The sequence below is a fragment of the Hyperolius riggenbachi genome, chromosome 3 (genome assembly GCF_040937935.1).
Source record: "Hyperolius riggenbachi isolate aHypRig1 chromosome 3, aHypRig1.pri, whole genome shotgun sequence".
Taxonomy (NCBI): domain Eukaryota; kingdom Metazoa; phylum Chordata; class Amphibia; order Anura; family Hyperoliidae; genus Hyperolius; species Hyperolius riggenbachi.
Genome location: NC_090648.1, coordinates 307,245,470 through 307,822,185, shown reverse-complemented (window position 1 = coordinate 307,822,185; position 576,716 = coordinate 307,245,470). Strand labels below are relative to the sequence as shown.

Below are 576,716 nucleotides of genomic sequence, written 5' to 3'. Positions count from 1 at the left end.
GCACTATTTATGTTTCTGCTGTTGGTGTATTTAACGGGAACCTGAACTGAGTAAAATTATTTAAAATAAACGCATGATGTAGCTGCAAATGAATATTACATCCTTACCTCACCGTCAGTTCCTCTCAGAAACTCACCATTTTCTTCTTACAGTGATCCCTTCCAGTTCTGACAAGATTGTCAAGACTGAAATATACCAGTTGCTGTCAGTTATATATCAGCTGCTGTCAGTAACAACTGAATGTGTAAGGTAATGTCCATGTTTCCCTATGGCTCAAGTGGGCAATATTACAGTTTAACAGTGTGCTGACCAGGAAGCTGTTATGGTGTAATGGCCATTTTTTTTGATGACGTGTTTATGTTTATTTTCACTTTTCATTTTCAGTTCAGGTTGTATTTAAATTGCCCACAAATTCCCCTTCCTTGTACAATACACTTTGAAAACAGCTTGTATTCGCTAAAAGATCGCTAGTGTCAATATTTATTGCACGTTTACCAAACACTAGCGATCTTTTAACGCACAACTGCAGACAACTAAAAAAAATTGCTGAATATTACTAAGCATTCGGTAAATTGTGCATGCGGTAAATTAAGGTACAGCAAATTTTTACCGCAAACTGTTTTGATGAATCGAGGCCATAGAGTACAATTCAATAACTTCTGCCTAGTGATAATAAGGAATCTGAAAACGATCTCAATCTGTCAATTGGTGTTGTAGATGTTAACTCACTAAAGAACCTGACATTTTTAACTCTGTGTCCGTTAAAGAGAAACTGTAAGCACGGATTGAACTTCATCCCAATCAGTAGCTGATACCCCATTTCCCACTAGAAATTTTGACCTTTTCTCAAACGGATCATCAGGGACATGGGGCTCTGTATGCAGGGGCGTAGCAATAGGGGGTGCAGAGGTAGCGGCCGCATCGGGGCCCTTGGGCCAGAGGGGCCCCGAAGGGCCCTCCCTCAATTACAGTATTAGCTCTCTATTAGTCCTGTGCTCATAATAATCACTTCTAATAGATACTTTGATTAGTGGTAATCATTAACAAACTGTTCCCCATCCCCTTCTTGCACCTCTGACACTGTAGTTGCCATTGGCAGGTTTTGGTGCGCTGTATCAATTGTTATGTATAGAGTGCTAGGGGGGCCCCATTGTAAAACTTGCATCGGGGCCCACAGCTCCTTAGCTACGCCACTGTCTGTATGGCTGATATTGTGGTGAAACCCCTCCCACAGTGTGATGTCAGCACCTAGGTACTGACATTATACTTTAGGAGACTTGTAGCATTGTGGGAAATAACAGCTGTTTCCAACTGTCATAAAAGCAGCATTTCCTTCCACAGACATCACCTGCCAGCAGTTAAGATGTCGCCATGTGATACATTTCAGAATGTGAATCAGGGAGAGGAAAGATTTTACAATGGGAAAAACACTGACTAAATCATTTATAAATAATTATTGTACAAATTAAGCACATTTTTCATTACATTATTTTCACTGCAGTTCCTTTTTAACTCATAGACAGAACATGAAAACAAGCCTTTCGTAGTAAAATATTTGCATATATATAGCAAAATGTCATTTTTACTAGATTAAAAACTATTTTTCCCATGGGAATTTATAACCAATCTTCTCAAGAACTACATGGTCTTTTTTTGACATCCTGTTACTAATCTCCCTAACATAACTAGCACATTTGGTGAAGATAGCAGTTACTGGGGCTTTGTATATGACAACCAAAGTCATTTGGCAGAGGATCAGCAGGGCTGCCAGGCAACTGGCATTGCTTAAAATGAAAAACATATGTCAGCCTCCACATGTCTCTCACTACCGTTGTCCTTTAAGTTTACATGATGTGTTTTTGATGGAAGAAATATAAAGCTTGCTTATAAGCATTATCTGCCTAGGTTTGGGGGGTTAATCTTGAAAACTCCTTATTGGTATATATACCAATGAGACTGAAAAAGTGACTTAGGTAATTATCTTACGCCTCAGGAAGCATAATAGCTCTGACCAGCACCAGATCTTTGCCAAAGGCTATTCGTGTTCTGAAACTAATGATTCATTACCTGACAGCTTATTAATCAATCGAGCTGACAGGCATCAATCATTAGCCTTCTAAATCTGGTAAGGTATAAGCAACAAACACAGTTCCCAACATATAAAATGCACTTAGACAAAAGGCAAATTAAGATTTAGCAATGTTGCCTAATAATGACAGCTTGATTTAAACAGAATGTGCCTCAGTTTTCAGCTTGATTTTGTTCTTGCCCTAAAGGGATTTTGACTATCCTTACCCTCTTTGAATTCTGACCCCTATGCTCAATCCCAGAACCTCTTCAGATAAGTTATACAAGCAGACTCACAACAAGATAAGATCAATAGTATTAGTAGTGCTTTAGCTTTCTGAAAATCAGGTTCAGACCCCTTGACATAACAGGTGTAGTGAAGGGCCAAATATCAAATTTTGGGTTTGCGAATTTCGAATCCAAATTTCCGCAAAAATGGGCGAATCTGAGAATCTCCATAGATTTCAATTGCAGGCGAATGGCCGCCGACCTTAGCGGCTAATAGCAAAGCCCACTTACGTACTAGAAACACCACATTTTCAGGGTATGTGGAAAGGGACAGTGGCTACAAGAGGAAATATTTTTTCAAAAAGCCGTTATAGTTTTTGAAAAAAAACGATTTTAAAGTTTCATAGGAAAACAGTATACATGTAAATATGGTAAATGATAGATAATGTAGCAAACCTAACAGTAGTGTAAATTTACCTATAACAAAAGAAACAGCAATGAAGTTCATGACAGTGTTTCCAGGGGGTCCGTACAAAGCCCTCCGGACTCGCAATGCTTTGACCAGGAATCACTATACAGCCGCAATATGGCTGTATAAAGATCCCTGGCAACTTTACCTATTTTTGAAACTTTTTTTTAATGTTTAGAGAGTGATTTTTTTTAAATGACCTGGGGTCCCCATGCAGGCTTGGATAGCCAAAATGCAGAGCCCCGGGTGAGTGGGGCTTCGCCCCCTGAGCTATACCAGCCCGCATGGTCCATGGACTGGGGGAGGGGCAGACAAGCCTCCTCTTCCCCCGGAGCGCTTGTCCAATCCATGGACAAGGGGCACTTCGATGTAGAACAAAGCGTAAGGATGTAAAATCTTGTGCTTCTGCAGGAAATGGTCAGCAGGGATCACACAGTGGCAGCTCCTTTGATGCTCGGCTTTGAGCAAGCTACTACGAGATAAAAACAACAAAACGGAGAGAGCGCTCCGTAGTGTGACACCTTTTTAATGATTTAAAATTGCGCAAATACAAAAATGCACTTACTAGATATGTGCAAATGACAAGCATTCAATGAGGCACATAGCCTGAAATGAAACCGTCCCCTCAAAGGAGTGAAACCTGGGGCTGCAGTGGCCAGCAGCAGCATGGGTCCAGATGGTGTGTGGACATCAGGTCGCTCTCCGAGGTGACTGTGTGCAGGTATCATCAAGACGCATTTCGGAGTGTCCACGCCTTCGTCAGTTAGCGACAAGGGGCACTTCCCCACCTCTGGTGCCCCAGGAGGAGGTGGGGCGACGATTCCCTGGGGGTGTTCATGGTGGCATCTAGGAGTCCCCTTTAAGAAAGGGACCCCAGATGCCCACTCCCCTTCCAGGAGAAATGAATATAGGGGTGCAAAGTACCCCTTACCTATTTCCCCAAAGGGTTAAATGAAATAAAAACACAACCACAAAAAAAGTCCTTTATTTTCTTAATTAACCACAAATACTTACCCGTACCTTTAAGAAAATGTTCCCACACCATTAACTTTGGAAATGTCCCACGCCAATACCCTCTCATCTTGTGAGCTTGATTGTAGCAAAATCAAAGACGCGCACATGACGCTACACACCACCGCTTCCCGCCGCACAGCACAGCTCTAGCTATACTCTTTATAGCTAGAGCATGAAAGCGTCTTTGAATTTTGGCTCCAAGTCTCCCTATTGGTCTATTAACAGACCAATGGCGATCCTCCTAACCCCCATTGAATATCTGCTGCAAAGTATTCGCCTGGCGAATACTTTAGCCCATCTCTAAACATGTGGCTCAATAATGTACACTTCAGCTAAAGCCATCAACATCATTGTATTCTGCTGTATGCTGCACAATCTGTCAGGAATGGAGCTTCTACCCAATGGAGCTGTACATAAATAGAAGGATTGCTTTATGTGAATGTTTAAAAAGGAAGAGGGGGATTTGCATGTGTGCAGCAATTACACATAGAAGGGGAGCCACAAGAAAGTTGGCCTAGGGGTGGAAAAAATAGAAAGCCAACCTTGCATGCGTGTGTGGGCCCTCCTGTAGATATAGCAATGGGCTGTTCATCCACTGTAAAGCATTCAATTGAGGCTGGTCTTAAATCTGAGGAAAGCATTGCAGTGCGATGCCCCGCTCACATTGCATTGCACTACAACACCAAAAACTAGATTCATATGACCCTGCAACAGAGTGCGCTGACAGGGTCACATGCATAGCCTTCCCTGCCTATCGCTGCCCCTTGCCCAGTGATGTACTTCCTGCTGGACAGGAAGTACGTCATTGGGATTACTAGCTTCACCATCATATTTGCTTAGTTCCGCACATGCATGCCGCACCACCACCGGCAACAAATTTACATTTTTTGCATCACCCATTGACTCCCATTTATTCTGTCAACATTGCATTGCCACCAAAGTTACACAGTAATGCGCTGTTGACTTTGCAAAGGGTCAGCAGCGAAACAGATGTTTCCGACGCGGATAGCATACTGGGCCCCATACACTTGCCTTTGCTGTTGCATTACCCTGCGTGCAGAAAGGGTAACACAATGTAAAGAAAGTGCCCTAATGTAAAAGGGGCCTCAAAGATATATAGCATGTACCCATGTTCCTGCTGCAAATCATTTATCCTGAGAATAGGGCATGCAACCATTTTTCTGCTTTGTAATACTTATTCAGAGGATATAGCATGCAACCATTTTCCCCATAGGACACTTATTCTGGGGGTAAGATGTGACTGTCATGGGACATTCATTTCGAGAATATGGTGTGGGAATGTTTTTTTCTGCTGTGATACTTCAGTTAAATGGATATTGACTTAAGGTGGCCATTAACAATACAATCCCAAGGATTTCTGATATTATTATGATCAGTTGAAAATGATCAGTTGTGCCCGCTAGTGGTTAAATACCTGCTTACCGTACAATCAGATTGATGAACAAATTGAGGGAATCGATCCAAAAAACAGATCGATTCCATTAATCTGACTGAATAGATTGGGAGGTTTTCAGGGCACATTACTATAACTTGAAACAATCAATTGTCTGTGGTATTGTATTGTTAATGGCCACTAATAGAAGCATTATTCCAGGGAAATGGCTTTGGATAATAGATTAAAGGGAAGGTTCAGGGAGGGTGGGTAAAAAATAAAAATCAATTTCCACTTACCTGGGGCTTCCTCCAGCCCGTGGCAGGCAGGAGGTGCCCTCGCCGCCGCTCCGCAGGCTCCCGGTGGTCTCCGGTGGCCGACCCGACCTGGCCAGGCCGGCTGCCAGGTCGGGCTCTTCTGCGCTCCAAGGCCCGGAACTTCTGCGTCCCACGCCGGCGCTCTGACGTCATCGGACGTCCTCCGGGCTCTACTGCGCAGGCGCAGAACTACTGCGCATGCGCAGTAGAGCCCGGAGGACGTCCGATGACGTCAGCGCGCCGGCGTGGGACACAGAAGTTCCGGGCCTTGGAGCCCATTGATTTTTCATTACTGTAAGTTGGGCTGCGTTACAGCCTGGTTTAACGTGCACCTGTTAAGTCCCACTGTGAAAGCAGCCAAAAAATTACTTAAAACTCATCCTATGCTAAAGCTCCCTATGTTCCCAATGTCTGACAAAATGTTTTATATATTTCAATTTCCTGTATACCCTTTTCTCTATCATGTGTTCCTATGGACATCTTGTGCTGATATGGTTTTTGCGCATGCTCAATATGGGGCATAACATGCACTTAAATTCAGCAGTTTACCTTTACACTTTTTTTACTAATGATGACACATCATCACAGTACAGATTTGTGACACTACATTTTTGTTTTGCTTGCCCGTAGTTATTCTGTTACACCACTTTGTTGTTTTTGTTTTTTTTTTAGATATAGGAAGATAAGTAATACTATAGGAGTTACATCCAATCGTTGAAAATATCTAGTTAAAAAAATCTAAGTTTACATCTGTATGCGTAAAAAAAGTGAAAGTGTGGATTGGAGTAATTATCAGAAGAACAAGTTTTAGCACATCATTTTGCAACGAAAAATGTGGGCATATTTTGTCATAACCTCTATCACTGTATGGAGGACTTTAAGCCTTGTGCATACAAAATGCAAAACAGTATCACTTCATCTGCTCTACCCTTAGCTTTTTAATGTACTTTAGACATAATGTAATAAAGGATCTTTTAGGATGTGGACAATGAAAATGCAAATTCTCATCTATCAGGACAAAGTATGGGAGTGTTGATAATTATACTCAGCATAATGAGATGAATAATGATTCCCTAAGACTGAACATTTGATTGCCACAGCACTGTTCATTGTAGAAATATACTGCTGAAATATACATTAGCAGTATTTTTCTTGTTTAAATGAAACCTTTTATTCCATGTACAATTGATGGGAACATAGGCAATGTAAAAGATATAAAAGTAAAAAATCTTGCTGCTGTGGATAATAGTCAATTAGTGAATAAAAAGGTGACAAATTCTGCCCTTGCAACGAAGGAAAGAAATTAAATATAAGCTGAAAAAAGACATTAAGAAATTTTAACTACTATCTACTGTGTCTTATATAGCTTCTGACAATAAAGCTTATTAATTAAAACTGTTCCCATTTAATGTAATTAACAACAGCATGTGCCATCTTCTAAGACTAGGTGTCGGCATTGGGCTCCTGCTGGTTGTAGTCATGTAGACTGACAGCAGGTAATTTTTGAGCACATGCTTCAGAAGAAATACATACATAAAAGTGACTACTGTGAAAATAAAACTTTTGTTTAATCAACCGAATATTTTCTTTTCAGTAAAATGATATACACTTCAAACAAATACTTAACTTTAAATAGAAAATTGAAGAGGAGTGGTTTGTGGGCAACACAGAACTCTGGATAAAGTTAATGGTGGGCATTCTTTGATCATATGGCGCTCGATACACAAACATTACTGTTGTCATTAACATTATGTGAATTATTAATGCATAAACCATGTTACTCACCTTCTTCAGCATTAGTGGCTGGCCTAAGGAGAAGCATGTGATTTGTTTGATCAGCTGATAGATTTGCAAAGCTCTGATTTTCTGTGATGGCATCCTGCTTTAGCACATGATCATGACTAGCACATCTGAGACTCACGCATCCATCACCTGACCAAACTGATCACATGCTACTCATGTGTTCTCCTAGACATGACCATCTCTAGTCTTATATAACCTTTGCTGGCAGTTTGGCAAGCAGGAGCAGGAGACATTATGTTCTTCCAGCAGTGCAGCTCATCACCGTGCTGGGCAGCCAATCACCATAAGGCTCTCAATGCATGTCACACGTGTGCAGAGACTAGAGTCGAAAGGTGATGAGCTGCACTACAGAGGAGTGAAGGTGACCTGTCCTGCCAATGGAAGCAGGTAATGTATTGTATAGGACTCCTTTGCTGCCTTGTACAGGAGCATTGAACCCCCAATGTCAGGGGTTGTGGGGAGTATTTTTACGCCCGTGTTGATAAATATTGTTCATATAGCAATAATGTTAATTATTTTTTTAACTGAAGCTATGTTTAAGAATATTATTGTAAACATATGTATGATTTTTTTTCAAAAATTCTTTCACTAGAGCAAGCTGAACCAAAGCTAAATTATTTAATAATAAGTGTTTGATCAGGTCTACAAGTTTCAGATTCTAACACAGAGCCATATCTTATTAAAGGTGATAAGACAAGACAAGACACAGAACATTTATATTGTGCTTTTCTCCTTGTCAACTCAAAGTGCCAGAGCTGCAGCAACTAGGATGCACTTTATAGGCATTAGCAGTGTTAGGGAGTCTTGCCCAATGTCTCCTACTTCATAGGTGCTGGCTTACTGAACAGGAAGAGCCGAGATTCGAACACAGGTCGCCTGTGTCAGAGGCAAAGCCCTTAACCATTTCTAGCTGATCATTAGGGAGCATTACTCAGATGAAAGCCTAAGCAAGGCTCCCATGTCCCGGGTGATGGGGAGCGAGGTTTTGCACGGTGGTACTGTCCTTCAGCACAATGGCACAGCTCCCTCGCACCCCAGAGATGTGTGTGCACCCGCTGAACATCCGCCGCCATCTTCCACCACTGCATTTGGGGGTATCCTTTAATAAGAAAATCCCCAGCCAACATGGCCTATACAGCGCAGGAGATTTGGGTGCAGCCGGCGCCACCATAGACTATAACAGGAATTACAGCTATAGCGGCGCACGGTGTTCATTTTAAAACACTGTAATTTGGCTGCCAAATTACATCATTCCCTACAATCCACGTGGACCTGGAAGGAGGATAGTAATTAACGCCACCAGGACTTGTGCAGGAGCAGGGTAAGCCATATATCATCTGTATCCTGCGCCCAAGTCTCTCAGCTGTGATTTCACATGTACGCATCCCCCAGAGCTCCCTGACGGGCCACAGCACATAGCCAAAGCCTCCCCCCTGCATCTGCGCCAACACCCCTGATTAATTAACCTACCACCGCTAGACATCTGCCACCTTTTGCCTCAACAATGCTGTAATTACTGTGTACTCACACTAATTACTGTGTATCAGAGCCCCGGTAAAGGAGACCCCCAGATGCAGCGGCGAAACACATGTGTTAGCTGGTTTACACCTGCTCTTTGCAGGTCTTAGCTAATGCTCATGTCTGAAGCATTGCTTCCTGGCAGCATGTAAACATTTTTAGTATAGGGTGTAAAGAACTTGCTGGGCGAATAAATCGTTCAAGTGAGTTTATTTACCACCTAGGGGTGTTACTGCCAATTGAAAAAGGCGATTAGGTCATCATCTAATTTAAGCTAAGCACTGGCGAGTTCTGTAATAGGATATGACCGACAGTGTCTTTGCCCACACAGACACGGTACAGTTAAGTGCACAGTGGTGTGTTGCAGTGAAGTTAAAGAGAATCTGTACTGTGAAAATCTTACATAAATAAACGTACCAGTCTGTTTGTTGTCTGCTCCTAGCCCAACTTTGTGACATTTTCGAGGCTCCTTTGTAAACAATGAAGATGGCCGCCAAACAGGAAATACATCATCAGAGCAGGTGCCTGTTTGCAGATGCTTCTCTCAAACGTGATTTGATTGCTGGAATGGTACACCACTTGTTGCCTTGTCTGAGCTCTGAACTGATCTTTCTGCGCTCACAGCTGTTCACAAGGTCACAGCTCCTGAGCCTGCAGATGCTGGCTGTGAGCAGAGACCTTGTTTGACTCATACACACAGCTCACACAGAGCCTCCAGGGGCGTGGAGGAGGTGTATATAACTTCTCCATATAACAGCAAATCAGTGCATTCCTCTCTGCAAGGCTTGACAAAGGAAAGAAGATTAGATTTATTACAGAGACAGTGCAACTAGAAAAGGCTGCAGCAAGCCAGACCACATTAAAACAAGTGTAGGAACTTATAGGATAGAAGAAATAAGTATTCTGCGAACTTCTGCTATTCACATTTGTGGTGAACAGAAAATATTTGGCGTGTTTGACTCGCTCCTCTACATTATCATTGAGCTAAACTTTTACCCCTTACCTCACAGTCAGCAGACACATGGCAGCCAATCAGTTAGCACCCCCTCCTGGACCCCCACCTCCTATCAAAAAGCAGTTGTGGTGGCCATATTGGATTCATTCTCTGCTGGCTACTGACTGTTAGTGAATAAAAGTCAGACTTGCTGCATGTAGGTAGGGAAAGCATTAGCTAGGCCTGTGTTCTTGTTCCTCACTTGCAGTGAAAGCACCCCAAACAGCCCTATTATTTCCTGTGTATTTTTGTGTGTGACACTCCACAGCCCACTGACACCCAGAGCTGTGTGCACACTACTGCTGTTGCTACATTAAGTTGCACGCACAGTACCACTCCTGTGCATTATTATTTCACTGTATTATGGTAGTACTATTGCATTACTCTGTGTGTGACACTCCAAAGTCCATTGACACCCAGAGCTGTGCATAATGTGATTTCTGCCCTTTAGGGATTAAAATCCAATTTTGCATCAACGCTGCCATTTTTGGTGGGACTTTTGGCATGGATCCCCCTTTGGCATGCCACAGTCCAGGTGTTAGACCCCTTGAAACAGCTTTTTCATCACTTTTGTGGCCAGAAACAGTCTTTGTAGGTTTTAAAACTTGCCTGCCCATTGAAGTCTATGGCGATTTGACAGATTACCACATTTACGTAAGTTCACGGTCGCCGTTTGCGAATGGAAAATTTGATGTTCGTGACATCTCTGCAGAGGCACTGTAATGCAGAGAATCACGCTGCAATTGTAAATCTATAAGATGTTCAGAGTGCATTCGATGCACTGTGATCCAACAGACTCTGTTGTGCACTGACCTACTGCTTGCAATGTGTTGGGATAAGGCATGTGTTAACATTAGCAGTGAACCATAATTTTCATTTATTGCGTGCTTCGCTGCATGCAACTCGTATAATGTGCGTGGTGCAACTTTACCCCTCTGTTGAGTCGCATTCAGGTTTCTACAGAAATGCTAGACAGCTCCCAATGTGAACCTAGCCTTAAAGTGACACTTTTGTGCAAGGAATATGGAGGCTGCCATATTTATTTACCAATCACCTGGCAGTCTAGACACAGAATCAGCAGGACAGCCTGGAAATTGGCATAGTTTCAAATGGAAAAAAGGCAGCCTTCACATCAGAGCGAAGGTTACTGCAAACTGGTGTTTTCACCCATGGTCTGTCCCAAGTATTTCTTTCCATTGATTCAGTCCCCAGGTCAACATTGTCTCCAGATAAATCAGCCAGGAGAATTAAAAAGTCTGCAAAATGATGGCCAGAGTTGTGAAACAATCCAAAAATATAATTACAAAAAATGAAGTTGCCTTCAGCAAGCTTCTATGACTACATATGCAAGAAATACTAAATATGGATGAAACAAGGCCAATTTTGTGTTCTCTGAAACCGCTCATTTGATTCTTCTCTCACAAAATACAGTATAGCCAGTGGGGTGAAACAAGCCAATCAAATGAAGTTTGTTTGTTTGTTTTTGGTTTTTTTAAGAAATTGCCTTCATTACGCTCCTCCAACAATTTATACCACAGCTGTGAAACAAACTAAAAAGTGTTGTTTTTTTTGTTACAAGTTGCTTGTATAGTGCCAAAACTATGAAAGAGAAGCTGCAAGACTGTACTGTTAGGCAAGCATGAGAAAAATGACAAGTAACTGTGTGAAGTTTATGTTCTCCCGCTGTTTGTGTTGGTTTTCTCTGGGTACTCTTGTTTCCTCTCACATCCTAAAATATACTAAAAAGTTAAATGTTTCACTCCCAAATTTGCCGTTGACTATGGCAACAACATTAGACTGTGACTGTGCTTAAGATTAGGCAATGTGAAAGATGTCAATGCTGTTTTTAATACTGTAGATATTTAACCACTTCACAACTGAGGGGTTTTCCCCTTAAAAACCAGAGCATTTTTCACATTTTGCACTCCTCCCATTCATTTGCCAATAACTATAACACTACTTCACACAAGTAAATTATCTATATCTTGTTTTTTTCGCCACAAAGTAGGCTTTTCAGGGGTAATACTTTATTTGAGTAATTATGTTGTTCTCTATGAATTTTAAAGTGAAAAAAGAAAAAAAAATGAAAAATACACAAATTCTCTATTTTAAAGCACTATAGTTTTAGAATAAACAATGCTACCATAGATAAAACCCACACATTTTATTTGCTATTTTGTCCTGGTTATTCCAACATTTAAATGATGTTCCTAGTACAATGTATGGCGACAATATATTATTTTGAAATAAAGGTGTATTTTTTCAATTCTGTGTTATTTGTTTTCTCATTGTACTCTATTGGTAGTTACAAGCCCTTATATGCAAACGTAACAGTAATACACCCTCATGGCATACCTATTTATAAAGCAGAGTCTCTAAGGTAACTATTTTTGCATTATTTTTTCAATTCTGTCCCTTTTTTTTTTTTTTTTACAAATGTTTTATTTTGGTACACAGTATAGTAAAATAAAAATGTTATTGCTTTTCATTCAGTTTGGGGCTAAAAAAAATTCACATGACATAGGCCTTAGCTCTCAAACATCCCAAATTCTATTCTCCCACTTGTCGCGGTTAAAATGATACCCTATATACATAATCACATAGCTTTTTGGCCTCACAATACACCGTTAACCATGATCAGCGCCAATGGATTTTTCATGGCCATTTTTTGCAGCAAAAGTAATACAGTCATTCATTCTTAGCAATGCCTCTGGAGTATCAAAACATTCGATACAGGTCATAAATGTCACCATTCTGAAAACTAGAGACCCGGGCCTACTCAGATATACCTATTGTGTAACATTTGGATTTATGCAGTTTTGCTGAAATTGCACCACAACTTTGAAAATGGTATTTTTTTACGGTTTTTTTCACTTTGGCACAAAAAAAAATATTCCATGACATAGGCCTCAGCCCTCAAACACTCCAAATTATATTCTCTCGCTTGTCACGGTTAAAATGACACCCTCTACACATAATCCCATAGCTTTTTGGCCTTGCAATACACCGTTAACCATGAGCAGCGCCAATGGATTTTTCAAGGCCAATTTTTGCAGCAAAAGTCATGCAGTCATTGATTCTTAGCAAAGCCCCTGGAGTCTCAGAACATTCGATACAGGTCATAAATGTCACCATTCTGAAAACTAGAGACCCGGGCCTACTCAGATATACCTATTGTGTAACATTTGGATTTATGAGGTTTTGCTGAAATTGCACCACAACTTTGAAAATGGTATTTTTTTACCGTTTTTTTTTCATTTTTGCACAAAAAAAACATATCCCATGACATAGGCCTCAGCCCTCAAACACCCCAAATTATATTCTCTCGCTTGTCACGGTTAAAATGACACCCTCTACACATAATCCCATAGCTTTTTGGCCTCGCAATACACCGTTAACCATGAGCAGCGCCAATGGATTTTTCAAGGCCAATTTTTGCAGCAAAAGTCATGCAGTCATTGATTCTTAGCAAAGCCCCTGGAGTCTCAGAACATTCGATACAGGTCATAAATGTCACCATTCTGAAAACTAGAGACCCGGGCCTACTCAGATATACCTATTGTGTAACATTTGGATTTATGAGGTTTTGCTGAAATTGCACCACAACTTTGAAAATGGTATTTTTTTACCGTTTTTTTCACTTTGGCACAAAAAAACATATCCCATGACATAGGCCTCAGCCCTCAAACACCCCAAATTATATTCTCTCGCTTGTCACGGTTAAAATGACACCCTCTACACATAATCCCATAGCTTTTTGGCCTCGCAATACACCGTTAACCATGAGCAGCGCCAATGGATTTTTCAAGGCCAATTTTTGCAGCAAAAGTCATGCAGTCATTGATTCTTAGCAAAGCCCCTGGAGTCTCAGAACATTCGATACAGGTCATAAATGTCACCATTCTGAAAACTAGAGACCCGGGCCTACTCAGATATACCTATTGTGTAACATTTGGATTTATGAGGTTTTGCTGAAATTGCACCACAACTTTGAAAATGGTATTTTTTTACCGTTTTTTTCACTTTGGCACAAAAAAACATATCCCATGACATAGGCCTCAGCCCTCAAACACCCCAAATTATATTCTCTCGCTTGTCACGGTTAAAATGACACCCTCTACACATAATCCCATAGCTTTTTGGCCTCGCAATACACCGTTAACCATGAGCAGCGCCAATGGATTTTTCAAGGCCAATTTTTGCAGCAAAAGTCATGCAGTCATTGATTCTTAGCAAAGCCCCTGGAGTCTCAGAACATTCGATACAGGTCATAAATGTCACCATTCTGAAAACTAGAGACCCGGGCCTACTCAGATATACCTATTGTGTAACATTTGGATTTATGAGGTTTTGCTGAAATTGCACCACAACTTTGAAAATGGTATTTTTTACCGTTTTTTTCACTTTGGCACAAAAAAACATATCCCATGACATAGGCCTCAGCCCTCAAACACCCCAAATTATATTCTCTCGCTTGTCACGGTTAAAATGACACCCTCTACACATAATCCCATAGCTTTTTGGCCTCGCAATACACCGTTAACCATGAGCAGCGCCAATGGATTTTTCAAGGCCAATTTTTGCAGCAAAAGTCATGCAGTCATTGATTCTTAGCAAAGCCCCTGGAGTCTCAGAACATTCGATACAGGTCATAAATGTCACCATTCTGAAAACTAGAGACCCGGGCCTACTCAGATATACCTATTGTGTAACATTTGGATTTATGAGGTTTTGCTGAAATTGCACCACAACTTTGAAAATGGTATTTTTTTACCGTTTTTTTCACTTTGGCACAAAAAAACATATCCCATGACATAGGCCTCAGCCCTCAAACACTCTAAATTATATTCTCTCGCTTGTCATGGTTAACATTATACGCTACATACCAAATCAGATAACGTTTTAGGCACACAGCAGACTGTTAACCACAAGTAGTACCAACAGCTTTTGCAAGGGCTATTTTTCTCACCAAAGTGTAATTCTATTTTTTAATCCTGGTACACACTTTCAATTATTATTGACCAATCACTGACACATTTTTCTACCTCCATGTAGTATGAGAGTCAACACATATTCAATATTATGAACAGATAGTGTACATGGGAGCACAGCAAAGACTATAAAAATAAAAACTCACCATTGTAGAAGCTGTAGAAATGTGGAAGCCAGAGTGTGTTTAGAATCCATACCAGAGGTCGGAGGGTGTACAGCATCCATGGTAGAAGTCAGAGGGTGTTCGACAGATATGTCGGAGGTCAGAGTTTGTTTGGCAGCCATGTCAGAGGTCAGAGGGTCTTTAGCAGCCACGTCAGAGGGTGGTTGATAGCCATGCCAGTGGTCAGATTCCAGATTGTGGTTGTCTGCTATCCGGGAAGTCCAAGTATAGGCCAAAGTTTAAGTAAAAAATTGTGAACTGAAAAAGTGAAAAAGAAAATCCCTAAAGGCTGGTTCACACTGCAAGAGTTTAACGCTAGTGGTTTGAAAAGCTCTTGCTAATGCGTTGCTATGGGGGATTTTTATAAAATCACATCGCTCAAGTGAGAACAAACTCATAGCATTGCATAAGTGAGTTTTTAAATTCGCAAGTGCTTAGAAAAAGCTCTTACAGTGTAAACCAGCCCTAAGGCTAGTTCACACTGCAAGAGCTTTTTCAAACTGCTTGTGATTTTAAGAGCTCTAGCTAATGTAATCCTGTGTGTGTGTTCTCACGTGAGCAATGTGATTTAAAAAAAATCACCCATAGCAATGCATTAGCAAGTGCTTTTCAAGTCACTAGTGTTAAAAAAAGCTCTTGCAGTGTGAACCAGCTTAATTAAGAAAAAAAAAAAAAAAAAAAACCTCTAATACTGCAGGTCTGTGTGGTAGCTCTCGAAACACCCGATAACGCATAGTGCTGGTTTTGAAGGGCATTTTGCACAGTAATACCGGGTTTCCGATCGAATTGCATTTTTGCGGCAAACCTTACATCTCTTTTGGGGATATAGCCTCGATGAAGTAGGGGGGAGTACTGCAGGAAAATGCCTTTCATGGAGTCTGGTGACATCCTCCGAAACAAGTTGCACTGGGTTCTTTTCAGGTTGTACAGATCGGTGAATGAGTGTTCTGATGACTTGCTCTTGAAATTTTAAAAACCTGGCCTTGTTGCGTGATGATGATCTCTTATAGATGACAAAAGAGTTGTGAAGGGCCACCTGCATTAGATAAATTGATACTTTTTTGTACCAAGCCCTGCGTTTTCTATCGATGCGGTAAGGAGCAAGCATCTGATCTGCCAAGTCCACACCCCCCATGTGCTTATTGTACTCAGCAATGGCCACAGGTTTTGTCACTTCTTGTCTTCGGGACGTCACTGATGTAGTCGCCTCAGAATGTATGTTGGTCAGAAGCAAAACATCCCTTTTATCCCTGTATTTTAGGGCAAGCAGTTCATCGTTTCGGTTGCTGTAACACTCCCCTCTTTTCAGTTTTTTATTCAAGACCTGTGGTGGCAGACCCTTTCTGTTAGCTCTAACAGTTCCGCAGGCCCCAGTCTGAGCTGTATGCAAAAATTTGAACAGTGGGACACTAGAATAAAAGTTGTCCACATACAGCTGATACCCTTGGTGGAGTAATGGGTTAATGAGATCCAGGACAATTCGCTCACTAGCACCCATGTAAGGAGGGCATCCAGGAGGTTCAATCACACTGTCCTTTCCTTCGTATACCCTGAAAGTATAGGTAAAGCCCGTCCCGCTTTCGCATAATTTATATAATTTGACCCCGTATCTGGATCGTTTGGAGGGGATATACTGCTTTATTCCCAGTCTTCCGTGAAAAGGTACAAGGGACTCGTCAATTGCAATTTTTTGATTTGGGATGTAAAGCTCTCCAAATTTTTGATTCAGGTGGTCAATGAGGGGCCGTATTTTGAAAAGGCGGTCACGGTCAGGGTCATCATGGGAAAGATTATTGGCATTGTCATTAAAATGCAAGCAACTCATAATCAATTCGTAACGGTGTCTGGGCATTGCTGCAGAATAAATGGGCATGTAGTGAATTGAATCCTTGCTCCAGTACCTGTTTTGCTCTGGTTTTTTTGTAATGCCCATATTGAGGGTTAAACCTAAAAAAATTTTCAGTTCAGGAACATTTGTGGGGTTCCACTTTCCCACAAATGGTGAGGTGGGATTAGCCGCTATTTTTTGCTGGGCATAAAGATTTGTCTGTTCACAGACAAACTGCAGAAATGTGTCTGTTATGAACAGACTCAAAAAATCTAGTGGCTGCATGTTCTCAGTGGCCACTTGTATACCACTACTGGCTGTGAAGGGATGGATGCTAGGGGCCTCCAAATTAGAGGGTGCCCACTGTGGGTGGCGAAGCTCATAAGGTAGCTCTTGCCTCTGACTTGGCCTGGCAGCCCTCTGACCTCTCTGACTGGCATTGCTGGTAGTAGCTGCGCTGGGTGCTGTCATCTCATCTGGGTGAGGTGATCCCCCTTCAGCAGCAGAATCGGTGTCATTGGATCAGGATCAGTGCCCCTCGCCTGCACTTCTGTCCTAGCTGGCTGAGCTGGTGGTGGCCCAGCGGAGTCAGAATCTGTGTCGCTTTCTGACAGCGAATCCGAATCTTCTTGGGGACACCACTCTTCATCTGAATCAGATAGGTCTTCTTCACTGCTGTCGCTATACTGCAGAATGGCGCAGGCCTCTTCTGCCGTATATAGCCTCTTTGCCATCTTAATGACTAAGTTAGGCAGGCAGGTAGGTAGGTATATTTTTTTTATATAAAAAGGGAAGTTAGCTAGTAAGGAGTAGGTTAAAAAAGGTATAGGATATAGTATAGTATACACTATATAGTGTATGAAAAAAGGAATGTATGGGCCTGAAATGCCTAACAAAAAAGGGAGGAAAGGAGAGGTTAAGTGATGTGGCAAGGGAAGGGTTAATCAGCTTAATCAGCTACTGAAAAGCTGGTACTGAAAAGCTGTCAAAATAGATTTCCCCTCAGCAATGTGATAAAAGTAACAAATACCTCAGATCACAGGAGCAGAGTGATCTGATTTTTTTTTTACTTTTATCTACACTGTGTCTCTATTTGTAAACTTTAGAATGAATGAAGACTGCCACTGGCTGTAGCAGCCGTCAATCATTTATTATAAACTCTGATTGGATTTGGGAAACTCTTTTCCCAGTATCCAATCAGTGATCTGTAACTTAGGGGGAGTTAGTGTGTGTGTATATATGTTTATATACATCACAATGAATGAAGGCTGCCACTGGCTGTGGCAACCGTCAATCATTCATCAGAAACTCTGATTGGATTTGGGAAAAATCTTTTCCCAGTCTCCAATCAGTGATCTGTAACTTAGGGGGATGTGTGCATGTAATACAGTAATGAAAGGGCAGCTGTCAATCATTGACAAAGCACTGTGATTGGATAATGGGGACTGGGGTCCCCAAAACCAATCCAGGTGCTCTAGAGGGTCATAGGGTCACATGCCTGTGCACGATCGCCGCATACCCATGGGGGACATGTTTATGAATGAAGGCTGCCTCAAGCAGAGGCAGTCTTCATTCATTTATTTATCAGGCAACATGATTGGTTATTGGGGACTGGGGTCCCCAAAACCAATCATTGCACTGAGGAGCTGGTGTGCACGTGCGCGCGCACGGCGCGGGGGTGCGCGATCGCGCGCTGCACCTTTGTTTACAACTTATGAATGAAGGCTGCCTCAAGCAGAGGCAGTCTCCATTCATTTATTTGTCAGGCAGCATGATTGGTTATTGGGGACTGGGGTCCCCAAAACCAATCATAGCTCTGCGGAGCTGGTGTGCACGTGCGCGCGCACGGTGCGGGGGCGCGCGATCGCGCGCTGCACCTTTGTTTACAACTTATGAATGAAGGCTGCCTCAAGCAGAGGCAGTCTCCATTCATTTATTTGGCATGTGGTTTGATTGGTTTTGGGGACCTCAGTCCCCAATAACCAATCAATGGACTGCAAGGGCTGTGCGGGTGGGTGCGTGCACGCGCGATCGCGCGATCGCGCGCACACGGCAACAAAAACAATGTGCCTGCTGTTTTGTTATGAATGAAGACTGCTCCTGTTTGAAGCAGCCTTTATTCATCAATCGGGGACACTAATTGGATTTAGGAACACTCGTTCCTAATGTCCAATTAGTCAACAGCTGTGCGGGCTGGCTGCAGTGTGCGAGCGTGTTGCCCCGCCCTCTCCCAGCATGTAAACAGGAACATACGCCTTTCTCCGTCCCTGGGGGAGAAGCAGTGCGCAGAGGGACGGAGAAATTTAGCACTGCAGAGGTAAAGTGGTTAAATACATATTAATAATAACACAAGACACAGCCACAATTTCCCCATGTGGGAACTCTTTACTAAGGCACCTTTTAGATTATCTCTTTTAACTATTTTAAAGTACAACTGAAGCTAGAGGGCTATGGAGGCTGCCATATTTATTACCTTTTACACAATACTAGTTGCTTGGCATCCTGCTGATTCTTTGGCTCTAATACTTTTAGCCATAGCGCCTAAACAAACATATGCAGATCAGATGCTTCTGACATTATTGCCACATCTGACATTATTAGCTGCATGCTTGTTTCTGGTGTTATTTAGACACTACTGCAGCCAAATTGATCACCAGGCCTGCCAGGCAACTGGTATTGTTTAAGAGGAAATAAATATGGCAGCTTCCATATTTTTTCCACTTCAGTTGTCCTTTAAGTAGCATGTTATATACTGCTGCAACAAATTGTAAGTGAAGTGAAACAACCCAATTTTTTTCAAAGCTGCCTTCAACCATGATTTACTGACAAACTTACCAAAGCTATGAAAAAAAAATCATAAGAAAAGTGTTTTCCTAAAAAAAAATTTGTATCAGGTGCATAGCTGACGAAATATGACAGAACTGGAACTGTGTGACAAGCAAAAAATGAAAATTGACGAGTAGCTCACTGTGCGCTTCTCAGACCAACCCTGCCAGAGCTGTGAAGCCTAGCCTTACAGCCTTACAGACAACTGTAGTCCCTTAAGTCTGAATATCACCATTACTGATGCCGTCATAGTGATAATGGATGCCAAGGTATATTCCTGTCACTATTTAGGGATGAGTGAGCAAAATTGTCAAGTTTGGAATCAGCCCCAATTGTCCTTAAGTTGGTCACACACAATACAATTTTTATATTTCATTGAATCTATAAATCAAGAAATTGACAATCTATCCTGCACCGTACAATTTTCATAAAAATTGATCATAAAAATCAGCCACTCCTGATTAACTTATATTAATAAAAACAGGAAATTCAATATGGCATACATTTGCAAATGGAATACCCCATCATTAAACTGCCTGTATACTTCCTTGCTTTCTGATTTGATTTTTTTCCTGCTATATGATGCTTGGCCAGGTGTGCTTTGGCCAGAAAAATGTATCACAAAATAACTTCCCTACAATTGTTTTTATAACTTTTATCCACTGGTTTGTATACTTAAGCTCCCACAGGGTGAACTGACCTGTATAATGCATCTGGATAAATAGTCAGCCGTATTAGATGTAAAAAAAGGTAGCCAAGAGCTTCTTCCATAAGTGAAAATCATATATCATCAATGTTATACTCAGAGAAAAATGAACGACATGTGTACTGCAAAGCATATAGTAGAACTTTTTTTTATAAAAAAAAAAGAACAACAAAAAGAGAATAAGAGTAAAGACATCACAATGTCTTCCTTTGTGTCACTACATCATGGTTGAACCACAGTAGCAGCTTGTCGTAAAAGTTATGCCTAGGCCATGGGACTTAACCACTTAAGGACCGGGGCTGTTCTGTCAGATCTGCGCTGCGTGGGCTCTCCAGCCTGCAGCGCAGATCGTGTGCAAGGCAGGGCGATCAGACTTCCCCCCTTTTTTCCCCACTAGGGGGATGACATGCTGGGGGGGTCAGCGCCGTATTGATGTAAACAGCGGGGATTTCTTCCCCGCGTGTTTACATTACGCATGCAAGCCGCTCGCACACTGTTCACGGAGACACCCTCCGTGAACTGGCATGGAAAGGCTTCCCTGCAAAACCACAAACGACCAGCCGCCACCTGTCAGCGTTAGCTGGTCGTTAAGTGGAAACACTTTATTAGAAACATGTTCATTTTGATGAACAAGCACTTTGTAACTTGTGTGAGGGGGAGGAGAATATATGTGTAAATCATTTTGGAGAATGGTCAAATCAAATCAAAATCAAAGAAAGCTTTATTGGCATGACCAAGATTCATTACAGGTATTGCCAAAGCAAGGGGGAATAGGGGGCATGGGAGGGGGTGGGGTAGGGGGACAATGGCAGGGCCGGATTACCGACCAGGCAACAAAAGCAGTCGCTTGGGGCCCCATTTAGAGTCAAAGGGGCCCCATCAGCACATAAACCAGCCCTCGCCATCCTGTCAGCGGTGGCTGGATGGTATAATGGTTAAAGGGACTCTGAGCAGTGCAGTAACTATGGAAAGATGCATATCATTTTAAAGCTCTCTTTCTCCTCTTTCCAATGATATATAAACTGCCACCTTATGCCTTTTAGTTTTCGCTATTTTCGCGATCGAAATTTCGGCCATGACAATTTTGATCGCGAAAATAGAGAAAACTAAAAGGCATAGGGTGGCAGTTTATCTATCATTGAAAGAGGAGAAAGAGAGCTTCAAAATGATATGCATCTTTCCATAGTTACATTGTATTACACGGGATGACTTTTCTCCAAAGTCGGCAGCTCGATTTAGCACAATGCAATGAAATATAAGGAACCCAGGGGGATATAATTACAAACATCATGCTGGTAGGTGTGAGGATGTAATTAATTAGTTGTGGGTATGCTTAAAGGCATACCCACAGGCACTGCTCGGAGTCACTTTAAGGGCTCTGCCTCTGACACAGGAGCCCAGGGTTCGAATCTCTGCTCTGCCTGTTCAGTAAGCCAGCACCTATTCAGTAGGAGACCTTAGGCAAGTCTCTCTAACACTGCTACTGCCTATAGGGCGCGTCCTAGTGGCTGCAGCTCTGGCGCTTTGAGTCCGCCAGGAGAAAAGCACAATATAAATGTTATTTGTCTTGTCAAATGATGCCGTGTGCTGCTGATTGTCTTCAGAGCCAGGCTCTCCTCCTAGGTCCCCCTCCTGCTACTGTGTGTTCTGCTGCTGCCCACTCCTCCCTCCCTTCCCACAGAGAACCACAGCTGCAGCAAGAATGATAGCAGCAGATGGCAAACGCTCACTCACCTATCCATGATCCAAGCGATAGAGATCCCGTCATCTGAAACCCATCTGTCTCTTCTACAGTGCAGCCGCTCGCTCTGAACTTCCTGATTCTCAGATCAGACAGGAAGTAGGAAGTAGTAATAGTAGTAGTAACAGAGCGGCAGCACTCTAGAGGAGACAGATGGGCTCCGGATGACGGGACCTCTATTGCTTGGATCGCAATAGATGAATGTGAGTCATCTGGTGCTGTCATTCTCCCCCGCTGCAGCTGCCTTCTCTCCTGGACTATCGTATTCACTGGGATGGAGGCTGCATGGTGGCTGTCTAGTTTGGGATGAAATCAGTTGTTCGGTGGTGGAGGTGGTTATGTAATTCTGTCTTGGGAATGGCTTCTGGTTTGGCGGTGTCCAGAGCTTTCTGCTATTGCCAGGCTGGAGATGCAGGGGAAAGTGCTGCTGCTGTGATATCTGGCGCCCTCTTCACAGGGGTGCCCCAGCCCCTGAGTGCAAATGTCCCAGTCATTCATCTCTCACTCTGCATTTTGCCACTGCTATTCCCTGCATTGTGCACCCACAGAGGAAAGCGGGCTGTTGCCCATAGCAACCAGTAGCTCGGCTGCCCCGGTGTGTGCGGCATGTTGCTGTGCAGCTGCATCTTCTGATTCCATTACAACATGATGGGGGGCCCAAATCAGTTACTTTGCTTAGGGCCCCATTTAGCCTTAATCCGGCTCTGGACAATGGCTAAGCAGTCTGTGGACATTTTTTTAGGTTTACAGTTCCGTTATGCTCCACTCAGTCTGTGGCATGCTGTGACATAGTGTGCAGCGATTGTCACTGTGGATTCCTCTTCTCCTAGTAGGATATATGTTTTTCTCTCATCTCCTAGTGTGAGAAAGTCTGGGAATAGTTCCAACAATTTCTTAAAGTAAGTGTCCCTGGTTGCATTATATTTGGGACAGTGCAGCAGGAAGTGGCTTTCATCCTCAAGGGTCTTCTGCTCACAGTGTTGGCAAAGTCTCTCCTCCCTGGGTTTGTACGTCTGTCTGTGTCTCCCAGACTCTATTTCGAGGTTGTGAGCACTCAATCTGTAGACACTCAGGATTTTCCTCTCTTGAGAGTTTTGCAGCTTTTCCAGGTATGGGGCCATTTTATATTCTCTTTGTAGAGACTGGTATATGGCTAGCTTTTGTGACTGTTTTATTTCACTCCTCCATTTTTCCACATAGTCTTCTTTGCTCTTAGCTGTGGTGTGTTTTATCTGGGCTTTTGTTATGACCTGTGGGTCGGGGGTTGGAGGGAGTATAGAGCTGACCACGACTTTCAGTGCACACGGCTTTTCTTGGTCTTCATTGTGCAGCATGGCTTTGTAGTGGGGTGAGTCGGGGCTGCTGCTCTGTAGGTGGGCCTAGAAGGACAACACTCTCTTCTGTCTCTCAAGCAGTAATGGGAATCTCCCCAGCTCAGCTCGGCAGGCATTGTTTGAGGTACTCCGATGGACATGGAGAAGGTGTTTGCAGAACTCAAGGTGGAATATTTCTGTTGGGCTGGATTCCCATTTTGATTGGTCTGGGTAGGTGGTGGGGCCCCATACTTCACTTCCATACAGTAGGACTGGGGTGATGACACTCAGGGGCGCCTCTAGCCATGTTGTCACTCCAGGCGAGAAAATCTGTGGCGTCCCCCACCCCTATGGCGCCCTTCCATGAAAATAATCGTAGTGCTGCAATGTTTCACCAAGAAATAATCATAATGCGGCAGCGTTTCATCAGAAAATTCGCAATGCGGGCAGTGTTTCACCAGAAAATACACGTAATGTAAGGCTGCAGAAGGTAGCCTATGGGCTGTGGGCCAGTGAACTGAAGCCTGTTCACCACCTGGGGACACAACATCTGGCGGGGGGTGACTGATGTCCCCCCTGCACAGCACTCATGCCCGCCTGGTCGGCCTGGCACCCTCTGCAATGGGTTAGAAGGAGGCACAAAGGGGGACAGAAGGAGTCACAGGGGGACTAAAGGAGGCACACAGGGACAGAAGGAGGCACACAGGGACAGAAGGAGGCACACAGGGACAGAAGGAGGCACACAGGGACAGAAAGAGGCACACAGGGACAGAAGGAGGCACAAAGGGATACAGAAGGAGGCACAAAGGGATACAGAAGGAGGCAGAGTGGGACTAAAGGAGGCAGAGTGGGACTAAAGGAGGAACAGGGGGGCAGAGGTAGCACAAGGGGACAAATAAAGGCAAAGGGGACAGAAGGAGGCACAGGGGGACAGAAGGAGGCACAAAGGGCACAAAAGGCAGAGATGGCACAAAGTGGGGGAAGAAGGATGCACAAGGCACAGAGGTGTCAGCTGCCTGCAACTTACGCTAAGTTGATTCAGCAGAAGCAAGTAATAGAACAGCCACAGGGGTGTGGCTTCATCTTGGGTGGGGCTTAATTTGGTGGCGGGGCTTAATTCTGCAACATGGCGCCCCCCCAGGACCAATGGCACTCCAGGCAATGGCCTGGACTGCCTATGCCTAAAGGCGCCCCTGATGACACTGTCAAAAACCTTCAGCCAGACCTTTACTGGTGGTTTGAGGTGGTACAGTTCTTTCCTGATGGCATAGAACGTTCGGCATGCTTTGGCTTTTAGGGCCTCCATGGCTGACTTAAGGCTTCCTGATTGGTTGATTTCCAGACCAAGGTAGGTATATTTATCGGTTCTGCTGATTTCACAGTCATTGAGTATAACGGAAGGGCTCTGGGCTGACCTGTTTTTCCTCTGGAACACCATGGTTTTGGTTTTCTTTAGATTAATGGGGAGTGCCCATGTTGTGCTAAATTTCTCCAGGGTTTCTAGGCTGTCTTGTAGACCTTCTTTAGTTGGTGATAGCAGTAAGAGGTCATCTGCATACAGTAAGAATTTCACTGTTGTTTCATGCAGGGTGAGTCCTGGTGCTGATGAAGCCTCTAGGGCTGAGGCTAATTTGTTGATGTATATGTTGAAAAGTGTTGGACTCAGGCTGCAACCCTGTCTTACCCCCCGACCCTGGAGGAAAAAAGGTGTTCTTTTCCCATTTACTTTCACACTGCACTTGTTCCCAGTGTATGAGCTCTTTATGACATCATATGTTTTCCCTCCTACTCTGCTCTCTAGGAGTCTCAGGAACAAACCTGGATGCCGCACTGAGTCAAAAACCTTTTTTAAAGTCCACAAAGCAGGCAAATATTTTTCCCTTTCTTCGTCTGTGTACATGGTGCTTGATAAGGGTGTGCAGGGTGTAGATGTGGTCGGTGGTGCGATGGTTTGGCATAAAACCTGCTTGGCTCTTACTGGGAATACCCAATCTTTTTGTACTGTGTTTTAGATAGGCCTGTATCAGGGCTGAAAGCTAGTGGATGACCTAATTTACCTATTCCACTTTATTGGTGTTGTCCAGTGCTGCTTGCAAATTTTCACCAAAGTCATTTTCGCTACGAAAATGCTATTTTTTATTTCAATAAAATATTTGTGAAACTATATTGTATTTTCAAAATATGGTCAAAGAAAAAAAAAAACATTTCTAATGCGAAAATGCACAGAAAACATGAAAAATCTTTCTTTTTACCGTGAAAATCCACAAAAGTTAGCAAAAATTAGCAAAAATTAGCAAAAAAATGTGAACATGGCAAACTTATTACAAAATGCTTTTCAATGGCATTTTCGTTCGAAGGTCGAATTTTACATTATTTTAGCAAAAATGAATGCAAAAATAACCCCAGCATTTTCGCTCATCACTGGTGTTTTCTACGCTGATGAGGTTTAATTTATTACGCAGTCTATCTCTTTATTTGGCATAATTAGACAGAAGAAAGTCTAACAGGGTCCCATGGTAATCTACAATATTTTATCATGCCCTTTCAATTTTTTACAGGGCATTCCCATGAGAACTCCGAAACATATCTCTGACCTCACACCATAAGCAATAAAGCCTTTACCTTTCCAAACAACTCATCCTCAGTGTAATAATACTAATATTAATGTGTACAATTACAATTTCTGGACAGTTGTTCAGAATATCTAATTGGAGGGGAAAGAAATGCAATCTGGTCTTGGAAAAAGAAAAAGAAAGAAAAAAAGAATTGATGAGTCTGATAAAGTGATAAGACCACATTCAGAGTGACTTTAAATCTTAAATTACTAGTCAGTAGTGAACCCAGAATAAATGGTCCAAATTAAGGTGAAAAGGCGGCTTTGAAAAATAGGCTCTAAAAGATTTTAGGATGCAGTCTAACACGCTAACTCCCAGGAATCTCATATCTCAGCAAGCTTCCACTAATTAGCTTCTAATTTGCTCCTGCACTGTAAAGACATTTAAGTCGAATGCCAGAATGTACTGCCAAGGCTGCAATGTAAGTACTGGACACTGTTCAAATGTGAATCTAGTCAAATTTGGTTTGTGCTATATTGGACAACAGCTGCAGAATGGGACACAGTAGTAATCATCAGTAGGTAAGTGAAAAGTGAATTACATTATATGCTACAGTTTTTCAGGTGTTATTACAACACTAATCTACTTTTTTACATGCTCATAATTCTTAAACAAAACTTACAACATTTGCTCAACAGGGGAAGTATATATATATATATATTGTTATGTGTAAATGATTCTTCAATACTAAAACTTATATTTGAAATTGTAACTATCATAAGTGCTAAATGGTGAATGATTTAGCAGAATATTCATACAATGGGGTATAAACTGCAGCAAAGTGTAACTCATAAGGCAAATTATGCATGATATTTAGATGTGTAAAGCATCACCATTGATAACTAATTACTGTTTGTTACTAACGTGCTATAATACATTATGCATATAAGTAATGCCTGAACAGGAACGTCATATCTCAATTAGGTGCGTTTGCCCCTGTTAAGCACGATTTACATATGCATCATGCACAATATTATCAGTATTATCACTGCATGTATTAAGCCCTATTAATGTGTGAGTGGTATTACCTTATTGCAATACCCTCTTCACACCACGAGTAAGGGCTTGTTCACACTGTGAGCATTTTCGTTTATTTTTAAGCACTGGTGATTTTAAAAATTGCTTTAAAAGCTCTTTTGCAATATTGTTCTATGTGAGTGTTCTCACATGAGCGATGAGCTTTCTTTCTAATCGCAAATGCAGCTCCTGCACCATTTCCTGAGCGTTTGCGTATCAATACAAAAGTATAGGGAAATGGCAAAGCACTTTGAAAAGCGATTTCCCCAGCGCTTTTAAGAATAAATACAAGTCAAAGAGTTCACCTCCTGAGTGTCATCAGGAAGAAAAAAAAATCACTGGAAAAAGTGCTTTGAAAAACACTTAGAAAAGTGCTTAACAAAGCGCAAATCGTTCTAAAAGCGCAGGGAAAAAGTGCTTTAAAAAGGCACTTTAAAAAGCGCACAGCACTTGCGATTGCGCTGGTGATTTATAATGTGAATAAGGCCTAAGACTGTACTCACACTTTTTGAGATGCTTTTTATTTCTTCAGATAGGGTACAACTGGAAAAATATTCCATTTGCTTTCTTTGTTCGACTGTTTACATCATCTTCTGCACCACTGTCTCTGGCAACAACACTACCCAAATAGGTAACTCGATCAGTTCTATTTCATAGTTGCTAATTTTCAATCTCTCTGGATAAGTATTGTTTATCCTAATTTCTCTGGTTTTTTAGTTGGCTTTGATTAGTGTTGGGCGAACAGTGTTCGCCACTGTTCGGGTTCTGCAGAACATCACCCTGTTCGGGTGATGTTCGAGTTCGGCCGAACACCTGACGGTGCTCGGCCAAACCGTTCGGCCACATGGCCGAACTAAGAGCGCATGGCCGAATGTTCCCCGAACGTTCGGCTAGCGCTGTGATTGGCCGAACGGGTCACGTGGTTCAGGCCCGAACGCGCTCTGATTGGCCGAACGGTCACGTGGTTCGGGTAAATAAATACCCGAACCACGTCATATCTCCGCCATTTCTCTGTGGGTTTAGCTTTGGGTAGGCAGGCAGGGTAGTTCGCTCTCCAGCCACGCTAGCCAGGGTCCCCCCCAGTCATTGCGTGTCGCTGCTGGGAACAGTAGTACACCGCTCGCTCAGCCACACTATATATATAGCATTGTTTACTGCCACTGTGTACCTCGCTCAGCCACGCTATATATAGCATTGTGTTTTCTGACACTCTGTGTACACGGCTTAGCCTGGCTATATAGCATTGTGTGTACTGCCACTGTGCACCTCGCTCAGCCACGCTATATATAGCATTGTGTTTTCTGACACTCTGTGTACACGGCTTAGCCTGACTATATAGCATTGTGTGTACTGCCACTGTGCACCTCGCTCAGCCACGCTATATATAGCATTGTGTTTTCTGACACTCTGTGTACACGGCTTAGCCTGACTATATAGCATTGTGTGTACTGCCACTGTGCACCTCGCTCAGCCACGCTATATATAGCATTGTGTTTACTGCCACTCTGTGTACACCGCTCAGCCAGACTATATACCATTGTTTACTGACACTCTGTGTACACCGCTCAGCCAGACTATATACCATTGTTTACTGACACTCTGTGTACATGGCTCAGCCTGACTATATAGCATTGTGTGTACTGCCACTGTGCACCTCGCTCAGCCACGCTATATATAGCATTGTGTTTTCTGACACTCTGTGTACACGGCTTAGCCTGACTATATAGCATTGTGTGTACTGCCACTGTGCACCTCGCTCAGCCACGCTATATATAGCATTGTGTTTACTGCCACTCTGTGTACACCGCTCAGCCAGACTATATACCATTGTTTACTGACACTCTGTGTACACGGCTCAGCCTGACTATATAGCATTGTGTGTACTGCCACTGTGTACCTCGCTCAGCCACGCTATATATAGCATTGTTTACTGACACTCTCTGTACACGGCTCAGCCAGACTATATAGCATTGTGTGTACTGCCACTCTGTGTACACGGCTCAGCCAGACTATATAGCATTGTGTGTACTGCCACTCTGTGTACACCGCTCAGCCAGACTATATAGCATTGTGTGTACTGCCACTCTGTGTACACCGCTCAGCCAGACTATATAGCATTGTGTGTACTGCCACTCTGTGTACACCGCTCAGCCAGACTATATAGCATTGTGTGTACTGCCACTCTGTGTACACCGCTCAGCCAGACTATATAGCATTGTGTGTACTGCCACTCTGTGTACACCGCTCAGCCAGACTATATAGCATTGTGTTTACTTCCACTCTGTGTCTGCTGGGCCTGGGAACAGTAGTACACCGCTCACCCGCCACTGTATAGCATTGTGCTCTGTGTCGCTGCTGGGAATAGTGGTACTGTATAGCATTTCTGTACTGCCACTGTACTGCTGCCAGTCAGCGTGTACTGTAAGGATAAGTGAAATGAGGAAGAAATCCGGTGAAAGAGGAAGGGGCAAGGGAAGAGGTGTTTCCCCTGACGGTTCACGTACAGGCCACAGGGGAGCACCCAAGAAAACCCACTCAATACCGCCCATGTTGTCCAGGACAACAACCCTCACAGATCCAAAAGAACAGGACCAGATAATTACTTGGATGACCTCTCAAGCGTCCAGCAGTGGGTTAAGCAGCACCAGCACATCACGCACGAGGTCCGAGTCCTCAGCCAGTTACAAGGAGCCAGTGGGCACAAAGCTGACACAACCGGCAGCGACACCACGCACACAACTGCCAGATAACCAGTCCGATGAATTACCTCAGGACACAATGGGGTATTCGCAGGAGCTATTCCCAGCCCAACAAACTTCCACCTTTCAAAGGTCAATGGAGGAACAGCCAGAAATGTTGTGCCCGGATTCACAACCATTAACTGTGGGAAATGCACCGCGCACTGAAATACAAGGCGAGTCCGAGGAGGACTCGGAAACCCAAATCCCAGAGCAAGTTGGGCAGGAGGGGTTGCAATTGCAGGAGGTCGGCCGACAAGATCTGGAAGACGACGTTGGAGTGAGCTGCGCAGAGGTTGTTCTGGGGAGCTCTACTCCACGGCGGCGGCCCCCCACAATGACATATGACGAGTTTGAGGAGATGGAAGAGGAGGGTATGGACAATGTGGACATAGACCCAGATTTTGTTTGTGAACGAGAACATCGCCGTCGTAGCAGCAGCACAGATGAGTCTGTTGAAGAACCCACTGCTGCACGAGTTCGCCTTGTGCCACAAGGTAGGCGGCGCGCAATTTCAGGCCGTGGAAGTTCAAGTGAGAGGCAAAAGAGGAGCAAACAGAAATCGCCAGCAAGGAGGCAGGTGCTCCAAAGTCTGGGCTTTCTTTGAAGACTGCACTGAGGATGTTACCATGGCGATTTGCAAGGTGTGCAAGACCCGCCTGAGCAGGGGGAAAAGTATTAACAACCTCTCCACCACCAGCATGAGCCGCCACATGCTATCCAAACATCCCACTCTGTGGGCAAACGCGGCAGGACAGGGTACCAGCAACACTGCCTCCCTTGGGTTCACCAGACTCACCACCAGACCCGCCTCAGCAGCAGCAGTAGCCCAGCCATTGCGTGGTTCACAACATTCACAAACATCAGACGACGCTGACACTGTCACTTTCCGGAGTAGTGCTCTTGAGGTCTCCCAGTGTTCATCAAACACAACAACCAACAGCCCTTCCGTGTGCAGCACTACGGTTCAGTTGTCTGTGTCGGAGATGTTTGAGCGCAAGAGGAAATTGCCAGCAAATGACCCCCGGGCCGTGGCAGTAACAGTCAGCATAGCCAAGTTTCTGGCCTGCGAAATGCTGCCATATCGAGTGGTGGAGACAAACAGCTTCAAGGGCATGATGTCAGTGGCCATCCCACGTTACGTGGTTCCCAGCCGCTACCACTTTGCGCGCTCTGCAGTGCCTGAGTTGCATGAGCACGTGGTCAGCAAAATAACCCGAAGCTTGAAGAATGCCGTTGCCTGCATGGTTCACCTCACCACTGACACTTGGATGAGTGCGTTCGGACAGGGTCGATACATCTCCCTTACCGCGCACTGGGTGAACCTTGTGGAGCCTGGCAGCGATTCCTCACCTGCTACGGCGCGGGTGTTGCCCACGCCGCAAACAGCTGCACCGCCATCCCTCCCACTGGATAACAACAGCAGCACCTACCTCTCTGACTCCTTCTCCTCCAACGCATCTCAAAGCTGTACCTCATCCGGAAACGCTAACCCAGCAGCAGTAGGATCGTGGAAGCAGTGCAGCACAGCTGTTGGCATGCATCAGCAAGCGTTGCTGAAGCTGATCTGCCTTGGGGATAAGCAGCACACAGGGGAGGAAATTTGGAAGGGAATAAAGGAACAGACGGATTTGTGGCTGGCACCGCTGGACCTGAAACTGGGCATGGTTGTGTGTGATAATGGGAGTAATCTCATTCGCGCTTTAAGGTTGGCTAAGCTGACACACATCCCTTGCCTGGCGCACGTGATGAACCTAGTAGTTCAGCGGTTCCTGAGGACATACCCAGGCGTGGCCGATCTTCTGTTGAAGGTGCGTCGAGTGGCCAAACATTGTAGAAATTCCAGTACTGCTTCGGGGGCACTCGCCAAGATGCAGGAGCGCTTCAATCTCCCCCACCATCGCTTGCTGTGTGATGTCCCTACGTGCTGGAATTCTACGCTGCACATGCTAGCACGCTTTTGTGAGCAGAAGAGTGCAGTGGTCCAGTACATGACGGCGCAGTACCGAGGCGCATCCGGACAGCTGCCAAGCTTCTGTGGATCCGATTGGGCCAACATGTTGGACCTCTGCCAAGTCCTCCAAAATTTTGAGCAATCCACGTTGCTTTTGAGCAGTGACAACTCTTCAGTCAGCATTACCATACCACTGCTGTGTTTACTGAAGAGGTCAATGTTGAAAATCAAGGAAACAGCTGTCATGATGCAACTGGGGGAATCTGAAGGAGAAAACGATCAGCGTGATGGTACCAACATCAGGTCATCCGCCTCAGGGAACGCTGGCCCCAGCAGCTATGACGAAGAAGAGGAGGAGGAACAGCTGGAGTTGGAGCAGGAATTTCATGCCACCACTGACGAGGGCCAGAGCGGTGCACGTTGGACTTCCACAATTCAGCGCGAATGGTCAGCAGAAGCAGACCAGGAGGAAGGTGACGACTATGATGCATCACAACAACTATCACAACGCTCACAAGAGGATGATGAGGATTCTGGTAGGACTCTGGCACACATGGCTCAATTCATGCTAGACTGCATTGAACGCGACCCACGCATTGTGCGCATTCTGGACAACACCAATTACTGGGTTTATACCCTTCTGGATCCACGGTACCAACACAATGTTCCAAAACTGCTTGAAGAAAGAGTCAGACAGGTCAAAATGGAAGAATACCAGCAGGCCCTTGTGGAGACTTTAGAGAGGAGATTGACATCCTCCCCCTCCTCTAGCCAGTTGTACGCCGACAGACTGACTTCCGCAAACCCAGGACGACCAGGAGGGCAGCAAGCAACGCAAGCCGCAGCTAGTGCCCAAAAGGGAATGGTATCGGCAGTGTCCTTGGAGCGGGAAAATTTTCTGACACCCATGCAGCAGCAGCCCACTGAACAGCAAGCGTGCAAATCCACCTCCAACACCGATCGCCTGGAGAAGATGGTCAAGGACTACATGTCAGATGACGTAGCTGTGTCGAACAATCCATCTGCACCCTTCAACTATTGGGTATCGAAGCTAGACACCTGGCACGAACTGGCAATGTACGCAATAGAGGTGCTGGCTTGCCCGGCAGCCAGCGTTATGTTGGAACGCTGTTTCAGTGCTGCCGGAGGCATCGTCACAGATCGGCGTATCCGCCTCTCCACAGAAAATGCAGACCGTCTGACTCAAATTAAAATGAATCATTCCTGGATTGGAAATGACTACGCAACACTCCAGGACCCCAACCAAGTAACATGACCAATGAACATCTGGGATGGTGTAGCGTTTCCGGTCCCTGTTTATTGAACCTCTCATCTGTATTACATTTATGACTGCATGGCGGCAAAAAGCATTGCTGCTATATCCGCACGCTTTTTGTCCTAATGCAAGGCCTGGGTTGTTGTGTCTCAAAAAGCATGGCCTTCTCCTCCTGCGCCTCCTCCTGTTCCATCACGTCTGCTGCTGCTGGGTTAGCGTTGCCGCGTGGTCCCTGTTTATTGAACCACTTATCTTTATTACATTTATGACTGCATGGCGGTACAAAGCATGCTATCCGCACGCTTCTTGTCCTCATGCAAGGCCTGGGTTGTTGTGTCTCACAAAGCGTGGCCTTCTCCTCCTGCGCCTCCTCCTGTTCCATCACGTCTGCTGCTGCTGGGTTAGCGTTGCCGCGTGGTCCCTGTTTATTGAACCACTTATCTTTATTACATTTATGGCTGCATGGCGGTACAAAGCATGCTATCCGCACGCTTCTTGTCCTCATGCAAGGCCTGGGTTGTTGTGTCTCACAAAGCGTGGCCTTCTCCTCCTGCGCCTCCTCCTGTTCCATCACGTCTGCTGCTGCTGGGTTAGCGTTGCCGCGTGGTCCCTGTTTATTGAACCACTTATCTTTATTACATTTATGACTGCATGGCGGTACAAAGCATGCTATCCGCACGCTTCTTGTCCTCATGCAAGGCCTGGGTTGTTGTGTCTCACAAAGCGTGGCCTTCTCCTCCTGCGCCTCCTCCTGTTCCATCACGTCTGCTGCTGCTGGGTTAGCGTTGCCGCGTGGTCCCTGTTTATTGAACCACTTATCTTTATTACATTTATGACTGCATGGCGGTACAAAGCATGCTATCCGCACGCTTCTTGTCCTCATGCAAGGCCTGGGTTGTTGTGTCTCACAAAGCGTGGCCTTCTCCTCCTGCGCCACCCTCCTCCTGTTCCCATCACGTGTGCTGCTTCTGGGTTAGCGTTACCGGTCCCTTTTCCTGGAACCTCTTATATGTATTACATTTATGACTGCATGCCGACAAAAAGCATGTTACCTGTGCAAAGAAAACAGACATTTCCCGCATTTAAAAGACAGTTTTCCCTTTGAAACTTTAAAATTGATTTTCTCAAAAACTATAACCTCTTTTTGCTAAATTTTTTTTCCTCTTGTACCCACTCCCAAGATGCACATACCCTGTAAATTTGGGGTATGTAGCATGTAAGGAGGCTTTACAAAGCACAAAAGTTCGGGTCCCCATTGACTTCCATTATGTTCGGAGTTCGGGTCGAACACCCGAACATCGCGGCCATGTTCGGCCTGTTTGGCCCGAACCCGAACATCTAGATGTTCGCCCAACACTAGCTTTGATACGTAGTTCTGCAATTTCAGCTTTATTTTGTAAACTTTATAGTTTGTCTTTCATATTTATATACACAGCCACATTTTTCCCCGATAGTAGATTTGCTATAGCCATGTCACCTTGTAAAATGCAACAGTAGATGCACTTTGAACGACAATGGTGTGTATTCATAAAGCAATCTTAAACTTTACATATGCATTTAAAGTTTATCAGACACTAAGGGCCATATGCAATTCACTTTTTCACCTGAGATTTCTCCTAGGAGAAAATTTTTCATCTTTGATTTAAAATAACTTTTCAGCAATATTCAACTAAAAAAGTACCAAAAAGTAGGTGAAAAAGTACTGTCAAAATTATTTTGAGTATGTTCTTGCTTTCTGGTGGCTTAAAAAGAATTTTATTGACAAGTTTAAAATTATCACCTAGGAGAAAACTCAGGTGAAAAAGTGAATTGCATATGGGCCTATGGCCTCAATTCACTAAGCTTTATCAACCACTTTACCGAACTTTTGATAATTTACCTCATGGGTAAAATCTAATTTTGAATTCAGTAAGGCGTTATAAACGTATCAAATGTTTTATTGATAAAACATTCAATACATCTGTAACACCTTAGTGAATTCAAAATTAGATTTTACCCATGAGGTAAATTATCAAACGTTCGGTAAAGTGTTTGATAAAGCTTAGTGAATTGAGGCCTATGTATACTAAATAGTGCACATTACGCAAATAGTGTAACTCGCATTATACAAACAATGTATACATTAATTGATTAGCATACACGGGTGATTGACCTGATCAGCGTTACTCAACTAGTAACATACTTATAAAGCAACATATACTTGTTTGTATAAAGTGCGTTACACCATGTATGCACCACACATTATGTATTGTGTTATGCCTGGTAAACTTAACATGCACTGGATACACAGGGCTGCCATCAGGGCTTCCACTCCCTCTCTTCCTCAGACTTGCCGATCAGCACAGTGTGTCTGTGTAGCAACCAGGGGCGTTCCTAGGGTCCTTGGAGATTGGGGGCACCTGTAAGCACAAGGTGGGAGGGTGGCAAAATGGGTGTGGCCATACAGTGAGTGGGTGTGGCCTTGGGTGGAGCCAAATTTACATGAACTTAGCAGCGGTGTAAGCTACAGATAACGGGCCTGCTTATTAAAATATTGGATGGAGCCCCATGTCCTTTATTTAGATAATTTACAATCAGTATGGGCAATTAGGCTTAGATCAAAGATGCATACGCACATACAATTTTGATTGGTCAATCACTGACCAAATTTACCACCCCCATGCAGTAAGTTGGCCAACAGACAATGAATTTGATGAGCAGAGCTAAAATTGGCTAATAAAAATTGTATGTGTGTACCAAGCTTTACAGCTAATACTGTACATACTGAAAGTAGCAGGGATCAGCACACACTGCAGCTAGTTTACTATCAGTACAGGCACAGAGTAACAGTTTATACTGTACATACTAGAGACAGCAGAGATCAGCACACACTGCAGCTAGTTTACTATCAGAACAGGTACAGAGTAACAGTTAATACAGTACATACTGGAGGTAGCAAAGATCAGCACTTACTGCAGCTATTTTACTATCAGTACAGGCACAGAGTAACAGCTTATACTGTACATACCGAAGGTAGCAGAGATCAGACACACACAGAGGACAGGGCACAGTCAGACACCCATGCACACAGGATGGGAGGGGCACACACACACACTAGGGCACAGAGAGAGGTAAAGAACAAACACAGGATGGGACACGGAGGCATACACACACAGGTACAGATAGAGGCACACAACACATACCCACAGTTTCCATACTACCCCAATTTAGATCACACACACACACACACACACACACACACACACACACACACACACACACACACACACACTCACCAGTGAGCACAACATATATCACTCTTCTCTGCCCACACACACACTGCTCACAGCACAGCATACACCAGAGGGAAGGGGGAGATAGGAGGACCCGGGGGAGGGAGAAAGAGAGAGAGAGGGGAGAACACCAGAAGGAAAGCAAGACGGACTGAAAGCCAGAGGGAGTATACTACCTCCTCCTCCACGCAGTCTTCAAGATGCTGCTTATTAGCTGCCGCTGCATCCTCCTGGCTGGCTCTGGCTGTAGTCTGTATTTTCCCCCTCTTCAGTCTGCAGCTCTTCAGACTTGCTCCGTCGTTGTTGCTGGGCTCCTCACAGAACAGGCACAGCCACCCACCAGTTAGTCAGCGCTCCTGGGCACAGTGTGGGCTGCAGAGCCGCATCCTCCCCACCTCCCCAGACTGCTCCATGGTGTCATGGTGCCTGCAGCCCTCCTCTTAGTGAATTCTTGTTGGCTGCATGCTCCTGCTCCCCATCAGCCCCAGCAATGCCGCGCCACATTCAAAACTTGCTGAGAGGCAGAGCTGCAGCGTGACTGAGTGACGGAAGTGACAGGGAGAAGGGGCAGAGTGGAATGGCACTATGCTACTGGCCACTGCGGCAAGGAGGTGGAGCAGAGAGCGGTGGTGTCATAGCAACAGATGCCAACGCTTCCTTTCGGGGATACAAGTGCCCCGCATCCCTGTCCAGAGGTTTGTGGCACAGTGGGCGGGATCCGTAGCACATACTTCGGATATTTAGCCCTAGCGACGTGCCTGGTAGCAACTCACCTGATTCCAGTGTGGGAGTCCTCTCTTCTCTGCACTCTCCTGCAGTCCTTCAATCATTGTGCTCTGGCTCCGTCTGTGCACAGTCTTCCAGGATGTCATGTGAGTTCTGTATCTCACTGACCAGGCAGACTGGGTCAGAGAAATACAGAGCAGAATGATCAGAGGGCTGCAGGAGAGTGCAGAGAAGAGAGGATTCCCATGCTGGAATCAGGTGACTTGGTACACAGACATTTCAGGGGGTATGGGCAGGAGAAAGGGGACGAGCTGAGGATTTTCTTTATTATCGCAGCTGGGGTCCATGTGGCAGAGCCACTGTTCAGGCCCCAGATCCAGTGCAAGCCCCATACAGCAGTTTGGCCTAATTTGTATAGTGTTTGTTTGGAATTCCAGGTGGATGGATTAAAGGTGTGACTTAAGCATTACTGCTGGCTGGTGCCCGGATTTCATTTTTCTTTTCTGCTTTTTTTGAATATCAATACCTCTGTCCGGAGGCACAGGGTTGTACACCTGCTACCCCCTGGATCTGCCTGTCTGCACATCTAGTGCCAACCACTATTTTGCTCTTCTACATTGGCCCATACAGCAGTACTGCCTATCCCGCCCTGACAGCGACCCTGGACCTCAGTATTTGCTACATTTTGTCATAGGTGAATTGTTTTGGTTGTAGAGTCTCTCTTCCCTTAGTAACAGTAAATCAAAAAAACATGACACATGAGCAATATGAGGAATCACAGTTCTTAACAGAGGTCTGCTTTTTGTTGTTGTTGTTGTTGTTGTTGTTGCATTCTCGTGTTTATGAAAACTCTATGCTTAACTCTTTTCCCTTCTTTCTAGGCTTTCAGTATACAGTTGCTTTACAGATCAGACTCCACGTATATGACAAAAGCACTGTTATTAAATCTTACACACTCCCCCTAGGACAAGACAGTGGAAATTGTTATTGTCTGACCATTCATGTGTTAGATTTAAGCAGAGTGAATTGTAATTAGAAAGGACAGTTATGTTTTATTGGTAAGTTGACAAGCCATTTATATTATTAAATGAAGGGCCATAAGGAAGAAAATCGTAAGGGACACTTGTTATATTTATGGTCAGAATAATGACTCTATATTCAAGAGTCAGGAATGCACAATAAAGAACACTTTTGTAAATCAATCAGAACTAAGAGTTCATGCAACATCTGAAAGAGAAAGTCCAGGAGCACATTCTAAAATATCAAGTCTTTACTCCAAATATTTAAAGGCCGGAGACCTCACTGCACCTTTCCTATGCCCTCACTCAGTAAGCTTGGCCTGAATATGTGCCTGCCTATCATGTGAAACTGGCTTTTAGATATGTGATATAAGACTCGACTTTTTAGGATGTGCCCCTGGACTTTCTCTTTTGAATATTGTATAAAATAAATGATTCTCTGTAAGGATTGACCATGCAGATCGTGGTCGTGACTAAAACCAGACTGGCAGATCCACGATCTCTGCATGGCAATCCTTTAGGTTTAAACAAAACCAGAAGATCACACTGAAATACAAGACGTCTGTACAACGGAGTAGAAATGATAAATGTGTTTATTTACAATTATGCAATGTGTACAAACACAGATCACCAAACACATACAATCTATACACAACCTACACATGGTGCACCACAACTAACTGAACCTATAGTCTATCAATACAAAACATACAATGATACATAACACACACTATATACAGGAGCATATTGTGAGAAAACGCAGAAAAGCTGCCGCGTGTGCTGAACGCGTAGGCACGCGTCTGGTAGTGTGGCAGAACGCGGAAAAGCCGCCACATGTTCTAACAGCAAAGCGGCTGTTTTCGCGTCCAAAGTGGCAGTGTGTACGCAGCAGCGTGCCTTTGGAGTGGCTGGGTCTGTTAGTCCACATAGATGGATGAAGAGCTACGCGCGCGCGGGCCAGAAGTCAGGACCTTTATACCAGCAGGGGAAGTGTCAGCTGATCAGGACGATCAGCTGATACCTGCTGGACTCATGATTGGCTGAGTGGCCCAGGCGGGGCAGCAGAGTTCAGCTACTATATATTCTGCTTGCTTGTCAGTTGCTGGTTGTCTGCCATTGCAAACACTTTGTGGAAGCATTCAGACCATAGTCAGATCCTTACAGTGTGTTTGAACCAGGTGGACCTGGGAATTCACACTGAGCCAGATTACCTTGTACTGTTATTATTATTTGTTTAGACCAGTTCCAGGGTGTTGATATCAAGGCCCTCACACCCCAGACTAGGAATACTGTGTATCTTCTGTGTATTCTCTAGCATAGTTCCAGGGTGTTGAGATCAAGGCCCTCACACCCAAGACTAGGGAACTGTATTGTCTTTGTGTTATATTCCAGACTAGTTCCAGGGTGTTGATGATCACGGACCTCACATCCAAGACTAGGGAATTGTATTATCATTTATGTTATGCTCCAGACTAGTTCCAGGGTGTTGTGACTACGGACCTCACACCCAGACTAGGATTGTGCTGTTACTGTATTACGTTAGCCCAGTTCAGGGCAAAACCTTTCATATTAGCAGCAGGGCTTCCTGCAACCCAGCCTTGGTCTCTCGCCCAGGGGTCCACAGGCTACAGGAATATCACCCACAGTCAGGGGTGAATTCCTCAGGAGTCTTAGGCCGCCAGCTCCTCTGGTGGTCTCCACTCAGAGTTGTTACTCTTACACCAAACACTCTCACTATTCTGGTGTCCAGAGGTTAGTAATACATCTGTATTATCGCTGATTCTGCAGATCATCGATAATCAGGCGTATATCTGCATTCTTGGTGGTACTGCAGATCGCCAATAATCAGATTCTCTCTGCGTGCTGACACCAATCGTTACACATATAATCAAATCAGCATATGAGACAAGTCAGACAGGCAGTAATCAAACCAGGCAATCAGAATGGATAAGAAGTACAGAATCAGAAGGCAAGAGATTAGTCAGACAAGCAGGGGTCAATATACCAGGAGTTCAGGATACAGGAGTGATGGCCAGAGGCACAACACTGCAGGAACAAGACAAACTGATCTAGCAATGTGCTGCTAGGAAGTCCGGCCTTAAATATGCAGCACATTGATAAGGTGACTGGCCAGAATTACTTCACAGTCCATCTGCTGGTGAGCCAAGAAGTTGCATAGCTCCCCGCATATGAGAGCCATCTGCTGGTAGGCAACGGAAGTTCACATCAAGTTCCTCAGTGCTGCCACCAGCAGGATGACAAAGGCACCGATCATGACATTCTCCAGGTTTTTCTGTAAAGTTTTGAATCATTGTACCACAGGTTTTTCTGTGTAACAGTATATGCAATATATTTATAAGATTTAGTCAATAGTATTCAAACATTACTGAACCAAAAAATGATGATAAAAAAAACTTCTTTTTTTGCATTGGGTTTCAGGGATATGAGTGCTAAAAGGGGAAGGAAAAAGAAGAAATACCAGGTGCATTGAATGTGTTATAAGTACTAAATATAGCTTACACCAGACAAGACCCAGGGAATCTAAAATATAGTATGTTGAACATGAAGTACATATACTGTATATACAGGATAGGTTTTTGTGTTTACTGAATGCTTCTTAAAAAATAATATATTTTCAATACTTTTTGTCCCAGTAATATAAAATTGCCTGTAGGAGAAGTAGGAGGAGAAGGAATCAGCACTAGAGGTCTGACTGCAGAGGAGGGATGAGCGGTGCAAGAACTGAGCCCCCGGATAAAGCAGTTCCCAGTAAGCAACAAAGAAAGCAGCTAGAGAACCGGGCACCAGTCCACAAATGTCACCTTTATTTTCACCTTGTACTTCATGACATAAAGTTGCAATTATAATATGCCTGACATCTGCTGTGCAGGATTGTCCTGCTTCATCAGAGGTAGCAAGTCACCTGCGAAACAGCTGTCAGGCATATTTTAATTGCAACTTTATGTCAGGAAGTACGAGGTGAAAATAAAGGTGACATTTATGGACTGGTGACATTTGTGAACTGGTGCCTATATCTCTGCCTACTTTCTTTGTTGCTTACTAATATAAAATTGCACTAGCGACTGCTAGTGTGTTACACAGACAAGTACAGGTGTGTTTACCAATGTTCATTGTTCTACCAAAATGCTGCAGTGTTTGAAAATACTTTCAATGTTTTTTTGCCACAGCAAAATCATGTTGAGTAATTATTAATGTGTTATAGGCACACACAGGATAAGTGTGTGTGCTTAGTGAGTGTTTAGTCTACTACAAAAAGAAATTGGAGTCTTTTAACATATTTTAAATACCATTTTGGTCAGAGTAATATAGACTTCCAAGTGATTACTAGGGATGCTCATTTGGATTTCGCGGAATTGAAATTTCAACATTTCCAATAAGAAATCCATATATTTCTGATCGTATTCCGATTGGAACTCGGAAAACAGAACTTGGAAGTCGGATTTTGGTGGAAATACCGCATTACCAAAACTCAGTAATTTTAGACCAATCACAGAACTTGGAAGCATTGGACAAATTAGAGAATGCAGAAACAACTCAGAAGTATTTGGCCAGTCAGAGAATGCAAAAAATAACCAAAAAAAAGTCTAATTAGAAATCGGAACTTGGAAATCAATCAGAAATCAAAAATCAGAGGAATCAGTAATTGGCATTGTTGGAAACTGTATTTACTGCGGAATCTGCAGTTTCGGCATTTCTGACCATGCTATTCAAAAAACGACTTGAATTAATTTACACACTAATTTTGTGCAAAATACCACTTCCATCTACTGCAGGTGTTACTTTGTAGGCTGTGTTGCTGGAACTGGTATGTGCCGCCAGGTCATATGATGCGATATGCAGCTGGAGTCATAGAGACAAGATGCTGTGAGGGGAAAAAAATCAAAATTAGTTCCGCATGTAAAAGTACAGTTTGCACATGCCCAATAGCACAAAGCCACTTATGCACAGTGAAAAACGCCAAACACATGTGACATGATGCTACTTGTCATGCTCATACATGTATAGGAGCACAGTCACAAGAACATATCCCACAAGCCCTTGTCAGATATGCTTAGAGGGGCCAGTACTGGATTGATGGGCATGAGGAGGATCGGGTCTGGACTATCTAGACTATCTTATTTTGATATATTGGGTAAGTATCTCATTTTAGAACCCCACTTCAGAATATTCACTTTAATAAATAATTCAAAGTGATGGCAGGGGTGAGGATTATAGGTTATATTTGAAGGGCTCCTGTCATATCTAGAACACACTGAAAAATGTGTTTTAGAAATTAACGTTAAGCTATATTTTATGAACCATAGGATATAACTTTTTAATTGTGCCAGAGTGATATTTAACATGCCCATTGACTTCAATGCAGTTGGGGAAAATGTGCTTTCTCTTGCCCAAATGTTTTCATGAATATTTTCATCTGCAAAAATGTGAAGTTTTTTTGAAACTCACTCAACATTAAAATGCTGTTATGTAAACACACCAACAGTGTGGACATTTCTTGAAAAAGCTTAAAATACACTTGCAGAATTATTTACAGTTCCTATTGGTTTCTAAAGGAAGAGAACTTTAATAAAATAGGCCCTAAGAGTCTTTGATGCCAGTCAGTTGCAACACTGCTCTATCCAAGTGCAGAACCCATTTGACTTGCAACTGTCATCTGACCTCTATTGTAAATACATGTTAAATGTGCATAATGCAACAGCAAATGATAAAGGCACACAAATAGATCATGTTGTGTTTGTTCATTGTGCTTTCATAATATACACACATATGCTCACCCTAGACATGACCTGATGGAGAGTTCACAGTGCAGTCACAACTTTACTACCACAGCATAGAGATTGTATTGTTAAGCATTATTCACATTGTCCATAAATCCCTGTGATGTATTCACGTGCATAAAGTCTTGTCTGTGCAAATCAATTCATCTGCCTCATGTTCAGTACAGCTAATTATTATAATTGTTTAATTTCATTGTGTATGCTTGCCTAAGCCAGTTGGTTCTGTTTCCATTGCAGTTGCCTTCCAAAGACAACGGGATTTAGAAACAAACAATTAGAGGACTGGCATGAAATCTAAACATGAAGCACTCCATAAATTTGGTACATATAGTCTTTCTTCCTAGTGAATGTAATTGAAAATATGTTTATGTAATTGAAAGCCCTGGTTCAAAAATGTAATAGAAGTGTAAATAGCATTGCAGATAAAGCCAAATTTCAGATCAATGCAATAAGAAACCAATTCTAAAACAAGGGTGATTACCAGATATTAGCAGCTAACCATGCTAGTTGTTATTGATCACTTACTTACATGTTGCAACATTCAGGCCACGTAGGAAGTAATTATCAAGTGAGAATGACAAACTAAATCAGCTGACGTGTTCATTATCATACTTGGAGACATAAGAAAATCCTGTTCCCTGTTCTAAGCAAATTTCTCTTCCCACTATATTAAAAGCATTGACCCTTTCAGTTCCTGTGCATTACAGCATGGGAGAAAATACTGTAAATCCAATGAAAACAAATCCAGCTAAATGTAAAATGATAATATATATTTGTACATCTCACAACCCCCTTCATTTTCAATGAAGAATATATAATACTTTGCTTGGGGGTTTATTTAATTCCAGTGACAGTGGATGCAGTACAGGCACCCCATAATCTGAGTACCAGTAATGCAATTATTCATGTTCTGCTATTTTGGGTTTGTGACACTGTTTTTTGTTGTTGTTGTTTTCAGTGCATCTCTTATTTTGGCATTACTCCTTAACACTAATCTTTTCCTAATACTTTACCCTAACATCTTCTCTTAACCTTAACTATTTACTGATGCATAACTTTAACGTTCTAAGCTTAACTAATTCCAGCCTTCTCCTACCCTATAAACCAACAATAAGCCTTCTAATCTGAATCAAACCCTGACCAATATCCACATTTAATTGTCCATTTCAGATTCACTACCCAGTGCCCACTTTTTTTATCCTGCATCCTGCAGTGTCCTGATATCAATGTTGCCACTGACAGTTTCTATGACAGTGACAATATTTTTTTTCCAAATGTTCCTCAAAAGGTGCCTGCTGAAGACACATCATCCAAACCATGTATGACATTCTGATAACATGGGGCACTGGGCACTCAATGTTTTAGGCTCCTCATTCATTAAGTCAAGCATGACTCTTTGTTACCACATGGACTTCAATCACTGCTTCTATCAGCAGCTTCAAGGCCATGTTCATAACTTCACATGTGCTGCGTATACATCTTAGCCTCTGTCTTACCCCTCTCCTTTTCCCCTAAATTTTTCGAAGTATCAAGAACTTCTTCAAAGAAACGGGTCCTCTCTGTAATGATCTGCTCTGCTGTCTGCACAGGCAGGCAGCTTTTTGACCATTTTTCTTTTTTTTTTGTATGCTGCAGGTCCCTGGAAAGGAGACCTGTCTTCACTCTGCAAGTTTCGGAGTTGCTGTTCTGGTGAGGGATTTGCATCTACTTGTCATGCAAATTGCTTTATCTGCTTCCTTTGAAGGCTTGCAGTATAAATACCATTTCCTCCCAGAATTCCCTGCTGGTCATAAAGGTTTGGTTCTGCTAGACTTTCCTTGAGTTTCAGCCCTCTGCTGTTGTTTGCTAACTATTATCTTAGAGTTGTTATCCTTGGGAGTGCACTAGCATTCCTTCTAGCGCAGTCAGGTTGTTTATTATCTGTATTGCCTAGTTCTGTCTTATCTGTTGCGATTGTTCTGTCGCCAGCGCTGGCTGACAGGGAATCGCTCTGTCTGTTTGGATCGCATTCGCCCTAGCGTTAGAGGCGGTGGATCCCTCTGTATTCTGTCTTAGGAATGTAAGCCAGAGCAGCAGTTGCTACTGGTTGCTCCATCTGTCTGTCCGTTTGGATCGCATCCGCCCTAGCGGTAGAGACGGTGGTTCCTTCTGTACTCTGTCTTGGAGTGTAAGCCAGCTCTGCGGTTGCTGCTGGTTACTCCTTCTGTCTGTCTTGTCTGGTCCGTGCAATTGTACTGTCGCCACCGGTGGCTGACAGTGAATCGTTCTGTCCTGTTCCTAGATCGCATTTGCCCTAGCGTTAGGCGGTGGATTTCTCTTGTCTGAACCTTGGAGTTTAACCTTAGCTGTGGTTGCAACTGGTTACTCCTTCTGTTTGTCTTGTCTGGAACGTACGCTTGCTGTTGTCTGGGTGAGGCAAACGTTTAGCAAGCATTCGCATTCTCTGTTTGTTTTCGTTTTTCGTGTTAGTCAGGGTTGGTACGCTTTGTCGCTGTTGCGCTTAACGTGCGGTGACCGTGGCTTGCACGCACTTTGTCGCTATTGTGCTTAACGTGTGGTGACCGCGTGTAGCTAGTCCTGTCTGTTCCTTCGTGTTGGATTGCAGTTTGCTAATTGGTTCTGTCTTTATTCATCCAATGTTCTGTCTTTACTCCGTCTTGTGTCTCTATTAGCAATCGCCATTCTTGCGATTGCTTTCCCACTTGATCTTCACTGTTGTGTGTTCACCGTCACCAGGTGGTGACTAGATTGGTGGACATACATAAATTCTGTCTCTGTGCTCACTCTCTCTCGAGTGGCTATCTTGCCTGTATTGCTCCACTTCGTACAATTTCTATCTGGCATCTGTGGCAGTGCAGAGGGTTTATTCCTCTGCACTCCACAGTTCCATATGCCGGTTGAAATTCCTCTCTACTGGTGCATTGCACCAAAGCTGGGTTCCCTTTTCTAAATGTTTGTGGAGGATGTCCGCAGTGTCAGCACACAAGTTGTGCGCTGACCACGGAGATAATTCCCCATTCGTTACACTCTCCTAAGTGGCCAAACTATTTGTGTTTTAATTATAATATTTGTCCTTTTAGTGAACACTCTACATTTATTTATTAAATTAGGTCTTTTAGCATTCCAGGGAACTCTCAGTTTTCTCCAAGACCGCAATTCAAAAGCATCCTTTTTTTCTGCACATGGCCTTGTTTGTAGTCCAACTTTTACAGCCATATACTACTACTGGAAATACTCTATTTTTAATTATCTTATCTTTGTTGGTAAAGATATATCCTTTAGTAGCTTCATTGGTACATATTGCATAACTTTAGATTTGTTCACGTTAAGTTGTAAAGTTGCAAACCAGCTTTGACACTTTTTTTCTTTGACATTCATCATCAGGCTCGTCAACACTTCCTCACTTTCAGCTATCAAAGTGAGATCGTTGGCATTTCTCAGGTTGTTAATATTTCTGCCGGTGAATTAATTGCCAGCATGTGACTCATCCAAACCAGCAATCCACATTATGTATCCTGCATGTAAGTGGGGAGATAATAAGCACTCTAATCACTCTCCTTTCCCAGTTGTGATATATGTCAGTTATTCCATTCTACGTTCTAAATGTTGCTTCTTTTTTAGCATAGAGCTGCCTCTCAAGGCAAATGAGATGACTGGGTACTTTTTCTATCAGGATCTGCCACAGTTTATTGTGCTCTACACACCAGCAGTGTCCAAACTTTTTAGGCCAAGGGCCATATTGCCGTTCTTGAAAGTGCTAGTGAAATTAATGACAATTTTTGCTGATTGCAGTTAGATATGCTATGCCATTTGACATTTTGTCAACTAAAATATTTTCACAAGAAATAACCTATACAAAGTGTGCAGTCAGCACAGAAGAAGCTGCTAATCAGTGACTGTTATTGTTGCTGGCCCCTTCATGCGGCAACGTAGCTATGACCTGTGGGCGGCATGGAATTAAAAACTGTAGAGAGCTTTGGGGGCCACCAGAAATGTCTCAGCAGGCCACATTAGGCCACCATCGGGACTTTGGACATGCCTGCTCTACACAGTGAAAAGCTTTTAAGGAGTCAATAAAGCAAAATAAGGCATTCTGCTGCAACTCCCTTGCTTTTCATTTATCCATCAGATGCAATTTGGTCTCTGGTGCCTCTAGCATAAGCAACTTGCACATCTGGCAGTTCTCATTTGTTCAATATGTTTGTTGAACATTTGTTCAGTAGTTTGCACACTCTTTGGCATCACCCTTTTTGGGGATTTTTTATTTAATTGAGTCAAGTTCACCTGCTTCTCCGCTTGGTGAATGAGATGCAGAGCTGGGATTGAGTGATTAAGAAGTACATCTTTCACATAGACTTTAATTCATGTTGTTGTGATGAAGAAGCAAAATATAATAACAATGAACACATTTATTTTTAGTGTTATTTTTACAAAAGCAAAGCAATGATTTTCATAACTGCACTTGACAAGCTTGCCATTACAGATATTACCTTAAGCAACTTTTGTTATTTTGACAAAAAAATATATTTCTCTGAAAGACCCCTGTACACAGTGACAGTACCACCTCTATTAACTATCTGGACAATATATATACACAGTGTATGCTCATTTTCCTTGTGCATGAAATAAAGGCGCGAGGAAAAAAGGGCTGGGGTGGATAAGGAAATCATAATAAACGATAAAGATCGTTTTCAACTGGGCACAAGATGAAGCCGAAAACATGTAAACATAAACAATAAGTATTGCTGTAAGATGGGAAAAGAAAACAAAAAGATATTTACTTTGAACTCCGTTTCATTTTTCAATAATACAGTTTAACCTAACCTTTAACCTAACCCTATTCTCACACAGAACCCTCCCCTGGTGGTGCCTAACCCTAAGACCCCCTCAGTGGTGCCTAAACATTAGACCCCCCCCCTGGTGGTGCCTAACCCTAAAACACCCTTTCCTGATGCCCTTTCAAACATAAAAATGATAACATATTTGATAACGTATAAGTTTGTACATACAAACAAAATAATATGACAGTAACTATAATGTTGCAAGTTTCAGAACCATAACCTATTTTGAAAACAATTTTCTAATATTGAAAACAATATTTTTTTGGACACCCTAATTTCTGCTTCGGGTGCCCTATTAACAATATTTGCATTAGCACCTATGGCGGCGCACAAATCGTCCACTAACCATCAGCAACGTTTTTTCCTGCTTCGCATTTTCCTACCTCTTTCGGCACATTCCATAAAGTATGTAAATGCTGATGTTTCTTTAGTAAGCACTGTGTAGATGTGATGATTAATGCACTTTAATCTCCATAAGATGTGATTTCATAACCCATAGGATCATGAGCCATTTGATCCCTCTGATCACTACACTGTACTAGTAAAAAAAAAGACAATTTGCAATGACAGAGAACTCATCAGGCAACAGGATTAGTTAGTCACCTTACGATGATCTTATGTTATTGCAGTAAACTTTACTGAGATTCCCCATTTTTTAGAAGAATCCCCATTTTTTAACAGACCACCAGATAAAAGAACATGCATGCTACACATGCAAACACACACACACACACACACACACACACACACACACACACACACACACACACACACACACACACACACACACACACGTTATTGCAAGAGTCGTACTGTTAGGGCTGGTTCAGACGGACGCTTGCAGAGCGTTTACAGCCAGCGTTCAGGGCTTGGTGTTAAACGCTCCCATTCAAGTGAATGGGAGCGTTTGTACCAAGCTTTCAAGCGCGTTTACACATACGTGGCGTTTGGGTCCCGATTTTCCCTGGCGTTCAAGGAGCCCCTGGAAGCTACATGTAGCTTCCAGGGGAGGTTAACCGCGACGGCTAATGTCCCCCTAGGGGAAGAAAAAACGCGACCGCATCCAAACGCACACGAACGCTGCTGAACGCGACGCCAGCAAATGCAACGCCTCCAAACGTCCATCTGAACCAGCCCTTACAGTGGTTTGGAACTTGAAGTAGTAAGGTTGCAGCTGTGTTGCTCCTAGGTTGAATTGTAAAATTTGTATTCACTCTTAAATACCATTACTAATATTGTTGCAGTTACTTTAAATATAGTTAACAGCCAAAAGACTATTTTTTATAGGAAAAGCATATATATATATATATATATGGTAATGTTTTAAGAAAGAAATGGTGCACAGTGTCCCTGGCTAGTGATATATTGGTGTGCTACAGTGTGCGAAGAAGTAATTAATGTACAATTATATTTGGCAATGTACAATCATATTAGCAATTAGAAAATTAAGTCAAAATGCTGATGTTTAGTTCAGGCCTAGAAAATAGTCAGTTGTGATTAGTTAGTGATACCTATTTGGCCTGTGTAAAGAGGCTGGAGAACACATTTCCTTCCTTGCTTTCTCAGCACTTAAAGTGGAGCTGTTAGGTATAAGGTCTCAGAGAAAATAAACACATATATCAGTAGCTAAAGATTGGCTGTACTTACATTACATATGCATTTCACTGTCCACGTTTGGATTTCACAGATTTTGTATATAGTATATGCAGAGATAGATGCTCCTGACAGCTCATGGCAGGCTCCATGTTTGTGAAGCCAAATGTGTCGTCATGTCCTGCCTGCTTCTGATCACAGATAAGCTCGTTCTTGAACAACACGGTGTGCAGTGAATATTAATGAGCCATGTGGCTAGGAACAATAGCTGACTCCTGCAGTGTAGTCTGCCCGAGACTTATCCGCTGGACTGATTAGAAGCTCCTGTACCGTCTCATTAGCAGCCGAGGGGAGGGCCCCAGAATGCTTTGCAGTTTAGCTGCGGCTTGCGTCTTTATGGGTCTATAACAGACTTTAAGATAAGCACACATCAAAGGTAACTGAAATGTTTATCTTCACTAATGGCTTTTGAGCTTCCTTCTAAACTGTTTAACACAGGAGAATAGAGGTTTAAATTAGCTTCTGCAGCCTGACAGTTACTCTTTAATGCTGCTTTAGGCTCGGAAACCATGAATTTGCATAATAAATCACTTAATTGCTCAAGTCCGAAGTTATGACTCATGTAATAATCCTCAGATTAACAGAGGTGGCTCAAACACGGATTAATGAATTGTGCTGGCAAATATTGTTCTTATTGTGCCTTTCTGTTTTTTTTTAACTATTGAAAAGGTGCGACAAGGGCTTTTTTAATAGTTCCTGAGCTGTATTGTGGAATTTGTAATTCTGTTTAACTAATGTTTTGTTTAATTGTCATTGTTTGTTGGTTTATGAATATGTACATTAGTTGGATAAAGTTTATCTGGAAGAATGTGCAAGGTTGTGGCTCTTATAGCCACTCCAAGGAACAGGTGATCCCAACTTAGTTCCATCATGGGAAGACCTGATGAACTAGCTACAGGTTAGGTGTCATAAATATAGAGGAGCAAGATTTACCCTGTACCTGTCATGTGAATGTATTTGACTGGATGACAAACCAGATCCAAGGATAAAAACTGATCATGCGCCTTTGAACTTCTTGGCAAGCCTAGTAAGTTTACATTATGAACATATGAGATATTTAATTTTCAACATCCGTCCCTAATGAGAAACCTACGGTATATAGAGGGGAAGCAGAAATTTGTGTGTGAGGTCATCAGGAACTTGGATCTGAAATAGTTTAATTACTTTCTGGCATCTTGACAAAAACTTATAGAATTAAACACTGTAACATTTAGAGTTAAACCTATACTAAACCAAATGATAGTTAAATGCATTCAATAGATAGAATGAACTTTCATAGAATGAAGTGTTAAGCTCTCCATCCTGCATAGGACATTTGCATTTTCTCCCGGGCTCTATCCTCCCTTTAGTTCAGTGCCCTCTACCACCCACTAACCCACCTACACATGTGTTTGAGTAGAGCACAGAATGTGTTAGCTAATTTTCTAGCCTTTTAGTATAAGATTTCTAGCCCTTCACACTGAATACATTGTGGTGTACTGCAGACATTCTGAGACTACTCAATAAATCATAATGCAACCTTTAGCCACAACCTCACATGTTCCTAAAAAATGATAGAAACGATTAAAGTATACAGTGGTCGTAATCCAGGATTATGGTATTTTAAATAAAGCCTATTCTTCTTCTGAAGATAACTTCTCAGTTTGCATTTTTAAATGTGCTGTTGCTGTGTATAATGTTTTTCTCAGTTCTGAATCTATTAAGTGTTAAGAATTATGCTGCTTTTTGAACTGAGACCCAGCTGAGGTGGACCATGTATTCTAAAGAAAGTGCTTTGAAAAATAATGGACAGGAAGAATGTCATTAAATTGAATTAGCAATGTTTATTTTTTAAGAATACATTTGCACGTAATTTATATAGATGCTGAGGAAAACAGAAGAAACTGAGGTGCATTTTTTTTTTTTGAGAAATTCAAATATAATTTTTTGTTAACTTTTAAAATCAATTAATTTTAATATGGAAGTTTCAGTAGAAATGTGTTAACCATTCATCCATCTAGTCACCCATCTATACAAATACATATACCCCATTTATTCACCCATACATCTATTAATCCATAATACTGGGAGACATAGCTGATTTTGGAGTTAAAGTGGATCCGAGATGAACTTTTACTCATTGCATAATTGTGTTCCTTTCCTATTGTTTATAGGGCATTCCTCAAGCCAAATAATTTTTTGTTTTTGTTTTAATACTCGAATTCCCTATAAACTAAGCAAGCCTCGCCCACAGTTTTTCAGAAAGCCTTGGCAGTAGCAAGGGCTCATGAGAGCTCAGTCTGGGCAGGAGGAGGGGGAGGTATTAATAGCCAGAGATTTCAGAGGCAGATAGGAGGAGGGAGGAGGAGAGGGGATTAGGTTTTTTTCACAGAAGATGCAGATAAGCTTGCCTGTTTGTAATGTTTACAAACAACATGGCTGCTGTCATTGTATCACATGAAGAAATAATCATATTATATTTAAGCTGTTTGCAGCTAGATTTGCTGTGTAAACTATCTAAACTTTAGATAAGATATATAGACAAGTTACATGTTATAGTTCGTTTTTCATCTTGGATCTGCTTTAATGTAATATTGTTTTTATTTACTTACACTATGCAGATGCAGCCTGAGATTCCAATACTAACTTTTTAAATGATTGTTGCAGATTTTGTGGCAATATCCACATTTTATGAAATGGCCTTATAAAAATGTGTGATTGATTATATGATTATATGATGTGTTATTATATTGATTATATGATTATATGATGTGTTATTATATGGTTGCTTATAGGTATATTTTTTGATACAATGGCTATGAAAGGAAATAGGAGTAAAGCATTTTGTGCAATATGTGTATTTACAAAACATTATGGCAAAATAAAATAATTAGTTATATTCACTCATAACCAGTGGCTCATCTCATCATTCCTCATGGTAAACTAAAAAACAACAACATTTTCTTGCTACTGGCAGAGTCTATAAACAGAGGCAGCTAATTAAAATGAATGAAAGATATTTAATTAAGTTGAAGGATGACATGTTTGTAAAAATGTCACATATGATAATAATCATGAAAAGAGATATGGGTAAAAAAAACATACATTTTCCAAATGTATTGAAGCCCGTGGACCTGAGAAAACTCATTTTGACAGAAATAAGCGCATGCCTCAAAATTTATGGTTGTGAATGCAAAAAAAGCATTTTTATCAAATGTTAATGGACATAAAAACAACATATTTTCAATACAGTTATATTTTTATGTAAGATGTGAATCTTGCAAAAATCCATTATGTTTTTCAAAAATATTGTGTCAGGCATAAATTCAATGAATTCATAAATTCAATACATTTAAAGGGAAAATTAGTTGACAAACATTTGCGCTTATCCCTATGATCACATCACCACTAAGTATATAAATAATGTTGAAATTAGAGCAAGAAGTTAGTTAAGCAGAAGATCCTAAACGTCTATACCAGTGATGGCTAACCTTGGCACTCCAGCTGTAACAAAACTACAAAATCCATCATGCCTCTGCTTCACCGAGATATGCTTAGAGCGGTCAGAGTATTGCAATGCCTCATGGTTCTTGTAGTTCCAACACAGCTGGAGTGCCAAGGTTAGCCATCATTAGTCTATACCCATGGCACAATTTTTCAGATGATTTTTTTCACGGCAAACCATTTTTTCATGTTATTGTGTAACATTGTTTAACAAAAATTAATCAAACAATGTTCCATGGTGCAGGCCACCTGTGACAATAATTTGTTTTTGAATGACCGCTATTTTTAATTATATCGAGGAGGATTATTCTGATCCTCAGTGACTTTCACAGTAATTTGCAGTGATTGTGTATTATTATTATTTATTGTACTTATAAAGTGCCGCCACCTGATATTCGGCCCATCTCTACTAATGTAGTCCAGTATGAGCTGCCATATACAGGAAGTGGTCTCTGTTTACTTCCTGTATACGGTGGCACTGTTGCTGGACAACATGAGCTGCTGTCACCGCTGATCTGTGGTGTGAATTATGCAAGGCATAAGGAACAGGGGGATCCGGACTTTCCTAAGGATGGAGCCAGGAGCAGAGGAGGTAAAGCAGGCAAGCAAGTGGGCAGGGGGGAAGGGAGAAGGTCCCCAGTGCCAGATGTGTTTTCCACCTTTCACACTGCCACTAGGGCTTATTTTAGGGGAAGGGCTTATGTTTCGAACATACTGAAAATATATGCTAGGGTTTATTTTCATGGGGAGGACATATGTATGTATAGTGCAATGTATGCATCATAGTTTAGGGCCATAGTCTTGGGCCAATTTAGGGGGGAAACCAATCAACTTATCTGTATGTTTTTTTAATGTGGGAGGAAACCCAGAATGCCCAGTGGAAACCCATGCAGACACAAGGATAACATACAAACTCCATGCAGATAGTAGCCTGGCTGGGTTTCAAACTGGGGACTCAGACTTGCAAGGCGAGACTGATAACCACTACGCCACCAAGCTGCCCAATAATGTAAACTCACACTTTCCCCAACTGTATTTTGACCTACTTTTTAATAAGCTCATGTTGAACTTGATAGACAGATGCCTTTTCTTCAACCAAACTATGTAACTTCCAAAAATATCAATGTTTACCTCTCAGCTTCTAGAATCAAAAAGCAAGCAGCATGTCCCGAGATCATATGATGCCAAGAGTGATTGTTTCAAAATCTGATTGTTTGTTCTACAGTAATTTGTCATATGTTATTGCTAATTATGTATTTTAGAAATAAACCTGCATCTGTATTAATCAAGTTCTACTTTAAAACACTACTGCTGTGCTGTAGGTCCATCAGTGTAGAGCAATGACATTTCACATTAAATGTATTTACATATTTAATGACAATAGGGCTTGTAGAATAAATTACCAATTAATATAGATTCAGATTGGCTTTTTACAGTTCATTTAAAACATATTGCTATTCAGTATGATTGACAGAAAAATCAGTTAATGTTTATGGATCTGCAAGTGTATAATTGACTAATGTATGGAGCACTGGCTGTAATCACATCTGACAACAACTTAATTCCGCTATAAAGTAGACATTTTGTTGACATACATTCCCCAAGCTGCCGTATTTAGCTTTCATCCTTAAAGAAAGTACTGCCAAAAATGACAGCAAGCAGATATTCCAACTGAAATTCCTGAAGCTCCATCTGGCGTAAACATGTTTATTGAAGACGTATGCAGATTCCCCACTTCTTGCTTCATTTTTATTTCTTTCAATCAAAACGTAACTTTTTCACACCGAAAAAAAATAGCAGGTGACCAAGTCAGTAATAATTCTTAGGACTTCCGTATAGAATGGTAATGCTAACCTTTAACTATGACTCCAGACTTATTTTTGTGAGCTAGTCTGGACCAACACAAATTGTATTTCTGATATTTCCCTGAAGGCTTGTCTGTTTAGTCTAAAATTTAAAGCAAACCTGTATTTAACAAATTCATGAAAAAATGGACACTGCATGCATCTTGAAGTACTTACTATACATGCAGAGCCGGATCTAGTATTCAACAACCTGAAGCCATATTTCTGGAAAGCAGATTATAGAGGCAGCAAACTGATAAGGATTTGTAAAAATTAAGGGTCCATAAAAAAAAAAGTCTGCTCTCCGTACCTTTGTTCTCATGACTGCATGTGTTCACCACACAGATAAGGAATCCTACAACCTTTTAAATTTATAGACTCTCCTTACTCAGTCCATTCCCACCTCCCTTCACCTAAGCCCCTAGGGTTTAAAAAAAAACATCTCAGTCTGCAGCATTGATCTAATGACTGCATTTACACAGTCACAGGAAAGTAGACATAGGTTGATAAACTTGTAGTCTGCCACTACTCATTCAGCCCACAGGAGACATTTCTTGGATAATTATCCCTGGTGCAAGGGCCGTGTAAGTCTATGGAGACTTGCACACTTAACATGACATGATGTGATGCATCGGAAGCATCCAAACCTCTGCAGTCTCAACGCAAAGTCTGCAGCGCCTTATGATACGTGCCTACCACATGGATTATGCAGAAGTACCAATCAATGGGCAATGTAGTAAGTGTAAATGATGGTTTGCATTTACTCCCTGCTACCAGGGAGTAGGTCACTGAGCGCTATGCATGGTAGGGCAGGGTCATATGAAGGATGGTTTCTGGGTTGCTTGCTCCACATCACATCGCTACTAAAAGGTGTAAAACCAGCCTTAAAGATAATTATAACTATTTTGAAGGTAAGCAGTTCAGATAAATGTACTATGGGTATATGAGTCTAAATTCCATTTGAATAGATTTATTTTAATTGAGTATCCAAGCAACAAGATCACCCAGACAAGATGAAGTGCACTTTTCTTTTAGCAGCGTGCAAAAGTGTTAGAACATGCAAGGCTGTTTTTGTTTTGTTTTTTTGTTTTTTTTTAATTCCCTTATGTGGCTTCTCTCTATTTCTATCTCTTACCCCCATGGCAGGGTCACTAATAACAGTGGGTAAGGGAAAATCTTCTCCGCTAGAATTGCAGTAAACAATAAAATCAAATAGATGTCCTAACCATTCCCAGCTCTATTCAAACCTAAAACAAATGCAATCCCATAACTTCCTTAAAGTGAACCTGAGGTGACAGTGATATGAAGGCAGCCATATTTATTTCCTTTTAAACAAGAGAAAGTGATTGCAGTGGTCTTACGCAATAGCATTTTAACATGCAAGCAAGAATAATCTGCAGTAAACAGCAGCAGTCAAACAGAATTACATCTTTGAAAAACCGTAAACCATTTGCTAGTGTCCAGTTTTATCAATATGCTCTACCAGCCTAATTGCTCTATATTGGTATTAACCCTATACTCCAAGTAATGTTAAGCCATAGAGGGATCAGGACTCAAGCGATAGTGCTGGGACAAGGCTGGTGGCGGGGGGGGGGGGGGGGGCTTATGGCTGAAGGAGTGGCAAATGATAGAATGCACAGAGTGGGCAGGGTGGAAGAACAATGCTTTTAGCCAAGAACCATCTGGCACGTATACAAAACTCAAGAGCATCTTTTACCACATATATCTTTATATGTTTATGTGTATACAGCTAATACAGTACAATACCACATGTTCTAGAGAGGACCTGTTTTTTTCTCACCAAGTTAAATAACCTGTCATTTTCTATTAAGCTACAAATAGAGATGGCCTGAACAGTTCGCCAACGAACGGTTCCTGGCGAACTTCCGGTGGTTCGCGATCGCGGAGAACCACAAACTTTTCCAGAAGTTCGGTTCGTCCATAATGCACCATTAGGGTCAACTTTGATCCTCTACGTCACAGTCAGCAGGCACATTGTAGCCAATCAGGCTACACTTCCTCCTGGAGCCACTCCTCCCCTTATAAAAGGCAGGCACCACCGGCCATTATACGCACTCGTGTGCCTGCAGCAAATAGAGAAGGGACAGCTGCTGCTGCAGACTCTCATAGGGAAAGATTAGTTAGGCTCTTGTAGGCTTGTTAGCTTGCTCCTTGCTGATTCTTATTGCTAAAATAGCACCCCACAACAGCTCTTTTGAGAGCTAATCTTATTCTTGTGATCTATTTTTTTTCTGTGTGTCCCACTGACACTTGTGTTGCATAGACACTCTTGATAATTCATACTGTGTGTGTGCCACTGCCAGGCCCAGCACATTCAGTGACTACCTGTGTGTGTGACAGGTGCACATTGTAATACCCATTAATGCATATACCTACCTACCTGTTGTTCACAGTGCACCCACCTACCTACATGAGCTGAGCGCACGCAGTGTCACTGTGCCTGTCCGCTACCTGTCTGTGTGTGACAGGTGCACATTGTAATACCCATTACTGCATATACCTACCTACCTGTTGTTCACAGTGCACCCACCTACCTATGTGAGTTGTGCGCACGCAGTGTCACTGTGCCTGTCTGCTACCTATCTGTGTGTGACAGGTGCACATTGTAATACCCATCACTGCATATACCTACCTGTTGTGTTCAGTGCACCCACCTACCTACGTGAGTTCACGCAGTGTGATATACCACTCCATGTATACCTGTTAACTGCACCTGTGTGACTGCACATTGTATTAGTCAAGTCAGTGCATAACTTTCACTTCATCCCCCCCCCCCCCCGATATGGACACAATGGACAAAACAGGCAAAGGTAGAGGCAGACCCAGAGGAAGGCCACCCGGCAGGTCTGTGTGAGGTCGCGTTAATGTGATTTCGTGTGGCCCTCGACCAAAGTATAGTGCTCAGAAGAAAGCACATCCCATCAACTCCCAAGATTGTCAGGACGTGGTTGACTATTTAACACAGAACACTTCATCTTCTGCAGCCACCAACACTACTACAAGCAACACATCCATTGCATTTGACACTTGGCAGGAGTTAATTGGTGGGGAATTAACTGATTCACAGCCATTGTTGCTACAACCAGATGAAGGCGCTAAGCAAGTTACACCACCTCATATGTCTGAGTTAGGTGGCGACACTATGGACGTGTGAGGAGGATGATGATGAAGTACCTGCTGTTGGTGCAGTTTTGGAGGTGTCTGAGACAAGCGAAGCTGGGTAGGATGATTATGATGATGACGATGATACGGATCCCACGTATGTCCCCAATAAAGGAGATGAACAGGGGGACAGTTCAGAGGGGCGGTCAGAGAGGAGTAGGAGGAGACGATTTGCTGAAAGAAGCAGGGGGAGCTCGTCATCAGAAACAGCTGGTGGCAGTGTACAGTATGTACAGGCAGCCAACATGCCCTTCAGCGTCAGCTGCTGATGCCACCATAGTGCCATCACCCCAGAAGGGGCTCAGCGGTTTGGACATTTTTTAATGTGTCTGCCTCAGATTGGAGCATCGCCATCTGTTGTCTCTGCCTCCAAAAATTGAGCCGTGGAAATGCCAACACTCACTTTCAAAGGCACATGGAGAAAAGGCACAAACTGCAATGGGAAGAGCACCTGAGCAAAAGCAGCACACAAAAGAAAAGCCACCCTCCTTCTCCTCTTCCTCCTTCAGGTGCAGCATCTTCAGCCGCTTTCCTCCTTGCACCTTCACAGCCATCCTCCTCCACTCCGCCTCTGCCCTTGAGCGGTTCCTGCTCTGCTGCCCACAGCAGCCAGGTGTCTGTGAAGGAAATCTTTGAGTGGAAGAAGCCAATTTCTGCCAGTCACCCCCTTGCACGGCGTCTGACAGCTGGCGTGGCGGAACTGTTAGCTCGCCGGCAGTTACCATACAAGCTGGTGGACTCTGAGGCCTTCCATAAATTTGTGGCCATTGGGACACCTCAGTGGACGATATCAGGCCACAATTATTTCTCTAAAAAGGTGATACCCAAACTGTACCGTGAAGTTGAGAGGCAAGTGGTGTCATCTCTGGCACACAGCGTTGGGTCAAGGGTCCACCTGACCACGGATGCCTGGTCTGCCAAGCACAGTCAGGGCCGCTACATTACTTACACAACCCATTGGGTCAACCTGGTGAACGATGGCAAGCAGGGAGTACATGGCTGTGCAGCGGACCAACTTGTGACACCTCCACAGCTTGCAGGCAGGCCTCCTGCCACCTCCTCTCCTCCTGCTACATCCTCTTCACTGTCATCCTCCTCCTTGACTGAGTGGCAGTTCAACTCTACTGGTGCTGCGATCTCCTCTCCAGCTACACAGACCCAGCTCCCCAGGGCCTATGCTGCATGCCAGGTATGATGGTGTCACGCCATCTTAGACATGTCTTGCCTCAAAGCGGAGAGTCACACTGGACCAGCTCTCCTGGCTGCTCTTAACAAACAGGTGGATCAGTGACTGACCCCGCACCAGCTGGAGATCGGCAACGTGGTGTGTGACAATGGCAGCAATCTCCTTTCCGCTTTGAATTTGGGAAAGCTGACACATGTACCCTGCATGGCACATGTGCTGAATCTAGGCATTCAAAGATTTGTGTCAAAGTACCCAGGCTTAGAGGACGTGCTGAAGCAGGCCAGGAAGTTGTGTGGGCATTTCAGGCGGTCTTACACGGCCATGGCACGCTTTGCGGCATTCGGCGAAGAAACAACTTGCCGGTGAGACGCTTGATATGTGATAGCCCGACTCGCTGGTCATGTTCTGTCGCCTGCTAGAACAGGAGAAAGCCGTCACCCAGTACCTGTACAATTACAATACATAGAAGGACACAATCTGGGGAGATGGGGATGTTGTGGCCCAACAACTGGACACTGATGCGAAATGCATGCAGGCTCAGCAGGTGCTCGTCAGCCAATCAGGATGCACTATCATACACCCTTTACCTGCCATACCACATCTAGCAGCCATTAGCATTCAGGTGGGAGGCTTCAGTTGGATGCCATCGCAAGATTGTGTCGCTAGCAGGACCGCCCCGTGCAGGCATCGCTCCCACAGGGGTCCCTCTCTAACCGCTCACCTGTCCGCCATGTCCTAGAGCTGAAAGAAAGGTTTTCTGGATGTGAGAGGTCCAGAGCCTGGGTGTGAGAGGTCCAGGCCCACCTGCACTCCCCTCCAGGTATCGCATGTTGGCCTTGGGGACCCGGCCAGTGAGAGAGGTCCGGGGCCCCTGGCCATAGTGCGAACCAATCGTGTGTTTTTAAACGTTTTCTTTCAGCTCTAGGACATGGCGGACAGGTGAGCGGTTAGGGAGGGACCCCTGTGGGAGGGATGCCTGCACGGGGCGGTCCTGCTAGCGACGCAATCTTGCAATGGCGTCCAACTGAAGCCTCCCACCTGAATGCTAATGGCTGCAAGATGTGGTATGGCAGGTAAAGGGTGTATGATAGTGCATCCTGATTGGCTGACAAGCACCTGCTGACCACTTTAAATGTAGCTGGATGCATGTACTGCTGTGTTCTATTGCTTGTGTGTGTTGAATTTAGCATTCAGTATGGAGGCAGTGTTGATGGGTTTTCTGGATGTGAGAGGTCCAGAGCCTGGGTGTGAGAGGTCCAGGCTCACCTGCACTCCCCTCCAGGTATCGCATGTTGGCCTTGGGGCCCCCGACAGTGAGAGAGGTCCGGGGCCCCTGGCCATAGTGCGAACCAATCGTGTGGTTTTTACACGTTTTCTTTCAGCTCTAGGACATGGTGGACAGGTGAGTGGTTAGGGAGGGACCCCTGTGGGAGGGATGCCTGCACGGGGCGGTCCTGCTAGCGACGCAATCTTGCGATGGCGTCTAACTGAAGCCTCCCACCTGAATGCTAATGGCTGCTAGATGTGGTGTGGCAGGTAAAGGGTGTATGATAGTGCATCCTGATTGGCTGACGAGCACCTGCTGACCACTTTAAATGTAGCTGGATGCATGTACTGCTGTGTTCTATTGCTTGTGTGTGTTGGATCCAACTTTGTGCAGATGGCGTCTTTCATGTTGTCCAGTCTGTTGAGGAACCCCCGTATAAAAAAACTCAAGGGGAATGAGATGTACTGGGTGGCCACGCCACTAGACCCTCGGTATAGGCACAAAGTGGTGGACATGTTACCAACTCACCAGAAGGCAGAAAGGATGCAGCACATGCAGAACAAGTTGGCAACTATGCTTTACAATGCATTTAAGGGTGAAGTCACAGCACAACGCAATAAAGGTACCACTGCCAGTAATCCTCCTCCCATGTCCACGCAGGCAAGGGCAGGACACTCCAGCAATCTCATGGTGATATCGGACATGCGGACATTCTTTAGTCCAACGCCTCGACTTAGCACTTCCGGATCCACCCGCCACTAACGCCTGGACCGGCAGGTAGCCAACTACCTGGCCTTAAGTGTGGATGTAGACACTGTGAGCAGCAATGAACCCTTGGACTACTGGGTGCGCAGACTTAACCTGTGGCCAGAGCTGTCCCAATTTGCCATCCAACTTCTGTCTTGCCCTGCCTCAAGCGTTCTGTCAGAAAGGAACTTCAGCAAAGCTGGAGCCATTGTCACTGAAAAGAGAAGTCGCCTAAGTCACAAAAGTGTTCAGTACTTATCCTTTATCAAAATGAATGGGGCATGGATCCCGGAGGGCTACTGCCCGCCCGAAGACTAAGTCACTCCCCACACACAGCATCTCTGCCTGCACGCCATGTGACGGGCTGCCTGCTCCAAGACTTAGTCGCTCCCCACACAGCACCTCTGCCCGCAGGCCGCTTGACTGCCTTCTCCACCACCACCAACAGGGTCCAGGACTCCAGGCAGATTCCTGAATTTTTAAAGGGGAACGGAAGTAAGAGATATACGGAGGCTGCCATACTTATTTCCTTTTAATCAATACCTTTTGCCTGGCAGCCCTGCTGATCAGTGCTGGGCGTAATGCAAAAAACTACGCTTACGGATCATTACGCGTAATTTTACGCTATTACGCATTACGGAATTACGCTTACGGCGTAGACATGTATTTACGTTCATGTCTGTAATTACGCATACCCCTTACGCTATTACGTGTAAGAATACCGTAATGCAGGTTGTTAAGTTACTGCCTTACGCGTAATTTCCTACTAGCAATTAATGCGTAAGGCCATGCTTCCAAGCGGAAAAGTTGACGCATGGATCAATGTTAGGTAGCCGCCGACTTTAAGGGTTAATAGCATAGCCCCCTTAAGTGCTAAGAGCCTCAAATTTGGAGAATATATTAAGGAGATCAGAAGGAATAAGAGGAAATTTTTTTTTTTCAAAAAGACCTTATAGTTTTTGAGAAAATCGATGTTAAAGTTTCAAAGGAAAAATATATACATTTAAAAACCAGCCGACTTTAACGGTTAATAGCAAAGCCTGCTTAAAATTTAGGAACACCAAATTCCCAGAGTATATTAAGGGGATCAGTAGGAATAAGAGGAAAATTTTTTTTCAAAAAGACCTTATAGTTTTTGAGAAAATCGATTTTTAAGTTTCAAGGGCAAAAATGTCTTTTAAATGCGGAAAATGTCAGTTTTTTTTGCACAGGTAACAATAGTGTTTTATTTTCATAGATTCCCCCAAGTGGGAAGAGTTTTACTTACTTCGTTCTGAGTGTGGGAAATATTTAAAAAAAAACGACGTGGGGTCCCCCCTCCCAGACCTCTTTAACCCCTTGTCCCCCATGCAGGCTGGGATAGCCAGAAAGCGGAGCACCGGCCGCGTGGGGCTCCGCACCCTGACTATACCAGCCCGCATGGTCCATGGATTGGGGGGTCTCGGAAGGGGAGGGGCAGCCAAGCTTTCCCCTCCCCCTCCGAGCCCTTGTCCAATCCAAGGGCAGGGGCTCTTCTCCACCTCCGATGGGCGGTGGAGGTGGAGGCCGCGATTTCCTGGGGGGGGGTTCATGGTGGCATCTGGGAGTCCCCTTTAAAAAGGGGTCCCCCAGATGCCCACCCCCCCTCCCAGGAGAAATGAGTATAGGGGTACTTGTACCCCTTACCCATTTCCTTTAAGAGTTAAAAGTAAATAAACACACAAACACTTAGAAAAAGTATTTTAATTGAACAAAAACCATAACCACGAAAAAAGTCCTTTAATATTCTTAATTAACCATTAATACTTACCTGTCCCTTTAAAAGCCAGTTCCCACGCAATATCCTCGGAAATATACTAATCAGTTACAATGTAACAAAGTTGTTACAATGTAACAACTTTGTTACTTTGTAACTCCACCGCACCCGACTTCACTCGCCGCTCACCCGCCGGCCGCCGCATACACTTACGCTAAGTCCCCGCCGGCTCCCGCCGTCCACTCCGCCCACACCTGTCACCCATATACATGCTGGCACCCATGGGTGCTAGCATGTATATAGGTGACATGTGGGAGAGGCGGGGAGGGCAGCGAGAGCCGGCGGGACTTAGCGTCCTGCACCCGACAGAGCTCTGAGCTATATAGCTCAGAGCTCTCTAAAGCATCTTTGTATTTGGGCTCCAAGGAGCCCCATTGGTCCTTAGCAGACCAATGGGGTTCCAGAGCTCTGACGGGTGCAGGACGCTAAGTCCCGATGGCTCTCGCTGCCCTCCCCGCCTCTCCCACATGTCACCTATATACATGCTGGCTCCCATGGGTGCCAGCATGTATATGGGTGACAGGTGTGGGCGGAGTGGACGGCGGGAGCCGGTGGGGACTTAGCGTAAGTGTATGCGGCGGCCGGCGGGTGCGCGGCGAGTGACGTAGGGTGCGGTGGAGTTACAAAGTAACAAAGTTGTTACATTGTAACAACTTTGTTACATTGTAACTGATTAGTATATTTCCGAGGATATTGCGTGGGAACTGGCTTTTAGAGGGACAGGTAAGTATTAATGGTTAATTAAGAATATTAAAGGACGTGGTTATGTTTTTTGTTCAATTAAAATACTTTTTCTAAGTGTTTGTGTGTTTATTTACTTTTAACTCTCAAAGGACATGGGTAAGGGGTACAAGTACCCCTATACTCATTTCTCCTGGGAGGGGGGGTGGGCATCTGGGGGACCCCTTTTTAAAGGGGACTCCCAGATGCCACCATGAACCCCCCCCCCCCCCCCCAGGAAATCGCGGCCTCCACCTCCACCGCCCATCGGAGGTGGAGAAGAGCCCCTTGTCCTTGGATTGGACAAGGGCTCGGAGGGGGAGGGGAAAGCTTGGCTGCCCCTCCCCTTCCGAGACCCCCCAATCCATGGACCATGCGGGCTGGTATAGTCAGGGTGCGGAGCCCCACGCGGCCGGTGCTCCGCATTCTGTCTATCCCAGCCTGCATGGGGGACAAGGGGTTAAAGAGGTCTTGGAGGGGGGACCCCACGTCGTTTTTTTTTTAATATTTCCCACACTCAGAACGAAGTAAGTAAAACTCTTCCCACTTGGGGGAATCTATGAAAATAAAACACTATTGTTACCTGTGCAAAAAAAACTGACATTTTCCGCATTTAAAAGACATTTTTGCCCTTGAAACTTAAAAATCGATTTTCTCAAAAACTATAATGTCTTTTTGAAAAAAAAAATTTCCTCTTATTCCCACTGATCCCCTTAATATACCCTGGGAATTTGGTGTTCCTAAATTTTAAGCAGGCTTTGCTATTAACCGTTAAAGTCAACGGGTTTTTAAATGTATATATTTTTCCTTTGAAACTTTAACATCGATTTTCTCAAAAACTATAAGGTCTTTTTGAAAAAAAATCCTCTTATTCCTTCTGATCTCCTTAATATATTCTCCACATTTGATGCTCTTAGCACTTAAGGGGGCTTTGCTATTAACCCTTAAAGTCAGCGGCTTTTTTATATTATACGGGAGCGTAATATTACGCGATTACGGTAGACTGTGTAATTTCAATAGGAGTTTACTGTCTTACGCGTAATTTGTTACGCATAATAACGTAACCTACGGTCTACGCGTAATTAATTACGCGTAATACCGTAACCTTACACGTAACGCTTACGGTGCATTTGTAGTGAATTACGATGCGTAATTACGCTAATGCGTAATTTCGGCCCAGCACTGCTGCTGATCCTCTGCCTCTAATACTATTAGCCATAGCCCCTGAACAAGCATGCAGCAGATCAGGTGTTTCAGACTTTAAAGTCAGATCTGACAAGACTAGCTGCATGCTTGTTTCTGGTGTTAATCAGATACTACTGCAGAGAAATAGACCAGCAGGGCTGCCAGGCAACTGGTGTTTATTAAAAGGAAATGGATATGGCAGCCTCCGTATACCTCTTACTTCAGTTCCCCTTTAAGGCCGCTGCTAGCAGCAGCCCGCTATAATAATTTTTTTAGTGCGTGTACATGCCTGCCTAATTTTTCTGGCTGCAGTGCAGCTGCAACAACAAAACAAAAGCCATGTACATGTGCCCATTCCCCTTCATGATCATTACCTTGCCGCAGTGAAGGGGCTTGCGTATCACAATGAAACAATGATCGCCGACTATATGAGTGTCTTGGGGGGTGGCACACCAAAGATAATAAGGTCATTGCTTCATTGTGGACAGACCAAATTTGATCAGCTGGACAGTCACTGTTCTGTCATTCAGCTACCCTCAGCCCATCGACCATATAGGCTGGAAAGCCACCATCACCTGCACTCTCGTCATGGTGCGCAGACGCGTATCTGGAGGGATGCATATGGGGCACCTGCTATAGGCGCCCATTGTCACTAACGTTCAAGGGGGCGCATAAGGAATCAGATCACCCCTCCCTCCCAGCCATGTTCGAGTCCGCACTCTGCACACTGGCTCCTTCCCATGATGAGAAAGGCTGGCTGCAACACCGACACATTACCGTTATGCTGGCCCGTACAAGTAGTAGGAGACACTACTACAGTCACCTTCCTGCTGCTTACTTCCTCGCCCCAGAAGCGTCTGGCATCCCCATCTGATTGGATCCTGCTGCTACCGCTGGGGCTGATGGGGGTGGGAGAGCAGAGGAGAACAGTGTGTGTAGCTGTAGCTGGCTGGCACAGCCCGAGTTCCGTAGTGAGTGCACACACCACTGAACTGGCAGAGACAGCCAGAGAGAGAGAGCGATGTATTCTAAAAGCAGCCAGCGAGTGCTTTCAAAGGCATGAGACCCCGCAGCTGAGGTGACGCTGACAGCTATGTGTGAAGTAGATAAGAGAATTAATTGCCTTTCCTGCTCTGTCCTCTCTCAGAATGTGCTCTCCTCTGCCTGCTCTTTCTCTCCTGCACAGTGCAGCATGGTGATGCGTTTATACATACTGTATACCTGCTGTGTGACTGGTGAAGAGATTCCTCCATTTCCACCCAGTCTTTCTCTCCTGTTCCTCTTTACCTGCCCCCTTCTTTATCTCTACTTCATCTCTACTGTGTTTTTACCCTTTTTATGCTCTATTTTCTGTCCACCCTCTGCTTTCCACTTTCTTCCATTTCCCCATCCCACTCTCTCCTCTCTCTGCTTCACTTTCCCCCTCCTCTTTCTATCCATTGTCCCTCCCTTAAAAGGGACTTTTAAGTGGAATGAATCTGGCTAGTTTAACTTATCTGGGGCTTCTTCCAGCCCATTCTTCTGTGTCCTCAATGTCATTCCGAGCTGCTCCGTTCAGCCGCTGTCCCATCTAATAGCTGGCAGAGTCCACCAGTCACTGGCCACCACACATTCTCTGCCCCGTGGCTCTTTTGTCACGCTCCTGTGGCTGGGAGTGTTCTGGGCATGGGCAGTAGCAATTTTTACTTACTGCGCAAGCGCATAATGCTGCCAGCCATGGGAGCGCAATGGAGGAGGCATCGGGCCACACAGAGCGCAATGGAGGAGGCATCGGGCCACACAGGCAGCTTTTGGAGGGGCAAAGCGGAAGATAAAGCAGCGTGGAATGACAGGGAGGCACCAGAAGGACTTCAGGGGGCTGTAAGAGGCCCCAGGAAAGTAGCTGGTGACATTCTCCTAAAATGTTCTATCTTGAGGCACCTATCTGTTTTTTTTTTGTTTTGTTTTTTTACAAGCAAATTAGATTTTGCTGGGGGGAGGGGGGGGCGCAATTTCAGTATTTGCCATAGGCGCTTTTTAACCCAGATACGCCACTGATGGTGCGCACCAGTCCAGCATGGCCGTCACTACACAAACAGCTGTTTGCAGTCACTGCATACCTTTCACTGCATCTTTGACTGCACATTGTATTATACTTGGCAGTCAGTGCATACTTTTCACTTGAATGGATAGCAGACTTGCCCTCCATAACAGATTTGCGTTAAAAAATTTAAAGTTGAATCATCTCACATATACAGCAGGGCCTCGAAAGTCGTGTATAGTTATTTGTGGTCACTACCTTGGGATGTGCATGCCATGCCTGCTGCCTTCCTTCGATGTGTGTAGTAGCCGTTCCTGCTCCTTTGCTCACAGTGTGCCTGCTGCCTTCTTTGGATGTGTGCTGGTGGTAGCCATTTCTTAGGCTCCCACTCTGGACCGGAATCGAACCAGGATTCCCCGGCCATTACCCATGGTCACTTGCAATGGCAGTCTTGCCCTCCATAACAGATTCTCGTTAAAGGATTTAAAGTTGATTCATCTCACATATACAGCAGGGCCTCGAAAGTCCTCCTGTATTGTTATTTTTGGTCACTACCTCGGGACGTGCATGCCATGCCTGCTGCCTTCCTTGGATGTGTGTGGTAGCCGTTCCTGCTCCTTTGCCCACAGCGTGCCTGCTGCCTCCCTTGGATGTGTGGTGGTGGTAGCCATTTCTTAGGCTCCCACTCCAGACCGGAATCGAACCAGGGTTCCCCGGCCATTACCCGTGGTCACTCGCAATGGCAGACTTGCCCTCCATAAAGGATTCTCGATGCAGGTACTGAACAGCAAGCAGAACAAGTATTTAAAAAAATAGATGTAGCTTTAACAATGGTAGAGAAAGAACCATCGAAAGTTGATAAGGCAGTCAGACATTACCTGACATCACTGAGTGAGGAAGAGCCATCTCGCCATGGTGCGCACCAGTCCAGCACGGCCGTCACTACGCAAACAGCTGTTTGCGGTGCGTTACACAGTGAGTTTGGTGTGTCAGTGTTAAGCAGTACTGTAATTACACTCCCTGATTGATGTATACACACGCAAGATGTTTTAAAATTAAAGCACTTTAGGCCTGCAATTTAGCATTCAATGTGATTTCTGCCCTTAAAACACTGCTTTGCATCAAATCCAGATTTTCCCCGGGACTTTTGGCGTGTATCCCACTCCGCCATGCCCCCTCCAGGTGTTAGACACCTTGAAACATCTTTTCCATCACTTTTATGGCCAGCATACATTTTCCTAGTTTTCAAAGTTCACCTCCCTATTGAAATCTATTGCGGTTCGCGAAAGTGCGTGCAAACCGAACTTTCGCGGGAGGTTTGCGAACCCGGTTCGCGAACCTAAAATTGGAGGTTCGGGCCATCTCTAGCTACAAACACACACTGGGCAAAACATGTTCAGAGAGGCTGAAAAAGACTGCCTTGGGTGAGACTCTGGCAAGAAGAGGGGGACATTTTATTTGTGTGCTAACACTGCTAAATTGTATGGCTCTGCAGCAAGCATTTAAAGCTGCAGAGCTCTGAATTGTAAAAAATTGTCTGGTCACTAGGGGGGTGTAAGCCTCTGGTTCTTAAAGGGAACCTGTACTGAGTAAAATTATTTAAAATAAACACATGAGGTAACTTCAAATAAATATTACATATTTACCTTGCCATCAGTTCCTCTCAGAAGCGCACCATTTTCTTCTGACAATGATCCCTTCCAGTTCTGACAACATTTTGTCAGAACTGAAATATATCAGTTGCTGTCAGTTATTTATCAGTTGCTGTCAGTTATAGCTGAGAGGACAACTGATGTGCCAAGTAATGTCTATGTTTCTCTATGGCTCAAGTGGGCGATGTTACTGTTTAGCAGTGTGCTGACCAGAAAGCTGTTATGGGGTAATGGCCATTTTCAAAATGGAGGATGGAGAATTCCCTTAATCACAGTGGACAAATGGGATGCAGGAAAGGAGAAAGAGATTGAGGAGTAGACTACACATTAGGTAAGTAAGACTTGTGTATGTTTATTTTGACTTTTAATTTTCAGTTCAGGTTTTCTTTAAGTGGTTAAAAGAAGTTAACCTTCCTGGCGGTAAGCCCGAGCTAAGCTCGGGCTATGCCGCCGGAAGGCACCGCTCAGGCCCCGCTGGGCCGATTTGCATAATTTTTTTTCCCTGCACGCAGCTAGCACTTTGCTAGCTGCGTGCAGTGCCCGATCGCCGCCGCTACCCGCTGATCCGCCGCTATCCGTCGCGCCGCAGCCGCCCCCCCCCCAGACCCCGTGCGCTGCCTGGCCAATCAGTGCCAGGCAGCTCTATGGGGTGGATCGGAATCCCCTATGACGTCACGACGTCGTTGACGTCGGTGACATCATCCCACCCCGTCGCCATGGCGACGGGGGAAGCCCTCCAGGAGATCCCATTCTTTGAACGGGATCTCCTGATCGCCGATCGCCGGCGGCGATCGGAGGGGCTGGGGGGATGCCGCTGAGCAGCGGCTATCATGTAGCGAGACTTTGTCTCGCTACATGAAAAAAAAAATTAAAAAAAAAGATTTGCTGCCCCCTGGCGATTTTTTAGCAAACCGCCAGGAGGGTTAAACAGATGCAGTACTTTAACCAAGTGAGACAAACAACCCAGTATTCAAGCATATTATCAGAGAGTTTTTACAGGAATCAGTCTGATGTAAGCCGAAACCTTACTGTTTTTCTTCTAAGTTAGCCAATAAATGGTATCATCCTGATTCAAAGCGTCTTGTTCTTTAGACTCATAAAGGTAATTCTGCACAGAAGTAAACTATTATTCAACTAAGTTTTGCTTACAGTACTGCTTACTGGCAGATATGGCCCAAACGGTTCACCGGCAAACGGTTCCCGGCGAACTTCCGGTGGTTCGCGATCGTGGAGAACCACAAACTTTTCCTGAAGTTTGGTTTGCCCCCATAGTGCACCATTAGGGTCAACTTTGACCCTCTACATCACAGTCAGCAGGCACATTGTAGCCAATCAGGCTACACTCCCTCCTGGAGGCAATCCCCCTCTTATAAAAGGCAGGCCCCGCCGGCCATTATACTCGCTCATGTGCCTGTAGTAAATAGAGAAGGGACAGTGCACATTCTAATACCCATTACTGCATATACCTACCTACCTGTTGTTCACAATGCACCCACCCTCCTATCTACGTGAGTTGAGCACACGCAGTGTCACTGTGCCTGGCCTCTACCTGTCTGTGTGTGACAGGTGCACATTGTAATACCCATCACTGCATATACCTACCTACTTACCTGTTGTTCACAGTGCACTCACCTACCTACGTGAGTTGAGCGCACGCAGTTTACTGTGCCTGGCCTCTACCTGTCTGTGTGTGACAGGAGCACATTGTAATACCCATTACTGCATATACCTACCTACCTACCTGTTGTTCACAGTGTACCCATCTATCTATGTGAGCGCACGCAGTGTCACTGTGCATGTCCGCTACCTGTCTGTGTGTGACAGGTGCATATTGTATTACCCATCAATGCATATACCTACCTACCTGTTGTTCACAGTGCACCCACCTACCTACGTGAGAGCAGGCAGTGTCACTGTGCCTGTGCGCTACCTGTCTGTGTGTGACAGGTGCACATTGTAATATCCATCACTGCATATACCTACCTAACTGTTATTCACAGTGCACCCACCTACCTACATGAGCGCACCCAGTGTCACTGTGCCTGTGTGCTACCTGTCTGTGTGTGACAGGTGCACATTGTAATACCCATCACTGCATATACCAACCTACCTGTTGTTCACAGTGCACCCACCTACCTAAGTGAGTTGAGAGCACGCAGTGTCACTGTGCCTGTCCGCTACCTGTCTGTCTGTGACAGGTGCACGTTGTAATACCCATCGCTGCATATACCTACCTGTTGTGTTCAGTGCACCCACCTACCTACGTGAGTGCACGCAGTGTGATATACTACTCCGTGCATACCTGTTAACTGCACCTGTGTGACTACACATTGTATTAGTCAAGTCAGTGCATACCTTTCACTTCATCCCCCCGATATGAACACAGCGGACAAAACAGGCAGAGGTAGAGGCAGACCCAGAGGAAGGCCACCCGGCAGATCTGTGCGAGGTCATGTTGATGTGATTTCATGCGGCCCTCGACCAAAGTACAGTGCTCAGAAGAAGGCATGTCCCATCAACTCCTAAGATTGTCAGGACATGGTTGACTATTTAACACAGAACACCTCATCTTCCGCAGCCACCAGCGCTACTACAAGCACCACATCCATTGCATTTGACACTTCACAGGAGTTAATTGATGGGGAATTAACTGATTCACAGCCATTATTGTTACAACAAGATGAAGGCGCTAAGCAAGTTACACCACCTCATATGTCTGAGGTAAGCGGCGACACTATGGACGTAACGTGTGAAGATGATGAAGTACCTGCTGTTGGTGCAGTTTTGGAGGTGTCTGAGGCAAGCGAAGCTGGGCAGGATGATTATGATGATGACAATGATACGGATCCCAGGTATGTTCCCAATAAAGGAGATGAACAGGAGGACAGTTCAGAGGGGGAGTCAGAGAGGAGTAGGAGGAGACGAGTTGCTGAAAGAAGCAGGGGGAGCTCGTCATCAGAAACAGCTGGTGGCAGTGTCCGGCGCACCAGTCCAGCACGGCCGTCACTACGCAAACAGCTGTTTGCGGTGCGTTACATAGTGAGTTTGGTGTGTCAGTGTAAAGCAGTACTCTAATTACACTCCCTGATTGATGTATACACATGCAAGATGTTTTAAAGCACGTTAGGCCTGCAATTTAGCATTCAATGTGATTTCTGCCCTTAAAACGCTGCTTTGCGTCAAATCCAGATGTTTCCCCGGGACTTTTGGCGTCTATCCCACTCATTCATGCAAAAAAAAAAATGTTAGACCCCTTGAAACATCTTTTCTATCACTTTTGTGGCCAGCATAAATTTTTCTAGTTTTCAAAGTTCGCCTCCCCATTGAAGTCTATTGAGGTTCGCGAAAGTTTGCGCGAACCGAACTTTCGTGGGAGGTTCTCAAACCGAAAATCGGAGGTTCAGGCCATCTCTACTTACTGGTAACTGAACAAAAGGGAGATCTGCTATAGTAAAGACTCATCTACCCTAGTCTATCCCTCTTTTCCTATCAAATCTTTTCTGCCCACAGACAAGAAATAATTCTGCTTTAAATTGCTTCAACTTCTTTGGGAACGCAGGCAAGCCTATACAGTTTGACTTTTATATCAAAAGCAAATGTGGCTCTTAAAGGAACATTATTTCATTCTAATAGTGGCTTCTTACAATTTTGCACCTAAGCTGATGAAAATATTTAATCTACCTTATCTTATAAACAAACCAGTTACCACTAAGACCCTTTTAAAACTTACAGGTGATATAGAGAAAACAAATCCTAATTGTTGGTGTATTCAAAGGTTTCCATACCTCTACAGTTTCCTTAAAATATATTTGCTGCAAGTAATTAAAAATGTCAGCCAAGGAACATAATTTGTAGCAAGACACCAACACCTAAATTTGTGCATAATGGGTACCTTTAATGGGTGTTTTATTAACTGGTTAACTTTCTACCCTTGCACTATCCATTTTGGAAAGTCTTATATTAATTATACATGCATTATATGTGTTTCGAAAACAGACGTCATCTCTTGAAGTGATGGTCTATGTTGCTGACATGAATAGATTATGTTTGACAGTAAGAAAGTAAATAATAAATATTACCAATTAATACATGTTTCATATGCATATTTTGGTGTTGAAAGCATACAAAAATGTTTAAAAAGTACATTAGGTCAATAACATGTATCCATTTTAGAGGTAATTACACACAAGAGTATTGGTGATGGATATTTGATGTTATTGGGAGGTCCACCATCAAATCAAAGATTTAAAATAAAACGTTGGTTTAGAGGATTTAACAGCTCCTTTCTTTTGATTAAACTGATGATACTTCCGCTGAACTATCAAGCATGACAGCTGGTCTTGCTAGCATATTTTTACTCAAATGTGTTATGACCTTTGAACAGATGTAGTTAGCTTTGGTGAGAGCTGGTCTTGTATGCCATGAAAACATGAATGTTGCAGTGTTCATAAATGCATCCCAATCAGTTTACTAAGTATTGCCAAAACAATAGGTGCTGACACTAACATAATCTCATATGCCCATAAGTTATTGCTCGCATGAAAATGTGTGTGGCCCCACTGGCTATTGTGCCTTTGCAAAAGAAGTCATTTAGGAAATTATAGTTGTCACAGAAAGGAATTATAGCTGGATCATAGACGGTTAATAACTGTATGCTGCAAAAAGGCAAATGTCATTTTGAAAGACTATTACATACAGAGGAAAAAGAAAATAAACATTATTTAGTTACAACAGTGACAGGAAGGCAGAAGAGTGCCTGTTTTGGGAGCTGGCTATGATAATTTTTGGCTTCAGAGTTTATTTGGTCATATGGCCATCAGCAATTATCTCTCTTGACATGACACAAGTCACCAGACCTAGCCTCAGAACACACCAGCCTGGGTCCATTGCTAAAATGTGTTTTAACACCTGCTATGAATACTTTGCTCTTGGCACTGATTAGATTTCAGCTCTCAGTTATCCCCCTGCAGGTGGTGCATTGTCCTTTTGAGATTACATTTTGGATTCTGTAGTTAATGAACAGATGAAGAACATACTTTCGTCACAAACGCTACTGTAGAGAACTGAAAATTGGAATTTATATACTATGGTTAAACTACAAAGCTGAGTTTTGCTTTGTGTTTTTCTCTCAATTTTTGCTTTCAAATTAAGCAAATATATAGTTTATGATACTTTATTGTACACTTACAGCCTTGCAAATGTCAGACATTATTACTTCCACTGTGAAAAAATAATCAGGAAGAGAGTTTTTTGCTGTAAAATATTATTTTGCATTATGTTCAGTGTTGGCTTTATGACTGGACAGCTAATAAAATTCTTTAATAGGATTGTTTTATGCTGTTTATATTATTGATATTGAGACGATCCATCTTTATTTTGTAAAACATCTGCTGAAGTTTTACTTTGATCTTTTTTTGTTTAGCTTTATAATATCACATATAACAGAAGCACTTACTGCCATAATACATAGTTATAAAAATAGTTTGTGTTATAATAGCATAATGTGCAGTTTCTATGGTTATTTGTACTCGGTGTGTTGGGATCGGTAAACTCATACTTTTTCCTAACTTTCTTTTTGCGGTTATCAAATAAATAATGTCAAAATAAACAAACACAATATGCCCTGAATAGTAGTCTATAACTCTTCAGTATGCACAAGTGCATACTTGTTTGTAAGCTAGAGGCTCACTATACACCAGTGGGGTGTGTCTGGCTTCAGGGGCATAAAGAGATAATTTGCATATTTGGGAGTGAGCCATCATGGGAAACCACAGTTGCTCACCTATTATTGCAAATACCTTCTGTTTTAAAAAGGCAAAATTATATTCACCTTACTTATTGTCCATTGTAGCAGACTTCCCCATTCTAAAGGTGACATTTCCCAGTGCAAATCTGTGATTTTCCCATGAGCCTCAAAAACAAACTCCAGTTCTAGAGGGATCTTATTTAACCACTTGAGGACTCAGCCTTTACCCCCCCTTAAGGACCAGCGCTGTTTTTTCCATTCAGACCACTGCAGCTTTAACGGTTTATTGCTCGGTCATACAACCTACCACCTAAATGAATTTTGGCTCCTTTTCTTCTCACTAATACAGCTTTCTTTTGATGCTATTTGATTGCTGCTGCGAGTTTTACTTTTTATTATATTCATCAAAAAAGACATGAATTTTGGCAAAAAAATGATTTTTTTAACTTTCTGTGCTGACATTTTTCAAATAAAGTAAAATTTCTGTATACATGCAGCGCGAAAAATGTGGACAAACATGTTTTTGATGAAAAAAAACCCATTGAGTGTATATTTATTGGTTTGGGTAAAAGTTATAGCGTTTACAAACTATGGTGCAAAAAGTGAATTTTCCCATTTTTAAGCATCTCTGACTTTCCTGACTACCTGTCATGTTTCATGAGGTGCTAAAATTCCAGGATAGTATAAATACCCCACAAATAACCCCATTTTGGAAAGAAGACATCCCAAAGTATTCACTGAGAGGCATACTGAGTTCATAGAAGATTTTATTTTTTGTCACAAGTTAGCGGAAAATGACAGTTTGTCACAAAAAAAAAAAAAAAAAAAAGGTTTCCATTTCTGCTAACTTGTAACAAAAAAAAATGAAATCTGCCATGGACTCAACATGCCCCTCAATGAATACCTTGAAGTGTCTATTTTTCAAAATGGGGTCATTTATGGGGTGTGTTTACTGTCCTGGCATTTTGGGGGGTGCGGAATTGTAAGCACCCCTGTAAAGCCTAAAAGTAGTCATTGCACTGTGGGCCCCTTAGCGCAGTTTGGCTGCAAAAAAGTGTCACACATATGGTATCGCCATACTCGGGAGAAGTAGTACAATGTGTTTTGGGGTGTATTTTTACACATACCCATGCTGGGTGGGAGAAATATCTCTGCAAATGACAATTTTTTGATTTTTTTTTACACACAATTGTCCATTTACAGAGTTATTTCTCCCACTCAGCATGGGTATGTATAAAAATACACCCCAAAACACATTGTACTACTTCTCCTGAGTACGGCGATACCACATGTGTGGCACTTTTTTGCACCCTAACTGCGCTAAGGGGCCCAAAGTCCAATGAGTACCTTTAGGATTTCACAGGTCATTTTGAGAAATTTGGTTTCAAGACTACTCCTCACGGTTTAGGGCCCCTAAAATGCCAGGGCAGTATAGGAACCCCACAAATGACCCCATTTTACAAAGAAGACACCCCAAGGTACTCAATTAGGAGTATGGTGAGTTCATAGAAGATTTTACTTTTTGTCACAAGTTAGCGGAAAATGATTGTTATTGGTTTTTTTTACCAAGTGTCATTTTCCGCTAACTTGTGACAAAAAATAAAATCTTCTATGAACTCACCATACTCCTAACGGAATACCTTGGGATGTCCTCTTTGTAAAATGGGGTCATTTGTGGGGTTCCTATACTGCTCTGGCATTTTAGGGGCCCTAAACCGTGAGGAGTAGTCTTGAAACCAAATGTTTCAAAATGACCTGTGAAATGCTAAAGGTACTCATTGGACTCTGGGCCCCTTAGCGCAGTTAGGGTGCAAAAAGGTGCCACACATGTGGTACCGCCGTACTCAGGAGAAGTAGTATTATGTGTTTTGGGGTGTATTTTTACACATACCCATATTGGGTGGGAGAAATATCTCTGTAAATGACAATTTTTTGATTTCTTTACACACAATTGTCAATTTACAGAGATATTTCTCCCACCCAATATGGGTATGTGTAAAAATACACCCCAAAACACATAATACTACTTCTCCTGAGTACGGCGGTACCACATGTGTGGCACTTTTTTGCACCCTAACTGCGCTAAGGGGCCCAGAGTCCAATGAGTACCGTTAGCATTTCACAGGTCATTTTGAGAAATTTGGTTTCAAGACTACTCCTCACGGTTTAGGGCCCCTAAAATGCCAGGACAGTATAGGAACCCCACAAATGACCCCATTTTACAAAGAGGACATCCTAAGGTATTCCGTTAGGAGTATGGTGAGTTCATAGAAGATTTTTTTTTTGTCACAAGTTAGCGGAAAATGACACTTGGTAAAAAAAACCCAATAAAAATCATTTTCCGCTAACTTGTGACAAAAAGCTAAATCTTCTATAAACTCACCATACTCCTAATTGAGTACCTTGGGGTGTCTTCTTTCTAAAATGGGGTCATTTGTGGGGTTCCTATACTGCTCTGGCATTTTAGGGGCCCTAAACCGTGAGGAGTAGTCTTGAAACCAAATGTTTCAAAATGACCTGTGAAATGCTAAAGGTACTCATTGGACTCTGGGCCCCTTAGCGCAGTTAGACTGCAAAAAAGGGCCACACATGTGGTATCGCCGTACTCGGGAGAAGTAGTACAATGTGTTTTGGGGTGTATTTTTACACATACCCATATTGGGTGGGAGAAATATCTCTGTAAATGACAATTTTTTGATTTCTTTACACACAATTGTCCATTTACAGAGATATTTCTCCCACCCAATATGGGTATGTGTAAAAATACACCCCAAAACACATTGTACTACTTCTCCCGAGTACGGCGATACCACATATGTGACACTTTTTTGCACCCTAACTGCGCTAAGGGGCCCAGAGTCCAATGAGTACCGTTACCATTTCACAGGTCATTTTGAGAAATTTGGTTTCAAGACTACTCCTCACGGTTTAGGGCCCCTAAAATGCCAGAGCAGTATAGGAACCCCACAAATGACCCCATTTTACAAAGAGGACATCCCAAGGTATTCCGTTAGGAGTATGGTGAGTTCATAGAAGATTTTTTTTTGTCACAAGTTAGCGGAAAATGACACTTGGTAAAAAAAAAAACAATAAAAATCATTTTCCGCTAACTTGTGACAAAAAGTAAAATCTTCTATGAACTCACCATACTCCTAATTGAGTACCTTGGGGTGTCTTCTTTCTAAAATGGGGTCATTTGTGGGGTTCCTATACTGCTCTGGCATTTTAGGGGCCCTAAACCGTGAGGAGTAGTCTTGAAACCAAATTTCTCAAAATGACCTGTGAAATGCTAACGGTACTCATTGGACTCTGGGCCCCTTAGCGCAGTTAGGGTGCAAAAAAGTGCCACACATGTGGTATTGCCGTACTCGGGAGAAGTAGTACAATGTGTTTTGGGGTGTATTTTTACACATACCCATATTGGGTGGGAGAAATATCTCTGTAAATGGACAAATGTGTGTAAAAAAAATCAAAAAATTGTCATTTACAGAGTGATTTCTTCTACCCATCATGGGTATGTGTAAAAATACACCCTAAAACACATTGGTCTACTTCTCCCGGGTACGGCGATAGCACGTGTGGCACTTTTTTGCAGCCTAACTGCGCTAAGGGGCCCAACGTGCAATGACTACCTTTGGGCTTTACAGGGGTGCTCACAATTTAGCCCCCCCCACATGACAGGACAGTTAACAAACCCCACAAATGACCCCATTTTAAACATAAGACACCACAAAGTATTCCATGAGGGGCATGGTGAGTTTATAAAAAAAATTATTTTTTGTCACAAGTTAGCAGAAATGGATACTTTGTGAAAAAAAACAAAAAACAACAATTTATGCTAACTTGTGACAAAAAACAAAATCTTCTATGAACTCACCATGCACCTCACGGAATACTTTGGGGTGTCCTCTTTCCAAAATGGGGTCATTTGTGGGGTCTGTCCTGGCATTTTAGGGCCTCTGCAATCATTACATGTATGGCCAGTATTTCTGCTATACTCCTTATATTGGGCATACAGGTAGTGCATTCTGGGCTGAAAGGAAAAATGAACGGCAAACATCCCTTCATTCGCATCGATCAATGTGGATGAACAAATATCTGCCAAAAAATGTGAAACAAAAAGAAAAGAAAGAGGGACATAGGAGCTGCCACCCCAAAAATCCAAACCCACCAGCTCGTATGCCCAGGCAATCCTGATTTATTCATCCACATTGATCGATGTGAATGGAGAAATCATTGCTTGAGTTCTTTTTTGATACAAAGTGCTTGCCAAAGCATATGAACCCCAACACCACACCTTGGCCCATATGCCTCGGCAAACGTATTTTTTTACTGTGGAGGAGAAATCTCGTCCTACAGCGCTGCATGCACTGATTTTGTGTAACCTGACAGAAGCACAATGCTTCTGTCAGGATGCACCATCAGTGCTGCAGCTGATTGGTCGGTCAGTCGGTCGGTCGGTCTGGATAGAAAAAAGAGAGAAGAAAAACGAAAAAAACAAAACAAAAAGGAGGGGAAGGCGTCCGCCTGGACATAGGAGCTGCCACCCCAAAAATCCAAACCCACCAGCTCGTATGCCCAGGCAATCCTGATTTATTCATCCACATTGATCGATGTGAATGGAGAAATCATTGCTTAAGTTCTTTTTTGATACAAAGTGCTTGCCAAAGCATATGAATCCCCAACACCACACCTTGGCCCATATGCCTCGGCAAACGTATCTTTTTTACTGTGGAGGAGAAATCTCATCCTACAGCGCTGCATGCACTGATTTTGTGTAACCTGACAGAAGCGCAATGCTTCTGTCAGGATGCACCATCAGTGCTGCAGCTGATTGGTCGGTCAGTCGGTCGGTCGGTCTGGATAGAAAAAAGAGAGAAGAAAAACGAAAAAAAACAAAACAAAAAGGAGGGGAAGGCGTCCGCCTGGACATAGGAGCTGCCACCCCAAAAATCCAAACCCACCAGCTCGTATGCCCAGGCAATCCTGATTTATTCATCCACATTGATCGATGTGAATGGAGAAATCATTGCTTGAGTTCTTTTTTGATACAAAGTGCTTGCCAAAGCATATGAATCCCCAACACCACACCTTGGCCCATATGCCTCGGCAAACGTATCTTTTTTACTGTGGAGGAGAAATCTCGTCCTACAGCGCTGCATGCACCGATTTTGTGTAACCTGACAGAAGCGCAATGCTTCTGTCAGGATGCATCATCAGTGCTGCAGCTGATTGGTCGGTTGGAAAAAAAGAGAGAAGAAGAAAAAAAAAAAAAAAGCAAGCAGCAAAGCACTTCAATAACATTAACTTTTTAAACTTTATTAAATATGTTCAAACCGAACAATAACATTGGTAACCAAATATTAACTTTTTTGCTTACCTGTTTTTTTTTTTGTTTTTTTTACCTGCGAGCTGAGGATAAACTTCTCCTCCCCCATGGGTCAATGTGCAAAGTGCAAATCGCACAGATATGTGGCGAAGTACATTATGCATTATGTCCCAAGTGAAAGGAGAGGTTTCTGGCAGGCCAGTGTATTTGGATCTCTCAAAACCTGATGTTTGGGTTCACACTGCATACTGGCCTATCCGGTCGGTCGAGCCCGCCGCACCGTCTCGCCCAAAATAGATCTTCAGGGAATACCACAAGAGTAGCATTCGGCCTAGTAATTAACTGCGTCGCCGTAGACTAACATGACTTCCGGGCCGACCCAAATTGCCGCAGAAGCCACGCAGTAACGTAGGCATGCACTAGCGTTAAGTCAAGCACTTCCGGCGTAGGGGGGGACCGCAAAGTGTGACTTTTGCTAGGCAATTTGCCCTAACGCATCGCGCCAGTGTGAAATAGCACTGAGAGACCCTTGTGTGCCTACTGCTGTGTCTGTAGTTCCCTAGGTTCTAAAAGTGTGCCTTCTCGTGGTACCTCTCATAACACTCCCCTAGGCATAGGCCAGGCTGGTCAGGACAGCGGGGACAGTAAACGGGGGTGTCACGCCTTATTCCAGCCTTGCTGCAGACACGACATCTTTTTCTGGGGTTGCGTTGAGTTGGGGTACTGGGAATCGGGTAGGCGTAATGCCTTTCATGCAGCCGGCTAGTTGCATTTGGGGGTTGGGCTCTGGCACCTTCTGGATAGAGGAGTGCCGAAACAATGTCTTCCTGGAATTGAAGGAAAGATCCAGTTCTCCCAGCCTTACTGTAGAGAACAAAGCTGTTGTACATCGCCAATTGAATTAAATACACAGACACTTTCTTATACCAGCGTCTGGTTTTCCGGGAAATTAAATAGGGCCCTAACATCTGGTCATTGAAGTCCACCCCTCCCATGTTGGCATTATAGCTGTGGACGGCGAGGGGCTTTTCAATGACCTCTGTTGCCCGTGTAATTTGTACTGTCGTGTCTGTGTGAATGGTAGACAGAAGGTAAACGTCCCTCTTGTCCTTCCATTTCACCGAGAGCAAGTAATCGGTACACAAGGCGGCCCTCTCCCCCCGTTGAAGTCTGGTGTTAACGAGCCGTTGGGGGAAGCCCCGGCGACTAGGCCGCACGGTGCCACAGCATCGGATTCCTTCTAACTTTAAGTGCTGAAAGAGGGCCACACTTGTGTAAAAGTTGTCCACATAAAGATGGTACCCCTTCTGGAACAAGGGTGACACCAAGTCCCACACAATCTTTCCACTGCTCCCCAGGTAGTCAGGACATCCGACCGGCTCCAATTTTGAGTCTTTTCCCTCATAGACCCTAAAACGAGATGTATAGCCTGTGGCCCTATCACAGAGCTTATACAGTTTCACCCCATACCGGGCGCGCTTGCTTGGGATGTACTGTTTGATGCCAAGGCGCCCGGTAAAATGTACGAGGGACTCATCTACACAGATGTTCTGTTCAGGGGTATAAGCATCTGCAAATGTGGATGACAGGTGGTCTATGAGGGGCCGAATTTTGTGGAGCCGGTCATAAGCTGGGTGGTCTCTTTCATGACAGGTGTCGTTGTCATTGAAATGCAGGAAGCGCAGGATGATCTCAAATCGCGTCCTGGACATGGCAGCAGAGAACACGGGCATGTTATGTATTTGGCGTGTAGACCAATAAGAGCGCAATACATTTTTTTTAGTAATACCCATGTTGAGGAGAAGGCCCAAAAAAATTTTAAGTTCGGAAACTTGGAGTGGTTTCCACCGAAAAGGCTGGGCGTGGCAGCTTTTCGGATGGGCGGTTATAAATTGTGTGGCATATAGGTTGGTCTCAGCCACAATTAAGTCAAGGAGATCCTGGGTGAGGAACAGTTCAAAAAAGTCTAGGGCCGATCCTAGTTCAACTGTCTCCACCTGGACTCCAGACTGGGCGGTGAAAGGGGGCAGTATGGGTGCGGCGGGATCAGGGAAATGCCAATCAGGGTTTGCCAGCACCTCTGGAAAACCAATGGGAGTACGGGCCCGTCTACTTGGTGGCTGCGGATCGGATCTTAATTCACGTACCACCGAACCAGTTTCTACTTCCAGGATGGTGTCCGCCACTTCATCAGGGTCTTCTGCGGAAGTACTGGTGTTGATTGGCCCAGGAGATGCTGCGCTGCTGGTGCATGCCTCACCAAGAAAAATCAGATCAGCGCCACTCTGCTGCCCTTGAGACTGATCTTCCGCCACCTGCAGTCCAGTGACATGGGGTGTGGTACGCCTGGCTCTAGCCGGGACCTCAACCTCGTCATCGGAACTATCGGTCAGAGAGCCACTGCTGTCTACAGGATCGTACTCTGAACCCGAAGATTCGTCGAATAAGTCGACCCAATCATCCTCATCCGACTGGTCCATGTACCTGTAGATGTCTTCATTGGAAAACCTCTTTTTTGCCATGGTGGCCTGCTAAATTTAGGAGGTATTCCTCTGAGACTACCCAGGAAAAGAGCACCTACCTAGTGAAAGGGAGTACTTGAGAGGTAGAAAGCTGTGGTCACTGAGTTTAGATTAAAAAAAAAATCAAAACTGATGTTTACAGTGCCACAGTGTTTTTTGCAGTGATCAGAAAAAAAAAAATTCTGTCACTGCGGTGGGGCAGGCTGAACGCAGTGCAGGGGAACGATCAGGTCTGATCGGGCAAACACTGCGTTTTTTTGTGGATCCTAGTGACCCTAATATAGATCTGACTGTGATCACTAATAATCACTTACAGATACTATATAGTACCAATGCTGATTAGCGACAGTGATGACGCTAATTAGTGACTGTGGTGCAGTGGGCTGAGCACTAACTGACACTAACAACCCTTTTGCTTAGCTAACTGGCCTAACTGTTTGTTACCACTAGTGATACTAAAAAAGTTTTTAGATCACTAGGATAGTGATAGTGATGGTGATGGTGAGGGGGGAGGGGAGGGGGTTGGGGATCAGAGAGCAATCACAAATAATCAAAAACAATCACGAGACAATTACAACACAATTACAGCAATCGGCGCAATCAAAGCCAATCACGGACCAATTGAATCCAATACTGTGACAATCAAAAACCAATTACGTGACAATTGAAGCCAATCACACGACAATCGATGCTAATCACAGGGCAAAACAGCCAATCAGTGGGCAATTGGCACAATCAAAACCAATTACGGGCAATTGAAGCCAATCACGCGACAATCGAAGCCCAATTACGTGACAATCGAAGCCAATCACACGACAATCGATGCCAATCACAGTGCAATTGAGACAATTGTAGCCAAACAAAGCACAATCAAGCCTTACAGACAGGAGATCAGATACACAATGGCAGGGGGAGAATATACGCAATCAATGAACTAGGACGGTGTGGGGAGGATCGGAAGGGGTGGGGGGTGATCAGATACCCCTAAGCGGTAGTTGGGGGTCTAATCTGATGGATAGGAGTGACAGGTGGTGATAGATGGGTTATTGACGGGTGATAAGTGGGTGTTTACAGGGAAAAACAGATGTAAACAATGGACTGCTGATGTGATCAGGGGGGGTGTCTCGGAGGGATCTGAAAGGGTGGGTGGGTGATCAGAAGCCCCTAATGGGCAGTTGGGGGTCTGATCTGATTGGGGGCAGTGGCAGGTGGTGACAAGGGATGATTGACAGGTGACGGATAGGTGATTGACAGCTGATCAGCGGGCAATTACAGGGAAGATAGATGCAGTATTCGGGGGGGGGGGAGATCTGAAGGGGTGGGGGGTGATCAGATACCCCTAAGGGGCAGTTGGGGGTCTGATCTAATGGGGGGCAGTGACAGGTGGTGACAAGGGATGATTGACAGGTGACTGATAGGTGATTGGCAGCTGATCACTGGGGAGATAGACAGATGCAGGGGAGATAGATAGGTTCAGTATAAAGGGGTGGGGGGGTCGGGGGGGAGATCTGAAGGGGTGGGAGATGATCAGATAACCCTAAGGGGTAGTTAGGGGTCTGATCTGATCAATAGGAGTGACAGGTGGTGACAGGGATTGATTGATGGGTGATATGGGGGTTGGTTAGGTCTGATCTGCGTGCTGCAGGGGGGTACAGTTGGGTGTCTGATGGGTGCTGCGGTTGATCGGGGGGTCTGTGGGGCTCCTAATGTGTGCGTGTGTGTTTGCTTACTGTGCCTGCTCTCCTCGCTGGTGGTCGATCGCTAAGTGTGACCACCAGCGGGAGGCAGGCAGTATAATACAGTTTGTTACGTAAACAAACTGTATTATACCTGTTCTATTGGCCAATTTGAATTTTTACAGCCCGCCGGCGCTGCTGATTGGCCGGCGGGCTGAAGTCACATGGGGGCCGAAGAGTGTGACGTAGCGATCGCGCGGCTGTAGCCGCGCGATCGCTCGTTAATTAGGCTGCAGCCAGCGACGCAGTACTGCGTCGCTGGTCCTGCAGCTGCCACTTTGCCGACGCACGGTATAAGCGTGCGGTCGGCAAGTGGTTAAAGCAAATCTGAAGCAAAAATAAACTTTTGAGATAATGATTTGTATGTGTACTATGGAAAATAAATAGAATATTAGTAGCAAAGAAAAGAGTTTCATGTTCTTTTCCAGAACTGGAAGAGTTGGGAAAAAAACCTTCAGTTGTTATCTATGCAAAAGAGCTTCTCTAGGTTAGTGGAACAACTTGGTCGAACCCAGTCCCACTTTCTGAAGACCATAAACAGTCAAGAAACAGTGAGCGCTAGCTTGACATGAGGTTTTACTGCAGGGAAGTTCAAAGAGTCATTAGCTCTGCTTGGTTTGCAGCTTAAAATACAGATTGTGGGTTATAAAATGCAACTGTAAAAGTCTGATGCAATGTTATAAATAAAGCTATATAACTGAAAGTAAAAATATGAGACTCTTTCTTCGCTACTAGTGTCCTATGAATTATCCATTCTACAATTACAATTCCTTATCTCATAAGTTTATTTTTGCTTATGATTTGTTTTAAATGAGTCCATACACTATATGTCCAATTTACCAAGCATATTTAGTAAAATGTAGGAATGTTTCGGTGACCCTTGTACACAAGAATACCTGAGTCAAAAAGAGAGACCATGAGCCCAATGGTGTAGTATCGTTAATAAGTGGAGGGTTGTAAGTATATGTGGCTATACTCACAAATGTGGGTTCCAGAACCCTGCAACCACTATATAGGCCAGCGGGAAATTGACTGTCCCCACTCGGTTTTCCGGATCCTGCAAACAGCTGGAAGGTCGTTCTCCTGGGTCTGTAGTTTTTAGGGGAAAGAAATATTACCTCCAAAGGAGGTTTCAGCTAAATACTCACAAGGAGGAGGTGTAAAAGTATGAAAATAAACAATCTTCTAATGTTAGACTTATAATGAGGGGCAATGTCTTACCTCTCCTGAAGGTAAAAACACCAGTAGTCCTGGAAAAGTATTTATTTAAAACACAAAAATAGACAAGGCATTTAACAAGTACTAGCCCACTTCTACAGGTCAATACACAGTGCCTAGAGCAACAAATATACAGTACGTATGCACAAGAATACCCACTTATTAACATTGCTGTTACCTTAACATAATATGTGCATATATATAACAACATACAGGTATCAGTTCAAATGAAAAACACAGAATGGTCACAGACTTACGGGAGGTCACAGAATGGTATGTAAAACCATAATAGTAATAAATAATAAACAGTTAGGTTACATGAATGTTGTTAATTAGTGTTTATATAGCACTGACATCTTTCGCAGAACTGTACAGAGTATATCTAGTCCCTACCATAGTCATGTGTATCATGTGGTGTATGTATCGTAATCTAGGGCCAATTTAGGAGGAAGCCAATAAACTTATTTTTATGTTTTTGGAAAGTGGGGGGAAACCGAAGTGCCCCAAGGAAACCCATGCAGACACGGGGAGAACATACAAACTCCATGCAGATAGTGCCCTGACTGAGATTAGAACCGGGGGCCCAACGCTGCAAGACAGGAGCTCTAAACACTATGCCACCCTGCTGCCCTGAATATCATAACTATACCAATAGTTCAACCTATAGAACAGAATGTATATGTCCTCCATTAAAGTACAGAATAGGTGGCAATTAAAAGATTTTGATATAGGATGGTTCTGAACTTTTCCCGTAATCATTGTTTTGGAAACTAGGAGCTTTGTTTATATCTTCAGAGTCAGACAGTCTACACTTGGAATAGATAAAGTCAGTGTTGACCTTTTTATATAGCAAGATATTCACTAAAATCATCAGCATTATGTTTCTCTAGAATTTGTCTTAACTACCTAAAGACCACTCTAGAATTTGTCTTAACTACCTAAAGACCACATCACGCCGATGGGCGTGATCACAGCAGCAGCCCCAGGAGCGCCTAATGCCAATTGGCGTCAAGTCCTGGGGTGGGGATTTGCAGGAGATCGCATGCCAATGCATAAACATGCCCGCTGGGAGACTGTTAGATGGTGAAACTGCTGTCTAATTAACCTGTACTGCACTGCGATCTACAGCAGCGATATACTGGGGACAGCCGTGCAAGACAGCTGTCCCCTCTGTAGCTGCCGAAGTGATTCACTGTCATAGGCTGAAGCCTATGACAGCCGATCACGCTGATTGGCTGGCGGGGGAAGGGAGGGAAGGGGGAGTATAAAATAAATCAGTAAATGTATTAAAAAAACCACACATATTTACCAAAAAAATAAATTAACATTGAGGGAGCGATCAGACCCCACCAACAGAAAGCTCTGTTGGTGGGGAGAAAGGGGGGGGGGTCACTTGTGTGCTGAGTTGTGAGGCCCTGCAGCGAGGCCTTAAAGCTGCAGTGGCTCAATTCATGAAAAAAGGCCTGGTCACTAAGGGGCTTAACACCATGGTCCTCAAGTAGTTAAGGGAAAACTCTGAATATAGTCTTCTGCTGAAACAGTGGTTTTTAAGTGAAGTAGGGTTTTAGATTAGAAAAACAATGGTTTGAGTGCACATCCGTATTCCACAAGTCCCAATTCAATCACAAATCTTCACTGTATAATCTTTTTGTACTTCAGGGATAATTTTCCACCACCAGGACACCCGCCATGGAACAAACTCACCGTATGCGGTGTAAACCCTATTAGATAGGTTAAAATGCGCTCAAATGCCTGGACTTCTCCATTCATCAGGGTTTGGGCTCCCAGCTGGCTTTCAATATAGATCAGTGGTACACTTTGGGATTTTTTACAACAGAGTAAAAAATCCCAAAGTGTGATACTGTTTAAAAACGATGAAACTTTATTTTAAAATGCACTCACAAGATCCTGAGATTTGAAAGCACAATGGCCTCAATTCACTAAGGTTTATCAAACACTTTACTTTTCAAATGCTGGATAATTTACCCCATGGGTAAAATCGAATTTTGAATTCACTAAGGTGTTATATATTTATCAAAAGTTTTATCCATGAAACGTTAAAAAAATCTATAACACCTTAGTGAATTTAAAATTAGATTGTACCCATCCATATCCACTGGTTTACAGGGTTGACATGGCTTATTAATTGTACAGAGCCATACAAATCCATACTAAATCTGAATACTAACTCTATTGTGAGTTCTTTGGGAGAGAAGAAGGTCTAATGTAGATAGTTTTTTGTTTGATGTAAAGCAATGGAAAATGTGTCAGTGTTCTAAAATTATGATTGAGTAAATTCAACACACAATGATAATTATTACAGATAATGCATATTTTAGCCATAGAGCAATGCACGGTCTTAGCTGCATTGTGGAGATATTGATTAGCAACATGCTGAATTATGTAGATCCAATATTCTTCATTTCTGTTTCTCTCATGTGCTTTTTTCTCATATGCTTTTAAAGAACCTGAATGTATTTAAATATTCCTAATATATTCAGATTTCAGAACAACAGTATAGTACACTTACATGCTAAGGGAAACATGCAGTGCAATTTGTATTGACAGAGATGTGTAACTAGTAGCTTTCATGCTATGAATGATGCTGCACCCCTACTAAGTAAGTTAGCACCTTTGGCGGTGCACATCTCCAAGAAGACTGTTACACATGTTGTTTCTAAGTCTCATGCTAATGCCATTTCCCAAAATAAATGTGTGCAAGCTTAATTAAAGGGAAAATAAAACTTTACCTGATGCCATCTAAAGTTTTGCACAGTGTTATGCTGGGGATACACGGTACGTTTCTGTACCGTGTATCGACCAGCTTATCTGGCCAGCTGATAATATTCAGCTGGCCCGATCAAGCCGCTCGACCCCCGCCCGCTCGATCCCCGCCAGCAGACAATGGCAGGGAATTGAGCGCTGATAAGGAAGCGCCAGCGGGGACAAGCGGTAATCGATCCTCGAGCACGCATGGGGACGCGGTTGGGGTCGATCCGGCAGCTAATCGGCCGCCGGATTGACCCGTGTATTCCCAGCATTATTCTGATATTGTGTTAGTAGTGTTAGTAATATAAGTGAACTCTGGGAGTTTAGTGTGGGTCAAAGCAGGGACCAAAGACCATTTGGATGAAGGTGGAGGTAAGTACAAGCAGCATTTAGGTTAAAAGCATTTTATAGCTAGACTATAGAACTACATAACTAGTATGACATACTTGTCTTTTAAAGGGAACCTTAAGTGACTTGATGAAATAGACATGTGTATGTGCTGGTTAACATTGAGGTATGCAAGTGACAGTATTTCCCCAGGCAGGCTATATAACCCTCACTGGTAAGGAAATACAGCCATAAATTCTTGCCAGGCAGAAATCAGCTTCTAAGAGCAGAGGATAGATGAAAAAGGTCAATAGTTCATATATTTTGGCTCTCTGGTACACATAAACCCATGTCCTTGAATAGAGACAAAAAAAAACAAAAAACAATTAAACATAACACGAGACTGTGAGATATCTAAAAAAGTAATTTTAGGAGTAGGAGGACTATAATTATTATTTAGTGTTTATATAGCGCTGTACAGAGTACATAGTCTTGTTACTTAATTGTTCATTAGAGAGGCTCACAATCAAATCCCTACCACAGTCATATGTCTATGTATGTCTATGTCTATGTATGTATCGTGCAGTATATGTATTGTAGTATATGTATTGTAGTCTAGACCCTATGGCCAATTTAGGTGGAAACCAATTAACTTATCTGTATGTTTTTGAGTTTTGAGAGGAAACCGGAGTGCTTAGAGGAAACCCACACAGACATGATGAGAACATGAAAACTCTGTGCGGATAGTGCCCTGGCTGGGATTTGAATTGGGAACCCAGCACTGCAAGGTGACAATGCTGAGCACTACGACACCCACATATTGTAGAGAAATAAATATGTTATAAAAGTACAGAGGTCTACACAATTTCCCTTCTCTTAATTGATTCTTTAAAGAGAATCTGTACTGTAAAATTCTTACAATAAAAAGCATACCATTCTATTCATTATGTTCTCCTGAGCCCCTCTGTGCTGTTGCTGCCACTCCCTGCTGCAATCCTGGCTTGTAATTGCCATTTGTATGCAGTGTTTACAAACAAAAGACATAGGAAGTGATAGGCTGAGAGTAGCTCAGTGTGTGAATCATACAGAGTGTGCAGGGGGCCTGGAGAGGGTGTGTATAGCTTCTATCCAATCACAAGCAGCACAGCACATTCCAGCCTGACTGCCTGAGTTCGACAGAGGAGAGAAGATTAGATCATATAACAGAGATAACACAGCCACTGTGCAACTAGGAAAGGCTGCAGTAAGACAGAGCACATTAGAACAGCAATAGGAACTTATAGGATAGAAGAAATAATGCTCAAAATTTTGTTACAGAGTCTCTTTAAGTTTCTTTAATGTTATTCTAGAACTGGTTACAGGTTACAGCAGTTCTTCATGCTACAAGAGTCTTTCAGCAACTTTGATTTCAAGCTGACCATCAGCACTCACGGTTGCAGGATCCTTGCAGCAATTCTAAGTTTAAAGCTTTACAGGTTGTTTGACAACCGTATGCCTCTGTTCATTGCCTATCAAAGTGAGATGTGTTGTGCTTCACAATTTGACAGACATGCCTTACTTGCATTGTTGCTTTCCAGTTGATTGCTTTGTGAAATCATTTGAAAAGGTTTCATGCTGTGGGTTTTCCATCATAACAACCACAAATTCCAGCTGACACTGGAATAACTGAATATACAGTAATTCTACCCACCAATCTTCATAACCTTATTCTTGACCAGTTGCATCTTGCAAATATTGCAGTAGAAACATTCTATTCAGTTGTTTGTTTTAAGTAAAATGAATATAAAGCGTCATTAAATGCCAAATATAAATACTTCTTTGTTGTTATTCTAACAAACAGGTGTAGGGAATAGTAAGGCTTAATTGTGTAAAGAGTTAACTCCTGATTGACTGTATTGGCAAAGAAAAATGTAAATTGTAGATGACTGTGCAGAATTACTTTAAGCCAAAACTGCGAGAACAACAAAAATCAAAGGAGGCTGCTTCAGTAAAGAGCTGCTTGTGAATCTGCCCCCTCTGCTTTCCATAGAGCAAAACATGCTGCTTTGCTGAGAGTCGATCAGCATGTCGGTACAGTAGTGATGTTCGTATTATTATTATTATTATTATTATTCATGCTCTAAAGCACCAACATATTCAGTGGAATATGAGGATTTCATTTATGCACAATCTTCTGCAATTATGATTACACGTAATTTTGATTTCAAAATGCAATTGATTTTGTTTAATCTATTCATAGATGTTACATGAAATGCAAAATTAATTTTTGCTTAAATTGTGAAAAAAAAACAGTTGTGCAAACCAGAAAAGTTGGAACAAGCCAATTTATAAAAAAAAATACCTTGTCGTTTTTGAGAAAATGGATTTTTAAAAAATTCAAATAAAAAATCATTTTTTTTAACTCTAACACTCGGTGTTCAGAGTTCTATATACACATTTTAAGAAAATGGATAGCATGCGGTCCCCCTCACAAGCTTCTTCAACCACTTGCCATCCATGCATCCTGGTATAGCCAGAATTTGTAGCCCAGACTATGTGGGGCTCCACACGTTGAGCTATACCAGTCTGTATGGTCCATAATGGGGGACTCTGGAAGAGAGAAGTGGCAAAGCCGCACCCTTCCCCCCAAATCCCTTTTCCATACCATGGACAATTAGTTTTTCCCCACTTTCAGCTCCAATTTAATGTTAATTAAAGTGAACCTGAGGTGAGTGGGATATGGAGGTTGCCATATTTGTTTCCTTTTAAACAATACCAGTTGCCTGGAAGCCCTGCTAATCTATTTGGCTGCAGTGATGTTTGAATATTTAGTTATAATGATGTCCTTTTAAACAATACCAGTTGCCTGGCAGCCCTGCTGATCTACTTGGCCACAGTATTATCAGAATAACACCAGAAACAAGCATGCAACTAATCTTGCTGATCTAACAATAATGTCAAAAACATCTGTTCTGCTTGTTCAGGGTCTATGGCTAAAAGTATTAGAGGCAGAGGATCAGTCTGATAGCCAGGCAACTGGTATTGTTTAAAAGGAAATAGCAGCTTCCATATCCCTCTCAATACAGTTGTCCTTTAAGGAACCAATGGAGAGCCCTGGTGGCACTTTAAAGATGTGATGCTGGGGCATACTACACAAGGAAGTACGAGTGGGGATTGACGTATCTGTGCGGTGGGGATCTTCACTCTACAGCCAGATGATTTTGCGTGTATTCATTTATGAGGGTATTGGCATGGGATCATTAATTAAAGGTATTTATGGTTAAATCAATAAAGAACTATTTTTATTTTATCTTTAAAGGACAACTGAAGCACGAGAGATATGGAGGCTGGCATATTTCTTTCCTTTTAAGCAATACCAGTTACTCGGCTATCCTGCTGATCATCTGCCTCTAATACTTTTAGCCATAGACCCTGAACAAGCATGCAGCAGATCAGGTGTTTCTGACATTATTGTCAGATCTGATACCAATACCGGGGCCAAGTAGATCAGCAGGGCTGCCAGGCAACTGGTATTGTTTAAAAGGATATAACTATGGCAGCCTCAATATTCTTCTCACTTCAGTTGTCCTTTAACCCTTTGTGGCCATAGGTAAGAGGTACATGACTAAGGGGTACATTACTTGGTGTCCCATGCGGTCCATGCTCCAAATTCTGGCTATGCCAACCTGCATGGGTGGCAAGGGGTTAAAGACCTATGCTTTCCATTTTCCTAAAATGTGTTTACAGAACTTGGAACTCTGAGTATATTATACTGTACCTCACCAAAATGTCATTTTACCAAGTTTAAAAAACATTTTTTTATCATTTTTCGCAAACACTTCAAGGTCTTTTTGAAAAAAAAAAATGTTTGACTTGTACCCAAAGAAGCAAATTCCGCATTTTCACAAAATTTATAATTTTATAATTACGGTTACAGGCCAAATTAATTATGAATTTGCTGAAAATTGTAACATTACGATTTCACATCATAAATGCAAACGTTGATGCAAAATTACAATTATGTGACATTTGAGCTCAATTCTTCTGTACATTGCTTGTATAAAAACCACTACCAAAAATAATACAAGAAAATGATTTTGGACTAACAAGTGCATTGTGCATTAAACTTTAAAAATTGATAAATGAGCAGACAGTGATTGGAGTAACTCTAGTAATGATTTCGGTGAACTATTAATATGGCTATAGCTAAGTGACTATGGTTTTATGCAGTGTGGTTGTACAGCGATTCATTAAGTTACTGTAAGTGCTGAATGACTATGCAGGGAGATAGAGGAAAAGTGTTAGAAGCTTGTGCATGTAGAGTATTAAATGCTGGGTGGCTGTGAAAGTAGATATGCCATATGTATTTCCTTTTAAACAATACCAGTTGTCTGATGCCCATTGCCCTGCTGACCTTTTATGCATCAGTCTGAATCACAGACCGAAATCCAGTCAAACTTCAGTCAATCATCTTATTTGCATACTTGTTCAGGGTCTATGGCTAAAAGTATTGGCAGATTACTAGCAGGATTGCCAGGCAATTTGCATTGTTTAAAAGGAAATAAATATGACAACCTCAATATCTCTCTGTGGTTATTCAGCGCTGAGTGTAAGTTCATTACATTTCGTGGCCATTTTTGTACTAATTGTTACACATGGTATTCTTTACTGTCTGATCTTGATTTCTGAATAAATACCCTCTCAGTAGAACAAGTCATAGGAATAACACGTCGTATGTTTGAAAAAGGCGCCTATTTAAAAGGGCACTGGATAGTGGTAGAAGAATATCGTTAAAGTTGCTGATATTCTACTATTTCAAACATATAGTAAAATATTGCCAATATTTACTGAAATTTTACCTAAGACCTAACCTCTCCGTACTCTCACCCAGAGCCCTCCCCCTGTTGGGCGTCTTACTTAACCTTCTTCCCTCCCCCCACCACGGGCAACTAACCTCCCCCCCCCCCACCACAGTGGTGGGCAACTAACCTTAATGAACCCCCCCACTGTGAACACCTAACATTAACCCTCCCCCGCACCTAAACTTAACCCCCCCATCCCCACTTTCACTTCCAGTAGGTGCCCAACTTTGATCCCCAGCATTATGACACATCCTATGTAAAAAACACTATGATACCAGGTGCTGGGGCCACCCGCAATGCAAACTGTGGCTACAAATAGCGGACACTTTGCTATTTGTAGCCGCAGTTCAAATAGCATGTGCCCTTTTTAACTGCTCCGATAGGAATGCCCCTCTAGGCTATGTTCACACTTACAACTAAAATGGACACTGTGTGTGTCTGATTCAGCAGGTGTGAAAATGGATCCTATGTTCAGAGTAGGATCCAATTACACTTGGCACTTAAGTGGACTGGAACAGGAGCACAGCATGAAGTGAAGTACTATTTTCCTAGACGCGGAATGGGAAGCAGATTGCCGACAGATGTAGTGAAAGCCTATGAAAAAAGACAGTGTCTGTTCTCACTAGGCTGTTTACTGTACCGCTTTACCATGTTGTTGCAGCCACTTAGGTCACCCCTTCTCCTGCCGACAGGGACCAGTGCTGCAATAACGATAGGAACCACAGAATCATCTTGCTGGTGCTCGCTGTTGGTCTGAAATAAGCTAATCAGAATCCCCCTCCCCAGAGAAGATTCAGGATGCTTCCGCCTGGGATCCCATCGTATTGCGGCACTGGTCCCTGGTGACAGGAGAAGCGGTGACCTGAGCGGCAATGGAAGTAGGACGCAGCAGTCGCCTGTGCGACTGGGACCTGGACCCCTGAGTAGAGTTGGGCCGAACCTCCGATTTTAGGTTCGCGAACCGGGTTCATGAACTTCCGCGGAAGGTTCGGTTCGCGTTAAAGTTCGCGAACCGCAATAGACTTCAATGGGGATGCGAACTTTGAAAAAAAAAAAATTATGCTGGCCACAAAAGTGATGGAAAAGATGTTTCAAGGGGTCTAACACTAGAGTTGGGCCGAACGGTTCGCCTGCGAACGGTTCCATGCGAACTTCAGTGGTTCGCGTTCGCGTCCCGCAGGCGAACTTTTGCGGAAGTTCGGTTTGCCCCATAATGCACCATGAGGGTCAACTTTGACCCTCTACATCACAGTCAGCAGGCCCAGTGTAGCCAATTAGGCTACACTAGCCCCTGGAGCCACTCCCCCCCTTATAAAAGGCATGCAGCGGCGGCCATTACGCTCACTCGTGTGCCTGCGTTAGTGAGAGTAGGGCGAGCTGCTGCAGACTGTCTCTCATAGGGAAAGATTAGTTAGGCTTAGCTTGATCCTGGCTGCATACCTGTTCTGTTCAGTGAACCTGCCACTGCATACCTGTTCTGTGAACCCAACACTGCATACCTGTTCTGTGAACCCACCACTGCATACCTGTTCAGTGAACCTGCCACTGCATACCTGTTCTGAGAACCCACCACTGCATACCTGTACTGTGAACCCACCACTGCATACCTGTTCTGTGAACCCACTTTAAAACATCTTGCATGTGTATACATCAATCAGGTAGTGTAATTAAGGTACTGCTTCACACTTACACACCAAACTCACTGTGTAATGCACCGCAAACAGCTGTTTGTGTAGTGACGGCAGTGGCGGGTTCACTGAACAGGAATACAGTGGTGGGTTCACAGAACAGGTATGCAGTGGCAGGTTCACTGAACAGGTATGCAGTGGTGGGTTCACAGAACAGGTATGCAGTGGTGGGTTCACAGTACAGGTATGCAGTGGTAGGTTCACAGAACAGGTATGCAGTGGTGGGTTCACAGAACAGGTATGCAGTGGTGGGTTCACAGAACAGGTATGCAGTGGTGGGTTCACAGAACAGGTATGCAGTGGTGGGTTCACAGAACAGGTATGCAGTGGCAGGTTCACTGAACAGAACAGGTATGCAGCCAGGAACAAGCTAAGCCTAACTAATCTTTCCCTATGAGAGACAGTCTGCAGCAGCTCGCACTACTCTCACTAACGCAGGCACACGAGTGAGCGTAATGGCCGCCGCTGCATGACTTTTATAAGGGGGGAGTGGCTCCAGGGGCTAGTGTAGCCTAATTGGCTACACTGGGCCTGCTGACTGTGATGTAGAGGGTCAAAGTTGACGCTCATGGTGCATTATGGGGCGAACCGAACTTTCGCAAAAGTTCGCCTGCGGGACGCGAACCACTGAAGTTTGCATGGAACCATTCGCAGGCGAACCGTTCGGCCCAACTCTACCCCTGAGGGGCCCGCTCGTCCTCCCCACGTGCTGCGTGGTTGGATGCAGTGGCACGCACCAGCAGTGGCAGAGAGAACATCAAATACTCACTTCACCACGATCCACGCGCGAATCCATGTGCCCTAGGGGGCACTCTTACTTTGAGTTGGAATGCAAGAACAGGAAGAAGTAAGTAGATGCAGCACAAGGATAATGGTGAAGTGAGTATTTGATGTTCCCTCTGCCACTGCTGGTGCATGCCGCCAGAGGCGGGACAAGGTCCTCCAGCACCCAAGGCTGAGACACCAAAGTGCGCCCCTCCATCCCTACCACCCCAGCCGTCACACACTGATTGCTATTAGACTAAGAGGTGCCACAGGGCCCACAACTTCCCCAACACCTTAATATGTAGTTATCTGGCTTGCAGTCACTGCTATGTATCCGCTTTTCTAATTTCTTTCTGCTTCAAACACAATTAGGAATGACAGCTGAATGAATTGTGCGTCCCCTCCTACACTGCGCCCTGAGGCTTGAGCCTCTCCAGCCTATGCCTCGGCCCGGCCCTGCATGCCGCTGCATCCCCCCTCCGCCTGGCTACCTATACTGAGGCACCCATTCCTGACTATCTACACTGAGGCATCTCATCCTGGCTATCTATACTGAGGCACCTATTCCTGGCTATCTATACCGAGACACCTATCCTTGGCTATCTATACCGAGGCACCTATCCCTGACTATCTATACTGAGTCACCTACTCCTAGCTATCTATACTGTGGCACCTAATCCTGGCTATCTATACTAAGGTACCTACTCCTGGCTATCTATACTGAGGCACCTATTCCTTACTACCTATACTGGGAGCATCTATTCCTGGCTATCTATACTGGGAGCATCTATTCCTGGCTATCTATACTGGGAGCACCTATTACTGGCTACCTATACTGAAGCACCTATTTATTGCTATGTATACTGTGAGCATCTATTCCTGGCTACATATACTAAGGCACCTATGCCTGGCTACCTATACTAGGAGCACCTATTGCTGGGTTACCTATTTTGGAGCACCTATACCTGGCTACCAAAACTGGGGGCCCCTTTTCCGGGCTACCTATACTTGAGCCATTTATACCTGGTTATTTAATGTATGGTGGGGGGACCGGGTCAAAATTCCACATCGGGGCCCCTGAGGTTTGTAGCTACGCCACTGCTAGTGTGACCAGCTGCGATGGACCTGCATGAGAACTACCATATCAATCTAGAATACATTGAAGATGCACTGTTGTGCATCTGTCCCACTGTGACCTGAGCCTTACTTGATATTTTCTCTATGTGTACATACAGAATTTCCTTGCGTATAAGGCTGAATGTCACTACAGCAAGCTTTCATGAGGAAGTTGATATTCAGGAGCATTGGAGTGGACTGTGGACACTTCCAAACAGTCAGTTTGCTGACTTTTCATCAAAGGAAAGGTATTTTGTGTTTTTCTTCCCATATACTGTAAGTTTTATTTACCTTTTGCAAAGATAAATGTAACACTGAAAAAACAACAACGTTGAGATACCATACACACACTTTTATTTATTTACTGAACAAGGATGTATGCCAGGTGCATTATCTCAATCTTAGACTGGTATAACAACACTTTTTTTGTGTTGAGTCGAGAAATACTGAGTCTGGGCTGCTAACTATATCTCTCCACTTTGTTGTCAATCACTAACAGCTTTGTTGTATAGAAAAAATACAAAAGGTATGACAAAACACTTGTACCTCACTTTTTTAAAGTCTTTTCATAATTTATATTTGTAAGTGCCAACACCACATACTTTTTTTGCAGGGTTTCTCATTGTTACTTGTTGGATTTAATGTAATATCAATGTACTTGCAGCCCTTTTCAGCTTTATGTTGTGATGCTTATTACACTCTATATAAAAAAAAACAAATAAAAGAAATGGTTCTAGACACTGAAAGGGAACTCTCCTTGGTCACACAAATTTTAATGACATGAATGTGAGTGATGTCAGGGACTTGAAATACACATTTAATTTTGTTTTATACTATGTAAAATTGTTATATTGTAATTTTGTGAATCTACTAATACACAGTCATATATTGTATACTGTATATCCCTGCGCATGAGTCACCCCCTGGATTAGCCCACCCTCTTACTTTTGGCCTAAAATCTATGCAAAAAACTGCAACCCACCAATCACTCTACTCCAATGTTGCACCTTAGCCCCTCATGCAGACCATGCATTGGAGCATGTCGATGTGAGCATGTCTGCCAGCTCACTCCAGATTTGGACTCCGCATCTTAGAAACTTCTGTACTGTCCACTAGAGCTCCAAACTCACTGTCATGTGATCTCAGTGAGCCTGGAGCTCAAAACTTTTTATTTTTCATTGAACAGGTTCTTAGCAGTCTATTCTCAATATGGGGTTTATTCATGCAATGTCATTAAATTTGGTGTGTGTAGACAACGAACTGCAAGTTTACTGGTGCTATACTGCTATAACCATTTGTAACGCATGGTGCACAATTAGTGCAACCCACTATACTTTGCTACTATAGCAGTGCACACATTACCCAATAGCGTAATGTGCATTGCCATAGCAATTTGTGCATTACCGAGGTATTGCGAGTAGTGACAGTAGCACAACACATGCTACTGAAATAGCATAAATAAGGTAAACTTACCATGCCCTGTCTGTGCACAGTAAATTCCATGCATTCATGTAATAAAGGCACATGGAAAAAAAAAGGTGCAGGGGATTTCTGTTGGTAGAATATCGGTCAAATTACCGATATGCTACAACTGGGTAATCTTTACAGATATTTTACTACGACTTAAAGGGATACTGTAGGGGGGTCGGGGGAAAATGAGTTGAACTTACCCGGGGCTTCTAATGGTCCCCCGCAGGCATCCTGTGCCCGCGCAGGCACTCACAGATGCTCCGGCCCCCGCCTCCGGGTCACTTCAGGAATTTCAGACTTTAAAGAGACTCCGTAACAAAAATTGCATCCTGTTTTTTATCATCCTACAAGTTCAAAAAGCTATTCTAATGTGTTCTGTCTTACTGCAGCACTTTATACTATCACTGTCTCTGTAATAAATCAATGTATCTTTCCCCTGTCAGACTTGTCGGCCTGTGTCTGGAAGGCTGCCAAGTTCTTCAGTGTTGTGATTCTGCTATGAACTCCCCCTTCCAGGCCCCTCTATGCACACTGCCTGTGTGTTATTTAGGATTAGAGCAGCTTCTCTCTTCTCTCTTATCTTTTACAAGCTGGATAAATCGTCCTCTGAGCTGGCTGGGCTTTCACATACTGAAGAATTACAGACAAGGGCAAAGCTGTTTGCAGGAAGAAACAAGCAGCCTGAAACTTCAGTGCATGAGAACAGGGGGAAAGAAACACACAAATGATCTCTTGAGATTCAAAAGGAAGGCTGTATACAGCCTGCTTGTGTATGGATGTATTTTCTATGTGTGGACATACTGTACATCAACCTACTTCCTGTTTTGGTGGCCATTTTGTTTGTTTATAAACAAACTTTTTAAAACAGTTTTTAACCACTTTTAATGCAGCGAGGAGCGGCAAAATTGTGTCAGAGGGTAATAGGAGATGTCCCCTAACGCACTGGTATGTTTACTTTTGTGCGATTTTAACAATACAGATTCTCTTTAAAGTCTGAAAACCACTGCGCCTGCGTTGCCGTGTCCTCGCTACTGCTGATGTCACCAGGAGCGTACTGTGCAGGACCAGTATGATCTGTGTCTGTGCAGTACGCTCCTGGTGACATCAGCTGGATCGAGGACATGGCAACCCAGGTGCAGTGGTTTTCAGACTTTAAAGTTTGAAATTCTAGAAGTGAACTGGAGGCGGGGCCGGAGCATCAGTGAGTGGCTGCGCGGGCACAGGATGTCTGCGGGGGACCGTTAGAAGCCCCGGGTAAGTTCAACTCATTTTCCCCCGACCCCCCTACAGTATCCCTTTAAAGTGGAATAAAACTGACAAAAAAGTACTATTTTTTATTACCCATACAGTTACCATATTTGCTTTTGTACACAAGTAATATTGTCTGTGTAGGAATTACAAGTTCCCAAAGTACAGTTTATCTGCTCTGAAAGCTGCCATTGAATTGTATTGCATAGCTGCTGCATTTATATATTCAACTCTATCTAGTGATCACTTCTCTGCTCTCTCTGTTTCTACTATTAGAGATGGCACGAACGGTTCACCGGCGAACGGTTCCTGGCGAACTTCTGTGGTTCGCGATCGCGGAGAACCGTGAACTTTTCCGGAAGCTCGATTCGCCCCCATAGTGCATCATGAGGGCCAACTTTGACCCTCTACATCACAGTCAGCAGGCTCATTGTAGCCAATCAGGCTACACTCCCTCCTGGAGCCCCACCCCCCTTATCAAAGGCAGGCAGCGTCAGGCTTTTCACTCACTCGTGTGCCTGCAGTAATTAGAGAAGGGAGAGCTGCTGTGTGGAGACCTATAGGGAAAGTTTAGTTAGGCTCTTGTAGGCTTCTTAGCTTGCTCCTTGCTGATTCTTATTGCTAAAAAATCACCCCTTAAACAGCTCTTTTGAGAGCTAATCTTGTTCTTTTGATCTTTTTTGTGTGTGTGTGTGTCCCACAGACACTTAGTAATTCCTACTGTGTGTGCCACTGCAAGGCCCAGCACATTCAGTAATTACCTGTGTGTGTGACAGGTGCACATTGTAATACCCATCACTGCATATACCTACCTGTTGTTCACAGTGCACCCACCTACCTACGTGAGCGCACACAGTGTCACTGTGCCTGTCCGGTACCTGTCTGTGTGTGACAGGTGCACATTAGAATACCCATCACTGCATATACCTACCTGTTGTCCACAGTGCACCCACCTACCTATGTGAGTGCACGCAGTGTCACTGTGCCTGTCCAGTACCTGTCTGTGTGTGACAGGTGCACATTGTAATACCCATCACTGCATATACCTACCTAACTGTTGTTCACTTCAGTGCACCCACCTACCTACGTGAGCGCACGCAGTGTCACTGTGCCTGTCTGGTACCTGTCTGTGTGTGACCACACTTCACTTGTTTAACCACTTGCCAACCGCGCACTCATACCGTGCGTCGGCAAAGTGGCAGCTGCAGGACCAGCGATGCAGTTCTGCGTCGCCGGCTGCAAGCTAATTAATCAGGAAGCAGCCGCTCGCGCAAGCGGCTGCTTCCTGTCAATTCACGGCGGGGGGCTCCGTGAATAGCCTGCGGGCCGCCGATCGCGGCTCGCAGGCTAAATGTAAACACAAGCGGAAATAATCCGCTTTGTTTACATTTGTACATCGCTGCTAACAGTAGCAGCGTTGCACCAGATCAGCGATCCCCGGCCAATCAGCGGCCGGGGATCGCTGTCACATGACAGGCAGGAGCCTGTTAGAGGCTGCACAGGACAGATCCATTCCTGGGCAGCCTCTGATCTCCGGAACAAAGGGAGGTAGGAGAGGGAGGGGGGAATGTCGCCGCGGAGGGGGGCTTTGAGGTGCCCCCCCCCCCGCAAACCTCAGGCAGGCAGGAGCGATCAGACCCCCCCTGCACATCATCCCCATAGGGGGGAAAAAAGGGGGGCGATCTGGTCGCTCTGCCTGCTACCTGATCTGTGCTGGGGGCTGCAGAGCACACCCAGCACAGATCACAGAATACAGCGCTGGTCCTTAAAGGAAAACTTAAGGCAACTATAAAAAATGAGATTTACTCACCTGGGGCTCCCCTCAGCCCCTAGCAGCCGATCGGTGCCCTCGCAGCCCCGCTCAGATGCTCCCGCACCCGCCGGCGAACACTTCCGGTTTGGCCGTCACCGGCCGACAGGCATGGGAACGCGAGTGATTCTTCGCGTTCCCAGCCTGTATATCGCCCCCTATGCTGCTATTGCGACCAGCTGGCCGCAATAGCAGCATAGGGGGCGATATACAGGCTGGGAACGCGAAGAATCACTCGCGTTCCCATGCCTGTCGGCCGGTGACGGCCAAACCGGAAGTGTTCGCCGGCGGGTGCGGGAGCATCTGAGCGGGGCTGCGAGGGCACCGATCGGCTGCTAGGGGCTGAGGGGAGCCCCAGGTGAGTAAATCTCATTTTTTATAGTTGCCTTAAGTTTTCCTTTAAGGGGTGGTAAAGCGTGGGTCCTCAAGTGGTTAAAAAACTTGATGGCCTCAATTCACTAAGCTCATCTCCTGTCTTTAATAATGTTTCTGAGCTATTTCTAGTGTTATCACCATGGTGATAAGGCATGTAGTATTCACTAAACAATTTACCTCAAGCAAACCTAAAGTTAACTCTTCTGTCTTTAAATTAAAGAGAGATCTCTAAAGTTTAAGTGTCAATCCTTAAAATAACTACAGAATTCTAAATTTAAAGACAGGCCCTATATACTGCATGTGAAAATAACTACTGAGGTGATAACCTTAAGGACAGAAATGGTAAGATAACTCTCTCACTGTGAAAACTTATCTCTACCCCAAGCTTCTTGCCTTAATGCTGGGAATACACGTTTCGTTTTTGCCTTCGTTTAAACCTTCGTTTCGATTCTGCCTTTTGTCCTTTTCGATCCCGAAATAATCGACCGTACGGTTAATATCACCACCCACGGTTTCGGGTTTTTTTTCGATTCTGATGGTTTCGTTTTTCCAATGATCGAAGGCTGCAAAGAAACGAAACGTAGTACAGGGACGGACGGCATAAACGAATATATAATCGATCTGAACAGCCATCAAGCCCACCAATGGCTCGATTAGATGGATAAAGAGAGATAATATCAAACATGTTCGATCACTAGTCGTTCGTTTTTGGGGTCTATTAATCGAAACTATAATGAGATTATGACTATTTTCACATACGTTTTCAACACTCGATCCGTTTACCGAACGAATCGAAGGCTAGAACGAAGGCAAAAACGAAACGTGTATTCCCAGCATAACACTGAAAATACCGATCAATGTGTGATGGTAAGTTTTCTCTTCCCTTATTATCACCAGCATGATCTTAGTGAATTGAGGCCATTGGATGGACCTTTGAAGCCCACTGTGATGTGCCAAATCCAATTTCAGCTCTGATTCAGTCATGCTTAGCAAATAAAATGTTTCTGATTCTGAAATTAAACTATTGGGTAGCAATTAGTTGATGAAGCTAGGCTTTATTTAGAATAACCAAACCCTAACATTAAAAGAGAGCCTTTAATTTTAGATATACCGTTTTGTTATTTAGGATATTCTAGTATAAAAGACCTTTGCACAGATAATATTGTGTTGACATATAAAATCAATATTTAAAATATTCAATGCAACCCTAAATCTATTTGCACAAAATTATGGAAGAAAAAAAGGTCAAAGCAGGACTTAAAATGGGGGTCAACTATTCTATATTAAAAGCATTTCCAAGTTTGCTGTAAAATGTCAAAATGGCCTGTTTAAAGCCCCGTTTTGACCTTCCCTATTTGTTTTGTTATCTGTTTATCAGGTATAGCTATGTAAGTACACAAAGCTAAATCATGAGATAAAACCCTCACTCTACGTAATCGCGTTCTATTATTACAATAAAAAAATAATCAGTTTTCATAAAGGATCTGTGGGCTATTTCTAGTGGCACACATTTAAAAAAAATCAATTCCTGCATTGCTGTGAATTGTGTAGGAGGTGCAGCTGAGGTGTGTATATTACAGTAAGGAAATAAACTGGCTCAGAGACAATGGCTTTCCTTTGTTGGGTGCTTGAGGGATGTTTTACTTTGTAAAGAGAAAAATAGATACGGTGCAATGACAATTCATAAAAAAAAAGGTTTAAGAATAAGAATTAACCCAAGATGTGTTTCAATATAACATTAGGTCAGCAAGTTCTAATACCATTTTAAACAAAATAAATAACTAGCCATTTGTAATTTTGTCTTTACCCTACATACATGTGCTAAATGCCTTGCTTGGTTACATTTCATTCCTAAAGCTCAGGTTCCACTACAGATCTGTTTGGTTTCAGAGGTTACGGCGAGGTTGCATTATTGGATACTAATACTTCTCCACTGAACTTCAACTGATTAGAATGGACCAGTAGTTGGATTAGAAACTATTGTACAATGTGTGATCACTCTTTCACCATACAAGGTTATAATTATAGCCAATCTAAACCCATAATATGCTATCTGACAGCTATTAATCATACATATATATTTTTTATATTTCATATTTAACCAGTCAGTGAAAATTTATAAACTATTTTCAAAAATCATTATTTAAGCATTTTCAGTTTTTTTTTCAAATCCTCGTTTTTTTTTTCAAATCTTAGCTTTTTCTCTCAAAGCAGTCATAACAGTGTATCGGTGGCCACACATACATACATTGCCACCCAATGTAGCATACCAATGTATCCCTCTCTGATCTGAATCTGATCAGAGAGGGATCCATTTCTACCGCACAAAGCACATTGATCTACAGTAGATTTTACCATGAAATTGATCCATGGCCTCCATCTGTAGTCATCTGATACTGGTGAAAGGATTAGACCCCCCCCCCCTCCCCATCAGTAGTACTGAAAATAATTTATTTTCATCTGATTTCCACATGTTCTCCATCTTTCAATATTTTTATGAGTTTAGTAAAAACTTATATCTGTACATTGAGGTGGGTGTCAACCTCTTTTTATCCCATCAGACAAATCCAGTGCTTCATGACTCCCATCAGAGAAGAGTTAAGGTTATTAAGGTTAGGCATCCACTGGGTGGAGATTAGCTTAGGCACCACCAGGGGAGGGCTCTGTGTGAAAGTAGGCAGAGGTTAGGTCACAGTAAAATATTCGTAAAATATTACCAAGATTTTACTATATGAATGAAGTAGAAGAATAGCGGTAAATTTACCAAAATTATACTGCCGCTATCCTGGGCCATTTTAAACAAGTGCCTTTATCAAATGTACACATCCTTTGTCCATTCCCACTCTTTAGAATTGTAGTGATAGGAGAAGGCAACTGGAATGAATTGTAATGATGTGTCAGATCATGTTTTAACCACTTAAGCTCTCAGTCGTTTTCACTTTATGCATCCGAGCAATGTTCACCTCCCATTCATTAGCCTATAACTTTATCACTACTTATCACAATGAACTGTTCTATATCTTGTTTTTTCCGCCACCAATTAGGCTTTCTTTGGGAGTACATTTTGCTAAGAGCTACCTTACTGTAAATGCATTTTAACAGTAAGAATAAGAAAAAAAATGAAAAAATTCATTATTTGTCAGTTTTCGGCCATTATAGTTTTAAAAGAATACATGCCTCCATAATTAAAACCCACGTATTGTAATTGCCCATCACGGTTATTTCACCGTTTAAATTATGTCCCTATCACAATGTATCACGACAATATTTTATTTGGAAATAAAAGATTATTTTTTCCGTTTTGCATTCATCACTATTTACAAGCTTATAAAAAATAATAGAGAGAAATATTTCATCTTTATATAGATATTTAAAAAGTTTAGACCCTTAGGTAAATATTTATGTGTTTTTTGTTTTTTTTTAATAGTAATGTTTTTGTTTTTTTTATTAAACATTTTATGTGAGCATTTTTGGGAGCGTGGGATATAAAAGTGTTTTATTTGGGGAAATATTTGTGTATTGTAATGTTTATTAACTTTTACTTGTAGTTTTACTTTTTGGCCACAAAATGGCAATATTGAGTTTGTTTACATGACGTCACTCTAAGCGTACAATGTACGCTTAGAGGGACATGGCTTCAGAAAAAGCGAAGCTTCCGAGAGAAGCTGTCGCTTTTTCAGCGGGGGAGAGGAATCAGTGATCGGGCTCCATAGCCCGATACATTGATTCCATGGCTACCGAATCCGCGGCTGGGAGTGCGCGGGAGCGCGCCTGTCCTCCTTGACGTCTTTATAGGTCAAGGAGGACAAAGTGGTTAACCAACACGATGGCCTCAATTCACTAAAATCATGCTGGAGATAATAAGGCAAGAGAAAACTTACCTCCACACAGTAAGAGAGTTATCTTATCTCACCATTCCTTAAGTTACCTCCTCTGTAGTTAAGTTACCTCCTCTGTAGTTAAGTTACCTCCTCTGTAGTTATTTTTACACGCAATGAATTAACAGCCTGTCTTGAACTTTAGAATTCTGGAGTTATTTTAAGGATAGAACAGTTAACTTAACCACTTAAGGACTGCAGTCATAAAACCCCTTAAAGCGGAATATAACCCTGCATTTCAACTTTGCTCTAAAACATTATTTACAGTATATTATATGCAACCAGCATTTTTTTTTTTTTACTAGACCAGCATTGGAAGGGTTACACAGAGCTTTAAAGTTCCTGGAGATTTCTGCAGAAGCATCCGAAGCTGACATTGTTTACATAAATGTATCTAAGTGTTGAATGTGACTCACTCTCTGTGACTGAGAAGGAGCTGGAGGACAGCCAAAGAGTGTGTAACATTTCTCAATAGATACATTTAACTAAATAGAATGTAACAATCTGAACTTCTGCATATCTCTCCACGGAACTTGAAACCTCTGTGTTTAACCCTTCCAATGCTGGTCTAGTAAAAAAAAATGCTTTTTGTATATAATATGCTGTAAATAATGTTTTAGAGCAAAGTTGAAATGCAGGGTTATATTCTGCTTTAAGGACCAGAGCATTTTTTTCATTCAGACCACTGCAGCTTTAACGGTTTATTGCTCGTTCATACAACCTACCATCTAAATGAATTTTACCTCCTTTTCTTGTCACTATTACAGCTTTCTTTTGGTGCTATTTGATTGCTTCTGCGATATTTACTTTTTATTATTTTCATCAAAAAAGACATAAATTTTGTCAAAAAAAATCATTTTTTTTGCTTTCTGTGCTGACATTTTTCAAATAAAGTAACATTTCTGTATACATGCAGCAAGAAAAATGTGGACAAACATGTTTTTGATTAAAAAAAAACATTCAGCCTATATTTATTGGTTTGGGTAAAAGTTACAGCGTTTACAAACTATGGTGCAAAAAGTGAATTTCCCATTTTTAAGCATCTCTTACTTTTCTGACCACCTGTCATGTTTCATGAGGTGCTAAAATTCTAGGATGTTATAAATACCCCCCAAATGACCCCATTGTGGAAGAAGATTTTATTTGTTGTCACAAGTTAGCGGAAAATGACACTTTGTGACAAAAAAAAGGAAAAAAAAAGTTTCCATTTCTTCTAACTTGCGACAAAAAAAATGAAATCTGCCACGGACTCACTATGCTCCTCTCTGAATACCTTGAAGTGTCTACTTTCCAAAATGGGGTCATTTGTGGGGTGTGTTTACTGTCCTGGGGGGTGCTAAATTGTAAGCACCCCTGTAAAGCCTAAAGGTGCTCATTGGACTTTGGGCCCCTTAGCGCAGTTAGGCTGCAAAAAGTGCCACACATGTGGTATTGCCGTACTCAGGAAAAGTAGTATAAGGTGTTTTGGGGTGTATTTTACACATACCCATGCTGGGTGGGAGAAATATCTCTGTAAATGACAATCTTTTGATTTTTTTTACACACAATTGTCCATTTACAGAGATATTTCTCCCACTCAGCATGGGTATGTGTAAAAATACACCCCAAAACACATTATACTACTTCTCCTGAGTACGGCGATACCACATGTGTGGCACTTTTTTGCACCCTAACTGCGCTAAGGGGCCCAAAGTCCAATGAGTACCTTTAGGATTTCACAAGTCATTTTGCGACATTTGGTTTCAAGACTACTCCTCACGGTTTAGGGCCCCCAAAATGCCAGGGCAGTATAGGAACCGCACGAATGACCCTATTTTAGAAAGAAGACACCCCAAGGTATTCTGTTAGGAGTATGGTGAGTTCGTAGAAGATTTTATTTTTTGTCACAAGTAAGCGGAAATTGATTTTAATTGTTTTTTTTCACAAAGTGTCATTTTCCGCTAACTTGTGACAAAAAATAAAATCTTCTATGAACTCACCATACTCCTAACGGAATACCTTGGGGTGTCTTCTTTCTAAAATGGGGTCATACAAATCAATTTCCGCTTACTTGTGACAAAAAATAAAATCTTCTATGAACTCGTCATACACCTAACAGAATACCTTGGGGTGTCTTCTTTCTAAAATGGGGTCACTTGTGGGGTTCCTATACTGCCCTGGCATTTTAGGGGCCCTAAACCGTGAGGAGTAGTCTTGAACCCAAATGTCTCAAAATGACCTGTGAAATCCTAAAGGTACTCATTGGACTTTGGGCCCCTTAGCGCAGTTAGGCTGCAAAAAAGTGCCACACATGTGGTACTGCCGTGCTCAGGAGAAGTAGTATAATGTGTTTTGTGGTGTATTTTTACATATACCCATGCTGGGTGGGAGAAATATCTCTGTAAATGACAAATTTTAGATTTTTTTTTACACACAATTGTCCATTTACAGAGAGATTTCTCGCACCCAGCATGGGTATGTGTAAAAATACACCCCAAAACACATTATACTACTTTTCCTGAGTACGGCGATATGACATGTGTGACACTTTTTTGCAGCCTCGGTGCGCTAAGGAGCCCAACGTCCTATTCACAGGTCATTTTGAGGAATTTGTTTTCTAGACTACTCCTCACGGTTTAGGGCCCCTAAAATGCCAGGGCAGTAATAGGAACCCCACAAGTGACCCCATTTTAGAAAGAAGACACCCCAAGGTATTCCGTTGGGTGTATGGTGAGTTTATAGAAGATTTTATTTTTTGTCACAAGTTAGTGAAAAATGAAACTTTGTGAAAAAACAATAAAAATCAATTTCCGCTAACTTTTGACAAACAATAAAATCTTCTATGAACTCTTCATACACCTAACAGAATACCTTGGGGTGTCTTTTTTTCTAAAAAGGGGTCACTTGAGGAGTTCCTATACTGCCCTGGCATTTTACGGGCCCAAAACCGTGAGTAGTCTGGAAACCAAATGTCTCAAAATGACTGTTCAGGGGTATAAGCATCTGCAAATTTTGATGACAGGTGGTCTATGAGGGGGCAAATTTTGTGGAACCCGTCATAAGCAGGGTGGCCTCTTACATGACAGGTTGTATTGGGCCTGATCTGATGGATAGGAGTGCTAGGGTGGTGACAGGAGGTGATTGATGGGTGTCTCAGGGGGTGGTTAGAGAAGAAAATAGATGCAATCAATGCACTGGGGAGGTGATCGGAAGGGAGTCTGAGGGGGATCTGAGGGTTTGGCCGAGTGATCAGGAGCCCACACGGGGCAAATTAGGGCCTGATCTGATGGGTAGGTGTGCTAGGGGGTGACAGGTGCTGACAGGAGGTGATTGATGGGTGTCTCAAGGTGTGATTAGTGGGGGGAATAGATGCAATCAATGCACTGGCGAGGTTATCAGGGCTGTGGTCTGAGGGCGTTCTGAGGGTGTGGGTGGGTGATTTGGTGCCCTAGGGGCAGATAGGGGTCTAATATGATGGGTAGCAGTGACAGGTGGTGACAGGGGGTGATTGATGGGTAATTAGTGGGTGTTTAGAGGAGAGAACAGATGTAAACAATGCACTTGGGAGGTGATCTGACGGCGGGTCTGCAGGCAATCTGATGGTGTGGGTGGGTGATCAGATTGCCCGCAAGGGGCAGGTTAGGGGCTGATTGATGGGTGGCAGTGACAGGGGGTAATTGATGGGTGGCAGTGACAGGGCGTGATTGATGGGTGATTGATAGGTGATTGACAGGTGATCAGTGGGTTATTACAGGGAAGAACAGATGTAAATAATGCACTGGTGAATTGATAAGGGGGGGTCTGAGGGCAATCTGAGCATGTGGGTGGGTGATTGAGTGCCTGCAAGGGGCAGATTAGGGTCTAATCTGATGGGTAACAGTGACAGGTTGTGATAGGGGGTGATTGATGGGTAATTAGTGGGTGTTTAGAGGAGAGAACAGATATAAACAGTGCACTTGGGAGGTGATCTGACATCGGGTCTGCAGGCGATCTGATGGTGTGGGTGGGTGATCAGATTGCCCGCAAGGGGCAGGTTAGGGGCTGATTGATGAGTCGCAGTGCCGGTGGGTGATTGATGGGTGATTGACAGGTGATTGACAGGTGATCAGTGGGTTATTACAGGGAAGAACAGATGTAAATAATGCACTGGTGAATTGATAAGGGGGGGTCTGAGGGCAATCTGAGCATGTGGGTGGGTGATTGAGTGCCTGCAAGGGGCAGATTAGGGTCTAATCTGATGGGTAACAGTGACAGGTGGTGATAGGGGGTGCTTGATGGGTAATTAGTGGGTGTTTAGAGGAGAGAGCAGATGTAAACAATGCACTTGGGAGGTGATCTGACGGCGGGTCTGCAGGCAATCTGATGGTGTGGGTGGGTGATCAGATTACCCGCAAGGGGCAGGTTAGGGGCTGATTGATGGGTTGCAGTGACAGGGGGTGATTGATGGGTGGCAGTGACAGGGGGTGATTTATAGGTGATTGGCAGGTGATCAGTGGGTTATTACAGGAAAGAACAGATGTAAATAATGCACTGGTGAATTGATAAGGGGGGGTCTGAGGTCAATCTGAGCATGTGGGCGGGTGATTGGGTGCCCGCAAGGGGCAGATGAGGGTCTAATCTGATGGGTAACAGTGACAGGTGGTGATAGGGGGTGATTGATGGGTAATTAGTGGGTGTTTAGAGGAGAGAACAGATGTAAACAGTGCACTTGGGAGGTGATCTGAGGTCGGGTCTGCATGCGAATGATGGAGTGGGTGGGTGATCAAATTGCCCGCAAGGGGCAGGTTAGGGGCTGATTGATGAGTGGCAGTGCCGGTGGGTGATTGATGGGTGATTGACAGGTGATTGACAGGTAATCAGGGGGGGTAGATGCATACAGTACACGGGGGGAGTCGGGGGGGGGGGGGTCTGGGGAGAATCTGAGGAGTGGGGGTGATCAGGAGTCCCCAGGGGGCAGTTTGGGGACTAAAAAAAAATAGCGTTGACAGATAGTGACAGGGAGTGATTGATGGGTGATTAGGGGGGTAATTGGTTGCAAACAGTGGTCTGGGGGGTGGGCAGGGGGGGGTCTGAGGGGTGCTGTGGGTGATCAGGGGGCAGGGGGGGCAGATCAGTGTGTTTGGGTGCAGACTAGGGTGGCTGCAGCCTGCCCTGGTGGTCCCTCGGTCACTGGGACCACCAGGGCAGGAGGCAGCCTGTATAATACACTTTGTAAACATTACAAAGCGTATTATACGCTTCCTATGCGGCGATCGTCGGGTTAACAGCTCGCTGGCGCTTCCGATTGGCCGGCGGGTTGACGACGCGGGTGGGCAGAGCCTATTGCCAGAGGATGCGCGCGCATCCCAGCGTGCGATCCCTGCCAACACAGTGTCCCAGGACCCGACGCCAATGTGTGTTACGTGGTCCTGGGGCTGCCACTTTGCCGCCGCCAATGTGCTGTGGGCAGTCGGCAAGTGGTTAAAGACAGAAGAGTTAACTTTAGGTTTGCCTGAGGTAAAATGTTTCTTGAATACTACACGCCTTATAACCATGGTGATAACTCTAGAAACGTTATCAAAGACAGAAAATAAGCTTAGTGAATTGAGGCCAATGTCTGACTTTGTCCACACTTATAATTCTTAAAGGACGAACTCCAACATGTACATTGGAAATCTGGGACACCATAGCAAAAAATCGGGTTTGGGGCAGGTGTTCACTGATTATGAACCAGTATGTCATGACAAGGTTGTGAGGAGTCCACCCGGATTTGCATTGGTGGAGTCAGCCAGATTAAATGGAGCAAGTCGAACTGATACAGTATAACCCCCCCACCCCCCATCATCAGTTATTGTATACCACAGCTACAGTTATCAGCTCCATACCACCTATGTACCACACCATGATGGTATCATCTAAAAACAGATGTGGGAAATGTACTGATAAATGTAGTGCGGGTGTCAGAATGTATGTTGGCTAAGGTACAACTTGCTCACTTGCTGTAACCATTCTTACAGTGCTGAGAAGCAAAGGTGTCACATGACTGGAGAGATTTTACAGAAATATTTTCTTCTTAGGTACTGTAATAGGGAATATAACTTCAGAGGTCTGACCACCAGTGTTTAGGTCATTATTTCCTAAAGAGCCTTTTTAATCTTTGCTAGTAGGTTTAGAACTTCAGGGGAAACAAAAAGCTGGTAAAGATTTGAAAAATCATATATCCGAATATTTGAAGAGGTAAAAAAATGAGCGTAGAATAACTTAATGTGCAAAGTGTAGGATGTGATTGAAATAAATCTGTAAAGTAGCGAGGAGATGCATGGTAAAAACAGGTGGTATCGAGCTTACATATTTTTAGAATGCAAATATCTCACAGAAACTGCAGAAGGTCTTTGAAAGGGTAAACAGAAATACATTTAAAATATCTTTTAACAGGCATGACAGAAAAAATTGTATACTTTAGATGCCCATTATAAACATTTTGTCAGAAAGCAAACACAAGCTAAACCTCACATTCTGATAATAATACATTGTATATGATTAAAATCCTCTTGAGCTGTAAAGGGTATAAATTCACTCATTTGTCGTAAATTGCTATCAAGTGCTTGCCAGAGACCTTAAAGAGCAACACATTTTAGCACATTTTGTATTAATAATGCATTTATTTGTTTATTCATATACACTCTTGCTAATGCTATTGATTTATGAATTGCTTTCCTACCTGACCATTTTTATCTGTTGAGATGAAAAATATCAGACTATGTTTATAGTGCAGGCTATTGCTGCCATCTTGTGGTGAACCTGACTAGTACTTCTTGGATAAAAAGATTATAAAATATCTTATATGATGTTTTGTCGGTTTCATGAAACTTTAATACATATTTAAATATTTGCATTTAATCTTTGATTTTCTGTTTCTACAAATTTTGCTTGGTGTAATGATCTTGCAGTAAGCCTACAGGGGAAGTAATTACTGTCTAGGCACAAAAAAGAAGATACTAAGTGGGGCTTGCATAAGTAGACACATTGTAAATCGTAAAACCAAAGTTTTCTTTTGTAGTCATTTCATAGAGCTTCATTAGAAAAGATAAGTAAGATGAAAATAATTCTGGTTTGTTTGCAAATTTCATGGAAAGTGTAAAGGAAAAATTTTGCATTATGGCACAAAAATTTTAACATTTTACATACATATTTAACATACATATGTGTTTATACTTACATATTTGAACCAGAGTAAATGCGCTGTAAATAATTTCCTATGTAGTTTTCAATTACATTTATTATAATCTGATGGCACTGAACCTTTTGCTGACATGTTGTGAACTAGTACATTTACTCATGGGAGATTATCAGGATTTTCTTTATTTTTAAAAGCAGGTGAGTAGGGAGGTCAAGTGACATCTTTGTGTAAGTCCTTGGCAGGAAAGATTTTTAAAAAGTATAAAGGAAATCTTGAGAATCCCCTATGAGGAGATGGGTTGGTCCAGAACATGTTTGGAAAAGGTTCAGAGACAGCAGATTAATATACCTACTGTAAGAAAATAAGTCATTTGCAGAACAATTTATCTGGATTAAATGTACATCTTACATGTATGTGTACACATTCACTGTAAATTTTACAGTTTTTCATCATAGTGGTGTAAGGATCGGTGTCAGCACACAGAGAGAATCTGATTATTGGTGATCTGCAGTATCGCCAACAATACAGATGTCACCTGATTATTGATGATCTGTAGAATCACCAATAATACAAGTGTGACTAACCTCCGGACACCTAACACAGTAAATAACAATAACGACAGCAATAATACACAATATTGTGGAAATATCCACCACACAGCAATTCCTCAGAGGTGTGGTTACCTCTGAATGGAAACCCCGTGTGTAAGATCCTCAAACCAGGCAAAGAGAGGAATCTCGGCCCCTGGCAGTAATCGTCTGCTGGGGCAGGCGTCTTGGAGAGGCAAGCCTCAGAGATAACCCTACAGTGGGAGACATTCCACTGAAGGGAGAAAGGTCAGACAAGCAGAGGTTTGGCAACAGAGAAGGCGGCAGCAGTACAGAAACAGAAGGCTGATTCAGAGTCGGTAAACAGGCAGGGTCGGCAACTTGAATCAGATAGGCAAAAGTACAAGAGCGATTAGAGTAAAGGGAAGTCAAAACACAGGTAAATATACAAATACAATCCTAATCTAAGGTGTGACCTCCTTGGTATCAACACCTGGGAAACTGGACTAAGGTCTGAGCGCTAACACAATATGTATTCACGACAGCAGACAAGGAGCAACTGACATCCAGCTCCTTATATGCTGAGAGTCACTCAGCCAGCCCACCCAGAAACCCAACCAAACCGGAGACCTCCTGAGGTCATCTGACTGAAGAGTCAGCTGACCCTCCTACGTAGGAGGTAAAAGTCCTGCCACCTCGCGCGCGCACCCATGACCCTCTGCCTCTGAGCACCAGAGAGGCCAGGCCCCAGGTCAGCGCACGAACGCGCACTGAAGTCCGCCGGCTGGGTTGTGGGACCCACCGCCATGTCGCCTGCCGCGGTGGCGGTGTACCCCCTGCTCTGTGCCAGCGGCTCCGCATGTGTGGCGGAAACCGCCGGCTGGGAAGCGGAGACCGCCGGCTGGGAAGCGGAGACCGCCGCCATGCTGCCCAGCGTGGCGGCAGTGTCTCCGCTAACCCTCACAAGTGGTCCTTCAATTTTTTTATCATATCTGCCGCTGTTGCCCCTGCAGGCAATGTTTTACTGTAATGCAGCATGCTAGTTAAGTATCTTGTCTCCCAAGTCTAGCCGGTGGGTTGCAGGGTTGCCAACCCTCCATCTGTGGGCGGGAAGTCCATAAAAAGGTAATTAAAATATGAGTGTCTGTACAGCCCATATTTCCAGCAGAGGCAGCCGTGAAAACCAAGAGATCGGGCTGACCCTCTATTATGCATGTTCAGACGTGATGATGAATAGTCAGGCACATATCTACCTGCTACCGCAGCCCCTTAGTATCTGCCTCCTTTTCTCCACGTGGGCCTCATGCAAAGAGAATACAGCAGCAGCAGCCCACTAAAAAGGACACAGGACCCATGACACAGAGCGTAAGTGTGTGTTAACTGACACTGGAGGCCGAGTGTGAGTGAGTGAGCGTGTGTGTATGTGTATTTTGGCTGCTGGAGGCTGAGCATGACAGAGAGTGTGTTTATGTACTGTGTGTTTTGCTACTGCTGGAGCGTGTGTGTGTGTTGCTGACTCTGGATTTTGATATAGTGTAGACAGTATTGTGTATATATAGTGTAGTGTAGATAGTATTGCATATATAGTGTAGATAGTGATAGTGTCTATAGGGTGGATATATAGTTGCTGTGTACATTTATTGAATTGTAGGGACTGTATCCATATACAGTTAGTGTATATACTGCTGTTTGCCTTTAGAAATGACTATATGTATTAGGCTAGACATGGAAAGAGAACATACTCTGCCTGTCTGATGAAAGGAGGAAGACTTTGGCTCGGAGCCAATTGATACTAGTGACACTATATTGTGTCATTGTAACATTGAGGTTAAGGTCGCTCGCTAGCCAAAAACCATGGGGTGCAGACAGAGACTGTTGTGGCAGCCAGCCAGACACGCTGAGGAGTACTCCTGCAAAACGCCGTCACACAGTGCTACCTGAGGACATGTTGAATCCTTTTGTACTTACTCGCCAATTTTGATCCAACTGTTATACCTTCATTTACAGGCCAGGCAGGAATAACCACAGAGACACAAGATTTCTCCACAATTGATTTCATGGAACTCCTAATTTCAGATGAGCTCTTGGGGATGATTGTGGAGCAAAGAAGCATTTATGCTTAGCAGCACATCATTTTAAATCCAGGGTCTAGTTATGCAAGGCCCGGTCACTGGAAGCCCACAACAATCCCAGAACTCGTTTTCTCACCATAATGCGCTTCATCAATTTTAACAGTAATGCCCACTGTGCACCCCACAGCAGCCCTAACTATGACCGCCTTTATAAGATCCGGACACTTATCAATCATTTTTTCCCCAAAAAATGTGGAGATATAAACACCTGAAAAAGAATATTTCAATTAATTAATCATTCATTCTTTTCCCCGAACTTCTGGCCATAAAGCAGTAATTACCATCAAAACACACCATGTATGGTGTCAAATCTTACAAGCTTTTTGAGATCACCACTGGCTATATGTGGGCATTCAGAATTCATGAGGGGAAGGAAAGCCAGTTACAGCACCCTTGGTGCCCACCTTACATGGGCACCAATCAAACCAAGTGTTCTAAAATGACAATGTACAAATAATGTCTAAGTAGCTGTGTAAACATTTCCTAGTTTTCATGTTAAATATCAAAGGCAAACGTGTGAAATCATTGTGTGTAAATTGTGGAATGTTTCATTTGCAAAAGGTGAATCTCTTTCAATATTACACTGTCAGACTGCAGAGTTACTGTACATGAAAAGCCTCTGGTGTCAGGATTACAAATGTTTATGTTGCATATAAGATATATTTCCCCTGCTCTCTGCTGACAGCTCATTCAGAGACAGGCAGCTGCCAGTGAGAGCTTTCTCACACACAGGTTTAACAGATGTACTGTGAGGGAAACCCCCTCCCCTCATGGTTCACTGGTCCGTCAGATTTTGCCAGCCTTGCCGTCAATGAAGTGTGAAAGGACTTTGATAACAGTAAACAATCAGATAAGCATTGCAATGTATACACCAGCACTTAGCAGCACTTCCCAAACAATTCCCATCTCAATTGAAAAAAACATATTAAACGATATTGTTCATTTAATTTCTCCATTGCTAAACAATGGCTATCATCCATACCTGAGCAGCTAAGGTGACTATGTGCTTGACGTGGGCGTTTGACATGCACTTTCACTGCGTGTCTTGCTGGAGTTATCCACCACAGTCAGACTTCTCTTGCTGGAACGAAGATTTGCTCAACCAATAGCTCCTATGATTGGAAACCTGCCACATGAGGACTTAATATGAAGGGGTGAGATCCAACCATACCCACTATACTTATGGTGCTTAGACCTGCAAAAAAACTCCTGCTCAATTGTGAGTAATGAAACGTGTTGTACATACTGTGCATAATTTGCTGAGTTCTGAAGTCAATATATATGTGGGCCCCCTGAGAACTTTAACATTGATACGGGTGTGTTTTGAATGTGCGGGCACATATTGTGTGCTGATGTCTATACTCTGGCTAGAGTGTCGTTAGCTGCACTTTATTGTCAGGCACTTTATGATGGCTAGCCATTTTTAGTTACCATTATGCTGTACTTTGGCCATTTTTGCCAATTTTGGAGTAAGCAATATTCCAAGTATCTTTGCAATTGTCGGAGAGATGTTATTACATGAATCATATCTTTAATAAAGCATTTACATACCGTGGTTGCCATGTAACCCATTTCTTTACATTTATAGTATCATCTGTAGCTGGACAATTTCTATACAAGTGTACTCCTTTTTAAGTACCTGTTAAACCTGAAGACCCTTGTCTGTGGTGCAATGCAATGGAACCGCAAAGGCTTTCCACAAAGGCTGGTCAACAAGGGTCTTACAGGAGGCAAGTCAGATTACCTTCGTAGCAAAGAAATGGCGGCTGTAAAAAATATAAAGATAAAAGGAATGTGTACATGCTCTCAGTATTGATGGCCCCCAGTATTAGGTAGCCAGATGTAGTCCCCCCAGTATAAGTAGTCTGGTATAGATATCCCCGGTATTGGTAACCAGGTATAGGTGCCCCCAGTTTTGGTAGCCAGCTATAGGTGCCTTCATTATAGGTATTCAGGTATAGGTGCCCCCAGTATAGTTAGCTTGGTATAGGTGCCCCCAGTACCCCTGTTATTTCAGTGCTTGCTCCCACTGGGCTTTGTTATGGGAGTTCATGTTCCTTCTCATTGAAGTTACTCCAACGGGGGTTTTGGTCTTCCCATGACTAAATTGCTTGGGATACAGGATGTAGATGGCTTCAGTACTGTCAGAGACAGACACACCGTAATAAGCTCACACTTCAGGGTCTTGTGCTGGCAGTCTGGTAATGCTGGAAGTGACCAGGCACGGTGTCTGGCTGACCCCAAGTGACTTCACACTCTGATGTTTGCCTCCTGTCCCCTGCAAGCTCCTACTGGTTCTTACCCTTCTCCTTCCTCTCTGGTTTGCTATCTCCCATTCTGGACTCCTCCCCTTCTTGTCTTGTGGGCATCCATGTGACATCCATCACCACATCAAAATTGTATTTTAGGTTAGTACCATCTATAATGATAACAAATATCTAATTCGTATATACAGTGCAACAGGCCAAGACAAGGCATTCTGTACAAAAAAGAAAGTCCAAAAGACAAACAAAAGAATATAATCAAACAATAGTCCTTTACTGAATAAACATGTTAAAATCAGGGAGAGGGAGGGGTTTGAGCTCGATCTGCATATCACAATTGTATGGTCACCAGAATATGTATTACCGGACAGGCGCATGCAGTGTCACTGTGCCTGCCCGGAACCTGTCTGTGTGTGACAGATGCACATTGTAATACCCATCACTGCATATACCTACCTGTTGTTCACACTGCTCCCACCTACCTACGTGAGCGCAAGTAGTGTCACTGTGCCTGTCCAGTACCTGTCTGTGTGTGACATGTGCACAGGCAATACTAACGTGGTAGGCCCCGAAGGCATGTTTTGTACTTCTGTGTAGGGCGCCATAAGAAATTTTGGGGCCCCTCACACATCATCAGGCCTGGGCCCACCCACTGGTTGCTGTGCCCACCCACTAGACACCCCACCCCGAGTCCTGTGCCTCTTCTATCCCCCTCTGTCTCTGCCCCCAGTATAGGTATTCAACTATAGGTGGTGCCCCAGTATAGGTAGCCTGGTACAGGTGGTGCCCTCAATATAGATAGCCAAGTGTCACGGACGGTTGTGGGGCCGCTGGCGCGTCCTGTAACCGCCCGTGAAGAAAAAGCGATCGCACTCGATTCTCGGCATTGATTGCGCTTCAAATCGATACAATCGGGATTGAGTGTGTAGGAGCAGCTGAGTCTTTTCTCAGCAGAGAGATAGCATCAGCCTAACTGCAGGATGGCTCTTTTGATATGCTAATGAGCCTGGGCCCAGAGAGTCCCTGGCTTCAAGCTGTGCTGATGGCCCATCCATCAGGTACAGGTGACAAGCACCATGACAGAAGCAATCTAGTTGGGGGAAAAGCCAGACCCTCTGGCTCCCTCCCAGCAGGGGAGCTGACACCTAGCTGGCTGCCCCAAACTTCAAAGATCCTTTGCCTGGGAATGACCTGCTCTAAATCCCAGAGGTATCTCATATTCCATAAACTGCTATATGTATCATATTTTCTGTGTTGCCAGGCTGGCAGACCCTCCAAACTAACAGAGCATGTAGGGCCCTGTCTGGCGTTGGTTCTGAGAACATCTCAGAACATTCTGAGGTAAAGACTGCCAGTTAGGCAGTTCGAAAGTGCCCTGATGATACCACAGGGGTCCCATCCCTCATGTTTGGTATCAGGCTGCTGGGTACATCGAGGCAGACCTGAAAATATTAGTAAATCTGCCCTGACCTGTACGGTTCGGTGAGATAGAGCCCATATATGGTTAAGGTATGATTTCTGGTCCCCCAGGACAAGGGGAGGACTCATCTCATGTTCTAAGGGGGTGTGTGGCCCCGCCCTCACTCACTCCTACGGAATCAGGGGCATAAGAGTGGCAGAGGACCCAAACTCAGTGTCCTCCACCCTGAAAACATCTTGAACTCATCGGTGCCAGCTTGAGGATATGCTGGCATCCACCTGGTCTGAACTCTGAACTTTGATTGAAACCCAGAACTCTGATTTTTCCCACAAAAAGGACATCTTTCCAGGAACTAAGTATTCTTCTCCCTTCTTTTATTTTTTATACTGGCTATTACTGTTTTAATAATTGTTGATTTTAATAATTGTCTGCATATATTAATTATTTATATTGCTGTGAATAAACCACTTTATCCAAGTCATTCACTGTCCGCTACCCTGCTTATCAGCACACACAGAACTGATCCTGTTTGTTTGTTTGTTGTTGGCTAGACAGAATACCGTGTGTTTAACCGTTTTATTCGCAGGACTAGTCAGTCAGTAAATCGGGTCCACTGGCCCATACCAGTGGTGGTGGCAGATACCCTGGAATCGTGTGTACGTTGTAATTACCCGTATCTCACAGGCTCCCTTCTGGTTTGTCTGCGGCTAATTCTTAGCGGTTCCTGCGCATTGACTGCGACCAGAGTTTGCACGATCTGTGCGCTGGCACCGCTTAGAAGGCCAATTGCGGTCAGCCACTAGGGCTCCTGTGACAGTGGAGGCAGCGGTTGGGACCTGTGTTGTGCTGAAAGTATCTACAATAGCGCTAGCGCTATCGAGAAACGAACTAATTCGTTGGTGTAGCTGGAAGGCAATATATTTTTTATATATACAGAGAGACTGTGTAGCCAGTACCCCTCCCCAATAGTTTTATTTTATTTGGCATGGAAATGTCCGGGAACTACCAGAACATGTGCCTGTCGGACCTGCAAAATCTTTGCCAAGCGAGAGGCATTGACGTCGGCCGCAGGAAACAACAGGACCTGATAGCAGACTTGACCAGATAGGATACCCAGCAACTGCGGGAGCCGGGAGTGTCCACTGGAGTGGATACCAGCCCATCTGACAATCGAGGGGAACCAGAGACTGAGAATCCTGACCGTACAGAGGTTGTGCATCCTGAGGGCCCTGCACTAATGGCTACGCCAGAGACTGTCAGTATGGACCCCAATCCCAGAGTTTCTGACAGTACTCGCCCGGAACTGGCCAGTACTGGACTGTCCATGGGTGCTGACCCGGTAATGCAGCAGGCATTACAAAAGCTGATGGAGACTGACCTGGAAAAGTACATGCAGTACATGGAAGCACGAGAGGAACGGGAGCACCAATCTGCAGAATGCAAGGCTGCTGCTGCAGAACGCCACGCGGAGAGGGATGCCGCTGAGCGGGAACGCCAACGACAGCATGAGCTCAACATGGCAAAGGTTCAACAGGCCAGCCGGAGTTCACCGCCCAGCCTCCCTGCTGAAGGAGCTGCAGCACCCGTAAGTGCAAAATTTAAATTTGCTAATATTGAGAAAGACACAGACATTGACTTGTTTTTGCGGTCTTTTGAAAAAGCATGCCGTCAGTATCGTCTGTCCCAAGACCAGTGGGCCAGACATCTGACACCTTTGCTGCGCTACAAAGCGCTTGATGCCTTCGCAGAATTGCCTGCGGAGAAGGATAATGATTATGCTGCTATAAAAGACGCTATCATTACTAAGTACCAGCTGACGCCAGAAGCCTATCGGAAAAAGTTCAGGGCCTGGCAGAAAAAGTCTTCTGATTCGTACCGAGATGTGGTCAGCAGCTTGCTCACCACACTCCGCCAGTGGACTCTAGGCCTCACCAAAGGGTCTTATGATGTCCTGGAGGACTTGATAGTCCTGGAACAATTTCTGAACATTTGCCCTGCTGATGTACGGCAGTTTGTGTTGGAGCGCAAGCCTGCGTCAGCAACTGTCGCTGCAGACCTCGCGGAGACCTTTGCAACTACCCGGGTGTCTGATGCACGCAGAACCTGCACCATCCAGCTGGAGGGGAGGTCAGTCCAATACCTCGGCAGACTCTCCTGCCCCTGTGAGCCGTCCGCCACAGAGGCCACCCAGCACAGCTTCTGCACCCAGGTCTGCAGCCCCTGGAGAGGTCACCTGTCACTACTGCCACCAGCCCGGACACATGAAATTCGACTGTCCGGAGCGGAGACAGACACCACCAGCACCTGGATCATCTGTATCCCCTGTACCTCACCCACAGCAGAGGCAACCCGCCAGCGAACCACAGCCTGGATCATCAGATTTTGTCCTGTTTGCCCGCGGAAAGGAAATCCGCGACCGAACCGACCAGCAGCAACTTGTTAGAGTGAACGACAAAGTTGTCACCGGATTCCGGGACACCGGAGCTGACATCACGTTAGTTCACTCACACCTTGTGCCAAAGGAGAGCATCAGCTCCAGCCGATCCCTTGCCCTTACTGGAGTAGAGAGCACCCTTTTTCACATAACCCACGCGAGAGTGAAGCTGGATTGGGGAGGAGGTGTCCATGAAAGGGTTGTTGGGGTTATGAAGGAACTCCCAGTCCCTGTGTTGCTAGGGACTGATTTGGGCAAGCTTGTGTCCTACTATGAACCTGCCCCGACCGCCTTGTCGCTCACGGAAGGAGACGGACTCTCCACCCACCACCAGGTACTTTATACACTTGGGGGAGCACCAGGGGGAGGTGGGTTGAATGCGCCCAGTTCAAGGGTACCAGGTTCAATAGTGCCTGCTTCAAAGGCACCTGAGTTTGATGTACAGACTGTCTGTTGTGATGATGCTGCTGTAACTGTACCTGAGTTTACTGTACAACCTGTCTGTGATGAAAAAATGTCTATACCTGTCAATGTCATTACTGCATGCAACGATGATTTGAGTAATGCCCGTCTGTGCCATTCTGACAGTGTACCTGTGCTAGCCATACCGCGCAGCTGCACTGCTCAGAACCCGAGCTCAGAACAGGTGGAGGGGGTTCCGGCCTCCTCCCCCTCCTCTGACCGCGGGGATGAGACCTTTCAGCCGTTGGCCTCGTGTGACATGAGCCAGTTGGCTGAAACTGACCGCGCCGTATTCTCAGCCGCACTACAAAGTGACCCAAGCCTGGAGGTGCTCAGGCAGCAAGCCGCTGAGCCCCTCGCAGACGGGGCCGCTTTCAAGGTGTACTGGGAAGGTGGGAGACTGTACAGTGAGACTGTACAGCCCCCTACAGGTAGATCCCACGCGAATACCAAATGGCTTGTGGTCCCGAGTGCGTTCAGGGGACATGTGCTGAAATCCGCACATGGTAATCCTCTGACAGGGTACTCGGGTGTCCGCAAGACACTTGCCGGTATTCGGAAACAGTTTTATTGGCCCCGGATGAACAGGGATGTAGCGATCTACTGCAGGGCATGTGCCGTCTGTCAGGAGCTGGGAAGGTCCAGGGATTCCCGCGGGGTTCCCTTAGGTCCACAGCCACTTAGCAGGGGAACCCTGCATGGGCTGGCTGTTGACCTAACCAACCCACTGCCCGTTGTCAGCAGTCCTGGCAGACACCACGTCCGACTGCAGTGGCGCAAACGCCCTGTCCAGAACGGTCCATGTCGGGTCAAACCTGAGGGTAGCAGACCGCGACCGGTCCAGGGGAACCGAGCCACAGGCTCCAATAGGTTTTCCCGCCGCACCGGCAATCCAAGACCCGTCAGCCAGGTTGGCCGACACACAGCGGGCAGCCGACACCAGAACGCCGACGGGCTATCCCGTTGCCACGGGAACCTTGATCAGATATCGCAGGTTAGCGGCACACACTTGCTGATGCATGTCTATCTGCCTTCTCCCCAGGGGGGGCTGTCACGGACGGTTGCGGGGCCGCAGGCGCGTCCTGTAACCGCCCGTGAAGAAAAAGCGATCGCACTCGATTCTCGGCATCGATTGCGCTTCAAATCGATACAATCGGGATTGAGTGTGTAGGAGCAGCTGAGTCTTTTCTCACCAGAGAGATAGCATCAGCCTAACTGCAGGATGGCTCTTTTGATATACTAATGAGCCTGGGCCCAGAGAGTCCCTGGCTTCAAGCTGTGCTGATGGCCCATCCATCAGGTACAGGTGACAAGCACCATGACAGAAGCAATCTAGTTGGGGGAAAAGCCAGACCCTCTGGCTCCCTCCCAGCAGGGGAGCTGACACCTAGCTGGCTGCCCCAAACTTCAAAGATCCTTTGCCTGGGAATAACCTGCTATAAATCCCAGAGGTATCTCATATTCCATAAACTGCTATATGTATCATATTTTCTGTGTTGCCAGGCTGGCAGACCCTCCAAACTAACAGAGCATGTAGGGCCCTGTCTGGCGTTGGTTCTGAGAACATCTCAGAACAGTCTGAGGTAAAGACTGCCAGTTAGGCAGTTCGAAAGTGCCCTGATGATACCACAGGGGTCCCATCCCTCATGTTTGGTATCAGGCTGCTGGGTACATCGAGGCAGACCTGAAAATATTAGTAAATCTGCCCTGACCTGTACGGTTCGGTGAGATAGAGCCCATATATGGTTAAGGTATGATTTCTGGTCCCCCAGGACAAGGGGAGGACTCATCTCATGTTCTAAGGGGGTGTGTGGCCCCGCCCTCACTCACTCCTATGGAATCAGGGGCATAAGAGTGGCAGAGGACCCAAACTCAGTGTCCTCCACCCTGAAAACATCTTGAACTCATCGGTGCCAGCTTGAGGATATGCTGGCATCCACCTGGTCTGAACTCTGAACTTTGATTGAAACCCAGAACTCTGATTTTTCCCACAAAAAGGACATCTTTCCAGGAACTAAGTATTCTTCTCCCTTCTTTTATTTTTTATACTGGCTATTACTGTTTTAATAATTGTTGATTTTAATAATTGTCTGTATATATTAATTATTTATATTGCTGTGAATAAACGACTTTATCCAAGTCATTCACTGTCCGCTACCCTGCTTATCAGCACACACAGAACTGATCCCGGGTCTCTGAAGAGACGCTACTGTTTGTTTGTTTGTTGTTGGCTAGACAGAATACCGCGTGTTTAACCGTTTTATTCGCAGGACTAGTCAGTCAGTAAATCGGGTCCACTGGCCCATACCAGTGGTGGTGGCAGATACCCTGGAATCGTGTGTACGTTGTAATTACCCGTATCTCACAGGCTCCCTTCTGGTTTGTCTGCGGCTAATTCTTAGCGGTTCCTGCGCATTGACTGCGACCAGAGTTCGCACGATCTGTGCGCTGGCACCGCTTAGAAGGCCAATTGCGGTCAGCCACTAGGGCTCCTGTGACAGTCAAGTATAGGTGGTGCCCCAGTATAGGTAGCCAGGTATAGGTGATGGCCCAGTATAGGTAGCCTGTAGCTAGATATAGGTGTTGCCAGTATAGAAAGTCCGCTATAACAGGCTCACTCATCTGCTCTCCATGTTCAAGCGCTGTTGTCACTCTTCTCTCAGTGCTGGAAGGTGGTGTGCTGGTTAGCCAGCCACAGGCCCGCAGCCAGCACATGCGGCCCTTCCAGAGCTTTGGGGGGGCAGTTCCCCAGAAGCCCTGGGCCCCTCACTGCAGTGTCAGTTGTCCCCCCCTGATGGCTGCCCTGCTGCTGTGAAGTGTATTTATGGGTACTAGTGTTGCTCGGATACCTCATTATCCTATTCGAGTTTGGTCGAATTCGGATAGTAAACTATCCGAATTCACTCGAAGTTCAATATCCGATGTAATCGAATATCCGATTCGACCTCGGATATCCGACGTCACTATCCGAGTCTGTATTCGAGTAAAATATTCGAGCTGGCCTTAAATAGCTCGTAAAACTTGTTTGGAGGTCAATGATGCATGAAACCACCTTTTTTTATGAAGAAAAACATCAAGTGATTAGGTGGTGATGTAGTAGTTATAAAAAAGGTATCAAAAATAGTAAATTAACTTCATGAAAAGTGTTTTCATGAGAAGGTGTGTCCAAAATGGTTTTAAGTTGGAAGTCTTCATTTACGTTGTCTTCATCTTCTTCTTCTATATCTTCTTCTTTTTCTTCTTCTTCTATATCTTCTTCTTCTTCTATATCTTCTTCTTCCTCTTCCTCTTCTATATCTTCTTCTTCTTCTTCTATATCTTCTTCTTCCTCTTCTTCTTCTATATCTTCTTCTTCTTCTTCTTCTTCTATATCTTCTTCTTCTTCTTCTTCTATATCGTCTTCTTCTTCTTCTATATCTTCTTCTTCTTCTTCTATATCTTCTTCTTCCTCTTCTTCTTCTATATCTTCTTCTTCTTCTTCTTCTTCTTCTTCTTCTTCTTCTTCTTCTTCTTCTTCTTCTTCTTCTTCTTCTTCTTCTTCTTCTTCTTCTATATCTTCTTCTTCTATATCTTCTTCTTCTATATCTTCTTCTTCATCTTCTTCTATATCTTCTTCTTCTATATCTTCTTCTTCTATATCTTCTTCATCTTCTTCTATATCTTCTTCTTCTATATCTTCTTCTTCTTCATCTTCTTATTCTTCATCTTCTTCTTCTATATCTTCTTTTTCTATATCTTCTTCATCTTCTTCATCGTCTATATCTTCTTCTTCTATATCTTCTTCTTCTTCTATATCTTCTTCTTCTTCTTCTTCTTCTTCCTCTATATCTTCTTCTTCTTCTTCTTCTTCTTCTTCTTCTTCTTCTTCTTCTTCTTCTTCTTCTTCTTCTTCTTCTTCTTCTTCTTCTTCTTCTTCTTCTTCTTCTTCTTCTTCTTCTTCTTCTTCTTCTTCTTCTTCTTCTTCTTCTTCTTCTTCTTCTTTTATATCTTCTTCTTCTATATCTTCTTCTTTTATATCTTCTTCTTCTATATCTTCTTCTTCTATATCTTCTTCTTCTATATCTTCTTCATCTTCTTCTATATCTTCTTCTATATCTTCTTCTTCTTCATCTTCTTCATCTTCTTCATCTTCTTCTATATCTTCTTCTTCTATATCTTCTTCATCTTCTTCTTCTATATCTTCTTCTTCTTCATCTTCTTCTTCTTCTTCTTCTTCTTCTTCTTCTTCTTCTACTTCCTCTTCTTCTCTATCATTATATTATGTGTCTTTGTTTTCCTTTCTTTTGTAATATTTTTTTACTTCATTTGTGGAAATATTTTATGTTAATAACACCATAGTTATATTTGTGTTGATGGCATAATAGGTAGGTAGTGGCACATTGCAAGCCACAGCGCCTTTTTCTGTGTACCCTGGCGGTGGTAAAACACAGACATGAGCAGGAGGAGGAAGTAGTTGCAGGCTTGCAGCTATTTGTAGTGTGGTGTGTGGTAATAGTCGATCGTTACTCGGTAGGAGAGTGGGTGGGCAGGTGGCAGCAGAAAATAGTTCTTCTTCTGTTCTCCCTGGCAGTGGTAGCAGCACACAGACAGCAGAAGCTCAATGCAGCTACAGGAGGAGGAGTAATGTGTGTCAGGCAGTGTGATGTGACTGACATAATAGGCCCTGGTTCCTAGCAGTGGTTCCAGGGCCGTAAATGAACATCATGAGGTTCCAGACAGCGGTCGTGAAGCCCACATTGTGTCCAATACACAATTGGGACAGCACAGTTTTCAACCCGGACACCTCTAAAATAATTACATTTTTTTTTCAAAATAATGCAGGCAGTGAGGCAGCTATTTTTGAGCGTAATAGCTGGTGGCGCATGGGCAGCAGCACCTTGTAATGTGTTCCCTGGCAGTGGAGACACAGAAAGCAGGAGGAAATATAACAGCAGGCAGCGTGAGGAGGATAAGTGTGTGGCAGACTGGCATTTGGCAGCAGGCAGGAGGGCAGGCAGCGAGACATAGTAGGCCCTGGGTCCTAGCGGTGGTTCCAGGGCCGTAAATGAACATCATGAGGTTCCAGACAGTGGTCGTGAAGCCCACATTGTGTCCAATACACAATTGGGACAGCACAGTTTTCAACCCGGACACCTCTAAAATAATTACATTTTTTTTTCAAAATAATGCAAGCAGTGAGGCAGCTATTTTTGAGCGTAATAGCTGGTGGCGCATGGGCAGCAGCACCTTGTAATGTGTTCCCTGGCAGTGGAGACACAGACAGCAGGAGGAAATATAACAGCAGGCAGCGTGAGGAGGATAAGTGTGTGGCAGACTGGCATTTGGCAGCAGGCAGGAGGACAGGCAGCGAGACATAGTAGGCCCTGGGTCCTAGCGGTGGTTCCAGGGCCGTAAATACACAGCATGAGGTTCCAGACAGCGGTTGTGAAGCCCACATTGTGTCCAATACACAATTGGGACAGCACAGTTTTCAACCAGGTCACCTCTAAATTAATTACAATTTTTTTTTTTTTCAAATTGTATGCAGCTATTTTTGAGTGTAATAGCTGGTGGTGCATGGGCAGCAGCACCTTGTAATGTGTTCCCTGGCAGTGGAGAGGAGACACAGACAGCAGGAGAAAATATAACAGCAGGCAGCGTGAGGAGGATAAGTGTGTGGCAGACTGGCATTTGGCAGCAGGCAGGAGGGCAGGCAGCGAGACATAGTAGGCCCTGGGTCCTAGCGGTGGTTCCAGGGCCGTAAATGAACATCATGAGGTTCCAGACAGTGGTCGTGAAGCCCACATTGTGTCCAATACACAATTGGGACAGCACAGTTTTCAACCCGGACACCTCTAAAATAACTACATTTTTTTTTTTCAAATTGTATGCAGCTATTTTTGAGTGTAATAGCTGGTGGTGCATGGGCAGCAGCACCTTGTAATGTGTTCCCTGGCAGTGGAAACACACAGACAGCAGGATGAAATACAACAGCAGTAGCAGCAGCAGGTGTATGTGTGTGTGCCAGTCGTCACTTCATGTCCCCCTCTCGCCGACAACAGGGGCCATGAATTCGCCTTCCACCCAAGCCTGGTTCATTTTAAAAAAACGTCAGTCTGTCCACAGACTTGTGAGACAGATGAGATCGCTTCTCAGTGACGAGTCCACCGGCTGCACTGAAGCAACGCTCTGACAGTACGCTGGAAGGGGGCAGGAGAGCACTTCCAGGGCGTACTGCGCAAGCTCGCTCCAGATCGTCAGGTGCTTGACCCAATACTCCATGGGATCAACAGGGGCCACACTGTCAAGCCCACTGAAGGACCCCATGTAGTCAGCCACCATGCGGGTCAAGCACTGCCTGTGACTGGAGAAGGATGCTGCTGCAGGCACCTCCTCTCTAGTCCTTGGCAGCTCTACACTCATGTAGAGCTCTTGGGTCAGAGACAGCAGGTCTGTGGTGCGTGTGCGCTTGCTGCTGGTGGATGCAGGCACCTGCTGCTGCCTCTGTGCTGGCTGGACAGTGGGGATGGATGGCTCAGGGAAGGCTTCCTGCAAGCGCTCAACAAGGGACAGCTGCAAATCCCTAATTTGGTGCGAACGGTCTCCTCCTGCAGGCAGGAACTGGCTGAGCTTTCCCTTCAGACGTGGGCCCAGCATCATGCAGATCCAGATGTCCTCCCTCTGCTTCATCTGGATCACCCTTGGGTCCTTGCGCAGGCACCTCAGCATGTGCGCTGCCATTGGGAAGAGTCTGGCCACGTCTGTTGGCACATCATCGGCATCCCCAGAGCCGAGAGTGCTGTCCTCCTCTTCCTCTGCCCCCTCCACCTCAGCCTCTCTCCACCCCCCGCACCAGTCCAGCTGCGCTCTGCTGCTCCCCCTCATCAGCAGCAAGGTCAGGGACCTCCACCAACTCTGAGCCCTCCTTCTCAGAGGTGGCCTGTGAAGCTGCCTGCAGCTCCTGCTGGTCCAAGGCTGCCGCTCCCTCTTCCAGCAGTGCATACAGGGCCCTGTCCAGCACACACACCATGGGCACCCACTCGCACACCATTGCATGATCCCTGCTCACCATGTTGGTGGCCTGCAGGAAGGGTGCCAGGACTGAGCACACCTGCTGCATGTGCCCCTAGTCCTCCATGGAGATGATGGACAGGAGGTTGGTGGCGGCACGCCCAGTTGCAGTGAGGGAGGCAACTGTTGCTCGTGCAACGTACTGGCTGACAGCCTGCCTCTGTTCAACCAGATGCTCCAACATCGCCAGGGTGGAGTTCCAGCGAGTTGGAACATCGAGCATGAGCCGGTGCTGTGGCAGGTGCAGCTCCTTCTGCACCTCTTCCAGGCTCGCCACGGCTGCAGGCGAGTGCCGGAAGTGACGCACAACCTTCCTTGCCGCCTCAAGGAGTCGGTCCATCCCCTGGTAGGTCCGCAGGAACTTTTGGACGACCAGGTTTAGGACGTGCACCAGGCAGAGGATGTGGGTCAGGTCTCCCCTGCTGATTGCAGCAACCAGATTTGCCCCATAGTCGGCCACCACCTCTCCGGCTCTGAGGCCTCTGGGGGTCAGCCAATTCCTCTCCTGCTCTCGGAGTTTGGCCAGGACGTGGTTCGCCGTCAGTTTGGTCTTCCCCAGGCTGACCAATTCCAGCAGCACTTGGCAGTGGCGGGGCTTCACGCTGCTGCTGAGGCGGGGGGTTTGGGCTGGTGTGGCGGAGGATAGAAGCGGATCAGAGGAACCTGCTGCTGTTCCGCTGACCCTGCATGGTGGCACCACCCACTGCGTTGTTGGTGCTGCTCTGACAGTGCCGGCCGATGCTGCTCCCTCCCCTCACCCCCTTCCACCAAGCTGACCCAATGTGCGGTGAATGACAGATAGCGGCCTGTCCCAAACCGGCTGCTCCACGAGTCCATGGTGACGTGGACCCGTTGACCCACCGTGTGCTCCAGCCCTCTCCCGACATTGGCCATCACAGAGCGGTGAAGTGCAGGGATGGCCGTGCGTGCAAAATAATGTCGGCTGGGGATTGGCCAATCGGCGTCTGCACACATCAGGAGCGCACACATGTCGCTCCCCTCCTGCACAAGGCAATATGGCAGGAGTTGGGAGCACATGGCCCGTGCCAGCAAGCCATTCAGCTGCCGCACGTGACGGCTGCTGGGAGGCAGAACCCTGACCACTCCCTGGAAGGTGTCGCTGAGCAGGGTCTGGCGAGGCCTTTTGCTGGCACGGGAAGCAGTGGAGGGAGCAGAGGAGGCCACTGAGGACTGGCTGCCAGAACAGGCCTCAGTGTCGGCGGCAGGAGTTGCAGAGGGAGGAGGAGCAGTGCATTGCTGACGCACTCCTGCTGCCGACGGCTTCGCAGTGGTGGCGGGTCTGCCACTGCCAGCTTCCTTCAACTTCACAAACTCCTCATGCTCGTGAAAGTGTTTCCCTGCAAGGTGGTTGACCAGAGAGGTGGTGCCAAACGCAGAGGGCTCCTTCCCTCTGCTGAGCTGCTTGCGGCACTGGTTGCAGGTGGCATACTTGCACTCCAAATATGGAAGGGTGAAAAAATTCCATATTGGGGAGGTGAAGTTACCCCTTCGGCTGGAAGGTGCTGCTGCCGCTGGTCTCCCTGTGGTGGTTGGGGGGGGTTCTTGGTGCGGCTGGTGGTGGCACTGGCAGAACTCGTCTCCTGATCAGCATGCTGTGTGGCCTGCATACCACGCCCACTTGTGATCCTGCCCATGCCTGCGATGCTGATCCTTCTAGCAAGGCCCGCAGACGCATCCTCCTCCTCCTCCTCCTCAGAGCTGATGACATCCCCACTCCCAGGACCTGGCAACCAGTCTTTGTCCTGCTCCCTGTGATCATCATCCTCCCCCTCTGCAAACATGTCCTGCTGGGATCCCCCAAACTCTCCTTCTGCATGCATGGGCGGATGGACAGTCACCACTGTCTGACTGTCCAAAGCATCATCCCCAAAGTGCCCATGAGCATTCCTTCCTCTGCCAATTCTTCCGCAACAGCACTCCATACCTTCTCTGTGCTTGGGGTCCATAAGAAGGTGCTGAGTGACAGGGTGCTGGTGTCGCCCGCTGGGGTTGGAGAACTGCACTCCTCCTCCTCTCCCCCAGGCAGTGCTGGGCGGCTGCTGCTGCTCTTGCGAACAGGAGTGGTGGCGGGAGTGGAAGACTCGGTTCTAGAGCTAATGGTGGCCTGCTCATCCACCATCAGTTTCACCACAGCGTCTACGTCCTTCTCCTCAATAGGACGGCTACGACCTGGCGGTGGGAGGAACATCTGGGCCACACGCTGCTGCTGCTGCATCTCTGCAGCGTGACTCCCAGCTGTTGGGCGGCCAAGGTGTCCACGGCCAGTGGCTAATGGCGGAATAGCCACTGGTGCAGACACAGAACTGCGCATGGTGGTGGAGCGGCTGCCACGCCCACGACCTCCTCTCTTGGCGATGCCCTTGCTGCCCTTGCTGCCCCTGCCCAAACCGCGGCTGCCAGTTCCAGACATTGTATATTTTTAATATTATACAAATGAAAAAAAAACTTATGTATGTAAAGGCGGGTGGGACAAGTGGGGTACTTTAATGGGGTGGGACTGGTGGTGGTGGGTGTGTGAGGTGACGGACAGGTGTACTGTACTCTACAGCAGAGATCGGTGTAGCGCTAACAAGAGAGTGCGCACTGCACACACTAAGCCCCTAGCTGACGCTGACTGACAGTGTCAGACTACAGTACAATTTAGCAAATACACAATAGAAGTAGTGATATATATAAACAATAGGAGGACGGGTGTAGCACTAACTGGAGGGTGCGGACAGCGCAGATGTGCACTGCGCACGCACACTAAGACCCTAGCTGACGCTGACTGATGGTCCCTAAACACAGACTAGAGTACAGTGAGTAGTGTACTAACTAAACAATAGAAGAATCGAGCTAAATAGTAGAACAGGTGTGACTAGATTACTGAGAGCAGATACAGCAGGACAGGTATAGCAGTAAAGCTGGACCTTGCTAACTACAAAATAGTACAATAATCTATCTAACACAGAAGTAGTAGTACAGTAGAGTAGGACAATTGAGAGCACAGGTAAGGTAGAGACTAGACCACAAAGCAGGGCAGGCTGCCTTGCCTAGGCACAGGGCCTAGCTGCTGGCTGCAGGCCTGCAGCAGCACCAGTGACAGTCTCCCTCCCTAGTCCCTAATCACACAAACTAAACTGCCTAAAATACAATCTATCTACAATACAAAGCAATACAGTTGAAGATCAAGTGTTGGAGTGTAAAAACGCTAGGTTTAGAACAATAGCAATGCACTTGCACACAGACAAAAAGCACTGGAGCAGTTCTCTCAGTACAATCAGTCAGTAAGTCGCAAGCAGGACGAGTGAGGCAAGATGGCGTCCGCTATTTATAGAGGGGGGCTTGGCCAGGCTCCCCCTCTGTGATTGGCTGCAGTCAGAGGGCTGTCAGAGGGCTGGGAGCCCTCTGATTCGCTTGTGAAGACTCGAGGTGACGTCTGGTGTGACGCTATCCGAGCTCGTGACGCTATCCAAGCTCGGATAGCTAGGATATCTCCGGATATCTGATTGCTATCCGGGTGCATTTGAATAGCACAGCCCAGATAGCTAATACTATTCGAGCTCGGTATTCGAGCTCGAATAGTGAAAAAAGAGCTAGGATATCCGAGTAACTCGGATATCCTAGCTCAGATGAGCATCACTAATGGGTACTTGTCACTAGGGGGCAGTGTGAGACAATAATAGAGAACTTCTGCTTTCAGTTTCTGTATTTTATGTTAGACGGAAAGGATCAAAGCATTCAAAGATAAACACATACCAATGAGTTCTGCTGTTTGAAGTAGAAAGCAGTGCACTTATCTCAAATGAGTTAACTCTATTGAAGCTGCTAATGGGTTAAAGACTTTATGTAAATGCAGCATATGGACCCAAATTTACTGAGACTCTGGACTGCATATTGTGGTCCATCACCATAAAGATGTCATGTTTGCCTAACTTTTGGAGCCATACCAAAACATAGAAAAAACACAAATGTACACTCTCTATAGAAATCACTACTAACCCATTGCACTCAAAATTGTACATGCATCAACCGGTAACACAGACAAGGATAACAACCTACTACAAGTGAAAACATTTGAGTATATTAGTCTCCAAATATGCTAATTGATGTAGCCCCATCAAATGCAGTTTTGCACTTGCACTCCTCCTATTTAAAGTACCTGCAGGAGAAGCACCTCTACTCTTTTTTGGTAAGGTATGAGCTCCGTAAAGCTGGCTAGAATTTCTCAAACCTCCAATTCTAGGTTCGCGAACCTCGAACGTGAACATACAAAAAAGTTTGCGAACCTGCAAACTTTTCGACCGCCATTGACTTCAATGGGCCGGCAAACATTCAAAACTACAAACACTAATTGTGGCCACAAAAGTGATGGAAAAGATGTTTCAAGGGGTCTAACACCTGTAGGGGGGCATGACGGAGTGAGATACACGCCAAAAATCCCGGGGAAAAATATGGATTTTATGCACAGCAGGGTTTAAGGGCAGAAATCACATTGTATTGCTGAATTGGAGACCTAACGTGCTTTTAAAACATCTTGCATGTGTCTACATCAATCAGGTAGTGTAATTAGAGTACTGCTTCACAATAACAGACTAAACTCACTGTGTAACGCACCGCAAATAGCTGTTTGTGTAGTGACGGTCGTGCTGGACTGGTGCGCACCATGGCGAGAGTGCAGGCCATGGTGGTTTTCAAGCCCATATGGTCGGGCTGAGGTAGCTCAATGACAGAACAACAGTGACTGAGTGTCCAGCTGATCGAATTTGGTCTGTCCACAATGAAGCAATGACCTTATTATCTTCTTGGGTCAGGTGTGCCCCCCAACCCCAAAACACTCATTTAGCCAGTCTTTGCTTCATTGTGATACGCAAGCCCCTTCACCGCGGCAAGGTAAAGATCACAAAGGGGAATTGACATATGTACATGCCTTTTGTTTTGTTGTTGCAGCCGCAGTGCAGCCAGAAAAATTAAGCAGGCATGTACACGCACCAGAAAAATTGTTATAGCGGCCGCTGCTAGCAGCGGCCTTAAAAATTCAGGAATCCACCTGGAGTCCTGGACCCTGTTGGTGGTGGCGGAGAAGGAATTCAAGCGGCCTGCAGGCAGAGATGCTGTGTGGGGAGCGACTTAGTCTTGGGGCAGGCAGTCTCACGGCATGCAGGCAGAGATGTTGTGTATGGGGACTGTCTTCGGGCAGGCCTAACCGTGCTTTGCAGCCCAGGCATCCGTGGTCAGATGGACCCTTGACCCAACGCTGTGTGCCAGAGATGACACCACTTGCCTTTAAACATCACGGTACAGTTTGGGTATCGACTTTTTTGAGACATATTGCATGATGGTATCTTACACTGCAGTGTGTGGCTTTGCTTTTATGTGCTGCTTTTCCTCAGGTGGTCATCCCATTGCAGTTTGTGCTTTGTAATCATGTGCCTTCGTAAGGTAATTGTCCCTACGCGGGTCTTGGTCTTTCCACAGCTCAATTTTCGGTGGCAGAGAGTACGGATGGCATTGCTCTCATCTGATGCAGACACACACAAAAATGTCTACACCGCTGAGCCCTGGGATGATGGCACCTTTGGTGATGGCTGCCGACGGAGTGTTAAGTGGTGTGCTAGAATCAGAGCAGGAGGAGGAAGATATGTCACGCTTCAGTGCGGGAGCTGAGGAAGATGAGGTTTTCTGTGTTAAATAGTCAACTATGTCCTGACAATATTGGAGGTTGATGGCACGTGCCTTCTTCTGAACACTGTACTTTGGTCGAGGGCCGCATGAAATCATGACAGCATGACCTCGAACAGACCTTCCGGGTGGCCTGCCTCTGGCTCTGCCTGTTGTTTTGTCCATATTGGGGGGATGAAGTGAAAGGTATGCACTGACTTGACCATAATGATGTGTGGTTACACAGGTGCAGTGAAAAGGTTGCAGTGACTGCTGGTACAACAATGTGCGGTCACACAGGTGCAGTGAAAAGGTGACTGCTGTTACAACAAAGTGTGGTTACACAGGTGCAGTGAAAAGGTTGCAGTGACTGCTGGTACAACAATGTGCGGTCACACAGGTGCAGTGAAAAGGTGACTGCTGGTACAACAAAGTGTGGTTACACAGGTGCAGTGAAAAGGTGACTGCTGGTACATCAATGTGCGGTTACACAGGTGCAGTGAAAAGGTTGCAGTGACTGCTGGTACAACAATGTGCAGTCACAAAGGTGCAGTGAAAAGAGACTGCTGGTACAACAATGTGCGGTTAAACAGGTACAGCGAAAAGGTGACTGCTGGTACAACAATGTGCGGTTACACAGGTGCCCTGAAAAGGTTGCAGTGACTGCTGGTACAACAATGTGCGGTTACACAGGTGCAGTGAACAGGTATGCAGTGACTGATATATAAAACTGCATGCTGTTACACAGGTGCAGTGAAAGGTACGCATGAATTGGTATTACAAATGTGCAGCTGTCACACACACAGGTAAAGTGAACAGGTATGCAGTGACTGGTATATAAAACTGCGTGCTGTTACACAGGTGCAGTGAAAGGTATGCACGGAGTGGTATTACAAATGTGCAGCTGTCACTCACAGATGCAGTGAAAGGTACTGACTGCTTGTATATTATGTGCAGTCACACACACAGGTGCAGTGAAAAGGTAGGCACTGAATGTGCTAGGCCTGGCACAGTATAGCAATTAGCAAGGGCCAGCTGTGACACACGGGGCTGTATAATGCAGTGTCAGTGGCACACAAAAAAACCCAAAACACTTCACAAGAACATTAGTTCTGAAAAGAGCTCTTTTTGTGGTGCTTTTCAACAACAAATATCAGCTAGGAGCAAGCTACAAGAGCCTAACTAAGCTTTCCCTATCTCTGCAGCAGGTCCCTCTCACTTCTCTCTCTACTGCAGCAACACCGAGTGAAATCATGGCTGACGCTGCTGCCTAATATAAGAGGGGGGATTCCAGGTGGGATTGCAGCCTGATTGGCTGCCATGTGTCTGCTGACTGTGATGTAGAGGGTCAAAGTTTAGCTCAATGATGTAGTATAGGGGCGGGTCGAACTTGCCATAAAGTTCACGTTTCGACGCGAACGCGAACCACCGATGTTCACGCGAATAAGTTTGCGGTTGAACCTTTCGGGGCAACTCTGAAGCTGGCCCCCCTACAATCAGCACAAATAAAAATTCCATCATGCTTGGTTAGTGCTACATTTGTGCCCGTTTGCGCTGAAAAAATTAAGGTTTGTGCTGCTTTCATTTTGAAGATAGTAGCACTTATAAAGGTCAAAAGTTCACTCAGCCCTCCTACAATATCGCAAAGGCTGAGTGAGCCTGAGTGAACTTTTGACCTTCATAAATGTGTAAATATCTCAAAAACTATAAAAGATAGAAAGATGATTTTTGCAGCACAAATGAGCACATGCACAGCACTACCCACCTATACTGGTATCATGTCTGTAGGTTGTTGTACGGGGGCTGGGTGATGGTATGGTTTGGAAATAATAAGTGCTATTATCTTCAAAATGAAGGCAGCATAAATCTTAATTTTGCAGCACAAATGGGCACAAACGTAGCACTAAAGCCATTGGCCTGGCTTCAAGCAGTATCTTTCCTGTTCCCATGGCACTACAGCCAATTATTTTAAATGGTGTAAGTGTAAGAATTTGATGCTCCCTGAATGGTTGGTTGATACATGTGTGTATTAAGGTTGAAGTTCTAGCGAAAAATCCTTTGAGCTATTAGAAATTCTGATTAAATTAGTTGTAAATAATCTTCATTGATGGGCGCAATCGATTACAAATGATTATAACAACAGTCATCCAATTGGATTTTTGTTGAAAAAAAAAATAATTTTCTTGTTGATTGTGATAGATAGGAAGCACAGATTGATTCGTTGATGGTCTAATGGACGATTTCACAATTATCTGATCAATCAAATGATTTTTCGCTAGAAATTGGATCGTTAGTGCAAAATGTGGGTTGACACCTTTCTTTAAAAATGATGTATCAAGCTTTTAAGTAAAATATACTGTAGATCTTTATTTCATCCTTTAAATCAGTATAAAGGACCATTAGGGCTGCTGTACAGCGACAGGCCTGTTGTTTCAGGCAAATAAAAAAGCAGCCTTTCATCAGGCTAAGCATCAAGACTTCTTAGCCTGATGAAAGGCTGCTTTTTCTGCCTGCAATAGCAGGGCTGTTGCTATACAGCAGCCCTAATGGTCCTTTATACTGATTTTAAAAGATGAAATAAAGTGCTACAGTATATTATACTTAAGAGCCACATTTTACACTTGATTCTTTCTGCCCAAAGGGTACTTAAAGGGAAGGTCCAAGCAAAAAAAAAAAATGAGTTTCACTTACCTGGGGCTTCTACCAGCCCCATGTAGCCATCCTGTGCCCTCGTAGTCACTCACTGCTGCTCCAGTCCTCCGCTGGCAGCTTTCTGACCTCGGAGGTCAGGGCCGCATTGCATACATTTTTACGCATTCCAGCTAGTGCAGGAACAAAAATGTATGCGTTGCACCACTAACGCGTAAAAATGTATATGTTAATGTTCCTGCACTAGCGGGAATGCGTAAAAATGTACGCAATGCGGCCCTGACCTCCGAGGTCAGAAAGCTGCCAGCGGGGGACTGGAGCAGCAGTGAGTGACTATGAGGGCACAGGATGGCTACATGGGGCTGGTAGAAGCCCCAGGTAAGTGAAACTCATTTTTTTTTTTGCTTGGACCTTCCCTTTAAGTGCAGAAGTTTTGAGCACTCCTTACTTTTTTGGGGTTTGTGATATCACATAGGTGCCCCTCTTTTTCTACGTTTGGAATTTTAAATGCATAGTATATCTGTTTGTGTACTGACTGATATGGGATAAGATAGGGACCTTGTCACTGGTGAACTGACCTAATGCAAAAACACTGCAGTATTTTAGGTGAATACCCTCCACTTTCAAAGTGCCAAGATTTAACATATTTTTGTATTTGATTTGGTCACATCCCTTAACGCCTGCCCTTCCCCTATTTAAGGGGTCTGCAAGAGAAGCGCTGCTACATTTTTTTTTAGTTCTTGTTTCCCTATGCATCACTAGCTATTGCACTAGCCAAATGGCAGCTCCCCTGCACATTTATGTGAAGGCCAGGATTGCCACTTTAGACAGTACAGTACATGAGCCTGTATGTTTGCATAGGCAGTATGTCAAAACTGGATCTGGTCAAAACTCATAGAAAAAAAGAATGGGGGCTCTGCCTTCTGAGAGATACCAGCTCACAAGGTCCATAACTCTGGGGGAATTCTGCAAAAAGAGATGAAGTCAAAACAAATACACGTGATGGTAGATCCCGGGGAGACTTGTGGTGCAATATGGAAGGCACCTTAATTTTTTTAAGTACTCTTTTTAAGTATTTATATAGCGCCAACATATTACATAACGCTGTACAGAGTATATTGTCTTGTCACTAACTGTCCCTCAGAGGGGCTCTCAATCTAGTCCCCACCATAGTCATATGTCTATGTATGTCTCGTGTAGTGTATATGTTACGGCCAGAACTCGAAGTGTGGCCACTTAGCGTTCTGGCCAGCCACTTCGGGTTCTGGCCGGCCAATGTGCGAAGTGGCCAAATGTATTACAACTTGGTTAATTTAATTAAATATAGCCGGCGGCAATGTAATAGATGAAGCCGCCGGCTTTCACACTGCCTCCTCTCCTCCTCCCCCCCGCCTCTCTCCTCTCCCTGCCTCCTATACAATACGGAGCAGCCGGGGACATGCATGTCCCCGAGAGTCGTTCGTCGTGGCAGGGAATCCTGCCATTTGTTCCTGCAGAGCGGGTGCTGGCAGAAGCAATGTCTGCAGCCTACCCGCTCTGCTTCCCCTGCTGCGACGAATGACTCTCGGGGACACGCATGTCCCCGGCTGCTCCGTATTGTATAGGAGGCAGGGAGAGGAGAGAGGCGGGGGGATCGGGGAGGGGAGGAGGAGGCAGTGCGAAAGCCGGCGGCTTCATCTATTACATTGCCGCCGGCTATATTTAATTAAATTAACCAAGTTGTAATACATTTGGCTGCAGCGAGACGGCCGTAAAATACATTGAGCTTAGTGTAATCATTACATTTCTAACATTGGCCGCTGCGCTGCGGCCACTTCGCACATTGGCCGGCCAGAAACCGAAGTGGCTGGCCAGAACGTGAAGTGGCCACACTTTGGGTTCTGCCCGTAACATATATATCATAGTCTAAGGCCAATTTAGGGGGAAGTCAGTTAACTTATCTGTATGTTTTTGGGATGTGGGAGGAAACCAGAGTGTCCAGAGGAAACCCACACAGACACAGGGAGAACATACAAACTCCTTTCAGATGTTGACCTGGCTGGGATTCAAACCAGGGACCCAACGCTGCAAGGCGTGAGCGCTAACCACTACGCCACCGTGCTGACCTTCATGACTAGACTAATAAAATGCTTTGTCATAAATTCAACAATTACATTTCTTGGCAGTGTCCTATTGGAAGTTTCCTACTGAACTACCTTAGGTCTACATGATGGACTAACTGGACCCCTGTGAAGAAATGTATTATTCATTTATGCCAATGATTGTGGCTCGTGCTGGGAATCAACAGTGTACAATGAGCCAAACTAAGATAATGGGGGTAAAAAAAAAGAATATAAGAGAGTTAAAAAAAAAACAAAAAAACCTAAAGAATAAGATAACAGCCATCATCAACGGAAAGGAAGACAGCACTGCCGGGACAGGTAATAATGATACTCCAGCCCTGCCCCGCTCCAGCTATGCACAACAGCTAGAATACTTGATTGCAAATAAACTGTGCATATAGAAACAGTAAGGTAGTGTCTGTTTTGTGTAATGTCAGGCTTCTCACAGTAAAGACCTGAAATGCTGCCCAGCAGTATGATCCTCAGTCTGAACCTCCTGTGTGCAGACCGCATGCTGAATACAAACAGTGTGGGGATGCAGGCTTTGCTTGTCTATTAGCATTGTTGATGGGAGCACATTATAAAAGCAGAGTTTATCATTTTCAGAGTTAAATTTAGAGATGATATACCTATGTGGGATAATTTGTATAATGTACATTTAAAGGAACACTATCAAACTAAGTGTTCTAAAATGACAATGTACAAATAATGTCTAAGTAGCTGTGTAAACATTTCCCTACTTTTAATGTTAAATATCAGAGGCAAAAGCTGTAATTGATTGTGTGTAGATTTTAGCTGCAAAGGTGTAAATTAGCATTGTTGATGGGAGCACATTATAAAAGCAGAGTTTATCATTTTCAGAGTTAAATTTAGAGATGATATACCTATGTGGGATAATTTGTATAATGTACATTTAAAGGAACACTATCAAACTAAGTGTTCTAAAATGACAATGTACAAATAATGTCTAAGTAGCTGTGTAAACATTTCCCTACTTTTAATGTTAAATATCAGAGGCAAAAGCTGTAATTGATTGTGTGTAGATTTTAGCTGCAAAGGTGTAAATCTCTTCAGTCTAACATGCTAAGAACAGTGAAATATTGAAGCAGAGTTATATGAAATGCTTCTGGTGTCAGGTTTCACATACTATTACAAATGTTTATGTTGCACATAAGATACATTTCCTCTGCTCTCTGCAGACCGCTCTCTGAGAGCTTTCTTTTGCACAGGGTAAACAGATGTAGTGTGAGGAAATCCCCCTCCCCTCATGGTTCACTCAGCATCAGTTTTGGTGACACTGAAGTGTGAAAGGAATTAGATAACAGTAAACAAAGAGATAAGCATTCAAATGTATACACCAGTACTTAGCATCACTTTCCAAACTATTCCTATCTGAATTGAAAAAAGCATGTTAATCGATAGTGTCCCATTAATATTACTGTGCAGCTCAACTGCGGCAGGCTCTTTCTTTCCTCTCTCACTTCCTTCCCCTTATCTGACCACCCTCTGTCTTTTTCCACCCGCTCTCTTGCTCTCTGTCCACCCTCTTTTGTGTTCTCACTCTTTCTCCCTCTGCCTCCCTCTCTCTAGACAACCTTTTTTTCTTTCTCTGCCCAGTCTCACTCTAGCACTCTCTGTCCACCCTTACTATCTATGACTCTCTGCACACCAATTCTCTCAATGAACAACAACAATGTTTGTGTCATCCCTCCCTTCTTCCATAGTCATAGTCACAGTGTAATGTCCTACCATATTATTATTATGTATTTATATAGTACTGTCATCTTCTGCAGCACTTTACAGAGTACATAGCCATGTCATTGTCTGTCCTCAGAGGAGCTCTCAAGCAAATCCAACCATAGTCATAGTCTAATGTTCTCACATTTTATTAGTATTATTATTAGTTGTATTTATTTACATCTCCTGCAGCACTTAACAGAGTACATAGTCACTGATCCTAAATTAAGGGCAATCTTTTGGGGGAGCCTGGTTTTTGTGAGTTTTTCAGATGCAATAGGATAAAATAAAACTAAAGCCTGTCACATTACCAGCTCATATCCACTGATGTAGTCAAACATATGCTGTGCAGGATCTGTTTAAATTTGGGAGGACAGCTGATGAAAAAGAGCCTTGGGTAATAAACAGTACAAATCTGGCCCTGTTTAAACCTTTGGGTCACATTAGTGAATCACTCTGCTTTTTAAATATCAATGTTGATGAAAGACATATGTTCATTATCCTACTAATATTCATATGAAATGCAACATGAAACATAATATGCAATATATAAACAAACTAATTAGCAAACACATTAAAAGTATTTTTCTTTCGTTTAGTTAAAACATTTTTTGCGTCTACTGTACCTTCTTTTTTTTCCACTAGATGGTGCTACAAGTCAGGGTATGCTTTTTTGAACAAACATATCTTCTGAGAAAATGAGTTTTACTTTACAGGTTTACTCAGTGGGGCAGGTTTATTTACTCTTTTACGCAGGTGCAGCATTAACCACTTTACCCCCACCCGTACGGATTTCTCCGTCCCTTTTTCCGTCCTTTAACCCCCAGGGACGGAGAAATCCGTACTTTCCGCGTTCCCGCCGCTGTCCACGCTCCCGCTCGTAAACACGCCGCCCGCCGCTAGTAAACACGCCGCCGCTCGCTCGCCTGGAGATCAATGAATGGGAAAATCCATTCCCGTTCGTTGATCTAAGCCCCACAATGATCCGCTGCTCTCCGATGGGCAGCGCGATCATTGTGAGAAAAAACAAACACTCACAGCCTCCTATTACTTCCTGCGAGCGTCCGGAAGGTCGCAATACACAAAAAGTTACTGATGCCATCTTGTGGTCAAATAGTAAAACTACACCCTAAGCATTTTTCACATAGAAATAAATGAACGTTACACAAAAAATTAACTCATTACCTCCCACACTCCCCTTTTTTTTTTTGTAATTAAAAAAAAAATTAAAAAATTTACAATTAAAAAAAATACATAAATAGTTACCTTAGGGACTGAACTTATTAAATATTTATGTCAAGAGGGTATAACACTGTTACTTTATAAACTATGGGCTTGTAATTAGGGATGGACGCAAAACTGAAAAAATTGCACCTTTATTTCCAAATAAAATATTGGCGCCAAACATTGTGATAGGGACATAATTTAAATGGTTTTATAACCGGGACAAAAGGGCAAATACATTTCATGGGTTTTAATTACAGTAGCATGCATTATTTAAAAACTATAATGACCGAAAACTGAAAAATAATTATTTTTTTTCCCACATTTTTCCTATTTTCCCATTAAAACACATTTAGAATAAAATAATTCTTGGCATTATGTCCCACCTAAAGAAAGCCTAATTGGTGGCGGAAAAAACAAGATATAGTTCATTTCATTACGATACGTAATGATAAAGTTATAGACGAATGAATGGAAGGAGCGCTGAAAGGTGAAAATTGCTCTGGTGCTCAGGGGGTAAAACCCCTCAGTGGTGAAGTGGTTAAAGATATAATATTTTTATATTTTTTTGAAATGTTTTATTTTTTAACTGCTTAAGCTGTATGAACGTGAGAGTAATGTCCGCAGCTGTGGCTGCTATAGCCACACGGCAAATGTTTTGCGGCAAACAAGAGGTACCTGATGGATGTGTACACACGCCGGACGTTTTAAAGCACCAATTTAGGAATGCAATGCAATTTCTGCCCTTTAGAGGTTGAAACACAACTCTGCATTGATACTTCCTTTTTGGTGGGACTTTTGCCATAGATCCCCCTTCGGCATGCCCCTATCTAGGTGTTGAGCCCCTTGAAACAACTTTTCCATCACTTTTGTGGTCAGAAACAGTTCCAGTAGGTTTTAGAATTTGCTTGTCCATTGTAGTTTATGGAGATTCGCCTGAACCTGGTGGTGCAGAAATTCCTGAACACCTACCAGGGGATGGACACTCTTTTGGGAGCGGCAAGGAAAACCGTGGGTCATTTTCGCCGCTCGGGTGGTGCCACAGCGTCCCTGGAAGCCGTGCAGCTGGAGCTGAACCTCCCACGGCACCGGCGTATTTTAGACATTCCAACACACTGGAATTCCACCCTTGCAATGTGTGAACGTCTGGTTGAACAGAGGCGGGCTGTCAACCTCTACCTGGAGAAAGGGACCTTGGAGGCCAACTTGACCGGGACCGACACCACCCACCTCCTGGACATCATCCTCAGTGCTGATTGGTAAAAAATGCAACTGGTGTGCTTGGTGCTGGTACCCTTCCTGGTGGCTACCAACATCATCAGCCGGGACCATGCGTCGCTGTGTGAGTGGGTGACCATGGTGTGCATGCTGGAAAAGGCCCTCGATGCTCTGCTGGAAGTGGGAGAGGAAGCCTTGATCCAGCAGGAGCAGCAGCAGCAACAACCTTCACAGTCCACCTCTGGGCGGCAGGAGGAGAAGTTGGAGGACTTGGAGGAGTTGGAGGTCCCTGACCTTGAAGAGGAGGGGGCACAGCGAGTGCAGCTGCAGTAGTGCGGGGGTGGAGAGAGCAAGATGAGGCTCCGGAATCAGAGGAGGAGGACAGCACTGTCAGCAGGCCAGAAGATGATGGGTCAGCAGAGATGGCAGCCCTCTTCCCCATGGCAGCACATGCTGCAGTGCCTGCGCAAAGACCCAAGGGTGAAGCAGATGTGTGCTCGGGAGGACATCTGGATCACCCTGATGCTGGACCCACGGCTGAAGGGAAAGCTGGCTCAGTTCCTGCCTGTAGGAGGAGACCCTGTGCATCAAATGAGGGACTTGCAGTGGATTCTAGTTCGACGCTTGGAGGAAGCCTTCCCCAAGACTCCCACCCCCCCTGCTTTCACAGTCCAGCCAGCACAGCAGCAGGCGCCTGCATCCAGCAGCAGCAGGCGCCCAACAAACCTGCTGTCTCTGACAAAGGCGCTCTACGCCACGCCAGTACCGCTGCCTACAGGGGAGGTGCCTGCAAAAACATCCAGCTCTCAAAGCCAGAACCAACACCTGACCCGGATGGTGGACGTCTATATGGGGTCCTACAGTGGGCTTGACACCGACACTACTGTGGACCCCTTGGAGTACTGGGTCAAGCACCTGGATATCTGGAGCGAACTGGCGCAGTACGCCCTGGAAGTGCTGTCCTGCCCGCCTTCCAGCGTGATGTCAGAAAGGTGCTTCAGTGTGGCCGGTGGCGTAGTTACTGAGAAGCGCTCTTGTCTGTCCAGCCAGTCTGTGGACAGACTGACTTTTTAAAAAATGAACCAGGTTTGGGTGGTTGGTGAGTTCCTGGCCCCTGTTGTTGGCAAGAGGGGGAATGAAGTGGCTGAGTGGGAATCACTATGCCTGCTTCACCACCATTTACCACCAAAACCTCCTGACTCCATCTTGATTAAGCCAGGTTAAAAAAAAATTCACAGCCGTGGTACGAACACACTAAGTGCCATGGTCAACTATGTAAACACAATTGCTGTGTAATTTTTTTGGAGGTGTCTGTGCTGTCCGAGTTGTGGGGAGGCCCCAACTGCAGCAGTACGACCACTTCCTGGAACCTCTCCTAATTTTTTACTGATCCGTTTTACCTCTACAAGTGCCATGGGGAAATATCTAAACACAATTGCTGTGTAATTTTTTTGGAGGTGTCTGTGCTGTCCGAGTTGTGGGGAGGCCCCAACTGCGGCAGTACGACTGCTTCCTGGAACCTCTCCTAATTTTTTACTAAGCCGTGGTACCTCTACAAGTGCCATGGTGAACTATCTAAACACAATTGCTGTGTAATTTTTTTGAAGGTGTCTGTGCTGTCCAAGTTGTGGGGAGGCCCCAACTGCGGCAGTACGACCGCTTCCTGGAACCTAGTCCTGATGTTAATTGACAGCCATTTTTTTTTCTTTTTTGGGGGATTTTAAGTCCCCACATCATTAATTAGTGTTTTCCCTGTACAAAATAATGAAGCTACATGCCTCATATACCCTTAAAAACTTTTTTAAAGCAATTTAAAGGCAACTTCCGGTTTTTCATCCGGATATCCAAATCTGTCGGATATCCGACCCGGATTTTTCGGATAGGAACATTTTTGATCCAGATATCCGACCTGGATAGGATAGAGGGGTATCCGGATCTGAATTAGTTCCAGATAGTGAAAAGCGGTATCCGAGCTGCACTGCTTGCATGTTGCTTCCTCCAGCTCCCTGCAGTCTATCAGATCCCCTGCTGTAGTTTCGCTGCCCTCCAGGGTTGCTGCTGTCCACTCAAAAAGATCTGGCTAGTGCACACGCATGAGCCTCTTAGCCCACCTTCAGTTATCAGAAAAGAAAAATGGTGCTGGCCACAATTAGTACTATTTAAAAAGTTTCAGAAAGCCTTTATTCAAAACGCCTTGCACTATGGATTGCTGCAAACGTATTAAAAACTTATTAAAAACACTTAAACCTCTTAGCACACCTCTTTTATCGCACTTATATGGTCACGAGCATCTGCGCATGTGTAGTTTTTGTGAATTGCACAAGCACAGAGGAGGTGTGTGAACTGAACCACACACGCAGTAGCCGCAATTAGAGTTTTGGTCAGGGATTTTTCTGAGGCAGCACAGTGGCGGGAGTGCATATGTCTTCGCCATCTGGACAGTTGGGCGCAGGTTAAATGAATTATGGCTCATCTAACTGCGGCTGAAATTCCGGGAGGCCTTAAATACTGTTCCCCCTGCGAGTCATAGCAATTTGGAGGGAGTCAAATTACACTAATAATCCCTCTGTGCTGCTATAGACATAATAAAATTACATTTATGGTGGCACCCAGGTCAGGCACAGCGCAACAGTGAGTGCACGCCCAAATGACCTGCTTCGCACTGGCGGGGTTAGGGAGTAGCAAGGGACCTGATATTATGCATAGGCTGGAAATAGTCCCAGGTAAGTGAATCTTAACAGCTCCCTCATCAGTATTTCTTTAGCAGTGTCTAAAGAGGATGGCTTCAGATAGGAATTTATATATTCAAACTACACAGAGATGTATTCACTTGTACACCTATTTACATTGGTCAGTAATTTAGTGGAAAAAAAGATATTCTCCATAAGATGCAGGAAGTCAACTTAGAGGCAGTTAACCAAAAGAGGGAGACACTAACCATGTTTGTGTTATGCGTGTAAACATAGTAGTCACACCCATGCAGGAGGATAACTATAAATCATGGGGCCCCCCAGAAAAACTTTGATTTGGGCCCCCAATGTTTACACCCTTTCCCATGCCTACCCCGGTGACCCTCGTAGCCTGGGGACATATCTTGCAAGGGTCAGAAAACAGGTGTGGACATCGTATTCTTCACACCCATAACAAATGAAAGCACAAAAACACCTGACCTGAAGGATGGACCCTTTATCAGAGGGAGTGAAGTAGTAGTTGGAACACCCTTACAGTCACAGTGGATCCATGCATTCATGGTGTTAATTGGGGTTAATTATATACAGACTATGTTTTTCCTATATCATGCGTCTTGTGGGGTGCACTACATATGTGCTTAAAGGGAACCTTAACTGTGGGCCCAAAAAAAATGCACTTACCTGGGGCTTTCCCAAGCCTTCTGCAGCCGTCCTGTGCCCGCACCGGTCCTTCGGTGCCCTCCGATTTCCCTCCGTGGCTAAGTTTCGTTTTTGCCCAACTGCCAGTCATCCTCGGGCAAAGCGTCCTCTTCTTCCGCATTCCCCGTTGTAAAGAGGAGTAAAGGGCGTCCACATGACGCAAGATACGCCATGCGGACGCACTTTACGGCTCTTTACGACGGGGAATGCGGAAGAAGAGGACGCTTTGCCCAAGGAGGACTGGCAGTCGGGCGAAAATGAAACTTAGCCATGGAGGGAGACCGGAGGGCACCGAAGGACCGGCGCAGGCACAGGACGGCTGCAGGAGGCTTGGGAAAGCCCCAGGTAAGTGAATTTTTTTGGAGCCCACAGTTAAGGTTCCCTTTAAAGGACAACTGAAGAGAGCGGTATATGGAGGCTGCCATGTTTATTTCCTTTTAAGTAATACCAGTTGCCTGGCAGACTTGCTGACCCTCTGCCTCTAATACTTTCAGCCATAGACCCTGAACAAGCATGCAGCAGATCAGGTGTTACTGACATTATTGTTAGATCTGACAAGAGTAGCTGCATGCTTGTTTCTAGTGTTATTCAGACACTACTGCAGCTGAACAGACCAGCAGGGCTTCCAGGCAACTGATATTGTTTAACCACTTAAGCCTAACTGGACTAATATATTTGTCCAGTGTAGTTGTGGAGAGTGCACCACCAGTTTGTTACTAAATGAGGCATATGTGGTATCATTTTAACTGTGAAGAGTTGTAGAATACATTTTGGTGTGTCTTTAAGCTTGGGCGCATGCCACATAAATAATGAGTAGGGACAAACTCAATCCAACATAAAAAAGTAATTTTCAAAACTATGATCAAACTTGGAAAAGTCTTAGCAAAACTACAAGAGACATATTTGGTAACATTTTAACCCTGATAAGTTGTAGAATGGAGTTTAGGGCCCTTTCACACCAGAGGACTTTTTCGGCGTTTTAACGCCACAGCCGAAGTTGGCGTTTTCTAAGGTAAAATGAAAGTCCATAGACTTTCATTTTACCTTTCACATCTAACTCGGCGTTTTGGAGCATTGCGTTTCAACGCTCCCAGGAGCTTTTTCAGGGCTGTTTACAGCCAAAGTTGGCTGTTGACGTTTCAATGATAGTCAATGGAAAACGCCAACTTCAGCGTTTTCAAAGCATTTTCTAAGCGTTTTACAGCTGATCTGTTCACTTATTTTTATAGAAGAAAAAAAAAGGACGTTTTCATATGAGCTGTAAAACGCTTTCAAAACACTTTGAAAACGCTTTGAAAACGCTATGTATTGGCGTTAAGCAAAAGGCTGACTTTCAGCCTTTTCTACCGCAGCCTCTAGTGTGAAAGAGCTTAGAGAGTTTTAAGGTTGAGGCCCATGTCTTGTGTATTCTTTTTAGTCACATACTGAAATCAAAAGCAATTAAATGTTCGCATATTCTGTACCAAAATAAAAGAATTAAAGCAGAGTGACAGAATATAAGAGAAAAACATGTATTGTTACCTTAGGAACTTGACTTTTTGAATATATATGCCATGAGGGTATATTACTATTATTTTTCCAAATAAGGTATCATAATTATCGATAGTGTACAATGAGAAAGCAAAAAACCAATTGAGAAAAATGAGAAAAAAACCAAATACAATATTGTCACCATACATTGTGCTAGGAACATAATCTAAATGTTGTAATAACCATGATGGATGAGCAAATAAAATGTGTGGGTTTAATTTATACTTAGCACTGTTTATTGTAAAGCTATATTGGATGTAAATGGAGAAATAGTGTGTTTTTTTCTATTTTATTACCTTAATTTCCCTTTAAAATGCATAAAAAATAAGGTAATTTCTAAACAAAAACTTCACACACTAAAAGCCTAATTTGTCCTGAAAAAAAAAACAATATTTAGATAATTTGCGAGTGATTAGTAGTAATAAAGTTATTGATAAATGAATGGGAGCAGTGCTGATATGTGAAAATTGCTTTCGTCCTGAAGTGGTTAAAATAAACATGGCAGCCTCCATAGTCTTCTCACTTCAGTTGTCCTTTAACACTAGGTTATACCAGCATGTCAGTAATGTCAGACATGGCTTACTCTATCTCTTTCTTTCAGCTCACTTCACTAACCATGATCAGGACCCCCATTAAAAGTTTATGGGCTTGATTCACAAAAGGGTGCTAACACAGTTAGCATACCTAAAAGCTTTGCTTTGGAAGTGCAAACTAGGGTGCTAAGTAGTTTGCACTTCCAAAGCTGTTACTGATCGCGCTTTAAGTTAGTGCGCCCAAAAAGTCGCACCGGTGCGCGAAACGTCGCACCGGTGGGCGCGAAACATCTCACCGTTCGCATGTAAAATAGCTTTTCAGGCTATTTTGCACATGAACGGTGCGATGTTTCGTGTGCACTGCGCAGTGCTAACCTTTGCACACGCAATCGCTTGTACACATGTTAGCTTGTGAAGCGGCCGTTTTCGCGTCCTAAGTGCCTTTTCCCTGCGTGCTAACACTTAGCACCCTTTAGTGAATCGAGGTCCATGAGTATAGAGCAGGTTCAGCCCTACTGGAGAGCATCAGGCATTGTGCAGGTCATTTTGCAGTATGAGCCTTAAAAGATTTGTGAATTTGGTTGCTTAGTCTAGATTTAGATTTAAATTGCATTTCTTTTTACAAGCATCACATCTTCTTTGGAGCCCTCTCCCACAGCCTGTATGTCATCATGCTCCAAGCCTGGAAACTTTCCAAAGTACTCTCAAAACACACCTGTTCAGACAAGCCTATAATTTGCTACAGGTAGCATTGGAGGTTCACTGCCTCATCCATTAAACTTCTGTGTCTCCTTCGCTAACGTTTCCAACCCACCACTACCCTCTAGAATGTACGCACACAAGGGCAGGCATCTCCTAGTGTTTCTTATCCTGCTGTAATTTATAAACATACACCATGGTTAGTGATGCTTCAAACCACACATCAACTATGTATGTATTTGTATTGCTAGTTCTCTTAATTGTACAACGTTTTGAACTCTTCTGTATCTATTCTCCCCACCTCTATTTGAAGATCTTGGCACTATATAAATTGTAAATAATAATAATCCCTGGCTTAAAATTTTCCATGGCTTTGCAAAATCTTTTTATAGTGCACACTGCACTTACTTTTTTTTTAACATATTGTATAATTATGCAATTAAATTTGAGGAGGGTACATAGATATATTGCTTTATATTACAAACAAACTAAAAATGCAGTTTGCTGCATCAGGGCAAAATTCTGCAATAACACCTTAAAAATATTTTCTCCTTTTCTTTGGGCTTGATCTTTGTTTAATAAATGATTTAGGCTCATTATTCTATAGTGTCGTTCTCTGGGTTGTTTGGATTGGTTATATAGCATTTAAACTGTACAGTTTTGAAATAGTGTCTTAACTTCTCAGTTGGATGAAAATCTAGGCTTTGATTTGGCCACTGTAAGATATCCATGTTTTTGGTCTTAAGATGTGGTTTTCACCCCATAGTCACTGTCAACTTGAAAACTGGTATAGCCAACACAAGTAGAAAAGAGGAGTCAAATGTTACAAAATCCTGCTACCAATAAATTAATACAAATAAGCAGCAGTTACCACTGTGTTAGTGTACTGGAAAAGTTATGTCATGCTGTTTAGAAAAATATCAGAAATATTGATGCAAGGCACTTGACCATCAAATCTATGATGCATTAAATTTTATTGAAATAGAGGAAAAGCCATCTTCAAACTAAAGTAGTTCATTGCAGCCATTTAGAGTCGTTTTTCTTTGTTTAACATACTAAAAAATATTTTAGATGAGATGCAATTGGAAACTTCAGGCATAATTTACTACTACATCCTTTTGCCTGAGATGAGCAGTGAATATAACTGATATAGCAAACCTGACTTGGATGTATTTAGCACACAACCTTCTCACTGCAGGTGCTGACAATTACACTGCTGCTGATGAATCCACTTGCTTAGAACCATTGCACTTGGCATGTGCTTTCCGCCTTTGAACTGCCCCTCCAGACACTGCAGTGTGCACATTTTGGATGCATCCATCTGATGGAGTCCCATCTGAGTGCTGCTAAAGCCACAATCAGATGCAATGTGGTGTTATTTCTAAAGTACACACAATGGCCTCAATTCACTGAGCGGTTTAGACTAGTCTGCTGATGGTTAGTTCAGTTAATTGTTAGTTCACTTTAATGGGGAGTTCACTATTACCAAATGTTTTAGACCTGTTTTTAGACCTGGTCTAAACCATTTGGTAATTAGGTTGGTAAAGCAGGGGAAATGCTCAAAAGATGCAATTCACAAACGAGTAACTATGACTGACATCCTTCTCCTTTGATGAGCTCTCCTCTGAATACAATAAAACTCCTGCATAAATAATTCAAAAGGTTCCATCCTCACATCTAAAATACCTCACAGAATTCCTTTACCTACAGAAATCAGCTGGTCTAATCTCTGTCAGAAAAAGTGGGTGTGGTTACTCATTGTTTGCCTTTGTGAATTGTGTAATTACTGAATGTTAGACCAGGTCTAAAAACAGGTTTAAAACATTACACCAAACCATCAGTAGACCAAAAACCATCCGTAGACTAGTCTAAACTGTTTAGTGAATTGAAGCCATATGAGTAAAACTCTGACATGCTTGTGGTTTCAAACACTGCCATTCAGCTGCATTAAATTACAGCCTATTGAAAGTGCTCAGTGGACCGTAGATGGGTGCTGAACTGTCCAACAAGAACACAGTTTCAGTTGAAACTGCCTTCTTTTCCTTTGGAAAATTGTAAATACATATCTTCATAAGCCCTTGCTATGGATTAATATGTCGGTATTAATGAAGCCAGGCTGTTTTTCAAGATAATTTATAATCTTCTATGATTTCTAGACCGGAAATACCTTAGAAAATCAAGTCCTACTGATGATTACACTTTGACATCATTACTGCTATAACCCTGAGATATGCAGGCTTGCCCTAACTGATATATCTTAATAATTTGCCACACTACATGCAAGTTAGTTCTAAGGCATATTCTTTAGGGTAAAGTTGTAGAGATGTAAAAGGATTCTGAAATAAGGAGAGGCACTGGATTCCACTGAAAAGTGGAGGATGTGAAGAAGGGTAATTATGAGAATACAGAGAAAAAGGAATAATTTAAGTAACAGAAAAAAAAGATATTTAATGGGCAAGACAGCGCTCTTTCATGATGGTCACTGACATCTACTGGGATTTAAGGTACAACAACCGCATATGTGGGAGTGATGCCATGTCTCAAGCCAGTAAGAGTGGGGTGATCAAGGGTCAAAAAAGGTATTATATGTTTATCAGTCCTTTTAGAAAATAACATTTCATTCATTCTGTTTTGCCATAGATCCTGATGGATTTTTGTAACATTTGCAATGCATTGTATATAATTTATTACGTTGCTACCAGTCAAATGCAGATGTGAGTGTTCCACAAGGAACATGAAATATTGTAATGTTAAGTATACCCAGGAATGCACAAAATTGGATTCAGCTTTGTAAAAGCTTGAATATAATGAGCATAAAAGGCTAGAGGTTGTGGCTCAATGAAGGTCCTCACATTTTAGTGCAAATCAGCTTGTACTGCCAGCCATTTACTTTGCTTCAGAGAGTACAGATAATTAGCATTCAGCCCACACTTTCACTAGGACATTTTCTGAACCATCTAAGTGCATTTTTAAGCAATCACCTTAACAGTAACACATGGAAATGTCATTTAAACTTTTTTTTTTAATAATTGCGGAATCTAATATAAAAATGAAACGTTCTGGTAGTTGTTCATGTTTGGTAACAACCAGCAATTCAATTCAACTTGTGCATTTTTTTGTACACTGCAACTCATTTATGAGATGACATATTTTGGCAGTTGAATTTTCTGTTTAGAACACTGGTGCTTTTAATGTTTTTGTGAGAAAACGCGGAAAAGCCGCCAATACTCAAAGTGAGGCGGCTGACTCCGCGTTCAACATGGCAGCTGACGCGCAGTCGGAGCGCGGAGAAACCGCTGCATGCTCTAACAACAGGACGGCGGATTCCGCGTCCAATGCGGCAAGTTGCTCGCATAGGCCTGCTCCTCTCAGTAATGCGGAATGCGGAGAAAACGCCGCATGCACTGACAGCGGTGCGGCGGTTTCCGCATCCAACTCAGCAGAAACATTACAACACATGACTGGTGTGGCTGGGACTGATAGTCCACACTGGTTTAGGAGGACGCGCGCGCGCAGAGAGGCAGGGCCTTTATGGCAGTCAGAAGAGGGTCAGCTGACCAAGCTGGTCAGCTGACAATTTCAGTAACTTCCATTGGTCCAGCACTTAGGGGAGGCGCTGGTGAGCGCTAGTGTATATATACTGGGTGCTGGTCATTCATCTGGTGTCTGGCGTTGCGGTCACTACGTGGTAGCACTCAGACCTTGTCAGTATCTGTGTTTATTAGTCAGTTTAGTAGGTGTTGATGATCACGGAGCTCACACCTTAGCCTAGGAATTCTGTTATTATCTGTATTGTTATCTAGACCAGTTTCCAAGGTGTTGATGGCCACGGAACTCACACCTTAGTCTAGGAATTCTGTACCATCTGTATTATTTGTATTATCTAGTCTAGTTCCCGGAGTGTGAGAATCTCACACTCAAGTCTAGGCATTGTTGATTACCTGTTATGACTTTCTGCATTCCTGACCATTCTTCTGATCTCTGATTCTGTACCTTTGCCTTTCTGATTCTCTGTTGCCAATTCTCGGCTTGTCTCTGGATTCTGTTCTTGCCTACTGTCTCTGTACTGAAATCTGTCCGTGTGTTAACGACCTGGCTTGTCCGACCTCGAGAACTATCTCTCCTGTTAGGAGATAGTTCACAGATCTGTCAGTGACACGTCTCCTTTGGTGTCACTCACATTCTGTCCTTCTCACTATCTCAGCCTGGCTCCGCCCCTTGGGGAGTATCAGGCCTGTGGAAGGAAGCTGATCCTTAACAGTAACCCCTACTGTCTAGCACCCATCCCTCGGGTGCTTTCCTCAAAGTATTACTGTTGCACCAAACACTCTCAGGTGTCCAGAGGTTAGAAGATATATCTGATTATCGGTGATACTGCAGATCATCAATAATCGGGTATATTCTGCATTCTCTGTGGTACTGCAGATCACCGGTAATCAGACCCTCTCTGTGTTACACCGATCGTTACAGTTTTATTTTATTATTTTCTTCAGTGCTGTAGAAAAAAGGATCACTATCGTGAAAAATTGTAAAATTTAAAGTACATGTAAACACATACAATAAGAAGTATGTTTTGCACAGAGTAAAATGAGCCATAAATTACTTTTCTCCTATGTTGCTGTCACTTACAGTAAGTTAGCTAACTGTGTTTAACTTACAGTAAGTAGTAGAAATCTGACAGAACCTGCCAGGTTTTGGGCTAGGCCATCTCTTCATTCTCAGAATGACCTTAATTATATATAAAGTCACTCCCTGAAAAGGATTTATACGAAGATGCTGGCCAGCCTTCCTGACGCCTGTACACTCTTTGGCAGTTGGATGGAGCAACTGCCATTTACTAAGTGCTTTTGTAAATAACCGAAACCCTGAGAATCACCCATGAGGAGATGGGCTAGTCCAAAACCTGTCGGTTCTGTTAGATTTCTGTTACCTACTGTAAGTGACAGTATCATAGGAGAAAATTAATTTATATCTCATTTAACTCTGGAAGAAATGTGCTTCGGATTTGCATGTGTTTACATATACAGTATTTTAAATTGTATGATTTTCGCAATAGTGGTCCTTTAAAAAGTGCATGAATTATGCAAAACTGCTACCATTGCATATACTATTTCAAAAACCTAAATTGTATTTAGATGAAGCAAAAGCAAACACAAAAAGGTAAATTGTTTTTTATTATGTGTTATGGTGATATGTTTATAGTTGGGTTTTTTTTGTATTCCTATTAATGACACTTTTATTTTTTGTAAATCAAGTATTTAATACATGGATTTTATATTTCATATGTATTACTTACAGCTCAAGATGCCCTTTTTTTACTTATATAGGTATCTAGTCTTTTTCTGTACATATTTAGGAAGTTTCCCCATGGGTTTTTATTGGCATATTGGAAATGCATTCCTAGATACCTTTGAACATCTATAGTCATATCTTGGCACCTTATCACAGTTTGCAATTTATTCATGCAACCAACCATGTGCTATGGTAACTATGCTTATGTGCTTTTAATTTGTTTTCTTTCTTTCTTTTTTGGCACTTCTTTATTTTCAATTTCATACTGTTTTCTTGTGTTTGTGCAATTTTTCACTTCTTGTAGCTATCAGCTATCTTGTGACTATCTTGTGGCTATCAGCTGTCTAGCAAGTGACCTTTGTTTTTACCACAAAAGTTTAGATTTCCTTTGGTGGTAGCATTTGTTCTTACAAATATCTGTGCGGATGTAACTAAGTGGCCCTAATACAATGAATTTTCTTTAAGAAGACATTTTCTCCTCTAATTTGCAAAATATACAGTATATCATTTAAGCATCCAGCACATGAAAAAAATACAAAAACAAAAATGGTACAGAAAAGTTTCCAGGTAGATGCATGGGTGCAAGGTGGAGTGAGAGCAAGTAGATAGGGATTCATCAGCACACTTTATTGTGCACTCTGTGTAGGGGGCACCACTCTTGGTATATCACTCGTCGATAAGCTGACCAGCCACCTTACAGTCAAAATTCAGTTGTCAAAAAGTTGTCTTAACTGTAATTGGTTTCTTTGAACCAACAGTGGATCTAATTGTTCAGGAGGCTTTTTTTACCCTGTAGAGTGAAACCTAATGCATAACCTTTTTTGGTAAGGTCTACCAAAATAACTACCTTCATGATAATCATTAGCAGAACTAAATCCTGTCTGACACACTTTGACTTTTTTTCTTTTTGTTTAAATACGACATTGAATATATTAGGTTTACACACATGTGACAAATCACTTATGCTGGGTACACATGATAAGTTTTTCTGCTCGATTTTCCACCCAATCGATTTTTCCGCTTGATTCTGTGCTCGATTTTCTTATCTTCAGCTCGTTTTTTTTATCTTTTTCCATTCACTTCTATGAGAAATCAAGCGCAGAATCGATCGGAAGGAATATCGGACATGTCAGAAATTATCTATCTAATCCATCTAGCGAGAGGAAAAACTTATGGTGTGTACCCAGCATTAGACCCTGATCTGTAAAACTTTATTTATGAATCTAAATTTATAAATTCCTAATGTGTGGATAATTAATCAGGGCTCATTGGCTAAGAGTAGGTTCAAATTTGTTCTAAAAACGTATCCATGGCTTCAATTTTTAGCCCAGATCAAAACCAGAGCCAAAGATACCAATGTTAAAAATAGCAGCCGCCTTCACTAAAAAAAAAAAAAAACAGATCCGTCTGCATTCAGGGGGATCTGTTCTGAAAACCTGAATGGACGGTCTGGATTTGCAACATTTTCATGAAAAGTAATGGCAAAACGGATCCCCCTCTACACTGGCATGTTTTGACACAGAAACTGATCCGTTTTCTGTGTCTCAGGGCAGGGGAAGCCCCATGCTGGAGGGGGTAGCAGACAGGAAGTTTCATTGATAAAATCATTAAAATATTCAAATGTAAGCCAAGCAGCGAGCGGGGAACTTACTTCCTTGTGTTCCATCACTCGCCCCCACTTTCTGCAATACCATTCAATGAACTACAGAGGGCGGCATTGCACAAAGTGACAGTGAGTGGAGGAACGCAAGGAAGTTCCCCGCTCCCTGCTTGGCTTACATTTGAATACTTTAATGATAGCATCAATGAAACTGGCTGGAGGGGGAGCGAGGAAGGGAGGACCCAGGTGAAGGAGGCGACCCCTCTCCCCACCTCTGTCCCCGCTATCCCCCTTCCTAGAGATGGCCCGAACCTCCGATTTTTGGTTCACCAACCGGGTTTGCGAACTTCCGCAAAAGTTTGGTTCGCGCAAACTTTCGCGAACCGCAATAGACTTCAATGGGGAGGCGAACTTTGAAAACTAGAAACACTTATGCTGGCCAGAAAAGTGATGGAAAAGATGTTTCAAGGGGTCCAACACCTGGAGGGGGGCATGGCAGAGTGGGATAGATGCGAAAGTCCCGGGGAAAAATCTGGATTTGACGCAAAGCAGCGTTTTAAGGGCAGAAATCACACTGAATGCTAAATTGTAGGCCTAAAGTGCTTTAAAACATCTTGCATGTGTATACATCAATCAGGGAGTGTAATTAGAGTACTGCTTTACACTGACACACCAAACTCACTGTGTAATGCACCGTAAACAACTGTTTGTGCAGTGACAGCCGTGCTGGACTGGTGCGCACCATGGCCAGAGTGCAGGCTGTGGCGGTTTTCAAGCCCATATGGTCGCCGGGCTGTGGTAGCTTAATGATAGAACAACAGTGACTGTCAGGTAGGTTTATGCAGTGATGGGTATTATAATGTGCACCTGTCACACACAGACAGGTACCGAACAGGCACAGTGACACTGCGTGCGCTCACGTAGGTGGGTGCACTGAAGTGAACAACAGGTAGTAGGTATATGCAGTGATGGGTATTACAATGTGCACCTGTCACACACAGACAGGTACCGGACAGGCTCAGTGACACTGCGTGCGCTCACGTAGGTAGGTGGGTGCACTGAAGTGAACAACAGGTAGTAGGTATATGCAGTGATGGGTATTACAATGTGCACCTGTCACACACACAGGTAGTCACTGAATGTGCTGGGCCTGGCAGTGGCACACACAGTAGGAATTACCAAGGCTGTCTATGCAACACAAGTGTCAGAGGGACACACACACACACAAAAAAAAAATAGATCACAAGAACAAGATTATCTCTCAAAAGGGTTGAGGGTTGCTTTTTTAGCAATAACAATCAGCCAAGAGCAAGCTAACAAGCCTACAAGAACCTAACTAAGCTAACCTAACTAAGCTTTCCCTATTAGAGTCTGCAGCAGCTAGCCCTTCTCTAATTACTGCAGGCACACGAGTGAGTCCAATGCCTGACGCTGTCTGCCTTTTATAAAGGGGGGGCTCCAGGAGGGAGTGTAGCCTAATTGGCTACAATGTGCCTGCTGACTGTGATGTAGAGGGTCAAAGTTGACCCTCATGATGCACTATGGGGGCGAACCGAACTTCCGGAAAAGTTTGCGGTTCTCCGCGATCGTGAACCGCGGAAGTTCGCCGGGAACCATTCGTCGGCGAACCGTTCGGGCCAAATCTACCTGCTACCCCCTTCAGCATGCCCCCCCACCCACCCACGGTCAGGGCTGGGGACGTTTCCATGTACTGGAAACGTCCCTGCAAAAAAAAGCCATTTCTCTCAAAACGGAGAGAAAAAAAATTGATTACAAAAATGAATCCGTTTTAGACGGATCCGATCTGCAGCGGCCAAGTGTGGACCTAGCCTAAAATATAATCTATATTTGGGGAAAGGAGGTCCTTTTGTTCAGTAGAGATGGCCCGAATGGTTCGCATTTGCGGTGAACCGTGAACTATATGCGAGTTCGACCCACCTCCTATACTACATCATTAGGCACAACTTTGACCCTCTACATCACAGTCAGCCGCCGCATGGTAGCCAATCAGGCTACACTCCCTCCTGGACCCCCCCCCCTTCTTATAAAAGGCAGGCCATTTCACTCACTCGTGTGGCTGCAGTAATTAGAGAAGGGAGAGCTTGCTGCAGAGACATTAGGGACAGCTTAGTTAGGCTCTTGTTAGGCTTATTAGCTTGCTCCTTACTGATACTTATTGCTAAAAAGCACCCCTCAACAGCTCTTTTGAGAGCTAATGTTGTTCTTGTGATCTATTTTTTGTGTGTGTGTCACATAGACACGTGTTGCATATACAGCCCTGTCAGTCAGTCGCAGCTGGCCCTTGGACCCTTGGTAATTCCTACTGTGCCACTGCCAGGCCCAGCACATTCAGTGACTACCTGTTCACAGTACCTGTGTGTGTGACAGCTGCACATTTGTAATACCAATCCCTGCATACCTGTTCAGTGCACCTACCTACGTGACCGCATGCAGTGTTATATACCAGTCACTGCACCTGTTCACGGTACCTGTGTGTGTGACAGCTGCACATTTGTAATACCAGTCCCTGCATACCTGTTCAGTGCACCTACCTACGTGACCGCATGCAGTGTTATATACCAGTCACTGCACCTGTTCATGGTACCTGTGTGTGTGACAGCTGCACATTTTTAATACCAGTCTCTGCATACCTGTTCAGTGCTCCTACCTATGTGACCGCACACAATGTTATATTATATACCAGTCACTGCACCTGTTCACGGTACCTGTGTGTGTGACAGATGCACATTGTATTGATACCAGTAACTGCATAAGTGTTCAGTGCACCTGCGTGACAGCACGCAGTGTTATATTATATACCAGTCTCGGCATAACTGTTCACTGCACCTGTGTAACCGCACATTGTTGTACCAGCAGTCACTGCAACCTTTTCACTGCACCTGTGTAACTGCACATTGTTGTACCAGAAGTCACTTTTTCACTGCACCTGTGTAACCGCACATCGTATTAGTCAGGTCAGTACATACCTTTCACTTCATCCCCCCCAATATGGACAAAACAAGAGGCAGAGCCTGAGGCAGGCCACCCAGAAGGTCTGTTCAAAGTCGCGCTGTCATGATTTTGTGCGGCCAAAGTACAGTGTTCAGAAGAAGGCACGTGCCATCAACCCCCAATATTGTCAGGACATAGTTGACTATTTAACACAGAACACCTCATATTTCTCAGCTTCCGCACGGAAGCGTGACATATCTTCCTTCTCCTGCTCTGATTCTGGCACCCCACTTAACACTCAGTCGGCTGCCACCACCAAAGTGTCATCACCCCAGGGCTCAGCGGTATGGACATTTTTTTGTGTGTCTGCCTCAGATGACAGCAATGCCATCTGTATTCTCTGCCACCGAAAATTGAGCCATGGAAAGACCAAGACCCGTGTAGGGACTACTACCGTATGAAGGCGCATGATTACAAAGCACAAACTGCAATGGGATGACCACCTGCGGAAAAGCAGCACAAAAAGCAAAGCCACACACCGCAGTGTAAGATACAATCACGCAATTATTTCTCAAAAAAGGCAATACCCAAACTGTACCGTAATGTTGAAAGGCAAATGGTGTCATCTCTGGCACACAGCGTTGGGTCAAGGGTCCATCTGACCATGGATGCCTGGTCTGCAAAGCACGGTCAGGCCTGCCCGAAGACTAAGTAAGTCCCCACACACAGTATCTCTACCTGCACGCCGTGTGACTGCCTGCCCCTAAACTAAGTCGGTCCCCACACAGCATCTCTGCCTGCAGGCTGCTTGACTGCCTTCTCCGCCACCACCAACAGGGTCCAGGACTCCAGGCGGATTCCTGAATTTTTAAGGCTGCTGCTAGCAGTGGCCGCTAACAAAACCAATAACAATTTTTTTTTGGTGCGTGTACATGCCTGCCTAATTTTTCTGGTTGCACTGCAGCTGCAACAACAAAACAAAAGGCATGTACATGTGTCAATTACCTTTCGTGATCGTTACCTTGCCACGGTGAAGGGGCTTGCATATCACAATGAAGCAATGACCGCCCAAGATAATAAGGTTGTTGCTTCATTGTGGACAGACCAAATTCGATCAGCTGGACAGTCGCTATTGTTCTGTCATTGAGCTACCTCAGCCCGACCATAAGGGCTGGAAAGCCGCCATCACCTGCACTCTCGCCATCGTGCCCACCAGTCCAGCATGGCCATCACTACACAACTAGCTGTTTGCAGTCACTGCATACCTTTCACTGCATCTGTGACTGCACATTGTATTATTCCTGGCAGTCAGTGCATACCTTTTACTTGAATGGATGGCAGACTTGCCCTCCATAACAGACTGTCATTAAAGGATTGAAAGTTTATTTGTTTCATATACAGCAGGGCCTCAAAAGAGTCCTCCTGTATTGTTATTTTTCGTCACTACCTTGTTGGGACTTGTGTGCCGTGCCTGCTGCCTTCCTTGTATGTGTGGTGGTAGCCGTTCCTGCTCTTTTGCCCGCAGCGTACCTGCTGCCTTCCTTGGATGTGTGGTGGTAGCCATTCCTGCTCCTTTACCCACAGCAGCAGCCAGGTGTCCGTGAAGGAAATCTTTGAGCGAAAGAAGCCAATGTCTGCCAGTCACCCCCTTGCCTGGCATCTGTCAGCTGGCTTGGAACTGTTAGCTCGCCAGCTGTTACCATACCAGCTGGTGTACTCTGAGGCCTTCCAAAAATTTGTGGCGATTGGGACACCGCAGTGGTATTGCCTTATTTTTCTAAAAAGGCGATACCCAAACTGTACCGTGATGTTGCAAGGTAAGTGGTGTCATTCTCTGGCACACAGCGTTGAGTCAAGGGTCTATCTGATGCCTGGTCTGCAAAGCATGGTCAGGGCAGGTACATTACTTATACAGCACATTTGGGTCCTTCCTTTGATGTGTGGTGGTAGCTGTTTCTCAGGCTCCCACTCCGGACCAGAATAGAACCCTAATACCCGGCCATTACCCGTGGTCACCATGGTACTGAGAAAGTACCATGGAAAGTTTCACACAGTTGAATGAATGGCAGAGTTGCCCTCCATAATATTCTCGTTGAAGGTACTGAACAGCCAGCAGAAAAAGTAATTAAAAAAATAGATGTAAGCTTTAACAATGTTAGAGAAAGAAACATCGAAAGTTGATATGGCAGTCAGACATTACCTGACATCACTGAGGGAGAGCAATCTCGCCATAGTGGGCACCAGTCCAGCACGGCTGTCACTACACAAACAGCTGTTTGCTGTGCATTACACAGTGAGTTTGGTCTGTCAGTGTGAAGCAGTACACTAATTACACTCCCTGATTGATGTATACACATGCAAGATGTTTTAAAGCACTTTAGGCCTTCAATTTAGCATGCAATGTGATTTCTGCCCTTAAAACACTGCTGTGCGTCAAATCCAGATTTTCCCCCGGGACTTTTGGCATGTATTCCACTCCGCCATGCCCCCCTCCAAGTGTTAGACCCCTTGAAACATCTTTAGCATAAATATTTCTAGTTTTCAAAGTTCGCCTCTCCATTGAAGTCTATTGTGGTTTGCGAGAACCGATCTTATGCAGAAGTTCGCTTTCGAGGATCACGAACGAAAATCAGAGGTTGGAGCCATCTCTATTGTTCAGTGACAGTGGCTGGATCATAGTCCTACTTTTTATTCACATATATTAGCACAGGCAAGCCAGGTAGAGGCTGCTTACACTGTAGCAGACAACTTAGCTCTTATCCATATTCTGCTACACTGTTCTGCATTAAAAGATTTTTTAATGTTGTTGATTGAGTTATTGATTGCTTAAAAACAAGAAGAGAATCGAGAGCCCAATATGGTGCAGTATTGTCAGGTAAAATGAAGAGTTCAATACAATTTTATGTATAAATATACTCACAAACACGGGTTACCCATAGGCAACCACTTTAAATGCAGGTGGGGAGCATTAGGACCTGACCACACTCAGGTTAAGAAGTCGCTCTCTGTAGATAGTAGATGGGGATGCACCCCTCCACCCAGGGTGGACTAGAAGATCAGCAAAAAATCGGTATACAGAGGCGCCAGAGTAGAGTAAAACGTTTTAAAAAACGCTTAAAAGGAGAGGGGGATGTTAAGGTGGACTCACCTCCCTCTTACAAAAAAAGAAAACTCACTTGAGTCTCAATAAAACAGAATTGTCAAATAATTTATTCAACGCCACAAATGCAACGCGTTTCGCGGGTGTGACCCCGCTTCCTCAGGCAAAAATGGGAGCACAACTCAGTGGGTCAAGCAATAGGTTTGAGCACCTATTGCTTGACCCACTGAATTGTGCTCCCATTTTTGCCTGAGGAAGCGGGGTCACGCCCGCGAAATGGGTTGCATTTGTGGAGTTGAATAAATTATTTGACAATTCTGTTTTATTGAGACTCAAGTGAGTTTTCTTTTTTTTTGTAAGAGTGAGGTGAGTTCACCTTAACATCCCCCTCTCCTTTTAAGTGGTTTTTAAAACGTTTTACTCTACTCTGGCGCCTCTGTATACCGAATTTTTGCTGAGTTATTGATTGAGTTTAGTAGGACTAAATAAGGAAGTGTCTTTTCAGCTTTTATAGTGTTGTCTATGTTTCACTGAAATTTTTTCTCACTTCCTGTTACTGGTTTCAGAGTCATTAAGAACAAAAAATGAGAAATAGTTCCCTACATAAAAACAGAGAAATCAATACAAGTTGTAAGATAGTCAAGCCTTTGACCTCACTCTGTTCAATACAAGCAACATTTTTGTCAGAGTCCTTGAAATTTAGAATGTAAAATCAGCAGTAAGGAAAAAAACATATAACTAATTTAGTTTGAATTAATGTGTGAAATGTTTTGCAGCAATTGAATAACATTATCTATATTTTTTTTAATTTTGAAGCTTTTTACAAACTTTCAATCTTATTTAAAGTATTTATTATAAATTCAGCAGTGAAATAAATTAATTTAGTGGAAACCAACTACTTTTTGACATTGTTTTAGAAATGTTACCATTCCTTTGACCCAGACAGAATCAAGTCTACTATCCTCTCATTTTTCTCCATTCTATTTTTGTCTTTGGATGACATTGTTATCTCCTCTATAATTTTCTCAGCAGTCATGTCAGCCATTGATCTGACTTTCCTGTAACACGAGTGTTCTAGCATCCTACATACTATATTTTCTTTATACCTGCTTGTTCATAGGAAGCTAAATGTATTCATTCTGTTAAATATTTGAATATATAGACTGAGTGGACCATGAAAAATTGTGGTAGTGAAATGTGCATGTAGCATTTTATATTCCTAATTTTAAGCAGAATAATCATTAATTAGAAGATAAATGAAAAGATATAATGATACATTTCTTATACCTTCAGACAAATCTGTCTGGCTGTGAGGTGAAATATCAATTTTTTTTTGTTTGTTTTTTTACATGCACACTCTATTATGTTGTGCATGTTATTTACTTCATTTTTGAAGAAAATGATTGTGTAAATGTAAATATATTCTATTGATTAGTCATCCACGTTTGATATGGGGAATGTGTGTGTATACATACATGTATGTGTCCCTCATCCGCAACCATAAACTTTAGACTACAGGTTAATATGCTAGCATGGCGTTTCTAGGCATAGGCCAACTAAGAATGAGCTGTAGGCATCACACCTACTTACCTTCTCTAACAGTAGGAGGTAATCAGTTCTTTTCTGTGTGCACTAATGTCCTATAGAGAGTAATAATTTCCTCTAATGTGAAAGTTTGAGACTTAGTTAAACCTTAATAAATAAAAAAAGCAACTTTATACATAATTGTGATATCTCTAGCTGATTAGTCTTGAGCATCCTCATGGTTACCAGTTGAGGTGTACCACTCTAATTGTTGATGAGGCATGTTTACAATGCAGTGCTATAGTGTTTGACTTATCCAGAATGGGTGCATTGGCAAAGCATTTGCATTGATTAGCAATACATACAAAATACTGCCTGAATAATGACTATGGCGCTTTTCACTTGTTTAAAAAACTGCAGTGTACCAAACAAAGCCATGCAGATAGTATTTTGCTGTAGTGCAAGGTGAGCTATACAAAACCAGATAGTAATGAATGTGGCTAGGTATTGCTCAAACCTTGAACTCCAGAATATGCAGGAGTGTAAAGATGCTGTAGACCTTTTAAAACAGTTTAAACAGGGACCATCAAGACACTGCATGGTCCTTGGTTGCAAGTTGAGCACCATTGCTATGAATGTCATTTAGAAAGAATGTTATGATGGACGAACTGAATTCTTGAAACCCACAAAATCTTTGACATAGGTTACATATCATCGTACTGTATTTTTCAGACAATAAGATGCTCCTGACCAGGACCATAAGACACACCCAGATTTAGAGGACAAAAATCAGGAAAAAATATATACTCATCCTGGGGCGTCCATGGTGCAGAGGCATCTCATGGACCTTTTCCTCCAGTCCCCCCAAATGATTATGTCTCCCTTGTACCTCTTGGGTCCCCCTGTTACCTTTTGTGTTCTCCTCTGTCCTTCCTATGCCCCCCTCTCTCTATTCACTGTCCCCCTCTGTCAATCCTGTGTCCCCCTCTCTCTGTCCTGTGTCCCCCTTTGTATAGTGTGCATCCCCCACTCAATGTCCTGTGTATCCCGTTCCCTGTCCTCCAGTGGCTCACTCACCCTCTTGGACGTGGATTGCCAGTGTGTAAGGAAGTAGTGTAGCCCCTTCAGATGCCCTGAGGCCAATCAGGTTGGTGCGCCGTCAATTGCACCTGCTGCTCTGCTCAGTGACTGGAACTGACGGTCTAGCGGGTGGGACCATGGCTCACTCATTCTGGCCAATTCAGACTCATCAAGTGCAGTCATTGGGCAGAATGATGGAGCCATGATCCTGCCCTCTGGAACATCAGCTCTAGTCACAGAGAAGTGGTGCAAGGTTTGGCAACAGATCAATGAAGGAACAGGGACAGATCAGGAATGGGACAAAGCCACAGATATACAAAGACTCAGGTCAAGCAGCACAAAGCTCTGGCACTGAGTTCTTGCAGTGCTCTTAAATAGAGAGGCCACACTTGCTAGATGATGAGGCCAGAGAGTCAACACAATACACCGCATGCAGGAAAACCAGAGTGAAACAAGGGCTGTCTCCAGTCCAGACAGGATAGATCCACCTGCTGAAAGAAAGTGGAACTCCAGGGCAGGCAGAGTAAATGCTGCCACCAGCCGGCAGAAAGTAGCAGGACATGTTTCCTACCAAAATTTTTGGTACAGGACGTAGCTGGAGCATTTTGCCATTGAGTGAACAAAAAATATGGGTGTCTGAAGTTGAGCACATTGGTTCAGTATTGGCTAGAAGAATAGAAGTGCAAAATCTGATAGTTTGCTACAATATTTTTCTCCTAAACTGGAGCAGATCATGTAACCCCTCAGTAGTAGACTTGGATTTGACTAGCAACAAGTTGGCTTCAATGTTGTAGCATGCTGTGATTGTTTGCTACCAAACATCCTGCAGAGCTGACAATCACACTGCTTTGACCTTTAAAAGAAAAGTAGAATACTGTATATTTAGATCATCTCTGTTTCTGCAAGATGATGCCTTCTACAGTCTAGGCATGTTTAAAGCAATCATTCACAAATACTGATTCAAAATAATGATCATTATGATTGGTAATAATGTTATTTTTATACAATTATGAGCTGTGTGCAATAACTATAATTATGTGAACAAGTAAAAATTTAATAGGAGGCAGAATTACTGCAAGGAGTTTAGGATTATGAATTAATGTAATATGCCATTTGTGAATTTCTTGCTAGGGTTTCCATGGAAACAGACTACAAAACTATATAAATTCTCTCCCTTATTTGAAGACTACTTCTGCAGCATAAAGTTTTCATACTTTGAAAGTTTCAGGTTTCTTAAAATAATATAACTTTTTTAAAAAAACATTTTTTTTACTCTCCAAGGGCATGAATTTTTGTTGCAATCAGCAACAGTACAGCACATAAGAGATATGTAATAAGGTTAGGTTCACGGTGGGACATTGCGGTTCGGTTCTGGGTTATAAAGTATTTCGACACAGCTCATAGCACTGCAATAAGAAGTCTATATGATGTTCACAGTGCAACATTAGTGTCGCATTGTAACGTGTTGCGTTATGGTGATGCACCGCTGCAGTGCGTTACCTCTAAATGAAAATTCCAGGGTGGCTGGAAACACAGCAATGATCTACAGTAGGACATCTTATTGCATGGGTCTAAAATATCGCAGAATATAGAATAAAGCCCAGATTCACACTCCTAGCAATCCAAAGGATCGATGTTGCAACTTGGTATGCTCAGAAAAGTTATCATATAAAATAAAAAACAAAATAAAATGAAAAAGAAAGTACATTGTTTGAGGTTCATATTTTGGTTGAATTGTTATGAAGCAATATTCAAATTTATTTATTTATTAGGGTAGATGGATGTTGCTTTAGTAGCTAAGGTTGGTTTATTTTTATTACTCTTTCAGAGGGAGGTCTTTTATTTGATTCATTCTTTTTTTTTTATGTATTAGTACTTTTTATTGCATATTATTATAATGCGGAAAATGGAGTGATAGTACTGACTAGACTATAATGGAAGTGGCAGTGACAGGCAGTGACAGTAAGTTTCAGGCAGCAGTAGCACATCCACATTTAGTTTATTTTAATGAAAGTAGTTGAGTTAATAGAATTTTGAAGTATTCAAACATTATGAAGTGCCAGCTTCGGGCACCCCCTGTCTACCCTGCCAAGGTATTGGTTGCCTGTCGTTTCTTGGGACCCTGGCAAGGGTTTTGTAAGAACATTATGGAGCATTCTGAGGTCACTACTTAAGGAGTGGGGTACTGTTAGGAATCATGTTCTGTCATTTTCTGTCTGCTGGTATTGAGTTGGACTTTCACTATCCACCAGCAGGTGGCTGAATCCTGATCTTGGCAACCATGGACCTCCACCATTCACCAGAAAGTAGTATTTCACTGATTGTAACAAGTACTTGCAGTTCCTGTTCCGGCCTGTGGGAGTGGTTCAGGTGCACTTTCTGCAGAAACATACAACCAGCTGCTTCATGTTACTAATTACATGGACTGTTTAAGAACTGCCTCTTTCTCCTGCTAGTTACCAGAATGTTGTTGCTCCCACACCTGTGTATTCTGGACAACCCTGTAATCTGTTCCCTTATTCTGATCCTGTACCTGTACCTGCTTACTTGTTGTCAAACCTGTTATCTTGTCTTGACTCTGCCTTGTGTCTTCTCCCTTGTACTGTACCTGTATCTGATAAACATGTTGCCGAACCTTATAGCTTGTCCTAACTCTGCTACTGTTTGCTCCTTTGACACTGTGGATGATTGTATATCTGTATGTTGTATATGTTTGTATATATTTCCTGTATATTGCCTTGTAAATAGATAGTTATTCAGGGTATTTGGTTGTATTTGTGTACCCTGCATGTCCTTGTTTGTTGGTGATTCTCTGTATATAGCGTGCTGTGCATATGGTTGCATTTGGTATGCACAATGTGCACAATTTTGTTTGTAATAAACACTTAATTGTACCTTATTCCTGGTCTCTATATCAGTACTCCTGCAAAATGTGGTGGTCTCCTGTTCCTGTGTTCAGGTTCATACCACCGGCTATTAGGATAGGTAACATAGGGGGTAGTTTGAGAAGCCGATTGGTCATTTGTAGACGACCGGCTGCTAGTCTTTATAGCTGATCAGCTACTAAACATTGATCAGTTCTTTTGTTTTTGGTCACTTGAGTGATGTGGTTTCTTGAAAGTGATTAGGAGGGAAGGTTAGTGATAGTCACTAGGAGGAGGGGTTAGTGCTTGGCATCAGGAAGGAAGGTTATTGTTAGGCACTAGGTGGGAGGTTAGTGTTAGAATAGGATCCAGGGAAGTCTACAGTAAAATATCCATAATATTACATTACCAATATTTTAACTATCAGTAACACCAAGGGAAGCAGCAGAGGTTCAATCCATAACGAGTGCCCTTTTTACTTGATGCTTTATAATACAGATTTTACATATACTTTATACTCCAAGGTTTAGTAGTTTCCTTTATATAGTTGGAAAGAGTCCTAAGTCAGAAGATGCATACAAAAAAAAGTGAAATGAAAAAGTCTTTAGCAATTTCTAGGTATACAGTGAAGGCTATAATTAAGAATTAATAATTGTTTGGTACTACTAGGACTCTTCTCACATCATGCCTTCCCGCCAAATTGGATAGAACAATAGAGAGGAAACTGGACTGATATACTGTACTACCAAGAGGCATAAAGTAACTTTTGTAAATATCAGTGTGATGCTACATTTGCTCCATTTTTGCAAAAATAGCAATTACTTTAAGTGTCTTAATGTTTCCTAAGTAATACAGATCTAGTAGTTTCTTTGCTTTCCAACTTCATTCCATTATTTCCATTCATGTATTCCATTATGTACCGTATTTTTTTGACTATAAGGCGCTCCGGACCATAAGACGGACCTAGGTTTAGAGGACCAAAACCAGGGGAAAATAATATATTCTAAACCTGGTGCATCCATGGTGAAGGGGCATCTTGCGATTATGTCCACTTGTACCTCTTGTTTGTCCCTGTGTCCACCTCTGTCCCCCATGTGTTCACCTCTGTCCTCCTCTATGCCCCTTTGTGTCCCCCTGAGTCCTCTGTTTGTCCCTGTGTCCTCCTCTGCATGGGCACAGTACAGGGAGTCGCCGACATTGCGTAAGTTGGAGGTTCATGTAGGCAGGCGTTTACAAGTCGGGAATGACCTGCATTTGGACCATAAGACGCAGTGACTTTTTTCCCCACTTTTTGGGGAGAAAAGTGAGTCTTATAGTCAAAAAAATACAGTAATTAATTAAATTGTTGCCATTAATTCATTCCATTAATTCTTAATAAAAGTAAAAATATTGATGAGCACCTCCTCATATGAGTTCATCTATTTCAAGCGCAACTTGCATTGCATAGTGCTAGTAAGCTGTGTGTGTGCATGGTCATTTTACCCGCATTTAGTGAACATTCCTCAGTTATGCATTAAGAACTGCTTGACATTCTATGCGCTCTGAACTATTTGATGTTTTCTGCAAAACCAATATCTCTGCCCTATATGAATGTGTAAATTAATAATTTAAAATATCTTTATTTAAACAACAACAAAAGCCTTCAAGCTAAACAACATGTATGGGGCATAACTGATTTTCATATTCAGCTGCCCAATTTCTTGTAACAGTTGGAAATGGTGTTTTGGTATATCGTCCTTCAGGTGAAATGTCACAAAGACATTGATCATAATTATGTCCTACAAGAATGTCTTGCTGAGGGAGCACACAATGCCCTTCCCTTCCATGCACTCCCTGTACTACAAGTAGCTGTCTCTCATAGTTCCTCCAACAGTCCTGTCCTGGGTGACAAAGATATTGAACAAGAAATTGAGCCTAGATCTAGCCATAGTTATTATATAGCATTTTATATAGCAGAAATATTATTATTTTACATAGCAAATAACATGTCTTATTCTGCAAGCAAGCATTTTGCACTTGATGGAGGAGTATCTATTTACTGTGAATATTATGATGATAATTATTTATTATTAGTATTTATTATCATTACTATTATTATTCTTATTCATATAGGCATTCAAGCTGACATGCTTCAGTAAATGAGGAAATTAGGCTTTCAATCAAACCTAATACCATGGGAATCAATTCTATACACTGTATACTGTCAGTGCAAAAATGTTGATTTCATTTTTATGTCATACTATACTGTACACTGATAGGATGCCTTGAAGACATTTATCAAAGTCACCTTTGAAATGTCATATCACTTTTATACATAACATCCACATTCAGATTATGCAGATGACTTTGGAAAATCACTGCAATTTTGTTTGCTTAATGATCATGTTTTGTAAGTGTATGTATTAATAAGCTTGTGTGTACACATGGTTTATTTGCTGCTATTCTTACTTTTGTGGGTGCTGTGTTTACATTTATATAGCCTACAACATTAGCACTATGCACAACTTCTGAGCATATCAACTTTGGTATGCCATAAGTTTTAGTAGGGGTTTGTTATGAGTAAAACACTTTTACCTTTCACTGCAATTTTGTTTGCTTTATGATCATGTTTTGTAAGTGTATGTATAAAAAAAGCTTGTGAATGCATTTGGTTTATTTGCTGCTATTGCTTTTAGGGGTGCTGTGTTTGCATTAAAGTGGACCCAAACTAAAAATACAAGATTTCAGAAATAAAATCTATTTTCTAAATTATAATAATAAATAGCAGCCTTTTTTCAGCTGCATGATGACAAATATAAAATATTTTACATTTATTGGAGAAACCCCTCCCTTCCTTTCAAATTGCCGGCAAATAATCCAGCAAACTGGTGGAGTAGATGGTGTCCGGCAAAGGAGGAATTGCTAATGGCTGCCACCTGTATAACCCTAGTTATGAAAAGAGAAGGGTGAAAAGCATGCACTGAAATGCTTATAGGCTTGAAGGAGTGTTTATTTATATTTGTATGTGTCAGAGTGGTGCAACTAAATATTTTGAATTAAAAGTATGTTTGGTTTGGGTCTGCTTTAAAGGGACTCCTAGCACCTCTCATGAGTATGCCTTTAAGCCAGACGACTTCCAACAAAGTCATGCTGTGACCCCTCTGGAGGAGCCTCTTACAATGTCCATACATGTCACTTCTTCTTGCTGCTTCATTCAGTGATGCACTTCTCTAACAGAGAAGACGGGGTAACCTGGAAGTTATAACCTAGCCAAGATGATTTTTAAATTGAAATCAAAATGAAAACTATTTGGTGTAGAACAGCGATTCAGGCATCAAATGGAAGAGGAGAGCACAGGCTACAGAATGGTATGCATCTTTAAGTACTCTGCAGTACTGTTCGAAGTCTCTTTAAAGGACCCATGAGAGGAGATTGGAGTCCCTTTAATACAGCCTACAACATGATCATTATGCACAACTTCTGTGCATATCAACTTTGTTGTGCCATAAGTTTTAGTGGGGGTTTGTTATGAGTAAAACACCTTTACCCTTCATAAATTACCATGCTGTTCTTTCCCTACCACGTGGCTTTTTTAATGAAGCTGTTTATTGCTTTATGTGGGTACATATCATTGCATTCAATTGAAACTATCTTCATTTTAATCGATGTCCTCATTATAACTGGTAATCACAGTGGGCCATATTCCCTAATTGTCAGAAAATTTGCTATGCGCAGGTAGCCCAAAGCAATTTTACCAATACTTACACACTGAGTAGGTAGTGTGCATTGTGCAATTAGTGTGACCCACATTAACTAGGGTAATGTGCAATACACAAGTAGCGTAATGCGCTTTACATTAGTGATAGTCACATTACCTAGGTAATATCAAAATAATTGCACAACACACCAACACACATTACCTACTCAGTGTAAGGAATGGTAAAATTGTTGCATGTTCCCTGCGCATGGCAATATTGCAGTTAGTGAATATGCCCCAGTATGAGCTGATAAAAAAAAGTTTGCTTTCTTAAAACAGAACGTGTTTGCGATAATTCAGGTTGGAGTGAGCGTGAGATTTCTCCCAGTGCATCACTGCTGACATATGCAAATTAACCATTGTTACCCTTAGAAGCTAAACACACCTCCAGAACCGCTGGAATGCAATGATGTGTCAGCTTGTTAATTTGTACAGAGCCAAATTAATCCAACATGCATACAGACTGTTTCGGATTGTTTGATCCTCATCAGTGCATGGCATGGATTAATTTGGCTCTATGGAGTAAGGCTTGTAACACCGAGAGGTACAGACTAACCAGCAAGCTCATGGTGAACCAGAACTCATTGGAGTGTGTAAGGGACTACAATGGTCCTAAAAGCCCCCTTACTAAAATGCTAAGAAAAACAAAAGTTTGCTTTCTTAAAACAGAAAGAATTTGCGATAATTCAGGTTGGAGTGAGCTTGAGATGTCTCCCAGTGCAACACTGCTGAATATATGCAAATTAACCATTGTTACCCTTAGAAGCTAAACACACCTCCAGAACCGCTGGAATGCAATGATGTGTCAGCTTGTTAATTTGTACAGAGCCATAATAATCCAACATGCATACAGACTGTTTCGGATTGTTTGATTCTCATCAGTGCATGGCATGGATTAATTTGGCTCTATGGAGTAAGGCTTGTAACACCGAGAGGTATAGACTAACCAGCAAGCTGATAAGAATGAGCTGATTAGAATGACTAATTCATAGAACATGGCAGGGGATGTTACAGCAGCCAGCGGATATCAATCCAGTCAACCGACAATAACAGGAAAATAGTTATGCTTTATAGGAAATCCCAACTTATAAGTAAATAATAAGTTGGAATTTCAGTAATTAAGTAAATAAACAGTAAATAAGTTGACCTAGCCAGGCTAACTCTTCTGGTACTATACCCCCTCCTTGCCATGATCCAATTGAGAGATCCAAAAATCACACTAGTCTCTTCTGAATCATTCCCTGGGCAGTGCTCAGTAGAGTTGGGCCGAACGGTTCGCCTGCGAACGGTTCCATGCGAACATCAGTGGTTCGCGTTCGCGTCCCGCAGGCAAACTTTTGCGGAAGTTCGGTTCGCCCCATAATGCACCATGAGGGTCAACTTTGACCCTCTACATCACAGTCAGCAGGCCCAGTGTAGCCAATTAGGCTACACTAGCCCCTGGAGCCACTCCCCCCTAATAAAAGGCAGGCAGCGGCGGCCATTACGCTCACTCGTGTGCCTGCATTAGTGAGAGTAGGGCGAGCTGCTGCAGACTGTCTCTCATAGGGAAAGATTAGTTAGGCTTAGCTTGTTCCTGGCTGCATACCTGTTCTGTTCAGTGAGCCCACCATACCTGTTCAGTTCAGTGAGCCCACTGGATACCTGCATACCTGTTCAGTGAACCTGCCACTGCATACCTGTTCTGTGAACCCACCACTGCATACCTGTTCTGTGAACCCACCACTGCATACCTGTTCAGTGAACCCACCACTGCATACCTGTTCAGTGAACCTGCCACTGCATACCTGTTCTGTGAACCCACCACTGCATACCTGTTCTGTGAACCCACCACTGCATACCTGTTCAGTGAACCCACCACTGCATACCTGTTCAGTGAACCTGCCACTGTATACCTGTTCTGTGAACCCACCACTGCATACCTGTTCTGTGAACCCACCACTGCATACCTGTTCTGTGAACCCACCACTGCATACCTGTTCAGTGAACCCACCACTGCATACCTGTTCAGTGAACCTGCCACTGCATACCTGTTCTGTGAACCCACCACTCCATACATGTTCTGTGAACCCACCACTGCATACCTGTTCAGTGAACCCACCACTGCATACCTGTTCAGTGAACCCACTACTGCATACCTGTTCAGTGAACCCACCACTGCATACCTGTTCAGTGAACCTGCCACTGCATACCTGTACTGTTCAGTGAACCCACCACTGCATACCTGTTCTGTTCAGTGAACCCGCCACTGCATACCTGTTCTGTTCAGTGAACCCGCCACTGTATTCCTGTTCAGTGAACCCGCCACTGCATACCTGTTGTCTTCAGTGAACCCGCCACTGTATACCTGTTCAGTGAACCTGCCACTGTATACCTGTTCTGTGAACCCACCACTGCATACCTGTTCTGTTCAGTGAACCCGCCACTGCATACCTGTTCTGTTCATCAGCCAGGCAACCATATGGGCTGTAAAGCCACCAAAACCTGCACTCTCACCATGGTGCGCACCAGTCCATCACGGCCGTCACTACACAAACAGCTGTTTGCGGTGCGTTACACGGTGAGTTTGGTGTGTCAGTGTGAAGCAGTACCTTAATTACACTACCTGATTGATGTATACACATGCAAGATGTTTTAAAGCACTTTAGGCCTGTCATTTAGCATTCAATGTGATTTCTGCCCTTAAAACGCTGCTTTGCGTCAAATCCAGATTTTTCCCGGGGACTTTTGGCATGTATCCCACTCCTCCACCTGGGGGTCCAGGTGTTAGACCCCTTGAAACATCTTTTCCATCACTTTTGTGGCCAGCATAATTTTTTTTTTTTTCAAAGTTTGCATCCCCGTTGAAGTCTTTTGCGGTTCGCGAACTTTTACGCGAACTGAACCTTACGCGGAAGGTCGCGAACCCGGTTCGCGAACCTAAAATCGGAGGTTCGGCCCCACTCTAGTGCTCAGTGAAAGAGGGGCCTTTGTTCAAACCTGGTGGCAGCAGGCAGCAGTAGTTTTGTGTCACAGACATTCAAATAGTAGTGTGACTGGGAAAAGGCGGTATGGAGCAACACCTCTGATCAAAGATGATAGTACAAGGCATAGCTGGGGAGGGCTCTGCAATGCAATGGCACCCTGCAATAAATGGTACTCCAAGTCTGTGCCTGGAATGACTGTACTCAGAAACAGGTCTTTAAGAGACTGAAATTTATGACAGCAGTTTTTTCTGCTCATTTGCTAAAAAGCTGACTTCATGTTGGAAAATATATTTTTGGTAAGTGGCTCCTAAAGCTTTCACATCACAATTGAGACCGTGGAGCAATCATCTCATCTGGTGTTGTGTATCTGGTGTTGTGTAGGTCTTAAACCTGGTAGACACTTTTTTTTAAACGTCTGGCTGATCCTGTTGGGAAAGTGATTCAATGTAAAATCCAGGCCTTTACAATTATTTTAGCAAATGCTGTTTGTCTCAGTAATATCAGGGTTGTTATTTTTTAAGTATAAGTCAACTTTCTGGGAGACAAAATGTAAAGATCTTGTATAACTTTATTGCAGCAATTGACCACTTTATGTTGAAAAAGGTTCACTTTGAAAAACATTTCTTGCTCACATGAAGAAGAATATTTGGAAATGCTTTCTGTTTTAAAAAGCAAAATAGTACTTGGCACAGATTTTTCAATTGGTGGTTCCTCTTGGCTCTCTAAAAATCTTTAACGTGCTGGTTCTCCATGACTTACCTGAGTATTGTTTGACATTTCTACATTTTAAGTCCTATTAGTTCACTGATGAAGGTTGTGCGCGCTCCCACCACCTGCCGTTCGCCCGAGATCAATTAATGGGAAGTCATTGATCTATGTCCCCGGCAGATAAACCGACGGTCTCTTATTAGAAGCCGTAGTCTTTCTGCGGAAAAAAAAGTTTCCCATCCTCCTAATGCTTCCTGGAAGCGAGATTATTCGCTTCCAGGACTTTTAGACTGTGGCCATCTTGTGGCCAAATAGTAAAGCTACACCCACATACATTTTTTATTAAATAAATACATTATATTACATTTAAAATTAATTGTTTACCTCCCACACCAAAAATTACCCAAATAAATTTTTTAGTAAAAAAAAAATAAAAAAAATTACAATAAAAAAAAAATAGTTACCAAAGGGTCTGAAATGTTTGAATATGCATGTCAAGAGAGTATACTACTATAATTTTTTAAATTATAAGCTTGTAAATAGTGATGGACGCAAATTGAAAAAATGCACCTTTATTTCCAAATAAAATATCAGCACCATAAATTGTGATAGGGACATAATTTAAACAGTGTAAAACCGGGACAAATGGGCAAATAAAATACATGGGTTTTTATTACAGCAGCATGTATTAATTTCAAACTATAATGGCCAAAAAATTTAAAATAATGTTTTTTTCCCATTTTTTTCCTAATCTTCCTGTTAAAATGGATTTAGGATAGAAGAATTCTTAGCAAATGTACCACCCAAAGAATGCCTAAATCGTGGCGGAATAAACAAGATATCGATCATTTCAGTGTGATAAGTAGTGATAAAGTTATTGGCGAATGAATGGGAGGTGAAAGTTGTTCAGATACACAAGATGAACAACACTGTAGGCTGAAGTGGTTAAACATTATACTAAATTGTTGACCTGCATTAATGATATTGGCCCAGAAGTGTGACAGCTGGAGGAAGGAGTTCTCAGGGGTTATACCCATCAATGCAGATTCTAGCCACATCACTATTACTTAAAGAGGAACTCCAGTGAACATAATGTAATAAAAAAGTGCTTTATTTATAAATGATTTAGTTTGTGTTTGCCCATTGTAAATTATTTCCTCTCCCTGATTTACATTGTGGCATTTATCACATGGTGACATTTTTACTGCTGGCAGGTGAGATGCTGCTTGCCTTTTTGGCTGTTGGAAACAGCTGTCAAGCCAGAAACCCACTAGGATCGATTTCTAATCGCTAGCGATTTGAAAAAGCTCTTGCTAATGCAATGTTATGGGGGAATTTTATAAAATCACATCGCTCAAGTGGGATCACACCCATAGGATTAAATTAGCAAGAGTTTTTAAATCGCAAAACACTCAGAAAATCACTCCTAGTGGGTTTCTGGCCTAAACAGTAAAACAACTGTTATTTCTCACAATGCAATAAGGTTCACGGACAGGAAACTGCCAGGACCATGGTCCTCACAGTTTGCTGAGGGAGGGGTTTCACCACAATATCAGCCATACAGAGCCCGCTGATGATCCATTTGTGAAAAGGAATACATTTCTCATGTAAAAGGGGGTATCAGCTATTGATTTAGATGAAGTTTAATTCTTGGTCACGGTTTCTCTTTAAAGGGAAGGTTCAGGGAGGGGATTAAAAAAATAAAAATAAATTTCCACTTACCTGGGGCTTCCTCCAGCCCGTGGCAGGCAGGAGGTGCCCTCGCTGCCACTCCATAGGCTCCCGGTGGTCTCCGGTGCCCGACCCGACCTGGCCAGGCCAGCGGCCAGGTCGGGTTCTTCTGCGCTCCATTTCCTGGCACTTCTGCGTCCCACGCCGGCGCGCTGACGTCATCGGACGTCCGCCGGGCTGTACTGCGCAGGCGCAGTAGTTCTGCGCATGCACAGTACAGCCCGGCGGACGTCCGATGACGTCAGCGCGCCGGCTTTGGATGCAGAAGTGCCAGGAAATGGAGTGCAGAAGAGCCCGACCTGGCAGCCGGCCTGGCCAGGTCGGGTCGGGCACCGGAGACCACTGGGAGCCTGCGGAGCGGCGGCGAGAGCAACTCCTGCCTGCCACGGGCTGGAGGAAGCCCCAGGTAAGTGGAAATTTATTTTTATTTTTTTAATCCCCTCCCTGAACCTTCCCTTTAAAGAGACTCTGGGCCATATGCAATTCACTTTTTCCCCTAAATTTTCCCCTAGGTGAAATTTTTAAATTTATCAATAAAATGCCTTTGAAGCCACCAGCAATAAATAAAATACTCTACAGAATTTTAATAGTACTTTTGCACTTACTTATCAGTACTTTTTCAGTTGAAAAGGGCTGGAAAATTATTTTAAATAGAAGATGAAAAATGATCTCCTAGGAGAAAACATAGGAGAAAAGTGGAATTGCATATGGGCCTCTGTAACAAAAAAAACATCCCCTGGGGAGTACTCACCTCGGGAGGTGGATGCCTTAGGGTCCCAACAGTGACAGCAACAGTGATCGGCTATTTCCGCCTATCTCCGAGCAGAGAGCTGATACTGCGCCTGCGATGGAGCCGGGAAGGTAAGTATTTACATCCCCGCTATTCGGAGGGGCACAGTGAGACCACGTGGGACACAAGAGGACGGGTGTAGCCTCGATAGGTTCCAGAGGCTTCCCCCACCCGAGGTGAGTACCCCCAGGGGATGTTTTTCTTGTTACAACTGAAGAGAAATAGACCAGCAGGGCTGCCAGGCAACTGGTATTGATTAAAAGGAAATAAATATGGCAGCCTCCATATACCTCTTACTTCAGTTCCCCTTTAAAGTATTGGTGCAGTCCTCTTGATATCTTTGTCATCTACAGCTGTCTCCATCTCATCATCTGTTCTCAACCCTCTCTGTATCCCATTTTGCTAAATGTGCCACCCACTTTTACTAAAATAGATTATCTTTGTTTAAACTGAGTAAATAGCTAAATATAGCTAAAGCTGGTCATACACTAATACATTTCTACCCAATGTTCCAAAATGATCATTTCCTTTCTGAAAAGAATTAGTTCGGAAGGAATCAACTCCTACCATACATTGCACATCAATTTCCAATATGTTCCAGCAGGAAAGCTATTGAAAATCGATTGACCTGCAGAGTTGCACTGTCCCATGCAGTGCAAAGCTATAGGCCAGTGATGGCAAACCTATGGCATGTGTGCCAGACTCGGCACGCGTAGCCGAATCTGCAGGCACGCCATCGCTGCTGCACTTTGTCCCATCTATTGCATGAACTGGCCGCGGCGTCTACTAGACACCGCACCAGTTCATAGCCGCAGCTCCGCTCCAGCCTGCATAGTCTTCCGGCAGGCAGAGAAGGGCTATGAGAAGATGGCGCCTGAAGCCCTGTACTGGAGTCTATTTTTGACTCCAGTACAGGGCTTCGGGCACCATCTTCACATAGCCCTGCAATTGTATTCAGCATGGGAGATATGCAGGAGGATCGTGTGGGGAGCTGCACGCCAGAGGCCGGCTGGGAGAGGAGACTTCTGTCAGGTGAGTAAATTCCTTTTTTGCGGGTAAAATGTTGCCCACATTGCGTTATTTTCTGGTGAAATGTTGCCCACTGTGTTTATTTTCTAGTGAAATGTTGCCCACTGCGTTTATTTTCTGGTGAAATGTTGCCCACATCGTGTTATTTTCTGCTGAAATGTTGCCCACTGCATTTATTTTCTGCTGAAATGTTGCCCACTGTGTTTATTTTCTGGTGAAATGTTGCCCACTGCGTTTATTTTCTGGTGAAATGTTGCCCACATCGTGTTATTTTCTGCTGAAATGTTGCCCACTGCGTTTATTTTCTGCTGAAATGTTGCCCACTGTGTTTATTTTCTGGTGAAATGTTGCCCACTGCGTTTATTTTCTGGTGAAATGTTGCCCACTGAGTTTATTTTCTGGTGAAATGTTGCCTCTTTGCGTTTATTTTCTAGTGAAATGTTGCCCACTGCATTTATTTTCTGGTGAAATGTTGCCCACTGCGGTTATTTTCTGGTGAAATGTTGCCCACTGCGTTTATTTTTTGGTGAAATGTTGCCCACATCGTGTTATTTGCTGGTGAACTGTTCCCACTGCATTTATTTTCTGGTGAAATGTTGCCCACTGCGTTTATTTTCTGGTGAAATGTTGCCCACTGCATTTATTTTCTGGTGAAATATCGCCCACTGCATTTATTTTCTGGTAAAATGTTGCCCACTGCGTTTATTTTCTGCTGAAATGTTGCCCACTGCGTTTATTTTCTGGTGAAATGTTGCCCACTGCATTTATCTTCTGCTGAAATGTTGTCCACTGCGTTTATTTTCTGGTGAAATTTTGCCCACTGCGTTTATTGTCTGGTGAAATGTTGCCCACTGCATTTATTTTCTGGTGAAATGTTGCCCACTGCGTTTATTTTCTGGTGAAATATTGCCCAATGTGTTTATTTTCTGGTGAAATGTTGCCCACTGCGTTTATTTTCTGGTGTAATGTTGCCCACTGCGTTTATTTTCTGCTGAAATGTTGCCCACTGCGTTTATTTTCTGGTGAAATGTTGCCCACTGTGTTTATTTTCTGCTGAAATGTTGCCCACTGTGTTTATTTTCTGCTGAAATGTTGCCCACTGCGTTAATATTCTGGTGCAATGTTGCCCACTGCATTTATTTTTGGGTGAAATGTTGCCCACTGCATTTATTTTCTGGTGAAATGTTGTCCATTGCGTTTACTTTCTGGTGAAATGTTGCCCACTGCGTTTATTTTCTGCTGAAATGTTGCCCACATCGTGTTATTTCCTGCTGAAATGTTGCCCACTGCGTTTATTTTCTGCTGAAATGTTGCCCACTGTGTTTATTTATTTTCTGCTGAAATGTTGCCCACTGCGTTTATTTTCTGTTGAAATGTTGCCCACTGTGTTTATTTTCTGCTGAAATGTTGCCCACTGTGTTTATTGTCTGGTGAAATGTTGCCCACATCGTGTTATTTGCTGGTGAAATGTTGCCCACTGCATTTATTTTCTGGTGAAATGTTGCCCACTGCGTTTCTTTTCTGGTGAAATGTTGCCCACTGTATTTATTTTCTGGGGAAATGTTGCCCAATGCATTTATTTTCTGGTGAAATGTTGCCAACTGCGTTTGTTTTCTTGTAAAATGTTGCCCACTGCGTTTATTTTCTGCTGAAATGTTGCCCAATGCGTTTATTTTCTGCTGAAATATTGCCCACTGCGTTTATTTTCTGGTGAAATGTTGCCCACTGCGTTTATTTTCTGCTGAAATGTTGCCCACTGCGTTTATTTTCTGGTGAAATGTTGCCCACTGCATTTATCTTCTGCTGAAATGTTGTCCACTGCGTTTATTTTCTGGTGAAATTTTGCCCACTGCGTTTATTGTCTGGTGAAATGTTGCCCACTGCATTTATTTTCTGGTGAAATGTTGCCCACTGCGTTTATTTTCTGGTGAAATATTGCCCAATGTGTTTATTTTCTGGTGAAATGTTGCCCACTGCGTTTATTTTCTGGTGTAATGTTGCCCACTGCGTTTATTTTCTGCTGAAATGTTGCCCACTGCGTTTATTTTCTGGTGAAATGTTGCCCACTGTGTTTATTTTCTGCTGAAATGTTGCCCACTGCGTTAATATTCTGGTGCAATGTTGCCCACTGCATTTATTTTTGGGTGAAATGTTGCCCACTGCATTTATTTTCTGGTGAAATGTTGTCCATTGCGTTTACTTTCTGGTGAAATGTTGCCCACTGCGTTTATTTTCTGCTGAAATGTTGCCCACATCGTGTTATTTCCTGCTGAAATGTTGCCCACTGCGTTTATTTTCTGCTGAAATGTTGCCCACTGTGTTTATTTATTTTCTGCTGAAATGTTGCCCACTGCGTTTATTTTCTGTTGAAATGTTGCCCACTGTGTTTATTTTCTGCTGAAATGTTGCCCACTGTGTTTATTGTCTGGTGAAATGTTGCCCACATCGTGTTATTTGCTGGTGAAATGTTGCCCACTGCATTTATTTTCTGGTGAAATGTTGCCCACTGCGTTTCTTTTCTGGTGAAATGTTGCCCACTGTATTTATTTTCTGGGGAAATGTTGCCCAATGCATTTATTTTCTGGTGAAATGTTGCCAACTGCGTTTGTTTTCTTGTAAAATGTTGCCCACTGCGTTTATTTTCTGCTGAAATGTTGCCCAATGCGTTTATTTTCTGCTGAAATATTGCCCACTGCGTTTATTTTCTGGTGAAATGTTGCCCACTGCGTTTATTGTCTGGTGAAATGTTGCCCACTGCATATATTTTCTGGTGAAATGTTGCCCACATCGTGTTATTTTCTGCTGAAATGTTGCCCACTGCGTTTATTTTCTGGTGAAATGTTGCCCACTGTGTTTATTTTCTGCTGAAATGTTGCCCATTGCGTTTTTTTCTGGTGTAATGTAGGCCACTGCATTTATTTTCTGGGGAAATGTTGCCCACTGCATTTATTTTCTGGTGAAATGTTGCCAACTGCGTTTATTTTCTGGTGAAATGTTGCCCACTGCATTTATTTTCTGGTGAAATGTTGCCCACTGCGTTTATTTTCTGGTGCAATGTTGCCCACTGCATTTATTTTCTGGTGAAATGTTGCCCACTGTGTTTATTTTCTGGTGAAATGTTGTCCACTGCGTTTATTTTCTGGTGAAATGTTGCCCACGTCGTGTTATTTCCTGCTGAAATGTTGCCCACTGCGTTTATTTTCTGCTGAAATGTTGCCCACTGTGTTTATTTATTTTCTGCTGAAATGTTGCCCACTGTGTTTATTTATTTTCTGCTGAAATGTTGCCCACTGTGTTTATTTTCTGTTGAAATGTTGCCCACTGTGTTTATTTTCTGCTGAAATGTTGCCCACTGTGTTTATTGTCTGGTGAAATGTTGCCCACATCGTGTTATTTGCTGGTGAAATGTTGCCCACTGCATTTATTTTCTGGTGAAATGTTGCCCACTGCGTTTATTTTCTGGTGAAATGTTGCCCACTGCATTTATTTTCTGGGGAAATGTTGCCCACTGCATTTATTTTCTGGTGAAATGTTGCCAACTGCGTTTATTTTCTGGTGAAATGTTGCCCACTGCGTTTATTTTCTGCTGAAATGTTGCCCAATGCGTTTATTTTCTGCTGAAATGTTGCCCACTGCGTTTATTTTCTGGTGAAATGTAGCCCACTGCGTTTATTGTCTGGTGAAATGTTGCCCACTGCATTTATGTTCTGGTGAAATGTTGCCCACATCGTGTTATTTTCTGGTGAAATGTTGCCCACTGCGTTTATTTTCTGGTGAAATGTTGCCAACTGTGTTTATTTTCTGCTGAAATGTTGCCCACTGCGTTTGTGTTCTGGTGTAATGTAGGCCACTGCGTTTATTTTCTGCTGAAATGTTGCCCACTGCGCTTATTTTCTGGTAAAATGGTTCCCACTGCGTTTATTTTCTGCTGAAATGTTGCCCACTGCGTTTATTTTCTGCTGAAATGTTGCCCACTGCGTTTATTTTCTGCTGAAATGTTGCCCACTGCGTTTATTTTTGGGTGAAATGTTGCCCACTGCGTTTATTTTCTGCTGAAATGTTGCGCACATCGTGTTATTTTCTGGTAAAATGTTGCCCACTGCATTTATTTTCTGGTAAAATGTTGCCCACTGCGTTTATTTTCTGGTGCAATGTTGCTCACTGCGTTTATTTTTTGGTGAAATGTTGCCCACTGCGTTTATTTTCTGGTGAAATGTTGTCCACTGCTTATTTTCTGCTAAAATGTTGCCCACTGCGTTATTTTCTGCTAAAATGTTGCCCACTGCGTTATTTTCTGCTAAAATGTTGCCCACTGCGTTATTTTCTGCTGAAATGTTGCCCACTGGGTTATTTTCTGCTGAAATGTTGCCCACTGCATTATTTTCTGCTGAAATGTTGCCCACATTGTTGCCTACATTGCGTTATTTTCTGCTGAAATGTTGCCAACATTGCGTTATTTTCTGCTGAAATGTTATCCACATTGCGTTTATTTTCTGGTGTCTGGGGTAACTGTTGCTGCATTTATTATTTAATGGTCATAGTTGGCTATTTTTGCTGCTTTGGGGTTACGGCGGGTATAATAATAAATAGCATCACGCCGTTTCTGCACACCCATGATGCGAATCCTCGTTTCACCACATCTGCTTTTTTTATGCCTCGCTGTTACATCATTACGTTAGCTCCACCCATACAATGTCATGTCCACGCCCATTTTTTTGCAAACACCCCCCCTCCCTTGTCCAAGGTTGAACCCAGAAAAATCTGGTCACTGTAGGTTTGAGGGCCTGGTATTTGTCATCTCTTATGTTTTGAAGAGGGGGGGTCATTTTGTTCAAATTGGCGTGTTGGCACTTTACGAGAGACAAGAGACTTTTGAGTTGAAGTTTGGGCACTCGGTCTCGAAAAGGTTTGTCACCACTGCTATAGGCCATGAATCTGCCCCCAATTTTTAAAAATGTTCCATCCTGTCCAATCGATACTTTCAATCTAATTTTAGTCAAAATCGATTGATCTGACATTTTTGGGAATCAATTCCCAGCAGATGAATCGAATCTGAAAGAAATCGAATGAGAAAATCAATGAGTGTATGGGCACCTTCACACTTCACCATAGATTAATATTTGAGATTTTATGTTTGATTTTAGAATGATTGATTGACTAATCGATTCTTAGAATCGATTCAAAATAATGAATCGATCAAACATGAATCAATTTTTTGCCCATACACTTTACATCAAGTAAAGGTCGATCAAATACATAATGAAAAGCTCTCGATTCTTGCTCCATTGATTGAAATGACCCCACATACTCGATCGATTCATTCTAAGAATTCGATTGAATATTGGCCGATAAGAATTGATTCTACATCAGAATGACAACTCGATTCTTGATACTTTTGATTAATGTATCGATTATTATAATCAATTGAAGTAAAAAATCAACCAGTGTATGGCCAACTTGAATAACATGACTACAACCTGTATATAATATTTATTTGTAAAACGAAGTGTTAAAAAACAATTACATAATGTAATACAATACTTTTTAGATAATTTTTTTAAATAATTTTAGATAAAAATGACATATTTTTGAATACGTTTAGATAAAAACAACTTTTTTTTTTAAGAAACAGTTCACACTACAAATTATGCTGCAAATTCCTATTGTACTAACAGATTAAGCAATCAAAGTAATAATGGTAAAATTAAGTGATCCTTAATTTTTAAGCAGCTAGCAGAACATCTTTGGTTGGATAATCTCAATCAAAAGCTTTTTGTTGCTGTTAATCTCACTTGTTCAGCATTTTAATTTGGTTTTCCTGAAGAAAAAAAAATCTTACAAATTGTATAAGCTAGTCATTTGCATGGCTCAACTTATAAAAAAGAAAAAAAAAAACAAAGTAAAGTGTTACAGCAGTCAGAAAATGGTACTCTACTGAATTCAGCGTGGCCAGGCTGGAGGTAAATAGTATATTATTACCTATGCTGGATACGCAGTTAAGATAAAGGACCGCTGTAGCTAAAAAATATAAAATACATACCTACAAGATGCACATTTGTTCTAAAGTAAAATGCACTATAAAAAAAATGTCTATATTGCTATGTTTATAGTAGGCAGTCTGTAGATGTAACGGGCAGCAGAGAAAGAGGGGACAAACAGTGTCACAGAGAGGACACAGAGGCATATCACTGAGAAAGAAATATGCCTCTGTGTCCCATTTGTTATGAAAAAGCACCTCAGGTACATCTTAAAAGTGAAAAGTGCTATTGACTTCAGTGGGAGAGAGATAGAGAAGGATATTGTTTCAAACATTCCTTGTGCACTTTTTGTACAGATCCCCAGTTTAAAAAGTGATGACCTGTGGTCATAGTGGAAGCCAATGGCAGTCGTGTTTTGGCAAACAGCCATTAATCAAATGTTGTCCAAGAAGAGGCTTTTCAGTTAAAGGACCTGTGGACCACCAATTTAGGATAGTTACAGTGGGAGATTAAAACAGTGGTCACAACTGTAACTAAGCAGAACACCTCTTTATAAGTATGATACTCTTAAAGATGTTCTATTTGCATATATACAGCATGCAGCCAGCAAATAAAGTAAGCAAACACTGATGCTGCTGCTGCTGCTGCTGCTGCTGGTGGTGGTGCTGCTGCTGCTACTGCATTTTTGGCTGACTCCCAAGCCGCACATAATTTAGATACCCATCCAGTATATCTGCATTTCATTGATCATCTTTGTTACTGTCTACTGCACAGGTGTCGAACTCCAGGCCTGGAGGGCCAAATCCATGCCAGTGTTTAGGATGGAGTGAGAAAGAGAGGAATGTGTTCTACCTGATGGACCACACCTTTCCTGATTCAACCCCATCAATTAATTTGAGCTGTGTCAAAAATGTGTGAGGACCTCCGCCCTCGAAGGACCGGTTTGACATCCCCGGTCTACCGGGGTCTACACTTTGCTACCCTTTGCCATTTTAATGCAAGTCACAAGTGACTCTTTAATGCAAGTCACAAGTCACACATTATCAGTATAAAACCAATCACTACATGTGGAGTAGGCATATGGTAGCCATATAGTGCCTAATAGTGTTGTATGATCGCTGTGTGCTGATGAAGAAAAGATGCTGTTGCAGGTCTATTCTTTTCTCCAAATTCGACAATGTGTGGTGAGAACAGGATTATAGTAACAGCATATGTGTCTTTGGTGTAAAGATATACACTGTATAGCATTAATAATAAAAGATAAATATGTTATAAATAAATCAATAGCAAATTAATGTGGTAAAATGTCATAGTAACAGCAATGATAATGACATTGTTGTTATTATTATATGCAAACTGTACTTTTAAAATAACTAATTAATGCATTAAATCTGAAAAATTATAAAGCACATTTTTTTTACTTATTTTTATGATTAATGTATGGGGATGAAAATTTATATCCACAATAATGCCCTGTCTGCTCTTAAAATACCAGTATATAAAACTACTGTCGCAGAAAATTCCACTCCAGGAAAAATAAAAAAATAACCAGTACTGGGAGGGGGTTATATTAGTGGTAGTAATTGAACTGGGAAAGCAGTATTATGTTTTTACTGTGTTTTTATTACAAAGCTTTTTACTTTAGGTTTTGATAACTGAATACCCCAAATCACTACTTTAGTAAGTTTAACCAAAAATAGAGTTCTTATCCTGGACTGATGCGGTAAATCAGTTGCTATGGGTGCATTCCTGCTGGACAGAGGCAGAGCCAGATTAAGACATTATTTTAAAAACAATGTTCCAACATGGGTTTATAATTCATTCACCACCAACAACCTCTCCATCCAGAGCATTTTAGGTCCACACAGCTTTTAATATCAGTGGGTACCTTGTGGAGGAGGGGCACAAAATCCTCTACCTCATGACAAAGCACCCTTGTCATAAAGCCTCCCATCCACTGTGCACATAAAACTGAGACTCGAATGACTAATTTTTGCTACAACTCTTAAAAACCCAGTTACAAGCCAGTCATCCATTATCCAAGTGATTAGATAAAAGGTGGACTTTTGTAAACCCTTTACCTATTTTACCTTAAAAGATTAAAGGGAAAAAAAGCAACATACTGTAGATAAATAAGCAGATAACGCATACCAAGCAATATTCTTTTCATGAAATAAAACTTCCATAATTGGTTTTAAATGTATTTTTTGTATCATAATAAACATTATATATTCATGGATACTTTCCAAATCTTTACCTTCTGTTCTCTTCTTTAAATGTGATGTAACCTTCTTGCTTAAATGCAGAACTGCCACCCCAGTGCTTACTCTCTCTGATTCCCTGATACAAACAGACCAGGATCCCTGCAGCTGAGGTAATTGATGCTGAGGCTTCCTATTGATCCAGAGTCCAGACTAGCAGACCAATGGCAATCCTCTATGTTATATTTGAACATGGCACTGATTAATGCAACAATTGTGAATGGCAGGGTGATATTTCTTTACTCAAGCAAGTAATTGACAGAAAAACAAAACGAAAATCGGAGATGAAGAAAATAATATGGAGAAAAATACTTTAGATGTGGATTTACAGTGGATTAGGAAAAGTATCACCTTCTTCAAAGTATTCACATTTTTGATGCATTACAGCTTAAACTAATAAAGTCGTATGTACTTAGTGTAACTTACAAATGCCAAGTGAAACACACAATAGCAACAGTTCAGGAAAAATTAACAACTGAACCTCTACAACTAAGGATCTATCCAAAGGACCAACATCTTTTGATTTAATTATAGCCGTGAATCTGTCTAATTTTCTATCAACTTTGCAAATCTAGACTGTATATTTTTTGTCCACTAAATTTTTTACGAAACTGTTCAAGTAATAACTATTTGATGGTGACTTGGAAGACTCAAATTTTAAAGTCAGTCTGCAAATCTGAGTACATTGCTCATTTATTTATCAAGTAGGTCTACATTACTATTTTTTTTACACAATATCATGTGTAGCACTTTTTTGAAACCCATGTTTCATCCAGAGTGTGGTAAGCTCAGGAACCACTGAGAATACTACAATACATACCTTTTGTTGCTTGGTAAATCCAGAGTGCAACTTGATTACCACTTTTAAATTGTATGCATATGTTCTGCTTTCTTCCTTCCTTATTCATACTGTCTTTTCACTGCTTGAGATTAGGGAAATAATGTGAACAAGTGTACATCACTCAGACAGAGGTGTTGCTTGCTTGCAAAATTTAGACTAAATGGTGCAGCAACAATGTTCATGTTTTCATTAGTTGCAGTTTCTATAATGTTAATTTGCTGCTAAATCTCCACAATATTCTCATCTCAAGAATTGGTTAATAACTTCAGTCAGTGTATACTTTCCTATTGTTATTAGGAAAACCATTGTTTATGCTCAATTTGTATTGAAAAAAAAACTATTAAAGAGGAACTTCAGCCTAAACAAACATACTGTCATTAAGTTACATTAGTTATGTTAATTAAAATAGATAAGTAATATAATGTCTTACCCACCCTGTTTTAAAAGAACAGGCAAATGTTTGATTTCATGCGGGCAGCCATCTTTCTGGTTGAAAGGAGGTGACAGGGAGCATGAGACACAGTTTAACTGTCCTGTGTGCTGATCACCCCTCCCAGTTGCTAGGCAACGTGAATAACAACATAGTAAATCCCATCATGCTTTGCGCAGCATCAGGGAAAAAAATCCCGGGCAGTTTTCTTTGATGGGTAGAGCTTAGCTAAAAATGATGCTTTGGTAAGAAAAATAAAGTTCTGATGCTGTGAAACTGTTAAAGAAACACCATGCCTTTTCAGTTCTGCTGAGTAGATTTTTAGTCCGGAGGTTCACTTTAAAGAGACTCTGAAGCGAGAATAAATCTCGCTTCAGAGCTTATATTCAGCAGGGGCATGTGTGCCCCTGCTAAAACGCCGCTATCCCACGGCTGAATGGGGGTCCCTTACCCCCCAAATCCCCCACCCTGCAAAAACAACAACCAACTTGGTCATAGATTTTGCTGCTGTTGAGGCAGGGCTAACAGCTGCAGCCCTGCCTCTCAGCGCCGTCTATCAGCGGCGCATCGCCACCTCTCCCCCGCCCCTCTCAGCAAAGGAAGACTGAGAGGGGTGGTGGAGAGGCGGAGATACGCGCTGATAGACGCGTGTGAGGCAGGGCTGCGTGCATTAGCACTGCCTCAAACAGGAAGAGATCCCCATGAGTAGACAAGGTAATTTGGGGGATAAGGGACCCCCGTTTAGCCGCGGGATAACGGCGTTTTAGCAGAGACACACATGCCGCTGCTGAATATAAGAGCTGAAGCGAATTTTATACTCGCTTCAGTCTCTCTTTAAGTAAAATAAAAGTGCATATGCTTTTTCCTAGGGTGCTACTTTGATATGTCATTTGGCGTTAAGGCCGAGTTGTTCTAGTTTGGTCTTTCCTGACCATAGCACATTTTTTTCCATTTGACCTCAGAATCTTTTAGTTATGTTTTGGCAAAGCTCAATCAAAACATAATGTGATCTTTTTTCAAGAGTAGTGTAAGTGTCTTTTAAGAGGTTGGGTGATCCCTTATCAATCATAGTAAGTCTGTGAATTAATTATTGTCAAAACTATTGCTATTATATATTTCATTAGACTGTTATAAGTTGCACTGAGTAAATAAAGCTGTAAAAAAAAATATTTATCTGTGCTTATCTTTATTTTAGGCTACCATGCAACATTGTGAATGTCCTGGAGGGGTGGTAACTCTTTATATCTACTGTTTCAGTATGGCTTTGGAATTAAATAAATAGAAACCAGGCATATATATTTTATTTGATTACAAAATATAATAATACGAAGTAGGTATGAGTGTTTTTTTTTCTTTTTTAACCTATTGTTTGAAAAACTAAAGAATCATAAAGTAAACCCATTTCATTATTCAGCTGGATAGGAGTGGCTGCCTGGTAACCCTTGTACAGATGGGGAGGCCAGACAGAGCGCGGGTGCATACACGTGCGCACACGCACACACACACACACACACACACACACACACACACACACACACACACACACACACACACACACACACACACACACACACACACACACACACTTTCAATGACAAGCTTACCATCGGGCCTTCAGCCCAGCATGACAGGTTAAGTGCTAATGCAGGACAAGAGAAGACAGTTAATTACATTACATGGCTGCAGCACTTTTTCTGATAAAAAGATGCAGGAAAATGTCTGATGATAAATGAGGTAGTATGTTTGCACATTTACTAATCACTATTCATCTTGAAGGAACCAGTTGTGGCTTTTGAAGCATGAAGAGCTGTGCTAGACCCAAGGTACTCTGAATACTGGGGTGACATTGTGGACTGTCATGATGTCATTGTGTCCTTGTCAGGAACTAACTTATGGCAAGTTCTGTTGATTACAGCTGAGCTGCAGTCAGGCAGTTCTGACCTCCCTGCACACCTGCAGCTGCAGAGTGTTGCTTGCATTTACAATGAGTGTACAGGTCTCAATCAAAGTAGCACAGGATCGATTCATTACCATTTGTTAGCTGTGTTGGAATTTGGTGGATGTCCACATAAAAGCCTATTTGACAATAGTGCCCGTGATAGCATGCAGCTTATGCCATAACTGCATTGATGGGTCTTGTGCTTTATATGTTCTTTCCCTTGCCTTGCTTCATTGTTGACGGTTGCTGTAAAGCTCTTCCTACGTGGAGAGAGCTAACCCATAGAATCACCAAGATTCGGATATGACTGAATGGATGATATAATTTCTGTTGATGGTAATACTGTATACATATATTTTTTTACCAGATCTTACAGTAAATGATTTTAACCTTTTCAAATGCATATGGAATGATTTGTAAATGTGAGTCTCCAACTGCGATCACTGGTATTACTGATATTATTACGATTCTTGTAGGAATGAATGTATGAGGGGGCACTCACCTGAAGACCTTTTCCTATTATTTCTGTTTTGGTATGCCAGGTTTACATGAAATTCACAAATGTGTTTTCATTTTTTATTTTTATGTATTTATTTATTTTTGTCCAAAAATACACAGACTTTTTGTGTGAAACATATTTTAATAAAAGACGTGTTTGCATATAATTTTAATACATTTCAAGAAGAAAGTCTTGTCTACACAAACCATGCAGCAGACGTTTCTGAAAAGTAAAAATGGCCACATTTCCTCATGTTTTCTTTACTTGCCCTGGGGAGAAGGCAGGGGGGAAAGAGGAGAAAACCTTGGAAATTGAGGACATATGATAGTACATCACAAACCCTTCATTCTCAACAGGCTCTAAAAGCAAAGCTGCCCTGCATATGTGCATTCAGTATGTGATGCTCTAGATGCCTTAACCATTTACGGACAAGCATACGTATTAAAACATCATGCTTTAGCCTATTAACGGCAACATGACGTTTTAATACGTCGCGCGATCCCGCCGCCGCTCCGCACGTGTGCGTGCCGCTACCGCCGCCGTTTCCGTCGGGATCCCATGTTTAGTGATTGGGGAAGAGGACCGAGCGGTCCTCTGCCCAATCGCAATGCCTGGAGTGAATGGACGTGACCGCGAACAGCGGCCACCTCCATTCACAAAACAGGAAACTTGTTACAGTTTAATAAAGTGTAAAAAAAAAGTGATAACTTCATATAACCGGAGTGTTCACTAGCGCCATCTTGTGGCCAAAAAGTATATTACACACACAAACACATACATATACAGGTACATACACATTATTAATAAAATTAATAAAATTACACTTCCAACCCCCCCCCCCCCCCCCAAAAAAAAAACACTTTAAAAAAAATAAGCTTAAAATAAATCACTAAATAGTTGCCTTAGGGACTCAGCTTTTTTAATCTATATTTAATTAGGGAAAATTAATTTTAATTTAATACATAGGGGCTTGTAATTATGGCCAGAACAAAAAAAAACAAACAGAAAAATAACACCTATACTTCAAAATAATATATTGTCGCCGTACATTGTGATAGGGACATAATTTAAACTGTTTAATAATCGGGACAACTGGGTAAATAAAATGTGTTGGTTTTATCCAAAGGAGAATGTTTAATTTTAAACTATAATGGCTGAAAACTGAGAAGAAATGATTTTTTTCCATTATTTTTGTATTTTTTCCCATTAAAACGCATTTAGAATAAAAAAATTCTTAGCAAAATGTACTACCCACAGAAAGCCTAATTGGTGGAGGAAAAAATGAGGTATAGATCATTTTCTTGTGATAAGTAGTAATAAAGTTATTAGGGAATAAAAGGGAGGAGCACTGACAGGTGAAAATTGCTCTGGTCCGTTAGGGTAAAAACCCTTGGGGGTGAACTGGTTAACCACTTCAGGACCACAGTCTTTTCGCCCCTTAAGGACCAGAGCCTTTTTCTCCATTCAGACCACTGCAGCTTTCACGGTTTATTGCTCGGTCATACAACCTACCACCTAAATGAATTTTACCTCCTTTTCTTGTCACTAATACAGCTTTCTTTTGATGCTATTTGATTGCTGCTGCGAGTTTTACTTTTTATTATATTCATCAAAAAAGACATGAATTTTGTCAAAAAAATGACTTTTTTAACTTTCTGTGCTGACATTTTTCAAATAAAGTAAAATTTCCTATACATTTGAGCGCGAAAGTTATTCTGCTACATGTCTTTGATAAAAAAAAAAACATTCAGTGTATATTTATTGGATTGGGTAAAAGTTATAGCGTTTACAAACTATGGTGCCAAAAGTGAATTTTCCCATTTTCAAGCATCTCTGACTTTTCTGCGCACCTGTCATGTTTCATGAGGGGCTAAAATTCCAGGATAGTACAAATACCCCCCAAATGACCCCATTTTGGAAAGAAGACATCCCAAAGTATTCAGTGAGAGGCATGGTGAGTTCATAGAAGATTTTATTTTTTGTCACAAGTTAGCGGAAAATGACAGTTTGTGACAAAAAAAAAAAAAAAAAAAGTTTCCATTTCTTCTAACTTGCGACAAAAAAAAATGAAATCTGCCACAGACTCACTATGCTCCTCTCTGAATACCTTGAAGTGTCTACTTTCCAGAATGGGGTCATTTGTGGGGTGTGTTTACTGTCCTGGCATTTGGGGGGTGCCTAATTGTAAGCACCCCTGTAAAGCCTAAAGATGCTCATTGGACTTTGGGCCCCTTAGCGCAGTTAGGCCGCAAAAAAGTGCCACACATGTGGTATTGCCGTACTCAGGAAAAGTAGTATAATGTGTTTTGGGGTGTATTTTTACACATACACATGCTGGGTGGGAGAAATATCTCCGTAAATGACAATTTTTTTATTTTTTTTACACACAATTGTCTATTTATAGAGATATTTCTCCCACTCAGCATGGGTATGTGGAAAAATACACCCCAAAACACATTATACTACTTCTCCTGAGTACGGCGATACCACATGTGTGGCACTTTTTTGCACCCTAACTGCGCTAAGGGGCCCAAAGTCCAATGAGTACCTTTAGGATTTCACAGGTCATTTTGAGAAATTTCGTTTCAAGACTACTCCTCACGGTTTAGGGCCCCTAAAATGCCAGGACAGTATAGGAACCCCACAAATTACCCCATTTTAGAAAGAAGACACCCCAAGGTATTCCGTTAGATGTATGGTGAGTTCATAGAAGATTTTTTTTTTTTGTCACAAGTTAGCGGAAATTGATTTTAATTGTTTTTTTTCACAAAGTGTCATTTTCCGCTAACTTGTGACAAAAAATAAAATCTTCTATGAACTCGCCATTCTCCTAACGGAATACCTTGGGGTGTCTTCTTTCTAAAATGGAGTCATTTGTGGGGTTCCTATACTGCCCTGGTATTTTAGGGGCCCTAAACCGTGAGGAGTAGTCTTGAAACCAAATGTGGCAAAATGACCTGTGAAATCCTAAAGGTACTCATTGGACTTTGGGCCCCTTAGCGCACTTAGGGTGCAAAAAAGTGCCACACATGTGGTACCGCCGTACTCAGGAGAAGTAGTATAATGTGTTTTGGGGTGTATTTTTACACATACCCATGCTGGGTGGGAGAAATATCTCTGTAAATGACAATTATTTGATTTTTTTTACACACAATTGTCCATTTACAGAGAGATTTCTCCCACCCAGCATGGGTATGTATAAAAATACACCCCAAAACACATTATACTACTTCTTCTGAGTACGGCGATACCACATGTGTGACACTTTTTTGCAACCTAGGTGCGCTAAGGGGCCTAACGTCCTATTCACAGGTCATTTTGAGGCATTTGGATTCTAGACTACTCCTCACGGTTTAGGGCCCCTAAAATGCCAGGGCAGTATAGGAACCCCACAAGTGACCCCATTTTAGAAAGAAGACACCCCAAGGTATTCTGTCAGGAGTATGGTGAGTTCATAGAAGATTTTTTTTTTGTCACAAGTTAGCGGAAAATGACACTTTGTGAAAAAAAAAACAATACATATCAATTTCCGCTAACTTGTGACAAAAAATAAAATCTTCTATGAACTCATCATACACCTAAAAGAATACCTTGGGGTGTCTTCTTTCTAAAATGGGGTCACTTGTGGGGTTCCTATACTGCCCTGGCATTTTAGGGGCCCTAAACCGTGAGGAGTAGTCTTGAACCCAAATGTCTCAAAATGACCTGTGAAATCCTAAAGGTACTCATTGGACTTTGGGCCCCTTAGCACAGTTAGGCTGCAAAAAAGTGTCACACATGTGGTATCGCCGTACTCAGAAGAAGTAGTATAATGTGTTTTGTGGTGTATTTTTACATATAACCATGCTGGGTGGGAGAAATATCTCTGTAAATGACACATTTTTTTATTTGTTTTACACACAATTGTCCATTTACAGAGAGATTTCTCCCACCCAGCATGGGTATGTGTAAAAATACACCACAAAACACATTATACTACTTCTCCTGAGTATGGCGATACCACATGTGTGACACTTTTTTGCAGCCTAGGTGCACTAAGGGGCCCAACGTCCTATTCACAGGTCATTTTGAGGCATTTGTTTTCTAGACTACTCCTCACGGTTTAGGGCCCCTAAAATGCCAGGGCAGTATAGGAACCCCACAAGTGACCCCATTTTAGAAAGAAGACACCCCAAGGTATTCCGTTAGGGGTATGGTGAGTTCATAGAAGATTTTATTTTTTCTCACAAGTTAGTGAAAAATGACACTTTGTGAAAAAAACAATAACAATCCAATTTCCGCTAACTTTTGACAAAAAATAAAATATTCTATGAACCCATCATACACCTAACAGAATACCTTGGGGTGTCTTCTTTCTAAAATGGGGTCACTTGTGGGGTTCCTATACTGCCCTGGCATTTTACGGGCCCAAAACTGTGAGTAGTCTGGAAACCAAATTTCTCAAAATGACTGTTCAGGGGTATAAGCATCTGCAAATTTTGATGACAGGTGGTCTATGAGGGGGCAAATTTTGTGGAATCGGTCATAAGCAGGGTGGCCTCTTAGATGACAGGATGTATTGGGCCTGATCTGATGGATAGGAGTGCTAGGGGGGTGACAGGAGGTGATTGATGGGTGTCTCAGGGGGCGGTTAGAGGGGAAAATAGATGCAATCAATGCACTGGGGAGGTGATCGGAAGGGGGTCTGAGGGGGATCTGAGGGTTTGGCCGAGTGATCAGGAGCCCACACGGGGCAAATTAGGGCCTGATCTGATGGGTAGGTGTGCTAGGGGGTGACAGGAGGTGATTGATGGGTGTCTCAAGGTGTGATTAGAGGGGGGAAATAGATGCAAGCAATGCACTGGCGAGGTGATCAGGGCTGGGGTCTGAGGGCGTTCTGAGGTGTGGGCGGGTGATTGGGTGCCCGCAAGGGGCAGATTAGGGTCTAATCTGATGGGTAACAGTGACAGGTGGTGATAGGGGGTGATTGATGGGTAATTAGTGGGTGTTTAGAGGAGAGAATAGATGTAAACAATGGATTTGGGAGGTGATCTGATGTCGGATCTGCGGGCGATCTATTGGTGTGGGTGGGTGATCAGATTGCCCGCAAGGGGCAGGTTAGGGGCTGATTGATGGGTGGCAGTGACAGGGGGTGATTGATGGGTGGCAGTGACAGGGGGTGATTGATGGGTGATTGACAGGTGATCAGTGGGTTATTACCCGGAATAACAGATGTAAATATTGCACGGGCAAATTGATAAGGGGGGGGGGTCTGAGGGCAATCTGAGCGTGTGGGCGGGTGATTGGGTGCCCGCAAGGGGCAGATTAGGGTCTAATCTGATGGGTAACAGTGACAGGTGGTGATAGGGGGTGATTGATGGGTAATTAGTGGGTGTTTAGAGGAGAGAATAGATGTAAACAATGGATTTGGGAGGTGATCTGATGTCGGATCTGCGGGCGATCTATTGGTGTGGGGGGGTGATCAGATTGCCCGCAAGGGGCAGGTTAGGGGCTGATTGATGGGTGGCAGTGACAGGGGGTGATTGATGGGTGGCAGTGACAGGGGGTGATTGATGGGTGATTGACAGGTGATCAGTGGGTTATTACCCGGAATAACAGATGTAAATATTGCACGGGCGAATTGATAAGGGGGGGGTCTGAGGGCAATCTGAGCGTGTGGGCAGGTGATTGGGTGCCCGCAAGGGGCAGATTAGGGTCTAATCTGATGGGTAACAGTGACAGGTGGTGATAGGGGGTGATTGATGGGTAATTAGTGGGTGTTTAGAGGAGAGAATAGATGTAAACAATGGATTTGGGAGATGATCTGATGTCGGATCTGCGGGCGATCTATTGGTGTGGGGGGGTGATCAGATTGCCCGCAAGGGGCAGATCAGGGGCTGATTGATGGGTGGCAGTGACAGGGGGTGATTGACGGGTGATTGACAGGTGATTGACAGGTGATTGACAGGTGATCAGGGGGGATAGATGCATACAGTACACGGGGGGGGGGGGGGGTCTGGGGGGGGGTCTGGGGAGAATCTGAGGGGTGGGGGGGTGATCAGGAGGGAGTAGGGGGCAGATTAGGGACTTAAAAAAAAAATAGCGTTGACAGATAGTGACAGGGAGTGATTGATGGGTGATTAGGAGGGTGACTGGGTGCAAACAGTGGTCTGGGGGGTGGGCAGGGGGGGGGTCTGAGGGGTGCTGTGGGCGATCAGGGGGCAGGGGGGGGGGGGAAATCAGTGTGTTTGGTGCAGACTAGGGTGGCTGCAGCCTGCCCTGGTGGTCCCTCGGACACTGGGACCACCAGGGCAGGAGGCAGCCAGTATAATAGGCTTTGTATACATTACAAAGCCTATTATACACTGTTGCAGCGGCGATCCGGATGCCAGTAACCCGCCGGCGCTTCCGAACGGCCGGCGGGTTACGGCGAACGGGGGGCGGAGCCAGTCCCCGGCGGCTGATCGCGTCACGAATGACGCGATCGCCGCATAGCCACTCCCGCAGCCGCCCCCGCCGATGGGCGTATTGCGGTCGTTTGGGCCCGGACTTTGCCGCCGCCCATCGGCTGGGGGCGGTCGTTAAGTGGTTAAAGGATACCCGAACTGACATGTGACATGATGAGATAGACATGTGTATGTACAGTGCCTAGCACACAAATAACTATGCTGTGTTCCTTTTTTTCTTTCTCTGCCTGAAAGAGTTAAATATCAGGTATATAAGTGGCTGACTCAGTCCTGACTCAGACAGGAAGAGACTACAGTGTGACCCTCACAGATAAGATTTTCCCCTTTTTATCTCTTTCTTGCTCTCAGAAGCCATTTTCTTCTAAGAAAGTGTTTTATACTTGGAATTTCTTATCAGTGAGGGTCACACTGTAGTCACTTCCTGTATGAGTCAGGACTGAGTCAGCAACTTACATACCTGATATTGAACTCTTTCAGGCAGAGAAAGAAAAAAAGGAACACAGCATAGTTATTTGTGTGTTTGGCACTGTACATACACATGTCTATCTCATCATGTCACGTGTCACTTTGGGTATCCTTTAAAGGGAGCCTAAAGCAAGGCTTCCATATTTATTTCCTTTTAAGCAATTCCAGATGCCTGGCTATCCTGCTGATCTCTTTGGCTGCAATATGTGTCTGACACACACACCTAAATCAAGCATGCAGCTAATCCAGTCAGAGCACATGATCCTTTCATGCTTGTTCAGGGTCTATGGCTAAAAGAATTAAAGGCAGAGGATTAGCAGGATAGCCAGGTGATATGCATTGTTTAAAAAGAAATAAATATGGCAGCCTCTATAAGTGCGTACACACGCACTACCGCCGGCAACGACGGGTCCGCCGGACCCTCCCGCTGGGCAGTCTTTAGCTGACAGTATGCGTGTGTGTATGCACTGTCGGTGGACTGATAAGGCTGATTCTGAACGATCCTCAGGGGATCTTTCAGAAACAGCTTTATCAGTCCGCTGACAGCGCGTATACACGCACTACTGTCGGCTGAACGTCCGCCCAGCGGGAGGGTCCGGCGGACCCGTCGTTGCCGGTGGTAGTGCATGTGTACGCACCTTAAATCCCTCTCACTTTAATAATGTAAACATACATGTATTCATTTATCCACATGCATCCACTAGTGTTACAAGCAAATGGTTCCTCTTATTCCAGAGCACTCATTTTCTCAAAGCAATAAATAACAACTTTCCTCCCCCACCCTACCCCACTCTGGTCATGACAACATTAGAAGACAAGGTGGTAGGACTATTGGTGTGATTGTCTGTTGTGACACTAACCACATCTAGCTGCCTACTATCACAGGGAGCAGTAGGGAAACTATGTTTATTCTACATATACCATGAACAGGCAGCTGAGGAGATAGGGCCGCAATCAGTACTATGAATAAACGGCAGCATGAGGCAAACAAATAAATACACAGTTCAAATGCATTACAGATGAAATGTCTTACCTTCAAAAAACATTTGTATTTCTGTCCAGCAAGTCATGTGATTCAGATATCTCAGCAGCATGAAGCAGCCAGCATAATCCACTCTGCAGATTAGCCACACATCATAGATAAATCCCTTTACCCAGTCTGCTGCTGATTATAGCTAAATATCACTCTCATCTTACCTCAAATAATCAAGCTCACACTTTTAGCTTTTTCTTTAACCAGACATGACTGCTGCTTTTACTCAAAGTAACACTGTAGTGACAGGGATATGAAGGCTGCCACATGTATTTTGTTTTAAACTATGCCAATTGCCAGGCTGTCCTGCTCATCGAGTGTCCCTAATACTTTCAGCCACATACTCAGAATGAGTATGAACATCAGATGCCGTGTTCAGGCCCCTTTTTAGAGGCAGGTGGGTCAGGCTACTGCCCGTGGTGAAGTGATAGAGGAGGTAGAAGAACTCGTGCAGAGTGCACAGCAGAACAGAGGAGTGAAGTGACTCATTTCTCTAGGATCCAGTGACAGGCACAAGAGACCCACTGTTACAAACCCCACAGAGCAAGCACAGGTGATCACTGTTTGCAGCAGGATATAAGGAGACTGAACACAGAAATAAGTGAATGGTGTTTATTAAGCACAACCACACAGTGTATATACAAACAAATGAATAGTGCAACCAAAACCCTAACTAGTCTAACTAAGAAGTCATACACAAATATACAGTATATACTTATTTGAGGAAACCACACAGGAACAATATACAGGTTCTATACAATATATACATATACACATCAGATCGCAGTACAAGATCGCAACACAGAAGCAAGGTCAGTGGCTAGCCATAAATCAAATACCAGATAATCAGGATAGGACCAGAAATACAAAGGACCAGGAATACAGGAGACCAGAGTTCAACAAGCACAGGGGAAGCTATGTGATGTTCTGGCACCTGCTGTAATGAGAGCTGGTCTTAAGTAAGGTGAGCATTGGGTGTGTCAGCAGATCGGCCTGCAAAGTCCCAAGCAGGTTGACCTCTGCTGGCAGGAGGTGGAAGTCCCAAGAAACTCCAGAGTCTGATGCCATCTGCAGGTAAGACTGAGGATTGCAAGTTTGATGACGTGAAGTGCACAGCCCCCTGGTGGTGGATATAGAAAGTACATAAGTCCCGCACACACTGCCACCAGCAGGTAGATCAAGTCCTGAACAGGTTCCTAACAGTACCCCCCCCTTAAGGAGCGGCCTCAGGACGCTCCAACAACCACGGTAATCTCCAGAGCCTGAGTTGGTCTGAATCACACAGGAAGTACCACCACCAGGGTCCCCAGAGCCATCCTGAAAATCCCCTGCCAATGCCGTCAACCAGGGATGCAGGATACCCAGAATAATGGCTGTACTCCGAAGCATAATCCACAGGCTCTGAAACCAACACATTTTACCTAAACCCAGATACCATCTGCCTGTAAGAAAGTTTTTAAACTCCCAGAGGGCACTGGCAACCCCAATGGAGTCCTTACCAATGCCCAAGGGCCTGGCAACCCATCCTGAAGGCAAGAGAAGCCAACCAAGGACTCTCCCTCTCCTCCAGGGGTCACCGGATTCAGGAGAGCAGCAGAGGTCAAAGGGCAGGAACTCACAGTGAGGAGAAGCCTGGAGACAAGCCACAAAAAACTGGGGTTTCCTATACAGAACTGTCAACAAGGCTGGCAAGGCTAGCAACAGGAATGGCCTTATCCCTGGTAAGGGAACAGAGAACCCTGGGGTTGAGGATCCTGGGATGACAGAGGCAACTGCAGGCACCTGGTTCAGAAGCACTTGTTGAGGCTGGGAGGGAGTGGTAGTCATAAGTTCCAAACAAAAGGCAATAGCAGACAGGCAAACATCAGGTAGGACAGTAAACTGAAGATCACCTACCAGCAAGGTAGGCAGGGCAGCGGACTGGCAGGCAACAGACCATAGAACATCAGGTGGAATAATGAGCTGGGCAGCAGACTGGACAACGACAGGCTGTTCAGCAGGAGTCTGTAGAGGCCGGGCAGCGGCAGCAGCAGGAGTCTGTAGAGGCCGGGCAGCGGCAGCAGCAGGAGTCTGTAGAGGCCGGGCAGCGGCAGCAGCAGGAGTCTGTAGAGGCCGGGCAGAGGCAGCAGCAGGAGTCTGTAGAGGCCGGGCAGAGGCAGCAGCAGGAGTCTGTAGAGGCCGGGCAGAGGCAGCAGCAGGAGTCTGTAGAGGCCGGGCAGAGGCAGCAGCAGGAGTCTGTAGAGGCCGGGCAGAGGCAGCAGCAGGAGTCTGTAGAGGCCGGGCAGAGGCAGCAGCAGGAGTCTGTAGAGGCCGGGCAGAGGCAGCAGCAGGAGTCTGTAGAGGCCGGGCAGGAGTCTGTAGAGGCCGGGCAGAGGCAGCAGCAGGAGTCTGTAGAGGCCGGGCAGAGGCAGCAGCAGGAGTCTGTAGAGGCCGGGCAGAGGCAGCAGCAGGAGTCTGTAGAGGCCGGGCAGAGACAACAGCAGGAGTCTGTAGAGGCCGGGCAGAGACAACAGCAGGAGTCTGTTGAGGCTGGGCAGAGACAACAGGAGTCTGTAGAGGCCGGGCAGAGACAACAGGAGTCTGTAGAGGCCGGGCAGAGACAACAGGAGTCTGTAGAGGCCGGGCAGAGACAACAGGAGTCTGTAGAGGCCGGGCAGAGACAACAGGAGTCTGTAGAGGCCGGGCAGAGACAACAGGAGTCTGTAGAGGCCGGGCAGAGACAACAGGAGTCTGTAGAGGCCGGGCAGAGACAACAGGAGTCTGTAGAGGCCGGGCAGAGACAACAGGAGTCTGTAGAGGCCGGGCAGAGACAACAGGAGTCTGTAGAGGCCGGGCAGAGGCAACAGCAGGAGTCTGTAGAGGCCGGGCAGATGCAACAGGAGTCTGTGAAGGTCGTACAGGTATGGTAGATGAAGGAGTAGGAATGGCAGATGATGAAGTCTGTAAAAACTGTGCTGGAGGTTGGAACACTGCAAACTGTGCTGGAGGCTGGAAATCAGAATGCTCACCAAATGGCTGGGAGTGAGCAAACTCTGCAAGTGGTTGAAAGTTTACAGATTCTGACAGCGGCTGGAGGGCTGCAGAGTCTGACAGCGGCTGGAGGGCTGCAGATTCTGACAGCGGCTGGAGGGCTGCAGGGTCTGACAGCGGCTGGAGGGCTGCAGGGTCTGACAGCGGCTGGAGGGCTGCAGGGTCTGACAGCGGCTGGAGGGCTGCAGGGTCTGACAGCGGCTGGAGGGCTGCAGGGTCTGACAGCGGCTGGAGGGCTGCAGGGTCTGACAGCGGCTGGAGGGCTGCAGGGTCTGACAGCGGCTGGAGGGCTGCAGGGTCTGACAGCGGCTGGAGGGCTGCAGGGTCTGACAGCGGCTGGAGGGCTGCAGGGTCTGACAGCGGCTGGAGGGCTGCAGGGTCTGACAGCGGCTGGAGGGCTGCAGGGTCTGACAGCGGCTGGAGGGCTGCAGGGTCTGACAGCGGCTGGAGGGCTGCAGGGTCTGACAGCGGCTGGAGGGCTGCAGGGTCTGACAGCGGCTGGAGGGCTGCAGGGTCTGACAGCGGCTGGAGGGCTGCAGGGTCTGACAGCGGCTGGAGGGCTGCAGATTCTGACAGAGGCTGGAGGGCTGCAGATTCTGACAGAGGCTGGAGGGCTGCAGATTCTGACAGAGGCTGGAGGGCTGCAGGCATTGCAGGGAGATTACAGTTTATAGGCATTGCAGAGATATTGCAGTCTGCAGGAGGATAACAGTCCTTAATTTTTACAGAAGGAATACAGTTTGCAGGCTGTGTAGGTAGATTACAGTCCATAACTTTTACAGGAGAAATACAGTTTGCAGGTGGATTACAGTCCATAAGTTTTGTAGAAATATGGCATTCTGCAGGCATGGCAGGAAAAATACAAGTCATAAGCTTTGTAGAGATATTGCAGTCTGCAGACATGGTAGGAGGAATACAGTTTATAGGCTGTGCAGGCTGATTACAGTCCATAACATTTGCATGAGGATTACCACCTGCAGACATTGCAGGAGGAATACAGTCTATAGGCTGTGCAGGCTGATTACAGTCCATAAGACTTGCAGGAGAATTACCTTCTGCAGGCTGAAACAAAGTCTCTGCTGACAAGGTGCAAAATTCTGCTACTGGAGTGGCTGGAGGCAGGGCTGTTACAGGATTGATTTGAAGAGAAGCTGCTGGTAATTCAGGTTGCAGGGTGCATTTTGAAGATGCAGATTGCAGTGAAGACTGTATGTGGTTAATTGATGAGGTTGGAAAGAATTTGCGTTTATTCTTAAATGCCACTTTAGGTTTGAAGCAGGGTGAGGATCTAATCTGAGTCACAGATGCAGGCAACTGAGAGAATTTAGGAGTGGTTGCTATGGGCGATGGCAACATGGACTTTTGCGTAGTGACAGGGTACTCCTTAGACCAAGGCGTGGATCTAATTGCGGTCTGAAGAGAGGCTGCACTCTTCCGGATCACAGGAGCAGGTAAATAAGTATTCTGGGAGGTTGTTTCTATGGGCAACGGGTTAGCAGGTTCTTTGGTTGTAGCTGAGTGCTGTTTGGCCCGGGTAGTGGATCTGATTTGAGTACATGCAGAGGCTGAGATATTTGGAGTCACAGGTGCAAATGAATGAAAGTCCTTGGAGGTGGTTGCTACGGGTAACGGGTATACAGGCTGTTTACTCATGACTAAGTGCTGTGAACTCTGGTCAGAGAACAGAGGAGAGGCGGTAGTGACAGGGTGAAGATCAGGGTTGTCACATATGAAAGATATTTTATTCCATGCACCAACTAGAGGAGCAATCATTTCAAAACTACAAACCCTCCTGTTAGACAGACACAAAACAGAGTTGGAACATTCTAACCGGAACTCTTTAGATTTGTTGGAATAATATTCAACAAAGTAATCCTCATCATCCTCCAATAAATCAAGTAACATCTCCACCATTATCAGATCATAAGGTGGATCCAGATCATTGCTAGGATAACCAGAAACTGACAGATTGCTCCAGATTTCTAGCAATGGCTGGACCTCCTGTCTGCAGAACACACCTTGCTGCACATTATCCTGCAGCTGTTTGATCAGGTGGAGGAGATCATTCTTGGGATACTCAGAGAAAATCTGTCTGCAGTGATCTCCCTCCTCATCAGCCAGCAACATATAATAGTACATCTCACTGGAGTTCATTATGAATGACCGGGTGGATAAACTTCACAGACAGGAAGTTTTATCAGCCCTTCGATATATATCAAGCTGCAGTGATCAGAATGGCCAGAACATACTGTTACAAACCCCACAGAGCAAGCACAGGTGATCACTGTTTGCAGCAGGATATAAGGAGACTGAACACAGAAATAAGTGAATGGTGTTTATTAAGCACAACCACACAGTGTATATACAAACAAATGAATAGTGCAACCAAAACCCTAACTAGTCTAACTAAGAAGTCATACACAAATATACAGTATATACTTATTTGAGGAAACCACACAGGAACAATATACAGGTTCTATACAATATATACATATACACATCAGATCGCAGTACAAGATCGCAACACAGAAGCAAGGTCAGTGGCTAGCCATAAATCAAATACCAGATAATCAGGATAGGACCAGAAATACAAAGGACCAGGAATACAGGAGACCAGAGTTCAACAAGCACAGGGGAAGCTATGTGATGTTCTGGCACCTGCTGTAATGAGAGCTGGTCTTAAGTAAGGTGAGCATTGGGTGTGTCAGCAGATCGGCCTGCAAAGTCCCAAGCAGGTTGACCTCTGCTGGCAGGAGGTGGAAGTCCCAAGAAACTCCAGAGTCTGATGCCATCTGCAGGTAAGACTGAGGATTGCAAGTTTGATGACGTGAAGTGCACAGCCCCCTGGTGGTGGATATAGAAAGTACATAAGTCCCGCACACACTGCCACCAGCAGGTAGATCAAGTCCTGAACAGGTTCCTAACACCCACCTTCCTTCTAGGTGACCCTGTCTCTATGGCTCCAGCCACTTATGTCATCATGTTACCCACCTATGAACTGGATTTTTAGCGAGGTTATTCCAAAGGGTGTTCACTGCACCCCTCTTAGCAATGTGTGTCTTTGGAGGGATACCCAATGCAAATAACTCTAGGTTTGAAATTCACAAAAAAAATCTTTATTATTGTTCTTCACATACTCCAAAATAGTTATGGCTCCTCAAATTGTGATTAACAGGGCATGTTTTGTCACACCATTCATAAAGTATTTATCAAATATATGTACAGCTTCGTCAACTCAATGCGTAATCATACCTCCCAACTTTTGGAGCCAGGAAAAAAGGGACACGAAGACACGCCCCTGCCACACCTTTAGCCACGGCCCAGTTTATCAAAACCACGCCCCTTCCCTATACAGTTTCCCCCTCCATCCTATGCAGAGATTGGCGCACGGAGCAATGGTAGGCAAGCTATTTAAAGAATAATCACAGCACACATATGTGATAAAGGATATAAATTAGCGTAAATAGCTCTACATGAAGAGTTATGAATATATTAAATAAGAAAATAAAGACCGAAATGTGCAAAATATTAAATTCTTTATTTCTGGCAAAAAACTTTACATATCAGAAATGTTAACACAGTGCCTACAAGTTCATAACTCTAGTCCCAGGACTGTAAATGCATAAAATCACACAAATATCCCTAATTAAGGATCTTGTATCACAATATGGGTTATTAATCAAAGCAATAGCACAGAGGAATGCAGCGAATATGATTGATCCATACAGGATTTCTAGCACTCCACAAGCATATTGAAAGATAAGATACCCACCTCACTACTCAGATGCTCTGTAACTAGATAGCCAGGGTAGAGATCTCTATCTCACTCCCTCTCAACTTCAAGACCTTTCTTGCTGCAGTTTTATGTTGTTGTGCTACTGATAAAGTTCAGCGTGAGGCAAAGCTGCAGAGTGTGATGTGATGCATGTATTTTAGTGTTCTCTGCAAAGATTCTGGGCAGTGAAACAATTAACTGCAAACTCTCCTGCTCTGTGAAATGGTCGGTACATTTGACCAGTGCCCCGTGATGCCGGGATAGAGATTGCAAGTCGTTAGTGTCAAGGCGAAACCGTGACACTTGGCCAGTCAGCGTGATATTGCTGACCAATGCGTAATATACGTTATGCTGCTAATCAAAGTACAATTTGATTTACATGCTCTATTTCGTTATGATGCTAGTTTATGTGCAATTTGATCATTTCTACCAATATGTAATGTGATTATAATACGCAATACACCTACCCAGGTGCAATTCTGAATCAGGAGCAATAGTACACATTTCTTTTTTCAAATGTACTGTAATTACAATATGTTTTTAGGTCTTAAATCAATGGCCTCTATTTTTACTAGACACCTTTATTTTTGTACAATAGTTGTTGGCTGGTAAATTAGGTAATGGCAGTATTTGTAGTATTTGTATAGCGCCTTTCTCCTGTCGGACTCAAAGCGCTTGCGAGGCAGCCACTAGAGCGCACTCAGTAGGCAGTAGCAGTGTTAAGGAGACTTGCCCAAGAAACTCCTTACTGAAATAGGTGCTGGCTTACTGAACAGGCAGAGCCGAGATTTGAACCCAGGTCTCCTGTGTCAGAGGCAGAGCCCTTAACCATTACACTATTCAGCCACTGCTGGTACAGTATAGCTGAGATGCAGTACAGTCTAACTATGATCTATGTATTAGCCATTCTGCACAGCAATTTTCTTTGATTAAGATGTACATTATGTTGGCCATTACTGGGTTTGGTGTATTATTACATGCTTAGTCATTCGTTATGGAGTGTGCGGTCTACTATATGCATTAGTGCAATTAATAAGCCATGTGAATTATTCTTTGTATGCCATTTTAAAAAATACCATCATGTCTTATTTTGTACTTGTTTTACAGGCACTACAGACCCAATGCTTTATTTTTCTACAAGATTGGGTGAGATTTTATATTGTACTCGGTATCTTGTCTTTTCCTTTATTGCATTGTGTTTTGTTTCTTTTTCTCCTGTGCCTTGCCTTTAAGACTTTTTTTATCAGCTTTTTAGTGGTACTATTTTAGTGGTTTCTCTTCTTTTTCTCTTCTTTTTATACATGTAGTTATACTCTCTCTATTCACTTTAGCCCATTGGTCTTAATTGCTTTATTTATCTACTCTCATTGCAGCACATTCAACTGTTCAAAGCTTGATTTGTCTTACTTATTGGAATGGTGTTATACAACTTGCTGTATTAATGACAATTTGGGGAGCTGAAGCTATTTTGGTGTGTGTGAAGAATGATTATAAAGATCCATCGCTGGATCCTACAGAAGTAAGTCACTTGTAAAAGGCAGGGTCTGTTCCCTGCTGAATGCTGTGATACCTTACAGACCAAGCAGTCAGCTCCCCCTATTTATGTTTGTCCCCTGCCCGGCTCAGACATGTGCTTGCCCAGGGTCTGGAGAATGGTGGTGAATGGTGGTGTATGGGCTTAAAATGGCAGTTGATCCCTGCGTCTCGTCTTATCTCAAAAGCAACATGCAGCTTCCAGAAGGCATTTGAAAGCCAGCAAAAGCTGGTGAAAGCCCATAAAATCACAGCCTTTCCATATACTTCCTGAAAAAGCCACCAAAAGCCAGAAAATGAAACGCTCTACTGAAAGCGATTAAAAACCTTCAAAAGCCACTAAAACTTAGCTGTTAATTGCTGGCATTCTTGAAAAAAAGCACAGCGTTTCAACGAGACGCTAAGCAAAAGCTCAGCAGAAGCTTGTGTGAACCAGCCTTAAAGAGAACCCGAGGTGGGAATTACTTTTACTATTGGGGCACAGAGGCTGGTTGTGCGCACTAAGACCAGCCTCTGTTGCCCCATCGTGTGTCTCCATGTCCCCCCTGCTCGCCGCTATACCCCCCGCATTGCTGGCGACACGCAGCGTGTCGCCAGCTCAATGTTTACCTTGCGCTGTCAGTCAGCGCTGCTCCCCTGCCTCCTCCGCATCGGCGCACCCGCCCGTGTCCCTTCCCTCCCGCTGATAGGAGGGAAGTGACGCGGCTGGTGGCGCCGATGCGGAGGAGGCGGGGGAGCGGCGCTGACTGACAGCGCAAGGTAAACATTGAGCTGGCGACACGCTGCGTGTCGCCAGCAATGCGGGGGGTATAGCGGCGAGCAGGGGGGACATGGAGACACACGATGGGGCAACAGAGGCTGGTCTTAGTGCGCACAACCAGCCTCTGTGCCCCAATAGTAAAAGTAATTCCCACCTCGGGTTCTCTTTAATACTGCTTGATGTTAACTGCTTGCCAACCAATGCGAATCTACTAACCCGTGGACTGTTAATGGCTTATGAATATTGGGTTAGTGTCTCTGTGGTGATGACACATGAAATTATTGTGTAATTTGCTGATGCATGCGTGGGCAGCACGGTGGTGTAGTGGTTAGCACTGTTGCCTTGCAGCGCTGGGTCCCTGGTTTGAATCTCAGTCAGGTCAACATATGCAAGGAGTTTGTATGTTCTCCCTGTGTCTGCATAGGTTTCTTCCGGGCACTCTGGTTTACTCCCACATCCCAAAAACATACAGATATGTTAATTGGCTTCTCCTTAAAAATTGGCCCTAGACTATGATACATACACTACATGATACATACAAAGACATATATGACTAGAAGGTAGGGACTAGACTAGAGGGACAGTTAGCAACAAGATAGTATACTCTGTACAGCGCTGTGGAAGATGTTGGTGCTATATAAATACTAAATAATAATAATAATAATTTGCTACCTTGTACCCTGAGTGTTTCCAGGTGCATACTTTTTGATTTAAAAAGTCACTTCACTCTTCCACTCAGCTAGCCACTGTGGATGAAGGAGAGCCTCTTTGGCTACCTAGTATTTGGGGCTCCTTTGGCTTCCTATATTGGAGGCCCTCTAGCAACCTTATACTGGGAGCTTATCCGGCTACCTATACTAGAGCTCACATTTGTCTACCTATAATAAAGAGGCCCTTTTGGCTACCTAATACTGGGTGGTAGCTATATCGAGGGTCACATTTGGCAACCTGCACTGGGGGTCCTTCTCTGGCTACCTAATACTAGGGGTTCCATTGGATACCTATAGTGGGGGTCACATTTGGCAATGGCTACTGACACTGCCTTCTCTGGCTTCCTAATACTCAGGGCTCCTCTGGCTAATAATAGTGAGAGAGGGTATCCTGTCAAGCAACCTAATACTGGGTGCTTTTCTAGTTTCCTATACTGGTTGTCCTGTCTGGCTACCTATACTGCAGGGGCCTCTTACTACCTAATATTGGTGGCTCCTGTGGCTAATAATAGTGAGGGAGGGTATCCTGTAAGGCAACCCAATACTGGGTGCTTTTCTAGTTTCCTATACTGGTTGTCACATCTGGCTATTTATACTGCAGGGGCCTCTTGCTACCTAATACTGGTGGCTCCTGTGGCTACCTGTACTAGGGAGTACCTTCTCTGGCTACATAATAATGGGTGAGCATCTGGCCTCCAATACTGGAGGGTCACATCTGACTAACTATACTGTAGGGCAATTTCTGGCTACCTTATACTAGGCTACCAACTAGGCTACCTCCGGCTACCAATACCGGAGACTACCTAATACTGTGTGACTCACCTCTGGATACTTATAGTGGGGGTCATATCTGGCTACCTATATGGGGTGCTTCCAATGGCTACTTATATTGGGGACTACCTAATACTGGCAGATCTCTCTTCTATATTATAAACACTCACCTGAGAGATATTTAGCCTAGAAACTGCCATAGCTGAGATTAAAGTTTGCCCATATTTCCAGCTTGCTTGTTTCAGGTGTGTGATTCAGAAAATACTTCAGCCAAGAGGATCAGCACAGCTGCCAAACAATTGGCATGATTTAAAGGGAAATAAATACAGCAATGTCCATATTCCACTCATTATAGTGTCCCTTTTATGCTTTTTTTATAGTGGACTCATAACCACAGAAGTTATCATGTGTAAGAGATGGCTGAAAATCCTTAACTTCTACCAAAGGTAGGTGTCAGATTCACAGTCAGTGCTGCTCCAAAAACCTTTATTCACTACTACCACACCAGGTCAGCAATCAACCCACTATCTATGTTGGACCACATATTACATGGTCTAACATAGAGGGTAAATTAATTGCTGACTGGGTGTGGTAGTGGGGAATCTGATACATAATTAAAAGGAGAACTCATCTCATTTTCAGAGCACACTAAGTAGTGTCTACCAAGGTTTGTTTTGAATTTATCCTTTTAAATTGGACTTTTGATTACGTCCATCACTTTTTTATAAGGGAGTTCATTGTGCTTGCATTGTATTAAAAGTATGGTATGCTTGGGCACTGTATGTTTGTTTTACTATATCTTCTACCTGAGGCGTTGGCTACCTCTCTGAGTATTGCGTGGTGTATATTTGTATGGCTTTACATTCAGAAAGTAGCAGTTTTTTCTATTTTTTCTATGTTCTATTTTTTCTATTTTTTCATGGTGGGTTTCTGAAGTTTCACACAATGTATTTGTAATTTTTTTTCCTGCTATGACATTTTGCTTTAGGTTTCTGAGGTTCTCTAAAATCTCTTTTCATTTGCCCAAATTGTGTTCCAACAAAACTCCACTAAGAAAGGTAAGTAATCAATACTGTGTGAAATTTTATACAACATGACTGATAAAACCTGATTTTATTTAAAAAAAATGTTGTATTTATATCAGTAAATGCAATATGAGTTCCAGGATGGACTTTAATGGACTGGTTAAGAGTTGTTTAGGTTACTTCAGCAATAGGCTAATAATTTTTTGCTATCCTCAAGTGGTGTGTGTGTGCGTGTATATATATATATATATATATATATATATATATATATATGTATATATATATATATACATACATATATATATATATACATACATATACACGCACACACACACCACTTGAGGATAGCAAGAAATTATTAGCCTATTGCTGAAGTAACCTAAACAACTCTTAACCAGTCCATTAAAGTCCATCCTGGAACTCATATTGCATTTACTGATATAAATACAACATTTTTTTTAAATAAAATCTATGAAGAAAAATTCACATAGTTCCCTGAACACTGAGCTCCACACAATCAATGTGCACTTTTCATTTTTATGTTGTATCAGTCTTTCCAGTGTGATGAAATGAAATGCTGGCTATTTATACTTTATATTTCAGGTACTATGCTGTCCAGTTTCCCAGGTTTATACAGCATTCAGGCTACATTCACAATGGGGCGTTGCATTGTAATGCAAGTCACAACGCAGCATTACAAAGTCACGCAAAAAAAGGTGGTAACGCAGATTAACGCTGCATTACTGTCGCGTACAGTAGGTACAGTAAAGCATTCAGGCAGTGAAAAGTATGCTTTTGTGTACCTGGTTACATGTGCGGTTAGAGGTAACGCACTGCATCAGTGCATTACCATAGTGCTAAACATTACAATGTGATGCTAATTTCACACTGTGAACATCCCATAGGATTATCATTGCAGTGCAGTGAGCTGAGTTACAAGAGTTTATAACGCAGCTCCGCAATGTCCTACTTTGAATAAGCCCTCATGGTCACTACACTGCACTCATTAGAACTAACACACAAATTACACACAGTGGCCCATATGCAATTACCTCTTTCTCCTAAGTTTTCTCCTAGGTGATATTTCCACATCTTGTCAATAAAATGCCTTTTAAACCACCAGCTAGGGGTGTCTCAAGCCTTTTTGTCACTGCAGACAAGAAGTCCTATGTTAGCGCCCCCCCCGCCTCTCGATGGAAGCATAATACAGTAAGTCCCTGAGATACAAACAACCCGTTGATCCTGGTGCTTTTCATTGCACACCTCCTTCCTGCACTACCCCAGCTTAGTGTGTAAAGGCGGAGTATAGCACAGCAGAAGCTGTGCAGTCACCTCTCCGCTGGAGTCCAGTGCTGTGTTTCTGCATGTCCCCTCACACTCACCCTAGTGCCCAGCATCTCCAACAGCATGTACCGTGATTACACATTTTATGTAGAGAGCCAGCACTAGAGGGAGCAGAAAAACAGACAGGATGGCTGCACAGCACTGGACTCCAAAGGGGAGGTTAGAGCACAGCTTCTGCTGCACTAAACTCTGCCTTTACACACTGGATGGGGGAGTGCAGGAGGAGGAAGGAAACAGATAGTGGGACAAGGGCACAGTGGGACAGAGGGAGGCAAAGAGGGATGCAAACAGAGCCAGATCATCCACAAGGTACTTAGACAGGTGCCTAGGGCCTAGAGAGAGAGGAGGGACCCAATCTATGCTAACCCCCAAGTAAGCTAGGTGGCACTCAGGTGTGGGCCCAAAGTCGTTGCTTTCCTAGGTTACCATTTCACTTTAATCCATCTCTGGATGCACAGGAGGGCAGAGGTGGCAAAGGGGGACTGAAGGAGGAATAAGGAGATAAAAGGAGACACAAAGGGAGACACACAAGAAACAAAGGGAGAAAGAAGGAGGCAGAAAGGGAGACAGAAGGCGGCACAGGGGGACAGAGGGACACAGAGGGGGGGGCAGAGGTAGCACAGGGGACTGAAGGTGGCTCAAGGTGACAGAAGGTGGCACAAGAGGACAGAAGGAGGTACAAACACCTGTGGGGGCACGACTTTGTTTGGGAGGTTGGCTAGTTTGGGGGTGGGGCTTAATCAGGGACATGGTGCCCCCCAGGACCAATGGCACTCCAGGAAGTGGCCTGTACTGCTTATGCCTAAAAATGCCCCTGCCACCAGCAAGCAAGAAAATATTCAGAATAATTTAGATAGTACTTTTTCACCAACATTTATTTACCTTTTCAATTGTAAAATGCTTGAAAGTTGTATTAAAGAGAATACAAGATTTATCACCCAGGAGAGAACTCAGGACAAAACGTTGATTGCATATGGGCCAAAGTTTTGAGACTGTTTCAGTGGTTTGAGCTTATCATATGAAAAGGATATGAGGAATCACTGATTAAGGGATAACCATGCATTCATAAATAAAATGTGTGTTTTGATAGTTTATCTTCGTTAAACCTTAATACAGATTTTTTTTCAGAGCATCGTGATTTAAATGTGGTGCTTACTAAGATTAGTGTTTCATTACTTTAATTAGCAAGCCTGTTTCTTAATAAGCTGTTTCATATTAAACTGAAGTTTTGTTGAATACAATACATCCGGACCACAGAAATATGACACAGCATTAAAATGGAAAATAGGCAAAGTGGGGCTTTTCTTTTCCTATTTTTTTTTTTTTTTTGCACACAAACAAAATGACAGAACTGGTAAAAATGGTTATTTAAATAAAGGAAAATATTTTATTGTATCAACTGAAATATACATTTTCATAGACAGAATAACAGGTAACAATTCACATTCTTATAGCACAATACAGATAAAAAGATATATCTCTCCTTGGCAAAAAATAAAAATCAATATTTTTATACAACAAATATTTATGCTGCTGGGTTTATTTAGTGATGACAAAGCAATGGAGTTAATCACACACTATCAATTTATTTGCTGCCACCATGATCATATCGGTCAGAATAATACTTAAACTTTATCTTATAGAATGGGTGGCTAAGAAATGCCAGTGAACAGATGGGTACATTTTAATGATAAAATAACTCTGGCATATTTAACATTCTAGGGTAAAGTAAGAAGTTACAATACACACATTTTGTGATTTTCTTGTTTTATTTACTGCCCATGATTACTAAGTAGTGGTGTTTTAGAAGACCATACTATAAGACACACATTAACAAATTGGTAGGTTTGTGTCTATTTGGCCTGCAATACATCTCATGTAATAGCACCACTTAGTAAAAGTGAGCCTACTATACATAATCTGCAGTACACATAGTAATAATAATAGTAAATGAAGATATATCTGCTTATACAGATCATGATAAGTTATCACACACCTTTTATGTGCATTTCTATACAATCTACAGCACAGACTAGAGTACTGCAGGGATTGTGAGGTAACCCAAAATTTATGGGGTTTATATACACACACGGCAATTGATGAGAACCATACAATCGAACATGTACTTAGATTGAGGAAAATAGCTGATATTCCATGCTCACATTTATTTACAGCTAATTTGCTAATGAAGACCTTTCTGGTCTCCGGCAACTGAAACAACTCAGTCTGTGATTGTTGCACTTTGCAGATTGAGCTGGACATCAGATCTCATTCACTACTTTGAAGCATGGGAAGCTTACATCTAAGGCCGATTCACCAGCAGGAGTTTCTTTCCAGTATAGTCCTTGTTATGGCTAAATTCCACTGTCCCCTTTTCAGCAGTCACAAATCCATGATAAATTCCGTATAACACTGTAGTCAATAACAGCAGCACCAAATATTATATTAATCCCTTAATGTATGTTAGCAAATATATTTAATATAAAACTGGCATGCAACTCATGCTTTGGGACTTGTTACAGTCAATATATTATACTTAAATAGTATTAGTAAAGATTATCATTGGTCAACTAATAAGAGAATGACAGTCAGGGATAGTTCAACAATCTCAAGGTCACTTAAATTGCTTTTGAGCCTTTCTTATTTTCTGTTCTATATCACCAGCCCAAAACATCACATCTCTTGCTGTAATGGACAGAATTATCTAAATGCTGACGATTACTTTTTTAAATAAAATTGGCCTGAAAATATTTACACTTTAATTTGGGATGTAATATAGTATTATTTGCAAGACCAATTTAAGAGCATATACTAATTACACCTCACTGATACATTATTCTACGCTATAAAAATACAGGTACCAGACCTTTGCATATCTCTGCAATAAAAGCTATGAATATTTTATTTTACTTTTTTTGGCTGGTCTGTGGTAAGATTTTACAATGTTAGCATGAAGAATCCAGTTGTACTATTTTAATGTAACTACATTGCTGATACAATTTAGAATGGTACTTTGCATGGATGGTTCAGATACTTTACTAGCAGTGTTTTTTCTACATAGAGAACTTATCTGGCAACTAAACTGGCATGCTCCCATCCAGTGACTGACTAAGCATTACCTTGTATTCATACGGTGCTGCGTGATCTGCTTTTTCTTGTATTCCTGTATTGCTGTATGTCACCCCTAAATAGTGTCTGTAACCTAAACTAATGTCCACCGCTGCGTAATATGTTGGTGCTTTATAAATACAATTAAATAAATAACTAATCCCACAGAATTGAGTTTAATTTATTTTTGAGAAAGCTATATACTGCTGAAAGTATGATTCGTGAATCATTTTCACTTCTGTGTCAACTCTGCAGTACAGTCACGTGAAAAAGACTTTTAAAGATCTTTACAAATTTGTAGTTAATAAATGGGAGAATGGATTGAGATTTTGGTCAGGATAATAAAATCCTGATGTTCAAAACCAACTTGTCCATTGTTCAGTGTGTGTTTTCTTTACAGCAGACATTCTGTATTTCTGGCGGGGGGAGGGGGGGTTGCTATCCCAAAAACTTGCCTAATGCGACCCACATTTGAAAATTTTGGGAACAATCTGTTTTTGAAAATTGAGGGAAAGTGTTGCTGTTCTCACAACACTGATCCTGGCTGATGAGGCTACGCTGGGGGTCGGGGATCACTGCAGAGTAAAAGTCATGGCTACTGCCAAAAATCCGGGCCGAGTGCAGGGGCTGCTGGCTATGTGCTGTCTTGTCACATCTACAGCAGCTCTGTCAGTGCAGTAGCTGGCTCCCACCATCCTCCTCCATGCTGCACTTATGTTGTCTCTTATCTCCAGGAGGATCAGCCATGAGCACACAGTGGAGTCAGAGTTGCTTACACATGGGTGTGAGGAAATATCACAGCACTTGGCAGCCCCTGCACTCAGCCCGGATTATTGTCAGCAGCTATGGCCTTATATATATATATATTAGAATATTTTCTCTTTTTATACCCAAATCAGTGGTACTCACTGGACCAGATTAGCTCAGGAATTATTTAACAACAGTGTGTGAATAACTACAGAACAATCCATGTCGATGTACCATACAAAGTGCAAAATACAAAACTTGAGGATCACTGATGAATAGATAAAATATCTACTCTAGTCTATATTTCTGATGAAGCTATTATATGATAATCATATCTGTTAATTTAAAGGGACCAACAACAATTAAAAAATATATATAAACAGTTAATATGTTTTGCCATCTGCAAGCTGGCTGGTGATGCTGGTATTTACACTGTAACAATTTACATTTAATCCTAATATATTTAAAATATTGACTTAACTTTTAATAGAATTACTGCATTAAGTGACCATCACTACAGGAGTGTATACCTCTCATGATTCCAAGTTAAGAGTAATGGCTTTACTTCCTGATTAATTCAGCTTAAAAAGACATCAACCATACTCAAAGCACATAAAACACAGCAAAATGCAAAAGAAAAGAATGCAGCCTTGAACCAGTTGTGTACAGGCACAATTTGAGTGTTTTGAGAGAGGTGAATGAAACAACTTAACATTTGGTTAGACAAACCAACATGAACATATATGACAAACAACTTTAAAGAAAACAAAATAGATAAAACGTTGACTTGAAAATATGCAAAATTTTAGTCTAGATGTTTAAGGCTGGTCAAAAAAACCTCATTATATTCAAACCCCTCTTGATTAAATTCACACATTTAGTACAAGATTTGAATCTTTCTATGTTTTTAAAATTCTGCCTGTGAAAATGTTGAAGAACCCTGGTGTGAAAAGAAGATCTTCTAACTTAAAATTGCAAGCCTGGATGGCATTTACCTTTTTCACATGTATTGTGCCTTCCCAAGCCATTAAGAAAGAGATCTGGCCTCTGCTTGCGTGTAACCAGTTATGACAACCTCTTTGCAGTTATCTGTGTGCAAACAACCAGAGACATTTCGATACTCTATTACAAGATTTTAGCACAGAATAAAACAAGTCAAAGTCAGCTAAAGAAAAATACCAACTAAAGTAAAAGTAAAAGCAAATTCCTACTGGCAGGACAACTAATTAGCGGATGATACGATGCCAAGCTTATATTCAGAGCCATTTGGTAGCCCCAGTAATCTGCAACATTGCGCTGATGTGATGTGTAGACGGAATGGTCCATGCAAATGATCTGATCTGTTACACTGCGAGCTCTAAGACGGGATCCCAGACATCTTCAGAATGGATCAGAAACTCACAAGAAATGAACGTTCAATGAAGTGTTGGCTATCATTTGGAAGCACATTGGTATAGCTGTATTTCCCTGAAAATATATGTAATTATTAAATATACTGGCCGATTAATCCAAAATCTATCCTCTTTATTGCCAGAAAGAAACTGGTTGGTCAGTAGATATGCACAAACTCCATAGGTTTAATAACTTAAAATGCATTATAGAAAATGATTTGCTGACAAAGTGGTGTTTCCTAGAATCTCCAGATGAATTAATCCTGTCTGGGAAGATCCTAGAGTTAATGCTACATTTAATTATTTCCATTATGTGGTGAATAGTACTTGAGAGAATTCTATTTGTCAGATTGATGTAGTCTGCTTTACAAGATAGATGGAATGGGAGATCGAGAACGTCTTAAAGGACAAGGTGAACTGTAGGGTGATGTTACTGGAGACAGTCTCAGGGCATTGCCAGTCAAGCCAGCTATGTTGTTTAAACTTCGGGATTTCTCATATCCTTTTACGAAATATTGCACAGACATCAGTTGAATTCAGCCAGAAAGAGACAGAGACAAACAGTAAAATGAAATGTGATCAATTATGAATCCATCAAAAAGGTTTATGTAGACTGTAATGAAAAGCTGACACAATTTTACAGATCCTTTTGTTCCCATAATGACTTTTTAATTTAATTCAGATCTCCAATTAATCCTAAATATTCAATGAGATAAACATTAACAAAATCATAAACTGTAATGCCTTAATTTGATATAATTATAGTGAATAATGCTAAAATTGTGCCAGCATAAAGAATATGGCATGTTAAATCATATGATAAAAATGCTTAATAAAAACACAAAGCAATAGGTAAAATAATTCTTCTTTAAAAATGACCTTAATAAATAATTATACTATAAGGATATACTGTAGGTCCAGGTAAAAAACATCTTTTTGACTTTTAATTCTAAGCAAGGCATTTTGGATGGCTAAAGCAAGCAAGAATGCATTTAAAACACCATAACAGAATTGTTATAACCTGTGGCTTCTTGCTAACAATACTGTACAGATAATTAAAACTAGTCTGTAGATCTAAAATCTACATTAAATCTCAGACACTTTATTTAGATGCTATTTTTTTTGCCTGTATGTTGTTATGCTTATTTAATAATAGGTGCCCATCTCAGGTTTGCAGTTTAAATAGGTCAACACATTAAACATGAACATGTATACTATGACTCTTTTAATATTTTTGTTTTCTTTTTAGAGATAAAAGCACACAAAACCATTACATTTAACATACAGGAATTATACTATGTTCCCAATTATATTTCGATCCTACATAAAATATAAAAATTCATGCACAGAAAGTTGCTTTAAAAAATCCATATACAGTAATTTTGTTTATCCACCATTATATTTATATTATAATGTTATTTCACTTTAAGTTTACATATATGGGCACTGTGAAGTTAGAATTTGGTACTTACTAAAATATTTTCTTTTCCCTACTTTTTATGACCATTTTTGGAAGGGTATTATATATTTGTTTTTATTTTTCTAAACATGCAAATAAATACTTGAAAAAAGTAGGAACTTAAAAAAGTATCTAAGTATTAAAAAAAATGTATGGTAATTATATTTATATTTATTTTATTTTTCATTAGTATAAGTACTCCAAATTAGATTTAAAATGCTGTTAGGAAAATATGAAATACTGGAAGTAAAAATTCATAGTAAATATTGGAATTTATTTATCAGTCACAAAGGATACTTGGCTTGTATAATTTTAGAGACTTATTTACAATGAAAGACACTTTTATGCTCATAAAATTTCGAAACAAAGGACAAAGTTTAAAAAAGTTCATAATATTGTTATGTACCTAGATAAAATGGATATTCTAATTAATTTGTGAACCTTTACAACTCACCAAAATAGTTAACAAAATAGGTATGTATAAAAAAACAGTACATTCTATTTAAAATACCCATCTTGTAAAAAAGTTATATTAAAAAAAAGACACTGCCAATGGTGAATAATCATTGCATAATTAGCGCATCTAATTACGTTTATTATTTCTTTATTTTGGTACTTTTACTGCATGCTTTCTGGTATGTCTAAATCAAATGCAGTAGCCCTATGCAGGAATTCTGACTATGACTGAGGTGCACATTTATGTCTGTAATATACTTTCATTGTGATATATTAATGCATTTCAGTTCAACTAACTGCAACGGAAATATGTGTGTTCATTATCCTACATATTCACCACATAAAATCTCAGATGATTCGCAAAATCACATAGAAATATGCACTAGGAATGTAATAGAGCTTTGATGTGATTGGTCCATTTCACAGATGTCCATTATATGGATCACCACCAACCATCCTGTGATGGCATGGATGGAAGTGCACACTTGTGGGATTCATACTTTACCAAAAGTCTTCTTGGCATCATCTATTTTTGTAAATCCCTGTGTGTGGCATCAAATGCATGCATGCGACTTTCTTCCCCTTCCTGCCATTGTGCTTCTTCTTTAAGCTTATTAAGTATGGGATCTCTTTAGCTCTTAAAGACAATGAATGGCAGTCAGATGAGCGAATATTACACCTCAAGAACACCTTCAGCATGGTAAGTATGAATCACACATCCCCGTGCTTCTCTACTCAGAAGTTAATACGGTGTTTGGTGAAGTTGTTCTGTAAACTTCCTAATCTTTTTAATATAACAAAACCCTTATTATTCTGATAGTTAATAAGAGAGATTGGAAATGATTTACAAATCTCATGAATCACCTTATCTTTTTTTTCACACTAACTTTATTACACCTTTTTATTTTGCATAAACAAGAAAAAAAAAGTTCAAAGTTTAAGGTAAGAAAAGTAATATTGCAGTTCAAGAGCAGCTTGTTTATTTTTTTTTTTTTGAAGAGCTAAAAACATATTAAATAACTAAGGTGAAATGTAAGTAAGGAGAGATACATTTAGATATCGTGGGCCATATGCAATTAACTTTTTCTCCAGAGTGTTCCTCTAGGTGATATTTTCCCGCCTATTCAATTAAATGCCCTTTAAGCCACCAACAACCCAGAAAATTCTCAAAACAATTTTACAAGCACTTTTTCGCCTACTATCAGGTACTTTTTCAATTGCAAAGTTTTCTCCTAGGTAATATGTTCACACCTTGTCAATAAAAAGCTTTTTAAGCCACCAGCAAGAAAAAAAAATACTCAGAATAACTTTAACAGTACATTGTTACCTACTTTTTAGTGTTTTTTTCAGTTGCTGAGTGCTAAAATGTTATTTTAAACAGAAGATAAAAATAATCTCCTAGGAGAAAACATTCGAGAAAAGTTGAATTAAATAAGAGCCATGGCCCTCATCCAAATCAAGTTTTTGCCCCAAGTTTTCTCCTAGGTGAAAATATTTTCCCATAAATAAAATGCCTTTAAAGCCAGCAACAAGCAAAACAATACTGAGAATAATCTTACAGTACTTTTTTACCTACTTTTTGGTACTTTTTTAATTGCAGAGTGCACACACTTTTTAAACAGAAGATGAAAAATTATCTATTAGGAGAAAACTTAGGGGAAATAGTGAATTGGATCAGGCCAGTTTTGACTTGGATGATCACAACATCAGAAAAAGTGACTTTATTTTTCCAATGTCATAAATATTTTCTTGTTTAACTGGTTAGTTAACAAAGTGTTCTAGTGGAAAAATATGCAGAATAGTGTATGAGAAACATATGGATTACATATGGCATAGAGCTGTGCTAAAACAATAATGACTTGCGTGTGTAGCAATGCTTTGTTGTTCTAAGTCTCATTGTCCAAGAGCAGCTCAGTGTAGATATTATTAGACTCTATGATAATTTGTAATGACCTAGTTACACATACTTTGGTCTTACACTCTTTTACTTTCATATTCAAGCACTGGATTTCCATTTGAATATATAACTGGAGCATACTCTGTTTAAAATAATTCTGAAAGAAGGCACTAAAGCACATGTACAATGTATAAATCATGTGAAGAACTTGGGAATCTTAACCTCAAGCAGGACTGGTTGCTCCGACTTGATATTTTTTGTCCTTCTAAAGCATGAACAATCCATTCAAATTATTTTAATATCAGGATTTTGATTGACTGTAATATTATACCTTTTAAGCATGTAAATGGCTGCAAATTACATTGTCAAACTTTGCTTAAAAATATGAAATAAGCCTATTCTAATATTGAAATATTCAAATATCCCTTTTTATGTCTCCAAGAGAAACATTTTGTTTGACAATAGAGGAAATATTCCGCCAACAGCCATGATTTTGTGTCGACTTGTCTATCTTAAAAACTGTGTTGCACAAATTGAAATGTCAGCAGCTGTTTGAGATGAGGACCTCCAATGCAATCTGACTAAATAATGCTATATGTTCTCAAAAGTACTACAAATATAAAAATAAGTGTAAACCGTAAAAAAACAACCATTAACAAATGCCTAAATACATCACCCTCTATTCACAAATCAAACAATTTGTGACCACATATGACCCATGTATCAAAGAATATTCAAAAACAGTCACTGCATTTTACCTTGATAATGGTGCACTATATGGCTTACTCCAAATGTGTGACTCAAAAGTTGCTGAATTCAAATGATCAGCACAACAGTCAACCATTCACATTTCCTTCTTAATATCTGGACTGTCAAATGCACTATAAATTAGCTAAAGAATGCCTGAGGGTACATGTTTGACTGAAGCTTCTGTGAACACAACTACTGTTGGTGGATTGAGCTGGAAAACTAAAACTCCCAACGATAACATAAGCGATTGTGACACCTACTGTGCAACATATACTTTTGTGACATGGGAAGCAACTTAGGCCCATATGCAATTCACTTTTTCTCCATAGTTTTCTCCTAGGTAATATTTTTAAACTTTTCAATAAAATGCATTTTAAGCCACCAGAAAGCAAGAAAATACTCAGAATAATTTTGATAGTACTTATTTACCTACTTTATGGTACTTTTTTAGTTGAAAAGTGCTGGAAAGTTATTTAAAATTAAAGATGAAAAATTATCTCCTAGGAGAAAACTCAGGTGAAAAAGGGAATTGCATATGACCCTTAGTGATCTACTGTATATAAGTTAGAGGGAGCTGATACTATTGTAAAGATATAACACTGGTTGTTTTTATACACTGAAAATAAAGGCCTGTACAAACTTAAAATATTTCAAAAGACCTTTGCAGATGGTTTTTGGTGCTCTGCAGACGTACTTCTTTGCCAAGTGTACTGGAGTACTGAGGGGGAGAGGGAGGATGTGTAAATGTCACCACACTGCAGGGACTTCCTTTCACATTCCTGTACATTATTACAGATCTCTGAAGAGACCAGCAACATCTACACCTGTACACGTTTTAGATTTCCACCCAACACAAAGAGTAATGGTTCATTCAAAAGCTTAAAATCTATAGTGTGTACATAAGTTAAGAATTTTTTTTTATATTGGATTTTTGGTGGACTACAGTGTGGTGCCATTCACAAATGGCCCTAGAACGTGACCTACACATTGCATCTGCATTATACAGTTTCCCCTGATTTTGGACTATGTATGTCACGTGAACTTTCATTCATTTATTTTACCCAAAATTTAAATATTAACAGAATATGTCTATGCACTGGACAGCACTTTATAGATGTTTTATTGTTTATAACATCTGTTACATCAACATGATATATTGTAAAAATCTGCACATTGTGAAAATCTGCACTAAAACCTTCTCATTCCACATAATTGTAATTATTTTACTTGCCTAGACATGCATCAAATTTAATGTTATTTATGCACACTAATATATATATATATATATATATATATATATATATATATATATATATATATATATTGGAATGCATCAGACCAAAGCATGTACTTGAATTAATTTCTGAATTCTAGCTAGTCTATTAAAAAAAGTTAGCGTCAAATTTAAAAGATAGTGAGAATTTTGAAACAATGACAAGTAATCTCTTCTGCACCTACTAAGAACTGCATACAATTACAAAAGAGTGATTTTAGATGGTCGAAAAAGAGCAATTTTAGATTGTCCCTATGACTTATTCCTCCACTTTTACTCTAGGAATAATTGATTGTTATTCTATTTCTATTTCCTGTTGGACATAAAAGAACAGGCATTTGTAAGGGCACTTTTTGAAGTTAAAGTCATTGCGTGTTGAAGAACTGTAATCATTTCAAAATTCCTCACATTCTTAGTTAATTCTTAATTTAGGAAGTTGAAAAAGTCATGTGGGTTTTTTTTTATAAATGCAACAAATGCATAGTTATCTATGTTGTTTCATTGTTTTACTAGAAACAGAAATAATTTCAACTATAAATTCTAAATTATTTTACAAAGTAATAGTTGTAATACTAGGTATACAAAGCCAATGTTGCTAAAATAAAAAGTCACTAAATAACAATGAAAAGAAATAAAGCTTCCACAAGTTGTTGTTCTTAAATGGGTGAACCTATTAAGCTTTCTTTTCAGAACAAAACAGTGAATCAACATAGTATAATAAAGTTTTATTTTAATTTCTAATAAATGTGTAATGTTATGTCAAAAAGAGATTCAGTACTGTGGAATTATAAAGAAAATAACAATGAACTCTATCAAATGTTCTTGTATTTTTTATTTTTGTATGAGAAGCAATCATATAATTAATTATAATACAGTGTTTGTAGGACAATTAGACAAAATAAAAATGAAAACATGAGACATAAATGACTCAATGGTTAGACTTGCCACACACATTACTAAGCAACTTATCAGCAAACATTGTAGGGAGATGGAAGAAATAAAAAGAGGAGCTAAGCAGTACACTGAACACCATACAGTCATTCACTTGTGCTTATAAGCCCAAGGGCAAGTCTATCAAGCTGGGGGTTAGATAAAAGTGCAACTGCATATAGTGCCTTTGCATCTGTGAGATATATATATATATATATATATATATCCATCAGTACATTAAGGTTAAACCAAATATATGTCTATGTATACAATGTTTAAAGAGGGTGAAGCTATTCTGGCATCTAAAGAATGCTTAGGTATATAACATACAAAAAGAGTGAAGCCTTGACTTTTTGTTATTCCATTATACTTATGCAACCGAGTCCTGGCTTCTTAAACTACTGCTAATGTATTTTATATGTATAACTAAATTATAGACAAAATTAAAATGTAATAATTGTAGAATGTTCTTCAATAAGACATTTCCTAACACATATTTCCCACAGCTTGATAAACAGTTAAACTAAGGTAAGCTACCTTGGCACCCCAGCTGCACTTGCAGAACTCCTCCAAAAATGAATTCTATAGGAGATACAGCTTTGTTTCAGCTGGCATGTCAATGTCAGCTCTACTCTACCTTGCACAATAAGTTATTAAAAAAGTAATTCAAAATTAAACTTTAAAAATGCATACCTTTCCGAATCCCTCCATCTGTATTGCATGCATAGTCACCTGCTGTCAAAAGGAAACAAGTTCCTGCTCTTCGGTTTTTATCTCTAGTGCTAGATCGTCTCATTGGGTGTCTTTCTCCAGGTGACAAAGGCTGGTCACTTCCTGAACTATCCTCCCCTGGTAATAATTGAGAACATTGTTTCAATGTATTAACAGAAGAAAATAAATGTAAATAAATTAAATAATATTGACTAAAACAGGTAAAAAATCTATATATTTAAAACACACATTGATGAGTTAAAAAAGGACAATCTGGAGAGCTCCCCTATAGTATTATAATAAATAACACATGATAAAAAAAATGTAAGTTAAAAATAGTTAAATAAATGATCCCCTGATGACGCAAGACTGCGAAACCGGTCTGGAAGGAGACAGGCCGTACCTTACTGTCTTACTGGTTGTGGACCAGCATACACATGCAACTTTATGTCCTGGGCCCTGTATGCAAGTTTTATTGATTTTTATTCTCCCTTTTTTATGGCGTATGCTATGGCCTACAAATTAAACCATTTACACTTAGATCTGCCACTTGTTTGTTTGTTGTTTTATCCATATTAGATTTCTGGATGCTGTACCTGGGCTAAGAGAAGGAGTGGTGCATGTTTGGATCCCTGGATGATCAAAATCTGGCTCCTGTTATCACTGAATGGAAGACATACAACCTTATAATGTGGGTTGTTGGCAGTGGTAAGCTCCTCTAAGTCTCTTGGATGATGGTCTACTACGGGATTGTACAAACTGGAAGACCATTATGGTGAAGTTCAGCTGTTTGTGAACTATGGGATTCATCTAATGATCTGCTCTGATTTTCTTTACTATTTCTGTGTGGACTTTTGGACAATGTCTGTTCTCAGCAGCGATTAAATGTTTTAGTCCTCTTGGTGCTGATAAATTGTTTGGTTAAAGATAATGAAATAAATTGTTAAATTTAAGAGTGCAGGTCTACCAAGACAGAATACAATATCTATAGGTTAATTATTTACTTCTACCAATGAAGGCACTAAAATATTCTATTGGAATTCACCAATATTTCCATGCATGTTATTTTCCTGAAAGAAGATACTTGTATGAGTCCAGAGAGAGGGTGTAAGAGCAGGATAACATTTTCCGACTAATTTTTAAATCAAGTAGCACATAAGTAGGGATGAGCAAGCACCGTTTTAGTGAGAAGCAAAACTGTACTTCCTTTACATATTGATGTAACTCCTAATAATTGTAATAATTACATATACATTTTTTAAGCTTTAATGATGTTGTTATATGGTCAGTGAAGTATATTCTGTCATGTTCTGCAAAACATTTTAAGAAATAGTTGTTGATAATTTCCCTACAAAGCATTTCCATTGCTTTCTATATTTTTTCAGATATAATTATATTGTGAATAATTATATTGTGAATATGTATCTGAGATATTTTTCATGAAAAAGCAGCATGCAAATCAAATATTAATAAGGTAACTCTAATGGGATATGTGTGAGTGCTAAGTAAAGCAAAATGTAAAGGTTTAACAAGGTTCTCTCATATGTACCTTAGAAGAGCCAATTTTCATGAACAGACCAGAGAATTCCTTGACATGCACCACTGGGAAATTGTTCTCGACTATGCAAACAGGCAGATATTAGATTCAATGGTTTTTAGGTTTATAAAGCTCAGGTTTATGTTAAATTCCATGGACAGGCTGGTTCATATTTACTATTTTGTTATTTAGTGTTAACATGTATTGGTTACATTTAATGCATGGAAATGAGAAATATCATATTTAGATCACAACTAAAAGACAAATACCCCTGCACATTATTGTAGTTTTCTTCCAGCACGCAGTTCAATCATGGCATGCATAGAGCTATTTTGTTATTTAGTGTTAGCATGTATTGGTTACATTTAATGCATGGCAATAAGAAATATCATATTTAGATCACAGCTAAAAGACAAATACCCCTGCACATTATTGTAGTTTTCTTCCAGCACTCAGTTCAATCATGGCATGCACACCTTATTGTGATCCCTTAGCAAAGGGTAAAGTAAAGATTCAGGCTTAATTCTCTTTTTAAATCGAGCTTGTGGTGTTATGCAGTTACTAACATTCATACTAAATGTCATCTATATTGTATAGGTGAAAAATTCATACATACCTCCAGACCCCTTCTGACTGATCACTCCCTCGCTGCTGTCCTCTGCCTCCTGGATCCTTTGTTATTGGTCCCAGTAACTCTGGCCAGTCGGGGCCAGTCAGTGCAGGTGCAGTGCAGTCGTTCCCACTCACCCATCACCCTCCCATGGCCAATATTTGCACAGGGGCAAAATGCTCCTGCACCATGGGAACATGACGGGGGCACATGCGTGGCTGGGTTGTGCATGCGCAGTAGGCCCCGACTGTTCAAAGTTACCAGGACTAATAATGGAAGATCCAGGAGGTGGAGGACAGTGGTGAGGGAGTGATCAGGCAGAAGGGGGCTGAAGGAAGCCCCAGGTATGTACGGATTTTTATTTCATTTCAGGTTAATTTAAGCATCATGTTTTTGTTTTTTTAATTAAACCCAGACTGGGTTGGATTTGTCTGAAATGTTTTGATGTATATGCTGCATGCAATTGCAGCCACAGAAGCAGTCGTTTGCAAACATTTCAAACCTCTTGATCTGATGTGACCCGGAGAAGGTGGGAAATCCTAACTACTCAATTGCAGGCAATGTTTATCCAAACAAATTCAAGTTTGCTATATAATTACCTCAATGTGCTATAATTGCTTTCATGCCTTTCAATATAATATGTGGATCGTGGTCTAGAGATATGTACATCAATATACGGTTTGGCTTGAGAAAAGGATTTGAAAAATGAGCTCTGTAATATATTCCAATGTTCTGTCCGGTCTCTGTCATTGACTCATAGAATGCAGGTACAGTGTCAAATATATGCATATTGATAGATCTGATGTGAAGATTGAAATTGTTACAATTCTTAACTATGATGAGTATACAGACAATGACCTTTTGGCATTAGTTAGCCAAAGGTGAGGCTATTGAGCTGCATTGACATAGAGACTGACCTTAAGACCGGTGGTTATTCATTATTCGCATACACTGGAATTTAGAGGCGCGTACAAGACCAATAGCCTGTGACTCACACTGAATTTATACATGCTTGGTAGATTCCATGCAAAGTATGATGACATGATTGTGTGTGATTTGCATGATTTTGCAGTGGTACTAATGGATAATGTCTTTAGCTGTGGTCGCTATTTAGGGAGTATTTTATCTTGGGTTGTTGTCACTTTTGAGTCTTGTTTTTTGTTGTTTTTTTTAATCAAAAATAATACAGTTAGTTTGGTTGAAAAAAAAGACATCTGCCCATCAAGTTCAAACAGAAATAAAAAAAAATGTGAAAGTTATTAATAGATTGAGGGATTTTGTTGTCAATTTTTAAATTGTTGCTACTAGTTTGTTTTGTTCTAGCTTATGTAAGCATAAAAACATCCTAACAAGTATAGAGAACATTTATTCATAACTAAAAATATATTAAAAATTATTTTATGTCTCTGAGATGAAAAGAAAAATGTTAACACTAGTAGGTAATAGGACATTCCATTATTCAGATATTGCCACTTTCCGTATGTCAAATGACAATAAATTGACAGGCAGGAATTAGGAATATCTGAGGAATGGCACTTCAAAGACACAAAGTTATGGTAGTTAATCATACTTTAGAGAGGTACATACAAATAGCTTAGGTCAAAAAAGACATCCAGAGATCACTACACTTTAAATTTACATTTATGCAAAACAGATTTAAACATCATTTTTCTAAACTCTGCTTTTCTAACACAGGAAACTACCAAACTTCTGGTGCACGCCCTGATTATTTCCCAACTAGACTATTGCAACTCTCTGCTCTGCGGCCTCCCTTCCAACCGTTTAGCCCCGCTACAGTCTATCGTGAGCTCTGCTGCATGACTCATCCACCTCTCCTCCCGCTTCTCCAGCCCATTCCCCCTCTGTCAGTCCCTTCACTGGCTGCCAGTTACACAAAGGATACAATTTAAAATTCTTATTCTCGCCTACAAAGCTCTCCACTACATAACTCCTTCCTATCTTAATCAACTTATTTCCAGATACCATCCTACATGCAATCTCCGCTCTGCTAATGATATTCTTCTGTCTTCTTCCCTGATTACCTCTTCCCACTCCCACTTGCAACACTTCTCTCAATTCTCTCCCCTCCTCTGGAACACTCTCCCTCAACACATCTGCTACTCACCCACACTTACTTTTTTAGGTGCAATCTGAAAACTCACCTCTTCAGACAAGCATACTCTCCTACCTAGGACCCTGCCCACTAACCACCATTTCAACCACTCCACATGCAGCTTCCCTTTACCTACTGTTCTATACCTTAAATGTTTAGACTGTAAGGCCTTTTGGCCAGGGCTCTCTTCCCCTTTTGTCTCACAATGCTGTATAATGGGTGTACATACCCCCCTCCCCCCACCTTTTTGTAAAACATTTAATATAATACAATAACATTTCTATAGAGCTTTTCTCCTATAGGACTCAAAGCGCTTAGACTCTCTCAGATTCAGTAATTGGTAGTAGGATGAAGTATTCACACAACAAAAGTTATATTTCTGCAAATGCCAAACTGAACAGGTGGGTTTTCAGTCTGGATTTAAACACATCCAAGGATGGAGCTGTCCTGATCTGTTGAGGTAGGAGTTCCAAAACGTAGGAGCAGCATGACAGAAGGCTCTGGGACCAAAAGTTTCCAAGAGGGCTCTGGGTATGACTAGATTATTAGACCCTGTGGATCTGAGATTGCGAGAATTGCTACGCAGCTGCAACATTTCTTTCATGTATCTAGGGCCCAGATTGTTCAGTGATTTAAATGTCAGTAGGCCGATCTTGAATAGGACCCTCCATTCTATAGGTAGCCAGTGAAGGGAGTGCAGGACTGGCATTATGTGGCAGTGACGGGGTTGGTTGGTTAGCAGTCGGGCAGCAGTATTCTGCTAGGCGGTACAAGTCCTTTTTTGTAATGCCAGTGTAGAGAGCATAGCAGTAGTCCAGTCAGGAGGTAATGAAGGCATGAACTAAGGTTGGTAGATCTTCTGGGAGGATGAGGTGCTTGATTTTTGCGATGTTCTTAAGGAAAATAGGATATTTCACCACAGCAGAGATGTGAGTTCTGAAGTTTAAATCCCCATCAATTAGAATGCCCAGGCTACGCACATGCTCAGAGCTGTGTAGATCCGTGCCTCCTATTCCCAGTGGTGAAGACTGCAAGTTAACTTGTTTTGTTATCATGTTCTGCCCTCCGATCAGAAGGACTTCAGTTTTGTCTGCATTTAGTTTCAGCCAGGTTTTGTCATTCATCCATTGCTGTAGTTCACATAAGCAGGCATTTATAGTTGGAGTTGGGTCTGTCACACCAGGCTTGAAGGAAAGATATAGTTGGGTGTCGTCCGCATAGCAGTGGTATGTCAGGCCATGTTTTTGGATTAGTTTTCCAAGCGGTAACATGTAAATTATGAAAAGCAGGGGAGAGAGGATTGAGCCCTGGGGCACCCCATACTTAAGTGGTACAGAGGTGGACAGGAAGGGCCCCATAGACACATTTTGGGTTCTGCCACTCAAGAAGGATTTGAACCACTGAAGAACTATGCCATCAATGCCACAGTATTCCTGTAGCCTGTTTATCAAGATGTCATGGTCAACTGTATCAAAGGCTGCAGAAAGGTCTAGCAGTATGAGGATGGCGCACTCTCCTCTGTCTATTGACATGAGCAGGTGGTTGCATATTTGGATGAGGGCAGTTTCAGTGCTGTGATGTTTCATGAAACCAGACTGGAATGGGTCATAACTGTTGTTTTGTAGGATTTTGGCTTCTAGCTGGAGGTATACAGCTTTTTCAATTAGCTTACCCAGAAAGGGAAGGTTAGAGACAGGTCTGTAGCTGGTCATTGCATCTGGGTCCAGGGAGGGTTTTTTGAGGCGAAGCCTGATGATTGCTTCCTTCAGTAAAGCAGGAAATATCCCTGATTGTAAGGAACAGTTCACAATTTTGAGGAATACTGGTACAAACAGGTCGGGGCAGTTCAACATCAACTGTGTTGGGCCAGGATCCAGGTCACAGGTAGTTTGACGGAGGTGAAGGAGGATGCTTGATGTGACTTCTTCATCAATTTCTTTGAAGTTTGACCAAGGTGTTACATTGTCTCTGCTAATGGTCTTCTGCGCTATATTAGGCTCAGATGTTGTAAGTTGGATGGCGGACCTTATAGAGGAGACTTTGTCTGAGAAGAAATGGGCAAATTGGTCACAGAGGTCCTTTGAAGACTGGATATTAAGTTTTTCACATGCCGGGTTACAGAGTTTTTCCACTGTGCAGAACAGTTGGGCTGGTTTGTTAGCTGCATTTGCAATCTCTTGTGATAGAAAGGATAATTTTTTTCCAGGCGATTACCTTTTGGTAGTTCTTCAAGTGGAGGATTAAGGCATGTTTGTCTTCTGGGGACTGAGATTTGCGCCAGTCTTTCAAGTTTTCGGCCTTGTCTTTTTAGCTCTTTTATAGAGTTATCAAACCACTGTGCATGGTGGTGTGGAGTAAGATATTTGGTGCACAGAGGAGCAATGGTCTCAAAAGTGGAGGACACACATTTGTTGTATTTAAATACCAGAGTATCAGGGTCCAAGCTGGAGTCAGTCAATTCATCAAAGCTAAGGTTATCTCGGATATGTTGTGGTGTTAGCCCTTTTAAGCGGCAATATTTTATTTGATTCTTGAACTGGTGTTTGATAGCTGGTATTGAGAGGGAGAAGTGGATAGTGTGATGGTCTGATGAGGCAACAGGATTCATTTCCACTCTGGCTACTGACAGCCCAGTATGGAATATAAGGTCCAGAGTGTAATTTGTTCACTGTATTAGATGTTATACCCTCTTGTCTTGTATCAAGTGTTGCATTGTATACTCTGTATTGTTATACCTTGTATGCTATTGTACAGCGCCACAGAAGATGCTTGCGCTATATAAATCAACAATAATAATAATAAACTCTGCTTTAATTTCTCTAAAGCTTACATGCAATCATCACCCTTGTTCTTGGACTTTATGAATATAAATTTACAATAATAATTATAAATGCAAGTAAATGTTAAAATACATAAGAGAAACTACTTATAATGGCAGTCTGGTTTTATAAAACATGTATCATTTATGGTCTCCAGCTAAAACAGCCTATTAAACTAATGGAAAACATGGCCCAACATCAATATCATTATTATAAGTTTGCTAACATTTTACTTTTGTTGTATGATTTCTACTGTACCTGACATATTATGTTCCATCATTCGATTATCTTTGCCAAGGCATGCATCCACTTGTGTGCTGTTACATCCAATATTAAGATCCATCTTGCAGAAAGTGGGGGAACCAGCTTGAGGTCCATGTGGAATATATTTCTTTCTTTTTCTTGGAAGTTTCTGTTTTGCCATGGCAAGAGAATAGTACATTCCAAAGTTGTTAACAATGACTGGAACAGGCATTGCTATCGTTAGTACTCCAGCCAAAGCACATAGTGCTCCTACCAGCATTCCTGACCAAGTCTGGGGATACATGTCACCATATCCCAATGTTGTCATAGTAACCACAGCCCACCAGAATCCTATAGGAATATTTTTAAACTGTGTATGTTTGCTTGCTGATGGATCATTTGGGCTGGCGCCTATTCTCTCAGCATAATAGATCATTGTGGCAAATATTAGGACTCCTAGAGCCAAAAATATTATGAGAAGCAAAAATTCATTAGTGCTAGCTCGAAGAGTGTGCCCAAGCACTCTCAGTCCTACAAAATGGCGGGTCAGTTTAAAAATTCGAAGGATGCGGACAAATCTCACAACCCTGAGAAACCCTAGTACATCCTTAGCAGCTTTAGAAGAAAGTCCACTGAGTCCAACCTCCAGATAAAATGGCAAAATGGCCACAAAATCTATTATGTTCAATAAATTTCTAATGAATTCAAGTTTGTCAGGGCAGAAAGTGACGCGTACTAAAAATTCAAATGTAAACCATACCACACAAACTCCTTCAACGTATGTCAAAGCAGGATCAGTTTCAATCTCAATTAATGACACCATTTCTGTGCCATTATTCACTGTCTCAGTTCTATTGATGATAGAATTAAAAGCTTCATGAGTTTCCAGGCAGAATGTAGTTATAGATACCAAGATGAAGAATAAGGAAGCAAAGGCAATGAACTGTAAAAAAAGAGAAAAGAAATAAGATAAGTGTAAACATACTGTATCATATAGATATAACACAATACATTATTAACAAAATAACTTATACTTTTTAGTCCTTTATAAATGTTACAATACATTACTTTACGTACCTAAAAATTAGTGAAATAATTAAATTTTTGGCTATAGCTGCAAGTGCAAAAAATAGCCAATGAAGTTTGCCAGGCAGGTATGTTATATGTGGCTTAAACCTATTTATGTATCACCCATATCAACTGCAACAAAGCAACATTTCCCTACTCACAATTGCACCTTTTTCCACTGTTTCCCTCTCTACTCATCATCCTCACTACCACTGGCTTACAAGTCAGGATGACTAAAAAAGGATGAAATAAGCAAGCATGAACAATCATGCTCACACTCCAGTATGTAGTATATGCAAAGTCCATACACATTATTGCTACTAGAGATGGCCACGAACCGTTCGCCAGCGAACGGTTCCCGACACACTTCCGGGTTCGCAATCGCGGAGAACAGTGAAGTTTTCCGGAAGTTCGGTTTGCCCCCATTGTGCATCATGAGGGTAAACTTTGACCCTCTACATCACAGTCAGTAGGCACATTGTAGCCAATCAGGCTATACTCCCTCCTTGAGCCACTCTTCCCTTATAAAAGGCAGGCAGCATCAGGCTTTGGACTCACTCGTGTGTCTGCATTAATTAGAGAAGGGAGAGCTGTTGCATAGAGAGCTATAGGGAAAGCTTAGTTAGGCTCTTGTAGGCTTCTTAGCTTGGTCCTTGCTGATTCTTATTGCTAATAAAGCACCCCTTAACAGCTCTTTTGAGAGCTAATCTTCTTCTTGTGATCTATTTTTTTTTGTGTGTGTGTGGCCCACTTGCATTATATACAGCCCTGTCAGTCAGTCGCAGCTGGCCTTTGGCCCCTTGGTGGTATAATTACTACTGTACCAGGTGCACATTGTAATACCCATCACTGCATATACCTACCTGTTGTTCACTTCAGTGCACCCACCTACTTACGTGAGCGCACGCAGTGTCACTGTGCCTGTGCGGTACCTGTCTGTGTGTGACAGGTGCACATTGTAATACCCATCACTGCATATACCTACTACCTATTGTTCACTTCAGTGCACCCACCTACCTACGTAAGCGCACGCAGTGTCACTGTGCCTGTGCGGTACCTGTCTGTGTGTGACAGGTGCACATTGTAACACCCATCACTGCATATACCTACTTGTTGTTCACAGTGCACCCACCTACCGACGTGAGCGCACGCAGTGTCACTGTGCCTGTCCGGTACCTGTCTGTGTGTGACAGGTGCACATTGTAATACCCATCACTGCATATATCTATCTGTTGTTCGCAGTGCACCCACCTACCTACGTGAGCGCACGCAGTGTCACTGTGCCTGTGCGGTACCTGTCTGTGTGTGACAGGTACACATTGTAATACCCATCAATGCATATACCTACTAACTGTTGTTAACTTCAGTGCACCCACCCACCTACGTGAGCGCACGCAGTGTCACTGTGCCTGTGCGGTACCTGTCTGTGTGTGACAGGTGCACATTGTTATACCCATCAATGCATATACCTACTAACTGTTGTTAACTTCAGTGCACCCACCTACCTATGTGAGCGCACGCAGTGTCACTGTGCCTGTCCAGTACCTGTCTGTGTGTGAAAGGTGCACATTGTAATACCCATCACTGCATATAACTACTACCTGTTGTTCACTTCAGTGCACCCACCTACCTACGTGTGCGCATGCAGTGTCACTGTGCCTGTGCGGTACTTGTCTGTGTGTGACAGGTGCACATTGTAATACCCATCACTGCATATACCTACTACCTGTTGTTTACTTCAGTGCACCCACCTACCTATGTGAGCACACGCAGTGTCACTGTGCCTGTGCAGTACCTGTCTGTGTGTGACAGGTACGTATTGTAATACCCATCACTGCATATACCTACCTGTTGTGTTCAGTGCACCCACCTACCTACGTGAGTGCATGCAGTGTAATATACCATTCCGTGCATACCTGTTAACTGCACCTGTGTGACTGCACATTGTATTAGTCAAGTCAGTGCATACCTTTCACTTCATCCCCCCCAATATGGACAAAACGGACACAACAGGTAGAGGCAGAGGTAGAGGCAGACCCAGAGGAAGGCCACCCAGCAGGTCTGTGCAAGGTCATGCTGATGTGATTTCGAGAAATTACATGGAGAAAAGGCACAAACTGCAATGGGAAGAACACTTGAGTAAAAGCAGCACACATAAGAAAAGCCACCCTCCTTCTCCTCTTCCTCCTTCAGCTGCATCATCTTCAGCCACTTTCTCCCTTGCACCTTCACAGCTACCCTCCTCCACTCCGCCTCTGACCTTGAGCGGTTCCTGCTTCTCTGCCCACAGCAGTCCGGTGTCTGTGAAGGAAATCTTTGAGCGGAAGAAGCAAATTTCTGCCAGTCACCCCCTTGCCCGGCGTCTGACAGCTGGCTTGGCAGAACTGTTAGCTCGCCAGCTTTTACCATACCAGCTGGTGGACTCTGAGGCCTTCCATACATTTTTGGCCATTGGGACACCACAGTGGAAGATGCCAGGCCGCAAATATTTATCTAAAAAGGCGATACCCAAACTGTACCGTGAAGTTGAGAGGCAAGTGGTGTCATCTCTGGCAGACAGCGTTGGGTCAAGGGTCCACCTGACCACGGATGCCTGGTCTGCCAAGCACGGTCAGGGCAGGTACATTACTTACACAGCCCATTGGGTCAACCTGGTGACCGATGGCAAGCAGGGAGTACGTGGCTATGCAGCGGACCAACTTGTGACACCTCCACGGGTTGCAGGCAGGCCTCTTGCCACCTCCTCTCCTCCTGCTACATCCTCTTCACTGTCATCATCCTTCTCTTCCTTGGCTTAGTGGCAGTTCAAATCTACTGGTTCTGCGATCTCCTCTCCAGCTACATAGCCCCAGCTACCCAGGGCCTATGCTGCATGCCAGGTACGACGGTGTCACGCCATCTTAGACATGTCTTGCCTCAAAGCAGAGAGTCACACTGGACCAGCTCTCCTGGCTACTCTTAACAAACAGGTGGATCAGTGGCTGACCCCGCACCAGCTGGTGATCGGCAACTTGGTGTGTGACAACAGCAGCAATCTCATTTCCGCGTTGAATTTGGGAAAGCTGACACATGTACCCTGCATAGCACATGTGCTGAATCTAGTCATTCAAAGATTTGTGTCAAAGTACCCAGGCTTAGAGGACGTCCTGAAGCAGGCCAGGAAGTTGTGTGGGCATTTCTTACACGGCCATGGCACGCTTTGCGGATATTCAGCGGAGAAACAACTTGCCGGTGAGACGCTTGATATGCGATAGCCCGACTCGCTGGAATTCGACCCTGCTCATGTTCTCTCGCCTGCTAGACCAGGAGAAAGCCATCACCCAGTACCTGTACAATTACAGTAGAATGACACAATCTGAGAAGATGGGGATGTTGTGGCCCAACAACTGGACACTGATACGAAATGCATGCAGGCTCATGCGGCCGTTTGAGGAGGTGACCAACCTGATGAGTCGCAGTGAAGGCACCATCAGAGACTTGATCCCATATGCTTACTTCCTGGAGCGTGCCGTGCGTAGAGTGGTGGATCAAGCTGTGGAGGACCGTGAACAGGAACAGTTTCAGGAGGAAGCGTTGTGGGATTAATTCTCATCAGAACCAGATGTTTCCTCAACAACACCTACGGCAGCACAGAGGAGGGAGGAGGAAGAGGAGGAAGAGTCGTGTGGGGAAGAGGAGTCAGACTCCAATGATGAGGAAGGTATCTCTTTGGAGGAGGCGGCGGCAGAAGAACAACCGCAGCAGGCATCGCAGGGGGCTTGTGCTGCTCCACTTTCCCGTGGTATTGTTGGGAGGAGGAGGAGGACTTACTGATGTCACTGAGGAAGAGCAAGAGGAGATGGATAGTACCCCTGGATCCATCTTTTGTGCAGATGGTGTCTTTCATGCTGTCCAGCCTATTAAGGGACCCTTGTATAAAAACACTCAAGGGGAATGAGCTGTACTGAGTAGCCATGCTACTAGACCCTCGGTATAGGCACAAAGTGGGGCGGACATGTTAACAACTCACCAGAAGGAAGAAAGGATGCAGCACTTGAAGAACAAGCTGGCAACTATGCTTTACAATGCGTTTAAGGGTGATGTCACGGCACAATGCAATAAAGGTACCACTGCTAGTAATCCTTCTCCCATGTCCAGGCAGCAAGGGCAGGACGCACCAGCGATCTCATGGTGATGTCGGACATGCGGACATTCTTTAGTCCAACGCCTCGCCTTTGCCCTTCCAGATCCACCCTCCACCAACGCCTGGACCTGCAGGTAGCCGACTACCTGGCCTTAAGTGTGGATGTAGACACTGTGAGCAGCGATGAACCTTTGAACTACTGGATGCGCAGGCTTGACCTGTGGCCAGAGCTGTCCCCATGTACCATCCAACTTCTGTCTTGCCCTGCCTCAAGCGTCCTATCAGAAAGGACCTTCAGTGCAGCTGGAGGCATTGTCACTGCAGTCGCATAACTCACAAAAATGTTCAGTACCTGACCTTTATCAAAATGAACGAGACATGGATGCCGGAGGGCTACTGCCCGCCCGAAGACTAAGCAAATACCCACACACAGCATCTCTGCCTGCATGCCGTGTGACCACCTGCCCCATGACTAAGTCGGTCCCCACACTGCATCTCTGCCTGCAGGCCGCTTGACTGCCTTCTCATCCACCACCAACAGGGTCCAGGACTCCAGGTGGATTCCTGAATTTTTAAAGCCGCTGCAGCGGCTGCTATAATAATTTTTCTGGTGCGTGTACATGCCTGTCTAATTTTTCTGGCTGCACGGCAGCTGCAATTAACAAAACAAAAGGCATGTACATGTGCCAATTCCCCTTCATGATCATTACCTTGCTGCGGTGAAGGGGCTTGCGTATAACAATGAATCAATGACCGCCGGCTATATGAGTGTCTCGGGGGGAAGGGTACATCTAAGATAATAAGGTTGTTGCTTCATTGTGGACAGACCAAATTTGATCAGCTGGACAGTCACTGTTGTTCTATCATTGAGCTACCACAGCCCGGCGACCATATGGGCTTGAAAACCGCCACTCTCGCCATGGTGCGCACCAGTCCAGCACGGCCATCACTACACAAACAGCTGTTTGCGGTGCGTTACACAGTGAGTTTGTGTGTCAGTGTGAAGCAGTACTCTAATCACACTCCCTGATTGATGTATACACATGCAAGATATTTTAAAGCACTTTAGGTCTGCAATTTAGCTTTAAATGTTATTTCTGCCCTTAAAATTCTGCTTTGCGTCCAATGCAGATTTTTTCCCGGGACTTTTGCCATCTATCCCACTCCGCCATGCCCTCCTTAAGTTGTTAGACCCCTTGAAACATCTTTTCCATCACTTTTGTGGCCAGTATAAATTTTTCTAGTTTTCAAAGTTCGCCTCCCCATTGAAGTCTATTGCGTTCGCGAAAGTTCGTGTGAACCAAACTTCCACGGAAGTTCGCAAACCCGGTTCACTAACCGAAAATCGGAGGTTCAGGCCATCTCTAATTGCTACACAGGGAGACACGCAAACTACACTGATGAATTTCTTAAACAAGTAGTATGCATTCATTTAAAAACAAGATTAAAACTAAGAATTATATATATATATATATATATATATATATATATATATATATGTGTATATATAAATCAAATATGGAAACTCATTGCTACATAATGCATGCATAAAAATGGTACTTGAGCTGAGGCTTTAAACAAGCCAGCCCTCCGATAAAAAAATTATATTTTAACAGACATCTGAAATACTATTCTTTCTCAATAATACATGGTATTCTTGGGCTATTACATGGCAGAATCCTAGACAGCTGGAAATGAAGTGAGAGAATATTTCATCAGAGGAGATGCAAACAGTAAGAACACTTTACAGAAGTTCTCATCCTTACCCACTGCATTAAAATATGTCACAAGCAGAAACTACATGTTCATTCTCTGTCCCAATGACAAACGTCAAAAGGATTGGGAGCAAAGAAAAACTAACTAATCGAATCGTGGTACAGCACAATAAAAAAAGGTAATAAAAGCTAGACAGAGTCTAACACCGTTCCTTCTAATGAAAAAAAAAGTGTTTTCCCTTTGTTCAGAAACTTTGGTATATTTAATTACTCCTTTTATAAGTTGGGAAACCAATGCATGGTTTCTATCGTTCCCTGTGCCCCTTTTTAAATTATATTCTCTCACATTGGGCCCAATCCCATTCACTTTTTTTGCCAACGTTTTCTTCTCTGAGATAATTTTCAGCTTCTGTTAAAAATATTTTTTCTGCAGTCTACAATTGAAAAAGTACCGTAAAACATGCAAAAAGGTACTGTCAAAATAATTTTGAGTATTTTCTTGCTTGCTGGTGATCTAAAAGGCATTTTATTGATAAGACGTGAAAGTGAATTGGATTAGGCTCTTATGTTCTCAGTGATCCTGTCACTATCACTTGAAGTGGGACATTCATTCTTAAAGACTATAAAGAGCAAAAAGAATCACAGCTGCTGTTAAATTAAGGAATGTGTTTATTTGAGTTATTTACCATTGGCTTTTTTTAGTGACCCGTTAACTGGGCAGAAAGTAAAAGTAATTCTTTCAAACCAGAAAAAATAAAGATCTGGCTGGGCCATAAATAAAAGTATTAAATAGCAGACATCAGTAGATCCAAAGCTAAGCACATCAGGAACATTTTCAAAACTGTTAAAATTATCAGCTAGGACAGTTAAACATTCATCCACAATGACCAACAGTTTTCTCATTTGTAACAGCAGAGTGAAGGGTATAATGTATAAACTCCAATAACAAAAATTTATACAGAGATTACCAGTTCTGTATCAGAATTATTATCTTTCTTATAATAGTTTCCTACTTATCATTGAATTAAATCAGGCTATTTATCATTTGTTGTAAAAGCAACTTCGTTCATCAATTTCTTACTGTAACTGTGTCCAGGTTATTCAGACCAGACAACTAGACCAGACAAATGACTCCCTAATGAAATGGATCAGGCTGGTACGTCTAGGAATAAAGAGGCTCTGCAAATAGCATACAATTAGCTGGCCAAGAAATCCCATAAAACCAATTACTATACATAAACAGAAACCTGACGGTGTTTAGATATTTTCACACTAGGCCATATATAGGTAACTTCATTTAAAAAGAAAGCAACACAACTCATGCTAATTAAAATGTTACTATAAGATAGTGTGAAATAATACGAGTTTAATGTAATGTGTTTTCATTCTACTTGGTTCTGATCTTCAGCATACAGCAAGGCCAACATGTGTACCTATAAATATGCTTAACCACTTGCCGACCGCACACTCATACCGTGCGGCGGCAAAGTGGTAGCTGGAGGACCAGCGACGCAGATCTGCGTCGCCAGGTGCCTCCCTGATTAATCAGGAAAGGCCGCTCGCTGATCGCGGCTTGCAGGCTAAATGTAAACGCAGAAGACATTTGTCTCCTTTGTTTACATTGAATGGCGCTGTAAGGCAGATCAGCGATCCCCGGCCAATCAGCGGCCGGGGATCGCCGCCATGTGACAGAGGACATCCTGTCACAGGCTGCACAGGACGGATAGCATCCTGTGCAGCCCCGATCACCAGGGGGGACTGGTAGGAGAGGGAGGGGGTGAATTTTGCTGCGGAGGGGGGCTTTGAGGTCCCCCCCCCCCCCCCGCAAACCTCAGGCAGGCAGGAGCGATCAGACCCCCCCCTGCACATCATCCCCATAGAGGGGAAAAAAGGGGGGCGATCTGATCGCTCTGCATGCACCCTGATCTGTGCTGGGGGCTGCAGAGCCCACCCAGCACAGATCACAAAAAACAGCGCTGGTCTTTAAAGGGGGGTAAAGGCTGAGTCATCAAGTGGTTAAACATTTTTAATATTAGAAAAAAAAATGATGTGGTCGTTTTAGTAAAAGATGAATAGCATTCTAATTCAACATAAAATTCAACAAATTATGTCTGATGTGTTTCTGCCATTTAAAGATATATTTTAAATAAGAAAATAGCTCCTTTCTTTCTCATTGTAAAAATGATTATAATACATTAAAGGACAACTGTTTTGAGAGGTATATGGAGGCTGCCATATTTATAAACTTTAAAGCAATGCCAGTTGCCTGGTATTAAATAATAAATAATCTACATAATTGTGATATCTCTTCATAGACAACATATAGAATAATCAGTTGCTCAAAGTTTTACTGCTGCAATTTGAGATATTTACATATTTTTGGTTAAAAAATTCAAATTTTTAACTACCTGGGGACCGCCTAACGCTGATGGGTGTGGCCTCGGCAGCAGCCCCAAGACCGCCTGACGCCAATTGGCGTCAAGTCCTGTGGCTGCAGTTTCCCAGGGAACGGCCGGGCGCATGAGCGATCGTTCCCTGCCACTTCACGGAACGGAGTTCCATGATTAGCCTGCTAGCCGCCGATCATGGCTAGCAGGCTGTTTGTAAATGAAAGGGGAAAGAAATCCCCTTTGTTTACACCCACAGCGCTGCGGTCCCCGGCAGCGTTGTACGAGATCAGCGATAGGCTGATGCCTATGAGAGGCGGAACAGGATGGATTGCTGTCTTGTTCCAATTCAGAACACGGAGGGGAGGAGGGAAGGGGAGGGAGGGAGGGAGAGAGAGCCTCCTAAAGGTTAGGGGGAAAAAAAACAACGGCCACAGCGATCGGACACCTCAGGCGGCATGTCCCCTTAGGGACAAAAAAAGGAGGTGAGTCCGATCGCTGGGCTCCATAGCTGGGCTGTGCAGTGTGCTGAAAAGCCTGCACAGCCCAGCTTAACAAAAAAGAGGCTGGTCGGCTGGTTACGACTGCAGTCGTAAAGTGGTTAAGCATATTATCTCTTTAAAACACAAGCAAATTCCAGAGTTACTATAATTAAGTGATATAAAAAAAATGCCCAAGATCTATCAACTTGAAGTGGCAATATGGCAAAAAATGTTAACATTTAAAATACGTACAAACATATACAAATAAGAAGTATGTTTTTTCAGAGTAAAATGAGCCATAAATTACTTTTCTTCTATGTTGCTGTCACTTATAGTAGGTAGTAGAAATCTGACAGAAGAGACAGGTTTTGGACTAGTCCATCTCTTCATGGGGGATTCTCAGGGAATTATTTATTTTCAAAAGCACTTAGTGAATGGCAGTTGCTCTGTCCAATTGCCAAAAAGCTGTGTAGCGAGCAGGGAAGCTGTCCAGCATCATTGTTTAAATCCTTTTTAGGAAATATCTTTATGAAGAATAAAAGCCTTGCTGAGAATCCCCTATGAAGAGATGGACTAGTCTAAAACCTGTCGCTTCTGTCAGATTTCTCCTACCTACTGTAAGAGACCGCAACATAGGAGAAAAGTAATTTATGGCTTATTTTTTTTCTGGAAAAAACATACTTCTTATTTGTCTATGTTTGCACATATTTTAAATTGTACAATTTTTCGCCACAGTGCCCCTTTTTGCAAAGGCATAGCAGAATTATGAAAATTGGCTTGGTGCTGTAGTGGTAAAATTAAAATCAGCAGTTATAATAAAAACTGCAAGGTCCTCCTGGCTGACTGGCTAGGAAGACAAACGAAAGCAAGCATATAGCCAGTCCCCCAAGCCATATTAACCTGTATATATTTTTTAATTGGTGGGGTAACTTGCAAAGGCGGAGAGGCAAAGCCTCTCTCCCACCTTTATCCGTAACACACCTTTGTGTCAGTATTGAGGGAAAAAGAGCTCATTTGAGGGAAAAGGTGGCATGCTCAACATAAGTCCAGAGCAAGTACCAGTGGTTCTAGTATCTCAACCCATAGTCTAACCTCAGAAGAAATGTAAAAAGACAAAAAATAGGAAATGTCCCTGAAATAAATAATACAATTCCTGGTGTGTTGACGGTAGACTTTGCAACCTCAGCTGACATCTTAAAATGCCCACAATAAATGCCTATATCAAATGAAGATAAATTGCCTGCAAAATGGAAAATTGGTTGGTGAGTTTTAAAATATCCCAAAAGGGAAATATAAAGGACTGTAATAATTTTAAAGAATTTACTCTTGATTACATGAAAAGTGAGTTTTTCTCCAGGGTCTGTGAGAATCTGCTCAGCTGCCTGTGCAGACAGGCAGCGTTTTGACCACTGTTCACGTCTGCATTCTGCAGGTCTCTTTAAGAGAGACCTTCTGTCAGTTCTGCAGCTTGTGTTGCTGAGGAATTTGCATACATTAGTCATGCAAATCCCTTACCTGCCTTCTTTTGATGACTGGCACTATAATTGCATTCTGCTCCCAGAATACTTTGCTGGACATTTCCCTTCCATGGTCTGTTCCTGATGGACACTGCTGGAGTGTCAGCCGTTGCTATGTAGTATACACTCCTAGTGAGTGTCAGCCATGCTACTTCTCGTTGAAGATTAGTTTAGAGTTATTCGTGGGACTGCGCTAGGCAGATTCCCTAGTCTAGTTAGGATTGTATTATTTGTATTGCCTGTTCTGTCTGTCTGTGGGGTGCTAACCAGAGCAGCGGTTGCTACTGGTAGGCCCTTCTGTTCTGTTATTATCTTCTCTGGATCGCACTAGTCTCTTTGCGCTAGTGCTGTGGATCCTTCTGTTCTGTCTCCTGGGATCGCGCTAGCTACTTTTCGCGAGCGCTGGGGATCCTTCTGTTCTGTCTTCTGGGATCGCACTAGCCACTTTTCGCTAGCGCTGGGGATCCTTCTGTTCTGCTACTCTGTCTCCTGGGATCTCGCTAGCTACTTTTCGCTAGCGCTGGGGATCCTTCTGTTCTGTCTTCTGGGATCGCGCTAGCCACTTTTCGCTAGCGCTGGGGATCCTTCTGTCGCTTGTCCCTGTTTTCGTGTGTCTGTCTTGTCTGCTGCGCTTGCTGGAGGCTCGGTGAGGTAACCGTTAAGCAAGCGCTCGCGTCCTCTGTTTCATGTTTGTCTGTTAATGGTTAGTTAGGCATGCTTGTCTCTATTGTGCTTATCACGTGGAGACCGCGTATAACCGCGTGCACTGTTGCGAATGAGTGCGGTGTTCGCGGTTAGCTAGCGTTTGTTATTTTCCGTATCTCCTTATTGTATTATTTGCTGTGCCTTTGCTACTCTCGTGCTCCGCCTTGCTGTAACCTTGTGTCACCTCTGGCGATCGCACCTCTCGCGATCGCGTTCCTGCTTCTTATCTGCTGTGGTGTGTGCACAGTCGCGGGTTGGCGACTAATTTTATGCACACACACACACAATCTGTCTCTGTGCTCACTCTCAATCGCTTCTCTTGCGATTGCGTTTCTTCCCTTCGTACAATTCCTGTCTGGCGTGTGTGGTAGGGCAGAGGAGCTGTTCCTCTGCACTCCACAGCTCCACCTGCCGACAGGAATTTCCCTCTGCAGGTGCATAACACCTAGCCTGGGTGTCCTCAATTATACGCTTGTGGAGGAAATCCGCCGCGTCAGCGCACGTCTGCTGCGCTGACCACGGAGACGATTCCGCAATCGTTACAGGGTCATTCTAAATCATTAACTCACTTTGATGAAAACGAAATTAAGGAAGTGTCAGTGGGATGTTGAGAACATTGCTATTAAAAATATACTTCTTACTGCTAAACAAAGCAGTGAAAGACAATATGGACTGTATCCAATTTTTATTGAGTTTGAAAAAAGCTAGGACTCTAAATTGAAAGGAGGAATGTCAGGATTTTTAACCTGCCTAGCGTTCTGGACGAGCTGAGGTCGTCCAAAGAAAACTTGCTAGAAATGTTCTGGACGAGCTCAGCTCGTCCTGCACTTTCCCCTCACGCTGTGATCTGCAGCACTGCAGCAGCCTCTGCAGGCTGCTGCATGCTTCTCCCTAGGGAATCCCCAGGGAGAGAATGTGCTAGGGCGGGCAGGTGGGGGTATCCCCCTTCTGTGCAGCTGTATTTTGGGCTGGGGGATCCCCCTCTGCCAGCGGGGGGATCCCCCTTCTGTGCGGAGGTATCTCGGGCGGGGGGATCCCCCTCTGCCAGCCGGGGGATCCCCCTTCAGCACTAGCAAGATAGACCCATAGAAAAATGTTTTGGACTGTTTTTAACCCCATCTTACTGACTGCGGTCCAACCTGACCCAACACAGGAGTTTGAAGCTGCAGCTGACATTTTGGGGAATTTGTTATTTCACAAACAGCAAATCCAAATTAAATTTTCTTTTCTTTTGTTACACATTATTGAGCAGCGATTTACACTCTGTAGCTATATAGTATCATCAGTGCCACCTAGAGGAGCAGTTAAACAAAATGGGTTGCAGCATTTGCATTTATTGTAATAGGGCATTACCAGACAGAAAGGGTTCTGCAAACAGTTTTTGAGACACATAATAAAATCATAAAAAAACAGTTTTACTATCTTTTTCAATTTAGGCTGAGAAAGCCCTGGTTCATCTTTCTGCCTTAGTGGTGACCGTATTTACATCCTTCCATTCCACCTGACTATATTCCAAACCCTACACAGTAGCAGAAACTGATTTGTAGTCAGGTAAATGGATCCCAGTGTGGTTATACTCCATACTCACCCACCTGACTATAAGAAAGTATTTGAATGAATGGAGAGGCTGATGTACAGTGATGGGGCTATGGCTTTTAGATCGTATAGGGAACCTGACAGGGCTATCTGCAGTCTTGTTTACAGCAGAGTGGTAAAAAAGCATAGCCAGTGAAGCCAGTCCACATTAAAATAACTGTATAAAGATACAAGAACGGTCATAGTTTCAAATACACATAATGGGAAACCAGGCCCCTCTGTGTTAACATGAGTTCAAGTGTATGACTAGGTGAACTTTGTGGGCTTTGACCAAGCTTCCTACCCATCCATCCATCTATGTTCTAGTGCAGAAACTGATGTATAGTCAGATGGAGAGATGGGGCATGCTAACACTCGCTGCCTGTGAAATGTGAAAGCTTTTTTTTAGACTTTGTTTTAAAATGAGCACTACAGAAAAGAGAGTACCTTAATAAACATTGTGACATGGTGTTTGGCATAGGTTTTTTTTAATCCTTCCTACCGTACTACAGAAAAAAATGTAATTGTTGTCTGTATCACTCTTAGGGTGACTAATGTTTACACTCTCAATAATGTTTGTCGTTTTAATAGGTAATTAGAGAACATTTCCCCAATGGTGACCAAAATAGAAGATACATCAACAAAAATCAGTCATGCTACCTCCTCCCTACTCTGTCACAAGTTAGGAATAAAAAATGTGAAGTACAGTTTTACTTTACTATTCACAAAACACTGTATACCTGCATCAGTAATATAACAATTCATCTGCCATTTGAAAGTTCTAGTGTAACCTGGAAATAGCCCCCATTTATTATTCTGTCCAAAGGAGGACTTTTTTTGAGCATAATAGATAACTAAAATCACATTATGCACTGGACAACTAAAAGTAAAAATCTGATTGGTTGCTTAAGACCACAGGAACTGTTTTTCTTCACATACCATAATACATGTTTTCACACTCTGTGATTTAATTAAAAAGCTAACAGTCTCTGGAGGAAAAATTAGCTCAATAAACAAAAAATAAATAGTTAAATCCTTGAAGAAGAATAAGACCCCAAAGACAACTGTGATAGTTAAGGGTGGTATCCAACTAGGGTTAACCTACCCTTACAGTGCACAGTAATACATTTATTGTACAAAGCACTATGAATGGGAAGAAATTTATTTTAAGTCATTGCATGAAATAAATCATAGCTTTTATCCTTTCACTTGAAGTATGAACTACATTTCACTGTGTATTAAATGAAGTCCTATAAGGCTGAACCAAAGTGATACAGTTGAAAGGTCAAATGACTAAGTAGTTATCCTTTGTACAATGGCACTAGCATTAACAGCATCATACTTGATGTTTAGTTGCATTACACCAAATAGTATCCCCTATGTTTGTGTAGAGCTCTTCTTTATTTCTTAATTCTGTGATTCTGTAAAATGTTATAAACTAAAGATTAAAAGATAGACATTTCAGAAACATAATATCAATACCTAGGAATCTGTTGTAGCTCATTGGATAATTTGCGGTTTAATACCTCCCAAATGTCCCAATTCACACTGACAGTTCCGCTTTGGCAGCTCCTACATGGCGCACTGTATACAGTAAATATCCCAGGAGTCTCAGGCTAGTCATGGCACGGAGGGAACATTCATTAATATGGAGAAAAAATCTAGCCAGTAGTAGCAGCACCAGCTTCCCACTAGCCTAGGGGTGCCTGGTGCACCAGACCAACCAGGCAGTTGCTTGGAGTGCTATGCAGGGGAGGCATGGCCCTGCCAGATTGTGTGACCCCCGTGGTGAACTGACTGCAGTGTCTAATAGACGCCACACAAGTTCACTCCCAGCAGCCCGCAGCTTACCTCAGCCTGCAGTAGTTTGCGGGAGGCAGAGCAGGGCTACAGGAAGATGGCGTCCGAAGCCCTGCACTATTTGTGTCTCCAGTACAGTGTTCTGCAGGTGAGTAATTTTTTTTTTTTACAGGTGCAGTACCAGGGCAACAGGGCTATTGGGGGAACTAATGGGAAATCAAGGAGGGGGAAGAGGAGCCCTGGAGTATTTTCTAGTTAAACGCTGCACACATTACGATTATTTTCTAGTGAAACATTGCTGCATTATGATTATGTCCTAGTGAAACATTGCTGCATTAGGATTAATTTATGGTGAAACATTGCCGCATTACAATTATTTTATGGTGAAACGCTGCACACATTACAATTATTTTCTGGTAGTTGGAAAAAATACTTAGCTGTACCTGAGCTGTCCCCAGGGGAGGCACACAAAGTGATCCCTCTTGCAAGCTGAAGCCTATGAGAGGGATCAAGCTGATTGGATCTCGGGGGGGGGGGGGAGAAGGCAATATAAAAATATTTAAAAAATAATGTATTTTAAAAAAGCATATAAATTAATAAACAAAACAAATACATCCCAGCAGCATCAGATGCCACCAATAGAAAGCTGTGTTGGTGGCAAGAAAAGGGGGGAGATTCATTTGTGTGCCAAGTTGCATGGCCCAGCAGTACAGTTAGGCCTCATTCACATCTAAAAATGAAAACACAAACTCAAGTGTTTTGCGTTTTTGTTTGCTGAGTTTTTTTAGCAGCTCCCAGCACTCCATGGCGCCTTTCTAAGCACTTTTCCAGAGCGGTTTTTAAATTCACACCTTGACGAAAGTCAGGAAGTGAACTCTTTGACCCAGAAAAGAATATTTACAATGTATTTATTCTTAAAAACGTGAACGCAATCGCTGCACAAAGCGATTTTGTGAGCGTTTGCGATTTTACTATACCTCCCATTGTACAGGCACCGCTTTGCTGAGCGGATCGAAAACGAACCACTTAGATGTGAACTCTCTCATAGGGAATCATTGCACAATAATTTTTAAGGCGATTTTGAAAATCGCCTGCGCTTAAAAAAAAAGGGCAAAGCACCCTTAGTGTGAATGAGCCCTTAAAGCTGCAGTGGCCTGAATTGTAAAAAATAGCCTGGTCACTGGGGGGGGGGGGGGGATGGGGGGGGTTAAGCCAATTGTACTCTAGTGGTTAAAATACCTCTGACCCAGGGAAACAAATACTAAATTAAGCCCATTGTGGGCTACAATACTTCCTTCTAAGTGTCCATTTGCTGCTTGTTAGTCTGCTCCCCCGCCTCCTCGTCCCTTCTGTTCCTTATGCCTGGTTCTCTTATCTCCCGAGCCTTTTTAGAAATTACATTGAGTGGTGCAGAGTGATTCAAAACTGCACAAATGTGAGTTTCAAACTGAATATGCGCAGTAAAGAAAGCACTTGTGGCTGTGAGCTTGCTTTCACGGAGCAAGTGTGTGACAATCTGTCGGCTAGAGCACGGAGATCTGATTACGTGATTATCTGCAGTACCACCACTAATGCAAATATATAGGAGCAAAGTAATCAGTATCTTCCTAATGGTAAATCAGCGGAAGGCTCACTACTGATGTTAGTGCCTGTAACGATCAGACAAGATCAGTGTCACACCCAGGACCTTGATTATTGGTGATCCGCAGAATCACCAATAATACAAGGACAGACCCTATTATGTAGCAATCTGCGGAATTGTTAATATTGAGGACTGATCAAAACAAGGTAAAAGACTAGAATTGGGCCCAACAGTTCGCCTGGCGAACCTCTCTGGGCCTCTTACTACTTCCGGGTCGCAATGACCCGGAGTAGTACGCCTGCGCTGCCCGGCGGAGCGCGTCCTAGATCGCGCTCCCGTTGCCGGGCGCTCTCTGTGCATGAGCGTGACGTCACTCATTGGGACCCGGAAGTAGTAAGAGGCCCATGAATTTAGAGATGTTCGCCGGCGAACGGTTCGGGAACCGTTCGCCACATCTCTATAAAAGACACATGAAAAATGTGGTAACAATAAATGCAGTATAAATTCACAACGTAGTGGAAATATCCACCACACGGCGATTCCTCAGAGGTGTGGTTACCTCTGAATGGGAACCCCGTGTGTGAGATTCTCCAATGGGGCAGAGGAGGAGTCTCAGCCTCTAGCAGTAACGGTCTGCTAGGGCAAACGTCTCGGAGAGGCAAGCCTCAGAGATAACCCTACAGTGGGAGACATTCCACTGAAGGGAGACAGGTCAGACAAACAGAGGTTCGGCAACAGTACAGGCGGCGACAGTACAGAGACGTGAGACGAGAGAATAGTCAGAAACCAAGCCAATAGTTGATAACGGCACGGGCTGGCAAAGTACAGAAACAGAAGGCTGATTCAAAAGTCGGTAACAGGCAGGGTCGGCAACTTGAATCAGATAGGCAGAAGTACAATAACGATTAGAGTAAAGGATAGTCAGGGATAGCCAGAGTCATACACAGGTAAACAATAATATACAGTCCTAATCTGAGGTGTGAAGTCCTTGGTTTCGACACCTGGGATCTAGCCTAAGGTCTGAGCGCTAACACAGAAGTATTCACGACAGCAGACAACTTGCTACTGACAAGCAAGTCCTATATGTAGCCAGAGGGCTGCCCAGCGCCGCCCCAGAGCCCCAGCCAATCCAAGGACCTGCTGGAGTCAGCTGACCGGCCTGGTCAGCTGACTCCCTTTCTAGAGGCATAAAGTTCCTGTCTCCTCGCGCATGCGCGCGTAAGATGGAGACTCTGAGCCGGCGAGGGAGCGGATGACCCCCCAGGCAGCAACTGTGTGGCGGAGTCCGCCGAGCTCACGGACTCCGCCGCCTGCACTACTCCGCCCGCCGGCAAGGATGCGTAGGCACCCGCTTGTGATGCGGAACCCGCCGCCACGTGCGTTCTAGCGCGGTTCCGCTACTCATTACAATGTGCGGTTTGGAAATTGCACCTGCGGAGTTGATGACACTTTGTTGTTTGGGGGAATTTACAGGAAAGTATTTGCCTGAAGAATCCTATTGAATACTTAGAGGACCAAGCACAGGGAATGGGAGGGAGCACAGGGGCAATGAACTTCTTTGAATGGGAAGAGGTTATTTAGCCCATCATAGGCTTCACTATTTTTCCCCTAAGTCAGGGGTACTTATATGTACGTTAAAGAGAACCCGAGGTGGGTTTTAATAATCCTATTAGCACACAGGTCTGCATATAATACCCAGCCTCTGTTGCTATACTGTCTCCCCCCAGGCCCTCCCTGCGCTCTGCTGTCCCCCATAAATTAAACTGCCATGCCAGTGACACGCAGCGTGTCGCTAGCAAGCTGTTTACATCCACAATGTTACTCTCCACTGCTCCCCCGCCTCCTCTATATTGCCGCTCCTCGCCTGCGTCCCTTTCTTCCCCGCTGATTGGAGGGAAGGGACGCAGGTGTGGAAGCAGCAATATAGAGGCGGTGGAGGAGCGGCGGAGAGTGACAGTGTGGATGTAAACAGCTTGCTAGTGACACGCTGCGTGTCGCTAGCACGGCGGTTTGATTTATGGGGGACAGCAGAGTGCAGGGGGGGGCCTGGGGGGAGACAGTATAGCAACAGAGGCTGGGCATTATATGCAGATCCAGCCTCTGTGTGCTAATAGGATTATTAAAACTCACCTCGGGTTCTCTTTAAAGCTTTGAAGATTCCACTATAAGTGCTAAGAAACCTCGATTATTTTTCTTACAGCTGAGAATGCCTTGTATCTCTGTTTCCCTGAGCATGCTAGATAGCTTTAGCAAGAGAAAAGTCTGAATGCCTGCTCCATTCACTCCTCTGCCTCTAGATATAAAGAATACTTACTAAAGTGTTATTACAGGCATAAAAAAATTATCATGTCAGTATAGTCACCTCTTACATAACAGCCTGATAGCTGGCAGGACCATCAATGTCCAATAGGTTACTATGGAAAAATGTGTTATGTCTCATATTTCTTTCATATTTAGGGCCCTAATTTTTTTTCCTTCAAGGTGAGGAGGAGGCACACTGCTAGTAGGTTCATGTACATTTGGCTCCGCCTACATTATCGTCCATACATTTGTGTCCCTTTTTCCTGGCTCCAAAAGTTGAGATAAATTGTTAAATAATTTCTCCATACCAGATAAATTTGCCAGGCAACTGGGATTGTTTAAAAGGAAATCAATACTTGTAAGGTTGAGAAGGCTTTACAGTGGACGAAAGCAAAAAACTTTTGAATAAGCCTGACAAGTGGCTGGCAGCCAAACTTAGAGCTTAGACGAAGCTCAATCACATATATCTAGGGATGGTCGGAAATGCCAATTTCCGATTCCGCGATAATTCATCGGAATGCGGAAATTGGTAATGCAAGTGCGTTAGGTGGATTTCCACCGGAAATTGCGGAAATTTCCGCCGGAAATCGCGGAAATTCCGCCCGACTTTAACATCGATTTTCGCAAAAACTATAAGGTCTTTTTGAAAACTTTTTTTTGCATCTTGTTCAGAAGATTCGGTTTAATAAACCCTGAAAATTTGGTGTTTCTAGGACGTACGGGGGCTTTGCTATTAACCGTAAAAGTCGGCAGATTTTTACTGTAATGTAAATGCATAAAATCGGCAGAAGCAGATTTTCTGCATTTTACATTACAGTAAAAATCTGCCGACTTTAGCGGTTAATAGCAAAGCCCCCGTACGTCCTAGAAACACCAAATTTTCAGGGTTTATTAAACAGAATCTTCTGAACAAGATGCAAAAAAAGTTTTCAAAAAGACCTTATAGTTTTTGAGAAAAACAATGTTAAAGTCGGGCGGAATTTCCGCAATTTCCGGCGGAAATCCGCCTAACGCACTTGCATTACCGATTTCCGCATTCCGATACGGAAATGCAATTTCCGATCGGAACTTCGAAAATTGCATTTCCGCGGAATCTGAATGAGCATCCCTACGATATATCGCATTGGAACAGCAGATGGCAAATTGACCTCAGACCCTAATAAGATTCATGACGCCTTCTTTGCTTTCTACTGTAAGCTTTACAGCAACTCGCAACCCTATGATCCACAAGCATGAAATTCCTTGCTACACTCCCTGTATTTGCCCAAACGTACAGATGAGGCGAGATAGGAGCTGAACGGGGAGATTACATTGGCTGAAGTACAAGGTACCATAAAGGGGCTTAAGGTGGGGAAAGCGCCAGGCCCATATGGCTTTATCCCTCTCTATTACAAAATGTATTGTACCATTTTATCACCATACTTGACCAAATTTCATCAGCATATTAGTAAAAATCATCCGGCCCCGCAGGAATTTCTGCAGGCACACTTATGCCTAAACTGAGAGAGATCATTTGAACATGAAAAAATATAGGCTCATCTCTTTACTTAATGCAGATTATAAGGTACTTACTTCAATTATGGCCCATAGGCTTAATAGTTACATTCCTGCCTTGATTCATAGGGATCAAGTCAGGTTCGTCCCGCTCCGACAAGCATCAAATAGTATTAGGAAGAACCTTAACCGTATTCAACATACCAATGCCTCTAAAAAGCCCCTCATGTTAGTGTTAATCGACATTGAGAAGGCTTTTGATAGATAGCCTGTCTTGGCAGTATATGAATCAAACGCTTGCCCAGTTTGGCCTTTTTTGGTGTTGGCCATGGAGCCTCTGGCCCAGAGTATTTGCCTAAATTCAGACATTCAGGGATACTGTTCAGGTAAAACCCATACAAAGTTGAGCCTTTTTGCAGACGATCTGCTTGTCTCCCTTACATATCCACATGTAGTTTTACCAAACCTCTATACGTTTTTGGACACTTACAAAATATTTTCTGGGTTGTCCCTTAATTTGGATAAATCCCAAGCAATATTTTGTAACTATCCACAACAGGTTGCTAATAGAGGTGGGCCGAACGGTTCGCCGGCGAACGGTTCCAGGCGAACTTCGGGTGGTTCGCCGTCGCAGGCAAAGGCGAACTTTCCCAGAAGTTCGATTCGCCCCATAATGCTCTATGAGGGTCAACTTTGACCCTCTGCATCACAGTCAGCAGGCGCATCCTGCTGTGATCAAATTTTTTTTTCTGTGTTTGAAACTGACACTTTTGTTGTTTAGACAGCATTGCTAATTCATACTGTGTGTCCCACTGCCAGCAGCAGCAGCACATTCAGTGACTACTACCTGTGTGTGTGATACACTTGTGTGTATCCCACACACAGGTAGTAAAAATACAACCATCTACATTTTCAAACAATTTAAAAAAATGCCAACAAAAATTGCCCTCCGTAAAACATTCTTGGCAAATGCTTTCGACTTGGTTTGTCTTCCGCTGGCTCAAGGGTCCATCTGACCACAGATGCCTGGTCTGCAAAGCACGGTCAGGGCAGTTACAGCATGGGTCTCAGCAGGCTCCCACTTCGGGCCGGAATCCAACCTTCATTCCCCGCGGTGACAATGTCAGACTTGCCCTCCATAACGGATTCTCGCCGGAGACCAACCTGGTGAATTGCAGTGAAGGCACCATCAGACTTTCCCTCCATAACGGATTCCCGTTAAAGGATTTAAAGTTGATTCATTACAATTAGGGCCTCAAAAGGTCCTCCTGAGTCCTGTATTGTTATTTTTGGTCACTACCTCGGGGCGGACATGCATGCCTGCCTGCCTGCTGCCCTCCTTGCCTGGATGTGTGGTGGTAGCCGTTGATCAGGCTCCAACTCCGTAACGCAATACAACCATCTACACTTTCAAACAATTTAAAAATACAACCATTTAAAGTTTCAAACAATTTAAAAATACAACCATCTACATTTTCAAACAATTTAAAAAAATGCCAACAAAATTTGCCCTCCGTAAAACATTCTTGGCAAATGCTTTCGACTTAGTTTGTCTTCCGCTGGCTCAAGGGTCCATCTGACCACAGATGCCTGGTCTGCAAAGCACGGTCAGGGCAGCTACAGCATAGGTCTCAGCAGGCTCCCACTTCGGACCGGAATACAACCTTCATTCCTCGCGGTGACAATGGCAGACTTGCCCTCCATAACGGATTCCTGTTAAAGGATTTAAAGTTGATTCATTACAATTAGGGCCTCAAAGTCCTGTATTGCATGCATGCCTGCTGCCCTCCTTGGATGTGCAGTGGTAGCCATTGCTCAGGCTCCACACCGGATTCCATCCCTCATTCCCCGGCCATTACCCGGGGTCACAAATGACAGACTTGCCCGCCTCCATATGATTCTCGTGAAAGGAATGTGGTGTCATCTTTGCCCGCAATAGCTGGTTCTCGTTAAAGGATTTAAAGTACATTCATTTCAAATACACAGCAGGGCCTCGAAAGTCCTCCTCCTGTATTGTTATTTTTGGTCACTACCTCGGGGCGGGCGTGCATGCCTGCCTGCTGCCCTCCTTGGATGTGTAGCGTTGCTCTGGCTCCACACCGGATTCCATCCCTCATTCCCCGGGTAAATGTCAGACTTGCCTGCCTCCATAGGATTCTCATTGTAGCGGTACTGAACAAGTACACAGCAAGTAGAAAATGTAATTTTAAAAAAAAACTTAAGCTTTTTAACAGTGCCATGGAAAGTTGAGAAGGAAGTCATACATTACCTGACATCACTGAGTGAGGAAGAGCAATCTCGCCATGTTGCGCAGTAGTCCAGCACGGCCGTCACAACACACAACAAACAGCTATTTGCGGTGCGTTGCACAGTGAGTTTGGTGTGTCAGTGTGAAGCAGTACTCTAATTACACTCCCTGATTGATGTATACACATGCAAGATGTTTTAAAGCACGTTAGGCCTGCAATTTAGCATTCAATGTGATTTCTGCCCTTAAAACGCTGCTTTGCGTCACATCCAAATTTTTCCCCGGGACTTTTGCTATGTATCCCACTCCGTCATGCCCCCCTCCAGGTGTTAGACCCCTTGAAACATCTTTTCCATCACTTTTGTGTCCAGCATAATTTTTTCTATTTTTCAAAGTTCGCCTCCCCATTGAAGTCTATTGCGGTTCGCAAACTTTTCCGTGAAGCGAACCTTCCGCGGAAGTTCGCGAACCCCGTTCGCGAACATAAAATCAGAGGTTCGGCCCATCTCTAGTTGCTAAGGGTATAACGAATTCTTTCAAAATCCAATTCAATCCTGTATTCATCAGATACCTTGGTATCAATCTATGTAATGATATGGCTAATATTTACTCCCAAAATTCTACACCTTTACTAAGAAAACTGAGGCAAGATTTACAACGCTGCGATGTTCATTCTCTGTCATGGATAGGTAGAATTAATGCAATAAAGATGACGCCTCTGCCATGTCTCACTTACTATTTTCACACCTTCCCTGTCCCCCTAACTCTCTCTGAAATTCGCCTGTTTCAAAGGGATGTTTTTAGATTAATTTGGTTGCACAAACGCTCACGGATTGCAGCAAATGTTATGTACTGGAGTAAACAGTATGAAGGTATTTCCGCAAACTTTATTAAATATTATTACGCGTCACAATTGGCCCCCCGTCCTATGATCATGGACAGCATACCCCACTCTGGGTCTTCATTGAAAACAAACGACTCCAGCCTTTGTCATGGGGAAGATCTTGTGGTCACAAATTCCAAATCTTCCAAATATTAGAGATACCGTAAGTCCCCATACACAACTCATACACTGCAAATTTGGAAACACTTGAGGCGTTCCTACGAATTGCAGTCTAATCCTTTCCCTAATTTTCAGTGTCTGCAAAACCCTGTCTTTGCTCTAGGTCTTGATTGTTTTAGGTTCTGCTGGTGGCAAGATGGTCCCAGGGAAGTCTCCTCTATGTTCTAGAGCAGGCATGGGTAAACTCGGCCCTCCAGCTGTTACGGAACTACAAGTCCCACATTACATTTGCCTTTATGAGTCATGACTGTGGCTGTCAGACTCCTGCAATGCATTGTAGGACTTGTAGTTCCTTAACAGCTGGAGGGCCAAGATTGCCCATGCCTGTTCTAGAGGATGTCGGGTATCAGGCTCCCTGGAACACACTTGGTGGTCCTGTTTTGGTCACAGCCTTACTAAGTTAATTTTATTTATTTATTTATTTTTTTAAGTTTTCCTTTTAGAGTTCAAACCTGACTAAACCAAACAATAGGCTAATTCAGCATAACCTTATCTTTGCCAAAGTATATCTAGCCTTACAATGGTACAAACCTATCCTACATATTGACCCAGTCCTGATAAGATTGGATAGAAAACATTTGTCCGAGAAAATAAATGGTACAGTAGAGGATAAGCTGCCGATATTTTATAAAGTACAATAATAAGAATAATTACACAAAAAAGTGTGTGTGATGTGCTGGTCCCAGCACTGGTAACCGATACTCCAAAAATTATAGAACAAAAAGCACAAACCAGTATATGCTGCTCAAAAAATACTGCACTTTATTGACATTTTATATATAATAGATAATTCAATTATTTGTATACACACGCACTACTTATAAATTTATGTCAGAAATAACTGACACAAGAATGTTTGCTAATGCAATACAAAGCGCTGCTGCTGGCACTGATCACCAGGGGAGAACCCCCATAATGAATGAATCCTATCCAGCAAATCTACTATACAGACCCCTGATAACACCTGTGGTGAGGTTGGGCAATATAATCAGATAGGAATGAATTATGAATATGAGGACTATCACCTCTAAAGAAGATGGAAGAGGAGGAAGGGGCCTAGATATGTTAATACAGCTGCCAATAAGAATTTATAAAACCTGGGACCCCTGGTTAGACAGGATGAGTGCATTGGAGGATGAGATGTGGTAGACCATCCATGCTTTTTTTCAATATTATAATATATAACGGTTTTGGTTATGCTGGGACATGCCCTAGAGTCACATTCTGATTGGAGGGATCTAGGAGGGCAATTTATATGCTGTTTTTCTTTATTTTTCTTTACTCACCTTTTCTCTGGTAGGTAATGTTAATGTTCTTGTATATCTGATGTTTTTCAGTTTTTGCTGCTATGTCCAGTGAAATACCATCAGCGGACCTCAATCATACCATATTTTGCACAAGCCTGTATGTTTATGTACTCTCCCTGTTGTGTATGGGCCGGTGCACACCAAGAGCACTTCTGAGCACTTTTAAAATTGCTAGCACTTTGAAAAGTGCTTGGCTTACTTATTTGTACGGGATGGAATACAAGAGCGATGTGATTTTTTCTCAAACGCAAATAGGGGTCCTGTAGCATTTCTAAGGTGATTCAGCCTTGATGTTAAGAATAGGAAAGTGGAAATTCGCTCTAAAAAGCGCTATAACAGAGCGATTTTCCAAGCGTTTCTTATACAAAAGCTGTATACTTCCACCTCTACTGTACAAAAATAAAAAATTGCTATACGCTAGTGCTTTTAGGTGCGCACTGGCCATATGTTTTATTGTATCTTTACGACTGTGGGCTATGGCCTACGTAATTCAGATGTATGAAGATGTTACTTTTATTGGTTATTTTACTCAATACAAATGATTGAAACTAAAAGGAAATAAATGCCATGGAACCCCTGCCCCCCCCCCCCCCCCCCCATCTTTGAAAGAATTGTTATAACATTATCACAAAGTTTAAGTTATTACCAAAGTATTAGTAGACAGCACTCTTGTAGTGTAGAAATGATGTGCCTCGGTCGATGAGTCAGGCAGCACTCCTGGCACCAATGTCCATCATTATAGCATTAAGATCGGCACCATCAAAGTTGTATTAATGTTCTTTTATTAAAGAGTAACTGTCAGGCTGCAGAAGCTAATTTAAACCTCTATTCTCCTGTGTTAAACAGTTTAGAAGGAAGCCAAAAAGGCATTAGTGAAGATAAAAATCTCTCTTACCTTTGATGTGTGCTTATCAGAAAAGCTGTTAGACCCAAGCAGGACGCAAGCCGCATACTATACTGCAAAGCATTCTGGGGCCCTCCCCTCGGCTGCTAATGAGACGTTACAGCAACTTGTAATCAGTCCAGCGCGTAGCACTGATAAATCTCTGGGCAGAGTACACTGCAGGAGTCAGCTATTGTTCCTAGCCACATGGGTAATTAATATTCACTGCACACTGTGTTATTCAGTAAGAGCTTTTCTGTGATCAGGAAGCAGGGAGGACATGACGACACAATTGGCTTCATAGAAGACAGAAAAACATGGAACCTGCCATGAGCTGTCAGGAGCATCAATCTCTGCATATACTATATAAAAATTCAGTGAAGTACAAACGTGGACAGTGAAATGCATATGTAATGTAAGTACAGCCTATATTTAGCTACTAAAATCAAATTAATATCAGCGCAACCAGAGTCACTATTATATGGAAATATGTATATCGCAGCCAAAGTCCAACACTTCAGTACAGCGTTTAAATCAATGTAGAATAAAATACTTGAGCGCAGATTCACTTATGTCCACCACCAAGAGCACCATAAAAACAGATGCGCTTACCAGATCCTTACAGACCTTAACTACAGGGTCTGTAATATGGCTATATGAGGTCAGCAGCAGGTGTCTTCGCAGCCAGCCTCCTCTCCAGATAGATATAACAATTCAAATCCTCACATGCAGAGTTTCATCAAATTTGAAGCATGCAAAGAAACAATACACATCTAAGCGTATCTATAGGGATTTTAATAGCTCAATAAAAACAGCATAAAAAGTTATAAAAGTCACTCACATCTGGGCCCTTGTTACAGGGACCCACAATGAAAACAGCACAAAAGATCATAGGACGCCGTCCAGCCACACGTCCGCCTCACCCGACCGGTTTCACTGTCAAAAGTTTCATCAGGGGCTAAAGGCTTTAGCCCCTGATGAAACTTTTGACAGTGAAACCGGTCGGGTGAGGCGGACGTGTGGCTGGACGGCGTCCTATGATCTTTTGTGCTGTTTTCATTGTGGGTCCCTGTAACAAGGGCCCAGATGTGAGTGACTTTTATAACTTTTTATGCTGTTTTTATTGAGCTATTAAAATCCCTATAGATACGCTTAGATGTGTATTGTTTCTTTGCATGCTTCAAATTTGATGAAACTCTGCATGTGAGGATTTGAATTGTTATATCTATCTGGAGAGGAGGCTGGCTGCGAAGACACCTGCTGCTGACCTCATATAGCCATATTACAGACCCTGTAGTTAAGGTCTGTAAGGATCTGGTAAGCGCATCTGTTTTTTTGGTGCTCTTGGTGGTGGACATAAGTGAATCTGCGCTGAAGTATTTTATTCTATATTTAGCTACTGATATATGTGTTTATTTTCTCTGAGACCTTATACCTAACAGCTCCTCTTTAAATAAAAACACACATTGACATATAGTACAACGTTTTGGAGGAGTTACCTCCTTTCTCAAGCAGATGTCAGTGTCTCACACTGACAATGACATCTGCTTGAGAAAGTAGGTAACTCGTCCGAAACGTAATATATGTCAATGTGTCTTTTTATTTAATAAAAGAGCATTAATACAACTTTTATGGTGCCGGTCTTTGTGCTATATTAAAGTTTAAGTTATTAGACATATTCTGGACTATGTCATCAGAATATCAGTGTGAGTCACCCTTGCTATACTGCTGCTATTGTTATTTGTCTGCTACAATTCTTTCAATAAAATTTGGTGGTTAAAAAAAGGAAATAACTACAGCAGCCTCCATGTCCCTCTCAGTTCAGGTGTCCTTTACAGTGAACCCGACGTGAGAGTTGTGTGAAGGCTACCATATATATTTTCATTCACGCAATATCAGTTGCCTGGCTGTCCTGCTGATTCTCTGCCTCTAATACTTTCCACCATTCACCGTGAACAACCATGCAGCATATCAGGTTTTTCTGACATTATTGTCAGAACTAACAAGATTAGCTGCATGCCTGTTTCTGGTGTTATTCAGACACTACTGCAAATAAAATAAATCAGCAGGGATGCCAGGCAACAGGTATTGTTTAAAAATAAATAAATATGGCAGCCTCCATATCACTCTCACCCTCACTCTCACTTTAAAAAAAATATATTTTTAAATTGGGCTTTAAGGTACAAAGTGCTATCCTATTTATAAAATTGTCAGCAAATATTTTAGACAAATTTGTTACATCACTTTAAAATAAAGACGCTACACCAAGAGATGGAGTAACAGCCAGAGCATTTGTCATAGGCCTCCTCCGCATACTGAATGTTGCTTTGTAGTATGCTGGCATTTTATAAATGATAGTCATAATTGAACTGGTGCATTGATTTTTATCTAAAGACTCACTGTCATTGCAGAGCTTTTTTGCTTTTACCCTTTTTATATACTCTGCATATGTACCATTTGTGTGCGACAATATCTAACCCAAAACTGATAGGATGCCAAATATGATCTCTAACAGGTGACATTGCAAGGAAGACCCCATGTGACATAGGAGGCAGGGTTTTGTGAAGAGGTGTAGTGGGTTCATAACATTGCTGGAAGATAAAATGTCACATCCTGGAGAAAGAACAGAACTCTCATTACAACTGGGAAAATGAAATCCCTTATAACTTACAATATGACATGACTCAAACCAAGGGTGTGTGTGGGGGCAGCTTAAGTGCAGATGTACAAAGCACAATAGCTTCTCACAAGGAAAAAATATCATTACACACTGAACTGTTTCCTAATTCTAAAATCTTAAAGGAATACTATCAATACTCAAGTGTTATAAAATGACAATGTACAAATAATGAAGCTGTGTAAAAATTTTCCTATTTTTCATGTTAAATATCGGAGGCAAAAGCTTTAATTAACTGTGTGTAGGGTTTAGCTCTATTGGAACAAATCATTCGCATAGGGGTGTCTGTTTCAATGCACAGCCAGTTTTGTTTTTTGCATATCAGACTACAGAGTATTTTTCCCTGAAAGCCCCCCAAAAAATATGAAAAGCTGTGCTGTCACAGACAAATAAAACAAGTTACATTTCCTCTGCTCTCTTGCAGACAGCTCATAAACATGCAGCTTCTCTGACACACAGTTACAGAGTTAACTACACTGTGAGGGAAACTCCCCACCCCTCATTAACTCTCCGGTCAGAAATGAGCAGACAGTGCCCTCAGTTCAGAGTGAAAGGAATTTGTTACAGTAAGCAAAAGAGATAAGCAAATTAAATGTATACATCCTTATTTACCAGCACTTCAGCAACTCTCTCAAACTCAGGTTAAAAAACACATGTTAATCGATAGTATCCCTTTAAATGACAACTCCTGTGCACAAAACAATTAGAAGGCAGTAGCATAAACTGTTATGGAATAAAGTGAAAGACGATAGATAGATAGATAGATAGATAGATAGATACATACATACATACATACATACATACATACATACATACAGAATTGCATCTGATGAAAGCTTGCTTGCTTACTCTTATTCTTTTAAGTTAGCCAATAAATGGTATCACCGTGATTAAAAATGTCTTGCTTTTACTTATGGCTAACATGGCACTATATTCTACTGCTACTACTATAGATATATATATGTAGCAGCAATTTAGACTTAAAGGGATACTTAAGTGAAAAAAAAAAGATCTTTACTCACCCGGGGCATCCCTCAGCTCCCTGAAGCTGTATGGTGCCCTCGCAGCCCCACTCCGATCGTCCTGTCCCCGCCGGCGGCTACTTCCGGGTTCAGCGACAGCCGCCTACAGGCTGGGAACGCGGGTGATTCTCCGCGTTCCCAGCCGCTATATCACCCTCTATGCCGCTATAGCGTATATATATATATATATATATATATATATATATATATATATATATATATATATATACACTATAGAGCCATAAAGTGACAATGCTAAAGTGACATTCAACCACCCTGACCTCCCTATTCCATCATTGTATATAACAGTAAGTTAAGTGTGTGCTGGTCATGGGGGTGACACAGATTGCATTGTCTGGGGTACCAGATAGTTTTGGAAATTATCCTGCATTTTTTCATATACAAATTATAATTTTGAATACTTTACAATTGCAACAGCAATGCACAAGTGTTAATGCATCAGTGCCTTGAACTACACAGAAAGGTCAAATAAAAGAATAGCAGTGATATAAAAGCCCTTACAGTTTTTTCCCTGGGTTTCATGAACACAAGCACATCAACAGTGTAATGACCTTGGACTAGATAAAATGATAAGGAAGGAAATAGAAACACAATTATTTCAGATTTTTTTTCCAGAGTAACGCATCAGCATCATCTGCATCTTGGAGTGGGAGTAACAGAAGATGGTGACTGATTATGCAGAAGAAAATAACAATCTATTTTCATTATTCTGTTATAGGGGGTGAATGCAGGCCATAGTCGTGGTGAATCAACAGCACAGTATAAAAAAACCAGTAGAGTATACAGTATGTGTTGTGACCTGACTAATAATCAAAACAGCAACTGACCATTTTAGCATCCAGGACATCTCAATAGTACATTAAACATGCATGCCTGACTGTAGAAATTTCAGGCAGATGAGAACCACTGTAAGTTTTTTAATGCACATATTAGAAAAAAAGCTTTAATCAGCAAGGGGGGGTGTAGATATTGGTTACTATTCTTTAAAGAGATTACAGAAGTCACAGATGCTATCTTCACATCTTCCCCGTAGTTAAATAATGGGCAGCTAGAAGGGGACAAGGCAACTCCTATAGCTATTTGAAACCAGGAAAAAAGTGGTGCTTGGTTCCCTTTAAATAGAAATTGCCACATTTTAAAAAAAAAAGGCATTTTACTGTTCACTATAGAAGAATAAATATTAAAGTCAGTGATGTACTGTAGCTGATTTTTCTAGTTAGAAATCCATTTTTGGTATTTCTCCCCGCAATGACATAAAAAGGCAAACAAAATCCTTTACTTTTATAGCATCAGTCTGCATGAATATACAATGAGATACAATCGGTTTATCCTTCCAGTAGTGCAGATAAGTGGTCCTGTTCATATTTCAGCATGTATACTTAAAGTTAAATCTTTTTCCTCTAGTACCACTCAAGTTAGCTTTAAGTGCTCTTGTTGTTTGATAGAATTGTAGAGAATGACTAGGTTAGGGAAGAAAGAAAATTCACTCGGTTAATTTATAGGGTATTTTTGAAGTGAAAAAATTAATACCTACTCAAGTTCTATTTGTTATTCTGCTCCTATCATGTTTGCACCATAGCAGTGTTCGCAAGAGAGATTCGAGACATGTTATGTCTGTTAGTAATGCTGTAATACTGGAACTTTAGATATTTAAAGGGAACCTGAAGATACCCAATTACCTGGGGCTTCTGCCAGCCCCCTATAGCCGTCCTGTGCTCGTCCCATCCTGGAACGATCCTCCAGTCCGGCGGCTCACTTTCCCTTTCACCGACTTACAAGTCGATGTCCACTGCACCTGCACGACCCTGGACACGTGTGTCCTTATTCACGCTCCTGTGCTGCGCAGGCGCAGTATGAGAAATTCTGTAGTGCTTCTGCGCAGGACACTCCCGTCATCGGGGGCAAGACTGAGGATGCGCATGGCCAGGCCACACAGGCACAGTGGTCAGTTACCGGCGAAAGAGAAAGTGAGCAGCGGCGGGGGACTGGAGGATCATTTCAGGTATGCATGGGCACAGGACGGCTGCAGGGGGCTGGCAGAAGCCCCAGGTAAGTTAAACTTTTTTTTAGGTATCTTCAAGTTCCCTTTAAATGAAAACTTGCAACTTTAGTATGTAAAACTATTTTTGATGTGGGTTTTCTTTTTTTCCTTTCAGCTTTTTAGAAGTGACTTTCCTACAACATAGCCTTTATAACGTGTTACTATGACATGGTAAAATGAGTAGAAAGCAAACTTATGAACTAAGGACAAGTTTGTAACATGCACCAGAAAAATACATTGACTGCCCATCAAATAAAATAACATTTTGCAGGGTACAGTTCGAGTAAACTGGGATATGTGGTAGATTTGTACAATAAAGGTTAGGTACGTCACAAATCATTCATTAACTGTTTGGTAAATTTGTTGTGGCGATCTAGGTAGCCAACTTCTTTATTACACAGAGATGTGCACTAAACAGTTTGTGCACGATCAACTAAAATGATAACTTACTGAGAAGATATCAGCAATAATAAGCAACTAGCATCAGGACTATTAGGCCATAGTGCAATGTTACTACTCCTTATGGGCTGATTTTCCATTGCTGTGGCTATACTGTGGATTCTATTGCCATGGCTGTACAGTGGTGGCTGTACTGTGAATTCCATTGGTGGTGGCTGTACTGTGGATACGTCACCAGATACTTCCTGGATTTGAATGCTTGGCGCCCGCTTCGCGTCATCACTCCGGGCGCTACGCATCATCAAGGTGGCCAGCGTGACAGTACTGCACATGCGCAGTTCAGAGTTAGAAAACCACGCATACGCAGTACTGTCACGCCGGCCGGCGTGATGACGCGTAGTGGCCAGCGTGATGATGTGAAGTAGGCGCCAAGCATTCAAATCCAGGAAGTGTCGACCCGGGCCGGGTGTTGCCGGTAATGGAGCCAACAGCGGGACCTGCAGAAGAGCCAGGAGGATGCCAGGGGAGCCTATGGTGTGCCAGGGGACCCTATGGTGTGCTGGAGGAAGCCACAGGTAATTGAAAGTTTTGATTTAAAGTACTGCTCAGGGACCCTTTAAACAGGAGATGAAAAATTGTCTCCTAGGAGAAAACTTAGGAGAACCTTAATGCAGTATCACTGAACTAAACCCATGGTTATACATTGAATAAACAAGCAATGCTTTGGAGGCGTGTGTTTGCATAAACTCCTGAAAACCAGCTCATTTACATTTACTCAACACTTATACGGTATAAAAAGAACACTTTGTAAGTGAGCACACCTAGTAAACCTACAGCCCAAATCTTTGAAGAGGACTCCCATTGGCCAGTTTAGCGGACTAATGTGGAACTCAATTGGAGGTTTTAAGATGCTTTAATGCCAGGGCTCCCATTTCATAGTGTAGAGAGGATGGAGAGGAGTGGCAGCTGGGGTGGTGGTGCTGGTATTTTGGTGCTGCTGCGGGAAGGAAGGTCAGTGGTGCCAGGGGAGCCTGACATAGGTGCACTGGCCACAGGGAAGTGTTGGGGTGCCCATCACTGTAAAGGTGAGTGCAGTGGATGACTGGAGAGTGTTGCGGTGCCCAGCACTGTAGCAGAAGGTGCAGCAGACTTCGGGAGAGTGTTGGACCACCTGGCAGTGTAGCGGCAGCGAGCAGAGGTACAATGGTTTACATTGTGCTCCTACATTGATCAACAGCTAAGAGCAAGGCTTAGGTGAATGACTGTTATTCACCTGAGTGAGGCTCCTCTCATTCTGACATGACCCTGGTGAAGCTGGCAATTGAATCTTCCAGTATATCTCCAGAGCAATGTCAGCTGATAAGAAACTGAGACACAGTGAGTTTCTTATCATCACATTGAATTGCACAGGGTCCAGAGAAAGAGAAAGCAAGTGGTAGATTGAGAGAACATGAGTCAATTTGAATGTTTCAATGTACATATAATAAATAAGGGAAAAATGAATGGCTACTGGCTCAATTGATGTCATGGTATGGATTGTAAGTACCTTTATCCTATACTGTGCTAGTAAGTTCGAACATTATTCACTAAGAATAACACAAATTGCATTTTCACTTGCCATGTTAAACTGTGAGCACCATATATTATATCACATTGTCTGGCCTCTTGAAAGAAACTTCATTGTAAAGCAAAGAAATGCTGATCCAGTCAATACTCTCAGCGCTATTTTGAGTGAATAGTATAATTATGTTCAAAGGAAATTACAGCACCTGCTATGATTAAGCAAAATAACAGTTCATTCTGCACTTGCATGTGGTGCTATTTTGTGGCTCTCAAGCAATGTGTAAGAAGTATTTCCTTTAAAAAGATAATTGTGTAAATGTGTTTTCTTATGAAATCTGCACGATATAATTTATTTCCAGTTATGCATTTGAATACTCACGTTGACAGAGGAAAACAAAATTGTAATTTCCTAATGCAAACACTAATAATCACAACAGTGACTGAATAGTGTGTAACATTAGACATTGAAATAAAGTTAATGAATTTCCAGCTTCAGTCTCTTTTACCGTTTCCCTTTAGACCCATATGGTCACTACATTCTACAATAGGAGATTTTATTCTGTGTTTACTTGTTTACACTAGGGAACAAAAAAATGTCAACAATCATGGACTCCAATGGCCATCTTGCTAAAGTAGACATAGTACATCATTTCAAAGGTGATGCTTGCAGTGTGTGGCTTCCTGAAGGATGACCTAGTGACCAGCCACCAGAACAGTGGCCAAACAAGTGCTTTTGGCTGCTTTCAGCATGCTAGCAACAAGTCCAGGAGCCAGACCTGTTTAATACCTGTCTGAAAATCAGGCAAGCAGCTAATACTTAAAGTGAACCTATATGGAAAAATAGTGCCCAAAATGGGTACTCACTTTGACTGAGGGAGGCTTCCCCCCTCCTCCTCCTCCATGGGCCGGCTTCAGCACTATCCCCTCTGCAATACTGTTGACAAGGGCTTGCTGATGGCTTGCACATGTGCAGTAGCACAGACCTGATCAGGCTTTGGTGGAAAAAGCTGAGCCCAATGGGGTTTGTGCTACTGCACATGTGCGAGCCATTTGTGCCTGCGCAGTAGCACCAACCCGATTGGGCTTGGCTTTTTCCACCAAAACCTGAATGGGTCTGTGCTACTGCGCAGGCGGAGTGCACAGACCACATTATATAGATATAGGAAATGCTTCTGATGCTGAAACCAGAATAATTAACAAAAAATGGATGTCCTGAATAATAGTAGTACATTCTGCTATATGACATGACAGTGCCTCTTTCATGGACATACTCTTCTCACCACAGCCTGTCAAATATGTTATTTATGGGAAGTCCTAACCAGTTCTTAAAGAGGAGCTGTCAGCCATACTATCTCAGGAAAAAAAACAAATATATAAGTAGATAAATATTTGCTCTAGTTACATAACATATGTATTACAATGTCCACGTTTTGATTTTACTGATTTCTCTACAGTAAAAAAAAAACCTGAAAATCATTTCCCATTTTAACTGTGGCAATTTGTTGATGTAATTTCCTCCCTTACTCTCCTCTGCCTGATTTGCCCACCCTTCACTATAGAAAGTGCATTGTCTCAGCATGAGAAATATTGGCAGAGGTGTAGCAAAGGAAAATAGGAGGGAAAGAGGCTTCACCAATCAGGCTGCATTAGTTATGTCTGAGGGGAAGTAGAGAAGTAAAACCGGACAACCCAGCATGCTCTGCAATTTTGTGTGTACCAAAAAAGAGTCAGGTAAACTGGGGAATGATCATTTATCAACAAAAAAAGTAATAGGGATTTTAACATTTGGATAGCTGGTTAGCATCCTTAATACTTGTTTATCAGATAAAAATAAAGAATTTATTTTTGATTTTATGCCCGACAGTTACACTTTAAGGTTGCTATTTTATATTAGCCATTTAGCTCTTGTTACGCATAGCATTTATGCATCATAGCATACTATGAACTTGATTTACTAAACCGTGATAACTCAAATATCACACCTTATCAAAGATATCACACCTTATCAAAGATATCACACCTAATCAGAGTAGCATAGTGAGCACTACGAACTTATGCCTGCTAATTGGCAACTCTACTTGTCCTGCCCTGAGCCCCTGCATGTTCGTAGCACTCACTATGCAACTTGGATAAGGTGTGTCAACTTTGATAAGGTGTGATATCTTTGATAAGGTGTGATATTTGAGTGATCACGGTTTAGTGAATTAAGCCCCATGTGTGCAACTTATGGTGATTCCCTCATCTTCTCTTTCCCCAGTGGAGCATTACGGTACTCAGAAATAATTTTCCATGCAAGCCTTGTTATGTGGCTGAAGTTAGTAGTGTGCAACTTGGAAAGAACACTGAGGAAAACCACTGCAAACAATGCACACACTGTTGCATGCTAAAATGTTATTGTCCTCAACCAGAATACTTTTGTGAAGTCGAACTTTAGACCAGAGAAATAGTGTAATCAATTAAACTTGTTTGTGTGAATTTAAATTACAGCTCTCATGTTTTTCACAATAGCTTTATAGAAATTAAAGCACCTCTGTCATTTCAAAACAGAAATGCTTCAGAAAAAAGTACAAATACATTTTCAACCAAAACAAATGAACTGGCGTATATGAAAAGCTGTCAAGTTATGTAGTAGAACTGCAATGCATCCACTCTTCTGAGTAAAATTTCTCCCAAGAGGCAGTCATATGAGCCCATATAGATAGACACAGTGTCATATGACTGCAACTACCGTAACTGTATATTGTTGATGTTTTGATTGATTGTAGCAAGTGAACGTGACAAGCAATGTTGCTATTCCAAAGTATTGTCAATGCTAATATTAGGTAAATAAATAAAAGTAAGTTAAACAATTTCAGCAAGTAGAAGCTATTATCAATATTCTATCTTCTGTTCTATAAGAAACAATGTTAGTGCACTTATACTTTAAAAAAAGAGAGTATTGGATTTTAACACATGAATATTGAATACTACTAGTTCTAACATTTAATGCAAGACTATACTACTAATATTAACAATCATAAGTAGAATCTAGCATTTTTTACCCCATATACATATCTCCTCCCCTTTCCTATCCTCCCTTTTGCCCTCATTCCCTTCTATTTTCACCTTGGAAGGTAAGGCTCAGACATAAGAGTGGAGGATCTTGGCTGCAGGCTTCCTGTCTTTTGAGGGTGTGTCTTCCTGTCTTTTGATGGCAATGAGGTGTGTAGAGTATGCATTGAAAGCATACTGGTAATTTAAGCTACCCTTCCTTGCTCCAGTCCTTGGGTCTCCATGGCAGTTTCATAACTCCCCGGGAGAGCAGCTTCATAACTCCAAACTTCTCCTTGGCCACATGATATTGCAAGAGCTCCGAGCTCAGTGAGTTACAAAGCAGCAGGGAAGACACAAGTACTGGAACTGGAGCAAAAAGAGATTATTTTGATTTCCAGCAGGCTTCCAATGCATACCCTATTGCATAGGCATGCTTACAACGTATGATTTGAATGGGAGTTAGGCTCAGACATGGGGGGGGGGGGGGGTTAGCTTATTGGCAGGTCCTTGCTTTAGACTTTTTTTGATGTTTGAAGGCAGGGAAGTGGGATAAAGTCCTGAGTCCTAATTTGTGTCCTTTGGTTAGCTGCCTATTACCAGTGCATGGCCTTGCCTGTTTTGTGAGTTGTGTCTTTGGTGGAGCCAGTTACTTTATGGTCCCACATTGACACCTTCGGATAGCCTTTGTTTATTTATTTTTAACGGTGAGGGATAGAGCATCTGAACAGTGGTATAGTGGATAGAACTTTGGCTTTGCAATGCTGGTTTCCCAGTCCAAATCTGGGCAAGGGTAATCTCTGCATGGAGTTTGTATGTTGAAATGGATTTTATTTGGGCACTCCAGTTTCCTTACACATCCAAAAAAAAATACAAATGGGTTCATTGGCTTTACCAAAAATTGTCTTACACTATAATTATTATGTTATAATTATTAGATTGGCAGCCCCGCTGAAGGACAGTTAGTGACAAGAGTACAGTTCCTTGCAGAAGTATTCAACACCTTTGGACATAGCTTTGGACCTATTTTGTTATTTAAACCTGTAATTTTAATGCTTCTTAATCTTAAGTTAAATGAGAAAAATATATAAAAATGAATTGTAAAAAAAAATTATAAACTGAAAATTGGCATGTGCATATGTATTCACCCCCTTTGCTATCCTGGCCCTAAAATGTCAGTGTTGGGTTATAAAAAAAATCTAAAACTGAAGATACCCCAGAGCACCAAAATCCATCATCTTCAAATGGAAAGATCATAGTATCACAACAAACCTGACAAAAGAGGGCCCACCACCTAAACTTACAGACCGGGCAAGGAGGGCATTAACCAGACAGGCAGCAAAGAGACCAAAAAGTAACCCTGCAGGAGTTGTAGAGTTTCACACCAGAGACTGGAGTATCTGTCCATGGGACCACAATGGTACCACAATAAGATGTACGATCTTCAGATTTGAGCTTTGTGAAAGAGTGGCAAGAAAAAAAGACATTGCTTAGGGTTAAAAATAAGAAGGCACAGTCTGAGTTTGCCAACTCCCCTAATGTTTGAAGGTGCTCAGGTCAGATAAGACTAAAATTGAATATTTTGGCCGCCAAGAAAAATGCTATGGCGCAAACCCAGGACATCCTATTGCTCCATGAACACCATTACCACAGTGAAACATGGTGGTGGCAGCATCATGCCATGTAATGTTTTTTAGCAGCAGGGAATGGGAATTGGGAAACTGGTCTGAGTTAAGAGAAATATGGGCGTTGTTAAATACAGGGCTATTCTTGAGTAAACCCTCTGTCAGTCTGCCAGTGATTTCAGACGGGGATAGAGGTTCACCTTCCTGCAGGACAATGACTCGAAGCATACTGCTAAAGCAACACTTGAGTAGTTTAAGGGAAAACATTTAAATGTGTTGGAATGGCCTAGTCAAAGTTTAGACCTCAACTCAATAGAGAATCTGTGGTCAGACTTGAAGATTGTTGTTCATAAGTGAAAATCAACATGAAAGAGCTAGAGTAGTTTTGCCTTGAGGCATGGGCAAAAATCGCAGTGGCAAGATGCAACAAGCTCATAGCGATTTATCCAAAGGGACTTGCATCTGTGATTGCAGCAAAAGGTGGCCCTGCAAAGTACTGACATTAGGGGGGTGAATAGTTATGAATAATATGCACGCTGAAGTTTTTTGTTGTTTTGTCCTATCTGTTGTTTGCTTCACAATAAACCAAATAATACATCTTTTAAAGTTGTAGGCATGTCCTAAACCATGAAATGTTGCACACTTTAAAAAAATCAATTTTAATTCCAGGTTATGAGGCAACTAAACATGAAAAATGCCAAGTGTGGGCAGAAAAGAGGGGGGGGGGGGCAGGACACTTTTGCAAAGCGCTGTGCATACTCTCTAAAGCACTGCAGAAGATGTCAGCAATATATAAATATGAAAGGAAGAATAAAGAATAGTTGCCTTAGTACTGGTTGGCTCAGGGTGAGATTGAGCTGTGTTTTTACTACTATATTGCAATTTGCAGTAAGTATAACTATGATGATTCATGCTGCTAGGCTGGCTTCTTCTGGAAGACAATTTTATTTTATTCTTTGATGTCAGTGTGTCTCGTAGATTGGCCACCTGCTGCCAGGTGATGTCCCATGTGCAGGCAACTGTCTTCATATTAATGTGACAGGTGAACTGCAAATTTACACTTCCCGTTTACTGACTTCTTGGATAAGCTAAATCCCTTGTCCTCTAAAACCAGCTGGATTACAGCTGATCTCCAGAATAGTGATAGCACTGTTTTGGGTTCCCTGCTGCATAGACCATTAAGTATTATCTAACTGGATAAATAAATTCATTGTTGTTTAAAACCAACTGTTTTTGCTGCTGGAGACCAAACAATCCAATTATTTCTGGCTAAACTTTGTTACATATTCTAAACATTTTTATACTTACAGAGGTAGTCCAATTAGACAATACCAAAAACAGACCAATTATTGTATCAGAACATCCAGCACTTTCATTAAAACAGAAATAAATTAGCTAACCCCAGATGAAACTGCAGCCTTGGACATGTCCAGCAAGCAAAAGCATACACAAAAGTACCTAGCCGTTAAAAGACAGGTTTCAATTTTCTATGATTTGTCTACAATAAACAATTATATATTGGTATCAATGATTTATTTAAGTGTTTTGAAGATCATTAACAGTTATTTTAGATCATCCAACTCCATTAGCAGTCAATTTGAGCAATATTGTTCCTCCATCACATGGAGTTTTTGCAAGAAATTAAAATATGCTGTTTTAAGTTAATGAATTTTAAGAAGTATACATTCTTGAGCAATAGGTTGTAGAGACCTGGTGATCAATTCACAAAACTTCAGTAAACTTGCTGCATACAGGCAGCGCACATCAGTTTTTCCAGATACTTATGCATGCTACGTAACACGATACCTAGATAATGTGAGTAGTAGCACTATTAGCACAACATGCATTACATACCCTGTGTTAGTATTGGTAAAATTGCCTGTGTGTGGCAATTTAGTAAATCAACCGCTTTATATGCTAATATGCCCGAATTGCTGGATCAGGTATTGAATACAAATATTTAAAATTTGGATTCCCCCAAAGTTTAACACGTAGCTTTCACACAAGCTTTAAGTGTGGCCTTCATAAGCAAAGTGTCTAGTTTGAGGACCTCTAAAAGGCAAGACGAACAAGCACCATCTTATTGACACTAATATGGCAGCCAAAATAGAATTCAGAAAACAAAGAAGAGCTACCCACCCATATCTATTGCTAACTGTAAGTTTCAAAGTGATTTTTTGTACAAATAAGAAATGTTAAAATTTGTATCTGGAAATCCATCAACAGATTGCAAACTGTAGTCACTTTACTGTACAAGAAAGAAGACTAGTAATTAATCAGTGAGATTGTAGATCATCTGAGACTGCCTCGATAGGGAAGGTCAAGAAAATGTTAACAGTCACTGACAGTACTAGAGCTACAAAAATGATAGAATTCAGTGTATATAATATATGGTTAAAGATTGTAGCAGTTATTTTCTTGAAATATAGTATTTAGTAGAAGTAGATGACTAAATTCTGACTCCTCCCCATGTGCATATGGACAGAAAAGGTTCTGTGACTGGATAGCAATGCTAATGTAATAGTCTCCCAGCATATATGCCTATTCTCCAGCTCCACCAATGATGCCTAAACTAGATTTTGGCAGTCTCATAAAAAAACAGTAGCATTGTTTCCGGGACTAATATTTCTATAGACATAGAATTGTATCGTTAATGGCCACTATAAGGCAGAAGATAAGTCAACATTAGGCAGAGGAGAGGGGAGCGTATTGTTATGCCTGGTACACACCATGTAATTTCCTGTCAGATCTTGAGTCGAATCAATAATTTGTGACAGGTCTGATCTGATTTCTGATAGTTTTTCAAATCGATTTTTCAATCACTTCTGTACAAAATCATTCAGAAAAATGATTGTAAATCAAATCAGACCTGCTGGAAATTGCATGGAGCTTACCAGGCATTAGGCAGAGTAGATGAGAGTCAAGAAAATGAGAGGGGTAGGAGGAGTATGAGACAGCCAGTGCAATATATAGGGTGTCTAATAAATAAATGCAAGGCAGGTAATCCAGTGATCAAACAAATAGATATGTTAAACGAATAGGAATACTGCAATTGAGTGACAATGACTGTATACAATAGTCATAAATAAAGAGTGCAAAAACTATCACTATAAACCAGAATTACAATAAACCAGTGGTGCTCAGCAGAGCTCGAATATTCGAGTAGCTCGAATATTCGAGCTCTTTTCCAGCTATTCGAGCTCGGTATTCGAGCTCCGAATAGCTGTAGCTATTCGAATGGGCTATTCGCGTACACTCGAATAGCCCATTCACTATTCGAGCTATTCGAGCAAACGGCGCTATTCGAGCTCGGTACCGAGCTCGAATAGCATCATAGCCCAGATTGATGTCCTTAGAGCCAATCAGAGGGCTCCCAGGCCCTCTGACGGCAGCCAATCACAGAGGGGGACCCTGGCCAGCCCCTACCCTATAAATAGCGGCCGCCATGTTACGTTTCTCCGTCCTTGCCTGAGACTTGCATAGAGAGAGAGTTGCTCCTTTGTGCTTTGGCTTAGCAAGAGCTTTATTGTGGTCATTTACCTAGCGTTTTTGCTCACATACACCTCCTATACACACCTATATTGTTGTTAGTTAGTTAGACATTGTATTTTAGTTAGTAGCTTTTGTGTTACATAGAGACAGGCCAGCTGCTGCAGGCTTACAGCTTTAGGCCTCAGGGCCTGCCTGTGTGGGCAGCTGTCCTCCTGTCCTCTGTTTATTTCTCTCTATTCTATACCAGTATTTCTGCTGTCCTTTACTACTGATTGTATTAGTATTGTAGTTATATACTGTAACTGTACTAGGACACTCACTGTCACTGTTCATAGGCTACTAGCTGCTCCTGCGTGTGTGCACTCACTGTCTGTGTACACACTACACACACTCTATTTCCAAGTTCTGATAACTGATTGATTATTGTAATTGAATATTGTAATTAGTTAGTTGTACTCACTGTTACTACTTACTGTACTAGGAGTCTAGGACACTCAGTCACTGTTCATAGGCTACTATCTCCTGCGTGTGTGCACTCACTGTCTGTGTACACACTACACACACTCTATTTCCTTCTGATAACTGATTGATTATTGTAATTAGTTAGTTGTACTTACTGTTACTACTTACTGTACTAGGAGTCTAGGACACTCAGTCACTGTTCATAGGCTACTAGCTCCTGCGTGTGTGCACTCACTGTCTGTGTACACACTACACACACTCTATTTCCTTCTGATAACTGATTGATTATTGTAATTAGTTAGTTGTACTTACTGTTACTACTTACTGTACTAGGAGTCTAGGACACTCAGTCACTGTTCATAGGCTACTAGCTCCTGCGTGTGTGCACTCACTGTCTGTGTACACACTACACACACTCTATTTCCTTCTGATAACTGATTGATTATTGTAATTAGTTAGTTGTACTTACTGACTGTTACTACTTACTTACTTACTGTACTAGGGACACTCACTCAGTCACTGTTCATAGGCTAGCTCCTGCGCGTGTTTGCGCGTGCGTGCACTCACTGTCTGTAGTGTACACACACTAAATTTACTTGTGATTACTACTGATTATTGTAACTGCTAGTTGTACTTCCTGACTGTTACTACTTACTTACTGTACTAGGGACACTCACTCAGTCACCTCACCCACCAACCCACTCCATTAAAGTACCCCACTTTTCACCCGCCCTTTTAAAAAACTTTTGTCTATACGCCCAAAACATCGAAGATGTCTGGAAGTGGCAGCCAGCGCGGTTTGGGCAAGGGGAAGGGCAGCAAGGGAATCAGGAGGAGAGGGAGCAGCATTGTGGCAAGCCGCGGGCGCGGGCGCGCCACCATGCACAGTTCCGCAGCAGCAGCAGCAGCAGCAGCGTCAGTGGCTAACATTCCTCCCATAGCCACTGGCCGTGGACGCCTTGGCAGGAGCATCTGCAACTCACGCTGCAGAGACACAGCAGCAGCGTGTAGCACCTGCTCCGATTTTCCTCCAGCCGGGTCGGAAACGTCCCATTGAGGAAAAGCATGCAGACACTGTGGTGCAACTCATGACGGAGGATGAGCAGCCCGCCATCAGCTCTGCATCTGAGGCCTCCACCCTCACCACCACCACCACCACCCCTGTTCGCAGCAGCCGCCCAGCAGGGTCTGGGGAGGAGGCCAGTTCACCGTCACTCGCCGACCTGTCATTCAGCAGTCTTTTGACCCCAGGCATCATGAGTAAATTGTCTGCTGTTGTTGGCGATCTTGAGGAGGAGATGCTGATGGGCACTTTGGGGGATGAGGGATTGGACAGCAAGACTGTGGCGACAGTCAAGCAGCCCATCCATGCATCAGGAGAGGAGTTTGGGGGGTCCTCATCCCAGCAGGACATGTTTCAGGAGGGGGAGGATGTTGATGACCCGGTGACAGACAGAGACTGGGTGCCACCACCTCCAGGGGATGTCGTCCTCAGCAGCTCTGAGGAGGAGGAGGAGGATGCTCTTGTGGGCCTTGCAAGGAGGCGCATCATTGCAAGCATTGGCAGCAGCAGTAGGCAGGTCCCACAGCCTGCTGGTGTCTCAGGCTCAGCAGCAGCAGCAGCATCTGCCAGTACCACCACCAGCCGCACCCAAGCCCCCCAAGCCCCACCCCCAACCACCACAGGGAGACAGGCAGCAGCGCTTCCATGCCGTAGGGGGATGTTTCTGTCACCAATCTGGCGCTTTTTCACCATGCCCACAGTGTACAGCAAGTACGCCACTTGCAACCACTGTCAGCGGAAGTTGAGCAGAGGTGCAGACCCCTTAAAGTTCTGCACCAGCTCGCTCATCAAGTACCTTGCTGCGAAACATTTCCACCAGCATCAGGAGTTCCAGAGGCTGAAGGCATCTGGTGCTGGCAGTGGCACCACACCCATCACTGCACAGCCTTCAGCAGCAGCAGCAACAGCAGCCACCCGCCCTCCTGCTCCTCCAGCAGCACCAGCAGGAGTGCGGAAACGCACTGCTCCTCCCCCCTCTGCAACTCCTGCCGCCGACACTGAGGCCTGTTCTGGCAGCCAGTCCTCAGTGGCCTCCTCCGCTGTGTCTGCTGATTCCCGTGCCAGCAAAAGGCCACGCCAGAGCCTTTTGAGCGAGTCCTTCCAGGGGGTGGTTAGGGCTCTGCCTCCCAGCAGCCGTCGCGTGCGGCAGCTGAACGGCTTGCTGGCACGGGCCATGTGCTCCCAACTCCTGCCGTACACGCTCGTGCAGGAGGGGAGCGACATTCGTGCGCTGCTTGCTTGCGCAGCCCCAGACTGGCAGCTCCCCAGCAGACACTTTTTCTCCCGCAAGGCCATTCCTGCACTGCACCGCTTTGTGATGGCCAATGTGGAGCGAGGGCTGGAGCACGCAGTTGGTGAAAGGGTCCACGTCACCATGGACTCCTGGAGCAGCCGCTTCGGGACAGGCCGCTACCTGTCCTTCACTGTCCACTGGGTCAGCTTGGTGGAAGGGGGTGAGGATGGGAGAGCAGCAGCGGGCACAGCAGCAGCAGCAACACAGTGGGTGGTGCCACCCCGCAGGGTCAGGGGAACTGCAGCAGGTTCCTCCGATCCTCTGCCATCCTCCGGCACACCTAGCCAAACCCCCCGCCTCAGCAGCAGCGTGAAGGCCCGCCACTGCCAAGCGCTGCTGCACTTGGTCAGCCTTGGGAAGACCAAGCTGACGGCAACCCATGTGTTGGCCAAACTCCAGGAGCAGGAGAGGATTTGGCTGACCCCCAGAGGCCTCAGAGTCGGAGAGGTGGTGGCCGACAATGGGGCCAATCTGGTTGCCGCAATAGACAGGGGAAACCTGACCCACATCCCCTGTCTTGCCCACGTGCTGAACCTGGTAGTGCAGAAGTTCTTGCGCACCTACCAGGGGATGGGCGAACTGCTGGAAACGGCAAGGAACGTTGTGCGTCACTTCCGGCGCTCGGCTGCAGCCTGTGCGAGCCTGGAAGACGTGCAAAAGGAGCTGGATCTGCCACGCCATCGGCTGATCCTTGACGTTCCGACTCGCTGGAACTCCACCCTGGCGATGTTGGAGCGTCTGGTTGAACAGAAGCACGCTGTCAACCAGTACCTTGCCCTGGCCACGGTTTCCGCCGCTCAGAGAAGGGACAAGACCAGCAACATCCCGTCCATCGTCCCCGATGATGACTGCAGGCACATGCAGCAGGTGTGCTTAGTGCTGGCTCCCTTTCTGCAGGCCACTAACATGGTGAGCAGGGACCATGCTATGGTCTGCGAGTGGGTGCCCCTGGTTTGTCTGCTGAACAGGGCCCTCGATGCTTTGCTGGAACAGGGAGCGGCAGCCTTGGACCAGCAGGAGCGGCAAGCAGCTGCACAGTCCACCTCTGAGGGGGAGGAGGAGGAGGACTTGGTGGAGGTCCCTGACCTTGCTGCTGATGAGGGGGAGCAGCACAGTGCAGCTGAGTTGGTGCGGGGGTGGAGAGAGGATGAGGCTGACGAGGCAGAGGAGGAGGATGAGGACAGCAGCACTGCCGTCGATGTGCCAGCAGACGTGGCCCGCCTCTTCCCAATGGCAGCGCACATGCTGACGTGCCTGCGCAGAGACCCCAGGGTGATCCAGATGAAGCAGAGGGAGGACATCTGGATCAGCATGATGTTGGACCCACGCCTCAAGGGGAAGTTGAGCCAGTTCCTGCCGCCTGCAGGAGGAGACCCAGCGCAACAAATAAGGAGCTTGCAGCAGGCCCTTGTTGAGCGCTTGGAGGAAGCCTTCCCCCAGCCTTCCACCCCCACTGTCCAGCAGCCAGCACAGAGGCAGCAGCAGGTGCCTGCATCCAGCAGCAAGCGCCCCACAGACCTGCTGTCTCTCAGCCACGAGCTCTACAGGACTGTAGAGGCTCCGGCAGCAGTGACTAGAGAGGAGGTGCATGCAGCAGCATCCTCCACTGGTCACAGCCAGCGCCTGACCCGCATGGTGGCTGACTACATGGGGTCCTACAGCGGGCTTGACAGCGATGCCCCTGTTGATCCCATGGAGTATTGGGTCAAGCGCCTGGAGATCTGGAGCGAGCTGGCGCAGTACGCCCTGGAAGTGCTGTCCTGCCCCCCTTCCAGCGTGCTGTCCGAGCGCTGCTTCAGTGCAGCTGGTGGTGTGGTCACCGAGAAACGCTCACGTCTGTCTCACAAGTCTGTGGACAGACTGACGTCTCTCAAGATGAACCAGGCGTGGGTGGAAGGCGAGTTCCTGGCCCCTGTTGTCGGCGAGAGGGGGACATGAACTGGCTAAGAACCATCGTTAATGTGCCTTACCACCCTTTACCACCTCCTGGCTCCTGCTCACTAAGCCAGCCTGGTTCACTTTGACTATTACGTCGCCTGCAGCCACACATTTTACACCTACAGTGGGCTGCTGTGTACTGCCCTTCTGCTGTCTGTCTGTGTTTCCCACTGCCAGGGTACACAGATTTACCTTCTGCTGCCACTCTGCCACCAGCTATTACGTCAAACAATAGCTATATATCTGTGTAATTTGTTTTACAAACAAAACCAAAAAACCATTAAAAAAAAAAAAAAGGTTTAATTTTTCTGAGGTGCCCGGGTTGAAAACTGTGTTGTCCCAGTTGTGTATTGGACACGATGTGGGCTGCACGACCGCTGTCTGGGACCTCCTGTTGTGTTCATTTACGGCCTGGTATCACCGCTAGGTACCAGGGCTATTATGTCACGCTGCCTGCCTGCTGCCACACTCACACTACTCCTCCATTCCTCCTGCTGATGCTGCTGTCTGTCTGTGTTTCCCAACGCCAGGGTACACAGATTTACCTTCTGCTGCCACTCTGCCACCAGCTATTACGTCAAAAAATAGCTATATCTGTGTAATTGGTTGTAAAACCAAAACTACAAAACCATAAAAAAAAAGGTTTAATTTTTCTGAGGTGCCCGGGTTGAAAACTGTGTTGTCCCAGTTGTGTATTGGACACAATGTGGGCTACACGACCGCTGTCTGGGACCTCCTGCCTGCTGTGTTTATTTACAGCCCTGGTATCACCGCTAGGTACCAGGGCTATTATGTCACGCTGCCTGCCTGCTGCCACACTCACACTACTCCTCCATTCCTCCTGCTGATGCTGCTGTCTGTCTGTGTTTCCCAACGCCAGGGTACACAGATTTACCTTCTGCTGCCACTCTGCCACCAGCTATTACGTCAAAAAATAGCTATATCTGTGTAATTGGTTGTAAAACCGAAACTACAAAACCATAAAAAAAAAAAAAAGGTTTAATTTTTCTGAGGTGCCCGGGTTGGAAACTGTGTTGTCCCAGTTGTGTATTGGACACAATGTGGGCTTCACGACCGCTGTCTGGGACCTCCTGCCTGCTGTGTTTATTTACAGCCCTGGTATCACCGCTAGGTACCAGGGCTATTATGTCACGCTGCCTGCCTGCTGCCACACTCACACTACTCCTCCATTCCTCCTGCTGATGCTGCTGTCTGTCTGTGTTTCCCAACGCCAGGGTACACAGATTTACCTTCTGCTGCCACTCTGCCACCAGCTATTATGTCAAAAAATAGCTATATCTGTGTAATTGGTTGTAAAACCAAAACTACAAAACCATAAAAAAAAAAAAAAGGTTTAATTTTTCTGAGGTGCCCGGGTTGAAAACTGTGTTGTCCCAGTTGTGTATTGGACACAATGTGGGCTACACGACCGCTGTCTGGGACCTCCTGCCTGCTGTGTTTATTTACAGCCCTGGTATCACCGCTAGGTACCAGGGCTATTATGTCACGCTGCCTGCCTGCTGCCACACTCACACTACTCCTCCATTCCTCCTGCTGATGCTGCTGTCTGTCTGTGTTTCCCAACGCCAGGGTACACAGATTTACCTTCTGCTGCCACTCTGCCACCAGCTATTACGTCAAACAATAGCTGCTCACATTACTCCTCCATTCCTCCTGCTGCTGCTGCTGCTGTCTGTCTGTCTGTGTTTCCCAACGCCAGGGTACACAGATTTACCTTCTGCTGCCACTCTGCCACCAGCTATTACGTCAAAAAATAGCTATATCTGTCTGTGTAATTTGTTGTAAAAACAAAACTACAAAACCATAAAAAAAAAAAAAAGGTTTAATTTTTCTGAGGTGCCCGGGTTGAAAACTGTGTTGTCCCAGTTGTGTATTGGACACAATGTGGGCTACACGACCGCTGTCTGGGACCTCCTGCCTGCTGTGTTTATTTACAGCCCTGGTATCACCGCTAGGTACCAGGGCTATTATGTCACGCTGCCTGCCTGCTGCCACACTCACACTACTCCTCCATTCCTCCTGCTGATGCTGCTGTCTGTCTGTGTTTCCCAACGCCAGGGTACACAGATTTACCTTCTGCTGCCACTCTGCCACCAGCTATTACGTCAAACAATAGCTGCTCACATTACTCCTCCATTCCTCCTGCTGCTGCTGCTGCTGTCTGTCTGTCTGTGTTTCCCAACGCCAGGGTACACAGATTTAACTTTCTGCTGCCACTCTGCCACCAGCTATTACGTCAAAAAATAGCTATATCTGTCTGTGTAATTTGTTGTAAAAACAAAACTACAAAACCATAAAAAAAAAAAAAGGTTTAATTTTTCTGAGGTGCCCGGGTTGAAAACTGTGTTGTCCCAGTTGTGTATTGGACACAATGTGGGCTGCACGACCGCTGTCTGGGACCTCCTGCCTGCTGTGTTTATTTACAGCCCTGGTATCACCGCTAGGTACCAGGGCTATTATGTCACGCTGCCTGCCTCATTGACTGCCTGCTGCCACACACTCATCCTCCTCCTCCTGCTGCTGAATTTACCTCCTGCTGTCTGTGTGTTTCCACTGCCAGGGAGCACATACAATGGCGCTTCCAACATGCGTGCGCCACCAGCTATTTGTTACGCTCAAAAATAGCTGCATTTCTTTAAAAAAAAATTTGAAAAGAGAAATAAGTGAAGAAGAAGACGATATAGAAGAAGATGAAGAAGATGAAGAAGAAGAAGATGAAGAAGAAGAAGAAGAAGAAGAAGAAGATGAAGAAGAAGAAGAAGAAGAAGAAGAAGGAGAAGAAGATGAAGATGAAGAAGAAGAAGATGAAGAAGAAGAAGATGAAGAAGATGAAGATGAAGAAGATGAAGAAGAAGAAGATGAAGAAGAAGAAGATGAAGAAGAAGAAGATGAAGAAGAAGATGAAGATGATGAAGAAGAAGAAGATGAAGAAGATGATGAAGATGAAGAAGATGAAGAAGATGAAGAAGAAGAAGATGATGAAGAAGAAGAAGAAGATGAAGAAGAAGATGAAGAAGATGAAGAAGAAGAAGAAGATGAAGAAGATGAAGATGATGAAGATGAAGAAGAAGAAGATGAAGATGATGAAGAAGAAGAAGATGAAGAAGAAGATGAAGATGATGAAGAAGAAGAAGATGAAGAAGATGAAGATGAAGAAGATGAAGAAGATGAAGAAGAAGAAGATGATGAAGAAGAAGATGAAGAAGAAGATGAAGAAGATGAAGAAGATGAAGAAGAAGAAGAAGATGAAGAAGTTGAAGATGAAGAAGATGAAGAAGAAGAAGAAGAAGAAGATGAAGAAGGTGAAGAAGATGAAGAAGAAGAAGAAGATGAAGAAGTTGAAGATGAAGAAGATGAAGAAGAAGAAGAAGAAGAAGATGAAGAAGATGAAGAAGATGAAGAAGAAGATGAAGAAGATGAAGAAGAAGATGAAGAAGATGAAGAAAAAGAAGATGAAGAAGAAGAAGATGATGATGAAGAAGATGAAGAAGAAGAAGAAGAAGACAATATAAAAGAAGAAGAAGATATAGAAGAAGATATAGAAGAAGAAGATATAGAAGAAGAAGATATAGAAGAAGAAGAAGAAGAAGAAGATATAGAAGATAAAGAAGAAGAAGAAGAAGTATATACAGTACTGAACACATTTCTGGACACAACTTCTCTTTTCAACTTTTTTTTTTTTAAAGGAACATCCCCACATAATCACTTGCTGTTGTTACTTGGAAAAAAAGAGGTTTCTTGCATCATTCACCCTCAAAACAAGTGTTGGAAGCTATTTAAGGCCATTTCGAATAGTCAGCTCGAATAATGAGCTCGAATACCGACTCGAATAGTGAGCTCGAATTCCGAGGTCGAATCGAATAGTAAAAATTATTCGACTCGAATATTCGACTGATCTCGAATAATTTACTATTCGAATTCGACCTAACTCGAATTTTGAAAAGGGGTATTTGAGCACCACTACAATAAACTGCATAACCTGATAGTGCAAACTACCATATATACTTGTGTATAAGCCGACCCCCAACTTTTACTTTTAAAGACTGGAAAAAATGACTGACTCGTGTATAAGCCGGGGGTAGGAAATAGAGCAGCTACTGTTGGCTAGAGGGACACAGGATAAAATGTCATTTTGCCACTTTGCATCACTCTGCACTCCACACTGGCCATTTATACACTAGTAGCAGCACACAGCTATGCAGGCAAAGCTCAGGGAATTACATGCCGGACACAGCTCCAGAGCACAGAGGACACAGATGACTGGTCTCCAGACAGCACAGGCAATCAGTCTCCAGTCTAGGGCAATCCACCATCTGCACAAGGAGGAGAGCTTAAGAAGACTGGGTACACAGCTGCAGGGCACAGGCAATGCACACTTGTTGTCATCAGAACACACTGTGTGCAAGAGGCAGAAAAATAGGGATTACTTTTTGTCATGGAAGTTTATTCTGCAGGGACTTGCTACACTGTCAGTTTTAGCTAATGGTAGCTAAATATGACGCAGTAGCCTTTTCTGAACTGATGCCGCCATCATGCCCCCCTGAGCGGAGCGGCATGTGTATATAGCTGATATGGAGCGCACCCCGGATTTTCCTGACAGCAACATGTAGTGAGGTGAGAGACCTTGCTGCATTGCTCTCACCTGTTGCTGCTGCGCGTGCTTCCCCCTGTATATAGTTGCTCCGGAGGTTTCTTTCTCCCTCTTCTGCCCCTCGCGCCACTCTCCCAGCCCTGACAGCTGCTTGGGTCTTTGCGTGTCTCCAGACATCCACCTATCTCTGTCATAGTACTATGGCACCTAGAATGATGCCACTAGAGGGCGTCATAGTAGTGCGACAGAGAGAGGAGGATCCCTGGAGATGCGCAAGTGTACTTACTGAGACCTGAGCAGCTGTCCGGGCGGGGAGAGCGGTGCGAGGGGCAGAAGAGGAAGAAAGCAACCTCCAGAGCAACTATATACAGGGGGAACACAAAATATATCTATAAAATTGCGCTCAGGATAATCATAAACTTTTGCAAACGTGGATCGCGTTCCCAAATTGTAGTGTAGACAATGTTTAAAATTCTATAAAGGGAGAACGCGCTCAAAGGCCAAGGCGTGATGACACCATACATATAGTTTACCACAACAGTCCGATAAAGTTCAATCCTTTTCCTGCAAATGGCACGCTCTGTAGCATAAGCCACGTTGTTGTCAGTTACTCATCAAGGCCCACACGTCATATGCAAAGAAAGAAAGAAACACATATAGTGTATTACTGCGATATAGATTGTAACTCCAACACCACGTGTGACACTCGCCGTCACCTCAAACCAATCGCACCAGTGCCAGGGACACCCCCCTATGTGCCCGCACTCACCCTAGAGGCCTCCCAAATATCCGGAGGTAGGAATGATGGCTTAGGGGGTCAGAGAGCGCAGTCTGCCGCCAGTTCAACTTAATCCAAAGGACTCTAAAATTCAGGCATAGGAGAGCATTCAAATGTCCACAACAAATAATAATCCACAGCAAAAGGAAGTCCACAAGTCCTGTACAGTCCAGCCTTGTTTCCTCAGTGAGGAAACACCTCAAAAATGTTGTGGACATTTGAATGCTCTCCTATGCCTGAATTTTAGAGTCCTTTGGATTATGTTGAACTGGCGGCAGACTGCGCTCTCTGACCCCCTAAGCCATCATTCCTACCTCCGGATATTTGGGAGGCCTCTAGGGTGAGTGCGGGCACATAGGGGGGTGTCCCTGGCACTGGTGCGATTGGTTTGAGGTGACGGCGAGTGTCACACGTGGTGTTGGAGTTACAATCTATATCGCAGTAATACACTATATGTGTTTCTTTCTTTCTTTGCATATGACGTGTGGGCCTTGATGAGTAACTGACAACAACGTGGCTTATGCTACAGAGCGTGCCATTTGCAGGAAAAGGATTGAACTTTATCGGACTGTTGTGGTAAACTATATGTATGGTGTCATCACGCCTTGGTCTTTGAGCGCGTTCTCCCTTTATAGAATTATATACAGGGGGAAGCCCACGCAGCAGCAACAGGTGAGAGCAATGCAGCGAGGCCTCACCTCACTACATCTTGATGTCGGGACAATCCGGGGTGCACTCCATATCAACTATATACATGTATAACACATGCGGCTCCACTCGGGGGTACAGGATGGCCCACCGCAGACTGCACACCTTCACAACAGAATGCCCATGTGGGTGGTGGTGCTTTGGGGGGCTACCCTTTGACTCGTGACTTGTGTATAAGCTGAGACTCCCACTTTTGGACCACTTTTTTGGGTCCAAAAATTCAGCTTATACACGAGTATATACGGTATACAAAAAACTAAAAAAAAAAATATGAGAAGAGGGATGAAGGATTGAAAGTGTGCAAAAGAGTGGAGATGGTGAGATGAGTGAACTACAGGAGACAGAAGAGCTGACAGCTAGTGCAGGCTCAGCCCAGTGCTGGGAGTGGAACACAGGACAGTGTGTGCACAGAAGAGAGGGGGGAAAGAGTGTCTGCAGAACAGACTGACAGAAGAAGGGACTGAGAGAAATGTGGGAGCCAGAGGGAGGAAGAGATAACAGAATACCTGCAGGTAATGGCTTTCCGTGGAGGAGGTGGACCTGCTGGAGCAGAAACATGTCTCTGCTAGCTGATTCAAACCATGCGGGATGGTGCAGCTCTCCGCAATGCTGTGCACAAGGGGGCGGGGCCTCTTCCAGTAATGAGACTCCCTCCCTCTCTGGCTGTATTCCCCTCTGCAACTCTATCCAGATTCTGCTGTACAGGGGGCAGAGCCATGTCCTGTGCATGTTACTCTATTCCCAGCCGTAACTATAAACTAATTGTCGGCTGGAAACAGGGAGGGCAAGGAGGCAGAAGGTGAAAATAGTCCTTTTCACCTGCCTGCCTGCCTCTATGTAACAATCTTTGGGGGGTTTTACTTATAGAAATTGCAGCCTAGTGGCTGCACTTAAGAAGAAAAAATTAAACAAACAAGAAAAAGTACACAGACAGCTAGGACTGATGGGCCTCCTTATGGCTCCGGGCCCCATTGCAGTCGCTATGCCTGCTATGGTGATCCCTACGCCACTGTATTGTTGTAGGTTGTGGTTACATAGTTAGTTTGGTTGAAAAAAGACATCCACCCGACCAACCAGAAAAATGAAAAAGAAAAAATAAACATCCTGAACCTGATCCCACATGATCTGGGGAAGGCAAAAAAAACTTTACAAGGACTGGGCCAATTAGCCTTAGAAGGGAAAAGTCCCTTCCCGACTCCAGATGGCAGTCAGATAAATTCCTGGACCAACTCTCCTGGCAATTACCTAGTAATTATAGCCATGGATCAATGCAAGAAGAGTATCCAAGCCCTCTTTAAATGTGTAGGTAGGTATAGAGGTTGCCATAACTACTTCCTGAGGTAAGATGTTACAGATTGTCTGATGAATGGTTGTCTGATAAGGCCAATGTTGTCCAGCCCTGTGAAATTAACCAAATGCAAGGGGTATCAATAATGATTGTTATGTTACATAGGGTAAAGATGCTGTTTGGCAATACAGTGGCTTATGGATCCAGCTTACTTAGCAACAACACCTGCATCATTAAATTACCTTACTATCTAAGGATTCGTAATTGTGGGAGTCTGTGTGTTTGTCAGCAACACAGAAACAGCTTGTAACAAAAAAAAAAAAAAAAAGAATGTTGAATATTAATTGCAAGATGCTAGTGTTTGATGAACCTTTTAGTAAACATTGCAGAAATTCAGTTAATCATCCTAAATGAAGTCTACAAAAAATAAAGATCCTGCTGTATATTTTATGTTTATTACCACATAGCTACATTTCATCAGGAGTTTCATTTTAGATATTTGCATTTTTCAGCTGAAATTAGTCAATGCCAGAATATTCCTTTAATATCAAATTTGGCGCTGAAATTGCAGGTTGGAAGTAAATCTGTCACGGTGTTGACAAACTACATAATGGCACTTCATTATGTTGACAATGTACGTATAAGATATAATACTGTCATTTGTGATTTGTCCTTAAAGGTCAATGAACAGATTTCCTCTTTCACTTTCCCTAGGGTTTGGTGTCAGGCTACCAGCCTTTACGCCCAATAATTAAAATTTAAATACAGTCAGACATAAATCCACTTTGGTTCATCCAGCCAGGTCCTCAGCACTTACAGTTTAAAAGAAATACTAGACTGGAAATGGTATTATAAGCTTATTTATTTGCGTCTTTATGCCTAGGGCTCAATAAGAGCCCTGGTGGGATTTACATCATAGTATTTTAAACCTTTCACCCTGGTCTGTTTATTTGAGTATAGGATGCTCTAATGTTTTGTTGCTTAACAGATACACAAATGAAACATGTTGTTTTTTTTTTAGTTAGCCTGTCAATAAAAGAACAAGTCTTGGCGCATTCATTATTTTCTCTGAAAATATTTATTAAATGTGGCACCAACCAAAGCCAAATGCTTAGAATCAGCCAAGCTTCATTTGTGTTCCATTATTCTCAGATTATCCCTGCTGGTGGCATTGTTTTTCAACTTGGCTTTACCAACATGACTAAAATTGAAGACGAAGCAAGCACAGCGAACGGAGCTTATTTAGATTAATTGCAATAAAATAGATTCCTGGGAAATCCATCACATTCGAGGCGACATTCAGATTAGCTTATACCAAGAGGGAGGCTGGGAGATTTCTAAGACTACCCGCTAAATATAACCTGACACTTACATGATACCATTCAAAAGCAGTCATTTTTTAAGTACAATATAACATTTGTTCCTATTTTCTTTAAAGCCCTGTTATAACAGACAAATTATATCACTGCACACTAAAATATACAAGTCAATGTGCTAGACAGATACTCCTCAAAGTTAAACAGAATTTCGGGTACTGCGAAAAATAAACTTGTAGAACCTTTCTCCCTATCCCTGGAAATTCCCCTCTAGTCTACAGTCTCCTGAAGGTCCTTCTCTAAGTACAACTGTTCCCGCAGTGAAGCTCCTCCACCCGTGTATTCTGTGGCAGCCCAGCTCCTTGTAGTCCTTAGTTACATGGTAAGGTTAGAAGGTAGCTTTGATTGACAGGTCTGCTCCCTACTTACCACTGTTATTACAGAAAGTTGCTGGGCTAATGGACATCTGAGGAGCAAAGAAAGCCTTCGTGCAGGGAATGTTTTAATTTTACCCAGAGATTTCAACACATTTTTACACTACAAGTATAAGTACTTTAACCTGTCTTTAGTCTAATATCCTTTGACCACGACAAGAGATTAAAGGTCAGCATTGTGAACTTGTCAGGTGTTCATGCACTGCACAATTGTTTCAGTTTAACAAGGAAAATTTGTCAGATGAAATACCTTAATAATGGCTTCATCACAGGGGAGAACTGGGATCTTTTGGCCTGGGTGGAAACACAAACCAGAGGCCCGTTATCATGGCAGCCCAAGCCCAAATGATGTCACACACTCACCCCACGTCGTATATGCCAGTAGTCACGTGGAGCACCAATGCGGAAATACAGGCAACGAGTGCACATAATAAATTTTGAGGGACAACGGCCGGGGTTTATGTTGTGTCTATCATTCGTGGTTATCGCATGCCGTGATTATCGCACCTGACAACCACATTGGCCTGAGATTTCCCAACATCTCAGATTGATACATTCAACCAATTTCCACCCAAAATGTTTATCTGATTCGATAATTTTAAAATGGATGGTTGATCGGCTGTCAAGTCAACAGATGTATGGCCACTTTTTATTTCCCCAAAGCTCATTCCTCCCCCTCCCCCCCACACTTATGTCCTCCCCTTCGCCACCATCTCTACTAATCCCTCAAATATGCCCATCTTCCATCTTGGATATTCCCTCCCCCTTTACCAGACCCCCATCTCCCTCAGTCAGGTAACATCCTTACTGAAGTTCCTGCTGGCACCATGATCCCTGCCTCGTTAATGCTAATTTCCAAAGTTTCGATACCCCTCCTTCCATCACTGTTTTTTACCCCCCCCCCCCCAACATCCATGCCTTGCTTACCTGCTTTTGATTGGTGGTCAGTGGCAGTGAATCACTGCCTGCCCACGACCCACTATACTATGGTATGAAACCCTATAGGCCACATCCATACTCAGTACTGACAGATGGAAAAGCCATTATGATTCGATCATAGTGAAAGAATCTGCCTGTAACAATTGATGCATGTATGGCCAGCTTTAGATTATGGTTTCTAATAACAAGATTGGAGAGAGGAGAGAGAAAGCAAAGCAGGTGGTTTTTGTGCACGGCGCTCAGCACCGGTTACCCAAACCAGGAGCCCCATAGCAGCAATAATATGCTGCGCGGGGCGCGTAAGGGAAATTCGGGGCTCCGGTAATAGCCGTACCCCAAATTACACCTCCCTTAGAGTTGCAACGACTCGGAGGAGGAATAGTATTTAACACCGCCAGGGAGTTTAGTGGCAGCAGGAAGAGCCATCATTTGGCGCTCCTTGCGCCCAACTTACCCGCAGCATACAAATACTAGGGGCTCAGACATACCATAAGCACTTTTATGAGCACTTTTTAGCCATCAGAACTTTCTGAGAGCTTTTTAAAAAGGCCTCCCATTGACTTACATTAAAATCATGGTAAAATCATGATCACGGTAAAATCCCTCAGAAAAGCGCTTATTGCGTGTGTGAAACCTTATGCAAAGAAGGGGAGAAACGGTGAGGAGAGAAAAGCTGAAAGAGAAGGAAGAAGATAGTTAAGTGACAAGACAATTAATGGCCTCAATTCACTAAGCTTATCTCCTGTCTTTAATAACGTTTCTAGAGTTATTACCATGGTGATACGGCATGTAGTATTCAGGGAACATTTTACCTCAGGCAAACCTAAAGTTAAATCTTCTGTCTTTACGTTAACTCTTCAATCCTTAAAATAACTACAGAATTCTAAAGTTAATGACAGGCAGTTAATCAACTGCAAGTGAAAATAACTACAGAGGAGGTAACTTAAGGACTGAAGTGATAAGATAACTCTCTCACTGTGAAAACGTATCTCTACACCTTAATAAGGCGAGATCGAAGTGTGGAGGTAAGTTTTCTGATGCCTTATTATCTCCAGCATGATCTTAGTGAATTGAGGCCAATGGGTCATATGCAATTAACTTTTTCTCCTGAGTTTTCTCCTAGGATATCATTTTTCATCTTCAATTTATAATAACTTTTCAGCTCTTTGCAATGGGAAAAGTACCAAAAAGTAGGTGAATAAGTACTCTCAAATTTATTTTAAACATTTGTTTTACTTGCTGGTGGTTTAAAGGGCATGTTATTGACAAGTTTGAAAATATCACCTAGGAAAAAACTAAGGAGAAAAATTAATTGCATATGGGCCAATATGTTCTGTACAGCACTGTGGAAGATGGTGGCGCTATATAAATACTAAATAATAATAATATCAATAATTTGCCTCACCAGGATTGCACTTTTATTTAGCTTTCCTGTATAAGAAGAAGACACAGCCAGCCAGCACTAGGGGAAGAGGGAAACAAAGGTGAATGAGGGAGGGCTGGTGCACACCAAGAGTGCTTCTGAGCGTTTTTCAAATCGACAGTGATTTGAAAAGCGCTTGGCTAATGTTACCCTATGATGGTGTTCTCACAGCAGCGTTGTGATTTTTTAAAAATCGCAAACACGTTGCATGTAGCATTTTTTGGAGTGATTCATTCAAAAATCGCTCTGAAAATCGATTCACAAAATCGCACTTGAAAATTGCTACCGATTGCTATTGCGATTTTGGCGTGTACTAGCTCAGAGAGAGGAGGAGTGGAGAGAGACTGAGAATAGCCTGAGATAGAGCAGAACTGCATTGCAGTCTCACATCACACAGAGGCTACTTGCCTATAATATCACTCCTGTCCCTGCCAGTCCCTCACACAAGTCAGAAAGAAGCCCTCCTGGAGTCTAGGAACTGTGTCAAAAACGTTTCAACTTGTTTAACGCCTTATCCACACATGCAGTCATTATAACAATGGGGAGAAACAAGACAGATGTTTGCCCACGGACCCTCCAGGCAAGCTCTGAATCATGCTGTGTATATTTACCAGCTTGCCTGCCCTCTAATTGCACTTTTATCAGCTAGCCTAGTGTTTCACATTGCCTTACAACAACAAACCTGAATAGCCAGACACTAGACCGGCCCTAAATCACTGAATGAAAGGTGGCCTGGGGGGAGATTGCCCCCCTCCCCCCCTGGCCAGTCCACCCCTGCTTCATCAGTGTAGTTCTATTTCTCTCTGCCCAAAAGAGAAGATTGAGTAAATTAATAAAAACTGAATCCACCACATCGTATATTTAAGCAGTGTATTTTCATAGCACAATTCAAATAAGTTACCTGATTACATTCTAGCCAGACTAGATGATTCATGACTCCATCACTGCCATAAAATTGCAAAAAGAACCCTAACAGTGTTCTAAGAACTTCACAAGATATCATGCGGTTGACAGGTGAGTGGTTAGGGAGGGGACCGTGTGGGAGATGTGCCTACACGGGGCGTCCCTGTAAATGATGCAATTCACGATTGCGTCCAACCGAAGCCTCCCACCTGAATGCTAATCTATGTAATTCCTGCTAGGTATGTACAGCAGGAAAAGGGTGTATGACAGTGCACCTGATTGGCTGACTAGCGTCTGCTGGCCAGATAGAGGCAGGATATTGCTCTGACTGGAAGTTAGCAATTGTGTTTGTTGCAGTTGGCATTCAGTTTAGAGGTGGTGGGGTGAGTTCCCTGGAGGTGAGAGGTCCAGGGCTTGCCCGCACTTCCCTCTAGGTGTCGCATGGTGGTTTGGGGGCCCCAGTGAGTGAGAGAGACCTGGGGCCCCTGGGCTGTCATGTGGACCAGTGTTTGTGATTTTAAATTTATTTTTTGCAGCTTCTACGATGCGGTTGACAGGTGAGTGGTTAGGGAGGGGACCGTGTGGGAGATGTGCCTACACGGGGCGTCCCTGTAAACGACGCAATTCACGATTGCGTCCAACCCGAAGCCTCCCAATGCTCCCATCTGAATGCTAATCTATGTAATTCCTGCTAGGTATGGTACAGCAGGCAAAGGGTGTATGACAGTGCACCTGATTGGCTGACTAGCGTCTGCTGGCCAGATAGAGGCAGGATATTGCTCTGACTGGAAGTTAGCAATTGTGTTTGTTGCAGTTGGCATTCAGTTTAGAGGTGGTGGGGTGAGTTCCCTGGAGGTGAGAGGTCAAGGGCTTGCCCGCACTTCCCTCTAGGTGTCGCATGGTGGTTTGGGGGCCCCAGTGAGTGAGAGAGACCTGGGGCCCCTGGGCTGTCATGTGGACCAGTGTTTGTGACTTTAAATTTATTTTTTGCAGCTTCTACGATGCGGTTGACAGCTGAGCGGTTAGGGAGGGGACCGTGTGGGAGATGTGCCTACACGGGGCGTCCCTGTAAACGACGCAATTCACGATTGCGTCCAACCGAAGCCTCCCACCTGAATGCTAATCTATGTAATTCCTGCTAGGTATGGTACAGCAGGCAAAGGGTGTATGACAGTGCACCTGATTGGCTGACTAGCGTCTGCTGGCCAGATAGAGGCAGGATATTGCTCTGACTGGAAGTTAGCAATCGTGTTTGTTGCAGTTGGCATTCAGTTTAGAGGTGGTGGGGTGAGTTCCCTGGAGGTGAGAGGTCCAGGGCTTGCCCGCACTTCCCTCTAGGTGTCGCATGGTGGTTTGGGGGCCCCAGTGAGTGAGAGAGACCTGGGGCCCCTGGGCTGTCATGTGGACCAGTGTTTGTGATTTTAAATTTATTCTTTGCAGCTTCTACGATGCGGTTGACAGGTGAGTGGTTAGGGAGGGGACCCTGTGGGAGATGTGCCTACACGGGGTGTCTCTGTAAACGACGCAATTCACGATTGCGTCCAACCAAAGCCTCCCACCTGAATGCTAATCTATGTAATTCCTGCTAGGTATGGTACAGCAGGCAAAGGGTGTATGACAGTGCACCTGATTGGCTGACTAGCGTCTGCTGGCCAGATAGAGGCAGGATATTGCTCTGACTGGAAGTTAGCAATTGTGTTTGTTGCAGTTGGCATTCAGTTTAGAGGTGGTGGGGTGAGTTCCCTGGAGGTGAGAGGTCCAGGGCTTGCCCGCACTTCCCTCTAGGTGTCGCATGGTGGTTTGGGGGCCCCAGTGAGTGAGAGAGACCTGGGGCCCCTGGGCTATCATGTGGACCAGTGTTTGTGATTTTAAATTTATTTTTTGCAGCTTCTACGATGCGGTTGACAGGTGAGTGGTTAGGGAGGGGACCGTGTGGGAGATGTGCCTAAACGGGGCGTCCCTGTAAACGATGCAATTCACGATTGCGTCCAACCGAAGCCTCCCACCTGAATGCTAATCTATGTAATTCCTGCTAGGTATGGTACAGCAGGCAAAGGGTGTATGACAGTGCACCTGATTGGCTGACTAGCGTCTGCTGGCCAGATAAAGGCAGGATATTGCTCTGACTGGAAGTTAGCAATTGTGTTTGTTGCAGTTGGCATTCAGTTTAGAGGTGGTGGGGTGAGTTCCCTGGAGGTGAGAGGTCCAGGGCTTGCCCGCACTTCCCTCTAGGTGTCGCATGGTGGTTTGGGGGCCCCAGTGAGTGAGAGAGACCTGGGGCCCCTGGGCTGTCATGTGGACCAGTGTTTGTGATTTTAAATTTATTTTTTGCAGCTTCTACGATGCGGTTGACAAGTGAGTGGTTAGGGATGGGACCGTGTGGGAGATGTGCCTACACGGGGCGTCCCTGTAAATGATGCAATTCACGATTGCGTCCAACCGAAGCCTCCCACCTGAATGCTAATCTATGTAATTCCTGCTAGGTATGTACAGCAGGAAAAGGGTGTATGACAGTGCACCTGATTGGCTGACTAGCGTCTGCTGGCCAGATAGAGGCAGGATATTGCTCTGACTGGAAGTTAGCAATTGTGTTTGTTGCAGTTGGCATTCAGTTTAGAGGTGGTGGGGTGAGTTCCCTGGAGGTGAGAGGTCCAGGGCTTGCCCGCACTTCCCTCTAGGTGTCGCATGGTGGTTTGGGGGCCCCAGTGAGTGAGAGAGACCTGGGGCCCCTGGGCTGTCATGTGGACCAGTGTTTGTGATTTTAAATTTATTTTTTGCAGCTTCTACGATGCGGTTGACAGCTGAGTGGTTAGGGAGGGGACCGTGTGGGAGATGTGCCTACACAGGGCGTCCCTGTAAACGACGCAATTCACGATTGCGTCCAACCGAAGCCTCCCACCTGAATGCTAATCTATGTAATTCCTGCTAGGTATGGTACAGCAGGCAAAGGGTGTATGACAGTGCACCTGATTGGCTGACTAGCGTCTGCTGGCCAGATAGAGGCAGGATATTGCTCTGACTGGAAGTTAGCAATCGTGTTTGTTGCAGTTGGCATTCAGTTTAGAGGTGGTGGGGTGAGTTCCCTGGAGGTGAGAGGTCCAGGGCTTGCCCGCACTTCCCTCTAGGTGGCGCATGGTGGTTTGGGGGCCCCAGTGAGTGAGAGAGACCTGGGGCCCCTGGGCTGTCATGTGGACCAGTGTTTGTGATTTTAAATTTATTTTTGCAGCTTCTACGATGAGGTTGACAGCTGAGTGGTTAGGGAGGGGACTGTGTGGGAGATGTGCCTACACGGGGCGTCCCTGTAAACGACGCAATTCACGATTGCGTCCAACCGAAGCCTCCCACCTGAATGCTAATCTATGTAATTCCTGCTAGGTATGGTACAGCAGGCAAAAGGTGTATGACAGTGCACCTGATTGGCTGACTAGCGTCTGCTGGCCAGATAGAGGCAGGATATTGCTCTGACTGGAAGTTAGCAATCGTGTTTGTTGCAGTTGGCATTCAGTTTAGAGGTGGTGGGGTGAGTTCCCTGGAGGTGAGAGGTCCAGGGCTTGTCCGCACTTCCCTCTAGGTGTCGCATGGTGGTTTGGGGGCCCCAGTGAGTGAGAGAGACCTGGGGCCCCTGGGCTGTCATGTGGACCAGTGTTTGTGATTTTAAATGTATTTTTTGCAGCTTCTACGATGCGGTTGATAGGTGAGTGGTTAGGGAGGGGACCGTGTGGGAGATGTGCCTACACGGGGCGTCCCTGTAAACGACGCAATTCACGATTGCGTCCAACCAAAGCCTCCCACCTGAATGCTAATCTATGTAATTCCTGCTAGGTATGGTACAGCAGGCAAAGGGTGTATGACAGTGCACCTGATTGGCTGACTAGCGTCTGCTGGCCAGATAGAGGCAGGATATTGCTCTGACTGGAAGTTAGCAATTGTGTTTGTTGCAGTTGGCATTCAGTTTAGAGGTGGTGGGGTGAGTTCCATGGAGGTGAGAGGTCCAGGGCTTGCCCGCACTTCCCTCTAGGTGTCGCATGGTGGTTTGGGGGCCCCAGTGAGTGAGAGAGACCTGGGGCCCCTGGGCTGTCATGTGGACCAGTGTTTGTGATTTTAAATTTATTTTTTGCAGCTTCTACGATGCGGTTGACAAGTGAGTGGTTAGGGAGGGGACCGTGTGGGAGATGTGCCTACACGGGGCGTCCCTGTAAATGATGCAATTCACGATTGCGTCCAACCGAAGCCTCCCACCTGAATGCTAATCTATGTAATTCCTGCTAGGTATGTACAGCAGGAAAAGGGTGTATGACAGTGCACCTGATTGGCTGACTAGCGTCTGCTGGCCAGATAGAGGCAGGATATTGCTCTGACTGGAAGTTAGCAATTGTGTTTGTTGCAGTTGGCATTCAGTTTAGAGGTGGTGGGGTGAGTTCCCTGGAGGTGAGAGGTCCAGGGCTTGCCTGCACTTCCCTCTAGGTGTCGCATGGTGGTTTGGGGGCCCCAGTGAGTGAGAGAGACCTGGGGCCCCTGGGCTGTCATGTGGACCAGTGTTTGTGATTTTAAATTTATTTTTTGCAGCTTCTACGATGCGGTTGACAGGTGAGTGGTTAGGGAGGGGACCGTGTGGGAGATGTGCCTACACGGGGCGTCCCTGTAAACGACGCAACTCACGATTGCGTCCAACCGAAGCCTCCCAATGCTCCCATCTGAATGCTAATCTATGTAATTCCTGCTAGGTATGGTACAGCAGGCAAAGGGTGTATGACAGTGCACCTGATTGGCTGACTAGCGTCTGCTGGCCAGATAAAGGCAGGATATTGCTCTGACTGGAAGTTAGCAATTGTGTTTGTTGCAGTTGGCATTCAGTTTAGAGGTGGTGGGGTGAGTTCCCTGGAGGTGAGAGGTCCAGGGCTTGCCCGCACTTCCCTCTAGGTGTCGCATGGTGGTTTGGGGGCCCCAGTGAGTGAGAGAGACCTGGGGCCCCTGGGCTGTCATGTGGACCAGTGTTTGTGATTTTAAATTTATTTTTTGCAGCTTCTACGATGCGGTTGACAGGTGAGTGGTTAGGGAGGGGACCGTGTGGGAGATGTGCCTACACGGGGCGTCCCTGTAAACGACGCAATTCACGATTGCGTCCAACCGAAGCCTCCCAATGCTCCCATCTGAATGCTAATCTATGTAATTCCTGCTAGGTATGGTACAGCAGGCAAAGGGTGTATGACAGTGCACCTGATTGGCTGACTAGCGTCTGCTGGCCAGATAGAGGCAGGATATTGCTCTGACTGGAAGTTAGCAATTGTGTTTGTTGCAGTTGGCATTCAGTTTAGAGGTGGTGGGGTGAGTTCCCTGGAGGTGAGAGGTCCAGGGCTTGCCCGCACTTCCCTCTAGGTGTCGCATGGTGGTTTGGGGGCCCCAGTGAGTGAGAGAGACCTGGGGCCCCTGGGCTGTCATGTGGACCAGTGTTTGTGATTTTAAATTTATTTTTTGCAGCTTCTACGATGCGGTTGACAGCTGAGTGGTTAGGGAGGGGACCGTGTGGGAGATGTGCCTACACAGGGCGTCCCTGTAAACGACGCAATTCACGATTGCGTCCAACCGAAGCCTCCCACCTGAATGCTAATCTATGTAATTCCTGCTAGGTATGGTACAGCAGGCAAAGGGTGTATGACAGTGCACCTGATTGGCTGACTAGCGTCTGCTGGCCAGATAGAGGCAGGATATTGCTCTGACTGGAAGTTAGCAATCGTGTTTGTTGCAGTTGGCATTCAGTTTAGAGGTGGTGGGGTGAGTTCCCTGGAGGTGAGAGGTCCAGGGCTTGCCCGCACTTCCCTCTAGGTGTCGCATGGTGGTTTGGGGGCCCCAGTGAGTGAGAGAGACCTGGGGCCCCTGGGCTGTCATGTGGACCAGTGTTTGTGATTTTAAATTTATTTTTTGCAGCTTCTACGATGCGGTTGACAGCTGAGTGGTTAGGGAGGGGACCGTGTGGGAGATGTGCCTACACGGGGCGTCCCTGTAAACGACGCAATTCACGATTGCGTCCAACCGAAGCCTCCCACCTGAATGCTAATCTATGTAATTCCTGCTAGGTATGGTACAGCAGGCAAAGGGTGTATGACAGTGCACCTGATTGGCTGACTAGCGTCTGCTGGCCAGATAGAGGCAGGATATTGCTCTGACTGGAAGTTAGCAATCGTGTTTGTTGCAGTTGGCATTCAGTTTAGAGGTGGTGGGGTGAGTTCCCTGGAGGTGAGAGGTCCAGGGCTTGTCCGCACTTCCCTCTAGGTGTCGCATGGTGGTTTGGGGGCCCCAGTGAGTGAGAGAGACCTGGGGCCCCTGGGCTGTCATGTGGACCAGTGTTTGTGATTTTAAATGTATTTTTTGCAGCTTCTACGATGCGGTTGATAGGTGAGTGGTTAGGGAGGGGACCGTGTGGGAGATGTGCCTACAGGGGGGGTCCCTGTAAATGACGCAATTTACGATTCCGTCCAACCGAAGCCTCCCACCTGAATGCTAATCTATGTAATTCCTGCTAGGTATGGTACAGCAGGCAAAGGGTGTATGACAGTGCACCTGATTGGCTGACTAGCGTCTGCTGGCCAGATAGAGGCAGGATATTGCTCTGACTGGAAGTTAGCAATTGTGTTTGTTGCAGTTGGCATTCAGTTTAGAGGTGGTGGGGTGAGTTCCCTGGAGGTGAGAGGTCCAGGGCTTGCCCGCACTTCCCTCTAGGTGTCGCATGGTGGTTTGGGGGCCCCAGTGAGTGAGAGAGACCTGGGGCCCCTGGGCTGTCATGTGGACCAGTGTTTGTGATTTTAAATTTATTTTTTGCAGCTTCTACGATGCGGTTGACAGGTGAGTGGTTAGGGAGGGGACCGTGTGGGAGATGTGCCTACACGGGGCGTCCCTGTAAACGACGCAATTCACGATTGCGTCCAACCGAAGCCTCCCACCTGAATGCTAATCTATGTAATTCCTGCTAGGTATGGTACAGCAGGCAAAGGGTGTATGACAGTGCACCTGATTGGCTGACTAGCGTCTGCTGGCCAGATAGAGGCAGGATATTGCTCTGACTGGAAGTTAGCAATTGTGTTTGTTGCAGTTGGCATTCAGTTTAGAGGTGGTGGGGTGAGTTCCCTGGAGGTGAGAGGTCAAGGGCTTGCCCGCACTTCCCTCTAGGTGTCGCATGGTGGTTTGGGGGCCCCAGTGAGTGAGAGAGACCTGGGGCCCCTGGGCTGTCATGTGGACCAGTGTTTGTGATTTTAAATTTATTTTTTGCAGCTTCTACGATGCGGTTGACAGGTGAGTGGTTAGGGAGGGGACCGTGTGGGAGATGTGCCTACACGGGGCGTCCCTGTAAACGACGCAATTCACGATTGCGTCCAACCGAAGCCTCCCACCTGAATGCTAATCTATGTAATTCCTGCTAGGTATGGTACAGCAGGCAAAGGGTGTATGACAGTGCACCTGATTGGCTGACTAGCGTCTGCTGGCCAGATAGAGGCAGGATATTGCTCTGACTGGAAGTTAGCAATTGTGTTTGTTGCAGTTGGCATTCAGTTTAGAGGTGGTGGGGTGAGTTCCCTGGAGGTGAGAGGTCCAGGGCTTGCCCGCACTTCCCTCTAGGTGTCGCATGGTGGTTTGGGGGCCCCAGTGAGTGAGAGAGACCTGGGGCCCCTGGGCTGTCATGTGGACCAGTGTTTGTGATTTTAAATTTATTTTTTGCAGCTTCTACGATGCGGTTGACAGGTGAGTGGTTAGGGAGGGGACCGTGTGGGAGATGTGCCTACACGGGGCGTCCCTGTAAATGATGCAATTCACGATTGCGTCCAACCGAAGCCTCCCACCTGAATGCTAATCTATGTAATTCCTGCTAGGTATGTACAGCAGGAAAAGGGTGTATGACAGTGCACCTGATTGGCTGACTAGCGTCTGCTGGCCAGATAGAGGCAGGATATTGCTCTGACTGGAAGTTAGCAATTGTGTTTGTTGCAGTTGGCATTCAGTTTAGAGGTGGTGGGGTGAGTTCCCTGGAGGTGAGAGGTCCAGGGCTTGCCCGCACTTCCCTCTAGGTGTCGCATGGTGGTTTGGGGGCCCCAGTGAGTGAGAGAGACCTGGGGCCCCTGGGCTGTCATGTGGACCAGTGTTTGTGATTTTAAATTTATTCTTTGCAGCTTCTACGATGCGGTTGACAGGTGAGTGGTTAGGGAGGGGACCGTGTGGGAGATGTGCCTACACGGGGCGTCCCTGTAAACGACGCAATTCACGATTGCGTCCAACCGAAGCCTCCCAATGCTCCCATCTGAATGCTAATCTATGTAATTCCTGCTAGGTATGGTACAGCAGGCAAAGGGTGTATGACAGTGCACCTGATTGGCTGACTAGCGTCTGCTGGCCAGATAGAGGCAGGATATTGCTCTGACTGGAAGTTAGCAATTGTGTTTGTTGCAGTTGGCATTCAGTTTAGAGGTGGTGGGGTGAGTTCCCTGGAGGTGAGAGGTCCAGGGCTTGCCCGCACTTCCCTCTAGGTGTCGCATGGTGGTTTGGGGGCCCCTGTGAGTGAGAGAGACCTGGGGCCCCTGGGCTGTCATGTGGACCAGTGTTTGTGATTTTAAATTTATTTTTTGCAGCTTCTACGATGCGGTTGACACCTGAGTGGTTAGGGAGGGGACCGTGTGGGAGATGTGCCTACACAGGGCGTCCCTGTAAACGACGCAATTCACGATTGCGTCCAACCGAAGCCTCCCACCTGAATGCTAATCTATGTAATTCCTGCTAGGTATGGTACAGCAGGCAAAGGGTGTATGACAGTGCACCTGATTGGCTGACTAGCGTCTGCTGGCCAGATAGAGGCAGGATATTGCTCTGACTGGAAGTTAGCAATCGTGTTTGTTGCAGTTGGCATTCAGTTTAGAGGTGGTGGGGTGAGTTCCCTGGAGGTGAGAGGTCCAGGGCTTGCCCGCACTTCCCTCTAGGTGTCGCATGGTGGTTTGGGGGCCCCAGTGAGTGAGAGAGACCTGGGGCCCCTGGGCTGTCATGTGGACCAGTGTTTGTGATTTTAAATTTATTTTTTGCAGCTTCTACGATGCGGTTGACAGCTGAGTGGTTAGGGTGGGGACCGTGTGGGAGATGTGCCTACACGAGGCGTCCCTGTAAACGACGCAATTCACGATTGCGTCCAACCGAAGCCTCCCACCTGAATGCTAATCTATGTAATTCCTGCTAGGTATGGTACAGCAGGCAAAGGGTGTATGACAGTGCACCTGATTGGCTGACTAGCGTCTGCTGGCCAGATAGAGGCAGGATATTGCTCTGACTGGAAGTTAGCAATCGTGTTTGTTGCAGTTGGCATTCAGTTTAGAGGTGGTGGGGTGAGTTCCCTGGAGGTGAGAGGTCCAGGGCTTGTCCGCACTTCCCTCTAGGTGTCGCATGGTGGTTTGGGGGCCCCAGTGAGTGAGAGAGACCTGGGGCCCCTGGGCTGTCATGTGGACCAGTGTTTGTGATTTTAAATTTATTTTTTGCAGCTTCTACGATGCGGTTGATAGGTGAGTGGTTAGGGAGGGGACCGTGTGGGAGATGTGCCTACACGGGGCGTCCCTGTAAACGACGCAATTCACGATTGCGTCCAACCGAAGCCTCCCACCTGAATGCTAATCTATGTAATTCCTGCTAGGTATGGTACAGCAGGCAAAGGGTGTATGACAGTGCACCTGATTGGCTGACTAGCGTCTGCTGGCCAGGTAGAGGCAGGATATTGCTCTGACTGGAAGTTAGCAATTGTGTTTGTTGCAGTTGGCATTCAGTTTAGAGGTGGTGGGGTGAGTTCCCTGGAGGTGAGAGGTCCAGGGCTTGCCCGCACTTCCCTCTAGGTGTCGCATGGTGGTTTGGGGGCCCCAGTGAGTGAGAGAGACCTGGGGCCCCTGGGCTGTCATGTGGACCAGTGTTTGTGATTTTAAATTTATTTTTTGCAGCTTCTACGATGCGGTTGACAGGTGAGTGGTTAGGGAGGGGACCGTGTGGGAGATGTGCCTACACAGGGCGTCCCTGTAAACGACGCAATTCACGATTGCGTCCAACCGAAGCCTCCCACCTGAATGCTAATCTATGTAATTCCTGCTAGGTATGGTACAGCAGGCAAAGGGTGTATGACAGTGCACCTGATTGGCTGACTAGCGTCTGCTGGCCAGATAGAGGCAGGATATTGCTCTGACTGGAAGTTAGCAATCGTGTTTGTTGCAGTTGGCATTCAGTTTAGAGGTGGTGGGGTGAGTTCCCTGGAGGTGAGAGGTCCAGGGCTTGTCCGCACTTCCCTCTAGGTGTCGCATGGTGGTTTGGGGGCCCCAGTGAGTGAGAGAGACCTGGGGCCCCTGGGCTGTCATGTGGACCAGTGTTTGTGATTTTAAATGTATTTTTTGCAGCTTCTACGATGCGGTTGATAGGTGAGTGGTTAGGGAGGGGACCGTGTGGGAGATGTGCCTACAGGGGGGGTCCCTGTAAACGACGCAATTTACGATTCCGTCCAACCGAAGCCTCCCACCTGAATGCTAATCTATGTAATTCCTGCTAGGTATGGTACAGCAGGCAAAGGGTGTATGACAGTGCACCTGATTGGCTGACTAGCGTCTGCTGGCCAGATAGAGGCAGGATATTGCTCTGACTGGAAGTTAGCAATTGTGTTTGTTGCAGTTGGCATTCAGTTTAGAGGTGGTGGGGTGAGTTCCCTGGAGGTGAGAGGTCAAGGGCTTGCCCGCACTTCCCTCTAGGTGTCGCATGGTGGTTTGGGGGCCCCAGTGAGTGAGAGAGACCTGGGGCCCCTGGGCTGTCATGTGGACCAGTGTTTGTGATTTTAAATTTATTTTTTGCAGCTTCTACGATGCGGTTGACAGGTGAGTGGTTAGGGAGGGGACCGTGTGGGAGATGTGCCTACACGGGGCGTCCCTGTAAACGACGCAATTCACGATTGCGTCCAACCGAAGCCTCCCACCTGAATGCTAATCTATGTAATTCCTGCTAGGTATGGTACAGCAGGCAAAGGGTGTATGACAGTGCACCTGATTGGCTGACTAGCGTCTGCTGGCCAGATAGAGGCAGGATATTGCTCTGACTGGAAGTTAGCAATTGTGTTTGTTGCAGTTGGCATTCAGTTTAGAGGTGGTGGGGTGAGTTCCCTGGAGGTGAGAGGTCCAGGGCTTGCCCGCACTTCCCTCTAGGTGTCGCATGGTGGTTTGGGGGCCCCAGTGAGTGAGAGAGACCTGGGGCCCCTGGGCTGTCATGTGGACCAGTGTTTGTGATTTTAAATTTATTTTTTGCAGCTTCTACGATGCGGTTGACAGGTGAGTGGTTAGGGAGGGGACCGTGTGGGAGATGTGCCTACACGGGGCGTCCCTGTAAATGATGCAATTCACGATTGCGTCCAACCGAAGCCTCCCACCTGAATGCTAATCTATGTAATTCCTGCTAGGTATGTACAGCAGGAAAAGGGTGTATGACAGTGCACCTGATTGGCTGACTAGCGTCTGCTGGCCAGATAGAGGCAGGATATTGCTCTGACTGGAAGTTAGCAATTGTGTTTGTTGCAGTTGGCATTCAGTTTAGAGGTGGTGGGGTGAGTTCCCTGGAGGTGAGAGGTCCAGGGCTTGCCCGCACTTCCCTCTAGGTGTCGCATGGTGGTTTGGGGGCCCCAGTGAGTGAGAGAGACCTGGGGCCCCTGGGCTGTCATGTGGACCAGTGTTTGTGATTTTAAATTTATTCTTTGCAGCTTCTACGATGCGGTTGACAGGTGAGTGGTTAGGGAGGGGACCGTGTGGGAGATGTGCCTACACGGGGCGTCCCTGTAAACGACGCAATTCACGATTGCGTCCAACCGAAGCCTCCCAATGCTCCCATCTGAATGCTAATCTATGTAATTCCTGCTAGGTATGGTACAGCAGGCAAAGGGTGTATGACAGTGCACCTGATTGGCTGACTAGCGTCTGCTGGCCAGATAGAGGCAGGATATTGCTCTGACTGGAAGTTAGCAATTGTGTTTGTTGCAGTTGGCATTCAGTTTAGAGGTGGTGGGGTGAGTTCCCTGGAGGTGAGAGGTCAAGGGCTTGCCCGCACTTCCCTCTAGGTGTCGCATGGTGGTTTGGGGGCCCCAGTGAGTGAGAGAGACCTGGGGCCCCTGGGCTGTCATGTGGACCAGTGTTTGTGATTTTAAATTTATTTTTTGCAGCTTCTACGATGCGGTTGACAGGTGAGTGGTTAGGGAGGGGACCGTGTGGGAGATGTGCCTACACGGGGCGTCCCTGTAAACGACGCAATTCATGATTGCGTCCAACCGAAGCCTCCCACCTGAATGCTAATCTATGTAATTCCTGCTAGGTATGGTACAGCAGGCAAAGGGTGTATGACAGTGCACCTGATTGGCTGACTAGCGTCTGCTGGCCAGATAGAGGCAGGATATTGCTCTGACTGGAAGTTAGCAATTGTGTTTGTTGCAGTTGGCATTCAGTTTAGAGGTGGTGGGGTGAGTTCCCTGGAGGTGAGAGGTCCAGGGCTTGCCCGCACTTCCCTCTAGGTGTCGCATGGTGGTTTGGGGGCCCCAGTGAGTGAGAGAGACCTGGGGCCCCTGGGCTGTCATGTGGACCAGTGTTTGTGATTTTAAATTTATTTTTTGCAGCTTCTACGATGCGGTTGACAGGTGAGTGGTTAGGGAGGGGACCGTGTGGGAGATGTGCCTACACGGGGCGTCCCTGTAAATGATGCAATTCACGATTGCGTCCAACCGAAGCCTCCCACCTGAATGCTAATCTATGTAATTCCTGCTAGGTATGTACAGCAGGAAAAGGGTGTATGACAGTGCACCTGATTGGCTGACTAGCGTCTGCTGGCCAGATAGAGGCAGGATATTGCTCTGACTGGAAGTTAGCAATTGTGTTTGTTGCAGTTGGCATTCAGTTTAGAGGTGGTGGGGTGAGTTCCCTGGAGGTGAGAGGTCCAGGGCTTGCCCGCACTTCCCTCTAGGTGTCGCATGGTGGTTTGGGGGCCCCAGTGAGTGAGAGAGACCTGGGGCCCCTGGGCTGTCATGTGGACCAGTGTTTGTGATTTTAAATTTATTCTTTGCAGCTTCTACGATGCGGTTGACAGGTGAGTGGTTAGGGAGGGGACCGTGTGGGAGATGTGCCTACACGGGGCGTCCCTGTAAACGACGCAATTCACGATTGCGTCCAACCGAAGCCTCCCAATGCTCCCATCTGAATGCTAATCTATGTAATTCCTGCTAGGTATGGTACAGCAGGCAAAGGGTGTATGACAGTGCACCTGATTGGCTGACTAGCGTCTGCTGGCCAGATAGAGGCAGGATATTGCTCTGACTGGAAGTTAGCAATTGTGTTTGTTGCAGTTGGCATTCAGTTTAGAGGTGGTGGGGTGAGTTCCCTGGAGGTGAGAGGTCCAGGGCTTGCCCGCACTTCCCTCTAGGTGTCGCATGGTGGTTTGGGGGCCCCAGTGAGTGAGAGAGACCTGGGGCCCCTGGGCTGTCATGTGGACCAGTGTTTGTGATTTTAAATTTATTTTTTGCAGCTTCTACGATGCGGTTGACACCTGAGTGGTTAGGGAGGGGACCGTGTGGGAGATGTGCCTACACAGGGCGTCCCTGTAAACGACGCAATTCACGATTGCGTCCAACCGAAGCCTCCCACCTGAATGCTAATCTATGTAATTCCTGCTAGGTATGGTACAGCAGGCAAAGGGTGTATGACAGTGCACCTGATTGGCTGACTAGCGTCTGCTGGCCAGATAGAGGCAGGATATTGCTCTGACTGGAAGTTAGCAATCGTGTTTGTTGCAGTTGGCATTCAGTTTAGAGGTGGTGGGGTGAGTTCCCTGGAGGTGAGAGGTCCAGGGCTTGCCCGCACTTCCCTCTAGGTGTCGCATGGTGGTTTGGGGGCCCCAGTGAGTGAGAGAGACCTGGGGCCCCTGGGCTGTCATGTGGACCAGTGTTTGTGATTTTAAATTTATTTTTTGCAGCTTCTACGATGCGGTTGACAGCTAAGTGGTTAGGGAGGGGACCGTGTGGGAGATGTGCCTACACGAGGCGTTCCTGTAAACGACGCAATTCACGATTGCGTCCAACCGAAGCCTCCCACCTGAATGCTAATCTATGTAATTCCTGCTAGGTATGGTACAGCAGGCAAAGGGTGTATGACAGTGCACCTGATTGGCTGACTAGCGTCTGCTGGCCAGATAGAGGCAGGATATTGCTCTGACTGGAAGTTAGCAATCGTGTTTGTTGCAGTTGGCATTCAGTTTAGAGGTGGTGGGGTGAGTTCCCTGGAGGTGAGAGGTCAAGGGCTTGTCCGCACTTCCCTCTAGGTGTCGCATGGTGGTTTGGGGGCCCCAGTGAGTGAGAGAGACCTGGGGCCCCTGGGCTGTCATGTGGACCAGTGTTTGTGATTTTAAATTTATTTTTTGCAGCTTCTACGATGCGGTTGATAGGTGAGTGGTTAGGGAGGGGACCGTGTGGGAGATGTGCCTACACGGGGCGTCCCTGTAAACGACGCAATTCACGATTGCGTCCAACCGAAGCCTCCCACCTGAATGCTAATCTATGTAATTCCTGCTAGGTATGGTACAGCAGGCAAAGGGTGTATGACAGTGCACCTGATTGGCTGACTAGCGTCTGCTGGCCAGATAGAGGCAGGATATTGCTCTGACTGGAAGTTAGCAATTGTGTTTGTTGCAGTTGGCATTCAGTTTAGAGGTGGTGGGGTGAGTTCCCTGGAGGTGAGAGGTCCAGGGCTTGCCCGCACTTCCCTCTAGGTGTCGCATGGTGGTTTGGGGGCCCCAGTGAGTGAGAGAGACCTGGGGCCCCTGGGCTGTCATGTGGACCAGTGTTTGTGATTTTAAATTTATTTTTTGCAGCTTCTACGATGCGGTTGACAGGTGAGTGGTTAGGGAGGGGACCGTGTGGGAGATGTGCCTACACAGGGCGTCCCTGTAAACGACGCAATTCACGATTGCGTCCAACCGAAGCCTCCCACCTGAATGCTAATCTATGTAATTCCTGCTAGGTATGGTACAGCAGGCAAAGGGTGTATGACAGTGCACCTGATTGGCTGACTAGCATCTGCTGGCCAGATAGAGGCAGGATATTGCTCTGACTGGAAGTTAGCAATCGTGTTTGTTGCAGTTGGCATTCAGTTTAGAGGTGGTGGGGTGAGTTCCCTGGAGGTGAGAGGTCCAGGGCTTGTCCGCACTTCCCTCTAGGTGTCGCATGGTGGTTTGGGGGCCCCAGTGAGTGAGAGAGACCTGGGGCCCCTGGGCTGTCATGTGGACCAGTGTTTGTGATTTTAAATGTATTTTTTGCAGCTTCTACGATGCGGTTGATAGGTGAGTGGTTAGGGAGGGGACCGTGTGGGAGATGTGCCTACAGGGGGGGTCCCTGTAAACGACGCAATTTACGATTCCGTCCAACCGAAGCCTCCCACCTGAATGCTAATCTATGTAATTCCTGCTAGGTATGGTACAGCAGGCAAAGGGTGTATGACAGTGCACCTGATTGGCTGACTAGCGTCTGCTGGCCAGATAGAGGCAGGATATTGCTCTGACTGGAAGTTAGCAATTGTGTTTGTTGCAGTTGGCATTCAGTTTAGAGGTGGTGGGGTGAGTTCCCTGGAGGTGAGAGGTCCAGGGCTTGCCCGCACTTCCCTCTAGGTGTCGCATGGTGGTTTGGGGGCCCCAGTGAGTGAGAGAGACCTGGGGCCCCTGGGCTGTCATGTGGACCAGTGTTTGTGATTTTAAATTTATTTTTTGCAGCTTCTACGATGCGGTTGACAGGTGAGTGGTTAGGGAGGGGACCGTGTGGGAGATGTGCCTACACGGGGCGTCCCTGTAAACGACGCAATTCACGATTGCGTCCAACCGAAGCCTCCCACCTGAATGCTAATCTATGTAATTCCTGCTAGGTATGGTACAGCAGGCAAAGGGTGTATGACAGTGCACCTGATTGGCTGACTAGCGTCTGCTGGCCAGATAGAGGCAGGATATTGCTCTGACTGGAAGTTAGCAATTGTGTTTGTTGCAGTTGGCATTCAGTTTAGAGGTGGTGGGGTGAGTTCCCTGGAGGTGAGAGGTCAAGGGCTTGCCCGCACTTCCCTCTAGGTGTCGCATGGTGGTTTGGGGGCCCCAGTGAGTGAGAGAGACCTGGGGCCCCTGGGCTGTCATGTGGACCAGTGTTTGTGATTTTAAATTTATTTTTTGCAGCGTCTACGATGCGGTTGACAGGTGAGTGGTTAGGGAGGGGACCGTGTGGGAGATGTGCCTACACGGGGCGTCCCTGTAAACGACGCAATTCACGATTGCGTCCAACCGAAGCCTCCCACCTGAATGCTAATCTATGTAATTCCTGCTAGGTATGGTACAGCAGGCAAAGGGTGTATGACAGTGCACCTGATTGGCTGACTAGCGTCTGCTGGCCAGATAGAGGCAGGATATTGCTCTGACTGGAAGTTAGCAATTGTGTTTGTTGCAGTTGGCATTCAGTTTAGAGGTGGTGGGGTGAGTTCCCTGGAGGTGAGAGGTCCAGGGCTTGCCCGCACTTCCCTCTAGGTGTCGCATGGTGGTTTGGGGGCCCCAGTGAGTGAGAGAGACCTGGGGCCCCTGGGCTGTCATGTGGACCAGTGTTTGTGATTTTAAATTTATTTTTTGCAGCTTCTACGATGCGGTTGACAGGTGAGTGGTTAGGGAGGGGACCGTGTGGGAGATGTGCCTACACGGGGCGTCCCTGTAAATGATGCAATTCACGATTGCGTCCAACCGAAGCCTCCCACCTGAATGCTAATCTATGTAATTCCTGCTAGGTATGTACAGCAGGAAAAGGGTGTATGACAGTGCACCTGATTGGCTGACTAGCGTCTGCTGGCCAGATAGAGGCAGGATATTGCTCTGACTGGAAGTTAGCAATTGTGTTTGTTGCAGTTGGCATTCAGTTTAGAGGTGGTGGGGTGAGTTCCCTGGAGGTGAGAGGTCCAGGGCTTGCCCGCACTTCCCTCTAGGTGTCGCATGGTGGTTTGGGGGCCCCAGTGAGTGAGAGAGACCTGGGGCCCCTGGGCTGTCATGTGGACCAGTGTTTGTGATTTTAAATTTATTCTTTGCAGCTTCTACGATGCGGTTGACAGGTGAGTGGTTAGGGAGGGGACCGTGTGGGAGATGTGCCTACACGGGGCGTCCCTGTAAACGACGCAATTCAAGATTGCGGCCAACCGAAGCCTCCCAATGCTCCCATCTGAATGCTAATCTATGTAATTCCTGCTAGGTATGGTACAGCAGGCAAAGGGTGTATGACAGTGCACCTGATTGGCTGACTAGCGTCTGCTGGCCAGATAGAGGCAGGATATTGCTCTGACTGGAAGTTAGCAATTGTGTTTGTTGCAGTTGGCATTCAGTTTAGAGGTGGTGGGGTGAGTTCCCTGGAGGTGAGAGGTCCAGGGCTTGCCCGCACTTCCCTCTAGGTGTCGCATGGTGGTTTGGGGGCCCCTGTGAGTGAGAGAGACCTGGGGCCCCTGGGCTGTCATGTGGACCAGTGTTTGTGATTTTAAATTTATTTTTTGCAGCTTCTACGATGCGGTTGACACCTGAGTGGTTAGGGAGGGGACCGTGTGGGAGATGTGCCTACACAGGGCGTCCCTGTAAACGACGCAATTCACGATTGCGTCCAACCGAAGCCTCCCACCTGAATGCTAATCTATGTAATTCCTGCTAGGTATGGTACAGCAGGCAAAGGGTGTATGACAGTGCACCTGATTGGCTGACTAGCGTCTGCTGGCCAGATAGAGGCAGGATATTGCTCTGACTGGAAGTTAGCAATCGTGTTTGTTGCAGTTGGCATTCAGTTTAGAGGTGGTGGGGTGAGTTCCCTGGAGGTGAGAGGTCCAGGGCTTGCCCGCACTTCCCTCTAGGTGTCGCATGGTGGTTTGGGGGCCCCAGTGAGTGAGAGAGACCTGGGGCCCCTGGGCTGTCATGTGGACCAGTGTTTGTGATTTTAAATTTATTTTTTGCAGCTTCTACGATGCGGTTGACAGCTGAGTGGTTAGGGAGGGGACCGTGTGGGAGATGTGCCTACACGAGGCGTCCCTGTAAACGACGCAATTCACGATTGCGTCCAACCGAAGCCTCCCACCTGAATGCTAATCTATGTAATTCCTGCTAGGTATGGTACAGCAGGCAAAGGGTGTATGACAGTGCACCTGATTGGCTGACTAGCGTCTGCTGGCCAGATAGAGGCAGGATATTGCTCTGACTGGAAGTTAGCAATCGTGTTTGTTGCAGTTGGCATTCAGTTTAGAGGTGGTGGGGTGAGTTCCCTGGAGGTGAGAGGTCCAGGGCTTGTCCGCACTTCCCTCTAGGTGTCGCATGGTGGTTTGGGGGCCCCAGTGAGTGAGAGAGACCTGGGGCCCCTGGGCTGTCATGTGGACCAGTGTTTGTGATTTTAAATTTATTTTTTGCAGCTTCTACGATGCGGTTGATAGGTGAGTGGTTAGGGAGGGGACCGTGTGGGAGATGTGCCTACACGGGGCGTCCCTGTAAACGACGCAATTCACGATTGCGTCCAACCGAAGCCTCCCACCTGAATGCTAATCTATGTAATTCCTGCTAGGTATGGTACAGCAGGCAAAGGGTGTATGACAGTGCACCTGATTGGCTGACTAGCGTCTGCTGGCCAGATAGAGGCAGGATATTGCTCTGACTGGAAGTTAGCAATTGTGTTTGTTGCAGTTGGCATTCAGTTTAGAGGTGGTGGGGTGAGTTCCCTGGAGGTGAGAGGTCCAGGGCTTGCCCGCACTTCCCTCTAGGTGTCGCATGGTGGTTTGGGGGCCCCAGTGAGTGAGAGAGACCTGGGGCCCCTGGGCTGTCATGTGGACCAGTGTTTGTGATTTTAAATTTATTTTTTGCAGCTTCTACGATGCGGTTGACAGGTGAGTGGTTAGGGAGGGGACCGTGTGGGAGATGTGCCTACACAGGGCGTCCCTGTAAACGACGCAATTCACGATTGCGTCCAACCGAAGCCTCCCACCTGAATGCTAATCTATGTAATTCCTGCTAGGTATGGTACAGCAGGCAAAGGGTGTATGACAGTGCACCTGATTGGCTGACTAGCGTCTGCTGGCCAGATAGAGGCAGGATATTGCTCTGACTGGAAGTTAGCAATTGTGTTTGTTGCAGTTGGCATTCAGTTTAGAGGTGGTGGGGTGAGTTCCCTGGAGGTGAGAGGTCCAGGGCTTGCCCGCACTTCCCTCTAGGTGTCGCATGGTGGTTTGGGGGCCCCAGTGAGTGAGAGAGACCTGGGGCCCCTTGGCTGTCATGTGGACCAGTGTTTGTGATTTTAAATTTATTTTTTGCAGCTTCTACGATGCGGTTGACAGGTGAGTGGTTAGGGAGGGGACCGTGTGGGAGATGTGCCTACACGGGGCGTCCCTGTAAACGACGCAATTCACGATTGCGTCCAACCGAAGCCTCCCACCTGAATGCTAATCTATGTAATTCCTGCTAGGTATGGTACAGCAGGCAAAGGGTGTATGACAGTGCACCTGATTGGCTGACTAGCGTCTGCTGGCCAGATAGAGGCAGGATATTGCTCTGACTGGAAGTTAGCAATTGTGTTTGTTGCAGTTGGCATTCAGTTTAGAGGTGGTGGGGTGAGTTCCCTGGAGGTGAGAGGTCCAGGGCTTGCCCGCACTTCCCTCTAGGTGTCGCATGGTGGTTTGGGGGCCCCAGTGAGTGAGAGAGACCTGGGGCCCCTGGGCTGTCATGTGGACCAGTGTTTGTGATTTTAAATTTATTTTTTGCAGCTTCTACGATGCGGTTGACAGGTGAGTGGTTAGGGAGGGGACCGTGTGTGAGATGTGCCTACATGGGGCGTCCCTGTAAACGACGCAATTCACGATTGCGTCCAACCGAAGCCTCCCACCTGAATGCTAATCTATGTAATTCCTGCTAGGTATGGTACAGCAGGCAAAGGGTGTATGACAGTGCACCTGATTGGCTGACTAGCGTCTGCTGGTCAGATAGAGGCAGGATATTGCTCTGACTGGAAGTTAGCAATTGTGTTTGTTGCAGTTGGCATTCAGTTTAGAGGTGGTGGGGTGAGTTCCCTGGAGGTGAGAGGTCCAGGGCTTGCCCGCACTTCCCTCTAGGTGTCGCATGGTGGTTTGGGGGCCCCAGTGAGTGAGAGAGACCTGGGGCCCGATGTATGTACTCACCAAGGTGGGTTGCAAATCCTTGCAACCACCATCAGAGCAGGTGAGAAATTAACCGTCACCGCTCGGTTTTCCAGGGCTGTGTCAGGAATTGGGAGGTCATACTCCGAAAGTTCTTTAAGTTCTTTAGGACAACTAAAAAAACTATCACTTCTAAAAGAGGTATGAAAACACACTTAAAACAGCGGTGGAGGCACCCAACGCATAAAAGATAGGCTAATAAGCTGTTAACCTTATAAACAGAGAGGTAATCTTAGCGCTCTTAAAGAATTTGGACCAGTTTATTGAAAAAGGTCTTTTATTCGAGCACATAAAATTGACAATGCGTTCCGCGGGTGCTTGCCCGCTTTCTCAGGTCAGTGAAAAAACAGGTGCCTTTACTGCTATGGCTGTGTAGCAAGCATTAGCACCTCTCTCAAAGAGAGAGGTATTTCACTATGGTATTTTCACGGAGGAGGTAACTACCTTTTCTCTATTTAAAACGTTTTTAATTTATTTTATAGAACTCTGGCACTTTTTTTAATCAGTTTATTAGTAGTCCCTCCATCTCTTTGTATTTCATTACTAGGGTATCATCTCAGTTCAAAGTGGGTACGAGTTTGTTATCCCTATCTGCTTTGTAGTTGGTATCCTCTAAGGTAGCCAGTACCTGTGAGTAACCAGTAACTACCGTACTTACATATTTTCATAGGTTAATAACTATTGTGCGCGATAATGCAAACTTTTGCAAATCTTGTGAATCAAGCCCGTTAAATCATCTAGCACTGTGTAAATAACATGACAATGGTGCTATCCTACTGGAGACTGCATCTGGCTGGGAATGCCACAGTAATATATGTATATCCTGAGTGTGCAAGCTGTTTGTTTATTCTTTACAAGCTGTACAACACCATTTCACTCTGAAATCTTGCTTAGTTTACAGAAATCAGTATTTCTGCTTTATATTCTCTACATCCTTTTGTTCTCCAATCTGTTTAAAGAGACACTGAAGCAAAAAGTACAGCTAAGAAATAAAACATTAGGAGCAAAAACATAAGTCTAATATTGTTTCAAGTACAGGAAGAGTTAAGGAACTTCAGTTGTTAATCTATGCAAAAGAGCCATTGAGCTCCCCGACTTTCAAAGTCGCAGAGGGCTCTGTCTCCTGAAGCTTGTTATCTCAAACTGTCAGTCACTGTATTTATTTTTTTCTCTCGAGGAGACAATTCAAAAGTTCACTAGCCTGCTCTGTAAAATCATTTAGAATGCTGAGTAGTGTGTAAACTGCAAATATTAGAGAATGATGCAATGTTATAAAAAACACTATATAACTGAAAATAAAATTATGAGAATATTTTTGCTGCCAATGTTCTAGTAATTATCCGTACTACACAAGCAATTCATTATATCATTTTTATTTTTTTTCGCTTCAGTGTCTCTTTAAGTATACAAGTAATTAAAAAACAAAGAAGTTGAATATATAACATATATTTGAAGGAATTGGTTAGTGGCTAATCCATTTTTTGCAATCAATTTACCATGACTAAAGTATTAATATTATGAATAGTATTATTATTATTAGTAGTAGTAGTAGTAGTAGTAGTAGAATATTATGGAATTAAAATGGCTAGTAGTTACCAGAACAGCGTACACATCAGAACCCTTTTGTAGTATTGTATGATGTTATTTAAAGAGAAACTCCAACCTAGAATTGAACTTTATCCCAATCAGTAGCTGATACCCCCTTTTACATAAGAAATATAATGCTTCTTACAAACAGACCATCAGGGGGCGCTGTATGGCTGATTTTGTGCTGAAACCCCTCCCACAAGAAGCTCTGGGACCACGGTACTCTGGGCAAACTGTCACAATGTAACAATGTTCACAGACAGGAATTAGCTGTTTACAGCTGTCTCTAACAGCCAAAACAGCTAGGAGCAGCTACATAACCTGCCCACAGTAAAAATGTCACCATGTAATAAATGTCAGAATGTAAATCGGGGAGAGGAAAGATTTTACAATGAGCAAACACTGACTAAATCATTTATACATAATTATGTACTTAAGCACTTTTTTTTACTACATTATTTTCACTGGAGTTCCTCTTTAATATACCCTACAATCATAAAGATTCTACAAGACTCTACTAAAAGTGAAATAAAATAAATAAATAGATGAGAACACAGCTGACATACAAAAAAAGATTCAGCGCTTGCAACCATTTGGAGCTATCATGCATATACTTTACATAAATAGTCAATTGCATAAAAAGCCTTCCTTTTGAAAGTAAAAGCATGAAGAAACAACTGTATGCGTCACTCAATAAATATATCTAATATAAACATAAATTAAAATACATACCAAGTCATTCAGCATAAATCAGGTGCAGCGCCCTATGTTTTTTATTACAGTTCAGGGGCTTGATGAGTTGCATTAATGACGAAATGCGTGGGAGCATAGATCATGATGCAAGTACGCAAAATGTGTAGGCTGGCTGGATGCGATAATGCTCTAACACAGTGGCAACAGTTTGATCCTGAACGCGGGACATGACCCGTGGAGGGCAATCTGCACACAAGGCAGGTGGAGTATATGGCAATAGTGATTCACTTAGTCTAGGACAGTGAGTCTTTCCACCAATACCACTGTCATTTACACCTTACTAATGTTTGTGTGACAGCTCCTGCTGTGCAGAATTTCTAGCATATCACTATTGGAACAGTATTTTATCATTTTTTTATGTGGTGTGCTAGAAGTTGAGGTATGTAGCAGGGGTGGCAGAGAGTGCCAGAGAGGCAGAGGATGGCTATACACCCCCCGTGCACGAATAGATTGTAATGTCTCTGAACCCGGTGAGTCCCCATTTGGAGGGGGTTGTACTGCAGTGTGATAGCCCTGTGGTGGAGGTTTACCAGTAGATGCCCTGTCATTAGACACACTTTCTGCTCCTTACTGAACTAATGGCAAGAGTGCTACTCTAAAGGTGGCCATACACTGGTCGATTTGCCATCAGATTGACCAACAGATAGATCCCTCTGGTCTCCACTGTCTCTTCTCCAGTCTGGGCTCCTCCAGCTTCACTTTACCTCCTGCCGGGGAAGTTTAAACAGTAGAGGGCGCTCTACTGTTTAAACTTCCTGCCGGGACAGGAAGAAGTGAAGCCTGCTGGACTCGGAGCCCAGCGCGGAGACAGAGCAGCGGTGACCAGGGGACTCGCGCTGGCGGAATAGGTAATGTATTGCCGCTGTATTGCATCGGTCATCGGGCATTCAAATGCCGCTATCGAAGCACTCCCGACCCGCCGGCGATCGAGCGAAATCTTCTGCACGGACAGGAACGACGGGAATCGATGAGAACGATCGATTTCAGACGGAAATCGATTGTTCGGTCAGCGCTTGTGCGACAATTTCACAGCCGATTCGATCACAGCGATCGAATCGGCTGTGTATTGGCGGGAAAATCGGTAAGTGTATAGGCCCCTTAATACATATACATACAAGCATGTCAGATGACAACAGAAGAAATGACATGGCTAGTATCTTGCATGAGTAGGAAATTGGTTTCCACCTTCAAGCCCTGGCCACTTGGTCACAGTCTGGAATTTAATGGGATTTTGTATTTTACTTCAGACATTGAGAAATTAATGAAAACTGCTGTTCTGGCAATATCACACATGAAAGTCCAGAAAAATACTGACTTTGCGCTTGGTAGACTCCGGTGTATTAACTTTTTCAAACATTTAGAAATAAACACATCTGTGTTTTTCAAGCAGCTGTGTTTTTCAAGCGGCTTTGAAGTGTCATTTGTTCAGAAAAGTGAATATTAAAATCAGCCAAGCTATTCATTACATGTGGAAAGTTAAAAATGGCTGACTACAATTCCCTGACAAAAAAAAGCCCTCAGAAAATACAAACTGACGTACATTGTGCAATTTTTATAAAATCTCTAACATTAACTAAACAAATACTTGCATTCAAATATATTCAGCTACTTTGAGTCAGTAATAATGTTCATCAGAAATACTGGGTACATTGGAGAACTTAAATGATTTAGTATCCACTCCATAGTTATTAACCTATTTTAGTTCCTGGAAGTAGTTTCTACGTCCAGGAACCATGCGCGCTACCGCGCGCCCCCGCGGCCGATCGTGCGCGTGCACACGCACTCCCGGCCGCGGATTCGGTAGCCAAGGAATCAATGTATTGGGCTACGGAGCCCGATCATTGATTCCTCTCCCCTGCTGAAAAAGCGACAGCTTCTCTCGGAAGCTGCGCCTTTTCTGGCCGTTTCCTTCCCGATGTGTCACTCTAAGCGCGTGCTACGCTTAGAGTGACGTCATGTAAACAAACTCATGGCCGCCATCTTGTGGCCAAAAAGTAATACTACACCTGAAAAAAAAAACAGAATTAACACACATTTACATTATAAATCTATTGTTTACCTCCCACCCTCCCAAAAGTACCCTAATAAAATTTTTAGTATAAAAAAAAAAACCATTACAATAAAAAAAAAAATGTAAATATTTACCTAAGGGTCTAAACTTTTTAAATATCAATGTAAAGATGAAATATTTCTATATTTTTTTTTTATTTTAAACTTGTAAATAGTGATAGATGCAAAATGGAAAAAATGCACCTTTATTTCCAAATAAAATATTGTCGCCATACATTGTGATAGGGACATAATTTTAACGGTGTAATAACCGGGACATATGGGCATATACAATACGTGAGTTTTAATTATGGAGGCATGTATTATTTTAAAACTATAATGGCTGAAAACTGAGAATTAATGAATTTTTCCATTTTTTTCTTATTCTTCCTGTTAAAATGCATTTACAGTAAAGTGGCTCTTAGCAAAATGTACCCCCCAAAGAAAGCCTAATTGGTGGCGGAAAAAACAAGATATAGATCAGTGCATTGTGATAAGTAGTGATAAAGTTATAGGCTAATGAATGGGAAGTGAACATTTCTCACGTGAAAACGACGGAACCTGAATGGGTTAAAATTGTTCTGCTGTTGGGTTGCAAAAGTATGCATACACCTGCAGTTCTGTCACCTTTTAGAAGGAAATTTAGTGGAACTCCAGTCTAAGGATGAGCAAAATTGTCGCTGGCAGGTTCAAAGGCTTTTCAAAGGATTTCTGGTCGCGTCATGAGAATTGTTTTTGCAAAACTGACATTATAATTTTGGCAGTAACTAGTGGGAAAATTACGCCCAAAGGAATGCAGACATGGCTGTGTCATAAAAATGTCATCAGAAAATACATTGCAGAATACATATTGTCATTTTTAATATTTTTCACACCTCATGAATGGTAAACTTGGCTCATTCACACTATGTGCATTGCAGTCACTTTTGAGGCACTGCACTTAGGCCTAGTGCACACCAGAGCGGTTCTGCTGCGGTTTGCGATCCGCTTGCGAGTGCGGATCCGCTAGGGTAATGTATTTCAATGGGCTGGTGCACACCAGAGCGGGAGGCGTTTTGCAGAAACGCATACTCCCGGGCTGCTGCAGATTTTGGATTGCGGATGCGTTTCTGCCTCAATGTTAAGTATAGGAAAAACGCAAACCGCTCTGAAAAACGGCACTTCAGAGCGGTTTGCCAGGCGTTTTTTGTTACAGTAGCTGTTCAGTAACAGCTTTACTGTAACAATACATGAAATCTACTACACCAAAAACGCTTCACAAAACCGCAAAACGCTAGCTGAATGCTACAGAAAAATAAGAAAAAGCGTTTCAAAATCTGCTAGCATTTTGCGGATCTGCTAGCGGTTTTTGGTGTGCACCAGGCCTTAGTATGCAATAAACATGGTAACATGAAAGTCCATTAACCTACATTTTAAAATTCACAGTACAGCCATGCGTTGCTGAGCAGTGCATTTCACTGTGAGGGGAGTGATTAAAATGCACTATGAACGCACAGCGCACACACTAATAATAGTCTATGGGCAGTGCATAGTAATGCATGCTATGTGCATTTCAGCACATGGATCATGCAGATAAGCCCAGCTGAATCAGCTGGTTCCCCTCTATATCACTTCCCCAGGTATAACAAGAAACCACAGTGGTTTGACAATGCAGTAAAATGCGTGGAAATGCATGAAAACCCGCAATGAAATGCACAAAAACACACTGACAAATGCATGTATTTTTACATGCATTTTAATACATTTCAAATGCACTTACTGGTGTTAATGAGCCCTTAATGGCAAACTTGACTTCTGATTTTGCAAGAATCTTGCAAGATTGGAGCCGATTCACAGTGAGACCGCACTCATACATCACTCTCACGCCTCACTGCTGCTGTCAGAAATGTTCTTTTTGGTTGTGGGAAGGGTGAGATATGTTAAGAACATCTGCCAGGCTTTCATTACTTTCAGTGTTACAAATTGGGGAGATTTCCTTTATTTCCGCTTATCGATAACCCAATCCTTAGAAAATAAGTGAACAAAATCTATTTATCTGAAACAAAAACAACAATAAAAATATAACATGTACTCTATCGCTTTCTTTTGTAAGTAAAAAGGTTGTTGTTTTTGCTTCATATCTTTTAACAGCCAAGGGCCCACCTAACTTCCTTTTTTCTGTGACCCAATTTTTGGGACAGAATGTAAGGGTACATTTTTCAAAGTAAAGCACACACAGACATCCAACATGGACAGCAGCTTGCTGGGTCAGTTGAGTTCTCTTGTATTTTCCTTTTGCTTACAGCTTTGGACAAAAACATAGTAAATCTACGTCCACAATTCACTAAGATCATGCTGTGAAAATAATGCAGGTAAAAACTTATCACCACACATCGATCGGTAGTTTAATTGTTAATTGACTAAATAAGCTTGCCTTGTTAAAGCTGACCAAAACCAAACTTTTTTTTTTAATTCAAAATATTTAGTTGCTCCACTCTGACACATATAAAGATAAAGAAACACTCCTTTAAGCCTATGAGCATTTCAATGTATGTTTTTCACCCTTCTCTTTTCATAACTAGGGTTACACAGGTGGCAGCCATTACTTCTGAGCTTAGTAGAAGGTTTTAGATCATGGGTGTGTTTGTCATCAGCTACCCTCCCTCACAGGGGCATCGTCCATGTGAAATCTCACACAAGCTGTGACATCATCAGTAGCAGCCTGTGTTTTGTTTTTTATCTCCTCCACCAGTTTGCTGGAAAAATCCCGACAATATGAAAGGAAGGGAGGGGTTCCTCCAATAAATGTAAAATATTTTATATTTGTCATCATGCAGCTGAAAAAAAGGCTACTACTTATCATTATAATTTAGAAAATAGATTTTATTTCTAAAATCTTGTATTTTTAATTTGGGTCCACTTTAAGATGCAGTGATAAGCTTTCACAGTGAGAGTGATATCTTATCACTCCAGTCCTTAAGTTATCACCGCTGTAGTTATTATTACATGCAGTAGATAGGGAGGGGAGGAGCACATGCAGACAGGATGTACCAACACCCCTCCTGCTGCCAGTACAATTGCAGCTGGCCTGTGTAAAGGTGGCCATACACTGTTCGATTTGCCATCAGATTCGACCAACAGATAGATCCCTCTCTGATTAAATCTGATCAGAGAGGGATCGTATGGCCACCTTTACCGCAAACAGATTGTGAATCGATTTCAGCCTGAAACCAATCACAATCTGTGGAGCTGCCGCTGCTGCCCCCCCCCCCTCCCCTGCATACATTACCTGTTCTGGCTGGCACCAGTCCCTCTCTGCTGTCTTCTTCTCCGCTCCAGCCACTGAACTTCCTATCCAGGTAAAGTTTAAACAGTAGAGGTCGCTCTACTGTTTAAACTTTCTGCCGGGACAGGAAGTTCTGTGTAGCTCTGGAGCCCGAAGCCCGAAGCGGAGAAGAAGACCAGGGGACTCGCGCTGGCTGAAGCAGGTAATGTCTTACCGCTGTATTGCGTCGGTCGTCGGGCATTCAAATGCCGCTATGGACGCACTCCCGACCCGTCGGCGACTGAGAACAATCTTCTGCATGGATGGGTTGACGAGAATCGATGGGAACGATCGATTTTGGACGAAAATCGATCGTTCTGTAAGTGGTGTGCGCGGCGATTTCACAGCCGTTTCGATCACTGTGATCAAAATGGCTGTATATCGGCGGGAAAATCGTTAGGTGTATGGGCCCCTTAAGACAACCTGGAGAGAGAGGTTCTGGCTGTGTGTGTCTGTGTGTCAATTTCTGTGTGTGTTTGTGTGTGTGTGTGTGTGTGTGTGTGTGTGTGTGTGTGTGTGTGTGTGTGTGTGTGTGTGTATATTTTTTTAATTATTAGTAATTAGTACTTATATAGTGCCGACATCTTACGCAGCACTGTACACAGGATATATTGTCTTGTCATTTAACTGTCCCTCAGAGGGGCTCACAATCTAATCCCTACCATAGTTTTATGTCTATGTATGTATCATGTAATGTATGTATCATACTCAAGGGCCAATTTAGGGGGAAGCCAATTAACTTATCTGTATGTTTTTGGGATGTGAGAGGAAACCGGAGTGCCTGAAGGAAACCCACGCAGACACGGGGATAACATACAAACTCCTTGCAGATGTTTACTACATGTTTACTACATCCTTGCAGATGTTGACCTGGCTGGGATTCGAGCAAGGGACCCAGCATTGCAAGGCGAGACCACTAACCACCATGCCACCGTGCTGCCCAAGTATATATATAGTGGGATGCGAAAGTTTGGGCAACCTATGGTAATCGTCATGATTTTCCTGTATAAATCATTGGTTGTTACGATAACAAAATGTCACTTAAATATATCATATAGGAGACACACACAGTGATATTTGTGAAGTGAAATGAAGTGTATTGGATTTACAGAAAGTGTCCAATAATTGTTTAACTACTACATGGCCGGGTCACAGCGATGGGCGTGGACGCGGCAGCAGCCCCAGGACCGCCTAATGCCGATCGTCATAAAGTCCTGGGGCTCCAGTTTGCAAGAGATTGCATGCAAGCTGCGCGCGCATCTCCTGTTGGTAGGCGGAGCAAAGCTTCGCCTTCATTCTCCAAACAGCGATCACTGTTCGGGAGACTGTTAGATGCTGTTTAATAACATTGTACAGTGTTTCGATCTGCAGCAGCACTGTACTGGGGACAGCCGTGTCACACAGCTGTCCCTTCCTGACTCTCGGCGGTGATCGGCTGTCATAGGCTGAAGCCTATGACAGCTGATCACGGGGGGAGGGAGGAATGTGTAAACACAAAAAAACCAGGAAATGTTAATAAAAATAAACACATAACAATAAATAAACAAACAAACATTTGGGGGGCAATCTGACCCCACCAACAGAGACCTCTGTTGTGCGGCCCTGCATCCCTGCAGCTTGGCCTTAAAGCTGCAGTGGCCTATTAACAGAAAAATGTCCTGGTCTGTGGTCCTCAAGTGGTGAAACAAATTAGACAGGTACATAAATATGGGCACCACAAAAAAGAAATGAAATCAATATTTAGTAAATCCTCCTTTTGCAGAAATTACAGCCTCTAAACGATTCCTGTAGGTTTCAATGAGAGTCTGGATTCTGGTTGAAGGTATTTTGGACCATTCCTGTTTACAAAACATCTCTAGTTCATTCAGGCTTGATGGCTTCCGAACATAGACAACTCTCTTTAACTCACACCTCAGATTTTCAATTATATTCAGGTCTGGGGACTGAGATGGTCATTCTTACTTGTTCCTCTGCATGAATGCCTTAGTGGATTTTGAGAAATGTTTAGGGTCATTGTCTTGTTGAAAGATCCAGCCCTGGCGCAGCTTCAGCCTTGTCACTGATTCCTGGACATTGGTCTCCAGAATCTGCTGATACTGAGTGGAATCCATCTGTCCCTCAACTTTGACAAGATTCCCAGTCCCTGCACTGGCCACACAGCCCCACAGCATGATGGAACCACCACCATATTTTACTGTAGGTAGCAGGTGTTTTTCTTGTATTGCTATGTTCTTTTTCCTCCATGCATAATGCCCTTGTTATGCCCAAATAACTTAATTTTAGTTACATCAGTCCACAGCACTTTATTCCAAAATGAAGCTGGCTGGTCCAAATGTGCTTTAACATACCTCATGCGGCTCTGTTTGTGCTGTGGGCGGAGAAAAGGCTTCCTCAGCATCACTCTTGCATACTACAGCATCTCCTTGTGTAAAGTGAGCCAAATGGTTGAACGATGCACAGTGACTCCATCTGCAGCAAGATGATGTTTGGTGCTGGTCTGTGCGTTGACTCTGACTGTTCTCACCATTCGTCGCTTCTGTCTATCTGAGATTTTTCTTGGTCTGCCACTTCGAGCCTTAACTTGAACTGAGCCTGTGGTCTTCCATTTCCTCAATATGTTCCTAACTGTGGAAACATACTGCTGAAATCTCTAAGACAGCTTTCTGTATCCTTCCCCTAAACCATGATGGTGAACAATCTTTGTCTTCAGGTCATTTGAAAGTTGTTTTGAGACCCCAATGTTGCTACTCTTCAGAGACAATGATAAGAGGATGGAAACTTACAATTGACCCCCTTTAATTGCTCTTTTTCATAATTGGATTCACCTGTGTATGTAGGTCAGGGGTCACTGAGCAATTTGAGTTCCAATAATTAGTTCTAACGGTTTTGGAATCAGTAAAATGACCAAATTTTATTGATAATCGTCTGTTAATCGTTAATCGTCTAACAGTCTGGGAGACTGAAGGCAGAGCAGAGCTCTGCCATCAGAGTGGGGATGCGTGCGCCTCGGTGTGCATGATCGCCCGCAAACCATGCCCCAAGAACATTACACCAATCGGCGTTAGGCGGTCCTGGGGCTGCCGCCGCGTCCACGCCCATCAGCGTGATGCAGTCCGCAAAGGGTTAATGCAATAAAAAAAGCTTTGAATTTAAAAATCACTAAATGGTGCCTGTCTTCATTTGCACACCCACTAACACTGTGATAAAATATAGATATATATGTGTACAGAGGGAGATACTGCTTGCTTGGCAGTTGGAAACCATGGTCCTGACAACACAATGTGGGAGGGATTTCTCCACAATACCAGCTATACAGACGTCCTTGCTGATCTATGCAAGAAATGGTAAGGGCTCTTTCACATCAGAGCTTGCGTTGGAGAACGCTCAAAGCATGCGTTTTGTTGTATGCGTTTTGATATGCGTTGCACTGCAGTGAGTGTGCGTTTTTAATCCGTTTGCAATGCGTTACAGCACATAGAAAAACGCAGGTAATTTTTTTTTCTTTTAGCGTTCAACTTTCTACATTGTTCCTCTGTTGCATTCTGGGACTGATTACCTGCGTTAACGGATTAAAAACGCGTATAGTGTGCGTTTTACATTGACTAACATTGTAACGCATAAAGCTAGCGTCGGTCGAAAAACTGCGCCTGGGTGCAGTGTAATGCAACGCACAAAAAGGCTGCGTTATATGTGAAAGCTAAAATGAAAGTCTATGGACTTTCATTTCACCTTGGGTAACGCAAACTTTACCCTTTGCGTTGAAACGCAGAAAATCTGCCCTAATGTTAAAGAGCCCTAAAGGTTTCTCGTGCGAAAGGGGTTATCACCTTTGGATTGAGATGAAATTTATTTGTGAGTTAAAGTTCCCTTTTAACAGTCTTGAAAAGAAGAGCATTCCCTTAACTGCCAAGAACACTATTGACAAGGGATTCCAACGCTACACTACTTTTTCTTATGCAAAACTGCAGCAATCCTTGGGGTAAAACTGTTGTTTTTGCAATGCAGGGAGCAGTCAGATTTCAAAAGTAAGATAACATCTCTGCAGAAGGTTCAGTTTTAATTAATATATATTTATTTTCATTTGTATCCTAAACATAAGTGTTGGATATCACCATGGAAACAGGATATCATCGATGCAGTACATACTAGACATCATTCTAGTTAGCAAACACAGTGGGAAATATTTCACATACACTGAGAAATATGCTGAAATATATGAGGGGCTAGAAGCCAATCCACCTTTTTACCCTGTCTTATGCTTATAACACCTTAAAGTACATCCGAGATAAACTTTTACTCATTGCATAATTGTGCCCCTTGCATATAGTTTATAGGGCATGCCTCAAGCCAAATACTTTTTTGTTGTTGTTTTAATACCCTAATTCCCTATAAACTTAACAAGCCTCGCCTACAGGTCCTTCAGCGCCTAGGCATTCTGAGTCCAATGTAGCAAGTCCTCATGGGAGCTCAGTCTAGGGAGGAGGAGGAGGCATTACCAGCCTGAGGTTTCAGAGGCAAGTGGGAGCAAAGGGGGAGTGAAAGGAGGAGAGGGGAGTGTAGTTTTCACAGGCAGAGGGGTGGAGATGCAGAGCAGCTTGCCTGTGTAATGATGATGATCAGAATATGGCTGCCCTCAATGTATCAGGAAGAAATAATCATATAATGTTGAAGCTGTTTGCAGCTAGATTTGTTGTGTAAACTATATAAACTTTGGATGAGATATATAGACGAGTTACTTGTTATAGTTAGTTTTTCACCTCTGATCCACTTTAACATTCAGCATGTGATTTGTTGCCTGACAAAAGCTTTCATTATGTAAGTAAATGAATGACTACAACAAAAAAAAAGAGTTCTGATTCAATAATAGTGACCAATTCCCTATATTTCCATGTTGCTAGCAAGGCAATTTAACTGACACCTACACAAGGAGTATAATGCGCGTTACACTAACAATATATGTTATACAAGTACGCAATGCGCAATGCTAGCCATGCGTACGTAACCCAGAGCAAGGCTCATTACATACCTTGCATAAGTATCAGTAAAACTACCCTCCACTTACTGAAATTGAATGAATTGACCTCATAGTGTGGAGTGTGTACAGCAGCACAAAATACTGAATATCATATACTGAATGATACAATGATACTTTTTGCTTGAAAAGAGCACTAGAAAACAGATCCAGATTGCAATAAAATAATTTGTTAGCTATCCTTATGACAATAGCTTTTTGGAGCTAGTCTACTTTAGGGGACCCACCGTAAATCCCTATAGAGAATTTGAGCTGTGCTGAAAACGGAACGAATTTCCGCTTTCAGCTCTTTTAAACCCCCACAAGTTATATAACTATGGAAAGCTAAGAATCTGCTCTAACGAATGATGCTACTTTCGGTGCGCAAAAGGTGAAACTCACCATGTACGAGTCGCCGAACGGCCGCGGCTCCATCGGCCATCTTTGTTCTGTGCTGCTCATATTTTTCTCCCTCCTCATTGGAGGGATTGTTAGCTGGGGGTGTGCCAGAGAGGAAAAAAAAAGTGAAATGTTTTCTACTGGCTTCCTATTACTACTGCACTGGGTGGTGTGTTGGCAGATGGGAGGGGGGAGCAGGAGGATGTAATTTACTATCTGTTCAGCACAGTTTAATTTCAGTCGGCCAAACGTATTATTTTCACAGCCCTGAAGGTCGGTAGACATGGTAACTTGTGAGTCTTGTGAGAGCAGTTTCTGGCATGCCCCCAGCTAACAATCCCTCCAATGAGGAGGGAGAAAAATATGAGCAGCACAGATGTAAGATGGCTGACGGAGCCGCGATTGCGGCCGTTCGGCGCCTCGTACACTGCGAGTTTCTCACCGAAAGTGGCACCATTCGTTAGAGCAGATTCTGAGCTTTCCATACAGATATAACTTGTTGGGGTTTAAACAAGCTGAAAGCAGAAATTCGCTCCGTTTTCAACACAGCTCAGATTCTCTATGGGGATTTACGGTGGGTCCCCTAAAGTAGACTAGCTCCAGCTTTTTTTCTTTTTTTCTTTTTTTCTAATTAAAAATACCCCCAAGCTGTTTAAAGTAGTGCATAAACTCATGAAGCATTCTTTGTTTGACCATTCCAGTACAATTTTAGCTACAGTAGAAAGTATCTCATGTAGGTACAGAAGATACATAAATTCCACCCGGGCCTCACAGTGGGAGAGGGATACATGATACACACAGTATAATGATACATTGATCACTGACTCCAATCTGAAATCTCAAGGTGAATCACAGGAATAACCTCCAACCAGCTTCAATTCACTTACCCACTTAGGCTCCGTTTACATGTAATCAGTTGCTCTCAGTTATAACTGAAAGAACAACTGATTTTCAAAGTAATGCCCATGTTTTCCTATGGCACCTTTCACACTAAACTGCTATGGAAAAAATGTGTACCAGAAAAAAATGCATACCAGCACGTACCAATGCGTACAAACGCGTGCTAACCAGCACTAATGCACACCAACTGATTAAGTGTAAATGGGCCCTTGCTCCTGGCTGAAAATATTGTATTTTATTTATTATTTAAACAGTCAAATAACCATTCCACTGTGCAACATTTTTGGCATTCCGAGGAAGTCAAGCTCTGTCCCATTATTATTATTATTATTTAATATTTATATAGCGCCGACATATTACGCAGCGCTGTACAGTGTATATATATATCTTGTCACTAACTGTCCCTCAAAGGAGCTCACAATCTAATCCTGGAATGCAGAGATCTCTCTGCCAAAGTCCCTGAGATATAGAATAAACCTTCCCCAAACACTGAAATATAAACTCCTGGATGTCACAAGCCTGAGAGAATGAACATTTACAAACGTAAATAAATGCAAATATAAATATAAGAAATGTAAAAATAAAATCGATAAAAGCACAGAACGATCTTCAGGATGAGAAGTTCCGTCACTCTGAGGCGTCCGGAGGGTCTGCGGGCTCCTTCTTACTGCTGTTCACCACCTTAAGGCAGAACTCCCAGGAGCGGATGTCAGCCTGTCTGGTGGGCTCAGGAACGCGATAGCGGCAGCAGGCGTGGACCAGCCGCACGGCCGTCTCCAGGCCGATTCTGTGGCCGACGGAGACGTAGATGGGCTTGGAGCTTTTCGTGCAGCTTTTTAAGGCCGCTCCCAGGACATCCCCTGAGCTGCCCCGAAGATGGAAGAAGTCCCCTCCATTCTGAAGCTCTTTTGCCTGCTCCTTGTGGGCCTCATTGTTCTCCAGCCCGTCCACCTGCAGCAGGTTTTTGGCAACTCCGATAGTGGGGAGACCGGTGAGGATGCCGAGGTGACAGGCGATGCCGAACCCGCGGTGATGAAGGATCCCGTTGCCGTCCACAAGCAGCACCTGAGGCATCAGATCCGGCCTCTCCTCCTTCAGCCTTTCCACCGCCTCCACCAGGGATGGGACCTCTCTGAAGGCCATAAGCCTGTATGTTTACTTTGCATTATAACCCTCTAATTCAGTTCCCCTCCATCCCCACACCCTCACCCCCACCTGAGAACTAACTGAGAAAAGCTGCCTGTCCCTTCTTGGAGTTTAGATGCAGGTTAAATGGAAACTCAGTTGCACCTATGCACCTGCAGCCATGATAATAAGCTGGATTTTCCACATATCATTTTCCATTAAAGGTTTGCAGTCATCAAAGTATTCACATGTATATATGAAGAGCTACTCAATATACTGTACATCACAAAAGGTAACACAAAGGGTTGTCTATGAAGCTATCATTCGTAATGCACTCAGAAACAATTCCAGTAGATTACTAGGAAGTACCCATCCATTAACACAACTATAAACAGACACACACCTGTGAACTGCAGGACTGTAAAACCCATATATGGTCAATGATTGGGTGTATTTAGGAAGCTGCAAAAATATATTCTAAAACTGAAATCATTCATGGTTCAAATGCATAGCTCAATAATGATTCATTTAGTTAGAAAATGTTTTGTTTTTCTTCAACCTTCAGCAGTTAACTCATTTCTGAAATAACTAGGCACACACACATATCCATGGCAACAGACTGAAGGAATTGTGTGCTGACTGCACTTTGCCAGATCAACTAAATCCTAAACAGAAATAGCACACTGTAGAGGAGAAAAAAAACAAAACACTGTGCAGTATGCTCTATTTAGATGGTATATCAAGTAGGTACAGTCAGTGTCCATGTGTTTGAACATTTGGGTTACAGTAACATAAGAGAATGCAGGAAAAAAATGGGTCATACACTGCAAGAAGATCTTAACGCCTGTTGTGTAATTGATGATGTACAAAGAGCAGTAACCTATTGCTACCGGTCCTAAATCCTCTTAACTCAACTGCTTGCTGAGGACTGAAATTTTAAGGGAACCTGAAGCAAGGAAAAATATTTAAAATAAACATATGATGTAGTTGCAAATGAATATTACATACTAACCTCACTGTCAGTTCCTCTCAGAAGCTCACCATTTTCTTCTTACAGTGATCCCTTCCAGTTCTGACAATATTTTGTCAGAACTGAAATATACTAGTTGCTGTCAGTTATATATCAGGAGCTGTCAGTTACAACTGAATGTGCAAGGTAATGTCCATGTTTCCCTATGGCTCAAGTGGATGATATTTCAGTTTAACAGTGTGTTAACCAGGAAGCTGTTAGGGGGTAATGGCCATTTTTAAAATGGAGGATGGAGAAATCCATTGATCACAGTGGACAAATGGGACGTAGCAGAGGAGAAAGAGATTAAGTAGTAGACTACACAGTAGGTAAGTATGACCTGTGTATGGTTATTTTGACTTTCTCTTTTCAGTTCAGGTTCTCTTTAAGTGTTGTATGGGTTTGCTGCTATTATATCTATATCTATATATAGAGAATACAGACAGTATATTCAGCTTTTATATATCACAATTAATGAATACATTTATTCAGCTTAAACATAGCATAATTATTGCATGTTCAAACACATACATATTGCATACTGAATGTTTTAATCTAAGTCATCCATGTGTATGTACACTAGCATAACTATAAGGTCCTGTTTCCACTACACATGGATTCTGGATGCAGAAAAACTGACTCCAATGAATGCCTATGGGCCTGTTTCCACTAAACACGATTTTTCTGATGCAGATTTCCCATAGGCATTCATTGGAGTCAGTTTTCTGCATCCAGAATCCGCCTGTAGTGAAAATAGGCCCTTAGGCAACAGACACCGCATAGGTGGGAGGGGGGAGGGCAGTGAGGAGTAGGGGACTGGACTCCTTTCCTTCCTCCTCTACCGGGGCCTCCTCCTGTGTGCCTCTTATTGTGTTCTATTATTCAGACTTACAGATCAGCAAGGCTGCAGTGATGGGGCTTACATTTTTTCCCATCGGGTCTTTATGACGATCCTGCTGCAGCCACTAGGTATCACTGTCCTTTTTGCTCTCTGCCTTCCTCTCAGTCTGATGAATGTTCAGACATGATAGTGACACCTAGTGGCTGCAGCAGGGAAGCCAGAGAGAAGAGACGGGAAAAAAGATAAGCCTCATCACTGCAGCCGCACTGATCTGTAGCCAGAGCCAAGGGAGCACAGGAGGGGTCGCAGTGGAAGAAGGAAGAAGTCCAGGCCTTTCCTCCCTGCAGTGCCCAGGAGAGGTGGGTCTGAATGTAGGAAGGGGGCTCCCTAAAACTTCCTAAAAGTTTCACAGTTAAGCCCCAGCAGGTGTAGCTACACCCCTCATTGTGTATGTACAATTTATTAGATATTTCCTCTTTTGTAAATGTCAGTTGACAGCTGACAGGACACTGCAAATGCAGCATGACACAGCATATCTGTATTTGGTGACATGTGCATTACTGGCTGATATGGTCAGCGTTAAAGAGGAACTCCAGCCTAAACAAACATACTGTCATTAAGTTACATTAGTTATGTTAATTAAAATAGATAGGTAATATAATCTCTTACCCACCCTGTTTTAAAAGAACAGGCAAATGTTTGATTTCATGATGGCAGCCATCTTTTTGGTTGAAAGGAGGTGACAGGGAGCATGAGACACAGTTCCAACTGTCCTGTGTCCTGAGCACCTTTTTTTCTTTGATGGGTGGAGCTTAGCTAAAAATGCAGCTAAAAATGAGGCTTGGGTAAGAAAAACAAAGTTCTGATGCTGTGAAACTGTTAAAGAAACACCAAGCCTTTTCAGTTCTGCTGAGTAAATTTTTAGTCCAGAGGTTCACTTTAAGGAGGCCACACATGCAATAAAAAGATTCTCTTTTATGGCAACGCAAGTTATGCTATTTGTGTAATACATATAACGTATTTTGTGTAAACGTATAAATGGCAGTAAACTTAACATGCACTGCCTGCACACATAAAACTGGATGCAATAGTAAAAAAGTAGCACCCAAAAAACTGCAGGGATAAGGGTGCCCAAGCCTCAATAGATCCTCACTCCTTCAGATCCAAACGATTTAAAAAAAAGCGATGGAGGCTGGCACTTCAAAAAATAGAAAAAGCTCTTTTATTGAAGCATCAGATACAATCAGTGGCTATACAGCGACAGCCCGCTGTTTCAGGTTTCAGCGTTTCTGCAAGCCATTACAACGTTGTAATGGCTTGAAAAAAGGCTGAAACCTGAAACAGCGTGCTGTCGCTGTATAGCCACTGATTGTATCTGATGCCTCAATAAAAGAGCTTTTTCTATTTTTGGAAGGGCCAGCCTCCATCACTTTTTTTGCACATAAAACTGAATGACATTTCAGAAATAAAACCCCATTTTATACTACATTTTTATTTTGTTATCTGCCTGTATATTGATGAGCAATAAGATACACATCCATCTCTTAGAGAATAATAGTGATCCAGCAGTCCTGGTATAAATAGGCAAGTAAGAAAAGATACACTATTTCATAACTAAGGATACAGATACAGTGTTTCCTCTAAAGTAAGACTTCCCCTGAGAATAAGACCTAGCAGGAATTCCTAGCATGCTTGAAATATAAGACATCCCCCGAATGTAAGCCCTAGCAGCAGCCCACATGACACCAGCAAGTCACGCACAATACAAAGCCTGGATACAGGAGAGCAGCAGTATAATGTGAGTTCTACAGTCCTGTATATATGTCAGGAAATGTGTGTTTTTGTTGGAGCCAGCCCTCCTGATCTGTCATGATAAGCATCAGCAGCACTTCACCTCTTCACACAGCTTATCCTATCATAGCTCCGAGGAGCCTGACAGAGTTCTCTGCCTGCAAGAAATAGACTTTTACCCACATGAGCAACAGAATCAATTTCTTGTAAGTGAGAGCCAATATCTGCAAGCCACAAGCTCTGTGCATGAAAAAAAAAGTGTTACCCCCCAAAAAAAGACATCCTCTGAAAATAAGCCCAAGCACATCTTTTGGAGTATACATTAAAAATATAAGACAGTAGTATATTTGACTAACATGCTCAGCTTTTATGAGGTAGTGAATGTTAATATGGATATTGGGGATGCTGTAGATGTGATATACTTGGACTTTGCAAAGGCCTTCGACACTGTTCCCCACAAAAGTCTGGTTCAAAAGTTGAGGATGCAAGGATTGGGGAAGAGTCTGTGTTCATGGATAGGGAACTGGCTAATGCAGAGTTCCCCAACCCTGTCCTCTAGGCCCAACCACAGTACATGCTTTGCAGAAAACCACAAACATTCACAGGTGCGGTAATTAGTGTCTCAGCAGAGCTGATTATCTACCTCTGTGGATTTCCACAAAACATGCATTGTTGGTGGGCCTTGAGGACAGGGTTGGGGAACACTGGGCTAATGGTCAGAAAACAAAGAGTTGTGGTCAATGGATCGTACTCAAAATGGGAGACTGTTAGCAGTGGGGTCCCACAGGGGTCTGTTCTGGGTCCAGTGCTCTTCAATTTATTTATTAATGACCTAGTAGATGCAGTAGTGAGCAATGTTGCTATTTTTGCAGATGATACAAAATTGTGCAGAATCATCAACTCTCAGAAAGATAGTGTCATATTGCAACAGGATCTGGATAGGATGGCTATATGGGCACATACATGGCAGATGAAATTCAATGTTGACAAATGTAAAGTCATACATTTTGGACGTACTAATGGTCTAGCACTATACAAAATAAATGGGATACAGTTGGGGACATCAAACTTGGAGAAGGACTTAGGAGTACTCATTGACAACAAGTTAAATAATCATACTCAATGCCAAGCCGCTGTAGCTAAAGCTAACAAAATTTTGGGATGCATTAAAAGGGAAATAAAAACTCGAGATGCTAGCAAAATATTGCCCCTGTTTAACTCTCTAGTAAGGCCACATCTGGAATATGGAATTCAGTTCTGGGCACCACATTACAAAAAAAGATATTGCAGTTTTAGAGCAGGTGCAGAGACGAGCAACAAAATTGATACGTGGGATGGAAGGTCTCACTTATCAAGAAAGGTTAGATAAACTGGGTTTATTTAGTCTAGAGAAAAGACGCCGTAGAGGGGATCTAATTAACATGTATAAATACATCAGAGGGCAATATAATAGCTTGGCGGATGAGCTTTTTGTCCCTAGGCCTTCTCTAAGGACTAGGGGACATGATCTGCGCATGGAGGAAAAACGTTTTAGCCATTTATTTAGGAAAGGGTTCTTTACAGTAAGAGTGATTAAGATGTGGAATGCATTGCCACAGGAAGTCGTTATGGCAATCTCTATACCTGTATTTAAAGGGGGCTTAGATGCTTTCCTTGCGTTGAAAGACATCCATGGCTACAATTACTAGGTAATGCCTAATGATGTTGATCCAGGGATTTTATCTGATTGCCATCTGGAGTCGGGAAGGAATTTTTCCCTTTAGGGGCTAATTGGACCATGCCTTGTAAGGTTTTTTTTGCCTTCCTCTGGATCAACAGGGATATGTGAGGGAGCAGGCCGGTGTTGTAGCTTGGAAAAATATAAAAATTGAAACCGAGAGCCCAATATAGTGTAGTATGTCAAAAAAATTAATTACAATGTTAAAATAACAAGTAATATACTCACAAGTCTGGGTTACCACAAAGGCAACCACTGGAAGCGCAGGTGGGGAGAATTGTAACCTGACCCCACTCAGGTATTAAGAAGTCGCTCTCTGTAGACAGGAAACAAACGAGGATATACCCCTCCACCAAGGGTGGACTAGATCAGATTTGAAATTTGTGATAACAGAGGCGCCAAATTAGAGTAAACGCATCTAAAATCAGTTTAAAAAGAGGGGGGTTGGTGGATACCACCCTCAGGTATATGAAGACCAGCCAATGAGCCATTATATATAAATAATATAATTTATTATAGAATCTCCAGGCATGCAACGCGTTTCACGGGTCAAATGCCCGCTTCATCAGGCAATCAGTGTTGGAGACACACGAAGCTGTATCAATTTTTAGGCCCAGCGCCTACTGTTCACAGCAACCCGTGAAACGCGTTGCATGCCTGGAGATTCTATAATAAATTATATTATTTATATATAACGGCTCATTGGCTGGTCTTCATATACCTGAGGGTGGTATCCACCAACCCCCCTCCTTTTAAACTGATTTTAGATGGTTTTACTCTAATTTGGCGCCTCTGTTATCACAAATTTCAAGGCTGGTGTTGTACTTTATACTGGTTGAACTCGATGGACGTATGTCTTTTTTCAACCAAAATAACTATGTAACTATGTAACTATGTAACTATATCATATTTTTGAGGAAACAGGGTATTAACTGCATCCATTTTTAAATCTATGCTATTCATCTAGGTCCTCTGAAGAATAGGTGAATAATCTGTGAATTTCTGTATCAGAAAACACTGATAAAAGCCACCATTTTCCAACTCTTATGCTATATGTTGCTTCTAATGATGCACTACACTTACAGCAAACAAACTGATCGCCAAAACCTAATACGGGGCAAGTGAGTTAAAGATCGATTGCTTCCATCAGAGGCTCAGTTTTACTTCATAGAAAACTGACTGTGCATTAAGAAATATGAATGAGAAATGCCCGCCACTTGCATGTCATTATGCAAGATAAAGTTTTTACAAAAAGTTAAGTTAAACATGTAAAGGTGCCCACTAATAATATAATATTAATTGTACAATCTTAGAACTTCTATGTAATATAAGGGACTGACTTGAGTAGCCATCATAAGTATATTCACTCGGTTTACCCTTCTATTACATAGATTTGGTAGAACTGTACGACCAAGATTGTTCCCTTAGCGGGCTTGTTAAGAATCATTGATCAGAAAGCATTAATACAACAAAAGATAGAGAATCAATGACTATACTTTCTTAGTAGCTTGTGTATGAATGGCATTGCATTATGTAGACAGAATAAATGGTTGCTGTGCGGTCCTTAGTGTATCATGCATAATTTTCTAAGTGAAATGCCGGAGATGAATGTTGATGTCACACTGGCCTGACATGGAATGAATAAATCCTTCTCGATGCTGTCCAAGAAGCTTGATCCAATCAGCATCTTTTGTGGCATTCACTGCAAGTGTTTTTCCCTGTGGGATCTGGAGGAAGAAACCTATTACTGCAGCCATTTAATCCCGTATAAAGGTTTCTATTTAGGATTAGAGTATAAAACAATGATGTATTGTCTGCATAGTTGACTACTAGTTCCAGGTACATAATCCTCTCTCATATCCTTATAGGTGGATGAGTCAATGCCGTACCATTCTGAAACATTATTCCTGCATCCATGGAAACTGCAGAGCAACTTGACTTGATGCTCATTTTGATCTTCTGAATATTTGATGAGTGGAAATTAAAAATAAAAAAATAAATAAAATGCATTGACTCCTTGCTGGTTTAGTCGCTTGGGATAGTGACGCATTGCCTGTGTTTAGTTTGAATGTAAATGCGCTCAAATATTCTAAGATTAAGCCTGTTCCTACTTTCTGGAAAGAAACAGCATCAACTCCCACCCCACAAAAAAAATATAGCTCTAAATATCAGCTTTTGACTTTTACATATTTTTTCTAGAAATTATAATGGGTTGAGAAATTAGATATTAATATTGTGTGGTTTAATAACATTTATCTTTAACTATCTTGAAATGTACATCTTAGAATAATTCACACATGACTTTTTATAATAATTTTAAAACTAAAATTTATATTCATGAAATTCAATTTAGAAGTAATCTTTCGTAAGTATGCCAGCTTGTTTGATTATTTAACTGTGACTCAGAAAGTAGCTGCAAAGCCTACTGCTCCTGCTCTAAATTTTCAGATGATTATCTTTCCTCTAAGTAATGTATTTATTATGTAAATTATCATGTGACGGAGCAATTTTGTGTCACAGGGAAAGGGGAAGCTATCTGATTCTTCAGAAAAATGCAAATTCTCCTTTCCAAAATGAAAAGGAAATTCTGTTGAATATATTTATTTTTAACAGGATATAAAATCTAAATCGGTCTTATGGTAATCTTTCCCCCTGAAGTTTTGATTCTTTACATGTGTAGAGTAGACTGTGATGCTCAGTGCAACACCATTCATGCCGGTTTAATGTCAGTCATTAGTCACATCTCACCACTGTTTAATACCCCATTTTATGGAGTTTTGGTTTTAAAGGGGAACTGAAGTAAGAGGTATACAGAGGATGCCATATTTATTTCCTTTTAATCAATACCAGTTGCCTGGCAGCCCTGCTGGTCTATTTATTTGCAGTAGTATCTAAATAACACCACAAACAAGCATGCAGTTAGTATTGTCAGATCTGACTTTAAAGTCTGAAACACCTGATCTGCTGCATGCTTGTTCAGGGGCTAAGATGAGGTGTTCTGTGTTAAATAGTCAACTACATCCTGACAATATTGGGGATTGATGGCACGTGCCTTCTTCTGAGCACTGTACTTTGGTCGAGGACCGCACGAAATCACGACAGCGCAACCTCGAACAGACCTGCCAGGTGGCCTGCCTCTGGCTCTGCCTTTTGTACTGTCCATATTGGGGGGGATGAAGTGAAAGGTATGCACTGATTTGACTAATACAATGTACGGTTACACAGGTGAAGTGAACAGGTTGCAGTGACTGCTGGTACAACAATGTGCGGTTACACAGGTGCAGTTAACAGGTATGCATGGACTGGTATATAAAACAGTGTGCGGTCACACAGGTGCAGTGAACAGGTATGCAGTGACTGCTGGTACAACAATGTGCGGTTACACAGGTGCAGTGAACAGGTTGCAGTGACTGATATTACAAATGTGCAGCTGTCACACACAGGTACCGTGAACAGGTGCAGCGACTGGTGGTGGTATATAAAACTGTGAGCGCTCACGTAGGTAGGTAGGTGCACTGGACAGTGAACAGGTGCAGTGATTGGGATTACAAATGTGCAGCTGCCTGTCACACACACAAAGGTACCGTGAACAGGTGCAATGACTGGTGGTATTAACAATGTGTGCGCTCACGTAGGTGTAGGTAGGTGCACTGAACAGTGAACAGGTGCAGTAATTGGGATTACAAATGTGCAGCTGCCTGTCACACACACAGGTACCGTGAACAGGTGCAATGACTGGGGGTATTAACAATGCGTGTGCTCACGTAGGTATAGGTAGGTAGGTGCACTGAACAGTGAACAGGTGCAGTGATTAGGATTACAAATGTGCAGCTGCCTGTCACACACACAGGCAGTCACTGAATGTGCTGGGCCTGGCAGTGGCACAGTAGGAATCACCAAGGCTGTCTATGCAACACAAGTGTCTGTGGGACACACACAAAAAAATAAAAAAAAAAATCACAAGAACAAGATTAGCTCTCAAAAGAGCTGTTGAGGGGTGCTTTTTTAGCAATAAGAATCAGCAAGGAGCAAGCTAACAAGCCTACAAGAGCCTAACTAAGCTTTCCCTATGTGAGTCTGCAGCAGCTCTCCCTTCTCTAATTACTGCAGGCACACAAGTGAGTCCAATGCCTGACACTGCCTGCCTTTTATAAGGGGGGGGTGGGGCTCCAGGAGGGAGTGTAGCCTGATTGGCTACAATGTGCCTGCTGACTGTGACTGTGATGTAGAGGGTCAAAGTTGACCCTAATGATGCACTATGGGGGTGAATCGAACTTCTGGAAAAGTTTGCGGTTCCCTGCGACCGCGAACCACGGAAGTTCGCCGGTTCCCGTTCGCCGGCGAACCATTCAGGCCATCTCTAATACACATAATTCTGCTTAATGCAATTAAGTATACACACCCCCAAGTATCTTCAGTGTAGAACAGCTTTTGTCTACTCTTGTGTTATGTAAGACACATAACACAACATTAAATCACTGTGACCACTGTCCAGATCCTTTGCACTGATCCTTTGCACTGAACAATTTCAAAATTGCTGACCCAGAATAACTACGGTCTCTATTTCAGGTGACCTCACTTCCCTGGCTGCAAGCTATTGGCAGATATATGTATGAGATACTAATAAATCCAGAATGAAGAGAATTCCTGAGTCCAGAGAATCAGCATGACAGTAAGAGAAAAATGTCAGATATCACTTTCATATACCTATACTTGTTACCATTACATATAATGTGGGGGGCAGTAGGGTAAGCTGACAGCTAAAGGATGAGCAGTTTCAGCAACATCCATTTGAAGGGCCCAAGCACAAGGCCGACAGGTGGACCTAGCTGTCTGGTACTTATGCACCTGCAGAACTACTTATTTGCTTTCCTTTCTCTTCTAGTATGTATGAACCAACATTATAAACAGCTTTAATAAGCTAGAGTTAAACTGTGACTGAATGAATAGCAGTGAGCCATCTGTGCTTCCAGACAAGAGATATACTGAAGCTGCAAAGTCTAAGGAGAACTTTACCTTTATCCTTGTCTCTCGCAAACTGAGCAGCAAAAGGTGTCTACACCAGTCTTCCCCAACCCTGTCCTATAGAGCTTCCAACAGTGCATGTTTTGTGGCAATCCACAGAGGTAGTTTATCAGCTCTGCTGAGACACCACCAATTACACCACCTGCCATTGTTTGTGGTTTCCTACAAAACATGTACTGTTGGTGGACAGGCTGAGGAACTGTAGTTTACACCACTGACAATTACTGGCAACACACTGATAGAATAAACTATAAAACAGCTGCATAATAAACCTACAAAACAGCTACATGATAAACCAGGAAACAGCTAGACAGATGCCTACAACAGCCAAACTTGGCACAACACCAAACTAGTAGACAGTGCAAATAATAAGCAAGCATAGTCAAAAATAGAACATAAACCAAAGTATAGGGCAAATGAGTTAACAATCTAATTGACAGTTGTGAGACCAGACAGGATGCTGGCATTCAAGAACCAAGTGGAACACAGTACCTTGAGTAGGAAACTTCTACATGAATGCAGAGAATCTCGCGGTGCAATAATACTTGTGAATAGGCTTGCTCATGACAAATTAATCACGAGTAACCACGGTGGTTACTCGTGATTTAAATTAGCTCTAATTGCTCCAGCTGAGCAGGTAGAATCGGCAAGGTTAATTACTCAGAATGCCACTCTTCGCCTAGTGTTTCAACAAGCTCACAAGCGTCTATTGGACGCGTTGCAAGCCTCGCTATGGAGCACTTCCTCATTCATGCCACAAGGAGGAAGTGCTCCAGAGTGAGGCTTGCAAAGCGTCCATTAGGACGCTTGTGAGCTTGTAGAAACGCTGGGTGGAGAGCAGCGTTCTGGGTAATTAACCCTGCCGCATCTACCCGCTCAGCTGGAGCAATTAGAGCTAATTTGAATCACGAGTAACTACCGTGGTTACTCGTGTTTAATCCGTGATGAGCAAGCCTACTTGTGAACCAACAGAGGGTGTGACACGCACCTTTGGAACCTAGAAGCAGACAATCTTATCCTTAAAAATAAACTGCTGTTAGCCAAATTCTTTGTACGGTTACAAAATATTTCAAAACTACTCTGAAGTGCTTGCAGAAAATCATTAATCACTGAGGAAGTAATTTGTACCAGGATGAATTGAGGAATTTTACAAATAAGTTCTCCACAGCTTAACAATCATTGGTGTTTCTGTGCTACAGGGGGCTGTGTGATTTAGTTGAGAAATAGTTCTATTTCTCAACTAAATAATATAGCATATGTGGGTTAATCTATGCGTCTGACACCTACTGTAAGGCTCATATAGGTAAGAATGTTCTAACCTGAAGACTACTGTATTTTTATCAACCATTGTCAAGCAGATGTCAATTAAATTCTGCTGAACCTCCATGGGATGCACCATAAACTGGATGAGTTAAATCATCACAGACTTACCAAGATTACAAAAATCGTTACCTGTAAATACGGCAGAAACACGTTTTTCTAAACCAATGTGATGCAATGCATGCATTATTTAATTCATGCCTCACAAACATTGTGTATTCATACAATCTGTCAAAGATATTTATGGTATTGTAAGACTTTTTTGGAATTCATGCAGTGAATATGGGACAGTCCATTTATCAAGGTAAATAACGCATAAGCTAAAAGCATAAACATAAACAAAAACCATAAATAATAGGCCTAATTACACCTTAACAAACAAACCTTAAATAAATAAACATACTTTGTAATGTGGCAATGGCAAATGCAAAATTCCTTACACTAATATTTCCTATTCTCTTAACAAAACTCCCATTTAAAAAAAAAAACGCAGTACACTTTGTTAACCAGTTAATTGTCCAAGTCATCTAAGCTGCTTACTGATAAATGTGATTAATTAGATATGACAGTAAACATACCCACCACAATGTAACTAATTAATGCCATCGGTTTCTGTCAAAGCATATGCTTCTTTTAAACAATATCAGCTGTATAAAGCCATCAGTGAATTTGCTATTTTTGTCACTAATGATCAAATTTTATGGATCCATGACCTTGCCACAAGCATTTGTTCCTTAAGACTGTGATACTCAACTAATAGAATTTAGCCAAGAATGTGTCTCTGTCACAGTTTGGAGGATCAGGCAAGAACTCCATGCAGCAGATACAATGTGTGTGCCTCTCCTATGTGTTTAGGAAATGTAGACAGCATTGAAGGTGACAAATCCATAAATGTATATCACTGGGTCCCAATGAAAGCCATTGTTTTAGCTTGAAGTTTTTAATGCATACTGTGTGGGACATAATCATAATTTGCAACGCACAAAGTTTGTGCATTTCACATAAACCATTTTTGCATTATTCAGTATTTATTACTCGGTTTGCAGTGTTTGCAAAAAGTACTCCCTAGTCACATACAGTTTGGTTAGACTGAATAGCAGTCTGCAAACTGTCTTAACTCCTCCCCCATCCTGTCCTCAACCACAGGAGGTAGTCAGGAAGGAGGAGGGATGGGCCATCAGTCAGTCTTTTCCTGTGAACATAAAACTGGCCCTGCCCTTCTCTTCTACAGGCAGGGGAGGATGGAGGAGATGGGAGGTCTAGATGATGGCTTTGTGCGAAGCAAAAGACACCCACTCTGCTGGCAGCTCTTCATTTTGTGCACAGATCTCTGGGTTAAAGGAAACCTGATGTGAGAGGTATATGGGAGCTGCCATTTTTATTTCCTTTTAAACGTTTCCAGTTGACTGGCAGTCCTGCTGATCTCTTTGGCTGCAGTATTGTCTGAATCACAGACCTGAAACATCTGTTCTGCCTCCTTGTTCAGGGTCTGTGGCTAAAAGTATTAAAGGCAGAGGCTCAGCAGGACAAATGAGCAATTTAATTTTCCAGCACACATGTTATGGCATCTGACAAAAACATGTCTGCCTATGCCTTGACAAAGGGGACCCTGGTGGCCCCGAAACAATCGTCAGATGTGACGGTCAGATGTCACAACATGTGTGCTGGAAAAATAAAGGCTAACGTTTTTCCTAATTAAGACTGTGTGTGAACCCCTCTTTAGAAGGATTTGGATTACAGTGCTACTGGGATTCTGCACCAGTGTCCACTACCGAAAATATGTGTGATTCTTTTGATTGGCGCCTCCATATACCTCTCATTTCAGGTACTCTTTAAGTCTGTGTACAAGATTTAAAGGGAATGGTCAGCAGAATTGCCAAGCAACTGGTGTTGTTCAAAAGGAAATAAATATGCATACAGTACATGTTATACCGTCGCCTGGTCAGTTGGATGCAGAGTGAGCCAAATGATGGCTTACCATGATGCGCCGTTGCAATTCCGGTTGCTGTTAAATACTATTCCCCCTTTGGGTCATAACTGTTATAATTTAAGTAGGCCTCAGTTACTTGGCCTGAGTTTTATGTAAAAGGCTTGTCCGCAGTGTATGTCTTTAAAATAAATAGAGGTTTTGTGATGCAGGCAGAGGCATCTCAGGGTCTGCGTGTAGCAGAGGATACACGCAGATACTGAGAACATGTTCCTGAAAGAAGGCCATCGGCCACTCTGACCTCAACAGGAACAGTAAACATCGGCTATATTTACTAAATATCCACGTTCCTGCATATGGGTCAAATGCCTCATTGATTATTAATCAAGTAGGTGGGTATGATGACACCACGAGTGGGTCCACCAATAGACTGATATAGGGGGTGGCGAAGATGATGTCATATTTAACTCTTTCCTAGTCGGTATTAAATCTGGAGCGAGCGATGGAGAACTCACTTCTGCTTCTTCCTTCCGCACTAGCTCGCAAGGCCGACTGGGACCTCTAAGCATGTTCTTCCCTTATGTAATCTGATCTAATGTCTGCTGTACATAGGTAGTTTAGTGGAACGTAGGTTAGCAAGAAGTGCCTGAGTGACTTCAGTAGGGAGTCTAATCACGAGCTTGTAACGCAACATGAAGATTGGCATGGCTAGGATATGATGAATGTATCTATCTGTATTTCTGTAGTCCTGAATAAATAACGTAAACATTGAAGAAGCCTGAGAAAGTCTATCTACTGTTTGCTGTGTGGAGAGTCAAGTGATCTCACAGTCTGTGAGACGATGGTGTCGAAGCAAGGTGATAAGAACAGTTTATAACAGTGGTGCTGAAATCCTTCCCTGCCTAGCAATACAGGCAGACGGGGCCGAAGAAAGTGGTTTCAAGATATTCCACAGCAAAACAAGCGGACTAGACGGACACGGACTGTAAAGCTTATCAAGCTGATACTGATAAGCTGGTGTGAGTGTGTGGGAGCCGAGCACACACGGGCTGAAATTCGAGGGAACCAGCGGCGAAACTCGTGGATGTTAAACTTTGACTGTAAGTGCACGCAGTCATAGCCTAAACCGAATCACAGGTGACTGGAAGGCTCCGAGGCCGGCTGGCAGCTGCCGCTGGAGATCGATCCGCTGAGCCAGTGTGGGTACACAGAGATGACGCTCAGTAGTTCCAGGGATGATCCACTCAGTTTCGTGGAGTTGCCAAAAGCTGGTCGAATTAGCAGGCGTACGAAGTCCTCTGCTCAGGCAAGTTTGATTTACGTTGTATTTGGTGTTATAACAAGGAGAGGATAATGTGTTAATGTGTACATTCTGTGTTAATTGTAGTGTGGAGGCTGCGGGCTTCTCATCTCTCCTGTGCGTGAAGGGAGGGGTGAGGAGAGGTGCAGCTCCGATGTAAATACAGAATGTGTTTTCAGAGTTTATGCGCTTTGATTGTTTCTTAGGATTCGATGTTCCTGTGTGGCAGATGTTTTGTTTTCTCTCTCTCTGGGTTTTGTTTTGTTTTTCTCTCCCTGTCCAGAGACTGGGCAGGATGATAGATAAGGGGGGGGGGGGTCCCCCGTGGCAGAGGGAAACCATCAGTGTTAGTGGTGGACAGGGGAGAGAGGTAGCAGAGTAGACAGGAGAGAACAGTTGTAGAACTTAGAAGTAAGTTTTTTCTCGGTGAGCTGTTTTTTTTCTTTTCTTTTTTTTTTCGGGGAGCTGGGTGGACAGCCCTTGTCTCTGGGTAGCTGTGTAAGTTCGCATAGTGACAGCTGAGATAATGGGTGAGGTTTTTGTTTATCTTTCCTCCGTGCGTTTCCAGTCAGAGTTGCTAACATGCTTGTAAATATCTGCATCTGTTATGTTGTTCAGCCAGCTCGTCTGTTGTTCGTCTCAGCAGTACTAGCTGTTAAGATGGTTTATAGTTACGCTGCACGCTTGAGTAGTTCTGATCTGAGTTATGGCGGAGATAAACTGCAGATGATTTGTGTAGAGAGGGAGTTTCCCAAGTCCCTGGGTGAATAATCGCAGCTGGGAGGAAGTCTCCGGTCGTAGACAGTGTGTGTGGTGGAATGCTGATATTTTTTTTTCTCTTCTCTCTGCACTGTGTATAACTATGCATAAAATGTTTGGTATGTGTGAGTTTTGTTTTCTCTCCTAAGATATAGGAACCAGAGGCTGCTATGGGAGCAGCCATCTTAGCTGGCAGTCCAGGACTCAAAATGGCGGCAGTGGAGAGAGCCCGCCCCCGAGAGTCATGGCCCCCACACGTCATGGCAGGGGGGGAGGAGGGGCTGGGGGATCCACGTCACATCAGACTGTGCTCGCGGCTCCGGGCAGAGCAGCTGAAAGGAAGGGGGGTAGAAATACAGAGACATTCTCCTGTGTGTCTCGGTTCTCAAAGTATTTCCCCAGAGCTTTTCCCTGGGTCCATGGAAAGGAATGCCAGAATAGGAAGTGTTTCCCAGCTAGGTGCAGGGACACACGTAACAGTGCAGATCAGGAAAGGGTCTGTACTGGGTTGCTTATGGGATTATTCCTGTAAGTGAGGCACCTTGATGGGTGTTGCATGAGTTCCCAACAGTGCAGCAAGGGGGTGCCGGAGGTGGAGAAAAAAGGGAGTTGACCAATTCGGGTTTCCGTCGCCGCTTCTGCAGAGCGGTAACGATTTTTTCCGGTTTTTGTCGTGGACAGGGCCAGAGCTGGACTGAGAGGTCTATGCTGGGCTGGAGCTGTTTTTTTTGTGCGTTTTTTTTCGTCCACTGATTGGTCAAATATGTTTTTTCCAGCTCCTATTAATTGTAGCACAAAGAACAAAAACTGACCGCAGTTCATGGGGAACTTATACAGATGATAAAATTGCCATGTACAGAGTGACAGTGTATCAGTACGCTGTTTGCCATGTGACTACCTTCCATGTGGGCATTCAGGGATCTGCATACAGGCATGTGACGCTGGTATGCTTAGCCCTGCACCCTGTGTAGTTTAAGTGCAAAGAGCTCCTTCCTATAGGGAGGCAGCCGTTTTTTTGGTAGTCTAGGTAGTGGCACGGCAAACATTGATCAGAGGGTACGACACACAGAACTTCTAGCAGAGCTGGTATCGCGATGAAGTTCTAGATAAGTAAATACGATAATGAGTAAGAGCATTGCAGGCTCACCTGCAAAGCAGCATCAGGTGTGGCATCCGTGATCTGTGCATGCGACGGCCGCGCATGGACAGATGAGGGGGGATGTGGAGTGAGCTGCAATGGGGTGAGAGCTTCCAAAGGTGAAGCGAGCTTCCAAAGGTGAAGTCCGCGGGAGCATATTTTAAACAGGTAAGTACTGAGGATAGTACTGAGGTAGGGGGGTGAAGTTTAACTCCAATCTACCAATAAGAGTAAACAGAGTTCATGAGAACCATAGAGCAACGAGATCAATTACGATATATATTGATCAATTTAAAGTGTACAGAGTACAAGCCGCAGGGCGAATCCCAAATCATTAATAAGAATTGATTTGTTTGTATTTCGATTTCAGGTGTTTGGCAATATGGAATGGAGACAGCTGCAGTGCTGGCAGCAAGGATGGAGATATCAGTCGGATAAGCGAAAGGTTCTAGATGCCAATCTAAGCTTGGAGGAACACGAGATTCCTGAAATCGGAAAGAGACTAAAACACGAGATTCCTGAAATCGGAAAGAGACTAAAACACGAGATTCCTGAAATTGGAAAGAGACTAAAACACGAGATTTCGGAGATCGGAAAGAGACTAACAAAACTGTCTGAGCAAAGCATAATGCAAAGTGCTAATGTTTTTCTTTCCCAAGGTGGTGCTTTTATAATGAAGAGTACCATGCTGATGGTGATCCTAGGTTGCCATTCCGTTAGAAGGAGAACGAAGAGAGGACATTCTCATGTATAATAAGGGGTTAATGAGAATGCAAGGCCCAAGCATGTTAATGTTGGGTGACAAAGGTACTAATCCTTTCACACCTCCCTCCGCTTGGCACAGATGGACCATGCAGGGACGGAGGAAAAGAGCATTTGTGCCAGGAGAAAACAAATTTCATGGCACAATGTGGGTGAAAGGTCTGAAGGGTCAGGTGTGCGGGCAGTGGGGATTGAATGGCAGTGTAAATCTGCTATTTAATACCACACTCCCAGAATCGACGCACCGATCCAAAGGTTTGTTAAAAGGTACATTGCAGTACAAGGGGTACGTGCAAAAGGTGGAGTGTGTGATTCAGGGGTACCTTGTCTTGGTTATGCAGAGTGAGATGGTTCCAGATTGGAGAGGAACGAGTAGGAGGCGTCAATTCTCCTGCCGGAGAGACGCGGGGGACAACATCACACTCTGGAGCTACCAACAGAGAGTGCCTCTGAAACAACTTTACACACGTAAAGGCTGGAAAGCCGAGGGTGGGTGGTTCTCGAAACAAGAAGTAAAAATCGAGATCAAGCCACATTTCCAGGTGACAAAGAGGGTGGGGAGAGCGGTCCCGGGGGAGGGAAAGCCCACACAGGGAACCCCATTCACACCACACGGGTCACAACAGGGGACGATATTACACAGTCCATATGCAACAGCTTATCCTCATGATAGTTGGGTAAGTGAAGAGGTACTCTTAATCGAACGATTGCAGAGAGTACAATCTTCCCGACCTCAGGTACATAGTGTGCCTCAGGAGATAAGGGGGGAAGAGGTCCAATCAGGACAGCTGGGGACATATTTTGTCAGCGAGAGATTGGACAAGGGGAGGTATATTAATTTTTCTGGAGAAGGATCTTTTGCATGGCAGCTTCGAGATGTTTGGGTGAACAAATGGAAACAGTGCAACATTCCTTTAGGCACCGCCACTTCCTTAGTTCCCACCTCAACCCGGGTCTTACACCAGGACCTGAGAGGTCAACCTTTTTTGGTGCTAGACGGGGAGGTGAAGCAAGTAGAGTTGTCCTCATGCGGGCAATTCTTGCAGAAGTACCTGCGTTGGCCGGGGCAAGTCAAATTTAGTGAAGAAGCCTGCAGGCTCAATAACGCAGAATGCGAGGCTACCATTCAAAAGATCCACCCTGAAGCCCAACCGATAGTTCCGGTGGCTGAAGGAAAGGTTTGGTTTTTTAACATAAGTTCTAATGATACATTCAAGGTATATTCTCATAATTGTTCCGATAAGGGGGAGTTTCCAAGGGGAATATTTTGTGGGAGCGGAGATCCCATATGGATCCAGTCATCCAGGTTGGATGACGTTGTTTCTCGAATTGTTAAGAGAACATGACATGGGACAAAGGGGAACAGGTTTTGATCCAAGACGACCACATTTTGTTACAAAGGTTAAACAAACAGTACACTAAGTTAGAGGTAAGATTTCACCATGATACAGGTGATCTTCACGAGGTAGAATACAAAAATGAGCAGGTGAGTTCCAGTCTGACCTGGTGGACAAAGGTTCCGGTGATGTTCCAGGGACACTCGGACTGGGCCTCTGCGGTTCTAAAGTTCTTTCTACACCCACTGGTCGTCTGGATGGGGATGACAACTTTAGGCATCATTATCCAGGTGAGGTTGCGTGTTAAAATTACGTAAAACAAATTAACCTGGTTCAGAGATTGGTGCCTCATAAACAATCTCCTGAACCAATAGTTTAAATTAAGGGATATACAGGGTTACGGGTATAGGTTTAGTAGTACCTGTGATGGAGCTGATTGTATAAAGGCGCTCTTTTAGAAGGCACCTGGCACTGCTCCGTTTTGTAACAACCAAACGAGTTTCACTTTTCTGTGGTCATGCAAGTTTGTGAGTGATACGCAAGTGACGCAAATGCTGAGCATGTGGTATAGAGGGACTTAGAAGTAGGGCATCCCCAGAGAGCCTGGTTACAGGAAGACCAAGAGGTCTTGCTCTCTCTCTTCCAGGAATAACCGCCTAGAGCAGAGAAGTTGTGTGAGCACGAACATCGAAAAGTGAAACATAAAAGAAAGAAACCAGGTACTGGGAGGTTCAGATGCTGGGATCTGCGGGTCAAGCCGTTTTAGGGGGGATTGTTATAATTTAAGTAGGCCTCAGTTACTTGGCCTGAGTTTTATGTAAAAGGCTTGTCCGCAGTGTATGTCTTTAAAATAAATAGAGGTTTTGTGATGCAGGCAGAGGCATCTCAGGGTCTGCGTGTAGCAGAGGATACACGCAGATACTGAGAACATGTTCCTGAAAGAAGGCCATCGGCCACTCTGACCTCAACAGGAACAGTAAACATCGGCTATATTTACTAAATATCCACGTTCCTGCATATGGGTCAAATGCCTCATTGATTATTAATCAAGTAGGTGGGTATGATGACACCACGAGTGGGTCCACCAATAGACTGATATAGGGGGTGGCGAAGATGATGTCATATTTAACTCTTTCCTAGTCGGTATTAAATCTGGAGCGAGCGATGGAGAACTCACTTCTGCTTCTTCCTTCCGCACTAGCTCGCAAGGCCGACTGGGACCTCTAAGCATGTTCTTCCCTTATGTAATCTGATCTAATGTCTGCTGTACATAGGTAGTTTAGTGGAACGTAGGTTAGCAAGAAGTGCCTGAGTGACTTCAGTAGGGAGTCTAATCACGAGCTTGTAACGCAACATGAAGATTGGCATGGCTAGGATATGATGAATGTATCTATCTGTATTTCTGTAGTCCTGAATAAATAACGTAAACATTGAAGAAGCCTGAGAAAGTCTATCTACTGTTTGCTGTGTGGAGAGTCAAGTGATCTCACAGTCTGTGAGACGATGGTGTCGAAGCAAGGTGATAAGAACAGTTTATAACAATAACAACCCAGAGGGTCACATAATTTGGGGGTCTCGCTATTGCCATCCTCCGAGTTACATTCAAAATCCCTCTGTGCCACTATAGCTGTAACACAAATAAATCTATGACAGTGCTCAAAGCAGGTGCTAACTGCCTGCATGCGCACACCAAAACCACCTGTCTCAATAAATATGGCAGCCTCCATATACCTCTCGCTTCAGATTCCTTTTAAGCATGAGATTGATAAAATACTGCTAATAGGCCTGCAAAATATTGCAGTTCCTAGCCCTCTAGCCAGAAAAAGCATGCTGCAAGCTAGATTTTTTATGAAGTGACCATTGACTAAAATAATTAAACTGAGGGATGACTACTAGTATATTTTCATCATAGCAAATTACATCATCACCCTCTACCCTCCACGCACAACATTTTGCAACTCAACTAAATGGGGCCCGATAAATTAAACATTTACGGTATGTTACCACTCTGTAAAACTGATGAAAGAATAGTATGATCCAATAAACCATCCTCATCACTTTCAGCATCATTGTGTGTGCTATACATCCATGGCCTACATATCTGAAAATGTATTTATGCACCTAATGCTTATACAACCCCTGTCATAGATATAGATGAAGTAAAATAAAGTTTTCATTGTCATAATTTCTACATTGAGCTTGATTCCCAAAGGATAAGGAACTTGAATTAAGAACAGCTTTTCCCTTCTAAGACATACTGTAGATTCCAACAGAACATACTGTGTAATGTGTTCTCATATTCCTATATGCTTTCCCATCACTTTACAAAGAACAGCTACATTTCCAATCCACGGCTAGATATTTCAAAGTAGTAATGTAGTGCAGAAGGATAGAAGCAGTTGAAGATGTGTCACCTCTGAGTATGCCAACCTTCCACCAGTAGATCATTCAAGAAATCTGAAATGAGTTTTCATTTGGACCCATGACCTTCAGATCGGAAAAGAAGTGTGCTTTACAGACAGCGGTGTGCCATGTTTTATCTAAAATAATCTCTATCAAAGCATATACTGATAACCTGAGCTTGAAGTTTTGCTGCTAAGATCGGGGTTAAGCAGGTGGATAAGAAAATAAAGCCATGTATTTTATAAATCAATAATAATAATGTAGCAACACGGTAAAGCAAAAATAAATAAATAAATAAATAATACCCAAAATAATTTCTCAGATACCTGCTAATAGAGCAAGAAGTTTTGAATCAGGATGATACTATTTATTGTCTAACTTTAAAGAATAAGAGTAAGCAAGCTTTCGGCTGTATGGCCTTCGTCGGGCTTCAATCCTGTTTTCTTACAAATTGATGGAATAGAGAGCTATATACATGCAACATCAAAATGGGGTACATAGATTTTTTTTCAAGCATAAATACATGTCATTAAGATGCCTTAAGTGAAACAGAACATCTAAATGGGGTGAGAGGTTGTTAGCTGAGATAAGACTCCTCTTTTACACAATACTCACAGAATTGGGATTCAGACTGTCACAGAGGCATCGCAAATTCTGAGTTCACAAGTTTAGCTACAAGCAGAGAGCATGCAATATAGGCTGAGAAAGAGTAAATATCATCAGCCTCATACCAATATAAAAAGTTTTTGTCCTTATTCAAGCCTTTGTCCACAGATTTGAACCAATTTATAAATTTTGTTTCTGACTTTCTGCTATTAATCTATCTTTTGACGATTTGAAGCCACCCTTCAGGGCAGTGCCACGAAGATCATTCAAGCTGTGATCGTTGGAACGAAAGTGTGTGCAACTAGAAGTACAGATTTGTGTAACGCTCGGTGAAGCACAGAGAGGTCTGATTACCGGTGATCTGCAGTATCACGGGAAATACAGACATATATCAGATTATATGTGATCTGCAGTATCACCGATAATCCAATATACTAGCTAACCTCTGGTCACCTGGGTAGAGTGTTGTGATTGGTGCAACAGTAATACAGAGGACAAGCCTCAGTGCAGCAAGGAGGACTGCACAGAGTCCTTCCGCAGGTCTGAGCTCTCCAAGACGGGAGGAGTCAGACTGACAGTGGGGAGGAAAGCCCGAAAGTAACACTCAGGCGGAAGTGTCACTAACAGGACGGGGAACCGCCTCCAATCGTGAGGTCGGTTCTCGAGGTCGGACAAGCCAGGTCGTAAACAGACGGACAGATAAGTACAATATCAGTAGGCAGAGTCGGAGTCAAAGTACAGGCAGGATTCGGCAACGTGGTGTCAGAAATATCGGGGTACAAATTCAGGAAGCAGAGGCGGAGTCAAAGTACAGGCTGGATTCGGCAACGGGGTGTCAGAAATATCGGGGTACAAATTCAGGAGGCAGAGGCGGAGTCAAAGTACAGGCAGGGTTCAGTAACGGGGTATCAGATATAACGAGGTACAAGGTCAGAGTTCAGGAGGATAGTCGAGGCAGGCAAAGGTCATAACAGATAATCACAATCAAACTAGTACTTTAAGCTATCAATAGAATCTAGCTTAGTGTAGGATTACAGCTCCAGCTGGTCCCGGCACACTAACGGATCTGACTAATGGATCTGGGTGCTCCCACGTATGTGAACGCAACGCCAGACAAGGAGCAAGTGAACAGCCAGCAATATATATACCTGTGTGCCTCTCCAGCACCTCCCTAAGTGTTGGACCAATGGGGAGAGGTGCTAGAGTCAGCTGACCAGCCTGGTCAGCTGACTCCCTTCAGGATGTCATAAATTGTTGTCTGAGTGCGCGCGCGCGCGTCACTCTAAATCCTGAGGGACTACGAGTCCCAGCCACAGCAGCCCCGCTCTGCGGTGACTCCGCAGCGGGGGCATGCGGACCATTCCCGCACTCTCCATGCGTCCCTGCCCGGAGACAGCCGCCTCATGCTGAGGAGAGGCGGCTGCCTCTCCGTGTGAGGGACGCGTCTGTGCGCGGAAAGAGCCGCCTGCCGCTGGATCATGGCGGCGGCTCTTCCGCGTTCTCACAGTACCCCCCCCCCCCCCCCCCCCCCCCGAGGAGTGGACTCCGGACAGCTCCTTCCAGGTTTTTCTGGATGTAAACCATGAAACTCCCTCACTAAGTCTTCTGCATGCATACGGTTCTCAGGTACCCATTGCCTCTCCTCAATACCGTACCCTTTCCAATGTACGAGGTACTGTACAGAGTTCTGTACCAGGCGTGAATCTAAAACTTTTTCCACTTCATATTCAGGTTGGGCATCCACCAACACGGGAGGAGGAGGAGCAGGACCCACCTGGACTGCGGGTTTGAGAAGGGACACATGGAAGGATCTTACCCCCCGCATGCAGGTGGGAAGGTCAACGGTATAGGTAACTTTGTTAATCTTCCTAATTACTGGGAATGGACCTACAAACCTGGGACCAAGCTTGTCAGAAGGTTGTTTCAATGTCAGGTGGCGAGTTGAAACCCAAACCAAATCTCCTGGTTGAAAATTCCACTCTAATGAGCGTCTTTTGTCAGCCTGACTTTTCTGACTCTGAAATGCTCTCACAAGGTTGTCTTTTATGGTCCACCACATGTCCCTAAATGTCCTCTGCCAGGCCTCCAAGGCTGGGAACGGACTGGACGCAACCGGCAACGGAGAAAACTTAGGTAACTTCCCGGTCACTATCTGGAATGGACAGAAACCCGAGGAAGAACTCTTTAAGTTATTGTGTGCAAACTCTGCGTAGGGCAAAAACTTGACCCAATCGCTCTGCGCTTCAGCCACGTAACAACGTAAAAATTGCTCTAACGATTGGTTAACCCTCTCAGTTTGGCCATTTGTCTGTGGGTGATAGCCCGATGAAAATGACAGCCCCATGCCCATCTGGTGACAGAATGCCCTCCAAAATTTTGAGACAAACTGGACTCCCCGATCGGATACTATGTCTTCCGGAATGCCATGCAACCGAAAGACATGGATGATGAATAGGTCGGCCAATTCCTGGGCCGAGGGGAGTCCTTTCAAGGGCACGAAATGGGCCATTTTACTAAAGCGGTCGACTACCACCCATATGACCGACTTGCCCTCTGACCTAGGAAGCTCCCCCACAAAATCCATGGACAAATGGGTCCATGGCTCACTCGGGGTGGGCAAAGGCTGCAGAGTACCAACAGATGCCAGCCGGGAGGGTTTGCTTTTTGCGCACACCGCACATTCCCTAACAAATTCTTTGCAGTCAGCTGCCAGAGAGGGCCACCACGCACACCTGGCCAGGAGATCCTGCGTTCTAGACGCCCCAGGATGTCCCGCATTCTTGTGTGAGTGGACCATCTCCAAAATCTGGAGACGGAAGGGCAATGGGATAAATAAAACTCCCTCGGGCTTCCCTTCTGGGACATCCTGTTGGAAAGGACCCAAAATTTCTCTCCAGTTCTCCCAAGTTTCGGTAGCGGCTAACACCAACTTTTGTGGAATAATGGATTCAGGACTCGAGGGCTGTGCTGTCTCTGGCTCAAAACACCTAGAGAGTGCATCCGCCTTGGTATTCTTGCTACCTGGAGTGTACGTAATCAAGAATGTGAACCTCGAAAAAAATAACGACCATCGAGCCTGCCGAGGGCTTAACCTTTTAGCCCCCTCGATGTACTCGAGATTCTTGTGGTCGGTATAAACCGTAATCGTGTGCTCCGCACCTTCCAACCAATGACGCCACTCTTCGAAAGCTAGCTTGATAGCTAGAAGCTCCCTATTGCCTATATCGTAGTTCCTCTCTGCCGGAGAGAATCTCCGGGAAAAATAGGCACATGGGTGTAATCTCCCCTGAAGACCTGAACGTTGAGACAGCACAGCCCCTACTCCAACCTCTGAGGCGTCTACCTCGACGATAAATGGATACGAAGTATCCACGTGCCTTAATATGGGCGCCGAGAAGAATAACCCCTTCAAAGTAGCGAATGCCTGTAAAGCCTCGGGAGGCCAATGAGTGGTGTCTGCCCCTTTTTTAGTAAGGTTGGTGAGGGGTGCCACAACTGTGGAGTACCCCCTAATAAACCTTCTGTAGTAGTTTGCAAACCCTAGGAACCGTTGTAGGGACTTCAACCCCACCGGCTGCGGCCACTCCAGTACCGCGGAGACCTTAGCAGGGTCCATAGAGAGGCCCGAGGTGGAGATTATATATCCCAAAAAGGCCACGGACGTGACTTCGAAAATGCACTTTTCTAGTTTTGCATATAACAAATTTTGTCTCAATTTGTTCAGTACCCATCTAACATGAGCTCTGTGATCCGAGAGATTGTTAGAAAAGATAAGAATATCATCGAGATAAACTAACACGAACTTCCCCAACACCTCCCTAAAGACCTCATTGATGAGTTCCTGAAAAACGGCCGGGGCATTACATAACCCGAAGGGCATCACCAGGTACTCGTAATGCCCGTCCGGAGTGTTGAAGGCCGTTTTCCATTCGTCACCCTTTCTAATCCGCACAAGGTTGTATGCCCCCCGTAAATCCAGTTTCGAGAATATTCTAGCCTCCGTGACCTGTGTGAAAAGGTCATCTATTAACGGCAACGGGTAGCGATTCTTCACTGTGATCTTATTAAGCCCCCGGTAGTCGATACATGGCCGTAAGCCCCCATCTTTTTTCTTAACAAAAAAGAACCCTGCCCCGGCGGGTGACCGAGATGGCCGAATGAAGCCCTTGGCCAGGTTCTCACGGATATATTCCTGCATGGCCACTTTTTCGGGCCCTGACAAATTATACAGATGGCCCCCGGGAGGTACACAACCTGAACGGAGATCGATGGGACAGTCGAATGGCCGATGTGGGGGCAGTTTGTCAGCTGCCTTGGGACAAAATACGTCGGCATATTCAGCATACTGGTCTGGCACACCTCCCACCTGGACTCTGGTTTGCCCCAATGTCAACTTCCCCAAACACCGTTGGAAACAATGAGGTGACCATGTGGTTAACTGACCCGTGGCCCAGTCTATTTGAGGTGAATGGGTTTGCAACCATGGCATGCCTAGGATAATAGTGGAGGTGGACATGTGTAACACAAAAAATCGTAACTGTTCCCCATGCAGTACCCCTATGGTGACCTTCACCTCCGGAGTCTGTGACAGTGGGCGTTCCCGTTGCAGAGGGGAATCGTCCACTGCCGTGACCTGAATGGGGGGACTCACAGGAGTGAGAGGAATACCCAACTCCTGAGCAAATTCAATGTTCATAAAATTAGCCGCTGAGCCGGAATCAACAAATGCTTCAGTGGCTACGGACTTGTTCTCCCATGTAATGGTACAGGGGAGAAGCAATTTTTTCTCTTTACGGGGTGAGAACTGTGTGCCTAGGGTGTCACCCCCCACTACTCCTAGGCAGACCCGTTTCCCGCCCTGTTGGGGCAGTTTCGCACCCTATGCCCTGCCTCTGCACAGTATAGGCACAGTTGTTCCGCCATTCTTCGCCTTCGCTCCACCTGGGTTAGTTTTGATCGGCCAATTTGCATCGGTTATGGTGGAGGTAAGGCCGGAAAGGGTGAGACAGGCGGGGATGCTGTTATTGAGGATGCAGCAACCGGTGCCTCGTATGAAGTCACCCTGACACGGTGACTGCCCCTAGCCTGCCTCTGATGGCGTAGCCTGCGATCTACTCGAATGGCCGATGATATGGCCTCATCAACTGTCTTGGGCTCGGGTATCGTTAACATTAAGTCGGAGACCTCCTCCGACAATCCAGACAAAAAGTAGTCCATTAGGGCAAAATTGTCAAACCTAGAGGTGACTGACCACCTACGGAACTCTGCCGCATAATCCTCGACCGAACCTCTGCCTTGCCGCAAAAGTTTGAGCTTGCGCTCTGAGGACGCAGCAAGGTCAGGGTCGTCGTAGATTATGGCCATGGCCTTAAAGAATTCCTCTACCGAGGTCAGAGCGGTATCGGTAGGAGGCAGGTTATATGCCCAGGACTGGGAGTCCCCAGTCAACAACGTCTTAATAAAGATGACCCGTTGGGTCTCAGTCCCCGAGGATCGGGGTCTCAATTCGAAATATGACAACACTCTACTCCTGAAATTCCGGAAGTCAGACTTGTGGCCGGAAAACTTCTCAGGTACAGGCATACGTATGTCATCGCTATGAGGGGATCGTACGGAATCAACTGACGTCTGGAGGGTTTTCACAGAGCCTGATAAGGCATCGATTAAGGCTTTGTGCTGACCCAGTGCTTGATGAATGTTATCCACCGAAGTGGCAAGCACAGTCAGAGGATCAGCACGTGATTCCATCTGTTTGGTGGTCTGGCGTTCTGTAACGCTCGGTGAAGCACAGAGAGGTCTGATTACCGGTGATCTGCAGTATCACGGGAAATACAGACGTATATCAGATTATATGTGATCTGCAGTATCACCGATAATCCAATATACTAGCTAACCTCTGGTCACCTGGGTAGAGTGTTGTGATTGGTGCAACAGTAATACAGAGGACAAGCCTCAGTGCAGCAAGGAGGCCTGCACAGATTCCTTCCGCAGGTCTGAGCTCTCCAAGACGGGAGGAGTCAGACTGACAGTGGGGAGGAAAGCCCGAAAGTAACACTCAGGCGGAAGTGTCACTAACAGGACGGGGAACCGCCTCCAATCGTGAGGTCGGTTCTCGAGGTCGGACAAGCCAGGTCGTAAACAGACGGACAGATAAGTACAATATCAGTAGGCAGAGTCGGAGTCAAAGTACAGGCAGGATTCGGCAACGGGGTGTCAGAAATATCGGGGTACAAATTCAGGAGGCAGAGGCGGAGTCAAAGTACAGGCTGGATTCGGCAACGGGGTGTCAGAAATATCGGGGTACAAATTCAGGAGGCAGAGGCGGAGTCAAAGTACAGGCAGGGTTCAGTAACGGGTTATCAGATATAACGAGGTACAAGGTCAGAGTTCAGGAGGATAGTCGAGGCAGGCAAAGGTCATAACAGATAATCACAATCAAACTAGTACTTTAAGCTATCAATAGAATCTAGCTTAGTGTAGGATTACAGCTCCAGCTGGTCCCGGCACACTAACGGATCTGACTAACGGATCTGGGTGCTCCCACGTATGTGAACGCAACGCCAGACAAGGAACAAGTGAACAGCCAGCAATATATATACCTGTGTGCCTCTCCAGCACCTCCCTAAGTGTTGGACCAATGGGGAGAGGTGCTAGAGTCAGCTGACCAGCCTGGTCAGCTGACTCCCTTCAGGATGTCATAAATTGTTGTCTGAGTGCGCGCGCGTGCGTCACTCTAAATCCTGAGGGACTACGAGTCCCAGCCACAGCAGCCCCGCTCTGCGGTGACTCTGCAGCGGGGGCATGCGGACCAACCGCCGCGTCCGACGTGGCGGTTCCCGCACTCTCCATGCGTCCCTGCCCGGAGACAGCCGCCTCATGCTGAGGAGAGGCGGCTGCCTCTCCGTGTGAGGGACGCGTCTGTGCGCGGAAAGAGCCGCCTGCCGCTGGATCATGGCGGCGGCTCTTCCGCGTTCTCACAATTTGGTATTGTTAATAGTGTACCTGCTGATATTAACTTTTGTATGTAAAATATCAAACTAGAAACATACACTAAAACTGGCAGATGACAAAATATAGGTTTCAGACTCATAAGCTTTAGTAATTGTACAGCTAGGTTAAGTTACCTGTGCATGTTATTTAACAGGTTAAGTTAGCTGTGCCTTAGTTATTTATAAGCTGACATAATTGCAGGTGTCATTTGTCCATTCAACTGTTAGGTAAGAAATTGTGAATCAATATATGGATCCACAGTAAGATTTGAATCAGGAAGATACCATTTATTGGCTAACTTAAAAGAAAAATATTCAACATTAAACCAATAGGCCTTCTACTACAGGAAAAGAGTCTGAGGAAGTCATGTTGGCCAAAATCTTACTCCTTTTTTTTAAAGCAATACTGAAGCAACTTTGTAAAAAAAGGCAGATACTCACCTATGGGAGTGAAAATCTCCTAGATCGTTCCTGGTCCTTTGCTGGTGTCCTTATTCCAGCACTGTCCCCGATAAAAGTTGCCACCTCGGGGAGTGCACGTGTGCAGTACGAATGTCCCCGAGTGCTTCCAAGGATCCCTGAATGTGTATTCTACCAGTTGGGTCAATACCTACAAAGGGGTGACAGCACTGGAACGAAACCACCAACAGAGGACCGGGAAGACTCTATGAATCCAGAGCCTTCAACCCTATATGCAAGTAGCTGCCTTTAAAAAAAAAAAAGTCACTGCAGTATCACTTTAAGTTAACTAAAAAATTATATCATCCTGATTCAAATATTTCTGCTTTAACTAAGGGGTAAAACAGTACAATACTCTACTTCTAGTATATGGATCCACATCCTCCACATCAAGACTGCTTAGCTGGGAACATCTACAAATCCTGCTAAAGAGCTGCCAGTGGCAGTACTCTTCAGACTGTCCTGCTTGTAGAAGGAAAAGCACATGAGAGCCATCCGAGCATTACACCAGTCAAAGCCAGTGTAGCTATTTACTGTATCTGGCTCCTTGGTTTTAAAAATAAATGTCAGTGAGATGTTACATAAATTATTTACTTTAGCTATTTCCAACGTAGAATTCCCTGAAGTTTTTATCGCATTGGTCAATGAATAGGAATAGCACTTGTAGTTATACCCTTTTTGTCCTTCAAAACTTAACAAAAGTTTTAACTTTTATCATTCAAACTTTCTCAGTCAGAAATGTAACTCCTACTCTTGGAATACGTCTGACAGAAAAAAAAAAATGTCTAGATTTTCCCTGGTAAAACTGCTTGTTGTTAACACAACAGCATGTTAAAGAGTGATTGTCAACCACAAAATTAAATTCATTTACCCACTTCTCTGTGTTTAATATGCAGCCTGCAACCTTACAGTGCATTGCAAGCACTCCAATCTAGTCAGATATGTTTCTGCTCAAATAAATCTTATCTCAGTCAGCATGTCTCTATTTTTGCAATTGGCAATGAGAAGGAAGCTTGTTATCAACCCTCCCACATTCCCTCTCCTCATTAATTGGCTGAGGGCAGTTCAGTGAGCTGCTGAAATCTGATCTATGCTGTGCTCACATGTGTTTACAAAGTAAGCTAGCTATGACAGAGCAGTTTCTAGGAGAAAAAAAGCAAGGGAGGAAATTACATCAAAATTTGCTTCAGTCAGAGGGAAGCAAGATGAAAATTGCCAGGATTAGAATTATCTATATTTACTATATAAAATTGACTGAAATCAAAACGTGGACAGTATAATACATTTGTTATGTAAGTAAAACAAGTTGTTATCTACTTAAATATGTGTTTTTTTTCCTGGGATAGTATGGCTGCCCCTGCTACGTAAAAAAAAAACTTATGAAACTTCATTTACGTCATAATACTTGAGCATCAAATAGAACATTATAAGCAAAGAATATGAACATTCAAAAAGTAATTTCAAGAATCTGTATAGTTAGGAAAATACTCTTAAGGGCCCGTTTCCACTGTTGCGACGCAATTTCGCCGGCATCCCGACGCTTGTAAAAACGCATGCGAATGCGTTTCCGCATGCGTTTTTACCCGCGATTTCACGTGCGATTTTTTAACCATGACTCTGCCAGGGCAAAATAACATTGAAAAAGGTCCGAAATCGCACGCGAATCGCGGGTAAAAACGCATGTAAAAAACGCATGCGTTTTTCCTATTAAATACATTAGCGGCGATTCGCATGGATTCCCGACGCAGGCGAATTCTGTGGGTCCCGTCGTGCAGATTTGGCCCGCCGCCAAATCGCTCCCGCACGCCGCACATATGGAAACAGCCCCGGCCACTTCAATGTACCAAGCGAATCCGCATGTCGGCGCATTCCGCATGTCGGCGCCGCATGCGGATTCGCTATGGTGGAAACGAGCCCTAACACTTCCTGGAGTTGTTCTGTAAGGCAAATATAGTTTACAATTGCATGTACAATGCCACTATTTATTTCTCCATTCAGATGGATAATTAGGTTAAATCATAAAAGGATAACATCAGAAATTATATGTGTGGTTCAGATTGTTTTCAATACCTTTCATTTTAGATGGCTTCCAACTGATTATGAGTTTCCCTATAATTTATCCTGTGGAATGTGAATATCCATACTGAATATATGCTAAATAGAATAATTGTGCTATCTACGTGTGTGGTATCCTTTTACAGTAAAATACTATTCTACTATACAATACAGACATGCATTTCTTAATGTATGGAACTTTATGTTAAGAACAGCATTTTATTTCCTCATTTAGATATATTGGTGCATAACACTCTGCTTGGTAATCATTACAGAGATTATTAGATTATCTGTTTCTCCTTAGGGTTATTCTTATAATAAAAATGTGATCTGAAATGTAATGTGAAGAGATGGAAAAAGTAAGTTAAAGTGAATTTCAGGTAAGTGAATACATGTTTTTATATATTAAAGTGCTTATTTGTGTACTGAATATGCATAATACATTAGGGTGACCATATTTTGATTTCCAAAAAAGAGGATGATCACAACATCATGTGGGCATGGTCATGGGTGGGGACAAATATACAAGCTCTTAGCAGTGTGCTGTCCAACTTCGCGGGCATGAAGGGCCGCTTTTTTTCCACACAACATGGTGGAGGTCCGGCTGACCACAAAATGCAATCAGATTCGCAGAAGATTTCCCCACAAATGGAATCAGATTGGCAGCATATTTCTCTACAAATGCAATGAGATTGGCAGCAGATTTCCCCACAAATGGAATCAGATTGGCAGCAGATTTCCCCACAAATGGAATCAGATTGGCAACATATTTCTCCACAGATGCTATGAGATTAGCAGCAGATTTCCCCACAAATGCAATAAGATTGAAAGCAGATTTCCCCACAAATGCAATGAGATTAGCAGCATATTTCCCCACAAATGCCATGAGATTGGCAGCACATCTCCCCACAAATGCTATGAGATTGGCAGCACATTTCCTCACAAATGCTATGAGATTGGCAGCACATTTCCCCACAAATGCTATGAGATTGGCAGCAGATTTCCCCACAAATACTATGAGATTGGCAGCAGATTTCCCCACAAAGGCTATGAGATTGGCAGCACATTTCCCCACAAATGCTATTAGATTGGCAGCACATTTCCCCACAAATGCAATCTTATTGGCAGCACATTTCCCCACAAATGCAATCTTATTGGCAGCACATTTCCCCACAAATGCAATCTTATTGGCAGCAGATTTCCCCACAAATGCAATCTTATTGGCAGCACATTTCCCCACAAATGCTATGAGATTGGCAGCACATTTCCCAACAAATGCTATGAGATTGGCAGCATATACACCTCAGATCGTCAGGAGATAGGAGCCGAGTCAGCCACATGCCCACACCAGCCGCGTGGCGGTGAATTCAAATGCAGGAAGTGACATCATCGGTCACGTCCAGCATTTAAAGTCCACCGTGCGGCTGCTATGCGCCGGTCTGGCTGGTTCCCATCATGAAGAGCCATTTTGGGAGCCAAACGAGCCGGCTCTTTAGGAGCCGAGTCAGAAGAGCCGATGTTTAAAGAACTGGAATTCTCATCACTAGACTGAGTCTCAGTCTGGTGATAGGAATTCCAGCTCTTTACAAAGCATCGGCTCTTCTGGCTTGCTTGGCCGCTCGGCTCCCTTTAAAGAGCCGGCTCGTGTTCGGCTCCCAAACGGCTCTTCACTACTGACTACCTGGACATTTCAAAAACCCACTTTTTCCGACCTGTCCGGGCAAAAGAGGACGCCTGGTCACCCTATAATACATTGATCATCATATGGGCATCATATGGTCTACTTTAACGTCCCCAGCTATCATTACAGTTCCAGCCTGCTATACTATTCATTTGTTGTAAGTAGTGATGAGCGTTAGTGATGCTCATCCGAGCTAGGATATCCGAGATACTCGGATATCCTAGCTCTTTTTTCACTATTCGAGCTCAAATACCGAGCTCGAATAGTATTAGCTATCCGGGCTGTGCTATCCGAGCGCACTCGGATAGCAATCAGCTATCCGGAGATATCCTAGCTATCCGAGCTCGGATAGCGTCATCCGCTCGGATAGCATCACGTCAGACGTCACCTCGAGTCCTCACAAGCAAATCAGAGGGCTCCCAGCCCTCTGACTGCAGCCAATCACAGAGGGGGAGCCTGGCCAAGCCCCCCTCTATAAATAGCGGGTGCCATCTTGCCTCACTCGTCCTGCTTGCAACTTACTGACTGATTGTACTGAGAGAGACTGCTCCAGTGCTTTTTGTCTGTGCAAGTGCATTTATTGTTCAATACACCTAGCGTTTTTACACTCCAACACTTTATATTCACCTGTATTGCTTTGTATTGCAGATAGATTGTATTTTAGGCAGTTTAGTTTGTGTGATTAGGGACTAGGGAGGGAGACTGTCACTGGTGCTGCTGCAGCTGCAGCCAGCAGCTAGGCCCTGTGCCTAGGCAAGGCAGCCTGCCCTGCTCTGTGCTCTAGTCTCTAGTTACCTGTGCTCTCACCTGTCCTATTCTACTGTACTACTTCTGTATTAGATAGATTATTGTACTATTTTGTAGTTAGCAAGGCCCAGCTTTACTGCTATACCTGTCCTGTATCTGCTCTCTGTAATCTAGTCACACCTGTTCTATTGTTTAGCTAGATTCTTCTATTGTTTAGTTAGTACTGTAGTGTACGCTAGTCTGTGTAAAGGGACTGTCCGTCACCGGGTTACCTAGGGTCTTTGTGTGCGCAGTGCATGTCTGCACTGTCCACACCCTCTCGTTAGTGCTACACCCGTCCTATTGTTTATATTACTTGTATTGTGTATTCGCTGAATTGTACTGTACTGTAGTCTGTGTATAGGGACACCGTCAGTCAGTGTCAGCTAGTGTCTTTGTGTGCGCACTGCGCACTCTCTCGTTAGCGCTACACCGATATCTGCTGTAGAGTACACCTGTCTGTCACCTCACACACCCACCACCACCACCAGTCCCACCCCATTAAAGTACCCCACTTGTCCCACCCGCCTATACATAACTTTTTTTTTTCATTTGTATAATATTAAAAATATACGATGTCTGGCACTGGCAGCCGCGGTTTGGGCACGGGCAGCAAGGGCAGCAAGGCCATCGGCAAGAGAGGAGGTTGTGGGCTTGGCAGCCGCGCCACCACCACCACCATGCGCAGTTCTGCGTCTGCACCAGTGGCTATTCCGCCATTAGCCACTGGCCGTGGACGCCTTGGCCGCCCAACAACTGGGAGCCATGCTGCAGAGACACAGCAGCAGCAGCGTGTGGCGCAGATGTTCCTCCCACCGCCAGGTCATAGCCGTCCTATTGAGGAAAGGGCGCAGACTCTGTGGTGGAACTGATGGTGAATGAGCAGGCCACCATTAGCTCTGGAACCGAGTCCTCCACCCCCGCCACCACTCCTGTTCGCAAGAGCAGCAGCAGCCACCCAGCACTGCCTGGGGAGGAGGAGGAGGAGTGCAGTTCTCCAGCCCCAGCGGGCAAAACCAGCACCCTGTCACTCAGCACCTTCTTATCCACAAGCACAGCGGGGCTATGGAGTGCTGTTGCGGCAGAATTGGCAATGGAGGAGGAAGAAATGCTGATGGGCACTTTGGGGGATGATGCTTTGGACAGTCAGACAGTGGTGACTGTCCCTCAGCCCATGCATGCAGAAGGGGAGTTTGTGGGGTCATCCCAGCAGGACATGTTTGCGGAGGGGGAGGATGATGATGACAGGGTGAAGGACAGAGACTGGGTGGCAGATCCTGGGGATGTCATCAGCTCTGAGGAGGAGGAGGAGGATGCGTCTGCGGGCCTTGCTAGAAGGATCAGCATCCCAGGCATAGGCAGGATCAGAAGTGGGCGTGGTATGCAGGCCACACAGGGTGCTGATCCGGAGGCGGAGAGTTCTGCCAGTGCCACCAGCCGCACCAAGAAACCCCCCTCCCCCAACCACCACAGGGAGACCAGCGGCAGCAGCACCTTCCAGCCGAAGGGGCAACTTTACCTCCCCAATTTGGAGTTTTTTCACCCTGCCATATGTGGAGTGCAAGTATGCCACCTGCAACCAGTGCCGTCAGCAGCTCAGCAGAGGGAAGGAGCCCTCTGCGTACGGCACCACCTCTCTGGTGAACCATCTGGCAAGGAAACACTTCCATTAGCATGAGAAGTTAATGAAGTTGAAAGAAGCTGGCAGTGGCAGACCCGCCACCACTGTGAAGCCGTCGGCAGCAGCCACCCGCCCTCCTCCACCTCCTCCAGCAGCACCAGCAGGAGTGCGTCAGAAACGCACTGCTCCTCCTCCCTCTGCAACTCCTGCCGCCGACACTGAGGCCAGTTCTGGCAGCCAGTCCTCAGTGGCCTCCTCTGCTCCCTCCAGTGATTCCCGTGCCAGCAAAAGGCGTCGCCAGACCCTGCTCAGCGACACCTTCCAGGGGGTGGTCAGGGTTCTGCCTCCCAGCAGCTGTCGCGTGCATCAGCTGAATAGCTTGCTGGCATGGGCCATGTGCTCCCAACTGCTGCCTTATTCCCTTGTGCAGGAGGGGAGCGACATGCGTGCACTCCTGATGTGTGCAGCCCCCGATTGGCCAATCCCCAGCCGACATTTTTTTGCACGCACGGCCATCCCTGCACTTCACCGCTCTGTGATGGCCAATGTCGGGAGAGGGCTGGATTACGCGGTGGGTCAACGGGTCCACGTCACCATGGACTCGTGGAGCAGCCGGTTTCGGACAGGCCGCTATCTGTCCTTCACCGCGCATTGGGTCAGCTTGGTGGAAGGGGGTGAGGAGGGGGGAGCAGCATTGGGCACTGTCAGAGCAGCAGCAGCAGCAACAATGCAGTGGGTGGTGCCACCATTCAGGGTCAGCGGAATTGCAGCAGGTTCCTCTGATCCGCTTCCATCCCCTGGCACACCAGCCCACCAAACCCCCGCCTCAGCAGCAGCATGAAGCCCCGCCATTGCCAAGCGCTGCTGGAATTGGTCAGCCTGGGGAAGACCAAACTGACGGCGAACCATGTCCTGGCCAAACTCTGAGAGCAGGAGAGGAATTGGCTGACCCCCAGAGGCCTCAGAGTTGGAGAGGTGACGTCCGACAATGGGGCAAACCTGGTTGCTGCAATCAGCAGGGGAGACCTGACCCACATCCCCTGCCTGGCGCACGTCCTGAACCTGGTAGTCCAAAAGTTCCTGCGGACCTACCAGGGGATGGACCGACTCCTTGAGGCGGCAAGGAAGGTTGTGCGTCATTTCCGGCACTCGGCTGCAGCCGTAGCGAGCCTGGAAGAGGTGCAGAAGGAGCTGCACCTGCCACAGCACCGGCTCATGATCGATGTTCCAACTCGCTGGAACTCCACCCTGGCGATGTTGGAGCGTCTGGTTGAACAGAGGCAGGCTGTCAGCCAGTACGTTGCACGAGCAACAGTTGCCGCCATGACTGCAACTGGGCGTGCCGCCACCAATCTCCCGTCCATCATCTCCACGGAGGACTGGGGGCACATGCAGCAGGTGTGCTCAGTGCTGGCACCCTTCCTGCAGGCCACCAACATGGTAAGCAGGGACCATGCAATGGTGTGCGAGTGGGTCCCCTTGGTGTGTGTGCTGGACAGGGCCCTGTATGCACTGCTGGAAGAGGGAGCGGCAGCCTTGGACCAGCAGGAGCTGCAGGCAGCTTCACAGGCCACCTCTGAGGAGGAGGGCTTGGAGTTGGTGGAGGTCCCTGACCTTGCTGCTGATGAGGGGGAGCAGCAGAGCGCAGCTGGACTGGTGCGGGGGTGGAGAGAGGATGAGGTGGAGGAGGCAGAGGATGAGGAGGACAGCACTGTCGGCTCTGAGGCTGCCGATGATGTGCCAGCAGACGTGGCCAGACTCTTCACAATGGCAGCGCACATGCTGAGGTGCCTGCACAAGGACCCAAGGGTCATCCAGATGAAGCAGAGGGAGGACATCTGGATCTGCATGATGCTGGACCCACGTCTGAAGGGGAAGCTCAGCCAGTTCCTGCCTGCAGGAGGAGACCATGCAAAACAAATGAGGGATTTGCAGCTGTCCCTTGTTGAGCGCTTGGAGGAAGCCTTCCCTCAGCTATCCACCCCCACTGTCCAGCCAGCACAGAGGCGCTTGACCCGCATGGTGGCTGACTACATGGGGTCCTTCAGCGGGCTTGACAGCGTTGCCCCTGTTGATCCCATGGAGTATTGGGTCAAGCGCCTGCCGATCTGGAGCGAGCTTGCGCAGTACACCCTGGAAGTGCTCTCCTGCCCCCCTTCCAGCGTACTGTCAGAGCGTTGCTTCAGTGCAGCCGGTGGAGTCGTCACTGAGAAGCGATCTCGTCTGTCTCGCAAGTCTGTGGACAGACTGACGTTTCTCAAAATGAACCAGGCTTGGGTGGAAGGCAAATTCCTGGCCCCTGTTGTTGGCGAGAGAGGGACATGAAGTGGCACACACACATTACACCTGCTGCTGCTGCTGTATTTCTTCCTGCTGTCTGTGTCTCCACTGCCAGGGAACACATTAAAAGGTGCTGCTGCCCATGCGCCACCAGCTATTTACGCTCAAAAGTAGTTGCATTTCTGAAAAAAAAATGTAATAATTTTGTGTTATTATTTTAGAGGTGTCCGGGTTGAAAACTGTGCTGTCCCAATTGTGTATTGGACACAATGTGGGCTTCACGACTGCTGTCTGGAACCTCATGGTGTTACATAGGAACCAGGGCCTATTATGTCTCGCTGCCTGCCCTTCTGTCTGCCTGCTGCCAGTCTGCCACACACTCATCCTCCTCACGCTGCCTGCTGCTGTATTTCCTCCTGCTGTCTGTATGTTTCCACTGCCAGGGAACACATTACAAGGTGCTGCTGCCCATGCGCCACCAGCTATTTATGCTCACAAATAGCTGCATTATTTTGAAAAAAAAAATTCATTATTTTAGAGGTGTCCAGGTTTAAAACTGTGCTGTCCCAATTGTGTATTGGACACAATGTGGACTTCACGACCGCTGTCTGGAACCTCATGGTGTTTATTTACGGCCCTGGTCCCACCGCTAGGAACCAGGGCCTATTATGTCTCGCTGCCTGCCCTCCTGCCTGCCTGCTGCCAGTCTGCCACACACTCATCCTCCTCACGCTGCCTGCTGCTGTATTTCCTCCTGCTGTCTGTATGTTTCCACTGCCAGGGAACACATTACAAGGTGCTGCTGCCCATGCGTCACCAGATATTTACACTCAAAATTCAAAAATAGCTGCATTAGTTTGAAAAAAAAATTGTCATTATTTTAGAGGTGTCCGGGTTGAGAACTGTGCTGTCCCAATTGTGTATTGGACACAATGTGGGCTTCACGACCGTTGTCTGGAACCTCATGGTGTTTATTTATGGCCCTGGTCCCACCGCTAGGAACCAGGGCCTATTATGTCTCGCTGCCTGCCCTCCTGCTGCCAGTCTGCCACACACTCATCCTCCTCACGCTGCCTGCTGCTGTATTTCCTCCTGCTGTGTGTATGTTTCCACTGCCAGGGAACACATTACAAGGTGCTGCTGCCCATGCGCCATCAGCTATTTACCCTCAAAATTCAAAAATAGCTGCATTATTTTGAAAAAAAAATTCATTATTTTAGAGGTGTCCGGGTTGAAAACTGTGCTGTCCCAATTGTGTATTGGACACAATATGGGCTTCACGACCGTTGTCTGGAACCTCATGGTGTTTATTTACGCCCTGGTCCCACCACTAGGAACCAGGGCCTATTATGTCTCGCTGCCTGCCCTCCTGCCTGCCTGCTGCCAGTCTGCCATACACTCATCCTCCTCACGCTGCCTGCTGCTGTATTTCCTCCTGCTGTCTGTATGTTTCCACTGCCAGGGAACACATTACAAGGTGCTGCTGCCCAATAGCCACCAGCTATTTACGCTCACAAATAGCTGCATTATTTTGAAAAAAAAATTCATTATTTTAGAGGTGTCCGGGTTGAGAACTGTGCTGTCCCAATTGTGTATTGGACACAATGTGGGCTTCACGACCGCTGTCTGGAACCTCATGATGTTCATTTACGGCCCTGGTACCACCGCTAGGAACCAGGGCCTATTATGTCAGCAGCAGTCACATCACACTGCCTGACACACACTACTTCTCCTCCTGTAGCTGCATTGAGCTTCTGCTGTCTGTGTGCTGCTACCACTGCCAGGGAGAACAGAAGAAGAACTATTTTCTGCTGCCACCCACTCTCCTACCAGCTATTACCACACTACAATAGCTGCGCCTGCAACTACTTCCTCCTCCTGCTGATATCTGTGTTTTACCACCACCAGGGTACACAGAAAAAGGCGCTGTGGCTTGCAATGTGCCACTACCTATTATGCCATCAACACAAATATAACGATGGTGTTGTTAATAAAATAAAATATTTCCACAAATGAAGTAAAAAAAAAATATTACAAAAGAAAGGAAAACCAAGACACATAATAAAATGATAGAGAAGAAGAGGAAGAAGAAGATATAGAAGAAGAAGAAGAAGAAGAAGATATAGAAGAAGAAGATATAGAAGAAGAAGATGAAGAAGATATAGAAGAAGAAAGAAGAAGAAGATATAGAAGAAGAAGATATACAAGAAGAAGATATACAAGAAGAAGATGAAGACGATGTAAATGAACACTTCCAACAACCATTTTGGACACACCTTCTCATGCAAACACTTTTCATGAAAAACAAGACACATAATATAATGATAGAGAAGAAGAGGAAGAAGAAGAAGATGAAGAAGAAGAAGATATAGAAGAAGAAGATATAGAAGAAGATGAAGAAGATATAGAAGAAGAAGAAGAAGATATAGAAGAAGAAGATATAGAAGATAAAGAAGATGAAGAAGATGATGAAGAAGAAGATATAGAAGAAGATGATGAAGAAGAAGATATAGAAGAAGATATAGAAGAAGAAGATATAGAAGAAGAAGATGAAGAAGATATAGAAGAAGAAGAAGATATAGAAGAAGAAGATATAGAAGAAGAAGAAGAAGATATAGAAGAAGATGAAGAGGATATAGAAGAAGAAGATGAAGAAGATATAGAAGAAGAAGAAAGAAGAAGAAGACGAAGAAGAAGAAGATATAGAAGAAGAAGAAGATGAAGAAGAAGATATAGAAGAAGAAGAAGATATAGAAGAAGAAGAAGAAGATACAGAAGAAGAAGATATAGAAGAAGAAGAAGAAGATATAGAAGAAGAAGAAGAAGATATAGAAGAAGAAAAAGATAATTGATGAAGATACAAGAAGTAGAAGATGAAGAAGATTCGAGTAGAAGAAGATATAGAAAAAGATGAAAAAGAAGAAGATATAGAAGAAGAAGAAGAAGAAGAAGAAGAAGAAGATATAGAAGAAGAAGATAAAGACGACGTAAATGAAGACTTTCAACTTACAACCATTTTGGACACACCTTCTCATGCAAACACTTTTCATGAAGTTAATTTACTTTTTTTGATACCTTTTTTATAACTACTACATCACCACATAATCACTTGATGTTTTTCTTCATAAAAAAGGTGGTTTCATGCATCATTGACCTCCAATACAAGTTTTAAAAGCTATTTAAGGCCAGCTCGAATATTTTACTCGAATACAGACTCGGATAGTGACGTCGGATATCCGAGGTCGAATCGGATATTCTATTAACTCGAATATCGAACTTTGAGTGAATTCGGATAGTCTACTATCAGAATTAGACCAAACTCGAATAGGATAATGAGGTATCCGATCAACACTGATGAGCGTAATGACGTAATTACAATTTAGCGTTTTTTGCATAATTACGATTATGGACGTAATCGAAAGTTCACGAATTTCACAAAATTATGCGTAATTGCAATTAATGAGTGACTTTCCTGAGTTTAGTCATTACCTAAATGTGCATAATTACTATTAGAAATGAAATTACATCCATTTTCTTAACTAAAATAACTTGGTTTCTATAGAAAATATGAAATTACGAAATTTTGCGTTAAACACGAATTTGAGCCAAAACAAAAAAAATTACGAAACCGAAATTTCGCTTACGGAATTCCAAATTATGGTTTGTATGGCACTTACGAAATTATGAATTTGTGCCGTAGCGGCAAAATGTGCATCCGTAATTAAGGAAACACGAAATTACGAAAATTTTGGCTCAACACTAGTAAGTAGCAGACCCCACCAGTGGTATAACTAAAGTTTGCTAGGCCCCCAACAATCTGTCAGCAATGACCCCCCATCACAGTTTTAGGTAACCATCAGACCCAGCTCCCCACCTTCATACCCCCAGCACCTGGGCCCACTCCTGATTTGCATGCAGAGCAGCAACAATGGAGCATCATGCTCCCAGCACCAGGACAGGTAGTTGTTATGCACCTGGGCACAACCTAAAGCTGTGACCCTTAATTATATGGCTGGAAATTACACAGTAAATTCCTGATGTGCCATTGTGCGTTACTCACACTTCTGCTACTGGCCATAAGAGACGTCTGTTTTGTTTAGTAAGTCTAATGATCGGGAGATTCCAGGAAGGGGGGATAGGAGATGGGATTTGACCCTCCCTTGTACAAACAGAGAACTTATTTGAAATGTCTTCTATTTGTCACTTAAGTCTTTTGTATTACATGCTGAGGTGATGCATGGTAGGGCAAACTTTGAAATTTTAACTTTCCATTTTCTTTGCATAGTGCTTTCTTGACAAGCATGATGGCAATTGTTCCACAAGCAAGAAAGCAGGGCAACTATGAGAAAGAAGTAAACGTGGAACCATAGTATGATTCGCATGTCAAGTACCTTAAGATAATGATAATGACACATGTTTTTAAAGAGACTCTGAAGCGAGAATAAATCTCGCTTCAGAGCTCATAGTTAGCAGGGGCATGTGTGCCCCTGCTAAAACGCCGCTATCGCGTGGCTAAACAGGGGTCTCTTCACCCCCAAACCCACCCCCGCAAAACTTGGTCGTAGATTTAGTCGTAATTTATTTCTTCCTGGAGGCAGGGCTAATGGCTGCAGCCCTGCCTCCAGTCGCGTCTATCAGCGGCGCATCGCCGCCTCTCCCCCGCCCCTCTCAGTGAAGGAAGACTGAGAGGGGCAGGGAAGAGGCGGAGTTACGCGCTGACAGACGCGCGTGGGGCAGGGCTGCGGCGGTTAGTCCTGCCCCAATGCGGAAGCGCTCCCCGGCTGTACAGAGGGGATTTGGGGGTGAAGGGACCCCCGTTAAGCCGCGGGATAGCAGCGTTTTAGCAGGGGCACACATGCCCCTGCTAACTATGAGGTCTGAAGTGAGATTTATTCTCACTTCAGACTCTCTTTAAAATATGCTTTGAGTAAACATTTAACTTACAGATAACCATAACTGATAAGAAAAGACAATCGTGATTACCTTTCAAAACTGATACTTGTTTGGCTGTTATACTTATCCACATCTTGATTACTTTCATTCATTGACCCAGAACTACCATTCAATAGCCCCCAAATGTAACTTTTTGGGAGGAATAGTATCTGTTTTGGAATAAAATTCCAGACCCCTTTTTCCTATTTGTCCTTTAGGCTTGATGTAGAATTATGTGTACACACACAAGTACTGTATTCATGCTGTATTATAAATATGTTTATATGCCTGTAAACTTTATTCCCATCCTCTAGATTCATGTACAGCTTATTTTTAAAAAATAATATAAAAGAAAACTAGGCGTGACAGAGAGGGCCAGTATTATTTATGAACGATAAAACTCTATATTTTGCCCATTAATTATTTGTGGTATGCATGTCTAGGGGTGTGTTTTACAAGTGTCCCTCCCTCTTTTCACGCCAAGTTGGGATGTATGATATAGATATCAAGGCCCCTATTCCTTTACCTTTTCTCCTGAGTTTTCTTTCAGAATCAGAATCATAATTGGTTTATTTCGCCAAGCACAGCTGGTCATGCTTGGAATTGGGTTTGGCACAATGATTAGACACAATGAAAGTATTATAACATTAGAAACAAAATAAAAAAAAAACCTAAACCAATATACAGAAATAACAAAGTATTGCAGAGATGAGACAGTGATAGTGGTACAACCAATAGCAAGACAGTAACAGTGAACAGAGTAGCAGCCCACGTAAAAAACAGGTAGCAGACAGCAGATGGCTGTGGCCTAGGGTGGGGTGACTTGACCACGGGGGGGGGGGAGAATGGATCAAACAGTAGAATGGCTCAAACAGAGTTCAAGAGTCTGACGGTTGCAGGGAAAAAAGTGTTCAAACGCCTTGTGGTCCTGGCCGGGATGGCCCAGAACATCTGGCTAATTTGAGCCTTCTGAAAAGGCTATGGCTGGGTGGGAGTGGTAGCCAGCAATTTTCATTGCTCTAGAGTGCAATCTGGTGTTGTAGATGAGGTCTAGAGGGGGAAGGGGTATTCCAATAATTCTCTCCGTTGAATTGATGACCCTCTGTATTTTGTATCTGTTGCTGGAGGATGAGCCCACGTACCAGAGCAGGAATATAAGGATGGCATCCCCATATTTGTTTCAGCTCAGGTACTCTTTAAGCAGAGCCATGCAATGCAGCTTACATTTGGCTGTTTAGAGTCAATGCAAAGTATGGGTCATTATGGATCTATTAAAAATAGGTTTGAAGAGCAGCATTACAATTGAACAGGCAGCTTAGTGGTAGAATAAGTTGTAATCTAATATACTGTTCATAACTACAAACGAGTGGATGGAAATACTTTTTTTACTTGCAAATGTGTTGGATTTTTCAATATTAACAATGGTTAAAAAAAGAGGATGAGTCTTACAAAAAATGTAAAACTTTTCTTTGAAACTGACTGTGGTTGCTATGAGAACTGAAATACTCTTATCTTTTTTACTTGTGAAAAACTCTCTATACATGAAATTTATCATTCAACGCTTACAACAGAAAACATCTTATTCTAAAGTAGTAAAATCTGACTTAACAGACATATGAAAACCCTCTTCTGAAGGGAATTTTAACGACTTCCTGAATATTCCCCAAAAGGTGAATGTCAGATCTGGTATTGGAAAGATGTACTGTATCTTCTTTTAACTTTTTAGAAATAAGAAGACCATGTCTGAAGAATCTTCAGAATTACATGCATAAATGTACAATGGTTATACTGGACAGCCAACAAAAGAATAGAGACTTGGTGACTACTATGTGCCCAACAGATCTGGTCACTCATTTATCATCTCGTCTTGTGGACCAAATTGACATACATTCCAGTGAAGGTTATACTAAGCAAAATCTAATTTATTGTGAACTGAAATACTGTTGATGTATTTTATAGATATGGTTTTATCTTGAAGGACAACTGTAACAAGGGGTAACAAGAGGGATAGGGATGTTTTTCCTTTTAAACAATACCAGTTGCCTGACTGTCCTGCTGATCTTACTCCTCTAATACTTTTAGCCATAGACCCTGAACAAGCATGGAGCAGATTAGATCTGATAAGATTAGCTACATGCTTGTTTCTGGTGTGATTCCAATACTAATGCAGCCAAATAGATCAGCCAGGCAACTGGTGTTGTGATGACCAGACTATTCTGCGCTGATCTGTGCTGCGTGGGCTCTCCAGCCCACAGGACAGATCAGGTTTCAGCCAGGGCGACCAGACTTCCCCCCCTATTTCCCCACTAGGGGGATGTCCTGCTGGGGGGTCTGATCGCCGCCGGCTATCTGTGTTTTGCGGGGGGGGGGCTCCTCAAAGCCCCCCTCCGCATCGATTTCCTCCCTCCCTCTCCTTCCCTCCCTCTCCCTCTTGTTGTGGGCGGCACAGGATGGCGATCCCTCCTGCGCCGCCTAGGATAGGCTTCAGCCTATCAGATGCCGGCGATCCCCGGCCAATCAGAGGCCGGGGATCGCCGATCTCCTTTACGGTGCTGCTGCTCAGCCTGATCCTGATATCCGGAACCCTTTGAAAAAGGTAGACGAAACAGCACTGTCAGGGCTCTTGGATTTATGAGCTAGGTTCTATTTGTACATTTTCCCATTGCTGCCCTGAGCTTCTCTATGCATGTAGTTTGTATCACTGTTTAACTTTTGGACTCAGTGTGCGTATTTGATGTTATGCTTATGTGAACCTGTTGCAGTTTCTATGTATTTTGTATAACCATTGTGTCAAAAGTTGCTGATGTTAATTGGCTACACCAGCCTCAAATGTTTGTAATCTTTCTGTGCTTGATTTTTCTTAATACAATTTCATCTTTGAGTAAATCCCTACTTGGTGTGCGGGTCATTTTATTTTGATTTATGCCTTCATATAGCAAATGCAAGCATAATTGCAAACATAATGCCCCTTCTATAATGAGTGTGTGCACGCCCCTACACATAATAATGTATTTATGTCTCTCCTCTAACAAGTCTACATGTAAAAATAACCAAGTCCTCATATAGCATGTGCAGTCACTGAATTGATCCAGAGGAAGGTGAAAAACCTTTACAGGTTTGGACCAATTAGCCTTGAACAGGAAAAGTTCTTTACCGACTCCAGAAGGCAGTCAGATAAATCCCTGGATCAATTCTGCCTGGAAATTTAACAAGTGCAATCATATCACCCACAAAAGAAGCACAGCCACATCCCCATATAGTAAGTGCAGCCATAATATCTTCCATATAATATGTACTTCCATAGCCCCATAAAACGTAAACGAATACATCGTCCCCCATAATGTGTGCATCTGTAACCATTCAGTAACAAATGCACCAACAACATTCACCATACAACAAATGCAGCCACAAACTCATTTCATAACAAATGCATCTATTCCCCCTCTATAATAAGAGCTTCCATGTACTCCTTATACCAAACCTATACAAGTATAGTTATATCGTCAAATAAAAACCTCATCCCAATACAAAGGTCAGCAGCAGTGACGCTGGGAATTCTGTCATCACTTCTCTTATATTCATTTCACTCCTCTGGTTTATGTCGAGTGACATCACAAGACAAGACACACAACAATACACGAGGACAGACATAAGAGAATAATCCTGGAGGTTCCGATGAAGGTACCAATGAAGGAGTTGATATACACTGTATGACCAGTTACAAGGTTACCTGCACCTATCTCTGAACTGGCAGAGGGGAAGAGGAATGGGGAGTGGAGAAAGGTCTCAGTGAAGGCCGATTGAGGAGGGAGGGAGGCAGTTCAGGGCCAGACAAGTGGCAGCATAAGACACCCAGCTTGCCAGATAGCAGAGTACATGGCTATGAGGATTACAAGCCCCTGCACACCTCCCATCAGAATGTTCTAACTCCGCTGTGTGCTCCTAGCTGACCCTTCCTGAGATGAGGCAACAGCATGGGTCTTAAAATACAAAAAATCTGACTTGTTCTAACAAATACTCTAATTTTTGTGAATTTATGTTTATTTATGTATTTACAGCACAAGTGGGTAATTTACCTTACTAGTCAATAATTTTACTAGTCCAAGCAGAGAGGCCCAGTGCACACCAAAAACCTCTTGCAGATCTGCAAAACGCTAGAGGTTTTTGAAGCAGATTTCAGAGCAATATCGTTTTTTGGAGCGTTTTTTGTGTAGCAGATTACAAATATTGTTACAGTAAAGCCGTTACTGAACAGTTACTATAACAAACAACGTCTGGAAAACAGCTCTGATCTAGCGTTTTTCAGAGTTTTTTTCCACTTTCTTATACTTTAATGCTTGTTGCATCTTTGGGGTATTTTCAATAAATGTGTATATCTATATATTTACAGTCCTTGGTGTCTGCTTTAACGGAGGCGAGTCCACCACTTCCTCCCAGCAATTTTTTAAAAATGTTATGTACTTTTATCCTTCTGGCGCCTCTGTTCACCTACCAATATATTTGAGTCTACCCCAGGTGGAGGGGTGATCTACCCCCTTTCTTCCTATCTACAGAGAGCGACTTCTTAATCCTGAGTGAGGACAGGTCTAATCTCCTCACCTGCCTAATGAGTGGTTACCTAGGTGGTAACCCGTGTTTGTGAGTATTACCATCTCACTGTTTCATTTATCCAATCAATGTTGACATACTACACCATATTGGGCTCTCGATTTCTCTTCAACTTTACTTTCATTAGACAAGCAGTTTTCCCCCTGAAAGCGTTTTAAAAAACGCTTCAGAACCGCTCTGGTGTGCACCAGCCCTAACAGTGAACTTTGAGTTGACTACATGTTTGGTAAGATCAGCTGTTTTCTGTATTAACGAATTGAGGCCAGTGTGTAAGCAAAAACTCAAAATGTAACATACCTACACCCCGTTGACCCCTGACGCCTTGTACCATTAATTCAAAACATTGACCCCTTCCCTGGAGGAAAAATATCTACATGTGCTTTGGATCTTATGGGAGAAAAGCCCTTTACAAATGCTCTTTTGTTGTTTTTGGTAATTGTATTTGGGCAGCATTTTGACATTCTTCACTTAGGGCTGTACTCACTTTTGTTGCCAGCAGTTTAGACATGGCTGTGGGTTGAATTATTTTCATGGGACAGGAAACTTAAGGTGGCCACTAACGGTCCAATTTCTAGCGAAAAATCGTTCGAGCAATCAGAAATTCTGATCGGACAAAAAATCGTTCACTACACCATCAACTAACCAATCATTGCTTCCTATCTATCACGACCAACAAGAAAATCCAAATTTTGGTTCGATGAAAATTCAATCGGATGATTTTTTTTATAATCGTTCATTATCGATTGTGCCCATCAACTGAGATTCTTTACAACCAATCCGATCAAAATTTCTGATCCCTCGAACGATTTTTCGCTAGAAATTGGAACGTTAGTGGCCAGCTTTACACTGTTATAGAAGCTGTACACTGACTACTTTACATTGTATCAAAGTGTCTTGCCTACAATGTAGTCCTATGAAAAGATATATAATATCAAATATGTGAGAAGTCTACTAACTTTTGTGAGATACTGTGTATATATCTATTTCCATTTTGCAAATTAGAAAAGGCCCACAGAGATAGGGGCTATGGATATACACTGTGTGTAGTATTTGTAAAGGTATAAACTTATTAATCTCACGTCATATTGAGAGACAAGCCTCCCAGCCTGGTCTGAGTGACAGCGATCACATTCAGTGTCTCATGTGAATAATAACTGACACATCACATCTTTTACCGCTTACCAATGGGTTATAGTCATGTTTCACACGCTGCTGCCCAGAACTGTCTCTTGTGTAAAGTCAAGATATCATCTCCCTCCAATGACTGAATCACTACTAGGGAAGGATTGAAGCCATTACTGATGTCAGCTGCGTGCAGGAAAGACAACAGGCTGATATAAAACTGATAGATGGCAATATAATTTTTCTGTGGACTATTTGTTTCTGTAAAGATTAGATACAAGCAGAATGTAGGCACACACTAGCAGTAGACTTAGCAAATAACAGGTAAGAATGCTGCAAAAATAATTACTTTAAATCATTAATCAGATAGGGGTATCTTAGGTTTATAATTAAGTTTGTGTATGTTATTACATGGCATATGTTATATATTAATATGTATAGTCCATAAGTATTTGGTACATTAAAAAGAAAGTTGCTTAGGCCACATTCACAGTGGTGCAGTGCGGTCTTACAGCCATTTTGTAACGTGGCTGGTAACACTGTAAAGAGTACTGGAAAGCTAGGAAATATTTTTCTGGACACTGGAAACCGTGGACACACTGCAGGGGCCCTGGAAATCAAGGGCACACTTTCTAAAGCATTTCAAAGCATTTACTCACTAAGAGGCATATGCACTAAAGTCTGGTAAAGCGTTGCTGTTACTTACACTAACAAGAAGTAGAGCCCCCGGGCCGGAAATCTGGGTGCCTGCTTGCAGTTGAAACTTGGGCGCCCCCATAGGTGCAGTAGTAAATAGCGGCTACACTGTAAAATTTGGGTGCCCCCAGCACCTGCAATGTACAATACGATATTTATCATATTGTGTGCAATACAATAGTTATCGTATTATGTACAATACGATATTCATCGTATTGTGCACTGCAAATTTCACAGTGTAGTTGCTATTGCAGCACATGAAAATTAGGGTTTTTGCATACATCTTTGCGGCAGGGGTGGGTTAAGGTTAGGTGTGCGGAGGGGAGGTTAGGCACGGGTAGGGGTTGGTTAAAGTTAGCTGTGGGGTGGGGGTTAAGGTTATGCACCTGGGGGTGGTTAAAATTAGGTATCGTAGAGGGAGGGTTTTATGTAAGAAAAGGGTTTTGCTGCAGTAAAATATGAGTACATTTTACTGATACCCACGTTGCCTTAGTAATATGAGCCTTGCTAGGGTAAAGCACATTATGCTACTTGCATAGTGCATGTCACACTAACAACACCAGCATTACTTAGCATGGGTTGCACTAATTGCAGAATGGTCAGTGTAAATAAGAGTAAGCAAGTAGGATCAGCTGCATGCTGATACGAATACAAACAGAAGTACTGACCATTTGAATTTTTCAGCACTAAACCCTTATCAGTATTGGTTCCTTAGCCAGATAAAAAGTTTTGCCTTCTATTAAAGAGACTCCGTAACAAAGATTGCATCCTGTTTTTTATCATCCTACAAGTTCCAAAAGCTATTCTAATGTGTTCTGGCTTACTGCAGCACTTTCTACTATCACAGTCTCTGTAATAAATCAATGTATCTTTCCCTTGTCAGACTTGTCAGCCTGTGTCTGGAAGGCTGCCAAGTTCTTCAGTGTTGTGGTTCTGCTATGAATTCCCCCTTCAGGCCCCTCTATGCACACTGCTTGTGTATTATTTAGATTAGAGCAGCTTCTCTCTTCTCTCTTATCTTTTACAAGCTGGATAAATCGTCCTCTGAGCTGGCTGGGCTTTCACATACTGAAGAATTACAGACAAGGGCAAAGCTGTTTGCAGGAGAAAAAAGAGCACTTTGCATGAGAACTGCAGGGAGAAAGAAACACACAAATGATCTCTTGAGATTCAAAAGGAAGGCTGTATACAGCCTGCTTGTGTATGGTTGTATTTTCTATGTGTGGACATACAGTACATCAACCTACTTCCTGTTTTGGTGGCCATTTTGTTTGTTTATAAACAAACTTTTTAAAACTGTTTTTAACCACTTTTAATGCGGCGGGGAGCGGCGAAATTGTGACAGAGGGTAATAGGAGATGTCCCCTAACGCACTGGTATGTTTACTTTTGTGCGATTTTAACAATACAGATTCACTTTAACTTTTCAGGGCTTCCAACTAAATTTTACTTTGTCTGTTTTACTGCTTCATTTGCAGAAATAACAGAACTAGTTTTTAACACTTGATGTATAGGATTATAGAAAAAGACTTTAACCAATTTCTTAGTGGGACTAGTACAAGTACCTATGTTTATCTGATTGTGTCATATGTCAATTCAGGTACCCTTAGCTTATAAGATTTACAGCACCCAGATATGGAAAGATCAGGACAGAAAATGCAGGCATACAAAGACTTCACAAGAGCATGAAAGCAGTAATTATATGCCTACCACTGGGCATAATACAGATATTTGGAAAAACAATGTGAGTAAGAGAGAACAAAAAGTAGTGGACAGTGTAATCTGGAGTGTATAGTTCAGCTGACCCTGGTAAGGAACATTAATGAGTATGAGAAACCTCAGAGCAACTGTATTCTCAGCAGGAACGTGTGGAATCTGTTTCTATTTTTAACAGGTTGCTTGTCACGCTGTTTACATTTCTAGTCCATAAATGGTAACATTTAGTAACTGATATAAATCAATATAAATTTAGTGGTTATTGTCGTCTTCTTCTTCATGGTCCAAATGAAGCCATTTTGTATTACCTATATTTAGAACATTAAAGGTACTAAGGCTTGCTAGTCAAATAAAATTATTTTCTTCAAAAAGTTTTACTCCAGTAAGCTTATTCCCTTCATAGAGTAATTCCTAAGATTTAGATTCGGCAGCTTCACACAATATCTGGAAGCTATTACATTTTATTTGCAATGCAACAGTAAGACTTATCACAGCTGGTAAACTTGGTAAACAAGCAACACTTCAAAGACATAAAGCAAGTCTTGTGGAGAAAGATATGATCATCCCACAACATCTGACTACAAGGAGTACCCCCTGCAGAGACCACATAGAACAGAATAGGCGGAGCTGCCCTTTCAGTTTCTGTACAGAGTGTGTTACTGCTGTTTTGTTATGTGAGGCATGCTTGCATTCAGACACTGTATGAAAAATAAACAGATAAACAAAACTACAGCTTATATTTCTGCTACAAATATACATATTTAAGGTACATTTGAAGAGGCAATAATACAATCATAATGCATTGATTATGTTGCCACCAGAGGAGATCTGAGGGCCCTCTGACTGTCTAATGTTTTAAAAACAGCTTCCCTCCACAGCAATGAAAAACAACACAGAGTAGCGCAATGATGGATATTTCTGCTGCTATGAGGTGGGGGACGACTCCAGACCCAAAAGTCAGGGGATGAACAACAACAATGTTACCTCAGCGCAAAGGGTAGTCAGGACAATCCCGGTAGTAACACTCGCCGCTGATCAGCACATAAAGGGTTACAGTACCTTATCCTGTAGTGTTCAGTGCATGGACAAAACAGACATGCGCTGTGTATAGGTGTATCTTGCTGTAATCCCGAACTCCATGCTGCACCGGCAGAGGCAGCGTATGCAGCGATCAGCTGAACAACTCGTCTCCCCTCCTCCGGTCACGTGGTCTGTGCACTTCCTCCTTCTGTCGGCTCTGCGTGTCAGAGTGGTTAACAAACTGACTCCCAGCGCAACAAGGCTAAGAGCTAGATAATGGAAGAGGTTACACAGGCTGCCCAGAGCAACTGCAAGCTTTGGGGTTCCAATATCGCTACAAATAAAACACAATGGCAGCACAGTGCGATGTTGCGCTGCCTTAGTTCGCACTGTGCTGCCTTAGCGATAGCAAGCATTCAGACAGGGACAAGACAGGACTATAGATTGGAGCGTAACTAGTAGCAACCACAGCTCACAGTCACATCCACAGAAGCAGAGCAAGCAGGCTAACAACAGTCACCAGCAAGCATCCACCCAGGCAAGACTACAGGATAGAACGTAACTAATAGCAACTGTAGCCTATAGTTATGTTCCCAGAAACTAGAGTAGCAGGAATACTACCAGTCACCAACGTGGTGATGGCAGCATCCAAGCTATCTGGATAATGGACGTCATTGATCCACTGCGAATGCAGCGAACGTCCATCAAGCATGGAACTAGGCAATACACAATAATAAGAAAAATAACAAACGGCTCAACTAACGGATAAATATATATTAGCAAGTCTGCATATATATTTATTAAGAACTAGCTAAAGCACAAGTAATAAGGTCGCATAGAACTACAATAACAGAATTATACAGAGTAACAAGGTGCCCAGCAGATCAGCGTACTGACCACTATGACGGGCGAGTAAGAAATGGGAGGCAGACTTTTATGCTGGCATCAGCCAATGGATGCAGGTATGCAAATCTCCACACAGCTGAATGGTAATCACTCAATCCTGAGCTGGCTTAATTGCCATTTGCTAGCTGGCTGTGAATGCAAAGGACTCCCATAAGAAATACATGCAGTATTATTTAACAACATGCATGCAGGGTTTCCAGGGCTATCTGGCCGCAGCTCAGCTGCAACAAGCAATTGGTGGAATGATGACAGAATCCTGAGCTGCCCAGAACGGCAGAGCAATTGCAAATGACAATGAAACCCATTGCAAATGCAATACCGAATGCAAGCAGATAAGCCAGAACTGTCCGTTTGCAGCTCCACTGCAACGGACAGAATACGCTACAGGAGGGATCCTCACAGAGACACTCCCTCAGCATGATCAGACTAGCAGTTAGAGGAAGCGATGCTTAGCCGATCTTCATATGGACATGCCATCTCTCTGAAAGATCTCTGAAAGAAATGGCATGTCCATATGAAGATCAGCTAAGCATCGCTTCCATAATAACCGAAAATAACATGAAAGTAAATAATCCTTTCTCTTGGACCCAGATTGGTCAGAGAATAATCACCACAAAGACAGGAATCCTCTCCTGAGTGCTCTCACTCTCAGAGACAAAGCCAGGAAGCGCTATCAGGCTATTTCCAGCTGGGAGTCAGTTTGTTAACCACTCTGACACGCAGAGCCGACGGAAGGAGGAAGTGCACAGACCACGTGACCAGAGGAGGAGAGACGAGCTGTTCCGCTGATCGCCGCATACGCTGCCTCTGCAGCGTGGAGTTCGGGATTACAGCAAGATAAACCTATACACAGCGCATGTCTGTTTTGTCCAAGCGCTGAACACTACAGGATAAGGTACTGTAACCCTTTATGTGCTGACCAGCGGCGAGTGCTACTACTGAGATTGTCCTGACTACCCTTTGTGCTGAGGTAACATTGTTGTTGTTTATTGCCTCCACAGCAGCCTGCACTGATACTTCTGTGTCTTTTTATCAGAAGCCCCACATCCCATGTACATCTATAAAAGGGCGCTAGAGTAATTTGGGTGCCAGACATAGCTGCTAGTAGAAAATAGTAGTAGAAAAAATTACAATTACAGATATTCTACTAACGGGCAGCAGAATTAGTGACCAGCGGGAGTGGCAGATATGTACGGTGATTCACCGGGAGGCACTGTTCTTTGGCACCAGCAGTATCTGGTCCTCAAACAGAAACCGTAACCAAGAGTTGAACTTCATCCCAATCAGTAGCTGGTACCCGCTTCCCCATGAGAAATCTTTTCTCAAACGGATCATCAGGGGTTCTGTATGGCTGATTTTGCAGAGAATCCCCTCCCACAGAGTGATGTCAGCGCAGAGTGATGTCAGCGCATCACAGCTCTGAGGTCATGACATCACACTGTGGGAGCCTTGTTGTATTGTGGGAAATAACAGCTGTTTCCAACTGCCAAAAAAGCAAGCAGCATCTCTTTCCATGGACATCTCCTACTAGCAGTAAAAATGTCACATGTGATAAATGCCTGAATGTAAATCAGGGAGAGAAAAGATTTTACAATGAGCAAACACTGAATAAATCATTTATACATGATTATTTAAAAATTAAGCACTTTTTTATTACATTATTTTCACTGGAGATCCTCTTTAAGGGGCCAGAAACTGCTGGTACGGATGTGGCTGATAAGCTTTGTGAGACACGAATTACTCCACCTGTGAATTTTTGTGGTTTCCTGCAAAACATGCACTGTTGGTGGTACTTGAGGACAGGGTTTGGAAGCCCTGCTCTAACGAACAAAAACAAAATCAGTCAATTTTTCTATACAACCAATTATTTTTATAGAATTGCCATAAGATAGGAGTAGTAGTAAAAATGTTTCTGTACCGTGTTAGCCAAACAATATATGTAGGTAGAAAAAAACAAAGTCTTGTAAAAGTAATACCTTTTAATGGCTAACTGATAAAGTTAAATAATGCAAGCTTTCTGGGATCTTTCTGGGACAGCAACCAGTACAACTGCCATCTTCATGCAGCTTCCCTGCATCAGTGTTTTACTACAGCTAACATCTAGAAATATGCCTGAAGAAGGGGACTAGATCCCAGAAAGCTTGCATTATTTAACTTTATCAGTTAGCCATTAAAAGGTATTACTTTTCCATAAGATAGGATTAATTTATTGTATTGTGTATTGCCACCTTTATTGGAAGATTAATTTTGTCCTGTTGTTTTATTGAGCCCACATGCAACATAACGAGTGCAATTTTGTTTAGTATGTATCCTATGTTTTTGCCTGTGTAGATTACACTTAAAATGGCTTTAGAATTAAGAAGGAACTGTAATAAAATGTCTGGCAGTACAGTCCAGCTTTACTGCAGGATAAGGAAGTTTGGAAAGGCCCAAAAGGTTATTCTATGCTTCAGCACAGGAATCAATGACCCCTAATTGCCCCTTATAAGTAAACCTTATGCAAACACTGTCAATTGATGTCAACAGTGAACCATAAAGACATTGTGCATTCTAAGCTATTTATAATAGCAGTTTATAACAGCTGCAAAATAAATATATGTTTTTTTTTTATTTTCCTTCATGTAAAATGGTGTTATCTGTTTTAACGAGAAACATTTACATTTATTACTTTACCTATCGTCTACAGCAGCTGAAACAGTAGGCACTAAGCAGGGAATTCATTGAACCATTGGGTTGCTATAGAAACAAGACATTACTAAACCTCGCATGTTGTGAATGGACTGTGCAGAATAGAATGTGAAATGCATGTGAGACAAGCACGCCACAGCATTACATCGGAGGGAAATAAAAACAAAGCTCTCTTTCAATGCCCGCATTTGAGGAAATCTACTATTAGCTTACAGCTGTTTTTGAGGATATGGTACATAGAGCAGGGCACAAGAGTTTAATCTAAAGGTGAGCCTTTTAGTTATTATGCAAATCAAGCATATGGTTCTATAAAATAAATGCCATATGTGCCACTTATAGTGGGAATTCCATAATGTGTCTGCCATGCAGCCTGCATCACTGCATGTTAACCACTTCACCCCAAGGCGGTTTTTACCCTAACGGACAAGAGCGATTTTCACCTTTCTGTGCTCATCCCTTTCATTTGCGAATAGCTTAGTCACTACTAATCACAATGAAATGATATATATCTTGTTTTTTTCACCACCAATTGGGCTTTTTGGGGTTGATACTTGTTTTCAGTAATTACTTTATGTTCTATGCATTTTTAAAGGAAATACAAGGAAAAAATGAAAAAAAAAAACACTATTTCTCCAATTTCATCTCCTATGGTTTTAATATAAACACTGCTACTGTACATAAAACTCACACATTTTATCTGCCTATTTGTCCTGGTTATAACAAGATTTTAATTATGTCCCTAGTACAAAGAATGGTGACAATACATCATTTGGAAATAAAGGTGTATTTTTTGTTTGTTTGTTTTTTCCACTAATTTCACGTGCATGTGGATGCACGTGCACCCACGGGAGCGCGCATGTACAGATGCACGCGTGCACATGAACGCGCACAGCGGCAGCAGCACTGTCAGACTTATAAAAGCGTCCTGGAGCCATTAAGAGGCTCTAGCAGGACGTTTTTATAAGTCAGCATGTCATTAAGTGGTTAATAATGTAAATACTAACAGAAATAAATCCTTCTTAAAAGGGGTTACTTCAATATATTCCATAATGACCATTTTGTAAGCATCCCTTTAATCATTATATATATATATATATATATACATATATATATATATATATATATATATATATATATAGTATTTGTACACACACACACACATACAATAAAGGGAAGGCAGGGGGTGCTTTAGTCCTCTGGGACAGACACAGCGTGAAGCAAGCCTTGAGACAGTCTTTGACCTCCAGCAACACAAGTGCTATTTACAATATTTACAGAGAACAGGTAACTTGGCATAAATAAAAACCCTGCCAGTACAATTTAAATTTAAGCATGAAAATCCTATCTACTGGAAGCAAACCTATGGTTTGTTCCAGATAAAAAATAACTGAAAACACAAGAGTAATTTACAGCAGCAGTCCTCAACCTTTTTTGGCCCAAAGACCGCTTCAGCATCAGGAACATTTTCCAGGGACCAGGGGTGCGTGCAAGTGACAGGGGGGGGGGGGGGGGAAACGACGATGGGAGGGTGTCAGTGTCGTTACTTAATGAAGTCCTGGCAGCACTACCCAACTACCACCATCATCACCCTCAGCAATTTGGAAAAGATGTGTCTGCTGGGTACATTTAGTGTGACAGGTGGTGAAAGAGAGATGGGTACTTTCTGGGCTACCCAATCTACTGGCACAGTTACCTCCAGCTTTTTCCCACCCCACAACCCTTCCCGAGTCCCGAGTCCCCACTCACTTCATGCTTCCCTCCTCCCCACACTCACTTTATCCTTCCCTCCTCCCCACACTCACTTCCTTCCCTAAGCCTTCCAAGCTTCCTGCACCAGCTGCTCACCTCCATGCAGACTCTGCGGCTGGTAATAGATCAGAGCGTCCCAGTCATCCTCACTGCTGCTACCCAGTGTCCCCTCAAGGAGAAAGCGGACGGAAATCCGCAAAGTAGTGGGATCTATTGTGAGGGGAACCTCTGCCTGCCTTGCCTCATTGCGCTCCTGTTGATTCATACCTGGTCTAAGTATCAATTTTTCTAGCACGTTTTTTCTTTCCTTTGCACTCTGCACTTTATCTATAGGTTGCTCCACTATTGAAGGTTGTTATCACATCAAGTCTTTTCATATTTAACATATGTCATATGGTGTTTGATTACATGTTATTGCACTGCACTTTATACTGAACCCGGGTTCCTCCATCTCAAGGGCTTGTAATAAGCCTTGAGTGGAGATAGATATATTAATTGATTGTAAATACCTATGTGGGGATGTGCAATATGGATCAGATGGTGAGGCTGTGCTATTATTTGTGTTTTTAATTGTTTTTAACTTTTTTTGGATTGGTATAGATATATGAGTGTATATATATATGTGGATTGATGTACCCCCCTTCCAATCCATATATCTTAGATGAAATATATGTTGTGTTTTTTTCAAATGTGTATAAATAAAGATTTATTTGTGATCAGATTAAGTAATAGCTGAGTGGTGCTTTTCTAGAGGGTCTCTTTTTTTCTTTGTTTTTGGAATATTTTACTGATCGTAGCACACACAGCATATGCACATGGGTGTGCGGATAACCCCTTTTGCTCCCTAAAGAGAAAAACGTGCTATACTGTCTGCATGTGCACACACCACTCTGCTCCATCAGAAAACAGGAAGCAGAAATGAAGAATGGTTGTGACCAACCACTAACAGACTTACAAATAAGTTGCATGATCAAATTGATCACTTATTTCTCTTTGATTTTCCCTCAAATTATTTATTTATTTATTTGCAGAATTAGATGACCCCCTATGTTGGCATTATCACCTCCAGATAACATTTCTCCTGCGTTTTCTCCAAGGAGATATTTTTAAACCTTACCAATAAAATACCTTAATATGTTTAGTACGTTTAGTAAAGTCGCACAACATGGAGAGAAGAGCAAGGTTCTAACAAACTTTACTGCAAACTTTAAAAGGGGAAAATAATCAATAGCAGAAAAAGAGAATTTTGGCAATATAATGTATAGGCAACAACAGCTTATGAGCAAGTTCAACAGATTGTCATGTCTGTGTTTTGTGTTTCTGGATTTTGCACTGGGCATGATTTCCAGCAATTCATCTCAGTTTCAGAACTAAAGGCCAACATCCTTGGGAATTCTGCTGTCGTGTATATCCTTTGCAGCATATTTAGTGCTTGAATTATGAATAATAATGAGGAGATTAGTCCATGGCTTTACAGAAACCATAATAAAGTCTCATATTTTAATATTTTTGTAGACCTGGTGGGAGTAACCCAGAATCCACTTTTATTGCAAAACATTCAGCAGCAATTCTGAGAAAAACACACAAGGATTCCCACAGAGAGCACATACACATTCCCAGCACTCAGTTCATTATCTGTCTGCACAGTAAAAACACATATAAACACACACAGAGAGACAGAGCATGTCACAAGTAGTACAGAGTTACTAGTACAGTTCTATTTAAAAAGATAGTTTATTTGTATTCTTTATCTTTCTATCCCCGTACATTGTATGTACAACATTGTAATGTAATTAACACCTTCATGTTTCTGCTTTTTGTGCAACAGATTTATGACCCTTATACTATCATTTTGAAAAGCTGAAAAACTTAAAGCAAATCTGAAATGAGAAATTCACTTTTGTTTTCATGCTAATGCAAAAGATGAATGGGGACTAAGCGCACAGATAAAGATTTAACTGCACAGGCGTTGGGCACATTCACATCAAGAAAGCAGCAATGTAGGCGGCAGATTCAGCGCCGCAAGGCCAATTCCGAAGAAATTGGATGCTTAAATCTCCCAGGAATCTTACTGCTGGTGTATGGGCAGGCAACAGATCTCTCTCCGTTTAGATTCAATCAAAGAGAGATTTGTCTCGTGGTCGATCTGCCCATACATCGTCTGATGTATGGCCACCTTAAGAGCTACATCAAACAATCCTTACCAAAGAAGATGTATAAAGGAGTTTGCTCTTTCTTGGACTTCTTCCTATCTCTGAAAATTCTTTCACTATCTCCTATTGAAACAACAGCGTCCCTCCCATCCCATGTTGGGGTATCTCGACACTCTGCTCTTGGTTCTCTACTCCTGTCCATCGATACATTTAATCTAAAGAAATGAATAAATGCATTTGGATTTCAGAATCAGAATCAATTCATTTCGCCAAGTAAGTTTGCACTTACAAGCAATTTGTCTTGGCAGTTGCTTAACAAACACAAACAAAAACAATACAAGGACAGAAAGTGGTTCATAAGCAATTTATTTTTTTCTCCTGAATTTTCTCCTAGGTGATATTTTTATATTTTTTAACTTAAACTCAGGTGAAAAAGTGAATTGCATATGGGCCAGTATGTATATTACAAGTCAAGGACAGTATGTAAATATAGTGGCAGTAAGCAAGGTGAGAATTGTTCATTTTCAGTCCTGCATTAAGCATGGCTACCGCCTAAGGAAAAAAAGCTGTTTAGTGTCTAGAAGTTATAGCTGCGATTGACCGGAATCTTACTCCTGAAGGTAAGAGCTGGGAGTTGGAGTGAGCTGGGTGAGAGGGGTCAGAGGAAATTTTGGTTGCTCTGTTTCTGCAATTGCTAGCATAAATATCCTGCAGGGAAGGTAAGCTACAGCCAATTATCCTTTCTGCTGATTGGATGATGTACTGTAGTCTCTCCTTTTCTAATGCTGAGCAGGAGCCGAACCATACAGTCAAAGATGATGTTATAGTGGATTCGATGGTTGTAGTGTAATACTGCACCATTCAATTTTGAGGTAGGCCAAACTTTTTCAGCTGCCATAGGTGGTACATCCTCTGTTGCACTTTCTTGATGATAGTGGCAGTATTGTTGTCCCATTTTAGGTTGTTTGAGATTGTGGACCCAAGAAACTTGAATGACTCTACCACTTATATGCAGATGGTATCGCTCAGCACCAAAACACACTAAGCTCCTATCAGGAATCCCCAACAACTGTATCTTTGTGATCTCTCGCCTCCTAAAATTTAACATAAGTAAAACACAACTGATTATTTTCCTACATCTCAGTCCATTTCTACACATGAAATGACAATAAATGTCAATAACACTACTATAACTGCAGCTTTCAAGCTGGCTGCTAAAAGTGTACCACTGGAGAGATACGTAGAGGGCGCACTTCTCTTGCACAGACTGGACACAACTGGCTGAAGTTACGGGACCTGATACTGAAGAAGATTGAGGACGATGGTGTGGGAGCGATCCGTGCACATGGTGCTGGAGGAAGCCCCAGGTATGTATAAAACTTTTATATTTCATCAGCTCTGGTTTCCTTTAACCTGCCTGGCGTTCTGATTCCCACGGCCCTGCGGCCGCGGGAAAGTTTTTTGCAATTTTTTTTTAAATTTATCATGTAGCTAGCCTAGCGCTAGCTACATAATTCCCCCCTCCCTGCGGCGTCCCTCCCACCCCTTCGATCGCCCCCGGCGCAATTCTGAACGGGATTTCCAGGGGGTCTTCCCCCGTCGCCATGGTGATGACCGTCATGACGTCACAGGGAGTCCCGATCCACCCCTCAGCGCTGCCTGGCACTGATTGGCCAGGCAGCGCACGGAGTCTGGGGGGGAGGCTGCATTGCGGCAGGTAGCGGCGGATCAGCGGTGGGCAGCGGCGATCAGGCGCAACACGCAGCAAGCAAAGTGCTTGCTGCGTGTTGTAAAAAAAAATTATTCAAATCGGCCCAGCGGGGCCTGAGAGGCGACCTCCGGCATCTCTGGGCGAGCCTAGCTTGTCCAGAACGCTAGGGAGGTTAAAGGTAAAATCTATTATTACAAAATTGATTACACATTCACTCATTAACCCTCTCCTGTCATTTTTACCTCAAAAACTTCTCCTATCCATCCCTTACTCCTGCAAGACACTGCTAATGCTTTATTATAACATCCTCTTCTGTGGCCTACTAACCTACAGACTAGCTCCACCACAGTAAATTCTGAACTTTGCTGCTTAACTTATCCACCTATCACCTAGCTTCTACACTGATGTTTCCGTCTGTTAAGCCCATCACTGGCTGCCAGTTACCTACTGGATCCACTTAAAACTTTAAACTGTAGCCTACAAAGTACTCCATGGTCTTGCTCCTCCAGATTTCACTGATTTCAATATACTACTCCAATAGTAACATTTGCTGTGCGCAGAACCTTATTCTGTCTTCCACTATAATCCCCTTCTCACATTCAAGCACACAGTGTGAGAATCGGCTCAGCTGCCTGTGCAGACAGGCAGCGTTTTGACCACTGTTCACATCTGCATTCTGCAGGTCTCTTTAAGAGAGACCTTTTGTCAGTTCTGCAGCTTGCTGCTGAGGAATTTGCATACATTCGTTATGCAAATCCCCTACCTGCCTCATGTGATGACTGGCAGTATAAAGGTTGGGATTACCCACAGTCTTTTGCTGGTCATTCCTTCAAGGTTTGTAGTATACACTCCTAGTGAGTGTCAGCCATGCTACTTCTCGTTGAAGATTAGTTTAGAGTGATTCGTGGAACTGCGCTAGGCAGATTCCTTAGTCTAGTTAGGATTGTATTATTTGTATTGCCTGTTCTGTCTGTCTGTGGGGTGCTAACCAGAGCAGCGGTTGCTACTGGTAGGCCCTTCTGTTCTGTTATTATCTTCTCTGGATCGCACTAGTCTCTTTGCGCTAGTGCTGTGGATCCTTCTGTTCTGTCTCCTGGGATCGCGCTAGCCACTTTTCGCTAGCGCTGGGGATCCTTCTGTTCTGTCTCCTGGGATCGCGCTAGCCACTTTTCGCTAGCGCTGGGGATCCTTCTGTTCTGTCTCCTGGAATCGCGCTAGCCTCTTTTCGCTAGCGCTGTGCATCCTTCTGATCTGTCTTCCTGAATCGCACTAACCGCTAGCGGTAGCGGCTGTGGATCTTTCTGATCTGTGTTTCTGCTTGGATCACACTTGCTCTGACGGAAGAGCGGTGGATCCTTTCTGCCTAGTTCCTGTTTCACGTTTGTCTGTCTTGTCTGATTCGAAATGCTTGCTGTAGGCTCGGTGAGGTAACCGTTAAGCAAGCGCTCGCGTTCTCTGTTTCGTGTTTGTCTGTCTTTGGTTAGTTAGGCATGCTTGTCTCTGTTGTGCGTAACACGCAGAGACCGCGCACGAACGCGTGCACTGTTGCGAATGAGTGCGGTGTTCGCGTTCAGCTAGCGTTTGTTATTTTCTTTATCTTTCTCTTTGTATTATTTGCTGTGCCTTTGCTACCCTTGTGCTCTGTCCTGCTCATTCTTGTGTCGCTATTGGCAATCGCCATTCTTGGGATTGCGTTTCCTACTTCGTTTCCGCCGTTGTGTGTCCGCCGCCGCTGGGTGGCGACTAATTTGGTGGGCACACATTGGTTCTGTCCCTTTGCTCTGTTCCCTGTGGGCAATCCAGCCCTGCCTGATTGTACCTTGTCCCGGATCTGTACAATTCCCATTTGGCATCTGTGGCTGTGCAGCGGCTGTGTTCGCCTGCACTCCACAGCGCCATCTGCCGGTGGGAATTGCCCTCTGCGGGTGCATAGCACCTAGCCTAGATGTCCGCATAATACGCTTGTGGAGGAAATCCACCGCGTCAGCGCACGTCTGGTGCACTGACCACGGAGACGATTCCACAATCGTTACACACAGAACTTCTCATAAGCTTCTTCCCTTCTTTATAAATTCCTTCTTAAACATTTTGTAATTAATGTGGTTATAGGCGCTACTCCAAACTAAAATATAATTTCACAGACGATGAAGCAAAAAGAACATGGGTCGCCACACAGTGGGATGGGAACAACCTCCCTAAATTAATGGAATAAAGTCTGTGCAGGCGCTCAACATAGATAGTAGTTCACAGTCCCAGAATAGTCTGTATTCAAATGGGCAAAAACGATCTCACACGTTCAAAGCTAAATATCCACCAGGTACTCTCACCAGATCAGTTGGCTGACTCAATCACAAATCAGCAAAACAGCATAGCAATATACTCCAACGATCTTCCACTGCTCTTAGCATCTGTAGATTAAACATAATATGCGGACATAGCGTGATACTGCTAGATTACAGGTTGTTGTGACAGTTCACCCCGTGTTAGGTGATAAGGTGATCAGCCACGTGTTCCCACCACCAACACTATAATGGTTAACTGCTCACCAGATTCCAATGCTGACCCCCTGTATCGATCAGCTATGCTCGCTTGTGTTTAAGTCTTTGTTGTTCAGATGGGATGCGCATTCCTTAAAAAAGTTCTAAATTCAACAAAAGTGCTTGTTTCTGCCACATTGATCACTTCCCCAGCCTTTACTCTGCTCCTGAACAATTAGAGTGATTCCAGAGACTTGCACTTGTCTGATGTGAGAGTGGTGAAATGAGGCTAACGCATCAGGCTGGTGAGAGTACCTGGTGGATATTTAGCTTTGAACGTGTGAGATCGTTTTTGCCCATTTGAATACAGACTATTCTGGGACTGTGAACTACTATCTATGTTGAGCGCCTGCACAGACTTTATTCCTTCTTAAACATATTTGTTACCCTTGAAACGTTTAAGAGTAGCCTTAATTGTCACATTATTAAGCAATCACACAATCAAATTTAGATAATTCCTTAATCCCCTGACCAAGCTCTACGTTTTTGTAAAATATGACTCAGGAACTCCCAGCCTACAGATACATGGCTTTCTTATTGCCTTAATCCTTGTTCACACTTACAGAGCTTTTCTAAGCACTTTGAGATTTTAAAAGCTCTTTATAATGTTATCCTATGTGTGTGTTCACACTGGAGTGATGTGATTTTATAAAAATCCCCCATAGCAGTGCATTAGCAAGAGCTGTTCAAAATCACAAGTGCTTAAATAGAATCTGTACTGTCCGATTTGTACAATAAAAAATGTACCAATCGAGTCACTGTGATCTCCTGGATCCCTCTTTGTCATTTCTGTCACAGTGTGTGTGTGTATATATATATATATATATATATATATATATATATATATGTATATATATATATATATCATGTTACAGTATACTACAAGTCTTTATTGCATAGTGAATTGTCTGCACTCCGGTCTGGAATTCTCACAGTTTCTCAGCATGTGAAAGGCAGATTCCTCCTCCCTCAGCCTCATGAATAAACAAAGCACACAGAGCCTGCAGGGGGCGTGCATAACTTGCATTCATTACAACAGAGGCAGCCCATTCCTCCCTGGGTCGACAAAGCTTGACAAAGGAAAGAAGATTAGATATATTACAGAGACAGTGCAATTAGAAAAGGCTGCAGTAATCCAAACAACATTAGAACAGGTATAGGAACTTATAGGATAGAAGAAATAAGGCTGAAAATGTGGTTACAGAATCTCTTTAAAAAGCTCTTGTAGTGTGTTTGTTTCCACACTGCTCTATTAAATTGTAAAATTGCAAGAGCAGGGTTCTATCTCTTTTGTTTCTTGTAATTACTGTGTATTTTGTTAGACACATTTCTGTAAGCTATTGTGACATTTATGTGGTCTACTAACTCTGCATAATCTCCCCATGCCTGTTTTACATTCCCATGTTTGCTTATTCCTATTTAAAAATAAATAAATAAAATTGCATTTTTCATACTGATATTTACCAGAGATTTTTTGCTTTTATCAGATTGATATTTACCAATTATTTTATGTGCATGCAATGGTTTCTATGGTTGATTGAAACACATACTCAGATTCAAAACTGTAAAATAATGTTAGTATAATGTTAGTCAGCATGAAAGCAATAATGTGTATTATTGTTTTTTTTATTATTTATTTTATTACAAAAATCAGAATTTTCCTTACCTCTGGCACGTCTGTTACTGCTTGCGGCAGCCTGGATGATAGAAGAAGAAAACCATTGTGGTCCACAGGGGACAATTAAACCATTAGAATTTTGGCAGAAAATAAACCTTTGAAAAAATAATGCATATTAATGCCTTCATGTTGGCTGACCTTATTTCTACATTGACATTTGTAGCTGCTGACTTTAGGTTGTCTTTTCAAAGAGATGCAAAAACATTTACATCCATTACGTCCATTTGATGACGTCATGCATGTGAATCCTTAAAATCTTAGAACAGAGTAAATATGTTAAAATACATGGCTTATGTTAACATTTTTAACACTTTTACATACTTATACACCATAAAAAGTTCACAGTTGCTGAAATACTAAAGAAATGTTTCATACATTAAATAATTCAAACTTTCACTTGTAAAATGTCATTGATCAAATTCTATTAACCCCCTCATCCACATGTATATTTTGCATTAGAATCTTTTTAAGAAGAAACCTTCATTTCCCATCTCCTTATTTCTCAGTCTCTCTCTTTCCCATTCTCTCTCTCTCTCTCTCCTTCTCTTTCTCTCTTGCTCTCTCTCCCATTTTGATGGCTGACCGAAAAGTATGCCTAAATTAGTCTTAGCATCAAACATACATACTCCTGCTTCACACTGACTACACCTAAAGTTCAGATTTCATTTACATGATATCAACAAGATATGGCCTAATAGGAATGCTCAGTGGCAAATTGAAATATTGAACTTCTTCTTTGTTTGAACTGAACCACCAGTTTCCTAGTGGTCCACACCATGACCCAATAGAAAACTCCCAAAGGAAATTAAAAGGCTAACCACCAGGTTTTTTGTAAAGTACTTAAAGGCAGAAGACAGAAGACTATCACAATTCTGAATAAGAAAGAAGTTTACAGATGAAAATCCTAGCAGAAGTACAGCAAAGTCCCTAGTATCTGGCACCGACAGGGATCCCCTAATTTCAGTTACATACGCTTGCCAGTTGCATATGCAACTTTGCATGTGCAACTGGACAAAAAAGCACAAACCTCCCCCCATGTGTAGGATGAAATACTCATCAAACCTCAAGTGACATTCTGTAGCTCCTAGCAGGCTCCTGAAGGCTTTCTGACGTCCTCCATGTATGTCTACTGCATCAGGTCATGTGACACACCAGGAGCAGTGCACAGACAATGGAAAGCTTCTAGGAGCCCGCTAGGAGTTAAGGGAAGGTCAGAAGACATCGCTGAAGGCTTGTTGAGTATTTTATGGCTAGTACCACCTACTCCCAAAAGCCATTATCCCTTCAGACCTGCCGGTTAGTTGAGACTTCCGGTTGTCTGAGTTCCAGATAACAGGGACTTTGCTGTATACAGAAGAACATGATGCCAGAAGTTAGAAATATAAAGATCAGAACCAATAAATATATGGATGAAATATGAAAAGTGTACATGTCATTAATTTATTAAAACTTTTTTAAGGTAGATGTAGATACAATTAAACATCTGAGTTTTTATTTTAATCAGATAGTTTAAAAACTTATTATAAAGGTGGGGTCAGATTACCTTCTTTGCCTATTTACTTAAGAACGAAGGACATCTGGGTGACCCTTTATTATTAAAGAAGGTTCCCAGGTCTCACTATAGGCCTCAACAGGATCTACCCCCACACATGAGTGAGGACTTTGCTGTCCCCCATTTTGCAAACTACCCTCCAGTGGAATGGGCCAAGCGGGATGGTTTAGCTCATGAGTCAGAGCCCCATGTTGAGAGTAGCATTGAAATCTCTGGGTTATACCAGCAAAAAGTTTAAGGGGTTTGGGGGCAGGCATCTTTTATTCATTTTTTTTGTAATATAAAAAAGTGGACACGTGTGCACAGTGCTGTCAAAGGTGACATATTTGATAGTTTAGTGGATGCCCCACCATCTAGCCTCTGTCATGGTTAATGATGTATAGGGATATTTGAACATGTGTGGCACTGTGCCACTACAGTAGCAGTAAGACATAGCTATAAAAGTGTGCAATGTTGCAAATTTGGCCATACATTGCTGCTCATCTGGTACTTGGGCAAATACAGCATCACTAAGGTGAGAAACTAATATCCCATCCCTTGCCTTAGTAAATTATGGTTACAGTTTTACTGTGTCAGAACTAAAATACTTTCAAAACAAATGTCCAATTAGAAATTTTCGATATCCCCCTCCTCATACGCAAGGTTCAAAAGGGGATATCCCTAAAAAAGACTTTAAAAGAAGTTATAGGCTGCTAATTTGAGGACTTGGGTTTCCTGTATTATCCATGGATACATATTGGAAATAGCACATTAACCAACATCCTGACCAAGGACTGTATGCTGAATGTGTGAGGTTGTATGGATGTGAGGAGCGCTCCATGTTCTCAAGCCGGCAGAATTTTTAGGGGGGAGGGAGTTGTAATGGGAAGATTTTTGTGTGTATTTTGATACAATAGAAATTATATGCACTGTGAGAACTTGGAACATGGATTATTGTGTGTATCTGTATATTGTCGGGGTGGCATGCTAATATCTAAATGAATAATGTAACTATTTTGCATCATTGATAAGTACTCTGTTTTAACTTTACATATAACACTATCCTGCATGCTTACATATCCTAGTTGATCCAGAGGAAGCTGAAAAACGTATATGTTACGGCCAGAACCCGAAGTTTGGCCAGAACTAGAAGTGGCCGGCCACTTCGGGTTCTGGCCGGCCAATGTGCGAACTGGCCGCTGCGCTGCGGCCAGTGTGAGAAATGCAACAATTCCTGTAAAGTTAATGGGATGTTGTGGCCGCAGCGCAGCGGGCAAATGTATCACACATCTTACTTTATTCAATGACATTAAGCCGACCGGCTTTTTCCCCGCTTTCTCTCTTCCCCTCGCCTCTCTCTCCTCCCCTCGCCTCTCTCTCTTCCTTCTCTTATGGGCAGCCGGAGGGGACACGCGTGTCCAGGAGAGTCGTTCGTCGCGGCAGGAGAGCAGAGCGGGGAGGCTGCAGACATTGCTTCCGCCAGCACCCGCTCTGCAAGAACGGCAGGATTCCCCTGCCGCGACGAACGACTCCGGAGGGACACGCGTGTCCCCGCCCGGCTGCCCATAAGAGAAGAAGAGAGAGAGGCGGGGGGGGAGGAGAGAGGCAGAGAAAAAGCCGGTCGGCTTAATGTCATTGAATAAAGTAAGATGTGTGATACATTTGCCCGCTGCGCTGCGGCCACAACATCCCATTAACCTTACAGGAATTGTTGCATTTCTCACATTGGCCGCAGCGCAGCGGCCAGTTCGCACATTGGCCGGCCAGAACCCGAAGTGGCCGGCCACTTCTAGTTCTGGCCAAACTTCGGGTTCTGGCCGTAACATATACAAGGCTTGGACCTATTAGCCCTAAAAGTGAAAAAAATCCTTTCTGACTCCAGATGGCGATCAGATAACATCCCTGGATCAACACCGCTGGGAATTATCTAGCATTTATAGCCATGGATGTCCTTCAGTACAAGGAAATTATCAAAGCCAAAAAACACACATATAGAATAAGCCATAACTACATCCTGTGGTAAGCTCATTTAGCTAAAATGCGTTTGAGTTTGTTTTGCCATGCTTTCAGTTGTGATTTTCATAATCTAAATGGCAAAACTGAATGCCTACAAAGCCTGAAGTATTTAGTTTTGAAATGTTCTTAAAAAGTAATGCTATGTTTTTAAAATGCAACTGTTTTTCCCTTAGCAATATTGTGTGGCTAATAAGTACAAGATAATTATTTTATAAAATGCCTGCTGCTACTTTGCCATAACCATTAGGGCCTTTCTATCTTACGCCTAAAAATGCTACATAACTGTTGCTCACATAATGCCTATAATAAAAGCAATCATATCATCTCATGAAAAAAAGAAAATGATTAAAAAGGATCAAAATCCATGAAAAGCAACACATAAAAGCTTCTAGATGCTACCCACACTATGAAAGAATATATTTCATGAATCCATAGTATATATTCTGAGGATCTCAAAGAAAATAGAGAGAAAACAGGGGTAGCAGAAGCATTGTAGTTGTAATAGTAAATGTAGTTTATATTTGTGAGTAGGTATAATCATCAGTATCACTCACATTGGTTGGTTGCTCAGTAGCAACTAGACTGATTGCTGGAGGACAACACCTATCTCCATTCAGGTCTTGATATTCCTCTGTTTTCCTCCTCCTACAACCCCAATCTGCTATTTAGAGTGCGACCAGAGGGTATGCCAAATGCAAAAGTCAACACTAGAAATTATAAGTAGGGATGGTTGGATATGTCGATTTCCGATTTTGCAGAAATTCTAATTTCCACCAATGCCGATTACCGATTCCACGGATTTCTGATCGGTTCCCGATTTCCGATTTCTGAGTAGTGTTTTTTGTTTTGGTCATTTTTTGCATTTTCTGATTAGCCAACTACTTTTGAGTTGTTTCTGCGTTCTCTGAGTGGTCCATTGATTTCGAGTTCTGTAATTGGGATAAAATTACCGAATTACAGTAATGCAGTATTTCTGCAGAAATCCAATTTCCGGGTTCCATTTTTCGATTTTCGTGTTCCGATCGGAAATTTGGATTTCCAATCGGAAATTTGGAATTTTCAATTCCCCGAAATCCGAATGAGCATCTCTAATTATAAGTAATTGTTATGGTGGCGCTAAAGTTAGTAATCAATAGTATATAATGAAATTGGAGGTACATGTAACATTCATAATTTCTAAATACATGTAATTTTTATGGCAAAATACCAATGCATTTGCCCAATCCATCATGTACTGTGCCTAATCAGCATTAAACGTTGTTAATTTGGCAAGAAATTCTTGTTTATTAAGGAATTGTGTCAAAAACTCCTGTGAGGTAAGTGGTATGCTTACCTTTAAACTAGTTTTATACTGTTGATAACCACCTTGGATGCCTCCATAACAATGACTCCTATTTTATGATTCCAATTCATAATGTCTCCCCCCCAAAATGCAAACTTTCTCTTGTTACATTCATCTCCTTTTAAGCCTTTTCAAATATGTCACCCCTTTAAATCCTTGACATTTCTAACTTATGTACACTTTCCCTTTTCATACAGAAGAATAAAATGCACTCTGACTCTCAATTTTCAAAAACTGTATCCCATTCCCTTTATTTTTAATTGGACCCTTCATTATTATTATTTAGTATTTATATATTGCTGACATCTTCCCCAGCGCTTTACAGAGTATATTCTTTTGTCACTTAATTGCCTCTCAGTGGGGCTCCCAACCTAATCCCTACCATAGTCATATGTCTATAGTATATTGTGTAGTGCATGTATCGTAGTCTAGGACCAAGTTTTGGGGGAAGCTAATTAACTAATCTGTATGTTTTTGGAATGTGGAAGGAAACGGTGCCTGGAGGAAACCCACACAATATAAGGAGACGATACAAACTCTGTGCAGATAGAACCTTGGGTAGGATTCAAACCGGGGACCCAGCGCTGCAAGGCAAGAGTGCTAACCACTATACCACCGTGCTGCCCATTATTCTGAGAATTGTATTAACAAACATTTGCAGAAGTATGACAAATCAGTAGATAGCAAGATTTTTAGTAGAAAGCAAACCATTTTTAGTCCTTTTTATTGGCTTTAATGGAGGTGTAAACCACTACCACCAGCAGCACAAAATTAACCTTGAAACATTTTGATAAGTTTATGACAAAATATATTCTGATTATTTGCAAAAAACTAATTGGAGTATCTTCATGAGGAACAATAGTGTGGCTTATGATTACTTTGCTGCACTCAGTAGAATGTCTCTGAGTAGTACTTATTTATTCACAAAGGACCAAAGATTTGGATCACGCCATTTGGGCAGTGGGACTGTCAATTATTGGAAATCAAGCGCCCAAGCGGTGAGTGTGGTGCCCAATATGGGTAGTAAAGTCAAATAGGTTGTGGGTGGGCACACCAAGTTCAAAAGTTGGGTGCTTGGTATTAACGCTTAGGCTTGCCAAACTGTATATCCAAACATCAAGCACTCCGTGTTCCAAGTAAAGTACGCTCCTTTATTGAGCCATTATATCCACAATAGTATATATACAAATGGGTTAAAAGCGCTACATACAACAATGATTTATAACGTCTTGATAATCAGAGTCCCATATCCATGAAAGTTCATCACTTGTGCATAGATTTGCCAATGGTATAACCACAAGGTTCAGTTCACAAAGCTGTGACACTAACTGCTAGAGATTGCCCCCCTTCAGGTCCCCACTCACCGGACACAGCGGCCTGAATGGGCCCGTCACAGCATCTGAGGTATTGGCCACCTCACAGCCTCTCGATCTGGTCTTGATCTTTCATGTATGGATGAGCCTCCTCCGCACTCCAGTATGTTCCAGTATCGTTTATGGCACCCAGAAGGAAACAAATCCTCACATCGCGTAAAAATATCTCAATTTCTTTAAAAATTGTCACAATGACAGTAAAAAGTGCATATGAGCACCAAAAATATATTCAGTTAAAACTTTAAGATCAAAGTCCACAGCGATGCACAGCGGTGTAGATAGATAGATCTTAGGCTGAAACTGACAGGGTTCTGCGCAAGCAAAAAAACTCACACACTCGCTCCGTGCAGCTGTGTCCCCGCAGTTTAGTGATAATCTCACCGCTAGCGTGCAGCCGCCGAGTTCAGTTCAGAGAGTCGCGTATATCTACGCTCCGCGTCCGGTAACGCCACACGCACAACACATCGCTCCGTAGCTCCGCCCTACGCGTTTCGTTGCTATGCAACTCATCAGGGGCTACGGAGCAGACGGCGTGACGTTACTTATAGCCGCCTGTCAGTCTCAGCTGCAGACCAGCATCAAATCAATACATATCATAATTCATTTAGCATATTTTAAATGCCCAATACATGTGGCTACTAATTATAAATGATCACACTTTGCCAATTTTTTAAAACTAAATCCATACGTTCCTCTTAACTGCTAAAAGGATGCCATTGTGCCACCTACTGGACATGTCAAAAATGTACTTTGTGTACCCCAAAGAATTCCTCACTATACACCATACCCTTACTACCACCCATATGATCCACATACCCACTGGTTAATTACTAATCACATCTCCCTAAGGGCCCAATGGCAGCCACACAAAACCATTTAATTTGTGCTAATAAAACAATTCAAGTCTATGTCTATATTTAGACCTCTGGGCTGCAAGGTAACCATATTGTAGATCCATTTGGTTTTTAACCTGGATACCTCACGAGTTTTATGACAACCCCTCCACCCCGGGACTAACTTTTCCACACCACACATCTTAACATCTGTTGCACAGGAGCTGTGCTGAAGGTAAAAATGTTTGGACACACTATGTTGTTGAAAACTTTTATTAATTTTGTATATGTGTTCCCCCAACCTCTCATATAGGGCTCTTGTGGTCCTCCATATGAACTGGAGCCCACATTTACACCACAGCAGGTACACTACATGAGTGGACCGGCATGTGATAAACTGTTTTTTATGCGAAAAGTTCTGCCATTAGAAAAGGAGTTGACCGACTGAACCTTCACAGTCAGTCCCTCTTTACATGCTCTGCAGGACCTACTCGGATAAAAACCAGGACTCTGCCACGGGTTCTTTAAAGGTTTGGGTGGATTGACACAACTTGGTGCCAGATAATTTTTAAGATTACTTGCCCTGGAGTATATGAAACGAGGTCTATCCGGCAAGTGTTTGCCAAGAGTAGGATCCCGTCTCAGTATACACCAGTGCCTCTTTATTACAGACTCAAGTTGTCTATATTGTCTATTGAACCCAGTTAGGAAACTAAAGTCCATACCCCCTTCAGGTCTCTGTTTTGGGCCGGATAAAGTCTGTCTGTTGCAGTTAGCTACATGTAAACGCTGTCTTTCTATAATACCAGGATCATATCCTTTTTCTTCAAATCTATTAGCTATTTTCCTTGATTCCTGTTCAAAATCTGCATCATTAGTACAATTCCGCTTGAGACGCAGAAATTGACCTTTGGCCACTGCTTCAATCCACTTAGGGTGATGGTAGCTAGTCGTGGGAATGTACCCATTTCTGTCAGTACTTTTGAAATGAGTACGTGTCCACAGCCGATCACCTGTTTTATGGACCTCAAGGTCTAAAAACACCACACATTCTCTACTACTAGTGGCTGTTAGCTCTATATTTAAATTGTTCTGATTCAAGAAGGAAATGTAGTCATTGAAATCATCTTGTGACCCCTCCCAAAATATTATAAGATCGTCTATAAAGCTAGCCCATCTACTCACAGGTTTAGACAATTGTTTCGGGGGCCTCGCAGGGTCCCCCTTCATCAAGGCGTGTGGTTGCGAGGCCCCTGAAACCATTGTCGGTACTATTGTGGATATAATGGCTCAATAAAGGAGCGTACTTTACTTGGAACACGGAGTGCTGGTATACTTGATGTTTCAATATGGGTAGTAGCCAACTAGCTACTTCATAGGCATTAATGGTTGTAGACAACTATAGACAATGCAAATAGAAGTGATTTCATTGCTGGATTTACTTTGTTTGGTTTAGGCACTTAGAGTTGGGGTTAGTGTTAGTCATTAGGTGTGGGGTTCAGTTTAGACACTTAGGGGATCCATGCATATCCCCCTCTATTATGTGTAGTATCCATGTACAGCAACTCCTCTCTTTCATGTGCAGCTCCCCTGAGCTAAATGTACAAACTATTGACCTTTTTTTATCTATCCCCAGTCAAAAGCTATTCTCTGCCAGGAAAGAGTTGTATGGCTGTAATTCCTTATCAGTGAGGATTATGTTATAGCCCTGACTGGAGAGAAACTGTTACTTGCATACCTGAATGTTAACTCTTGTAGGCATAAAAAGAGTTAGTCAGAGACAGAGATTATTGTAACCACCCCGGAATAACCTATGCATGTCTGTTTCATCCCTATACCTATTCTAGGTGTCACCCTCACTTTTGAATATAAACATGAGTTGTGAAGTTAAATAAAATGTACTTTTCTAAATATTTTACAATAATAGCATAGAAATGTGCACACCCTATTCAGGTTTTCTTTAAAATACTATTGATTTATGTTCATTTCTGTTATGTGTAAATACTTAGAAAGACTGACCTTGGTGCTAAAAACAAGAAAACAGAAGTTAAACAGTGTGTAAGAGTGCACCGTCAATAAAATAGTAATTGCCCATTTAATATTGTTTTAATGAGGCTCAGCTTCCACTTGCCCTTTCATATCTGTTGCTTTATAATCCTGATCTACATAATGTGCATCATCGATGAAAGAGAAAGACATGCATACTATTGGACTACCAAAGCTTTATTTGTGTTTAAAAAAAAAAAAGCCTGATTATGACCTTAATGTGTCACTGTGAATGTGTGTATTTGGAAGAAGAATCCCTTACTGATGATGCTGTTAAGGATGTCCCCAATTGACTATGACATATTAAGGTCACAGTTAGGACACAGACAAAGAAGCCTTTGAAATATCCAGTGACAGTGACCGTAGGTGGAGGTGAATGACTAATATACCACCTTTAATCGTACTAAGAGGCACTTAAATAACAATAAGCTATCTTTACTATGCTGCACAAAATGAAAGTTCTTGCTTTATTCAGATTTATTTTCCTCATATATTATAGGAATACGTTTAGATTGATTCTAAGATACGCTTGAAATTATTTTGTAGAATCATATAACAATTACATAATCTAATCAGTTCATTGAAGTGTTAGTGTATAAGCATAGAGATCCAGCTTTTACTTTACACACTGGTGTGTCTTGTCTGTATCTTAAAAATGGGATGAAAATCAGTAATGAATTATCAGGCCCCCATTTTAAAATGTTTCAATATTATTACCACTTTGGGACACCTGAGTAAGAGATGGGACCACAGGGACAGTAAAACCGAAAATCTACGTTATCAGAGACTAACATCCACAAAGACAACATAGGTTTCCAGTAGCCCGCTCCTGAAGTGTATAAATACACAAACACTTATGGCTGTATTTTTAAAAAATCTATCTAAAAAAATGCATTCAACATATCATGAATCACTAATCAATAATAGTAATGATCGTAATCTAACATTTTGCAATTAGGGCCACATGTAATTACGAATTTACGATTTGGAAATTTAATTGATTTCGCGTAATTACTTCATAATTTTGTATAATTACACGTAATGTTGGTGCCGACTTTAGTGGTTAATAGCAAAGCTCCCATACATTGTATGGGATCGTCACAAAAAAGTGGGAACAAGTCCTAAACTCAGGGTGCCACAGCAAACTGTCATTTTACCAAGTTTATTAAAACAATTTCCTTTGAATTTTTAAAACAGATTTTCTCAAATTGCAAAATTTCATTTCCTGATTAAGACCAAAATTAATTACACTTTTCCTCAAAACTTTCCATTACAATTTTGCATTGTAATTGTGAATTATGATTATGAGAAATCCATGCTTATTACTAAGGGCTAGTTCACAGTGCTCAGTTGCGTTGTAAAATAGTTCTGCATGTCATCTCACTGCCCATATAAATCTATGGACCTGTTCACAGTACTGTGTTGTAACAGATCACATTGTTGTAACTCACAGGTGTCACACAAGGCAAATACGGACCCCCAACCATTTTATGTCGCCCTCAAAATCTTCAAATTTGCATAATTATAAGCAATAAAAGAAGGGAGGAAATTAATCCATGCTGTATACTTGTGTGTGTACCAGCGGTCTGTGACATTTCCATGGATATGGTGATGGTGGCACCTAGGAACCAAACACTTGTGGGTTGTGCGTGGGAGGGTGCCTTCTGAAGTTCACTATTAATTTAAACAGTTTTTGCTGCATTGAGTATGAGCTGGTTGTCAGAAGCTCTTGAATCTACTGATGTTACAAGTTGAAAAAGAGTGTCTGGTGCAGGACTTCTAAGTACCTCAAGAGTTGCCAGTTTTAGCATTGACACTCTTGTTAATACTTTGATAATTATTAAGAGTAATTATTCTTGTAAAAAGAATGTATAATTAAGTTCTTTTAAACTGTTCTGTGGGTCTGATGTTCTTTAACAAAGGTAAAATCTGGTTTCTTTGGGAATTAAATCTATAAGTGATAAATGTGAGATTTTTCAAATTTCAAGACTAACCCATCAGCAGACCTAGGTCCTTATTTAATTCCCCCTTTTATCCTTAGTTTTCTCCAAGGTGATATTTTCACACATTATCAATAAAATGCCATTTATAGTGAGTCTGAAGTGAAAATAAAAAAACAGATACTCACCTAAGGAAAGGGAAGACTCTGGCTTCTATAGAGCTTTCCTGGTCTGTCTCCTTACGGTCCCTGAGTTCCCCCGCATGCTCCTCCATCTGTTCTGGATTGGGCTGGCTTCAGGAGTCTTCGGGAAGCACTTGGGCTTCTGAAGACTAGCCACTCTGTACTGCGCATGAGCGAGTGCCCTCTCTCATGCACTTGCGCGTGTGCAATAGAGCCACTGGTCTTTGGGAGTCCGAGAGCTTCAGAAGACTTCTGAAGTCTCCCATGGTGGGAGATTCAAATGGAGGAGCCAGCAGGAGAATGAGGACACAGCTAGGAGAACGGGAAGGCTTTTTAGGACCCAGAGCCTTTCCTCTCTTCAGGTAAGTATCGTTTTTTTTTTTACCTTCTTTTAAGCCACCAGCAAGCCAGAAAATACTCAGAATGGTATTAACAGTACTTTTTGGTACATTTTCAATTGCAGAGTGCTGAAAAGTTATTTTAAACAGAGTTAAAAATTCTAATCTAGGGGAAAACTTGGGGAGAAAGGGGGAGTTGAAGAAGGGCCCTATGCAGTTAACTTTTCTCCTGATTTTTCTTTCAGGAGGTAATTTGTCATCACCTTTACAAAGGAACTTTTCTGCACCCAACAAGTGAAAAGTAGTTTAAAAAGTACTATCAAAATTATTCAGAATATTTCCTTGCTGGCTGGAGGCTTCAAAGGTATGTTATTGATAAAGTGTGAAAACATCTCTTGTGAGAAAACTCAAGAGAAAAGTTAATTGCATAGGGGCTCTGAAGTCTAATTTGAAACCTGCTTTTAATACGTGAATATGGAGTTTGGGAAGTGGTTGTGAGGCAAGTTAAAAGCTCTCAAAATTTAAAATTCAGTGACTTCATCTTTCCTCCCACTCGACACTGTAGCTGAGTCTGCACTCATTTTTAATAAAGTCTCAATTCACTGAGAATCCATTTACTATGTCTAAAGCTGGCAAAACCTGTCCTTAAAATCAATAAGGATACTATTGAGAGTAGAAATTGAGCTAGAAAATTGAGTTGAAACAGTTACAGTACATAACGTTACAACTTTAAAAAGAAGCACAGTGCAATATTCAGCAGCAACAAACCTAACAAAAATAGCCTAGCAAACCGAGCACGCCATATGCCCAGACGACACTAAACTGTTAAGTGCTATTCTATTAGGCAAACTGAGTAAGCAAAGGGAAATGTGTGTTTTTTGTTATCAGTTACATGGCAATGTTCTGGGCCCTGGAGACCTTTATAAATGTAAGGCTTACAGTGTCTTCCAAGACCTAAATTGTTGTCTGAATATAGATGATAAAATAACTGCAATCTGGGACTTTTCTTGAAATAGCTGATTTTGTTGTTGAAGTTTCAGGCTTGTCTTGCAGAGAAATGACATGCAGTGATATCACAAGGACATTCCAAGTTGTTAATGGGGTTATTTTTCAGGTTGAGGCCCGACATGCTTATGTTAGGTTTCATGGCACATTGACCAAATAAAGGGGAAGGCATCATTCACTGTGGCAACTTCATCTGACCTTGAAAATACTTTTTACACAAGAGAGCAAATGAACAAAGATAAATAGAGTTGTAATATCACTGTGTTTGTATTTTCTCACTTATTCCTAAATGAATGACTCTGAAAAACATCAAGGTACATTTATGTCTACGAGGTTATCTACACTGCTTTTTATTGTCAACTTCACAGATGTAAAATATTACCCAAATATTGGAAACAGAAATGGAATATTGGGAAAAAAATGATTTGTTTTTTTGTTACACTGATGTCCATTGTAAAACCAAACTACATGCATGATTGTGTCTGTTTATATGATGTGCTGAATGTACTGAATGTTGCAACATGTAACTCGTATTTATATTCATTCATCTTTTTGCCACAGCTGGCTTGTCTTGCCTCCCCCAGCCATTTACAAGTAAAGCCAGCTGCAGCGATTCAGTATACAGATCAGGAAAGTGAAAAAACAAATCAGTGCTAATTATTTGTAACAGTTTAAAGGACATCCAAAATGAAAATAATATGGAGGCTGCCTTCTTTTGAAACAATACCAGATGCCTGGTAGCCCTGCTGGGCTATTCGGCTGCAGTAGTGTCTGAATCACACCACAAAAAAAATCATGCAGCTAATCTTGTCAGATCTGACAATAAAGTCAGAATATGCATATTCTTGTTTAGGGTCTACGGCTAAAAGTATTAAAGGCACAGGATTAGCAGGATAGGCACATAAAGCAGGGGTGGAGGCAGCCAATGCATAAAAGTTAGGCTAACAAGCTGTTAATCTTATAAATAGAGAGGTAATCTTACCTCTCTTGAATAATTTAGACCAGTTTATTGAAAAAAGGTATTTTATTTGAGCACATAAAATTGACAACGTGTTTTGTGGGTGCTTGCCCGTTTCCACGGGTCAGTGAATATGTCAGCCTCCAACAGTTTAACACAGGTCATAAGGTCATAACTGATAGAGTATTGTATTATTGTTTATATACCCAGACGTATGTTACATCATACATGCCAAAACACACAATAGGCACAACACACCCTAAATCTAACAATGTAAATGATAAAGACATACTCAACCAGGGAAATTATACTCAGATGTAATCTTCTCCCTAAATGTATAATCAATCAATTCCTCACTAAATAACATCTAAAATGTCAAACGCTACACTAACTTATAGAGCCTGAATTTTTGGACATTTTCGAGTACTGTATAGAATTAGGGCTCTGCTACATTTAAAGGGAAGATTCCTCCCATGAGGGCCAGTGCTTCCACAGGGGCCCACAAGTCATGGACTGTAAAGGTTTACTGTCAGTAAAAAATGAGAATGTAAGGAACCCCTCTTTTATTTTTTTACCCGAGGCCTCTAAAACTATCCCTGGGTAACATCTGTGCCCAACTTTCCTCTTGGAGCCCTCATCACTAATTACACAGGTCAGAACTTGAAAGAGGGTTTGGTGTGCAACCACTGATTGGCATATCAGTTGTGATGGATCACTCCATCTGTGATAACTATTTGTATCAATTGCTTTAGGGCATTGGATACTGTATGTGGGTACATAGTTCTACTACAGCACATTATTGACCATACCATTCCTGACCAATGTATTTTTAATGGTGGAAACATGAAAGTCTGAGGTCTGTAGTTCCTAAGATGTTCATCTGGGTTTTTCTGTAACTTTCACAATACGTTTTCTCTGTGGTCTGGAAGTAACTTGCTGGGACAGCCACTGCTGGGCCTATTTAACACTATTCCATCTCCATTTAGAGATGATGGGTTTTAGTGTGGTTTGCTGGAGTCCCAGGGTTTTTGAGATTGCTTTGTAACCATTTCCCAACATACATTTCAGTAACTTTATTTCTCAGGTCTGCTGTAATTTCTTTTAATCGATTCAAGATGTGCTGCTTGTTGAAACACACAACTTCATATTGCTGAAAATATTCTATTCAAAGCCTGGCTAAAACCAAAATATAACAAGGCAAATTTTAACAGCAAATAGGATGAAATATAACTGAAAGTAAGCAGTATCTAGAAGCAAAGTGCTGGACAAAAGACTTGTTCCACTGCTGTACAAGTTGATTTTTGCCTTCTCTAATTGTAGCTGATGAGTAGTTCAGTCAGGAGTGACCAAGTGACATACAAGGGAAGAACAAAAGATGTCTGGTTACATTTCCCAGAATCCCAGCATTGCTGTAGACACTATGTACTGTATTTACATAGTAAGGCCTTTTTAATTCACAAGAAGTAGGTAGTAAGCAGTTTTAAGTTCTTATTCTGCTAACAGGAAATACCTGACTCTATAGGTCTTTATGCATATGAATAACTGCACAACTGCAGCAAGCACAGCTTGACAAAAGATTTTTCAATTTAAACTTCATTTTTTTTCACAGGAAAAAATTCAGAGTTTGCTTTGTTTATTTTTAGATTTTAGCTTTAAAATACTAAACAACCGCCACACGCCAATTGGTGAGAGCGGGCGGCAGCCCCAGGACCGCCTAACGCCAGTAGGCGTGCAGTCCTGGGGGAGTGTTTTGCTGAAGATCGTGCGCGCTTATGCACGTGAGACTGATGACGGAGTGGAGCTCCGTCATTCAAGTGGGCATCACTTGAATGACGGATCTCCACTCCGTCATCAGTCTCCGAGCATTAGACGTCTTTTTACAGTGTACAGCCCTGCGATCTATGGCAGCAATGTACTGGCGACAGCCGTGTGACATGGTTGTCCACTCTGTAGGCAGGGAAGCCATCCGCTGTCATAGGCTGAAGCCTATGACAGCCGATCGCGCTGATTGGTTGGTGGGGGAGGGAAAGCGAGGTTTTAAAAATAAGAATTAATAAAAAAGATCCTGGGAGGATCAAAGCCCACCAACAGAAAGCTCTGTTGGTGGGCAGAAAAGGGGGGATCACTTGTGTGCTGAGTTGTATGGCCCTGCAGCGAGGCCTTAAAGCTGCAGTGGCCAATTTAGTAAAAAATGGACTGGTCTTTAGGGGGGGTTAACACTGCATTCCACAAGTGATTAAAACAGATTCAGTAGCACAGCACACACAGTGATGTTTAGGAGAGGAACTAATTTTTCAAGCCATGCTTCACATTTGATGTGCAGCGCGATTTGCACATCAAATTTCTTGAAGGATACATGTACACAGATCAGGGCAAATCGTCTCCTGAAGTGATCAGAAAATCTAATTGTATTTGACATACACTGAACATAAGAGATTGGACATAATTCCCTCAGCTCATCTCCTGTTTTTAAAGATTCTGTGCTATTTTTACTGTTACTTATCACCATGGGGATAAAGCATTTAGTATTCACTAACCTATTTACCTCAGGCAAACCTTAAAATAAGGCTTTTCTCCTTAAGTTAGGGAACAATTTCTAAAGTTAGGGTTTCTGTAACGATAGGTGTCAGCAACCAGAGAGAATCTGATTATTGGTGATCTGCAGTATCACCAAGAATACAGATCTATACCTGATTATGGATGATCTGCAGAATCACCAATAATACAGATATAGTACTAACCTCTAGACACCTGAAGCGTGTAAGTGTTTGGTGTAACAGTAGGAATTGAACCACCGGGGTAGCAGGTGGTCCAATAAGTAGAGAAAGACTCTACTGCAGTCAAGGGCTCCAGGAGGGAGAGTCTCGACTGGTTTTGCAGCAGGGCCCCCCTCTGAGGAGCAGGGGACCCCTGCAGGAGGACTGAGCACCCAAAGGGTGGGTGACAGCCAGAAGGGTCGGGCAGGCCGGGTCGGCAACACACAGGCAGATAAAGTACAGAGACAGGAGACTGATTCGGTAACCAGGGACAGGCAGGGTCGGCAACAGTAGATCTGATGTGCGAAGGTACCGAATCAAAAACAGAAGAGAAGTCAGGAGAGATACAATTCATAAACAGATATCTAATAATAATAATAATAATTTTGCTACCATTTTGTATATACCTAAGGCTCCCTTATGCTTTGTACTAAATTGATTATTCTCATATAGGGTGAGACGAGGTTATTTTATAGGTGATATCCCGTAGTCTTGTCCTGTGTTTCCAGTCTGAATTAATTATACGGTTTAGATATCCCGACAATCTATTTAATCAACAAGTAAGCAACGTTTCAATTTAATAATGGCGTACGTTCCAGTGTTTGAGGTGGAACAGGAAATGCAGGATGCATTTGATAATGTGAGTGATGTGATAGCAAGTGATGATAAACTGTTTCTTGTGCGGTTATTCAGACAACACATGAAAATCTCCATTAAATATGTAAAAAAGAAGCTTGAAATTATAAGCATGGATAGATATATAGATAAACAAATAATACCAAGGGGGATTAGAGAGCGTGTTATCCCCGCCGACCATCTCCAGACCCTAAGAATGTTACCAGATTGGGAACAGGAATGTAAAACGCATGGTGTTAGAATTATGCGGATTTTCGTTAAAGAGGAAAAAATTCAGTTTAAAGACATTGAAAAAGAACTAGAAATCAGCACTCAGAAATTGAATGAATATAAAGATAGAAATGATTTCAAAGAATTGAACGAAAAATTAAAAAAGGATGTAGAAAAGGAACAGATAAGGTTAAGAAATATGAAGGATAAAAAATTCCTACGGGACGTAGAGGATTACAAAAGGGGTGATATATTCAATTTAGGTGGCAGAAAGTATGGTTCTAGACCGGGGCCTGGAAAAAGAGTCGGCTGGGGTAGCAACTCCGAACCATCAGGGGGTGATTCCTCTGGAACAGATGATAGTACTAAGAGAAAACAGGGAATATTGAAAAAGAACCAAAGAAGGAGAAAAGGTAGATACAACAGAAATAAGAACAGAAATAGGGTCACTGATAATGATGGGGATGATTTTTTAGAAAACACAGGAGGAGAAGAGGAAGAAGAGGAAGAAAACATAGGGGTTTTGACGAGGGCCATGAGTGGGAGGAGCAACCCACAGAGCTGCTGACACCTGCCCCTAATTTGAATTTTGATGTTATCAACTTGACAAGTGAGGAGCTGTCACAGGAACAGCTTAATGTCCTCAGATATGGAATGAATTTTTGTCCAAAACAAAACGGTAATGAATTTGAGTTTTTTAAGGATATTCAACTTTTTTTGAGAAGGGTCTTGTTAAGACGCATGTACGCTCCTGAACTGCGAGGCACACCAGGGGGTGACAGTAATGAGCTTATACTGGATGTAGATGACATGGACTTGGAGGATCTCTTTGAAGAGGTAGACAGAGAAGCTGTACCCCTCCATACTAACTTACGCCCAAAATCATCATATATGCCATCATTGAGCAGCAGTAAGTATACTGCTATGTTCATGGACCTAGTTAGTGAAGATCTAAAAACAATTAACTGGGGTAAAAAAGGAAGGGACAATCTGACCAAATCAGAGAGACAAGCTCTAAGGGAACTCCAAACAAATCCTGACATCATAATAAAAAGAAGTGACAAGGGAGGCAACGTTGTAGTTATGACCAGAGCAAACTATGAAAAAGAGGCTAGAAGACTTTTGAATGACACAGTAACTTATGAAAGAGTAAGATCTAATCCATTTCCAGCTTTGATGGAGAGGATTAATGTGAAATTACAATGGGGGTTCCTTGATGGTGTCCTCTTAGAAAAAGAATTCAAATATTTAACTATAAAGGAATATACAGTTCCGACTTTCTATATTCTACCGAAAACACATAAGAATCTTGAGAACCCACCAGGTCGCCCCATAGTTTCTGGGAATAATGGACCATTGGAAAAAATAGCAAGTTATGTGGATTTAAAGGTAAAGAAAATAGTGTGCAGCCTGCCCTCTTTTGTTATGGACACTAGAGATGTGCTTGCAGCAGTTCAGGATGTACATGTTGAAGAGGATTGGTTACTGGTGGGACTAGACGTGGAGTCCCTCTTTACCTCTATACCTAATGACAGGGGCCTTGAAGCTTTTCGTTTTTATCTTGATAACCATTATCGGGGACATGAATTACAAGCTGAGTTTGTGGCAGACCTCATGAAGTTGATACTTGAGAATAATTATTTTGAATTTGGTGGAATTAACTTTAGACAGAAGAGGGGTGTGGCCATGGGGGCGGCGTGCTCTCCGGCCTACGCGTGCCTCCACCTGGGATTTTGGGAGCAGGCGGTGGTGAGGGGCGCGCGTGGGTACGAGGAGCACGTCGCCCTCTGGATTCGTTACGTGGACGATATATTTGTATTATGGAGAGGCTCTGAAATTGACCTGAGGATATTCGTAGAAGAATTAAACAAAAATGATAGGAACATCTTCCTCACATATACATCTAGTCGGGACAGCATTGCCTTCTTAGACCTATGGATAGGAAAAGAGGGAAACTCCTTGACCACACGTACCTTCCGAAAACCGACAATGGGAAATACCCTCTTGTCCGCGGCCAGCTCCCATCTCCCCTCCCAAAAATGGGCAGTGCCCACTGGGCAGTTCCTGAGATTACGCAGGAACTGCGATAAAGATGAAGATTTTATAAAAGAGTCTGGGGAGCTGCGGGCTAGGCTGCTGTCAAGGGGGTACCCCAATCGGATAATAATTACCGCATATCACCGAGCACTGGCAAAAAATAGGAGAGATTTGCTCCTGAGCAAAAATTCCGAAATGGCACAGGATATTCCAGCTGAAAATAGTCAACCTATTTCTAGGATAGTCACTACCTATGGAGCACATTTTAATGACCTTAAAGAAATTCTGAATCGCCATTGGCATCTCCTTATGAGGGACCCCATAATACACAAAATTGTAGGGGATTATCCCCACATGGCAGCACGTAGATGTACAAATCTAAATGATTTACTTACTAGTAGTGAATTCAGCTGGGATAGACGTGCCAAAAAGGAGAAAGCCCGAAAGGGAATGTATCGATGTGGTGGTTGTGACATGTGTAGACACGTGGATAGAACAGATGTGTTTTACAATTTTGACCGCTCCAGATCTTTTCATGTGAATGATTTCATTAACTGTTCTACTGAAAGAGTAATATATCAAATTAGATGCCCATGTGACCTCATTTACATTGGGAAAACCCATAGATCTCTTAGTGCCAGAATTGGCGAACATCTGTCAAATATTAGAAGCACAACAATTGAGAGAAAAAAGCTAAACCCGTTGGCATTACATTTCAAAACTGTACATAACTCTGAAACTAAAGATTTGAAAGTAATGGGGATTTTCAAACTGAATATCAGCCCAAGAAGAGGCGACTATGATAACCAACTATTAAGGAAAGAATCGTTCTGGATATATGAATGCGGAAGTCTGTACCCGCAGGGACTCAATCGTGATATGAATATTAAGGCTTTTCTGTAAACTCACAATAAATGCACCACCTCTGGTCCGCATGAACATTTGAACTTACCCAGACACTCTGCTTTTAATATGCGTTTTGCATACGTTTACATACTATACCCGCTTGCTTCCAGTATAAATAGGAGGCTTGAGTAACCTGGGTTACACGTCTGATGAAATCCGATAGGATGAAACGTGTCACGTGCGCCTGTGACGCCAACTAGGTGGGCGGTGCCGCGTCCTCCCCGTACCTCCATGCGCTTCCTCTCGCTCTGCTCCCGGCCAAGCGTACAGCACGCCATTTCGCAGCTCATCCCCGACGGCAAAACGGCTGTCAACTGCGGGTCTCCAGACCATCTTGGAGGGGTGAAAGAGCACTGTTCCGTGCAAGGTCACGTGAGTTGGAGGCTATAAAGTTATTACCTGAAGCTACTGCTGCCACACAGGGTTGGAGAGGTTAGACACAAGTTGTGGCTGTAATGCGCATGTAAAAACTACAATGTTTAGAGGTATGCTTTGAAACGGGTTGAGGATGAAGATACCCTCTCCACACTATCTTGGCTGTCATATATGCTGTGATCTCTGAATGGGCCTGAAGATTTAAAAATAACAGCGCTGGTTCAAATAGGAGTGCACTCCAGGACTGCAATTATCTTCTACAGGTCACAGACCAAGCATTCAGTTGGTTACGGTGGTTTTAGGGGTGGGATTTTTTATTGGGTGTCTCTTGGGGTGTTTTGTACGCAAGTAATAGGAATAAAATTTTGCTACCATTTTGTATATACCTAAGGCTCCCTTATGCTTTGTACTAAATTGATTATTCTCATATAGGGTGAGACGAGGTTATTTTATAGGTGATATCCCGTAGTCTTGTCCTGTGTTTCCAGATATCTAATAATGCCTAGTCTTGAGTGTGAGGTCCGTGGTCTCACACCCAGGGACTGGTCTAAGGAATAACACAGATGATATACAATATTCCTAGTCTGGGGTGTGAGGTCCGTGGTCTCTACACCCTGGAACTGGTCTAAGGAATAACACAGATGATATACAATATTCCTAGTCTGGGGTGTGAGGTCCGTGGTCTCTACACCCTGGAACTATGCTAGAGAATAACATAGATAGTAATACAGTGAACTGGCTAAGTGTGGATTCCCAGGTCCTCCTGGTTCCACCACACTGAAGGATCTGACTAAGGTCTGAGTGCTAACACATAGGTATTCGCAACACCAGACAACCAGCAACTGAACAGCAAGAGATATATATAGTAAAGCGCTCCACAGCGCCGCCCAGCTCCCATCAACCAATCACCTGCTGAGCTGGGATCAGCTGACCGCCTCGATCAGCTGACCCTTCTCCTATTGGCATAAAGAGCCTGTCTTGCGGCGCGCGTAGCTCTCCATCTGTGTGCACTACTAGGTCCAGACAACCCAGAACCATGTTGCTGCGGGGAAACTGCCACTCTGTGCGCGGATTCCGTCGCCTCACTGCCAGAACGCGCGGCGGTTTCTCCGCAATTCGTCACAGTTTCAATCCCGAAAACAACAACAGAATTGTAAAGTTAAAGACAAGATGTTCATTCAGAGAGGAATGCAAGTGTAAAGTGTGTGATGAGTTATCACTTGACCTGAGCTGTCATTTAGTGGAGTGTTACAACAGACTGCAATGCAGTGGCCTAATTTGCAAAAAAATAGCCTGGTCACTAGGGGGTGTAAGCCCAGGGACCTCAAGTAGTTAAGTGATGCTTAGATTCCATAGGATTGGCCATCTAGGCTACATTTTACCCATCAATCTTGTTCATCACAGGCAAAGAAAAACGTGGGCACCAGTAAAATGCACACCTCTGTGTTTAATGATGCATTGCAGGCAACATTCCAACAGATTTGACAGCAAAAAGGCAATACTTCACCCCATCCAGGTGCACCCAGCATAGAGACCCCTTGGTCAACAATTGTTTCACATCAGAGATGCATCATCAAGGACCCTTCAGATCTTGGCAGCGTGGGACAGGAGCTCCACGCCAGCAAGACAGCGCTTCCCTTTTAAAGGACTTCCGGGTGCGCTCACATGATCCCACCGGCCAATCAGATTGTCCTGTACGCATGACGCGGCCGCATGCGTACAAAAATACGCATGCGCATGCGGCATATATGGGTTGGCTGCCTCCCACGGCTGAATGTCGCATGCCATGCGTCCATTCATCCGCGTGGGATACATCATGCTGCCAATCCCTAGCAAAAAACTTTTTGCTAATTAGTACAGGGTTACTGACTGACCAGGGGGAGCAATGGCCTGGCGGCCTGTGCACACAACCTGGAAGAATACTCAGGATAAAAGGCACGGTAGCTCATACATATAAGCAATTACAGAAACCATTATCGAAAGGTGAAAAAAGGTCACCAAGTGTAATGAAACAAGAAAAGCAACGCCACAGATTCAGCCCAAGAAGGAAGTATATCAAGGAGATCCATATTGGAATTAGCTCGACCATTCGCTTTACCCTCCCACTTAGATAGCCCCTCCCATACAAAGACCCTCCCTCAAATATTCCCTTACAGCAAATGTATAAATGCATATCTAATATTTACATTAGGAGCAAGAAAAACCTATGTCATTTTTTATCTACCTTTCAAGGAACACAGCAAGGTCATTTTTATCATTGAAACCTAACGGACCCATGGCCTCGGTTTTAGAGATTAGGTGAGCTTCTCGCTGCAACAATATTTTCTCACGGTCCCCTCCCCTTTTGGGATTCTGGACATGCACCAAACCCACCATTCTCAACAGTGAAGGGTTGCTGTCGTGCGCTACACTAAAATGCTCGACCAGCCTAGGTACTCCTCCTTCACCTTTTCTTATAGACCTGATGTGTTCCACAAGTCTTTCACGCATAGGACGCGTGGTTTCACCGATATAATATCGAAGACAGGGACAGAAGAGTACATAAACGACAAATGCGGTTCTACATGTAATAAAGTGTTTGATCTGGACGTCCAAATGTCCTAACCTCACGTTAGATGCTCTCAGCATATGGCTACAAGTGGGACAAAAACCACAAGGGAAACTACCCATAATTCTTCGATTGTTTAGCCAATTGTCCTGATGCTGTTGAATCTGCTCGCTTTGAGTAACCACAGAACCCAGGGTAAACCCCTTTCTGTAAGCTATAGTAGGTGCCTTAAGCACCTTATCTCCTAATCCTGTGTCACGTTCTAAGATGGACCAATTTTTGGAAATAATTTCCTTAATTTTTCTTGACATAGGTGTGTAATCAAACACAAAGATGAAGTTATCATTGTCTTTTGCTCTCACTTCTGGGGATTTCTGGTCTTCCGCCCCCTCCAGCAACTGGTTCCTATCCTGCTCTCTTACTCTCTCCAGAGCTCTATCAAGGACGGCAGCCTCGTAACCTCGCTCTAAAAATCTCTGGTACATCTCACCTGACTGTAATTCAAAATCCTGTTCATTAGTATTATTTCTTTTTAACCTCAAAAATTGGCCATAAGGGATCGCTGATTTAACATGGGGGGGGTGATAACTGTCGTTATGTAGCACCGAATTTGTCGCTGTGCTCTTCCTATACCCCTTAGTTATTAGGGTATCCCCCTGTACCTCCAGTGTTAAATCAAGGAAAGCGACCCGATCACCTCCCCATTCACCTGTGAACCGCATATTCAACACATTATCATTCAGGTACTGCATAAAACGGTCGAACCTGTCCCTGGTGGACGCCCAAATGACAAGCACATCGTCCACATACCTCGACCATGTCCTCAGATCATATCTATAGGGATTTCTTTCCCCATAGATATACTCTGCTTCCCATTTCGCCAGAAACAGATTAGCGAAAGTTGGAGCTACCGCTGTTCCCATTGCTGTACCAGCTATCTGTTTATACCACCTCCCCTCAAATCTGAAGGCATTGTGATCTAAGACAAACGAAAAGCAATCACCCAGAAACCGACTTTCTGCGTCAGTTTTCCAACCACAGTCATGTAAGTGTTCGAGGACTGCCTCAACCCCCATTTTCTGCGGTATCCTGTTGTACAGGTTCACCACATCAATGGTGGCAAGGCAGTCACCCTTCCTCCACTCCAACTGTTGTACCATTTGCAGGACATGGGTGGTGTCCTTCAAATAAGATGACAGACGCTGTCCATCTAATCTGACTGAGCTGGAGCTGTTTTGCAAAGAAGAATGGGCAAGGATTTCAGTCTCTAGATGTGCAAAGCTGGTAGAGACATACCCTAAAAGACTGGCAGCTGTAATTGCAGCAAAAGGTGGTTCTACAAAGTATTGACTCAGGGGGCCGAATAATTACGCACACCCAACTTTGCAGTTATTTATCTGTAAAAAAAAATTGGAATGATGTATGATTTGCGATCCACTTCTCACATGTACACCACTTTGTGTTGGTCTTTTATGTGGAATTCCAATAAAATTGATTCATGTTTGTGGCAGTAATATGACAAAATGTGGAAAACTTCAAAGGGGCCGAATACTTTTGCAACCCACTGTACTTCAATGTGCCACAGTCTAGATTCAGAGTAGTACTCAAACAAAGACGAAAAGAGTAAGGATTCAGTGTTAATTGCCTGAAGAGAGTGACAGTTAAAGAGACACTGAAGCGAAAAAAAATATATGATATAATGAATTGATTGTGTACTATGAATAATTACTAGAAGATTAGCAGCAAAGAAAATATTCTCATATTTTTATTTTCAGGTATATAGTGTTTTTTCTAACATTGCATCATTCTCTAATATGTGCAGATTACACAACACTCAGCATTCAAAATTATTCTTTCAGAGCAGTCTGTGAACTAATGACCTCTCCTCTGGCAGAGGAAAAGTAAAAAATTAACTAACAGTTGAGATAATAAAAGTCAGAAAACAGCCCTCTCCACGACTTTGAAAGTCGTAGAGCTTAATGGTTTTTTTTGTATAGAGATAACAACTGGAGTTTCTTAAATCTTCCTGTACTGGAAACAATTAGACTGATGTATCTGATCTTAATGTTTTATTTATTAGCTGTATTACACATACAAATTATAATATCATAATTTTTTTTTCGCTTCAGTGTCTCTTTACCCGCAGTATACTGAATTATTTCCTCTGATTAAGGTGGTGAATTAAGATCTGCCTGTCTGTGATGAACTTAGAGAAACACTGATTTATGCTGAACAAGTTTATTTCTGCAATACAGCACTGTTTATGTCTGCGAGATTAAGCCCAGTTCAAATCCCAGTTATCTTGAATTATGTTGCCAGAAAGTGTATAGCCTCCATGAAACCCCTCAGTGGATGTGTAAGCTCAGCCGCCTGTTGTTATGGAGATTCTGAGATACTTGCCTGTCCGACTGTGAGTCCATCAGTTGATGTTACAAACAGCCCAACAGTGAAAGTGAATGTAAAGTAATAGATGTCCTGCAAAAGTGCAAGGCCTGTGGAGAAGAAAAGGAGAGAGAACGTTTAAGATAAAGAGAATCACAAGAAAGAGAAAAAGGGAGAGTCTGAGAAATCCTCTAAGCCCCAAAAAGTGGAAGTTATTTCAGTACCATAAAAAGAGAAACTCTAATACAGGGGGTTTTGCTGAGCAATATAGCTTGGACTTGGTGACAAGGGACACAGACTGCTTAGAATTGGAGTTGCTCAGTAGACCTGTTTCTGCCCAAGCTCATACCCACCAGCATATGGTACTGTGATAAACAAATGTAGCATTGAGTAGTGGTTGCTGAATGTAAAAGGAAGATAGAACTATTGTAGCTCACTTGTTTGTAAAATTTGAGTAACTTGAACTTCATTCCGCAGCTTTTACCGGTGCACCAGCTGTGAAGACAAGATTTGACTGACATGTAATGTGAAAGAATATATATATGTTGACAGATATTATTGGTTGAATAGTTACCAGTTAACCATTGGTTTAGATCACAAATAAATTCTTGATATTCGCATTTACGTCAGTGTCTGGTGGATTTCTTTCAGTCGGGGCGGAACAAGATTCAAATCGGGTTACAGTAGCAATACAAAGGCTTTTTTTTTATCTGTTCATTTTTTTTGTGAAGAAAATATGACATTTACAGAGAACAGTTTTCACTGTGGGTATTACTATGGAGGACTGTGCCCAGCACATCCAGCATACAGAAACAGTCCTCACTGTCTGAAATCCTGTGACTGGAATGTCTTCAGAATGATAGAAAGCAGAAATATAGCATCAAATAGTGTGTGCATAACTCACCAGCTGTTCCTGTGTCTCTCTGCCTCACGCAGTGTAAAGTAAACAGAGATTACAGATAGGAAGAGCTCATTCTGAATGGTGGGTGTAAGCATGCAAGTACAGCAATAAAGTACAGGTCCTTCTCTTCAGATACTTTCTCTGTAGTACTGTAGTAGAATAACCTCTCAGCTGATTTCATATGATCTGTGAGAAAGCACTGTGTGTTTGTGTGTGTGTGTGTGTGGGGGGGGGGGGGGGGTAGCAGAAACAAACAGTAAATCACTCCTCTGTGAATAGTGACAGAGAAGTGGAACCTATCCACATGGTAAAGCTCTGGCCCCAATGCCAACTTTGTTAAAAAAAAAGCTGATAAACAAGGCATTCCTTTCACACAACCTGCGATCAGAGACTTCTGAAAAGCTTTCTATTGTTGTTGGCTAAAAGCTCTATAGGTATGTAGGGTGTACAGATTGACAGTTTATTTGATAGTTCCTCTTTAGGGCTCTTTCACATGTACTGCGTTACATTCTGTCGCATCACACAAAATGCCACATCCCGTCACAGAAACAGTGATAGCCCTATGGGACTAACACATCTATTGCGGTGTTGCACGGCATGTTGATGATGCAAGAGCTTTGGTGTGTCATCCGTGTCTCAATAAGAAGTGAGGCATACTTTCATTGTAAAGTATGCTTCACTGTATGGTTACACCACAACGGACTGCATAAAGTGTGAATGTGGCCTAAGTAAAATATAAATGGAGGAAATCAGCAAGTGGCTAAGTACATTTTCCATACACACACTGGCCACATCACCAACAAACCACCTTTCCCGTATGTAATCTGCTTTCCTTTCCTCAAATCAATCTCTTTATCTGTTGCTCCCTTGATTTCTGAGAGCTTACTGCACAAAAGGGATATTTGTTTTGCTTGTGGCAATTAACTGCTTTTCATTAGACTGTGTTATGTTTTGTCTCATTTTGAGCAGTATATTTTACAATTAATTTGTGACAATTATTTTTATTTCTTTACATAAATGAAAAATTACTTTAACATTTCTGTTCTAACACCTAATTAACAAAGCAATTGTTTTATTAGCTGAATAAAATAACATTAAAATATGTATTGCCTATAAACATGACATGTATTTTAAATTTAAGCATTCGCTCTTAGTTTATTATTTAAAAAGCCAGTCTGATGTCACTTCTGACATGCAGCAGTTTCAAGAAAATCAGGCCGACTGATGTAATTTATTAATAAGGGCAAATTGAAGCCTTTAATGTAAAAAGTATCAAAGTGGATTCCTACTTAATTGCGGCTCTAATCAATAATATAATATCCATGCATCATTTTATTCCCTGTTCACGTTTCAGACATATCATCTCCAAATTGTACCGTGTAACCTGCTACACTGTGCTCACAATACTAAAGCAAGTGTTTATTGCTCATCCCTGTTTACATCTGTTAAAACTGTTCCTACAGTTTGTAAATTGAAACTTTGTATGTCTTCAGACATGGAAATTGAGAGTGAGTGCTGATGATGACTCATGTTTGTGAGTGTAAACAATGGTAGCGACAAGCTTGTATTTTGACACAGAGATAAGAGTCAGTAATATACAGCTCATAAATTGCATTACTGATCAGGGTCTCATTTAGGAAATGCTGGCATACTGAAGCAAAAGTATGCGGTACTTTGCATGGGAGTCATCATGGATCTTAAAGATCCAATCCGCCGTGACAGTCGTTATTGCCGAATGATGCTAAGCGATGTTCGTGTGGCCATGCACCTGTACCCACGTTGCAATATTGTGGACCGCTCAGCACTTGAAAAACCTTCGGTCGTTGGGATAATCGTCGGTAAAATCGCAAGTCGCACAACATGTGGCTTGTGATGGTTGTGTGCAAATTTAGTAACTGAACTGGAAATGTGGGCACCCAGTGAATAATAACATTTACAATGGGTGCCCTGTGAATAATAAAGTTTACAATGGGCACCTGGTGAATAATAATGTTTACAAACATACCCCCTTTCTGGACCAGCACCCTCTGCCCCCTTAAGGACCAGAGAGTGCTGGTCCAGCAAACCGCCGCTTCCCGACGAATCACCGCAATAATTCGTTGCTCCCGCCGGACACGCCGCTCTGTCCCCGCCGCAGGCTGCTCTCTCTGCCGTCGCTATGACGGCAGAGCGCTGTGCGCTGGTCAGGAGCCGCTTTCATTGGCTCCTGACCCTGTCACGTCATGTAAGCCAATGGGAACAGCTTACATGAATGACAGGGCCAGGAGCAGGGGCGTAGGAATAGGCCCTGCAGCCCCTGCGCCCGCGGGGGGGCCCGGCCCCCCCCTGGGGCCCGCTTGGGGCCGTTTTGTGGGTGCTGGAGGGGTGGCAGCATGAGGGGAAAGCCTTGCCCACAGTCGGCGGGGAGAGGGGTAGTTCCCCCCTCTCCCTCACCTCGGGGCTCTCCCCTCTGTGCTCCCCTCCAGCTCGTAAGTGTCTGTGGGGCTGTGGTGGGCAGCGAGCGGCGGGCAGATACATACCTGCTTCCGTGCGTTCCATCGGAGACTTCTCCCTCTAGCGGCTGACGTCACTTCCGGAAGTGACGTCAGCCGCTAGAGGGAGAAGTCTCCAATGGAACGCACGGAAGCAGGTATGTATCTGCCCGCCGCTCGCTGCCCACCACAGCCCCACATTACTGCTGCCCTCATTACGATTTTCAGGTGTCTGCTGCCCTCATTACGATTTTCAGGTGTCTGCTGCCCACATTACGATTTTCAGGTGTCTGCTGCCCTCATTACGATTTTCAGGTGTCTGCTGCCCACATTACGATTTTCAGGTGTCTGCTGCCCACATTACGATTTTCAGGTGTCTGCTGCCCTCATTACGATTTTCAGGTGTCTGCTGCCCTCATTACGATTTTCAGGTGTCTGCTGCCCACATTGTGATTTTCAGGTGTCTGCTGCCCTCATTACGATTTTCTGGTGTCTGCTGCCCACATTGCGATTTTCAGGTGTCTGCTGCCCACATTGCGATTTTCTGGTGTCTGCTGCCCTCATTACGATTTTCTGGTGTCTGCTGCCCTCATTACGATTTTCTGGTGTCTGCTGCCCTCATTACGATTTTCTGGTGTCTGCTGCCCACATTACGATTTTCAGGTGTCTGCTGCCCTCATTACGATTTTCAGGTGTCTGCTGCCCTCATTACGATTTTCTGGTGTCTGCTGCCCTCATTACGATTTTCTGGTGTCTGCTGCCCTCATTACGATTTTCTGGTGTCTGCTGCCCACATTACGATTTTCAGGTGTCTGCTGCCCACATTACGATTTTCAGGTGTCTGCTGCCCTCATTACGATTTTCAGGTGTCTGCTGCCCTCATTACGATTTTCAGGTGTCTGCTGCCCACATTGTGATTTTCAGGTGTCTGCTGCCCACATTACGATTTTCTGGTGTCTGCTGCCCTCATTACGATTTTCTGGTGTCTGCTGCCCTCATTATGATTTTCTGGTGTCTGCTGCCCACATTACGATTTTCAGGTGTCTGCTGCCCACATTACGATTTTCAGGTGTCTGCTGCCCTCATTACGATTTTCAGGTGTCTGCTGCCCTCATTACGATTTTCAGGTGTCTGCTGCCCACATTACGATTTTCAGGTGTCTGCTGCCCACATTGCGATTTTCAGGTGTCTGCTGCCCACATTGCGATTTTCTGGTGTCTGCTGCCCACATTACGATTTTCTGGTGTATGCTGCCCACATTAGGATTTTCTGGTGACTGCTGCCCACATTGCGATTTTCTGGTGACTGCTGCCCACATTGCGATTTTCTGGTGACTGCTGCCCACATTGCGATTTTCTGGTGACTGCTGCCCACATTAGGATTTTCTGGTGTCTGCTGCCCACATTACGACATTCTGGTGACTGACTGCTGCCCACATTAGGATTTTCTGGTGACTGCTGCCCACATTACGATATTCTGGTGACTGCTGCCCACATTAGGATTTTCTGGTGACTGATGCCCACATTGCAATTTTCTGGTGACTGCTGCCCAGATGGCGATTTTCTGGTGACTGCTGCCCACATTGCGATTTTCTGGCCCACATTACGATTTTCTGGTGAACACTGCCCACGTTACGATTGTCTGGTGAATGCTGTCCACGTTACGATTTTCTGGTGAACGCTGCCCACATTACGATTTTCTGGCCCACATTACGATTTTCTGGTGAACACTGCCCAAGTTACGATTGTCTGGTGAATGCTGTCCATGTTACAATTTTCTGGTGAACTCTGCCCACATTACGATTTTCTGTCCCACATTACGATATTCTGGTGAACGCTGCCCACATTACGATTGTCTGGTAAATGCTGCCCACGTTACAATTTTCTGGTGACTGCTGCTCACGTTACTATTTTCTGGTGACTGGTGCCCACATTACGATTTTCTGGTGAACTCTGCCCACATTATGATTTTCTAAAGGCCCACATTACGATTTTCTGGTGAACTCTGCCCACATTACGATTTTCTGGCCCACATTACGATTGTCTGGTAAAATGCTGCCCACTTTACAATTAATTTACAGTGAAACGCTGCCCCATTACGATTATTTGGCACCTATGGGGGGGGCCCCATCCAAATATTCGCAGGGGGGCCCAGTGATTTCTAGTTACGCCCCTGGCCAGGAGCCAATGAAAACGACCCCTGCCCGGCTCACAGTGCTCTGCCGTCATAGAGACGGCAGGGCATCACATTGCAACGGGGGCAGAGCGGACAGAGCGCCGGGGACGGGCGGGGGCGCGCGGTCAATGGGACGTAGAGTTTACGTCCGGTCAGAACCGCAGCACCCCCTGCCCGCCGTAGATTCATACTCGCTCGGTCCGCAGGTAGATACTTACCATACAATGTTTACAAACATACTTATCATAGTTATCATTTCTATCTATGTTAAGTTTCATAACTAAAATGATATTCTCTGGAAAACACAAACACTGCGCAAATAATTAGAAATATATCGATTTAAAAAATAATTTAATAAATGATAAGGGAGATTTAGGGTTAGGCACTACTAGGGGAGTTTTAAGGTTTAGGCACTACCAGGGGGATCTTAAGGTTAGGCAACACTAGGCGGGTCTTAGGGTTAGGCACCACCATGGGGGGTCTTAAGGTTAGGCACCACCTGGGGGGGTCTAAGGGTTAGGTACCACCTGGAGGAATCTCAGGGTTAGGCACCATCAGGGGGGTCTAAAGAATAGGGATAGGTAGAGTGAGGGTTCTGTGTGAGAGTAGGGTTAGGTTTAGTTGTAGTAAAAATGTTATAGTAATATTATGTTTAGTAATATTTACTATTGTTTTAGTAAAGTTATTACAAATGTACTTATATTTTTTTTCATTGTTATAAATGATATTTTCAGATTTTATTACATGAAGAAGTGGTAAAAGAAGGTTATACACAATATTGTACAATTATAACTATTATACATATATTATCGTTTTCAGTGTTATAAACGATACTTTCAAAGTTTTTATTACAAGAAGAAACAATAAAATATGGTTATTGACAATATCATGAAATTTTGGCTACACCTTTGCGCCCTTTTTTTCCAGGTGCCCTTCTTTGATGTACGTTTTACAATTATAGACCATGGGGCTGGTACTGCTCAGGAGGCAGAGCCCCATACTTGCAGGATACAAATACATTGGGTATCAATCAGACTGCATGGATAAAAAGTTGTTAATGGGACTTGGAAGGGAGGGGTAGTACTACATTAAAAAAAATTGTAAAGAAGCATTTATATATCGTAGTCAGATTGTATAGGGCACATCATGTACATATGAATTTTGATTCATACTCCTTCCAGGTTTAAGTTTAGAACAGCAGAGTGCTATTGCATCCAGTTGGTAGTTTGCTATAGCATTATATCAAAACATGGTGGCAATGGGGGTACTTAGAGCATAGGATGTATGTATACATTTATTTTTTGAATTGATCAAAGTGGTTGCCATCATAACCCAGCTATGGATTGGTAATTTGTATCTCAGATTGTGAGTCTGTAGAACTATACATGAAGATGGGGGGGGGGGAGTTATTTTGTGATCATTCCATGACTTACCATGTGTAATTAACATAGTAGTAAACATAGGACAGGGGGAGGTGAACGACAGCAAATGGGAATAGTAGATCCTACAATGCCACCTACAAGTATGAGCATCTTGAGTTAAATCCTATGGCTCTGGGCTGGAGGAGCAGACAGACAGGTACGGGAGCAACATTTGATATACTACCAGACCTACAAATTCTTAGCTGTGCACCTGCTGAAAGCATGCAGATATTAACTGAGAACTGAGATACATTTTCCTTGACCTACCCCATCTAAGTATATTTCATGGTTGCCAGTAGAGTTGGGCCGAACGGTTCGCCGGCGAACCTGGTTCGCGCGAACCTAGGTGGTTCGCGTGCGGGTACCGCACGCGAACTTTATTGCGGAAAAGTTCGCCCCATTGCGGTTCGCCCCATAATGCACTGAGGGTCAACTTTGACCCTCTACATCACAGTCAGCAGGCCCAGTGTAGCCAATTAGGCTACACTAGCCCCTGGAGCCCCACCCCCCCTTATATAGGCAGGCAGCGGCGGCCGTGGCCACTCGTGTGCCTGCATTAGTTAGAGTAGGGCGAGCTACTGCAGTCTCTCATAGGGAAAGATTAGTTAGCCTTAGCTTGTCCCTGGCTGCATACCTGTTCATTGATCCTGCCACTGCATACCTGTTCATTGATCCTGCCACTGCATACCTGTTCATTGATCCTGCCACTGCATACCTGTTCATTGATCCTGCCACTGCATACCTGTTCAGTGATCCTGCCACTGCATACCTGTTCATTGATCCTGCCACTGCATACCTGTTCATTGATCCTGCCACTGCATACCTGTTCATTGATCCTGCCACTGCATACCTGTTCATTGATCCTGCCACTGCATACCTGTTCATTGATCCTGCCACTGCATACCTGTTCATTGATCCTGCCACTGCATACCTGTTCAGTGATCCTGCCACTGCATACCTGTTCATTGATCCTGCCACTGCATACCTGTTCTGTGAACCCACCACTGCATACCTGTTCTGTTCAGTGGACCCGCCACTGTATACCTGTTTAGTGAACCCGCCACTGCATACCTGTTCATTGATCCTGCCACTGCATACCTGTTCATTGATCCTGCCACTGCATACCTGTTCATTGATCCTGCCACTGCATACCTGTTCATTGATCCTGCCACTGCATACCTGTTCATTGATCCTGCCACTGCATACCTGTTCAGTGATCCTGCCACTGCATACCTGTTCATTGATCCTGCCACTGCATACCTGTTCTGTGAACCCACCACTGCATACCTGTTCTGTTCAGTGGACCCGCCACTGTATACCTGTTTAGTGAACCCGCCACTGCATACCTGTTCTGTTCAGTGGACCCGCCACTGTATACCTGTTCAGTGGACCCGCCACTGCATACCTGTTCTGTTCAGTGAACCCGCCACTGCATACCTGTTCTGTTCAGTGGAGTTTGGTGTGTCAGTGTGAAGCAGTACCTTAATTACACTCCCTGATTGATGTATACACATGCAAGATGTTTTAAAGCATTTTAGGCCTGTCATTTAGCATTCAATGTGATTTCTGCCCTTAAAACGCTGCTTTGCGTCAAATCCAGATTTTTCCCGGTGACTTTTGGCGTGTATCCCACTCCGCCATGCCCCCCTCCAGGTGTTAGACACCTTGAAACATCTTTTCCATCACTTTTGTGGCCAGCATAATTTTTTTTTTTTTTCAAAGTTCGCATCCCCATTGAAGTCTATTGCGGTTCGCGAACTTTAACGCGAACCGAACCTTCCGCGAAAGTTCGCGAACCCGGTTCGCGAACCTAAAATCGGAGGTTCGGCCCAACTCTAGTTGCCAGAGTTCATTACATTTCTAGAGTCTCTGCTTTTATGTATGCAACATAAAATACTGTCAGACAGAGCAGCCTTCATTAAGAGATTATCTAATACACTTTCTAAATTTAACTATGAAAAAAAAAAAGCAACTGATGTGTTGCTGTAAAAAATATTATCTGCCTCACCCCATCTCAACTGAAAAACTAAAATGTGCTTGTCGTTTATTCCAGAGCAGAACATATTTTATTCATGATGCAGCTTAGACGGAATGTAGGAAAACATTTGAAAGAAGGTACATGAATTTGCATATTCCCAGTCGAGAAGAGTTACTCAGCTGCTGCTACAAAACAAAAAGGATCTTTGTAGTTTTATCCTATTTATTATGGCCTTTATGCTGAAAAATTTAGATTTTTTTAATGCAGTAAAAACCTTTTAAATATCAAATTCCCCTACCATTAAAATGTTGCTTAGGACATACAGTATATATCAGTTTTACATTAGTGCTTTTTTTTATTATCTTTGCTTTGAAATATGATGCTGCTTAAGATTTTTCTTAAACTGGCAGTGAGCTCAAAGTGCAACCATGGGAACAGTACTGTTAGGCCCAGCTCACTTTGAGTTAAAAAATGGTCCATTCCTGGATCGTAAGGGAATGGAACTAACAGATGGGAACGGATCCAACATTAACCTATGGATCCATTTACATTCGTCCATTTGAACTGATGCGTTCCCCCCAATCTGCTGAACGGACTGCAACGGAAACGGACACTAAAACCCTGCATTGGGGCAATGAGAAAATAGAACGTTTCTTCACAGTAGTGAAGAAACTTTTGAAGAAACACACCATTCTAAATAGAAAAATCCACTTTGGGAGCGGGGGTCTAGGGGGGATATGGGGAAACGGAACAGAAGCAGAAGGCAAACGGGGTGAAAATGGATCCTATTGACCGGTACATTAGATCCGTTTTCACGGATTTGTTTGCCCCTTTAGGGATACAGACTACCCAGAAATGACAAGATTTCTGTATGAAAAATTAGCTGCAAAAAGCAAAAGCACTGTTGTTGTGTTAAACAGACAGCCCATCATAATAGCCCATCATGACAGGTAACAGGCTTTTCTAGAATTTTCTGTTAGAATAAATTGGAATGGCTGTAAATGGCTGTATTTATAAATGAATGTAAAAACAAGATAAGCAAGCTGACACAATTTTGACAATATTCTTGCAATGTACTCAGTTGGGCTGCGTCTGGCTGCCTGAGGATATATACTGTATATATATATATATATATATATATATATATATATATATATATATATATATATATATATACATATATATATGTATATATATATATATATATATATATATATATATATATATATATATATATATATATATATATATCCTCAGGCAGCCAGACGCAGCCCAACTGAGTATGAGTGGCCAGAGAAGCCCATAGTATTAGGTAACTAGATGTAGTCAGAAGTATCTCAACTCAGTACAGGTAACCAAATACTGAAGGCTCCTCTGGCTGCTGATACTGGGGGTTCCATCTGGCTAGCTGTACTGTGGAGCTACATCTAGTTACCTAATATTAGGGCATCCTCTGGCTACCTATACAGAGTGTCACATCTGGCTACTTATACTGGGGGGCTACCTCTGGCTACTTAACAGTGGCAGCTACCTGTACTGGGTGATACCTGGCTACCACATTGCAGCAATGTTCTGGAGTCTGTGGGGGGGAAGGGAGAGATTTACATCCTCATCCTAAGAGTGGTGTAGCCTCAAAGCTGTCCTGATTGGTATATATGTACAATATAGTAACTAAAACCAAATCTTTTTTCTATCTAATATTTGAGAAGTGGGGAAGAGTCAGAGTCTCTGCTCATCTTCACTCTCTCTGTGTCTCACTTCAAAAGATGTTGTCTCTTTCTGAAGAAACCACAATCATTTTTATAAAATGTGAGGGCTAATCCACTCATCGCGGGGGTGGGAGTGTCACCGGACGACCAATACACCCCTCCTCCCCCCGAACATTTGCTTATTTTAACCCCAATAGCATTTGCCAGAAGTAAGGGTAAACATCCCTACTGAGAGGAAAAGGCAGAAATAACAAAACTTAGTTCTATCCATTCTCTGCAATCTAAACCTGCAAAACATTTTTGAATGAGTTCTACTTTAATATGATAGTATACATAGAAATGATTAAAACAGTCATTGCTGACTGCATTCTAAAAAGAAAGGAAAACAAAAGCTAGCTGTCTGGCTGTCATGGTATCTTGGCTTTTAATACTACCTAGGCCTTTCTTGCTAATACTTTGGATAGGAAAAAGTAATCCTTAAGGTTAGTGTGACCCTGTGATTGTTATCGCCAAGCAGAGGATGATCTGATGTTGGCTCTCTGCATGATTGGCTCCACCAAAATGTATAGGGATTTGTGAATGTTCATGTACGATTTCCCATGCTTCAACAGGCATTTGTCAAAATAATGTACTCCAGCAATGCGATGCCTAATATGCACAAGTGCAGAGTAACTTGCTCTCAGAAATGCTGAAATAAACAGTGCAGTCCGCTTATAGATTCTGCAAACATCCTTTCCACCCATGAACATGTCCCTTTACCACATGAAAGCTCTAAGCTTAACTTGACTAAGCCACAGAGGATTCCCTTTGCTCTACCAATGAGCCAAAGGGGATCTTCAGAAGGAAAGTCAAACAAACCAACTGTGAGGATTTAGGTATTTGGCAGTGGGGATGCACTAAGAACAGATGGTGGAACAATGATTCATAAATCAAGCCAAAACAATACACATGAAAAAAAATACGAATGACCTCAATTTACGGTGGGGTATTATCAATATTTTTTTCTTCATTTTTCATTCACTTTTCAAGTATTTTCACTCAGTCTGGGATTTTTTTTCTTCAACCCATACTTAGAATTAAAAGATGAACAGACTCCTTTTACTAATTCACAAAGATGATAGCAGCTATTTGGTTGTCACCTTATTAAGGGGTGATTGGATGGCGGCATAAGTCTCCAATTCTATTACCACTGCAAGCATCACTTGGGTCAACTCATCCCCTGATGATGGCTGGCAGCTACTTAATAAATGCAAAATGTGTGTGTAGGTTCATGCATACCATTTTAAATAAGTAAAGCAATCAGGATTTTACATAAATCATTCATGACTGCCATTTAACACTTTTAAACATCTTGTTTCTTGTTCTTGATTATGTTTGCAGATTCAATCCTTTGACTGTTCTTTCTCAGCTATCTGCACGCTTCTTGTAGGTGTATGAAACAACCAAAGCCAAAAGATCGGCCTAGTAGTGTGCCATTTGACATTTTTAAAACGAATTTAGAAATTGAAACTTTTTATATATTTTCAGTTTAGGTCGTCCTTATTGGCACATTGTCAAAACACTGCGCCACAGTTCAATGGTAATAAATCACCAAAAACACAGTCACTGGGATCGCTGCAGATAGTCCAAGTACTGGGTAATGAATTCAAAATTGCTGCTGCGCTCTCCAGACCTGAAAAAGATAAATCTCCACATAGGGCAATAACGTTCAATCTGAGTAAATCACCACTCCGCCAATTCCACGTGACTCATGTGAAGTGCTCTCCCAAATATCAACCAACTTCGTGTCCCTTGTCCCCTCTCACTAAAATGCTCACCAGATTCTGGCCACCCCAGTATTCAGGTAGGTCATACACGTTATATTGATATTCCGCTTCACTGGATTCTGTAAAGAGGGAAGAATCTCCACATAGGGTAATACAGTTCAAAATTCAATATACCGTACTTCAAGTGCTAATTCCACCGTGTGTCCTCACAATCACCCTGTGATAGTGCCAATCCGACATGCTGCAAATCACACTGCTCACCAGATGCAGCCCACCTTTATATCCAGGTGGAAGTTGCGCTGTATGTTATAACCGGACAAATTGCACACTCCTAGATGCTTTGATCGGGCCTTTTCAAGGTGTTGAGATCCGTGCGCACAGATCTATACCCTGCGACTAAGAGAGGAGGCAGAACGGGAGAGCGCGGATCCACTAAGGCGCACCCGGACACCAGACGGAATCCAGACGGATGGGCATTGGCAGATGCTTATGTATGATACGCACAGAACGCATGTGGAGGCGTAAGTGAAATTGAGTTTTGCGCATAGAAGCAGTGTAAGCTGTATTACGCTATGTTGGTTTTCTTCTATATTTTTCTATTGAGCAAATTTTAAGATTGGAATAAAAAGCAAGACCTTGAAAAGGCCTGATCAAAGCATCTAGGAGTGTGCAATTTGTCCGGTTATAACATACAGCGCAACTTCCACCTGGATATAGAGGTGGGCTGCATCTGGTGAGCAGTGTGATTTGCAGTATGTCGGATTGGCACTATCACAGGGTGATTGTGAGGACACACGGTAGAATTAGCACTTGAAATATATTGAATTTTGAACTGTATTACCCTATGTGGAGATTCTTCTCTCTTTACAGAATCCAGTGAAGCGGAATATCAATATAACGCGTATGACCTACCTGAATACTGGGGTGGCCAGAATCTGGTGAGCATTTTAGTGAGAGGGGACAAGGGACACGAAGTTGGTTGATATTTGGGAGAGCACTTCACATGAGTCACGTGGAATTGGCGGAGTGGTGATTTACTCAGATTGAACGTTATTGCCCTATGTGGAGATTTATCTTTTTCAGGTCTGGAGAGCGCAGCAGCAATTTTGAACTTATTGGCACATTACTGTGATCCCATTAACTCATCCAGCATGTCACATTCCACATCTGATCTACTCAGGTTCATCGGCTCCTGGAGTAGTGTGCCATGCATTACTTCATGGCCGATAAAACAGACAAAAGCTTTCTTATATTAAAAACTAATCTCCATTACTTCTAACCTCATCTTAAAGCAGGCCTAAGGTGTAAAATCCAAAGTGAAAAATAGTCATATTACTATGACTGTTCACCCCTTTTTTACCCATTGCAGAAACAGTCAATCGTAAATCCAGGTTAGCAGTCTCGTATATAATTGTTTCAGGGCCACTAAGGGCCCCCTTCTTCAGAAAGTGCAAACAAACAATTTCACCATGCAGTGCAATATATATATATATATATATATATATATATATATATATATATATATATATATATATATATATATATATATATATATTGAAGAATGTCAACAGTGCTAGCCAGCTGACTGAGCTTGCAAGGAAAACATTTTTGCCCTGATTCAAGTGATCTCATGTTATATACAAATACATTTTCAGTACCTAGCAAACAAAACACAGCTGTCCCCTTGGGGAACAGAGGAGCGATCCGCTGTGATTGGCTGGAAGCCTATCACAGCCGATTGGTGTGATAGGATGACGGGGGAGGGAGGGAAAGAAAATTAATTAAAAAATAAGTACATTTATAAAAACAAAAGAAAAAAGAAGAAAAATATTTACCCAAAAAAATAAACATTGAGGGATCGATCAGACCCCACCAACAGAGAGCTCTGTTGGTGCAGAGAATCACTTGAGTACTGAGTTGTGCGGCCCTGCAGCTGGGCCTTAAAGGCACGACAGGCCCATTTAGTAAAAAATGGCCTGGTCACTAGGGGGGTTTAACACCACAGTTCTTAAGTGGTTAAGTCCACTTTAAAATAATTTGGGAAAACCTTTTTTAACCACTTAGGAACTTGTGCCATGCTTATCTACTCCCTGTTTATAAACACCTGTAAACACATGTCAACACTTGGTTCTGTTTTCTATTTTTAGAAAATGGAGTTATTATAGCACCCTCTTGTGGCCAAAAAGTAAAACTACTTCCAAATATACTTACCATAGAAAAATTAAATACATTTTCATTACAATTTAAATCCTTCACCCCAACCCAAAATAAAATATTATTGCCATACATTGTACATACATACTAGGGACACCATTTAAACATGGTAATAACTGGGACAAATAAGATGTGTCTGTTTATCTACAATAACACATTTTATTTTTGAACTACAATGGCTGAAAAATGAGAAATAGTGAATGTTTTCTTCCCTGTCAAATGCATATAAAATAATATAGTTCTTAGCATAAAATACTGCCCAAAGAAAGCCTAGTTTGTCTTGCAAAAAATTATATATAGATCATTTCAGTGTGATAATTAGCAATAAAGTTATTAACGAATGAATGGGAAGAGCTTTTGAAGGGGAAACAACCTGTGGTAGAGAAGTGGCTAAGTACATTTTTATTTGCTCAACGCTGACAAGGTACCATATTTTTCACACCATAAGGTGCACTTTTTGCCCAAAAAAGGGAAAACTATTGGTGCATCTTATGGTGTGAATGATGCGCCACAGACCGAATCCCCAGCCTCCAATCCTATCCCCTCCTTCCCTACCTCTGATGCACTGTACAGTGCATGAAGAAAGCATCACTCACACCCCATCCCACTAACTGCAGCACTGCTCTGACTTCTTAATAGCAATCTGATAACCCAGCGATCACCTTATATCACTTTGCTTGTGCTGAGGTCCATGTGAGATCAACTCCTTTAGGTAAAAGGCAAGCTCAGCCCTGCACTCACATGCTCTGCTCCACTGCCTCTGATGCCCAATATGGTGCATGAAGAAAATTTTACTTACCCCCGTCCCAGGAACGGCCAGCTCTGCACTTCATTACAACAGCAGTTGTTCTTCTGTACTGTGTTTTTAAGATACAATACAAAAGTAAGGCTGCTGCAGAGCCCAAACAATACAGTATATCTGCATTCATATCTGAGTAAAATTGTTCTGCTTGTGAAAAGTACATTTCATTTTTTTTTTTACATCATTTTGTGTTTCAATATTTTATTATACTCAAAATATACACTAGACCCTTGCTTGGAACATTTTGGTAAGTTACAAGAAAAAAGGTTATGAAAATTAATTGGATTACGTTTTGCACAGAAATCCAGCAGAAACTGAATGCCAGGGAGGTTAAAAAGGGAGATGATGACAAAAAAAGTGATTTTTCTATTCTTGCCTAAAGTGTTTTAGCCAGTTTAATTGTATGAATGGAAACTTATTGTTGGATGTAGTAGATACGCTAAGACACAAAAAAAGGAATAATTTTATTCTTGCCAATTACTTATTTAATGATCTTGGCAGATCATAGGCACTGCCTTATTACAAGAGTTGAATCTAAAAAAAAAAAAAAAAAAAAACCTCATTGCTATTTAAAGTACAGCTAATGGGAGATACTATATTCTTGCAGAGCAAAGCAAAGCTGCCCTTATAGTAGCAGAGCAGATGATCAGCACACTTAGCAATTAATTTAATTGTTTAAACCGTAGATAAACTGTAGTAATGAATTTGGTTCCACCACTAACACACTGCTATAAAAATAAAGAAAGTACCTGGAGAGTAAAATAGGCACATTCTTTATGGAATATGTTAAAACTGCAATCTGATGGGTTGTTTCAAACATGGGATTATGAGGCAGGTGGTAAATGACACTACTGAGAACTGGGAATTACGCATCCATGCACATTTTTTCGCATTGAATATTTAATAGCTTCACATGCGCAGTACACTGTCACATTGATGCAAATCTTTTTTCGCTTACGAACGCATTTTTTGCATTGCATATTTACCTAATAGCTGCACGTGCGCAGTACATTGTCACATTGATGCAAATATTTTTTTGCATATGAACGCATTTTTTGCATTGCATATTTAACTTATAGCTGCACATGCACAGTACACTGTCAAATTGATGCAAATTTTTGTAAAAGTTTACGCATATTGCATAATTACGATTCACAAACATAGTATGCTGTATGTAGCGTAATTGCAATTATGCAATAAGTAGATGCAAAACATTACACAAAATTTTGCGTAAACGGAATTGATTCATTACGAGCACCACTAATTGGATACAGTATCCCCACCTACATTATTTCAATTTACCGTAAAAGTAAATTGTATATTTTTTCCTAATGGATTGCATAGAGGCCTTTCTGCAAACAAAGCCCAGGTCGTGCATTTCCGTGGTCGCAGGGAGAGGTCTGTACCTGCAAAGGTAACTAATTACGCAGGAGCAGAACTCTCCTGGCCTTAGGAGTGTGACCAAGAGGGCATGCAGCTAAGGCCTCACATGCGCAGTGCTCCCTGATTACCAGGAGTTACAGTAGAAGGAGAGATGGGACCACACAAACACTGTAGTAAAGCATGGACTACAGGGGGCTGGAGGAGACCCCAGGTAAGTATAAGTCCTTGTGCTGTTTTAATCTAAGACGTACTGTAAGTACAGCCACTGTGTGAAAGCTTTAAGCAGGAAGGAACAGATTGTTAATGATTACCACTATTCATAGCACATATAAAGATGATCAGCCCCCCCCCCCCCCCCCCCCCACAGCACCAATAAAGAGCTAATGCAGCACCTGGAAAAAGTCCCCTGTGGTTCCCTCAGGTTCAGGAGCCCTGCTGCAGTCACATCTCCTGCATCCCCTGATTCTACATCACTGGTGGTCAATATGACATAAAGCATTATCATTATTTCCAAATACAATCTGCAAAACCATCTGTTATTTAAAAAGTAATCGCTCAAATGTGCAATGAATGAGAGCAATATTGTACATGTGTCATCTCAAAGTAAGGTACCCCGTGACTAGATTTACAAAAATTAATAGGATTTTTCTTCATGTATGAGAAAAATATGGCTAGGGATTTCAGCAATTCATAAATGTGTATTATATCCCAGTGACCTTGGTAATGTAAAGGCAATCCTGCTGGTCACACCAAGAGCTAAATGTTCCCATGTGAAAAATATCTACCCTTAACATTTGGAGGGATTAAACATTCATCATGTTGTGTCACTATAGAGGAAATAGGATTTCCCGGCAAATTCACTTCCACTTTGTAATGTTCTATTTCATGCTTTCATATTTTTTTCTCCAGATGCACAAATGGAAGCTCTATTGAAGCACTAAGTATTAACTAGGAGCGGACCTGGTGAATCTTAGGACCTCGTGTCTAAATATATTTAAGAGTTTAAAAGGCTCCATTAATCTTCCCTCTTTACTTGCTGGCAGAGATGAGTGTGGTGTGGTGCCAAAAACTCCCTCCACGGCTGCTTTATTTTGTCTTGTTTCTAAATCATGTTTTAGTGTTTTGGAACAGTATCACAGGGTGTACCGCCTTTATTAAAGACAGTGCTGGAGACAAGTACTCCCTATTGTGTGACATCATCTCAAGTACCCCTTAAAGTAAACCTGAACTGAAAAATAAACATATGAGATAATTAATTGTATGTGCTTTACTAACGGTAAACAGAACATTAGTAGCATAAAACAGAGTCTTATATTTTTATTTTCCATTTTCAGAGATTCATTTTTATGACTGCAGAAGAGGTTTGCGTGGGCACTCTATTAACCCTCCTGGCGGTATGAAAAATTCCGCCAGGAGGCAGCGTGGCAGTTTTTGTTTTTTTTTAAATCATGTAGCGAGCCCAGGGCTCGCTACATGATAGCCGCTGCTCAGCGGCATCCCCCCGCCCGCTTCGATCGCCTTCGGCGATCTCCAACCAGGAAATCCCGTTCAAAGAACGGGATTTCCTGGAGGTCTTCCCCCGTCGCCATGGCGACGGGGCGGGATGACGTCAGCGACGTCGTGACGTCATTGGGAGTCCCGATCCACCCCTCGGCGCTGCCTGGCACTGATTGGCCAGGCAGCGCACGGGGTCTGGGGGGGCACGCGCCGCAACGGATAGCGGCGATCGGGCGCGGGGCGGCGGCGATCGGTGTGCTGGCGCAGCTAGCAAAGTGCTAGCTGCGTCCAGCAAAAAAAAAATTAAGAAAATCGGCAGAGCAGGGCCGGAGAAAACCTCCTGCGCGGCTTACCCCGAACTACGTTCGGGGTTACCGCCAGGACGGTTAAAGGGCTGGGTGCTTAATATGATGGCATAGGCAATACCCCCCTGCAATCTAATCACAGAAGATATTAGCATACCAATGTTGCAATGAATAACAGGCTTTATTGTGCTCGACTTCCACAAGGAAACGACAATTGTTTTAGGGGCAGTGCAGGGTCCCCCTTTATCAAGCCGTGCCACACATAATCAATCATGTACTCTTATCAATGCTCACGTACACAGAACTTCCTTGGATGAGCCCTCTAGCCGTGGCCAGTAGCAGGATCAGCAGTAGATGGAAATAGGAGGGAGAAGTTCAAACAGTCCACTGACTCTGTGTATGGCTGGGTCACCTGTTACGCACATGGAGTCTGAGGACTGTCTGTACTTTTCCCTCTTGTCTCCATCTATTGCTGATCCCTGGCCACAGCTGAATGGCTCATTGGAGGAGGTTCCTGTCTATGTGAGCATTGATACCCTTTGTTTTACATACACATTTAAGTATCATTTTAGCAGGTTTGCCAGTAAATTGAGGGTATTTACTCAATGAGAGTGGTCCTCTCTTTTTCTTCTTTAACCAGCTCCCGACCGCCTAACACCGATGGCGGTGGGAGCGTGGCTCTCTGGGGACAACCTAACGCCGATTGGCATCAAAGTGCGATGGGCAGGATTAGCAAGGAACGTGCGCTCACTCACGCGTGCTCGTAAAATCAGCGGGGATCCATAATAATCCTGCTAGCCACGATCGGAGCTAGCAGGCTGATTTAAAGAATAAAGAGAAAACTTGTACAGCGGTGTACAGGGGACAACTTCTAATGGCTCTCAATCTAATCACATACATAGGTGATGCAGTATGTATAGTGTAGTGTCTAGGGCTGATTTAAGTGGGGAAGGTAAATTAAAAGAGATAGGGATTTTTACTTAAAAAGTATTACATTTTAATCAATAAAAAAAATACAGCAGAAGCAATCAGAGAAAGCTCTATTAGTAGCAAGAAAAGGAAGTAAAATTAATTTGGGTGCTAAGTTGTATGACCGAGCAATAAATTGTTAAAATGGTGAAGTGCTGAATTGTAAAAAATGGTCTGGTCACTAGGGGGGTATAAACCACTGGTCCTCATTGCACAGAGTCATATACTCCAACTAGCAGACAGATGTTTCAGGATGTTTGGTGCAAGAAATGGATTAGATATGACTCCATGCACTGATGTAGAACTGTGACCCGAGTACAGTTTAAAATTGAAGGTGAATTTCAGATTCATAAAACCTGAAGTATATTATATACCATCCGTTCATCCCGGCAAATTCATGGACTTATCTTGTACTGATATTTACCTAGAAAGTTCATTAATTAGAATGAATGATTTGCCAGTGATTATGTGCATGTCTGCTGTGACCTTTATAAGGGTGACAAAAGAAAGGAATATGAAATATGAAAATACATGAAAATCATAGGTTAAAGCAAGCTCTGCAGTTTTTTCCCAGTAGCCTTCTTATTGGATGCTTCAGCTTCCAGTTTCCCTGAAACTAGTAGGAATGCCACTCCTACACCATTAACGTCGCCACTGGCTGTAACAGAGGGGTTCTGATTGCTATCCTTTGGCTGAAATCTCCTAGGGAGAGAAACTGTCAGGCAGCAAGCTACAGCTGCTGTGTCTCACACACAATGATACATCAGTGTGCAGAAAATGTCTAACTGATGTGGTTTTCTGCACTTAAAGGAATCCGATGTTGGTACAGGTGTTATCCATTGTTGGCAGCTTGCACTTCGGTGATCCACCAAAGTATATCTTTCTCAGCCAACTACCATTTTAATTACTGCTGTGAGCTATCGTGGGATGTCTCCTGCTCACTGTTCCCCTCTCCTAGCCAACGAATAGAATGGGCTGCTGAGCAAAAAGCCAAGTAGCACATGAGTACCGTCTTTCCCCTAAAATAAAACATCCCCCAAAAATAAGACAGGTCTTATATTTCAAGCAATCTTGAAATATAAGACATTCTCCGAATATAAGGCCTAGTTCGGCCGCACAATGTGACCCCGTCCCCTTCGCTCCCTCCATTGGCAGAGTCGCGAGCGGAGCATTACCGTATTGCAGCAGAAGGAACTCACCGGCTTCCGACGTGCCCGCGTTAGCGTCTTTCCTCAGCAGCGTCCAGCTTCCTCTCCCTGGCAACGACGGCTCTAGTCATGTGACGCACGCACATCCGCGTCACATGACGTGAGCCGCCGTTGCCAGGGAGAGGAAGCTGGACGCTGCTGAGGAAAGACGCTAACGTGGGCACGTCGGAAGCCGGTGAGTATCCTGCACTGTAATGCCCGCTCGCCACTCTGCAGAGGGAAGGAGGGAGGGAAGGGCTTTACTGGGCTGGGGCTGCCATTCTGCGGCCGAGGGGACCTACGGTAGTCCAGGGCAGCACATTAGAAAGGGAGGGAAGGGCTGCCGTTGCCGTTCTGGACAAGGTCCCCTCGGCTATGTACCAGCAGCACATCTGGGAGGGAGGGAATGGCTTTACTGGGCTGGGGGCTGCCACTGGGAAAAAAATTGTAAGCCCTCCCCGAAAATAAGACCTAGCATGATATTTGGGGTGGAAATTAATATAAGACAGTGTCTTATTTTCGGGGAAACACGGTATCCTGGCTGGGGATAAACTATCACCTAAGTGATCAAATAAGATTATTTTGCGCAGCACATTTATCTATTTGTACTTAACTTAAAGAGAGTCTGAAGCGAGAATAAATCTCGCTTCAGACCTCATAGTTAGCAGGGGCATGTGTGCCCCTGCTAAACCGCCGCTATCGTGCCGCTAAACGGGGGTCCCTTTACCCCCAAATCCCCTCGGTGCAGCGGGGGAGCGCTTCCTGGTTGGGGCAGGGCTAACCGCCGCAGCCCTGCCCCACGCACGTCTGTCAGCGCGTATCTCCGCCTCTCCCCCGCCCCTCTCAGTCTTCCTTCACTGAGAGGGGCGGGGGAGAGGCGGCGATGCGCGTCTGATAGACGCGACTGGAGACAGGGCTGCAGCCGTTAGCCCTGCCTCCAGGAGCAACCAAGTCTGCGACCAAGTGTTGCAGTGGGGGGTTTGGGGGTGAAGAGACCCCCGTTTAGCGGCACGATAGCGGCAGTTTAGCAGGGGCACACATGCCCCTGCTATCTATGAGCTCTGAAGCGAGATTTATTCTCGCTTCAGAGTCTCTTTAAAGACCAGATATTGCGAAACAATGTAAAATAAATACATATAAAATGCACTTTTTCAGAATAGAATGCACTATAAATTACTTTTTCCAGTGTCATTGACACTTACAATAGGTAAAAATGTGACAGATCTGTCAGGTTTTGGACTAGTCCATCTCCTCATGAGGTATTCTGTTTTTTTTTTTTTATTTAGAAAAGCACCTACTGTACTGCAGTTGCTCAATGCAACTGCCATAACAGTGTGAAAATGAGTAGGGAAGCTGATGGCCATTTTTGAGTAGATTCTTTCCAGGGAAGACTTTTGTAAAGAATAAAGGTAATACTGAGAATCCCCCATGAGGGTATATACTAGTCCAAAATATGTCAGATCTTTCAGGTGTCTATAACCTACTGCAAGTGGCAGCAACATAGGAAAAAATATATTTTTGGGGCATATTACTCTGGGAGAAAATGTATATATGTATTTTAAATGTTAACATTTTTCACAATAGTTGTCCTTTGCAGTGGACCAAAACTTAAAACTCATCAAACCCCTGCAAAATAATTAACATTACACTTTAATATGAAATGTAATTGTTTCTCCCCCCTCCCACTCAAAGTATAAACATTTATCTAACTAATTGCAGGCTGAAGCCTCCTTCCTCACCAAGAAGTCCTACTCAGGCTCCCAGAATCACAAATGGAAACAACAATGGCATCTATTTACATTGTACACTTCTTTCATGCATTTGCAATGTTAACCCTTTCTGGACCAGCACCCTCTGCCCCCTTAAGGACCAGAGGGTGCTGGTCCAGCAAACCGCCGCTTCCCGACGAATCGCCGCAAGTTACCGTCGCTCCCACCGGACATGCCGCTCTGTCCCTGCCGCAGGCTGCTCTCTCTGCCGTCGCTATGACGGCAGAGCGCTGTGCGCCGGTCAGGAGCCGCTTTCATTGACTCCTGAACCTGTCACTCCATGTAAGCCAATGGGAACGGCTTACATGAATGACAGGGCCAGGAGCCAATGAAAACGGCTCCTGCCCGGCTCACAGTGCTCTGCAGTCATAGAGGCGGCAGGGCATCACATTGCGGCGGGGGCAGAGCGGACCGAGCGGCGGGGACGGGCGGGGGCGCGCGGTAAGTGAGACGTAGAGCTTACGTCCGGTCAGGACCGCATCGCCCCCTGCCCGCCGTAGATTTGTACTCGTTTGGTCTGCAGGTAGTTAAAGATGGTGGTAGCCTGAATGCATGTTTTTAGTTTTGGTCAGTTCCCCTTTAAGCAGTACAGACAAGCAATTTACAATAAGATAGAAAGGAAAAAAAATATTAGACACAGATTTTTCAAAAAAGAGTTTATGAACACACTACAGCTAGTTTACTCCTAGCAAAGAACACTGAGTTGACAGCTTATCCTGCATTTACTGGTATTGAGATGCCATTACTTAAAAAAAGAGCAGATCAATAATGCAAGTACACTGCATTATTGATCAGAGATCCATTTTAAGCCACTTAAGTGTAAATACATTGACACTTTAATATCACCCTAATGTTTAGTGAAGATGCAGCTCAAAGTTATCTGTACTTCTCATAAGAAAAAAACATTATTCATCTTTCCCTGGTATTTACATGAGGAAATCCCCTGGATCACGAATCTGCCATTTTAAAAAGAATATTAACTACTTATTTTTCAGAAGTTTGATAGGCACACAAAACAGATGTAAATGGTGTTATTATTTAGTGATTGGTGTGTTGATTCATCGGTTTGGTTCAATGCTGTATGTGATTCACTCACTTACGTAGTTAGAGCTATTTATTCATCATTTTATTCTATGTGTCATTCTGTCTCTGCGTTGTCAAAACTGCTAGAAATGATCTTTTCAGACCATAGCATTTTGATAGTGCATCATATTTGCATCTGTTATGTCCTAAAGTATTTTTGCTTAGATGCAGAGGAAAACATCTAAAAGGCAAAAAAACATTTCTTACTCCTACTGCAAGTTACCACATCCGCAATGTAACCAAACAAACACATTTATAAATAATATACATATGTAGCAAGAGGACATCAGTCAAAGAACCCAATCAATTTTTTAGCTTTTCAGCTGTCATTTTTATGGCAGTGATAAAAAGGTGTATAAATATGTGTAATTGACTAATTGCAGATAGTTCCGAATGTATTTCTTCCTCTACCTAACCTAAATTCCATTAACGCAATCATTTTTAAATGGGAAAAAAACACTAATCTTCTACTCGCCTATCTGATCTTTTAGGTAGATGATTAGTTCACTGAACTAGTTGTGGGATGCCCTTTACCCATTACAAGTTAACCCTCCTGGCGGTCCATTAAAAACCGCCAGGGGGCAGCGCAGCCGTTTTTTTGATTTATTTATTTTTTAAATCATGTAGCGAGCCTAGGGCTTGCTACATGATAGCCGCTGCTCAGCGGCATCCCCCCAGCCCCGCCGATCGCCTCCGGCGATAGGCGATCAGGAAATCTCGTTCAAAGAACGGGATTTCCTGTAAGGGCTTCCCCCGTCGCCATGGCGACGGGGCGGGATGACGTCACCGACGTCATGGACGTCGTGACGTCTAAGGGAGTCCCGATCCACCCCTTGCCGCTGCCTGGCGCTGATAGGCCAGGCAGCGCAGGGGTCTAGGGGGGGGGCTGTGTTGCGACGCAGATAGCGGCGATCGAGCGCGGGGCGGCGGCGATCGAAGTGCTGGTGCAGCTAGCAAAGTGCTAGCTGCGTTCAGCAAAAAAAAAATTACTCAAATCGGCCCAGCAGGGCCTGAGAAAACCTCCTGCGCGGCTTACCCCGAACTACGTTCGGGGTTACCGCCAGGAAGGTTAAATGTCACCTGTGTGAACATGTTGTACACATTTTCACAGTAGCCTGACTAGATAGACATAATAATAGTGAGTTACTGACGTGTATATGCAAGGAGGATAACTGACTCTAGCCTTGCTGAAAATGTGCAGAAATGTTTTGAACTTGCAAATTTATGGTATTATTTATTATTGTTTATTGCAATACAAGTAGGAATACCCTTTTAGGTCTGCAGATTTGTAGTGGTTTATTTTATCCTTTTCATACCTCTACACACAATTTATTCTTTCCAAGATACATTTTTTAAGAAATACTGTTTGCTTTTAACTTTACCTGGTTTTGGTCTGCAATTGATTTAATCAATGTTATTGTCTTTGGCTGCATCTGGGGTTGCCATGTGATGACATCACAGGGGACTGAGATCTGCCAACATAAATATTGGAGTTGCTAGGGTAAACTTAGGTGTGCCATCATTAACTGGGATTGTCTAGGTTGATAAGACTTTAAAAACTGAAATGTATGCTGATTGTTGGCTAATTTTAACTTTTTTCAAAAAGTGGATTACCAGTACACTAATACTATGGTACCTTAAACCATCACAAATTTCAAACACCCAAGAGGTTGCTCGTGACCATGGACCTTGCACCTTCAGGTGATGGTTAGTTCCAAGGAGAAACAGCCAACAGGAGATAAATAGTTAAAGCATGGTTATATAAGGATGAGAGCAATCTGGGTAGATTATGGAGCAAAGAGTACTACTGCCACTTGATGGAAACCCTACTCAAAGACAGAATGGGTAATAATAATAATGATGATGTAATAGATAATGCAATACATAACTGCTGTATGAAATCTTGTTCCAAAGCTTGATTTCAGATGAAACTGAGTGGGATGGATTTCCGACAGTGACCGGATGCTGCCTAAGATGAGCCCCTAACACCTGAAGATTAAAAAACAAGTAGATGTTACTCAGTGGTTAATATGATTCAGCAATGCGGAAGATGCCTGTGTATTGTCAGCTTTAAACTGAGTGGGGCAGGATGTCAATACCAATGCAATGCTACTTCATAAGGGACTTACAGTAAGATATTGGAAGTTTTTCTGATACTAAAACCAGGAAAATTGCCATCAAAGTGGGTATTCTGAATAACTTACTGCATTCTGCTATATGCCACTACAGTGCCTCTTTAAATGAGAGTTCAATGATTCCAGTATATTTTCAATAATGGTTTCCTGTACAGCCAGTGTTAAAAAAAAGAGGTAATCAAACAGAAAGTCAACATTATGCTGATGTTTAGAAAAGTGAATAGAAGGCAAAACACTTTTATCTGGGGAAGAAATCAATGCTGATAAGGTGTGAAAGAGCTGAAAAGTTCAAAGGTTCATTACTTATGTAGTGTAAAGATTTAAATCTTAACCACTTGAGGACCTAGGGCTTTCTACCCCTTAAGGACCGGCCACTTTTTTTCCATTCAGACCACTGCAGCTTTCACGGTTTATTGCTCGCTCATACAACCTACCACCTAAATGAATTTTGGCTCCTTTTCTTGTCACTAATAAAGCTTTCTTTTGGTGCTATTTGATTGCTCCTGCGATTTTTACTTTTTATTATATTCATCAAAAAAGACATGAATTTTGGCAAAAAAATGATTTTTTTAACTTTCTGTGCTGACATTTTTCAAATAAAGTAAAATTTCTGTATACATGCAGCGCGAAAAATGTGGACAAACATGTTTTTGATTAAAAAAAACCCATTCAGTGTATATTTATTGGTTTGGGTAAAAGTTATAGCGTTTACAAACTATGGTGCAAAAAGTGAATTTTCTCATTTTCAAGCATCTATGACTTTTCTGACCCCCTGTCATGTTTCATGAGGGGCTAGAATTCCAGGATAGTATAAATACCCCTCAAATTACCCCATTTTGGAAAGAAGACATCCCAAAGTATTCACTGAGAGGCATAGTGAGTTCATAGAAGATATTATTTTTTGTCACAAGTAAGCGGAAAATGACACTTTGTGAGAAAAAAAAAAAAAAAAGTTTCCATTTCTTCTAACTTGCGACAAAAAAAAAATGAAATCTGCCACGGACTCACCATGCCCCTCTCTGAATACCTTGAAGGGTCTACTTTCCAAAATGGGGTCATTTGTGGGGTGTGTTTACTGTCCTGACATTTTGGGGGGTGCTAAATTGTAAGCACCCCTGTAAAGCCTAAAGGTGCTCATTGGACTTTGGACCCCTTAGCGCAGTTAGGCTGCAAAAAAGTGCCACACATGTGGCATTGCCGTACTCAGGAGAAGTAGTATAATGTGTTTTGGGGTGTATTTTTACACATACCCATGCTGGGTGGGAGAAATATCTCTGTAAATGACAATTTGTAAATTTTTTTTACACACAATTGTCCATTTACAGAGATCTTTCTCCCACTCAGCATGGGTATGTGTAAAAATACACCACAAAACACATTATACTACTTCTCCTGAGTACGGCAATACCACATGTGTGGCACTTTTTTGCACCCTAACTGCGCTAAAGGGCCCAAAGTCCAATGAGTACCTTTAGGATTTCACAGGTCATTTTGAGAAATTTCGTTTCAAGACTACTCCTCACGGTTTAGGGCCCCTAAAATGCCAGGGCAGTATAGGAACCCCACAAATGACCCCATTTTAGAAAGAAGACACCCCAAGGTATTCCGTTAGGAGTATGGTGAGTTCATAGAAGATTTTATTTTTTGTCAAAAGTTAGCGGAAAATGACACTTTGTGAAAAAACACAATTAAAATCAATTTCCGCTAACTTGTGACAAAAAATAAAATCTTCTATGAACTCGCCATACTACTAACGGAATACCTTGGGGTGTCTTCTTTCTAAAATGGGGTCATTTGTGGGGTTCCTATACTGCCCTGGCATTTTAGGGGCCCTAAACCGTGAGGAGTAGTCTTGAAACGAAATTTCTCAAAATGCCTGTGAAATCCTAAAGGTACTCATTGGACTTTGGGCCCTTTAGCGCAGTTAGGGTGCAAAAAAGTGCCACACATGTGGTATCGCCATACTCGGGAGAAGTAGTACAATGTGTTTTGGGGTGTATTTTTACACATACCCATGCTGGGGGGGAGAAATACCTCTGTAAATGGACAATTGTGTGTAAAAAAATCAAAAGATTGTCATTTACAGAAGTATTTCTCCCACCCAGCATGGATATGTGTAAAAATACACCCCAAAACACATTATACTACTTCTCCCGAGTACGGCGATACCACATGTGTGGCACTTTTTTGCACCCTAACTGCACTAAGGGGCCCAAAGTCCAATGAGTACCTTTAGGATTTCACAGGTCATTTTTGTTTCAAGACTACTCCTCACGGTTTAGGGCCCCTAAAATGCCAGGGCAGTATAGGAACCCCACTAATGACCCCATTTTAGAAAGAAGACACCCCAAGGTATTCCATTAGGAGTATGGTGAGTTCATAGAAGTTTTTATTTTTTTGTCACAAGTTAGCGGAAATTGATTTTAATAGTTTTTTTTCACAAAGTGTCATTTTCCGCTAACTTGTGACAAAAAATAAAATCTTCTATGAACTCACCATACTCCGTACGGAATACCTTTGGGTGTCTTCTTTCTAGAATGGGGTCATTTGTGGGGTTCCTATACTGCCCTGGCATTTTAGGGGCCCTAAACCGTGAGGAGTAGTCTTGAAACCAAATGTCACAAAATGACCTGCGAAATCCTAAAGGTACTCATTGGACTTTGGGCCCCTTAGCGTACTTAGGGTGTAAAAAAAAGTGCCACACATGTGGTACCGCTGTACTCAGGAGAAGTAGTATAATGCGTTTTGGGGTGTATTTTTACACATACCCATGCTAAGTGGGAGAAATATCTCTGTAAATGATAATTGTTTGATTTTTTTACACACAATTGTCCATTTACATAGAAATTTCTCCCACCCAGCATGGGTATGTGTAAAAATACACCCCAAAACACATTATACTACTTTTCCTGAGTACGGCGGTACCACATGTGTGACACTTTTTTGCAGCCTAGGTGCGCTAAGGGGCCCAACGTCCTATTCACAGGTCATTTTGAGGCATTTGTTTTCTAGACTACTCCTCGCGGTTTAGGGCCCCTAAAATGCAAGGGCAGTATAGGAACCCCACAAGTGACCCCATTTTAGAAAGAAGACATCCCAAGGTATTCCGTTAGGTGTATGGCGAGTTCATAGAAGATTTTATTTTTTGTCACAAGTTAGTGAAAAATGACACTTTGTGAAAAAAAACCAATAAAAATCAATTTCCGCTAACTTTTGACAAAAAATAAAATCTTCTATGAACTCGTCATACACCTAACAGAATACCTTGGGGTGTCTTTTTTTCTAAAATAGGGTCACTTGTGGGGTTCCTATACCGCCCTGGCATTTTACAGGCCCCAAACCGTGAGTAGTCTGGAAACCAAATGTCTCAAAATGACTGTTCAGGGGTATAAGCATCTGCAAATTTTGATGACAGGTGGTCTATGAGGGGGCGAATTTTGTGGAACCGGTCATAAGCAGGGTGGCCTTTTAGATGACAGGTTGTATTGGGCCTGATCTGATGGATAGGAGTGCTAGGGGGGTGACAGGAGGTGATTGATGGGTGTCTCAGGGGGTGGTTAGAGGGGAAAATAGATGCAATCAATGCACTGGGGAGGTGATCGGAAGGGGGTCTGAGGGGGATCTGAGGGTTTGGCCGAGTGATCAGGAGCCCACACGGGGCAAATTGGGGCCTGATCTGATGGGTAGGTGTGCTAGGGGGTGACAGGAGGTGATTGATGGGTGTCTCAAGGTGTGATTAGAGGGGGGAATAGATGCAAGCAATGCACTGGCGAGGTGATCAGGGCTGGGGTCTGAGGGCATTCTGAGGGTGTGGGCGGGTGATTTAGTGCCCTAGGGGCAGATAGGGGTCTAATCTGATAGGTAGCAGTGACAGGGGGTGATTGATGGGTAATTAGTGGGTGTTTAGGGTAGAGAACAGATGTAAACACTGCACTTGGGAGGTGATCGGACGTCGGATCTGCGGGCGATCTATTGGTGTGGGTGGGTGATCAGATTGCCCGCAAGGGGCAGGTTAGGGGCTTATTGATGGGTGGCAGTGACAGCGGGTGATTGATGGGCGGCAGTGACAGGGGGTGATTGATGGGTGGCAGTGACAGGGGGTGATTGATGGGTGATTGATAGGTGATTGACAGGTAATCAGTGGGTTATTACAGGGGAGAACCGATGTAAATATTGCACTGGCGAATTGATAAGGGGGGGTCTGAGGGCAATCTGAGCGTGTAGGCGGGCGATTGGGTGCCCGCAAGGGGCAGATTAGGGTCTGATCTGATGGGTAACAGTGACAGGTGGTGATAGGGGGTGATTGATGGGTAATTAGTGGGTGTTAAGAGGAGAGAATAGATGGAAACACTGCGCTTGGATGGTGATCTGATGTCGGATCTGCGGGCGATCTATTGGTGTGGGTGGGTGATCAGTTTGCCCGCAAGGGGCAGGTTAGGGGCTGATTGTTGGGTGGCAGTGACAGGGGGTGATTGATGGGTGATAGGTGATTGTCAGGTGATTGACAGGTGATCAGTGGGTTATTACAGGGAAGGCCAGATGTAATTAATGCACTGGCGAATTTATAAGGGGGGGGGGGGGGTCTGAGGGCAATCTGAGCGTGTGGGCGGGTGATTGGGTGCCCGCAAGGGGCAGATTAGGGTCTGATCTGATAGGTAACAGTGACGGTTGGTGATAGGGGGTGATTAATGGGTAATTAGTGGGTGTTTAGAGAAGATAACAGATGTAAACAATACATTTGGGAGGTAATCTGACGGCGGGTTTGCGGGCGATCTAATGGTGTGGGTGGGTGATCAGATTGCCCGCAAGGGGCAGGTTAGGGGCTGATTGATGGGTGGCAGTGACAGGGGGTGACAGGGGGTGATTGATGGGTGATAGGTGATTGGCAGGTGATTGACAGGTGATCAGTGGGTTATTACAGGGAAGAACAGATGTAATTAATGCACTGGTGAATTGATAAGGGGGGGTCAGAGGGCAATCTGAGCGTGTGGACGGGTGATTGGGTGCCCGCAAGGGGCAGATTAGGGTCTGATCTGATAGGTAAAAGTGACAGGTGGTGATAGGGGGTGATTGATGGGTGATTGATGGGTAATTAGTGGGTGTTTAGAGGAGAGAATAGATGTAAACAATGGATTTTGGAGGTGATCTGATGTCGGATCTGCGGGCGATCTATTGGTGTGGGGGGGTGATCAGATTGCCCGCAAGGGGCAGGTTAGGGGCTGATTGATGGGTGGCAGTGACAGGGGGTGATTGACGGGTGGCAGTGACAGGGGGTGATTGATAGGTGATTGACAGGTGATTGACAGGTGATCAGGGGGGATAGATGCATACAGTACATGGGGGGGGTCTGGGGGGGGGTCTGGGGAGAATCTGAGGGGTGGGGGGGGTGATCAGGAGGGAGCGGGGGGCAGGGGGGGGATAAAAAAAAATAGCGTTGACAGATAGTGACAGGGAGTGATTGATGGGTGATTAGGGGGGTGATTGGGTGCAAACAGGGGTCTGGGGGGTGGGCAGGGGGGGGTCTGATGGGTGCTGTGGGCGATCTGGGGCAGGGGGGGGGGGGGAAATCAGTGTGCTTGGTGCAGACTAGGGTGGCTGCAGCCTGCCCTGGTGGTCCCTCGGACATTGGGACCACCAGGGCAGGAGGCAGCCTGTATAATACACTTTGTAAACATTACAAAGTGTATTATACACTTTGTATGCGGCGATCGTCGGGTTAACATCCCGCCGGCGCTTCCGTATGGCCGGCGGGATGTTGCGGCGGGTGAGCGGCGCCAGGTGGAGGCGGAGGATCGCGTCACGGATGACGCGATCGCTCCGCCCATGCCCATACAAGGACCGCCGCCAATTGTCAATACGGCGGTCCTTGCGGCGTCCACTTCCCGGCCGCCAATTGTATATACGGCGGTCGGGAAGTGGTTAAACTGAAAATAAAAATATAAGACTCGTTTCTGCAGTACATTACTATGTTCTATTTATCATTTGTTCTATGTATCATTAGAGCTACACATACAAGTTAATTATCTCTTTTTTACTTTCAGTTCAGGGTGCTTTTAAAGGAAATAAATCTATTAAAAAGGAATTACTACTACTGCTGCTGCTTCTGCTGCTGCTACCACTTCCTATTTCTACCACTGCAGCAAAGGGTCTCAACAAACGCGTGTCACCTTGGGGAGCTTCTTAAATGATGGAGTTTTTTATGGAACTTACCCACCCCCATTTGCTTCCCATTTTTCCTAGTATTTTCTGTGTCTAAATAGAAAACTACAATTTATGACATTTGCTACATGCAAGTTATCTCCTTACCTGAAAGTAGAACAAGCAGTCTTAAATTACAGCTTTGTGTAAGCAAATCTCCCAAACATCATTTCCCACATGACTACCACTTTTAACCCTTTCTCCGAATCTCTTTGAAAGTTGATGGCATTGCCTGAATGTTTGACCTTGTTGTTCCCCTCTAGTATAAACAAGCTTATGACAGAGGAGCTGCAGGGAAAGATACCCATAATAACCCCAGTGACCCACTCTTTCTCACTCTTCCTGTCTCTGCAGGCTATACATTTTTGCTCAAAAAACTTCTTAACATCTTCCACAATTTTACCGTCTCCACTTTCCTTTGGGTGAATGAATCTCCCCAGATCTTACCTGCAGTGTCATATGTAGGGATGAGTATGAAATGAACCTGCGAGTTTTATGGACATGGGTTGCGGTAGAGTGCTAACTCAGCTATGTCTCCGCCACTCACCATATGCCACACCTTGCTCTCCATCGTCCCAACACTTCCACCTTTAATGCTGAACTTCCATACTTTCCAACTCATTCTTAGCCATATGGAGGTTTATAGTTGCCATATGGAGGTTTATAGTTTTGCTAGTGGCTGAATAATGTACAGGTTAAGGGCTCTGCCTCTGACATAGGTGACCAAGGTTCAAATCTCAGCTTTTCCTGTTCAGTAAGCCAGCACCTATTAAGTGTGGAGACCTTGGGCAAGACTCCCTAACACAGCTACTGCCTATAGAGCACACCCTAGTGGCTGCAGCTCTGGTGCTTTGAGTCCACCAGGAGAAAAGTGTGATATAAATGTTCTGTGTCTTGTCTTGCTATGCCACTAAGTTAAACAATTAAGAAGATTGCGGTTTAGATGTTCTGTTTGAGCGTTCTTCCTTCAATCCACCTTTCTCGATTAAAAATAGAGGGTACAAGAGCTGCAGCTAATCTATGAAAATCACAGGACTAGCTGGCAAAAACTAAAAATATATCAAACGGTAACACCTTTAACATACACTATATTTCAACTGTGTGTTTAGTTGTACATCTGGAGTTCAGCTTTAATGGTTTCACCAATGATGATCCATCGGTCTTTCCAAATTGTTTCAAGTGCAAACACACATTCCTGGAATGCAGAATGAATCCTTTTTTTAAGCACAGAAGTTTAAAGCTCAACACCTACCACAGATATAAATATGATATCTGATCTGTCAGTTTAGTTAGCAGAGTATTAAAATGCATCCATATCAAACAGGGCTTTTGCAGCAAAATCCCACTTTAAAAACATGATCACATGACATGAAATTGCTGAGCTGAAGCTGTTAAAATGTAACTCCAGGCATTTGTTTCTTTTATTTTGGATCATGCAGATGGAGAGTTAAATTCCCCTTTATGGCTTGCATTGTTGCGGTGTCCCAATGGAATAGATTGCATCTCTCCTTTCTCTGTGACAGATGACACCTAAATGGGAGCGGATCTAAAATTCTCACGATTGTCATTAAAACCGATGTTGGCACTAAAACTTCTGTGAGAACACCTATTCCAGTGACCATATTCAGATGTGTGATGTCTCCCTCCTAAGATAGATTTCTTCTTACTTCATGTCATGTCCCTGTAGCAGGAAGTCATGGGGAATCTCCCTTCAACCCTTGTCATCTATTGCTTGTAGGGAGGATCCTGACAACATACTGTAAATGATTTATCTGACATCAGCTAATTAAGGAGATTATACACAAATGAATGTAAGGTTAAATGTGCCTTGTCAGGACTCGCACTATGCAAGGAGTTCATAAATTCTCAATTTTCACAATGCCATTTCACTCATAATGCCAAAATTCACAGCTTGCCATTCCAACAGTAATGGATTCACACTAGTGTTCCAGCATGTCAAGGCTGATAGGAGATCATCTGAATGCCACCACTGAGCTCCTGTGTCTGCACTATAGGTGGCATTCTCCCCATCACTCGGTGACAGGAAAAACAATACAAATATATACTGTATATATATATTTGTATATATATATATATATATATATACATACATATATATATATATATATATATATATATATACATATATATATATGTATATATATATATGTATATATATATATATATATATATATATATATATATATATATATATAGGGACGGCCCTCCCATGAAGCAGACTGAATCACGTGATTCAGGGTGCCAGACTGTAGGGGGCAGCACCAGCTCTACACTCAGCTGATCCTTTTCAGTTTCTCCTACTGCTCTGCTGCTTCTGCTAAAGGGGAGAGGTGGGGGGAGGGGGGTGGTCGCATCCTCACAAGTTTGCTTCAGACAGCGAAAAGTCTAGAACCAGCCCTGTATGTATATACAGTATATATATATATATATATATATATATATATATATATATATATATATATATACTGTATATATATATATATACATATATATATATATATATATATATATATATATACACATTAAGAACCTCAGGTTTTCTTGGCTAGTGTTGTTGTGCTGCATTTGTACATTGGTTATAAATGTACGCTTTGTATCCAGGGGTAATTTTTTTTCTAGCCTTATTGTTTTTAAATCAGTATGGATGTTTCATGCAATTATGCAATATCAACTACATTCAGTTACATGCTAACACACATCTCCCTGCTTTTCACTACTCTGAACAATATAATGAGATGTTTTGATAGAAAGTGAAATGCTAACATATTTGAATGGCTCTTTTCACATGGCACGGTGCAATTGCTGTCACATTACAGAACTTCTTAACAGTCTGATGCATGTGGAAAAGTGGTACCTGTCAAAATGTCTTCTAACAATAATAGATATCTAGATATCAATTCAATTTTATTATGAAAAAGAATCATCAAAATTTTGTATGGTGTGTGTAAAAGCTTGATTAACAACAGTGTATTTAATTGGTTATATAGATGTGTAATATTAAAAAAAAGAAAAAACTTGGCATGTTTAATTACTTGTTCTGCCTTTTGTAAATTACTCTGTATATTCTGTAGGCTGTACAAAGTAAGAAATAAACATGGGGTACAAAATAATACAGACAATGGTAGACACCAATATACAAAATGCAGAGTTGGTACAAAATACAGAATCAGTACAAAATACGGAATTGGTAATTAGAGACAAAATTAATATGTATAAATGTGTAGAAAATTCCAAGACACACAAGCGTGAGAGAGCCCTGCCCTTGCAAGCTTACAATCTAAAGGAATGGGGGGGAGCAAGAGGTGGAGTAGTACACAATATTAATACCTAAAGGCAGTGTGTTTTAGGTTATTTAGTAGGAGAATAACGTGGCCAGAGGTCAAAGGGGAACTGGCCTAAGGTAGAACATATTCTTGATGGAAAAAATGAGCTGTGAAGGCACATTTAACGTGTACCAGAGATGAATATTAGTCAAACATTTATACATACCTGGGGCTTTCTCCAGCCCCATCTGCAGGGATCTCTCCCACGCCGGCATCCTCAGCCTTCTTCAGCTCCTGTACTAGGTCCTGTAACTTCGGCCAGTCCAGCCAGTCTGAGCATGTGCAGTGCACTCCCTCCGTCTCTCTCCGGTGGAGAATAGTACTGCACCTGCATGGGGGGGGGGGGGGGGTTGTGGCACAATGCTGTCTGCCAGGCCCTATCCTACCTCACCCATCACACAATATCATCAGGTGTCCCCTCAAAAGCATTGTTGGGATCCCTATTCTTTCCCTCCACACAGCAAAGTCTTGTTCACACAGCGGAGTCTTACTTAATCCAGGCAGGACACAGAAGGCAGCACCACACCCTGTGCTTTGGACTTTTAGCTGCGTATTAACCCTGGTGTATTAACCCTGGCAACAGGTAGTGCAAATTAGCCCCGTACCCATGGCTCATTACAGCTGGAGTGGGGGTGGGGAGGGGACACCTTGGGAGGTCCTTAGAAGCTCTGGGGCCCTGGGGCAATTACCCCCTTTGCCTCTATGGAAGCGCCGGCCCTGGCTCTGAGATGATTATTGGAGAGGTATGTTACAGAAACACACAATGGGCTCAATAGGTGTGATGGGAAAAAAAGAGGGTTTTGTTTAATTTGTAACTCTTCCTGGGTCAGGTCATAGGTATAGGAAACTATGAGGTTGATTGTTAGTTGGTAAGGTTTTGGTAAGGTTTCATGCCTGCAGGTACAGATTATTTTTTTTTCCTCAGTGAAAAGGGCAGCAATATAAGTGAATTCATAGGATATAAGCCACTCCTTCTCCTGGACACTTCGATTTGGATAGTCAACGCTTTTAATTATTTTTTCTTTTTTCTTTCTGAGAGCTGTATGTATATACTGTAGTACATATGTATTTATACAGTAAAACAATGCTTTTACTATGTGAACAGGGCTGTCAAAATGATAGTATTCTGCTATTAATTATACTTAATAACTGCTGCCTACATTTTAAGGGAACTCGACAAACTATGTTTAGAAGGCAAGTATAGCAATAACACAGACGGCAAAAGCCACGGCTTCCAGCAAGAAATTACCACGTAGAATGAATATTTTACTTTATTTTTAGTCATTAATTGCAGAAAATCTCATGATTGTCCTTTTAGAGTGCAGAAAACGATAACCTTAGCTCAGACGTAACTAAACACTTCCTAGAGTTTCAGTACAGCTATTACATATCAGACACGTTGATACTTTTCACTAACAAATTTCAGTACTTTATCCAACAATATGAAAGTCCGTGATGACCTCCCCATAGGTGGCTCAATGGTTTTATCTTCTAGGCATCTCACCACAAGAGTGATATAGAAGTTAAAATGTCATACATTTATTGGGAACATATCTAAATTAGCAACTGGACAACTCCAGGACTTATCAAAAGAATGGTAACTTTTTATGCAATATGACTGTCTCTTTCTACATCTATTCCATAATCATTTTTACATTTAAAAACAAGGATCTGTTTTAAACAACTTTGGGACATCTTGCTGACTTTGAGGAATAAAGCTTGCAAAGGCTGCTTTGATTTCAGCAGGGTGCCTATCAGCTGTCTAAATGTCAACTCTAAAATACATATCTATAGTGCCACCTCTCTCAACAAGGAACTTTTACATATTGATCTTGCTTTTATTATCCCCCTAAAATCCCTTGAGACTCTCAGGAAAACAAAGCAAGTGAAGAGGCGTAAACGAGGAGGCACTCGTAATGATGTTACAAAGCAAGCCTCTGATATCACCAAAACAACATCAGTTACAGCTTTGGCACTAAAGGACACAGATCTCTCAAACAAGGATAACTGCCACACCCTTGAATGCAGGCGCCCTTTCGGGGGCTAGGAATACAGGCCTCATACCACAGGCAAGCAGCATTAAAGCAGTACTCTGCAATGCCAGATCTATAAACAACAAAACAGCAGTTATTCATGACCTAATACAGGCTTCATATCTAGCCTTAATTACAGAGACATGGTTGGACCAGAAAACTGGACCTACTACGGAAGCTGCTGTGCCAGTCAACTACTAAGAGTTACACCAGGAGACGCAAAACCGTAAGATAGGAGGGGTATCTCTGTGCTTCAAATCCAGTTTGAACATTAGACCATTCACTTTAGACCCCATCCATTATTTTGAATATCTGGCACCCTAACTCTCAGCTATGAAAACTGGGCTTCTCTCAAGCCATCAACCTACCTACCCACAATAAAGGCCACACTTAGACCTCATATTCCATTCAGAACTTTTAATATCCAGTGTGAAAATTTCAGATCACTATACCATACACTTCTCCCTGACAGCACCAGGTTAAAACATCAAGTGAAAGGATTGATAAAATATTGATCCTTGAAAGGTATTGTCAGGTTAGTCACCAAAACATCTTCAGTCCAACCTCAATCTTGATGGACTGACAGATCACAGCTTAGACCTTGACTCCATGGTCCTTAAATATAACCACTACATCTCAGCTGTTTTTGACTCCATAGATCCCTTATGCATTAAATGTTCCATGCTATTACATCATGCACGCTGGTTTGACAACTCTGTAAATGAACTAAAGAAAGAGAGGTGGAGACTAGAAGGACAGTGGCGCAAGGTGACAAACATTCCCTAATTGTTCACCTGATAAAATATCAAGCCATAATCAACAAGAAAAAGTCCTTATTCTTACCTCAGAAGATTACAAATGCAGCCAACGAACCTGCCCAACTTTTTGTGCAGTTGACAATCTCTGCAACCTGTTTTGTCATAAACCCAGCAACACACTTTCACAAGACCTGTGTGAGAAAGTCATCCTCTTCTTCTCAGACAAAGTCTCCTCCATATATTCTGTTCTAGTCAAACATTTGTCCAGCATAATCACTGGGTTGGTGAATGTTTGTTATGTAACTAAGTTGCAAAAAGCAATCACAGACAATGTGGCCAGTAGGTGTATATAAATGTCCAGGGTCAGGGTGATGTAAAAAGAATGGAGACCATCTGATATGCACAGCGTGGCTGTAATGATGAACACCTCCATATTAATCAGGAAGATGGTCACCTTATTATTGTTTCTCTAGCTATTTAATCTTTATGAATATTCAGGAATTAGCTTCTACATGTTGACAATATCTAAATAACATCAGTCACTTGGGCACACTGCATGGGGATTATATTAAAATTCAGTACTTAAACCGCACAATCACTCACTAATCACTTATTGTGATTTTCACCTTAAAAGCATATTCCACATCTGCTCATTTCAGTGTATGGCACAAAACCAAACAAACATTAGCAGTAACATGGCCTTATCCCATCCCACTGTGACTGCTGAAACATACTCTTCTGTGGCCTATCAAAGCAGAACTTGGCACCAATCCAATCCATGTTAAACTAAACTATACTGCTTGTCTCATCCATTTATCTTCTTGTTCCTTATACTGAATGAGGCTCTTCTTTGCACATCCCACCACTTGTTGCTACTTGCTAGCTATCCAGAGCATCCATCTAACAAAGCTTTCTATAAACCTATCCCCTTCATACACTTCCTCACTCCATTCTCATCATAAGACTTTCTCCCTTCAGGGGAATTCCCTTTCACAGCATACTTGTCACTCTCTAACTATTAGAATCACCTTCTTAGAACTTAACCACGCAATCTAAACTACAATGTTCCATTCAGCCACTGATCGCGCCCTGTTTCCTTACTGCAGAATCTGAAAGAGTCATTCTCAGCTATCTGCTGGACAATCTGCCTACTGCTTTACATCTCAACCTCACCTATCTTTCCAGACTTATGGCTTTCTCCATAGAGTTCATCAGTGAGATGTTCATTATCACTGTTGATTTTGACTGGCCCAATTTCAAATGGCATCTCCATGATTATCTCTTTTTCCACTACTGTTACTTATTACTAATATATTTTTATTAGATAGCTATTATACAATCATGTTAATTTTATACTGGATGGGTGCTACACTAATTATACAGATTGTACCATCCACCATCTCCAGTGGGGTGCGAAAGTTTGGGCAACCTTGTTAATCGTCATGATCTTCCTGTATGAACTATTGGTTGTTACGATAAAAAAATGTCAATTAAATATAACATATAGGAGACTCATACAGTGATATTTGAGAAGTGAAATTAAGTTTATTGAATTTACAGAAAGTGTGCAATAACTGTTTAAAATTATTTATTAGGCAGGTGTATAAATAAGGGCACCACAAAAAAAGCAATGAAATCAATATTTAGTAGAGCCTCCTTTTGCAGAAATTACAGCCTCTAAATGCTTCCTGTAGGTCCCAATGAGAGTCTGGATTCTGGTTGAAGGTATTTTTGACCATTCCTCTTTACAAAACAGCTCTAGTTCATTCAGGTTTGATGGCTTCCGAGCATGGACCGCTCTCTTTAACTCACACCACAGATTTTCAATTATACTCAGATCTGGGGACTGAGATGGCCATTCCAGAACATTGTACTTGTTCCTCTGCATGAATGCCTTAGTGGATTCAGAGCAGTGTTTAGAGTCGTTGTCTTGTTGAAAGATCCAGCCCTGGCGCAGCTTCAGCTTTGTCACTGATTCCTGGACATTGGTCTCTAGAATCTGCTGATACTGAGTGGAATCCATGCGTCCCTCAACTTTGACAAGATTCCCAGTCCCTGCAGTGGCCACACAGCCTCACAGCATGATGGAACCACCAGCATATTTTACTGTAGGTAGCAGGTGTTTCTCTTGGAATGCTGTGTTGTATTTCCTCCATCCATAACGCCCTTTGTTACAGTATGCCCAAAAAACTAAATTTTAGTTTCATCAGTCCACAGCACCTTATTCCCAAATGAAGTTGACTAGTCCAAATGTGCTTTAGCATACCTCAAGTGGCTCTGTTTTGCTGTGGGTGGAGAAAAGGCTTCCTCTGCATCACCCTCGCATACAGCATCTCCTTGTGAAAAGTGCACCAAATGGTTGAACGATGCACATTGACTCCATCTGCAGCAAGATGATGTTGTAGGCCTGTGGTGCTGGTCTGTGGGTTGACTCTGACTGTTCTCACCTTTTGTCGTTCTATTTATCTGAGATTTTTCTTGGTCTGCCCAGGGCCGGCCCTAGACTTTTTGCCGCCTGTGGCAAATTTTTTGCACACCGCCGCCGCCCCCCCCCCCCCCCCCCCGGCAAATTTCCAGGGGCGGCACCCGCCCGTCCGTGGGTGTGGGGAGCCGCCCGCCGAGCTGGAGGGGTAGCTGGCAGGACGGGGGTATTGGGCCAGCGGCGGGGAGGGGGGTCGGACCCCCTCGCCTGGGTCCCCCGTCCTCCGCTCCCCTCCAGCCTTAAATAGAAGCAGCCGCTATGTGTATTAAGAGGAACGGGCGGGGAGGACACTCACCTCTTCCCAGCGTGCGCTCCACTGACGTCACTTCCTGCAGCATTGCAGGAAGTGACGTCAGTGGGGCGCACGCTGGAACGAGGAAGAGGTGAGTCCTCCTGGCCCGTTCCTCTTACACATAGTGGCTGCTTCTATTTAAGGCTGGAGGGGAGCGGAGGACGGGGGACCCAGGCGAGGGGGTCCGACCCCCCTCCCCGCCGCTGGCCCAATACCCCCGTCCTGCCAGCTACCCCTCCAGCTCGGCGGGCGGCTCCCCACACCCACGGACGGGCGGGTGCCGCCCCTGGAAATTTGCCGCCTGAGGCAGAAGTTTCACCCCGCCTCATGAGCGGGCCGGCCCTGGGTCTGCCACTTTGAGACTAAACTTGAACTGAGCCTGTGGTCTTCCATTTCCTCAATATGTTCCTAACTGTGAAATCAGACAGCTGAAATCTCTGAGACAGCTTTCTGTATCCTTCCCCTAAACCATGACGGGGAACAATCTGTGTCTTCAGGTCATTTGAGAAGTGTTTTGAGACCCTCAGAGAAAATTAAAAGAGACAGGAAACTTACAGTTGACCCCCTTAAATACTCTTTCTCATAATTGGATTCACCTGTGTACGTAGGTCAGGGTCACTGAGCTTACCAAGCCAATTTGAGTTCCAATAATTAGTTCTAAAGGTTTTGGAATCAATAAAATGACAACAGTGCCCAAATTTATGCACCTGCTTAATTTTATTAAAAAAATTATTTTGCACTTTCTGTAAATCCAATACACTTCATTTCCCTTCTCAAATATTACTGTGTGTGTCTCCTATATGATATATTTAACTGACATTTTTTATGGTAACAACCAACGATTTACACAGGAAAATCATGACAATTAACAAGGTTGCCCAAACTTTCGCATCCCACTGTATATAGCATTTGTGCAACTGGTGTAGGCATGTACAAGATTTACCAGATTGACCCAACTGCTATGACTCCTGCTACTCTCGCTGTCTAATGTCAGGAGTCTCAGTGCTCCTGCTAACTCAGCAGTGAGAGGCATTACTTTGCATGGCTAGTAAAGTCAGGACTTCCAGTGGGATGATTGCTGCACTGTAGTCACCAAATGGTGAGAAAAGTCAGTGTGTGATTCAACCATTCATATCCATACTGTGGAGTAAACAAATAAAGCCATTTTTTGTCTGAAAGTCGACAAAATAGGGTCTTCTTTGGGGAGGTAAGTCCACCGCTACTTCCCTTTTTAAACAGTTTTTAGTGGATTTTACACTATGATTGGCGTCTTTGTACAAGTGTACCTTTCTTGTTTTGCACAAGTTTAATTGACATGCAAGGCTGTTTAATTTTGTTTGCAAATATTACACGCACTGGCTGATTAGCACTGTCTTGCTGGTAATTAAACTGTTGGGTGAAGTAAGTGGATTGCCTGTACTTATGAATGTCTGTCTTGGCGGTAGCGACACTGCTTGCTGGCACCCCACAACTTGTCCCCAACCTGCATAGCTAATTAAAAGAATAATATGATCTAGGGTAAGACTACACTTCTCATCTTTTCCTCCACTCTCCATACATTAGGCATTCACATGTACAAGTGTTTGCAAGGCACCTCAGCTCAGTCATGGGCACTATTCCCTGTTTATTTTCAGAGAGCTTATCACACTTCGTGATTGGAGTAGAATAACACTGGTCTGCAGATTTGTAAACCTTGTAGCTTCACTGCGGCCCATGCAAGATGTGATGCAAGGGTACTAAGCCAAAGGATCAAAATCTGCAATCCTGATTTAGTTGCATGGCTTAGTTTATATTTAGATTATTTTTGTGGTGGAGCAATTTGTTCAGTAAATGTGTGTGATGCTTACTGAGCTTTCTCCAAACCCTAGGAGTGGAGAAACGATCTGAGCTGAATGGTTCAGGAACTTCAGGTTCCGCTTTGCATTCACTTGGCTGTAAAGTGCTGTAAACATACCCAAACACCACCCTTGTTGTGTAAGCAGCAGTTGGACACAGCTGCTAAATGATGTGAATTGGTTCCCCCTCATCTCCATCTCCATCCCATTCACTATTAGCTGCCAGGTAAGCCACTGGTTTCATTGCAACTAGTCTCAGTATGAATCATTTCCATTTCCAAGACCTATGTACAGTTCACGCCTCTAACAGCACAAGTTGCTCAATCCTAATTAGTAAAGGTGATACTCAGATGTTTATAAGTGTCTGTGTGTCTGCATCACTCATTAGAACTAAAGATGTTGCTCTGTAAAGGTGATAACACAAAAAGGTGTACCGCTGACACCACCTTATTTTTTTTAATCTACATGCAAAAAATCAGTTGTTTGGAGTTTACTTTCAAATCTGAATGTTTTCATTTTAAGCATTTTTTTACAATCAGCATTTTTGGCTGAATTCTGCCATTGTTCCCTACATATCTTTGGGACTCTAAACGTTGTGCTATCCCTTTTTTGTGAAATGAAAAGGGGAACCTTTCCTCTTAGTAGCATTTTTCTTGAATCACTGTTTCCTGCGTATCTTGTTCTGCCTTTATAACCAATGTTTTGTGAGATTATACCTAATTACATATCTTTTCAACTTTTAGCTTCAAAGCCTTATATGTGATTCAGAAAGATACATGTGAAAGCCTTTTAGAGGTAAAATACAGTACAAACAAGTAAAAACTGTAATTAAAAAAAGGCCTGTATACTCTGCCTAGGCATTACACTGCCTACAAGGGATAGTCAGAGAGATGTTAAAAATTGTGTCTTGGATGTCCTCACACCTTGCAGCAAATAGACACCAGCCTTCAAACGTCCGGAGTATATAGTAAGTTTATTGACATCAATTCAGCATGGAGTACTTCTTGATTGCATAAATTAAATTATATTGTTGCAAAGGTTCACTGGACAATGCCCTAACTGGCAAACTAAGGTAAAAGCGTATACACTTTATTAATAAAACAATACTATGATTGTGTGTGCTGGAAACATCAGGAAAGGTACACTGGAGGGGTATTTTTTCATCCCCCACCAAAGTGTATCAGGAGTGGGCTTTAACTATCCTCCAGAGTCTTGTCCAATAACACACTGTGGAAATGAATAGTTCTCGTGGGATATTCACCATACGAACGACAAATAATGTCGGAAAAGTGGTTCTATGTGTGTGGTATCTAATTATCAGTAGTTGCCCACCAACAGTACTGGAGATGCTGGGGTACATATAACTTGGGGTGCATATATATATCTAAATATATATATATATATACATATATATATATATATATATATATATATATATATATATATAGTGATAACACCACCCAGTGCTTGACATGTTTCACCCCGTAGGGCTTCGTCAGGAGTGTAATATCACTCTAAGAGACTTGTATTGTTTCTGCTCACTTCGGAACACACACAAAGCAAATATTCCAAAGTGAGAAAAGATTTTACAATGGGCATACATTGAATAAATAATGTATGAATAAATGTTGTAAAATATAAATAATTTTATTTATAAAGTTACATTCAGTAAAGTTCCTTTTTTAAGAAAATACAGCATTACAGAGTAGATACACCAACCAACACCAACAGAGACACTAAATTCCAATGATTTCTGAACCTTTTTAACCTTTAATTATAGTTTTTTTTAATGCAATACTACCTTTCATTATACTTATTTAATTACAACACTAAACAAATATGCATTTATCTTTACATGTTATTATTTGAATATTTTGTACATTTTGAAAGTGTAGTTAGGAATGTAGACAGACGTCAGAAAGAAAAACCTGTAGCCTGCTCTCACCTGCTGCACCTCATTTAGAAGACAATGTAAATCTGTTGACTGCTTCTAATTGTTGTGCTGTTCACAGGTTGTAATATCTTGTGAGTCCACACAGAACTAAGTTGCTTGTTTTTTATTGACATGTAGGTCTGATAAGAAGATCTGCAATCATGTATTGATAGGAGAGGACAGATCCCCTATTTGGTTTGATGTCACAGCCTTGGTACAATGAGTTTTCAAATCAATAAGACAGCGAAGGGATGTTATTCCGTGAATGCAGAAAACCAAGAGCTAGACTGTTTCCATAGTAACTTAAGCATCAGCATCTAGAGCAGATGAACAGAGAGTGCACATTACAGAGCATGGGTAAAAAAATACATGTTTCCTTGGATTGTATGATAGGACCGTTTCATTCATTTCTAAAATTGAGTGAGTAAAAAAGTGTTATGTTTTAAGTCTTTCAATCTATACTAGTTTTAAATCAACAAAGTTGTAGGAGTATCTCTTCCAAGTGTTTTCATGGGCATCCCTGATAAAAATTGAAGTAATTCCTGGAAAAAAATAGGCTCTTTGATGGGTAGCAGAGAAGCAGAGCGAATCCTAGTAAGAGAACTTATGATTAGAATAATTCCAGAGACTTCACATGAACAGTAATAATAATTTGCAGTCTTACTCTGTGCATGCTCCACTGCTTCATTGCAAATTAATACCTTGCTCAATATGGGTATGCTTGAAAGTAAACTGAAGGATTTTGCCATGCCAACATAAACACAGAGAAAACAACTGGAAAGCAAAACAAACCAGCGGTAGGCTAAAACATGCCCAGATCAAATTAGCAGATCAACAGATTTATGCTACAAAAGAAGTAACTTGAATTAAGAGAAACATGGAAGGTATAAAATCTGGCTACCTTGCACTAGCCTTCTTTTATTTTATTTGCACAGATTTGACATGTTTCTGTCTCTGCTACATACTGAGCCAGCACGACAAATTGCATTTTTATCATGTGGTATCAATATGGCAGCCTCCATATTCCACTCACTGTAATGTTTCTTTAACCCATTCGCGTTCCATCGTTTTCACTTGAGAAATGTTCACCTCCCATTCATTAGCCTATAACTTTATCACTACTTATCACAATGAACTGATCTATATTTTGTTTTTTCCGCCACCAATTAGGCTTTCTTTGGGGGGTACATTTTGCTAAGAGCCACTTTACTGTAAATGCATTTTAACAGGAAGAATAAGAAAAAAACGGAAAAAAATTGATTATTTCTCAGTTTTCAGCCATTATAGTTTTAAAATAATACATGCCTCCATAATTAAAACTCACGTATTATATTTGCCCATATGTCCTGGTTATTACACCGTTAAAATTATGTCCCTATCACAATGTATGGCGACAATATTTTATTTGGAAATAAAGGTGCATTTTTTTCGTTTTGCATCTATCACTATTTACAAGTTTAACCACTTCTGTACCAGGGGGGGTTGCCTGATCGGTGCTGCGTGGGCTCTCCAGCCTGCAGCACCGATCAGCTAGCAGCCAGGGCGATCAGACTACCCCCCTTTTTTCCCCCACTAGGGGGATGTCCTGCTAGGGGGGTCTGATCGCCGCTGGCTGTTTGCGCTTGCGGGGGGGCTCTTCAAAGCCCCCCTCCGCAGCGCTTCCTGGCCTCCTTCCCCTTCCCTCCCTCTCCCTCCCCCTGTGAGCGGCGCAGGACGGAATTCCGTCCTGCGCCGGATAGGACAGGCTTCAGCCTATTAGGTGCCGGCAATCCCCGGGCAATCAGAGGCCGGGGATCGGCGATCTCCGCTACGCCGCTGCTGCGCAGCAGCGCCGTATACATGTAAACAGCGGGGAAGATCTTCCCCGTGTGTTTACATTTACCCTGCGAGCCACGATCGGCGGCTCGCAGGGTGTTCACGGAGACACCCTCCGTGAACTGACATGGAACGGCCGCTCGAACGAGCGGCCGTTTCCATGGAATCCACTTCAGGATTCAGGGGCGTAGTTAAGCGTACGCCGAATCCTGAAGTGGTTAAAATAATAAAAATATAGAAATATTTCATCTTTACATTGATATTTAAAAAGTTTAGACCCTTAGGTAAATATTTACATGTTTTTTTTTATTGTAATGTTATTTTTTTTTATATTAAACATTTTATTTGGGTAGTTTTGGGAGGGTGGGAGGTAAACAATATGTTTATAATGTAAATGTGTGTTGATTTTCATTTTTTTTAACTTTTAGTTGTAGTATTACTTTTTGGCCACAAGATGGCGGCCATGAGTTTGCTTACATGACGTCACTCTAAGCATAACACACGTTTAGAGCGACGCATGGGGTACATTACATCCAGAAAAAGCGAAGCTTCCGAGAGAAGCTGTCGCTTTTTCAGCGGGGGAGAGGAATCAGTGATCGGGCTCTATAGCCCGATTCACTAATTGCCTGGCTAATGAACTGCGGGCCGGGAGTGCGCGTGCATGCGCGCGATCACCCGCGGGAGCGTGCGGGAGCGCGCATGGTTCCTGGACGTAGTTTCTACGTCCAGGAACCAAAATAGGTTAAACATCTCTGAATTACTATTTTTATAATTCATTATCTGACTGTAGTAACTAAAGTGAAACTTTCTGTAGTAGCCAATTATCTATTAAAGTTTTATTTTCTATCCATAAGCCACTGTAATCCTGCAGAGTACTTATTTGTTGTGAGTCTATGAGTTCTGAAAGCATGAACTATTGTCATTAATGGAAAACCATATTTCTTAAAAATTACCAAAAAGCAGTGGTTGTGCACTGTTTTGGCCAAAGTCCATCATACAAGCTTATATCAGACCCCTAACAAATTTTAGGCTTGACTCAAAGTAATCATTGACTTCTTTATGCATCTTCTGATTCTATACTAATAGATGTATTGAAAATATCCACTACAGTATTTAAAATGATGCATCCCTTTTTGATTTCCAACAACCATGAGGTTCGTCAGATTTCCTGAAACTTTGGCTATGCAAGTTTTATATCTGTTCGTACAGAATTCACATAACCCCACAAAATATAGCCCTCTTACACATAATGGTTTCAGATAGAGTTCTATTTCCACTTATGGCACTTATTTGTCATACAATAAAGCCATTCATTGCAAATGCTCCAAAATAAAGTCCTCCGGGTCCTCTTGCTGGCTAAACCATTACTGAATTCTCTATAAAGCTCTCCAGTAGTGTGATCTGGCTACCAGCCACACAGACTTTTTTTGGCTACAAGTCCATAATGTACGTAGACTCTTTGATAACATAACCAACTTCTAGTTAGTATGAACATGCTGCTGAACATTCCGTGAATTGATGGGAGCATAACAGTCCCCCTATTAGTTTATAGGCAATGAAACCTTAGTTAGTTGGACAAGCATCCAATATGCTGGAAATAACTGATGTGGTTACTGGGACACGTAGCAAGGTGCACTTTGGCATCTGCAGATCCCAGGTTGTACATCACGGCCTTTGAGTTTTACTCTTTGTACTATATGTAGATTTTTTAATTGTTTATGAGGTTTACTCTATAATACTATCTACCAGGACTTTGCTGTAGGACTAAAATAGATTAAAGTTATATTTTAATCAAGCTATGATACATACATTGCATCACCTGAAATCCTAAGGAGAGTGCATATAGAACATTATATTGTTTTCTGCATAATTCTTACCCTCTCGGCTACCCAGACCTTAGCACTTAGCATGGTGCCCATGCTCACCTATCTCATGTGGCATGTCACCTAGTTCAGATGCAGGGATGCTACTGGGCTGAACTAAAGACAAATCTAAAGTCTGAGTTCTATGCAAGGGATTGGAAGAGTGTGCGTGCTAGGCAACAATATCTGTAATAATATAATAAATAAATTGCAATGTAAAATGTATAATCCACAGTGGTTAAAATACAAAACAAACAGGTATAAAAAAAATGATCTGTCCAATGGGTTAGTGTTCCCCAATCCTGTTCTCAGGGCCCACCAAAAGTCCATGCTTCGTGGAAATCTACAGAGGTAATGAAAATTCTTGAGACACTAATTACCCCACATGTGAATGTTTGTGGTTTCCTGCCAAACATGCACTGTTGGTGGGCCTTAAAGCACAACTGAACTAACAAAAAAAAAAAATATTTAGCCATACCTGTTGCTTCTTAAATACCCCCATAATCTAACTGACCCCTCAGTTCCTTTGGCCTCCCCTCCATCGTGCTGTTGCCACCACTCTTTAAATGCGGCCACCCAGCTGGGTCACAGCTACAGCCTATGCACTGTCCTATTAGCTGATTATTTTGGCAAATGCTAGAGATGTCCTTTAAAGAGGAACTCCAGTGAAAATAATGTAATAAAAAGTGCTTAATTTTTACAATAATTATGTATAAATGATTTAGTCGGTGTTTGCCCATTGTAAAATATTTCCTCTCCCTGATTTACATTCTGATATTTATCACATGGTGACATTTTTACTGCTGGCAGGTGATGTTAGTGGACGAAGGTGCTGCTTGCTTTTTTGGCAGTTGGAAACAGCTGTTATTTCCCACAATGCAGCAAGGAAGAAGCAAGAACCTTGGTCCTGACATCACACTGTGGGAGGGGTTTCACCACAATATCAGCCGTACAGAGCCCCCTGATGATCTGTTTGTTAAAAAGGAAAAGATTTCTCATGGGAAAGAGGGTATCAGCTACTGATTAGGATGAAGTTCAATTCTTGATTACGGTCTCCCTTTAACACTCCACATTATAACAGATAACACAGCATACTTCCACAAACAATCAATCTTTTCTTAGCTGTGCTGTTTGTTTGTTGCCCCATAAAATTTGCATACCTAAACATTTTTTTTCCATTTGATGAACTATATAGGTTTCACCTGCTCAAGCCATTGTTCATTTTTCACAGCGATGTTTGTTTTTGAGGAAGATGCTCTCAGGAGTGCAGAGATATATATTTTATAGAGAGAATGAGTCATAACGGGAGGCTGTGATAGAACCCCTCGGAGTGCCTGTATGTTTCTGTCACGCCTGCTTGCGGCTTGCAGTTCTGCAGTGAACTACTTACTAATGCCCATGAAGCATGTATGAGTACATAATGGCTAGATTAGTCATGCTGCATTCCTTGCTTAATTCTCTTCAAAATCTATCATTAGTGTTAAGTTAGTGGTTTATGTAAATCAAGCATCTAATAATGACTCATCACTTGATGTTTAAAAATGACTGTTTGAAATAAACAGAAAGCACAACATTTTGATTGTGTAAGCAGCCTCATTATTGGTCATCAAACTGACAGACAAATATCCGTGATTTTGTTGGTTATTAGTTGATTCTATCAAAATGAACTGACATTTCTCCAGTGACAGTGTGACACATTCTCTGACATAATCACAATACAGCTCCTTCATTTGCATTACTTCATAACTTGATGCTATATAGGCTCAAGGAATTTGTTTACTAGCACATGAGACATTAATCCTTCTTTCCCACCCATGAAAAATAGTACCTGACATCACCTCAAAGTTACACTGAAGCCAAAAAAAAAACTTATGATATAATGAACTGTATGTATAGTACAGATAATGAATAGAACATTAGTAGCACAGAAAATAGTCTTATAATTTTTATTTTTAGTTATATAGCTTCTTTATAACATTGCATCATTCTGTCATATTTGCAATTACAAACCACACTCTGTATTTTAAACACAGCAGAGCTAATGACCCTTTGAACTCCCCTGCAGTAAAACCTTATCTTAAGCTGTTTTCACCGGTTTTTTGATGTATAAGCGCTTCAGAAAATAGAACCAAGTTGGGTCAGAGAGCTCAAAGAAGCTCTATTGCATAGATAACAACTGAAGTTTCTTAACTCTACCTGTACTGGAAACAATATGAGACTCTTTCCTTTACCACTAATGTTCTATTTCTTAGCTGTACTACACATACAATTCATTATATCATACGTTTATTTTCACTTCAGAATCCCTTTAAAGTACTCCTTTTAGTAGATATCTGTGTTGGTCTGGGGTGCCCCTTTAGCAATGGGAGTTTTCCTCGACCTGTGGAAAAGGTGAAACGGGGAGTACTTATGATGTAGTATCGTTGGGAAAATTTGGAGGAACAGAATTGTGAATATTAGATACTCACAAAGGTGGGTTGCTGTCCTGCAACCACCGTATTGGCATGCGGAAAAAAAAGTTTCCGCTCGGTAGACCCTCTGGATCTGGGTGGTCGCTCTCCTCCCATGGTCCTGTACCCTGGTCGGCCGTGTCGCCCAGTGGTAGGGATGGCACCTCAGAGAGGTGTTGGATACACAAGTAAAAGCACGTCGGTGGAGGCGCCCAAGTGTATGCAATGGTAGTAAAATTTGTAACGGAGGTCTCTTACCTCCAGAAGAAGACTCCCATAGATGGAACAAGGGAGTCTTTATTAAAAAAAAAACGGTTATATTGTAGACAGCGCGTTTCACGGGACACAGCCCACTTCCTCAGGTCAATAAAACAGATAACCTTATTTCCAGCCGTGCAGAGTGGGGGCGCATAGATCAGACTAGACTAGACTAGATCAGATCTATGCGCCCCTGCTCTGCATAGCTGGAAATAAGGTTATCTGTTTTATTGACCTGAGGAAGAGAGCTGTGTCCCGTGAAACGCGTTGTCTACAGTATAACCATTTTTTTAATAAAGACTCCCTTGTTCCATCTATGAGAGTCTTCTTCTGGAGGTAACAAATTACGTTACAAGTAACGTTACAAACTTGACTACCATTGCATACATCTGGGCACCTCCACCGACGTGCTTTTACTTGTCCTTTTAGTAGAATATGCAGAGCATTGTCAATTTTGCTTTTGGCGTCTTTATCTCAAGTGAGGCTATTTCTCCTTATTTCCTGTAGAAATTATTGTGGTGGAATCAACATAAAATAATGACAGATATTTCCAAAGGAGATTTTAATAAGCACTTTCTCAGAAAGACGGTTTGCTTGCTGTCCTGTTCATAGTAGACCTCACTCCCTGTACCAATTATTAGGTTCACCTTAACAGAAATTGAAGAAAAAACTTTTCAAGAGACAGACAGTAAAAAAGTCTTAAAACTACTTTTCTTTATTCAAATCTAAATAGAGAAGTAATAAACGTAGTACTTTTTTAACGTTACAAAATTATCAAAGCCTGTGTCATTGTTGATAGTGGATTGCGGGTATCCCAATATTATATAAAACCGGAACAGTTTAAAAGCATAGGCCATCCAAACTTGCCCTGGGCACTACTTAGAGGTAACGTTATGCATTCCAACCTTTCATTGTGCATTTGCTTATTTGCTGGTGCCTGGATACTGTGCATTAAAGGGACTCTGAGCAGAAGGCGTGGCTATCCCCGGGTGGCTGTAATAAATTACATTGAAAGGGGAGCGACTCTGACCTAAAGTCGCACTGTGCTCCGGAACAGAAAGAAGCCTGCGGGTCCGCTCTGCACATTCACAGACTTCCTGGCTTCTTTCCCCTCCCTCAGCCATGCGTCATTATGTATTCACAAGCATGCGGAGGGGAGGAAGAAGCCAGGAAGCCGTAGGCTTCCTGTTCTGGAGCACCACTCGGGGAGCAGGAACACTTACTGAAGGGGATGGTAAGTGTCCCCTCTTTACTAAAGAGCCGTGGGTATGCTTATATGCATAACCATGGCTTCTGCTCAGAGCCCCTTTAATACAGTGGCAAAGGAGAAAAAAGCACACGGCAGAGTCTACATGCTCATGGGATATACAGTATAATCTCGCTATGATATGCTCTGATATAGTAGACATTTGGGTATATTAAAGTACCTCTCCAAGTCCTTGCCAATCTCCTTTAGAAGTCTATGAGAGCAACGCCTGGTATAGTTATAATAAAACTTCTGTTATAGTAAACATGTTTTTTGGCCCCAACATCACTGACTCTGGTAATAGTAAACAATGAGTGGTGCATCCGTCATATGTCAGTGTGAAACCCATAGTCAGCTGCTCTCTTCAGGCTGGTTGCAAGTGAGCTGATGCCTGATAACATTTCTAATACAAAAAGAATGGCATCAGCGCTGAATATACAGTACTGTACAAATAAGTAGCCTGGGGAAACGAGGAATAATGTGAATGTAAACAAAAGAAAATGCAGTGTTACCACTTCCACTTTGCAATCACAGATAAAAGTATTGTCACAGTCCTCCTAGGGTATTGTACGTACTCCTGGGTATCTTTTCCCTTGTTAGCGATGATGCTCCTGGTAGTGTGTGGAGCATAGTACAAGCTACTTTTACATGTAGTGCAGATCAGAGTGTGCCTGCTTGCTGCAAAACTAAGAGTGGAAAGGCGAGTGCTCAATCCTGTCCACGGAGGTACCGAAGCCACTCGCAATATACATGCGAGTGGCTTATCATGATTGGCTGCATTTTGAAGAGGCTTCATGGTTGGCTTAAGTGTGAGCAAAACGTTTTGCAGAACATGTGAAGCAAGTAGGGATGCCCATTCGGATTCCGCGGAAATGCAATTTCCGCATCGGAATGCGGAAATTGGTAATGCAAGTGCATTAGGCGGATTTCTGCCGGAAATCGCAGAAATTTCCGCCGGAAATCGCGGAAATTCTGCCCGACTTTAACATCGATTTTCTCAAAAACTATAAGGTCTTTTTGAAAACTTTGATGTTTCTAGGACTTACGGGGGCTTTGCTATTAACCGCTAAAGTCGGTAAAATCTGCATCTGCCTATTTTCTGCATTTACATTACAGTAAAAATCCGCCGACTTTAGCGGTTAATAGCAAAGCCCCCGTAAGCCCTAGAAACACCAAATTTTCAGAGTGTATTAAACTGAATCTTCTGCACAAGATGCAAAAGAAAGTTTTCAAAAAGACCTTATAGTTTTTGAGAAAATCGATGTTAAAGTCGGGAGGAATTTCCGCGATTTCCGGCAGAAATTCCGCATTGCAATGCGGAAATTGGTAGCGGAAAGCGGAATCGGTATTTGGCAATGGCGGAATGCGGATTTACAGTGGATTCGGAAATTGGCATTTCCGACCATCCCTAGAAGCAAGACTCACCCGCAGAGGTATCGGAGCAACTCACAGGAAGCAAGTGGCTGCCTCTATTCAGTGATCGCTGCAATTTTTAAGGAGAACTTAAAAACAGTGGTTGGCGCTCTCACCTTGCAGCACTAGGTCCCCGGGTTCGAATCCCAGCCAGGTCAAAATCTGCAAGGTGTTTGTATATTCTACCAGTGTCTGTGTGGGGTTTCTCCAGGCACTCCGGTTTCCTCCCACATCCCAAAAAACACACAGATAATTGAAATGGCTTCCCCCTAAATTGGCCCTAGACTATGACAGATGCACTACATGAGAATGGGCACCATACCCGAAACGTTGTGCTGGTCATGGTATGCTGTGTAACCACCATATGATGTGAAATAAAGTGAATCATTGGATAAGAATCCGCCGAGGATTGCATTTCTTATGGGATGTATATGGACATGCACTACATGATACATACATAAACATATGACTATGGTAGGTATTAGATTGTGAGCCTGTAACGATTGTGGAACTATATCCGTGGTCAGCGCACAAGATGTGCGCTGACACTGCGGAAGTCCTCCACAAGCGTGTAAAACGAAAGAACCCAGCTTTGGTGCAATGCACCTGTAGAGAGAAAGTGAGCACAGAGACAGAATGTATGTGTGTCCACCAATCCAGTCGCCACCCAGCGACGGTGAACACACAACAGCGGAAACCAAGTGGGAACGCAATTGCAAGAATGGCGATTGTCAATAGTGACACAAGACCGAGTAAAACAGAGCACAAGTGTAGCAAGAAAGACACAGCAAATAACAATAATCAGAACGCCAAGGAAATTAACAAACGCTAGCTAAACACGAACTCCGCACTCATTCGCAACAGAGAACGCATTTAAGACACGATCACCGCGCGTTATGCGCCCAGTGATAAGCGTGCCACCCTGACTAAGCAATGTAACACAAACACGGAATAGAGAACGCGAACGCTTGCTAAACGGTTACCTCACCGAGCCTACAGCAAGCGTACCAGACAAGACAGACAGAAGGAGTAGCCAGCAGCAACCGCAGCTCTGGCCTACACTCCTAGACAGAGCACAGAAGGAACCACCGCCACTACCGCTAGAGCGGATGCGATCCAGACAGACAAACAGATGGAGCAACCAGTAGCAACTGCTGCTCTGGCTTGCACCCCTAAGACGGAGTACAGAAGGAACCACCGCCACTACCGCTAGGGCGAATGTGATCCAGAAAGACAAACAGATGGAGCAACCAGTAGCAACCGCTGCTCTGGCTTGCACCCCTACAGACAGAACGATTTCCTGCCGACCGCTGCTGGCGACAAGACAATCGCAACAGATAGACAATACAAGGCAAAACAGATAATACAACCTGACTACGCTAGAAGGGATGCCCAGTGCAGTCCCAAGGAATTACTCTAAGATAATCTTAGCAAACAATAGCAAAGGCTGATACTCCAGGTGAGTTAGCAGGAACCAACCATCATGACCAGCAAGAAATTCTGGGAGAAAAAGGTATTTATACTGTAAACCATCAAAGGAAGCAGCTAAGCAATTTGCATGACAAGTGTATGCAAATTCCTCACCAGCAGAGCAACTCTGAAACTTGCAAAGTGAAGACAGGTCTCTTTTCCAGAGACCTGCAGCACTCAGACCTAAAGAATGGTCAAACAGCTGTCTGCCTGTGCAGACAGCTAAGCAGATCATTACAGAGCCCCTCTGAGGGACGGTTAATGACAAGTGACACTCTGAACTGCGCTGCGTAATATGTCAGCTCTATATAAATACTTAAATAAATAAAAAATAAAATATGCAAGTGCTTGTACTGTACCTCCAATGGAAGGACAGTCTTTTCTCTGCAGCAAAGAATGTACTAGGGCATGCTGGGCCATTTCTAGGACAATTTCTTACATAGTAAACCACTTTTCCTGGTCCTTTGGAGTTTACTATAACGACATTATACTGTACCTGGACACTAGGGGAACAGCTTGGTGGAGGAGGGAACTCATGAAGCTCCCATGCTTCATGACTTCTGTTTCCTAAATTTTCAGTATTTTCAGCAATAGGCTAGCCAGTGGTCACCAGAGACTTCCCTGAACCTCTACTTTTACTTCTATGGTCTCCCAGTACGGTCAGAAACATGTAAGAAAAAGATAGAAATAAAATATGACCTCAAAGATAATATGCTAAACAGCAGACAGAAGGCAGAAGACAGCAAAATAAGAAGAATGTATGCATGTTGTATGTTTTGATGTATTGAAATGTGATTGTCTTTGTGCCATGGTTGTTGGTTAATGGTTGTTGGTGGATATTTTACCAGCACTACTTTCAGGCACGATCTGAGGTTTGAGGCCTAGTTATAGTTGTGAAGTAGCCGGTCTCATTCCTGACACAAGAAAATACAATGGGCACATACTAGTGTTGTATTCCATTTTCATAGCAGCACCACTGGACTTGTCACAAGTCTGTTACAGATGTTCAGCAGCTAAACCATGGGGATAAATGCTGCATGCAGCATTCAGAAACTGTGATCAATCATCAGGTTGACAAGCGCCTGTGCAGCTGCTTTTTTAGCTGCATGTTTGAACAGTTACACTGGAATGCAAGGGAGTTGGGGGGAGAAGTGTATCAACAGTTGTACAGCTGTCAACTGCTACAGAACCATGCTGCAGAACTGTTGCAAAACCATCCATATCTACGTGTTTCATCCTTCCGATCGACAGAGAATAGTGTCAAAAAGCGTTCAGGCAATATGTGTTTTGACTCAGTTTCATATGATAGTTTATCTCTAATTTGCTGTTTCTTTTAATGTTTTTCTGTCTTTTCTTTTTCTTTCTTTCTGGATTAATGTGTCAGGGGGTGGGTAAAGAAGGTCCAGTATGAAACTTTATCTGCTTTTTTATATGGCACAAAACAAAGTGTTAAGGTGAACCTTTTGCTTGTTTTCATAAGTGTCTATAGAAATTGCATTTATTTAATAATTCCACAAAATGTTGCATTTAATTACCAAAATTTCCAGCTGAACTTTTCATTGAAAAATTCAGCTTAGTCGATGAAGCTCAGTGTCTGCCATATGGAATTACTGTGGTTACCAATGTCATCAGCAAACTGTAAACAATGTATGCATATAGAGGGACAAAGCATAGACACATGTACTGTGTTTTAATTTTTACTATGTATTTTTATTATTATTAGGTACTATTTATAAACAATAGGAAGATGCTAGTCCCATCCCCCCTTGCAGAGGTGAAAGAGAGTTAACAGGGCCATCCATCAAATTATATCTGCAGTCCTTCAAAGAGATGGTGGGGGGGGTGGCTTATCTGGATCTGGCATGGAGCAAAGGGAAACCAACAGTCTAGGAGGAACCATAAGTCTTTCAGCTCATGAGTCCTTCCTTCAAGGTCTTTGACTACATCCTGTTTGGAAGGGACCTTAAAGTGAACCTCCAGACTAAAAATCGACTCAGCAGCACTGAAAAGGCCTGGTGTTTCTTTAACAGTTTCACAGCATCAGAACTTTGTTTCTCTTATACAAGCCTCATTTTTAGCTGCACAGAAGAAAACTTCCCGGGCATTTTTCCCCTGATGCTGTGCAAAGCATGATGGGATTTCTGATGTTGTTGTTGTTGTTCTGCTGTTTTGGTGCAATTTTTTTTTTGACATTTTGAATTTGACATTTGAAGCCTAGGGTGTGCAGCTGGGAGGGGTAATCGGGACACAGGACAGTTGGAACTGTGTCTTATGCTCCCTGTCACCTTCTTTCAACCAAAAAGATGGCTGCCCCCATGACAAAGATGGCAGCCCCCATGAATCACAAACATTTGCCTGTTCTTTTAAAACAGGGTGGGTAAAACATTATATTACCTATCTATTTTAATTAACATAACTAATGTAACTTAATGACAGTATGTTTGTTTAGGCTGAAGTTCCCCTTTAAGTTCATATAACTGCACAAAACATTGTTATTGAAATAAAAAAAATACCTGGCTACTAATTTAAAATATTGTATTTCACAGTTCTTCTTGAAACACATAAAAAAAATCTTCAAACAAAGTAAAATGCTACTCTACAACTTTTTTTTTTTTTATTTGGGTTCTGTGTCCAGTAGTGAATGGAGTGCTAGCAGAAGTACCAAATATTTCAGCCTTTTTCTATTGCTCACTGAACCAAACTGCTCTTGCCTGTCCATAAATATATCTGAGAATGCTTGTTGTCTTTTAGCATACTGATGCATGCATGAGTGCTCTGTTGTTCTGTCTAAAACCATACCTTCTGTTGCCTGCCTGTCAAAGAAGCCCTGGTAAGCAAAACAAGGTTCAAAGAAAGAACCAAAATTCCCAACTGCATGTCATAATAAACTGCATAGAGGGACAACCAACCACTGCTTCAATGAATATAAATGCTTTATTACATCAAACTTACATAATTAAAAACACATTAAAAGCCAAGGCCTGGCCACATTGTCCACATGTCAAGGTATAGATACAGTATAATATGTAGGCAGGGTTCCAATACTGAATACATAAACAGCCAATATCTATATACCTAATCAGTATAAAGTGACAAAGGCTAAAATAAATATCATAATTGCATGAGCTTAATGGAATTAATGATCACATAAGCAGCCTCCCATTACAACATCAAAGATTAATGTGACAGTGATGAATATAAAGATCAGATCACAAGAGGATAAATATTAAAAAGTGCTAAGTGCAATAAATATCAAATCTATCACAGTGCTTGTATAAGAGGATGAAAGTGCTAGTGAAAGGAAGACAAAACAACAAATACAATAGGAGGGTGAACGAATTCAAACAGTAGGACACCACGTGTCAGTACAGGACAACAGCCATAGTAAGAAGTATCAGTATATGATATCAACATAAGACAGTGTATGAGCCACAACTGACCCAAAAGCGTGATGGAGATGAAGAGGGAGGAAGCGGAAAACAAATGGAGTCTTACCCGAATGGTTCAATGGACGCTGTGGCCATGCTAGCACTCAGCCCAACTAGTTTCGCCCGGATGCTGCATCAGGGGCTTAGAAGCCCTGCTAAGCCCTGGTAAGAACTGAATCACAACCAAGTGATTCTAGGGATGTTCCCTAGTAGGAGAACAGGTCCAAAAATGGTCTATATTTTTTTTTATCAGTTTTTAATATTACGTTCTTTTTCAATAGATTGCTTGCAGCACCAAATAGATCAGCCTTGTTTGTGTTTCTCAATGTGTAAAAAAATTGCACTTGTCACCTCTTCCATCTATCTGAATGTGTGTATTTTGCCCTGCATACTTTAATGCTACAAGTGTATATCCTGTTGAGCAGTTCACAGGAGTGACTATAGGTCCTGTTGAGACTTGAGTCACATCCCAGGGACCCTAAGGCATGCCCACAATATTATGTGTATTCTATTGGCATAGTCCAGTGGAAGATTACAGATGCCACCAGAAATGTTTACCACAAAATCAGGTAGATTAATGCCTAGCAATCTCTACTGAGTCTATCTATTTTATCTGCTTCTAATCTATATCACACTCTGTTCTGGATACTGCAAAGCTTACCCTAATCATTAGCATTCCACAACAGATGGACAAATGTATTGACAGCAATAATTGCACATTACTAAATAAACTGTGTCCTTCAAATGGCGGTAAAAAAACTACAGTACCGTACTTTTATTTCTTGTAATAGGCTTCAGATGCTGGCATGGTTAGTGAGGTTGAACACTCTTGGCAGAGCTTTTGAGCAGCTGACTAGCCAAAGCATGGCAGCATCAAATGGGCACGCCGATAGTCTCTCGTTTGTTGTTTATTATTTTTTATTCTTTTAACTAAATGCTTACAACTCTGTGTTTTTTCAGCCTCAACTAAATAATCCTTTATTAGATCCAAATACTTTACTGATGCAGTCCCGAATCAAGGGTGCCACCTTTGTAGGGCATTGAGATTTACACAGTAGCAGAGTCGTGGAACTGCCAGCAGGCTCTGTTTTAGACATCTTCTAAAAGTGCATCTGTGAAGCACAGTCTCCCAGAATGCATCTGTGAGGCATAAATATATGACTAGAGTCTTTGGGTCCACTGAAAATTATCTCTGTTAATAAACTGTAATATTCTTTCAGGACAGCATTTATGAGGTCAGGCACTGACGTTGGTCAAAGAATCCAGTCTGGCAGCATTTGCTCTAATTTAACCCAAAGGTGTTCTCCTGGGTTAACACCAGTTTTCTATGTCAAGCTTCTGCACACTAAAATTTCTCATTCATGTGTTTATGGACCTTGCTTTGTGCACTGGTGCACAGTCATGTTGGAATGCATTCATGGCATTTTTCCATCTGGTCATTTTGGCGCAAGGTGAGCCAAATGACTGCTCACCCTGCTGCCTCAAAAATTTTGGGCAGCATTAATTACTATTCCCCCTCCAAGTTGTAGCAACACGGAGTCGGAGGGAGAAGTAATTACGGTACCCTTGCACGACCATAGGCATTATAACATTATGTCTATGGCAGTTCCCTGGTCAGACGCAGCAAGGTGTAGTGTGCTCGCCAGCAAGACCTGCTTCGTGTTGGAATAAGAAGGGGCCAACTCCAAACTGATCTCACAAAGTTGGGAGCATGACATTGTACAAAAATGTATTGGCATTCTGAAGCATTCAATGTTCCTTTTTACTGGAACTAATAGGCCAAGCCCAAACCCTGAAAAATAACCCCCCACCAAAATCCTTTCTCCACCAAACTTTACAGATTTGCACAACACAGTCAGATAAGTATCATGTTCCTGGCAAATCCAGATTTGTCCACCAGACTGCCAGACAGAAAAGTGTGATTCTTCACCCCAGAGAACAAGTCTCCACTGCTCTAGAGTTCAGTAGTAATTAATGCTTTACACTTTGTAGTGAGTCAGATCCAGGAGAGCTGGAAATGATAAGCCGAAAAAGATGCATAAGTACTCCTATCAGAGACTCGTGCGGCATTTACATACCTAGCAAAAGAGGCTTGAGATTAACAAAGGGGGGAGGGAAGTAAGAAATAGAATGGTAGTGAATTGGGCAACAGGAATAAGTATTACCAACAGGATAGCAGCACTAGGTGTATGAGACTATATACAGTGGAGTTTTGTTTACACATGGTGCAGAGCCAAAATATAACACAGATTCAGCATTAAGCTCCAATTAAAACTTGATGCCAGTGTTGCTATTGTGGAAGTTTAATCACATTTTCTACCCCCTACGCATGGTGGCATAGTGGTTAGCTCGCTTGCCTTGCAGCGAAGGGTCCCCGGTTTGAATCCCAGACAGAGCACTATCTGCAATGAGTTTGTATGTTCTCCCCGTGTCTGTGCGGCTTTCCTCTGGATACTCAAATGTCCTCCCACAGCTCAAAAACATACAGATAAGTAAATTGGCTTCCCCCTAAACATTGGCCCTAGACCACAAGAAATACACTACACAATACATACTGTACATAGACATATGACTATGGTAGGGATTTGATTGGGAGCCCCTTTAAAGAAAGGTTAAGTGACAAGACAAAATACTCTGTGCAGCACTGCGGAAAATGTTGGTGCTAGATAAATACATAATAATAATAATTTTCTTTCTTTCATGACACGTGTTACAGAGACAGGAGATGAGTAAAACTGTCTTAGCAAGGACAATAACAGCAAATAAACCTGATAGAGCTTATGATTCTCCTCATTATAGAACAAAAATATATATTTATCATTGTTTATCCCTGTTGAGATTTCCACTCACTACCTAGTTGTCATTTCATGTGTTTTTTGAGACCCTGAAAAGCAACCCTAAATAAATTACATGTGGACTAAGCCAGCAACAAAACATGACAAAGGCTTTTTTAAAGTAATTTTTATTAACAAAAAATGTATTCATAACACAGAAGTGTCATGTTCTAAGTTGAACAAAGTAGTAATTAAATTCAGAAATTACAAGGAATAATGTTAACAAAAGCAATATAATGAATATAAAGTAAAACAAAGGGAAGTAATTGTACATATAAGCATTTATAACAGGGGGCTGGGCTAAGAGCGGTATCACTATGTGAGAGGTTCTATTGATCGTAGCAGTGTACGTTACAGTCAAAACCATATTTTAAAGGAATAACAAGTACTAGTGTTATGCATGATGCTAATGTATAATCATGACAATTATACAGATTGGTACTGGCCTGAACTGCCAGTGAATTGCAACTATTTCAACTATTTATTTACATTGCTTCGCCTCTTTTAATGAAATTTGCACAAAGGTTAATACCGTTTCATAAGAGCTCATTCAATCTCTGCATTTAAATTGTCTGCCCCCTCTTCTCCGCACTGTCACCTCCTGAAATTGCTGACAAGCAGCTTGTCTATAGCCTTAAAGGGAAGGAGTGTCCTTAGCAGGAAAGACACTCCTGCAGAATGCCTCTCCATGTCCCTGTACTGCAACTCTACCACCTCTGTAAGCCTCTTCCCTGCCTCTCCATGTCCCTGTATTGCCTCTACCCCACCCCTCTAAGCCTCTTCCCCACTGTTCCATGCCCCGTACTGCATCTTTCCCACCCCTCTAAGGCTCTTCCCCACTGCTCCATGCCCCTGTACCACCACTCCCCCACCCCTCTAAGACTATTCCCTGCCTATCCTTGCCCTTGTACTGCCTCTCCCTCATCCCTCTAAGCCTCTTCCCCACTGCTCCATGCCCCTGTACCACCACTCCCCCACCCCTCTAAGACTATTCCTTGCCTCTTCTTGCCTTGTACTGCCTCTCCCTTATCCCTCTAAGCCTCTTCCCCACTGCTCCATGCCCCTGTACCACCACTCCCCCACCCCTCTAAGACTATTCCCTGCCTATCCTTTCCCTTGTACTGCCTCTCCGTCATCCCTCTAAGCCTCTTCCCCACTGCTCCATGCCCCTGTACCACCACTCCCCCACCCCTCTAAGACTATTCCCTGCCTATCCTTGCCCTTGTACTGCCTCTCCCTCATCCCTCTAAGCCTCTTCCCCACTGCTCCATGCCCCTGTACCACCACTCCCCCACCCCTCTAAGACTATTCCCTGCCTATCCTTGCCCTTGTACTGCCTCTCCCTCATCCCTCTAAGCCTCTTCCCCACTGCTCCATGCCCCTGTACCATCACTCCCCCACCCCTCTAAGACTATTCCTTGCCTCTTCTTGCCCTTGTACTGCCTCTCCCTTATCCCTCTAAGCCTCTTCCCCACTGCTCCATGCCCCTGTACCACCACTCCCCCACCCCTCTAAGACTATTCACTGCCTATCCTTGCCCCTGTACTGCCTCTCCCTCATCCCTCTAAGCCTCGTCCCCACTGCTCCATGCCCCTGTACCACCACTTCCCCACCCCTCTAAGACTATTCCCTGCCTATCCTTGCCCTTGTACTGCCTCTCCCTCATCCCTCTAAGCTTCTTCCCCACTGCTCCATGCCCCTGTACCACCACTCCCCCACCCCTCTAAGACTATTCCCTGCCTCTTCTTGCTCTTGTACTGCCTCTCCCTCATCCCTCTAAGCCTCTTCCCCACTGCTCCATGCCCCTGTACCACCACTCCCCCACCCCTCTAAGACTATTCCCTGCCTATCCTTGCCCTTGTACTGCCTCTCCCTCATCCCTCTAAGCTTCTTCCTCACTGCTCCATGCCCCTGTACCACCACTCCCCCACCCCTCTAAGCATATTCCCTGCCTCTCCTTGCCCCTGTACTGTCTCTCCCCCACTGCTCTGAGCCTCTCCCGCACCTCTCTGAACCTCTTCCCTGCCTCTCTGAGCCTCTCCCCCTCTTCCCTGCAGCATCGTGACCCAGGGTCACCCCCCCCCCCCCCCACACACACACACACACACACACACACACACACACCACCACCACCACCAAAACAAAACTCAAGGACTAAACTTTACAGGAGTGTCAGGGAGAGGCGGAAAACAATTCTACCTGATCTGGCTCACCCCTGGATCAGGTAGGATGCTTTTTGTAAAGGTATGCCACCAGCCCGGGTAAAATTATGATTCACTTTTTCACACATAAGGCCATGATCATTCTTTGGGGGGAAAAACAAAACCATAATCGTTCCTTAGTTTGGTTGTTTTTCCAATGTAAAAAAATCTCTGTTGGCTTTTTTTATGTGGGGAACTGTAGGCAATGTATTCACTGCCTGTCAGCTGGTCCCATGCACCATCTGGGCTCTTGCAAGCGCTTGGCATGAGCATAAGAGAGGTATACATCGCATGGAGGCACATCTGAACATCGCCACATTCAGACGCAAAAAAGAGGCGGCTTCTTGCTGCAAGGTAATGCTGACATGCATGTAATTACAAACACTGCCATGCGGCTACATAAAGTTGTAGCTGGAGGGCACTAGCTGGCCAGCAGACTAGAGGCTGAACTGCCTGGCAAGTGTAGTTCACCCTTCCGTGTTTCAGAAATGCTTCATTCTGCAGGTAGGGAGGCATTTTTGGATACACTGGGAAGAAAAAATAACAGAGAATCCACTGGACTGAGAAGAGACTTTGAGATCCATGCAAAAGCCTATCTTCACTTCTTCCTTTTATCTACTTAAAGGACACATCCGAGTACCATTAAAAGAAATCCACTTACCTGGGGCTTCCTCGAGGCTCTGCCAACCATCCAGGGCCCTCGTCGCAGCTCCACTCACAGATGGTGGCCTGGGGTCCATTCCGGAACAAGATGCCCACTGCACCTGCACGAGCGGCTCTCAGAGTCACGCTGACATCATCCAGACTGCACTGCACAGGCGCAGTAGTTCTGCACCTGCACAGTACAGTCCGCATGACGTCAGTGTGAAGCGCAAGCAGAAGCCGACCTGGTGAGGTCAGCATCTGCACCGGGGGGGGGGGACCAGGAGCCACCGGAGCTGTGACGAGGGCCCAGGATGACTGCAAGGGGCTGGAGAAAGCTATACAGTGAATCATACAGTACAATAAAATTATGCTTCACAGCCACTGTAAATGCACAAATAACCTGCTGTGCGTGACTTCTCCATCACACTCACCATAGGTATATCATTTTATAATTTCTATTACAACGCAATGCAACAAACACAGTGAGAAGGGGCCCTTAGACTGGAAGTATGAGTTACATACAAATGCATATTTGTGACTGGTTCTCTTTAATAAATCGGTGTTGCTGGTTCCAGATACCTCTAGTTTTGACCTTCCCGCTTTGCCTATGAATATAATTCTTAATGTTCAACACAGATGTATTATGAATGGTGTTACTCATCATGGAGCAATGATATTATGAAAATACGGTAATAAGCTGACAACCTGAGCAGTCATGCAAAACTGCATCTCTCAGCTTCTCCTGTCGCAATGGCTACTGTTAATTGTGAATAGAATGTGAGACAGGATGAAAAAAAAAACACAAAAATGTAGATCTGTAACATCATCTGATTTTCAGGCAGTTTGGGCTTCTTCCTTTGCCTGTAAGCTCTTTTTTCTACTCCACAACAGGTTGCCATGACAACTTATATTTCAATTTCTATAAATCTCTATTTATAGAACCAAGGGTACACCATAGACAAGATAAAAAAGAAGCTAAATAGGACACACAATCTCCACCATGAAACAGCAAGTAGGCAATCAGTCGCTAATGGTAACTACCAAAATATCTTTTTAAAATTTACAGTCATTTTCATGACTGTGAACTGAAGACCTCAACCCATCCTAATGGGAGAAATAAAGCTAAAGCAATTAAAGCGTTATCTGCTGCAAAGTGCTTCATTGGAGGCTACACTATAATAAAATATGCATTACTTGCGCACACACAAACACATATGGCATGATGTATGAGAGTAGATTCTGCAAAGATTAATGGCTCTCAGGTCAATAAAGTAGAAGTCCACAGGATGAACTGTTGCTTAGTTTCTGCCCTCTGTTTACTACACAAGGTAATCACTGTTTCTAATGCAATTATGTATACTTCCAATGTGAGCGCTGCAATATCCGAATGCCAGGATCGTGTTCAAATTCTAATTTCTGCACGGCGTCAGTGGATTTCCCCATTACAGCTTGCTGAAATTAAATGGAAAGGTCATTCATGTTTTTTGTGATAACATTATTGAATAAAAACTCCTACAACTAAGGGAGGTCTGGGCAAAGCAGAAACAGTAATCAAAACACAGGCTGGTTGTTTTTAACCTTTTTTTTAACCTTCCTTCACAGTGATAGGAGAGGTCATGCTAAAATATACAGTAATGAAATCAGTGTGGCACTGGCACAAAATTGCAGCATGCATCCTTTTTTAATTTCTTCCTTTCAAATGGACTCAAACTTTTTTTTAAAACAGTTGGAAAACTGTACTTTTTCTTGCTCCAATATCAATTATAAATGTCTTTAAATACAGATTTCAAGACACAGGGATAAAAAAGAAAGCCTGAATAGTACAATAGTAGTGTTCAAATGTAATTTAGAAAAAGTGTTTAATATGGCAAAGCAGAGGCAAGGGTTATTTGTACTTAAAACACCCAATTTTCCACCTAGTAAAGAACTTGCCTCAGCTCTGTATTTTCATTTTCATCTCGGTGCCATTACTACAAGGTGTGAAGCAGGGGTCGAGTGGGGCCTGGACGCAGGTGGACGATGTCCACTTGCTTTTTTCAGAAAGTGGACTCCGTCCACCCTGGCATCTGTGGAGGGAGAGAGCGCAGTGGAAGGAGAGCTGTGCGCAGCGGTGGGGAAGGGGGGCCATTTCCCCCCTCCTTCCCTCACCTTGGGGCTCTCCATCCCCCGCTCTCCCCTCCAAAAGTAACAAATGAGCAGCTGGCAGCGGGCGGGAGTCGAAACTTACCTCACTCTCGTCCGAAAAGCTGAGTAAGTAGTGATGTCCGGTTCATTTGAGCCGGTTCTTTCCTGTGAGTTGTGTGATCCGGCTCATCACACTGAACCGAATCAGTTCAGTGGATGAGACAGGAACTGCAGCTGAATACTGCAGCTGCAGTTCCTGTCTCCTCCACTGAACTGATTCGATTCAGTATGATGAGCCGGATCACTGAACTCACAGGAAAGAACCGGCTCAAATGAACCGGACATCACTACTTACCCGGCTTACCCGGAAGGAAGAGGTAAGTCACGCTGCTGTCAGGCTCCCACAAATTTTAGTTCTGGAGGTAGAGGGAGGAAGGGGGAGCCCTGAGGGGGGAGGAGACATTCCCCGCTGTGCCCACCACTCCCTCCTCTCTGTGCTGCCTGACTACATATACTGGGGATATATACACCTGTCTACATATACTGGGGACATATACTCCTGGCTACATATACTGGGGATATATACACCTGTCTACACATATACTGGGGACATATACTCCTGGCTACATATACTGGGGACATATACTCCTGGCTACATATACTGGGGACATATACTCCTGGCTACATATACTGGGGACATATACTCCTGGCTACATATACTGGGGATATATACACCTGTCTACATATACTGGGGACATATACTCCTGGCTACATATACTGGGGACATATACTCCTGGCTACATATACTGGGGATATATACACCTGTCTACATATACTGGGGACATATACTCCTGGCTACATATACTGGGGACATATACTCCTGGCTACATATACTGGGGACATATACTCCTGGCTACATATACTGGGCACATATACCCCTGGCTACATATACTGGGGACATATACTCCTGGACACATATACTGAGGACATATACTCCTGGGCACATATACTGGGGACATATACTCCTGGCTACATATACTGGGGACATATACTCCTGGCTACATATACTGGGGACATATACTCCTGTCTACATATACTGGGGACATATACTCCTGTCTACATATACTGGGGACATATACTCCTGTCTACATATACTGGGGATATATACACCTGTCTACATATACTCCTGGCTACATATACTGGGGATATATACACCTGTCTACACATATACTGGGGACATATACTCCTGGCTACATATACTGGGGACATATACTCCTGGCTACATATACTGGGGACATATACTCCTGGCTACATATACTGGGGACATATACTCCTGGCTACATATACTGGGGACATATACTCCTGTCTACATATACTGGGGATATATACACCTGTCTACATATACTGGGGACATATACTCCTGGCTACATATACTGGGGACATATACTCCTGTCTACATATACTGGGGATATATACACCTGTCTACATATACAGGGGACATATACACCTGGCTACATATACTGGGGACATATACTCCTGGCTACATATACTGGGGACATATACTCCTGGCTACATATACTGGGGACATATACTCCTGGCTACATATACTGGGGACATATACTCCTGGCTACATATACTGGGGATATATACACCTGTCTACATATACTGGGGACATATACTCCTGGCTACATATACTGAGGACATATACTCCTGGGCACATATACTGGGGACATATACTCCTGGGCACATATACTGGGGACATATACCTCTAGCTACATATACTGGCACTTATACCCCTGACTACATATACTGGGCACATATACCCCTGGCTACATATACTGGGGACTACTATACTAATGGCTACTTATACTGGGGACACTTATAGACCTGGCTACCTATGCTGGGGGTACCTATTTTGGGGGAACTGCTGTCAGATTATTTGCATTTTTGTGGAACCGCTGTTATGTATTTTGGGGAACAGCTGCCAGAATGTGTATGTTTGGGGGACTACTGCTGCCAGATTATATGTATTTTGGGGAACTGCTGCCAGATTGTGTATGTTTGGGGGAGCACTGCTGCCAGATTATATGTATTTTGGGTGTTACTTGTATTTTGGGTGACTCACTGCCAGGTTTTGCGTATTTTGGGGAACTGCTTCCAAATTATGTGTATGTTGGGGGAACTGCTGCTGCGACATTGTCTATTTTGGAGTAACCACTGCCATATTATCTGTATTTTGGAGGAACTTCTACCAGATTATGTGTTTTTTTGGGTGAAATGCTGTCAGATTACATCTATTTTTGGGGGATACACTATGGCAGAGCTCAAACTTCCCTGGCAGACCTTTTAAATCACTGCTAAGGTCATGTATATTTGGCCCCACCCATGACCACGCCCACATTATGTTTGACTACGCCCATTGTTTTGGCACGCCGCGCTATGCGCGGCGCAGGGCTTTTTAGGGTGAGTCCACTCACCTTTTTTTCCAGGACTAGACCCCTGGTGTGAAGGTATGAAGTGACCTCATATAACTTCTAGTGCATATGCCTTCTCTCTTCCCTCTACTCCCATACAACATGAAAATAAACCCCATCCTTTCTACTGATAGTGGGCTAAACAGAATACTGATACAATGATAGATCAATAGTGGAACAAAACGCTTATTTCTTGTACCCTGAATCCACTGCTAGTACAACTACGATATATTATTTTTTCAGAAAGACCTGACTATAAGAGAGAGACAGGGCTGCAGGAAACATACTATCGATGAACATGCAAAGGCGTTAGAAGCTGGGTAGTGCCAGGCCATTTACAATGGGCTGAAGGACACAGGAGTTCTTGGGCAAGAATTCCTAACAGCCTTTAATACAACACCTATTTAAAGTTACAACTAAGTCAAGCCAGAATATAGCACTGCTTAATCTTTTCCAATCACTGATGTTTTTTCTGATATATGAATTAATTATATGAAGATCAGTCATGTGGAATTGAAGAAACCCTCTATTTTTAACGTTTTTTGCTATTTGTACCAATAAAGTTTTTCTACAAAGTTTTGACAAAGTTGCACTTTAGCTCCTTGTTTTCAATTTAAGTCCTTTTCTATAAAGTAATCGAAGTTTCCTTGGCAAAGTGGATTGCCTCTAAAAGGACTTTTGTGTTTTTGATCCTTCACTGGATAAAGGATGGTACCCAACTATATGTCTATAAGGTATGAAGTGACCTCATATAACTTCTAGTGCATATGCCTTCTCTCTTCCCTCTACTCCCATACAACATGAAAATAAACCCCATCCTTTCTACTGATAGTGGGCTAAACAGAATACTGATACAATGATAGATCAATAGTGGAGCAAAACGCTTATTTCTTGTACCCTGAATCCACTGCTAGTACAACTACGATATATTATTTTTTCAGAAAGACCTGACTATAAGAGAGAGAAAGGGCTGCAGGAAACATACTATCGATGAACATGCAAAGGCGTTAGAAGCTGGGTAGTGCTAGGCCATTTACAATGGGCTGAAGGACACAGGAGTTCTTGGGCAAGAATTCCTAACACTGCTACTTAAGTCCACCAGGAGAAAAGTGCAATACAAATATTGGAATAATTATTGTGTACAGGACTCAGGCATCTTTAAGGTTCTCTCATGCACACCACTTTATTCCCTGAAAGATTATTGATAGTCAGTAGACAGATTGATTAGGTCATTTTAAATAGAGCATTTAAAAAGGTGTGCCATTTTAGTCCCTATCTAACTTTTCTGAGGTCCGCTTTCAGCTTCCAAGAGCAGACATGCCAAGCTAGCACTCAACTCCCCAAAGGAATGGAGAAAATCTATTCACCTCTTCTTCGGCAGACTACTGAGCAAAGTTTACAGTATCTATGTGATAATTTGCAGTCAGTTATTTAGTCAGAAGTTCTTGCAGCCTACATCTACAATTAAGATGTTGTTGGTGCATTGAAGAGAATAAAACAAGCATTTATGAACCAGACCAGAGCCTGGGACTCCAGATCAGAGAGCTATCCCAGTAAGTTGCAATGACACTAAAGACAAAATGATTGAGGAACAGTGGCTAACTGATTAGCACCTTTACCTTGTAGTAGTAGTAGGGCCTTAAAGAGAAACTCCAACCTAGAATTGAACTTTATCCCAATCAGTAGCTGATACCCCCTTTTACATGAGAAATATAACGCTTTTCACAAACAGACCATCAGGGGGCGCTGTATGACTGATTTTGTGCTGAAACCCATCCCACAAGAAGCTCTAAATACCTCGGTACTCTGGGCAAACTGCCACAATGTAACAATGTTCACAGACAGGAATTAGCTGTTTACAGCTGTCTCTAACAGCCAAAACAGCTAGGAGCAGCTACATAACCTGCCCACAGTAAAAATTTCACCATGTAATAAATGTCAGAATGTAAATCGGGGAGAGGAAAGATTTTACAATGAGCAAACTCTGACTAAATCATTTATACATAATTATGGTAAAAAATGAAGCACTTTTTTATTACATTATTTTCACTGAAGTTCCTCTTTAATCTCAGACACTATCTCCATGAAATGTGTATGACATCCTCATATTTGCCTGGGTTATGTTCTTATTTGCAATAAGGTATTTTGATTCAGGCTATTTTTACTTTTATTAAGGTATTCCTCAGTACATGTGTAAGGTAAAAGTAAGGCTGCTCAGTAGCACAAAGCAAGCTGTGAACTTCGGACAAACAGATCAGGCTTTATATCACACTGAGAGTCTGGTACATACAATCCTTCAGAGCAGTAAGGAACCATTAGGAGATCACCCACACGGCATATAATGCCAGTCCCACCCATTCAGGTGTCGTAGAGCTCTACTGGCATCAGCATCCATTCTCCTCTGAGGAATTGTATAAGATGGCACCCGGCTCTTAGTGTGGTTTAAAGCCTGATCTGGTTGTGTGAAACCCTTAGTATGCTTTTTCTGTGTTGCCTTTTTTATCTCACATGTGTACTGTCTTGAGAGTAAAAATGATTAACTTTGCACAATTAAATATATTTTTTATCTTTGCTGAGGCATCTTGCAATCAAAATTGCCAGATTTTAGCTTTTAAAAGCGGTACAATGTTTTCTCTGGAAAGAACCAGGCCGCTAAGTATAGGCAGCCAGAGAACCCCACCCCCAGTTTAGGCAGCCAGAGAGTGACCCCCAGTACAAGTAGCCAGAGTGTACCCCCATTATGGGTAGCCATAGAGTGCCCTCCTCCACCATTAACCTCCTTGCCGGTTTTCCCGACCTGAGCTCGGGGTAAAAAAAAGAAGCTGTTAGCGGTGATCCCGAGCTCAGGTCAGGGTAGGCATTGCAGCGCTTTACCTGTGAGTTTTGGAGTCCCGCGCGATTGCGCTGTGCAGCGGGACTCCAGCCTCTCTCCCCGGCAGTGTGGGGTCTTTCCCTGGCCGCCGGGATCCCCATGTCCCTGCTATTCTTCCGGGGACCCAGCGGCCAATCGGAGCAGTGGAGTGGCGGTGGCGGTGTGACGTCATCGGGGGCGGGGCTATTATTTAAAACTAACTTCTCTATATTAGAGAAATATAGAGAAGTTCGTTTATATGTATATTAGCGCCATCTTGTGGTCAAAATGATAACTGCAGCGCTGGAGCCCAGGGAGGTAAATTTTTTATCCTGCTGCAGATCTCCCTGCCAGAATGATTTTTTTCAGGTTTTAGGGTCTGAATGAGTGGAAAAAAATTGCACCTCTTTTAGACCCTAAAACCTGGAAAGAATCAGACCGGCAAGGAGGTTAAAGATAGCGAAAGAGGTCTTCAAAGTATAGCTAGGCTATGAGTGCCCCCTTTACAGGTAGCCAGGGAGTGCCCCCCAGCTTTTTAAAGGTGGCCAGAAAATGCCCCCCTTGTTATAGGTAGACTATGAGCCCCCCTAGTGCAGGTAGACAAGGATTGCCTCCTTCCCCAGTATAGGTAGCTTAGCAGTCCCCCCTCATCCCAGTTCAGAGAGGCCACAGAGGCCGAGTGCACAGTGAAGCCTGTAGATCACTCACATTCCCTGGATCCACCTATCTCTATGCTGAGATCAACCTCTGCCATCATGTGACAGTCATGTGAGCAATCTCAGCATATAAATGGGAAGCTTCAGTGGACAAGGGGAAGATGGGATGCTTTGGCAGGATCATGGGGATGGAGAGCTCCACTGAGCACTCTGCACCCGGCCCTTCTAGTGGTCTCCACCGCTAATTGCCATGAAGAGTAACCCCAAGCTCCAATTAGGAAAACCATCAAGGGGGTTAAGTGATTAATTTAGGTATTCTTTGTGCAAGATCTGACCTCTTTTTATAATAGGAAGGATTTACACTGCAAGCTCCTCTAAAGGGAACAGTAAGTAATATAAATTGTTCAAAGCACTCTGTAAAGTGCTGTTGTCAGTGCCATATAAATGCATAATGCTGTAATAGTAGAATTTTTTTACTCAATGGTAGTAATCAGTGAAGAGACTCAAAACTGAAATTAGCAGTTCAAGTAAGACGGATTAAGCTATGCCACATGGTGAACACTACAACTGAACACTAGCGTTGATTTTGCCTATTAACCTTCCTGGCGGTAAGCCCGAGCTGAGCTCGGGCTATGCCGCGCAGGAAGATATCTCAACCCCTGATGGGGAGATTTGCGCCATTTAAAGTGCTGTACGCGCAGCTAGCACTTTGCTAGCCGCGCGTACAGCTTGATGGCCGCTCTGTGGCGATCGCCCGCTTGCAGCGGTGGAAGAGGCCCCCCCCCCCGCCAGAGCCCTGTGCTGCCCGGACCAATGAGTTCCAGGCAGCACTATGGGCTGGATTTGAGCCGTCTGACGTCAGGACATCGGCTGACGTCCATGACGTCATTCCGATCATCGCCATGGCGACAGGAGAAGCCAAACAGGGGAACGCGTTCTATACGCGTTTCCCTGTTTGCTATTGACGCCGGCGACAATCGCACTAGAGGGACACATGCGCCCTCTAGTGGTGTTTCATGTAGCTACCACTCTGGTGGTGAAAAAAGGATTTCTGCATATTTTGCAGAAAAAATCAAGCGCCAGGAGGGTTAAAGGCTTATCTCATCCAGTTGTCAACAGTTAACTACCCATTTTGCCCTATCTAATACTCAGGAAACTGAGTCCCATATTCATGTGAGACATTATAAATGACAAGAGTAATAAATGTAAAAGAAATCCATTTAATTGGTGGTTCATTTAGAAGTGGGGTGAAGTTCGGCCTCTCACAGAGTGCTAGCTTCTGCTTTTATAGCACAAGCCATGTTAATTAGTATAGTGATACGGACTCTTTCATCAGTTCACGATAGGATCACATTAATTGTCAGTGTTTTCCCGCCACTATAGTATTACTGCATTCTCTGAATCAGTGCTTCTCAAACTATTCTTCTATTGTGTATGAAAAGCAAACTGAAGTCCAAGCTATGCTTGTAATTATTTTTTTGTTAAGTTAGTTATTCCACTCCACTGATTCTCTAGCCCAAAATGACCGTTGGGGCCCAAAATGTCCATTGGAAGCCATGCAAACATACAGAACTAGCAGGGCTGGGCACACTACAAGCCATGGGCCATGTCCGGTCCATTTGTGTTTTGATTCCTCTCCTCGCTCATTGCAGAGTTGCAAGCCATGATAAATGATAGGTATGACTCACCTATTTGCACTTTCCAGCACCGATCTCCATGTCCACAGTGGCGTCATGTGACCCTCTGTTAGAGCGTGTCATATGGTGCTGCTATGGGCATGGAGATCTCCGTTGGAAGATACAGATGGGTGACTTAAACCTACCATTACACACTGTTCACAGCTCTGCTGAGGGGGGGAGAGAGAGGGAGGAGAGGAGATTTATGTGGGCTGCTAGAGGAATGCGGCCCGCAGCGGAAAATATCAACCCCTGCACTAGACATAGGATTTATGTTCAACAAGGCATTTCTGTACAGGACTCCTGAAGATTTTAGTATTACACATAAAGTAAATATGTATTCTACACCTTGGGAAACTCTGCTGTAAAGAACAGTACATGTGTGATTAACAGAATATCGGCAGTGCTGGTGCACAGGGTCCATGACAGAAATGGTAAACTCACCTAATGTTGTCACCTCTGTTTGCTTCTCTCCACGCTGCTCTCAATCCTGTCAACCCTTTCACCTTCACAGCAGAAGTGTCAGGATGATGGAAAGTGGTGTGGAGCGCAGCGACTAGAGGCAATTACATAGGTGAGTTAACCACTTTGGCCATGGTGCGCAGCCACCACCACTCAGGGTTAGTTTGGCCTCAGGTAAAAACTGCATTTCACTCTTGCCCCCTATCCTCAATAACCACTATATCTTCAGCATGGAAGTACATTTTAAAACAGTAGCAATGCCCTTTAAATTTATTTCAAGGGTAAAGATACAACTGGATGACTATTATTTCAAGTACAATTATGTTTCAACTGTAATAACTATATCTCAAAATGTTTTTCTTTGCTGAATTTTAACTTCACTGGAAATATCTCCTAGTAAACACTTATTGATGTTCCACTGAGTACAGCTTCAAATTGATGTAAATTCAGCTTTGTTTGTGTTCCTTCGGAAAAGATAATTAGACAAAATGGTTATTTGTTCCACCAATGAACTCTAACTATACAATAAAATGTAGAAAAAAAACACCTCTCATTTGCTTTGCAGAAGTTGCATAAATTAGCAGCTGTGCTTCTAATTTGGGCAAATGCTTTGTTAGTTCAAACATTTTAGGCAGAGTTGATCAATTTGAACCAATATAACCAATATAACTGATATTTTTGCTGAACTCACAATTGACCTACAACTTCACACTGTGAGGAATGAAAATTTAAATTAAATTGGTTTTGCGCAGCTTTGTGTCACACTGACCAAGCATCACAAATTGTTATTACTGAAAATCAAAGCCATGCATCATACTTGAAGAATAAAAAGTCAGGAAAAATGACAAATTGGTACAATTATGTGTTATGACTAAATCTGAAAACTGGACCAAAACTAATAATGTATGCTCTGTGAATTAGCCAACCATTTAAAGTCAGATGAAACTCCAGTTTAACTGAAAAAAATAAAATTAAATTAAAAATCATCCAGTAGTCTTCACTGTCAGGTTTAGGAGACATGTATATTAAAAAAAATAATATTTCTGATGGTTTCCATGTTTACTGTTTCTCTGTGATGCCAAAAGTGACATCACATCTGCCCTTTTCTTTTTCAGTTCAGCTTAGTGTTCATTTTCCCCTTCCTACTGCCACAGTCTACTGTTCCTCCCACAGCAAATAATACCTAACAGACAACCGACTTGCACAACTGTGTAAACTGTTTAATGAGATGGGGGAGGATTCAACTACCTTCTGATCATAGTGTCCTTATCTTATCTGAAATAGGAAACTTTCTGTTATTTGCATGTTGACATAAGCTTGTTACTATAGCTAAAAGAAGAAAGTAAACTTCCCACAATCCCGCTGGCACTGCACATTTTCTGCAGTTAGAGAAAGCCCCCCCCCCCAGACCAGATAAAAAAGGAAAAATAATTGGGGGACACAGAGGTACCTATTTTAGAAAAAGAAGCGGGTTACATATATTTTTTGGGCACTCTCTTTTGGCAATTCTTTATTTTTATATACAACCCCCTTTAAAGATGCTCTGAAACTATTATTCGGCAGCAGTAAAATTCCTTCTAACACTGTTTCTCAAATTCTCATTATGGCCTGGTGCACACCAAAAACCGCTAGCAGATCCGCAAAATGCTAGCAGATTTTGAAACGCTTTTTCTTATTTTTCTGCAGCGTTTCAGCTAGCGTTTTGCGGTTTTGTGAAGCGTTTTTGGTATAGTAGATTTCATGTATTGTTACAGTAAAGCTGTTACTGAACAGCTACTGTAACAAAAAATGCCTGGCAAACCGCTCTGAAGTGCCGTTTTTCAGAGCGGTTTGCGGTTTTCCTATACTTAACATTGAGGCAGAAACGCATTCGCAATCCAAAATCTGCAGCAGCCCGGGAGTATGCGTTTCTGCAAAACGCCTCCCGCTCTGGTGTGCACCAGCCCATTGAAATACATTACCCTAGCGGATCCGCACCTGCAAGCAGATCGCAAACTGCAGCGGAAACGCTCCGGTGTGCACTAAGCCGAAGAGTCAACAGAAGTCAGATTGCATTCCTTAGCCAAGTAAACTGATATCAGGGAAGTGATTACCATATGCAGCTGCTGCTTTCTGCTATTGATTCACCACAAAGCCATGAAAATAGTCCCAGGAAATCCATTCAACTATTTCTGGAGTGTAAACCATCGCTCCTCTGCCTGACGACATACATCCTGTTACTGAGCACATGCTACTGGTAAATGAAAATCTAATATTGTAAAATTATACTGAATTAAAATAGAGCATTATGCTGTTATCTGGACTCCTAAAACTCCTATAATATTATATTCAGGACCAAAGAAAATATCATTACATAAACTTGTCATCTGGCTCTGAGGGCCGAGCGCCAAAGCTGGGCACCCCATAGCAGCAATGTTATGCTGCGCTGGGCACGTAGTAGTAATTCGGGGCTCTGGAGGCTGCCAGACCCCGAATTACATCTCCCTCCGAGGTGCGACATCTCGGAGGGGGAATAGTATTTAACGCCGCCTCAGAGTTTTGAGGCTCCCCCCGTGCAGAAACTGATCGGCGCCGAGTTAATATGTACTATTTTATTCAGACTGATCAGGCACTTAAAAAGTAATTTGAAATTAGTTAATCAATAAGAATATGGATAATTGAAAGCAAGAGTTTTTTTTTCTAATCTTTGTCCTTTAGGGCTTGTTCACACTATACAGATAAATGGTCTGATTCATACTTGAGATGCTAACACAGCAAGGAGAAAATAAAAATGTTACAAAACATTGTTTTTTTCGGTAGAGCAGGCACATTTTCCATATAGCCTATGGTTGAAACACATCTGCCCCGGGCACCAACTAGAGCACAATGAACCATTGGAATGAACATTATGCTGTCCATTAGCACTGGCTGTTTAAAGAGAAACCATGACAAAGAATTTAACTTCATCCCAATCAGTAGCGGATACCCCTTGAGAAATCTATTCCTTTTCCCAAACGGATCATCAGGGGGCTCTGTATGGCTGATATTGTGGTGAAACCCCTACCACAAGAAACTCTGAGGACCATGGTACTCCTGGCAGTTTCCTGTCTGTGAACCTAGTTTCATTGTGGGAAATAGCTGTTTACAGCTGTTTCCAACTGCCAAAACAGCAAGCAGCAGCTACATCACCTGCCAGCAGTAGAAATGTCACCATGTGATAAATGTCTGAATGTAAATCAGGGATTTAAAAGATTTTACAATGGGCAAACACTGACATTTATACATTATTATTGTAAAAATGAAGCACTTTTTTTATTACATTATTTTCACTGAAGTTCCTCTTTAAGGTCCAGCTCAAATGGAAGCCTAGCCTTATGGTATACTTATCAAACTCCTTAAAAATGATTAACATCAAAGTATGACCATATGGGAGATGTTACTGCTGATATTTGCACAAGCACTCATGTTCAGAAAGCTTTGCTATCTACTGATTAAATGAAACCTAAACTCATGATTTCTTCAGCAGTGTCTAAGTTAGAGTTCTGTAACTTGCATGCAGCAAGTAGTGTCGGAACAAGCCATTTGCATACTGGTTCTAGGTCAGCAATTCATACAGCATTAAAAGGTACCTAAAGTGAAAACAATCTGGGCAGTTTAAGTTACCTGACTTACATTACTTCCAGCCCCATGAAGTTTTCCTGGTCTCTTGCCGTCATTCCTTGCCACTCCATTCAGCCACTGTCCCCCTCCATAAGCCAGTCGCAGGTCACTGCGCTGGCCACGCGCCTCTTCAATCCCACTCCCGTAGCGTAGCCGGGAGTACCAATGTTTACGCACTGCGCAAGCACAGAACATTCCCGGTCACGCAAGTGAGATAGGGAAGTATCGCGGCACATTTCCACACATGCAGCATTTGGAGAGGGAGAGTAGATGAATGGAGCAGCATGGAATGACAATGAGGGACCAGGAGAAACTTCAGAGGCCTGGAAGAAGCCCCAGGTAAGTTAAACTGCCCACTTTTACTACACTTTAGGTTCCCTTTAAAGGCAGGTGCTATGCACAATATCCAAAAAGCATTTTTTTAAGAGAAAAAAAACTACCCCCGAAAATGTCACAAAAAAAGTCCTTAATATCCTTGTAGATTTTGAGAAATGTGAAGTTTGAAAGAAAATGAGGTTTTAAAGTTGGCAGGGAGTGGAATGGTGGCAGCATTTAGGTCTTTGAAATCCTCATGCTTTCATGTAAAAGGTCAGTTGGTGCCGTATGTCACTCAGTCAGTTGGTCACAGGGTGAGCCAAATGATGGCTCACCCTACTGCCACTGAAATTCTGTGTGGGGTTAAATCCTATTATCTCTCCAAGTTGTTATGAAGTAATTCAGGGCCCAGCTATTGCCAGCACCTGAATTACATGTCAAATCATGCTGCGCCGCTTTAGACATAATATTATGCCTATGACGAGCCCAGGTAAGGCGCTACGCGGCTGCGAGCGCGTGCCGAAATGACCTGTCTTACAGTTGGCGACACAGTTAGAATACACATTTAGAACATGAACTTTTGGGTCCTCTTCCTCAAACAAGTTTGTATTCTCCAATGAATTCTAATGAATTCATAATGTGGCTCCACTCACTGAGTAACACCAGTCCGGAAAGACTTATCTAATGTATGGGGGATGTGGTAGCTCGCTTTAATAATAAGAGGGCACCAAGGTATCCACCACCTCCAAGTGGAGTGAGTATAGGAGTACATTACTACACCGTGTCTATTGTTACAAAGAATAAAAAGTAATTTGAATAAAGTTTTTATTGTAACTTTTATTTTATCTTAATCATCCCACACCACACCCTCAGAATTACAGTCCCATGACTGAAAACATTTGCACACAAAATCCTCAAACTAAATCTACCAAAGCAGATGTCTGCATGGCATAGCCTTGGAATAAATGTCCCATTGCAGAAGAACTGTTACCTGCCATATCCTCAAAACAAATGTTCCTTGGCAGAAAAATGTGACATGTTTCTGCAAGAGCTCTAGACCTTTATGGAAATACTAGTGACTTAGCCTATTTAAAAAATGGGCTAGGTCTGTCATTAATACCGCACCGCACGCACGTCTGCCCCCTTCTGGCCCCGTCCTCCTCCGGCTCTCCGCGGTGTCTCTGCGTCTGTCCCTGCACATGCGCAGTGCAAAAAAGCACTGACACAGGGACGGACGCAGGGACATTATGGTTTTATTATATAGGATTGTGAGAATAGAACTGCTTTGTCTGTCTTGCTTAGTAGAATACTCATTTTCTGTACTGTAGTGGGTGTGCGGCTTGTTCCCCTACCTACCTGAATGAAAGCCCTTAGACCTGACGGTGAAGATCCTCACACAGGCAGCCAGTCAGAGCTCTCACTAAGGCAAAACCACAGGTGGTGCATACAAGTACATGTGCTCCTTGATGTTGGTCAATGATGGCACAAACCAGCCAACAAAGCCACAATCTGAGCTCCAAAATGTGGTATAGGTGGCGGAGTGAGGGACACCATGGAACCACCCATTACACCATGGAATATAATTATTGGCAGGGGGGGTTTAAGACATTTACTGTGTTGAACTCACAGTACTAATCCTGCTGCCAGCTTTTCATTTTTCCTTTAGATGTTGTTGATAGCGGAGCACTTAATGTTTGAATTTTCCAAAATGCAGTTTTATAATTAAGTTTGAAAGGTACATGAGCTACACACAGAAGCATGGTCTCTGCTTGAAGACCTGATACAATTCATCTCAAGAGTTGTATGAGTTCGGCACCATGGCTCAGCCTCATTTACTTGACAGAACATTTGTTGAGTTTAGCAGCTGGTAGACACAGATTTCCCAGTTCTCTGATAGGGCTGTCACCCTATGGTATTCCAGCCAGGGAAAATAGAACATCCAATATGCTGTTCCCCTTTGGGTAAAACGTGCCATATTTTTGGACCACATCCGCTACTAGCGAATTATTGTGCAGCATTGCAATAGACATTTCCCTATACAATGCCGATTGAATGTGAAAACGTGCACAAAGCATGGGTCTGTTCTACATGTCTGTTGGAATGCAGTAGCCCGCTCCAGTAGCATACCTAGTGTGGCCCAGCCCTTAAAGTAAGTGAATTCTCATTCCAGGCAGGCGTCACAGGCTTTACAGATGAAAGGTTTGTGTATAAGAGCTGAAAATCCTTCATAGCAAAGCACTGGGAAATGGGGACACTTCACCTACCATAAATATAATAAGATATATGTATGTTTGTGGGTGCAGGGGATAGATGAAAAAGGTCACTAGTTCATATATTTTAGCTCTGGGACACCGGAAAGACTGTGTTGTTGAGCAGAGACCATTAAACATTAAATCTACCTTTCATGTTTTTGAACACAAAATAAAACTGTACAATATCTAAAAAAAAAAGTAATTTTAGGAGTAGGAGAATAAATACAATTGTTTATCTGATTAGTTTATTTTAACCTCAGGTCCACTTTAGGGTCTATATCCATTGGGTGTCGCGTCTGTTTCCAAATTGGACGAGGCACCCGTGCTACTGCACAAATCGGATGCGGCCTGCGGAAAATTGCTGCGGCACTATTTTTTGGGAACGCAATTTCAGATGCAGTCTATTGATTTTAGTAAGCTGCACTTCCACATCTGAAATTGCGTGTGGAAAATGACCACGGTTCACATCTAGTGGAAATAGGCCCTTAAAGAGACTCTGTAACAAAATGTTGAGCCTTATTTCTTCTATCCTATATGTTCCTATAGCTGTTCTAATGTGCTCTGTCTTACTGCAGCCTTTCCTATTTGCACAGTGGCTGTATTATCTCTGTTATATGATCTAATCTTCTCTTTTCTGTCGGGTCTGTCGGGTTCAGGCAGTCAGGCTGGAATGTGCTGCTTGTGATTGGATAGAAGCTATACACACCCTCTCCAGGCCCCCTGCACACTCTGTATGACTCACACACTGAGCTACTCTCAGCCTATCACTTGCTATGTCCTTTGTTTGTAAACAATGCATAAAAATGGCAATTACAAGCCAGGATTGCAGTGTGAGAAAACGCGGAAAAGCCGCCGCGCGTTCTGACAGCAAGGCGACTGATTCCGCGTCCAACGCGGCGGTTTGCACGCGGAGGCGTGCGTCTGGTAACATGGCAGAACGCGGAAAAGCCGCTGCATGTACTGACAGCGAGGCAGCTTGTTCCGTGTCCATCGCGGCGGTTTGCACGCAGCAGCGTGCCTCTGGTGTGGCTGAGTCTGTTAGTTCACACAGGTTTAGGAATACACGCGCACTGAGAGGCAGAACTTTTATGACGGCCAAGAGGGGACCAGCTGACCAGGCTGGTCAGCTTACGCCAGAGCAAGTTTCTATTGGTCCATCACTTAGAGGTGGCGCCAGAGAGCGCTACACTATATATAGTTGCTGCTGGCCAGTCACAAGTTGTCTGCCGTTGCGGACACTACGTGGAAGCACTCAGACCTTAGTCAGATCCTGCAGTGTGTTTGAACCAGGTGGACCTGGGAATTCACACTGAGCCAGATTACTTGTATTGTATTCTGTTTATGCATAGACCAGTTCCAGGGTGTAGAGACCACGGACCTCACACCCAGACTAGGGACCCTGTGTTATCAATCTGTTTATGCTTAGACCAGTTCCAGGGTGTAGAGACCACGGACCTCACATCCAGACTAGGGACCCTGTGTTATCAATCTGTTATACATCAGACTAGTTCCAGGGTGTAGAGACCACGGACCTCACACCCAGACTAGGGAACTTGTGTTACCATTTTTCAGACTAGTTCCAGGGTGTAGAGACCAAGGACCTCACACCCAGACTAGGCATTGTTTGATATCTGTTATGACTTATTGCTTTCCTGACTACTCCTCTGATCTCTGATTCGGTACCTCGCACATCTGATACTCTGTTGCCAAACTCTGCTTGCCTTGGATACCGAATCAGCCTTCTGTCTATGTACCTTATCTGACCGTGTGTTGCCGACCTGGCTTGCCCGACCACGAGAGCTATCTCTACTATTAAGAGATAGTCTCCAGATCACTCAGTGACATTGGTCTTCATTGTCACTCACTCTCTGAACCTTCCTTCTTCCAGCCTGACTCGGCCCCTTGGGGAGTCTCAGGCTACTGGAAGGTTTCCTTATCTCTAGAGCAGTATTGTCATAGTGTCTCTAAATTCCTGTGCTATACTCAAAGTACTACCGTTACACTCACACTATCCAGCTGTCCAGAGGTTAGCAATATATCTGTATTATCTGTGATTCTGCAGATCATCAATAATCAGGTATATATCTGTATTCTTGGTGATACTGCAGATCACCAATAATCAGATTCTCTCTGCGCGCTGACACCGATCGTTACATGCAGCAGGGAGAGGCAGAAACAGCACAGAGGGGCCCAGGAGAACATAATGAATAGAATGGTATGCTTTTTATTGTAAGCATTTTACAGTACAGATTCTCTTTAAGGCTTCTGTCTTGAAATTCTTATCCCATGTCCAGAAGCACTGAGCCCAGGGAGTTCGTTTTCAGTCTCTGCTGGTGTGGCCGCTGCTGACGTCTGGACTGCATCATAACCACTGTCATGATAACAAGAAGGAAAGGAACAGCCTGAATCTCCCATCAAGATTGAAGCCTATAGCAACTACAAGCGGCGGTGCAAGAAGTGGCTATTGTCTGGGTGCTTGTCCAGGTGCTTTACAAATTATTTAGTCAACATCAACTATACATGGAGCTCCTCCACTCGCCATGTGGTGTCACGCATGTGCCGCTCTGTCATCCCTTCACCCCTCCCTCCCCCACACACCCACACACCTGCATAACAACACAGTGTGTTGTCAGCTACAGAGCTGTGCAGCCCGACACAGCAATGTCACCCAAGGGATGAGGCCTTGTTTCCTAATGGGTGACATCAGATCAAAAAACCAATATTTACCTGTTGTGGTTTTTGTTTTGTTTTTTGTTTTTTGAAGTTAGCCCTTCAGTATTTATCTTATGTTCAGACATTGCTGGATGTGGCATAATAAAGTGCGCTTTATCTTAATCAGATGGACCAAGCTTGCATATACAGCATACTTAGGTCATAAGTTATTTTGCATAGCAATGTGCAAAGCATGTCATCCATAGAGTAAAGCACTATCTTTAGCTAAATATTCTGCAGCCGTAGAAAGCGTTCATACTGTCCCTTTTTTGTGCACATCTCTTCACAAAGGTGAATGATATGAATGAAAAATCTGCTATGGTATGTACACAAAAACCATACTAAGCTGTATACCAAAATAGAATTACATACCACCATGAAAACAGCTAAATCAAATAGCTTTACAAGTCAGCTACATGCATACGGTATTATAATGCTGATCACTCTTGCATAGACAATCAGGAATAACAGGGCAGCTGATTACGTCACAGAAGTCATCAGCTCAGCCTTGCTGAAGGTTCCATTCAAAAATTCAGTGAGCAGCAGACTGCCGGTAACCTAGATTTTACACACAATATCTACGCTGCTTTTCTACTGGGATATTCTGAATGTATCAACGTACAAACATTTTAATAAAAGACAAACTCATGCATCACTACAACAGATTTATAACAGGTTGTGATGGGGGGGGGGGGGGGGGGGTTCGTTTCTATTGATAATCGTTTTATTCTTCCATGACTTGCACATACCTCTAATGTGTATGCAAAAATGCACATATAGTATGCTGCAGGATGCTACCAAGTAAAAAAAGAATAACTTGAAGGTCAGTCACTTGTCTAACATGCACCTCCTACCCCCAATCTCAAGGACTTATCCTGCACACAACACACATGGCTGCACAAAGAATGGCCAAGGGCTTAGCTTTTTTTTCACCCAGTGTGCCAGACAAATTCAGAGATTTAAGCTCTGCTCTGGCTTTCTGCTTATGCCCAGTAACACTCAGGGAGCTTTAAAATGCAAAGTATGTTTAATTACGTAATTGTCCCGATAGATCTGCTTTCATTTATATTTTTTCTTGTGTCAGCCATCAGTCTGAACAAGTACTGCAGCCTTTCTTAACCTTTTAATCCTGTGAAACCTTTTACATAATTTTTGGATTACAAGGAGCCCCTGCATAAAAAGTTATACATTAGTGGAGGGCCCTTATTCAATCCACCGTACTTATTCTGCTAAGTTTTCTCCTAAGTGATATTTTCATGCCTTATCAATAAGACACCAACAAACAAGACAATACTATATAATTTTGACAGTACTTTTTCACGAATGTGGTACTTTTTCAAATGCAGAGTGCTGAAAAGTTATTTTAAATAAAAGATGAAAATGTATCTCCTGAGCGAAAATGTAGGTGTAAGGACTGGCAGATCTTTTGTCTTCCTTCAGTCATTATGCCCCATTGTACCACCAAGCACTTCACCTATAGCCAAGTCCCCGCAGGAACAGGAGACAGAGTTGTGCGTCAGGACTTCTGCGTTCAAAGTATCAAGACTGAGCCCAGGAAGACACAAGTACCACCAGAACCCCACAAGGAAAGATAAACACAGTCTGGGCTGGCAACAAGTATCAGGAAGCGAAGTACAAAACATGATGCAAAGAGTAATCCAATAACGGTCCAGAGGTCATACAGGAAGGATCAGAAGCATCACGGTACCAGAGAAGTAGGCAAGATAATGGTCTGGTTTAAATCCAATATCAGTCAAGGCAGCAATTCTCAACAAGATCCAAGTTCAAGCAAAGTCGTACCCAAAGTTCGCTGATAATAACACACAGCAGAGCAACCATAAGGTAGCTAACGTTATCATGGGCGAGTAACTCTAAAAAGGCAGCCCTTTAAATAGAACCCTCCATTACACTTAAACCCACCCAAACCAAGCAGAACTACAGTTCCCATAAGCCCCTGCTGCTAACCTAGTGAGTGACCGACTGGTCACTCTATAATTATAATTCAGAGCTTTCCCCAGCCACTACCGCCGCTGTAGAGTTTAAGAATAGCACGCGACCACACGCACCCGCCTTACAACACTGCCTGCTCGTGCACAACCTCAGGCATGCCGAGGAAGCCACTACAGAAATTGGAGGGGGAAGACTGCACCATCTGGCTCCTGGAAGCTCCAGAGTCGCCGCTAAGGCCTGTGTCAGGTAAGATCGTGAAAGTAGAAGAAAAAGTGAATTGTATGAGACCATGGCCTTAAAAGTGACTGTGGTGGAACACCTTTTTCACTAGTAACAACCCCCCACCCCATCCCATGTGTTTCCACAGTGAGCAAAAACTGTTACTGTGGAGAACTCTTGCAGCAAGGAACAGTCTTATGTCACAAATCAGTCAATCTAGAGAGGGATCCACACCCCTTAATGCAGTGATCCTCAACCCTATCCTCAAGGACCACCAACAGTGCATGCTTTGTGGAAATCCAGAGAGGTATTTAATGAGCTCTGGTGAGACACTAATTACTTCACCTGAGCGTGTTTTTGATTTTCTGCAAAACATGTACTGTTGGTGGGCCTTGAGGAAAGGGTTGGGGAACTCTGCCCTAATGTACTCCAGAGGGCCACAATGAAGGTGACCAACTCAACTGGGATTGTTAGGAGTTTAGCTCTATTGCAGAAACAGTACACAGACTAATTGGGCATTCCATTTTGGGACAATAACTCAGGCCCTGGGATGATTTTTTTGTAGACATCTGTATTTACCACCTCAGTGTAGCAATAGAGATTGCTGGACAATTTCATGACGGAGTTAGGGAGGCTCAGGTAGACTGCTAACACTAACAACTTTTAAAACTTCATGGGCACTGGCAATAACTCCATATTTGGATGTTGCACAGGCTGCTGGAAAAAGATCTAAAGGGGGCATGAAAAAACTGGAGGGGTGCACAGACAACTGGCAGGGAGTGTGGATGCAAACAGTGCTGACAGATAGTCATAAGGTCTATGCAGACCTACTGCTGCTGCTCACTAGGAGACAGTGAGTGCACCTTAGGAGACAGTGAGTGCACCTTAGGAGACAGTGAGTGCACCTTATTCTACTCTCTGCCTCCCTAACCTGCAGGCCAATCCATGCAGGGTTGTTTCTATGCATAGGCTATTTAGGCATGTGCTTCTGACACCACTGTAGAAGCCCAGCAGTGACAAGGCAGGGGGGAGAACTAAGCAAGCCTCTTTCCTTCTTCCACTGTTGATAGTGAGGAGTGGGGAGCCTGGCTGCACTGTAAGGAAGGGAGAAGGGGACAGGCATGTGACAGGTTACAGGTGAGGTGCAGCCTACAGTATAACTGATGCTGCAGATTGATGATGTCTGTACCATATTAATGTGCATACAGTACATGTTTATAGTTATGCACATATATGTTCAATTGATGTGGATGAAGATGTGCATATGTGAATTTGATATATTCATACATGTATATGTAGGTATGTGTATGCCCTTAAGTTCTTTTAGGGTAAGGCCTGTGAGATGTAGGGTTTAAAAAAAAGTCAATAACTTGAACTGTCATGTGCCACCATGCTACTTGTAAGATGCTGTGGGCACTTTGCTAGCAGTGTGGGGAAAAAGTATCTGTCTTCTACTTGAGCTGCTATTTATAACAAAATTTTGTGTGTGTGTGTGTGTGTGTGTGTGTGTGTGCGTGCGTGCGTGCGTGCGTGCGTGCGTGCGTGCGTGTGTGTGTGTTAGTTATTTGTCACATCAAAAACAAAACTTTTTTGCTCTGTTTTTATTTTTGTTTTATCCTTTTTGATGTTGTTTTTATTGCTTTGTGTTTTTTTCTTTGTTTTTGTTTACTTTTTTTAGGCATTGAATCAAATATTAAATTAAATATAAATAAATAAATATAATAAATTAAATATTTAGCATCAAAAGAAAGTCCTATCCATTCCAAGCTATCTCACATAAACTACAAAAGAGCTATGATCAAAGAAAGAGTTACAATTCTAGCAAAGAGTCGTTGGGTACTGAGAGGTTTTTAGACAAGCAGTAGTGAACTGGTTAAATATCAAAACCCTGTTCTTCTACCTGCATTATCTTATAATACCTCTGTTTTACTACAGATGTACAGATTCTATTAGAGCTACTATTATAAGTAAATATATTGTCTCTGGTTCATGATCTCCTTCTGTCAGCATCAACATTGTATACTACTATATGAGATCACTAGGCTTTTACATAATGGGAGAAGCAGGCCTTCAACACACTGTATATCAACATATGGTAAAAGTTTCCTATTTATATAAATCTAATTTCAGTTATAATACTGACAACATCCAAGAAATCTGTGTACAGGCATTCTTACAAACTACTCAAGTTACAACTTTCAAACAAACAAAGTTGTCTCCATGTACAAAATCTACAATACCGTTTTTGTGTTATTACAAATGTTTGCTGTTATATATTGCAGCATTGTATAAACTGTTGTAAAAGCATTCTGAAAACAACCAAAAACATTGTTTATGCTATATGTCCAAATCCAGAGTTGTCCGAAAGTAAAGCTGAGTACACATGAGATAAAACTCTTTATAAATTGAACGTTCAATGATCGATCTGCCGATTATCTTTATAAAATAGTTTGCAAAAGACCTCTAAAGATAGTGACGTAAGATATTTGTCTCTCAGTCTTTTAAATCCATTCCAGCAGAAATGGTCTGCTGATGATTGGTCACTAAACAAGGTGTGTATAAGATCGCCAGATATTTCTCAACATTTGAGAGCACAGCGCATGCCTGAAAAAGTAAAAAGGCAACAAAAGCTTTTGCATGACATGATCATTTGCATGTGTACAGCATCATTATAACGATCTGTCGTTCAAACCTCCCTGACAAACCCATGTGGCAGATTGATTCCTCCAAAGATTTTTATCTGACGTGTGTAGCCAGCTTATATTGTTTATTCACATTTCATTATGCATAACACATGACTCAACATACAAATTCAACTTACAAACAATCTTCTGCAGAAGATGTTTATAAGTAGGGGACCAACTGTACTGGAAAAAGTGAGAGCATTTTTACATTCCTAAATTCTTGAAGTCTCCAATAATAAAAAAAAGAATACTTTGAATATTTTTAATACTGCATACTTGATACTGATTAACTGAAGTGTGAGTAAACTTTTATGACATGATTAACTATGATTTTAGGATCCTTGTGTTGTTAACACACATCCAGACTTTTACCACTTACACACGTTATACACAAACACCTGTATACACACACACACACACACACACACACACACACACACACACACACACACACACCACACACACACACACACACACACACACACCACACACACACACACACACACACCACTCACACACACACACACACACACACACACACACACACACACACACTCACACACACACACACACACACACACACACCGTACCATTGACATATAGTCATAGAAAAAATTACAATGGGGTGCGCATAACCAATAATCAATGTGAGCACTCCACATTTGTGGGGGAGCCACCTCGTGACAGTAACGATCACTAGTACAAACAAAAATCACCAGGTGTCTTGCATCTCACATATACGTTTTATTAAGCAATCCAATAAATACAGCCATGAAAAAAACCTCCTATCTCCCCGTAAAAAAGTGACAAGTGACGGCCGTCTAATGTACATCAGCTGATGTTCCAAACACGCTTCATGCACAACCACAAACAGTCAGGTGGCCACCTTCTAAGATCCTTTAAGATAACGGTTTCATATAGCTCATGAGCTTATTAATCTTATGATCTTGCTAGGCCAACTGTCCATGTCCATAAGGATTTGTTGACTGCCACATGTGTTGTATTATAAACCAGCGCTTTGCAACCACGCTGCACATCAGTCTTGGCACTAATTCAAAACAGCCCACTTTCATATATATATCAAGCCTCTATAATATTGTAATCACAGTCAATCAAGCGATTCCCGCAGCACAGCTGAGTCTCCAACTCTATAGGTATGCGCACTTTAACATGCCCCACTGGGGGTCTCACCACCTTTCGGCTTGCATTCATCCAAGTGTTTGCTTCCCAGGGCTCTGCATTTGATATCCTTTCTGTGATAAGGCTATCTGGACTTGTGATCTCGTCCGGGCTGCAGTACTGTCAAGTGCTGTAAGTGCAGCGTGTTGCACTTACAGCTGCACTTACAGCACTTGACAGTACTGCAGCCCAGACTTTTTTAGGGGGGGATAGGAGTTTTTTTTTATAATGGCTGTATTTATTGGATTGCTTAATAAAACGTATATGTGAGATGGAAGACACCTGGTGATTTTTGTTTGACATACAGTCAGGCAAACAAAGAGACGAGCGCTTTAACCACTTACCGACCACCCACTGCACAGGGGCAGCCGGAAAGTGGATCCCGTAAGGACCGCCGCATGCACAAGAGGCGGCGGTCCTTGTACGGGCATGGGCGGATCGATCGCGTCATCCGTGACGCGATCCTCCGCCGGGGATAGATGGCCGGGGATTTAGCCTCCAGCTTGCCGGCCACTTAGCAGGGCCGGCGGGCGGAGGAATACACATATCCGCATGCAAAGCGTATAATAGGCTTTGTAATGTATACAAAGCCTATTATACAGGCTGCCTCCTGCCCTGGTGGTCCCAGTGTCCGAGGGACCACCAGGGCAGGCTGCAGCCACACTAGTCTGCACCCAATCACACTGATCTCCCCCCCTGCCCCCTGATCGCCCACAGCACCTCAGACTCCCTCCCCCCCGCCCACCCCCCCAGACCCCTGTTTGCACCCAATCACCCCCCTAATCACCCATCAATCACTCCCTGTCACTATCTGTTAGCACTATTTTTTTTATTCCCTAAACTGCCCCCTGATCCCTCCTGATCACCGCCCACCCCTCAGATTCTCCCCAGACCTCCCCCCCCCCCCGCAGACCCAAGCCCCCCCCCCCCGTGTACTGTATGCATCTATCCCCCCTGTAATAACCCACTTATCACCTGTCAATCACCTGTCAATCACCTATCAATCACCCCCTGCCACTGCCACCCATCAATCAGCCCCTAACCGGCAATCTGATCACCCACCCACACCAATAGATCGCCCACAGATCCGACATCAGATCACCTCCCAAGTGCATTGTTTACATCTGTTCTCTACCCTAAACACCCACTAATTACCCATCAATCACCCATCAATCACCCCCTATCACCACCTTTCACTGTTACCCATCAGAGCAGACCCTAATCTGCCCCTTGCGGGCACCCAATCACCCGCCTACACGCTCAGATTGCCCTCAGACCCCCCTTATCAATTCGCCAGTGCATTATTTACATTTGTTCTTCCCTGTAATAACCAACTGACCACCTGTCAATCACCTGTCAATCACCCATCAATCACCCCCTGTCACTGCCCCCCATCAATCAGCCCCTAATCTGCCCCTTGCGGGCAATCTGATCACCCACCCACACCAATAGATCACCCGCAGATCCGACGTCAGATCACCTCCCAAGTGCATTGTTTACATCTAATCTCTACCCTAAACACCCACTAATTACCCATCAATCACCCATCAATCACCCCCTATCACCACCTGTCACTGTTACCCATCAGATCAGACCCTAATCTGCCCCTTGCAGGCACCCAATCACCCGCCTACACGCTCATATTGCCCTCAGACCCCCGCTTATCAATTCACCAGTGCATTATTTACATCTGTTCTTCCATGTAATAACCCACTGATCACCTGTCAATCACCCATCAATCACCCCCTGTCACTGCCACCCATCAATCACCCCCTGTCACTGCCACCCATCAATCAGCCCCTAACCTGCCCCTTGCGGGCAATCTGATCACCCACCCACACCAATAGATCGCCCGTAGATCCGACTTCAGATCACCTCCCAAGTGCATTGTTTACATCTGTTCTCTACCCTAAACACCCACTAATTACCCATCAATCACCCCCTGTCACTGCTACCCATCAGATTAGACCCCTATCTGCCCCTAGGGCACTCAATCACCCGCCCACACCCTCAGAACACCCTCAGACCCCAGCCCTGATCACCTCGCCAGTGCATTGCTTGCATCTATTCCCCCCTCTAATCACACCTTGAGACACCCATCAATTACCTCCTGTCACCCCCTAGCACACCTACCCATCAGATCAGGCCCTAATTTGCCCCGGGTGGGCTCCTGATCACTCGGCCAAACCCTCAGATCCCCCTCAGACCCCCTTCCGATCACCTCCCCAGTGCATTGATTGCATCTATTTTCCCCTCTAACCACCCCCTGAGACACCCATCAATCACCTCCTAGCACTCCTAGCAAGTCACCCCCCTAGCACTCCTATCCATCAGATCAGGCCCAATACAACCTGTCATCTAAAAGGCCACCCTGCTTATGACCGGTTCTACAAAATTCGCCCCCTCATAGACCACCTGTCATAAAAATTTACAGATGCTTATACCCCTGAGCAGTCATTTTGAGACATTTGGTTTCCAGACTACTCACAGTTTTGGGCCCGTAAAATGCCAGGGCGGTATAGGAACCCCACAAGTGATCCCATTTTAGAAAAAAGACACCCCAAGGTATTCTGTTAGGTGTATGACGAGTTCGTAGAAGATTTTATTTTTTTGTCAAAAGTTAGCGGAAATTGATTTTTATTGTTTTTTTTTCACAAAGTGTCATTTTTCACTAACTTGTGACAAAAAAAAAAAATCTTCTATGAACTCGTCATACACCTAACGGAATACCTTGGGGTGTCTTCTTTCTAAAATGGGGTCACTTGTGGGGTTCCTATACTGCCCTGGCATTTTAGGGGCCCTAAACCGTGAGGAGTAGTCTAGAAAACAAATGCCTGAAAATGACCTGTAAATAGGACGTTGGGCCACTTAGCGCACCTAGGCTGCAAAAAAGTGTCACACATGTGGTATCGCCGTACTCAGAAGAAGTAGTATAATGTGTTTTGGGGTGTATTTTTACACATACCCATGCTGGGTGGGAGAAATTTCTCTGTAAATGGACAATTGTGTGTAAAAAAAAAAAAAACAATTGTCATTTACAGAGATATTTCTCCCACCCAGCATGGGTATGTGTAAAAATACACCACAAAACACATTTTATTACTTCTCCTGAGTACGGCAGTACCACATGTGTGGCACTTTTTTACACCCTAAGTGCGCTAGGGGCCCAAAGTCCAATGAGTGCCTTTAGGATTTCACAGGTCATTTTGCGACATTTGGTTTCAAGACTACTCCTCATGGTTTAGGGCCCCTAAAATGCCAGGGCAGTATAGGAACCCCACAAATGACCCCATTCTAGAAAGAATACACCCAAAGGTATTCCGTTAGGAGTACGGTGAGTTCATAGAAGATTTTATTTTTTGTCACAAGTTAGCGGAAAATGACACTTTGTGAAAAAAAAACAATTAAAATCAATTTCCGCTAACTTGTGACAAAAAATAAAATCCTCTATGAACTCACCATACTCCTAACGGAATACCTTGCGGTGTCCTTTTTTCTAAAATGGGGTCATTAGTGGGGTTCCTATACTGCCCTGGCATTTTAGGGGCCCTAAACTGTGAGGAGTAGTCTTGATAGTGGCTGGATAGTGTAATGATTAAGGGCTCTGCCTCTGACATGGGAGACCAGGGTTCGAATCTCGGCTCTGCCTGTTCAGTAAGCCAGCACCTATTCAGCAGGAGACCTTAGGCAAGTCTCCCTAACACTGCTACTGCCTGTAGAGCGCGTCCTAGTGGCTGCAGCTCTGGCGCTTTGAGTCCGCCAGGAGAAAAGCGCTATATAAGTGTTTGTCTTTGTCTTTTGAAACAAAAATGACCTGTGAAATCCTAAAGGTACTCATTGGAATTGTACTCATTGCACTTCAAAAAAGTGCCACACATGTGGTATCGCCGTACTTAGGAGAAGTAGTATAATGTGTTTTGGGGTGTATTTTTACACATACCCATGCTGAGTGGGAGAAATATCTCTGTAAATGGACAATTGTATGTAAAAAAAAATCGTCATTTACAGAGATATTTCTCCCACCCAGCATGGGTATGTGTAAAAATACTTCTCTTAAGTACGGCAATACCACATGTGTGGCACTTTTTTGCAGCCTAACTGCGCTAAGGGGTCCAAAGTCCAATTAGCACCTTTAGGCTTTACAGGGGTGCTTACAATTAGGCACCCCCCAAAATGCCAGGACAGTAAACACACCCCACAAATTACCCCATTTTGGAAAGTAGACACTTTAAGGTATTCAGAGAGGAGCATAGTGAGTCTGTGGCAGATTTCATTTTTTTTTTTTGTCACAAGTTAGCAGAAATGAAAACTTTTTTTTTTTTCTTGTCACAAACTGTCATTTTCCACTAACTTGTGACAAAAAATAATATCTTCTATGAACTCACTATGCCTCTCAGTGAATACTTTGGGATGTCTTCTTTCCAAAATAGGGTCATTTGGGGGGTATTTATACTATCCTGGAATTCTAGCCCCTCATGAAACATGACAGGTGGTCAGAAAAGTCAGAGATGCCTGAAAATGGGAAAAAATTCACTTTTTGCACCATAGTTTGTAAACGCTATAACTTTTACCCAAACCAATAAATATAGGCTGAATGGTTTTTTTTCTTCTCAAAAACATGTTTGTCCACATTTTTCGTGCTGCATGTATACAGAAATTTTACTTTATTTGAAAAATGTCAGCACAGAAAGTTAAAAAAATCATTTTTTTGCCAAAATTCATGTCTTTTTTGATGAATATAATAAAAAGTAAAAATCGCAGCAGCAATCAAATAGCACCAAAAGAAAGCTTTATTAGTGACAAGAAAAGGAGCCAAAATTCATTTAGGTGGTAGGTTGTATGAGCGAGCAATAAACCGTGAAAGCTGCAGTGGTCTGAATGAAAAAAAGGGTCTGGTCCTTAAAGGATACCCGAACTGAAATGTGACATAATGAGATAGACAGGTGTATGTACAGTGCCTAGTACACAAATAACTAGGCTGTGTTTCTTTTTTTATTTCTCTGTTGAAAGAGTTAAATATCAGGTATGTAAGTGGCTGACTCAGTCCTGACTCAGACAGGAAGTGACTACAGTGTGACCCTCACTGATTAGAAATTCCCCTTTTTTACCTCTATCTTGCTTTCAGAAGCTATTTTCTGCTAGGAAAGTGTTTTATAGTTGGAATTTCTTATCAGTGAGGGTCACACTGTAGTCACTTCCTGTCTGAGTCAAGACTGAGTCAGCTACTTACATACCTGATATTTAACACATTCAGGCAGAGAAATAAAAAAGGAACACAGCATAGTTATCTGTGTGCTAGGCACTGTACATACACATGTCTATCTCATTATGTCACATTTCAGTTCGGGTATCCTTTAAGGGGAGTAAAGCCTACGGTCCTCAAGTGGTTAATTACAGCGCAGGTAGATTTGGGCGCAGCCACCACCACCATAGGCTGTAATAGGAATTACAGCTATAGCAGTGCACAAGTAACTCTGACCCAGTCAGAAGACAGAGCTGAAGTTACTTTTAAAACACAATAATTCGGCTTCCAGCAGTTGCTGGAAGCCAAATTATTTCATTCCTCACCATCCTTGGCGGTCTGGAGGGGGAATAGTATTTAGCGTGGCCAGGAACCTGTACAGCAGCAGAATCAGCCATATACCGGCTGTATCCTGCGCCCAAGTCTCCTGGCACGCAAACATACATACATACAAACACACATTCATGCACACACCAACAGGCACACAACACACATACACTCGTGCAGAGGATGGGGTTTCCCGAGAAACCTCCACCATGTAAAATGTAGCCAGCGGTTCTGGACAAAGCAGCCATTATACAACCTAATGCGTTAGCTATGATCACAATGTGGGCCTCAAGTGTTCTTGTTACACCGCTGTGTATTAATCTGTTGAGACAGTTTGGGGACTTGAACTAATTCAGTAACAGCAACACTGAAAGAACACATGATTGAATGCCTACTTTCTCTGCTAGTGCTTTTTTATGTGGATATAATACTTGTAAAATAATAAATTAAATATGTCCTTAATACAAACTGTTACGTGGACTAGTATACACATGCAATGAACACATTATGAATGTTGTATATTCTGCATTATCCAAAAGCTTGTCCACACTTCATGTGGACTTATACCCATTAGCCAAACAAAGTAACTGCCCAAGTAAACATTAATAATGAACACAGACATCTAAAATAATCTGCGTCCTTCCTGAATCCTTAAAGAGGAACTGTCGCAAAAATCTTCAAATTTACAACACATACAAATAATAAGTTCATTTCTTCCAGAGTAAAATGAGCCATAAATTACTTCTCTCCTATGTTGCTGGCATTTACAGTAAGTATTAGAAATCTAACATTACCAACAGATTTTGGGCTAGTCCATCTCTCCATAGGAGATTCTCAGCATGGCCTTTATTCTATGTAAAGACTCTCCATGAAAAGGATTCATACAAAGATGCTGCCCAGCATCCCTGCTTGCTACACACTTTTTGGCAGTTGGATGGAGCAACTGCCATTCACTAAGTGCTTTTAAAAATAAAGAAAACCCTGAAAATCCCCCCATGAGAAGATGGGTTAGTCCACATTTTGTTGGTAATGTAAAATTTCTACTACTTACAGTAAGTGACAGCAACATAGGAGAAAAGTAATTTATGGCTCATTTTACTCTGGAAGAAACGTACTTCTTATTTGTATATGTTTACATACATTAAACATTTTAAGATTTTCGCGACTGAGGTCCTTTAAAGAGAAATTCAATTTTCATGCTAAAATTGCTATAAAGATCGGTGTTGCAAAAGTCGTTTTGCAATATAATGGCATTAAAAAATTATCTTTCTGTTTCAGTATACAGCTAGCTAAGCATTTCCAGATGTTACACAATAATAATCAGTGATCCTGATCAGTAGTAGTCTCACTCTACCATCACTCCCTCAACAACCCATACCAGCGCTGCTCAACTTAATGTTATGACCACAGTGCTCAAATAAATAGCTAACACAGAGGTTATTCCTCAACTTTAAGTTCTCTTCAGTAGAGCCAGATCCTCCACAAGGCAACTAAGGCAGGTGCCTAAGGCCTGATAAGTGACCAGGGACTTGGCTGCCACATTTTCTGAACCTCATTCCTCATCTCACTTTACTAGAACCTAGGTGGCCAGCCGGGGGAAACAAATATACTATATGACAATTTCATACTTCACTGTCTTAGGTAAAGCCATCACCAGATACCAATGTGGGTAAAAATCTATGCTCATGTCCCCAAGTGCTTCCACAGATGGGCGGTTCCATACTGGGCATACACGAGAGCGCAGTGTGAAGACGCCCATCTGCTGGAAGCTCTAGAGCAGGGGCGCCTCTGGCCATTTTGTCACTCCAGGCAAGGAGACCTGTGGCGCCCCCCCCCCCCCCCCGCCCTCTCCATGAAAATATTCGCAATGCAGTAGCTTTTCACCAGAAAATAATCGTATTACAGTAGTGGTTCAGCGCAATACTACGAGCCCCTGATCTACTGCCACTATACCACTGTGTCCAATTGTAAAAATGTACTGCTTGATTGTACTTTTGGTACATTTTTGCCATGGATTGATTGAAATTCTGATCGATGTGGTGGTTGATAATCGCCATATTCGATCATTTTGAAAGAATCTGTCTCTAAAAATGAATGCATGTATTGACAGCTATAGGCTAGGGTTACTAATAACAAGATTGGGTGATTCAGTTGTAAGGGTAAGATGGGGGGGGGGTAGAGTAGAGAGTAACAAGGAACATTTATAATTACTTTTTTCCTGGCGGACTCAGTGCTGACTCGCTCAGTAGGCAGTAGCAGTGTTAGGGAGTCTTGCCCAAGGTCTCCTACTGAATAGGTGCGGGCTTACTGAGTAGGAAGAAGCAGAGATTTGAACCCAGGTTGCCTGTGCCAGAGGCAGAGCCCTTAACAATTACACTATCCAGAGAGAGGAGGAAAAGCACTTTTATTTTGCTTTCCTTTAAGCCAAGAAGACAGCCAGCACTAGGGGAAGGGGGGTAATCAAAGGTGAATAAGGGAGAGTGGAGGAGTGGAGAGAGACTGAGAATAGCCTGAGATGGAGCAGACAGCTTATCTGTATTGCGGCCACATCACACAGAGGCGACTTGTCTGTAATGTGACGCCTGTCCTGCCAGTCTCTTCCACAAGGCTGCAGCAGCCCTCCTGGAGTCTAAGGACTGTCTAAATCTTTTCAACCTGTGTAATACATACCTCCCAACTTTTTGAGATGAAAAAAAGAGGGACACTTCTGCCATGCCCCTGCCACACCCCTGATCACTCCCCCGTCACACCCCTAGTCACGCATACCATACAGATTTCATAAGAAAAATATGTTGTTTTATAATTCAAACCACACTGGTCCTTTCTATCCTGGGTCATTTCCCTTCATATTAACATTTTAAAATTAGTAATATATCAATGTAAAGGATGGGAATAAAGTTTACAGTCAAACACATTTTTAGTAGATATATATATATTTACATAGAAAGAGGGACAAAATCCTGAAAGAGGGACATATGAGAAGGAAAGAGGGACAGAGTGACAGGGCTCCCGAAGAGGGACTGTCCCTCCAAAAGAGGGACATTTGGGAGCTACGACCTTATCTAGCTGACCACATGCAGTCTTTATAATGGTGAGAAAGCAGACAGGTTTTTTTTCTAAGGACACTGTAGGAGGCAAGCCTCTCTTCTGCATCATGCTGTGTACATTTACCAGCTTGCCATCAAATTGTACATTTATTTCCCTCAGCCAGCCTAGTGCTTCACATTGTTGGCTCTCCATAAACCACAGACTTATACACTGTACTAGCAGCAAGGGGAAAAAAATCTCACTCCTTCCTCCTGGCTAGTCCCGTTCTGGAATGCACACAAAGACACCATTCTCCTCTTAAGTCATAAGGAGGGGCGGGCAGGACAGGAGTCACACAGACACACTCTAGATCCTGAGATAACACTAACATTAGGGAATGCCATACAAAGTGTTGTAGACAAAAGGTTTGTAGATTCCTTATTTGAGGCTGAGCAGTAGAGGCTTTTATTAGAACTTTTTATCTCCGTTCCCTGAGTTTTCAGCCTCTAAGGACAGGAAAAATAAACTTTTTTTTCCCCTCAAAGCCACCCTGCAATAAATCTGTCACTCTAGGCAATTAGCTGGTCAGCTGGTCTCTAGAAGCACCTCTGCTCTAGAGGACACAACTGCTTCCGAGCCTTCCAAGGACTGCTGAAGGTGAATAAATTAAACGGTGGAGAAAGTGTTAGAACGAGGGCACAAAGAGAGACCTGGAAAGGCAGTTTAGGATCCAGAGCCTTCCCTCTCCATAGGCGAGTATCTAACTTTTTTTCAGGTGGCTTCAGTTTTACTTTAAGATATCTGGCCTAGTTACACAACTGTAAGCTTAAAGGGGAACTGAAGAGAGAGCTATATGGAGGCTGTTATGTTTATTTCCTTTTAATCAATACCAGTTGCCTGGCAGCCCTGCTGGTCTATTTCTCTGCAGTAGTATCTGAATAAAACCAGAAACAATCATGCAGCTAGTCTTGTCAGATCAGACTTTAAAGTCTGAACCACTGAAACACCTGATCTGCTGAATGCTTGTTCAGGGGCTATGGTTAATAGTATTAGAGGCAGAGGATCAGCAGGGCTGCCAGGCAACTGGTATTGCTTAAAAGGAAATAAACAGGACAGCCTCCATATACCTCTCTCTTCAGTTCCCCTTTAAACTTGAGAACAGAAAGTGTGACATGGGCAGCAATAAAAACACTTTGGCAGAGTGTAGAAGGGTACAACCCACTCCTCCCCCCTTTAGCTTTCTTCTCTTTTTATGTCTCTCTCTAGACTATGTCCATCCTTTCTTTAAAGACACATGAGCCCATGTGTCTTGAATTGAGTTCCAGAGAATCAGGATCTTACATATAAAAAGGACAGTTTATACTAGAAAACGTGTTTTTAAAAAAATTTGATTGTGATCCTTAAAATTATATGTAGCAGAAGCATTTTAATTTTAAAGGAAACATGAGATGGGGAAGAGAAAAAAATTATACATACTTTGGGCTTCCTCCAGTCTCCTCCAGGCTGATTGCTGCTTCGCCGTCCTTCACCACCTACTGGATCTTCCACAATCAGCCCTAGTAAGTCCTCCGGTCTGGGGTGTACTGCGCATGCGTGGCGTGGCCATGTTCTTGCACCCATCACGCCCCCATCACTGGGAGCGTTCTGTGTCTGCGCAGTACTACTGCACAGGGGAAGAACACTCCCGGCCATGGGAGCGCGATGGGGGAGCGCACATGGCAGGACTGCGCCTGCATCGACTGGCCGACTTACCAGGGCCGATTGCGAAAGATTCATGAGGGGGTGGAGGATGGCGTGGAAGCAATCAGCCTGGGGGGGCTGGAGAAAGCCTCTGGCTTGTATTTTTTTTTCTCCTGCCTCATCTCTGGTACACTTTAAAACTATAGAATAAAATAGAGCACCAGAGTTTACTGGTGTCTGTGTCCCTACTGTGGAAATTCCCTCACTTCCTGTGCCTGAAGCTGGTCATGCCACCTTCATTAGAATTCCAGGGTTTGAACAAGAATAGATTTTCAGATATACACATATCTGATATAGTAATGATCAGTCTGTGGGGCTGAAACATTGTTTGGTAAATGAGAATACATTTGCTCCCCCCCCCCCCTCCCTCTCCCCCCAAAAAAGTGTAAATTATTTAATAAATCTTTATCCCAGGAGATATTTTCCTGCAATGAGAATTCATTGAGAAGCCTGTGATATAAGGTGATCGATCTGTACTTCCCTGATTGGCTGATCAGCCTACAAAGGAAGGAAACACGAGACATGAATTCTTCTAGGAGAATTGATCATCTTTAATACCTCAATTTTTTATCTAAAGTGGACATATTATGCTGTAGAGATGCAATGGATACACTCTGGGCCTGATTTACTAGGAGTCTCCAATACTGGCGATCTTATGTCATCCTTGAAATCTGGCCTGCATGTATTAAGGATTATCTGATATTATTATCCATGCAACAGAAAGCTGAGCTACAAACTGCAGAATAATTAACCAGCAGCTGAGCACATTTATCAGCAACCAGTTAATTGATTGGCAGCTTCTGACTTTGATTTGCCACCAGCTATTTCTACTCCCTGCTGAGTGAAGGATCTGCATGCTGCACACATTTTCCACTCAGTACTAACACCGATTGCCAGCAAGTGCTAGTGCAGTATCACCCTATAAGGGTGTTCTCACAGCAGCATTACAAATAGGGCTGCTCAAATCCGGATCCGGGAGATACCCGGATAGTTGCTATCCGGATATCTCCCAGTAAACCTGTGTGGGTTGGGTGGAGGGGTCAAGCTTACCTGTCTGACGTCTTCTTCGTCCGTCCCTGGCGCCTCCCACGGTGCGGTCCACACGCATCCCGTGACTACAAACACTTCCTCCTTCAACCCGGAAGGAGGAAGTGTTTGTACTCACGTGACCGCCACGTTTAATGCATCGTGGGAGGCGCCAGGGGCGGACGAAGAAGACGTCAGACAGGTAAGCTTGACCCCCCCGCCCACCCCGCACAGGTTTACTGGGAGATATCCGGATAGCAACTATCCGGGTATCTCCCGGATCCGGATTTGAGCAACCCTAGTTACAAATTTTCTAAAATCAAAATCTTGCTACTTGCACTTTTTTCATAGCAATACTGCTTAAAGGAAAATACAAAAACGCACTTGCCTTTAAAAATGTAAAAAAATGTACAATGTGCTTAGCGACTGCGGTTGCATTTTGCAGGGTGAACTAAGCTTTATGTTGTTCAGCTCTAAGAAGCCATGACCTGGTTACTATTTTTGATTGATATCATTTGTGATCATTTGTGATGCCGCAAACCCTTCGTGATTAATAAATACCCTGTCAAAATTGATCGATTTAGTTGATTGTGCTGGACAGAGGATATCACTTGATTGGCAAAGGGTCAGGAGCGCATCATTAATGGTGTGCGATTTAAGGATGGCTGAAGCATCAGCAGAGCTTACTCTCACCTGTTTGCTGGCACTTTCTCATGTGTCTTCTCTCCACTGCTGGCACGGTCGGCACTACACCGGTACATGTTGAGGCACTGCCCCCCCCCCCCCCCCCCCTGGCAATCACTGTGCCCTCCTGAGTGCCCCTCTGCTCAGTTACAAACAGTTAACTGTTTCCAGGCTCCAGCAGCATACAGTGATCAGGATAGCGTCTGTAAAAAAACTCTCCATGTCAGCCTGTCTATGTAGGCATTAAGTAATCCAAGAGTCTTATCTATTTGTCAGAAATACCTCACAATCCTTGCAAGATTTCTTGTAAATGATGTATCTGGATGACACTTATATTTGTAAAAAAAATATCTCTACCTCCTTCTGACTGTATGTTCTAACATTGTCAATCAACTGGAGTAGAGTCTGAAGAAGGCTTACAAGCTGAATTACTGTTTTTCCTTTACATTAGCCAATAAAGTAGAGCTTGTATTTTACAGACAGGAAGTTTTGAATCAGAATATTGATCCTGATTCAAAACTTCTTGTCTGTAAAATACAAGCTCTACTCTCCAGCAATGCTTAGCTACTAAGATAAGGAATTGCACACACAGGGCTTGATTCACTACAGCAGGGAGTTTTATAATCCCATGCGCACACTATGCAGCCATAGCGTGCACAGTTAAGCTACGCTGGGCTCAGATAGTTTAAGGAGCGCTTTGTTACACTTAACGAGCGTTCCACTGAACCTGCCCGGAGTCCGGCGGGTCCAGTAGCTTCAAAGTATGAGATTCCTGCACTTTGATTGGCCCAATAGCTTGACTGTCAAGTGACAGGAAGCCTACAGAGCCAATCAAAGTGCAGGAATCTTGTACTTTGCAGCTACTGGACCCTCCGGGCTCGTTAAGTTTAACAAAGCGCTCTTTAAACTATCTGAGCCCAGCGTAATTTAACTGCACACACTATAGCTTCATAGCGTGCGCAGGGGATTATAACACCCCCTGCTAGCTTAGTGAATCAAGCCCACAGTGTTTCTCTCCCTCCTACTGCTTCCCCCACCCCTTGCTTGTAGAGTCGTGAAACACAGGCTGAGGGCTGGAATGATTTGTCTGAGATCAGTCCACACAGGAGCAGCTTGCAAACAAGTAAGGATTAAAGCATGACAGCAAACTAGGCAAGTACATCTATTGGTAACTGTTCTTCAATAATAGCACCATCATCTAGACAATCTGTTCTGCTCAAAATCCTCCGTTTGTGATATTTACATTTGATTCCTATCATTGCTGTTAGCCTTAATAATATAACCTGCGTTATGCAAAAAATATCTAAACCTCACCATACAAACATCTATTTTGATCACCTAAATGGGCCCCACTAGCCAACCATAGTGCACCCTTTGTGCCACCCCCAAACATTTGAAGCTAGAGCCGATGCTGACTGCTGGGCACTCCATCCTATCTCTTCTCACCTGTGTCACAGGACAAGTACTAGAGGCTACACACTAGAGGCCTCTAGTGGTCCCATAAGGTACATGCCACAGAGGCTCTAGTGTTTGGCCCCTAGCATTTAGTCACAGTACACACAGCTTCAGGAGAAAAGAGAGAGAAGACACATGCCAGCAGACATGTGGATGTAAGCTCTGTACTGAGGGGACAGAGATGGGGAAACTTGAGATGCAGCGTGCACAGATTTTCAATGGATTTCATGATGAAATATATTGAACATCTGTGTACAGTGTGTGGAGAGATGTGATCAGATAGATCTCTCTGATCAGATGAGAAGTTTCTATCTGTTGGCCACATTGACCAGTTAGCCACCTTAAGTTAATAAGGCCCTCTGTCTTCACTCATCATCAAATCATCCAGAGACAAGCTGACTGCCCATAGACAATCAGAATGCAAATTATAAATATCAACGATATGTCTATCGCTGGACTAGTTTCCAAGTTATCACTTTTTTTTTATTACGAAAAGACAATATTAACTTCATCCGATACATGTGTAAAAAAAACCCCAAAACAAGCACTAAAATTCAAGCACTAAACTAGAACATAAAACAAGGGAGACTTTGATTACTGACATACATTAGGCCTCATTCAGTTTAAATCCTTGAATTGATAAAGGTCACAAAAAACTAGTGAAACCAATTGCACATGCTCAACCACTGGGATATTTTGGGGATAATAAAGTACGATTCTCCTTTTTTTCCTACAAAGAAAGGTACAGTGCATGTACTGAGTGGAATATAAAGGATGCCATCTTTATTTTATCATTCAGAAAATGTCAGTTGAGTTGCTGTCACACTGATCTTTTGACTTGGGTTGTTTCTGAGCAAGAATCCTGTGACACTTATACAGCCAATGATGGCGTCAGTACACCTGCTCTGCATGCTGAACCTGCGTCTGGGATTCAGAAGGTACTGAAGTCATAGGACAAGTACCATGATCATGTAGGTCACACTTAGAAACCAAGTCAGACACCCTTCGTATACCTCTCACTTCAGGTTTCATTTAGAGAATCTGTCAAGATTCCTTTTCACTATGGTGTTAGAATAACATGCAATGCACACCTGCTTTATTTTAAGATCCACTTTAAGACTAAACATTAGGCAAGATGGCAGAACTCCTGGAGATTATTAGCAGTGGAGTCACCCAGGTGGTGATTCTGCCATGTTTGTGCAAGTGACAGAAAGCTGGCATGTAGGTTGTGTTTGACTCTTCCTCCAAGAGCCACAGCATCACTATAGGCAACTGGAAGCAGTCAAGTGATTTTAAATTAATATAGAATTTTAAACCACTCAATTCATATTGATTAGATTACATTAAATGACTAATAACCCACCAGAGTTCATCTTCAAGTTTTCTATAGTTTTCAAAAATATCTCCAGCATGCTGGATAATATATAACAAATACCATAGGCTCTAGTTGAGTCCAAAAATATGTTCACACTCAGAAATAATGTCCCGCATTGTCTCATCTTCCCCAGTAATGTTTCAGGTATCTTCAGAGAAGAGACTGACACAGTACACACTTTATAGACCACAGTTTCCCAACCCTGTCCTCAAGGCCCACCAACAGTGCATGTTTTGCAAAAAAAAACACAAACATTCACAGGGTAGGCAATTAGTGTCTCAGCAGAGCTGATTAACTACTTCTGTGGATTTCCACAAAAAAATGCACTGTTGGTGGGCCTTGAGGACACGCTTGGGGAACATAGATCATGTAGGCTTTAATATCACCTCAACCTTCAACTCATAAGCAACATGAAGATTGCTACAGTCCTTGTGTGTTGTAGCAGCACTAAACTGAATGACAGAGAGCTATTAATTGGTTGTGAAACACTAAAAGCAACATTCTACAAGTCTGTAGTGTGAGCCTAGAGCTCAGACTGACCTACGGCTAGATTCCCACTCGTCTATCAGTTTTCTGTGTGTGTTTTTCTGCATGAGTTTTCTGACAGTGCTGCATTTCTGTCATAAATGTTTCTGCATGTGGAAAACGCATTCAAGTGCGAACTAGCCCATTGATTAACATTGGTTCTCAGTTTTCCTATGCAGAAAAAAACAAGTGTGAATTCAGCCTATTGGCGCAAACGCAGTACTTACCCTGGCGGCTCTGGAAGAGTAAGGATCTTCGAATAAAGCCCACATACGAGGTCGCAGCCTTCTCCATCTGCTAACTTTTCCATCAGGACCAACCACGTCCTCTATTCCTAGCCTCTTTCCCAGGTCCTCATCATCCTCATCCATAGGCGGTGGCTCTCCAGTGATCAAGTCTGGAGTCTCAAAGATGTCCAGGGCTTCTTCTGCGTCACGATGCTGGCGGTAGGTCATCCAGCAACATGGCTCCACATCAGTCTCATCAATGCCCCAAAATGCCAGCTCCTCCTCAAAGAGGGGTCCGCACACATCCGCTGGGCAGTGCAGCTTGCCAGTGCGGTAATAGTTAAGAACATAGGCGAAGACACCAGGGTGTCTATCAAAGAAGAATTCATTTCCACCACGGCAGGCACTCTGAAAGGAGCCTGGGATTTGCTGTTGCTCCAGCCCAGGGTCGCTTTGAGATTCGCATGCCAGTAGTGCCAGTCGGGTACCTGGCACGGTTTTTAATGTACTTCGATAAGTCTCGTGTCTTGTACCCCCTACGTTGAGGATTATCCTCTCGTTCTCATCGATCTTACCCATATCTCTGGATCCGACATGACTCGCATGGGTGGCAGATGAAAGCAGCCCAAGTCCTGATGTAACAGAATGAAAAAGTGAGGTCACGTAAAAATCAGCCAGAATGTCACCTGAACAGAGAGCTCTCTATGAAGTTACACCATTTGGTTGGTAGGCCCCTTTATTACAGTCAATCTCAGATGTCAAATTCCATTCAACTTCTTGAAAACCAGTTAGAAAGAAGTTCTAAAGCTTCCTACTACCTGTCACTCAGAGCTCCACCTCCTGATCATAAGCCATCTGAAGTCACATGAAATGTGCATGTTCAGTCACCTTCCCATGTCCCTATCTCACCACAGGTGTTCCTCAGATTAAAGGATTCACATACATACCCATTAAGATCATTAAAACCATTATCTTAAACGCAGGGCAGATAGTATTTGCTTCTCTGCTGTCATCTTCTATGTAGTCAGCAAGCACAAAGAATCACATAGAAGGTTGTGTGTCCATTCCTACATGCATGGCATATACAGCAGCACATCGGTCCTTCTCCCAAAGAGATGCACACAGAAAGCTCACCATACCTCAAAGAGACAGAAAATAAAGTGCCTTATTATGTGCCAGTCGCTCTTCATCGTCCGTATAAAGATCAAAGGCGACGTGCGATGTTGAAGTGCAAACTACTTGTTTTTGTTTCTTTTATGAGTAAGGTTTTGCTGCTTCAGTTCCAAAGGGTAACCTATTCTCTAGCTGTGTCCATTCTACATCGCCTTTTCTCCCTGGCGGGTAACTCTGTGCGCTTCAAGGATGTCAGATTCACAACAGGCGGTAGCCATTAAATAGGAGCGCACAAAACAAAGAATCCTCGAGCTCCGAGAGAAATTGCAAAAACTGTCATTAGCGTGAGGTCCCAGCCTTCCCCTTGCTGAAGCTGGGAGAGGATCGTGGCTCCAGGAGGTGTGAGGTGCTGCTGATGTCTCCTTACTGCCCCCCTTCTATCAGAAGACAGCTGGAGGAGAGGAGCTGTCCTTTCAGCACCACCGCACAAACTCATAACACAGTCTGCACACACCCTCCACTGGTAACATCCTTCGCCCCCTCATCAAAGACTCATCCGCTCTATTTTAAATACACACATGTTTTTTGCCGCCGTGAATTTACCATCTCCTTGTCTCAAGAATCACTAATGATTTTATTCTCTCTTCCAACAGTTAGTTCCATCACAGACACAAGCAAACCGTCTCCTAGTTACAGGTGCCTCGCCAGGCTTGGCAGCAGCAGTCTATGTTTAGGATACCTAGCAACCTAGATATTAGATGGATATATACGGCTGCCACTGAGGCTTCTGACTGCTAGTAAGTAGCCTGACCGTGCTCAAGAGTTTTGTAAGTAATATGTTTAAGGGATTAAGAAAGCCCAAGTCACCAAACGCCGACAGCAAAGCTTATAGATAATGGTGACGGGTGCAAAGTAGGTGCCAGACCTGTAGTGAGATTATATAATATGCATTGGCAACTTTTTTTCTTCCATTAGTATTAAGGGCTTTTATTCGATTGGAATTTAATAAAACTTCACCACTAATAAAACCACCAATATTCTTTGTTTTTTCTTTATAACGCCAATATTCTTAGTTTTTCTTTATAACCTTCTATTAGTACATTTATGGGATGACCGTATACTATGCAAACTTTTACTTCCTAACCAAGGGACTATTGCAGGAAGTAGCATGAACGGTTAGGGACTGGAAACTTCAGTAAATAAACTTTACGAAGTGAATGCAGTCAACCACAATTTTGCTTAATAAATTATACAGCAGTGTTCAAAGTCAAACTCCTTTTTCTCAGGCAAAGTGAAGGGGAGGGGGGGATCAGTGCATCCCTGGTATGATTGCTAATCAGGGCATAATTAAAGCACTGTCTCTTGAACTTCTCACGTTTCTGTTACACAAGATTTACCAAGGCAGTCTTTTATGGCAATAGCGAGGGCTATATACCATGAACAGTTCGGATAAACAACTGGAAAGCTCTCACCCGCCTTCTATGATGCGTGTCTTTTCCTCTTTCTGCTAGTCTTTTCTCCTCTAGCTTATTCAAGTTGCCTGACTTCTGTCCGTGAACTTCATTCTCCTTTCTTTTCCGTCACTGCTCTATGTATAATGCTCTATGTACTGTGTGTCCGCTGTGTGCCGTCTCGCTGGCTGTGGCAGATTACTCCTAACCCATCTCTCCCCTTTTGCTTTGCTCTATCTCCTCTTTCTCTTATGTTGCTGCTAATTACGTCTTTGTCCTTTCTCTCATACTCCCCACTGTTTTCCTCCAGCTTCTCTCACTTTAACGCCTGTGCTGCTTATTTTCTTTCCTGTGCGCCACAGCTCAGCCGTCCACTCTGTCCGTCTCCCCCATCTCCACAGAAAAACACTACTGGCCATAACTAACTACACAGACACACCCTCCTTGCTTTCTCTCCCTCGCAGCCGTGCTTAGTCTCCCCATTGTGCACATGCTCTTTAGCACGTGGTGCTCCCAGTCCTAGCACTTCCCCTCTCTACTTCCTTTGTCATCTCAGCACAGAAGGAGTAGGCATTGTTTGCATTCCAACTTGTAATGCACACAGCAGTAACTCTTGCCCCCTCATAAAGAAAGATATATGAGGCTCAGGGCATGCGGGTGCATTTTTCTTGGACTTAAAAGAGGACAGTAACTAAACTAGCTGGAGGTGGGAGAACAGATGATCGTGGAGGACGGTGCACACATGAAGGCTGCACAGGGCTGGTAGAAGTCCCAGGTAAGTGGAACACTTTTTTTTTTTTTGTAGTATTTCGTTCCACTTTAAAGACACACTTTATACCTAATAGATACCTCTCAGAGAGGGAAGCCTCAGGATCTTTTTAAAGGCTTCTCTCTGTGGTCTGCAGTGGTCCTCATGCTGAGAGTGGCCCTACTTCTTGTCCCAGCAGAGCGGCTCCTCTTCTGCAATCATGGGCGCGCATTGTAATATCGAGCCCGCCTGCACACGTGGCTTTGTGCTACTGCGCATACGCGGACGGGCTCACTCTTCCAATGCGCGGCCATGATTGCAGAAGGCGGCCCAGATAGGATTAACAATACATTGTCGCTATAGTCACTAATATTCGTGGGGGCACGTTCATCGAGGGGGACAGCAGACCGACGGGGGAAGCCTCAATAGGATTCTGAGGCTTCCCTATTTTTAGGTAAGTATCTACTTTTGTGTAACTGAGCCTCAACTCAGGTACACTTTAAATCCAGACATGTTTTTGCCAGTACATACTATAATGCCGCCGGGCAGTTGGACACAGGGTGATCCGAATGACCCTGCTGCCATTGGAATTATTGGCGGCATTGCATATTATTACTCCTCCAAGTTGTATAAACTTGGGGGGGGGACATAATTGGGGTTGGGCTTCTGACGGTAAGTGTCCACGGACTATAGCATTGCAGCTATAGTCGTGGTGATTCCAGGTGCTACGTGGCGCTTAGTGTGCCCCGAGTTGAGTTGCTTTGTGTTTTTGCATACCATCTCCTTTACTCAAGAATCAGTACTGTTTTTTTTTCTCCTCTTCAACAGTGCACACTACAAGAACTTTTTAAATGCTAGAGATTTTAAAAGCTCTTGCTAATGCAATGCTGTGGGGGATTTTTACAAAATCACATCACTCCAGTGTGAACACACACATAGCAAGAGCTTTTAAAATTACAAAGCGCTTAGAAAAGCTCTTGTAGTGTGAACGAACCCCTTGGGGCTCATTCAAACTAGTTAGTGAGTTGAAATGCATTCAAAAGTATGAATAAAAACTTAAAGGACATCCTAGGTTAAAATAAACTGATGAGAAAAACAATTGTATCTACTGTATCCTCCTCCTCCTAAAAATGACTTTTTTTTAATTTCCCACAGTTTTATTTTATATTTAAATCTAGTTTTTACATTTTGACTGCATTGTCTGTGCTCAATGACACCTTCATTGAAGTATGCCAGAGCTCAAATCTATGAATTATTGACCCTTTTATCTCTTTTCTGCTCTCAGAAGCTATTGAGGGCTCGTTTCCACTATAGCAAATCCGCATGTGTTGTCCGCATGCGGATTCGCACAGCCAATACAAGTGGATGGGCCTGTTTCCACTTGTGCGTTGTGCGGAGCGTTTTTGTGTGTGGGGAAAATCTGCACGGCAGACCCCTCAGAATTCGCCTGCGTGTGGAATGCAGGCGAATCGCACACAATGTATTTAATAGGGAAATCGCATGCGTTTTCCCCATGCGTTTTTTGCCGCGATTTCGCATGCAATTTCGCATAGGTACCCATGTTAATTCACACAGGCAGTGACATGGTTAAAATCGCATACTTACTACCCTATGCGAAATCGCATGCGAAATCGCGGCAAAAAACGCATGCGGAGTCGCACCCGCATGCGATTTTGCCTGCGGTGATCCACCGGCGATTCCGCAACGCTATAGTGGAAACGGGCCCTTACTGACAGGAGGGTGTATTAGGGCTGTAAATAGTAATACTTGTCAGTGAGGGTTATGCTATAGTCTGACCCAGTCATTGCATACATGGGGCTTGATTCACAAAAGAGTGCTAACTGTTAGCACGGCCGTTTTCGCGTGAATTTTCGCATTGCACGCGGTCGCGAATTTTCGCGCTAAACGAGAATGTTTTCGTGCGCAAACGCGAATTTTCGCACGAAAACGATATCGATTTCGCGGTAAAATTCACGTTTGCGCACGAAAACTTTATCGTTTCACGCGAAAATTCGCGATCGCGCGCAATGCGAAAATTCGCGCGAAAACGGCCGTGCTAACAGTTAGCACTCTTTTGTGAATCAAGCCCATGATGTTTAACTCTTTCAGGCAGAGAAAGAAAAAAAAGGAACACAGCATAGTTATTTGTGTGCTTGGCACTGTACATACACATGTCTATCTCATCATGTCACATGTCAGTCACCTCGGTTGTCCTTTATGAATTGGTTTGTGAGTTGTTGTGCATTTCAACATGCGTTTCCACGATATTTACTGCATTGTCAAAACACTGTTAAGTGAGGCCCTAGCTAAGCTAAGGGTCTCACTTAGCTAGCTAAGGCTAATAGCTGGTCAACAGGCAGAAGCTGGCCTGGTCTGTGCAGAGAACACACACAGACACATAGCAGCTGCAGCAGCACTGGAGCACACACTCTGACTGTCACACTATGAAATCAAGCTAATGAACAATGTAACAATAGTGTAGTGATAGTGAAGGGGTTACTCACTGAACAGCTTCAGGTTTATAACTGTGTACAGCCCTTGCTAGGCCAGCAGCACTGGAGCATGTCTCTCAGTGAGCATTCTCAAGCAAGGGACGATATGTCTCATCATGGCAGCCCTCCTTATTATACAGGGGGGCTGGCCAGTGTTCCTTTCTGTGATTGGGTGCCTGGGCTTAGGTTGGGAGCCCTCTGGAGCCCTCAGTGAGGTCAGGTGGGGCTGGCCAGGGTTCCTCTCTGTGATGGGTTGCTAGGGCTTCTGCTGGGAGCCCTCTGATTGGCTCCAGAACGTCATCTCCTTAGTTACAGTATTTCGGATCAGGATATCCGCAATATCCGCGGATATCCGCGTTAAGCGTCCAATTATCCGCAGATAGCAATCCGGATTTCTACAGAAATCCGGGATCCGGAATCCAGATCGGATAGCTGGAAAATGGTTGGATTTCCGGGTTTCCAGGATATCCAGAATCCAATAAGCACCACTGTGCATTTCTATGCATTTCCATGAGATTTAATCGATCGATGAATTGAAATGCACTACACAGCAACTCGCTGTTGTAGTGTGAATGAGAGTCTATGGACTTTTATGTTACCATGTAAAACGCACACTATGTGCAGTGCGTCAAAACTCACTGCAACTCACATGTGAATGAGCCCTTAGGCTGGGAGCACAGTTGTCTGTGTAGAAAACCGTGAGTTTAAAACATTAAAAGCACTGTGCGTTTCAAGTGGTTTTTTGGGTGTTCACATTTTTTAGTTTGTGTTGTATGTATTATTTGTATGTTTCCATCTCGCATTTTTAATACATATTTACATTCAACAAGTGGGAAAAAATACAATATCAGATACTTTTTTTTTAAATGCATGCAAATCACATGAGATTCTAATGTGTTCTTAATTTCTTACAGGACAGTCACAGCACTGTATGTGAATCGCAATTTGTATGGAGCATGCGAGAAGAAACTTGCTGTCCAATTTTAAAATTACCACCATTTTTATGCAAGTCAATGGGATAGTTTTTAAAAAAACAAAAAAAAAGCACTCTGCAGTGGGTCTCAGGCCTATATATTCCTTTTTGCTTCCCTTGCATTTTGAGTTTTCATAGAAAACACAAATGGATCGCAAAATGCAGTGTTTCCCCCTTGCCCCTTGGTATCAAACAGCCCTAACAAGTGAAAGCCTTGCCATGCTTGGCAGCAGGTCTATGTTTACGATACCTAGTAACCTAGATATTAGACGGATATGCTGCTGCAAATGAGGCTTCTGGTAGTGAACAGCATGACCGTGCTCAAGAGTTTTTTAAGTGTTTGGTTCCCAAACTTTTTGAAGTTGTAACATTGCACCAAACATTCAGATCTCTGTGTCACATCTAATATGTACAGTATATAGAGAATTGATGGGACAACTGAGCCTGATGAAAACACACAAACACAACCATAACTCCACTGCTATAGCAATGAATGAGCAGTGTTCTAATTTTTGGCAGGGGGTGCTGGGTGGGGATAATGTAATGCTGGTCAGAGGGTGCTGCTGGGTGGGAATAATTTCAGGCTGGCTGGGTTTGCAGGGTGGAGATAATGCTATGCTGGCTGGGGGTGCTGGGTGGGGATAATGTGGTGCTGGCTGGGGGTGCTGGCTGGGGATAATGTGATGGTGGCTGAGGGTACTGGGTGGGGATAATGTGGTGCTGACTGGGGAGAATGTGATGGTGACTGAGGGTACTGGGTGGGCATAATGTGGTGCTGACTGGGGGTGCTGGGTGGGAATAATGTGATGTTGGCTGGGAGTGCTGGGTGGGGATAGTGTGATGTTTTCTAAAAATACTTGGTGGGGATAATGTGATGCTGGCTGGGAATAATGTGATGCTGGCTGGGGAGAATGTGATGCTGGCTGGGGGCACTGGGTGGAGATAATGTGAGGCTGGTGGGGGGCACTGGTTGAAGATAATGTGAGCCTAATATGCAGCTGAGGCTTGCTGAGTATGCTGAGTGGCCCGGAGACAGGTAAGGGTGGGGTAAGGCTGCTGGGTGGAGGCTGAAGGTGCTGGATGGGGAGAAGCGGGTGAGGCTGACGTGAGGGTGAGATGAGGCAGGTGAGGATGCTGTGTGGAGCCTGAGAGGGATAGCTGAGGAGAGACAGGTGAGGATGGCTGGGTGGGCTGAGGTAAGTGAATGTGGGGAGAGGCAGGTGAGTGTGCTGGGTGGAGGCTATTGTTGGTAGCTTGGGTGAGGCTGGCTGTGGGTACTGACTGAGTGGACCGAGGCAAGTGAAGGTGAGGGTGCTAATTGGAGGCTGAGGGTGCCAGCTGGGGAGAGGCAGATGAGGGTGCTGGGCTAGTGAGGCTGGCTGATTTTACTTGAAGGGAAGAAGCAGGTTAGGGTGCTGGGTGGAGGCTGAGAGTGTTAGCTGGGAAGAGGGAGGTTCGGCTGGCTGTCAGAGCTGAGAAGGCAGAGGCAAGTGAAGGAGAGGAGAGGCAGGTGAAGGTAGGTAAGGCTAGCTGAGGGTGCTGGGCGGAGGCTGCTAGCTGGGGAGAGGCAGGTGAGGGTGCTAAGCTAGTGAGGCTGGCTGATTTTACTTGAAGGGAAGAGGCAGGTTAGGGTGCTGGGTGGAGGCTGAAAGTGTTAGGTGGGAAGAGGGAGGTTCGGCTGGCTGTCAGAGCTGAGAAGGCAGAGGCAAGTGAAGGAGAGGAGAGGCAGGTGAAGATAGGTAAGGCTAGCTGAGGGTGCTGGGCGGAGGCTGCTAGCTGGGGAGAGGCAGGTGAGGGTGCTAAGCTAGTGAGGCTGGCTGATTTTACTTGAAGGGAAGAGGCAGGTTAGGGTGCTGGGTGGAGGCTGAGAGTGTTAGCTGGGAAGAGGGAGGTCCGGCTGGCTGTCGGAGCTGAGAAGGCAGAGGCAAGTGAAGGAGAGGAGAGTCAGGTGAAGGTGGGTAAGGCTAGCTGAGGGTGCTGGGCGGAGACTGCTAGCTGGGGAGAGGCAGGTGAGGGTGCTAAGCTAGTGAGGCTGGCTGATTTTACTTGAAGGGAAGAAGCAGGTGAGGGGGCTGGGTAGAGGCTGAGAGTGTTAGGTGGGGAGAGGCAAGTGCGGCTGGCTGGTGACGCTGAGTAGGCAAGTAAAGGTGGGGAGAGGCAGGTGAAGGTGGGGTAAGGTTAGCTGAGGGTACTGGGCGGAGGCTGAGGCTGCTAACTGAGGAGAGGCAGGCTAGGATGAGGGTAAAAGTTGCTGCAGTCACTCACCAGGCTGCAACTTCAAACAGCATACTCCTTAATTTACCTATCCAGCCTGTGATTGGCCTCTCTCTCTGCTCCTCCTTATCTTCCTCCTCACCCTGCGACTATAGTTATGACCACAAAAAATAGCCACCAATATGTCTGCAAATGTGGACTCCGACTGGTGGCCATTTTTTTGTAGTCCTGCTCTAACTGCACTCACAGGACACTAAAGGGAGCAGAGGGGGTGGCAGATCAGCAACATGGCAGCGGATGCACATACCTAAGGCTACTGCAATATGTGATTGGGTTGGACATTTCTGGTTTACAGACTAGATAGCCCAAGCATAAAGTGTCACCATACGCTTGCAGCAAACACTATACATAATGGAGACTACAAGGTAGGCATACACTGTCAGACCTGTAGTGAAACTACCTAGTATACCTTGTTTTTCTTGTTTTTGCTGAACAGGCCAAGGATTTTTTTTTTCTTTCAATAGTATTTATTAATTGCTCTCATTCTATTGAAATTTAATAAAACTTTGCCAGTCACAGTGTATGAAAACCCTACAGTTATCTAATAAGATAAAAGTCTACACAAACACTTTAACTTGGAAAATTCAAAGTTCCCCTACAAAGTTTACTAGGTGGCCCTATGAATTGTAGTTACCTCCTGTCCCTTCAGAGATCCCCACTGTAGAAAGTATAAATACATGGGCTCAATGTAAGTCAGCCTATTGCTTACCGTATTTCCTGAAAAATGATGATACATATACATATATACAGTATACACATATTTATACCTTTTCAGGAAATAAATAATACAGTAGTTGCGGCTGGTAATCAGTTACTTCATTCAAGCGATTGGAATGTCTGATAGACAATTTAGTTAATAATTGTAGTTTGATTAAAGCACTGATTTTTCTGATAATGAGGAGCACGGTAGTTTAGTGGACAGCTCTCTTGCAGCACTGGGTTCCTGATTTGAACGCCAGCCAAGGCACTATTTGCAAGGAGTTTGTATGTTCTCTCCCTATCTCTTTCCTCTGGAAAGTTAATTGGTTTCCCCCCAAAATTGGCCATAGACTACAATGGACATACGACTATGGTAGTGATTAGTAACAAAATAAAAATGGTGCTCTCCCCTTTAACCCTAAACACTTCCTAACGTATAAGCATGCTGCACCTTTGTAAATGCCACTACAAACATCCATATAATCATGCACAATATTCAAAAAGGGTGCGCTATGTCACAGTTTAAAACTAGCTGATAATGGGTGTCATCAAACCAGTTAGAGACCACCTAACACAGTTCAGTTCATTAAGACAGACTGGTAAGTCCCTTGAGCATTCTCTTCCTCCAACGTCCAATGAACCTTTTGTGGTAGCTGCCCAGACTTACAGACAGCACCACCAGCTTAATCATACACCACGACCTCAGCTTCACGGCTTCACAATCTCCCAAATTCAGCAAGTTGTTCTCATCAGATATTCAAATAAACAGAAAATTCATTGTGCAGACTGCTGCAGCTCTTGTGCGTGGATTCCCGATCACCTATATTTTAGCCACGTGTATAAATTTTATAGGATCCACCACAATTAGTGCCTTCCACCTGCAGGGACTGTGCTCACCTATTCGGATTGCTGCCGAAACTCACAGACAGCCCACTTCGCTTGTATGCACAGCCCTGGTTCATACATATGCTTTGGTAGAGGACCCTCTCTGCTGCAGCATATCAGTTAATCTTCCAGCATGTTCTGTTAACTAAAAACATATCTCATAGTGTAAAACCATCCATTTATTAGTAAAATAAAAAAGGTAGTACTACTTACAAACATAGGTAAAAATCAAGCATATAGTAAAACAAGGACGTCTCCTCCACTGAGTTAATCCCGCCCATCAAGCCACTTCCTACACGTTTTGTCACTATGACTCATCAGGGGCTCTATGGTTTGATAACACCCATTATCAGCTAGTTTTAAACTGTGAAGTAGCGTACCCTTTTGAATATTGTGCATAATTATATGGTAGTGATTAGATTGTGAGCCCCACTGAGGGGCAGTTAGTGACATACCGTATATCATCTCTGTAAAGCACTGCGGAAGAGTATTTTACATCATATAAATAATGTATAATGTATATAAATTACATTATATAAATACTAAAAAAAAATAATACATTGCTACCATAATAAATCGATTAAACTTTTTCTAAACTGATGTTACAGACTTTACAGAAATTGGCAATCAAATTTTAAAAAGAAGGGGAACAAATAGTAAATATTTTTTCTGTCAAAATTTTTATTAATATGTCCCTTAATGTGAGAATGTAATGAATATGAAAATATGCAGGTAAAAGTTCAAAATGTTATAAGTGAGGTTTGGCACAAAGGTGAAAATAACTATAAAGATATCTCACAGGAACTTGAAAAGCAAAATCAATACAAAATAATAAATGATCTTTTGTGTTGAATAAGGTTATCATTCTGAGTTCAAACGTTTTTCTGTCCTATGCACTTTTAATTTCCCTATATATACAGTATACATAAATCTATAAAACATTTGGAATAAAGTGGTCTGGTTGCATAAAATGGAGGCAGACAAGAAAATAACAGTCCTCTTCTTTGTATCTTGTTATTTTCGTGTAGATTCATCCTTCTGTCGTTTTCATGAGTTTTCTCATGTGTAAACGTGGCCATACATCAGGTGACTTGGCAGCCGATCGACCATCCTATTCCATTATTGGAATCAGATGAAAATCGATGCTGCCAAGTGCATGCCGAACCGACAATGCAACCAATTTCGAACAGAAATTGGTCAAGGTGACAGTCGATCGGGAGGGTGGCGTTAACGGTGATTGATATCGGGATGAGCAACAAACGTGCCAAAACCCGCTCTTCTATTAGGCCCATACACCCTGCCGGCGCATAGCACGCTGGTGTGTGATGTCACACATGCACCACGCCGGCAGCGTGTATGTGGCTAATTGAAGAGAGGTGGAAGACGAACAGGCACAGCTACACAGGACAGGTAATGTATAAATGCACATTACAGCACATTTATACATTACACACATACATACACACACAGCGGCGAGGCGGTGGATGTGGCAGGCTCAAACAATTCCCAAGAGATTTCATGCTGAAATTGATTGGGAATCGGCCTACGGTTTATGGGCAACCGCCAGATCTCTCTCTAATCAGATTCGATCAGAGAGATTTGTCTCTTGGTCGAATCTGCCCATCATCGCTAGATGTATGGCTACCTTAACCTGCTGAGCGGTCTGGACGAGCTCAGCTCGTCCAACACCGCCAGAGGCTGCCGCTCAGGCCCTGCTGGGCCGATTTTAGTCAAATAAAAAGCAGCACACGCAGCCGGCACTTTGCCAGCCGCGTGTGCTGCCTGATCGCCGCCGCTCTGCGGCGATCCGCCGCGAGCAGCGGCGAAAGAGGGTCCCCCCAGCCGCCTGAGCCCAGCGTAGCCGGAACAAAAAGTTCCGGCCAGCGCTAAGGGCTGGATCGGAGGCGGCTGACGTCAGGACGTCGGCTGACGTCGATGACGTCACTCCGCTCGTCGCTATGGCGACGATATAAGCAAAACAAGGAAGGCCGCTCATTGCGGCCTTCCTTGTTTATTCTGGAGCGCCCTCTAGTGGGCTTTCATGCAGCCAACTTTCAGTTGGCTGCATGAAATAGTTTTTTTTTTATTTAAAAAAAACCCTCCCGCAGCCACCCTGGCGATTTAATCAGAACGCCAGGGTAGTTAACTTACCATTTCACACTTTTCCTGTTTACCATCCATATTCATAGTATTATATGAACACACACATATATTCGTGCAAACTGTATTTAACGATAAGAAATATAGAAATGTGCAAAGTACATTAACGTATATATATATATATACTTAATCTTTTACTTACTAGGCTGACAACAGTAACATGAAAACAGAATGGATACCCAGCTTTACAGTACAGCATGCTTCACTACTGCGCTTTGTATGGCCTTGTTAAATAAGCCAGATAATAGGCAGGCTTGTGATCATCAAGGACATCTTCAAAATGCACACAGCTGTGTCCCCATACACAGCAAGTGATTAGACATAGAACACAAGAGAGGAATGCGCAAATGGATTTATCATCATCAAATGACATTGACATCTATTCTCTTCCCTGCTTTTGACTTCTTTTAATACATTTTGAAAATAGTGTTTTACACAAATTCTGGTACAAATATTTTTAGAAGCTTTTTGCAAACACTATAACTCATTCGCATGAGGCCTGGCTCTTGAAAGAGCTTGCAGTCTAATGCCCTTCCAACAGTCTTCAATGAGCTCACAGTTCAATGGGTAGATTTACATGGAAGACGCTAACCTATCGGTATATTTTTGAACTGAGGAAGCTAACCGTTGTCCTTGGAGAAATTTTTCATGCCAACTTGTTAAGGACAGTTTACAGGCAGCCCTATTGATTCAGTCAATCATGGGAATTAAGTGCTGCAAGGCAAACCATCCTAAGCTACACATGTAGCTTCTAAGGGTACAATGGTTCATTTGCATATATTCAGCAGTGTTGCTCTGGGAGTCATCTCAAGCTCACTCCAACCTGAATTATCGCAAATTCTTTCTGTTTTAAGAAAGCAAACTTTTGTTTTTCTACACATGTGAGTAAGACCATTGTTAAATATGATTATAAATAGGATGGTTGTCATTTTGAAACCATTGAAAATTGTTCTGCTGAGTCTAGTATCAAATGATGCAACAAGGCAAGAAGAATAGTGACAAAAGCTGCTTATCTCATAAACGCAGCAGCATCTCCCTGCCAGAAATATGCCAAGGGGAAATAAATTGGAGCAGGAGTGTTGGTGCAGATGGTTGTATGCCAGTCAAGGCTGTTTGTTTTTCTGGTCATTTTGGTGTCTTGGGCAAGACGTCCACTGTAACCCCCCAACTATTAGGATACAGTTACAAAGTCATACATTATTTTATATCAGATGGTGGTGCGCCCCATTCTGGGTGGGCCAGGAGTGCATATGCCATCTCTCTCGATGTCGCACACCAAGTCAGATTGCTTTATGTACACTCTCGTCTTGTACCAACTGGTTACAGCATGGCTTCTGTTGCAGTTCTTCTTTTTTACAAGAGCATGGCTTTTCCTTGTCATCCTGTTGTCCTCTGCTGAGTAATGTTAGAGCTGCAGCAAGACATTCCTGTTTATTACAAATAAAATTAAGCTCTCAACATCTGATTAGTTACCTGAGCTAAAAGTGTTTAGACAGGCTGTAATTACTATTACACTGCTGTCATTTTGCTGGTAACTTTGACTGAATTGTTTTGAACAACCCTATGTAGTATGCCCTGGCTACAAGACCCCTCTAAATCTACTTCCAACAGCTCAGAACAGCTAACCATTGCAGTGTTCTGTCCTTCAGGATCCTGCCAATCCAGACCCTGCTTGCAATACTTAGACTTCCAAACCTCTTGTTCATTTTCCTGACCCCTCTATCCCATTGATCTGTCATCTATGAGTTCCCTCAGAGTAGCAGCAGCAGTTAATGCTTTTCCTAAGGTGATAAAAGAAGAAGCACTCATACCTGGTCTGGATCTTTACAAGCTCCACATATTGCCTGATGAAGAGGGATGTAACCCGTGAAACACGTTCACTCTGGAGTCTATTTGAATAAAGATATTTTTCAGTGAATAACTGATCATGTGTCTACTTGTGGGAGGTAAGTCCACCACTTCCTCCCCCTTTTTAAATGTTTTTTAACGATTTTATCCTTATCTGGTGCATCCGTTTTGAACAATTGTATAATTTGAGTGTCCACCCTTGGCGGAGGATTGTTACCCCCTTTCTTCTGCTTATACGGAGTGGGGTTGGGTTTAATCTCCCCACCTGCCTACTGAGTTACCAGAGGTAACCCACATTTGTGAGTATACAGTATTCTCTTATATTTACTCTTATGACCAATTGGTTTGACATATTGCACTATTGGGGCTCTCGATCTGCTTTATTTTTCCAAATAGAAGAATTCGCTTTTACAGCTATCTCAATGTCAATGTTCATTTTTATCTATAAAGACGGCCCTACTCCGCTAGTCCAGTGCCACTACACAGACTTACAGTGCAGTGCCACTACACACAATTAGGAGCAGTTTACAATGAATTCATTAGCAGACTTATACACAATCCTAATATAAAAAGACATGCGTGAAAACACAATGGCCACAATTCACAAAATCATGCTAGTGATAATAAGGCAAGTGAAAACTTATCACCACACATTGATCTATATTTTAATGGTTAATTCACTAAAGAAGCTTGCCGTATTAATGTTTAGTGATAAGTTTTCATAGTGAGAGTGTTGTCTTATTACTCCAGTCCTTAAGTTATTACCTCTGTAGTTATTTTCAGATGCAGTACATAGGGAATGGAGGAGTACATACAGGCAGGATGTTACTCCGCCTCTCCTGCTGCCAGCAAGATTACAGCTAGCCTGCATGAGGATCCTGTGTATGGCAGCCAGGGAAGGAGAGTGCCTGCTGTGTATTTCGCTCTATACAAAGTCTCCTTCTATATAAAATTAAAAAAAAATAAAGCAGACAGCCCAGAATACTTGACTTTACTTTGCAGTTTCTAATATCACTCCACTTCACTACAGCTGAGGCCAGGGGATAATTCCTCAAACATTTAGAGTTGTTATCACTTGCATTCCTCTATGGGAATGAACATCCTATCTTTACGTTTAGGGTTCAGTTGTTACCTTCAGGATTGAATCCTTAACTTTAGGAACCAATCCAAAACTTAAGGACAGAATCCTTAATTTAAAAATTGGTAAAGGTAAATTGCCTAGTAAATACTAGTGAATATGAAATTATTTATCACCATGGTGATAACAGTAACAAAAGCTCATAAATGTTCATAAAGTGTAACTGTCGGGCATAAAATAAAAAATCAAGTCTTTATTTTTATCTGGTAAACAAGTAAGAAGGATAAATAAGAAACACCGAGAGCCCAATATAGTGTAGTATGTATTGGAAACCGTGGATAAATGTAAGCGTGAGATGAATATACTCACAAACATGGGTTATGTTCAATAATAAATGTATTTGTTTAATTCAGACAGTATTTTGAGTCTGCTTTCCGGAGGTAAGTCCACCACTGCCTCCCAGCAAATTTTAAAATTTTTATTACCTTTTATCCTGCTGGCGCCTCTGTTCTCTTACGATAAGTAAGAAGGATACTAACCAGGCAATCCAAAAGTTAAAAACACTATTACTTTTTTTTTGTTGATAAATGATCATTCCCCCGTTTACCTGACTCTTATTTGGTACACACAAAATTTGGTACACAAAAAAGAAAGTTGCAGGGCATGCTGGATTGTCCTTTTTTGCTTCTCTATTTCCCCTCAGACTTAACTAATGTGGCCTGATTGGCTGAAGCCCTTTTTCCCTCCAGTTTTCCCCTCCCACACATCTGTTCCTCTCTGATTGGCCAGTATTTCTCATGCTGAGACAATGCACTTTTTATAGGGAAGGATGGGCAAATCAGGCAGAGGAGAGTAAGCTAGGAAATGACATCAAGATTGGCTTCAAAATAGCCACAGTTAAAATGGTAAATGCTAAGAAGGATTTGCAGTCACTGCTGAGAGGAAACTTAAAAGTCTCAGGCAGGGTCATAACACCGCAGAGACCTATGCTGCGGAGTTTAGACGGTGGGCAGTATCGGCTAGGTGGGGACAGTTTGCCTTATTAGACTGTTTTTTATCTGGGTTATCTGACCCCATTGTGGATGTAATGCTAAGTCATCCTGAACCCAAGACTGTTGATGATGCGATCTCACTTGCAGTAAGAATAGATCGCCGTATTCGTTATCAAAGGCAAGCTCGTGGTAGACACCCTGTGAGGTCTGTTCCCGTCACCTCCTACCCCTTCTCTTCCTCAGGATGAACCGATGCAGATCGGACATTCTAAATTGTCAGAGGTCGAGGAAAATCGGAAACGGTTAGAGGGGCTCTGTCTATATTGCGCAGAAAAGGGCCATATAGTACAGAACTGTCCTAAAAAGGCGGAAAAGTCTGCCGCCTAGGAGTAGCTAGAGGTACTACCCTAGGCAAGCCAGTGTTACCTCTACTTGGTAATCGATTACTACTCCCTTGTTCTATTTCCTGGGAAGATCAAGTCTGGTCTACCCAGGCATTTATAGACTCGGGTTCTGCCGCCAATTTTATAGATTATGATTTTGCTAAGAAATTGGGGATTCCCCTGCTTCCCTTAGGCAGACAGATTGTCCTCACTGCAGTGGATGACTCTCCACTTCAAGGGAGCCATCCCCTGTCTCAGACTCCAAGTTTGTTATGCCATGTGGGGGTATTGTATAGAGAACAAATACAATTTTTTAGATTATGGAGTTTGGGGTGACTAGTGCGCTCCTCAGGATAAGAATTTAGTAACAACCTTCAACACCTGGTGCGCTATGATCAGCAGGGGTGTATACCCTTAAAAAAACTCCTTATGTTATAATGATATCAGCGCTCAAACAGGACTTTCCTACTTAACACTCATCAGCTTCCCACTGTGTGATTGACCTATTAAAAGGGCATAAGAAAGTACTTCCAATAGATCCCCTTCACAATTCACAACCTAATATATGTACATACTATATAAACAAGATGTAATATTTTGATCACCGAGTCCCAATGTGTAACCCACACACTTCACCCAAAGGTGAAGACTGATAGTCCACTCTTTTGCTGGGTTCCAATGTTCACAAATGTGCTTCTTGAACCACCAGAACCAACACAGTACGGAAAGTCCTAGTTTTCAGGACCCAGGAGTTGGTCAATGAGATTTTCTGAGAGGTCCTGGAATGATTCGTCTTGGTATATCTGGACGACATCGTGATTTTCTCACCCAGTCTAGCTAAACACAGGGAGCATGTGAAGTTTGTCCTGAAAAAACTGAGACAGAATTCTTTATATGCAAAAATTGAGAAATGTCTTTTTGAGGTGTCGGAAGTTCCTTTCTTGGGGTATATCATTTCAACCTCAGGACTCTCCATGGACCCCAAAAAAGTAGCTGCCATTTTGGAGTGGCCACAGCCCATGGGGCTGAAGGCACTCCAAAGATTTCTTGGCTTTGCCAATTATTACAGAAAATGTATCAAGGGATTTTCTTCTGTAGTGTCACCTCTCACTAACCTCACCAAAAAAGGAGCTGACACTTATAATTGGTCACCCGAAGCACATTCTGCTTTATCATCTCTGAAGAACTTGTTTTGCTCCGCCCCTATTTTGCAACATGTCGATGTCACTTGTCCCTTTATAGTTGAGGTGGACGCATCAGAGATTGGGGTCGGGGCTGTGCTGTCTCAACACTCGGGTTTTCAGGGCAGATTGCATCCATGTGCTTTCTTCTCACGTAAATTCTCTCCCGCAGAGAGAAATTACGATATCGGTAACCGAGAGCTGTTAGCCATTAAACTCGCGTTTGAGGAATGGCGTCATTGGCTCGAAGGGGCCGAACATATGATTACAATCTATACTGACCACAAAAACTTGGAATATATTGAAGGGGCCAAGAGGCTTATTCCTCATTATTCTTTTCAAGATTCAGATTTATTATTACGTATAAGCCAGGGAGTAAAAATGTCACGGCAGATGCCCTGTCTAGATGTTTTGAGCCCGAGACATTACAGCCACCAACTCCCGAAAACATACTTCCTGAAAAAGTTGTCGTGGCAGCCACGAGACCTGTGAAGATTGATCGCTTACTTTGGGGCCTTATCAACAGGATATCCCCGAGGGGAAACCTGACGGAGTTCTATTTGTGCCACTTCATTTGAGGCTGCAAATTTTACAATTGTTTCATGCACATAAAAATGCAGGGCACCCTGGGGTGGCCAGAACGCAGGATTTACTGTCTAGGTGTGTGTGGTGGCCATCACTGGTCCTAGATTGTAGGGATTTTGTCAGAAACTGTACAGTTTGTGCCAGGAATAAGCCATCCAGACAGGCTCCTGTGGGCACCCTTCAGTCTTTGCCAGTACCTGAGGAACCATGGACCCATTTGTCCAGGGATTTTGTGGGCGAACTCCCCAGGTCCGAGGGGAAAACAGTCATATGGGTGGTAGTCGACAGGTTCAGCAAACTGGCTCACTTTATTCCACTGGACGGACTCCCCTCTGCCCAGGAACTGGCGGATCTCTTCATTCAACACATTTTCCGCTTACATGGCATACCAGAAAATGTGGTGTCAGATAGGGGAGTCCAGTTTGTGTCCAAATTCTGGAGAGCTTTTTGTCATCATCTCGGAATGAACCTGTCATTTTCCTCCGGCTACCACCCACAGACCAATGGGCAAACTGAGAGGGTTAATCAGTCCTTAGAGCAGTTCCTTAGATGCTATGTGGCTGACGTGCAATTAGAATGGGCAAAATTCTTGCCATTCGCAGAATTTGCGCATAACAACCTAAAAAGTTCCTCTTCAGGCTTTTCTCCCTTTCAGGTGGTGACGGGGAGATCTCCCAAATTCTCTCCATTGCCAGTGGTGTCTTCTCCTTTCCCTGCTTTGGAAGAGTGGCAGGGATCTTTTAAGGAGATTTGGACCATGGTCAAAAGGAACCTGGAAAAGGCCTTCCAGACCCAGAAGAAGCAGGCTGATAGAAAGCGATATGTAGAGTGGGACTTTGTACTCGGAGATATGGTATGGGTTTCTACCCAACATCTGGCGTTGAAACAGCCATCAGCAAATTTGGGTCCCAGATGTATAGGCCCATACCCTGTGTTTAATAATGTCACTTATGTCATTTCATTACCACCCAGTATGAGAGGTGTTAAGTCATTCCGTGTGTCTTTGTTGAAGCCGGCTGTGCATGTGGATTCCTCTCCCCCCCCCTCCCTGAGATGATTGATGGGGAACCTGAGTATGAGATTGAGCGAATTTTGGATTCTCTGCGGGTGCGTGACTCGGTACAGTACCTTGTTCATCATCGCATGCATGCTGAAGAACTTAGGAAAAAGTTTCATGAGTTGCATCCTGAGAAGCCATGCAGGATGTGTCCAGAGTCCACGCCTCAAGGGGGGGGGTTACTGTAACAAACGTTGGAGAGGCAGCCGCGGTGAACAGCGCTACCACCGCAGCTGCCTCCAGCTCCCTGTTTAGCAATGTATCTGTGCCTCAGGCGTCTAGCACGCCGAGGACGGGTCTGTCAGTTGCACATAGGGTTGCTGTGTCGCGTGCGCGCACGCACAGAAAGGACCTTTATGCGGGGAGGAGGCGAGTCAGCTGACCTGCCGGTCGGCTGACGTCAGAGGAGGTGCTCGCCACTCCTCATTGGCTGATAGGAGGGGGCGTGCCAGAGGGGTCTCCTCTGCTTCATAAGCCTAGCTGAATCACTCGCAACTTGTCTACTGTTGCGGATACTCTGTGTTAGTGCTCAGACCCTTAGATAGTTCCGTTGTTCTTTGATCCGGGAGGAAACCAGGGATTTCACACAAGATAGGAATTGTTTGATAGCCTTAAAGATTTACATTACTGTGTTATTATTTGTGCATGACTCTGGCTCGTTCTGACTACTCTTCTGCTCAGTGACTCTGTACCTCTGCCAATCTGATCTTGCTGCCGACTCTGCTTGCTTATACCTTCCAGTCTCTGCCTCCCGATTTTGTACTGCATCTGTCTGTCTGTTGCCGAACCCGATCTGTCTGACCACTCTACTCTCACCAGAGGGCCCTTGACTCAGGTGAGGGGCACTGTACTGTTAGTACCCTCCAGCTCCTCTGGTGAGGTATTGCCAAAGCTATCAGTACTACTGTTGCACCAATCACTCATTGCTATTTGTTGTCACATCAGCTTCTTATACACCAGCATAAGAGCTGGTCCACACTAGGTCCGGAAACGTATCCGTGGCTGCGTTTTTCAAACCTGATGAAAAACGGAGTCCCGGATACTAATGTTGAAAATAGCAGCCAGCCTCACCCAAGTAAAAAACGGATCCGTCTGAGTTTGCGGGGATCCATTTTCAAAACCTGAACGGAAGGTCCGGATCTGCTGCATTTTCACGCAACGGATCAGGACCACGGATACACGCAGGGGGTAGTGAAAGCAATGAGAAAACGCATCTCCAGCTCCCCTGGCAAAAAACGGATGTTAGAACTGATAGCCTGAGCTTTATGATTGGCCCAAAAAAATCCTCCCACTCCTTCCTAATGATGGAGACGTTTTCTGTCAGGGAAAAACCTGAACGGAAACTGATGCAAAACTGATGCACTTTCATCAGTTTGCAGTACGGTGGGTACTTCCCCTGATCCGGACTGCAGGGTCCGTCCTGCAACTGTGTCTAGTGTGGACCTAGCCTTATAGGTGATTCTGCAGATCACCATATAATCAGGTATATATCTGCATTATAGGTGATACTGCAGATCACCTAATAATCAGAATTCTGTTCTTTGCTGACACAAATCGTTACATTTTCTCTTTTTTTACTGTAGAAAAATAACTAAAATCAAAACGTGGACAGCGCAATACATATGTTATGTAAGTAGATCACGTATGTATCTACTTATATGTGTGGGTTTTTTTTCAGAGATAGTATGGCTGACAGCTCCTCTTTAAAGACAGGAGATAAGCTTAGTGATTTGTGGCCATTGCTTGTTACATATGCATAAATTAAGTATACCAATGCACTTGCCGTCAGCCCTAGGAGAAGGATAACTAGACATTTCAGGTGTCTAGTGAGTAACATCTCCAACTACCTAAAATATTCTGCATACCTATCTACCTGAGCCTGCTGAGACATCCTATGGCTAGCCGTGTGTGACAAAAAAAAAGAAAACAAATTACTATGGGTTTAAAATAATACAGTTCTTTTATTTTAATAGTCCATTAAAAACCTATAACAATGTAAAAGTCCACAAAATATTTTTTTTACTTGACAGCTTTTTATTGCCACTAAGATTGGACCTCAGCATCTAGTTCAGGGAGGGGAGGCATTATGTACTGTGAAGATCCCATCACAAGATTGATTTTTGCAATGATTTTTTTCTTAATTGTAAGAATCATAATACAACAAAATGTGCTCCATAGAAGGGATATTACATGTCTTACTAGTGTTCGTTTTCTAACCTAAGCTGAACAAATAACATTGTAACTTTACCACTTTCAGCTAAAGTCATTTATTTTAAAAACGACCATGTTGTTTAGATAACACAAGGCTGAATGTATGCTCTTATAGCTTCACATTTTGAAAGGCGCTTTAGCTGACCTTTGCTGCCACGAGGAAGGTGTGATTACTGCATTAAGACATTCAGCAACTGTTGTTGCTCCACAGCTGGAATTATAGTTGGCAAGCTGTGAGTAGTTTGTAGGTGTGTATTACATTTCTAAACCTCTTTATTAACTGGGATTATCATAGCTGTAGAAGAGAGAGATGCCAAGTAGAACCTAAATATCATCCATGCATAGCAAATCTGTATTATTCCAGATATAAACTCAGAGAAAGTGTTTCAGCGAAAGATTCAATAGATCAGTGTTACTATTAGATGCTCTGTATAGTCAATTCATTATCCTTGACATGTTGTTTAAAAGTTTTATATGAAGGCGTATACTTTTAGTTTTATATGAATGCGGAGGTTTACATATATTTTATTTCAGGGCTGGTATTTATGTTTTCATATGGATACATATAACGGCCTAGTAATATGTAATAGCAATATTGCGAAGAGTTTTGAAGAAATGTTGCTCAACAAATGGTCAACTTTGTCACAGTTCAATATGACAATGTCCTTCCTGGGGACAAAACCTTGTAAGTCAAAACAGGTGTCTTTATTCTTCAGAAGCTTTAACAAAGGTAAGGGGCGTACGTATGTTTCAGCCACCGGTGAGTTGGGCACAGGGTGAGCCGAAGAACTAATCACCCCATGAAACCCCAACATATTTCATGTGCAATGTTAAACAGGGAATGTGAATGAAGATACTTTCAACTTTATTTCCAGGAAAGAAGGAACAGTGTATAAAATGTAAATAAAAATAGAATGCAATGATTCGCAATTGCTATATGGAATGTCACGTAGTGTAAAGACAACACATGACATGTTGAACCTGCAAAATGATGTTTTGAGAATAGTATATGCTCATTTTAAATATGATGCCAGCAACATGTTTCCCTCAATGAAATAAATGCACTGTTTTCCTTGGAGTGATAAATCAACATGTTTTTCCTACCAATGATTAACTGCTTATTCCAAAACAGACAACGCTGGACTCAGTGATTGCTGTTGAACTTATAGATTAATGGCTGCTTACTAACAGAATACTGTGCTCAAGTTGAAAATGAGAATATATTTTTCAAAAACAATACTATTTCTCTATTTTAACATTTGTTATGTTTTCAGTGTACTTTTTTTATGAAATATGCAAGGAAATATGATTTGCAAATCACCACATTCTGCTTTTATTTACAATTTACAAAAAATGAAGCCATTTTCACAGTGGCTGTTGCATTCCCTGTGATAGATCGGGATAGCAGTGCTGCACATTCTGTTCGCATTGCGTTAGGGACAGTAAAGCATACAGTCAATGAAAAGTACGGTATGCTTAACATTTACTGTTACTGCGCACATTTAGCAGCAACGCATTGCATGTAGTGCATTACGATGCCAAAACCTGTTATACCGCAACACACCTGACGCACTGTGAACATGGCATAGGTGGTGCATTGCATGTAGTGCATTACGATGCCAAAACCTGTTATACCGCAACACACCTGACGCACTGTGAACATGGGATAGGTGGTGCATTGCAGTGTTGTACGCCACGTTAACCACTTGAGGACCTAGGGCTTTCTACCCCTTAAAGAGAAACTCCGACCAAGAATTGAACTTTATCCCAATCAGTAGCTGATACCCACTTTTACATGAAAAATATAATGATTTTCACAAACAGACCATCAGGGGGCGCTGTATGACTGATTTTGTGCTGAAACCCCTCCCACAAGAGGCTCTGGTACCGTACGGTACTCTGGGCAAACTGCCACAATGTAACAATGACACACACAGGAAATGGCTGTTTATAGCTGTCTGTTAAAGCCAGAACAGCTACATAATCTACCCACAGTAACAATGTAACCATGTAATACATGTCAGAATGTGAATCTGGGAGAGGAAAGATTTTACAATGAGCAAACTCTGACTAAATCATGTATACATAATTATTGTAAAAATTAAGCACCTTTTTATATTAAATTATTTTCACTGGAGTTCCTCTTTAAGGACCGGCCACTTTTTTTCCATTCAGACCACTGCAGCTTTCACGGTTTATTGCTCGCTCATACAACCTACCACCTAAATGAATTTTGGCTCCTTTTCTTGTCACTAATAAAGCTTTCTTTTGGTGCTATTTAATTGCTCCTGCGATTTTTACTTTTTATTATATTCAGCAAAAAAGACATGAATTTTGGCAAAAAAATGATTTTTTTAACTTTCTGTGCTGACAGTTTTCAAATAAAGTAAAATTTCTGTATACATGCAGCGCGAAAAATGTGGACAAACATGTTTTTGATTAAAAAAAAACCCATTCAGCATATATTTATTGGTTTGGGTAAAAGTTATGGCGTTTACAAACTATGGTGCAAAAAGTGAATTTTCCCATTTTCAAGCATCTATGACTTTTCTGACCCCCTGTCATGTTTCATGAGGGGCTAGAATTCCAGGATAGTATAAATACCCCCCAAATGACCCCATTTTGGAAAGAAGACATCCCAAAGTATTCACTGAGAGGCATAGTGAGTTCATAGAAGATATTATTTTTTGTCACAAGTAAGCGGAAAATGACACTTTGTGAGAAAAAAAAAAAAAAAAAAAGTTTCCATTTCTTCTAACTTGCACCAAAAAAAATGAAATCTGCCACAGACTCACCATACCCCTCTCTGAATACCTTGAAGGGTCTACTTTCCAAAATGGGGTCATTTGTGGGGTGTGTTTACTGTCCTGACATTTTGGGGGGTGCTAAATTGTAAGCACCCCTGTAAAGCCTAAAGGTGCTCATTGGACTTTGGACCTTTTAGCGCAGTTAGGCTGCAAAAAAGTGCCACACATGTGGTATTGCCGTATTCAGGAGAAGTAGTATAATGTGTTTTGGGGTGTATTTTTACACATACCCATGCTGGGTGGGAAATATCTCTGTAAATGACAATTTGTTAATTTTTTTTACACACAATTGTCCATTTACAGAGATATTTCTCCCACTCAGCATGGGTATGTGTAAAAATACATTTCACAAGTTAGTGGAAAATTACACTTTGTGAAAAAAACAATAAAAATCAATTTTCCGCTAACTTGTGACAAAAAATAAAATCTTCTATGAACTCACCATACTCCTAACGGAATACCTTGGGGTGTCTTCTTTCTAAAATGGGGTCATTTGTGGGGTTCCTATACTGCCCTGGCATTTTAGGGGCCCTAAACCGTGAGGAGTAGTCTGGAAATCAAATTCCGCAAAATGACCTGTGAAATCCTAAAGGTACTCATTGGACTTTGGGCCCTTTAGCGCAGTTAGGGTGCAAAAAAGTGCCACACATGTGGTATCGCCGTACTCGGGAGAAGTAGTACAATGTGTTTTGGGGTGTATTTTTACACATACCCATGCTGGGTGGGAGAAATAACTCTGTAAATATACAATTGTGTGTAAAAAAATCAAAAGATTGTCATTTACAGAGGTATTTCTCCCACCCAGCATGGGTATGTGTAAAAATACACCCCAAAACACATTGTACTACTTCTCCCGAGTACGGCAATACCACATGTGTGACACTTTTTTGCACCCTAACTGCGCTAAAGGGCCCAAAGTCCAATGAGTACTTTTAGGATTTCACAGGTCATTTTGCGGAATTTGATTTCCAGACTACTCCTCACGGTTTAGGGCCCCTAAAATGCCAGGGCAGTATAGGAACCCCACAAATGACCCCATTTTAGAAAGAAGACACCCCAAGGTATTCCGTTAGGAGTATGGTGAGTTCATAGAAGATTTTATTTTTTGTCACAAGTTAGCGGAAAATTGATTTTTATTGTTTTTTTCACAAAGTGTCATTTTCCACTAACTTGTGACAAAAAATAAAATCTTCTATGAACTCACCATACTCCTAACGGAACACCTTGGGGTGTCTTCTTTCTAAAATGGGGTCATTTGTGGGGTTCCTATACTGCCCTGGCATTTTAGGGGCCCTAAACCGTGAGGAGTAGTCTGGAAATCAAATTCCGCAAAATGACCTGTGAAATCCTAAAGGTACTCATTGGACTTTGGGCCCTTTAGCGCAGTTAGGGTGCAAAAAAGTGCCACACATGTGGTATCGCCGTACTCGGGAGAAGTAGTACAATGTGTTTTGGGGTGTATTTTTACACATACCCATGCTGGGTGGGAGAAATACCTCTGTAAATGGACAATTGTGTGTAAAAAAATCAAAAGATTGTCATTTACAGAGGTATTTCTCCCACCCAGCATGGGTATGTGTAAAAATACACCCCAAAACACATTGTACTACTTCTCCCGAGTACGGCGATACCACATGTGTGGCACTTTTTTGCACCCTAACTGCGCTAAGGGGCCCAGAGTCCAATGAGTACCTTTAGGCTTTACAGGGGTGCTCACAATTTAGCACCCCGCCCACTTGCCAGGACAGTTAACAAACCCCACAAATGACCCCATTTTGGAAAGAATACACAACAAGGTATTCCATGAGGGTAATGGTGAGGTCATTGAAAATCTTATTTTTTGTCACAAGTAAACGGAAAATGACACTTTGTTAGAAAAAAAAATAAAAAAAAAATTCTGCTAACTTGTGACAAAAACTAAAATCTTTTATGAACTCACCGTGCACCTCACATAATACTTTAGGGTGTCCTCTTTCCAAAATGGGGTCATTTGTGAAGTCTGTCCTGGCATTTTAGGGTCTCTGCAATCATTACATGTATGGCCAGTATTAGGAGTTTCTGCTATACTCCTTATATTGGGTATACCGGTAATGCACTCTGGGCTGAAAGGAAAAATGACCGGCAAACATACCTTGCTCCACATCAATGGCAGATCTTCCTCCACATCAATGGCAGTGATAACCTCAGGAGAGAGACACCCCGTGCCACCCTGCACTCAGGGTGAGCCACCAACTTATGTGACTGGGCCTCAGAACTTTAGTATACAGCATTATGCCTGTAGGATACAGCAATATGCCTGCCAATAGAGATGACTCTGTGTGGCATTAAAGCATCATCATAGGCCCAAATCACATATAAACCGGGGGTGTCCACACTCAAGGGAAATTCAAACATGCCGTCTTATATCGCCAACCCAGGACAGATCAGCAATATCAAGCATGGAAACCGATCCTTCTTGCCACTTTTATGCTTACCCGTTTGGTTTTCAAGCTTATCTCTCCTCTCCCTGCGACAATGTGCGAAAGACCACTGAGTGTGTGCCTACTCCTGTGTCTGGAGTTCCCTAGGTTCTAATAGTGTACCTGCTCGTGGTACCTCTCAAAACACGGCCCTACACATAGGCCAGGCTGGTCAGGACAGCGGGGACAATAATAAACGGTGTCAGTCCTTGTTCCAGCCCTGCTGCAGACACGGCAACGTTTTCTTCGGATGCGTTGACCTGGGGCACACGGAAGCTGATAGGCGTAATGCCTTCCATGCAGTCGGCTAGTTGCATCTGGGGGGGGGGGGGCCTGGCACCTCCTGGATACAGGATGTCCAGAACGATCTGTTCCTGAAATTGAAGGAAAGATCCAGTTCTCCCAGCCTTACTGTAGAGAACAAAGCTGTTGTAAACTGCCAATTGAATCAGATAAAAAGACACTTTCTTATACCAGCGTCTTGTTTTCCTGGAAATTAAATAGGGCGCTAACCTCTGGTCATTGAAGTCCACCCCTCCCATGTTGACATTATATTCGTGGATGACAAGGGGCTTTTCAATGACCTTAGTTGCCCGTTGAATTTGGACTGTCGTGTCTGTGTGAATGGTGGACAGAAAGTAAACGTCCCTCCATTTCACCGCGAGCAGGTCTTCAGTACGCAAGGCGGCCCTCTGCCCCCGTTGAAGTCTGGTGGTAACGAGCCGTTGGGGGAAGCCCTGGCGACTAGGCCGCGCAGTGCCACAGCATCGGATTCCTTCTAACTTTAAGTGCTGAAAGAGGGCCACACTTGTGTAATAATTGTCCACAAAAAGATGGTACCCCTTCTGGAACAAGGGTGACACCAAGTCCCACACAACCTTTCCACTGCTCCCCAGGTAGTCAGGGCATCCGACCGGCTCCAATTTTGAGTCTTTTCCCTCATAGACCCTAAAACGACATGTATAGCCTGTGGCCCTTTCACAGAGCTTATACAGTTTCACCCCATACCGGGCGCGCTTGCTTGGGATGTACTGTTTGATGCCAAGGCGCCCGGTAAAGCGTAAGAGGGACTCGTCTACGCAGATGTTCTGTTCAGGGATATAAGCATCTGCAAATGTTGATGACAGGTGGTCTATGAGGGGCCGAATTTTGTGGAGCCGGTCATAAGCAGGGTGGCCCTTTTCATGACAGGTTTTGTCGTCGTTGAAGTGCAGGAAGCGCAGGATGGACTCAAATCGTGTCCTGGACATGGCAGCAGGGTACAAGGGAACATGATTTACTGGGTTCGTAGACCAATACGACCGCAGTACATTCTGTTTCATTAGTCCCAAGTGAAGGATAAGGGCCAAAAAGATTTTAATGTCGGAAACTTGGACTGGTTTCCACCCGAAAGGCTGGGCATACATGCTCTCCGGGTGCTCGGTGATGAATTGTGTGGCTTTACGGTTGGTCTCAACCACAATTAAGTCCAGGAGAACCTGGGTGATGAACAGCTGCAAAAAGTCTAGGGCCGTTCCTAGATGAGCTGTCGCCACCTGGACTCCAGACTGGGCAGTGAAAGGGGGCACTACGGGTGCGGCGGAATCAGGGGATTGCCAATCTGGTTGTGCCAGCACCTCTGGGAGTCTATGGGTACTACGGGCCCGTCTTCTTATTGGTGGCTGCGATGGGGGTACTACTGCACTTGCCACCGTACCAGTTTCAACTTCCATGCTGACGCTCACCACTTCGCCAGGGTCTACGGAAGCACTGGTACTAAGTCCAGGAGATGCTGCGCTGCTGGTGCCTGCCTCACCAAGAAAACTATCATCAGCGCTAGCACCACCCTGCTGCCCTTGAGGCGGATCCTGCGCCACCTGCGGTCTAACGACTTGGGGTCTGGTACGCCTGGCTCTAGCCGGGACCATAGCCTCGTCATCACTTTCGGTCAAGGAACCACTGCTTTCTACAGGTTCAAATTCGGACCCGGAAGATTCGACGGATGATTCTTCCCAAAAGAACTCATCCGACTGGTCCATGTACCTGTATACCTCGTCATCGGAAAGCCCCCTTCTTGCCATTGTGGATTACTACATTTATGGGGGTTTCCTCCGAGACTACCCAGAAAAAAAGAGCACCTACCTAGCAAAAAGGGAGTATATGAGAGGTATTGGGGTTGGTGGGAAGTGGGGTCTCAGAGGCAATCAAACAATCACGGGACAATCAAATACAATTACAGCGCAATCGAATCCAATCACAGCACAATCAAATCTGATGCACTCGGAAGGTGATGGGGGGAGGGTGGGATTGGGTGTGGCGGGAAGAGGGGTCTCAGGCAATCAAACAATCACGGGGCAATCGAAGTCGATCACGGGACAATCAAATACAATTACAGCACAATCGACTCCAATCACAGCACAAGCAAATCTGATGCACTCGGAAGGTGGTGGGGGGGGGAGGGTGGGGTTGGGTGTGGTGGGGGGGAGGGTGGGGTTGGGTGTGGTGGGAAGTGGGGTCTCAGGCAATCAAACAATCACGGGGCAATCGAAGCCGATCACGGGACAATCAAATACAATTACAGCACAATCGAATACAAGCGCAGCACAAGCAAATCTGATGCACTCGGAAGGTGATGGGGGGAGGGTGGGATTGGGTGTGGCGGGAAGTGGGGTCTCAGGCAATCAAACAATCACGGGGCAATCGAAGTCGATCACGGGACAATCAAATACAATTACAGCACAATCGACTCCAATCACAGCACAAGCAAATCTGATGCACTCGGAAGGTGGTGGGGGGGGGAGGGTGGGGTTGGGTGTGGTGGGGGGGAGGGTGGGGTTGGGTGTGGTGGGAAGTGGGGTCTCAGGCAATCAAACAATCACGGGGCAATCGAAGCCGATCACGGGACAATCAAATACAATTACAGCACAATCGAATACAAGCGCAGCACAATCGAATACAAGCGCAGCACAGTCAAATACAATGCACTTGGACGGTGATTAGGGGGGGGGGTCTGAGGGCGATTTGAGGGGGTGGGGGGTTGATCAGGAGCCTGCACGTGGGCAGACTGAGTCCTGATCTGATGAGAGGCAGACACAGGGGGTTACTGATCGCAGATCAGTTAGTGATCGCTGGGGAGGACAGATGTAAACAAAGAGCAGGGGATGTAATCAGGTGGGGGGTATGAGGGCAATCGAGGGCCTGGGCAGGTGATCGGTTACCCCCGCGGGGCAGTTAGGGTCTGCTCTGATGGGTGGGGGTGCTAAGGGGTGATGGACAGGTGATAGACAGGTGATCAGAGGGGGATCAGGGGATAAGGTAGCTGTATACAGATGTATACAGTATACAGGGGGGTAGTCTGGGATGGGGTCTGGGGGTGATCTAAAGGTAGGGGGGGGGGGATCAGGGGTGATTAGGTGGCAGTTAGGGACCTAAACTAAAGGGCAGCGTCACTAGTTAGTGGCAGGTGGGGGGGGGTGGGGGTTTTGCAGGGGTGCAAGGGTGCTGGGCAGGGGTCTGCTGGGGTGATCAGGGGGGGTATGAGGCCTGGGGTGGTAGATCAGGGACTCTGTGGGCAAAAAAAAACACGTGTGCTGATACTTACAATGTGCTTCCTCCTCGCTAGTGGTCTCTGCAACAATGAGACCACGAGGCGAGGAGGAAGCACGTATAAGGCACTTTGTTTACCTAACAAAGTGCCTTATACCTCCTGATTGGCCTATTGTGCGGATTCCTCCGCTCGCCGGCTCTGCTAAGTGGCCGGCGAGCGGAGACAAAATGCCCATGTAACGATCCCGGGCGGAGGATCGCGTCACGGATGACGCGATCGCTCCGCCCATGCCCTTAGAAGGACCGCCGCCTCTGTGGGTGAGCCGGTCCTTCAGGGCTTCACTTCCCGGCCGCCTCTGTGCGTTAGGCGGTCGGGAAGTGGTTAAAAGTGGCCGTTACACCACACCACAACGCACCACTGTAAACATGGCCTTACACAATTTAAGAAATGAGTATGAAAATGTACCCATTTAGAGTTGCTGCTGCCCGCTACAATAATGCCTGATCATTTTAGGAGACAGTGTATCTATGATTACTGTACAAGCATGCTAAGCAACTCTCAGTTATAAAGCCTATTTTGTTATAAGGTTGAAGAAGTAGGGAGGGTGAGCAGGAGGAGTCCTGCTGCAAGCTGCAGGAGGAACTACAATAGCAGTTAGCTAAGGATTTCTCAGCACAGTCATGTGTAATACACTATTCAAGATACCTGATTTTATATAAATTAATTATTTATGTATTGTATATATAAAGTGCCATCATATTACGCAGCGCTGTACATTGGTTAAGGTTACAGACAATATTTAGGGGTGACATACATCAATAAGACAATACAGGAATACACGCAAACCAGATCACGCAGCACAGTATGGGTACAAGGTAAGGTCAGTCGAGTTCACTCAAGAGTTCACTCAGATCCATAGAATGTGTGTACGGTAATGGAGGTGCATGAACAGGTAGGCGACACAAGGAGGAGGACCCTGCCTGAAGGCTTACAATCTAAACGATTACCCTGGGTTCAGCATAAGAGACACGTCCTATACATATAGCTATATATTGCTGTATACTGGTATGTAACCCTGTCCACCCAGTGTTGCTTAGCCTATGCTATGATGTCATGAAGCTTCTTCAGCACTCTGGTGGTCGAGGTCACTTTGGAACACATAACAAACAAACATTCCACAGTGATGCACCTTAGCAGAAGTAAAGATGTTGCCACTTGTGAGAAATTTAAGAATGTAAGTTGGGGTGAGGAAAGACTTTACAATGGGCAAAGGCTGACAAAATGATTTCTAAATGAATATTGTAAACAATAAGCAATTGTATTCACTAAATTACATTCTGTAAAGTTCTCTTTGTGTGAGTGATTTACAAGTGACCAGGTGGCGTTGTTACAGCCCTGTGACTTACATCCTCCTACAAAACATTGTACAAGTTATGAGTTGCACTGCATAACCATTCTACAAATGTAAATGAGGGAGGAGTCTAAAGGTGATTGTTAGGATATTGTACACACTCCTGGGATGAGTGGTTGCTTAGCTATAGGATGCTGGAATTCATCCAAGTGTTAAAGCAGAAAAGGTTAATAATAGCCAGCATCCCTTCAATCAGTGGCGTAGCTAAGGAGCTGTGGGCCCCAATGCAAGTTTTACAATGGGGCCCCCCAAGCACTCTATACATAGCAATTGATATGGCGCACCAAAACCTGCCAATGACAACTACAGTGTCAGAGGTGCAAGAAGGGGATGGGGACCAGTTTGTTAATGATTACCGCTATTCAAAGTATCTATAGAAGTCATTATTATGAGCACAGAACCAATAGGGAGCTAATACTGTAGTGGTGGAAGGGCCCTTAGGGGCCCCTCTGGCCCAAGGGTCCCGATGCGGTGTCTACCTCTGCAACCCCTATTGCTATGCCCCTGCCTTCAATTCAATGATCTATGCTTTATTTCAAGATCATGAATCCATAATTTTACCAACAATTGTTTGAGGTCCACACAGGGTTCCCTTTATCAAAGAGAATATAGCTTCTATGCAGCATACAAAATACTTTTCAATACTGTACTTTGCAGATCCTTTGGAGGTACAGGACTTTTGGTTTATTGTAGGCTGACTACAAAAAAATGTTTTAAAAAATCTAGTATGTGGTTCTAGTCCTGTACAACTTAACGTTAACCTGAGATGAGAAGCCTCTCAGGTACCATACTACTTACCTGGGGCTTCCTTAAAGAGAGTCTGAGGCAGGGGTCACACTTGGCAGCTTTTGTGCGCGTTTTCTGCACAGAAAAACTGTTTTCAACTGAGAACTCATGTTAATCAATGAGCTAGGTCACACTTGAATGCAGATTTCGCGCGCAGAAAAAAAACTGACATCTTGCGCAATTTGTCAGTTTTCTCTATAAATTACATTAGCTGCTGTAAGGTAGAGGTCACACTTGTCTTTCAGTTTTCTGAAAAGTGTAGAAACTGAAAGACAACTGTGACCCCTGTCTGAAGCTTCCAAAAATACCTGTTTTTACTTGACAGTCCTCTTCAGCATTAATGCCATAGCTGAAACACTGCATCCCCGAGGTTGAACGCTCAATTATTACCCCCGAGATACTCGGGGCACTTCCTCTACTCGTGTTAATCTGCATGGATCTCTACCTCCTCCCACCCCTCTCAGTCTTCTTTCACTGAGAGGGGCAGAGATCCGTGGAGATTGACGCGACTGGAGGCAGAGCTACAGCGCAAAGCTCTGCCTTCCCCCGGGCAGCAACATCCACGACCTGGAAAGTCATGGAATTTTGCCCCAGGATTTCGGGGGTATTAATTGAACATTCAGCACGGGGTTGCGGCATTTCAGCTATGGCATTAATGCTAAAGAGGACTGTCAAGTAAAAACAGTATTTTTGGAGGCTTCAGACTCTCTGTAAGCCCTCTTAAAGAAAACTTGAACTGAAAATGAAAAGTCAAAATAAACATACACACGTCACACTTACCTCCCATGTAGTCTACACATCAATCTCTTTTTCCTCTCCTGCGCCCTGTTTGTCCACTGTGATCGATGGTATTCTCCGTCCTCCATTTCGAAAAGGGCCATTACCCTATAACAGTTTCCTGGTCAGCAAACTGTTAAACGATAATATCACCCACTTGAGCCACAGGGAAACATGGAAATTATTTTGCTTATCAGTTGTCCTTTCAGTTATAACTGACAGCAACTGATATATAACTGCCAGCAACTGACATATTTCAGTTCTGACAAAATGTTGTCAGAACTGTAAGGAATCATTGTAAGAAGAAAATGATGAGCTTCTGAGGGGAACGGACGGCGAGGTAAGTATGCAATATTTATTTGCAGGCACATGTGCTTATTTTAAATAATTCGACTTAGTTCACGTTCCCTTCATGGCCGTTCGTCTCTCACTGTCTCTGCGGGTGACTTCTGTCACCTGCAATGTTGCCTTAAAGCCTGGCCAAGTCACGCTTGTATTACTGCACAGGCGCAGAACGCTCCCAGGGACGGGAGCACAATGGGGGAGTGTGCCTGGCCCCGGCCATGCATGTGCAGTGAAGCGTGACTTGGCCAGGCTTTCGGGCTGAATTGCTGGTGACAAGAGCTACCTACAAAGACAGCAAGGGATGAGCGGCCTTAAGGAGGCTTAAGGAAGCCCCAGGTAAGTATGGTACCTGAGGTGCTTCTCGTCTCAGGAACACTTTAAGTGGGCTCCCTGAAAAATCAGTTGCACAAGTCCCATCCAGAGAGTCATATCCAATGCATACCTTACACTGATGATGGCCAAATAAGCCTGAAACAACGGCCTGTATGTTAGATTATATCAAGCGATACATAAACAATGGTATTACACTAATATTCCAATAAAGAACAAACATAATCTGTAAAGAACAGGTGGGCTATTTATAGGGTAGTAGAATAAAGACATACACCCATAAAGTGATTTTCATGCCTTATTAAAAAAATCTTTTTATTACATTTTCACAAAATAGCCTCTTAAAGGACTACATTCTGATGTCTATAGTATGATTTTCCATAAACAACAAGCAATTGTGTCCAAGCTGTGATGATCTGCTCGGCTGCCTGTGCAGGCAGGCAGTTTTTTGACCATTGTTTGGGTTTGCATGCTGCAGGACTCTGGAAAGAAGAGCTTCTGTCAGTTTTGCAGCTTGTGCTTGCAGAGGAATTTGCATACGTTGTCATGCAAATTGCCTGGCCACATTCATTGGAGGCGTGTACTATAAGTACTATGTCTTTCCCACAATGCTTGGCTGGTCATAAGGATTTAGTCCTGTGTAACACTCCTGTCGGGAGTGTCAGCCTTACTCTCTGTTTGAAGATCAGCTTAGAGTAATTCCTGGAAAACTGCACTAGGCAGGTTTCCTTAGTGCAGTTAGGATTGCTTATCTGTTTGTTTGTTCTGTTGCTATTGTCCTGTCCCAGCGGTGGTCGACAGGAAATGGTTCTGATCTCTGTTCTTGGTGTATAGCTGGTACAGCGGTTGCTACCAGCTATCTCTTCTGATCTGTCTCACTTGGATCGCGCTAGCATCTTGCGCTAGCGCTGTAGATCCTTCTGTTCTGTCTTCTTGGATCGCGCTAGCCACTTTGCGCTAGCGCTGTGGATCCTTCTGTTCTGTCTCCTTGGATCGCGCTAGCCACTTTCCGCTAGTGCTGTGGATCCTTCTGTTCTGCTACTCTGTACCTGGATCGCGCTAGCCACTTTCGCTAGCGCTGTGGATCCTTCTGTTCTGTCTCCTGGGATCGCGCTAGCCACTTTCCGCTAGTGCTGTGGATCCTTCTGTTCTGCTACTCTGTACCTGGATCGCGCTAGCCACTTTTCGCTAGTGCTGTGGATCCTATCTCTCGCTTGTCCCTGTTTTCATGTGTCTGTCTTGTCTGCTACGACCGCTTGCTGGAGGCTCGGTGAGGTAACTGCTAAGCAAGCGTTCGCGTCCTCTGTTTCATGTTTGTCTGTCGATGGTTAGTTAGGCGTGCTTGTCTCTATTGTGCTTATCACGTGGAGACCGCGCATAACCACGTGCACTGTTGCGAATGAGTGCGGTGTTCGCGGTTAGCTAGCGTTTGTTATTTTCCGCATCTCCTCATTGTATGATTTGCTGTGCCTTTGCTATCCTCGTATTCTGTTCTGATCTGTCTTGTGTCACTTCTGGCAATCGCCTTTCTTGCGGTTGCGTTTCTGTTTCGTATCTGCTGTTGTGTGTGCGCGGTCGCGGGGTGGCGACTAGATTGGCGCACACACATACAATCTGTCCCTTTGCTCGTTCTCATTCGCAATCGTTTCTCTTGCGATTGCGTTCTGCGCTTCGTACAATTCCTGTCTGGCATTTGTGGAGGTACAGAGGATTGGTTCCTCTGCACTCCCCAGCGCCATCTGCCGACAGGAATTTCCCTCTACGGGTGTGTAGCACCTTTTGCTGGGTGCCTGCAATTACACGCTTGTGGAGGATTTCCGCCGTGTCAGCGCACGCGTTGTGCGCTGATCACGGAGAAAGTTCCACAATCGTTACACAAGCTAAATTATATGTATTATGATCATTATTTGTGATTTGGCTTAGAAACAATATCTTGATTTTATGGAGAATCAAACTAGAGACATTGAATTTAGTCCTAAGAGGCTATTTTGTGAATATTTCTTAAAAGGATTGTTTTACTGTAGCATGAATGGCTATACTGGAGTGTAAATCTTTATTCTACTACACTATAAATAGCCCACCTGTTCTTTGCTGAATGCTGATTGCTTATGGAAATTAGATTATAATGGAAAATTAATAAACTGTAAGTATGCTATAAACCAGAGGTTCTGGATGAAAGCCTGGCTCAATAGGACATAACGGAATGATTTACATGTTCCGCCCACTGCTCTGAAGTCATGCTTATGGGCATTGCTTCTCACACCATTCCTGGAAAATGGCAAATGCCATTTTAAGAAGGCGATAATTATACTTGGAAATGTTCAATTCTAAAAGGGTTACTACACAATATGGAGACTCCATAATTGTTATGAGGATATGAAATACAACTTAATTACTGTACATAAAAAAAATCCATCAATCAAAATACTGTTATCTAGATATAAGTGTCTTAGGTTGTAGTAAAAGATTATCGAACAGATAAACTAAATTCTAGCATATGCTTTATACGAGAAAATTCCATGGCGGCGGAATACACTCTGGGGAGACTATCAAATCTCACCTTCATTTTAACCACTTGCCGACCGCACACTCATAACGTGCGTCGGCAAAGTGGCAGCTGCAGGACCAGCGACGCAGTACTGCGTCGCCAGCTGCAGCCTAATTAATCAGGAAGCAGCCGCTCGTACGAGCGGCTGCTTCCTGTCAAATCACGGCAGGGGGCTCCGTGAATAGCCTGCGGGCCGCCGATGGCGGCTCGCAGGCTAGATGTAAACACAAGCGGAAATAATCCGCTTTGTTTTCATTTGTACGGCGCTGCTGCGCAGCAGCGCCGTAAGGCAGATCGGCGATCCCCGGCCAATCAGCGGCCGGGGATCGCCGCCATGTGACAGGGGACGTCCTGTCACTGGCTGCACAGGACGGATAGCCGTCCTGTGCAGCCCTGATCACCGGGGGAGGCAGCAGGTAGGAGAGGGAGGGGGGAATTTCGCCGCGGAGGGGGGCTTTGAGGTGCCCCCCCCCGCCACCCACAGCAGGCAGGAGAGATCAGACCCCCCCAGCACATCATCCCCATAGGGGGGAAAAAAGGGGGGCAATCTGATCTCCCTGCCTGCACCCTGATCTGTGCTGGGGGCTGCAGAGCCCACCCAGCACAGATCAATCAAACCAGCGCTGGTCCTTAAGGGGGGGGTAAAGGGTGGGTCCTCAAGTGGTTAAGATAAAGAAAGGTTAGATCTCATTCTTCGGAGGTTAATCATTCTCTGTGACTCAGCGTTCATGTCTCAGAGACGCAATGACAAAGCTCATGGCGCCTCAATCTCTTAAATCCCAATAACTCCTAAGGGCAGCATGCTTATAAGTGGTGTACTAATCTGAAATCTCTTGGTTCAAACAAAAAAAGTAAAAAAGAATTTAGATGTGCTGATTAATTCAAGTTATTCCAGGCTCTTGTTCTGACCCAAACAAAAAAAAAGTCTTGTTTCTTAGAAGCACTATGAATAGGACAGATGTATACACTTTTCAAATGTTTTCAAAGTAGCTAATTTCCTTTGTTTTATTATTGAGAGAAAAATTCATAATATTCATCAAGCACAAGAAGACTTTTCGAAAGCCATAATGACTATGAACATCTGCACTTATTCAAGGCACCAAGATAATATCACTGATATCTGTTATGAGGGCAGAAACTCAGAGAGCATCAAAAAGCGAGAAAGTGAAAGAATGACAGAGTTTAAATATGCTAAGTTCCAGATACGACCAACAGTTTGATTTAATAGTAAAGATGTAACAAACATAACATTAAAACCCATAAAGAATGAATTATGATCATATTTCTGCATTCCAGAAGTGTCTTTTTAAGTTTTTATTATTATTTTATTGTTGCTTTTAACAATACAGGACACTGCTGAACATATATTTAGCAAAGAGAAGTGCTTTCTATGGGAATGTCATGGCCTGGTAGGAAGTGTGCAGAGCAATCAATGACCCGGATATATGCCTTTCTTGCTGAGTGATCATATCCTCCCAACTTGTTTCAATTGACCTGGGCCTTGCTCCTAACCTGCTAGATCTCATCTAATCAGTCTTTAGGTAGCCACACGCCATACAATTTTGTATATTGCTTTTCAGTTCAAAAAGTACAATCACACGTTACATTTTTCCACAGTTCCCCCCCCCCCAAAAAAAGAATTGAAAACTCTGACAAGTTTGCTTGGGTCTATAAATCAAGAAACTTATTTAGCTTGGATAAAAAGGGGACTGAGATGTGACCTGATTAACATCATGGGGCAATACAAAAGCATGGCAGATTAGCTTTTTGTCCCTAGGGTTGTAGGGAGGACATGATTTGCGTGTTGATGAAAAAGGTTTTTGCCATCTTACCTCAGGAATTACTTATGCCAAACTCAATATCTGCATTTAAAGAGGGCTTGGATGCTTTCCTTGCACTGAAGGGCATCCATGGCTATAATATTTAGGTCATTCAAGGAATATTACGTAATTTAGGTGATTCAAGGAAAAGTTGATCCAGGGATTTATCTGACTGCCATCTGGTGTCAGGAATGAATTTTTCCCTTTTATAGTTAATTGGCTCAGGCCTTGTAAGGTTTTTCGCCTTCTGCTGGATCAACTGGGATATGTGCAGGTTCAGGATGGTGTTTTATTTATTTTTTTTATTTATTATTTTATTTATTTATTTTTCTGGTTGGACATGATGGACGAATGTCTTTTTTCAGCCAAACTAACTATGTAACTAAATAACCCTATCCATCAATATTTTCTGCACTGCCCCAGGCAGCAATCATGGCTATTAGAATTTCCACTTACAGCAGCACCATGTTTGCCCGGCTTTGCAGCAAGCACCATATTGTGCAGATTGATTTTTACATTTTTAGAATAGGTAATGATAACTTTAAATCTCCTCCAAGGCATGAAAATTGTAAGTGCCCTAGACTAGTCCTTATAGATGTGCCTGTATTTGTTTAAAATTCCATCACAATTTGGATCCAATGTTCACAGGATTTGATGCATATTACAAGTACAAATGTACAATTATCTATTTGATTTATTCTAGCTCAGCACCAGACAGTGCCATAGATTTACTAGATAAATGTATTCTGAGTGCTAATATTTATCTGTTGTTTAATTATGTTAATGAGTCAAATATACCAACTTCTATTCTCTCCCAAGTTTATTTATTGCGTTACAAACTGGTGGGAGGCAAATTAGAGTAATTTATCATTCCTACGAGTTACATGATTTCTACACTAAAAATATGAAAGATAAAGTCTGTACTGCATTTGGGGTACATTAATGATAAAAAAGGATGGCTATAAAAACCAAGAAGACATGTGAGTACATGGATGGTTAATCTGACTAGCAATGTAAAACTGTTTCCATTGTTTAACAACCACACTGTAGAGTTATTGTTTAACAAGCACAGAGGGTAATTCATTAAACAAAAGTAAACACAGGATTGCCAAACACCGGCATTTTGTAAGCAAAACCTGGACCTGCACTGTGCATACGGCCCATGATGGCTATATTGGAATTTACAGTCATTTCTGGCCATCAATGATGGCAGCTGTGCTTGTGTTAGGATCTCTCCTGTAGCATGTTCTGTTGCTTGCAGTGGAGCTGCAACTGGGCAGTTCTGGCTTGTCTGCTTGCATTCGATTGCGTATTCGCAGTGAGTCTTATTGGTAGGTGGGGTAGGTGGGGAGAGACTAGTGTTAGACATGTGTAGGGGAAGGTTAGGGTTAGAAGTAGTGATGGTCATGTCTAGGAGAATGTATGGAGAAGTGTATGATCAGTTTGGTTACGTGATAGATACGTGATAGATACGTACGTTTCTGATTGGCTAGTCATGATCATGTGCTAATGCAGGATGCGGTCACAGCAAATCAGAGCTTTGCAAATCTATCAGCTGATTAAACAAATCACATGCTTCTCCATGAGTTAGGAGTAGGTGGGGGGAGGTTAGAGTTAGGCATATAGGGGGAAGGTCATGGCTAGAAGCAGGAAGGGTAGGGTATTTTTTTATCTTATTTATATAGCACCAACATCTTCTGTAACGCTGTACGCTGTGAAGTTCAAGACACTGTATGATCATGACATCCAGCAATACAAATACAAATGCATACATAGCTAATGTGTGGTTTGAGATATCATTAAATAGGTACAAGTTCATGTGATAAATTACAGAAATATAAAAAACACTAGGAGGAAGTCCCTGCCTTTGCAAGCTTACAATCTAAGAGGGTAGTGGCGGGGAAATAACAGGGAAAGAGACACAAGAGTTCACAGATAAATCCATGAGCCTCCATTGCGACCCACAACAAATGATAGGCTTGCCTGAAAAGGTGAGTTTTGAGAATACAGTTGAAGGTTTCCAGGCTCAGAGCATGATGGAAGGTTGTGGTAGAAAGTTCCAAAGGAGAGGGGACGCTCATGAGATGCGGGAGTGAGAAGAGGTGACCAAGCTAGAGGACAAAAGGGTCTCCTGGGAGGAGCGAAGGTATTGGGTGGGATGATATCTAAAGATTAATGAGAAAATGTATGAAGGTCACAACTTGTGTAGAGCTTTGTATGATAGAGTGTTAGAGTTGTATGATAGGTTACTGTTAAGCACAGTTAGGGGACATTTAGTGTTATGCATATATAGGGGTAAGATTAGGGTTAAGAATAGGTGGGGAGGTTACTGTTAGACATATACTGTATAGGGGAAGGTTAGGCACATGAAGGGGAGAGGTTAGCATTAGGAGAAGGTGGGAAGGTTAGTGTTAGGGGTTTATAGGGGAAATGTTAAGGTTATGAGTAGGTAGGGGGGGGTTAGTGTTAGGCATATATAGGGGGTAGCTTCAAGAACCTGTTCATACAAAAGATTGCATATACATTGCTATGATTAATGCCAGTTTATTGTGAACATCACCCAGTCCCTCCATTGCTTCTCCATCCTTTTTTAACACATTCTGGCAGCAACATAGACTCTTCCAAGTTGACAGAGTCACTCAGTTAGTAGAGCTGTGGAAAATAACTAACAAAACCTTCTGCTTTGTTTTTGCAGCTCTCACTACTCTAGTGTAATGATCAGTGGCGTATCTGATGATCAGAACAAGCTCTATCAGTTCAGTAGTCAGTATTTTATTCAGAGTGTGATCACACGTGGTTATGGTGCACAGTAATAAACACAGGAGTACTCCTATGTAATAGCCCTTGGCTGTAGGGACTTATCACAGGATAGAGTGGTCGTACAGGCAATGTCGTTAACAGATCGGTCAGGTAGCGGTACAATATCGTCAGGCAAATACGTAGTCAGTAAACAGGCCGAGGTCGGTAACAGATCAGATGAGCAAAGGTACAGAATCGGAAGGCTTAAAGAAAACCTGAACTGAAAATTAATGGTCAAAATAAGCATACACAAGTCATACTTACCTCCTGTGTAGTCTACTCCTCAACCTCTTTTTCCTCCCTTGCATCCTGTTTGTCCACTGTGATCAATGGAATTCTCCATCCTCCATTTTGAAAATGGCCATTACACCATAACAGCTTTCTGGTCAGCACACAGTTAAACTGTAACATCGCCCACTTGAGCCACAGAGAAACATGGACACATCAGCTCTCCTCTCAGCTGTAACTGACAGCAACTGATATATAACTGACAGCAACTGATATATTTCAGTTCTGACAAAATGTTGTCAGAACTGGAAGGGATCATTGTCAGAAGAAAATGGTGAGCTTCTGAGAGGAACTGATGGCAAGGTAACTATGTAATGTTCTGTTGAAGTTAACTCATGTGTTTATTTTAAATAATTTTACTCAGTACAGGTTCCCTTTAAATCAGAGTGGAGGTCGGGCCGAGGTCGGCAGCAGATCAGATTGGCAAAGTACAGAATCGAGAGGTAGAGAGAGGAATCAGAGGTTCAAGCAAAGAATCATACACATAAATAAATATACAATAATATGATTTTCCTAGTCTAAATGTGAATCCCCGGGGTCCTGCCGTATCAAGCACACACGGATCTGACTAAGGTCTTAGAGCTTTCACTGCAAAGTTTCAGCAACAGCAGACCCCGAGCCACTGACAGCCCAGGGCTTAAATACAAATGATCATACTGATGGTTCCGCCCAGCTGATCTCAGCCAATCAGTGGCAAGAGTCAGTCCACAACTGTCAGCTGACCGGCCGGTCAGCTGACCCGCCTCCTTAATGCATAAAGGTCCTGTCTCCGGGTACGCGCGTGCGCTATCCTGTCCTGAAGCACCCTGGAGAGACCCGCTCTGCCGGAAAGAGATGAGCGAGAGGACGCGGCGGGATCCGCCGTGACGTCGGGAGCGGGGGCCGTGCCGCTCCCCGCTGCAGAGGTAACAGAATCCCTATCATCTAGCTGTCTATGCTGCAACACATAATACAGATTCCCAGTACAGATTTCCAGATAGAAACATGCTTACATACATTTTTAGAAAAGCTGGCTGCAAACTGAGAGGGACAGAGACCGGTATATTTCCGGTAAGTGGAATATCAAATTTGTCAAAGGAACAGCATAAAAACTGTAATCATGCTGCATCAAACATATCTGAGATTAAAAGTTTAAACCTACCATGCAGAGGTTTTACTGCACTTATAAAAGTACTTTTATTTAGCAACAATATAAGCAAATGACCTCTAAAATTAATCTAGCGTTACATAATAGTATAAGACAACAAACCACTATCAATTTCCATGACAAATGACATACTGTTATGTGCTAAATTTCTGAGATATATTTATACATATGAAAATTCAGAAAACTAGTTTTAAAATGTATACTTTTGCCTAGATAAGAAAGTTAAAGTGTACCTGTAGCAAAGGCAAGTGCCCCATGGAGTTCTCACCTCAGGAAGGGGAAGCGTCTCGATCCTAAAGAGGCTTTCCCCATTTTCCTCCACCGTCTCGTTTCAGCAGTGGGACTCCCGAAAGTCTGCTTGTCACCGCCTTGAGCATGTATGGTAGCTCGGTACTACTCGGCTTTCTTCGGAAATAAGCAAGCTGCCTGCGCATTAGTATGGACTCGATCAGACTCGGCTATTTCCGCTGGAGCGCGTTGGGGATTGAGTTAGTGCGCATACGGAGGGAGGCCACTCTTGAGGTCCCATCAATTGAACAAGACTGTGGAGGAGAATGGGGCAAGTCTCTTTAGGATACAGAGATTCCCCCCTCCCAAGGTGAGTACCCCTTAGGGCAGGGTCACACTGCAAGAGTTTTTTCTAAGTGCTTGAGATTTTAAAAGCTCATGCTAATGTAATGCTATGTGTGTGTTCTCATTTGAGTGATGTGATTTTATAAAAATCCCCATAGTATTGCTTTAGCAAGAGTTTCTCAAAATCACTAGCACTCAAAAAGTTCTTGTAGTGTGAACCAGCCCTTAGGGAAACTTTTCTATCTTACAGGTTTACTTTCACTTCTTGAGGACTGCAGTGTTGTAGCGGATCCGAGCTGAAAAACTAACTATAACAAGTAACTTGTCTATATATCTTATCTAAAGTTTAGATAGTTTACACAGCAAATCTGTCTGCATACAGCTTCAATAGTTTATGATGATTTATTCCTGAGATACAATGAGAACGGCCATTTTCTGTTTGTCATCATTACACAGGTAATCTGCAACTGCATCTCCACCCCTCAGCCTGTGAAAAATTCACTCCCCACTCCCTCCTGCCTCTGAAATCTCTGGCTAGTAACCTCCTCCTCCTGCCTAGACTGAGCTCCCATAAGCCCTTGCTACATGGTTCTGAGTGCCTTGGCATTTTGGAGAAGCTGTGAGCGAGGCTTGTATAGTTTATAGGGAATTGAAGTATTCCCTATAAACTATACAACAGTCTCCAGTACAAAACAAAAAAGTATTTAGCTTGAGGAATGCCCTATAAACTATATCTAAGGAACACAATTATGCAATGAATAAAAGTTCATCTCAGATCCACTTTAAACCCCCCTAAAGATCAGGCCATTTTTTACTTAATTGACCATTGCAGTTTTAAGGCATACCTGCAGGGTCGCACAACTCAGCACACAAGTGATTCCCCCCCCCCTTCTCCCCACCAACAGAGCTTCCTGTTGGTGGGGTCTGATCCCCCCACAGTGTTTATTTTTTTACTACAAATATTTACATTATTTTTTTAGTAATACATTTTGCTATTTATTTATTTTATTTTTTCTAAAATCCCTCCCTCCCCCCAGCTAGCCGGTCCGGCCGATCAGCTGTCATAGGCTTCTGCCTATGAGAGCCGATCATTCTGTAGTGTCCCAGGGGGACAGCCGTGTCACACGGCTGTCCCCAGTACAGCCCTGATGCATATCGCAGCACTGTACAGCCCTATTAGACGGTGGTTTCGCCCGTCTAACAGTCTCCAGAGCAGTGATCGTCATTCGGAGACTGAAGGCAGGGCGGAGCTCCGCCTCCTAAGCAGGAGATGCACGCGCAGCCTGTGCCCGATCTCCTGCAGTAGCCGGCCACAGGACTTGACGCCAATTGTCGTTAGGCGGTCCTGGGGCTGCCGCCGCGGTCACGCCCATTGGCATCTTTAGGTAGCTAAGGGCTGGTTCACATGGGCTTCTGTTGGCGTCTCACTTAGCTGATGCTAAACGCTTTTCTACAATCAAACAGTCGTCGCTTGGGACACGGAGGTGCCAAACTTAGCTCATCCTGCACACAAGACGACAGGATCTACTGCTCTCAAGTAGTGTAAACAGTTCGGATGGCAGTGGTGAAGTGACACCAATCACAACCTGAAGATTTAATACTTTATACCAATCTGTCTTCAATCACAAAAACATGGATAAAATCACAAAAACATGGATAAAACAATATTAGCAGATGAATGGACACTATAGTCAACTCCTGTGCCTTTACATGACTGGTAAGGAGAGCACAGTATAGCTGTGCATTACTGACATAGTTTTTTTCTTTGTAAAGGTCAAAGTCAACCATAAGTGTTTATGAAGTAACAGGAAGAGGCCTCAACAGCCTCAGCCACCCCAAGCCACATTTCATTTGATCAGGCTCGGATTTACATCACAGGAGCCTATAGGCACAGATGTCCTGGTACCCTAGACTTCACCCTCTATGAACCTACAAACCCCCGCCAAATGGCGCCGCAAGTGTGCTGGCTGGCCCAGCTGTCACTTCTTCCTTACCCGTCATAGATAGCTATGGGTGCCCCTTAGTATTAGGTGGCCAGAGGTGCCCCTGACTGAGGGGAGATCTGGTCAGTGAAGACCCAGGTGAGTAACCTCTCATTTACACTCTGTTCAAGACTGCATAGGTAAGGCAAGAGGGAGGCATTTGGGGAGAGGAGTAGCCGCCTTTCCATCATCAGGCGCCTGTAGGCACGTGCCTACAGTGCCTTATGCTAAATCCGGCCCTGCATTTCATTATAGCCTATCTTAAGTACTGAGCTCTGAGAATTCCTCTGCATTATGCTAAAACCAAGGGGTATCCTAGAAACATAGGGACACATGGGAACATGGTGCATATTATATTCCATGATTATACTAGAAGACATAACAGGTGGGTGAAACATATTGGATGTGCATGATGAGCAGTTGTGAACCCTTGCATAAGGTATGATTCATAAGAAGATATTTTTATGCCCAGCCACGCTTTATGCATTTTAACACTGTAACTCAGTGATAGATACTTTCCAGTATAATTTAAGTGGAAGCACTAGTTTAGCCATGAAAAGATTTACTCTTATAAGTTTTATATTTTAGCTTGTTTCTGGAATTGTGGCATTTAAAGAGAAACTGTAGTGAAAATAACGTAATGAATAAAATGGCTTATTTTTTTTACAGTATTCACTTACAATTTATTTAGTCAGTGTTTGTGCATTGCAAAATCTTTTGTCACCCCAATTTACATTCTGAAATGTATCATTAGTGGCGACATCTTTAGTTGTGCCTGGTGATCTCTGTAGAATGTTTGTTTACTGAGAGTTCTATGCACAGAGGGAAATGCTGCATGCTTGGCACTTGAAAACGGCCATTATTTCCCACAATGCAACAAGTTTCACAGACAGGAAACTGTCATGGCCCTGACATCATGTGGGAGGGGTTTCACCACAATATTAGCCATACAGATGTCCTTGACAATCTATTTGAGAAAATGTAAAGATTTCTCATGGGAATAGGTGTCTTGCCTACTGATTGGGATGTAGTTCAATCCTGGGATAAAGTTACTCTTTAAGTATGTCACTGTAGATTGCTGTGCTGCGAATGTTTATTAAAAGAGAAGTGTTTTGTGCCCTGGTATCAGACCATGAAGACATCCCAATGGATTTCATAGGTCTCTGCTTATATATTTATACATAGCTATACTTAAAAATCTAGCACGGTGCATTGTTCTATTCTATAAATCTATCTAGCACTTGTACAACTTTTTTCAAGTATGAAGAGGCAATTCCTGTAAGTACAGTATATGTCAATGTAAACCTGTCTGACAGCATCACCATCAGTCAAGCCTGCTAATGTTGATGGTTTTTGTCATTTTTGTCAAATGTCACACTCTGCGGATGCTTTAGGACATATCTACACCAGTACAACTAAAAATTGTAGGTCAGCACAGAATTTCTGTTATTTGGAAGGAATGAGTTTCCAAGATATTAGTCCTTATCTTTACAGCTAATAAACCTGGTTTACAAATACTGGCCATGCATGTTTTAATGGTAATCATTCAGTGACACTGTTAATTTTATTAAATTACTGCATCTATGTAAAAACAAGACAAGTCAGGAATCAGGATCATCAGAATTATCTGATCGCTCAACCAATTTTCCGCTAGAAATTGGATCGTTAGTGGCCGCCTTTACCTCTTCTTTAATGTTGTAATAGAGGCTTGTTTGTTTGGACTTCCTGGTTTGGAAGTCCATTCACACCTGCTTGTCTGTGTGGCCACACCTCTACCTGCCCCTGAGCAGTGCCCCGACCAAGCAGTGTGTGATGGAAACCTACTGTAAAAGGAGAAAGATATAGAGTTATGCCAGTTCTGGCAGTTAGATATAGCCATAATAATTAGAGCAATGTTGTGAGGCAAGGTAACATAGTAAAAAGGAGGTAAGCATGCATAATATGAAGCCTTTTCTCCTCTTAAGTGCAGTAAGAGATGCCTACCCAAAGTCCAGTCACACCTGCTTGTCTGTGTGATCCAGACACATCTCCACCTGCCCCTGAGCAGTGCCATTTGTGACAGCACCCGTGTAGCTGATGTGGTAGGTATGCAACCTTACCACTTGCTCAGTGCAGGATAAACATGAAGGAGGAGATAGCATTAAGGCAGTCAGGGACGTGAGCTGCTAACATAGTCAGGAACCGAGCAATAGATTTAAATGCGTCATCAGCATATGTTACACTGAAAACCAAAAGAGCTGATAAGTTGTCCAAGACCATAAGTAGAGATGGGGAAGAGAATGGGTCTGAGGAACAAACCTTTGGGTACCCCAAAAAGAGAGGGGGATGCGAAGAGGAGGTCGTTCTGGAGGGTTTAACTTCAAAGGTCATATCTGAGAGCTAATGGGAAAGCCAGGAGAGAGTAAGACCCTGGATGCCCAGAGAGAATTTGGAGAAGCAGATGATGCGCCACTGTGTCAAAATCCGAAGAGATATCCATTATTTTCTAACTTACTCTTCTGTAGCAGCAACAGTGATAAAGCCATTAGTTTAAGATAAATACAGGAAAGTAATTTATCATGTGAAATAACAATGGCAATTTTGTATGATTAGTTGGTTACTGAAGTATTTTGAACCAGAAATGTATCCAATGAACAGTAATTCATTCAATACAGTTTGTGGACAGTCAGAGCTTCTTTAAGACCCATATTGTACTCTCATAACCAGTAATTAATAACATTGGGATAAAATATTTTACATATAACATGATACCATATATTTTCAACAAACAGAAATTAGATTAATACAAAAGAATTATTTTAAGTTGTAAAGGAAACTTGCCACAAACCTGTGCAATAGAAAATTAGCATAGGATAAAGAAAAACCTTCAGAGCTCACCTTTCGCACTCAGGAATGCAAAATCGGGATCGCAATCAGCTAGCGATTACGATTTTGCATTGCGCTATTCCACAATCCACTCCAGTGACTGAAATTCACAATCGCTGGGAAAATGCAGCATGTAGTGCGTTTGCAATCGGCGATAATCGCAAACGTGCCGCAATCTCTGCAGTGAGAGTAATCCCAGAATTATTTGTGCAGAACTTGTGCAGCAGCAATTGGACTTTCACAGTCCAACTTCTCCTGTATGTGTTTTCGCATACCTTTAAAAAAAATGTATTAACTGCTAAAAATAAATGTAAATTATGCTTGGTGAAATCATGCACCTGCCTGCAGTTTCTTAATGTGGCCTGAAATAATTCCACAACATATTTCCTAGATGTGCTCACAGCATGCGTGCAGCTGGTCTGATGGTTAAGACAGCAAATTATACAGTCAACTTTTAGCAGAACCCACAAAATTTACTTGATTAAAGTATAATAATCAAGCCATTGAAAACCCCTCCGCTAGTAATTGCCATGACAGATGACAGAGTGAATCATAAATTTTGGCTTGAAACAAAATAAAAACATGGCCCAACTGTGAATGAGCCAGTGAGTCACAAGGAAATAGCATGAAGCTGTCCAAAGCGACACGAGAAAGACGGTGTTCCTCGTACAAGAGTGGGTGGCCAAGTTTGTGATTCGGGTTTTACAGATAAAATACTTAGGTTATTTATCCTGTTTGGATTTAGAAGAACAAATATTTTCTCGGCAAATTAACAAATTTTGAAACACTGATTAAAATGTTCTGGCTTGTATTATGAGGATTGTCTGCAGTAAACTGAAATGTGTTCAACTGAGCAATCGAATGCTGTTGCCAAATTTCCTATTTTATGTGGTGCCATAGATAGAAGGAAGCTTTTGTAGGAATCTAAGGATATCCTTTTTCTGCTGTGAAGTTGTCTGACTGCGCCATGTTTACAGATAGCAATCTATCTCCAGGGATCTAGTGATGAGATCCATAAGGAAGAGGCTCTTCAGCAACTTCATGTTCAACTTTACACATTATATTGTACTTCTATTGGTTCCTGAAACTATGTAAATGAAATAGAAAAATAGTTTTTGCTCTAAATACTTATATAAAAGGAGCATGGAAAGATTCCTAAACTAGATACCGGAAAAATAATAATCACCCAAGATTGTTTTAAACCTGATCAATTTGGATGCATAATTTGTGGTCATCTAACTAGAAAACTTTCCCGTTTAACACAAATTCTGGCAAAAAGTTTTCCTTAGAGCAGAGCTAATCTTAAAAAATAATACATTGAAGAAAGCCTGAACTGAAAATTAAAAGTCAAAATAAGCATACGCAAGTCACACTTACCTCCAGTGTAGTCTACTCCTCAGTGTCTTTCTCCTGTCCCGCGTCCTGTATGTGCAATGTGATCAAGGGAATTCTCCATCCTCCATTTTGAAAATGGCCATTACCCCATAACAGCTTTCTGGTCAGCACACTGTTAAACTGTAACATCGTCCACTTGAGCCATAGGAATACATGGACATTACCGGGCATATCAGTTGTCCACTCAACTATAACTGACAGCAACTGATATATAACTGACAGCAACTGATATATTTCAGTTCTGACAAACTGTTGTCAGAAATGGAAAGGGATCATTGTCAGAAGAAAATGGTGAGCTTCTGAGAGAAACTGATGGCAAGGTAACTATTTAATGTTCATTTGAAGTTACCTCATGTGTTTGTTTTAAATAATTTTACTCAGTACAGGTTCCCTTTAAACATCCTAAGATATGTTTTGTTTGACACTACTGTTTTTCTATAATGTACCTGCTAGAAGTCCTTATTTCTGTTACTGAATTCTAGTGGACTGTGTATCCAGATGTTGGTTGGCAAGTAGCCTCCGTGAGTGACAGCCACTAACTCACCCTCAAGATGGGGCACTCCCACTTTTTATTTGACCCTCTGCAAGATGGGTCCACAGTGCCACCCCCTGCCTGCCACAAACTCCTCCCCTCTGCTTATTTGCACAGAGGTCCTCTTTAGAATATCACCTCAAAGATCCGCATTCCTCCATAGCGTAAAACCATAAAAACTAGTACCTTTTATTAAGATTGCACATTCACATGTTGCAATTTTACAATACAGCTCAGAGTCTCTATGGGCTCAACCCCGTGCGTTAGCGCTGCACAATCACGAGGCGTGGTGCTGAGTCCAGCTGGCTGTCTTACTTCCTTGTCTGTAGTCCTGCCCTACCGTCATTGAAAGTGACTCAGCAAGGGTTTATGGATTGGGCAGCGAAATCAGGAGATAGCCAGGCAGCAGGGGTTGAGCCAGTAAAAACTCTGAGCTGTTATAAGGATCCCTCCCGTCATTTGCAGCAGAGCTGCAACCGAGCAATTTTGATATCTCTGCCTGCATTTGGTTGCTTGGTTTTGATTGCATTCTCAATGAGTCTCATCGCTATTTGCAATCACTCTTCAGTGCAGAGTAGCTCAGGATGTTGTCATGAATCCACCTATGGCTTGCTGCAGCCAGACAGCTGTGGATTTCTTATATGCATTTGTAATGAGAGTCCTTTCCATTCACAGGCAGCTTGCAACCTCCAATCAGTCTAACACAGGATTGCATGATTATCATTCAGCTGTATGGGAATTTGCATGTCTGCTCTCATTGGCTGATGTCCATAGAAAAACCTGCCTCTCCTCTCAGACCTCACCCGGCATAGCGTTCAGCTTAGCCATAGTTGATTGCTGGGTTCATGGTGTGAAAGTGTTATTATTGTATTGCATTCTTGCCTTGCCTGCCTGGACGTTCACTGCACCCGCTAGGGTACAGTGAAGTCTTACCCATCCTGATAGTTTGGAGACTGCCTTCACCACGTTGGTGATTGCTAGTATTCCTGCTTGTTCTGTTCCTGTGGATGTGACTGTAGCAGTGGTTGCTATTAGTTACGCTACTACCTGTATGCCTTGTCCATTCCAGTGTGGATGTTTGCTATTGCTGGGCAAACAATCCTTCTGTCTGTCTGTCCCTGTAAGTCGTGTTCCTTTGGACTTAACTATAAGCTGTGGGTTCTATTAGTTACGCACCTACTTGTTTGTTTTGTCCTTGTCAGTGTGGATATTTGCTATCACTGGGGCAGCGATTAGATTGGCAAGCATTCAGTCTGTTTCTCTGTTGTCTGTCTTTGTTACTCAGTGTGTTGGACATCAGAGACTCAGGGCTGCGGTTGCCCTGAGCAACCAATGTGTCTTGTTTGCTAACAAGCATTTCATCTGTCTGTCTACTGTCTGTCTTGGTTACTCAGTGTGCTGGACATCAGAGACTCAGGGCTTCGGTTGCCCTGAGCAACCAATGTGTCTTGTTTGCTGGCAAGCATTCCGTTTGTCTGTCTGTTGTCTGTTTTGTGTGCTGGACATCAGAAGCTCAGGGCTGCGATAGCCCTGAGCAACCATTGTGTCTTGTTATTTGTGGCGGTTATCAGAAGCTCAGGGCTGCGATCGCCCTGAGCAACCATTGTGTCTTGTTTATTTGTGGTAGTTATCAAAAGCACAGAGCTGCTGTCGCTCTGAGCAACATTGCTCCTTTGTCTATAGCTCCTGGTGTGATCTGTGTAACCTCCTCCACAAAGCATTCTGCTCTACTGCCTAATATCACCCAGTTGCATAGTCTTGTTTGCTCTGGTGATACTCTGGCTTTCTCGGCCTCAGTTGCTATACTTTGCACGTTAAGACCTGGGTGTAACCAAAGTCAGGAGACATATTCAGTGTCCTGTTCAAGCGGGGGCTTGTCTATAGGTAAAGACGTGGGCCATGCACAGAGCCACGGTAATAGATTGGGGCATTTCAACTTAAAGAAAGCAAGAGATCTGCCAGGCATTACAGCTGCACAGAGTGCTATTCTATATGAACTTGTATAAGGTCTTAATTAACCATTGTGAAAATTCTCCCCCTTTAAAGTACATCCGAAGTAAAGCAACTATATGCAGCTTTACTTACCTTGGGCTTTTTCCAGCCCCTAGAAGTCTGTGTGTTCCTTACTGCAGCTCTGGTGTTCTCCTGGGTCATGCTGTCAGTCCTGTTCTAACTCTCCCGGCAGCAGGAGCGCGATCACGAGCAGTGTGTACGCCCACATATGCGCGGAAGACATTACAGGTCTTGAGAGTCTACATGAGTGTTAAGGTAAGTATTAACCAATTTTGTTCCTTAACCACTTGAGGACCACAGTGGTAAACCCCCGTAAAGACCAGGCTCATTTTTACTAAAATGGCCACTGCAGCTTTAAGGCCAAGCTGCAGGGCTGCAAACACAGCACATGAGTGATTTCCTCCCCCCCCCCCCCCTTTCCCTCCACCAACAGAGCTCTCTGTTGCTGGGGTTTCATCGCCCCCCAGTTATTTATTCTTCTTTTTAAATATTTATATGTGTGTTTTTGTGTGTGTTTTTACTATTTGTCTTTTTTCACAAACGGCTCCCTCCCCCCAGCCGGCCAATCCTGGCGATTGGCTGCCTATCATAGGCTTCTGCCTATGAGAGCCAATCGCTCTCTTGTCCCCCAGGGGGACAGCCGTGTCACACGGCTGTCCCCAGTACAGCGCTGCTGCTGATCGCAGCGCTGTACTGTGTAAATAGACGGCGTTCACGCCGTCTAACAGTCTCCCGAATGGCAATAGCCGCTTGGAGACTGAAGATGGGGCGGAACTCCGACCCCGAGAAGGAGATGCATGTGCAGCCTGCGAGCAATCTCCTTCAGTAGCCGGCTCCAGGACCTGATGCCGATTAGGCGGTCCTGGGGTTCCCGCCTCGACCACGCCCGTTGGCGTGGGGCGGTCTTGAAGTATTTAAACAAGTCATATTTCAACATTATATAGGGTTAGATGGCATACTTTTCTATATAAAATACAATTGTTATACAGGGAGTGCAGAATTATTAGGCAAATGAGTATTTTGACCACATCATCCTCTTTATGCATGTTGTCTTACTCCAAGCTGTATAGGTTCGAAAGCCTACTACCAATTAAGCAAATTAGGTGATGTGCATCTCTGTAATGAGAAGGGGTGTGGTCTAATGACATCAACACCCTATAGGTGTGCATAATTATTAGGAAAACTTCCTTTCCTTTGGCAAAATGGGTCAAAAGAAGGACTTGACAGGCTCAGAAAAGTCAAAAATAGTGAGATATCTTGCAGAGGGATGCAGCACTCTTAAAATTGCAAAGCTTCTGAAGCATGATCATCGAACAATCAAGCGTTTCATTCAAAATAGTCAACAGGGTCGCAAGAAGTGTGTGGAAAAATCAAGGCGCAAAATAACTGCCCATGAACTGAGAAAAGTGAAGCGTGCAGCTGCCAAGATGCCACTTGTCACCAGTTTGGCCATATTTCAGAGCTGCAACATCACTGGAGTGCCCAAAAGCACAAGGTGTGCAATACTCAGAGACATGGCCAAGGTAAGAAAGGCTGAAAGACGACCACCACTGAACAAGACACACAAGCTGAAATGTCAAGCCTGGGCCAAGAAATATCTCAAGACTGATTTTTGTAAGGTTTTATGGACTGATGAAATGAGAGTGAGTCTTGATGGGCCAGATGGATGGGCCCGTGGCTGGATTGGTAAAGGGCAGAGAGCTCCAGTCCGACTCAGACGCTAGCAAGGTGGAGGTGGAGTACTGGTTTGGGCTGGTATCATCAAAGATGAGCTTGTGGGGGCCTTTTCGGGTTGAGGATGAAGTCAAGCTCAACTCCCAGTCCTACTGCCAGTTTCTGGAAGACACCTTCTTCAAGCAGTGGTACAGGAAGAAGTCTGCATTCTTCAAGAAAAACATGATTTTCATGCAGGACAATGCTCCATCACACGCGTCCAAGTACTCCACAACGTGGCTGGCAAGAAAGGGTATAAAAGAAGAAAAACTAATGACATGGCCTCCTTGTTCACCTGATCTGAACCCCATTGAGAACCTGTGGTCCATCATAAAATGTGAGATTTACAAGGAGG

General features: G+C 43.4%; 1 protein-coding gene and 1 pseudogene across 8 annotated transcripts; both read right to left on the bottom strand.

The window, feature by feature from the left end:
* Positions 1-190,938: 190,938 nt before the first annotated feature.
* On the bottom strand, positions 190,939-524,203 carry KCNC2 (potassium voltage-gated channel subfamily C member 2). Of its 8 annotated transcripts, none has more exons than XR_011030430.1 (5): positions 522,116-524,203; positions 231,664-232,591; positions 224,309-224,464; positions 198,657-198,739; positions 190,939-190,981 (listed from the first exon to the last, which is right to left on the bottom strand). XR_011030430.1 is itself a non-coding variant. In XM_068276666.1 (5 exons), exons 1-4 carry the CDS (start codon positions 522,692-522,694, stop codon positions 216,487-216,489), a joined length of 1,725 nt encoding a protein of 574 aa, XP_068132767.1. In that variant the 5' UTR covers positions 522,695-524,203; the 3' UTR covers positions 213,903-214,016; positions 216,455-216,486. The 8 variants fall into 8 exon arrangements, 7 of the variants coding, with proteins under 7 accessions (XP_068132767.1, XP_068132765.1, XP_068132766.1 ...); XM_068276666.1 differs by lacking the exons at positions 190,939-190,981; positions 198,657-198,739 and adding exons at positions 213,903-214,016; positions 216,455-216,548; XM_068276664.1 differs by lacking the exons at positions 190,939-190,981; positions 198,657-198,739 and adding an exon at positions 213,903-216,926.
* Positions 325,614-326,315, bottom strand: LOC137563760 (endonuclease V pseudogene; annotated as a pseudogene).
* Positions 524,204-576,716: the final 52,513 nt, after the last annotated feature.

Coding starts and splice junctions, on each gene's coding strand:
- KCNC2 (XM_068276662.1), bottom strand. CDS start 522,694: ATGGGTAAGATCGATGAGAACGAGAGGATAATCCTCAACGTAGGGGGT. Junction 232,592..522,115: donor ACTCTTCCAGAGCCGCCAGG/GTAAGTACTGCG, acceptor CTTTTTTTACAG/TTCATTGCCTTTGCTTCCTT. Junction 224,465..231,663: donor GATGGAACATAATATGTCAG/GTACAGTAGAAA, acceptor AATTATTACCAG/GGGAGGATAGTTCAGGAAGT.